The following is a 493,464-nucleotide window of genomic DNA, read 5'->3' as shown; positions in this document are numbered from 1 at the left end:
AGGGGAACGACGAAGCTAGCTGCACCCAGAATGAGAATGGCCCTGATTTGGCCATTTGCACAGTGGGAGATGTTATTTCTAACCGTTGGGCTCTGCTGGCTTCCCAGGTGGTGGGGAGCAGGGTATCAGTGGAAGTTGCAAATACAGCCACTCTTCCCCCTCTCTCACCAGCAGTCTTCCATTTCTGACAGGTGCAAACAGAAGAAAACGACTATTCCGTCCTGTTATCAAAGGACTGCAGAGAGGGCTGCAAAAGGGCTGGGTGGTCCGCTGGGGAGAGAAGCACCCCGGGTCCCCACATCAGACCCTGAACTTACACTCGTTTGGGCAGGGACTTTTCTCACACGAAGGCAGGTGTGGCCATGAGAGTGAATGGGAAATCCAGGGCCGGGAAGAATTATCCTCAACCCAGAAAATATAAGGACCTCCTCCAGATCGAGGACAGCGGTGGCCTGCTGTGCTCCGGACAACCCAGACATCCTTTGTCCATCAGCCAGGGCCCTGATTCCAGGCTGCTGACAGCCTGGTGAGAAGAAACAGTTGAGCCCCTCAAGAAACACCTCCCCTCAGAGGAGCTGACAGCCCGGGTTTCCCCTAGGGAGAAACCAGAGAGAAAGGCAGCTGGTCCACAAGGTGCCAGGGTGGGCACAGCAGGACCCAGTTTGTGGGAGGCGATGGTGCGGCCTTGACAGGCTCCACAAGGTTAGAGCCTTGTCACCCACCAGGTACCAAAACGCTCAGGGTTTTTCTTTGTTTTTATTTTCCATCTTGATGAAAATTTTACAGTGTCTCCACTGTCATAGCACAGATAGAACTGCGGCCAGGATGTCGCAACTAATGTGCCTGGTGTTATGAGCTTTTGATGGCTCTTTTGAAAGTTTTCATACACTCCTGTCCATGACCTCCTTCCAGGGCCTCAGGTCCTTCAGTATCAATTCAATGATGATCCAGGGAGAAGCGGCTTTCTCAGGGGTCCCCAGATGTCATCTAAGAGAATTTTTCCACAGACCAGCCAGAGGTCTGTGGTCTGCAGGAGCCTGCTTACCCCTCTCCCTCAAATTCCCTATCCTCCTCCCTGGGTGCTCAGCCCCCCTTTCTCCCACTCCCCCAACCCCAGCTGCCTCGGGTAGAGTTAAGCCCTCCTGCCTCGGAGCGGCCCGGCGCTTTGTTTACCCCTCTTAGCTGGAGCTCTGTTTACACATGTGGCTCCTTCTCTGACTCTCCTCCTGAGGCAGAGCCTGCCACCCCCAACCCGTGGCTTCCTCACTTTCTCCCTTTGGCACTTAACCCAGCACCTGGCGCTTAGTAGGCCTGCCACAGGCGGCACTCAGACTGTCGAAGATGTCTGCTCTCCAACCTTCTGCTCCAGCGGTGCCTCCCTGGCCCCATGACCTCGGAGGCTCCTCGGAAGCCAGGACCCATGTGGGGAAGAAGGAGTGTTGATTAACTGGGCGACATGCCCTGGGGGCTTCAGAGTGGTGTGGAGAAGGGGTGGGAGGAGGGGTGGGAGGAGGGGTGGGAGGAGGGGTGGGAGCAGGCAGGGGGCTGCAAGATCACCGCTGCCTGTGGCTCCTGAGAGCCAGCCACGGCCCTAGAAGCTTCCAGACTACCCAGCATGGTGAATCCCAAGAAGGCCTTGAGCCAAATTGTCACCCCTGGCAAGGCCTGGCCTTTCCTTTAAAGGGGGGAAGGAAGGAGGGCCCCCTCAGACCCAGGACAGAGACTCCCCCCGCCAGCCCGTCATGGGAGGCCCTACCCCAGCAGCCAGGCAGCTCCCCAACTTGGTTCCCATCCCCAGTTCCTCCAGCCCAGAGCCTGGGCGGCTCCCCAATTCGGGAAGCAGCTCGCCATGAATGAACGCAGCTCATTAGCGTTCCCAGCACATTTACTCCTTAAACAACTGCCAGGCCAGCCACACACCCCCAGCCCCCACTCTGCTTTTTCAGTTTCTTCTCCCATGCCCCTCCCGCTGTTGGATCTCCCTACCCCCTCCCTACAGCCGGGCCACCTGCTCCCCCAGCACGGGTTGGGAGGAGGCAGGCCTGTCACCCTGCTTCTGCCAGAAATGCTCTGCCAAGCCCGGCTCTGCCCACCGGCCACCGGCAGGGCAAGCTGCCAAAAAGAAACTTGGGGCTGGGTCTCCCCATCCCAGCAGTGTGAGCGTCCTCTGAGTCCCCTCAGCCCTGCATGCTCAGGAGTCGAGGGCCACCTCCTGCCTGTAACTCTGGGAGAGAGTGTCCTCTCTCTGGCCTTCCACACAGAGTCCTCTCCTCCGCCTCCACCAGCCCCTTCTGGAGCACAAGAAGGTGGAGAGGCTCACTGTGGTTTAGATTTCTAAAATGAAAAGGGCAAGAATGAGCCAGAATGCCTGCTGTCTAGGTATCCATTAACCACCATTACTGAGCATCTATGTACTATGTACGCTGTACTGGGACTCAGCAACTCAAGAGGGAACAAGAAGGCCCCTAGCCACAGCGAGCTGACAGTCCAGTGAAGGAACAGAAAGAGGAAAGCCCACTCAGCATGACCCGTTTGGTAACAGGGAGTGTGGAATCGCCGAGAAGCCAGAGTGTGGGGCACAGGGTACAGCTAGAAGCCTCCCTGGAAGAAGAGGCACTTGAGCTGAGTCTTGAAGGATAAATAGGCATTGGCCAGGCAGCAAAACAGGAAGAAAGACTTTCTGGGCAGAGAACCACATGAGGTCATGCACATTGACAGCGGCAGCAGCACCCGCAGCGGCTGAGCCGCGGCAAGTTCAGCAAGGCTGCAGCGGGGCAGGGGCTTCAGGTGAGGGTGCTGGCAGAGGTCGGAGAGGTGATCGGGCACATCACAGAGGCCCTGGTGCAGCGTTCTCTGGCTTTACTGGGCTTGCAGGACGCCCTGGCCTGTCCCTGTGCTCAAGAGCTTGCCTTTGTACATATGTGCTCTGAATGCACTCTCTCTGGACCCAGTGACTGTGGTTGCTTCCAGGGAGGGGCCTGAGTGGTGGCAGGGGGACAATTTCAGCACACGGGTTTTTTTCTACTGTTTGGATCTGTTTACCCATGTAGTATGACCTAACCCTCCATCACCACCAATACATTTTTGTTTAATCCCCTGGGGTGCTTATTATAGAGGCCAATTCCTAGGACCCCTCCCAGACCTTCTTAATCAGAGTTTTCCCTGTTAGCATGTCGGGGAGGCAGCGCGGTTCTGATGCTGGTGGTTCCAGAGACCGTTCTCTGAGAATCAAGGCCCGGTGTGCTGAGTTAATGAGTTTGAACTTGGACTTGAAAACTCTGGGGAGCCATTGAAGGAAGGGGCCTGGCAGGGACAAAGGGTCCGGGGCCTGCCTGCCTCCCTCCTCTGCAGTTTCCACACACGCAAGGAGGAGATGCATCAAAGAGAAAGACAGACACAGGGGGAGTGAAGGGGAGCCTGGAGCGGAGGGGACAGAAGCCGTGTGACTCTGGTGCATAGTCACTTCAAACACAAGATGTCAGAGCTGGGAAGGGGTTAGGAAATGATCAAAATCCAAACACCACTGTACAGCTGGTGGCCAAGAGAAGTGAAGCAACCAGCCTAACCTCACAAGGCAAAGCAGTTGCAGAGGCGAGCCATGAATGAGGCTGGCTCTTGCTCTGCCACATGCCTGGGTGGAACACAGCATCCAATCCATCCTGGGCCCACCACCCCCGCAGGGACTGAGAAAGCAGGAACCCCTGGGAGGTTGTGCCAGCAGGGCTCAGGAGATTTTAGCTTTAATTTCTAAACCACTAGATGGACTCAAATTTGAAGGAGGCTGGACTGCTTGAGGCTCTCAGCGACAAAGCCAGAGGCAGAGCCAAGCTCCTAGACTTGAGATCAGTGGCTTTTATGGAGCCCACATGCATCCAGGACAACTCTGGCAGATGAGAAGCCCTGGGAGCAAGAGAGAAGCAAAGAGGGGAGGGGAAGAAAGAGGAAGAGATGATAGGAAAGAGCAGGGCAAAGGAGCCTGTGCAGGAGCAAGGTGCTCATTCATTTATCAAACATTGATCATGTCAACTGCGAGCCAGGCAGTGGAAATATAACAGATTTTTGCTTGGGGTTCATTGGGCTTCTTGTATCTTGTTCATAGTTTTCATCAAGTTTGAAAAGTTTTCAACCATTATTTCTTCAAATGTTTTTTATGGCTGCTCCTCTCTTTCTTGTCTTTGAGGACCCCACTTACACGTACCTTAGGTCATTTGAAGTTGCCCCATAGCTCGCTGATGCTCTGTTCAGTTTCTTAGTCTTGTTTCTCTCTCCAGTTCATCTTGGTGAGTTTCTATTGCTGTGTCTTCACGTTCATTATCTTCTCTTCTGCAGTGATTAATCTGCTGTTAATCCTGTCTGGTGCAATTTTTATCTCAGACATCATGGTCCTCATCACTGGAAGATCTGTTTGGGTCTTTATAAATCTTCCATGTAGCTTCTTAACATGGTTATGATTCCCTCTACCTTCTCACACATATGGCATGTAGTTGTAATGACTATATCAACAAATTCTATTATCTGTATCATTTCTGGGTCAGTTTTGATTGATTGCTTTTTCTCTTCATCATGGGTCATATTTTCCCACCACTTTGTATCCTAGTAATTGTACACTGGATGCCAGACATTGTGGATTTTACCTTGTTGGGTGCTGGATATTCTTGCATTTTGTAAAAATAATCTTGGGCTTTGTTCTGGAACAGAGTCAAGTTCCCTGGAAACAATTTGATCCTTCTGAGGCTTGCTTCAGCTTTCTTAGAATAGCCTGTAGTCTAGGGCTGAATTCCCCGCTACTGAGGGAACATACTCTACCCAATGCCCTGTGAATTCGGAGGCTTTCAACTCTGGCTGGTGTGAACACCAACTCTTCCCAGCTCTTGAAGGATTGAAGCTTGAAGGATTGCTGTTGCTCCATCAGCTGGAACTTCCACTGGATTCAGACAGTTTACAGCATGCCCCAATTGGCGTGCAGCTGAAGCCTGGGGATGGGATGGGGCACCACATGGAGGAACCATCTGCGGAACCCTGACTACTCTGTCTGTGCAAGTTTCCTCTCCCGTCTCCCCTGAGGACTCTCGCCCCTTGGCCTCCTGAACTCTCAGCTTCAACTCTGCAACTCAGCTTCATGCAGGGCTCCACCTGGGTGCCCCTCTCGCTCTATGGCCTGGAAACTCCCTCCAAGCTGTAGCCGGGCAATTACAGTGCTCCCCACACAGGCTTTCCCCCTGGAGGGAATCAACGTCCCACGTTACCAGTTTCCAATGTCTGAAAACAGTTGTTTCATATATTTGTTTCTGGCTTTTTAGATATTGAAGGCGGGAGGGTAAATTCAGCCCATTACTCCGTCTTGGACAGAAACAGAAGTCTGTAAGAGGTTTTTAACAATACTCTGTACTCTAACCTGCCCAGGGTGCTGGGCAGAGAGGAGTGAACAGTCACCAGATTCTGACAAGTGCCCCAAAACCGGCCAGAGAAGAAGGGGCCCCAGCCACACTTTATGGGGCTTCTCTCCTTGACGAAGCACCTCACACTCTTTGTGTGGGACAGTCCCTGTGCTCAGACGCCCTGCCCCGGGTCTCAGTCTGGCTTAGTCCTCCTCACCCTGCTTTAGTCCTCCCCATCCCAGGCAGCACCTCCTCCAGGAAGCCTTCCCTGCCCCGGGTTAGGTCAGCCCCACCCTGTCATGTGATCTCCTGGTTCCCCGCCTCCCCTCAGAGCACCATCTGGTCATTTGTCATCACTTGTTTATCCATGTCTCTCCTCCCTCCTGGGCTGCAGAGCCGTGCAGACAGGTTCACGGCCATCTTGTTCCCTGTGCCTGCTCGAGGGCCTGGCACAGGGAAAATGCTGAATAACTATTTCTCGCTGAAGTGTAGGGAGGTCATTCAGGGGCAGAGGGGTCTCAAGAATAGAGGTGCGGAGAAGGCAGATCTCCTGCCAGAGTCGGGGCAGTGAAGAGTCACATGGCCCCAGGGAGCGGTGAGGTGGGGTGGCAGGGAGACAGCCGGATGCTGAGGGACCTGGAGGCCAGGTGGAGCCCCTTGCGTGTTATCCTAGGGGCATTAATGAGACGGCCATGAGCAGTCAGCACAGGCCCAGGCTGGGTTCCCTGGGAAGAGCGTCCGGCTGGAGAAGAGCCTTCAGAGCGTTTACCAGGAAATGCTCTCAGGATGCTGCAGGAGGGAGGGGATGGGCAGGGCTGGGCCCAGCCCGGGCGCGTCGGTGGGATCCTCGGTCAGTGCTACGGGAACTTCGGAAGACAGATGGCCCTTCAGAGCTGTCCCAGATTGTGGCAAGTGTGCTGGGCCTTTATCCCATGACACTGACCAGACACTGGACTAGGCTGCCCCTGGAAGGGGCGTGACCGTGGGTGAGGCAGTCTTCTTCAGCAAAGGGCAACCCCCTATGAGGACTGACAGCTGAGGGCCGGCCTCAGTCGGTTCTTCTAGCAGCTGGAGGCTAAGTCCTTCATTCCTGGAGGTGGATGTGGAGACCGCATCACATCCTCCACCACATCACGTGTACAAATATCATCGATGGGCAGAATGGGGGCCAGGGGAGCCCCCGGCAGGGGCAGCTAACCTAAGGGACCAACGAAGGCTTCCAGTAGTGAGTAGAAGCTAAGACCTAGAGGAGCATTAGGAGTTAGCCTGTGGACAGGAGCAAGGGAAGAGTGTTCCTGACAGAGAGAAGAGAGTAGGAGAAGGCCCAGAGGCAGGAACAGGGTCAGGGTCTTTTGGCATGACCAGAAGCAGATTTTCAGGGGGGAGATGAGACTGGGGTGGTGGTCAGGGAGGGGCAGATCCTGAAGGGCTGAGTAAATCTGTTAAGGAGTTCAGCTGAATCATGAGGGGAACTGGAAGCCGTCTGGGGAGCTTAAGCTGAGGATTGAGATAAGATTGGTTCTCTCCCCTCTACATGTCCTCTGATTCAGCCTCTTCTGCCTCCTGTGGCAGGTGGGAGAGAGAGGGCCCTGTCTGGAGGCACATCATATACCCAAAACCCACCTGAGCGAAGGAGGAGGCAGCCTTCTCTATCTGAGCCAGGCTGCAGTCCTCCAAAGTTCAAGAACATGACAAAGATTGGCATGAGCGAGCTCATCAATCCCCTCGATCCTTGCAGCCCTCATCTGTAAAGAATAATCCTAGCAACTAACAAATTCTAAGGGCTTACACTATCCTAAGAGCTTTACATATTAAATCATTTAATTTTCCCAACAAAATTATGTGGTAGGTACCATTTTTACAAATGAGAAGCCGAATGCACAGAAACGTTTAGTAATTACCCAAGGTCACACAGCACATGGATAGCAGAGCCAGGATGTAAAATGGGAATAAGATCGACCTCATGGGGAGGGTGTGGGATTGAATGGATAGCACATATGAAAGTGCCTTATGCTGACCTGGCACGTGGTGTGTTCATTTAAAAAAAAAGCCAAAACTGGTAAGAAAGAGTTTTAAGTTAGAGAAAAGTTCTGTCTAGAGAAAGTTCCTTTTGACAAACATTATATGATTAATTTTGAAGGATTCCCTCCTCTCATTTTTCCTCAGCTCCTTCTGCAAATAAATGCTTTCTGGGTCTACTTGGCAATGGAATTGACACGAAGTCCAGATGTTCTTGGACTTTTCCTCGCCTTCTTAGACCGCACGTGGGGTCTTCTCATCTCAAACGGGGTGGTCCTTCTCAAACTGACCAAAACCTCAGTTCAGCAGCTCAGGGCCTAAAAACAGAAAGGTAATTTAATTGTAAATCTAATTTCTTAAAAAACACACCAAAATGGCAACAACAATTGGAATTATAGGCGATTTTTAACCTCTCCCTTTATACTCTTCTGTATTTCCCATATTTTCTACAATAAACAGGCTATCACAAAAAAATTTAAACATTATTTTAGAAATAAAAATGTAATTACTAAATCTATCATGATTGCTTGAATAAAATTACCATTAAATTTAATATACCAAATTTAACAATTTTATGAGCCAACTAAATGTTAAATAATACATTTTACATTCCTGCCCTGACAGAGCTGCTATAGATCTGCAGAGGCTGCTTAAAAACGAAAGCGGGCTTGTATGAAATACCTAGAGCAGGCAAATTGCCAGAGACAGAGAGTAGGTTAGAGGGCTCTGGGGCCGGAGGGAGGGGCAGATGGGGACTAATTGCTTAAGGAACAGAGTTTCTGTTTGGAGGGACCCAAAGTTTTGGAAACAGTGGTGATTGTCGTGCAGCACTGTGAATGTAATTAATGCCACTGAATTGTACACTCAAAAATGGTCAAAACAGCAAATTGATTTTTCTATACATATATTTACCACAATAAAAAATATTAAGTGATGTGGGCCAGCCCTGGTGGCCTAGTGGTTAAGTTTCCTGGGCTCCACTTCGGCGGTTCGGTTCTCCCTACACCACTTGTCTGTGGGTGGCCACGGTGTGGCAAAGGTTCACATACAAAACGACTAAGACTGATGGTGGATGTTAGCTCAGGGCAAATCTTCCTCAGAAAAAATAAATAAATAAATATATAAATATATATATATATATATATATTAAGTGATGGCTCAGTTAAGAGAGAGGATATAGTCCAGAATGCCCTGTCCTCCCACTGGTCCTCATTTCCTGCTGCCCAGGATGGGCCCAATAAATGAGGAAAACAATAACGATCACTCACGACAAGCGACTGCCACCCAGAGGCTAAATAACTTATCTTCGCCCACCCACAGGGCCAGGGGACTTGAACCCAGGCAGTCTGACTCCAGATGCTACACTTTAACCATGTTACTGCACTCCACAATGACAAAGCTGCTGTGGATTTCCTATGTGGCACGAGTCATCTGTGGGAAACCCTGCGAGGGAGGCGCTGTTATCCCCACTCGCAGACAGAAACCTGAGGCTCGGAGCGGACTGCAGCCTGGGTGACCCGGCTGGTGGCGGCCAGAGCGCCATTCCCAGACCCTGGCCGCGTCTGCAAAGGCCAGATGACGGTGCAAGCGATGGATTGCAGATTTGAAAGACCCGGCGCGATGTTTCAGCTGAGGAGGGGAACCAGGACAGGCTTGAGCATGTGGGGGGAAGGGGTGTTGAGGCTGCTTCCGGCTTCCGCCAAGCTAGTTTGGGTCCTCGGAGGGTCTCATCCTCTTCAGCGAACATCCATCACTGGCCCTGGGCGGGCCGGGGCAGCAGCCAGGAACCCAGGGCCCTGGGCGGGTTCGCAGCCAGTTGCCCCGCGGGCTCTGCCTGGCGGGTGCCCGGAGGCGGAGGGCCGGCCCAGGGCAGTGAGGACGCGGAGGGCAGGCAGGGCCCCGGGGACCCGGCGCCTGGGGCTGGGGGCGTCTGCTAAGAGGGGCGCCCAGCAAACGGAAACCACGCGCTGTTGTTGGATCAATCAGGACAGCGCCCCTGGACCAGCGGTCGTGGGCGCGGCTCCGAGGCCCTCTGGGAGGTTTCAGGCGCCGTCTGCGACGGCCTGAGGGCAGACTTGCACCCAGGGAAGCTCCGAGTTGGTCCAGCTCTGCCACCAGTCCAGTTGTCCAGCCACCCTGTCCTCAGTTTCATCGGTGAGGACAGATGCAAGTGCCCCAGCATAGCGCGGCTGAATGCTTCTCCGGAGATGAGCCTTGCAATCCCTCCATTCTACCAACAAGGGAATGGAGCTCCTAGAGAGGTAACTGACCCAGGCCGCAGAGCTGACTGCTGGCTGTCCGCTTCTCTGCTGCTCACGTCTGCAGTCTGGCACCCAGCCCAGCACCTGGAACCTAGTAGGTGCTCAATAAATGTTTGTGAAACCAAAACAAACTGAGATGGGAGCAGAAAACCCAGGTTCTCAATCTTTGAGGGAAGACAGAATTTAGAAATCTAGGAATAATAACAGTCATTCAGAGCCACAGCAGCTACAGTCTGGATAAATAGAGCCCCAGCATCCCGGGGGGGAGGAGGGGGCGGGGGACAGGACCCCAGATGGCTGCCACGCAGCTCCACCCTCTGCGGTGAAAACGAGAACTGCTTACTCCCTTCTCCAGCTGCCCACTCCAGGGGCTCCGTGAGGAAATCACCTGGGGCTTTGCCTGAAAATCTTAGAGCTGGAAGGAACCTTTCACGGCCTCTAGGTACAGTCTATGTAATGTTTTCTTAAATGATTTTCATTAAGCTCATTCAATAAATATTTACTGTGCCTGCACCATGACCAAGGCCCTGTATGGCTGAAGCAGGAAGTGTGATCCCTGTTAAAATTAGAAGTGAGTTTATACGTCCGGAGTGTTCTACAGACAGAAGTATTTCATGAGCAAACATAAGAATTCAATGCTAAGTGTACATACAGCAGCTATTATTTCACAAAGCACAGAACTAAGGTTAAAAGAGATCATTTTTTGGAGAAATTATTCCTCTCTGGTTGGGAAAAAAACAACAATTTCTAGGCGTGTAGAACTGATGGTGGACGGGGGAGGTCTTCCAACCCTTTGTCCAGCAGACAAGATCCGCTCTAGGACAACTAAAGACAGATGAAGACTTGACCTCAAGCCGGACAAGCCCCTGGAAAGTCAAGAAAGAATTAGAGGGAATTCAAGATTTATTCAAGCCTGCAGAAAACCAAAGTTCAATTAAGCAATTGAAAAAAATGAAACATTGCAAAAATATGAAAATAGTGAAAGGTTGGAGAAGGAGCGGCCTGGTTGCAGAGGGGTTTGCTTTTCTTTAAGTCTCGGGCTAAGTTGCTATCCTATCTCAGAGTTGGAGTCTGAGTGCAACAGTGCCATGTGGACCTGGAACCAGCTCCATGTTTAAGTTGAACAGAGACTCTGTTCCTATTTGATGCAGTTTGGTGCATTGTGAGCAGAAATCCAACTAAGCATTCACCTACCCAGCGACCCAGCAAGTCCTCTCCTGGATAGATACATGTTACTCTCTAGTTGCAGCTCAGGCTGCTGGAACAAAATACCGTAGACTGGATGGCTTGAGCAACAAGCATTTATTTCTCACAGATCTGGAGGCTGGAAGCCCGAGATCAAGGTGGCAGCAGGTCGGGTTCCTGGTGACATCCGTCTTCCTGCTGCCTCCCTGCTCTATCCTCCGATGACAAAGAGAGGAAGCTCTGTGTCTCCACCTCTTCTTAAAAGGACACTAATCCCATCGTGAGGGCTCTCCCCTCACGCCCTCGTCTAAACCTAATCTCCTCCCAAAGGCCCCACTTCCCAACACCATCACATGGGGGCTTTGGGGCTTCATCGTGTGGATTTGGGGGCACACAAACATTCAGTCCATCACAATATCCAACAGGATTCACAGACTTGATCCACCAAAAGACATGTCCAAGAATATTTATAGCAGCCTCATTCATAATAGCACAAACTTGGGAATCACTCAAATGTTCACCAACAGGAGAATGGATAGAGTCGTGGTGGATCCACACAACGGAGGAATGAGCAAGCACAAACTGCCCAGCAACGTGGAAGAATTGCACAGGCATCACGCCAAGGGAAAGAAGCTAGACACAAACGCAGATTGCTCAGTTCAATTTATATGAAGTAAAACACAAGCAAAACTCGTCGATGGTGATAGAAGTCGAAATACTGGCTGCCTTTGAGAGAGTAGTGACTGGAGAGGGGCATTAGGAAGTCTCTGAGCTTCTGGAAATATTCTGTATTTTGATCTAGGTGGTGGGATTGTGTGTGTGTGTGTGTGTAAAAATACCCCAAGTTGTACATGTAAAATTAGTGTACGTCATGAAGGTATACCCCAGTGAAAACCATCTCTATCAGGGATGACAAGTACATGGTGGACATGCTAGTGCTTTCCTCCCTTTCGTATGGCAGACATTGCTAATGAATCACCATTCTCCTTTTCACTGAGCTCAGCTGCAGAACGCTTCTCAATCCAGCACTCCAGCCAGTCTGCTCTGAGAGAAAAAAATATTCGCTTTCCCTCATGTGTACACAAGTATCTTAATTAAGATGCTTAATTAAGAGAGAAGGTATGCCGTCATCTTTGACTTGTTTAGCCGTGCTTTGGGGAAGCCTGGCTTCTGCTCTCTGACTGGTGGCAGCTTCCTTGAATTCCGGGTTCAGTTCCCAGGAGGAAGTGCCTTCAGAAGAGCAGACCCGGAAGCTGGACAGTGAGAGCATGAGGGGCACACAGCTGGGAGGAAGCTCCCTGACGGAGAGCTGAGGGTGACTCAGCACCCCTCGCAACAGTGGGGCCCAGCCAAGGCTGGAGGTTGACTGGGCCCACTTTCTATCACAGAGAACAAGCTGGTTTTTCTGTCCTAGCAAGGAATGAAGAAGGAAGAGGAGGGAAGTAAAGGCTGGACTGCAGGAGGTGACACCCTCTGGACTTGCCCAAGGTCCTCTGGCAGCTGGAAACACAGCCTCCCTGTCAGCCGTCTCCCAGGCTCCTCTGCGTCTCACCAGGGAGGCTGACACTTCTGTGCATTCACTCTTCACAGCTTACAGAATCTTCTACATCCTCTCTCACACAACCGTGTCATCTGGACAGAGTGGGAATACCACCACCGCCTGTTCTAAACAAGAAAACTGAGGTTCAGAGATGCTGTGTGACTCACAAACACTGTGAACCCAGTAAGGGATTCAGGATTCAAACCCAGGTCTGCCTGACTCCTACGCCCAGGCGGCTTCTCTGTCTTTTCCTTTAATTTTAGTTTTTATTTTTACATCAAAGGTGTACTTGCACAGAAATGGTCAAATCGTTCAAAAGATTTGTTATGAAAATGGCAGTCCCCACCCCACCCACTACTGCCCTTCCCTGGAGCCAACAACTTTCACCTCTGTAAACTGATTGTTTTGGTATTTATCTCCACAATGTATGAAAACAGATCCATGGGGCCGGCCCAGTGGCGCAGCAGTTAAGTTCGCACGCTCCGCTTCAGCAGCCCGGGGTTCGTTGGTTCAGATCCTAGGTGCAGATTTATGCACCGCTTATCAAGCCAGGATATGGCAGGCGTCCCACATATAAAGCAGAGGAAGATGTGCATGGATGTTAGCTCAGGGCCAGTCTTCCTCAGCAAGAAAAAAAAAGAGGAGGATTGGCAGCAGATGTTAGCTCAGGGCTAATCTTCCTCAAAAAGAGAAAGAAAAAAAAAGAAAATAGATCCACACCAAGTTGAGTCACTGTGGAATTTCAGCATTCTGAGGGCACAGAGAAGATCCCACAAGCTTCCAGAAAGAGCAAACATCACCAGAAAAGAGTAAAAATCACCCAGAAAAAAGTCACCTACAAAGAGCTAGGACTTAGAACCATCTTGGTCTTCTCAACAGTAGCACTGGAACGCAGTAGGCATCGGAACAATACCTTCAAAATCCTGGAGGAAAATGATCCCCAACTTAGAATTCTATATGCAGTCAAACTGTCAATCAAATGCGAGAGTAAAATAAAGACATCTTCAGATATTACAGGTCTCAAAATATTGACCTTCATGTATCCTCTCTCAAGAAGCAGTTAGAGGATGCCAAATCCTTTACAACTTACCCAAAATGTTGCTCTTGGCCCTCATCTGTTTTCCCTATCCTTGCAAGTGTTATACCTTCAAAAAAGTCCTTTTTCTGCCAATTCAGTAGGATTTTGACAGAGTGAAAGCTGATGGATTCATTTATCATTACCTAGAAGTTCTCTGCTCTTTTATTCATTTTTATAAGCAATAGACCCTTTCTTCAAGCAAAATCTTAAACAAAAGACAAATATTGAAGGCACTCAGAAGCCGTGTTGCTCTGGCTGCAGTCTTGTTTCTCTCCATTGGCTAAGTGCAAAGGAAGTTGCTGCCGCTAATTAATGCAAAAGGAATGATCGAATTACAACAACACCGTTTCGTACCCATACGTTAATTAATGGATCTAGGCATTGCGTACCAACAGCTGCTAACATCACCCCCTACACGTATACACACAAAACGGTAGCACAACATGACATGAGCCTTTTGATGAAAGAATGCAGCACCGCCTATAGCTGCCAAAAAAACAAAATCCAAATTGCTCAAGGCTCTGGATCCAGCTACCAATTTACTGGAAATCCAGAGGACAGAAGGACGTGCTGAACTGCGCGCAGTCAGCAAAATCCAGACGGCAAGTTCTGCTGGTCGAATGCCCTGGGTTCTTCAACATATAAATTAAAGAGGAAACAAAGGGATGGAGGCAGAGTCTTTGGATTAAAGGGACTTAAAAGACATATCAAATAAAAAACTGGGTAAGTGTACACCTGTGTCAATAGCAGCATTATTCACAATAGCAAAAAGGTGGAAGCAACCCAAATGTCCATCGACAGAGGAATGGATAAACAAAGTGTGGTAAATACATGCAACAGAACATTTTCAGCCTTAAAAGGAAGGCAGTACTGACACACGCTGCAGTGTGGATGAACCTTAAGGACATGATGCTAAGTGAAATAAGCCAGTCACAAAAGGACAAGTACTGTATATGAGGTACTCAGAGCAGTCAGATTCACAGAAACAGAAGGTGGAATGGAGGTTGCTGGGTCGGGGGAGGGAGATGAGGAGCTGTTTAATGGGTTCAGAGTTTCAGTTTTGCAAGATGAGGAGTTCTAGAGATGTGCTGCACAACAATGTGAAGCTACTTAACACTACTGAATTGTGCACTTAAAAATGGTTAAGATGGTGAATTTTATGCCACATAACTTTTACCGCAACTAAAAAATTTTAGTTAATTTTAAAAAGGGGGGTCAGGTCTGGTGGTATAGTGGTCAAGTTCACATGCTCCACTTTGGTGGCCTGGGGTTTGCAGGCTCAGATCTTGGGCATGGACCTACACACTGCTCATCAAGCCATGCTGTGGCGGCAACCCACACACAAAATAGAGGAAGATTGACACAGATGTTAGCTCAGCAACAGTCTTCCTCACACACACAAAAAAAGTGGGTAAGACTAAATCGTGGAATTTGAGAAGGCTGTCTCAGGTGACAAAATCATGAAGAAATGCAAGGAAGTGATTACCGTGAAAGTCAGGATGCAAGCTAATTTTGGGGAGAGGAAAGGAGCTGCATTTGGGACAGGACATGGAGAGGCTTCTGGAGCTCCTTTTCTTGATCTAGGTGCTAATTTACCAGAGTGCACCTTATAGCAATCCATTATGTTAGACATTTGTCTTCTACAGTTTTCTGTTTTAAATACAAGCAAAAAGTAAGAAAAAAAAACTTGAAAAAAAGCTGCTGCAATCCTGTCAGTCAACACATTCCAGTAAAAGGACATTCCGTCTGAATTAACAGAGGAGGACTTGCCCCCCCGACGTGGTACCCTGTCTCCCCCCTGCATTTGAACCCCAGAGCCTGCGCACGGCCCGCCTCCACTCCTAGAGACATTCTCACAGACCTGAAAGAGCTGAGCTCTGCCTGGGGTCGCCGAGGAAAACAGGACTCGCAGCCTGACACCCCGGGGTCTCACCCACATGAAGTGCAGAAAATAAGATTCAGACGCCTTTGTTGTCGGCTGTCAAATTTCATTTTCTGGTTCCCAAATTCCCTAATGTGAATCCTGCTAAAATCTTTGTGCCACCGTAATGTGCTGTCACGGGGTCAGGATTGCAGGAGCTTTCTGTCAGTCTCCCGGGACGAGTGTCCCAGCACGGAGTCCCTGACGCTTGCACAAACGGCCCCCAGCAGCACGGGAGGCTGCCGTTGAGTGGTGGTTGAGAACACAGCTCTGGTCCAGGCTACCTAGGTCCAGATCCCGGCTCTGCCACCCAACCTGGGGCAACAGCCTGCTGACGGTTTCTGGGCCTCTCTTCCTACACGTATAGTGGGGGTTGTAACAGTGTTTATTCCATGGGGCTGTCATGGGGCCTCAATAAGCTGAAATGTGTCAAGTGTTTAAAAAGAGAGCCTGGCTCAGGATAAGTAATCAGTACTTATTATTATTATTCCATTTGAAGTCACAGCCCCAGGCTCACAATGACCAGAGAAGAGAAACAGGGGGTCGGGGAAGGTCTCCATCCATCTTCCCTTTGTCCTGGGGATGGCAGAGCTGGAGAAGTCTGGCTGCTTCCAGAGCTGTTCGTCCAGCTGCCTGCTTGATACCTCAAACTGGACGCGACTAAAACCCCATTCACATGCTTCCCCTCCCCCGCCCTCCAACCCTGGCCCTCATCCAGTGTTTTCCATCTCTTGGAAGGGCACTGCTGTCTAACCAGTCGGATGACCCAGAAACCTAGGCGGCACCCTTCGCTCCTCCCTCTGCCTCACCTCACTGCCCACCCATCATCATGACGCTCGGACTTCACCTCCTAATGCCATCGTGAAGTCACCCGTCTCCACCTCCCGGCCACCTTCCCCCTGGATTGCTGTGGGAATGGCGCTCCCTGGGGCTGTCCCACTTGTCTCCCCTCCTCGTCACTACCAGAGTCACAATTTAAATTCACCTCTGTGATTGTTTGGTTACTATCTGCCTCCTCCGCTAGACTGTAAGCCCCCAGAGGGCCGGGGCCGGGCCCATGTTCCTGACCACTGTACCTCCTGGTTTTAGCACAGGCCTGGCCCATGGCGGGTGCTCAGTGAAGATGCACCAGATGAACTAAATATTAGGTTGAAGAAGGAGTGTGGTTCCCCCATTTACATGCTATGGCCCAAGGGAGCCTGCCACCTTCTGCAGCCTGTGGGGCCCTCCCCGTAGGAGCCACAACGCCTCTCTTCACCTGTCTGCTCCCCTTCGCCACCCTCCTTGTCTGCTCCTCAGAACCTCCAGGCCAACCAGGGTAGACCCGGCCCAGGATTGTTTCCTGGAACTGAGGTAGCTATGGAAACCTGGCTCCTCTGGTCCCACTGAGCCCACACCTCCACTGCGGGTCCCTGCCCCATTCCCAATAAGCCTGTGAGTTTGGGTACTTCCCCCAGGGCTGGGAAAATTCTTTTCTTTTCTTTTTTTGAGGAAGATTAGCCCTGAGCTAAGATCTGCTGCCAATCCTCCTCTTTTCGCTAAGGGAGATTGGTCCTGAGCTAACATCTGTGACCATCTTCCTCTATTTTATATGTGGGACACCTGCCACAGTGTGGCTTGATAAGCAGTACTAGGTCCACGCCCGGGATCTGAACCAGCGAACCCCAGGCCACCAAAGCAGCCTGCGTGAACTTAACCGCTACGCCACCAGGCCTGCCCCAAGGAGAAATTCTTAAAGACATGTGGCCGCAGTCATCTACAGAACCTCCTTCCCACCCTGCTCTGGGACTAGTGCCGAGGGCTCCCTGTGCACGGCCACTCGTTCAGTGAGGACTGACGGAGCATCCACTGTGGACCAGGACCGTGGAAGACGGTTGGCGCACCTCAGTGACCAAGCGTGGTAGACACAGCCCAACTGCTGTTCCCCCCACTCCTCCTTGCTAACAAACCCGATTCTGTTTTAGACCCCTTGGAGTCTTTCTTAATCACTCTAAACCAATCACGGTACTTTATTTCCCTTGTAAACACTCGGTTTAACCATGGCATATGATGATTCTAGGGGAATTCTACCGGGAAGGTCTTCCTCACTATCACAGGGAAGATAAGGAAGAAACACCTCCTCCTGAGGCCTCCATTGGGTGATGCCTGGAGCTGGGGCAGACATCTCGCGACCTTGAGGGAATGGATGACACTCTGAGAATGGCAGAGCTGAAAGATAGAAAGAACCTAGATTCTTTTTTTTTTTAAAGATTGGCACCTGAGCTAACAACTGTTGCCAATCTTCCTTTTTTGTTGTTGTTTTTTCTGCTTTATCTCCCCAAACCACCCTGTACACAGTTGTATATCCTAGTTGCAGGTCCTTCTAGCTGTGGGACATGGGACGCCACCTCAACGTGGCCTGACAAGCGGTGCCATGTCCGCGCCCAGGATCCGAACCCTAGGCTGCCGCAGCGGAGCGCGCGAACTTAACCACTCGGCCATGGAGCCGGCCTCGAACCTAGATTCTTGAGGACACCATTGAGCTTCTGAATTCACCACCTGGAACTGTCCTGCCCCTGGTCTTCTTGTGGTGTGCAGTGAGAAAAGCCCTCATTGTTTGCGCTGATCCTGGGTGAGTTTTCCGTTCCTTGTAGCCGAAACCCACCTACGTGGGCAGAGAAGGCAGCAAACACTGCCCGAGCAGTTGCTGGATGCCAGGCGCTGAGACTCAAACCTTACTGCTCTCTCAGTCCTCTCCACTCCCACCCTAAGAGTTGGAAATGATTGTGCGCATTTTACAGCTGAGGAAGCTGAGACCCAGAGTCGAGAGGAACTTTGTCACACACTGAGTGCCTGGAGGAGTTGAGACTGAAACCCAGGTCTTTGGCTTGCTTTCTACTACGACAGTGGGAATGAGGTTTGATCACTGTGTTCACTGGAACTCTCCGTTACAAGTACAAAGGATGTGAGCCAGGCCAGTCTGAGCTTAAGAGGCATGCATTGGCTCTCATTTCCAACTGCAGAGGAGGTGAAGGGATGGCTGTGTCCAGAGCCCAAAATCAATCTCTCTGTCTCTCATCTTTGCTTCTCTCTGACGCCACACCGTCAGACCAGCTGCCCCGCTGGGCTAGAATCATAGCCACCAGCAGCCCTCGTCTCACATCCCAACAGCCAAGAGCCAAAAAGGTCAGGGGTCTCGCTTTCCACAGCTTGAGTTGTATTGGCCAAGCTCGGGCCATATGCCCGCTCCTTGGGCTGCTCGCTCTAAGTCTGAATCCTGGGGGCCACCTGCTGGCTCTGTGGTCAGGTGATCCAGCCCGTCTCTGCCTCAGTTTGCCCATCCTGAAACAAAGGAACTAATAGTACCTGCCTCTCTGGGCTGCTGTGAGGATCATTCATCTATTCTGCAAGGACTTGGCGCATGCCAACTCCGTGCCAGGCGGTACGAGATGCTGGAGCTACAGTCGAGGGCAGAGAGGCCCAATCCCTGCCCTCAGGGAGTTTACAGTCTAGCAGGAAGACAGACACCAAACAAACACGGGAATGAGCATCTCTATTACAACTCTGATAAGTCTCATAAAGGACAAGCACAGGGCCCTGTGGGGGAGAAGAAAGGAGACCTGGCTCAGAATAAGTGAGGAACAGTTACAGAGCCTGACACTGGGCGGGACACAGAGTAAGCCTTCAGTCTACAGTAGCTGTTACAGAGGTTTCTGCTCAGCATCTTCCCAGCCACCTTGCCTCCTCCCAGTGACTTCCTGCAAGAGCTGGTGACTTAGGTGCCCTGCTCTCTATCTCTGCGACCAATTACAAGCCTCCTAGGGGACGGAGAGAGAGCGTGACGTGTGCGCTGGGATGGTAGAAGTGCAGCAGGTCCCAGGGCGGCCTGTTCCTGGTGGACGGCACACATCCAACTCTCATCACCTCCACTTATGCAGAGGGGCAGCCCCTTCCGGCTCCAGCTGAGGCCCAACCAGGAGGCCTGCAGAGGCCCCAGTGGCTTCTCGGGCCCCAGGGCCTCCCAAGTGCCTTCCCCTGGCTCCGAGTCAAGCCCTAAATGAAGGAGTTCTAGAGAGAGGTTTACTGCAGAACAAGCCAACTTTCCATTCACCATTGCCAGGCTCTGCTACCACACAGCTCCTGGCCACAGGGACGAGGGCCCTGCCCCTGCCCCAAGCCGTTTCCTGGTGACCTCCTCTGGAGGGACCATTTGCAAAACTCTTTGTGATCAAAGGATGTGTCTTGGAACACACTCTGTCCCCGCCAGGTCCTCTGAGGCTCCCCTCCCATCTCTCTTGTGCAGACGTGCTGTTTGTTCAGGGAAGAAGGGCCGACAGCCGCTGGGTTGGATTAATTGCCACAAACGCTGTATTCCCGTCACCACGGCCCTGACCTTAGTTCCAGCCCTCATGACCCTAATCAGGACTCTGGTGGCAGCCCATCAGGTCTCCGGGACCCCAGGCTCTCCCTTCCCACCGTGGGGAGTACTGCTGCTCCCCCATTTACCATCTTTCCTACTGCGTGTCCCCAGCAACTCAAGGACATCATGCAGGGTTTGCCCAGAACAGTAGACACTGTTTTCATCCAAACCTTTTCCAACATGTGCCTTCCTCATGCCTTAACTTATTCATTAAAGAATGGATGCCTACTATGTGCTGGCCTCTGTGCTGGCTCTGAGATGCATTGGTCAGCCACACAGCCACTCCTTCTGGAGTTTGTGGTCTAGCATGGGAGCCAAATATCAATGAAAAACAAAGAATCGCCAGAGTTTATAATCACCAAGAGTAGGGAGAGCTGTGAAGGAAGCCTGTAGGATGCTGAGCGTATTAACAGAGAGCGGTGACTCTGCTGGGGGCTTGAGAAGGCATCCCTGAGATGATGCTCAGCCTGACATCTGATGAAGAGAGGGTGCCATCTGGGCTTGGGGGTGCGGGAGAGCTTCCAGACAACGGCCCTGAGGCCGGAGGGCACCTACCAGCTCTGGATCTGAAAGCCTGGGTGGTGGATAGGCAGGGCACAGAAATGGGCTGGAGAAGGAAGTGGGGATAGCCCAGCAGGCCATGTTAGAACACTGGCCTTGACCTGGAGGACCTGGGGGAGCCCTGAGGGCATTGAGGGACATGAGCCCTCTGGACTTGGATGGGGTAAGAATGAACACAAGGAAGGCTATTGAGATGTGACGGGGGCTGGACCAACGTCAGTCACCATGGTAGAAACGCTGGGTCAAAGGGGACTTTATTTTTTAACTCCATACTATGGAAATTTTGAAAAATATATAAACGTAGAGAGAAGAGTATAATGAACCTGCCCGAATTCTCACCCAACAGCCTCAACGACAGTCAACTCAGAGCCAAGCTGACATCAGCCCTGCCACCCACGCCCCGCACCCACAGGACCACATTGAAGCAAATCCCAGATGCCGTGTATTTCATCCATAAATATGTCAATATGTTTCTCTGCAACAAAAGGACTCTTTTTTAAACATCACCACATCATCACACCTAATAAAATTAAGTGATAATGCAAATGGGAAATTTCAAACCTTGATACTTATTGCCAAACGACCATTTAGAAAAAGCCCCCAATCCACCCCAGAGTTCCCACCTCCTACACCCTCATCAACACTGGGCATGATGGGAAATCGATTTCCCAAGCGACTCCTCCGAAAACCCCAGAGCGAAACCTCAAACTCCAGGTTCATTTAAGGAAAGGAGGCAGCCAGGGAAGTAAGTCTGTGGAAGTCTCATGCACACACCCAACTGACACCCATACGTGGCCAGCAACTGGGGCTTCTAGAGACAGGAGGCGGTGAGCCCTCACAGCCCTCGCTGGCTTCCTGGAGCAGGCTCAGTGTGGGCCAAGGGAGCATAGCACCCTCTGCGCATCCTTCATCTCCCACACTTGCCCATGTGGCCCTGAGCCAATGGGGCAGATTGAGAAAGGGCTTCCTTAGGACAAGAGATTCCAGAAACAACCTAATAGAACAGAGAGGGAAGGATCATCAGGCGCTCCCTTCCGTGGTCAGGTCTGTCTGCCAACACATCCATGCCTAGGCCTACAACGGTTTCCTATTAGAGCTGCAACCCAGGGACTCACTGCCTTGCCTCTCTCATGACTGTTCCCCCTCCGCACAGTGAATCAGGGCCTCACATTCACTCAGGGACTTGGAACATACCATATGCAATATACAAACCATACAGATGGGTTTCCAGGTTCAGAGAGCAGTTCCATCTTATGTAGTACGATGGCAGCATCCACACTTCCAGAACTCTGCCCAGTTCCTGACTTCCCTGAGCCCTGGCCTTTATCCCATCGGTTTGACCTGCTAGCACAGCCTTATATCCTCAGCCCCAGAAAGAGGCAGCACTCCATCTTCCACATCCTCCCCATTTACAGAGCCCTCAGTGTGCTCCAGGCTCTGTGCCAAGCCCAGGAGATGCAAAGGTGAGTGAGACCCAGGCACCTCATGGAAGTTGCTCACCATGTGCGAGAGAAACAGTCACATAAACTCAGTGCAGCATGGTCAGGGCTCCAGGAGAGACGTCTCCGAGCTGCTGTGGGAGTCCAGCCAGTAAGGCCAAGAGCTCTGCCTGGCAGACAGAAGGCTTCTTGGGGGAGGTATCTTTTGAGCTGTGTCTTGAGTGACACTGGGGAAAGTCAAGGTTGGAGAAATTGTCCCATGGATCCCACATGAATTAATACTCTTGAGACACAAACAGCACAACTAAAATTACGAACATAGGCAGAAAAGGAGGGCTTTGTATTTCTTTGATCCTGCAATTCTGATTCTACAATTTAACTTAAAGATTTCCTCCTGCATATGTGAAATGACATGTGTTCAAGGGTCTTTACTACAGCACTGTTTGCAAAGCAAAAGATTAGAAGGAATCTAAGTATCCATCAGTGTGAGATGGTTATATTAGTTTCCGGTGGCTGCTGTAACAAATTACTACAAACTTGGTGCCTTAACACAACAGAAATTTATCCTCTCCCAGTTCTGGAGTCCAGAAGTCTGAAACCAGAATCGCTGGACTGAAATCAAGCTATCAGCAGGGCCATGATCCCCCCCGAGGCTCTGAGAGAGAATCCTGTCCTCGCCCCTTCTAGCTTCTGGTGGCTGCCCGCATTCCTTGGCTTGTGGCCACATCACTCCAGTCTCTGCCTCTATGGTTACATTGCCTCCTCCTCTTCTGTGTCAAAGCTTCTGCCTCTCTCTTACAAGGACACATGTGATTGCATCTAGGGTCCACATGGATAATCCAGGACCATCTCCCCATCTCGAGATCCTTAATTTAACCACATCTGCAAAGTCCTTTTGTGCCATAAAGGTAAGATTCACAGGCTCCAGGAATTAGGATGTGGATGTCTTTTAGGGGCTGTGATTCAGCCAACCACACAATGCAACCACGCAATGGAATATCATGCAGACGTTAAAAAGAATGAAGAATCTCTCATGCACTAATAGGAAATGTATTCCAAGATATATCAAAAATTTTAATAAAGTTTATATAGTTTATGTAATTAAAATATATAAAATTTAAATAATTTTACAGTTTTTAAGTGAGAAAAGGAATAAATTCAAAGGATAGTGAGTAACTCACAGAATCAAGAGGAGAGAAGCAAGTACAGAATAGTTTGTACGCTGTGCTACCACTTACATAAAAACTACGTGTATGTGTGTGTGTGTACAATCCTGGAAGCATACATAAGAAATTGAAAATAGTGGTTACTGCTGGGGAAGGGAAAGGGGAACTGAGGGGGCAGAGGTGGGGAGGAGATTTTTCACTGAATATATATATATATATATATATATATTTCTTTTTTTTTTTGAGGAAGATCAGCCCTGAGCTAACATCTGCTGCCAATCCTCCTCTTTTTGCTGAGGAAGACTGGCCCTGAGCTCACATCCATGCCATCTTCCTCTACTTTATATCTGGGATGCCTGCCACAGCACGGCTTGCCAAGCGGTGTGATGTCTGCACCTAGGATCCAAACTGGTGAAGCCCGGGCCACCGAAGCGGAACGTGCACACTTAACTGCTGCACCACCGGGCCGGCCCCTGAATATATTTTTTTAAACCAGCTTTATTGAGATATAATTTATATACCAGACAATCCACCCATTTAAAGTGTATGATTCAATGGTTTTTAGTATATTTGAGGAGTTATGCAACCATCACCACAATCAATTTTAGGACATTTTCTTCACCCTCAGAAGAAACCCTTGACCCATGACCTTCCTCCTCATTTCCCTCAACTTCCCTGCCCCCAGCCCTCACAACCACTAACCCACTGTCTGTAGAGTCCCTAGACTGTAGATTTGTCTCTTCCAGACATTTCCTATTAATTTAATCATACAACATGTGGCCTTTTGCGTCCGGCTTCTTTAACGTAGCGTGGTTTAAGGTTCATCCATGTTGTAGCATGTGTCAGTACTTCATTACTTTTTATGGCTGAATAATATTCCATCGCAAGAATGTGTCACATTTTGTTTATCAGCTGATGCCCATTTGGGTTGTTTACACTCTGGCTTTATGAATAAGGCTGCTGTGAACATTCGTGTGCGAGTTTCTGTGTGGACGTGTTTTCATCCTCTTGGGTATATACCCAGGACTGGAATTGTTGGATCATACTGTAACTCTACGCTTAACTTTCTGAGAAACAACCAGGTTGTTTCCCAAAGTAAATGCCCCATTTCACAGTTCTGTCAGGAGTGGAGGAGGGTTCCAATCTCTCCACATTCTTCCTAACGCTTGTTACTATCTGTCTCTTTTGGCTATAAGTTCTAGGGGGTGTAAAGTGGCATCTCATCGTGGTTCTGATTCACATTTCTCTGATGGCTAATGATGTGGAGCGTCTTTTCATGAGCTTATTGGCCATCTGTATCTCTTCTTTGAAGAAATATCTATTCAGATCCTTTGCCTATTTTTTAAATTGGGTTATTTTCCTATTGTTGAGTTGTAAGAGTTCTTTATTTGTTCCAGACATGAGTCCCTTACCTGATATATGATTTGCAAATATTTTCTCCCATACTGTGGGTCTGAATATCCTTTTATGCCTTTTGAATCTGGTACCATATGCATATACTACTTATTAAAGTTAAATAACTTAAAATTTTTTAAGAAAGAAAAGGAATGAATTCTGAGGATAGTGGGTAGCTCACAGAATCAAGAGGAGGAAAGCTGGAGGACCAGGCCTGGCCCAAGGCAGTGCTGGGGTGTCGAGGAAGCAGGAACCACTGTTCTCTTGGTCAGGGCCCACTCCTGAGATGAACAAACTCCGCTTCTCCTCCCGTCTTCGCCATGCTCCATTCACAGCTCAAAGTCCTGGGGGAGAGGCCAGCTAGTTAGTGAAACGTGGGCTAGGCACCCACTCCTTGACACTGGGAAAGAAGACAGAGCACCATGATTGACAGCCAAGACTTGACATGGTGGGACAGAGGTAAGTCCCCCAAGGGAAAGGGGATGGAAATCCACTCTGGATGCTGAAGAGCAGGTAGCCTGGTTCCCCTACACCTGCCCCTACTTAGGCAAATAAACTGTCTAGACCAGCACCGTCCAACAGAAATCCGGTGAGAATCACAGAGGTCATTTAAAATTTTCTGATAGGCACAATGAGTAAAAAGAAATAGGTGAAATTAATTTTAGTAATACATTTTGTTTAAGCTAATATATTCAAAATATTATCATTTCAACATGTTATCAATATACAAATATTAACGAGATATTTAACATTCTTTTTGTACTAACTCTTCAAAATCCGGCGTGTAAGCACTTACAGCCCACCTCAGCGTCCAGACACGCTCTTATAGACGGCTTTGAACTTCCATTCGACACAATACAACACAGGATGCAACTGTCCTTGGTACACGGTTGCTCTTGCCTCTTCCCCAAAAAGAAGATACACAAAGTCCCCAGAGTCGTGGCGTCCACACCTGGCCAACGATCACAACATCCATCTCTGAAAACTTTCCATTACTCCTCAAAGTCAGTCACAGACCCACTTGAATAAATTTGTAAAGTTAACTTGTAACAAAAATCCATATATGAAATAAGAAGAAAAGAGAAAAAAAAAGAAATTAGTTAATACACTAGCACACGCACAACACAGCAAGCAAAGGAGAAAACACACAGAGCTGCTACAGAGGCCCTGGTTCTGCGGATGGTCACAAGTCCATCGCTAATGGTCCTAACTTCCTTCTTCCTTTACTCATTCCATGTTCCCTTCGCCCTCCAGCAGTACGTCAGCTGGCCAGGGTCCTTTACTTGGTGGAGCGACCAAATCTTCATTGCTGAATAGTCTGCGTTGATTCTCAGTGGCCCTACCTTTTGTTGGTTGCTATAGTTTTCCATTAACTTTCACTGTTTACATGGAAGTACTAAGAGGTGCCCCAAAGTTGCAGGTATAGTTCTTCTGCTCCCTTGCGTAGCAGCAACCCAATTTCCCCCTGGTTCAGAGACATGAAGAGCCCAACACGGCCAGGTGGCAGTCTCAATTCAACGGGATCATTATGGTGCCCCTGATGGAAGCATTTCTCCACCAGAACTAAGGCCGTCAAACCAGCAGAGCTCAAAGTTGCACAGACAGGGGAAACAACTCTGCAGGTGGGTTGTACGACCTAATAGTGAGAGGAGCCCCTCCCATTTCCACCCTTGATTCCTATGGGAGAAACAGTCACAGAGTGAAAGCATGTAGCGCATCCTGTAAGACAGAACGCCAACCTTTCAGGCCAACTCGTACCATAACCAAGTCTTCAGGAGGCCGCCCCATAGTTCCATCAGGCCAACTGCTTCTGGGTTATGTGGTGTGTGGTAAGACTAGTGAATTGCCATGAGCACCAACCTGTTGCTGTGCTTACCTTGCTCTGAACTGAGTTCCCCGATCAGAGCAATATTATGTAGAATACCAGGACAGTGAAAGAGGAACTGTGTGCACACAGATGGTTGGGCTGGCAGAAGAATTTCAGGAAGGAGTGGCAAACTATATCCAGAATAAGGGTCTGTTCCAATGAGGACCAAATTGACGCCCCTCCACGATGGAAGGGGTCCAGTGTAGTCAATCTGCCACCAGATGGCTGACTGGTCCTTCCACCTCCAAGAATGGTAAGCTTTTAAAATGTCCAGAGGGCATTTCTTTCCTTCCTTTCCTCATTCACTCAAGAATTTTCTGAGGCCCCCTGTGCCCAGCCCTCTGCTCAGCCTGTAGGTGGCACAGCAGGGCCTGGGCTCTTGGCCACGATGTCAGTCTCGGGGTTTTTGTCCACAGAGGCATGAGAAACCAGACAGCTGCAGCTGCCACCACTTCTCAAGCAGAATGTCACAGTCAACAGAGCACTGGACAGGGAGTCCAGAGACCTGACTTCTAGTTCTGGGTCAGCCATCAGCACCTGTGTGATGTGAATGAAGGCAGAGGGCCCAGGCTAGCAGGTACCCATGGTGGACCAAGGGTGGGGAGGTTGGACCTGTTCTCCTTGGGGGCAGGCACAAGGGAGTCAGCTGTCCATGGAGAATTTTGAAATAATCAACTAATAGTTGTTCTGCTTTTTATTATCACTACATACCTGCAATTCTAAAGAACGTCAGTGAGAAAATACTCCTCACCAAAAAAGCCTTTTGTTTGCCCAAATTCTAAACAATTGCTACTGTTACTATTAGGTTTTAATAATGTATGTGTAAGCGTTAAACTGGCACATTTTTCCTATTTATTTTTTAATAAACATTGTATTTTATGTGGATGTTAACTTGGAGACCTCTCAGCTATTCTTACCCCAGACACACACGGGTTTATTTCTACATGCTTTTATTTCTAGGCTAAGCTTATAAGAGTTTGGAATCTTTCCAGCTCATTTCCGGCTAAAATTTAAACAAATTAAAGACAGGGACATGGAGAAGAGGTCCAAACCCATCCAGCTCCAACTCCTCAGGCGTTAACTGGGGAAGATCAGCTCCGCCACCTAGTGGCAGAAAAGGGGATTACATGCACAAGCGCCCGGATGACCCCATCCCGAAGAAGGCTAATAAGGCAGTGATGTGTGGTATTGGACCTTTGAAATATGGCTTGTCCAAACTGAGATGTGCTGTTGGTGTAAAACACATACTGGATCTTGAAGACAATACGGAAAAAATGTAAAATATCTCACTAACGATTGTTTATCATGATCACATATTGATGCTTATATTGATGATGTGTTGAAATGCTAATATTGGGGGGCGGGAGGCAGCGGGGAGATTTAAGCAGACAAGTCAACCCAGGGCTGACTGCATCCCAGGTCTGACTAGATAACAATGAGCAAGTTCCTTCATTTCTCAGGGCCTTCGTTTCCTCATCCTTACAATGGACTAATGATCCTACATCACAGGATTGTGACGACGAGATGTGATCAGGCATACAGAACTCCTGAGATGCAGCGGTGCTGAGTAGAAGTTGGTTTCTTTCCTCTCAGAGCTGATCAGAGTGGAGGGAAAACTAGAGTGGGCGGCCTTCCTACCCCGGGCACGGTCAGAGTGTCTTGATCCCTCTCCCCAAGTCATTGCTAAGCTGCACGTGCTGTGGCCGAGTAACCAGCCTCCCTACTTGTAGGACCAGCTCCAGCTGTGCCTTCTCGGGGACACCCCCCACACACCGTCTCTGTGCCGACTGTGTACCCAGCACCAGGCACCAGCCTGCTCTGCACTCTGCCAGGCCAGGCTGAATCCGCCTCTCTGCCTAGGTGTCTCCCAGTCCACACACCTGCTCCTCCCCTTCCTGCTTCCCCGCCAGCCCCCGTGTTCCACACCCACCAATGGGCAAAACTGCTCACTCATGGCCACCCACATCAGCAGTTCTCAGGGTGCTCTCTGGACCAGCAGTATCAGTGTCACCTGGGAACTTGTTAGAAATGCAAATTCCTGGGCCTCCGCTCTCCTGACGCAGACACTCCAGGGTGAGGCCGGCAATGCTGCGCACGTCCTCCAGGGGATTCTGATGCCTGGGGAAGTTCAAGAACCATGGCTCTACGAAGCCCCTACTCAGCCGCCAGGCCCATTGCTCTCAGCTTCCAGCTGTCAGGTCCTGCCACCTCCCCTGCCACTCCCAACCCCTATCCTGTTGTAGAGAGACCCTCCTGGTGCCTAAAACTATCCTCTCCTCTTCCTCTTCACTGCTTCGCCTCCGGTAACGCTGACCAAACCTTAGTCACAGCCAACCTTCGATATTTTTGTCACACAGTCAGGCACTTAGCTATTTCTTACTCGACATTTTTAAATTTGATGCTAATCCAAATATACACTTTAGCCTGGTCCTAAAGAATCTATGAATTCAGACAATATACAAGTTATATTTTTCTGTTGCACATTAAAATAAACACTATTAAAATTTGAACAGTTCATCCAAATTACCACCTAAAAGTCATTTTGAGGAAACAGTGCCTTAAGTGTGGCCTGGCTCTCCCATAACACTCTCCACCCACCCTGTCCACCCCCCAGAGCCTCGATCTCCCCTCTGCCTGTCATCTACACTACCTTCCTGGACCATTTAGCACCCCCTTCCATCAACCCCACCTGTGACTCTGACATCCCTGAGGACTCCCCAGGAAGCATCCCCAGCTCAATAGGTACGTGTGGAATGGCTGAGCTCTGTGCCCCCAAGATGTCCACTTCTACTCCACAGCACCCCAAAACCCCATCACTACATACTCCACTCTAAGCACTACCTCCAGGAAGTGGCCCTGGACCTCCCTGGCCCCAGTCTGCCCACCTTGTCTCCAGCCCTGCACCCGCCCACCCGCTCACCCGACTCCTCCACCCTCACCAAGGCCACGAGCTAAACACTTAATAATTAGGAAGAATTCAATGAATCCTCACAAACTGAACACACCTGTGTAACCAGCGCCTCAGCCCTTCCTCGTGGCCATTTCCAGGAAGCCACTGCCCACTGTCCACCCCACCCCACAGCAATTCCTTCCCTCTTATCTATTAGCATCGATTCATTTCACCTGGTTTTTTATACGTACATAAATGAAATCATACAGTACGTCCTTTTATGTCAGGTTCTCAGCCATACTGTACGTGTGACCGTAGACTGCTTGTTCTCACTGCCATGTAGTATTCCACTGTACGGATATCGCCCTGTATTAGTTTCCACACATTTAGTGGCTTAAAACAACACGAATTTATTTTCTTGCAGTTCTGGAGGTCAGAGATCAGCAATGGGTCTCCTTGGGCTAAAATCAAGGTGTTGGCAGGGCTGCGCTCCTCCTAGAAGCTCTAGAGAAGAGCCTGTTTCCGCACCTCTTCCAGCTTCTAGACTCCACCACATTCCTTGGGTCATGTCCCCTCCATCATCAAAGCCCGCGGTGGCCAGGTGAGTCTTTCTAACACTGCCATCTCTCTGGTTCTGACTCCTGTCTCCCTCTTCCCCATTTAACGAACCTTGTGATACATTTGGCCCAGCCTAATAATCCAGCATAATGTCTTCATTTTAAGGTCAGCTGATTAACTTCCATAATCCTACCTGCAACCTGATCTCCTTGCTATGTGACATGTCACAGGATGTGAATGTCGGGAGGGGCCTTATTCTTCTTACCACAACCACCGCACATGTATATAACTACTGCTGATGGGTGTTTGGTGGTTCCAGGACAAGTCTGTGGGTGGGCACATTTCTGTGGGGTATAGACACACCAGTAGAATAGCCGGGTTATGAGCTAGATGTTCAGCTTCAGGAGATGCTGCCAGTTTTTTCGAAAGTGGTTGAACCAATTTAACACTCCCACCAGCATGTATGAATTGCAATTGTGCTCCATGTTGCAACACCGCATTTTCCGTGGCTCTCACTGACACCAGAGACGTCCTTGCCGCTCTGACTTTCTTCTTGTCTGCTGGGCCCCACAATGTCTGACCTCGACCATCCATCCACTTCCATTTCTGTTCCCAGGATGAAAAACATTGTTGGAGAAAATCAGGCCGTTTTCTAACCCAAACCTCAAATTTGTGTGGATACCTGTGGGCACTTGTGGCCATTCAACAAACGTGTTACTCACAGAACCTCATGATGACAGCAACTTCAGGGCCACGTGTATTCTATCCTCTCACTTGGAGCAGTTACGTCTCACGCACCATGGTCTCTCGTGTTGCTGTGCCTTTACTCACACTGCTGTTCCTGCACTTCTCGCCATCCTTCATGGCGTGTGCCCTCCAGAAAACCTTCCCCAAATCTCTCAGCACTGTCTTACCACCCATTACGTTGTATTAGAATCCACCATCTCTCACCCACCATGCTGTAGAGGCAGAACCAAGACGACCGGACATGGCTCCTGTCCTGCGTCTATCACTCAAGGCCAGAAAACTCAAACACACCCTTGTTTGTTAGTGATCAGCACCACGCTCTCAGCACATTGTCATCAGGAAGGAAATGAACAGCTTCTCCGACCGATGATCATTCCATCATTGGATGGATGCGATTTGGTTCAGTACCTCTACTAAGAGCCTCCTTTGTGGCAGGAGCTGCACTAGGTATTGTAGAAACAGAACATAAGGAACTGCTCCTGCCTTCAAGGAACTCAGGTTCCCATAAGCCAGAATCACGCTTCTCATGCCCTGCCGTTGGTCCCAGAAACACGTAACCCGGGTCCTCCCTCCTCCACGTGGGAACACTCAGATATTTAAAGTCATCCAGGGAGTGAAAGGGGGCACAGTCAACACACCGACTGCCAGTTAGGAGATGGGATTGGTGACAAAAGTCATCTCCAGTGGTAGAAATAAGATGGTCGTCGGGGGCAGGCACATGGGGGACCGGCTATAACGTGGCATGAAAGAACTTCCTGGAGTGATGGAAATGTACACCTTAATTGGGGTGATGATTACAGGGATGAATACATGTGTCAGAACATGTCAAACTGTACGCTTCGTAGAGATGATTTAAAGAGATGGATTCCAGCCCCGCACTGCCACCCACTGGAGGCACCAGCTCAGGCCTAAGTCACCATCTTCCCAGATCTCCCTTTCTGTCTGTAAAACACCGTTTGTGAGCTAGTTTGATGATTTCCAGACCCCTTATTTAAACAAAATCTTACTCTAAACCAGAGACAGCGGAGCTCCCTGGCTGAAGTGGGCATGGGAAGCTTCCCCTCCTCACAATGACCGGAGGGGGCGCCATTCTCTCTGAGGCCCAAAGAGCTCGGACTGGCTCTGTCTCTGCTGAGGAGACCTCCATACCAGACGGTTTCTAGATCCTCTGGAAAGAGCAGGCCTCGTGCTCCCGTGGAAGAGGGAAGCAGAGACAAGGGAGAGGGTCATGCCTCTCCCCTCGGCCCTCCCCGCTTCCCAGTTCATTCAACACAATCCACACAGTGAGCGTTCAAGGGGTTGCAGTACAAGACCTTTCATTAAAGGTCAATTTCAGTTACATTAAAGTACTTAATAGAGCCTGGATGACTGGGCCATTAGGTTTCCAGTAAATCCCAGCAGCTCTTCATCAGGGAGAGGCTGGATGCCCTGGCCCTGGGTCTCTAGGCTGAACAAGAAGACTAGCGGGTCTTTACGCTCAGAGTGGGTCATGAGGGAGCGGGGTTACATTTTTAATATTCTCTCTCTTTCTCTGACTAGCACGGCTTCCCCTTCTTTTGCTTTTAAGAGAACTACATCTGGGAATATGCAGACCCTTCTTAACACCCACAAATTTCAGCTTCCACATCTCACAGCTGCATTTTTATCCATATGGAAAACACAGCACACACACACAGCCTATTACGGATTCATTAACTCAAAAAGCATCTTGATGGATCACAGCATGAACAAACACTGAAGGGCAGCGCCCGCTCTGGGAGAGGCTAGAGAGGCAGTGCTTGGCCCACACCCTGGCTTGAAGCCCCCTTGCAGGGACCCCACTGCTGCCCAGGGCTGCAGCCCACCGTGTGCACCAGTGAGCTGGATCACACTGACGCATTCCCAGAGCCAGCCACAGCAGGCAGGAGCCACCGGCTAAACCTTTCATTGCTTTTCCTCTGACTGCCCCTCCCCTCTCCAGGGTGGTCTCAGGACTAAAGGAAAAGAGGAGATGTGGCCACAGGTGTCGATGGAGTTGGTTCTGCGGGAGAAAGAACAGCCTAGGATTAGATCCCCAGAGGTTCTGGAACACAGCGATAGGACATGAGCCATATACATAATTTAATATTTTCTAGCAGCCACATTAAAAAGGTAAAAAGAAACAAGTAAATTAATTTTAATCATATAATTTTACTAACCCAATATATCCAAAATATCATTTCAACATGTAATCAATAGAAAACATTCAGACACTTTTACATTCCTTTTTTCTTACTAAGTCTTTGAATTTTGGAGTATATTTCACACTTAAAGGACATCTCAGTTCAGTTTGGCCACATTTCAAGTGTTCAATATCCACACGTGGCTAGAGGCTACCATATCGGACAGAGCACATGGGAGAGCAAAGAAATGAGGACCCACTCTCCCTAAGCAGTTCCCAGCGGTTGTTTCAGTGGACACCCACCTCCTGCATCTGATGACCATTCCTGGAAGGCACACGTGATGCTGCCATCCCAGAGCCAGCACTGAGTGGCTCTGGAGAACGTCCTGTGCAGACCTGCAACCAGCCAGAAGACAAGCAGCACGGCGTCAGGCAGAGAACGCCACGTGGGGCTTGTGGGCCAAATCCAGGCTGCAGTACTTTTTTTTTTTCTTTTCTTCTTCTCCCCAAAGCCTCCCAGTGCCTAGTTGTATATTCTAGTTGTGAGTGCCTCTGTTGTGCTATGTGGGACGCCGCCTCAGCACAGCCTGACAAGTGGTGCCATGTTCATGCCCAGGATCCAAACCCGTGAAACCCTGGGCTGCCGAAGTAGAGCGTGCGAACTCAACCACTCGGCTTGGGGCCGGCCCCTACCGTACATTCTTTACAACAATGTGAGTTGGTCCTTGGGGGATGAGGAGAGAGGGACAGACAGTTCTGAAGAGCACCCAGGGAGCTAACACGGCAAAAGAGGGGCACGTGAGCAGTTAATGGACTATAGTGGGCTGCAGAATTTTTATTTCCATTCCAGATTCAAGTAACTTCTTTGTTATCAAAAATAACTACATCGGGGGCCAGCCGGTGGCATAGGACTCCACTTTCGTGGTCCAGGCTTCTCCGGTTTGGATCCCAAGCACCGACCTGTGAACCACTTACTGGGCCATGTCGTGGCAGGCATCCCACGTGCAAAGTAGAGGAAGACTGGCTGCAGATGTGGGCTCAGGGCCAATCTTCCTCAAAATAAATAAAATAAAATAACTATGTCAGCATCAATAACCTGATTAGAAAATTTATTCTTGGCAGAGAAAGAGAAATTAACAGTGAATGAACACCTGCCATCTGCCAGGCACTGTGTAAGGCTGGTGGTTCTAGTATTTTAGCCGTCAAGGACTCCTCTGGGATTCCCGTGGAAGCTATGAAATCTCTCCCTTAGACCAATCCAGATGTACACAAAAGTTTACTCAGAATTGCAGGGGCAAATGATGTCCTGAAGCACAACACAGACCCAGACTAAAATCTTTAGTGCTGAGCTCTCACATCTGAGAGCATTATTGAAACAAGACACCACTCTCCCCACCCTACAGATGAAGGGACATACACAAGGTCACATGCATAATAAGTAGCAGAAACATTTCAACCAGAGTTGTCTAAACTCTACAACTTGCTGCCCTAGACGAAAATGTCATTTGGTTTTTACTGTTACTGTAACTATGACTCCTTATTTTTAAGGGAGGAAATAAAGATAATGTGAGATACTGAAACCTGTGCAAAGCATTCTAGACTCAGGCACGGGAAATCAGGAAGCTCAGAATTCCCAGAGCTTCCAATCCCATTGCCTATCAGCCAAAAGCCCCGCTCCCCCTGAACCCAACCCACTCTGTTTGGCTGGAAAACAAGCCAAAAAGGCGCTTCTCTTAGAGGTTTCATATTCCTCAGAACAAGAGGCAACCTGTCAATAATATCTCAATTAAACAGGAAAAAAATCTTTTTAAAAGAGGCTACTTCTCTTTAAAATAATCATCATGGGGCCAGCCCCGTGGCCAAGTGGTTAAGTTCGCCTGCTCTGCTTTGGTGGCCCAGGGTTTCGCCGGTTCGGATCCTGGGCACAGACATGGCACCACTCATCAAGCCATGCTGAGGCGGCATCCCACATGCCACAACTAGAAGGACCCACAACTAAGAATGTACAACTATGTACTGGGGGGCTATGGGGAGAAGAAGAAAGAAAGAAAGAAGATTGGCAACAGATGTTAGCTCAGGTGCCAATCTTTAAAAAAATAAAAATAAAGTAATCCATCAATCAAAAGGTGAATTAAGAGACCACTCAAAGCTTATGGATATAAAACAAATTTAATTTCAGAATATTACATGAATATAAAAGAAAGACAACGCATATAATTGTTTCTTTACAGTTACATATATATAGGATATATAGTCAAAGAATGAAAAATAAAAAATGGTGACACAGTTAAGAAACCCTGCGTCTCTTGCTGAGTCAGGGACAGGGCAAAGGCGACCCTGCTATGGAGAAAGGACCTGGGGTGGGAGTGATTTCCCAACAGGTTCTGCGGGCCCCCAAGCACGTCTCGGGGAGTGCTCACTGGCTCCTTAGCACTGGTGGTGGCCTCACACACTCCAGTTTCCATGGTAACCAAGCACTCAGGCTGATATGTACTCCACCTCCTCACTAGCCCCTCCACCGGTGGAAAGATCTCAAAATTAGCCTCTAGGAAAGCCAGCTTTTCAATACTGAGCCTTAGATTGGGTTAATTACCACCGGTTTGAAAAGCTTGTGCGTCTTAGAAACGCAAATCTTTCGCAAATTTTAGGACAATCCTGCCAAATGCTCGTCTCCTTGTGGATCAAGGCCTGCCCTCAGTGCAAAGGCTCTGGGGTGGACAAGGGCAGGGACGAGGCTCTCTCCTGGGGAAAGGAGTTCTCCTGAGAAAAGACCTCAGAATGGGAGCCGTCAGTTTCGAGCATCTGTGCGAGGCCCTGTACGAAGCAAGCAAGCAGACAGAATCTAGAGAAGTCTGTTGCCAAAGATGGCTTCCCCAGTTACGCACGGCCACACAGCCGGTCACCATCGGGCAGGGTCCCAGTGGTCACAGGTTCCCCTAGAAGGCAGTCTTTTCAAACCGCATCCTAATGTAGGTTCCTGGGAGGGAAGCTGAACAGACACCGCTATTCGGGAGGAGAGAGTGGCTCTGCTCTGACACTTTGGGATCAACCGTCTTCCTATAGGCCAACAAAACAGAGACCTCTGGATCACCCAGTGGTGGCCGCAGTCCACGGCCCTGCACCTCTCCATTTGCCAAGGTGCTCCCTTGTCATTCCTGACTGACTCTGGAAGAACATTCAGCGTGAAGAGCTTGCGGAGATCAACTGCGGTTTCAGTTACGACTCATTAAGTACCAGCTGCTTTAACAGGTTTTGGCACTCAGGCACAATCAGTGCCTCAATCTTCTCTCAGTCCTGCAGTGGAGCTTTTCAAACCACACGCATTGGGCCATCGGGTGAAAGGTTAGAAGCGCCAGTGCCCATGGTTTTCATTGACTCAAGCAGTGTAGCTCACCCAGTGCAGATCTGAATCGAGGAGGTGGTCTGCATTTTTATGCTTGTGCCTCTAGCACACTCTGCCCTATGGTGACACCACATCAAAACCCACCACACTGGCCCCAGAAAGATATGAAGTTTTAAAGCCACAAGAAGAGGCATTTCCAAAGAGATTGCTCCAATGTGAAAATTAAACACAACAAAACAGATTTTTAAAATGTCTTTAGATTAAAAAAGAATTGTTAAATACTGGCTCAAAAATACCCACCCACCATGTCAGAAGAGAGACAGTACCCTTCTGTGGCAAATGATAAAGGGTTTTTGTTTTCAGTTCTCCCTAAGATTCCACAGGATTAGAACAGTCACATATTACAAGGCAGAAGGTTATGCTGTTTATTTCTCAAATTTGGCTTCCAACTGGATCACAGCTTCTATGAAAAAATGACCAATCATACCCTTAAAGCAAGGGAAAGCATATTTAATAAATAACTTAAATGAAACACACATACCCAAATACACACTTACACTGCCCAAGGGGGCCAGCCATACAAAAGCACGTGCACGTGACAGACATCTCTCTCACCATCCCAGCCCCAGAACACCACCGTGATAGTGACTCCATTCAGCCAAGAGTCTCCTAAATCTCAGCCACCTCCCAGAACGAACTCAGCGACAAGGAGGCATCAGGTCACTGCTTGGCCCTCTCTACCTGACAGCACATCGAACGTGTTAACAGACCACACCACTCGGATGAAAGGCTCGACGATCAGAGAAAGGACGCACGGAGTGAAGGGAGAACCGCCCTCAGACTGGTCACACCAAAAGGGTTTTCTGTCTGAATTCACTGACGGCTAGTGCAAGGAATTTTATTTTCTCTCAAGAAGAAAAAAACTCAAATAGAAAACTACACAAGTGATTTGTTAATAAGCATTTTTAAGAATGACATAAAATTGCTCTAGAGAAATGTGCTTCTAAGCAGTTTGATACCCTTAACCATCTATTGTTCACAATCTATCAAGCTGGAAGGCCAAATTTTACTCTTTTTTTCACTATTGCTGTTACAGCCACAAAACAAACAGAAAGTATGGAAGATTGACACCCAGACGCAAAGCCAAATCTGCTCCCCCAGCATCCTCCTTAGTTTCAGAATAATGCACCATTTTTAATAGTTTAAAAATAGGTCAGCCAACCATACTTTAGAGGGCAACTGCTTCCCACAGAGGCCTGACTCGGCTCCAGCACACAGGGGAGAGTGGTTGCACAACTTAACAGAGCAGGCACATACCGAACACTCGCCTGCCACGTGTGCTCTCCGGGCAGAGTACTTACACTAGACCAAGGCCACGCCGCTGCTCACCACAAGCACATGTGAACATCCCCACCCCAGTCAAAGCTCCAGCCCCACCTCCAACTACTTCCCGGTCCCGTTCCGACAGGAGAGGGACGGTGCAGCAACCGCTGCTGGAATATTGGTGATAAGGCACAACTGCTTCCAAATGAGAACATCTTTCCTTTAAATCCTCTCAGAAGGAGTCGTCCTGGACATAAAGCCAGCCAGCCCCATCCTAGTCATACTCCAGAGCTTCCGCTACATACAGATATTTCAGCAAACCTCTACTAAGCTGTCAGAGACTGTCCTTGAGTCACAGTAATTTGGCACATTAGTACTGGCACCAGAGATGTTTTAGGTGAGAGGAAACCGAATGAAGGAAACGAGTTCAGCAACCACACACTTATTTTGGCATCACAGAGGAAAGGGGAAGAGAGGGAGGGAGGAAGATGGGAGGGGGGAGGGAGGCAGGAATACAGTTTAATAATTGACATTGGTTAAAGTATTATATCCTTCTGAATTCTCCTTTTTCAACACTGCAGGCCAAATACCCTGCAATCTCAGGCCCAAGAACTAGAAAATTTCCAGGAAAGCTATAAATTCTTTGGACACAAGGTATTGAGGAATAGAGCCTCATGAGATAAAGAGCTTTCCCAAGGCTTAAGGTGAAAAAGAAGGGAAAGACTTCTGGGTTAGAATCCACTTAGATTACCTATCCCCAAAAATGGCTTTTAACAAAAAATTAACAACAAATAAACAAGAAACAACCACCAACATACCCCAACACTATCAAAACAGAGAAAAGCCCAAAATATCAGTTAAAAATAACATCAATCTACCAGGATTGACAGTCCTTTTAAAAAAATCACTGGCAGTTGAGCACAACTTTCATAGTTTTAAAAATAGAATGTGCCTGAAGAAATACATGGAATGAGCGCGGGAGTCCACCTGGTTCTGCCCATTGACTGTGCAGCTTAAGTTGGCTGGCTGGTTAGTGGTTTCCCCGTAATATTAAAGAGAGAGAGAGCGAGCGAGCTGCTAGCCCTGGTTAGATGGCAGAGCCCGCAGACCCCTCCGGTGAGCGGGTTCAGAGGCATCAGTCAGGCTGAGGATTAGCTGACTTCACGACTCAAAACGCAGCAAGTCCTGGCTCCTTTGTGAGCAGTAATGACACCCGGCCCACTAAGGAGAAAATTCCGGGTGGACAACAGAACTCTGGATCCATCAGAGGAATCCTAGGTTGAAAGAGAAACAAGAGCATTAAGCATGTTTATAAATACTTCTTTTTGCAAACATCCCACCTAAAAGCTAGAGGATCTAAACTTAATATTTTCTACAAGCTGAGAGTTAAAGAGTTTGAGAATTTAGGATTCTCACGAAGTAAACATCACTTGCTCTAACCTCAGTTCATTAAATCATCTCAATGGCAATAACAGCTACCACTTTACTATGTGCGTATTTTTCCCCAGGCACTGCTCTAAGGTCTTTACATACATTACCTCATTTATCCTCACAACAACCTGTGCTTGAGGTAATGCTCCTGCCACTTTACAGGTGAAGAATCGGAAGCCTACACAAGTTAACTGGCCCCAGGATATACAGCTATTAGCAGCGAAGCTGACAACTGAACCCAAGCCTGGAGCCCTGTTCTTGCCACCACCACGCCTCTCACCAGCGAACGCTTACTAAATGCCTCCCAGATGCAAGGCACTGTCATTATCGGGAGGAAGAGAACAGCAGACAGGAGGCCACGGATAAATTCTTAAGTCTGGCCCATGTCTTTCAGAAGAGAGACCAGCTACAGAGATAAGATGATACATGTGCACTAAAAAACTATGATAAATCATCCTAAATGTCAACCTTTCAGTAGCATTAATAAGAGTTCAAAGGAAAAAGTCTATCTGGCTGGGTTAGCCAAAGAAGGCTTCAGACAGGAGGAGGGGTACAGGCAGAGCTTTGCAGAATGGGTAAGATCCTGACTGCTGAAAATAATGCCCTTTAATAAGCAGATGCTAAATCAGCAGCTCTCGTCTGGGGGTGACTTTGCCCCCTCCTCCCCAGGGAATACTTGGCAATGTCTGGAGGCATTTTTGGATCTCACAACTGGGGGAAGAGTGCTACTGGCATCTAGTGGGTAGAGACCAGGGATGTTGCTAAACACTGTACAATGCACAGGACAGCCCCCAAAACAAAGAATTATCTGACCCCAAATGTCAATAGTGCCAGGCTGAGAAACCCTCTGCTAAATAAACATCTTTTTGGTGTATGCTATTGATGATGATGATAATAAAATTGCATTATGGTCTTCAAAAAATATTTGTTCCTTTTGTAAATCACGTCAAAAAAATCTAGGGTTGTACTCATGTAAAAGAAATAGATGGCAGGCAACTAGATCTGTGGGCTTAGAGATTAAAGAGGGTTCAGATCTGCAGATGCAGACTGAGTTATCTACTGACTTATCATAGCAGAACTGAGCTGAAGAAGGAGACCAAGCTGCTACGAGGAGGAAAAGCAAGAGCTGAGACGAGCAGAGAAGTTAAGGTAGAGCGCTGAAAGCCACAAAGAGGTGGAGGGGTGAGCAGACGACAGTAAGCCACTGCAGAGATGGAAAAGCACTAAAGGAAGGAGGAGCACAAGAACAGTGTGACATGACAGCCAAGGAAGGCAGTTCAAGACAGAGGAAGTGACCAGGGAGAGAGCAAAGTGAAAATGCCATCGCCTGATCCAGTGGAAGGTCATTCATTATCTGTGGGCCTCCACTTTTCTAAATCACTAACATTTTTGAGAATCTAATAAAAACTATATATTCTCTCCTCCAGAAAAATGCATAGCTGCATCTACATATAAAATTACATCAAAAATATCAGGAACTTTATTAGGACCCTTAGGAAGTCCACAGTTAACAGGTCAAGAATCCCTGCTCTAAAACCTGCGGGGAAAATATTAAACTCGCTTATTTTTTTAACGCATTTCTCTCTTCCTAAAGCAGCGTTTGTCAATATAGAAGGATATTGTTTCTTGATTATCCTCAAAAATGAAAGTGACAGGGGCTGGCCCCGTGGCTGAGTGGTTAAGTTCACGCACTCCGCTGCAGGCAGCCCAGTGTTTCGTTGGTTCGAATCCTGGGCACAGACATGGCACCGCTCATCGAGCCACGCTGAGGCAGCGTCCCACATGCCACAACTAGAAGTACCCACAACGAAGAATATACAACTATGTACCGGGGGGCTTTGGGGAGAAAAAGGAATAAAATAAAAAATCGTTAAAAAAAAAAAAAATCCAAGTGACAAAAGGTGTAGCTGATACGAAACAATGTGTCCTTCAAAAATAACTTATGCTTGACTTTGACTTATGGATAAACAGGTAGAAATATTTAGACACAGATAAACACCAAACTTGCCTCAATCTGACAGCTCAGCCTAGCAGTGAGAAGCAAGGTGGAAAGAACAGAGAGTTCAGATAAATTCGTTCAGTGGTAAGTAAGGAGACTATACAGATATTTAATTTTCTAGAAAAGGATAAAATTTATGCATAAGGATTGGGCTTTTGTTCTCTTTCTACTGCTGACGTCTCACTTAGTAATCGTGCTCATGTCTGAGGGGTGAGAGACCACTTCAGAGACCACGTCACCTGTCGCACGAGCCTTAAACAAGCCCGCGTCTCATCCATCCTCTTTCGTAACAATTAGGACTACTGTTAATGCTTTAACTGTCACAGTGTGCTTCCAAAACATTATTTCCATTGAGCCACCTAAGAAATCTGTGAAGTAGACATAACTACCATCCCCAGTTTCAGGGGAGAAAACCTGGACTCAGAGAGAATGAATGGTTCTCCCGGGCCAGAGGAATGATGACTCAAATCATGTCTAACTACAAAGCCTCTGGTCTTCCAGGGAACCCCACGCTTCAGAGGAAAGCACAGCAGCCCTTGCCTTTTACCACAAGAGCCTGGGGCAACCAGCAGTCCCACCACTAAATAATCCTTTTTGTCCTAAATGTCCCCAAAAGCTGTTTATCTGGAAAGCTTCACTGAATAAACAAAGCCAAATCTACACACAAAAGGAACATAACTACTCCAGGTTTACTGACTGTATTCTCAGCACCTCTGTACTTGGTTTCACAAATTAGTTTATACTTGCTTTTAATTTGCTTAACAAGTTGTGTTTTAAGCTTTCTTTTTGGTGAGGAAGACTGGCCTGAGCTAACATCTGCTGCCAATCTTCCTCTTTTTTCTTTTTTATCTCCCCAAAGGCCCAGGACATAATCGTATATCCTGGCTGTAAGTCATTCTAATTCTTTTACATGGAACATCGCAACAGCATGGCTTGATGAGCGGTGCCATGTCCTCGCCCAGGATCCGAACCGGCGAACCCCGGCCCACCGGGCCGGCCCCTTAACAAGTATTTTTCACATGTGCTCTGTCTGTCCAAGAATGCAGAGACCGTGTGGGTCTGTGTTCACAGCTCTACCCCTCAGCACCTGGGACAGTGCTGAGGAGATGCTCAATAACCACCCAGTAAATGAACTCAAGGGCAAGGACCCGGCCTCACAGTTTTCACATCGCTTCTGACTACAACCATACAACACTGGGAATTCAAAGAACGCTACTGACTGGCTAGATGCAGAAGGGAACTACATTCAGGTAGAACACAAAGTAAATACCGTTTGTACCTTTTTTCCCCTCTTTCTTCCCCTCAGACCACTTCAATCTCGTTGGTGTCATCGTGACAGCTGGAGAGCCCGAATACACCTGCAACAAGAAAATTTTATAGTGGCTTAAATGTTTAACGTTGTTCCTATAGACAGACTTTACTAGCAGAGGAATTATTTACTTGTTCAATTTTAATGTGAAGAGTTTTACTGATGTAGCTATATCTCATTGATCTGAACTGATTTTATTGTTGGCTTAATGAAGGAACCATGCCTGGGACAGCCTGAAGGACAAGTCCACAGATAGGGCAGGGCCAGGCAGGCCTGGCTCAAATGTTCCCCGCCCTGTGGAGGCCCCAGTCAGAACTACTCCCTCCAGCACTTTGTCTGCAGAGCTATTTCACTGTGTGTGTCATCTCTACATATGCACACAGTAAAGCAGATGATAGTATACCAATTTTCCTCCTTTCTACAAATGCACACATACAAAGAGAAAGTGCAAAGAACAGTATCTTACTAAGTTCATATTTTCTTTGCTGGCTCTCTTCAGTTCACCAATGGCTATAGATTCCGGAGTAGCGTACTTGTTTTTCTTTTCTGACATCATCTGATTTCCCAGTACCTTCCGCTGGTTTAGGAAGAGAAAATATTTGATTTATAAACATCTACTGTAAGTATATTATAGCCAAACTGGCCTTCAAAACTACAGTTTCTTGGGTTAAAAAAGACCCCGGCTTTCTGATAAATTCTCCCATGCCATCTTACACAAGGGAGGCCAAGCATGTTACCAAAAACCGGAAATCATTGCCTTTCTTTAGGTGAACACTTTTCCTCTACATTTAAAAGGGCTGAAACGTTAGAAGCAGCTGTATAGTTGGTGTAAACTAGCTAACACAGGCCAATTACAGTGTGCTTCGGAGACCATAAAAGAAACTCCAGTTACTCACCAGTACAATTTTTTTCCCCAAAGACATGTCGTCTCTGGCAGCTCTTAAGAGTGCCCTCCCCTCTCCTCACCAAGGGTACTTACACTGGGTCCACTCTAAGACTTGCTTCCCTGTCATTTCCTCACGCAGGACTGGGGAACTTGGAGAAATTCTGTAAGAATTTCTAATATAGCCACAAGAGAGTAGAGGCCTTCTTAAGAGGGTCACATGGCAGTACTGACATTCAGAGCAAGACTAAAAGCCCTTTCATCTCTAAACGGCTCAGAAGCTGATGTAACTCCCTGTACCAGCTGACAGCGACAAGTCTACCACCTTTGGAGAAATCTCCCTTTTTTCTCCTTAGAGAATAAATTTGACTTCCAACAAGAAGAATATATCAAAACCAGAACATTAAGCTCTACAATATAAATATTAGCAGCAATATTCAGAATATTCTGATATAATAAATCATTTACAGGAGAGGAATTTTTGAGGAAAAAAGTCTAGCCAAAAAAAGGGATCAAAGCAGGATAGAAATCAAACAGCTAAAACACAGAAATGCTGAAAAAATAAGTCCAGTACATCTTCCTTTTGGAAGCCAGCTATCACCTCAGAGCAAGGAGAGTTGAGGAGGCCAGGAGCCACAGGACCGGCTATAAAGCTTCTAACGAACTTGTTCAAAGACATTCCATTACTCCATCGCTACTGAACAGAAACTCACATGCACTATTAGCTCAAAAGTCTCCTCATTTATAATGAAAACACTCTACCCTTCTGTTTTCTAAAACTTGTAATATTTGTTTAAAATGGTCGTTCTAAAATGTCTTATCCTGATAGAATTGTAAGCTCTTTTATAATTCTAAAGTTCTAAATTCTCTCTCAGTAAAGAAGATGGCAGCTGCTAAGAGGATACCATATATTTACATTTCAAGCAACAATGCATCTAGAACCAACTGCAGGAGAAGAGCTCGCTATGAAGAGAAAACTATACCCAGCTAACTTCAGTTAAAGAAATATCTGTTTGTCTAACACACAGAGAAACATTTATTTGACTTTAACTTTTTTGGTTATCAATCATCTCTATGATGGGAAAGTCAGAGGGAATGACAGGATTACAAGTAAAACGAACCAAGGATATTCATTTTACTTGCCACGTCTAAGCAGGTGAATAATGTTCTAGGGTTCTAGCAAAGATAATTTTTTTTAATTGTGGTAAGATATACAGAACACAAAATTTACCATTTTAACCATTTTTAAGTGTACAGTTCAGTGGCATAAGTATAGTCACATTGTTGTGCAACCATCAGCACCATCCATCTCCAAACTTTTTCATCTTCCCAAACAGAAACTCTGTACCCAATAAACAAAAACTCCCAACTTCCTCCACAGCCCTGGTCCCTGACAACTACTATGGTACCTTCTGTCTCTATGACTGACTACTCCAGGGACCTCCCTCCTAAGTGGAATCATGCAGTATTTGCTCTTTTGTATCTAGCTTATTTCACTAGCATGATGTTTTGAAGTTTCATCTGTGTTGCAGCATGTATCAGAATTTCTCTCCTTTTTAAGGCTGGATAATCTTCCATTGTGTTCAGATATACGTATTTTGTTTACTGATTCATCCATCAATGAACACTTGGGTAGCCTCTACCTTTTGGCTATTGTAAACAATGCCGCTACAAACATGGGTGTACAAATACCTATTCATGTCCCTGCTTTCAATGTTTTGGGATATAAACCCAGAAGTAGAATTCCTGGTTCATATAATAATTCTATTTTTAACTTCTTGAGGAATCATTATACTGTTTTCCATAGTGGTTGCAACATTTTACATTCCCACCAACAGTGCACAAGAGTTCCATCTACCCACATCCTCATCAACACTTGTTATTTTCTGTTTTTTTTTATAATAGCCATCCTAGTGGGTGTAAATTGGTATCTCATTGTGGTTTTGACTTGCATTTCCCTAATGATAAGTGATACTGAGCATCTTTATGTGTGCTTATTGGCCATTTGTGTATCTTCTTCGGAGAAATGTCTATTTAAGTCCTTTGCCAATTTTTTTTTCTCCCCAAAGTCCCAGTACATAGCTGTATATCCTGGTTGTAGGTCATTCTAGTTCTTCTATGTGGGATGTCACCACAGCATGATTTGGTGCACGGTGTGTAGGTCCATGCCCAGGATCAGAAGTGGCAAACCCCAGGCCCCGAAGCAGAGTGTGTGAACTTAACCACTTGGCCAAGGGGCTGGCCCCACTTTGCCCATTTTTTAATCAGGCTGTTTTTTCTGCTGTTGTGTAAGAGTTCTTTTTATATTCTGGACATTAACCTCTTACCAGATACATGTTTTACAAATATTTTCTCCTGTTCTGTGGGTTGCCTCTTCACTCTGCTGATAGCAAATGAAATTCTGATGTCAAGCAAACCTAATGTCCCAGAGGCTACTGGCCCTAGTGGGTCAGGATTGAGAGTGAGTTCTAAACTTCTATTAATGATATAAAAAAATTAATGAAAATTAGAGTTAGATGAAGTTGCAACTGCTAATAACTGCAGCTTAAAGAAAAAAATATATATATTACAAGGTAATTTTTTTAGGGCATAATTTTTAATTTTAAGCAAAGAGCTCCTTAATGTTGCTGGATTTATAGATTTTAAAAATGTTAAAACAATTTTAGGGGCCAGCCCCATGACTAAGTGGTTAAGTTCACATGCTCTAGTTCAGAGGCCCAAGGTTTCGCCAGTTTGGATCCTGGGCTCAGACACGGCACCGCTCTTCAAGCCATGCTGAGGTGGTGTCCCACATAGTACAACCAGAGGGACCTACAACCAGAATATACAACCAGAAGGACCCACAACTAAAGTATACACCTAAGTACTGGGGGGCTTTAGGGAGAAGAAGAAGAAAAACAAAAAAGATTGGCAACAGATGTTAGCTCAGGTGCTATTCTTTAACAAAAAAAAAATTTTAAAGAAAAACAGTAGAACCAAGAATAATGCTAATCTCTCTCCAAGTTAACCAGAACCTTGCCTTAGTTTGTTTACGCCTGGAAAAGTGAATTCCATATCAAGTTATCTACTGCCACCTGATGGCTGTATCCCTTAACTGCGAGTGCAGATGGTCACAGACTGGTAAATTCAATCTGCAGTGATGGCAGCAACAGCACAGAAGTATACATTGTATGTTTTAAAAACAAGATTTTTAATGAATTTGATACAAAGGAAGGGAATACAACAGCTGACCAAAATATTAAGTTCACAAAAATTTGAGATACCAAAAACTCCTTAGTCTATTAGAAAATCTATTTTCTAACAATTTCCCTAGTTTCTGTCAACTTTCTCACTTCTCCATAACAATATCGCAAATGGCACAAGGAAGTGTGTGGCACAAGGCAGGCTGTGAAGCAAAAGAGCCTGTCTGCTCGGGAGGAGGCTCTGCCTCAGCCCCAGAGGAGAGGGAGGGCCTTCACTGCTGTCATTTCTCACGTCTCACATAGAGCCCTTCTCCAACTGGAAACACAGCAAAATGCTTTGAAAAAGAAAAGCTTTTCTGAATTCTATCCTTATCACCTGACACGTGAACCCTTTATAGGATCCCAAAGAGTGAAGAAAACGGTTTATGCATAAGAAAAGGCAGATGCTAAGTATTCTTACAGCCAACGCTGAAAACAACAGAACAGCATACTCACCTTAATAAGGCCGCTGAAGGACCGTGACCGGGCCCTCTTCTGTGCCCGGGGAGTACAAGGTTCCTTCTGGGGTGTCTGGGTCGCAGCGTGCTTATTAAACTAAAAGAAAACATACAGAACATTTTGTTCATATTCTCCCATCAGGAGATAGCATTCTGTGACAACCAATAGCTAAGTGTAAATACCCAGAAAAGTCCAGGAAAAAGCGAGTCTGTATATATATGGATTAGCAAGTTGGCAAGCAAATCACAAAGGCAGAAATCATGCTGCCAAAAACAAGTCAAAATTTATTAAATTAGTCTGAGGGTTAATTAAATTAAGTTAAATTAAATAGTGCACACCAAAAAAAAAATGGAATTGGAATCAGATCAAGCTTCTTCAATGTGCTCTAACTACCAGTTTATAGCAAATACAGAGGACTGAGGAACATCTTAAATAACACCACAGGGATGCAAAGAGCAAAATCCAGACTGTGAGAGACTAACAATCTGGTCTCTTTCACAAATAAAGTGTAGAGAGAAAGTGAGGGGGAGAGAGAGAATGTGTGTACGGGTGTGTAAATGCAATGTGGGGTCCTGGATTGGATCCTAAAACAGAAAAAGGCTATTAGTGGAAAACCTGGTAAAATCTGGATAAAGTCTGGAATGTTAATAGTATTGTGACAGTATTAATTTCTCAGTTTTGACAATGTTAGTATGAGGAGGGACCAAGTGAAGGGTATGTGGGAATAAGTCTCTGCATTATCTTTGCAATTTTCCTCTAAATCTAAATTATTGCAAATTTAAAAGTTTCTTCAAACAAACAAACCTTGGCAATTTTTTGGGGTGAGGGGAAGGAGAGACAGAAGGAGGCATCTAGTAGATGTATCAACCAAAAAAAAACACCGCATACTCTTTGATCATGCCACTTCTAGGAAGTAATCTGCAATAAAAATACTTATGAACAAACATCTATGAACTAAAAAATGACCTAATTTCCCCAATATGTCCAGTAGAAGGTGAAGTGTATATACATTGGTTATATATGATAAAATGTTATACAACCATTAAAAATGTTTACAGCCTTTCAATGAGAGGGAAAATGCTCATAATATAATGTTAAATGAAAAGCGTAGGATACAAAAAACTGAACATATATTATGATCTCAATTGAGCAAAAAAAAAAAAAATGTGAAATACATATTCACGGAAAGAAACACTAGAAGGAAATACTCTAAAATGTTATCAGTGATTATGTCTGGATAATTATAGGTGATTTCTATTTCCTTCTTTACAGTCTTCTGAAGGTTTGAATATTTCTATGGTGATTATTCATTATTTTTATAATCATAGAAAAAAATCAGGAAATAGAAAGTTATAGTTTCTTCAAAAAGAAACAGCAGTATTTTAAATGTATACAAGGAATTTGCAAGCATGCATGAGAAAATACTTATGCTGTAATGTTTAGTGAAAAAGCCAGAGATAAAAGAAAGTATATGGTATGATCATAACTATGTAAAAATAAATCCATAGGAAAAAGACAGAAAGAAATACCCAAAATGTAACCAGTGGTAGGATGAGTGATTTATTTTCTTCTTATCCTTCTCTATAATTTCCTATTTTTCTAAAAAGAGCAAAAATAATGTTAGTTTTTCCCTTTTTTTTTTGTTTTTTAAAGATTGGCACCTGAGCTAACATTTGTTGCCAATCTTCTTTTTTTCCTTCTTCTTCTCCCCAAAGCCCCCCAGTACATAGTTGTATATTCTAGTTGTAGGTCCTTCTAATTGTGGCATGTGGGACGCCGCCTCAGCATGGCCTGATGAGAGGTGCCATGTCCGCACCCAGGATTCAAACTGGTGAAACCCCGGGCCACCAAAGCAGAGTGCGAGAAATTAAAAACTCCGCCATGGGGCTGGCCCCACGCTTTGTATTATCTTTCATCCTCAGTGTTCTTGATGAGAGAAGTCACTACACTTGTCCTACCTGAACTGCTGTCTTAGTTTCTACCAAGAATTAAATCACTACACTGCTTTGAATCTGTAATGACACTGAGCCAACACTCTGTAAAATTCCAGTCATAGCACATTCTCAAAGTCACTTCAAAGGGAGTGACAGAAAACTTCCCTGAAAGGGTGTGTCAATTCTTAGGAACAGCACAGTTCAACATCTTCTGAGCACTTGTTTATGTCTAGCCCTATGCTTGAGATTAGGTATAAAAAAATAAATAAAATCACAGACTTCTTCCCTCAGGAGAGTGCCAGTTGAATAAGAAGTCAAGAGGCTGACCTGGCCTGTTCACCTAAAATTCAAGAGAGGCTGAAACAACATAAGTTTCCTGAGAAAGAAACTAACCAACCCACCAGGATTTACTCAAGCTACACTTTGAGTTTCAAAATAACAAATGAGAGAGCTAATTTTGCTCCCATAGCTCCAAAATAAACAAACTTAGCCACTAGAATTCCTATTTCCAGTATCAGACCAGGCCCTTGATTTATATGTTTTTGACAAATAAAAATGGCAAGCAATAGGATATATTGGAGAATATGAGGAAGCCATTTGGTATAAACCTAATTCGGCCTGACCTTGTTTTTTCAAAAGGGCCTGACGGAGGCCGTTGAGCATGCATTGTATATCTGCTTTAGAGATTCCCTATGGCAAGAGCAAAGGCCCTTGAGGTAAAGGTGCAACTTCCCTGCCCCTCCCAACATTGGCATCTCCTTAAGGATTAAGCATCTTTCCTTAGGCTAGAAACTGATTGCTGCGCTCACCTGTGACTGCCCAGCTCGAGACAATAGACTTGCCTCCTGCTACGCCCTCTGAGACAGCAGACCCACTACCTGCTGTGTCCATCAAGCGCTGTGCGACAGGGCAATCTTGTGACGATTGTGGGAGGGACATTTCAATCATATGTGAAACACCCTGTTTGGGGGTATATAACCACTCTGTGCACCCCACTTCTTTGGTGCCCTTTCTTCCTTTGGGAAGAAAGGCCCTGGGCCATGGTCCTCAGATTTCAGCTCAGAATAAACTCACCCAAATTTTCATTTACAGATTGGTTATGGATTATTTTCGTCAACAGTTTCTAACTGCAAACAACTCACTAAGAGCTACCACTTTTGCTCTGCTATGCCAGTCACTTTACAGAGATTACCTCTAATCTTTACAACCATGAGACATGGCATTACAACCTTACAAACAAGAAAATCGAAATTCAAAAAGATTAAGTTATTTCCCAAGAAAATCTGAAGAGTTTAAACTTTGGAGCAATATATTGTACCTGCTGGTTCTCTCAGCAAACTTGGTACATGGCCAAATTAGAGAAACTAACCACACCTGGGTCCTTCCGTTTAACCCTAGAAACGCAAGAGCCCCCACTCCTTTCTCTAGCAGAACAGAGGTACAGAGAGCGCCACAAGGTTCCAGAGACAAATCTCCTTTCCTGGCTGAGCCAAAGCTTGGGCCAATAAGAGCCAAAAAGCAAATAAGATTCTTAACAATATTCTAGAGTGAGTCTACAACCACAATCACATTCCTAAAGCCCTGTCACTGTTCCCCTGCCTTCGAGCACCTGTCTGATAAGCTGTTTCTTCTTTGCTGACTCCGGCATATTGTGAACATGTTGGAACAGCTCTCTCAGTGCCTCTTCCGTACGCTGCTGAGTTTCCTCCTGATGAGAGCAGAAATCTACCTGGTTTCGTTTCTGAAATTTTGCCAGTTGGAAGGACTTAGAATGACAGGAAGCTGTTAGATCAAGATCATCCTAGAGAAAATTTAAAAGAAAAATGAATTAATATATCCTGCCAGCTTTGCTTTCAGATTCCCACAACCCTGGAACAAAAAGGGGAGATGGAGTGGGGAACATGGTATATTCTTATACCCAGGAACAAGAAAAATCTAAATACTATTATCAGATAAAGAAAAACCTGTAATTATAGTGTTTTGGGGTGTAGGGTTTTTTTGGTAAGGAAGATTGGCCCTGAGCTAACATCTGTTACCCATCTTCCTCTTTTATTTATTTATTTTTTTGGCTTGAGGAAGATTGTCGCTAAGTTAACATCTGTGCCAATCTTCCTCTATTTTGTATGTGGGATGCCACCACAGCATGGCTTGATGAGCAGCATGTAGGTCTGCCCCTGGGATCCAAACTCACAAACCCCAGGCCACCAAAGCAGAGCATGTGAACTTAACCACTACACCACCAGGACAGCCCCTATAGACTATCTTAATAGCCCATTCCTATGACCTACCCAGAGAGCCTAAATTCATTCAGAATATCGCCATCAAAAGTTATATTCATAGAAAAGTCCAGTTTTCAAAGCATCTTTTAATCGCAAGTAATTCTCATTGCTATTCTGTGAAGGAAGCAGGGGAAGCAGCATTCCTATTTGATTGAAGAATTGAAGTTAAGCTACAGGTTTAAGTTGTCTCCATACTAAAGCGGCAGACCCATCTTGGAGCCCAAGCGCACTGGCTCTTGGCTGGTGCTCTTTCCCACCCTCAGCAACATGATATGACAACTACACGGCAGTGGTAGAACAAAAACAACTCTCTAAGAAAACCCACACTCCAGTTAAACTAGGTGAAATCAAACACTGTTTTCATGGTCACACCAAATATTTGCTGAATGAGAGGTAGAAAGAAACAGGAGCAAGAAAAACAGCATAAGATGAAAGCTTAAGTTTATTTCTAACCAAGACAGACTAAATAAAAATCATCAAAAAGTGCTGGTGAAGTTTTTTAAACTTCTCACTTTTAAAGCTCAATAATCATATGTAACCTTGCTATAAACATCACACATTTGCTTTCTAAGCGCATGTGATCTCAAGTCTTTTAGCTACTTGATAGAGTGTTACCTTACTACTGAACCTGAAATGAGAATGTATTACATAAAATTGTTCTCTTATTACTGTAAGATACTTAATACATCTGCTATTTACAGATTGTTTGTTTATATCATACGTGCTAAGAATGCATATGGGCTTTATGAAAAACCTATCAACACACACTCTGGGCCATCACTCCTATGCAAAGGATACCATCCACCAGTGGAGCACTTCTGAAAGCAGGCATGGAGACTGTGTGTAGGGGCATTTTTATTTCAACATATCACTTTCTTCTCAGTCTTTTTCCTTATCTCAAAATGACTAGATAATTTGAACTATAATATTAAAAACATTTTATTTTCCATGGCTTTACTTTGATTTCACACGTTGTTTTAAAACTCCACCAATCTTAATTAACTCTCTTCTTGTTTGGGCTAAGAGCGATTTCCTATTCTTACCTTTGATGCTTGAGTTCTGGATCCCAAATAGTGCAATCTGGCACATTCACGAATGTAAACAGGAGCCTGGGCAAGATATAAAAGAAAGCCAAGACCAAATAGTTAGTAGGATCTCAAATTCTTTCAAGACACAAGGACAGTGGTTCTCAAAATGACGTGACTGGCAGATTACTTTGGAAAAACAAAAGATCCTCAAAATTCCCTATCCCATAGCTTCCACCAAAAAGATACTCAGCAAATCTGATGGAAAAACTGTGAGATGACTACTGTGGCTGTTGCTGTTTTAAGATTCAAATAAGACATGTATATACTTAAATGAGCCAGACACAAAAATACAGATATTTGTAGTAATGTTTACATTTGACAAAAACCACCCCCAAAATTCTTACAAATTACAAGTGGTCCCCAAGTTACATTTTAGAATCATTGTATAGAAAATACCATTTAGAATTACTATGGGCTAACAATAGACAGGAAGAATTTAACTTACTGATATATTGTCAAGAAACCTGTGACAAGTACCCTGACACAGTCCCGCTAGAAGTGTGAAATAATACAACCACTATGGAAGAGAATTTGGCAACATCTAAGAAAATTACATTTGCATTTACTCTTTAACCCAGAAATCTCACTTCTGGGGATCCATCCTAAAGACATAACTCCAGAAATACAAAACACACCTGGATCAGATTAATTAAAAGGTTGGACACAACCTGAATGTCTATCAATCGGGGATGGGTTGAATGAATTTTTATACATCCATACAGTGCAGAACTAGGCAGTCATTAAAAACCAAAGAAGAGGGATCGGGCCAGTGGTGCAGTGGTTAAGTTTGCACACTCCGCATTGGTGGCCTGGGGTTCATGGGTTTGAATCCCGGGCACAGACCCACACAGTGCCCATCAAGCAATGCTGCAGCAACATCCCACATATAAAGTGGAGGAAGACTGACATAGATGTTCGCTCAGGGCTAATCTTCCTCACAAAAAAAAAAAAAAAAAAAGGAAGGGAAAGAGGGAGGGAGGGAAGAAACACTTTATGAACTGACATGGAGTAATTTCCAGATCTACTGTTGAGTGAGAAAAGTTACAAAACAGTATATAAAGTACTTGTGTAAGAAAGAAGAAGAAATAAGAATATACACACATTTATTTGTTTTTACAAAAATAAACACTAAGAAAATAAACCAGAAAATAATGAAAATGGTTAGAGAAGAACTGAGATTTCTCTAAGTACACCTTTTTTGTGTGGTTTTGACTTTTCAACCATTTAAATACACTACAGATTCAAACAGTAAAATTAAATCCAAAAGGAAAAAAGGGCAAACTCTAAAACTGAACACAAACAGAAAAAAAAGAACATATCTGTATATCAAATTGAGAATAAAAGCACAGAGGAAGGAATTATTTCACCTAACTTTTGAAAACTATTCTGACTCTACATCCTTAGCGAGGTATAGTCAAGGGAAAAGGACCTAAAGGGAAGTCTTCACCTCCCATCAGCAGTTTGTACAGGTTTACTGTGAGTAGTAACAGCCGTATTATTTCGAAACCAATTTATGTATATTGTAGGATAAAGCAAACAACATATATAAATGCTACGAAAATCTGGAAATTGCAATGTGAGGAAAAAAGAGATACAAATATGAAGAAGAAAAAGCTCTGTAATGTTAAATCTAAACTGGAAATAATGGACTGACGATTTCTTGTTAAAAAGTTTTAATCTACTTCCTCGCTCTCAAAGAGCCTACACACCATGACACTCCAGAAACAATGCGTATACCTAGAGTTAAAAAACCAAGGCTGCCTGGAGAAAATAACTGATCCCAGGTCCAGGGCAGAGGAAGAACAGAGGGAGGTGAGGACCTTTTACGCCAGAAAGGAAACACCCAAAGACTAATGGAGTCCTGTCAAAAAGTCACAGCAGGAACCAGCTGGCAAGGGCAATCACTGGCCAAATCTGGGAGAACATGAACATCAAAACTAATAACTGAAACTAACTAACACTGTGAATAACTAAAAATCCATGAGTCTATAGAAATACTCAAAAAAAAAAGGAGAATGAGACAGAGAAACGGAAAGCTCTTCTCCAACACAGAACATCAGCTAATAAAGATTACAGAACAGGATCAGAAAACCACTATTTTGTAATACTCAGTGTAGTCACAGATTCCAGCAGGATTATCAACGGATGTTAAAACCATTATATTAGGCAATCCCCCTGCAGGTTCCTTACTAATTGCAAAGGGAAAACTGTGCCTTTATAATTGAGACTCGGCAGTTAGCAAAATTAGCGCAACTAGGAATGAGACAATGTGGCGTTCTGTGCCTCCTGATGCGATGCATTATGATATACACAAACCCGAAGTATCTTTGCCCAAACTGCTTAACATGAATCTAATCAAGCCTCTAGACCCAACTTCCAGTTCACAGGAACCACATAAAAGGAGAGAGAGGAACAAGTTAAATGACCTTGAAAAAACAATAAGATAAATCTAGAATGTGGAATATTCTACAACACAATTGGCTTGAACACTTCAACAAATCAATGACATGAAGTAAAAGCAGAATGAGTGTTCCAGGTTAAAACCAGCATAATAATCAAAAGCAATACATAAAATTCAATTAGCTTATTTTTTTTTAAAAAAGCAGCTATGAAATACATTCTTAGGACAATTGGAGAAATTCAAATATGTATTGAATATTAGCAGATAGGAAATTCTTACTAATTTTCTTAGATGTGATAATGCTATTGTGACTATTTGGACAATATTCTTATTCTTATGAGATTCATGCTTAAGTATTTAGGGTGAAGTATCATGATGTCTGCAATTTACTGTCAACAGTTCAACCAAAAATAAAGTATGAATACAGAGAGAGACAAAGCTGAACATCTGCTGAATCTAAGAGTTCTATGAGTATTCAGTGTTTCACTCAACTTTTCTCTATATTTGAAAATTTTCATAATAAAGTTTTTAAAAAAGAGTCTCATGGCAAAGACATTATATCTATAGTTTAATTTTTAACTTGAAAACCTATAAAGTAGAGCTTAAGACTCTACTACTTACTCTACTTTAAGAAAATTCCTTCAAACAAGAACATGACAGAACCCATGCCACCTATTCTATAAATTAAAAAAAAACAGCTCTGCCCCAAAAAGATACTATAGCTGAAGGGATACCCAGCAAGGGAGCCAGTAGCATATTGGTTTAAATGAAAATTTGAGGGTCTTAAGCATTATACAATTCATAGGGAAACAACAAAAAGACTTCCCAGATACAGTGGGAAGTGGCCTTAACTGTATATATAAGTCCCTAGGATAAGATGTTTTGCAGCGAGATAAAACCAGACTTGGTCAGAGAGTACCGAACACAACTACAACTAGTTAAGAGGAATTCTAGAAAAAATGGAAGAGCAGGGAAAAAAAACACAAAGAACACAGAATGAGGCAATACAGGATGAGGATTAAGGAGGTGAAAATTCCACCCAAAGAAGCCTGAGAATAAGAAGACACAACAAAGCACAAGAACAAACAAATCTGAGGTTTGGGGCTGGTCTCATGGCCTAGTGGTTAAGTTCAGCACACTCCTCTTTGGCGGCCCAGGTTCAGTTCCCAGGAGTGTACCAACACCCTCGTTAGTGGCCATGTTGTGGCAGTGACCCACATACAAAATAAAGGGAGACTGGCAACAGATGTTAGCTCAGGGCAAATCTTCTTCAGGGAAAAAAAAAAATCTGGGGTAAAACAGGACCCCAGAATAACTGAGAGAGCACATTGAGCAATCAAGCATTCTTCATCCAGGGGAAAAGCTCACGGAAGAACCTAATCAGCCAGTGTGGGTGAAGCAGGTGCCCACACAGACAACAGTTCTGACCCAAATCCAAAGAGAAGAGACCTGAGACCAAAATAAATCTCCAAAACATTCTTTCTCTCCTTTAGAGATCAAGAGAGACTCAAAGAGTGCTCACACTAGCCTGGACACACAGATAAAGTAGCAACAAGAATTAAACCCCAAGCTGAAGGAGGGATCTGTAGAAGAGAAAGGAAAAGCAAAAACAGAATGTTTGAAAGAGTCTAATTATTAGAACTCGTACCCAGCTAAATTACATCTAGGAGACTGAACTCGTTTCCTCTCTAAGGTCTGTACAATCAGTGCTCTCAAAACCCTCCACAGTCAAATGTCATCTTACACGGTAAAAGGACTTTGCTGGTGTGATTAAGTTAAGGACCTTGCAATGGGGAGATTATGGTAGGTTATCCCATTGAGTCCAATATAATCACAGGGGTCCTTAGAAGAGACCCTTTCCCAGCTGTGATCAGACAGAAATGTGACTACGGAAGAAGAGTCAGACAGACACAACACTAACGTACTTGAAGATGGAGGAAGGAGGCCAGGAGCCAAGGAATATGGGAAACCTCCAGAAGCTGGAAAAGCAAGTAAACAGATTCTCTCCTAGAACATTCAGAAAGGAATGCAGCCCTGCCAACATCTTGATTTTAGCCCAGTGAGACTCATGTTAGACTTCTACAGCATCGTTCAGATAATAAATTTGTGTTAAGTCACTTAAAAAAAAATCCTTCACAGTGAAGTACATTTCATTGTATACTTGCACTGTGTACACACGACAATGGCAAGGGAGAAAGGGCTCAGCTCTCACAGAAACTTTGAGGTGCAGGGAGATCTCTGAGATCCCCCTCTCTTTTAACTTGAGGGTGGTGGCTATGAACAGTTAGCCCCATATCAACAGCAAGAGGAGAACTCAAAGGAAGGAGAGAGCTCTTAGGAACTGCACCTAGAAACCCGCCATTTTGATTCACAACTCCTACAGGTAAACGCCTTACTCTCCATACTCACCACTCCTCTCTACTTAGCTCCCATAAATCCATACTTGCTTTGGAACCAGTTCTTCCCCAAAACAGGAAGTATACAAAGAACTGGTTTGAAAGATATTTGTTCATCACCAAAACCCTTCTTTCTCCTGTTGCCCTTTGTCTACTGCTCTAATTCACCTGTCTAGATATTGACCTCTTTTGACCACATCTTTGGCCTGGGCACCCAAACCCATGACACATCCCTGACCCTTTGTTTTCCAGCCTACTAAGCCAAAAACCATGAAATGAAAATTTCTAATTTCTGGACTCTGGAGCACTTACCACCCTGTGGTGGATAAATCCTAGGGTGGCCTCCATGTTCACACCCTAAGTAATCCCCTCTTCTTAAGTGTGGGTGGGACTTGTGACTTGCTTCTAACCAATAGAATACTAGTGACTGAATGTCATTCTTGTGATGATTAGGTTGCACTATATGGCCAAGGTGGTGGGATGGCACAACCATGATTAGATTATGATTTACATATATACATATTATACATATATGTATGTATATATAATATACATATTATACATATTATTATACACACACATATATATATATGGCTTCATCTTCATCTTGTTAGCACACACTAGAGAATCAAGATGCTCCGATGCAAGAGCAGAGACAAATTGAGGGAAAAACTGTTAAATAAAAAAGAACCACAACTAGCTGGAGCAACTAGGCAAGAAAAAGAAATAAAAAACATCCAAATTGGAAAGGAAGAAGTAAAATTATCTCTGTTTGTAGATGATATGATCTTATATGCAAAAAGCCCTAAAGATTTCACAGAAAAATTGTTAGAACTGATAAATTCAGCAAAGTAGCAGGATACAACGTCAACAGACAAAATCAGTTGTAATTCTATACAATAACAATCCAAAAAGAAAATTAAGACAACAATGCCACTTACAATAGCATCAAAAAAGATAAAATACTTAGGAACTAACTGTGAAAAGTGAAAGACTTGTACAATGACAACTACAAAACAGTGCTGAAAGAAATTAAAGAAGACCTAAATAAATGGAAAGACATCCCATGTGCATGGATTGGAAGACTTACTATTGCTAAGATGTCAATACTACCCAAAGTAATCTACAGATTCAGTGTAATCTCCTATCAAAATCCCAACAACAGCTTTTGAAGAAATAGAAGAATCCATCCTAAAATTCATACGGAATCTCAAGAAAGCCACAAACAGCCAAACAATCCTAAAAAAGAAGAACAAAGCTGGGGGCCTCACATTTCCTGATTTCAAAACTTACTACAAACCTACAGTAACGAAAACAGTGTGGCACTGCCTAAAGACAAACATAGACCAATGGAAGAGAATAGAGTCCAGAAAGCAACCCTCACAAATATGGCCAAATGATTTTTGACAAGGGTGCCAAGACTATACAATGGGGAAATGACAGTCTTTTCAACAAATGGTGCTGGTTAAACTGGATATCCACATGCAAAAGAATTAAGTTAGACGCTTACCTAACACCATATACAAAGATTAACTCAAAATGGATTCATGACCTAAATGTAAGACATAAAACTCTCAGAAGAAAGCATAGGGCAAAATCTTCACATCTGATTTGGCAATGATTTCTTGCATATGACACCAAAGGCACAGGCACCAAAAGAAAAAAATAGATAAATGAGACTTCAGGAAAATTTTAAAATTTTCTGCATCAAGACACTATCAATAGAGTAAAAAGGCAACCCACAGAATGGGAGGAAATATTTGCAGATCATATATTTGATAAGGGATTAATATTCAGAGAATATGTAAAGAACTCCTACAACTCAACAACTAAAAAACAACAACCCAAAGAAGATATGCAAATAGGCAGAAAGCACATGAAATGATGTTCAACATCACTAATCATTAGGAAAATGCAAATCAAAACTATAATGAGATACCACCTTACACCAATTAGCATAGGTATTATCAAAAAAAACCCTCAAAAACACAATAACAAGTGCCGGCAAGGATGTGAAGAAATAGGAAGCCTTGTGCACTTTTGGTGGGAACGTAAGATGGTACAGTGACTGTGGAAAACAGTATGGCAGTTCCTCAGAAAATTAAAAATAGAACTACCATAGGATCCAGCACTTCCACTTCTGGGTATATATGCAAAAGAACTTAAGGAGAGTCTCGAAGACATATTTGTAGACCCATGTTCATAGTAGCATTATTCACAAGAGCTAAAATGTGAAAGCAACTCAAGTGTCCTTGACAGACGAACAGATAAGCAAAAAGTGGTATACACATAGAATGGAATATCACTTCGCATTAAAAAGGAAGGAAATTCTGACACATGCTACAACATGGATGAACCTTGAAAACATTATGCTAAGTGAAATAAGCTAATCACAAAAAGACAAATTCTTTATGACTCCGTTTCTATAAGGTACTTTAGAGTAGTCAAAAATCAGAGACAGAAAGCAGAATGGTGGTTTGCCAGGGCCAAGGGGGAAGGGGGGATGGGGAGCTATTGTTTAATGGGTGTAGTTTCAATTTTGCGAAATGAAAAGAGTTTGGAGATGGATGATGGTGATTGTTGCTCACCAACACGAATGTAATTTATGTTACTGAACACTTAAAAATGGTTAAGATGGTAAATTTTGTCATGTGTCACCACAATAAAAAAAAGGAACCAGAACTGGATGGTCTTAAAAATTCTCAGCCTTTTCAAATGGCAAAAGATGCTAAAATGAAGAAATTCAAGATCAGGAAAGTGCACTCTAAAGAAAAGGACAAGGCTATGACTGTGTAACCTTTTGCTAAAATCTTAGAAATATCAAAAGGTCAGAATACTCAGGCATTCCAAGCGCCCTTTCAAGAGAGTAACAGTGTGCCTCACAGACCCGCTCAGTCAAAGCAGAGGGCCTCTAGGAAGCATACAGGCATTGTCCCTCAGTCTTCTCAGTAAGAGACCAAGGTAGAGAAGGTTTTATCCCCCAGAAGATTTGTATGTGTGGCTATTGTCTTTTCAAACTAATGGAGTAAAACTCACAGAAGACCCACAAAGTTCTTGAGAAAATTATGTTGGCAGAAACACTATTAATTTGGACTAAAAGGGACAAAGAGTACAAAATAAACAAGGCTGTCAGACCCTCAAAATTCCACTGGCAGGAAGCAGGCAGGATAAAACTACTCAGCTGCCAACATATGCTGCCTTTCATGAAAAAGCAGGGTGACTCAGGGTAGAGCCCTACTCCACCTTCCTATTCCTCCCCACCTTGCTTGTTCCTTCTGGGTAGTGCCACTGTCCAACTGGTTTCCAGTCCCAGTCAGGGCCTTTCCTATCTGGGCATCTTTAAAGCCCTGCTGAGGATCCCACTTGCGCCAGCCTCTCTGTCCAGTTATCACCCAAACCCCATCCGTTACTTACCTTAAACAGTTTCTGGGAGTGTTTAATCATAAAAGCCATCCCATTGTTTAACTTTGTGATATTCTCTTGAAGGTCATTTGCAGTGACCTATTCAGAGGAAAAGAAACCAAAAAGGGGGAATTAAGAGGTAGGAAGCAGAAGGCAAATACTTCATTGATTTACCAATAAGCTTATTTTTTCAAATGTATGATAGTTTCTATCCCTAAGAAAGGTGACTCTAATCCAATGTTTAATTCTGGAAAGGCTTTTTGGTTCCACAGGTTTCCACTGGATATGATATAATCTAGCAAGAACCATGCATCCCTGAACTGACCAGGAAATCTCTGAGAACCAATCTCTATTTCCTAATTCTGCTCGTGAGCTAGACATGCACACAGAGTTGCTCAAGAAGATCTAGTTTGGGAAAAGGGGCAGGAAGAACACAATCTGTACCAACCACCAAGGACACTGCCTCTTGAGAGAAACTAGAGCTTCTCCAAAGACAAGAGAGAACTGACACTACTAACTCATACCAGAGGTGACATCTCTTTCTTTTTTTTTTTGTTTTCTGTTTGTTTGTTTGTTTGTTTTTTAAAGATTTTATTTTTTTCCTTTTTCTCCTCAAAGCCCCCCGGTACATAGTTGTATATTCTTCATTGTGGGTCCTTCTAGTTGTGGCATGTGGGACGCTGCCTCAGTGTGGTTTGATGAGCAGTGCCACATCCACACCCAGGATTCGAACCAACGAAACACTGGGCCACCTGCAGCGGAGCGCGTGAACTTAACCACTCGGCCACGGGGCCAGCCCCTGTTTGTTTGTTTTTGAGGAAGATTAGCCCTGAGCTAACTACTGCCAATCCTCCTCTTTTTGCTGAGGAAGACTGGCTCTGAGCTAACATCCATGCCCATCTTCCTCCACTTTAAACATGGGACACCTACCACAGCATGGCTTTTGCCAAGCAGTGCCATGTCCGCACCCGGGATCCGAACCACCAAACCCCGGGCCACCGAGAAGCCGAACGTGCGCACTTAACCGCTGCACCACCGGGCCGACCCCTGACACCTCTTTCTTAAAAACACAGTCAAGGTCATTGATTCCTTTCTCTTGTTCCTCCTGCCTCTTCAGCATCTCTACTAACCCACAGCCCTCAACCTCAACACATACCCATTACCTAATGTTCATTTTTACCAAGACCTCTGAAATACTTCCCTTTACAGGCACACACTACTCTCCCCTTTTTCAGTCTCAGTCACTTGGTTCTAAACTTCTTTCTTTATGAGGCTTAATCCTCTTAATATGGACAGATGTAGCTGTGTCCTTTGCTTCTCACGCCACCCTCCACCCTCCACCCTCCACCCACCTTTCTCTAGGCAGAGGCTCTTCCTGGCCCAGACTGTTATATATTTTTTCACTCATTATTTGTGAGGTAAAATGTTCCAAAAAACCTCTCTCCTTTACCTTCCTTTTCTCATTTCCTGTACTCCCCAAAATCTTTTATAAGTCACCATATCCTATCTATTTCTGTTATCTTCCCAACAACCTTGTCAAGTAAGTGGGAAAGGTCCTATTATGCCCAGTTCACAGAGGAGGAGCCTAAGCATAGAAAGGGTAAAGGACACAGGTAACAGCTGGTCTGCAGCTTCCAAATGAGGTATCCTGACTCCCAATTCCATCATACAGTAAATCTATATCATGGATGAACAGGAATATGAAGCTATGTGCCTCCAAGTCAAGAATTAGTTCAAAAGACTTTAGATAATTTACTTCTCATGTAAGTTACTGAGAAGGCCATGGTTTCAGTAATAAGCTTTATCCAAGGAGAGAATATCTAGAGGAAATAGAAAAGTTAGGACAAGGCAGGATTGCTCTATGTGTCATCTTATCTAAAAGCTTAGTGACATTATCCTATAAGATCATACAGCTCTAGTTTAAATTTATACCATGCAATCTTCAGAAATCAATTTGATTTCCCAAGAAGGCTTTCGTGTTAAGAAAGAATTCACAGTGATGAGCCAAAATGAGTATCCTAGTTTATTTAGTAGCTATAATTTTCCACTGAGAGTTTCCACTAACAAATTGCCATTCCGGTTTATCAGAGATTGATTTCTAAGTGAGGTTAACAGGAATGGGCCCCCTTAGGTTTGATGACTCTTAAATGAACTAATAACGTAAGTTTCTAACCTTGTAAAGCTGACGACTAGACCTTGGACTCTTGATAACCTCACCAAGGGCCATAGGATGCAGCCCAGCCCAAGAAAACCACACAGTCCTTGCTCTTCCCTTCAACACTCACATTTTTTGGCCACAGGACGTGGGGAGCAAACATAAGGGCAAGGTTATAGGCAGACATCTTATTCTTGTCTTGTTTCTTTGCTGTCTGGTACAGGAGATCAAGCAGTAACTTCAGCAAGTTACGATTGGGCGGAGGGAGGATGAGGAAGAGCAACTGAAGAGCCTCAATTTGCCGCTCCTTATCTGGTACATTGGTCTTGTTTCCTTTATCATCAAACTGCATCAAATCTTGAGGACCAAAGAGATGATTGAAAAGGAGAAAGAAAATACAAGCAAGAAAAGTCAATACTCCTACTATTATCCTCCCCGCAACTCTCATCAAAGACAGGAAAAGAAAGAATCAGGCATAAACAGAGATTAAAGCAAAATACAATAACAAAATAATGCCAATATGATTCAATAATAAAAAGATAAAAACTCCAGTCAAAAATGGGCAAAAGACTTGAATAAACATTTTTCCAAAGAAGATATACAAATGGCCAATAAGCATTTGTATACTCAGTATCGTTAGCTATAAGAGAAACGTAAATCACAATCACGAGATACTACCTCATAATCACTAGTATGAGCTAATCAAAAAGACTGACAGTAACCAGTGTTGGCAAGAATGCTGAGAAAATTAAACCCTCCTACACTGCTGGTGGGGATGTGAAAATGGCGCAACCACTTTGGAAAACAGTTTGGCAGTTCCTCAAAAAGTTAAAACATAGAGCTATATGAGCCAGCAATTCCACTTCTAGGTACATATCCAAGAGAAATGAAAACATGTCCACACATATCTTTAATAACGCCACACCCTTCACTTTTCCTCACCCAGGTATTTTATTGCTAAAAGAAATATGAGAGTGAGTTATGCCCTGATAACAGGATGATCCAGGCAGCTCCTTGTGGAGTCAGAATCCTTGTTTCTCCCCTAACAGGCTACACAGGTTGCCAATAAAAACAGTCCTGTGAATAATCAAAATTTCAAAAGACACTGATGACCATTTGGATATAATTCATACAGACCTGAACACGATTACAGTGTGTTTTTAGCTGTTTAACTTCAATAATAATTCCCGTTTAGGGAAGGCAAGTAATATTTCTAGAAACTGCTCCCTGTTAATATGAAATTGAAAACAAAAATCCCTTCCAGTTATCAGCAAGGCCTATCAAATGCTACAGCTGTGCCACACCTCAATATGACCTCAAAGAACAGTGACTCACAGGGTGGAGGAGGGGAGGATTTCAAATACTGTACTCAATTGTCTCAACAGGAAAGCAAGCAGCACAGGCACCCTTCACGTTAACCCTTCTAAAAAGAACTTATCAATATCTTCCATATATTTTTCAAACATCCAACAACCTTATTTCTCGCTAAAATAATTATAGAGTTATATAACATTCTGGTACTATTTACTCATTTGTATCATCTAGATTGTTAGTGAAAGTACTAAAAAATAATCCAATCTTATTAAATTTCAGAAATTCAAAACTAGGGGTTTTTTTAAGTAGTAAAAATTATTTAAAAGAAAAAACCTTATTCTTATTTTTCTTAAAATTAGAAGCAAGAGGAAAATGCTCAAGGGCAGAAAACTAAGTAAATGCAGTACAGATTTTGATGCTGTGTGCACTTAGAGCCTAGAGCAGCGTAACAGCTGTGCAATTTAAGAATGAATTCCCTACCACACAGGCATAAAGGAGAATGAGAAACTATTTATGAGCTGAAAATGGAACATTCTCCAGGATACATTAAGTGAAAAAGGCAAACCACAGAACCATGTATATAATACCCTACCATTACATAAAAAGAGACAGAAGGAATATACGTAAGTGTTTGTAAGTGTATAAAATTCTCTGGAAGGATACATTAGAAATCAATAGCATTGGTTGCCTCTGGGAAGAAAAACTGAGTGCTGGGAAACAGGGGTGGGAGAGAGGCTTTCACTGTATACTCTTTTGACCCTTTTGAATTTTGATCCATACAAATGTATTGCCTATTTAGAAAACGAATAAAATTATTTTTAAAAAAACAAATATCCAAGAATAGACATGATCTCAACTGAGGCATAATAATACTTAGCAAAAGCCCCAAATCAAGGCAAATGTACCAAACCCGTAACCATCTCACGTATGTGAATCAATCCAGTGAAAAGCATACACTTATTGAGCAACTAAAATGTTCAAAGCACACGCTAGGTTCCATCAGGAATACAAAAATAAATAAAACCCAGACTTTAGCTTCAAAGAAGCCTACTCAGCAAGAAAAGTATTTGATTAAATCAAACTTAAGAGGCCAATACTTATGAGTACCCAGAGAGCCCAGAAATATCACGTCTTAACCAATATTAGCAGAAGTATTGTGGTGGGTTACAAACAACAGAAAATTCCAAATGACTTTACTAAGTTGACAGAAATGTATTTCCATCTTTTAACCTCCTATACTCACCAGCAATCTTGAGGTGTGCATGAAAATGTTTATGCGTCAGCAGGGGCTCAGGTAACTCTCCTAGAAACATCTTCAGCAAGGTGGCAACATCATTTGAGTGAAACTCCCCTGATTCCAAGTCAATATCAGTTCCATTATTGAGAGCATCCCTTAAAATCTGCTGTCGGACACTATTCCCTGGTACTCTAAACAAACCCTCCACTCGCAAGTCTGTTTAGCATGGAAGAAAAACAGAGGACATGCAAAAAAGAGAAATTATCATTAAAATAAGTCTCTAGAAGACTACTTTACACTTGAAAGATCCTTTACAAAGACCCTGAAGGAGGTTTTTGCCTTTTCTCCCAGAGTAGGTTAGAACCTGCTGACCCCTGAGGAGACAAATCTGAACAACCCTGAGCACCTGCAGATCTCCCAAACTAAGAGATGGTCCACCCAGGGCTCGTTCACCTCCTGAGCCACATCTGGAGACTGGATCTAATCTAAACAATGGTTAGAATGAGCTAGAAAAACAAGTTGGAAGAAAAGTCCAATCTCCCTGAAGACTCCTTCCCTTTGGTCATCCCAGCCTTTGTACGGCGGGGGCTGAGTTCCTCTCTGGAGGTTTGTTGCTCCTGTACACGGTGTCCCAGCCCAAAATGAATCTAGAGTCTCCGCATTGCCCCAGGAATTAGACCTCTAACCTGTCAGATCACCTTTCAGTCTAAGAGATTCCCAGAAGCTTAGGGTCATCCCAAGTAAACTTCCCTCCCAACTAGGTCCTAAGCTAATCTAAGGGGATAAAAAAGATGGGACATATAGTTTTGGTTTGATCTGGAAGAAGCGTGAGAGTTCATGTTTTCAGCTTAGGTGCATATTTATCTTTGTATAGCCCCTTAGGGAATCCAAGTTCAAATGCCTACAGGGCCAGACAGCTAACAGTAAATGAATGAATGGGAACCATAACAAACTGAAGAGCGCATACCTGTGCTCCAGTGGACCATGTCCAAGTAGCGACCAGGCTCAAGGATGCTAAATCTTCCTATGATCCAGAGAAACTGAAAACCTGGACTTTCCCCATTTTAAAACACTGATAGCTAATTTTATTTTTAATTTAATCCTTTGCCAACTAAACAAAACATGACTGTAGATGACTTAAGCCTTTAAGCTGTCAGTTTGCAACTTCCGCTCTAGCTCCTAGCATAATGTCCCACACAGACTAAGCCATAAATAAGTGTTAGCATTGAATTTATCAAGGCATTACATAAAGCCACACGTTTCTCATACACTCAGCTGTGCCAAGCACTTAGAGCAATGACATAACCAGAATGACTACTAAACAATGAAACAGGAATTAAGTGAAGAGTGTATTTTAATCATAGAATTCTAAAGATGAAAAGTATCTCTGGTGATAAATTACTCTCCCTTGAGTAAATGTTAGGATTCTTTAGGGACAATGTACTTTTCCAGAAGAAATGTCTCTCTGAGTCAAGGGAAAACATGATTTCACAGACACTATCTAACGTATATACATCTTTGAGAGTATAAAACAAACTAATACATGAGATAAAATTTAAAAGGACACATATTTAGAAACACGCTACCTGAAATTATCACTGATTAGTGTCTTTGTTGATGGTTATTGGCGCCTACCAACTCAAGGATGTTAGCTCTCAAAAGAAAACTGACATTCATTAACAAAGAACGACAACAATTCGAGTAGTCTTACTTTTGTGCAGATATTCAATCAGCTGGTATATCTGGGCAATGCCTTCCTCCGTCAGGGGGGATCCAAATACTACTCCTTTTTCTAAAAAAAAAACCATACGATAGGACAGGGCTATATTTTCCACAAATAATTCAAAATCAGCATACTGGACACCCTCACGCATCCTATGTTACAGGTCAGCACATGTTTTCACGGAGTCAGTAAACAAAAACCTCAGAGCTGGAAGCATACCAGGAAATGCAATCAGAACAACTCGCAATCAACTCTCTGCAAGGTTATTATTAGACTGTAGGTTCCTTGAAGGCAAAGATCATCTTATTTAAGTCTAATATCTAGAATGTTCATATTTTATTTAGAAACAATCAAAAACCAGAACTTGGAGACACGACTGTGAAAGCATGACAGATTATCCACTAGAGTTGGTACACGGTCTGATCTGTTACAACGTTTAAACTTTTTTGCTACCTTAATGATTTCCCTATATTTAATAAAATAAAACTGTACCTCTTTAATATCTTAGCAGCACTGCTACAATTTATTTTCTGGGAAGGCTTTCTTTGGGTGATTCATAGGTATCTGCCTTATCAAAGCATGCCATGGAATGAAAATATTTGAAAACTACTGCAATAAAAAATGTTTAAACTTTCTTTATTGTACTCTCCAGCTGTGAAACTTTGTTTTTTTTAATACTATTTTAGTACAGTATTAATAGGGCATAAAAATCAAGGTGTCCCTGACAACCACCTAAACTAATGATGTCATCTCTCAGGGATTGATATCTTTGCTTTAATTTATCTGACTATTTTTATAATTTTTACTAGTATTACTTAAGGTTTTACTACTTAAGAAAATGACAAAAAATGCTTTCAGGTAATAGCAACTCCTCAGTGAACGTGCAGACGTTAAGAGTGAAGCCCAGGCAGCAGCTGGGACCTGCCCGCCCTTCACAGACACAACTCCTACCCTTCCGTTTGTGAGACATTAGAGACCGGAAGAATCCTGACGCTGGGCCAGCCCCTCCAGGCAACTTAAGGTCCACTTCTCCCATCAGCTGAGCCAGCTCAGTTCCAGGTAAGTCAATGAGCCTTGTGATATTGCTGACCACCAACTCGGTGAAGACCTCCGGCTTCTCATGTCGGAGTTTCTCCACAAAAAAGTCAGGATTGAAGATAATGGGCTGACCTCGAAGGGAAGAGTCATTGCAGATAACAAAATTGCAGATGGCATCACTGAAAAAAATGGAACAGAAGAATCTTTAGGGGACCATTTTTGTATGTGTTTCTCATACTCTTTCAACCATACAATTATCCAGTCTTTCTGTGGGTTAATCTATATGTTGGCCTTTTGAAAAACCTAATCCCTAATCTGCTAACTGCACAAAAGAAGATAATTTGGGCTTGTTGCTGTTTAAGTTAGACCAACCTAATACTCAGGAATTTAGTTTAAAGACAAGACACCAAACAGGCTCTATGATTTGACCTGAACTTGCCTCTTCATTTCAGGCATACACTACAGGAAGATATAGATCCTTACAGCCTCCCAAGTCGAACAGTATATTAGACTTGGTAGCCACCTGGACCACACTTCCTTATTGAAACAGTCAAGCTCTGAATCATTACTGTTAAAAACTTGTAAGACATCAGACCCGCAGCTGTTCCCCCTGTGTTACCAGCAGTGGGTAATCATTGGGTTAAGGCCTTCTTGAGAACACAACCAGTATTACACAGTACTGCCCATGCAGTGAGCCACTGCTGACAACACCACATTCAGGCCAGTCTCAAATGCCACAGAAACCATGTGACAGTAAGCATCAAACTATTTAGGAGCTAAAACTATATCTAAATAGCGTAATCGACATTTTGAAGACATTACTCTACCCACAGGGTTCCTTTCCCTAACGCAGGCAGGTGTCTCCTTCCAATGAGGCCCGTTTAACTGAGCCAGGCGCCCTTGGATTCTCTTCCTCCTAACCAAAAAGCCTTCACCGAAATGGAAGACACTTGGGGTACAAAAAACAGATAGCAATCCTGCCTTGCCCAGGTCCAGAAATAGGCTTCATTTTAAAATCCTTCAATTCTGGATGCCTCTGGCCCATCATATAAGTCCAACCTTTGCTCAAACAGGTTCTTCTCTGTAGGGCCCTCGGAAAAATTCTGTATTTTGCCTCTAATTTTACTCTTCTATCACTGACCAATACTAAGCAGACACGTTCTGTTGGCCCCTGCTCTTAGCTGGTTTTCCACTCCTAAAGTGCTTGGGCTATACTCCTAGCAAAGCTCCTGGACTCTCAAAAGTATTTTCTTCCTTATTCTTTGTTTCCTAATGCCTAACTACTATACTCCTTTTTACTTTTAACTATGTGAGATATAAGAACTGTGTTATTCCATTTCTTGTAGCAGATACATCACCTCTTGTTTGTATCCATTATTAATTATCTCTAATGGCTTGTTCTAATCCTTATTACATAAACAGTCATCTATTACATAACCGACCAGTAGGTATAACACAAGCCAGAAAGGACAAGTCACCACATCTGTTAGGCAAAGTCGAAATTAACCTGACTCATACAAGCATTGCCACAACAAAAACAATCACAACTTAAAAGCCTTCCATGACCCCTACATACCAAAGCAGTGTTACAGGAAAAGTAATGGCTCAAAATATTAAATATAACTAATCTATAACACACTTTGCCAACACTACATGGACGATTTTTAACAATGGTAAAATGAAAACAAGGCATGGGTAAACTTCAAAGTTCATCTCTACTTCCTTGAAAAATTATTACATCATTTTAATCAACAGCTCAAATCTTCAGTTGGTGGCTACTAAATTTCTTCTTTTCTCTAAAATGATAATATATTATCACATATACTGAGATTCACATAAAAATTAAAAATTATGAATGTGTGTTCTCAAGTCAAAAAGTCATTAAAAAGAACTTAAAATGTTTGTCTACTCAACCTTTTTAACCACTAAGATAGGTTATTTTTCCTGGATAAATTTAAAGATTATTCTATAAGCCAATTAAAATAAATAGCAACTTCATCCTAAACCACAGACGAAGCCTCTTTTTTTTTTTGATGTCAGCTTATTTCAGTCAAAAAACAAGAGTCAATATAAAACTATTATTTATAATCACTGCCAATGAGAAATTACTACTCTACTGAGAGCGCCAGAAAATCATGAAATGTGTTAGCACCTAAAGAGTCATAATTTATTGGGTCTAAACTATCATTTTATGGACTCCACATCCCTTTTAATTCTGAAAGACAGATTTCAGATCAAATTAGTTCTAACACATAAATGTTCACAATTAGCATCCGTTATATTCCTGAAATAGAAACACATACACATAAGTAAACTCCAGATCTTTATATTATTAATATTCAGAGCAAGACTCAGTTAAGGTTCTAAAATACACATCACAGTTGACCCTCTGGCACTAAACTGGATCAAATACGCAAGTGAGAAAGGAGCTGGAAGCACAAAGCACTGGCTCCCTTGTTTCTAAACACAAGCCTTTCCACCTGGCCATCACCTCCAAACCGCTCTCTTCTAAACAGGCAGAACAGGTAGAAGAGTAAGTTAGTTCAAGTCTGCCCTATCTATTCACAAGAAATACAAGAAAAAGAGACATTGGGAGTCCTCACACAAGTCATAAGCAATCTGTTTCTTTTCCCCTTCTGCTTTCTCTCCCCTTCCTTCTCATGATCATTCACTCTTGTTTTGCCTCACTTTAATTTCTTTAACCTAGTTCTTTATTTTCCTCTTCCTCACTTTTTCTGAGCAGACCATCTGGTAAGACAAGATATAATAGAGAGAAATGGTTAAAAAAGAAGTCAAATAAGGAGTGATAGGGCACGTGTGTACGGTGACAGATGGTAATTAGTCTTTGGGTGGTGAACATGATATAGTCTATACAGAAATCGAAATACAATGATGTACACCTGAAATTTGTAGAATGTAATAAACCAATGTTACCTCAGTAACAAGAAAAGAAAAATATATATATTAAAAAAACAGAAGCGGAAGATGAGAGATGGAAAAGACAGACAGTGGGTTATGTTTTTAAATTATCCCCACATCACAAAGCCTGCTAATCCCTTTCTACAGAATACACAACACCACAATGTAAAGCTGAGAATATCACGGAACATGGTTAAGAACTTAAGACTCCTAGGACTGAAAAAAAAAATACTATATTTAAACAAAAACAACTTCCTACTCTACAGTATCTTATTTTAAAACAAACTCTAAGTTTGCTCAAGTTCAAGAAAAATAAATAAATTTCTTACATAAGTGCTGAAAGCTTCTGATGAGGCATTGGTAAATCGAAGAGACAGGAAAAAAGCTTTCTCCTTGTTTGCTGTGTTGTTTCCTGACCCATCATAGCCTACACAAATTCCAGGCGTGTTAGAGGACACAAGGGCACATTATGGAGCCTGAAAGGCAGTACTTATTAGGACTCTAAGCATTCATCTGCAAGCAGGAACAAAACAGAAATAAAAAACTGGACCAGTTAATTTTATTTGCCACCATGCAGATGAAGCTCAACAGTAGTCTCCCATCACACTGAAAGTTATATTAGACAAAACAACCACATAATGCAAGACAGTAAGGACAAGTCATTTTATAACATGGAAGAAAAGGTGATCCCTATCTCACATCACACACAAAAACTAAATTCCAGGGGCCGGCCCAGTGTCATAGAGGTTAAGTTCACACGCTCTGCTTTGGCGGCCTGGGATTCACAGGTTCAGATCCCAGGCACAGACCTACATACTGCTTATCAAGCCATGCTGCGGCAAGCATCCCATATATAAAATAGAGAAAGACTGGCAGAGATGTTAGCTCAGGGCCAATCTTCCTCAGCAAAAAGAGGAGGATTGGCAGAGGATTTTAGCTCAGGGCTAATCTTCCTCAACAAAAACAAATAAACAAATAAATTCCAGACAGAATAAAGATCTAAATATGAAGAGCTAAATTTTAAAAAGTTTAGAAAACAGAATAGAAGAACAAATTAACGAGGCAGAGGAAAGGTTTCTTAAACAAGACATAAAAAGCACAATCCACAAAGATTGATACATTTAACTAAATTAAAATTTAAAATGTCTGTACAACAAATGACATTTTAAACAGAGTTCGTAAAAAATGAAGTCACAATGCCTCTGGAGAGAGGAACTGGATGAAAGGACAGACGTGGGAGAGAAACTTTTCACTGTATGCTCTTTTGTATTTTCTGCATTTTTGATTCATGTGAACATACTACCCATTCATAAATAAATAATAAACAAATTTAAAACTTTAAAATAATAAAAGATAAGCCATAAACTGGAAAAAGAACATTTCTCATGCATATAAAAGAATTAATATTCAGAATTTATCAGTATGCCTGAAATTTACAAGATGAATACACTCAACTCAAACAAAACTAGTCAAGGGGCCAGCCCCTGGCCGAGCGGTTAAGTTCACACACTCTGCTTCAGCAGTCCAGGGTTTCACCAGTTCGAACCCTGGGTGCGGACATGGCACCGCTCATCAAGCCACGCTGAGGCGGCGTCCCACATGCCACAACTAGAAGGACCCACAACTAAAAAAAATATACAACTATGTGTCAGGGGGCTTTGGGAGAAAAAGGAAAAATAAAATAGTAAAAAAAAAAGAAAAGAAAATTAGTCAAAGGATATGGACATAGAAGTAATTCATAGAAGAGGCAGCCTAAATGACTAATAAACACAAAAAGAATCTCAACTTTAGAAGTTATAAGGGTAAAGCAAATTGAAAAATGGTATCTTTCCCCATCAGTCATTTTGGCAAAAACTATAGATTCCAGCAATATCTTTTTATTCCTAGTTTGCTAAGGGTAATTTATTTATTTATTCACAATCATGAGTCAGTTTTTAATTTTACCAAATTTTTGTGTGCCTCTATTGGTGATCATATGATTTTTCTCCTTTATTTTGTTAATGTGGTGAATGACACTGATTAATGTTAAAACAACTTTACATTTACAGAATAAACCCAATGTTGTTATGATGTATTATCATTTTTATATATTGCTGAATTTGGTTTTCTAATAATTTAAGTTTCTCCATATACATTTATAACTAAGATTGTCATGGAATTGTCCTTTCTTCTTTTTTTTTTTGGTGAGGAAGATTGACCCTGAGCTAACATCTGTTGCCAATCTTCCTTTTTCTTTTTTCTTTTCTCCCCAAAGCCCCAGTACATAGTTGTATATCCTAGTTGTAGGTCATTCAAGTTCTTCTATGTGGGATGCCACCACAGCATGGCTTAACGAGCAGTGCATAGGTCTGCACCCAGGATCCGAACCAGAGAACCCCAGGTCACCAAAGCAGAGCGCAGGAACTCAACCACTTGGCCACGGGGCTAGCCTTGGAATTGTCCTTTCTTGTCTTGATTAGGTTTTATATCAAGGCTGTGCTGGCCTTAGAAAGTTAGTTGGGGACTGTGTCTTATTTTTCTGTTTTCTGGAAAAGTTTATGTGACATTGGTGTTATTTCTTCTTCAAATGTTTGATCAAATTGACTGATGAAGCCATTTGGACCTAGAGTTTTCTTTGTGAGAAGATTTTTAATGATATATTCAATTTATTCTGTGTTATAGGACTACTCATATTTTCCATTTCTTCTTGTATTAATTTTGGTTAAGTTGTATATTTCTAGGAATTTGTCTATTTCACATAAATTTCCAACTTTATTGGCATAAACTTGTTTACAATATCCTCTCAGGAACTTTTTAACATGTCCAAGTTCCATAGTGATATCCTCTCTTCGTTCCTGATATTGGTAATTCATGTTTTCTCTCTTTTTTCATTTATGAATCTTAGAGGTTTATCAATTTTATTAGCTTTGTCAAGTTCCAGCTTTTAATTTTGTTGAATCCCTCTATTACATGTTTGTTGTTTATTTCATTAATTTCTGCTCTTATCTTTATTACTTCCTTTCTTCTACTTTCTTTACTGGATTCAGAAAAAAAAGTGGCACTACAAATCAGTGGGGAATGGATGACCTTTCACTAAATGCACTGGGACACTTGGACATCTATAGGGGGAAAAAATAAAAATTGACACGTATCTCACACTATATGCAAAGATCAATTCCAGGTAAATTGTAGATCTAAAGGTAAATAGCAAAAAAATAAATCCACTATAAAGTAATATAGAAGAACATATTCTTGAACTCAGGATGGGTAAATAATTTTTAAATAACACAAAAATATTAACCACAGGGGCTGGCCCCGTGGCCGAGTGGTTAAGTCCGCGTGCTCCGCTGCAGGCGGCCCAGTGTTTCCTTGGTTTGAATCCTGGGTGCAGACAGGGCACTCCTCATCAAACCACGCTGAGGCAGCGTCCCACATGCCACAACTAGAAGGACCCACAAGGAAGAATATACAACTAGGTACTGGGGGGCTTTGGGGAGAAAAAGGAAAAAAATAAAAAAATCTTTAAAAAAAAAATATTAACCATAAAGAAAAATATTAATCCTTTTAACTTCATTAAAATAAGAACTTGTATTTATCAAAAGACACCATTAAGAAAGTGAAAAAGCAAGGCAGAGTGGGAAAATACATCTGCAATATGTATGGCAAAAAAAAGGTTCATGTTCTGAATATATTAAGAATTCCTACTAATCAATAAAAACCCAATAGAAAACTGGGCATGAGATTTCAATAAAATTTCATAACAAAGGATAACAAATGGATAATATATTCATGAAAAAACTGCTCAATGTCATTAAACATCAAGGAAACAAATTAAAAAGCAATAACATGCTATTACCTAACAGAATGACTAAAATTAAAAAGTTTGACAATGGCAAGGCTTAGAGAAAGTAGCAGCAACTCTTTTATACTGAGTAATGGGGCAATAAATGGGGCTATAAATAATGGGGCTATAAATAGGTACAACCATTTTGGAAAACTGGTTTTACCTACCAAAGTTGAATGAAAGTGTACCCTATGACCCAGCAATACTAAAACATGCCTAACCTCTGTAGCCATGTGTGCACCAAAAATCACAAACAAGAATGTTCACCGAAACATTAATTTTTAAAGAGCCAAAATTGGAAGCAAAACATCTAGCAGAATGGTTTAAAAAACTGACATATTTTACAGCAATGAAAATGGACAAACTCCAGTTATATGCACCATCGTGGATGAATTTCACATATAATGGTGAGCAAAAGAAGTCTCTCACACACACACACACACAGACTACTACTGATCATATAATGCCATTTATATCAAATTTAAAAACAGAAAAAGTTACAGTGTTTAGAGATACTTGCTTAAGTGGCAAAACTGTAAAGAGAAGCAAAGATGTATTTACCAAAAATTCCAGGATAACGGTTACCTTCAGGGGTTAGTGATTAAGAGGAGGCAAGAGGGCAGGAGGAGGTTTCTAGGGTGCTAGCAAAGTTCTTGTGATAAATCACTGAGCTGTGGGACAAAGGAGGGATTCATTTGAAGTAAATATGGCAAATATTAAGATTTGTTGAAGCTGGGTGATCGTAAAAGAGTATCGACTATATTATTCTGCATATTTGTAGTAGAATATATTATTCTACATATTTGCATGTATTATCAACATCTTTCATGACAAAATGTTTTTAAGAAATCAAGTAGTTTTGACTTAAATCTTGCTATAGTGATGTAAATATGAAAATCAAAGTATATAAAAATGTTTGCCTAGATGAACAAAACCAGGAGAATTAGTAGTCAGGTATGTAGGCATACAGAGACAGCAAGGGCGCCAGTACTTAAATGCACAGACTAAGCAACTATCCCCAAGAGTAATAGAGGCAAGACCCACCCCTCAAAAAGGATAATTTTTATAACCTACTTATAGTCTGCAATGATTACTTTTGCCACTAGATGGAAATCTACATGTAAGGTGATATGCTTAGTGAAAGAACTGGAAACCGAATCCACAGCTGAAAAATCAATTACAGAAAAATGAAATGCAAGTGATTTTCAGGCATGTGGAACCCATGAATCTGCAAAATTCAAGGCAGTGGGAAAAAAAAACCCTGTATCCTGCAGATGTATCTTTTGGCTGACTACTACCAAAACTGCATACCCACAGAACTAAATGTTTCCTCCCTAGTGAATTGCTTAACTTGATTTGTTCTCCAAGAACCACAATCTTGGCAACATCTATCAAAATATGAGCTATATTTAAAGTTGTCTAAACCTGACTTACCACCGTGAGAGAAGTATGCTCTCTCTTACTACTTTTTCAACCCTCAGGCTCTGAAACCAGGCTTTAAATGTGTCAGTTTATTGGACAGCTGTTAGATAGGAATACATACAAGTATTAAACAAGAGGCTGGTATCCTTCCTTTTTCTACATATCAAACTTATCAAACTTAAACTGGTATCATGAAAGTTATACATAAAGAGAAAGGACAAAACAGGCCTCATGTGCCCAAGCTGGCAGACTTGTTCTTTTTTATACCAGAAACAGTTCAAAGCTAATAAACAATATCACAAGATTTCAGGGAATAATATCCAATTTCTTAGACAAAAATTTTTAAACATTTACTCTAAGGTCTGCCCTTAAGAGTAGCTGTCCAAGGTTTTGTAATATGGACCTCATCTCTAATTTAGCCTCCACTAGTCTGCAAAAATGTATTTGGCCCCTATGTTTGATCTCAACTTGGAACTAATTTCAAACTACTACAGCAACTTGATTTGAATTAAACTGACAAACTATCCATGAAAGAATTTCTGATTGCTTACCTTCTTTCTTAACCTAAACATTTTTAGAAACCTGACCTAAGATTTTGCCCTATTGTATGACAATATAATGTTCTCAGTCAAGAAGGCTAATTATACTTCCTCAAGAGTATCAATAATGCAAACTTACTGACATATATTTACTTGTCAATTTTCATCCTTTTGGGTGTCACAAGAATTGGTATTAATTCTGTTGCTGCCATCTCCCTTTATTTTTCTCTCCCAGGAGGGTATACAATGGGAAGAGAATTTACTAGTATTAGAAAAGATCAAAATTCCCTATTTATTTGGAGAAAGTTCTATAGGATGCTTCTCTGACAATACAATGTCTGTCTTATCTAAAAGCTGTTTACTGCTTAAAAAAATATAGTCAAGGGGGTGGTGATGTCAGCAACATGTCAGAGTGAGCTCACGTTGGACTCTCTCCCCTCCAAATTACAACCAAAAGGAGCAACCGCATTCCAACAAAAAAATCCTAATAGCACAGAAATCATCAGAGACTCACAGCAGCCAAACAATGGAGGGCGGAGAGGCTGGAGCCAACCTCGGAGGAGCTGAACAGGGTAAGAGAGAACTTCGCTCCCTCCCCTAGAGACTGGGATCACTGCTGCGGGTGAGGGAAGGAGTGGGGGAGGGGCCGTGCATACGCAGGATAGTCCAGGACTCCTACCGCCTGTGAAGTGGAAACCCTCTAACCTGGAAAGCTTTCACGTGGGGGAACCCCAGCAAGCCAGGGCCCCAGGAAACCAGAGAGGGAGAGCTGATTTGAATCCAGGTCTGCACACGAGAGAAAGTGCCCCTCTGCCCCCAACCCATGCTGCCTGCCACCATCACGGCTGAAGGCGGAGGGCTCAGAACACACCGCTCTCGAGGCCCATCTAGTGGCAATAGGCTGTAACTGCAACCGAATAATAGCATCGTGCACAAAAACCACTCCTCTACCATCCAGCAATTCATAAAAGCTCCAGACCAGAAGGAAAACAATAAAAACATAGAAGTATGTCCTGAGGACTTGGAAATAGGTAAACTAAGTGAAAATGAATTCAGAATAGTTATCATCAAAAAACTCAATGAGGTAAAGGGAAATATAGGGAAACAAGTCAATGAGTTCTGGAGTTACTTCACAAAAGAGATTGAAACTATAAAGAAGAATCAATCAGAAATACTAGAGATGAAAAATACAACGGATCAGATAAAACAGAATATGGATTCCCTGAATGACCGTGTAGACACCATAGAGGACAAAATTAGCATGATCGAAGATAGACAGGTTGAATGGCTCCAGACAGAGGAAGAAAGAGAACTAAGAATTTAAAAAACTGAAGAAAATCTCCAAGAAATAGCCAACTCAATGAGAAAATGCAACTTAAGAATCATCAGTATTCCTGAGGGTGTGGAAAGGAAGAAGGAGCAGAAAGTGTGCTCAATGAAATAATAGCAGAGAACTTCCCAAATCTAGGGATTGAGAGAGAAACGTGTGTGGAGGAACCTTTCAGATCTCCTAGATTTGTCAATGTAAAAAGACCTACGGCAAGGCATATAGTAGTAAAAATGGCAAAAATTAATGACAAAGAAAGAATACTCAGGGCAACAAGGCAGAAGAAAATAACCTACAAAGGAACCCTTATCAGACTTTCAGCGGATTTCTCTACAGAAACCTTACAAGCTAGAAGAGATTGGAATGACATATTCAAAACTTTAAAGGATAAAAATCTTCAGCCAAGAATACTCTATCCAGCAAAAATATCCTTCAGATATGAGGGAGAAATTAAATCTTTTCCAGACAAACAAAAGCTAAGGGATTTCATAGCCACAAGACCCACCCACCCCACCCCCCACCCCCCCCGACAAGAAATCTTCAAGAAGGCCCTCATACCTGAAAAAAAGAAAGAAAAGGGAGAAAGGGTCACAAAACACAGAGTAGGGAGACAAATAGATAGAATCAGAATAGGATAGCAAATATTCAACTATAGCATTAGGATAAAGGGAAGGAAATCACCAAAGCAAAGACAATCTTATCACTCTAACCACAAACTCACAACACAAGTTGGAATAAGAGATGAAAATAATAATTTAGAAGGGGAGGTGGGAGGGGACTGAATCAGTTTAGGCTAAGGAAGTAAGAGGCCACCAGAAAATGGACTATGTTATGCATGAGATTCTGAATACAAATTTCAGGGTAGCCACTAAACTGAAAAACAGAACAGAGACACAAAACATAAATAAGGAAAAAAGCTAAGAAATCCAGCATAAGAAATTGCAGAAGTCAATGGGTAGGCTAAAACACACAGGACGAGAAACAAAGGAAATGCAGGAAAACCGGAAAACAAGCGACAGAATTATAGCATTAAGCCCTCATGCATCAATAATCACCCTCAAGGTAAACGGATTGAACTCTCCAATAAAAAGACACAGTGGCAAGACAGATTAAAGAGCAAGATCCAACAATCTGTTGTCTCCAGTAAACACACCTCAGCTCCAAAGACAAACACAGGCTCAGAGTGAAGGGGTGGAAAACAATACTCCAAGCTAATAGCAAACAAAAGAAAGCAGGTGTCACAATACTTATATCAGACAAAACAGACTTCAAGATAAGGCAGGTAAAGAGAGACACAGAGGGACATTATATAATGATCAAAGGGACACTTCATCAAGGAGAAATAATGCTTATAAATGTCTATGCACCCAACACAGGAGCACCAAAGTTCATAAAGCAACTGTTAACAAACCTAAAAGAAGATATCAAAAATCACACAATAATAGTAGGTGACCTCAACACCCCACTCACATCAATGGACAAATCATCCAGACAGAAAATCAACAAGGAAACAGTGGAGCTAAACAAAAAGCTAAAACAGTTGGACTTAATAGACATATATAGAACACTTCATCCAAAACCAACAGAATACACATTCTTCTCAAGCACGCATGGAAAATTCTCAAGGATAGACCATACGTTGGGAAATAAGGCAAGCCTCAACAAATTTAAAAAAACTGAAGTAATAACAGGCATCTTCTCCGATCATAATGCTATACAGCTAGAAATTAATTACAAGAAAAAAGCTGAGAAAGGCACAAAGATGTGGAGACTAAACAATATGCTATTGAACAAGCAATGGGTCATTGAAGAAATTAAAGAAGAAATCAAAAAATACCTGGAGACAAATGAAAATGATAACATGCCATACCAACTCATATGGGATACAGCAAAAGCTGTATTAAGAGGGAAATTCATCACAATACAGGCACATCTTAACAAACAAGAAAAATCCCAAATAAGCAATCTTAAACTACACCTAACTGAATTAGAGAAAGAAGAACAAACAAAGCCTAAAGTCAGCAGGAGAGAAATAATAAAAATCAGAGCAGGAATAAATGTGATTGAAACAAAAAAAAGCAGTAGAAAGGATCAATGAAACAGAGCTGGTTTTTTAAGAAGATACACAAAACTGACAAACCCCTAGCCAGACTTATGAAGAAAAAAAGAGAGAAAGTGCAAATAAACAAAATCAGAAATGAAAAAGGAGAAATAACAACAGACTCTGCAGAAATACAACGGATTATATGAGAATACTATGAAAAACCATATGCCAACAAAATGGATAACCTAGACTAAATGGATCAATTCTTAGACTCCTACAATCTCCCAAAGCTTAGTCAAGAAAAAGCAGACAATTTGAACAGACCAATCACAAGGAAAGAGATTGAAACAGCCATCAAAAGCATCCCAAAGAATAAAACCCCAGGACCAGATGGCTTTCCTGGGGAATTCTACCAAACTTTCAGAAAGGATTTAATACCTATCCTTTCCAAGCTATTCCAAAAAATTAGGGAGGATGGAACACTTCCTAACACATTCTACGAGGCCAACATCACTCTGATACCAAAGCCTGACAAGGACAGCACGAAAAAGGAGAACTACAGGCCAATATCGCTGATAAACATAGATGCAAAAATTCTCAACAAAATTTTGGCAACCAGAATTCAGCAATTCATCAAAAGGATCATACACCATGATCAGGTGGGATTCATACCAGGGGCACAGGGATGGTTCAACATCCACAAATCAATCAACATGATACACCACATCAACAAATTGAGGAATAAAAACCACATGATAATCTCAATAGATGCAGAGAAAGCATTTGACAAGATCCAACAGCCATTTATGATAAAAACTCTGAACAAAATGGGGATAGAAGGGAACTACCACAACATAATAAAGGCCATATACGACAAACCCATAGCCAACATCATACTCAATGGGCAAAAACTGAGTGCCATCCCCCTGAAAACAGGAACGAGACAAGGATGCCCTCTATCACCACTCTTATTTAACATAGTACTGGAGATTTTGGCCAGAGCAATTAGGCCAGAAAAAGGAATAAAAGGAATCCAAATAGGGAGGGAAGAAGTGAAACTCTCGCTGTTTGCAGACGACATGATCTTATATATAGAAAACCCCAAAGAATCCATTGGAAAACTTTTAGAAATAATCAACAACTACTGCAAAGTTGCAGGGTATAAAATCAATTTACATAAATCAGTAGCATTTCTATACTCTAATAATGAACTAACAGAAAAAGAACTCAAGAACACAATACCATTCACAATTGCAACAAAAAGAATAAAATACCTGGGGGTGAATTTAACTAAGGAAGTGAAAGACCTATACAACAAAAACAACAAGGCTTTTCTGAAAGAAATGGATGACAACATAAAGAGATGGAAAGACATTCCAGGTACATGGATTGGAAGAATAAACATAGTTAAAATGTCCATTCTACCTAAAGGAATCTACAGATTCAACAGAATCCCAATCAGAATCCCAATAACATTCTTTACAGAAATAGAACAAAGAATCCTAAAATTCATATGGGGCAACAAAAGACCAATAACATTCTTTACAGAAATAGAACAAAGAATCCTAAACTTCATATGGGGCAACAAAAGACCCCGAATTGCTAAAGCAATCCTGAGAAAAAAGAACAAAGCTGGAGGCATCACAACCCCTGACTTCAAAACATACTACAAAGCTACAGTAATCAAAACAGCATGGTACTGGTACAAAAACAGGTGCACAGATCAATGGAACAGAATTGAAAGCCCAGAAATAAAACCACACATCTATGGACAGCTTATCTTCAACAAAGGAGCTGAGGGCCTACAATGGAGAAAAGAAAGTCTTTTCAACAAATGGTGCTGGGAAAACTGGAAAATTCCTCATATGAGTGGAGGAAACTGAAATTGACCATTCTTTCTCACCATTCACCAAAATAAACTCAAAATGGATCAAAGACCTAAAGGTAAGACCTGAAACCATAAGGCTTCTAGAAGAACACGTAGGCAGTACACTCTTTGACATCAATATTAAAAGGATCTTTTCGGACACCATATCTTCTCAGACAAGGGAAACAATAGTAAGAATAAACAAATGGGACTTCATCATACTAAAGAGCTTCTTCAAGGCAAAGGAAAACAGGATTGAAACAAAAAAAAAACCCCACTAACTGGGAAAAAATATTTGCAAGTCATACATCTGACAAAGGGTTAATATATATAATATATAAAGAACTCATACAACTCAACAACAAAAACTCAAACAACCTGATCAAAAAACGAGCAGGAGACATGAACAGACATTTCTCCAAAGAAGATATACGGATGGCCAATAGGCACATGAAAAGATGTTCATCATCGCTGATCACCAGGGACACGCAAATCAAAACTACACTAAGATATCACCTTACACTCTTTAGAATGACAAAAATAACCAAAACAGAAAGTAACAAATGTTGGAGAGGTTGTGGAGAAAAGGGAACCCTCATACACTGCTGGTGGGAATGCAAACTGGTGCAACCACTATGGAAAACAGTGTGGAGATTCCTCAAAAAATTAAAAATAGAAATACCATATGATCCAGCTATCCCACTACTGGGTATCTACCCAAAGAACTCGAAGTCAGCAATTCCAAAAGTCCCATGCACCCCAACATTCACTGCAGCATTATTTACAATAGCCAAGATGTGGAAGCAACCTAAGTGCCCATCAACTGATGATTGGATAAAGAAGATGTGGTATATATATATACAATGGAATACCACTCAGCTGTAAAAAAGAACAAAATTGTCCCATTTGCAACAACGTGGATGGACCTTGAAGGAATTATGTTAAGTGAAATAAGCCAGATAGAGAAGGACAATCTCTGTATGACTCCACTCATATGAGGAATTTAAAAATGTAGATAAAGAGAACAGATTAGTGGCTACCAGGGGAAAGGTGGGGGGTGGGCACAAAGGGTGAAGGGGTGCACCTACAACAGGACTGACAAACAATAATGTACAACTGAAACTTCACAAGATTGTAACCTATCATTAACTCAATAAAAATTAAATTTAAAAAAATATATATATATATATATAGTCAAGGGGCCGGCCCAGTGGCGCAGCGGTTAAGTTCGTATGTTCTGCTTTGCGGCCCAGGGTTTGCCAGTTTGGATCCTCGGTGTGGATGTGGCACCGCTTGTCGAGCCACACGGTGGCAGGCATCCCACGTAGAAAGTAGAGGAAGATAGGCACAGATGTTAGCTCAGGGCCAGTCTTCCTCAGCAAAAAGAGGAGGAGTGGCAGCAGACGTTAACTCAGGGCTAATCTTCCCCCCCCAAAAAAATATATATATAGTCAAATCTTCAGGAGACTCTCTTTTTCTATAGACTTTAAATGCCACGAGCCTCAGGCAATTAAAACACAAAGTACTTCTATGTATGATCAGATTAGGTTCCAAAAGACTACTTCTAAATCCATTTGTTCCAAAGTCCAGAGTGATACTAACCAAGACATAGCGAATGCTTTTGCTCTGGCACGTGACTTGTTCACATCTACACAAGTTCACATATAGAAAATTCTTAAGAAAAGAACTTCTATACCTTAGTCAATATTCTATGAACCTAATCATAAGTCTTCATCAACTAGCATAAGAAGGTGAATTGCTTTTCTAAGACACATGGTAGCCAAACAAGAAATCACAGGCTCTCAGGTGTCATTTAAAATCAAACTAACCACGATCTACTGAGTGCTTCGTAATTTAAAAAATTCTAAGGTATAGGGACAAGAAACTAAGGTAAGTCTCCAGCCTCCAGAAGCTTAAAATTCATTAAGCACTACAAGATTTTATTTATTTATTTTTCCACCACCTCTATTTTCAAAAATACAAGTAGCCAATTCTGGTGCAATTAGCACACGGGCACCTAGGAGGCCCAATGAGATGACTTTGAAAAGTAGGTTGCAGACAGTTTTTGTTTTATTTCATTTGCATACACATGCTAGACTTTTAAGAGTCACTATTTTAAAGAGATCTTTGAGCATTTGCTAAAACTCCTTTGAAACTGGAAGCAATTATGAGACTTTTTTCACTGTAGTAAATCGCAAGCAACCTCCACTTTGGGGAAACACAATACACTTTCCCACTCACAGTCTAAATGACACCAACTGTTGAGATGATGTGATACTGAAAAGATGACATTGTAATATACGTGATTTTATGGTGCATGAAGTATATAATATTTTGAAATGAAGTTTTCAAAAATTTAAATATTCCAATTTCTTTTCAACACTTTTATTTCTCAACACCTAAGAAGAATCTATTGTGCCGGTTAAAGTCTTTCCGCTTTAATAAAATTTAGGCTTTAACCTCTGTACAATCTTAATGCATCTACCCAATATTCAAATTTTCAATGAACATTATTAACACAATGATGTAAGTGTATGTTTCATACTGGTGGACTTATTTTTAATATTTAAGAGCCACATTTATTTGATAAAAAACACAGATTGTGGGGCCAGCCCGGTGGCTTAGTGGTTAAGTTTGTGCATTCCGCTGCGTTGGCCCAGGGTTTCGTCGGTTTGGATCCTGGGTGCCAACATGGCACCACTCGTCAGGCCAGGCTGAGGCAGCGTCTCACACGCTACAACTGGAAGGACCTGCAACTAAGATATACAACTATGTGCTGGGGGAATTTGGGAAGACAAGGCAGGCAAAAAAAAAAAGATTGGCAACAGTTGTTAGCTCAGATGCTAATCTTTAAAAAAAGAAAAAAAAAAGATTGAGAAATGACTGATTTCTTGCTTAGGGTCATCCCAACAACTGAATCTGAGTGAACAGCAGAACTAACTGACTGAGAGAGCTTGGTGACAAGGACAGCTGCCACACAAAGACCCTCCCAAAGAAAAAAGAATAAAGCAGACCTTGTTACTTGAGTGAAAAAACTATGATTGCAACCAACGGAGGGATTGTAGGGATTCCAAAATTGAGAAAGCTGATAAATAGACTTAAGTATACAAAAGCTAGCCATACTTCAAAGGGCTGTTTAAAGCGCACATAGTGATCTCCCATTAAAGTATAAAGGACTTTCTTGGATAGCAGAAAATATTTAATGATAATGTCAATATAATGTTACTAAATAATATTGCTGTATACTTTCTTGATTTCTGATCTCCCCTTAATTCTTAGTTTCCTGCTATTTGGTAAGTTTTTCTTTATTTTCCTTGTTACTACTTACTTCATTTTATTTTTATAATTCTGTTCAGCATGAAATTAAAACAAGTGAACTTTTTCATTATATAATCCCAATGTCATTCTTTAGTTATAGTTTCTAAATTAATGAGGTTTCCCCCTCCCCAAAGGTATAATTAAAACATATATAGCAAAAGTAGCTGTCATTATAGTGGCATGCAATTACAAATTTAATATTAAGAACTATGTGATTTCTACATTTCATTCATGAATTCTTTTTTTCTTTTTATTGATACTGTTAGAACCCAGCTGAGACACCCTTATCTCTAATCAGATGACATTATTTTAAAGCATGTCAAACAAGGTTTTATTTCTTCATTACAACACATTTCAGAAACTTGGACAAAGATCAACCAAAACGTTTTAATTTTCTATGGTGAAAAATGAAAAGAAAAAAAAAGTGGGATCATATAATTAGGACTATTTTTGAAGTGGATGTAACTTCATATGGTACGTTGGACAACATTTTCCATTAAATTGAAGGAAAGTTTATCTGTTATAGATTGGCTCAGATCATTATTATATCTTCTGTAATCTTACTGAGTCCCAAGAAATTAGTTTTATGCTATGTAATTCACTCTGGCCAGTAAGCAAAAGAAATAAAGCCCAAAGTTAATTAAATTTATTTGAAACTGATCTGTATGCCTTTAAAGGAAGCATGTCATGTTCACATTTGTGAATATAAACAATATTTTAATTGTGTATTAATTTTTCAAAAGCTCAACGGTTAATACTACACCATAACTAAACTCAGCTGGCAGGAGACTGAATTTTTCTGTGGTTGTAACTGTTTCATTCCTGCAGTAACAAAAAACTGGTGTCTAGCTTTCAGGTAATAGTTCAGCTTGACAAATCACGTCTATTTAATTTGGTAACCAATATTGTTATTTATTATGTTTTCATCTTATTATCTTAAAAGCTAAGGTTTTATACAGTGCTACAGGTATGAATTTGATACTAACACATTTCCCATTATAAAATGCACTGTCATTGAACCACTCTATATTTGAATATTTATAACATAGATCACAAACCTGTGAGCATCTGACACAATTATTCTTTTTTTCGCCCACTGCATCTCTTCTTTTTTTTCCTTTTCCCCAAAGCCCCCCAGTACATAGTTGTATATTCTAGCTGTGAGTGCCTCTGGTTGTGCTATGTGGGACACCGCCCCAGCATGGCTTGATGAGCGGTGCCATGTCCTCACCTGGAATCTAAACTGGCGAAACCCTGGGCCACCAAAGCAGAGCGCACAAACTTAACCACTCAGCCACGGCGCCAGCCTCTAGTTCTATTCTTAATTACAGAAAAGAACACGGTTTTCCTACAAGCTTTTTAAGTAGTTGCTAAAGACCATAACACAAAAGATGATGCAAGATCATTAACTGCCATGTGCAGGTACAGACAATAAAAGCTCTGAGAAATCAGAAGTAGAAGAGAAACTCTCACCCATATACAAGAGTTGAGATTTGAGGTAGGCCTTAAAGACAAGCAGGGTTTGGACAGTGAAAAAGAAAAGAAGATAAGTAGTTCTTAAATAAGGGGGCTTTTCTTGTTTGGTTGGTTTTTTAGGAAACATAAAATGTTTTCTCTACACATTAGAGGCAAGCCCTTTTCAAAACATAACCTTAAACAAAGGGGGGTGTACCGGGGAGTCAGGAGACAGTGTAGCAGACACCTGGTGTTTGTTCTACCCAAATCTGTTTTCCTCCTTTCTCTGGTAATAGCAGCCCTATTTTCTTTGGGGCAAGAACCTCTTCCCATCTTTTAACCTATATGGTTTGGTGGGTTAACCCTACTCCCTGGACACCAAGCGCGAGCATATGACCCAGGATTAATATTGAAACATTCTATCCCCACTGCTTCAGGCAAAGGGTCCCAAATCAAACCAGGACAAAAAGTCTCAATTCAAGATTCTTGCTAGATGCTAAGATTGCTAAATGGATGGACTGTAAGACTGAAGCTGCTGGTAGTCCATCACTGCCACCTTTGTGAAGCACCTGCCTTCTTATGAAGCAAATACAGAGGAAATCAGGTCTGAGAGAGCCACAGGCAGATGCCTAGTGACGCTGTTTGAGATCTGCGATTTTCAAAACAGATTAAGCCATGCGTATCTCTCCCTGGATTTCCCAGTTTCTTGAGCCCATCAATAACATCTCTTTTTGCTTAAGCCAGTTCAAGTTTCTGTCACATATAACTGAAAGAATCCTAACAAATATAAATGTGTAAAACTGTCCGCCTCTGGCATGGATCTGAGCCCTCCCTTCCCTACCCACACCTTCAGAGGACAGAGCGGTCACCTCGGGTGTTCTTCCTCCCGACCTCCTTCTTGGGACGTCTGTTCTCCAGGATCACTTCTCGCTAGCTCGTCATCACACTGCCTCCAAAGCCTACCCCTGCAGCTGTGGCTCACAGCCTCTACTAGAAAGTCACCCTCTCTTCTCCATATTTTTCTTTTTTTAATTTTTGTCTTCTCTCTCGTGCATCTCCCTTCCATACCATTTTTCCCATGCTTCTTAGTTTTTCATAAGCCAGCCTTGGTTTTTCTTACAAATGCGAACTTCTGTTCAGCCAAATGCACCAGTCACAGCACACAGAATGCAGACTTTGGTTCTTCAGCTCAGCTCATTTCAGCCGTTTCCATTGTTCCATATTATTCAAAGATTCTTTAAAAAAAAAATTTTAACTTCCAAGCTTAACGCTGTGTTATACCAAATAACTGATGCTGCTATTAAATCTAAATTCAAGATAAGAGGGTATTATCCTAACTGATAATTATAACCGGAAACTATCCTTTTTCAAAAGATTCATGTGCAATATCCTAGAATAAGACCAAAAAGTATTACTGTATATTAGACCTTGGCAGAAGTGTAATTACTCTTTTTAAATTACATATATTTCAAGATTACAAATACAAATTTCTAAAAGCTCATATAATTACATACCATGTAAAAAGATAGAGAAATATGGTGCCAACCGGTGGCATAGTGGTTAAGTTCAGTGCGCTCCACTTCGGCAGCCCGGGTTTGTGGGTTCAGATCCAGGGTACAGACCTACACCACTCATCAAGCAATGCTGTGGCGGCATCCCACATACAAAATAGAGGAAGAAGATGGGCACAGATGTTAGCTCAGCAACAATCTTCCTCAAGCAAAAAGAGGAAGATCGGCAACAAGTATTAGCTCAGGGCCAATCTTCCTCACCAAAAAAAAAAAAAAGAGAGAGAGAGAAAGAAATGTGAAAGTAGCTTGCTCAAAGACAGGTACTGCTTGAATTGAGGGGAAAGTATCAATAAACTATATACCCTCTGGGAGCTTTGCAAGTGTGAAACTATAAAGATCAATAAGGTAACACTATATACCTTAAATACCAGCATGTCTCAAAAAAAAAATAAAATACAGATAAACAATAGTTATTAAGCAAAATTTAACAGTTTTGCTTCAGATTCTTCATTCCAGGAAACTGTCATTCCATTTGGAATGCATATAGACTTTTACAAGCTTACACACAAATAAGTGTGTCAGTGCAAATTTAACCACCAATCACTTTCTGGTACTCTCTGATTTGTTTCTGTCCATCCTCATTTATCCAGATTCTACAGACCACCTCATATTTTTCTACAGAATAGATTTAGGAAGTGCTGACGCAAGGGAAGCACAGGACTTGGAGATAAGATGATTCTCCACATGTGCCAGTTATCAATTTATTGCCTCTCGCTCATCATTCGTCTACTCTGCAAAAATGGAGCCGGAGCCTTTAAATATATCTCCTTTTCCAGCTGGCCCGATGTTCAGCATTATTAACAAAGAACACTGGAAGGACTGCAGGAGGAAGGGCTCCGGTTCCAGGTGCTCCTCTAGGCAAGCTCCTGCAGCCTGCACAGCTTCTCCAACACGCAGCGCCAGCAGCAAGGCAGCTTCTCCAAGGATAGGCTCCTGCAGTATACGGCAGTTAGCAGCACCCACAAGCCAGGAGCTTCCCCTCAGGGCACCTCCCTAGGAACAGCTTTCTCCAGTACGCAAAAAGGTGGATTTCTAGTAGGTTCCAGAAGGTGAATTTCCAACAAGTTCCTCCACAGCAACTTCTCTGCCGTTCAGTGAGCCATGGCCACGCCTTCTCCAACAAGGTCTGGATCTCTGCCCTAGGGACCTCTTCCTCACACGTTCTATCTCACCCCTACAGATTACAGTGGAGTCTTTTTTATTTTTTCAGCTTTATCAAGGTATAATTGGCAAATAAAATTGTAAGATAAGTGTACAACGTGATGATTTGATATATATATATATACACACTGTACAACTGATTCTAACATCTACTATTTGTACATTCTCTAGAGATCTCTTTAGTTCTCACTAGCCAATCCCTCGTTACTTCAAACCCCTGTATAGTTAAGAACCCTTTATATTAAACATTCTTTGTTCAAATTACTGTATAGTTTCTGTGTCCTAGTGAACCCTGATTTATCAGAGAAAACTAGCAAAACATCAGCACAAAATAGACGGGCTCTGACATTTCCAGAGATAACCCATCCTGAAAGACAGTTAATTAATGTATAGTTAAGAGGGTTCACTCAAGGGTGAACTAAAAAAGATACCAGAGGGTATCTTCAGGAAAAAAGTGCTGATTAAAAACAAACAAACAATAATCTACTCAACTGTAATGTGTCTCTCTCAAGGATAAAATGGGGCAAGCTGACATACATACCTGGTATATTCTTCAAGCAAATTACCAAATCTGAATTTATCAATTGGCTTCTTATGAGCCCAAACGGAGTCCGTGCCCCCAAACCTACCTAATGTGTAAAAAAGTTTCTGGACTTGCAATAACAACAAAGAAAAACTGACATTCCCTGAGGACCTTCCACACAACCAACCAGCAACTTCCTTCTTTACAACCTAAGGTTAGAGGCAAAGAAAGGCAAGTCACTTACCAGTTTATACAGATTAATTTTAAAATTCTATTTTCTTCTTCCCCTCTCCTTCCACCAAGACTGGACTCATCCACAAATATAATCATCAAACTCTCTAAGCCAAATAATTGGTAAAAATGTAAAATAAAAAAATCCAGATTCAAGAAACACCCTTGAAAAATCTACTCGTTACCCTTCAAGCAGAATTTGACAGCACGAAGACAAACCTGGATTCAGATATTTAAACCGTGTTTTCCCACTTGTGCATGAAAGAGCAGACAAGACTTCCTAAGATCAATAAAGTTTCCATCTATCACTCTTCTTGAAGGGCCACACTGCGGTCTTATTAAAAAAAGAATAATAGAACAAAAAAAGCCTCAGGAAGTCTTGTTTTAATCACCAATATCCCACATTCTAAGGTGTCTGTAAATTAGCAGGATACAGGACTGCTTCCCCATCTTCAGGCACCTTCCCTATTCTCCAAAAACATTTCCAAAATGGGATGTAAGCAGTCTGTTCCGAAGCTCCCCGCTGTTCCTAAGTTCCGGGCGCAGGCCCGGCCCCACAGCGTGGACACTGCTGGCATATTAACTGTCACCAGCTTTTCAGAAGTGCTACCACTACCACGGCCTGCTCTGCCTGCCTCCGCCCCTTTATGAGCCCATCTGCTTTTTCTGGTTCACAGCAGGTTTTTTTCCAGGGAATATTGAGGTTAAAAAGCCTGTGACTCTGTTATCCATTTCCCCTCTTCATCTAATAGTAGTCAGCACTTCGTTTTTATGTCTCTTCCCAATTCAACAAGTACTGAGCTGTACTTCCCTCCTGCCAATCATGTGGGGAGGTGGCTCTACTTCCTTTCCTGCATTTGCTTTTTCTCTCAAGAGTCACTCTTATTTTTATACTACTATTGGTAGAGTGGCTAGCTCCTACTAATGGATTCTCCTCTAGAACTGTCCACTTAAGAGTAACTTGAAGGTATCACAAGAGAAATGAGATAAATTTTAAAGCATCAGTCTACTCGATAAAGGCCAGAAATAGAGGGGAGAGGGTGTTTACCATCAACAGGTCAAAACACAACCTGAGAATTCCTTTCAGGCAGAGCAATTTTCTTCTTATTCGATTCTTGGATTAAAACAATTTAAAGCATTTCTAATTATTAGGAGCAGGCTTAAAATAATGAAGAAGAAAAAGAAAGCTAGGCAGTTCCAAACAGATGATCACATATTCTCCATTCAAACATAAATATGTATTGATCTGTGCAAATCAGACAATTCTTGCCTCTTCTTTATGGAATACAAGGGGCCATACCACCAACAGAACATTAGAAAGGTTAACATGTGCAAGGCAAAAAAGAATCTGGAGGCCAGCCCAGTGGTGTACTGCTTAAAATCACTCATTCCACTTCAGTGGCCCGGGGTTCACCAGTTCAGATCCCGGGTGTGGACCTATACACTGCTCATCAAGCCATGCTGTCGCAGGCCTCCCACATATAAAGTAGAGGAAGGTGGGCATGGATGTTAGCTCAGGGCCAATCTTCCCCACTCCGCCAAAAAAAAAAAAGAATCTTTATTCTGTTTATCACCACAAGGCAATGTATGTCTTAGAAATGACAAAGACCTTCATTCCTTATTGACCACCTACACAAAGCTAAGCATCAGGAATATGTAATACTAAAAACATACACCTATCCTGCCCTCAACAAGCCTTACAGCAACCCGACTGCTGTTACAATACAGAATTGATGAAACAGGTCCAGGTTCAGACAAGATTCTGTGAATACCTGTTGATTATGTAACTAACACTATCACCCAAAATTTAAATTCAATTGGCAACATTCCTTGAAGGAATTCAGCCTACTCCCGCCTCCCGCCACAGAACAGTATTTTGGTTTCAAGTTTTCATCACAATTCAAGATTTGAGAGCAGGATGAGGGATGAGCTGATCAAATTTATCATCTACAGTTTCTGGGCAAAAATGGTCAACCCATTCACAGGCAGCTCTAAGAGTGGAAAACTCTTCCCTATAAAATACTAAATAACACATTCAACCACAGCCATCTCGGCTAGGGAAGGAGTCTGGCGTCTGCTCATAAACCCAGCTTCCCAAGACTTGGAATCTCCTAGTCAGTACAAACGGCACCAGGAGACACGAAACTGAAGTGTTTTACTGGTTTACTGAGGCAGTGTAAATAAGCTCACTCTACTAAATTCTAATGTACATATGGGATCAATCCAGACAACTATGGTCTCAAGGCTGGGGCAGGCCCACCTGGAAATTCTTTCTGGGAATTGCTAAATTTCGGTGTGCCTGCTTAGGAGAACGATCTGTAGAAACCATGTAACGATTTCCTACACTGTAGATTCTTCTGACATGTTCTTTAGTTGTTCTACTAGGAAAAAGAAAATCTATCATGTACTGAGTGGTTATTATCTGCTAGTCTCAATGCTAAGAGCTTTAAAAGGACTGTCCAATTTAACCCTGACATTCTCTGGAATAGACATCATGTCCACTCACTGAGGAAGAAACCGAAGCTGAGAGAGGTTTAAAAATTGGCCCGAGGATTTTTACTTTTTGGTGCAATTGAAAATGGGATTATGGGGCCAGCCTGATGGCCAAGTGGTTAAGTTCGTGCTCTCTGCTTCAGTGAACCAGGGTTTCGCCAGTTCCGATCCTGGGCGCGGACATGGCACCACTCATCCGGCCATGCTGAGGCAGCGTCCCACATGCCACGACTAGAAGGACATACAACCCAAATATACAACTATGTGCTGGGGGGAATTTGGGGAAAAAAAGCGATTAAAAAAAATAATAAAATGAGATTGTTTTCCTAGTTTTCTTTCCAGATAGTTCATTGTTAGCATATAGAAATGCAACTGATTTTTATATGTTGATTCTGTATCCTGCAACTTTGCTAAATTTGTTCATTAGCTCTAACAGTTTTTTTGTTAGAGTCTTTAAGGTTTTCTAGATATAAGATCATGCTGTCTGCAAACAGGGACAATTTTACTACTTCTTTTCCTATTTAGATGCCTTTAATTTCCTTTTCTTGCCTCACTGTCCTGGCTAGGACTTCCAGCACTATGTTGAACAGACGTGGCAAGAGGCATCTTTGCCTTGTTCCTGATCACAATGAGATGTCACCTCCCACCTGTCAGGGTGGCTATTACCAAAACAACAAGAGACAACAAGTGTTGGTAAGGATGTGGAGAAATTGGTACCTTTGTGCACTGCTGGTGGGAATGCAAAATGGTGCAGTTGCTATGGAAAACAGTAGGGAGGTTCCTCAAAAAATTAAAAATAGAACTACCATATGGTCCAGCAATCCCACTTCTGGGTGTTTATCCAAAAGTATTGAAATCAGGATCCCAAAGAGATATTAGCACTCCCACATTCTTCACAGAGGCACGATTACCAATAGCCAAAGGGTCAGCCTGGTGGCATAGTGGTAAAGTTTGTGCACTCCACTTTGGTGGCCAAGGGTTGGCAGTCAGGATCCCCAGCACAAACCGACACACCGCTCATCAAGCCATGCTGTGGTGGCATCCCACATGCAAAACAGAGGAAGACTGGCACAAATGTTAGCTCAGCGACAATCTTCCTCAAGCAAAAAAGAAAAAAAAGAGGAAGATTGCCACAGGTGTTAAGCTCACCGCCAATTTTCCGCATAAAAAAAAAAAACAAACAAAAGAAAAATAGCCAAGATGCGAAAACAACCTAAATGTCCATGGGCATATGATAGATAAGCAAAAGATGGTATATACATTGCATGGAGTATTATTCAGCCTTAAAAAGGAAATTCTGACAAATGCTCCACCATGGATGAACCGTGAGGACATTATGCAGAGTGAAATAAGCCAGTTACAGAAGGACAAACACTGCATGATTCCACTTACATGAAGCGTCTCAAACAAACTCACAGAAATGAAGAGTGAATGTGCTGCCTGGGGGCAGGCGGCATGGGGAGCTGCTAACTAACTAACTAACTAACTAAAGTTTCAGTTAAGGAGATAAGCCCTTGCGATCTGCGGTACAACACTGTACCTACAGTCAACAATGCTACATCGTACACTCAAAAATTTGGAGCGTAGATCTCACGTTAAGTATTCTTACCACCAAAAATAAATTTTTTAAAAAATATTAGCCCAAAGACTCAAACCCACTTCTAAGTGACGCTCAAATCCTTGCTCCGACTTAACCACATAAACTGCCCCGGAGCCGATTAAAAGGTCCTGACAGCAGCGTTCTCCCTCAGCTGTGTGTCGCTGGGGAATTCGCTTAACGGCTCTGGACTTGAGTTTCCTCACCATGAAAGTGAGTCTCGGCACAAAGGCAAGCAGCGCTGCCACCGCCGAGGGTCAGTTTGCAGCCCACGCCGCAGACGGCCCTCCCACTGGCATCGGCTGGAGCGAGCGCAGCCCAGCGACCCTGCGGACCGCCGCGCCCGAGCTCCCGCAGGCTGCGCAACGCCGTGGAAGGAAGCGACAGAGCCCAGCCCCGCTGAGTCACCGACCCGGGAGAAAGGCATCAGTGTGACCAGCCCTCGGCCTCGTTTCCTAGGCAGCTGGACCAAGAACTCGGCTCACCTCCGGCCGGATTCCCGGGCTGGCACCTCCCCTTCACTCTGCGCCTCAGTCGCCATCTTAGTCAGCAAACTTCTTTCACCGCCCCCCTTCAGGCCCCGCCCCCACGCCTTTGGATTGGCCAAGGTATTTCCCGTTCTTCCATGCGATTGGACAGCTTGACTGCCCCGCCCAAACCTGAACAGTTTCATGATCTTATTGGTCTATTCAAATAACTAACCGTCATTGGTGACCACAGACCTAGCGGAAAAGAAAAGTGGCGGGGCGGGGCGAGAGACCCAGCCCCGAGGCCTGCCGGGAGTTGTAGTTTCTCATTTTGGTTAACCTTTCGGATTCCACGGACTTTGAGGTTCAAGTCAGAAACCCCCAGCCTACGCTCAGATTTTGTCCTGATGGGTAAATCTCAGAATTACAGATCTGTCGAATTTGAAAGTAGCTTTAAGAGTCACCCTCTAAAATGCAAGATCGTTTTCTGTCTTGTCACAGAGACATATCTAGGAGAGTTGGTACAGAGTGGCAAACAAGAAGTACTTGCTATTAAATGTTCATTCACAGGCTACTTTCTTCAGACGGTCACACAGCATAGTGGTGGGTCACGTCTTCTTCCTTCCACCCGCTCCCTTCCGGCCTCCAAGAGAACCGACGGAGTTTCCCCCTCTGGTCTGAATCTTGAAATCAAAAGCTGCCTAACTTTGGCTGAGCTTTATTCCTCAATGATCGCGAAATAATTGTAATTACGCTCGCCCTCCCTGCCTCAGGGACTTCTGATAAAGATCAACTGAGGCAACAGGTGGGAGTACATTGTAAACTTCAAGCATTAACATTCTCCGTCTTGTTTTTCTATGCTGGATTTTTCTAGGGATATTTTTTCTGTTGTTCTTTCTGATAGACTTTCACCTGAGGTTCTCCCAGGGCTCTCTTTCTCTTTCACTAAGCTCTACCCACATGTTTCAGTTTCTCAACAAACTCTTCCCTGCCTCAGAGGCTTTGCACGTGTTGCTTTTCCTGGGTTGGCCCATTTTTCACTTTATTATCTTGTAGATCTCAGCTTAAACGTCATTGATGCAGATGCCTTCCATGGCCCCCACAATATAAATCAGTTCCCCTACTAAACTTTCACATCTCACTCTCTACTCTTCCTTCAGAGCTCCTATCACAACTTTAGAATAATCATATAGTTGTTCATGTGACCATTTGTTTCATGTGAGGGTTCCCAACCAGACTTCCTGCCACACGTGGGCAGAGACTACATCTATTTTGCTCCCCGTGGCATCTGGCACATAATGGCCTTTGCAATAAATATTTTGTGAACAATGAATAAACAAGTCCTCAGACTATATTATCCAAATCAAAAACTGAATCACATGTTCTAATAGATTATTTTAATTGAATTCTTATGATTAGAAAAGTTTGATTAAAGTGTCAAAATAAAATTGCATTTAGTTTTATGTTTAACAAATTGTCTTTATTCAGCAAAGACATGAAAAGAAATAAAATTCAACAAATATGTATCAGTGGAATTTTTCATTGAGCCCCAGCCAGCCTTGGAAAATCCGGGCTGTATAACTGCTATATATGCAAAGCAGAGAACCCAAGGCTAAAATTTTGCCTTTTCCCCAAAGTATGAACAAGATTTTTTTGCTGACCCCATGACACCCAGCACATGGACTGACTGACAGATTGAATTAAATTGATACTTTCATATAGAAGAAATGTTCAAAACTTTAAAATATTACCACTACAACTAGGAGGAGCACCATACAACTATATTTCTGGTTCATCTGTTTTGATCACATTTTTATATAAAATCCATAATTTGAGGGGAAATACAGCCGAGTAATTAAGAGCATGGGTTCTGGAGTCAGTAAGCCTAGGTTCAAATCCTGGCACCATCACTTCTAGCTGTGTGACCCCAGACAAGTTACTTACCTGTCTGATTCTGTTTCCTCTTCTGTAAAAGGAGGCTAATAATAATTCTCAGGGCCCGGCCCTGTGGCCGAGTGGTTAAGTTCGCGCACCCTGCTGCAGGCGGCCCAGGGTTTCCTTGGTTCGAATCCTGGGTGCGGACATGGCACTGCTCATCAAACCACGCTGAGGCGGCGTCCCACATGCCACAACTAGAAGGACCCACAACGAAGAATATACAACTATGTACTGGGGGGCTTTGGGGAGAAAAAGGAAAACAATTTAAAAAAATAAATTAAAAAAATAAAAAATCTTTAAAAAAAATAATAATAATTCTCAGAGAGGTATTGTGAAGATGAGACGAGATAATCTCTGAAAAGCTGCTTAGCAGCACAGCGTCTGGCACATACCAAGACGAGATAAACATTAAGGTGATATGATGAATATTAAGAATGCTGACCTCCCCCTTCTCAGATACCACTTCTATCTCCACTGCTGTGTGATAAGGACCACACATTACACTTGTAGTTACAGTTTAATCAGTTACTCTGGAGAGGGGAGTGTTTCTCCTCAAAACCAACTGTCCCCCTGTGACTTCTGATTAAAAGCAAGTATCATTGCCGAATGCTGTAAAAGTACCCCCAGCTGACAAGCCTGCACACCTGCTTCTGCACGGGTGTCACGGCTCCCCTGAAATCATCCCTACTCCACCCAGGGACTGATTGCCAGCCTGGCGATAAGCATGGCTGTACAGCAGGAATTCATGAAAGTTCAGAAAGTCATCTTGTTTCCAACAGCCTGGCTGGACAAAAGGTCGCAGAAAAGTGGCCCCGGGCCCTCAAGGAGTTTACGAGAGACTTGAGGAGACAAAATGCACACACGTAAGTCACATACAGCAGAAGTCAGTTTAGAATCACGGAGGACTAAACAGCAAAGGAGAGAACAGACTCCTAGGGATTCAGAGGTGTGGAGAAGGGAAGAAGGCCAGGGCTCTAAAGAATGGTTTAAGAGCAAGGGCATGGACGTGAGTTGGCCACAAATGTCACTGCAAATCCACCTACCTACCCCAACAGACTTTGAGCTTTGGGGGCAGAAGTGGTGTCAGTCATCTTTGTGTTTCTAGGCCCTAGCCTCAACGGAGGGGGAAAAGAGAGGAAGGGAAGTTGGGAGGAAAGCAGAAGAAGGAAGAAGATGGAAGAGAAAGAAGGAGGATCTGCCCATGACCCCTGTCCCAACACCGTCCTCCCCACACCCCCACCTCTAACCTCACCTTCCAAAAATGCAAGTGACTTGCAGTCCCCGGATGCATCTTTCTCTTTTCCGCTTTTGTTCTTGCTCTTCCCTCTGCCTAAATTAAAGCAGGACATTCTAATGCCCACATCAAAATATAAAAGTATCATGTGCAGAATAAGCACTTCTGGGCCTTGCATCAATATTGAGCCTGGTTAGAGATGGGGCAAGGGTACTTACTGAACATCTAAAAAAAAAAAAAAAGACTAAAAATTTAATTGTCTGTTCTGTCAAAAGGGCCAAGAACCCCACAAAATATCGTATACCCACCTCGGATACTCATGCTTTCCCCCTTTCTTTGCCAGCTAACTTGTATTTGTTATGATAGTCTTTGAAATCATCATTTTAATGGCTTTCTCATCACGTATTAATATTCAGCTTTTTTCTTTTTATTTTTTTAATTACACAAGTAATACATGAAGACATTCTCCTTATAAAAAAAATTCAAATAATACAAATAAAATCTCCTTTGTCGAACACCCCCACATTCTAGTCCCTCCACTAAGGCTCTGTTTTCAGTTTGATATGTGTCCTTCCAGATCTTTTTCTATCTAAGACATTCATTCAACAAATATTTATTGCATGCCTACTATGTGCCTGGCACTGTTCTAGGCCTGGAGACATAAGTGTGAACAAAAGAAAGTCCCTCTCTTGTGGCATTTCATTCTAATGGTAACACACACATACATGGAGAAGTAATTCCTTTTAATTTTGAGATAAATGGTGATATAGTGTACATACTGTCCTTATATGTGCGCCTTGGAGATCTTTCTATGTCAGGACACATAGATCTGCCATTACTCTTTTGAACTGCTGTGTAGTATTCCACGTTACAGATATTCCCTGGTTTATTTAAAGATCCCTTTCAGTTGCACATTTAGGTTTATGTCAATCTGCGTTGCAAGCACCGGAAACTGACTTTGGCTAACATAACAGAAACTGGCTTTGTCTGAAGGATTCCAGGTTGAAGAACTGGCAGGAAGTAAGGGGGTTAGGGAGCCGAAACCCAGCCAGCGTCACACCATTCAGTGCCACCTGACTCTCAGCACAGTCACGCCCCACTGAGTCCCCATCTGTGCTTGGGTCCCTGCATGACTCCCTGGGGAGGCAGAGTCATGGGTGAGAAGGTCTGATTGCCTGGGCGTAGGTCGGGTGCCTCCACCCTTCTTCCCTGTCTCCCACCAAAGCTCTCCCAGTAGGGAATTCCCCCAAGAGGGGGAAAGATTAAAAGACAAATATGTGCTACAAATCATTCCCAGTTTTTTCTTCCTTGGGCACCTATGTATTCTGGGCTGGGGCAAACCTTAACCCTTCAGTCTCCTTCAGATACACCAAAGACTAACATTTCATTATTCCACATGCCAAAAAAAGAAAACTGCCTTCAGCTTCACTGTGGAATCCTCAGTGAGGCGAAGGGAAGAGGAACCAATTCTGTGGAGCTGAACATGACCGAATGAAGCGTAGAACTCCAGAGGGAAAACTCTGCAGGTCATTTTCCCCAGCCAAGAGAACAAGCTTGGAAAGAGCCAGGTCACTAGCAAGAGACTGGCAGAGAAGACTGGAGACATGCAGTCACCGAGCACTTGAACTGGGATTCACCATCTGTCAGGCACTGATCTCAGTGCTGGGGCCACAGAGTTGAATGAGCTATGAATCCTACCCTCGACAAGCTCAGACTGTAGCCAGAAGGCAAGGGGGCCCTGCTGTCTGGGCCACAGCAGAAGCAAGGACCAAACCCAAAAGCCTGAAGGTGCCCTAAACAGCCAGGCCTGGCGTGGGGGGCAGGTCTGAGGGAGGCATGGGGTGGTCCTGAGTCTTGCACGGTGAACAAGAAGGCCTGTGAACCCACCAAATAATTTTGAATTGGAATCTCTCAGCCTTCTGATCAAAAACAGCCCAGACGTCAGGTCAGGAGGCCCCCGGTGCTGAAGGTGAGTTTCAAAGCAGTAACATATATCTGATGTTCAGGAATGGGCTGATAGTTTACAAACCCGCTGTGTTGAGTGTTATCTCCATGGTCATGTGAGCTGAGCCTGGATGGGTCCTTTTTTTCTGCCGCTATAATCCGTTCTCCTGGAGGTTGTTTGGTGTGGAGAGAAATTTTACGCATAAGTCCCCAGGGCTGTTAGGAAGTAGGGTAAAGGTCAGGAAAGGCCCCAAGGCTTCCCCTCCCTCTCTGTCCTGTAGACAGGAGCCTTCGGAGTCAATGTCAAAGATTCCCTCATTCAAAATCAGAAAGAAAAGGCCATTGTCCCTCAGCCCTCCAGACCCATACCTCTTCAGTCATCCCCACCCATAGGATCCATCCTCATTCAAGGATATAGGAAGAGAGAGGCCTTGCTCATTCATTCATACTTCCCTGTGAATTAAATCCAAAGGTTCCTCTTCTGGGACACGTGAATTTAAAGGACCATCTCTAATCATGAAATAAAAGGCTTGTCGCCCATTAAAATAATTTTGCGTGGTCATTTGGACGAGGAAACATGAAAACCTTCTGGGGACTCCATCACTGTGTCTCAGATTACTGTTCCCGTTTGCTACACGTCTAGAGTGGTTCCTATGCTTGCTTGATTAGTGCTGGCTTCTCTCCCTGGACTGTAGGCTCTATGGGTTACGGACTATATTTGGTTTTGCTTACCCAACTATTTGTTGAGTGAATAAAGGAACAAACGAATTAACCAAATCAAAGAATAAGTGAAACAATGAGGTTACTTGGCCTTAAGAAAAATGACATCCCACCTGTACTGGACACAGGTTATGTTTTGATGCACCCAGCATCTCTTTAGGGGTCCTCTGCTCTCCCATCCTCAGTCTGTACATTTTGGGTAGCTCTGACCCTATCTCTGGCCATAGGGGTGGGCAAACAACTCTGGCCTGACCAATCAGAGGACCCTCTGGACTCAAGAATCTTACAGTCTAGCCCAAGTAACTCCAGACAGCAAGTCTGCAGTAAGAGCTCAAGCAGGGAAACAGAATGGGTTGGGAGGGCAGAGGCGGGGAGGAACCACCGCCTAGGAGGGACAGCAGAGACAGCTTCACGGAGGTTTGCAGCTAGACTGAGTAAGGTTGAGATTGGTGGAGATTTGGGGTGGGCGTTCTCTGCACAAAGAACAGGACTAAATATAGAGAGACAGGAACCTGTGAGCTGTATTCCAAAGCTGGCAAGGGCCCAATCTGACAGGAGCAAAGGGCTTCTGCGGGGGTGGAGGACAAGGTACGGTTGGAAGAGTGGACCAGGACCAGGCCTCTGAGAGTTGTGGATACTGTGTTAAGGAGCTGAGGGTTTTACTCCAGAGGCAGTGTGGACCTAATGTGGGGGAAAGGATAACCTGAGGAGGGTTGAGCATGAGGAAGCTGATCTGCCAGAAGAGAGGATTAAAGGGAAAGAGGCTAGGACCCAGACACAAGCTGCACGAGCCCAGCCAAGGAAACGTGAAGGCCATCGGCAATGGGACCAAAAATAGGCCTTGACCACTGGGAGAGACTCTGAAGGAAAGAATCAACAGGCCTTGGGGAATGAGAACTGGGCAGTTAAAAAACCAGATTGCAAAGCCCGGGCAACAGCATCTGGGTGGTGGTTTGAGAAGGGCAGGCTTTGCATCAACCATAGTGAGTTTGAATCCTGGTAGTTTGTGTAATCTTGGGCATGTTTTCTTATCTCCAGACCTTGGTTTTCTTATCCATGAAAAGGGGATAAGAATACCAAACTCAGAGGTTATTGAAGACTAAAGGTAATAATATCTATCTGTAAAGCACTTTTCAGGGTGCCAGGCACAGAGTAAATGCTCAGTATAGCCAACAGGGACAAGGTTCTTTTTGGCGCGATGCAAATGTTCTAAAATTAGATTATGGTGACAGTTGCGCAACTCAAATATACCAAAACCAGTGAATTTACATTTTTATTGGGTGAATTTTACAGTATGTAAATTATATCTCAATCAAACTGTTTTTTAAAAAATGTGGTAGTTACTATTATTATCTGCTTCGTTTCCTGATCTGAGCGCTTCTCACAGGCCTGCCTGACTGGCCTTGCTCACCAAACCAACTTTGCAGATTTTCTGATTATATTAGCCTTGTCTTTAAAAAGTACCCAACTGGCTTCAACAAGATAGAATGTTATTTCTTTCTCACACTAAAGAGATCCAAGGGAGACAGTCCAGGCCTGTCTTTGTGTCTTCAGACATGGTTTGAGATTCCTTCAGATTCACTGCTCTTTCCTAGTTCTGTACGGCTGCTGGAGCTCTAACTATCACGTCCAAACTCCGGGCAAGGAGATGACACAAAAAGAGAAGAACTTGGCCCCTTCCTAAAAGGGAGACTTTCCAAAAGGACCACACCACACTTCCCACTTCCATCTCCTTGGCCAGACCTCCATCACATGGCCCCATCTAGCTGCAAGAGAAGCCAAGAGATGCCTGTGGCTCTGGTCTTGCTACAACAGGGGGTTTATTGAAGGGGAGAATGGTGACTGGAGGCAACAGCAGCCTCTGTTCTAGCTACTGTCTGTCTGACGGAAGGAGGCCCAATACAAAATACATATATGTAAATGCATAAAACACCTTTGAAAACAATACACAAGAAATGATAGGACAGTTTGCCTCCAGGGAGGGGACTTGGGTGGCTGGGAACAGGGATGGGGAAGGACTTTCATTTCACACATTCTGACCTTTAAAATTTTGAACCATGTGGCTGTATTATCTATTCAAATAAATAAAACTAGAATTAAAAAGAAATACTGAATTATGCCACCCAACCATGAGTCTCCTGATTCCCAGTTCTGTCCATACCACTGCCGTCTCATGCATGCAGGCATGAAGCCTCTGCAGATCTGAGACGCCTTCCCATAACGCCCACAGCCAATCACTCTGCAAGTCTGAGCTACTTTTCCATTCCCACTGCCATCCGTTTGGCAAGGAGGGGTGCAGTTATTTCTGCAGAACCAGAAATGGGAGCACTGGCTGCATCCGCCTATGTGGGGTCATCCCGATAGTCTCTGTGGAGATATAGTCCCCACATGGCCATTTTTTACTTATGATCAACATACAATGAGGGGTTTGTGGGCCCCTTGTCTTTCCATCTCTTCATTTTTTATTCCTGTTCTAATGGTAGATCTGGCTGGGCCCAGCACAACCCGACATCCATCAGAGAGGCTCTCAGCTCTTCAGTTTTTCCAACGATTCTCAGAACTACCCAAGAACTTTTAATAAATTTCTCCATGGCTTATACATTTTAAACAACTGCTCAAAACTACTTGCATCAGTTTCCTTGGATTGCTGGGTGCCTTAAAACAACCAGATCGATTCTCTCACAGTTTTGGAGGCCAGGAGTCTGAGATCAAGGTGTCAGTTAGCCACAGTGGGTTCCTTCTTGGAGACTCAGAGGGAGAAGCTGTTCCACGCTCTCTCTTAGTCTCCTGTGATTGCTGGCAATCCTTGGTGTTCCATGGTGTGTGACAGCATCACTCCAATCTCTGCTTCTGTCAACACATGGCCTTCTCCCATGTGTCTGTGTCCAAATTTCCCTCTTTTCACTGCATTAGGGCCCACCCTAATCCAACTTGACCTCGCCTTAACTTGATTATATCTGCAAAGACCCTATTTCCAAATAAGGTCACATTCACAGATTAGGGACAGTGGGGGGACTCAGTACACTACTCAGGAATCCACCTTTGGGGCTGCATCCCTCTGAACCTCCTCGCCAACCTGAGTCCTTTCTACTTTTATAAGTGGCAGAATATTCCACACAGCTGCATCAGCATTAGCCCCAAGCCGTCTACCCAGCTTCACTGTGGAAGTACAGCCCCAGCTCTTCCTAGCACCCTGTTTACCCAGGGGCTGGTTATCTTTCCCACCCTATCAGCAGCCTCAAGACATTTTCACCTTGGGCCTTCTGGGTTTCTAGTTTCCTCAGCTGCTAGTCCACTGAGAGCTGTTTAATATCTCGTTAGCACCTCTTTGCATCTCAGTGTGAATCCGCTAATGTCTTAAATTCTCTCAGTACAGGTCCCTCCTCCCAACCAGCCCAGCTCCGAGAGGCTCCGAGTCTGGGCGCTGGGAGGCAACAAAGGGCCTGGGAAAGGGGCGAGCCTGTGTCTGCCTCGCTGCTTCCGAGGCCCATCACTCGGGGCTGCTGCTGGTCTCTAAAACAGGGCCAACCCTTATTCCTGACCTACAGCTTGAAGTCCTCCACAGAGGGCAAGAAGTTAGTGAACCGCAGCCGACTGTCTACACCGTTCCAACACTGGAGGACGAGGCTAGGCAATGCGCCTGTAGGGCAAGAGGCAACCTGCCAGCAGGGGGTACACTTCCTCTCTGAGTCCCCCGTGCCCTGGGCAGTTCTAAAGGAAGCCGTAAAATGAATCACCCCTTTTCTGTGGCTTATTTTTTCTAACATTTTATTCTGACAATTTTCAAACAACAAAATGGAAAGAATTTGACAGTGAACACCCTATTACCCAGCACCTAGAGTCTACCGGGTTCTACCACGGGTGGTTTTTAACATTTAAAAAATGGAGATATACTTCACACAACATAAGCTTCACTTCAAAGTGAATTTGAAAGCGTACACGTAAGTGGTTTTTAGTATATTCACTATGGTGTGAGAACTTCACCGCTATCTAATTCTGAAACTGGTAAACAATTAGCCATGGTTGATTAGGTAGCTAGTAACTAAAGTGTTTTTCTTTTTTGCAATTACTGATTATAGCTTTTACTTGTTCATTCACCCATTGTGCTGCTTAGGCAATATACTAACCAACTCCCACTAGGTTCCTATAGATAACGTCTCACTGGCGCCTGGGTCACCATGGTAAGGGATGTTTGAGCTGTTTTTCAGGAATTAGGACCCCTTGTCCAGTCCAGGCAAGTTGAGACCACCAAGCCATCAACTGGGCCCATGCAGATGCCCCATAAGTGACCTTTTGACATCAAGAGGCTAAATTCTCCACCCTCAGATCATGCTAATGTGGCCATTTTGTGAACGTGCGTCCTATGAAGAAGCATGAAGTTTGATTACACTTGCACAGATCATCAATTACCTCACCTCTCCTCACCTCCAGTCATCTATCTCCACACTTCACACCACCTTGCCTCCCTACCCCATAGGTATCCCTGAGCCCCCATTTTCTAGGAGGCAGATTTGAGACTCTTGTTCTCCTGCTTCCTCGCTTGACTGCCTTGTGATTAAACCCTCTCTCTGCTGCAATCTCATCGTCTCAGAGATTGGCTTTCTGGGGACGTCAGAAATGAACCTGGTTCAGTAACAATTCCAGAACATTTCCATCAGCCCAAAAGAAACTCCCTACCCATTAGCACTTAGTCTTAATTCCCCTCTTCTCCTATCTTCTAGCAACCACTAATTTACTTTCTGTCTCTATAGATTTGTCTATTCTGGACCTTTCATATAAATGGAATCATACAATACGTGGCCTCTCGTGTCTGGTTTCTTTCGTTTAGCATGATGTCTTCAAGGTTCATCCATGTTGTAGCATGTGTCAGTTCTTCATTCCTTTCTATGGTGAATAATATTCCATTGTATGACCAGACTGCATTGTTTTCTTCCATTCATCAACTGGCAGACAGTTGAGTTGTTCCACTTTTTGGCTGTTATGAATAACACCGCTATGAACATTTGTGTACAAATTTTTGTGTGAACATGTGTTTTCAATTCTCTCAGGTATATACCTAGGTATGGGATTGCTAGGTCATACAGTAACAATAGTATCTTACTATACATGCTTTATCATATATCTACTTGTCTTAATCATCCTTCTATTAATATATTATCCATCTCACATTTTTGTGTACTTGAAAATAAATTGCAAACATCAGTATGAAGCCAGGTACCTGAGGGTTACTGAAAATATTCAATAAGACCTTTTGACCTGGGTCCCCACACACACATAGATTAAAAGAAGTTAATCTTGTCAATTTGCTGTTTTCTTGTTTAACTTTAGAGATGACTCAAGGGTCACAAGGATTTATGAGCTTGTTTTACAGAAGAAAGAGAATGCCTTCAAGAAACTTACATCACCAGATAACCAGCCTCCAGCTACACCTTGATGCCCAGAAGTCAGAATGCCCAAGGGCTTATCTGGAGGGAAAGAAACAAGATTACCCCTTTGTTTCTCTGAAACTCCTCCTGCCAAGCCTCTTAGCTCTATAAAATGCCTGCTTTCTTCTCTTATTAAGGCAGATTTAGAGCCAGCCCTGATGCCCCAGTGGTTAAACTTTAGCATGCTCCACTTTGGTGTCCTGGGTTCAGTTCCTGGGTGCGGAACCACACCATTGGTCTTTCAGTAGCCATGCTGTGTCAGCAGCTCACATAGGAGAACTAGAAGGTATAGTTTTTTCTTTTCATGTAAAACTTACATACAATGAAATCTAAGTGTACAACTGAATGAGGTTTTTTGAGTGTGTGAGGAAGATTAGCCCTGAGCTAACATCTGTGCCCATCTTCCTCTAATTTACATGTGGGACACCTGCCACAGCATGGCCTGATGAGCAGTGCATAGGTCTGCACCCACGATCTGAACCAGCAAACCCCGGGCTGCTGAAGCAGAGCACTCAAACTTAACCGCTACACCACCAGGCTAACCCCAATTCAATGAGTTTTAATATGTGCACACACCTAAGAAATGCAAATGAAGATATCAAGATAAAGAACAGTACCACCACCTCCTAAAGTTCCTTCAAGCCTCTTCTAAGTCAGCCCTTACCCTCATCCCACTCCACTCTCTCCAAAGGCAATCAGTCTTCTGATTTTTTTCCCCACATAAATTGATTTTGCCTGTTCTGGAACTTCATATAAGCAGAATCATATGGTAGGTGCTCTTTTCCGTCTGGCTTCTCTGACTTGACATTCTGTTTTTGAGATTCATCCATGTTACTGCATGTGGCAATACTCCAGTCCTTTTTGTTGTTGAAGAGTATGCTGTCGTCATCATCATATGAATATGCCATAGCTTATCCATTCACCTGTTGATAAACACTTGAACTGTTTCCAGTTTACAGCTTTTATGACAAAGCTGCTATGATCATCTGCTAAAGGCCTTGAGGTAGACCTCTGCTTTTATTTCTCTTGGGTAAATATCTAGGATTGGAACTGTATTATAGAATGGGTGTATGTTTAGTTTTGTAAGGAATTGCCAGAACTTTCCCCAAAGTGGTTGTACCATTTTTCATGCTCACAATGATGTATGAGACTTACAAATTTTGAGCCAAAGAATAAAAACACAAATTGCAAAGTTCTACTAATTATTTTCATCTTAAATTTTTAAATAATTAGGTTGAGAATATTCTAGCTCATAAATGGCTGCCTTGATCATACTCTCAAATGAACAATGATTTAAAACAAGGGGATGCCTTAAATTTACACAATGTTATATGCCAAACATGTTTCAACTGAGAAATAAATAAATAAAATGAGGGGATGACCTTTTCATGATAAAAAACACTCAACAAACCAGGAATAGATGGGTACATCCTCAACCTGATAAAGGTCATCTACGAAAACCCACAGCCAACACCATACTCAATGGTGAATGAATGAATGCTTTCCCCTAAGATCAGGAACAAGGCAAGGATGTCTGCTCTCACCACTTCTATTCAATACTGTTCTAGACGTTCTAGCCAGGGCAATCAGGCAAGAAAAATAAAAGACATCCAGATCAGAATGGAAAAAGTAAAACTATCTCTATTTGTAGATGATGTTATCTTATATATGTAGAAAATTCTAAGGAATCCACTAAAATGAGGTGATGAATTTTATGACACACTGTAGAAGTCCCATTTCCAACATTTAAAAACTCATTTGCTTTCTTTAAACTGCCTCTTCTTTATTCTCATATTCTTCCCTCCACACTTGACAAAAATAAGCCCAATTCTTTTTTTTAACAAGTTCCCACCTGTTCCCTCCATCCCATCCCTCCCTAAAGGTTTGCTCCAGTAATTATCATCCTTGGAACTGCCCACCAAGCGCCTGTTCCCACTTATCTGGATACCAGGCTCCAGTCTCTTCCTCCTGCACTCCCTTGCCAATCCAGCTGCTCTCCTGTTCGGTATTTTAAAGTAGCTCCCTGCCGCCTGGCTTCTGTGTTTGTGTGCGCTTTGTGGCTAATTTTTAAAACAGCTTTTTGGACGTATAAGTCACATATAAAACTCACTCATTTTAAGTGGACATTCAACGATTTTTATTAAATTTACTGAGTTGTCCAACCACCACCGTAACGGGGGTTTTGAATATTTCCATCACTCTGATAATATCCCTCCCCTGGTTGGCTTGTAAAGGCTGGTCCACCAAGTCTACCTACAAACATAGTGTTTGGAAGTCAGGGCTGAATAAAGGTCTAAAACCTCGAGGCAACAAGACAGTAAAGGATCATTTTTCTGCTCCTCCTTTTAAAAAATGAAGTCATGGTTAATCATTAAGCCAACCCTGATATTTTGAAGGGTTAAAGCTGACCCATATCTCCATTTCTATCCATCGGCTCACTATTTCCCTCTCCTGCTACCCCCTCAGAGAGGACACTCCCTTACTGGGCTGAGACATTCTTCTTAAAAGAACTTTCTAGCGCACAGCCCCTCCCAAGACTAGCGACCTCCTCTTGTCCAGTAATGCCATCCCCAATTCAGGCCCCCACATACCCATGCTCCTGAGGAAGAAACCTTAATCTGTGGCCTCTCTGCCAATTCCAGCTCCGCCACCCCCATCACACCACAGAGGCCCCTTCTTCCTTTCCATCCCTGGCAGCATCGTTTCTCTAAGCTCCAGAAAAAAACCTAACCTGACTCTTTCTCCTCTCCATCCTCGCCTCAGCCACCTGGTCATCACTTCCCGGACGCTGGCACCAGGACCTTAGCGCCAATGCCAAAATCATACCAGCAGAAGAGCCTAGAGAAGGGGAGCCTGTGGGTGTGTGGGTGTAAGTGTGTGTGCTCGTGTGTGGAAGAAACCAACAGAGTCCACGCCGGTGTTCATCTTCTGAAAATGCCAATCACGCCCGGCTAAGAGAGCGAGCGAGGATCAGCTCCTCAGTGCGCCCCCGGAGAGAGCATTCAGGGCCGCGGAGCTTAGAGGGAGCAACGCTTCAACCTGGACCCCGGCCCAGCTGGCACCCCTCCCCGCAACCGCAGAGCTCACCCCCACCCCGGCGCGGTGGTCGGGCCCGGCGGCGACGTCACCCATTGTTTACAAATCAACCGGAGCCGGTAGGATTCCGGCTCCCGCGGCTGCAGGCGCGCGGCGCGAGTGCCCGGCGGGTTGCGGCTTCCGCGTCCGCCCCGGCCCGGCCCCGGCTCTCGCACCGCGCCCGGCTCCGCTGCGGCCCACCGAGCCCCGCACGCAGCCGAGCCGCCAGCAACGCCCGCAGAGCTCCGGGTGCCCGGGCGGGGGACCATGCCGTGCCGGAGGGAGGAGGAAGAGGAAGCGGAGGGGGAGGAGGAGGAGGAGGACGACGACGACAGCCTCCTCCTGCTGGAGCAGTCGGTGACGCTGGGCGGCTCGGGCGAGGTGGACCGGCTGGTGGCCCAGATCGGCGAGACGCTGCAGCTGGACGCGGCGCAGGACAGCCCGGCCTCCCCGTGCGCGCCCCCGGGGCCGCCGCTGCAGCCCCCGCGGCCCCCGGCGGCGGTGCGGGCGGACAAGGCCCGGTCCCCGGGGCTGCCGCTGCTTCTGTCGCCGGCGCCGGCCGAGGCGGGGGTCCCGGCGCCCCCGGGGGCCCTGCGCTGCGCCCTCGGGGATCGCGGTCGCGTGCGGGGCAGGGCTGCGCCCTACTTTGTGGCCGAGCTCGCCGCAGGTCCCTCCGCGCTGTCCCCACTACCCCCTCAGCCTGGCCTCGGTGGGCCTTCGGGAGGCGACAAGCAGGGCGCCCCGCAGCCGCTCTCGGGCCCGTGCCGGCGAGGATGGATGCGGGGCTCCGCCGCCTCCCGCCGCCTGCAGCAGCGACGCGGGCCTCAGCCCGAAGCCCACACCGGCGACGACGACCCGCACCGGCTCCTGCAGCAGCTCGTGCTCTCGGGGAACCTCATCAAGGAGGCTGTACGGAGGCTTCATTCGCGACGGCTGCAGTTACGCGCAAAGCTTCCCCAACGCCAGCTCCTGGAGCCTCTGTCGGCCCCAGTCTATGAGCCCCCTTCGCCCCGCAGCCCTCGCGCGGCCTGCAGCGACCCTGGCGCGTCCGGCAGGAGGGCACAGCTCAGAACTGGCGACAGTGTTCTTGTCCCTGGTAGCTAACGCCACGGGAGTGGCCACAGCGCCAGCCTCTGCCTGGAGGGCAAGGGGTTCCCCTGAGGGCTCTATCCCTACTCAGACTGGTGAAGTCGTGATTTGGAAGCGAGAAAATAAGCTTATGAAGACCAGGAATCGAAAAATCTAGAACATTTTTGCGGGGAACTGAGGTCGAGGGTCCCGATGTGTTGGAAAAACAGGACTTGGGTGGCCCCACTTAAGGCACATGAGAGAGCGCACCCCAAGCTCACAGTCAGTAGGACTTCTTATTTGGCGTGATCAGTCCTGGCGGCGCAGCGTGCAGTTCCACGCAGCCTCTCAGGGCCCTCCAGCCCGGCGACCATGTGGCCACAGTCTGCGCCTCTCAGGATCGCCGAGCGTCTGAAGGACGAGGATGATCCCGGTTACTTGCTTTACCTTTTCAGGGCTGGTTCCTCATCCACATTGAGGGAGAACATGAGTAGACGATCATTTCAGGGAGTACCTCAAACTATAGACTTGAAAATTTACGACACTCAGAAAAACCCAGCTCGTGTCCTTTGGGGTGCTGGTTCTTAATATAAAACATGCAGTACCATGAAGGGACCTTTTTGGGAGTTGAATAGGAGTAACCTTTTCTCTGTCCCCGCTCTGCAACTGGCTGCAGTTCTCAGAGTGGCAGGGGAAAGCGGTGCGCCCCGGATGCTGATGCGAGCCGGGGGCGGGCGGTGCTGGGAAAAGTAGGGTAAGGCGCCGAGTGAAGCCTCTGTCCTCTCTAAAGTATTTTCACAGCCAGCTGTCCCTCCTCGGGTTCAAGGTCATTGTTTCCTGGGCGCACACGGGATTGCGGGGCTCCAGCAGGGTAGAAGAGTTGCCCGGTTGTGCCTCTACTCGGAGAAGAGCGCGGTGTTTTGCAGGGCTGGAGTCTCCTGAGGACACGCGCACCGCCACCACCGCGGGTGTAGAGAAGGCGGGGACGTGCCGGGCGCCGGTGCCTCCAGCGGGCGGCCGCACCCCGGGCTTTCATGGAAGCTGTCCTGAGACCTGGCCTCGGATCCCCCCCTCTCCCCCTCGGCCCTGCTGCTCTACTCAAGCGGGTGGCGCTGGCGCTCCTGGGGCCCCAACCTGGGGGCTGGGGAGACGCCACGTGACTGGCACTCCAGGGAGGCACAGCCTCGCACAGCAGCTTATAATGGGCTCTCCAGGGCCGTTTGCAATAACAGCTGCAATTCCCTGGATAGACGGAGTTGGTTTCCTCCCTTTGCCCCACCCCCAGCCATGCCAGCTCGCCTTTGTAAGTGAAGGAAACCGCGTAGAAAACGTGACCGTCCAAATGGAGAAGCTGCAGGCTTTGCCATTGTGAACGGTGGTGAAGTGCTTGTAACATACTGTTCACACCCTCTGAGGGATCTAAGGCCGTTTTGTTGGTGTTTTGGTTTTATAAGATTCAATGGCTTGTTCATCCAGTTGCGGCTATTGACATATCTACACTTCGCACCGGAGTGTCTGGAATTGTGGCTGTCCTGATTATAGGATTTTAACTTAACTGAAATATCTGTTTTTAATAAATGTGTTGGGTTTGGGGTTTGGTTTTATTTTATACTTGCCGTCGGTGGGAAAGATGCACAGAACACATTTCTCTGATCTCCATAAACATGAAAACACTTGAAATCCTTGTCAGCCCGGCTTGTGGATGGTAATTAGAGCGCCTTTGTGTCTGAGCAGCTCACTAGTTAGACAGGGTCTTCGCGGCTGGGTGTGTATTGGTGCTGGCATGAAATTAAATGAAAGTGAAGTCAGATTTTGGACCAGTCCCATTCTCTAAAACCTCAGAGCCTTTTGGATTACTAGTCGGTGATGGAGATGTTTTATGAAGCTGCCTCTGTTTTAGCAAAGGCTATCAGAGCAGTCAGTCACTACAGACCAGGAGGCTTGCCACTATTTCTTTCTTTCTTTCTACTGTGGTCATTAAGCGGACTTGTTCCACAAGGTGGCCCTTTAGGCTAGGGCAGCTCTTGGTTAGGGGCTGCTTAGGATGCAAAACTGCAGTAGGAAAGCTGGCTGGGAGTGTATAAAGGACTGCTCTCTCTGCCCTTGGCATGTCTGCTGCCATTCTCTCTCCAAGCAGTGACGTAACAGTGCATCTCTATCCCTCCTGTTCTGAGTTCTCTCAGTCTGTGGCCTCCAGGAAAGAGCCACGCTGGGCGACAGGGTATCCAGGGTTCAAGTCCAGTTATTAAATGGGGACCTTGGACAGGTTGCTCAACCTCTATGTCCTTCGGTTTCCCCATCTGTACCACAGATGAGAAGTCAGATGATGAAAGGAAGGGTTCATGGTGACTGGCACGTACTGGAGATGAACAGTCCCTAGTCCCTGCCCCTTCCTTCCCTGGATCATCGGTCCCTTAGTAGCCAAGCGGCAGGGTCCTCAATTTCTCATGAAACAAGGGCATGCCACGATCCCAGAAATGCTTTCTGGATTGAGTGCTATGGGATTTAGAGTCCTGATTTTCTAACTCCCTTTTCGACTCAGTGTCTGTTGTCTATACCTCCCGGTTCTCTCAAATACACACACAGACCTTGATGGTCTCTGAAAAGTACTCCCAGAACACACCAAACCAGCCATTTCCCACAAGCTGCTGAGAGAGGGTTGTGGCAGGTTCAGTCCAGTGCCACCCAGCAAGGGAAGGGGGATTACGGAGGCTCTAACACAAACTGAGGAAGGGGAGCCTCCAACAGTGCAGTAGGCTACCAACTCTGGGCGCTGAGCAGGAGGAAAGTGGTCAGGTGCTGACTTCCCCATCATTGGAGTAGCGCTGAGGTCCTCAGCCCCGCGTCTTAGTAGAGGTGGGATTTCCTGGAGGTCAAAAGGTTAGGAGTAAGCCAGGGCCAAATTGACCATGATTCAATGCCACCAACTGTGCTGGCTTCTTGTAATGATTGGTTAAGCCTAGAGCCAACCATAGGGCTCAGGCAGGACAACCCCCCTCTTTAAAAAAAGGAAGATGGAGAAAACTAATGCCCACCATCAGGCACTTTAAATGCACTACAACCCTATAATTGCCCCTCTTTTTAAAAATCCTGCAAGGTCTTACTAGTCACCCCAAAATCCTTTTCTGGAATGTCAAGGTTTACATAAATGAATTTTTTAAGATTATTAGACCATTTTATAGGTGCAAAAATAGTCCAGGAATGGGGCAAGGCAGAGTGACCTACCAAAGTCATTTATGAAGTCAAAGGCTTAACAGAGTTGAGAACCCAGGTCTCTGGGCTCCTAGTTCAGGCCTCTTTCCAGTCGCCTGATAGCATCATACGTAGTCCAACCTCACACGTGTGCTACAATGTGAACAATAGCCCTGCAGCTGTCCAGCGGGGGGAAATCGTGCCCCAGCTCCCTAGGCTGAGCCAGGGAAAGCCAGGGATGCTGTAACCATCTTCTTAGAAAATGTTCAGCATCCTGTGAAGACAGCTGGCCACAGCAAATGGTCTGGGTGAGATAAAAGACCAAAGCTATAAGCTCAATGAAAAAAATATAAACTAAAACACAGGAATTGGCAAATAATGAGTGATTTGGAGAAAAGAAAGCCACACCTCACAGAGAACTCCAGTCTGCCACCCCAAGATTTCATTCGAAATTAGGCATTAATGCTACACTATTTGGATCCAATTTTTACCCTTTTTTTGCTCTTTCCTTTTCCAGCTCAGAAGCAGAAACATGGAGCGAAGATCAGACACCACTTTCCTATCCAGCAAAGTCTGTGTCCAACCTTGTGATCCCTTCTTTCCAATCAGGAAAGAGTTACCTTGGCAACCAAATTACTAACTCACTCAATTAGCTCCCCGCTCTTCCACCAGTGCTCAGTAATCACAGAATGTCAGCCCGGGGAGAGCTCAGCCTTTGGAGGTCTAGTGCTATGCCTCGTTTAGACACGGAAGCCCAGAGAGGTTTCCCTCTGAGACGCACTCCATTTGAATGCCATGAAGGCTGGTGCAGGCAAAGGGGCAGAAACTCTCCCATGCTGCGCTTCCTCCTGGTTTCCATCCTCACCTGAAGTGACCTGGCCATAACGGTGTTTCCAAGGAGGCAGAGTAGATAAAGAGTGGGCTCTGCAGGCAGCCCGCCATTGCTAGCTGTGTGATTTGGGACAGTGTCCTCAACCTCAATAATCTCAATTAACTCATCTGCAAAATGGGGATTAGAGTAGAGCCAACCTTGAAGAATTTGGTGAAGATTAAAGTAGATCATGTATGGGAAGCAAATAATAAAACATCGCTCCTGGAAGCTATTGCATGAAGGCCACTACTTAAGTCTTTTGTGGAAATTCTTACCTCTTAATGACTTTTATCTATTTCTTTTTTCTTTTAAAGATTTTATTTTTCCTTTTTCTCCTCAAAGACCCCCAGTACATAGTTGTGTATTTTTAATTGTGAGTCCTTCTAGTTGTGGCATGTGGGATGCTGCCTCAGCATGGCTTGATGAGCGGTGCCATGTCCACGCCCAGGATTTGAACTGGCGAAACCCTGGGCCACCAAAGAGAAGCACGCAAACATAACCATTCGGCCACAGGGCCGGCCCTGACTTTTATCTATTTCTTAAAAGGCAAAAACCTGTTTCCTCTGAAGACAAGACTAGTGGGTCTAGTCTTCTAGCTGTGCCACCGGGCTGGCCCCCCTGTATTTTGCATATGGGACACCTCCACAGCATGGCCACCAATGAGTGGTGTAGGTCTGTGCTCAGGACCCAAACCCTGGCCACCAATGCAGAGCACACTAAACTTAACCACTAGGCCACGGGGCTGGCCCCAAGACTAGTTTCTTTTTTCTTTTCTTTTTGAGGAAGATTAGCCCTGAGCTAACATCTGCTGCCAATCCTCCTCTTTTTGCTGAGGAAGATTGGCCCTGAGCTAACATCCGTGCCCATCTTCCTCTACTGTATATGTGGGATGCCCACCACAGCATGGCTTGACAAGTGGTACGTAGGCCCACACCCAGGATCTGAACCGGTGAACCCTGGGCCGCCTAAACGAAATGTGAGAACTTAACTGCTATGCCATGAGGCCGGCCTCCAAGACTAGTTTCTTGATTATGTACTCCTGTTGTATAGGGAAGTGCAGAGGAAGGGAATAACCAATCTAGAAGAGGTTTACTCGCAAAAAGGTGGAGGTCCCTTTCAAGCCAAACGTTGAAAGCAGCTCAGGATTGGGGCTGGTAGAGAAGGGGCAGCAGGCAATGTGACAAAGTAGAGGGTTTGTGGGGAGAACAGCCTGGGGCCACAGCTCTTAACTCCCCCATTCCTATCAGAAAACCCCTCTCCTTCTAATTCAAATTCAGCGTTCGGCTGAAGTTCTGCTTCCCGTCCTGTCCTCTCCCGTCTATAATTTGTCCTGACAAAAGCGTGCAATTTCTTCACAGGAAGTGATCTTGGAGTGCATTTTGTTTTCACTCTTCATTTTATTTACTGTCATTACAGGGTTATCGCAGGGGCTCATATGTGAATGTCTTCTTTTCCCAAGGAGATTATTCTCTGATGACAGAGGAGTGACAAGATGAAGAGGATGTTTTAGGCAGATTATCAGGCAACATGGCATGGGGGATGGACTGAGGTTGAGGGGGAACCTTATGGTCAGCCAGATCGGTTGGACGGCTGTTACAGCATCCAGGCACCAGGTGATAAGGGCCTGGGCGGGAAGAGAGAGGAAAAGGCAAGAGGGGACGCGTTTCGAAAAGAAAATCCATAAGCCTCAGTACAGTGTCAGGTAGCGGTTAAAACGCTGGCTATGGAGCCAGACTGCCCGGGTCGCCATCCTGGCCCTTTCTTTAAAGCTCCTCCCTGGGACCTTGGGCAGGTCACTTCACCTCTCTAACTTCACGTTCCTCATCTGCGGAGTCCGGTGATAATCAAGTCCGTGCTTCATAGGGTTGTAAGGATTCGTTGAGCTAATGCTAGCAAAAATGCTCAGGCCACTGCCTGAAACAGAGCTGCATTTAGTAACAACTCCTGGGTATCGGCATTTAGTAAATATTTGCAGAGCAAACACATGGGGCAATTTCAACAGACTTGTGGAGGCTAAGAGAGTGCTTGGGGCATAGATGATGAATCGTGGCGCCTAGAAGTTTGAAGAAGAAGAGAAAGGAGGGACAGCACCTAGAAAGGGAAAACGGGGCCAAGGGAAGGATGTCCTCAACCAGGAGAGACCTACGCTGATCCAACTGTGGAGGGAGGACACGCAAAGGGAGAGACTGAAGGACAAGGCTCCTTGAGGAGGCGGGAAGCGATGGGGTGTCCAGTCTGGACAGGTTTGGAGAGCAGGCTTCAGGGCGGATTGTAGGGGTGGGTGTCCCGTGTGCCAGCGCCCTAAGTTACAAACTGTCCTTCCTCAGCAAGGCCAGAGACCCGAAGGCTGGCTGTTGAAACAACCTTGTATAACCCTTCATGCCTCGGATGGCTGGGTATGGTTCTCTTGTTTTCGTGCGAATGAATACTTCTTCTCTGTACCTTATGCTATGATAGACTGAAAACTAAATCTGATACCAGGCAGTTTATTTACTGCACCCCCTTATTAACTGACTCATAGGAGGTAAAACTCACACCCCCCCCAGCTGATAGGCTGTTGAGGCTGTCTGTTTCACTTATTGATTTGGGTGGGTTAAAAAACACAAGCTGGTTATCATTCATCTTGTTACCTTTGCCCTGCCTTTAGCCTGGTTCTTTTTTACTGTCTGAATTAGATTCCACACCTAATATGAGTGCAAAATGGTTTCCTGGGTTTTCCTGAAAATCTTCCCCGGGCACTGGAGTCATAATCACCCTTCTCCAGATGCACCATAAATAGTACTTTTCTTCAGCTAGGTTAGGGGAAGAACTCACAGTGTGGATGTTCAAAACATACTACTTGGGGCCGGCCCGGTGGTGCAGCGGTTAAGTTCACACATTCCGCTTCGGCAGCCGGGGTTCGCCAGTTCAGATCCCAGTGCGGACATGGCACCGCTTGTCAAGCCATGCTGTGGTAGGCGTCCCACATATAAAGCAGAGGAAGATGGGCACAAATGTCAGCTCAGGGCCAGTCTTCCTCACCAAAATGCAGAGGATTGGTGGCAGATGTTAGCTCAGGGCTAATCTTCCTCAAAAAAAAAAAAAATACTACTTGATGATGCTGATAAAGGGAGGTTGAATACCTTCAGTGCTCAAAAGAGATAGTGAAAGTCACTGAGCAGGATCTGATTCCTCATGCCCTAGACCTACCCACAGAGGATGTACACAGGGATAATATGGATAGGGCTCTGTGTGTCTGTTCAAGTGTGCACACCCATCCACGTGTGTAGACACACCCACACACCCACCATCCCTTACAGTCACCCTTCAGCATCCATTGGCTGCTTTTGGTTCCACTCTTACTTTCTGTCTGCTCCTTTTGTTTACTCTTCTTCCTCCCATAGGTTAATGAGTTGGTCTTTACAGAGTGCTCAGAACAGAGCCTGGCGCATGGTAAGGACTATGTACATTAGCTGGTGTTATTACTTCCCAACTGACGGCATTGCCCAGGCTCCATCCCCACCTCATAGCTCTAACTGCCAAATCTTTATCTTCAGCCCTGATCTCTCCTCCTACTCCTAGTCATTTATGAGGCACAAGGCTGATGTCCCTGTAACTTCCCACATGAAGCTCCTAAGCAACCCCTTCCCCACTACTGCATATACACACACACACACACACTCACTCAACCAGCTTCTCCCCTTCTGGGCTCAAGACTTGTAGAATGTTACCAGGAAAACCTAAGCCTCGGACCCTTCAGAAGATGGAGGTGTCTCAACTCTGCCCATGTCTGCACGCCCAGTTCTGTGCCCATCCACTCCAAGGGGCCAGGGATATCCCAGCCACAGTCATTCCTGAGCCAGGTACTAGGAACCGGCTGTCCCAAGCTGCAACACCTTGGACATGGCTATTGCCTCCTGGACACAGAGACACTTCCCCAGGCCCAGGGCCAGGACTAGGCTCTCTAACACCTTTGCAAATGACTGAGCAATAGCAGGAGCTGGGTTTCCTAAGGAAAGGCACGGGCAGGCTCAGACAGGGGACAGGAGGATGGACTTGAGCCATGAGTTCAGATCCTGCTCTGCCACTGCTAATTCCCACCTCTCCCCACTGTGAAGAGAGAAGTAACATCTCGTAAAAGGTGCCTGCTGGACTGCCCGCCCACAACAGGGCTGTTCCCTTTCCATCTACTTTGCTTCTCAGGTCCTGTAGATCTTTTCTCCTTGTCTACAGTCACCATTCTAACTTCATTCCTGAGTGCTCTTCTGGCCTTGGTGCAGACCACAGGACATCTGCACTGCATGAAACCTCACCATCTTGGCCCTATGCCTTCATCTTACTTGATGAGACTTAAGGGTCTAAAAGCAGCAGCCATATGCCAGTCGTTATCTGTGCCTCTCTCATGCAATTCCTATTATCTTATGTGAAGACCTCAGCCCCAAACCTGCTTCTGGGTTCTTCCAGGGTGTCTGAAACCCTGCCTCATCCCAGATCCCCAGCACGTTGCACATCTGTGACTGGTGTACAAGAAGAGTTTGAGAATGGTATGCTATTGTGTTGAGGTATTTAGTGGGTCAAGGGCTGTGGGATGCTCTTAAGAACGTTAATAAATCCAACACGGGAGAAAATGGTGTCAAGAAAGTCTTATGTAGAGGGTACAGTATGACTGGCAGATCTGGTTGAGGGCAGCAGATCCTGGAGCCAGACTGCCTGGGTTCAAACCCCAGCTCCACCACTTAAAACGTGGTGACTTCTGGAAAATCACTTAATCTCCTGGGCTTCTGTGTCCTCATTTATGAAATGGAGAAAACAGTGCCTACCTCATAGCAAATAAAGCCATACATAATGAGATGATTTAAGCCCCCAGAACAGTACCTGGCACATGTGTTTGGTAAATGCTAGCCCCCGCATGATGAAAGCAGAGAAACAGACCCTTTGGAAGGTGCGTGGAGGCAGCCTTCTGGAAGTTCAGGAAAAGGGACTTAGAGGGTATAGAAGCAAGAGGGGGCAATAGCTTGTGCTCATAGTGGAAGAGAAGAGGTGGCTGAGGTGTTGGTGAGGGCAAGTGGGGAACACTTAGGAGGTAGATATGGGCCCCCTGCAGGAGGAAAGGGCAGTGGTGGTGCCAGGAATTAGCAGCTATCATTTTTTGAGTACTTAAGTGTCCCAGACACCTCAGGTCCTCATTTTACCTCCCAGGTACCCTATTAAGTATTATTGTCTTACAAATGAGAGGAGGGAAAAGCACAGAGCAGTGCCTTGCCGGGGATGACACAGCTGCTGAGCAGCAGGGCTGAGTCAACCAAGTCACTGAGCACTAGCCTTCCCCTGCAGCCCCAGCGTGGGAAGGTGCTGGGGAGGAGGGGTGCCCAGGGGCTGCAAGAAAGGCTCCCAAGGAGGGGGCTCAGCAAGGGTTCCATGCCTGGGGAAGAGGCGAGAGGCAACTGAGGGCGGGGGGGGGGGGGGGGGGGGGGCGGCGAGGAGGGGCCACTTCAGTTAATCTAACCCCACCCCCACCCCCTGCTCAAATTGAGCCATTTCACAAAGACCAAATACATCGCTGTAAAACCCTGTTCTCCTTTCCCTAGGCCACAGCTCAAGGGTGAGCCAGTCTCCAGGAAGAAAACAGGCTGGGTCTGCCTGTGCCCTCATTCTTCACACAAAACTCCAGAGGAAAACTCACCTCTCTCCACCTCCCTCCAGACACAGCAAATCGCTTGGCCTCGGCCCTCCAGCCTAGAAAGTGTTTCTGGAATATGTTCTTAGTCCGCAAAGGGAGTGGAAGCCCATGTAGCAGCTTTTAAAAACCTGGACTTAATTTTCTGATGTTGTGGAATATCAACCCAGAAGCACCCAAGTATGGCAGCTCCACCAGTATCCTGTGCTGAGCCCGGGTCCCCAGTGCATTCTTCATTATGAAAGGTGTCCCCATGCACTTTTCTTTCCCCCACCTTCCACCAAAAAGCCAAACCATGCTCCAAAACAAAAACCAAATTTATTCAGCTGATATTTTAATTAAGAAATCCTATAAATCAGGACCACCACAATTTCAGACACTCCGGTGCGAAGTGTACGTCAATAGCTACATCTGGAGGATGAACAAGCCATTGAATCTTTTTTAAAAAAATTTGTTTAGCTACCTTAAAAGTTTGGGGGTGGCACCTTACTTAAAGCGCCGTCAAGTTTCAGAAGGGTAAAGCCAGCGGTTTCTCCTCCCGGAGAGTCACATTTTAAAAATGGTTTCAGTCACTCACAAAGAAGAGCTGGTAGCAGGAGGGGTGACGACCCACTGAGGCTCAGAACCACGGCTGCAGAGGGCCAGAACGGGAGCAGAACAACATCCAGGGTCTCATCCATCGAGGGGAGACACCAGAAAGGGTGGAATAAGAAAGGCGAGCTGGGACGACAGGAGAGAGACTGAAGGGATGGTTTGTGACTTTCTGAGAAAGCTCATGGCAGGGCCAAGAGTGGCCTCAACGGAGGAGGAAGAGGAGTTCCGGAAAGAGAAAAGCACAGAAAAAACAAATAACTCTCCCCACACGTCCCTCTCCGCCTCTGTCCTCGGGAGACTCCAAGAGGTAGCCAAGCACAGACCGGTTCTTCTTAGAACAAGAGAAGGAAACGATACAGGGGTGAGTTAGCTCTCCCAGGAACCCCACAGCCTCCCACCGACAGCAGACCGTGACCTTGAACCACAGGTGGCAAGGTCAAGTCATTTAAAAGTCCACATTGAACTCCAATTCTACCCACCTTCAAAATTTTCCACCTCCCTCCGACCCCCTAACTGGAGTTCACATCTCCCACCTCCACCAGCTGCCGCTTAGCTGGGAGAAAGGGGGCGATGCCAACCCCCTCCCCCCCCCCACAAGCTTTTACATTCTTCTGCCCTCCGGGATTTCTTTGCACAGCAATTGTAGCACCATTTTCACTAAGCTCTTCCACCGGAAAATAAAGAAAATGTATTCGTGTCATTAGTTTTCAAGTATTGTTATAAAGCCCATGTGATTCCCGCCCCTTGGAGTCCTATCTTTAAACAATCCAAGCACACGACGCCCCGAAGGGTTAGGTCAGGTACAAGTGGATGCAAGTAGCTGCCATAGTTCTCCCAGTTTATTCCAGGTCCATGGCCCCGAGGTAGCCGGGGAAATTCTCACGCGGCACGGATGCACCCTCGCCGATGCGTTTCTCCACGCTCAAGTTTCCTCCGACAGCCTAGCCAGGGCCGATAACTTCTCGACTTGAGGTCTCTCCCCACGCGCCTCCCCGCAGCCTAGGCGGTCGCTCCCAGGACAGCGACGAAGGCTTCAGCTCACGGTTGGTGAGGGCAGGACGCTGTTGGGTCTCCGCAGCGACCTCCTCTTCCTCCTCCAGGGGCCCAGGGTCAGTGCAAGGCGCCAGAGGGCTGCAGGGCGACGGGGTCGGGTCCGCTGCGGCTGCCCCCGGGCCCAGGGACGCCCGCAGGGCCGGTGGCGGCAACCGCGGCGACGGCTCGCTGGAGCCTCCGCACAGCCTCTTTGATGAGGTTCCCCGAGAGCACCAGCTGCTGCAGGAGCCGGTGCGGGTCGTCGTCTCGGGCGCGCGCCCCGGCTGGGGGCCATCGCCGCGGTTGCAGGCGGCGGGAGGCGACGGCACCCCGCAGCCACCCTCGCCGGCACGGCCCGGGCAGCGAGCTGGGGCCTGCGGCGAGCTCGGCCACAAAGTAGGGCGCAGCCCTGCCCCGCACGCGACCGCGATCCCCGAGGGCGCAGCGCAGGGCCCCCGGGGGCGCCGGGACCCCCGCCTCTGCCGGCGCCGGCGACAGAAGCAGCGGCAGCTCCGGGGACCGGGCCTTGTCCGCCCGCACCGCCGCCGGGGGCCGCGGGGGCTGCAGCGGCGGCCCCGGGGGCGCGCACGGGGAGGCCGGGCTGTCCTGCGCCGCGTCCAGCTGCAGCGTCTCGCCGATCTGGGCCACCAGCCGGTCCACCTCGCCCGAGCCGCCCAGCGTCACCGACTGCTCCAGCAGGAGGAAGCTGTCGTCGTCCTCCTCCTCCTCCCCCTCCGCTTCCTCGCCGGCTTCCTCTTCCTCCTCCCTCCGGCACGGCATGGTCCCCAGCCCGGGCACCCGGAGCTCTGCGGGCGTTGCTAGCGGCTCGGCTGCGTGCGGGGCTCGGTGGGCCGCGGCCGAGCCGGACGCGGTGCGAGAGCCGGGGCCGGGCCGGGGCGGACGCGGAAGCCGCAACCCGCCGGGCACTCGCGCCGCGCGCCTGCAGCCGCGGGAGCCGGAATCCTACCGGCTCCGGTTGATTTGTAAACAATGGGTGACGTCGCCGCCGGGCCCGACCACCGCGCCGGGGTGGGGGAACGCGCGAGGAGGCGCCGCGGCGCGGGGCCGTCGCGGGCTGCGCAGGGCTGTGGCCGGAGCCTTCCCGTGTCTGCGCTCTGGACCCGCCTATGAGGGGATCCCCGGCGTGGGGAGAGCTGCGTACCTCCTCAGCCCAACGAACGGCACGAGCAAATGGAGGCTCTGAGGTGCCCTGGGTTGGTTTCTCCCACTCACGGACACACCCACCCACACACCCAACCCCTCCTCCCCCGGCGCTTCCTCCCTCCCCACGTGTCAGCAGCGCTTGGGCCGGCCCTGCTCCTCCCCCGCGCACCGCAGTCGCCGGGACCCCGGCGCGGTGGGGGAGGGGCCCGCCGCCGTCGGGCTCCGGAGAGGTGGGGGCAGAGGAGGGAGGAGGGAACTGGGGGTGTACAGGGGGTATTGCTCAGGAGGGCAGAATCGATCTCCGGTAGGGTCTCTGAGCCTTCCCCCCTCCGCCGAGTCCTCACGCCCCCTAGGCACATCGCGGGAGGAGGACGCGCCACCGCATGGCTAAAGAAGAGCTGACCATTAAAAAGAAGATTCAAATAGAAATATAGGGCGATGAGAAAATCTCTCATAATTATAGGACTCAAAACATGGTTCGCATTTTAGAAAATTTTTTTTCTGCCTTTTTCTATAAAGTTGTTATTCAAACAGCTACACATACAGTTATACACTTTTTCACTTCTCATTATACCATAAATGGTGATCGCGTTGTTGCATGTGCTTTGAGAACATACAATGATGACATAAATTTCCGTCAAGTGGCTGTACCATAAATTATTAAACAGTTCCTTTAACGTTTGCGGTTTACCTGATTTCACCGTTGTAAATAAATGTGTGACTAACAGTTTTGTGCATAAAACTTTCCATGTTGGTTCTTTCCTGAGAACATATTTCCAGGAATAGAATTTTAAATCAAAGGATATGGGTATTTTAAGGTTTCTGATAAATGTACCAAGTTGCTTTCCAGCAGTTGGGTAAATTTACTTCCCCATCATTACTGTGTGAGCATACCTTATTCGTTCCACTTTCACTAGTACTATTTGAGTATGATAGTTAATTTTTTTTTTTGCTGATTTCATAGGTGGTATTGATAACTCCTTTCAGTTTTTCTGTCTTTGATTTTAGTTAGATAGAGCAGTTTTCTAAATGTCTGTTAACCAACTATACTTCCTCTGTGAATTGTTCCCTAATCAGTTTTTCCTATTGAGTTTTTGTCAAGTATTTGCATGCTCCTTTACATACCAGAAGTTGACTCTTTTGTATTTTGCAATGAATATTTCTTCAGGGTTTTTTGGGGCCCTGTACAGTCATTTTTTTTTTTTCCACTAAAACTTAACAAACTTTAATGTAGTCAAATGTACAAAACCCCTTCCTTTGAGACTTCTAACGCAACGCTAAATTTAGAGTCTTCTTGCCTCCGGAAAGTTATTAAATATTCCATTCTATTTTCCTTAGATTGTTCTAATGCCTTGGTTTTTCTTCAAATCCATCTCGATTCATTTTGGTCTTTGGTGCAGGGAGACAATATGAAATATTTTTCCCCCCAGAGAGCTTGCCGGTCAGGGCTGTATTTCTTCACAGGACAGAGGTGTGTAGGCAGTGTAAACACGAGCTCTGTCCTGGTGAGCTCCAGCTGCTGGTGAAGCTGATGGTTATGAGGACCGGGTGGGGCTGCGAATATTTTGATCAGTCTGTTGTGTGGAGTCAAAAGAACCTTGAACAGGTTGTACAAAGACCTAGATTCGGGTCTCATTCCTGCCACGTCTGGGTGTGTGGCTCCTGGCAAATCAGTTTACAAATGTTTTCACTGGTAAAATGGAGGAAATAACCCCTGCCCTGCCTCCCTCTGAGGATTGTTTTCAGGATCAAATGAGATAATGGGAACAGGCTTTGTCAGGCATTACACGAATGTAATGTGGGATTAGGTCCAACGGTTTACTAACAGAGGCCTGGCTCAATTCCAGCGGTCCCCCTGGGGGGAAACAGCTAATATATTCATGAGAAAGGTTCCCCCTTGCAGCCCACCAAGTAAAACGGACCCTGAAGCCATTACTTCCTTGCACTTGCCTTGAATTCTGTGTCTACCCTGACCTGGGATTGTTTGAGGCCTTCCTGAAGTCAGTCCAGAGGCTCCCAAGCCCCAAAGTGTGCCACCTCAACTAGTTCTGCAGGTTTTGGTGACGGATCCTTTCCCAGAAGGTGGCCTTCCTCCTCCATCTCCATGGAGGGCTCTTTACACACTTTACTGTTGAGGATTGGAAGCCGTTCCCCCCAGAGAGAGTGATTCTCATTTTCATTCTGATGGTACTTACTGGAGAATTTCAAGGGGAATGAAAATTAGGGGAGGGCTTATGGATTTCAGGGGAGTTAAATGGTAATTTTTTTCCTTCTCTCCGTAAGATGATGCCTGCCTGTAAGTAGAGAAAAGCAGTTTTATGCTCCATTGACTTTAAACATTAATGGGACTGGTGTAGCTATTGTCTCTAACCAGCATCCTTGGAAGTCGTTTTTTGTCTTCTTGTCAGGGTAATTCCCATAGAGTTCTTAATATAGCAGGAAATGGGGCTTTGAGACGGCATCCTTTTAAAAATCTTCCCTATGTAATAATTGCTTTTGTGTGGTGATTGCTATGTAAGTAGGCCGGGACTTGGATATTATACTATTGATCATAGAAATGAATTCATTACAGAAGACCAGCGCCGTTTTCTAGGGGCACTTCTCTGGAGAGCTCTGAGAGAGGGAAGTGCTGTGCTGGACCAGTGGGAGGGAGGCAGAGAAATGTCCTGGATTAGGAATCAAAATACAAGATGCTAGAGAGGCTCAGGTGCAATTAAAAGTAATGAGAGGGCGTCAAAAAGGAAAGCGATGAGAGCTGTGTGCTGGGCACCCTCTCTGGCCGCCTGGAAAGAGACACAGAGGATATTCAGAATCACCTATGGAAGGACACAGAATTCAAGGATTTTCTGTGTTAGTTTAGACCACATTGAAATCCTTCCTAAGGAGTTTGCTTTCCACAAAGAAGTGGACTTTGTTTTCAGTTACCTGCTCAGAGACACCAGCTGGGGTGAAGAGGGATGGATGCTAGGCTTGGAATCCCACCTGGATCCGGTCCCTTCATCTTTCTGTGCCTCAGACTCCGAATCTGTGAAATGAGGGGGGCTCCTTTCTTTACAGAATTGTTATGTTACATATACGGGAAACCTTATTGCACAGACCCTGGGGGTGATACTGGAGTTGGGCTCTGGGGGGCAGAAATAGTCTTAGTGATGTTCAAGTTCAAAAGCAGACAGATTCTATGCTGTGGTCCGTCAGTGGATGAATGGAGAAGCAAACTGGTGTGCCCATACAACGGAATGTTACTCAGCCGTAAAAAGGGAGGAAGTGCTGATGCGCTACAATATCCCGCTCAAAGCATCATGCGGAGTGAAAGACACCAGACATAGAACGTCAGGTGTTGTGATTCCATGTATATGAAATATCCAGAATAGGTAAATCCATAGAGACAGAGGGCAGACTGGTGGTTGCTTCGGTCTGGGAGGCGAGAAAGGTGTGTTGGGGGAGATTACTGCTAATGGGTACGAGGTTTTCCTCTGGAGTGTTGAAATGTTTTGGAGCTGGAGAGAGGTGGTGGTTGCACAACACTGTGGATGCACAAAATGCCCCTGAGTTGTATACTTTACAACAGCTAATTTTATGCTATGTGAATTTCACCTTAATAAGAAAACTTCTCTGCTGTATCTGGTATTTGATCTAGTTCTTTCTTTCTTTGTAATTGTAACTGCCATCTATTTGCTGCTGTGAAGTAATCATGTCTTCACTCTGCTTCCACAGAAAGTCATTGATCTTTTCCAACCTTGAGGTCACATTAAAAAGCCAGATCACCTGATTCCCTCACTCCCGTTCCGTGGTTTTCTCTCCGAGCTGAACTGGATCGTTGTTTTCCCTCGGCATGGAAGGGAAGGCTGGTCCAGAGGCGTCCGGGGGTCTTTGCTGGGCCTGATGAAGATCTTCAGTAATCCTTCCCGTCCCAAAGCTTTCATCTGGTCACCTGCCTCTCACCTTTGTGCTGAGGATGTAGGATGGGAAAGTGGATACAATACAATGAAAGGAAAGGGATTATTTTTAATAAAATCGCTACCTAGGTAATCATGATTAAAGTTGGCCTTGGACAGAACTATAGCTTCAGATTACACAGCAGTGGTGGCCAAAGGGTAAGGGAGGGGAGGAGGCTGTGACTACAAAGGGGAGCACAGGAGAGTTGGGGGAGGTGATGGAAACGTTCGGTATGCTGATTGTGGTGATGGTTACGCACATCTATGCAGGTCTTAGAACTCAGAACTGTACCCTAAAACAACAGAACAAACTATAAATACACACACCACATATCGATCATGGTGGTGGTTGGATGGGTGTAAATATTTGTCAAAACTCAATGAACACTTAAAATGGTGAATTAATTATATGTAAATTATATCTCAATAAAGTTGCTTTTTTAAAATTTGCCTTGGATCATGAAGGACATATGCCCTGTGAATTCTCTAGAGATCACCTCCTATGGTGAAGAAGGAGAGATGACCAATGGGCAGCTGGCTGCAGGCCAGAGCAGGTCTCATGGGGAGAGGGAAGTTCTGGCAGGGTCACCACTCAGCTTGGGAGGCTGTAACCCGACCCATTCCATTACAGACACAGGGAAGAGCACCTGCACTGTCCCAGGCATTGTGCCTGCTTCTAAGGCCGCAGCAACAAACAGTGGAGGCAGTCCTCACACAGCTTACCAGTTCGTGGTGGGCAAAATAACCACCCTCCAAAGGTGTCTGTGTCAATCTCCAGAGCCCTTGAATATGTTCCCTTACATGGCAAAGGGGGCTTTGCACATGTGATTAAGCTAAAGATCTTGAGATGGGAAGTTTATTCTGGATTATCTAGGTGGACCCAATGTAATCACTAGGGTCTTTATAAGAGGGAGGCAGGTGGGTCAGAGAAGGAGATGTGACCCTGGAAGCAGAGGTTGGAGGGCAGTGACTGCCGGCTTTGAAGATGGAAGGGGCCATGAGCCAAGGAATGCAGGCAGCCCTTAGAAGCTGGAAGCAGCAAGGAGACGGGTGCCCCCAGAGCCTCCAGAAAGGAGCACAGCCCTGCTGATCCTTTGATTTTAACCCACTGAGACCCACCTCAGGCTTCTGGCCCCCAGAACTGTAAGAGAATACATTTGTGTTGTTTTAAGCCACAAGTTTGTGGTATTTATTACAGCAGGGTTAGGAAACGAATATACAGTCTAACACAGAAAAATGCAAAAGTAAGCCTTTCTTGTACTCTACCTTAAACGTGGGTTATAAAAGGATTGGTACCAAGTGTGGTGTGGCTCAACTAAGAAGGAACAACTCAGTCATGAGTTAGGAGACACTTTCTGCGAATGTGACCTAGGCTGACACCTCAAGGATGGTGTGGCAAAGTAGTCACAAAAACCCGCTGGCTCTTCCCTGGGAACACAGCTAGAATATGTTTCCCAGACTCTCTTGCAGTTAAATGTGGCCAAGTGGCTGAGTTCTAGCCAGTGAAAGGTGAGCAGTAATGACAAACCTCCTCATAGGAACATCCAGTGCTCTTTTTTATTGTGCCAATGGGGTGTTGATGCCCCGGGCGATGTTGGAAGCCACAGGTGAAAGATGGCAACCCCCACCCCCACCCCATCACACAGCATCTGGGAACACCAGCATAGATTCTTAGGAGAACGGGAAAACAACACTATTGTGTCAAGCACTGAAAATGTGAGATTTGGGACAGCATCTAGCATAACGCTAACGAGGACAGAGGGGAAAGGTTAACAGGGAAAAGAGAAGCAGAGAGAGGAACACACCTAAGCGATGTGGAAAAGCTCAGGGTGGCTGGAACATAGTGTCTAGGGGAGGGAAAAAGGGGTGTGGGAAGGACGGGGGTGAAGGGTGAGCTACACTGGTAAATGCTGGTCAGGTGGTGAGCACTGGTAGGCAAGGCGAATGGATTTGCATTTTAAAAAGACCCATACCCCTAGGAGCCAGGGCCCGGAGGAGACAAACCCCAAAGAAGTGAACATAGAGGCCAGAGGCCAGTTCAGACTGATGGCAAAACGGAGGCCTCCCTGCGTGAGGAAGGGCTCCGCACTCTGATGGGTGCAGCCCAACCCCGTCTTTCTGACAAGCCACTCCGGACTGAGGCACGGCTGGCCAGCCTTCCAGGCAGTCCACTTCTGTTTCCCGTGTCTCACAGGCCCTCTGCTCCCCGGAGTCTCAGGGAGCATGGCCTAGACAGGGCAGGTTGCTTCAATCAGGCCATTCGGAGTTTTCCTCCCTGCTTCGGTTTCTTAGGGGAGGGAAGGGACAGGTGGGTCCACCCCGACAGCAAGTCCCCTTGAGGCCCTCTCTTTCCCATTTCAGATGCCCACAGGCAGACCCAGGGGATCTCCTTGGAGACTGTGCTGATCTCATCCACAGAAGAACCACTTGACCTACTTTGGGAAAACGTAAACCCCGCCCACCTACCTACCCATTTGGAAATGCAGACTTGAGGACACTGTCTAAATTCATTCTTACTTGCCACGGGCCTATGTCCCTAGGCTTAGTGAGCTGTCCCTGGCCCACAGCCTCTCTGGGTAGTCCTGACCAACTTTAGAGGGGTCACCTCTAGTCCTGGTTCCTCCAGGACGCGGACACTGGGAACAGTAGTCCGGCCTCTGGGCCTCAGTGTTCTCATTTGCAAAGCAAGGGGATTAGACTCAATTCTGAAGGCTTCTCTGGCTCTAGGATGCTGGGTTAGCGGGCTCGGCTGTGCTACCCAGGCCTATAATTGCCGGCCCTTCCTCATGTTCCTCTCACAAAGTCAGGATGGGCGGCAGCTAGTCCCAAAACAGTTGACAAAAGGACTTGGAGGATAGCTCACAGACTGGGAGCTTCTATGTGCTTTTTACTGTTTCTAGCTCCTTAAGATGGACATAATAAGAACATCTAACTCAGAAGCTGCTCAAAGCAGAAAGGAAGATCCACTGGTACCCAGTGATCAGCTTCCCATCCCCCAGTGAAACACGGCCCCTCCCTCTGAATCCAGGACCAGCAAATGCACACTCCTAGAAACCTGTCAGCCTTGATTCGGGGTTCATTCTTTTCTCTCTTCTACTAGGTGGTTTAAATATTTTCTTTTTAGCAGTCCTGCTGTATATTTGGCTTTTATTATATGCATTTGTGGATGTAGATGGACTACATATTTAAATAAACAAAAACTGCTGTCTCCCCAAAAGAGCAAACAAACCTTGCAAGGTTAAATTCATAAGAATTTAGGTAATAATACCTAACATTGATTTGTGGTTATTACATATTAAGTACTGAGCTTAATGCTTTACATATGTTTTATTTTATCCTCAAAACAAATGTATGAGTTAGATATGATCATCTCTGAGGATATTATCTCTGGGGAAACTGAGGCAGAGAGAAGTAAAGTAACCAGCCCAAAGTCACATAGCCAGCAAGTGGGGGACTGAACTTAGGGTGATCAACTGTCCCAATTTGCTTGGGACTCTCCTGGTTTTAGTACTGAAGGTCCGGTGTCCTGGGAAACCCCCTAGTCCCAGGTAAAGCAGGACAGCTGCCACTCAAAGTCAGCGGTCCTCACTGGGATAACGTTGCTCCTTGGGGGGCCTTCTGCAATGGGAGTTAGTATAATAATGGTAGTTCTGATTATTTGTCTTACTGTTACTACTACATATAATTTTTTAACCTCTCACCCTCCCTCCCCTTAGCACCACGATATCCCTACGACAGTATTATTAGCTCCGCCAAACCACTTTCCACGCTGGAAGGAGGACGGGAGTTGATTTGGGCGTACCCAGGGTGAAGGGAGCCTACTTTTTACTTTTTTCTATTTAACCGGAACGTACTCTCCTGGCCAGGCTCCGAGAATGAGAGCTCCCCTGAATGAGGGCTCCGAGCCTGCCGCAGCCCGTGCAGCCTCCAGCCCTGAGAGGGACGCCTGCGTGCAGGCAGAGCGAGGCAGCGAATCCACCAAGGAGGGAGCCCCGGAGCCGCTGCTGCTGAGCGCTCGGTGCGCTTTTCCAAGTCTTGGTCCTTAAAGGGGCTGTCCTTTTCTGTTTTCCGAACAACGAAAGTCTATAGCAAATAAAACCATTTAGAACATGGTTGGTTAGTGGTTTCCACACAAAGGGAAAATCTTCTAACAGGTGAACAGCCCAACATAGGCATAAGGTAGGGACTTCGGGGCCAAGTGTCTTTCAGTAGTGGCCCCTCCCCTGTAGAAGTGGCTCCAAGCCTCAAAAACTTAAACAGAATTACCATTGATCCAGCATTTCCATCTGTGGGTATATACACCAAATTGAGAGAATTGAAAGCAGGGACCCAAATAGGTGTTTGTACACCCATGTTCATAGAAGCATTATTCTCAATAGCCAAAATGTAGAAGCAACCCAAATGTCCGTGGATAGATGAGTGGAGAAAGAAACTGGGGTATATACGTACAATGGAATATTATTCAGCCTTAAAAAGGAAGAAAATTCTGACACATGTTACGACATGGATGGACCTTGAGGACATTATGCTAAGTGAAAAAGCCACTCACAAAAGGACAAATACTGTAGGATTCCACTAATATGAGGGACCCAGGGTAGTCTAATTCATAGAGACAGAAAGCAGAACGGTGGCTTCTGGGACTGAAGGGAGGGGGACTAGGGACTTACTGCTTAATGGGTACAGAGTTTCAGTTTGGGAAGATGAAAAAGTTCTGGAGATGGATGGTGCTGATGGTAACGCAACAACGTGAATGGACTTAACGCCACAGGACCGGACACTTCAAATGGTTAAAATGGTAAAGTTTATGTTGTGTATATTTTGCCACAATGAAAAAAAAAAAAAGGAGTGCCAGTTGCCTGGAAAAAGAAAAGAAAAAAAAAATAAAAAAGGCAGGCAATAAGTGTTGGAAAGGATGTGGGGAAATTGGAGCCCTCACGTGTTGCTGGCGGGAATGTAAAATAGTGCTGCTGTTTTGGAAAACGGTTTGGCAGTTCCTCAAAAAGTTAAACATAACGTTAGCATGTGGCCTAGCAATGCCACTCCTGCGTATAAACCTGAGAGAATTGAAAGCATATGTCCATATAAAAACTTGTACACAAATGTTCATAGCAGCATTATTCACAACAGCCAAAAAGTGGAAACAACCCAAACGTCCATCAACTGAGGAAGGAATAAAGAAAATGCGGTCCATCCATACATGGAACGTTATTTGGCCATAAAAAGGAATGAGGTACTGATTCATGCTACAACATGGATGAAACTTGAAAACATCATTCTTATGAAAGAAGCCCACACAAAAGGCCACATATTGTAGGATCCCACTTATCTGAAATGTCTAGAGTAGGCAAATCCACGGAGATAGAAAGTAGATGTCCAGGGGATAGAGGAAGGGGAGGAAGGCATGGGGAATGACTGGTTAATGGGTACGCGTTTTCTTTTTGGGGTGATGGAAATGTTCTGGAATTAGATAGTGGTGATATTTGTACAACATTGTGAATATACTAAAAAACACTGAGTTGTAAACTTTAAAAGGGTGAGTTTTATGGTGTGGTATGTGAATTATATTCCAATAAAACTGTTATAAAAAAGATATCAATAAGAAAATAAAATACCATAAAAATTAATTAATTAAAAAATCAGGCAAAAGATTTTAATAGATATTTTACTAAAGGAGATGCACAAATAAAGGAGATGGCTAATAAGTACACAAAACGATGCTCAATATCATCAGTCATTAGGGAAACGCGACTTAAAACCGCAGTGAGATTCCAGTGCACAGCCACTAGAAGGCTGTTAAGAAAGACAGACGATACCAACTGCAGACAGGGATGTGGAAAGATGGGCATCCTCACCCACTGCTGATGGGAATGTCAAATAATCAGCTACTTTGGAAAAGAGTTTGACAGCTTCTTAAAAGGTTAAACATAAACTTAGCGTACGACCCAGGGATTCCACTCCTAACACTCTACTCAGGAAAAATGGAAACATGCGTCCACAGAAAGACCGGAACGTGAATGATCCCAGCGGCCTTAGGCATCATAACGCAAAACTGGAAACAATCTAAAAGTCTGTCAACTAGTGAATGGATGAACAAAGTGTGTGTATATCCATACCCCACAATATTGTTCAGCAACACAAAGGAATGAACGACGATACATCCTCAAACATGGAGGCATCTCACAAACACTAACTATGCTAAGTCAAAGAAGCTAGATGCAAGAGTACATGCTACATGATTCCATTTATACAAAAATCCAGAAAAGGCAGGGGCCGGCCCCGTGGCCGAGTGGTTAAGTTCGCGCTCCACTCTGGTAGCCCAGGGTTTTGCTAGTTTGGATCCTGGGCGCGGACATGGCACCGCTCCTCAGGCTGAGCTGAGGCAGCGTCCCACGTACCACAACTAGAAGGACCCACAACTAAAAAATATACAACTATGTACTGGGGGGATTCAGGGAGAAAAAGCAGAAAAAAACAATCCAGAAAAGGCAAATTTATAGACAGAAAGCAGAGCAGTGATTGCCCAGGGCTGTGGGTGGGAGCAGAGAGTGACAACAAAGGAGCATGAAGGGACTTTTTGGGTTGATGGAAATGTTCTAAAACTGGAGGTTGGTGACAGTTGCACAATTTATAAACTATACTAAAATTCATAGAACTGTACACTTACAATGGGTGAATCTTATGGTGTATAATTTATACATTAATAAAACTGTTAAAAATTGTTCTAAGGGAATTTATTGGTTCAGTAAAGGAAAACTCTAGAGGGTTGGTGTCAGTTTGGTAGTCCCCAGGCACACAGGGCTACTGAGCAGTGGAAATGTAGCTGGTCTGAAGTGAGATGTGCTGTTTAGTGTAAAATGAGCTTTGGACTTCATAGACTTAGCATGAATAACAGAATGTAAGGTATTTCATTACTAATATTTTACATTATGTGTGAAAATGACAATATTTTCAATATATTTGGTTAAATAAAATATATTATTAAAATTAATTTCACCTTTTTCTTTTTACCCTTTTTTTTTTTTTTTTTTTTTGGTGAGGAAAATTGGCCCTGAGCTAACATCTGTGCCAGTCTTCCTCTATTTTGTATGTGGGACATCACCACAGCATGGCTTGATGAGTGGTGTGTTGGTCTGCACCCAGGATCTGAACCCACAAAACCCACACAGCCCAAGCGGAGCACATGAACTTAACCAGTACACCACCAGGCTGGCCCCTCTTCTTACTTTTTTAATGTGGCTACCAGAGAATTTACATAGATGGCTTACATTATATTTCTAATGGACAGGGCTGCTCTAGAAGCAAGTCTAGCTTCAGATGAACCTTGGCCTAGCAGCTTAACAGTGTCACCAAAACCCTGATTTCTTTCCAGTTTTCCATTGAGTCTTCCATGGTGTTGGCTTCATCCCGTAGCTAGCTACCATCAGTGTAGCAGCCAGCAGCTCTTAGAGGGACATGCTTTCTTATCCAAGAGCAGAGAGTCGGTGTATCGGCATCTTTTTCAAAAGAGCTGAGATTCACCCATTGGACTAGCTTAGTTCACCTGCTCACCCCTGAACCAATCCTGTGGACAGGAGGATAGACTCCGTGGGTAGCTCACACACCCTACGCCTAGAGCTGATGATAGAGTCAGCCTCTCCAGTACCACATTATTAACAGAACTGAAATCGAGTGATGGGAAGGGATAAGGATGCTGGAGAAGCAACCAAGAAATGTTCCCCATTGGGAAAGACACATAAATAACAACACAGTGTGATGAGTGAAGTCATAGAGGTGTGAACAGGTTGCCTGTGGTATATTCTTCTTGTTGTTTCTGTTTTTTCTTACTCATACTTTACTGTCTCCTAGTATGCTTGGGTATCTTTGACTGAACACTAGACATTGTATTTGAAAAATTATTTGTAGAAATAACTTGGGACCTAGGATGATGTTGCCATCCTTCACATCGGATTGTTTGTTTCTGCCAAATTCATGGGGACACTAGCAGTCTGGAACCCCCTTAACCCAGGTTCTAGCCTCAAGATTCCCTGGGCCACCAGACGACATGATGCAAGTGTAAATGACGCACCTTAGAGTTACCCTTACTCCTGGTTTGTAGTTCGTTAGGGTTCCAGCCTAAGGTGTGCATGTATAATTTATTTATACTTACTCAACTCTTGGTTCCAAACTTTTGTCCCCTTTACCTCATGAGGCCACCAAAATTGCATTTCAGCCTCAGGATGGACTCTTCCTAATTTGCACCACCACCACCCACCATCCACCCACCCAGCAGACGTTTCCCTTTGGCTGGGCTCTCCTCTCTGGTCCCTAACTGCTCCTGGGGCTTGGTCAGGTAATTCCTCACTATCCTGTTAGCTCTTTGTTGCTTTTAAGTCTCGTTTGTCTTTTTTAACATTTCATCCTACTTTTTTGAGTTGAACTTCAGAGAGACGTTTGGACTGATCTGCCTAGTTCACTTCCTGTTCCTAAATTCAACCATCCTTGTCTCACTTGACCTCTCAGGAGATTTGACGCAGTTGATAACCTCCTTTTCCTTAAAACATCATCTTCACTGAGCTTCCAGGATACCGTGTTCTCACGGTTTTTTGTTTGGTTTGGTTTGTTTTTTTTCTATCTCACTGGCTATCCTTCCTTATCTGCCCTTAATGCTGGAGTGTCCCACGCTCAGGCCTTAGATGTGTTCTTTTCTCTATGTACACTCACCCATTGCGGATATCCCAGTCTATTTGCTTGAAACACACACCCACACACCCTCCCAAATGTACACACCCACCCTGGAGCTCTCCTCTGAGTTCCGGATTCGTGTATCCAGCTGCTCTAGCTCTCCATCTCCATTTGGATGTCAAATAGCCATCTCAGACTCAATGTCTAAAACTGAACTCTTGACTTTCCTGCCCCTAAATGCTCCATGTGTAGCCTTTCCCATCTCACTTAGGTGATGGCCACTCGGGATCATGTGACCCCTATGTTCACAATCTTCCAATGGCTCCCCTTTCCACCATGAGGAAAAGTCAAAGTCCTGACAGTGGTCCACAAGACCCTATGCCATGTGCCCCAGTTCATATCCGGATCTCATCTCCCTCTCACTCTCTCAGCTCCAGTTGCTTTTCTTTGAACACTCTAAGCACATGTCCACCTCAGGGCCTTTGCACTTGCTGCTTCATCCATCTAGAGGAGTTATCTAAAGGCTCAATTCCTCAAGTCTTTAACTACCTTCTCTGATTGCCCAATTTAAAGTTGATACTACCCCTCTCTCCCATCCAGGCCTCCTCATCCCCTTTTCTGCCTTATAATTCTCCATAACACTTACGACTACCTAACATGCTAAAGTTCCATATAGTTTTGTTTGATTCACCATGAAGGCTGGGAGGGTTGTTTTTGGAAGATTAGCCCTGAGCTAACAGCTGCTGCCAATCCTCCTCTTTTTTGCTGAGGAAGACTGGCCCTGAGCTAACAGCTGTGCCCATCTTCATCTACTTTATTTGTGGGACACCTGCCACAGCATGGCTTGATAAGCAGTGCTAGGTCCACGCCTGGGATCCAAACCGGCGAGCCCCAGGCCACGGAGGCAAAGTGCAAGAACTTAACCACTACACCACCAGGCCAGCCCCGAGGCTGGGAATTTTTTTGTTATCTGATGTATCCCCAGTGCCTAGGACAGTGCCAGCCATGTAGGGGGCAACAATAAAAAAAAGGGTTGAATGATTGATGTATGAACTTTGTCCAGCCTTTGTGGTCCAGTGAATAAGAGGCCTGGTGTCCCCCTACTGAAGCTGAAGATCTCTCCACCAACAGCACTGGACTCCAGGTTGCAGTTTTCATACCACTCACAGCCACTTCTTGCCATCGCCACCACCGGCACCACCACCTACCACCCCAGCTTAATGCTTCATCTCCTCTTGTCTGGATTGTAACAGCAGCTTCCTAGCAGGTCTCCTCATGTCTTCTTGCCCTGTTCCAATCTATGACTCGCACGACAGCCAGTGACGTTTAAAAAAAGAAAGCAAAGCAGCTCAGGCCAGTCCCCTGTATACGCCCCCACACACACCATTTTGGTTAGGTTAACTCAAGGACACCAGCACCGGCAGCTTCTCCAGTCTTTGGCTGTCCCACTCTCCACCTTGCTCCCCTGGTCCAGCAACCCTGGCCTCCTGTCAGTTCTCTGAAGAGGCCACACTCTTCAGCTCCAGGGCCTCTGCACATGCTATTCCTTAGTTTGGAGCATGGCTCCAAAGTGGGTGAGAGGAGCCCACAACCCCGACCATACACACAAGCAGACAATCTAAGTGAAAACGTGAGCCTGGGATGCAACCGAGCTTCTAGACGGGTCCCCGCCCGAGCCCACCTTCCAACTACATTGCTGCCCTGAGGCCCCAGGATCTGGAAATTTTGGCGCCTGGGTTGTTTAGGCAAGAGACCAAAGCTAAACCTGCTCACCCTTCAGGCCTCAAACACCATTCTCTCCAAGAGGCCCTTTCCCCATGGCCCCCTCGTCCAATTCAGGCCCCTCATTGCTTCTACACTTAGACTTCACAGCACTATTCCATCAAGTGTTTCATTTGTTTATCACTCCCCTCCTCGTGAACTTCATGAGGGAAACACCCTGTCTGTTTTGTTTACTACTGTACTTCCCACGCCTCACAAAATGTTTCATTTGGAAGGAAGTACTTTGCTCAGAATAAAGGCACAATGAAAGGATGTGTGTATCTGTGTGCATGTGTGTATGTGTGTGTGTGAGAGAGAGAATAAGGAACATGGAGAAGAAAATGATGGAAAAGAAGAAAGGAAAGACTTGTAGGCCAAATCCATCCCATTCCTCAAAAGGAGAAGAGGAAGGAAGAAGAAGGAAAACCCAGCAAGCAGCCCTGCCCTGTCCCAGCTCGGCCCTCACAGCCACTCAAGAAAGTCAGTCCTGGGGGGCCAGCCCGGTGACCAAGTGGTTAAGTTTGTCTGCTCCACTTTGGCAGCCCCAGGTTCGCGGGTTCAAATCCTGGGCGCGGACCTACACACCGCTCGTCAAGCCATGCTGTGCCAGTGTCCCACATAGAAGAACTAGAAGGACTTACAACTAAGATATAAAACTATGTACTGGGGCTTTGGGAAGAAAAAAAGAAGAGGAAGATGGGCAAAAGATGTCAGTTCAGAGCCAATCTTCCTCACCAAAAAACCCCAGAGAACTAGAGGATCAAAGAAGTTAATTAACAAAAAACAAAGTCAGTCCTGGTACAATTTAGCCCTCCTGTCACCAAGCACAGAGACCTGTCGTGTCAATGGTTTTAGTCCAAGTCGCAGGACTTTGGGGGTGAAGAGCACACAGGGTGATGAACCGAGGAGAACAGACTCTGGTGTCCCAACCACAGGCAGTGTTTTCACATTCGCAGCCAAGCCTCTTTGCGATACTGTGTCCTTCCTGGGCCTAAGTTACGGAGGCTGCAGCAGCCTGGGCGTGAATCTGGAGGCCCGGGTGCTACCTTACGCCACCCGCTGCACCTTGCCTTTGAGTTCTCGGCTGTAAAGTGGGAATAATAACGATGATAACTATAATCATCACGCGACCATCATGGGGACCCAAAGAGACGGTGTGTGCAATCGTGTTTGAACGGGAGAGCTCCGTGCAGTTCGAGTTGCAATTGCCGCTGTGTCTGTGCAGGAGACTGGATTCTGGCGGGTGTGATCGGGGTGACTGCGCCCCTGTGTGAAGTCCTGAGGGAGGCCATCCACACGCCCCCTGTGATGGTCCTCATGTGGGCAGAGGATTTTCTTCAGAATAAAGACTGGAAGTCAGCTTTGCTAGCTGATTAGTATTTGTTTCCGAAGTGTACCCCACCTACTTGCAGCCAGTTGAACTAGCTGCTGGAATGAGCAACGAAGGTGTTTTCAGATAAGTCTTATCTATCATACGATTAAACCAACATACGTGGCCGTGTAAAATCTGCTTGGGTAAAGGTGTTCAGAGCCTCGTCATTTTTATGAGCATATTTACAACCGAGGGCTGGTCCCAGGTTACCGGCTGCGTACGCACTTCAGGCTCAGTGGCCTCGAGTCTAAGATGTACGGTGGTGCAACCGTTCTAGTTCAAACAAAGGTTTTTCAAGACTCTGCAAAACCTACAGTGGAGCCCTGAGGCCTGTACAGGCTATTCCTGGCACCATTCACAAATCCAACTGCCCGTCATCCGTGCCTCAGATCCTCTCTGGAATTCTGACCTAAATCGTATCAGCTCTGTAAGTGGTACCTGTGGGTCTACAGGGTGACATCCCTGGAATCTGGAAATCCAGCTGCCCCCTCGCAGTTCAGCCCTGCAGTCCACTCGTGATGGACAGGATCAGCTATCTGTACGAGGCCCCAGAGGGAAGAGGACGTCTCCCTGGTGGAAGCTGGAAGAGCTGGGCTTGGAAATTCAATCCAGGCACACCCGCCTGTGGAAGCAGAGCCAAATCACATCTCAGAAGAGCTTCTGAGCAGCAGCTAAGTGGTCCACAGGGTCGAGAAGACACCAGCGAGGAAGGATCTGGCCCGTTCCGCAGCACTAATCAGAACAGAGGGGGCCCACTGGGCAGGCATATCTCAGACCCCTGGAGAGCAGTCCTGTCTCAACGATGTCGCTAAGACATCACTCAAATGATTCCCTTTGCCTTCTCACGTGCTCACTAGAGCCTCGGGTTTTGACTTCCTGTGCAGAGAAGAGCAGTCACCATGCTCTGTACTGAGCAGCACCATGACACCAGGTCTCAGACCCTTGGCAGTTATATTTCTCATTGCAAACTAATAAATTACAATTTTGACTAGGTCTCTTGTGAGTCTGTTTTTCCCTCTCTGAACCCGATCAACTCTACGTTTAGACTTGCAAAGCTGATATCCAGACCTTAGCCCAGGTAGAAGTATGCAGCCTGAGGTTATGTGGCGGCAGGCCACCACACCCTCCACCACATACATTCTTAATCGATATTTACTGATTATTGACCACAGCCTCAAAATTCTGTTCTAGGCACTTCCATGACCAATCAAGAGGACTCGGCACGGGAGAAAACCTCCTGCACTGCAGCCCTGGCCCTGGATGACTCGGCCAGCCGCTAACAGCCGCGTAAATGTTTCTAATGGCAGTAGCTACAATAAGCGTGATTTCAGGAAATGGCGAGCCAGCTTGCACTGCCCCAAATCAGAGTTATTTTCTGGAGTACAGCCATTATCTATTCATAATAATGTATATCAAAAATAGAACAAAGAACAGTCATCATGTCATTTTCTAAATATTGCTTTGCACGTGATGCAGCATCTAGCGATGGTGTTAAAATGCGTACATAAAGGAGCAACACACTTATGGACTCTAAGACCCTTTGTAAATAAACTGAGCCACGTCCACTGGGCAGATGTTTAAGCCAGGCCATTGAAAACAATGTTTATGACGTATTTACATGAGTAGGGTAGAAATTTTGTGATACCTAAGTGAAAATTTGGAATATAAACTTGTATTTTAAAACTCTATTTTTGTATCAAAACAGCCCTGTGTGTAGAAAAAGAAAACAGGGATGAAATATACTAGGGTTAACAGTGAGAATTTGGTAGAAGGATTCTAGGCCCTGATTTTAATTTTCTGTTTTTTCCTAATGTTCTGTGAATCTTTATTACTTTTATAGTGAAATACAGGATACATTCTAAGTTACCCTTTGAAGAAACATATGCAACCAAGAAGAGTGAAAACAGAGACTACTTTAAGTTCTTAAGTAATTTTCTCACATGTTGCAAACAATACAGAAAAATCATGATTAAGCACGTGGACTGAGGCAGGCTTCCAAATAAGACAGGAGACCTAATGAGACAGCCACAATCACGAGAAGCTCCATTTCCTGAGAAGGGTAAGGCTGGTCTAACCTGACCCACCTGTGTCCAGAAGTGTCGGGATGGGGACATGAACAGAGTGCCCCTGCAAATTCCCGATGTCACCCCCAAGCTCAGCCAACACAAGGGTTGCTGTTTTGGTGCAGTCAGGTAGGGTGTGTCCTGTCTTCCATTTCTGAGAATGGGTAGAGGATGGACCTCAGAAAAGAAAGCCTGAAGAAGTCTCTGATTCTGCCACTGCCAAAAGCATCATGGAAGCCGTGAATCTGGATCTGGGTGGAGGCCCTCAACCGTTCCAGTCTCGCTGAAATTGAACGAGCCTTGCATTGATGAACACCCCCACTTCCCCTGCACCTGTCCTGCTGAAACAAAAGCAGCACTGACTTTCAAAATGGATGTTTCAAGCACCTGAAGTTTCTGGGGCTGATTAATTCTTGCCTCCGCATCAAGATAATTTGCTTTGAAGTCTACTTCCAAAAGAATATGGATGTTCAGCACATCACTAACACCAACCTTCCTAGGCCACCTGCCCTGCCCCTCTCACCTTTGAAAGAAAACAGAGCTCCTTGCAAAATATGCTATAACAAGCAAGGTGGCTTCAAACCTTTTTTTAAAGACACCAATACTGGGCAATTGGCTCATACCCATACCTACTCTACGTGAAGCCTCCTACTGCACGTGGCTACATTTCCTGAGAAAGGAAACAGGAAGGGGCTAGGACAGGCTTAATTTGATCCCCTCTTGTGTCCAGAAGTATAACGATGGGGGTCATGGTTACCTTTGCAAATCTCCAATAGCCACCTCTTTTGACCACCTTGCTCGCTTGCTCTCCAATTCCAGACTTTCTGTGAGCACAGATTATAAACAGTGCCAGCTCTGGGCAAAGCATGGTTCCTCTCAGCTTCCTAGCCCAAAATCGAGGAGGAAATGCCCTAATTTGGATGCAATGGATTGATCAAGACTTGAGTCCCCTTAGAGGATGAATGGAACAGTGCACGGGGCCTCCTGGGAGCATTATCAGAGCCAAAGGCATCAAACTGGAATGGAAACTATTGAGATAGTGTGTGTGTGCTCTCATCTCAAATGGGGAGATTTTGAGATGAGGAAAACTATTGATCAAATGCCAGAGGACAAAGCACGATTCCTCATATCTGGGGGTAGGGAAGAGCCTGGGTTCTTCGCTTCTGGCTGCCTGCTGGGAAAGCAGACACAGTGGTACCCTGAGCTGACGGGACAAGTGATCTTAGGAGCAACCACAGGTCTGCACCATGCCCCTCTCTGCTCCAGACCAACAAAGCTGGCCAGTAGGAATCACACTGCTCTTTGTACCACAGCTTGATCCACTTGTCCGGAAAAAGAGAATGAGAGGGTCAGGGAGGTGGGTGATCAGGCAGCACGTGGCACAGGGAGGGGCTCAGCAAACATTCTGTTAAATCAATGAACAGAGCTGCTGGGAGAAACCTGGGCCCAGGGGCAGCCTGGGACAGCCACCGCTGCAGCTCTAATCAGCTCTCAGCTGGATGCCTCCCCTTCTAGTTGGAGTCCCTGGGGCTCAACCACAGCTCCACAGACCAGCCCTGGAGCATTCGCTGGCCCTCCTGATCCCCACAACTCACCTTCTGACTGGGACTGTAAAGTGAAGTCGGGAAGACCTCCCAACACAGGTGGCTGTTCCTGGGCAAGATCCCAAGGCTGACTGAGGGCCAGCACGCTACCCTAGACTGGATGCCAGGATCAGCGGGGAAGGGGTTGAGACACTGACGCCAACGACCACACTGTTCTTGTCCCTGGAGGGGGCAGGTGATGAAACACACTGTTTCTAGGGACAATGCATTGGTGATGCATGTTTATTCTACGTCTGGTCACAGCAAATCTCACACCAGACCACAGCCAGGCTGAGAGGGCCACATGGCTACAAGCAGCTGAAGGAAACGGAAGACTGTCCACTCTGTTGCACGTGGCCACTCTAGGCAGAAGGTATGGCTGCCTTGCTGGCCTCCTCAGAGGCACTGAGGCTGCATTCCCATCTCCAGGCCCCAGGGACATCTCGAAACCATTTGGAGTCCATCTGGAGCTTCCAAAATCCTGGGCACCTCTGGGAGCCAAGCCATGCTTCCAAGTCATTCTGAGTTCAGGCTCAGTTCAGGCTCTGGAGCATGTGGAGCTGGTGTCAAGGCAGCCTGGGGGCTGATGAGGGGCCTCGGGCTGGACCACAGAACAGCCCTCAGGGCCCTGGGGTTCAGGGCCGACGATCCTTTCTGCGGAGATTGTGTCCCACCTGGGACCCCCGCTGGGCAGCCTTTACCAGGCCTTTGAACTGTCCCTGCAGCTTCACCTTCTTCCTGCAGGGACAGGAACAGAAGGGTCACAGCTCACTGAGAACAGGCGGCCCCCGTTCCCATAATGTCACAAGGTGGCTCCCCCCAGCATCAGCAGGAACGGAAATGAAAAGGGGCGCGGCCAGGCAGTGGGCAGCACATGATCTGGGCAGACCGTGCGCGATTACGTTTAAAAGAGCAGTCGAGTCAACAACATACGTAGGTACCAACTGCATGAAGGTGCATGTTAAAAAGTAAAACTGAAAAACTGGAAGAGGCTTGAGCAGTTCAGTTGAGAGTTCAAGGAGAATAAGGTCCCTCGGAGCACAGCTCCCCACCCCAGTCCCCCGCCCCACACCCACCCTGCACATCATACCTGCGGTTGAGCTTGGTTCTGTTGAGGGGGATGTAGGCATAGGGGTCGAGCCGACCCTTCTTCTTCACGTCACCCTTTGCTTTCTGCTCAGCCAGAGAAAGAGAGTCAGCTGGGATTGTGGGGTTCCCCTTCCACCCCTGCCCCGACTCGACAGGGCCTGTATGCTCCCTTCCCTTCATTCTCTGCCTTAGGTGGCACCAAAGAGGTCCGGTAGGCCTGGAAGGCCAAGGGACAAAGGCCTGACTTTAGATGCTGACCAGACCCTGGTGTGCCGCTCAGTGTGACCTCAGTCTGGCTCCACAGAGGTGCCTCTCCAGGATGGTGGTGGGCACAGCGGTCCCCCCTTTCCCAGAGGCTCTGCCAAGAGACCCCTGCCCCACCGGCAGCTCTTACCTTGGCCTTGTATTCAGCCCCAGGTGTAGCCTTCTTGGCCACCGGCCGATGGATGCCAGAGCCTCCAGCTAGGGGGAAACACAGAGGCCAGAGTCAGGGGAAGGCGGGGCAGCCCCCTCCTGGGAGAAGGTAATTGACACCTCTTCAGAGAGCTGCTGGGGAGACAAGCCATGGCCAGGAACCCAGCTCTATCCTCTACCAACCAGGGACAAAGGCCTTCCTCGAGAAGAATCCAGAGACCTACCAGTGACCTCTGGAAACACCTATCTTCTCCTAACATAAAACACCCACATTCTCCAAAGCTAAATCTGCTCCGTTTGTTCTAGAAAGAACGTGGTCTTTGAAGTGAGACAGACCTGGGTTCAACTCTCAGCTCCAACTTCAGGCAAGTCTCTTAACTTTCCGGAGCCTCTCAACCTCATCTGTAAAATGAGGCTCTACAGGCTTTATCTCATTCAGGCTTCACACCAACACCGAGACAGAAAGGAGGTCCTGATGTGAAAGCTGCAGCTCAGAGAGACTGCTTCCAAGGCCAGCATCGTTCCCAGCCTGGACTTCAACACAGTCGTGGATGGAATCCTACATCACCAACTCAGAAGGACTCTCTGAGATGACCCAGATGAAGCCCTTTTACAGGTGAGAAACTAGAAGCTCAGAGAGGCAGCGTGACTGTGCCGAGGTCACACAGCTAAGAGCAGCTGGACAAGCAGTCTTGAACCTAGGCCTCGTGCTGCACTGCCTGGTGCCACTGCTTCTGCACCATCTCAGAGCAGAGGACGTGAGCTGGGCCCTGGCCTGTGGAGCCACAGAAGGAGAAGGAGCCATGAGGCTCTTCAACTGGGTTAGAATGCCATGGGGCCCTGAGGACACACCCGCTATGGGATCAGGGACTTCCCACAGGAGCCCCTGGACCTCAGATGCATAGCAAGGGCTCTGCGGCCAGAGCTCGGGGGCAGGGGCCCTGCGGGGGCTGCCCTAGAGGGAACGAGGAAGAGGAGAGGTGACAGAGGCCCACCCTGGCTTTGGGCAGACACCCTGGTACCTGCAGCAGCTGCTCTGGGGAGAGGAACAGTATGGGTGCCCAGAGGCAAATGTACCTGGGAATCCCCTGGGCGGGCCCAATACGAGCTCTCCCAAACCCCACCCTCAACACAGGCTACACTCGCCTGACTCAGGGCCGGACAGAAGAGATGGACCCCTCCCAGAAGGGAGGGCTGCACGCCTCGCGGAATGCCTGGCGGGGTCGGGAGAGATGGGGCCCAGCGGCTCCCCAGGGGGCTGGGGATTCCGTGCACAGATCTGACCCCCAGGCTCTCCCTCATCCCCAGACCCTCTCGCTCCCCAAGCCCAGTCATAGGTGACGTATCAGCCAATCTTCGCTGGCGCCAACTGAGTGCAATCAGGTCATGCAACTTCATGGCTTTGCCTGCAACAGACCCTGCCTAATGCAGGTGACAGAGGACAGGGTGTTCCAGGAGAGAAGAGTGGAAGCCTCACCTTGGTACTGAGGGGGCACCTCCAGCTCCTCATCATCAGCCTCTTTCTGACGCTTCAGCTTCTGGTGTTTTTTCTATAATGAGGTAAGCAAAGTTTGTGAACGGGATGTGATCCTCCTCGTTAACGGTAACAGTAACAGCAAGTGCAACCTGCCTTAGCAGGAAAGGCTCTCTGCCAAACACTCAATTCCCCACTTACAGATGAGGACACTAAGGCTCAGAGAGGGCAAGTAACTGACCGAGATCACACAGCTAGGCAGCACAGAAGTAAGCTTGCAGCCTAGGCCCTCACTGCAGAGCTCGTCTTGGCTGCTCCCCTGCTTGGCCTCTCCATACTCAACTCCCCCTTCAGGGCCACAACTGCCTGTCTGGGCACCTTGTCCTCAGACTTCCTAACAGGAAAAATGAGGTCCTCGGCCTCTTTGGAGAGAGCAGCTTTACCAGTTCTTGGCCTCACATAAACTCCACTCCACCCTCCCCATTAGTCACTCACTGATCCCCAACTAAGAGCCAGGCCCTGGGTATACAGGGGACAGGACCCAGATCCTGTGCTCCTGGGGCTCCCAGGCAGGTAGGAGACCCCTGCTCAAGTCAGTCATCAAAGTCCCTCCATAATGCTACTGTCCCAGGCGTCATGAGTGTGGGGCAATGAGACAGGTCGACTGATCAAATTAAACTCAACAAGCAGCGATCGGCACTCAGGACCTGCCAGGTTCCACGTTAGGTGGTCCGAGGGGAGAGGCGGCCTGTAGCACTCCGGCCCGCCAGGAGACCTGAACCCAGAAACTGACAACGGGCAAGGTGGAGCGACAGTGTGCGGGGAGACCTCAGCTCACTGGGCTGGCCGCCACACCGCCCAGGAAGCCCAGGGAGACTGCCGACTCCTGGGGCTCAAACTCCCCGGGGATCCTGAGGCAGGGGGGCTTCAGACCCCACTCTGAGGAGCATTCACTGACTTAGGGGCCAGGTGGAGGGGAAGGTGTGCCAGGCAAAGGGAACAAGGCTGGAGCCCACACAGTGTGTGTCAGGAAAGCGGGGGCTCCAGTTCCATCGGCTGAGGCCCAGCAGAGTAGGCTCCCAGTGGAGACAGAAACTGGCTGGAAATGTGACTTGGGCCACATCATGGAGGGTGACGGCTCAGCTCATTCTTGGTTCAGTTGGCACCTGGCAGCAGCTCTGCTCACTGGCAACTGCCATTGTCACTTGCCCCCCAGCATTTTACGCTCCCACAACTGCGGGCAGAGGAGTGGGACTTAGCAATTGTCATGATGAAAAAGCCCCTGGGGACCTCGATGGCAGGTGATGACTCGCCATGAGCCAACCCTGCAGTGTGGCCACCACAGGTCCCTCTCGGTGCCTTGAGGCAGTCCTGCTTTGCTGAACCATGGGCACATCCTTCGAGGGCCGTGGTCAGTTTCCCCTGGCCAGGAACAAGAGTAGGCGGCAGAAGGATTTCACAGCCACCTGTGAAGATGTGCTGAAGGAACCAGGGAGGCTTTGGCCAGAAAAAGATTTCAGGAAAAATGCAGTAATAATAATGATGGTGATGATGAATAGCCAGCACTCACTCAGTGTGACTAAGTGCCCTGCACGTTACATACAAGCCGGGATTGGAGTTTGGGTAGCCTGGGCCTGGAGATATACACATTTAACGACCCCTGTGACTGTGGGCTACTTGCCCTCTGTAAGCCCCTCTGGAAACGGGGATGATAAAGAGTCCCCACCTCCCGCGAGAATTAGGTGAGGCCACGCGGGGGGGCCCTCAGCACTGAGGAGCCCAAGGTCACAGGGGTCCTTCAGTTGGGGCCAGCCAACTGAAGGACGCACCGGGTGCTTCAGAGGGTGTCAAACCCCCTCCCACACCCTGCAGACAGGTCAGCCGTGACCCTGCCCCTCACATGCACACCACACCTCTGGACTGCCTGCTGTGCACGTGCTCGAGGAAGCAGGCAGGGGTGTGTGTGTGCACCAGGGGAGACAGTGAGAAGACGTCAGCCCCGAGGCTTAGGCCTGAGGGGCCCTCCATCAGCAGGCGTTACTCACACTCCTGACGCCCATCTCTTCCGTCAGCTCGGCCATCTCTTCATCCTCCCCTGGAGCCAAAAGGAAAAGCGGACTGTGAGTACTCAGGGAGCCTCCGTTTTCCCAAAGCCCACACAAATTTCATCCTGCCTCCTCCTGGCTCACCCGGCTGAGGGCGCCACCAACTCCAGCCCCAGAAAACCTGTGTCTTTCTGGGGGAGATGAGATCCCTGAACACAGCCCCTTTCTCCTTCCCATCCCAGGCCCCAGGGATGACAGCCCCTCCAGGAAGTGGCATTCCCACTTCTGAGGTAATACAGCTTTTTCTGACTCTCAGAGAGCCCCAGGGTTCCCGCAGCCCCACATATACTCCACTTTGTCATGAGGGCGGCTTTGTTTTCCTACTTGAGAATCCTTCTTTTTTTGCCCTCTATGTGCTGGGTACTGTGTAGGGATATAAAGAAGTATGAACCAACAAAAAGCACAGGCAGCAAAAGTAACAACAGATAAAGTGGTTAACATTAACATTTAGAAATTTCTGTGTCAAAGAACACATCAACAGACTGAAAAGGCAACTTATGGAATGGGAGAAAATATTTTCAAATCTTACATCTGATAAAGTGTTAATATCCAGAATATATAAAGAACTCCTACAGCTCAACAACAAAAATCAAACAACCCAAGTAAAAAATGGGCAAAGGATTTGAGCAGACATTTCTCCAAAACGATATACAAATGGAGAACAAACATATGAAAAGATGCTGAACCTCACTAATCATTATGCAAACTGAAACCATCACGGAATACCATGTCATACCCATTAGGATGGCTACCGTCAGAAAGACAGAAAATAACAAGTGTTGGTGAGATGTGGAGAAACTGAGACCCTCGGGTCCTGTTGGTGGGAACGTAAACTGGCATAGCCACTATGGAAAACAATATGGCAGATCTTCAAACGACTGAGCACAGAATTACCCTACGATCCAGTAATTCCACTTCTGGGTATAGACCCAAAAGAACTGAAAGCAGGATCTTGAAGAGATAGTTGTACATCCTTGTTCACAGCAGCATTATTCACAATAGCCAAGAAGTGGAAGCAACCCAAGTGAACACCGATGGACAAATGGATAAACAAAATCTGGTAGAGACATACCATAGAATAACACCAGCCTTAAAAAGGAAGGAAATTCTGACACAAGCTACAACATGGATGAACCTTGAGGATATTATGCTGAGTGAAAATAAGCCAGTGACAAAAGGACAAATACTGAATCTTTCCGCTTATATGAGGAATTGAATTCAAATTCAAATTCACAGAGACAGAAAGTAGAATGGTGGTTGTCAGGGTTGAGGGGAGGGGAATGGAGGGTTAGTGCTTAATGTGCATAGTTTCAGTTTTGCAAGATGAAAAGAGTTCTGGAGATGGTTTATCGAACAATGTGAGTGGACCTGACACTAGTGAACTGTACACTTAAACACGGTTAAGATGGTAAATTTTATGTTATGTGTATTTTACCATGACTTTTTAAAAAAGCTATCAGTATACAGTCATGAACCACATTAACAACGCTTCAGTCAGTGATGGACCACGTACATGACGGTGGACCCCTAAGACCAGTACCAGATAACTAAGGTGTGTAGTAGGATCTACCATCTAGGTTTGTGTAAGTACACTCTATGATGTTCGCACAACGATAAAATTGCCCAATGACCCATTTCTCAGAACGTATCCTGCCGTTAAGCGACACATGACTGTATTAAAAAAAAAAAGTATGAAACTGACCAGTTGGAGGGAAGACAAACTCAAGTGAAGTTAATCAACAACCAAACGACGTCACAGGACAGCACGTGACCAAGTGCCAAAGCCTGGGCAGTCCCTGGGCTTGCCAGGAGCGGGAACAAGGGCTGAAGGCTGAGGGGTCATGGAAAAGTCACAAAGAAGGACTTGGGGTGGATCTGAAAGAGCCAGGAGAGTTTGGGAAGGCAGAAAGACAGGGGCGGGGCATTTTCAGTATCAGGAATACGCTCGCAAGAAGGGAGCAGGGCGGTAGGAACTACCAAGGGTGAGAGGGGAGCAGCGACAAGACCAGATCGGGAAACAGGGTCACCCAGCACATACGTGTGCTGTACAGGTTACCCATTTCACCTTCACAACACCCTCTGAAGTAAGTATTGGTATTATACCCATTTTGGAGTGAAGAAACTGAGGCCCAGAGGTTAAATAATTGTGCGCAGTCACACACTGGTCAGTCAGGTGCGTGGCGGCAGTGAGAGCCCTGGTTAGGAGGCTGCAGTGAGCCAAGGGCCCAGTGAGCACGGTGGCAGCAAACAAAAAAAGAGGAAGACAGACAAAGTTTAGAAGCCACAGGCTTTTATGACCTAACGAATGATATGTGCAGAGAGGCAGCAGGAAAGACGAAACAGGACTCGGAGACGTTGCACCTGAGTGGCTCCTGGAAAACAGGGGACACTGGAACCAGGAGGAGGGAGGGTCTGAGTCTGGCTCTTTCCACCTCTAAATGTGTTCCAGGCCCCAGCCAAGTTCACACTTTAAAAAAAAAAAAAAGGAGGAGAAGGAAAGAAACAGAACAGAAGAGAACAGAGACCAACAGCGCACATCACACATGGTAAGAGGAAGTTTTGAAAGTGCTGTTTGAATTATAGAAGTATTGTATAAGTGGCTGCATTACAACATGAAAGGATTTCTTAGTGTGGTCAAAAAAGTTTCAGAAAGTTGCCTTAGATACAAGCTCCTCACATCTGTTTTCACCTGTTTCCCCAACAAATGGTTACTGAATGAACGAGTGAGTGAATAGCTGAGTGCGGCCCTGGCCCAGGCCAGAAGCAGCTGCGTTCCCAGAATGGGCAGGCGGCCCCACCTTTATCGCCTTCCTCTTCCTCCATCTTGGCGTTGTCATCCTCCTTCTCCCGGATGATGAGCCGGCCATCGGCACTCACCTTGAAGCCATGGTCCTTCTTCTTGCCCCGGCCTGGCCCAGGCTGTGTGGCTGGCACGGCAGAGTCAGACAGTGAGGAGGCGTAAGGTCAGTCCTAACCCACTCACACCCTCCTTGTAACCAACAAGCCCAGGTCTGTGCCCCATACGGGTGCCCACAGCACAAGGATGTGCATATGTGAGAGGTGACGGTGACCACTGGCCTTCACGGAAGCCGCCCCCACCCCACAAACGTGGCACCAGGGCAAGCCTGTTTTACATGCTCATGGGCTAGCCTAGCTGCTTCCTGCTTACCTAGCACTCGCTGGGCCACCTTGGGGTCCAGGAAGTTGAGAGGCTCGTCAGTACCACTCTCCTTCAGCCACGCCTGGCTCCTCTGTCGGGCCAGCTTCCGATGCTCCTTGCCCCAGCTCCTTTCCTCCTCCTCATAGTCCTCATCCTCTGAGTCGGCCAAAATCTCCTCGATGCTAAGGACACAGAAGCCCCTAGTCAGGGCGCTCCCGGGAGAGGCAGGGGCAGCTGGGCATCACCTGGACAGGCTCGGGTTGGGGAGACCAGGTCCCCAGGAACCCCATGGGTCTCACCTGTCGCCTTTGCCCTGGGCAGGTTCCTCCTCCTCCTCTTCCTCCTCCTCCACAGCAGCCTGGTTCAGAGCGCGGTGCCTCTTGGCCCGGGCCTCGGCTTTCCGAATGTTTCCCAGGACTTTGTGGTACTCCTCAGGCAGCAGCCCCTTCACCAGCTCAAATCTGAGAGGCCGAGAAGGCCTGGTAAGGGGCAGCGGCCAGAGAGCACCACCCAAGGCAGGCAGTCAGCCAGAGCCCTTCCAGCCACAGGGAAGGACTCAGGCTCCAGGCCGGGCCCCTTCTCTGTAGGGTTGCTGGTGGGATGGAAACCCCTCGACGCCCCCCTGCTCCCCAATGCAGTGCACAGACCCAAACTTGCGGATGAACTTGGTGAATAGGTTTCGGAGCTTCATGCGGAAGTGCCGCCGCATGTCGTCCGAGAGCTTCCCGATGGCGTCCATCTAGGGGAAGAGCATGGGGTCTCAGGGGAGGAAACGCCTCCCACTCTGCCTGCCCTGTCACCGCCGTCCAGACCAGGAACACAGGGTGATGAGGTCCAGCCACGAGGCAGGCGTCAGAGCAGCCCTGGTCCTGCCTGACCCTCGGTCCAATCAGGTTCACAGTCTGGGCAGCCCCCCATCGTTCCCCTAAACCTCACCACTTGACCAAGATCACAGCTTCAGAGTCTGAGACAGTGTTTGCCCCCTTACGTGCTTATCTCACTGAATCCTTATGACAACCCAGTGAGGCACATACTATCATCACCCTCAATTTAGAGACGAGGAAACCGAGGCACAGAGAGTTCAGCAGTTACGAAGTGGCCACAGAGGCAGGAGTTAGCCCAGGCCTACCTGACTCCACAGCCCATACCTTGCCCCGACATCACCAGCTTTCTCTTGGTTCCGTACATCCCTCTATCGCCCTGCGCTAATCTCCAGTTGGACTGTGCTCAGGTCTTCATTGGTCCCCAGGGTGAGCTTTGCAGGGCAGGGCAGGCTATCCCGACTCTCATCTGTCCCTTCTCGCCTTGACCCACGGCCAGATACAAAGACAACAGGGGCGTCTAGAGGAGCCTCCTCAAACCCAGAGGATCAAAACGCAAGATGGGAGAAAGAAAGTGAGCTGAAGGCCCTGCGGGGGAGAGCCTGGAGTCTCGGTCCTGAGCTTTGGTTCCCAGGGCTGTTCTCACTAGCACTGTGACCTGGGGAAATCTCTGGCCTCAGTTGCCCCAGTTATAAAATGAGGGGTGGCCTGCCCACTGGCCTTTGCCCTGCAGAGCCCTTGCTTCTGTGGAGGCGCTGTGGGAGTGACAAGAGGCAGCCTGGGCACTGTGCCCCTTCCTCAGCTCCACCAGGCTGGCACTCCCCTACTGGTCCCTTCCTGGGCTCCTGCAAGACCTTCTGTTCCACTAGCGTGTAGCTAAAAAAATATTTGAAACTTGCTGGCCTTGAGGCTTACTGGGTCCCTGTGAGGAGCTCAGAGGGCATGCTGCCATCTGCCAAGGGGAAGGGAGGCACTCACCACCAGCTGCACGTGTTTGGCCAGGTGTGCCACATCCATGACAATCACTGCCACCTTGATGAAGCCCAGCGCCGACTTGACCACATCCCGGGTACGGGAGGCCAGGAGGAGGCACACATTCTCCAGCAGCTGCTCGACTGTGTTGGTCCCCATCAGACCTGTAGGGGCCAGAGGGCTACTGTCAGAGATACCCTTGGCCCGACCCAGATGCAAGACCCCTGCCAGATCACAAGAATAGGAGCTCACACTTGGGGGACCTCCGAGTGCCCGGCACAATTCTAGCCACTTTTCATGGAGTATCGGCTCTTGTCCTTTAGCCACCCTATGAGGAGGTGCTGTGTTCTCCCCACTTTTAGGGGTAAGTGAGGGAGGTTCCAAGAAGTTTATAAAGTTGCCCAAGGTCTCACGTGGCTGGTAAGAGGCAGGACCAAGACTACAGTCTGTGCATGACACCTAACCTCCTCTGCTCCACTCTGACAGTGGGACGTGGGGCAGCTGTGCGGAGGGAGGAAGGTCAAGCTGGGCAGCAGAGAAGACAGGAGGCAGCCGGCCTTGGTTCCAGCTCTTCTTCCTCCCCCCGGGGACCTTTCCCCATTCTGACAGCCACCCTGTCCTGATCTTCTGGGCATCTTCCCACCCTGAGTGCTTCCCAGGCCTTCACGCAAGTAGTATTTACCTTTGAACTCAAAAAGGAGGTGTGTCAGGGCCAGGATGCTGCAGCTGACCATGGTCACAGCACCCACGAGGCCAGGGTAGATGAGGACGAGGAAGCGCTGCAGGGCCTCTGGGAGGACAGAGACCAGGGAGAGTTGCACCAGGCCGAGCCCACACTGCGCACTGCATCTCGGGCCCAACAGAGAGGTGGACTCTGGCCAGAGATGAGCAGCCTGCCCAGGTCCAGACTCAGAGAGCTCTCCCTACCTTTTCTGTTTGACCAGTGGCTTTGAGGGGTGCCTCCCCCAGGTGAGTAGAGTGTCCACCCAAGCTCTGCGTCACCTGGGCCTCACCTTCCTGGTTCGGGCCAAACCGAAGGAAAGCATGGCCCATCTCCACCAACAGGGCAAAAGCGTTCTTCCGAGCCCCCACTGACACCTCCTTGGTACACAGGATCACCTGCCCAGACAGCCCTGTTAGCATGTGCTCCTGAGCCAGCCACCCTGGGGTTACCGGCCTGAGGCAGCCACATTCCCAGGCAGAGAATTGAGCCCACCCTCAGCCCCAAGACTGCCCTCCCCGATCATGACAGGCCCTCAGGAGCCACACTCCAAGGAACCTCTCAAAACACACAAATTGCACCTCTTACCTCAGGGACGAGAGCAGTGATGAACTCCTCATGCTCAGCTGAAAGCTTCTTCACGATATGAATGAGGCACTTCAAACGGGGCTGCGGGACAAGGGGAACAGCAGTCAGGAACCCTCAATGCTTCCTCTGCCCCGGAAGGCCCCTGTCTCCACAGTGGTCCTCTCCTGGTGTCACCCATCCTCCCCCAGGCTGAGCGGGGCTGCCCCGGGGTCCTCACCCTCTTGGCAGGGGAGGAAGTGCTCCGCAGCGAGTCCAGCAGGGTCTTCTTCAGGTCGTCCAGGTGGCTCTGCACGAAGCGGGCCCCGGGGCCCTGAGGGCTGGCACACACCTCCTCCAGCACGCGGTAGGCCTTCTTCTGTACTCCATGGGCCTTGCTCTGGGAGGGCACATGGTGGACAGGGATAGGCGAGGAGGCAGGGCTGGGGGTCCTCCACCCATCTGGGACATTCACCCAGCAGTCACCATTAACTGTGATGGGGATTAACAGCACTGGAGCGGATTCAGAGAAGCTGACCCCCCTCTGGTGCTCATGGGATCCGACAAGAAGGCCGGCAGAATACGGACAGATAGAGGCTAACTCTGCCAGGCAGGGGATGCTTCGGGGAGTGAAGCCAAGCCATCCCTCCAATCCAATCCTCGGACCCACCTCTAAGTCATGCTATCCCCAGCAGCATGAACTTGCAGGGCCGGGAGGGCATCAAGGCCTGTGCACCCGCTCATCTTTCTAGCTGGAGCACTCCTCTCTCCTTCTTTGCCTAACTCCTTGCTATCCCAAAGGAGCTCTCAGTCACCCCCCCCGGGACACCTCTCCTGAGGTTAGGTGGCGCTGCCCAGGACTGGTGTCTGCCTGCATGCTCAACCCCAGAGTACTGCTCACACTGTTGGGTAACTGTTTATTAAACTTCCCAGTGGTGACAGCTTTCAGGAGGTCACTGCTGGCTTGGGTTCTGCCTGGTGGCTAGCCACAGGGGCAGGGATGAGCATGCCAGGCAGCAGACCTAGCATGTGTAAAGGCACAGAAAGGGCCATCATATCTGGAATCCTTAAAACAGCCTAAGGAGGCTAGAGTGGTGGGGGGAGATGAGGGAGGATGAGACTGGTTGGGATGAAGATCAGGCCAGGCTGGGATGGGCCAGTGAGTGAGCCAAGCAAAGGAGTATGGCCTTGGTTCTACAAGGGGCATCTTAGCAGGTGAGGCCTGAGCACAGTTATGCATTTTAGCCACTTTGGCACCTACGTAACAGATGGGCTAGACAGGGCACAAAGGCCAGCCACGCCACAAGAAGGCAGATGAAGACCTGATCCTGGAGAGCAGCAAGGGATAAAGACAAGGAGACAGGCCCGGCTCTCCAAGGTGCAGCCCCTTTGCCCAAGTACGGCTGTGTGGGGCTCCCGGCCTCCGCGACTCACCTCTAGGTAGGGCCGGATGGTGGAGTACAGTTTGCTGATGGCAGCTTCGTCAGCGTGAGGAGCCAACGCCACGACCAGGTCCAGGACGGACAATCTGCTCAGGGGTAGGAGACCAAGGAAGGGCTCAGGGGGGCTGGAGAAGGGCACAGACTCTCAGTGTTCTCATGTCTACTGGGGACGGAGGAGGTAGGAGAAGCCATGGTGAGGAGGACGGGGGCCTCAAAGGAGCTCGTGAACAATAATAAGACGTGGCACCTAACTGGGCACTCATTAGGTGCCAGGCACTGTTGCAGGTGGTTTACAGGTGTTAACCTCTTCCCTTCTCATGCAACCCTGCTGCAGGGACACTGTCATGTCCATTTTACAGAGGCACAGAGTGGGTAACTTGTCCAAGGTCACACAGCCCATAAGTGGCAGAGGTGCCAGTTGAACATGGGTAGTGTGTCTCCAGGTCCTTAGTCTTCCCCAGCAGGCTAGTATGCTTCTCTGGGAAGGAGGAGCCAGTGAGCCCTCGTGGCAGAGCAGGGACATTCAGACTTTCCTAAACAATTCCAGAGAGAATGCACAGGGCTTCTACCAGACACACCCTCTAGCTCCCCAGGGTGCCCCAGGTCAAGTGGAGCATTTTACCTGGTGAAGTCAGAGCTAGCAGGGTCCAGCACCTTTTCACTGGCTTTTTCCAGGAAACCATTCACCAACTGGTGGCCCCAAGGAGATGAGAAGAGAGAAATACAGAGCAGCAGCAGGTCACAGAACTATGCCATCTTCTCTTCCCCTTCCCCCACCTCCCACTTAGAAGACTTGAGCCCAGCCCAAGCCACCACAACTGGGATCTGGTCCCCTGTTCTCCAGGTGGCAGAGGCCCAAGTGAGCCCTGGTAGGTACCTCGGCCTTTCCAACGCGCCCAAGCCAACATTCACCCAAGGGAGAGCAGTCCTCGCTCTCCTCCACCAGCTCACCTGAGGCTCAGTAATGGTGAGGTAAGTTCTGATGGTTTCCAGCACGGCCCGGCGAGGGGCTGGAGTGTCCCCAGCTGTAACAGGCTGCCCATACAGGTTGAAGAGGATCGGCAGAAAGTTCTTGGCAAAGCGGCTCACTTCAGCACGGTCAGCCTCTGGCAGGAGGACCAGAGTTGGCATAAAAGAGGCAGGAATTCACCCTGCCCCAAAGGCCACCGGCGCTGCTGCCCAGAGGCATCCTTTTAAGGGACCCAGATTGGACCATGGGTTTGGGGCTTCTCCGGGACAGGAGAGACTGAGGCCAGAGCCCAGAGAACAAGGTGCCGCCTGGTCTGTGCTCCTCCATGGCGCCTGTCCCAGGGACAGCCAGCGCTGGCCCCATAAGAAAGCCTTTGACATTGACTGGACAACTCTCCGTAGCTGTCAGCACATTGGGAGTAAAGAGAGGAAAGGGGCAGTTTTCAGTGTCCTACTAGCTCCTTGGGTCCCCAGCAGAGGCCTCAGGTCGTTGCAAAGGAGGAGCTATGGCTCAGGCAATGAGCCGCAGCAGGCCAGGTGGGGGTCGGGGGCCATCCTCCCACCAGCCCCCCGACCTCACAGCCCACACATACCCGCCTCACAGCCCTTGGTGATGAGGGTGCGCAGGGCCTGGCACACAGTGACCCTCAGGTCTGGGCGCTCGCTGATGGCCGTGCCCAGTGTCCGTGCCAGCCCTTTGAAAGCAGTGGTCACATCTGTGGGCCTCGTGCAGAACCCAGGCAGGAGGGTCCAGATCTGGGGAGAGAGGGGATGGTAAAGGAGGGTGACGCCCAGCAACCTGTGCCCCGGCACTGTCTGACCCACATCCCCCAATCTGACCTCTTACCTGCCACTGGAGCGTGTCATAGATCTTGGACTCCACTGTGCTGCCTGCCTGGGCCAGGTCCATTGCTGGAGTGTGACACAAGGACACAGTGTGACCCCAGGCACCCTCCTGGCCAGCAGGCCTCATTTTCACCAAAACCAAAAGCCCAATGATGAGCACGGGAATATGGGTGATGCCCCATGGACTGAAAAAACTAATTCATTCTAAAAAACCAAAGAGATCTGTATAAGACAGGAAGCAGGTGTCCTTCCATAATCTTACTCCCCCAGGGATGGCCACCGTCTCTGACTTTCTTATATTTCTTTAAACACACACAAAGTTTTAAAAACCTAAACAGGACTGTACTACATTGTTTTGAAACCTTGCTCTACTTTACAATAAAGCTGGTAACATCTATCGAGCAATCTCTATGTGGCAGGCTGTGTAACATGCACTTATGTGATTATTTCATTTAATCCTCACAATGTCCTCATTTTACAGAGAAGCAGACCCAGGAGTTGAATAAGCTTGCCCAAAGTCACCAAACTGTGGAGTAGCTGAGCTGAGATGTGAATCTAATCTGTTCAACTCACCATCTACTACACAAGTCCATTCCCACGTAAGGTTGTTCCTTCTTTATAATGAGCACACTGTGTCCTACCGTGGGGCTTTACTGTAAGTAACCTCAGTAGAACCCTATGGAGGGACACATAGGTCGTGTCAGGTTTTTTGCTAGGAACATCTTTGCATATATAAATTGGTGTGTACTTGTCTAATTATTTCCTTAGTGGGAGAAGAGGCCCATATCTGCCTGCACAGTTACCGGGGGAAGCCTGGCCATGCCTCAGATCAAAGGGGAGGGAGAGCCCCATGGAGAAAGGCACTCAAGCACCGGGTGGCCCCCTGCTTGGCAGAGGGAGGCTGTCGAATGTCCTAAGGCTGGGGGTGCTGGGCGAGGAGCCCCTCCTGACCCCTTCTAGCTGAGGCTCCAGGACTGTGGTAGGCCCCGTACCTCTGCTCTTCAGCGTGGTAGCCAGGGGCAAGAAGTAGGTGGTGAAGAAACCAAGTCGCGTTTCCCGGACATGGTCCCGGATGACGGGCAGCAGCCAGCTCCGTGGGAAATCCAGAGTCTCTCTGGAAGGAGGCAGGGAAGGCCCAGTGAGGAAGAGGTGACAGCCTGGAGGGCAGCACACCCAACAGCATGTCCCCTGCTGGGCCAAGGAGCAGTATGAGCCCTGCTCTGGCCTCTCCCACTGAGCCCCACAAGGCACACAGAGACTTCACCCCAAGGAGTGGACACCCTCCCTGGGGGAGAGCAGGCCACCTGGCTTTCCTGGGGCTCACACAGAAGCCAAATAGGGTCACACTTACTCAGAGCCATCAATTTCCAAAGGCACAGCCTCTAAAACCACCTCGGGTCCCATGCTGGCCACTGCAGCCCCCACTGCCTGGTCCAGAGCTGCCGTGTGGGGGAAGTGGGGGGAGAGGCGCAGGTCACCCAGGGACTGGAGGCACTGGAACAGAGATGAGAGATTATACCTTAAGATGTACTCACAGAGCAGGCAGCTTTGGCTGAGTCTGGGCCAAAGTGTCAAAGGATGAGGTGAGGAGTGTGGGCCCAGGTTAAGCTCTAGGTCAGAAGTCACAAACCAATAACCAAATTTAACCCAATGATGTGTTTGACCTCTCCCCAATGCCCCAGGATTTTAAAAAATTCTGTATTCATAGTAACACTTAAAAACCAGTAGATTTGACCTACAGATGTAGATTTCCAGTTTATCTTGAAAAACGGGAAGGGTGGCAAAGGCAGAGCCGCATGCAGCAAAGAGCAAATCAGCAGGGACTTCCCTCGAGACAGAGCTGCACCCCCCAGCTCTCCCTGGCTCCCCAGAGCCCTTCCACAAGCCCCACTCTTCGTGGACCTGTCTGACCTCTTGAAAGAAGGCAAATTCGCCAACCTAACCTATTAGGGCCCAGGCCAGGCCTCTCGAGGAAGCCCCTGCGCTCCCAGGGTGGCTCCTTTCTTCCTCCAGCAGTGGAGGACTCAGTGAGGAAGGCCCCATGGGGCTGGGAGATGCTCCACCCACTGCTGAGGACAGGCCCCTACCCTCTCCCAGCACTGGGGAGGATCTCTGGGTGATCTCTGATCCTTAAATGGTTTATTCTGGGCTACAGTAACCTTCCTGAGACCCAATACTGCTTAAAACACTATACTGACTTGTGGAACACTCAGAATTAAAAATTAAAACATAACAGGTAGGGATGAGGGAGAATCACACTGATTCCCTGAGAATTTCAAAACCATCAACTCTGGCCAAGACCAGTGAGTGGGTATCGGGGTGGGACGTGCCTCCCCCGCTTCTTGTTCCTCCCACATTGGGCCAGTAAGCATCCTGGGGACACAGCACTGGGCACCTGCTGTGGTCATGGGGGTTGGTGGGGGAGTGCAGAGATGACGAAGACACATGCCCCTCCAGTAGTCACGGTCCAACTGCCCGAGCACCACCTCCTGCCCTGGCCCAGGAGCTCCCAACTCACCTTCTTCATCACAGGATGGGCCTGCCTCCCACACGCCTCAAAGAAGACACACAGCAGCTGCAACACGGAGCTCCACGCAGCGTGAAATTTATATGTCAGGCCCTCCTCCACTGCCCTGCCAGGGGAGCACGCAGTCAGGGCCACGTTCATGCTCACCTGGCCCCAAACTAGGAAGTCAACAGGTGGCATCACGAGCCACAGACCACCAGCTGGCCAGTGAGGGTGGAGCCTCGGGAAAGGCTAGCGGGAGAACTAGTATTTATGAAATGCCCCCTGAGCTAAGAGTCTAATTTATGTAATCCTAGTGATCAAAGAAGCAGCTGTGAGGTAGATTATTTGCTCCATCTTCAGAGGGGGAAACTGAGGCTCAGAGATATTAAATAACCTGCCAGAGTCACTCTGCTAGTGGCCAAAATGGGCCTCCAAAGCCCGTGCTTTGTCAGTGCCCCATGCTTTCTCAGTCTGACCCAAGGTGGGAGGATGGGGTTGGGCAGGTGGTCTGGGCAGAAGGGGAAGCTGCAGCAGGGAGGGGCCTCCCTAGCTGCTAGCCCCCTCTGGCCTGTGCACACCCTGGGCAGCCCCATCTCTCAAGGCCTAGTCCCCTGGAGATTTCAGGCCAGAATGATCAACAGGGGTCTACTTCCCTGTGGGGGAAAGTGGTGAGCTAGGGGTGGGGGCAGCTCTGTTCCTGAATTTTCCTGAAACTTCATCCCAGATGGATCCACAAGAAACAAGCTTATTTCTTCATGACGAACAGTACCCCAAGCACCACACCTAGGAGCTGAGCAGAGAGACCCAGAGGGGACACCAAGGATCCCAGTCCCTCTCCTGGGACAACTCCAGTGCACCCTGAGGCTCCCCACTGCTGGCTGGGGAGGGTGGTCGGCGGCCATGTATCTGAGTGGCTCCTCTTGGAGGTGTGCAGGGCAGCTCAGCACATGAATCAGAGTGGACTCTGCAGTCAGGCTGTCACTTATTAGTTGGGTGACCTCAGCTTCCCCATCTGTAAAATGGGGTCAGTACCTATCTCTCAGAACCACAAAGACTACTGTAATTTCTATTTATTCAGTGCTTAACTACACGCCAAGTACTGCTCTGAAAACTTTCACTATTACCTCATTTAACCCTTACCTGCATTAGTCACCCCTGACTGACGAGGACCCTGAGCCATTGAGAGGTGGAGGAACTTGCCTCAGGTAACTGGCTGCAGGGTCCGCACTCAAGAGCACTACACTATGGCACCTGGAACGTGGCCAGCGCTCATCCACAGCAGCTGGTCTGGCACCGTGCACAGGGCCCACAGTAAGTGACAAGTGGAGCACCTGTCTTAGAAGGAACTTTCTACAAGGTACACCTTATTCCCTCCTAACGCAGATGCTATGTTCTTACCTGAACATCTTGGCGACATACTGGGCAGGGCCTGAGGCCGAGGAGGTCACAGAGCCGATGTCAGCAATGTGGGGAGCAACACATTCCTTCAGGATCTCCTGCAAAAAGAGGCCATGGCTGTCTGGGCCCAAGGCAGCCCCCCAGTGCCACGCGGCCCTCCAAGTGACAGGAAGCCTATCCCGGCCCCCAGCACCTCCTCCGCAGCATGCAGCTGGAGGTCTGGGGGGAGCGCCAGGATGGCCAGGGCACAGGCAGAAGCTCCAGTGCTCTCTGCTTTCCCTGATAAAGCTGGGGAGGAGGGGACTGTGGTACCTGGAGGCTCTGGGTGGCAGCTGTCACCACCTGTGAGTGGGGGGACAGGAGGCAGGTCATCGCAGTGCCAAAAAAACGAGGGAGGTGGCCCAGCCCCAGGTCTCGCTGCAGCCTGTCAAGACAAAAAGGCTCCTGTGGGGTCTGGCCCCAGGCCTCAGGGACCCAGATGGCCCAGGTCTGATGACAGTCACTGATCTGTGGGGCTCTACAGGGCCCTTCTGGTGGGCAATTTTACAAAGTTCTGGTTTCATGTAATTGGTACATGCAGTAAAAAATTCAGAGGTCTTCAGGGTATAAAATGAAGAGCGTGCCTTCCTTACTCCTTACTCCCTCCTCCCAGACTGACCCTCTGATCTACTTCTCAGAGGAAAATCAAGGTTAAGTTTCTCAAATATTCTTTTGTTTTGTTTTGGTTTGTTCTTTTCCTTTTTCTCCAAAAGCCCCCTGGTACATAGTTGTGTATTTTTTAGTTGTGGGTCCTTCTAGCTGTGGCATGTAGGACGCCGCCTCAGCATAGCCTGATGAGCGGTGCCATGTCTGTGCCCAGGATTTGAACTGGTGAAACCCTGGGCCACCAAAGCGGAGTGCACAAACTTAACCACTTAGCCACAGGGCTGACCCCTCAAATATTCTTCAAGAAGTTTTTATCCATACATAAACGTATAAAACAATAACAATTGCTAACATTTATGGAACACTTATCACATGCCAAGTACTGATATAACAACACACATTAACTAATGTAAACCTTGCCAAAAAAAACAAACAGAAAACAAAAAAAGAGCCTTGCAACAACCGAAATTAAGTCCTATTACAATTCCCATCTTATAGATGAGGAAACTATAAGGCACAGAAAAGTCAAGTAACTTGCCCAAGGCCACCCAGCTAGTGAGTGGGGGTTGAGGGGTGGTTAGGATTCACACCCTGGTGGTTTGGCTCTAAAGTACAGAGAATCGCACCATCCAGGCTGTTCTGCACCTGCTTTTGCTTAGCGTCTCTTGGAGGTCTTTCCACATCAGCATGCACACATCCACTTCAATTACTTCTAACGGCTGCATAGCATTTCACTGTTTGCATTTAACCAGTCCCCTCCTAGGGCACATTTAGGTTGTTTCTAGGTTTTTTAGTCTCTAAGAAACATCCTGGGACACACACCCTGGCATGACTGTGGGAGTCCTCCTGTAGGACAAATCCTGAGAAGCAGAGAACAAGGCTATTTTGCCATTTTCTGGCACCTCCAGGTGGAAAGCGGTTTGGTGCAGGGAAAAGGGCATGGGCTGGAGACCTGGCTCTGCTCCTTAGCAGCTGCGTGACAAGCTAACTCGGGGTGCTTTGGTTTCTGGTTTATGAAATGAGCTAAGACCTTACCCAGGGGGTAGCTGATCACTGAGACAGAACAACGCAAAGGCCCAGCATGCTGCCTAGAGGAGAGCAGGCCACCAGGAACCCTTCAGCAGAGGAGGAGGACAGACACAGCACAGTGGAGCCTCAGGGCCCTTAGAGACCCTGGCTCCAGGCAAAATGCAAGTCATCAATTGACAGACGTGTTTTCTTCTCAGCCTTATGCGGGCAAGTAAAATTATCAAAGGGCTACTATTAAATGGCCAAGCTCAACTGTGAGTAACATGAAAGACACAAGGTAGAAACAGGGTTTGCAGACTATGAATCCCAGAGGAAGGGACTTTAACCCAGGTAAGGAGTCAGGTGGAGCCACAGAAAGTGAATGAGATCCTCTGAGAAGGAAACCAACCACACGGGATGACAGCCAGAGGGTGACAAGACCAGGATGGAACTCAGGCCCCACCCTGAGGGCAGTGCTCTTAGCTCAGCCTTGCTGCTCTGCAGGAAGGCGTCAGCCCTGGCTAACGCAGGCTGTGCTGTCCTGCCCTGTGCCTCCTGACAACAGGAGCTGGTCTACAGCACACTCCACAGGAAACGCCACCAGCCCCAAGGAGCTGAACCCCTCTGCAGCTTCCAGCTCACGGCCCTCCCACCTGTACCGCAGGGCAGAGAGCCTGGCTAGAGGCCCTGGGACGTCCCTCCACTTAACCATACCTGACTAGGTTGACGTGGGCTTTCTCCATGACCTTAAGCCAGGCCAGCAGGGGTTGTAAGTCATTTTCGCTGGGAACATAGTCATACAAGGCCTAGAGGGGCAACAGGGAATAAGCAGGTGTCTGAGCAAGTGCATTCAGCAGCAGCCCAATGACAATGACCCCTTCTCATCCATAGGCATCAGCATGTCCCAGTGACAGGCCTGTGCGTGTGGCCTCAGAATGCACAGCCCCTTTGGCCTTCCTAGCTCCTGCCTTTCCCTGCTCCATGAAGCCCTTCCAGTTCTGCTTCTGTGGCAGAAAAGCCCCAGGAGCAGTTGAATATAACTTGGGTCACACAACCCTTTGTGAACCTGACAAAAGCCACAGAACCCTTCTCTGGAAAAATGCATGTGAGCACACACATACGTTTTGCAAACAATTTGGGGGGTTTCTGCCTCCTTCCCCAAATCCATCCACGGATTCCTAAGATTGAGGGTCCCTGCTCAAGGTATCTGTTAATACCATGAGACCATCACGCTGAAATAGCTTATTAACTCACTAGATCAAGAAGCAGGGCCACCAGCTCCCGCGGACACTGATGTAGCTTTGGGGGCTGGTGTCCTGGCTCCCTGTCTACTGGCCTCCTGCAGTGGGGCAGCCCAGCCCCGCCAACCTCACTCTGCAGACAAGTAACAGGGCCCCTCACCACCCCTTATCCCCAGCACAGCCATGCCACTCCCCGTCCCACCAGGCCTCACCGTGATGATCTGGGCATTGAGCTCTGCTGGCAGGGTACCCAGGCTGGGCTTGGCATGGAAGAGGCTGTGAAAGGCCTGCATGGCACAGGCTGTCACCAGCTGGAGAGGACATGCAGGCTTAGTGGGGAACTGCAAAGCCCACAGCTGTCCCGGGCTCCTCAACCTCCCACTCCCCACAGTAGGCTGGGGGCAAGACCCAGCCCTCTGAACCCCAGTCAAGCCCCCTACACCTGGACTGTCGCTTTAGTAAGTCTTGGCAGCCACTGAAAAACTTTTAAATGACATAAACAAAGACAATGGAGAAACATGAACAAAATGTTTTTAACGTAACAGGTTAAAAAGGCAGGCTATAAATGGTTTGTATACAAGAGTTATAGCTGTATTTTCAAATGTTTTTAAGTGTGTTTGTTTATCCAAAGAGAAAATGTCTGAAAGGACACACACAAGTTGTTCTGAATGATTCTTTCCTTTTAAACAATGATTATGTCATTTATATAATAAATACTTTAAAATACATACATGAACAAACACTACAGGAGAATGTATAAAGATTAACAAAATTGTGCTAGGATGAGAGAAACACGGGTTCATTTTTATGTATCTTTAAGCTATCATTCGGATTTGTTAGTGAGTACACAAAAAAAAAGAAGAAATAACAGTGACTGTGGCTGGAGTGGAACTCGAGGTAGGAGAGGACGGACACCTGACCAGCCCTGCTGTGGGTCCACCCTCGCCCCACCCTGGTCTCTGAGGCAGCTCCCAACTGGACCAGGACCCTGCAGACGGCCCCACCTACCTGACACCTGGGAGGAGGCGGCGACCTTGGTTGTAGCAAGGAGCAGAGTCAGGACAGGGAGACATGAGGCCCGGCTTCTGGCCTGACCAGTGAGTTCCCCGAGCACCAGCACTGTGGGCCTGGGGTCTGACTACCCCCCACCCCCCGCCACCCTGAGTGTGCCCCCACCACCTTGAGCGTGCCCTCGCCTGCCGGCTCTCAGCCCCAGCTCACCACATGGCTCAAGGTCATGACCCTCAGGAGGGTCTCACTGCAGCTCTTCACCAGGCCTTCCGGGAAGCAGGGCAGCAGGTCTTTCATCAGTGTCAGCATGTGCAGGGTGGTGGTGGCCTCCTTGGAGCCTGGCAGACAAGGAGCTGAGATTCCAGCCCACTCTCTGCAGCAGATGCTGTCCTCCCCTGCGAGCTCCCGCCCCGACCCCCCTGCCCTCGACCTGGCTCCCCACCTCCAGACTTCTCAATCTCCTGGACACAGAACTTGGCGGTGGAAACGGCAGCAGGATGATGGGCAGGGGCCTTTTCACCAAACATGAACTCACTGCCCTTGAGGACCGAGCACACTCCGTGTTGCGCAGCCTTCCGGATCTGAGGGCGAGGCAAGGGGGCAGGGCCAGGTCAGCATTCAACCAGCGGCTTGGGTGGCTGGCACAACCACCAACCAACAAGGCTGATCGTACACCTGCTACACAGCCGATGCTATGCCTCGGGCTGCGCGGGTATAGACTCCTGAGCTGTGGAGTGAGACGAAGCTGAGTTCCGATCCCTGCTCTCCCACTAACTCACCAAACAGCCCTGAGCAAGCCAAGCCACTAAATCTCTGAGCTTCAGTGTCCTCATCTGTACAACAGGGACTTATTCCTTCGCTCAACCGTGGAGCAATACTGTGTGTCCAAGCCAGGCACTGTTCTCGGCGATGGCAGTGTGGCCATGAACAGAGCAAACAACTCATATTTACTTGGGAGGCAGAAGACAAACAAATGCACACCAGAAGGCAAAAGGGCTTTGTAGACCATAAAGTAGAGTTGTTACCTTTCATACAGTGGTCAGGAAAGTGTCACTCCAGTGAAGTGACATTTCAGCAGAGCCGTGAAGAAAAGGAGGGAAAGACCACATGAATACACGGGGAAAGAGGCATGCGCCCACGAGGAGGCGAGCGCTCAGCACGGGAGTGATTACTATGACCGTGACTACCACATGCTCCCTGCCCTGAACTTCAGGAGGCAGCAGCATGGCCACCACCGTGTGCTGAGCACCTGCGGTAAGCCAGGAACTGCCCCAGGCCTGGGGGCAGCCTTGCAGTCCCGCCACAACCTTGCAGCAAGGTTGTATTATTACCCCTATTTCACAGCTAGGAAACTGAGGCTCAGAGAGATGAAGTAACTTGCCCAAGGTCACAGCACAAGTGGTGAATGTAGAATCCAGCTCAGGTCTGTGTGACTCCAAAGCACCCCCCACCCCCACCACTGCAATTAAACACGTCACTGACCAGGGAGGCAGCAGAGACAAAGAAGGGGCTGACCGGGAACATCCCTCCTGCAGGAGGAGGAGCGCCCCTCGCCTTCTGGAGCTAAGCCAATGGGGCCCCAGAAGCAGGAAGGAGAACCTTTGGGCAAGAGCCTAGGACTCTGGGGGCTGGCCCCGTGGCCGAGTGGTTAAGTTCGCGCGCTCCGCTGCAGGCGGCCCAGTGTTTCGTCGGTTCGAATCCTGGGCGCGGACATGGCACTGCTCGTCAGACCACGCTGAGGCAGCGTCCCACATGCCACAACTAGAAGAACCCACAACGAAGAATACACAACTACGTACCGGGGGGCTTTGGGGAGAAAAAGGAAAAAAATAAAATCTTTAAAAAAAAAAAAAAAAAAAAAAAAAGAGCCTAGGACTCTGGGCAACCTCCCCCATCCCACCCAGACAGGCCAGCGCCAGCTCCAGCCCCTTACTGGAGTGGGCTGGCCCCCTCCCCTATTCCAGGGGCCAAGCAGCCTCACCTTGGGCTTGGCGTGCACAGTGAAGCTCAGCAGCCCATGGTACACCTGCAGGGTCACAGGGTAGCTCCAGGCCTCCAGGTTCTGCTTCCGCAGAAGGGTGGCCAGGCAGGAGAGGACCTGGAAGAGGAAAGTCAGAGTCTCTCAGCTCTACCTGCTTCAGCGAGGCGGGAAAAGAGCTCAGCTCCAGAAAACCCAAAGAGATCCATGTGAGGGTCCACAGAGTGCCTACACCCCTCCCAGGGAGCACCCAAGATTTAGCCAAATTAGATGGGTTCTGAAGACAGCAGAGGGGAAACTGAGACCCAGACACTAACCCATCGGAGGGCAGAGGTGGAGCCACTGCTGGCCTGGGCTGACATGATATCCATGAAGGCTTTGGAGGTGTCGGAGAACTTCTTAATGAGCACAGGGCTGGGCACACTGTGGGGAAAGAATGGAGGTCAGAACCCCAGAGAGGCCTCTGAGAGCAGGTGGGGCAGCCCCAGCCCCGGTCTGGTGGAAGCTGGACAGAGGGATGCAGCACTGGCCCAGTGAGCCGGCAAGTGAGCGACAGTCAGGACAGGAGCGCACCCTTCCTGATACCCCATTCAGTACGTTCTCCAAGGCACCTGAGCTCCTACCTCCCTCACCTTTTCTGCTACCCATTCTCTGTACTACCCAGAAGATGGGCCCTAATAAACGCGCTTCAATCCTCTCGCCACCTCCCCCGTGGCTGCAGGTCTCCAGGTATCCTGGAGCCAACATCTCACCCCATCCCTTCTGCCCCCCTCACTGCACCAGGGGACTGCCCCTTCCCAGACACCAGCATTCACACTGCCGTACAACACCCCGAACCACCCCCAGAGCCTGAGGTTGTAGAATGCCACCTGACACTCAAGTTATCTTTTTGTTCTTTTTAACAATTTCCTAATCCTGTTCCTAAGGTCCGTCCACACTCCCTTTTCCCCTCTACAACGAGACCTGGGGTTCAGGCAGGAGCGAGGACTCACCGCTTCAGGACGAGGTTCAGCAGGTAAGCGACAGCAGCCAGAGACTCCGGGGACTCCACCGCTTCCATCGTTGTCATCTGAGGGCCGGATCATGGGGCGAAAACAAGAAATGTGTCATGCTGGGCAAATGGAGAGCTCGGGGCACCACGTGCCCAGCAAAACAGTTATGACCAAGAACCCTGGTGGCAGAGGTCCAAATCCCAGCTCTGCCAGTGTGTGACTTTGGGTTAGCAACTTAACCTTTCTGTGACTCAGTTTCCTCATTTGTAAAATAGAGATAATAGACGTCATGAATTAATATACATGAAACACTTAGAGTACTGCCTGGCACATGATAAAAAACCACATATTACCATCTATTTATTATTCTGGAGCTGAGGTTAGAAAGTTTTTTCTGAAAAGTGCCAGATAACGAATATTTTAGGCTTTGCAGGCCACATATGGTCTCTGTTGCCTGTTCTTTGTGTGTGTTTTGACAATCCTTTAAAAAGGTAAAAACCATTCTTAGCTCTCAGGCTGTAGAAAAACAGACCATGGGTCAGACTATACTTGTGGGTCATAGTTTGCCAAACTCTGTTGTGGAGTAGTGGTTCTCAAACTTTTACACCCTTAGAAATTACTGAAATTCCCCAAAGGGGTTTTGTTTACGTAGCTTATAACTATTGATATTCACCACATTAAAAATTAAAATGGAGAAATTTTTAAAACACAAGAATACGCAAGCATCATTCCATTAGCTGTCAAAATAATGTCATCAGACATCACACAACTTCTGGAAAACACCATGGTACACTCAAGAGAAAGTGAGCGTGAAAAGGTAAGTGATGTTCTACTATTATTATGGAAAGAATTTCAATCTAGTCAACCCCCAAAATGGGCTTGGGGACCCCCACCCACACCACACCACACTTTGAAAACCACTTTTCCAGAGGATCCCCTGGGCCTAACTCTGCTTCACAGATCGAGGGGAAAAAAGACAGAGTAGTGGATTTTTATTTTCTGAGAATAATGTAGCAAATGCCACCAGCCTTACCAAGTCACCTGAGAATGACTGGAGCACTCTCGCCTGTTCAGCGTTGTCCTTCTCTATCCCCACAGGCCAGGGGCGCCCACCTGCTCTGTACGGCCTGAATAAGCTGCTGCTCTGAACACCCACTGCCAAGCCACACCCACTCACCAGCGCAGCAAAGTACTCAGTCTCCGTCTCCTTCCCTCCCTGGGAGCGGATCACCTCGGTGACAGCGGCCAGAACAGCACAGATCTGCACGTGAGGGAGAGGCACCCATGACATCTCTTCCAGATCTAACCCCACCCAGGGTAGCCTCTTTTCCTTGTTCCTTTGCAAATTACTCTCCCGACAAAGCCCAGAGATAGACAAGACAAGCAGCATTTGGAACCAGGGGTACACACCACAGGGCCTAGCAAACAGGAAGAGCAGAACACGTCTACCAAAAGCCCACCTCTAGGACTCTAACCTCTTACAGACATGCCTGCACACATGTGCAGCATTTCTGTACAAGTGTGTTCACTGCAGCAACAAACTGGGACCAAGCAGCCATCAGCAGGGGACCAATAATGTACTATTATCATATAAGAAATAATGATAGATGCAAATCCTATGAACTATTGAAAAGAATGAGGAACTACATATTAACTTAGAAATACCGTTCAGTAGGGAAAAAAGTTACAGAACAGTGTCTATAAAATATAATCACATTTCAGTAAACCTAAACAAAATTTGGATAAAAAATATACAAAAAAGTCTAGACCAGTAATGTTGACAAGAGGCTACTGAGCACTTGAAATGTGACTCGTGTGGCTGAGGACCTGAAACTTTGTTAAATTTTACTTAATTTAATTTAAAAACAAATACTTGATCCAGTTATTGGAAAACAGATTCAGAACAACTTGGGTACATGAATCTACTTGTGCAATTATAAGTTTTATGAACTCTAAACACAGATCAAGTATTTCCAATGAAGATTTAGCAACAAAATGGAGATGTAAGGGTAAAATACACATTAGGTTTTAAAGACTTTGTATGATAAAAATAATGTAAAACATCCCCAAATTTTTTATGTTGATTATATGTTGAAATGACAATATTTTGTATTTGTTGTTGCTGTTAGTGCTGTCGAGTTGATTCTGACTCCCAGCGACCCTGCGCACAGCACAGCAGAACTCTGCCAGTCTCTTTGCGCCATCCTCTTACCTTCCAGCACTATACCAGAAAATGCCTCTTCCAGTGCTATATCATAAAAGTGCCTTTTATGGCCAATTTTTTCAAAGTGGGTGGGCAGGTCCTTCTTCCTAGTCTGTCTTAGTCTGGAAGCTCACTGAAACCTGTCCACTATGGATGACCCTGCTGGTACTTGAAATACCAGTGGCATAGCTTTCAGCACCACAGCAACAGGCAGCCAGCACAGTATGACAACCAATAGACAGTGGTGTGGTTCCCTGACCCGGGCCAAGGTGGTGAGAGCTCCAAATCTTAACCACTAGACCACTAGGGCCGTCAATATGTTCTGGATACATTGGGTTAAAGAAATACACTATTAAGATAAATCTCACCTGCTTCTTTTTTACTTTTTTTTAACGTGCTTACTAGAAAACTGTAAATTACATATGCGGCTCGCATTGCATTTCTGTTGGACACAGCTGGTCTAGGTAGTTACACAATGATCCATTAACAGTAGCTACCATGAAAGCATTAAGTTGGGAGAACAACTTTCACATTTTATTCTACTCACGTCACTTTGGTACCATTTATAATTTTGACATCTTTCACATAAACAACGAAAAAAAGGAAATATATACAATTTAAAACTATTAACTTGGAAGCAACCCAAGTGCCCATCAATGGCTGAATGAATAAAGATGTGGTATGTATACAGAATACTACTCAGCTATAAAAAACGACAAAATCATGCCTTGTGTGACAACATGGATGGACCTTAAGGGTATTATGCGAAGTGAAATAAGCGAGACAGAGAAAGAAATACTATATGATTTCACTCATAAAGATAAACAAACACATAGATAAGGAGAACAGATTAGTGGTTACCAGAGGAGGAGGGGTTGGAGGGAGGGCAAAAAGGATAAAGCGGCACATATATGGCGATGGATAAAAACTAGAGTATTGGTAGTGAACATGATGCAGCTACACAGAAAGTGAAATTTAATAACATACAACTGAAATTTACACAATGTTATAAGCCAGTATGATCTCAATAAAAAAATATTAACTAAAAAAAGTAAATAAAATTTAGTTCTCGTTAGATAAGACATTTTCCAACCACTGTTATTCAGCATTAATTTACCCAACAAATGTTTCTTGAAAATATTTTATGTAAAAAGTCTTGTGTTGGTACAGTAGAAGAGAGAAATGTTTGGAAAATATTTCTACCCTGAAGGACTTCACCCTTGCACAGAGGAGATGTTGTTAGAAAAAGCACAAAATGGAATCTGCTCTGCGAGAGGTAATAAGTAGGGGACACGAAGGGTTGGAGGGATGACACATCCTCCAGAAATACCAGCTGCTGTCACTGGACAGCAGTCAGCCGGCGCTAGAAGAAAATCAAAATCGGGAGTCGGGCCCCTCCTCACTATCCCGCGGCCCTCCTGACCCTCCCCCTACCTCCTTGTGGGCAGCCGAGTTGGACTCCCAGAAGCGCTGCACTTTGCTGAAGGTGACGTTTGTGCAGTCGGAGAGACCGCTCAGGAAGGTGCTCGAGGACTTCTCGGTGAGAGCCGGCGCCCCCTCTTCTTCCATAGCCGTCTCAGGGGCTTCGCTTTTGCCCAGGCGCAGGGACCCTGACTGCAGCTCATTATGCAACCTCACCGCATCAACTGTCAGATCGCTCTTTCCTGAAAACCGGAGGCACAAGGTAAGGCCCCTCACTTCTACCCGCCTTATGACCAGGAGAACAAGAACCACCCCACAAAACAAACCAGCAGAGTCCAAGCCCACAACCCGAGAGGCTGCACTCCGGTCGCGGCCCGCCTCATCAGTCCACAGAACACCCAGACCTTAACCCAGACACGGGACCCTCCAGGTAAAAGCTGCTGCTTTCCTGTCCCGATGGCAGCAAGCGCCGGTGGGAGTGGGCTGGGGCCTATACTCAGGAGGCTTGGGAAATAAATGAAGATGAAAGCGCTTTTTGTAAAGAGCCACCCAACGTTAACACTGATACTCGTGGTACCTTAGACAAGTCACTTCCCCACTGTGGACTCAGGCTCTGCATCTGTTAAACGGGGAGGGTGGGCCTTTACCGCAGGCTCCAGATTCGACATTCCAAGACATGGAAGGTCCAATGCCTGAGCCCCGGGGCCTCCAGAGTCCCAGAGTCTTCCAGACCCAGGCTTGCCCAGAACCACGCCGCCGGCTGCGGCCAGGTCTCCCCTCCGCTACCTGAGGGCCGGCTGAAGAAGCGGCTGCGGGCGGCCTGGCGGTGGCGGCAGACGGCGGGGTTGCTGTCACTGCTATGGCCTTTCTTCCAGCGCTTCAACTTAGCCGAGACACCAGACGGCAACTTGCCCGAGCGACCCATGTCGACTGAGCTTCACTGACTGGCGTCCCCGGACGCAGAGACAGGCGCAGAACCCACGTGGACCCGTAGCCCGCTTCACTTCCTCTTCCTCTGGCGTCACTTCCGGATTCGAGTCGGTTACTATGGGAAACCAGGCACCATCCGGTTTTACGGGCCCTCCAGGCCCGGGATCCCGGAGCGGCTCGGAGATCCGTTGCTAGGGAGGGAGTTCTGTTACTAGGGAGTCTGTGGGGCTCGTGCGCCACGGCCGTGGTTCTTGGCGACTGGAATGAGTCTTATAAAACGAGAATTCTTTTGCAAGTTAAAAAACAGACCTACGTCTATATTATTGTTGAAAATCTAATTTCAAAAGTTAAGCTGGAAACAAATTTACTTGAGTGTCAAAACCTGTCCAGGGCTGGCCCCCTGGCCGAGTGGTTAAGTTCTCGTGTTCCGCTGCAGGCGGCCCAGTGTTTCGTTGGTTCGAATTCTGGGCGCGGACATGGCACTGCTCATCAAGCCACGCTGAGGCAGCCTCCCACATGTCACAACTAGAAAGACCCACAACAAAGAATATACAACGATGTACTGGGGGACTTTGGGCAGAAAAAGGAAAAACATAAAATCTTTAAAAACAACAACAACAACAACAAAAACCCTGTCCAGACCTGAGAGTGTGAAAATGTTTGACCTGAAAAGAGAAAACAGCAACCAGGAATGCTCTAAGCCCGTTTAACTATTTTCATTGATTACTGGGGATGCTGGATGGCTAGGCCATCCTTGCTTCATGACAGCACTGAATGCCCTCTGGTTAAAGTCCTCTTCTAATTCCACTTGGGAACCCGCAACCAACCCAGAACTCCCACTCCCCTGTGAGCCTCACCAGCATCCTTCAGCCAGAACCCAAAACTTACGAAAGATGCTTCCCTCCCCTCTTGCGGAGCAGCATTCCAAGATTGCTCTGGAGTTCCCTCCCTCACTTCAAATCAGTAAGTCTGATTCTGTCAGACTAAGGCTTGATCCTGGTGGGCTTTGCCTGGTTAGGTTTTAGCATGCATTTTCCATTTCTTAGCTCCCACTAAATAAGACACTTCAATAAGTCAATCTTCTAAATGAGCCAGAAGTCGACAAAGTTTTTGTATCCTGCTTCTTTCACTTATATGGTCTGAATTTTCCTCCTTGCTAGGGTCTAAATGTTTGTATCCCCCCAAAATTCCTATGATAATTTTTTTTTTTTAGACACCAAAATCCCTATCTAACTCCCTAAGATAATAGTATTAGGAGGTGGGGCCTTTGGGAGGTGCTTAAGTCGTTAAGGTGGAACCCTTATGAACGGAATGAGTGCTTTATAAAAGAGGGTCCGGAGAGTTCCCTAGCCCCTGCCACCATGTGAAGACTCAGTGAAAAGGTGCCAGCTGTGAGCCAGGAAGTGGGCCCTCACCCAATCATGGGGGCACTCTGGTCTCAGACTCTGAGCCTCCAGAACTGTGAGAAATCAATTTCTGTTGTTTATAAGCTACCCAGTCTGCGGCATTTTGTTCTAGCAGCCCGAACAGACTAAGACATCCCTTGTTCTTAAATAGACAAGTTCCTAAAGATCTTTAAAATATTAGTTGCAGCTGATCTCTGGGGTGCCTGTGAAGAACATAGACTCCTGGCATCCTCTCCACAATATAAATTCCATGATGACAGGAATTTTGTCTTTGCCACTTCCATTCGCAGCACCTAGAACAGTGCCTGGCACATAGTAGGTACTCAACAAATTATTGCTGAATGAATGAATGAACGAATGAGTAGATGAGTGTTATGGAGGGAATAAAAGCTCTAAAATGAGAGCACAAATTATAAAAATTCAAGCATAAATGTAAATACCAATTAGTCTTTTCTTAGGCAAACTGAGATGGTCTTTCTTTCCAGTTAGAAATGCAAAGCTCCAAACATACATCTCTGAGGGAGTTAAGAGGTGCCAAGAACCAAAGAGCTGGGAATGGAGAGTAAAGGAAAGGCGGGCATGAAATTCGTGAACCTGTGGGGTTGGTGCTGGAAGCAGACACCTGAACCGCCATCTAGGTGACAGGTCACATGCTGGTGAGTGACAATTCTTTCACTGTTCTGCAGTAAAATAAGTACAATATAGTGATGCTGGTGTTCAAATGCCCTTCCTTTTATAAAGCAATAGTGAGAATAAAAGGAAGAGGCTTTTTTTCCAAAGACTATTATTTGCCAAAATAAAGAATAGGCAACATTTTGTCAGGCTTATTCCTTTTTAAAACAAGTTTACTAATCTGTGAAATTCAAAATAGCTGTAAACCAACTCTTCATTTGAATATCTGAACCAACTCTTCATTTCACCAAATCCAGAAAACTGAAGTGATTTGCATAAGTTCCCACAGCCTGGTGGTTTATTCAATGAGACACAGAAAGCACTAAGCACCGAGGAAAAGATCAACAAACTAGAATACATTAAATGTAAGAAATTCTGCTCATGGAAAGACACCATAAAGAGCACTAGGAGGCAAGTCAAAGAGTGGGAGAAGATATTTCCAATACATATAACTAACAAAGTACATCAGAATATATAAAGAACCCCTACAAATCAATAAGAACAAGGCAGACAATTCAATAAAAAGAATTGCCAAGAGACATGAACAGGCACTTCACAGAAGTGGATAGCCAAATGACCAATAAACATTTGAAAAGATGCTCAATCTCATTAACCAACAGGGAAATGCAAATTAAAACCACAAGGAAATGCCACTACACACCCACCAGAATAGCTAAAATTTAAAAGACTAGCCCAGGCTGGCCCAATGGCACAGCACTTAAGTTTCCACGTTCCACTTCGGCAGCCTAGGGTTCGCTGGTTCAGATCCTGGGTGTGGACCTACGCACCACTTGTCAAGCCATGCTGTGGCAGGCATCCCACACATAAAGTCGAGGAAGATGGGCACAGATGTTAGCTCAGGGCCAGTCTTCCTCAGCAAAAAGAGGAGGATTGGCAGCAGATGTTAGCTCAGGGCTAATCTTCCTCAAAATAAATAAATAAAAGATAAATAAATAAAAAGACTAGCCATTCTAAGTGTTGGTGAGGATGTAGATAGCCAAATAGTGGAAAATACTGGAAATGATCCAAATGTCTACCAACAGTAGAACAGATAAATAAATTGTGGTATATTGATATAATGGGATTAATACCATATTCGGCTGTATACAGCAATGAGAACAAGCAAACTACTGCTACATGGAACGCATGTATGATCTAAGAAGACTCCAGAAAACACAAAAAAGCATGATTCCACTTAGATGGAGTTCAAAACCAGGCACGACTTATCTCTATTATTAGAAGTCAGGATAGCAGTTACAATGGTGTTAATAACTGAGAGAGGGCACAAAGGGTGTGGTAATATTCTAAGTTCTTATCAGAAGGGAGGTTACGTGGATGTATTCACTGTGTGATAATTCACTGAGCTGTGCACTTAGAATTTGTGCGTTTTCTGTATATATCACACTTCACTAGTTTGCTAAAAATAAAAAGTGGTCCTTGCACACAGAGCAGAAAGAGCATAAAGATTGTCAACGTGAGAAAGCATCATTGCAGAGAAGACAGCTGAGCACTGACTCTGGGCCCCGCACGTCCAGCCACAGGAGCCAACACCACCACCCTCTGGTTGAGCCCCACTCCAGGGACACAGGCTGAGACCTGGGCAGTAAGGCTGAGATAAGGGAACTGGTGGCCTGGGGAGGAAGAGGAAGGCGAGTTTGGAAACTGCTGTGAGCAAGCTGGTGCTCACAACCACAGGTCTAGACGTGGGGACAGTTCCTGAGAGAGGGCACAGAAAGTGTTGGGTTCGGATCTCAAGTTACTTTATAGCATGACACTGAGCAAGGATTTAAATTCTCTGAGTCTCCATTTCATACTCTGTAAAGTGGTGATAATAATACTGAACCCACTGGGCTGCTCTGAGGATTCAATGTGAAAGTGTGTGTGTCTGTCAAAACACACACAACTCCAAAAATGTCGTCGTTAGTGGTACCCTGCGAAGGGTGCGGTGGTGCACCTTTGACACCAGAGGGAGCTCTGCAAACAACCAGTGAAAGCTAAAACCGTGCAGAGAGGCAGCAATAACTGCTGAGCAGGCTGGGATTTTGCAAATCAGATGGGGAGATAAGAGGTCCAGGGTAGTGGCAGCCTTCCCATCCTTTTCCCAGGGAGCAGACAACTGCTGGCCTCCATACTGAGTCTGCATCATAACTGGATACAGCCCTTGGATGAAACATCAGTCTGGAATTGGGATTGGAGAGGCCATAGGCCACTTGCTGGCACTCTATCCTGAGGCATCTGCTCAGAACCTCTTCCAGAAGGCATGGGGTTCCAGGAGAGGGGACGAGAGGCATCCAGATGGCCTGAGCATACTCTCTCCCCACACCCCAAGGTTCTCCTTTTTGATGAAGGACCAACTTCCCTGCACCTGAATTCCAGCAACATCTTCCACCCAGAGGAATTAGCCATCTCCATGATTAGCCATACTACATATGGCTAATGAGGACCGCTCACATTTGTAGGATGGGTTCGGTAGTTAGAGCTTCTGGGTTAGAATCGAAGTACCACCACTTCCTGTCTAACCTTGAGCAAGTCACCTTACTCTCTGAGCCTGAGTTTTCCTCATCTGTAAAATGGAGATAAGAATGTATAACCAAGGGCCGGCCCGGTGGCGTAGCAGTTAAGTTCACACACTCGTTTTCATTGGCCTGGGGTTCACCAGCTTGGATGCCGCGCATGGACCTATGCACCACTTACCAAGCCATGTGGTGGCAGGCGTCTCACATATAAAATAAAGGAAGATGGCACAGATGTTAGCTCAGGGCCAACCTTCTTCAGCAAAAAGAGGAGGATTGGTGGTGGATGTTAGCTCAGGGCTAGTCTTCCTCAAAAAAAAAAAAAAGAAAAGAAAAAGAATGTCTAACTATAGGGTGTATAAGAACTAAACAATACATGTAAAGTACTTAGAACAAAGTAAATAAATAAATAAATAATACACATAAAGTGCTTAGAACACTGCCTGGCACATAGTAAGAAGGCAATAAAGGTGAGCTAATTATTATTATCCAAAAAACTCTTCTTAAATTGCAAAACACTTTTTCACCTATTATCTAAGTGAGGAGGACAGAGCAGGTCTTCATTTCACAGATGGGAAAACATGGTTCCAAGAGGTTCAGTGACACTCCCAAGGTCACACAGTCAGTGGATGGGCAGAAGCTGGGACATCCAACTCTTAGCCCAGGAGCCCCCTCTGCAGCCACTGTTCTTAAAAACGTCTGTGAGGCTTGTGTGGAGGGAACAGGGCTGCTGCCGCCTGATAAATAAATGAAAAGCAGTAAGATATGTTGGAGAATATGAGGAAACCATTTGGTTTAAAACTAATTCGGCCCGACATGGTTTTTCCAAAAGGGCCTGACGTGGCCTGTTAAACATGCATTGCACATCTGCTTTAAACATCTACTATGTCCCTAAGACAAGAATGATGCCCTTAAAGATAGAGATGTAACTTCCTTCCATATCAGCATTTCTTTAAGGATAAGCATCTCTTCCTGGAAACTAAGGATTAATTACCAACCTGCTGTGCTCACTTTGTGACTACTGACCTGCTGGCTCCCACCCTGCTGTGCCAGCCAAGCATCTCATGACAGTAGAAAAAGAGATATTCCTGTCATATGTGCTGTATGCTCTTTGTTCCAAGACGGTATATAACCACGCTGTACACCCCACTTCTTTGGTGCCCTTCCTTCCTTGGGGAAGGAAGTCCCTGGGTTATAGTCCTCAAACCTAGCTCATAATAAACTCACCCCAATTTTGATTTATAAATTAATTATGGATTATTTGTGTCAACAACTCAAAGTGCTGAGCCCAAGGGGAGCAGGAAGGCCATGTTTAGGTCAGTGGGGCTGTAATTGGTTATGACACTGGGCCAGAGGAAAGGGAAGTTGAGGCTTAGCCTCCTGCCTCGAAGAGGCAGAGGATGGTTTGGGTGTTTAACTTAGGACTCAAGCTCTGGGGGAGGGAGAGGCGCTTTGTCGCCAGGGGCAGCCCATCCTGACCCAGGCGGTGGAGTGGCAGCTGCTCCGGAGGGTTTCCCTAACTGCGGAAGCTGTGTTGAAACTCGGGCTTGGGACTTAGGCAAGCCTGCATTTGGAGCTACATCCTAGGTGTGACCGGGGGCAGGCGGCTGAACTTTTTGAGCCGCAGCTTCCTCATCTGAAAATGGGGCTGCTGTTCTGAGGCTAAAATGAGATAATGCATGCAGAATGCTTAGCACCATGCCTGGCACATCACCACTGCAGAAAGCCGAGAGTCCCTTGGCTTCAGGGGCATTAACATTCCATTTGGCCAAAGAAGAGCTTTCAGGAAGAAGAGCTTGCCTCCTAGAGTAAGTCTGGAGGGACAAGCGGATGGCCTGGTACACTAAAGAGGATGTGTGTTTCCCTTCAGTGTGGAGGGACTGGAGTCTGGGCACATGTGCTCTTGCTCAAAGAGGGGACTGTCCCCAAGGTGGAGTCCACCCTTTTTTCCCAGCTGACAAGAGGTGTCCATAGGTGGCAGGAGGGAGTCTGGGGGAGCAGAGACAGCGTGATAGCCATTCCACCTGGCATCATTTTTTTTTTTTTTTTTTGCTTTTTTCTCCCAAATCCCCCCAGTACATAGTTGTATATTTTTAGTTGTGGGTCATTCTATTTGTGGCATGTGGGATGCCACCTCAACATGGCCTGGTGAGTGATGCCACGTCTGCGCCCAGGATCTGAACTGGTGAAACTCTGGGCCACCAAAGCAGAGCGTGAACTTAACCACTCGGCCACAGGGCAGGCCCCCTCCACCTGGCATCCCGATCCCCCAAATTCATTCTTACTCCACAATTAAACCTTTCCCTGCTTGCTGCTTCAAACTCCCCATTCTCGTCAGGGCCTCTGTATCAGTAAGGAATCATGTTCAGCTACTGTAAGAGAGACTTCGCTATAGTGGCTTAAACACGTGAGGTTAATTCTTTCACATTCAGGAAATCAGGAGGTAGGTGGGCAGTCCAAGCTGGCATAGTGCCTCCGCAGAGTCTTCAGGGTCCTGGGGTCCCTCTCCTTTTCTTCTCCACCCTTCAGGGTATGTGACTTCCATCCTCAGTATCACCTCATGCTCCAAAGTTGGGCTGCAGAAGCTCCAACCATCACATTCACAATCCAGGCCAAGTCCCAGACTCAGTGAGAAGGAAGGGAGGAAGAGCCAAAAGGTGCACCTCACGGCCAAGTCAGCTCCCTTTAAGCCAGTTCCACTTAGATACGATTGGCCAGAACTTAGCAATTTGGCCAAACTTAGCTGCAGAGAAGGCTGAGACAGGGAGTCTTGTAGTTGGGAACATTGCAGCCCCAACCTTTCCCCCAAAATAGAAGTCCTATTGCTAAGGTAGAAGGGAAGAATTGATACTGGGTGGGCAGTGAGCAGCCTCTGGATCTCAGGGAGGTGTTAGGAGGACTGGTTCTCATCAATTTAACTCAGTTACAGACCCAAAAGTTCTTTCTTGACCACCTATTATGTGCTAGGCACTGTGCTAAGGGAGCATATGAAGGTACGTAAAGATGCTTAAAGATTCTCGCTCTGCTCTTAAGAAAACTAGAGGTTGATGGTGCTAAGATAAGCACAAAACCCTCTGGTCTCATTTGTAAATCGAAGACGTTGTATCTAATGCTCTCTAGGGCACCTAGTAACTTTAATGCTCACTGATGCTCGATTCGCAGAATTGCATTTTGCTTCTCTGCCTGCCCCCTGACTGTGAACCCCCTGAGGACAGGGACCATGTCTAGTCCACTCTTGTGACATCAGAGCCTACCATGGTGTCTAGCACATAGTAGGTGTGCAACAGATCTATTTGCCAAATGAATACATGACACAGGCAGAGCTCAGCTAGAGGGGCAAGAGAGGTTCAGGTGAAACTTTTGGGCTCCAAGAAGATGCTCTCATATAGGGGGGCTGTCAGAAGGCTATCTTTGATGAGGAGGTGAATTTTTTTGTTTTGAGGAAGATTAGCCCTGAGCTAACATCTGCTGCCAATCCTCTTCTTTTTGTTGAGGAAGACTGGCCCTGAGCTAACATCCGTCTCCATCTTCCTCTACTTTCTATGTGGGATGCCTAGCACAGCATGGCTTGCCAAGCGGTGCCGTGCCTGGGCCCCCAAAGCAGAATGTGCGAACTTAACTGCTGCGCCACTGGGCCAGCCCCGTGGAGGAGGTGACTTTTTGAAAGTGAAACTGGCAGGATAGATTGGGAGCAGATCCTGAAGGGCCTTGAGGGCCAGGCTAAGGAATCTGGATTTTAATAGGGAGTTTTGGAAGGTTGCAATCTGGGAAAAGAACTTAGCAGTCTTGTACTTTAGGAGTATTGGTCCTCCATTTATTCAACTGACATAGATTGCTGCCCTGTATATCAGGTGTTGGGGCAGAGAGGAGGAGAGGAAAATAACATTTAACGAATGTCTGTGTGTCAGAGACTCTTCATGGTAGTAACAATAATAACCACCATTTATTAGCCCTCGCTGAGCTGGGCACCACGCCAAGCACCTTACACACATGATCCTGCTGAGTCCTCACAACCACTCTGTGCAGTAGGTGCTGTTATTATCCATGGTTTGCAGATGGGGAAACCAAAGCTGGGAAAAGCCAAGAAAGTTGCTTACATTCTCCACAGCATTAAGTGGTGGAGTTGGAATTATAACTTACTTTTCTCCCAAGTTCTGTTCTTCACAACCGCCTGGTTACAAAGAGATGAAAGTAGCCTAGTTCTCATGTGCAGTGCTAACAAGCTGGTGGGGGTGGCAGCAGAGAAGTCTGGTGGTGACGATCAGGGCCATCATCCAGGTATGCTCAGGAGCTGTGGGAGCCCCGAACCTGGCAGGGTGTGGTCAGGCCTAGGAGGAGAGTCAGGCACAACTGTCAGGTAAGGTGACTGTCTCAGACTGTTCGGGCTGCTATAACAGAATACCATAGACATCGTGGCTTATAAATGACAGTCTGGGAAGCCAAAGATCATGTCACCAGCAGATTCAATGTCAGGTGAGGGTCTGCTTCTTGGCTCATAGTCACTTCTTACTGTGTCTACACATAGCAGAAGAGGTGAGGGAGTTCTGTGGGGTCTCTTTTATAAGGGTACTGATCCACGGGGCTGGCCCAGTGGCATAGTTGTTCAGTTCACACACTCCACTTTGGTGGCCCAGGGTTTTCTGGTTCAGATCCTCTGCTGGGACCTACACACCACTCATCAAGCCATGCTGTGGTGGCATCCCACATACAAAGTAGAGGAAGATTGGCACCAATGTTAGCTCAGGGACAAGCTTCCTCAAAAAAAATAAATAAGGGCACTGATTCAATTCATAAGAGTTCCATCCTCATGACCTAATCATCTCTCATAGGCCCCTACCTCCTGATACCATCACCTTGGGAGTTAAGATTTCAACATATGATGGGGGGAGGGGCAAAAACATTCAGTCCATTGCAGTGGCATTGGAGCTGAATCCTAAGGGATGAACTGGAGTTGACCAGGAAGGTGAGGATGCAGGTACAGGCCAGGCCAAGAGAATAGCAGCTGCAAAGGCACAGGGGCCAGTAGGAGCATGACATGTTTGCTCTAGAAGTGAGCAAGACTGGAGTCATGGATGCCAGTTAGAGACTACTGTACCAATCCAGACAAGAAATAATGAGGTTTGACACTAAGGCTGTGACAGCAGAGGCAAAGTGGAAGAGAAAGATTGGAGAATATATTTAGGAGCTAGAATGTACAGCACTCGCTGGCTGATCAGTTATGTGCGATAAGCAGGGTTGCTATATGCAGTTGTGCAGACTATGGACTGCTCAATTTCCCAGCAGAAGGATCTGAAATCCAGTCCTCATTGGGGCCTTGTCTAGAAGAAGGGTTGACCTTTTTCTAATTCACCCTTGATACCAGAGAGGCTACCAGTAGCCCTAGAAGTGAGGATAAATTACTCCCAGGAAGGCAGTATTCCAGAATATGAGTGTACCTAAGGAAGAGACCACCTGTCAATATGTGAGACAAAAACCTGAATTTATGACTGACTTAAGGAAGGTGCAGCAAAGCCTGTTGGGTACAATGTCCCTGAGCAGAGCAGGGAACTGACCTATAAGGCGCTGGGAGGTGTGAAGGGCAGCGATGGGCACGCTGGAGGAGGGAGAGTTTAGGGATGGGTTGGTGAACAGTGTGGCTGTTGCTGATTGGCTGTCTTACATAAGCATGGCCACTGAGGCAAATTGTCATTGTTTAATTAAATGGTGATGAGAAGTGCTTAATTAAATGTTTAAAACTGCGGAGGGAGGGTGTTACTTATTGCCATGGCAACAGGACAGTCTTTCCTTGGGATATGAGAACTTTTTTTCTCAAGTGGTTGCTAGCTCTAACCACTCACCCTCCCAGGGGTGTTTTACTTTAACAATGGACCATATTTGCTCAAGGGGATAAATCTCCAGAGGGATTTAGAGGCTGCCTGTGGTGAGACACCCGCCTGGTCCAGGCTGTGGCAATAAGGCTCAGCCTATCCTCTCCTCCGAGATCCTGCAGCTTTCAAGACAGGGATCAGGGATGAAGGAAATCAGTTGCAGAGCAGAGGAAGGCCCCAGCCTGGGGCCACATAGCAAATCAGAAATGGAACCTAGGAGCCCAGACTGCCAGTCACTTGTCTGGGAGGGAGATGCAAGGTGCCAGGACAGAGTTTGGGGCCAGTTTTTATCCCTGCCTCTCCTGAGGCCTCTCCTTTGAGTCTCCCCGTTGGCTCAGCTGGAACCAGCACACTTGCTCAACCACAGCCCTGAGGATCATCCCTGGAGCCACCTGGGGAGACTGGGCGCTGCATCAGGACAGGGACTGAAAGAAGACTGCTGTTGGTCTGCAGCACGGCGGCCGTTTTAGATTCCCCAACCCCCCACCCACGCCCACTTCCCTGCCATTGAGCAAGGGCTCTTGGGCAAGGCTCATGTGGTTTTTGTTTCTTTTTTTTTAAATAATCTTTAAAACTTTTTTTAAAACAGCTTTACTGAGACATAACTCACATACCATCCACTTCACCTGTTTAAAGTGTACAATTTAATGGCTTTTAGTGTACTTACAGATATGTGCAATCAACACCATAGTCAATTTTAGAACATCTCATCTCCTCACAGAGAAACCCCATACGCCTTATGTCTCACGCCCCAGCCCTCCCAGCACTAGGCAACCACTAATTACTTTCAGTCGCCATAGACTTACTTATTCTGGACATTTCATATAAATGAAATCATACAATATGTCACCTTTTGTGACTGACTTCTTTCACTCAGCACGATGTTTTCAAGATTCATCCATGTTACAGCAGGTGTCACTACTTTGTTCCTTTTTATTGCCAAACAATGTACCATCGTATGGATATAGCACATTTTCTTTATCCACTCATCAGTTGATGGACAATTGGGCTTGTTTCCACCTTTTGGCTATTGTGAATAATGCTGCTATGAACATTTGTGTGTGAGATTTGGTGCGGACCTATGCCTCCATTTCTCTTGAGTATACACCCATGAGTGGAATTGTTGGGTCATATGGTAACTCTGTGTTTAACCATTTGAGGAACTCATGTGGCTTTCTTATGGTTGTTCTTTCTTGTTCTTGTTTCTTAGCTGGGCAGTCCTGAGCCGGCTCCCATTGTCACCTCTGGAAGACGGGCATTTTCCTCCACTGCAGTCAGAAATACAACAGCTACCAGCTCCCCTGCTCTACCCCTGGCAAAATCCTTAACAGGTATGTTGGAAACCTGCTCACCTTGCTGTTGACTGACAGGTACCTTTAGTAGCTTTCCTCAGTCAGTCAGTGAGTAGTCACTAAGTGCTGATCTAAAAACATTTCTGATACATTTACAGAATGTACTTGTGGCAGCCCTGAGAATACACCCCTCAGATCTCATACAGCTGACTGGTGGTGGGCCTCAGCTGCTCACTTTGAAATCCCTCAAGGCATTCAGACAGAGGTGCCCCCGGGCCGTCCAGCCATGACTTGGAATCCCTGCATCAAGGATACAAAGGCCAGACCGGTCCTGGGAGACTGGGAACTCCTCTGAAGTAGGATTCTGGTTCAAGGATGCCCTGAAAGCCTTGCTGGATTTCCCTCAGAGATACACTGCTGTCTAAGTTGCTTCCACCCACTCAACCTTCCGTCCCTCCTCCCTTCCCTCAGGTCACACCTCCTCCCCAGCCCTGTCACAGTCCCTCCCCATTGCCTGTCTCAGGCATTTCCCCTAAAACCTTTCCTGCAAATCCTGTTGTGGCAACTGCTTCTCAGAGATCCTGGACTAACGCATTACTAATCTCCCAGTCATTCCTTAAATCTCACGCAAATTAATCTCAAATATGGAAGTGTCTGTCTCTTTTGTACTTAGAATTTAATGCAAAGAAAATATAGACTAGGAAAACAGTTTTACATGAAAGAAAGTAGAAAGGCAAAAAGGTTAATTTACTGCCCCGTTATGAGCATTTTTACCATCATAGTTATCACATGCAGGGCCTGGAGGCAGAGGGCCTGGCACACACCTCGTGGCTGTTCAGAGACTGAGAGCTCCACACATCCACCCGGAAGGGCTGGGACTCGGGCTGGGGGGCACCCTCAAGTCTGAAGCTGGATTTTGAGGTCAGAGAAACAAAGCGTGTTGTCAGGAGAGTCATAAGGACACAAAACGGCAAGAAGCCACAAGCCCGCAGCAGAACCCTCCTCTGCTTCTCCAGCAGCACCAGTTCCAGCTCTGTCTACCTTCAGACAGTGGCCACTGAGGGCTGGAGCACGTGCTCTCCCCCTCGTCAAGGCGCCGCTTCCTTTCCTCGAAGCTCCGAGTCTTGAGGCATCGGCTGCCATCATCGGGCTCACTCCCTCTCGCAGGCAGAGCTCCTCTCCTCTGCAGAGACCTGCTGAGCTGGGGATGAGTTTGCAAGATGTTCTACAAGTCAAGGCGCGTGCTGTCCCGACAGGGAGTCCGCTGGGCTGAATGGCACCTGCCTCTCCTTCCACCCGGCAGAAAACTTGGTTTGCCCGCTGAGATTCTAAATCGGGCCCTCACTGAATGTTCTGTACTTGATAAGGGAGTTCTTCTTCTGTGGAAAAAATAAATGGGAAGGGAAGGTGGAGAGAGGGCTTTATGGTTTTAAGGGACATTGGAGGGCAGGAGGGCAGTGACGACTGATTATCCTCATCTGAGTTTTTGTAACAACTTAACCGAAAGCTGGTGATTTGAAAGCTGTTATAGTCCTGGGAATTTCCCTGAGGCTGGAGGAACTAAAGCACTGTGCTGCAGGGAGGCTGTCTGCCCTAAAAGTTCAGGGCTTGGAGGCTGGCAGGAGGCTTGTCATGATAAGTGCCCCTGGCCCAGGAGATGACAGTTAAGAAGGCTCTGGAGCACAGATCCCCACCCCCACGCCCACACTCCATACGGCAAGGGGGACTTATGTGACCACAGATGCTCCTGTGAGGCAGAGAGGGAGGGCAGTGACCTGGTTAGGAGCTGTGCAGTGGGTCCCTCAGGCTGCTCCAGAAGCTGGACCCCAGCTGTGCTCACTGCCCCTCGCAATTGTTTTGTTCTTAGGATATGTGAATGCTCTCCTGCATCTGCCCAGTTCTTTAGAAGGGCCCAGGAATCAGCCCTGACAAATGTGTCTGTGTGTCTTGTGTTCAGTAGAGATAACAATTAAGATTAAAAAAAAAAAGTAGTGGAGGGCGAAACACACTGGTTTATCCTTACCCTTACTGATGTTTGAGAAATCTCCCTGGTTTGATAAGCTCTAAGCTTCTTCCCAGATTTGTGATGCTCTGATAGATGCTGAACGAATCCCCCTCTGCACCCAGGAATTCTGGTTTCCAGCTGCAAAGCCTGCGTGGTCTTCTCCAATCCCCTCCCTCTCTGGATCATTCTGAGCCCCTGTCTCTCTCTTCCTTTTTTTTTTTTTTTTTTTTTTGAGGAAGATTAGCCCTGAGCTAACATCCCCTGCCAATCCTCCTCTTTTTGCTGAGGAAGATTGGCTCTGAGCTAACATCCATGCCCATCTTCCGCTATTTTTTCATATGTGGGACACTGGCCACAGCATGGCTTGATGAGCAGTGCGTAGGTCCACACTCAGGATCTGGGCCTCCGAACCCTGGGTCGCCAAAGTGGAGCACGTGAACTTAACCACTACACCACCAGGCCAGCCCTGTCTCTCTCTTCCTGACCCAGCAAGCCCCAACTTTGGGGCCCTTCCCTGTGGATTGTCTCTGACTTCTCACTGATGAATCTGGACACTGCTGAACGGTTCATCTCACTTTCCTCATCTGTTAACGTGAGTTGGGGGTGGCAGGAGATGGGGACTTGCAGTGGGGGATTTCCAAGGTCTCTCCCAGCTTGGACACTCAGGAATTCTCAGGAAGTCTACCAAGAGCAAAGGCATCATGCCAAGTGCACTGTGCGTGTGGTGTATAAAATAGTTAAGATGTAGTGCCCACCCTCAAGGAGTTTCTAGTTGAGTAGATCTGATGTATACATAAAAACCCCACTCTGATGGTCCAAGGTGGGTACAGATCCTGTAAGTGAGGTGCATAAAGTTGCCAGAGTTCCTCAGAATTCCAGGGAGATGAGAGATTCCTTCTGGAGGGGAGGGGGTTGGTGAAGGGAATAAAGCAGGATTCCTGAATTCCTTCCCAAGGCTGGTGGTGCAGATGCCTGTGGCCTCCTGCCCAAAGTATCCTCGTTATCTGCCCAGTTCCAATCCCAGTGGGCAAGCCATCCCCAACCAGGCATCCTGCAGGAAGGGAAGTCTGTCCATGGACCCCTGGATTCACACCCTCTAAATTGGTGCCCCTCATTAAATCTTCTTTGCCTTCTTGATCACATTGCTCATAATATTTATGAATATGTTAATAATATATTTATTATTATTATTTATGACTATTTGCTAGGTACAGTGCTGATTCCCACACATCATCTCATTTATTCCTCACAACAGTGCTTTAGATTGGTATGAATATGATTATTGCCCCAGTTTACAGATGGGGAAACTGAGGATGAGAAGTTGAGTGACCCATCTTAGATCCCATGGCTAACCAGAAACAGAGACATATTTGAACTCAGATTTCTTCCTACTCACACTTCCTGCTCATTACAGAAATGTGAGAACCCGACTAGATAAGAGCCCAGAAATCTCGAAGAGAAGCAGAGAGCAAAGGGAGGAGAAAGGGACATAGTGGGAGTTAGACTGGAAGCATGGGTTAGGGCCAGGGCAGAGGGACAAAAAGTGCAGTCTGAAAAGCCAAGGGCAAGGCTGGCAAAGCTCTCCCTGGGAGGGCCTGGGCATCAGGATTGGGAGGACCAAGCAGCAGGAACGACCAGAAGGAGAACTTCCTAAAAAGGAGTCCTTCAAGGACTGCCATGTGGGCCACGCCGGGAGCTTGAACAAGGAAGCCTTCAAGGGCAGTTCTCGTTTTGCAGCCCTGGGATTCTGTGACCTCCGGTGTAGCTCTTAGTGCTGGGCGTCATCCCAGTCACCTCTCTGGTCACTGAATTCCATTTTCTCCCGGTTACAGAGGACAGAGGCAGTGCAGCACTGTGGTCAGAGTGTATACTAGGCCATCGAACTGCCTGGGTTTGAGTGCTGGTTCCTCCTCCACTTCCAAGCTGTGACTTTGGACAAATTATTTCTCTGGGTCTCGGTTTCTCATCTGTGGAACGGAGCTATACAGTATCTACATTAGGTGAATTGCTGGGGGGTTGAGATAATACATTAAAATACTTGACACACTAAGCAAACAGTAGCTATCATGATGATTTATCTCCAAACCAGTCTCATGTGTTTAGGTTCTTGACGTTCCCACAATGCCTTTTCTCTGCCTCTCAAATCCTTCCCACTCTTCAAAGTCAACAAATGCCTAAAATCCAACAAAAAGGCAGAGGCCATAGAGGGTAGTAGGTAAGAGCACACGTGGACTTGGGAGCCAGCCAGCCTAGGCTTACATCCTGCTTCCTGTAACCTTGGACAAATTACTTCACCTTTCACTTTCCTCATGAGTGGATGGGAAAATAGTCTTACTTGCCTCATAGGATCTTTATGATGATATGAGGATAAAGTGAATTAACATTTGTAAAGCACTTTTTTTTTTTGCTTGAGGAAGATTGCCCCTGAGCTAATATCTATGGCAATCTTTCTCTATTTTGTATGTGGGATGCCTCCATAGCGTGGCTTGATGAGTGGCATGTAGGTCCACCCCTGGGAACCCCCAGGCCACTAAAGCTGAGTGTGCAAACTTAACCACACCACCAGGCAGGCCCCTGTAAAGCACCCTTAACACTGCCTGGCACATAGTAGTTGTTTTATGAGTGAATATTAGAAACTTTTCTAGAATCTCTGTCAAAATACAGCACACAGCACCATTTCATTGTTAGCTGTTTACATGTGGGTCTTATTCAAACTGCCTGCTCTGAAGGGCAGTAGGCCCTGGGCTGTGCTTGCTCAGCAAAAGCCCACAAGCCCACTGCAACCATGTGTCCTCCCTTCTCCCTTCTAGGCACGACGCCCAGCTGCTGGGACGTGTAACAACACAGGCTTGGCTAGCCAGGATTCTACCTTACTCACTTCAAGAACATCGTGTCTTGAAGGGACACAGAGGCCCTCTGCGTGAGCTACTGTTCCTGGGAACCGCAGTTGTACCAAGAACAGCCCCTTGGCAAACATACAGCCTTTGCATCCCCTGTGTATATAGGAAACCCCTCCCCACCCACAGTTGTAGGTCCACATTGCTGTCCAGCTGGAGGCCACTGGACCTCCCTGTAAGTGACTCTCAATAAACGTTTATGTCTGTTTGCTGTCTCTGGGTCTTTTCTTTGGTTTCTGGGCAACCTATCCTGCACTGCTCACCCGGACAGGGGTGTGGTGGAACATGCAGAAAACACATTCAACCCATCTTCGACCCTAGCCCACTGCCTGACTCATGTTTAGTGCTTAAAAAAGGAGCTAGACTGAAAGAAACCAGGAGAGAGCTGCATGGGCAGCAGAGCGCTGTCCAGACAAGCACATATTTAAATTGCTGATCCGGTGTCGGGGAGGAACAGGCAGTGACTCTCCTCTTTCTGGAATGTTTGACAGGGCCGAGAGTTTGCTTCAGTGTTGGAGGCCCAGGAGGCACTGACTAGAGGCTGTGAGAGACTGAAATAGGTAGGCCAAACAGACCCGCGCTAAAGAGTGGGGCTTTGGAACCAGCAGTCACAGCCAGTTCCCTTTTGTGTAAAATAGGACACCAGTGTCCACTGAAATGAGATAGCAAATACTAACAGCTGTTCACTGAGCACCTTGCAGGTAGCCAGGCACCAGCTAAGTATTTATGATGTCTATTTACAAACGAGGCTAGGCGACGTTACACGACCTGCCCAAAGATACGAAGCAAATAAAGTGAAAGTGAAGACTCATACACGTGTGAGAGTCAAGTTTTGCGTCCGGACGGGAAAGTGACCTGGCAGGAGCTAATAATAAAGGCCATCTTATTACGAACGATGGCTTAGGAAAGACAATACCAGGAGACGTGAGTGACTCGCGGACACTCCGGCCGGTGCGCACGCCCGGCGCCGCCCGCAGTTCCCACCGCCCCTGGGCGCTTACGTGCGCTCCGTGACCGCCGAGGCGGACGCGGGGCGGGCGGCGCAGGCCGCATGCGCCCTGTCGTCCTCGAGCTCGCCGTCTCCCTCAGGCGGCCGTGGCGCTGGCACGGGGCGCATGCGCACACTCGGCGGACGGAGGGCGGCCCCGAGCGAGTGGAAAGATTTGGGCAGGCAAGTGCGCGGGACCCGGGCGGTGGGGCGCGAGCGCGCAGGCGCGGCCGGAGGCCGGGCTGCGACTCCGGAATCTCAGCGAGCCCCAGTCTGCGCCCCACTCTGAGTCGCCGCCATGGCCGCCTATAAGCTGGTGCTGATCCGGCACGGCGAAAGCGCGTGGAACCTGGAGAACCGCTTCAGCGGCTGGTACGACGCCGACCTGAGCCCGGCGGGGCACGAGGAGGCGAAGCGCGGCGGGCAGGCACTGCGAGGTGCGGAGCGGGCCGGGGCGGGCTGTGGGTGGGTGCTGCGAGGCCCGGGCGGGCGCCGCTCGCTCAGGGCTGCCTGAGTCGCCCCCGCGCCTCCCGGAGAGGGCCGAGAACTTGGGCTTCATCTCTCTAGCAGTGTATTTTGCACTGGGCCCAGGGTGGGGGACCGACTTGCTCAAGGTCACCCAGTCGAGTGTGAGCGGTCTCCCCGCAGCCCACTGCGCTCTCTACGAGATCGCCTTGCGAAATTCTCCCTCTTTCCTGTCTGGGCATTTAGTAACTCGGGGACGGGTTATTAAATTGGATGCCCTGTGTTTTACAGCAGCTGTAACCAAGCCTTCTCAGGAGGGGGCTGTGGATCCCGCGCTGTGGCAGGGTGGGGGTTGGGGGTGACGCTGCGCTGGGGGGCCCAACAGGTTTCAAGAGACAAGGAATCACGTGCTTGTGTAGGCCTTTGCTGTTCAGCATTCCACAAATCCTGTGTCTGAAATACATCCACAAATGTAATTGAGTGAATGAATGAATGAATGAATGAAGAATTTGAGTTGACTCTCTCCACAACCCCATAAAGTAGGCAGGTTTTATCCTCCTTCCCATCCCTCCCTGGCCCTCTTTTATAGCTGGGAAAAGTGAGGATTGGAAAGATGACTTGTCTGAGGTCGTATCTTATTCCTGGTCCCGCGCCCTAGCCCCGACTCTGCGGTTGAGTAACAGGTAAGTGCCAGGAGCTGGTAGGCTGCCGGCCAAGGACTCCGGGCAAAGGTGGAAGTGGCGGTGAGATAAGCTTGCCTACCCAGGCTTGCCCCCTGCGGCAGACAGCGCTCTCTGATTTTGGAATGCTAATAAGGAAGTATTCCCCGCTGCCAGCAATTCAAAGAATCTCTGAACTGCGGAGGTACTTCCACTGAAGATTTGGGCAGATCCACCCTGCTCCCTTCTAACCTCTGGACAAAGCAACAGCCATTTTAAAGGGTCATTGATGCCTGGTTGATGTGGAACAGCTATTTGTCCCAGGTGGCTCTCTCTAGCTTCTTGCCTTCACTATAGATCCTTTTGAAATGAAGCAAAGGTTTGCAAAGCCTGGGAAATGTAATCCTGCTGCGGGTATGTGTGAATGCTTGGGGATGGCCTGGTGTGACCTCATAACCATTTAAGAGAGGCTGGGGAAGGCACCATGCTGGTAAAGGAGGCCATTTTCTCTCCTGCTGCCTGGCAGGAAGAACTGATGGGCCTCTGGTGGTTTGCTGATGACTAACCCCAGGAGAAAGGAAATTGCATCTGTCTTCTAAGACTGATCAAATGGTTAAACTTGAATCTCTCTTTAAAATAACAGACCCTGTTTCAGTTTTTAAATAAATGTTGGTAGCATTAGTTAAAAAAAAAGTCCCATTTAAAATCTTAATATCAATTATGGGCATCACAGATGATTATATTAAAAAATGAAAGACTAAATGCAAAAACTCTCAATGATGAAGACCATCATGATAATCTACTAATATACAAGACCTAAAATCAACATATGACATTCACCAGAGCTTTAAGTGGTATAGGGTTTATAAAATCTTGAGTCATTTCAGGAGGAAGCTAGTGAGACCCGTTTCCCATGCAGTCTTACTCCTGGAGGAGGCAGAGGTGGTCCCCTGCATCCCTGGCAGTGTCCTAGGCTATGCTTCTGTTTAATGGGCAAATTAAAGGAAGAGGCTTTAGAGTTCTCTGGTAAGAGCCCCAAGGGGAACTGCTTTTCTCCTGTGGGACCTGTTTGTGTATCCATTGTGAGGCACTCCATTGCAAGTGGAAATAAATGCAGTGAAACAGCCAGTAGCTTTTCAGTATGGGAGCTGAGGCTTGCACTGTGGATATTCACTTCCCAGTGACTCAGCCTTTTATTGGGGAGCCATTACGGTTAGGGAGGAGATGGTAACCGAGTCTACTAGGACCTGTCCTGAAACCCAGGGATGAGATCTTCTTTTCCCTTGTGGTTAGTGGTGGGTTTCCTGGTGATTAATCCTCCCTTCCCCCATCAGTGTGGTTCTTACTGGCCTCCTTCTCAGTTGAATGACTGGCAGAAAAATTCACTTCACATTTCATTAGTTACTGTTGGCAAACTCAGTATGAGACAGTACCCAGGAAAGTTTGTGCTGAATTTCAGAGAGGGCCTTGTAGCTTCATGGAGAAAAACAGGAAGGTTTTCCTGGCCCACTACATAAGGAAAGGGCCATCTCCCCATTAAAGTGGGAGGAAGAGGAATCTTTCATGAAACATAAGATGAATTGTTGTAACCCACTGGTTGGGCCAACATAACTCTTGACTACCACCCCTCAATAACTACTGTGTATGAAGGAGAGATTCCTTTGTAAAGGAATCAGTCCACAGCACTTGCTCTTTCTCCAGTGAGTGGCTTCTCCTGAACTTGGTACAGCAGTTGACCTAAGTAAATACATTGAGGGTACTCAGGAATAGGCTGGCACTTTGACTACAGGAGGGAGGAACTGTGGATGAGGAGTTTCTGACGTGATTTCCACACTCTAGTGAAAAATGCAGCAAACTCAAGTTTTACCAACGTCCTCTAAGAGCTCTTTCTGTGTCCTGATTGTTGGAAGGTTAAAATCCCATTTCCACTAGACCAGAGGTTAAAGTGGACTGAAATACATTAGTATTATCACTCAGAAGTGACATGTCTAACTAAAACACAAACATCAGGATCCTTAGAGGAGTTAGGAAAATACGGAGGTAGCTAGAGGTGGTGGTTGTGAATTGGATTTTGGAGTCACACAGCCTGGGTTTTAATCTCCCCCACATAATTGCTGTGACCTTGGATAGTTTGTTTAACTCCTCTAGTCTTTATTTTCCTCATCTGGTTAGATGGGTTGCAAGGATTATAACCTCGTAGGATTGTTATGAAGACTAAATAAAAACCAACAAAGTACTTAGTGCCTGACAGATGGTAAGCTCTCTATAAATATTAGCTATTGCTATTAAGAGATTCCACTTGTTTAGGATCCTTTTCTTGACAGAACTGCAGCAGAAATAAATTCTTAAAATGTGCTTAAGCACAGCATTCTGGGCATTAGGGTAAGCTGCACAGATTGCAGGTTGGCTGGTTGATAGTACATTTAGGCCTTGGGTTAGGTGAACTATTGGGGAACTACTGGGAGGCATGTTGGCAACTATAACATACTGTTATACATACAGCAAAATACTGTTTTTCCTACTAGGATATACAAAAGAAAATATTTAGTCAAATAATCTTCATTTGGACTATCTATATGGGAAATTTATATGTAAGAAAATTCTGGCTCCAGAGTAGACCTGATCAACTTATCACTTTGAACTTACAATTTCCAGATGCTGGCTATGAGTTTGACATCTGCTTCACCTCAGTGCAGAAGAGAGCAATTCGGACCCTCTGGACAGTGCTGGATGCCATTGACCAAATGTGGCTGCCAGTAGTGAGGACTTGGCGCCTCAATGAGCGGCACTATGGAGGTCTGACTGGCCTCAATAAAGCAGAAACTGCTGCCAAGCATGGCGAGGCCCAGGTTAAGATCTGGAGGCGCTCCTATGATGTTCCACCACCTCCGATGGAGCCCGACCATCCCTTCTACAGCAACATCAGTAAGGTATGGACAAACCGAGATTTGGCTCACTCCACCCATGACCTGGGGATTAGAATCTAGGCCTCATTCTTTTTTTAGCTTTTATTAGTGTCTGCCTAGTCCCATTGAGTTTATGATTTATGATAAAATAGTTGAAAGGTACTCTCCTTTCTCCGAGGAATGACTTTCACTTGTTAAAGATTTAGTTGATAGTTTATGTTGTTTATCTAAAAGGCATTTATATCTCCTTTTTTATATCTCTGTTGCCATATTTTATAAAACCCACCCGTAGCCTTAGGGCCTTCCTAAGCCACTTGCAAGATAGTGAATTGGGAAGAGCCTTGTAGCCTAACTTTTTTTTTCTTCCTTTTCTAAGTTAGGTTTCTTTTGAACTGTTAATCTTCCCAATAGTGGGTAATGGAGGGAGGGGCAGGATGATGATGATCCTCTTTCCCAAGCTCTCAGCTGCATTCCCTGGTGAGAGACCTTCACCCATCACTTTGACCCCTGAGGGGATGAGGAATGGGCAGAACAGATGCAGCTGCTAATAACTGGTGAGCTTTTGTTGTTTAGGATCGCAGGTATGCAGACCTCACTGAAGATCAGCTACCCTCCTGTGAGAGTCTGAAGGACACTATTGCCAGAGCTCTGCCCTTTTGGAATGAAGAAATAGTTCCCCAGATCAAGGAGGGGAAACGGGTATTGATTGCTGCCCATGGCAACAGCCTCCGGGGCATCGTCAAGCATCTGGAGGGTATGTACATTTTTTAAGAGAGGGGCAGGGATAAAGCAGACCTGCCATGAATCAGGGACTGATTTAGTACCAAAGAGACCTTCGGAAAGGGCTAGACATATTGATAGCCTAGAGACAGTCTAGATTTGACTCCTAGTGGAAACACACCCTCCACCCTTCTGTGTCAAAGCATCAGCTGCAGAGGCAGCCAGACTCCCTGGGTGCTTGTTATACACGTAGAACCTCAGGTCCCATTGCAGACCTGATTCAGAAGCTGCGTCTATCACCCAGGTGATTCAGATACACATTACAGTATGAGCTGTCCACCTCCCGACTAGGATTGCCAGTTGAAACTGCTGATTAGATCCTCTTTAATCACAACTTGGTGCAACTTCACACGTGAACCTCAATTTGCTTCTTAAATTATTTCACCTGTGGGCATAGAGGCCCAGATGTGCTGATTTTTGGCAAGCTGGGTGGACTATGTAGAACATTTGAGATGTGTATAGTCTTGCTTCGTTTTGGGCTTCCAGACCCCTCTTTGAGAGAGATATCTGCAGTACACACCTTTTATACTTTTTTTTTGCTTTTCAGTGGCTGAGAAATAAGTATTGGGGGTGTTTCTTGAGTGACAGATTTACCATAACAAAGATCATTACTGTTATTACAAATATCAGAAAGGGTGTCCTGTTTTAATTCCTACCGAAGTCCTTTGCCACCTGGACGGGTGATGTGGATTCATGTCTTGCTTGGCTGATCATGATGGGTATTTTCAGGTCTCTCTGAAGAGGCTATCATGGAGCTGAACCTGCCAACTGGTATTCCCATGGTCTATGAATTGGACAAGAACTTGAAGCCCATCAAGCCCATGCAGTTCCTGGGGGATGAAGAGACCGTGCGTAAAGCCATGGAAGCTGTGGCTGCCCAGGGCAAGGCCAAGAAGTGAAGGCAGGCAGACTTCTTTCCCAAGGACACCCCCCTGCCCATCCCATTCCTCTGCACCTCTCCTCTGCACATGCCACACTGACCACATCTGTAGGCATCCTAAGTTGTAGCTGCAGATGGGGACTGGTGGTTCCCAATTTCATTTTAGCCATTTTGTCTCTTGCACCCACTCCCTTCACACAATCTAGTCAGAATGGCACCTCTGGGGCATGGGTCCTCAGTCCAAGCCGAGGGAAGACTCTTAGCCAAGGGAGTTGAGAGGTAGTAACTCTGGGGTTTTAGCTAGTGCTTTATAAGGACCTGCTTAAGTAGGGGATAGGGAGGAACCATGCCAAGGTGTGACCAATGAGGAGAAGCAAGAGAACCGATTTGTGTTCCCAGGAGCCAGTCCTGTACTATTCTGTAGTCAGGTGCCTACTTGGCGGGGGCGGGGGGGGGGGGGGGGCTCTAGTCATTCCAGTGGAAAATGAATGTAACTTGCATGGTGATTAAAACAAACATTTCCTCCCTGACCCCAGAGGAGCTGGCTCCAGAAGATTGGGATCAATCCTGAATGTTTCTGTGTTGCATTTACTTTTACAAAAAATAAAAGTATATATATATAAATAATACAAAACAAAAACCCTTCTGGGGTTTCTAGTGGCGGTTGAAACATTCCCACATGTGTTCATTAGAATATAACCATTCCTCACACCAACATGGGATAAGCTCCTTGACTTCTAAGGTGTAGGAGTTCATCCTGCTTTGTGTTTTAGAATCCCTCCCCTGGCTTGTTTTATGGCAGTGAAATGCCTCTTGATCATGTCCAAGTGTGTCTTTCATTGTGTCTGATTTTTGAATCATGTTTCAGTTGGTTGGCTCTGCCACTTGGGCCCAGTACTCACTTTCAGCATAACTATACTAAATCTTTTCTCCAGATCAGTATAATAAAGGAGTGATGTGCAATATTTTTTGTGTGATGTGTAATATCTCGTCTGAGAAAATCAGCTTGAACATTCCACTTGAAATGTCTCTCATTACCCAAGTTCTTGCTCTACACAGGCCCCAAAATCGTGTATCTCACTAGGTTTTCCAGTTCAGGTTGGAGAACTGAGGTGGGAGTGGGAGGTCTTCCTGGCTGAGCTCTCCATTCCCATTGCCTCTCTATAGTTCTTGCTCAGTAGTGCTGGTTACTGAAAGCCCCTTGACTGGGAAAGTAAAATTCTGAAACTTCATTATGGCCTCTTTAGAGTAAGGCAAAGGCTTGTTTACCAGATTTTTTTTTTGAGATTAGCACCTGAGCTAACATCTGTTGCCAATTTTTTTTTCCTTCTCCCCAAAGCCTTCTAGTACATAGTTGTATATTCTAGTTGTGCTATGTGGGACGCCGCCTCAGCATGGCCTGACAGGCGGGCGCCATGTCCCCGAGGATCTGAACTGGCAAAACCCTGGGCAGCCTAAGCAGAGCGCGCGAACTTAACCACTTGGCCACGGGGCAGGTCCTTAACTGGTTTTTTTTTAAGCCAATCCTTTTCTATTAGTAAGTTGTAAACCTGATTCACACCTTTCTTTTTGGCCCCTAAAGTTTTAACCCTGTCAGTTAACTAATTAACACCCTGAAAAATTACACATAACCTCATAAAATGACTTGATGCAGGAGAAAAGGAGTATAATTACGTTATATGCATAATTGGGAAGGGGCATACTCACATTTACCTTCTCTCTAAGGCCTCTGAAAAGATCACTGGGACATGAGAAAGCCCATAAGGCAAGAGACAGCCCATAATGCTTTTCTCTTCTAGTAGGAGCCAAGTAACACACTCCATCTATTAAGCTCTTATGAAGCTCCTCTGTGCCAGCCATTGGGTGAGGCACGTTATATACATAACCTCTAATCTTGACAACCTCTGAAGGGGCTGGTATCCCCAGTATACAGAAGAGGAAACAAGTCGAAAAGATGTAGAAATTTGGCAGAAGGTACACTACTAAGCACTGGAATCCAGATGAAGGACATTAGTTCAACTAAATGTTCTTGTTCTAAAATTTAAATACTTTTTTGGGTTTATTTTTTGTTTTTACTGAGGAAGATCTGTCCTGAGTTAACATCTGTACCAATCTCCCTCTATTTTGTATGTTGGTTGCTGCCACAGCATGACCACTGATGGGTGGCATAGGTCCATGCCTGGGAACTGAACCTGGGCCACCAAAGTGAAGTGCGCTGAACTTAACCACTAGGTCATGTGGCCTTCTATGATATCTGGAAGTAGAGCTAGGGCACCTACTTTTTCTTTTTCTTCTTTAAACATGGATGGGCAGTTTTAAAGTTCACTAACCCAGGCTGAGAACCACTATTCCAGGCACAGAAAGAATATCCTCCTTGTCTCAACCAATTTCAGATTAGCAAATATCACCATCACTAAACATCACTTTTGGGGCACAGCAGTTCAGTCAGCTACCTGTACACTCAAAACATATTTTATTCAGCAGTTGGTATGTGTTAGGCACAGTACCAGGTACTAGAGATTCAAAGATAAGACAGAATCCTGCCCTAAAAGCTCAGGCTAGTAGGGGAGACAGGCACATAACTAACTTGTAGTACAATATTGGGTGGTTAACGGTGAGGAAGTCTAACCCAGTCTGTAGGAGATCAGAGAAGGCTATTGTCCAGTTGTTTCAAATGCTCTTTTTTTTTTTTTTAAGGTATGCTTTTTGGTGAGGAAGATTGGCCCTGAACTAACATCTGTTGCCAATCTTCCTCTCTCTTTTTTTTTCTCCTCAAAGCCCAAGTACATAGTTGTATATCCTAGTTGTAGGCCCTTCTAGTTCTTCTATGTGGGATGCTGCCACAGCATGGCTTGATGAGTGGTGTATAGGTCCGTGCAGAGGATCCGAACCAGCAAACTCCAGGCCACCAAAGCAGAGCATGCGAACTTAACCCCTTGGCCATGGGGCCGGCCTCTCAAATGCTCTTCTTTATGACACCATTTTTTTAGTACTATTTGAAATGCTAACATTTCTTTATTGTTTATTTGTCATCTGTCTTCCTCCACTAGACTGTGAGCTCCACAAGAAAAGGATTCTGTCGTTTTCACTGCTTTACCCGCTAGCTCCTGGAACAGTGGTGGGCAGAGCAGTCGCTCACTATATATTTATTGGATAAATGAAACACTCATAATTAATAAACCAATGTCAATTTGGAGAGCCTCTAACTGCAAGCCCAAGGTTCTGTTCAATACTAGGAAAAAGGAGGCACCACAGCACAGGAGAAAGAACCTGGGCTTTATATAAGACAGAACCCGGGTTTGAATACTGCTCTGCCACTTGATGTCTGTGTGGCCTACAGCAAATTAATTAATTTTTCTAAGCCTTAGTTTACTTCTCTGTAAAATGTGGAAATGATCGCTACTTTCCAGGGTCACTGTGAAGTTCAGAGATAACATAGTAAAATGGCTAACACTGTTGTTGAGAGAATCAATTGGTAGCATCTTTTTGCAAGGCATTAGGGAGAATCTAACTAAAATTCAAAATGTGCATATTCTTTGACCCAGCATTCCACTTCTAGGAATCTGTTTGGCAACAGAATCACAGGCATGAAAAAGATTCATGGTATATAGATCTTCTCTGCAGCACTGTAAAAGAAAAATCTAAAGTTTTAAAATACCTACCAATAGGGGACTGATTAAACAAATTACATCAAAGTGTCTAGCATAAGGCCTGGCATTCAACAGATATTTGACAGAAGGCAATCAGATGTATAATAATAATATATAACAGTAATATTGGCATGTCCTGGGCACTTTTATGCATTTCTTCCTCACAATAATCCTATGAGGTCATACCATTCCAGATGAGGAAACAGACTTAAAGAAATGAAAATAACTTGTTCAAGTATCAATGTCAACATCCTGATTGTTATAATATACTTTAATTTTGCAAAATGACACCATTGGGGGAAACTGGGAAAAACATACAAGGGATCTCTTTGTATTATTTCTTGTAACTGCACGTGGGCCTACAATTATCTCAATAAAATTTTCAGTTAAAAAACAAAACAACCTAACCTGCTCAAGGCTAGCAACTCGAGCATACAAACCCAGGTGGGCTGACTCCCAAGCTCACCCTCAACCACCATCACTACACAAAGAAGATATGGGCTCCTCAAAGAGCATCTCAAGAAGTGAAATCTCATAATTCGTCTTTCCTTCCATTCCCTCTGCAACTTCTCCACGCTTAACCCTCATCCCTTCCTCATCCTCAAACTTAAGTGTTCAGTTCTGCTTCTATAGTTTGCTGGGCTTCTCTCTCTGCCTTGAATATCTTCACTTATCTAAGTTCTTTAATTTCTTTTACCTCATGTCACAAATCCTTCCCTGGCCACTTCACGTGATAGTGCTCTCCCCCTCTTTTCAATTCAGATTTAAGGAACATTTCCTGGAGTACCCACTATATCAGTAATATTATGTTGACCAGATGACTTTCAGAACTATTCATGATACCTGAATCAGCACATGCGTCCTCTAATTTTCACTAAACCATAATCTCCCTAAATGAGGGAATGTATATAGAGTGCTTGACCAGTGGCTGGCACATAGTAAGGACTCAATAAGCAAAAGTACTTAAAACAGAACATAAGAAATATAAAGACTAGAGATTAGGCTTTGTCCAGAGCAAGCAAGCACTTGACACGTTAGTTAATGGGTGCCACCAGGCAGACCTCTGCTCTAAATGTCATGACCCCATTTAGATTCCTTTCCCTACTCAAGACAACAGAAACCATAAAATCCTTTTTTAAAAATATTTTCTTTGTCAATAGCAAAAAATATGTATTTAGAAGACTGTCAGAAGGAATAGGCTATTTCCAGCATTATACAATTTGTTTGCTGGTGCCTTTGAAAGAGGAACTTATCACCCAAGAGAATGAAATCCACTGAAAGGTTCACAGGAAAAATGTTCCACCTACAGACTAAGTCTCTGGTAGATTGTTCTAGAGGTGGTTGCTCCAGGTGTTTGAATAAAGACAATGGCATGTTGCTGTTACTTTCATACATGTACTCTCAGAAACAGCTTACCCCCCTCCACGGGGTAAAACGTGACTTCTTAGGTCTGCAGGAATTCAGGCTGTACTCGAGCCACTTTCCGGAATTCTTTAGTGTGGGTCTTAGGGCACTGCATCTCACACCAGCTGATGGGCACCATCTGGACACCTGGGAAGGAAAAGCTGGTGTTGGAGCTAGGACCCCAAATATTTGCCTGGGACCCTTCTCTTTTCAGCTAGGTATGAACTGAAGTGTCACAAAGCTACCTAGGGAACCTTACCTCATACAGAAAAAAACTTGTTTATTCCACTGACTTATGGAGTAAGTCCCACTTTTCCTTAGATTTATATAAGGAGAATCATTCTAATCTCAGTAGTAACTATCTATACATATATGATTTCCTAGGTAATTAAAAAACAAGGGAAACGAGGAAAAACAATGGATTAATCCAAAACCATAGCTCCTAGGGAAAGGTAAGCATGTGGAAGCATGGACTGACTCACCCGATTCACTGTGGGCCACCACGACCCCCAGCTCATTCTCAGCAGTGGTCAGGAGGTAGTTGGACTGTGCATCACCTAAGGAGATCTAGTCACATAGGATTGGTGAAGGAAAATGAAGAGTTATAAGTCTTCCCTCCCATAGCCACCTGAGTTGTTTCTCTGCTTTCATTTCTTCTTTTGACAGAAGACCACAAAGCTACTGGAATAAAGGATACCACTTTGGCCAAGACAATGTCACCTGGGCGGAAACTCTTGTAAATTTCAACCTGTAAAGAAAGAACAAGAGTGTTAAGTGAAAGCTCTCAATCAGGTCTACATGAAACTACTAGCATCCCTGGTAGAGCCAGTAAACTTTCTAATCTCAGGGGGTAGAGGTTATCGTTACTTTAGTCAATCAACAACTTTTATTGTTTCTACAGCATCATCATATAAACGAAAGATTTTGAACTCAGTTAACTTGATCAGGAATCTGACTTGCATAAAGGTACTACAGGTGGCTCTGAAAGGATCCAGAATAAGTCTGAGGAAACAGCAATGAACAAATACCTGGCTTCAAGGCCAAAGAGTAGATTAGCCCCCTTCTGGTTAACAGAGTGAACAAAAATTGTATGGAGAAGAAAGGGACAGTGAGGTGAATTCCATACTTTCCAGTAGGGAACACCTTAAACTTCCTTGGACCACACATTCCTATAGAACTTTGAAATTCACTGGAATAATTTAAAAGGACTGAGATTCCTAAAGCCATGGAAAAAAAGAACCAACCAACAACCTTGTCTTTTTCAGTAGCTCGGACATCTTCTTTGCTATAAAAAAGAATTAACAAAAAGATTAATTATCTCTGAGAAAGAACTATTCTGCAGACTCCTAGTAGACAAAAAACGCTAAGAGCAGAGAGAACAAGTCATAATTGGGACCCAGCTGCCACCCAGAAGAGCAGGGTGGAGAAGCATCCCTAGTCCTCACTGGAGGACAAAACCCCATTTGCCATTCTTGGATCACACAGAGCAGCAGTATCAACACCTCTGGCCACAGAAAAGCAGATCAGATTTGGCAGGAAAGGATAAGGAACTTTGCCGCTTTAGGAGAGGCTCAACAGAAGCTCTAGAGAATCACACAGAATTCTCAGGGTGGAAATGACCTCAGAAGTTAAATTATCTAGCTCACAAGAATTGTTTGTCCCTTCTCAAAGAACCCACAGGGGAAAAAAGTCTACCATTTCACCCACTAACCTTTTTTTTTTTTTTTAAAGATTTTATTTTTTTCCTTTTTCTCCCCAAAGCCCCCCGGTACATAGTTGTGTATTCTTCATTGTGGGTTCTTCTAGTTGTGGCATGTGGGACGCTGCCTCAGCGTGGTCTGATGAGCAGTGCCATGTCCGCGCCCAGGATTCGAACCAATGAAACACTGGGCCGCCTGCAGCGGAGCACGCGAACTTAACCACTCGGCCACGGGGCCAGCCCCCCACTAACCTTTTTAATGTCTTACAATCCTTGGGTTTAATCTGTACCAAATTGAAGAGAGGAAGGTACTTCCTAACATGCCTTCCACCTTGTTTGCTATGAATCATCCCTGAACCACTAATCTCCAGTTTAGCTCAATTCTTTTTGCTCTATTTTAAAGACCTACGTCCTTAATATTTTTCTTTTTGTCTTAACCCATATAATATTTTCTTCAGGTACTACCTGGGGAGAATCAAAGCAAAAAGAGGAGAGAAATAGAAGTAGAAATTGTAGTTGTCCCTGAAAATTCCAGTCTCCCATTCTATCCTAATCTCATTCCAGGCACGGAGGCAAATGTGAAGACAAGAATACTTCTCACCGGATAGTTCCTCGAAAAGAGTTCTTAAGTGGTGTGGACCCCACATATAGGATGTGTACTTTGGCAAAGCGTGAATTGATGCTAGAGACCTGTGGAATAGAGAGAAGATCAGCATTAGAGTATTAGCAGTTGTCAGCTCAAGGAGGCAGCAATAAACTAGGAATTACAGGACTGTAAACCAAGCAACCCTGCTAAGTATAGAATGTAACACAAGTTAACTCCTACTTATCCCTGCAGAAGTGATAGATGTAAAGTGGAGTAAGAGCCACTCTGGCCACCTAACAGAGTTACTATGAGAATCAAATGAAATAATATGGTATAGGTTTTGAAAAATACAAAAGTCTAACATAAATAGACATATGGCATTGCAGCAAATCTAGATTTTATAATAGATCTTACTAAAAGGCCTGTATAGTGGATGGAATTTAAGCCTACATTTCAGCTGCTGCATATTTGGATCACTGCCTCTCCAGTTATTTTGAGAATTACACATAGATTTTCTGCTGGAGCAATTTATATAAAGAAACTAAGAGCTACAAGTTAATTTAACCTGGCAGAGGGTGGCGATGGGCAGGGAGTACTAATGTATTACAGTTACTGGTCAGTACAGCATTAATTTGTACTTCCACTGCAACACCCTAAAAGACTTAAACGTAACAGGAATGCTAGAGTTTAGTCTTTTGCTTCTCTGCAGAAAAAGGTCTTGCTTCAGATGTTAACAAATGGGCCTCCTTATCACTCTCTGGTGCTCCTGTTCCCCACACAGGTAAAACTATGTACTCAGGGAACCAGCTATGTGAAAGAACTATGCACGCCTGAACTTGCCTGTGTTGATCATTATCTGGCAATCTCTATACCACCACAGTCCAGTAAAACTTCCTGTGATGACAGAAATGTTCTGTGCTGACCAATATGGCAGCCTCTAACCACTGGTGGCTATTGAGCACTTGAAATGTGACTAATGGAAGTGAGGAAATAAATTTTTAATTTTAATTTATTTAAATTTAAATGGACACATGTGGCTAGTGGCTACCATACTAGACAGTGCAGTTCTACAATGATTGGGTGTCCTAAGCAGGGAGGTTAGGACCAACTTACCTTACAGGTTACAATAGCCCCCACATCAGGCAGTAATTGGGACTCTGTTTCTCTCATCACAGACACGACAGGAAGCTACAGAGGGAACAAGAAAACATGAGTATCCTGGCTAAGCCTTGGGTAAAGGTTTCTGTGGCTTGAGAGTAATACAGGAATGCCTTGGCCCACAGCTGAGGTCACAAGGGCAGGTGGACTACAGATTTGTAGCCCAGAGCAGAAAGCCTTAGAAATTCTATGAAATGGGAGGGCCAGGGGGCCACAGGAGGAATGCTGCTGGAAGACATAATCTAACCATTTCAGATTACTTCTAATAAGTTTTTTGGTGATTTTTTTAGAATTTCTTAGTATACAACCATATTGCCTGTAATCATAAATAATTTGACTCTTTCCTCCAAAGTTATACCACTTCTTTCTGTTTCTCATTTTATTGTACAAGCTAGAATTTCCAAATAAATGTTGTATAATGTGGACATACTTGTTTATTTCCATTTTAAGGGAATACTTGTAGACTTTGAGCATGGTATTGGCTGGTGTAAGATATTTGTGAGCCTCATCTTTTATTAATCTCTCCCTTGTTCACTGTGCTTCAGCTCTCCTGGCCTTCTTTCCATTTCACCAACTCACTAAATTGCTTCCCATCTTAGGATCTCTGTTCAATCTGTTATTTCTGCCAGGACTGAGCTCTCTTCACCCACCCAACTCCTATTTAACTTTTAGAGTGAGGTTTAATGTCACTTTTGATGACTAAGGGAGTTTGCCTATTATATGTTCTCATGGTACCCTGTAATGTTCTTTCAAAGGAGTCATCACATTTGTAACTATACATTCGAGCATTTGTTTACATTTGTGTGCGTGCCCCTTGATAGCAGAGATCATGTGTATTTGGCTCATTACCATATCCCTAGAAGTCAGCACTATGCCTGGCACATCAACAGATATCTATATCTACAAAATAAACAAACTCAGGAATGTTAAGGACATTCCCCAAATTGACTAAATAAAAAGCCTCTCATCTTACAGATGAAGAAGAACCTAAAGCCAGAGAATTTCACTTTCTTACCCAAAGCAGAATCTAGTTACCGCCTAAGCTACTAATTCTGAATCCTTTCTACTCTGCTACCTGTCACTTCAAAGGCTGCTTATCTGATCCTGAGTCAATCCTGGATCAGTCTCTGTAACTAAGGAGGACAGTATTACTCACGCATTTAGCAATCTTTTACTGAGAATTTATCTTGTACTAGGCGCTGAAGGTGTGGTGGTGAGGCCTGCTTTCAAGGAACTTAGAGTCTAGTAGGGAAAGTCTAGTGGGCAACATTTAACTGCGTGCTGAATTACAAGCGTTTGAAAGGAAACAAATACAATTCTTTGTGAGCAACAAAAAAACCCCAAAACTCCTCTCAACTAGTGGGTCAAGGAGGGCTTTTCTAAGAAAGTGAGCCCAGAGGAGCTATGTGAAGGATGGGTAGGAATTAAACAGGCTAAGGAGGAGCGAAGCGTGTTCCAGATAGTCGGTGTGTACACAGCCTCTGTGGCAGGAGAAAGCCTGGCGCATCAGCGACATTGCAAGAAGCCCGTGTGACTAGACTGCAGAGAGCGAGGCGGGGATAGGGAGCGAGATGACACCGGAGAGTAGGCGACATTCGGACAGGATTCAGCTCCCTGCAGAGTGAGCTCGCCTCTGCTCTTCCCCCAACTCCCTTCCCCAAGCGTCAGCGACACAACCAAGAGAGACCAACACAACTGGTCCGCGTGGCTGAGCGCCCAGCAGCGCGGATTACAGCGCAAGACAGAGACCAGCTCGTCCCACCGGTGAGCACTAAAGACGCGTCCGCGGCGCCCCTGCCTAACGGCCGCGAAACGCAAGGCGGCGTAGGAGAAAGGTAGGGACGGAGATGGGATGCCGCCCCCTTTACCGCGCCATTCTCGCTGCTCTTCGTCAGGCAGCCAGCAAGCGACGAAAAGATGTAGCCGTGCCGGGTGTAGGTACCGCTGCCCGGGCTGCCCTCCTCCAAGTTACACAGACGTTCGCCTGAAGAAAAAACGCTGCATCAGCCACGCGTCCCCAGGAGCTGCTGGCCATCCAGCCTTCCCGCGTCTGTTCCTATACAGGATTCGCTATGGGCACCGCTCACTTACCGGGAACGCAGTACCTCACGGGAGGCGCCATGATTACCACTGTCCCAAGCTCGAGGGAAAACCAAGTCGACTTCTCATTGGCCAAAATCCAGGCGCAGTTCCGCAGTAAGAAGCACTCCAATTGGTGCGATTTGTCACGTGATCTCCGAGGGCCTCCTTGAGTGGGTACACTCCATTTCCCAAGTTGCCTCGGGAAGGGAGCGGGGGCGGAGCTTCGGAACGCGTCCGCGCGCGCCTGCGCCTGTGGTCGAGGATGGGTTGGTGGCGGGTCCGGGTTTACAGGCTGGCGCTGTGGGCGGCGGGCGATGGTTGGACTGATTGAGCCGGGCCGGGTTGGGCCGCACGGCTGGAGGAGGTGGCCGTGAGCGGCGGCGGAGGTTGCGGGGTTCGATTTGGCTGACTGAGGAGTCGGCAGGTAAGAGCGAAGCCGCGGCCTTTGCTCCCCAGTCCTGTCCCTTTTTCTAGGGTCAGGCCCTGTTCCGGGGCCCTCTGGTGAGCCTGGGTTCCTGCTCTCTCCTCGCCCCTCCCTGCACGGCCCTGCCCTCCAGCGAGGCGGAGCGCACCCTCCGGGCAGCTGTAACGTACGGAGCTGGGAGGAGGTTCCCTACCCAACTCGCCCATTTCACAGATTTAGAAACTCAAATCCAGAGATAGGGTTTGACTTGTCCAGTGTCTCGAAGATAGTTCAAGGTAGACGCCAAAGCGGAACCTGAGTTTTTTGACTTCCAGTCCGTCACGCTTTGACCACGCCACCCTCATTGAGAAAACCTTTTCCCGGTTTTTCTAACTGCAGCATCCGATCTTGCAGTTGGATCCTCTTGAGCGGAGCTCCAGGGTGAGCCTTTCCTTAAACTTTTTCTCTTCCTGGCACGTTAGTCCAGAAGGGGAGTCTGCACGTGAATAAAATGCTCTTGATGATTGACTTCTGTTGCTTGAGACTGCGAACATACTGAGAAGAGCATCTTTGTCCAGATGAGATTTGCCCTGACTTTCATCTCAGTTTTCTCTGCCTTCTAGTGGTTTTGGAATCTATCCCTCCTTCTGCACGCCTCCCGCCCCCCAAATCCAGATTCCCCTTGGGAAACAGTTGACTTAGAGCCTTGGGAAGAGGAGACTGCTGTGGCCTGCAGTCCCCTCTAATTTGGTGGAGATGTTACCATGGCCTGTGGCTACTGCTGAGGGATCAGAGTGCTCCCGGCTTGTGCTTGGGGTGAAGATGTGCTTTGCATTGTTTCCTTGCCCTCCACACACCACACACAATTTTTTTGAGTTCTGCTTTACCTCAGTTTCCTCAGAGGAAAACTCCGCGTGTTTAGTTGTAGCCCCATGGACTACCTGTCCGTCCCCCCCACCCCCTCCCAAACACCACAAGCTAAAATGAGGAGAAGTTTGGCTTCAGACTTTGTTAGCTCAAATCTGATCTGTAGCTCTGCATCTACAAGCGTTCTGTTTACCTATTTGGGTTGATTTCTCATTGGACTTATTTTCTAAAATGCCTTCTAGCCCTTAAGTCTACAATTCTTAGAACAGTTTCTATTTCTCTCTTTGTTGATCATGAAGAATGATAGCAGCAGACACTTATTTAGTGTTATCACATTGGCAGAAGTGCCCTTGTTGTTATTTGTGGGACAGATAGACATCTGGCCAGCCTTTCCTCTTCAGCATCCCTCTAGGTCATTCATTCAACAAGTATTTATTGTATACTTCCATGATCCAGGTATTGTGCTAAGTACTTTATAAACATTTCATTTATATCTTACCAAGTGTATATATGGAATAATAATAAAGGGGTGGAACTGGAAGGGACCTTAGCATTTAATCCTACCCCTTCACTGAATAGGAACACAAGGAAACTGCGCCTCAGTAGAGTTTGGAGATTTGCCGGAGATTCACCCAAGGTCACAGAACTACTTAAGGGCAGAACTGAACCCTAAGTAGGCAAGTTATGGGGCAGATGAGAGTTGGTAAATCGAGTCCTTGAGGCAGGCATTTCCTGTAGAGCTCAGGAATTCTGGAGGTGGTTGAGAACATTCCAAAAAGTGGAGAATCTGAGCAGGAAGGTTTTTTTGGTAGAAAGGAGAGATGGTATATAATTCATGTTTATTACAGATGAGGAATGCATCTTATTTGCAAGCTATTGTAAGTAGGAAACTCCATTAGCCATGGTAAGGGAATGAACAGTGGTGTGGGCAATCTGAGCCACCTGGATTGGATGTGGGGTAAAATGTTTTGTCCCACTCTTACGTTTGGTTGTGGCTGTATGCTATTTTGAAAATTCAAGCTTCAAGCCAAACCATGATTCCAAACAATAGGAGTCCAACTCAAAGGAGGAAGGAAGTTTGAGGTTTTCTTTTTCCCTTTTCTACATTGCCCCTTCATTCTCTTAGCTCTTAGGAAGTGATGGGAGTGGCCAGTTTCTTAATCCTGGTGTGGAGAGTAGGTCCCTACTGAATTATCTTTCTTTTTCTCTGCTGGCCTTGTCTGCTGAATCTTTTTTTGCCTTAGATTGTTACAGAGTTTGTGGAAGGAGGTAATTAAATGTTTTCTTTGAAAGGCCTCTGTGGGGATGAGCCAAGTGCAAGGAGAGTACTTTGCTCCAGTTACTGAACTGAAACCATCCCCACAGTGGAGCAGCCTCCTCCAGTTTCTGCTGAGTTTCGAGCTGCCTGTTAAATAAGTCAGTGGAGTTGCTGAGGACAAAGTAGCCCTAGGGGAAAATCGGATAATTTCCTTCCTGGTGAGGACTTTAATCTGTGGAGTTGATGAAACTATCGTTGAAGGAATCTGAGTCTTGTGGGCAGGTGACCTCCCAGGGCTGTTGGATGAGGTGGAGACCACGTAGAGGAGATGAAGGCGCTTGCAGAGGAACTGTGTGGAGGGCTAAAGAGCTGGGAAGGCTGGTTGGGAAGCTTGGGGCCAAGGGCAGCAACCGCAGAAAAGGGTCTTGAGTGTCCAGCTAGAACAAGGCAGGGGAGACTCATCACAGAGCGGGCAGGCCCTCTGGTCTTTATGAGCCAGCAGCATGGCTCATAATGGAGGCCCCCTCCCACTGCCAGTGGTCTCCTGCCTGTGGTGTTATTCTGCTCTGAATACCTGAATTTGTCTTGACTTCTGTGTCCTTGGTGTGGGGCGGAGACTGGAATTGGAAACAAAGCATCTTATGTCCTGCAAGGGGTAGCTGAGCTGTCCTGACAAGACTCAAGGACCCTCATGCTACCAGCTGGGTCTGGTGGCCTCTAACCTCGGCCCAGAGGGAGTAAGAAGGCTAAGTATCTTTTGCCAAGACTCACATAGCACCAGGGAAGATCTAGGTGCAGGGTCCACGTGCTGTGCACTCACTGCCTGTTCTTTAATGACGAGCAGTTGTTAGGAGGTAGGTTGATGGGCTAGGGCAGACAAAAGACCCCGGGAAGCCTCTGCTACAGTGGTCATGCCCACAGAGCCACAGTGAGCAGCTTTGCACATTGGCCGTGCTCCACTCAGTGGTCTGTCGGCACAGACACTAAAGACCCTGCTTTGGCTTGGAGCTACCTGCCTCTTCCCTCACCCCTTTACTGTGGCCCTTTACTCTAGGTGTGCATCATCTTGGATTTCCTGTGCAACCACGTGGTGGAATGTAAGTAGGATTTCTGCAGCCTCAGAGCCTCCAGACCCTACCCCCTCTAACCTGGTTGGGACACTGTCATCACACGTTCCGTAGAGAAGTGAAGTGACTTTCCTACATCCCACAGCTGGTGACTGGCCCAGCTGGGGTTCAGTCTTAGGTCTTTGCCTCTAAGCTGGTACTCTGGGCCTCTTCCACCAGTGAGGTGGGGAGGGACGGACTTAGGCTGGCCCCTCACAATGGTGTGCTCTCCTAGGAGCCATGCGGGGCCAGCGGAGCCTGCTGCTGGGCCCCGCCCGCCTCTGCCTGCGCCTGCTTCTGCTCCTGGGCTACAGGCGCCGCCGCCCACCTCTGCTCCGGGGCCTGGTACAGCGCTGGCGCTATGGCAAGGTCTGCCTGCGCTCCCTGCTCTTCAACTCCTTTGGTGGCAGTGACGCTGCTATCGATGCTGCCTTTGAGCCCATCTACTGGCTGGTGGACAACATGATCCGCTGGTGTGGGGTGGTGAGTGATGCCCAGGGAGCAGGAAAAGGGATGTTTTGGGGTGGCAGAGGGATGTGTGTGTGATGGACTCACACTGGATTTTGGAGGCCAGTCCCCCTGCCTCCCTGGGAAATTCCTGAGTCTACTTTAGGTGTTGGCAAGCTGTCTCTCTGCATCTATCTGACCTCACTGGTGTTGGCAGGTGTTTGTGGTGCTGGTGATCGTGCTGACCAGTTCCATTGTGGCCATTGCCTACCTATGTGTCCTGCCCCTCATCCTCCGAACCTACTCAGTGCCCCGACTCTGCTGGCATTTCTTCTATAGTCACTGGAATCTGATCCTCATCGTCTTCCATTACTACCAGGCCATCACCACTCCACCTGGATACCCACCCCAGGTGGGTCCCTTGGGGCATGGGGGAAGGAGAGAACTGCACGATGTAGGAGCCAGTCCCAGGAGTGGAGGGAGAGTGCCTTGGTATCCTTTGGGGTACAGAACTGGTGCTGCCACATGATGGTGCTTGTCACAATGTTTTTCTCCCTTTGTACAGGGCCAGACTGATATCGCAACAGTCTCCATCTGTAAGAAGTGCATTTACCCCAAGCCAGCTCGAACACACCACTGCAGCATCTGTAACAGGTGGGTCTTGCCTTTGCTCTCTGGGAACCCCAGCTGTGACCCTTTTGCTGTAGCCCCAGGCCAAACCTAGACCTGGAGTTTGATAAGACATTTGTGAAGCCCCTGTGATGTGCCAGGCAATGTGACACCTGGTCCTGAGAGTTAGGCGTTATCACCACTTGTGGAAACTGAGGTTCAGAGATGAGTTACTTTGTCCAGTATCATGTAGCCAGTGAAGCAGGGTTTAAAGCAAGGCCTGGCTGTCTTCAAAGTCTGTGCCCTTTCCACCTCAGCAGGATGCTGGTCCTTGTAGGAAAGGATTGGCACTGACATCTCAAGAACCCTGGCCACCGTAACAGAGCGTGTGTCCCTCCCTCACAGGTGTGTGCTGAAGATGGATCATCACTGCCGTATCCTTTTATTATTTCTTCTGCCTGAGGCCTCCTTTAGCTCCAGAGCACTGCACAGGTTAAGGGCCACAAACCTAAGGCTTCTAGCATCACCCTGCAGAAATACTGGGCTCACGAGAAGTTAGTGGAAGAGGAGTTGTGAGGGCTGACCATCTCCGGGGGGGGGGGGGGGCGCAGGCTTACAGACTCTCTGGGCTGGATCTTCTTGGAGCAAGGCATCTATTCTAACAGTTCTTTCTTTTGTAGACTGTCATGCTAACATCTGGTGAATGGAAAGAAATGTTTGGGCTTTAGTGGTTGTCCGCTGGCTGTACCAGATAGAGCCATTGGTCCCCCTTTCCTGTCCCATACAGATGTCTGGTTCAGCCCAGCTAGGTTGAAGTACTAGCAGATTCATTTTACTGAAGGATTTCAGTTTTCATGGTTTCCTGTTGGGACTTGTGAGGGCTCTGAAAAGCTTTAACACTTTCACCTCAACCTCTGGAAAGTCCCATATTTTCCTGTCTTTGGAAAATAGTTCTTGGTGACTGGAAGCCCTGGGCTTGGATGATATCATCATGAAGCAAGGATGAACCATGAACCTGGACACCCCCTGAAATTGTGTATTTGATCTTGTCCTTAACCCTTCCTCCACCAGCCTGGCTAAACAACTGTGTGGGCCACTATAACCATCGGTACTTCTTCTCTTTCTGCTTTTTCATGACTCTGGGCTGTGTCTACTGCAGCTACGGAAGTTGGGACCTTTTCCGGGAGGCTTATGCTGCCATCGAGGTGAGCCCATCATGAGGAGCAGGGCAGCTCAGTAGAGAGAACTTTGGGGAGTGGCATCTGTCCCTAAGGAGTGGGGCAGGTAGCACGCCATCCTAGAGGCCTGAGAGTATAACCAGCACTGTTTTCCATCCCCTTAGAAAATGAAACAGCTCGACAAGAACAAACTGCAGACGGTTACCAACCAGGTGGGCTGTCCCCACCCCACTGCCTCCTGCTGCTCAGGCCAAGGGGTATAGAGTTGCTGAGGCTACTGGGCCCACCTGCTAGTCGAGTTGTGGAGGCTGGCTGAGCGGCCACAAGAGATTGGGGGCATTGTGGGAGACTGTTTGCTGTGGGCAGACTAAGTGGCCTGGGGGCAAGCTGGAAGTCCTTGGTTTTTGGCTCTCTATCCCATTATCACCTTCTTTGGGCTGAGCAAAGACTCCGCCTTGGTGATGGCCTGAGCAGCAAGGAGTCTGTGTTAGTCTGTGTAATGGGGTTCCAGGGGACAGAGATCAGGCTGGGCCAGTCTGATCATCCTGTGCTCCTGGTCTGTCTGCGTCCACATCAGGATCCTCCCTTCTCCTTGGGCCATTTAGGACTCCTTATTCTGAGCAGATCTTGGGCTCATAATTGTACCTCTGCTGCCCTTTTGGTCCTGAGTGGAGCTCACAGTTCTCCTCCCTCCAGTCATTCCATTCTGGTTGTGGGTCTGGTCCTCTCTGGGGATTGCAGCCACACAGTGCGAGTTCTAGCTGGGGAGTGGAGTGGCTTCCCCTGGAGCCCCATTTGTGTTGTCAAATTGACATGCCCAGGGTTGGCTCCTCCTGTGCTTTGCCATCCTGTCCAGATCCACTCTGCCCAGTGTTTGTCCACATGATGATGCCGCCGGGCTTGGTCCACCCATCTGGCTGCTGCCCTGATTCCTGTGTGGCATAACCCCCTATTTGCTTATCCTGGGCTTGCATCACTTCCCTGCCTGAAGGTGCAGGGGGCTCTGCTGGAGACCAGCAGAGCAAATGAGCCAGACATTGCTGTTTTCTTTTTCTAGACTTATCACCAGACCCCACCACCCACCTTCTCCTTCCGAGAAAGGGTAACGCACAAGAGTCTTGTCTACCTCTGGTTCCTGTGCAGGTATCCAATTCTCATTTTTTTTATTTTGAGGGAGGGGCAGCTTCAGAGAAACCTTTTGAGGTGCTCACATGCAGATAGGAACCCATCCCTGTGTGAATTGCTGCTGTTCTTAGTCCACTTTACATTGGCAGAGTCAGTGCTGAATTTTCTTCAGCATTTTGGGGCAGGGAACAATAAGGATAATGGCACTGAGTGTGTGTTATGTGCCAAGGTAAGTTAATTTCCTACCTAAAGGATAGGTGACTGCATTTTATAGATGAGGAAAACCACCCAGTAGCGGTGAAGTAGGGGTGAAGTGATTTGTGGCATGATGCATGGCGAGGAGTGGTGGAGCTGGAATCTGAGTTTCGTGCCATCCCATTCTAACCCCTGGTGCTTTTACTACCCTCTGCTGTTTCCCATTATGATTAGTAATACAGACTTCTCTCCCCACTCTCCTTTCCACATAAGTTATTTTTAGCTCATGTTGATCGTTTTTATAGACAGTGAAGTCAAAGTTCCTCTAGGATGTATAGGCTGGGAGTAAGGAAGACTTAGGCAGAGAGGTCCCTAGCCAGTCATTATTGCTCAGCTCATTTTCAGACCTACTTGTAGCCTCCAGCCCCCTCTAAGCTTACCCACCAATCTTTGCCTCTCTTCTTAGTTCTGTGGCACTTGCCCTGGGTGCCCTAACTGTATGGCACGCTGTTCTCATCAGTCGAGGTGAAACTAGTATCGAAAGGCTCACCAACAGGAAGGAGAGCTGTCGGCTGCGGGCCAAGGGCAAAGTGAGTAGGGCTGAGTGCTTGGGGTGGAGGGGTGGGTGGGTAACTGAACCTGATGCCCTGTGAACAGAGGCTATGGTTAGGGCCAACTAGGGCAGGCATCCTAAAAGACCAGAATTTGCCTAGCTGAGCTTTCACTTAGCCAATTTAGGCTCGAAAATTAGAAGGGGATTATGTAAAGGGTTTGTAGAAACATGTTTTTTCTTGGCTCTAGGTTTTTAGGAATCATTACAACTATGGCTGCTTGGACAACTGGAAAGTATTCCTGGGTGTGGACACAGGAAGGTAAAGTAAAACATCTAGACCAGTGCTGTGTGATAGAACTCTCTGTGAGGAGAAGAATGTTCCAGGCCTATGCTAAGACATTAGCCACTAGCCACATGTGGCTGCTGAGCACTTGAAATGTGGCTAATGTACCAATTAATTGAATTTTCCCAATTTAAATGGGCACGTGTGGCTAGTGGCTACCATATGGGACAGTGCAGATCTACACTCTAGGAAAAGAGATCATTGCTCATTTGAGCCAAAGGGGCTTAAGGCCAAAACTTTGTGGTTTAAGTAGTAGATGAGGCCTACAGATGACTACAGTAGAATCCCCTCTGTTCTTAAGAAGGGACCTCCAGGGTAGGGTATGGTGGCCACCGATCACCTCTCCTGTGTATGGCAGTCAGCAGTTCAAGCCAGTAATTTATGGGATTGAAGTAATCTATTTGTGATAGACGTCCTAAGACAATACATGAAGCTAGCTCCCTTAGCCCAGGAGACAAGGGTAAGTCATTTTTCAAATTGCAGCTACTGAGGCAGAACTAAGTAGGTGACCATAAGTACCTGCCACCTCCCTGTCCCATCCTCATTATACTCCTGCCTGTCACTGTGCTTGCACTGGCCCCTTAGAAATTTAGCTTGAAACCTCTAAAGGCCTTCCAGCACTGGAGGGCACATTTTTTGGACAAAATTAGAACTTTTGTCACCTTTGTGACTAATGCCAAGGTAGCTTCAAGATGTCTTCATTGTATCCTTGCTGAGGAAGGAGGATTAGGAAGGAAGACCAAGAACTCAGACATTTCTATCTTCTCTTGTAGGCACTGGCTTACTCGGGTGCTGTTACCTTCCAGTCACCTGCCCCATGGGAACGGAATGAGCTGGGACCCCCCTCCCTGGGTGACCGCTCACTCAACCTCTGTGATGGCAGTGTGAGCTGGATTATGTCAGCCACAACGTGAGCATCACTCTGCTTCCTGTGTTGTCTCAACGGCCTCCAAGGGTAGCTTCTTGGAATCCTTGAGCATAAAGAACCAGTGGGCCTGCCTTAGGGTACCATGCAGGGACAGCTCAAGGACCCATCTCCTGGCCACTGCAGAAGCAAGGCACCATGTGGGAAAATCCTAGGACTGATGTCCCTTTACTCAGGCATACAGACGCTCCAGCCCCAGCCTGGAGATTAGGCAGCTAGCAACCTTGCCAGGTGCTGACCCCCACCCTCCTCCAGGTCACAGCACTGGGGTTGGCCACCACCTCTTCCACTTGCTGTCTGAGAAAACACCTGAATGGTAGAGCTGAGATCCTGGCTTCTCAACAGGGCAAAGATACCAGGCCTACTGCTGAGGTCACTGCCACTTCTCACATGCTGCTGAAGGGAGCAAAAATAAAGGTATTTGATTTTTAAAGGTATGTAGCTTCTCATTCTTTGCCTTTATTGTAGGGCAGCGAAGGGGAAAGTCAGGGTCAAGGCCTAGTGAGTAGGTGTTCTGGTCATGCCACCTGTGCCCTACTTGGAGGGGTTGGATGCCCTGAAAAATTCTTGGCCAATCCCTGTCATTACTGTTCTCCTAGCAGATGCAGTGATGCTTCTGGTTATGTGCTACTGAGGCACATAAGTAAGAGGGAGGGGGGAACATCTGAAAAGCCCATTACCAAAAGAAATCTTTATTCTCCAGCAGGTACACAACACCCACCATCCCTGGTCCTCAGGGCCACACGCATCAGCATTAACCCCTCAGCAGCATATCGCCCTTTTCCTGACACATAAATGGAAGAGCCCCAAGACCAAGATCTTTCCTCAAATACAAGTGGTCTCACACTCAGTTACTTCACAAATTCATTAGAAATCAGGATTCCTATGTTTCTTGGACAGCCATGCAACAGAGGCCCAGCATTTGTGCCGTGTCCGTGGGAAAGGCAATCAAAGGCCGGTGGTCTCCCTGCCCTGGGCAAGATGGCTCAATAGTTAGTAATTCTAGGTAAGATTGTCTGTCAGAACAGTCTAGGCCAGGACAGAGGGCTCAGCTACCAGGGCTCCCCAGCAGAAACCTGTAGGCAAGAAGAATGTTGGCAGCGTTAGTGGTAAGGCTCATTTTAATCCCCTCTCTCCCCATGACCTAAAAACTCACCATTCTCCCCTGGCTGACACTGCTTCCTTGCGCACCAGTCTCTTCTTGTCATCCAAGGGTTTGGCTAGGGCCCGGATCACCTGTGGTTTGTATGGCAGCAGCTGTGGAGTTAGAAGAGTTAATCTTAGCTTTGCTCAATCAAGGCTACCTAAAGCTGCTTCTCTGACTCTACAACTAATATTCTTCCTATTCTTTAGTGATTCCAACGTATGCTATGTGGTAGGATGGCCATTCAATTATAGGGTAGTCAGGCAACCCCTGCCTATCCGTACCTTGCAGTTCATACGTGAGTCACACAGCAGGGCGGCCAGTCCCACTTGACTATGGCAAAAAGGTACTTCTCTGGCTCTTCTAAGTTTTCAGGTCAGAGAGGGACATCTGAGGTACTCACCACAGGGGTGGGCAGGCGAGTGAGAGCATGCATACACTGCAGTGCGGCAATCCGGACAGCCTGGAACACAACCACAAGGAGGTGAGGGGAGACCCATGAAGGAGAGACGTAGGTGTCCAAGAGTTGTTGGGGCTCAACACACCATGGAAGGGCTAGAGCTGAGGTTCAGGAACTTGGTGACGAGGGTGTCAATGTGAAGACTCATGACTTGGGGTGCTTCCAATAGAAGAGGCTGAAGGCAGCTGAGGGTGGAGAGCTGGACCACAGAGTCGGGGCAGGACAGGGCCTCCAGCAGCAAGGAAAGCAGCTAAGGGGGCACAGGAAAAGTGGGGATGACCACATAGGTGATGAGCCTGGTTCTCCTCCTCCCCTTTCTAGCCCCAGCTGGGGAACAATGACTTGGTCCCTTGCTTAGAGGCTCTGACTGCAAGGCTTACCGTGGGCAGCTCTGGCAAGAGCACAGGCTTAGGCAGCCTGTTAAGTACGTGAGACAGACCCTTCAGGTAATTTGGCTTCACATCTGTAAAAAATGGAAAAGATTGGGAGAAACTGCACAAATGTACAGCTTGAGAATTCGACTCTAATCCCTCATAAAGTTGCGACATCAGCCTACAAAGTGGTTAGGAAAAAAAGGCCCCTCAAGCTCAGAATAAGCAAGATATGCCCAGGCCCCTCAAGCTCAGAATAAGTAAGATATGCCCAAGAAAGGGAAAGAGTGGGACAAGAATCTGGAAACAAGCATTGAGGTCCTGAATTATTTTGGAGAATGTGGCCTGAGCAAAGGAGAGGTCTACATTCTGGGGCCTTTCTTTTAGACTCCTCACCTTGGGGAGCAGCATGGAAGCCCTGGACCAAAGCAGGCACATTATCTGTGAAGAACCGCTGGCGGAACATGATCCTCACTTCAGCATGGCCAGCACGAGTCAACACATCAGTGCAGTCAGACATGAGCAGAGAGAAGCCATCAGCTGCTGCTGGGCCTAGTTCTGGATCACTCAGGAGCCCCATGAGCTGGAGAAAAAGGAGCCTTTGAGGTACATCAGGGGAGAAGAATCTTAAATACCCAGAGGAGAATGGCAGTTGTTACTAGGAGGAAAAGGATCAACAGGAAGTTCCTGTTTAGGTCCTAGGTTCTCCTGTCTCCAGAATGGATTTACCCGGTCTGTAAGGCAGGAGCTGAGAGGATGATATCTGAGCAGTAGGGCCTTTGTTACCTGTAATTAGAAGAGAACAGTCAGGGCATGGCAGTCAAAGAAGTATGCTTACGGTTCAAGGTCAAATGGAAAAATTTTATTTAACCAGACATAATTGTCTCTCTCTAGCCAGAATCCATTCCAACTCCTTACCCAGAGAAGCAATGTGAAGGCCTGAGTACGACAGGGCCCAGAGCCCAGCCCAGCCTCCACTTTGTCCACAGCCAGCTGTAGGAATTCATCCAGCTGTTGCCCTAAAGAGGAGGGAGGAAATGTTGGTACGAAGGCTACATGTTTTTCCTTTAACAACGAAGGATGTAAATCATTTAAATGCAGAGCTCCCTGAGAAGCCATTAGAAAAGAACAATATCATTTTGGCTGTGGACTTTGCCCACTCAGCTCTAGCACACCAGTGTGAGACCCTGGTGTTCTCATGATGCATGAGTGCTGGCATTCGAAAAGAGCTGTCTACTTCTACTAAAGAATTATCCCAAATAGCTTCCTGTAGGGAGTAGGATGACACAACTAGATAGAACACTTTTAAAGAGGCGGAGGACTGAACTTCAAGATTCATCGGTAGTTGAATCAGGGAGGCTCCGACCTGCAGCCTCATTCTAGTACCTGCAGGGTGCTTGTTGAGGAGTCCTGCAAAACACTTGGCAGCGGCGGTAGAGGAGAAGGGGCAGCTGTCGCAGCAGCTCAGCTCTAAAAGCTCCCGCATGAGTTGGTTCAGCTGAGGGATTTCCACCTGCAGAAAACCTGGCCGTGTAAGGAACCCAGAGAACACCTGAACTCTAAGAGAGACAGCAGAAAGTGGCAGCAGGGGCCAGGATGGACAAGAACTAAATTCTCCAGTGGGGAGAGCAGATCAGCTTAGCCTGTGACAAATTTCAGCCCAGAAGTCACCTGGGACCCACATCCCCTTGTCAGGGTTAAACTAGAGTACTCCTCAAATGTGCCCACTTACATTTCGAGGCAGGGAGCAGACAAAGGCCATAAGCAGTGCAACCAGCCGCCTCTGCCCTGAGGAGCCATCCTACAAAGGAAAAAGAGCCCTAGAGCCTGTCCTGCCAGCAATAGGCTTGTCTGCCCCAATACTCATCCCAGATTAGCCCTACAAATTGGAAGGACAGAAGTCCCAGTATTCTTCCCCATCTGATCCATCAGACCCTCACCTGGAATGGCTGGAATCTGCAAGGGAAGCTGTTTTCAGGCAGAAAGGAGATGTTGCCATCCAAGAAGAGGGGCACAATGCGGGTGACACTCTGGGCAGCTAAGCTGAGGGTAGAGCACTAGATATCACCAAGGAGCCAGGGTTCTAAAGCAGCCCTGGGGTTCCCAATAGAGTCATTGAGTCAACGGGCCTGAGCGTGGTCATTCATGCATTCAACAAATATTAATTCAGCACATGTTATATGCCAGGAACCGTTCCCATTTTAGGCCCTGGTGATACAGCAGTGAACCAGACCAAGTCCCTGTTCTCCTGGAAGCTTACAATCTAGAGAGAAAATGTATAGTTAAAAATTGCTCCACAGGCGATTCTTCTGCACATCTGCAGCTACATTAGTCCGTGGTCCACCCACCCCCACAGTCCATGGTGCTAAAAGCCCCTTCCTCTTTTGCCAGCAAAACTTAGAGAACGAATAACTGCCTCCACATTTGATGCTGGGGAAAAGGACAGCTCAGGAAGCAGCTGTCTGCTCCTTCTTCCCAAGACTGCCGTCCTTTCTGGGATCAAGCCACATCCATGATTATACTCACTCAGGGCTCAAGTGTGTGGTGGCAGTGCCAATGACAGATACCATGGCGGCCAAGACCTCATCCTCCAACAGCACTTTTCTCAGAACTGAGTGTTCCTTCCCTGCAAGATCAAAACAACACACACACAATCACAAGGCCTTGACTGTGGTTCAGATCATCATGACACAAGATCAGCAGTTCCTAACCTGTTCCCTAGTACTGCTGTAGCCCTGAGAACCAGCAAGGCACCAGAAACAGGAGTGGTCAAACATGGGCCACAGAGAGCTCTCAAGAACTCTGTGTACAGTCCTTAGCCTGGGCAACAATGGAAAATAAGGCTAGCTAATATGAACGTTCTTAACATCAGAAATAGTTACGTTAAAGTCTTCAAAAACTTAGAGATTACATGGATTTATCTTCATAGGTCCTTATTATAGCAGCTACCATACATTGATTTACTATACATACTGTGTTCCCAGGCACTATGCATTATCTTATTTCATCCTTACCAAATGCCCTGTGATAGAGATATTTCTCTTTATCTCCCCCCTTACAAGTGAGGAAACGGGCTTAGAAAGGCTAAATATCTTCACCTAAGTAAGTGGTGGAGTTGAAGATGAAGCCCAACCAGGTGTGCTTGATTCAGAACCTAATTCTAACTAAACTATTTACATAGTAATTAAAGGGAAGAAAGGTGTGCATCCTTTTGAGCATTGCTAACAGTAATGGATTTTGGTTCCTGCCACTGGTCAGGTCTGCACCCTTTGCTTAAAGTGAAACCTCAATTTGGGGACAAAGGATTCAAAGTAAGCCTCTGATGGTACAAAATGCAATACCAGCGGTACCCCAAAGGTGGCAGTGCTGGTCAACACTGGTGGAAGGCTGAGGTCCAGTGGAGGAGTAGGAGGGGAGATGGAGAAAGTTACCTGGCATGGAAGCCTGCACAGCCAAGGCAAGCAGGCAAGGTATAGCTGTCTGATGGAAATACCAGCAGCTCTCGGGGTCCAGCTGGCATTTTTCTGCCACCTGCTGGAGGCTTTGACAGACAGCAATAACTTCATTCGGTCCTGCAGCCATATTCCCTGTGTGGTGAGAAAGTGTTCTCTGTAAGGTTTTCTCAAAAGCACTTCCAGGTATTTCAGTTAGCGCAGATGGGAAGAACAGTCAAAGATGAGTGACTAAAGAGACCAAGAGTGTCTTATTAAAGAACCAAGTCATTTTATTCTCTTGGATGTTCTTGTTCATCTATTCACACTTCACAGTGGAGACCTGCTCTGTGCTAGGCTCTGCAACAGAAGCATTCACGTACATTTTCTCATTTTTCATAATCCTAGAAGTATCATTTCCCCCATTTTATAGAGGAGGATGTGGGGGCTCAATGAAAACTACCAGTGGTTTTTCCAGGGTGACACTAAGTGCAAAGTTCAGGAATCAATCCCAGGCCACACTCAGAGGCCAGTGTTCTTTCTACCATGTAACAGCAGACCATCCACTGTTGAGTGGCTCCACCACAAGGGCCGGGCAGTGCAAAGCAGGGAGCTTAGGAAATTAGTGAGGGCCGTGGTGAGTGAGCACGCAGAAGCCTGTCACTTATGCCTCGGAGCAGTGCTTCTCAAACCAGCATGTGTGTACCAGTTACCTGGAGTTCCTGTTAAAATGCAGATTCTGATCAGTGAGGCCTGAGACTTTGCACTTCTAACAAGCTCCCAGATGATGCCCATGCTGCTGACTGATGGACCATATTTTGAGTAGCATGGCCTGAGAGTGGTGCTTTTCAATTCTGGTTCCACATTCAAATCACATGGGCAGCGCTCTTACTGTTGCCAAAATCCCATCCCTCCTCAGAGACTGATTTAGTTGGACTCAGTGAGGCCTAGGCATCAATATTTTATTTAAAAGTTCCCATGTGACTCTCATGGATAGCTGCCATTGGAACCACTGCCTTAAAGGCATCAACTCCAAGCTTGACTACAGCTCCCCATTCAGCCCAGCTCTTTGATGATGATTCTTGGTAGTTACCTTTGTTCATCTGGCAGAGATGCTGCAGCAGCAGAGGCAGAGTCTCCTTGACAAGGCTGGGATGTGTTGATACAGCCGACAAGGCTTGGAGACAGCATAGATGCTGGGAGTGTTTGGTGGGCCCATCCCCTCTGGCCAAATCTGACTCCCCTGAAAGCAGCCCAGGAGACAAAGTTTTACTGTGTGATGGCAAGCATGAATGTCCCCAAGCCTCTCTAGGAAGGAGCAGGCCACAGAAGACCCGAGGCACATACCTAAGCACAGCTCCTCAGCAAGCTTGGGCACTAGGTGGCTGCTGAAGGCCAGAGGGTAGAGAGTGGCCAGGGTACCTGATGCTTCCAGTGCTGCTACCCTGCTGGGGGCACAGGGCAAAGGAGCATTAGCTAAGCCTTAGCCCACTGTTCTCTTGCCTAGGCCTGCCATTAGGCAGATTCAGGAGTGTGGGCTCCTGAGGCTGCCTTACTGAAAAGCAGGACTCAAGTTCCTACACTACTAAGTTGGACAGAGCTTCTTAATGCCCAAGAAAAGAGACAGCAGTCCCACATCTCCAACAGGTTAGCACCCAGAGTCAAGCACAGGGCCCACCTCCCCTAGGGAGAGCCAAGGGTCAGAAGCACAGAGCCCTGGTCCATCCTTGCTGGTTCTGTTGCTGCCAACACAGAGGCAGGGAACAGCTGGCTCTATGTCACTGCTTTAGATTCTCACCAACTCTGGGACTCCTCCTCCAGGAAGCTCAGTCTGTATAGATGACCCACTGCCAGCTCTAAGTCCCCGGATGACAGGAGACCTGTGTTAAAAGGGCAAACAAACCTTATCTTCCCCTGCAGCCACCACAGCCTTTCCAAAAGTCCTATTAGAAATCCCAAGTCAACCAGAGTTGTAGTGAGAACTAGAAAATTAAGACTGCTCTTCATTTAAGATAGAAAATTGCAAGGAAAGGACCAATACCCCTATCTTTTCTCTCTCCCTTAAGTGTACCTGGCTGGGCACCCAGGACTGTGAGTGTACGGATACCAACAAGCTGAAGCTGCGTGTTGGGGTCTGTCAGGGCCATGAATACCAGTGAGCACAGTTGGTCCTTGAAGCCACTCAGAGGCCTTTCGTCTAGGGAGAGACAGAGTCCAGGTTAGAGGAAAGCCCTGACTCAGCAGTCAGGCAAAGACAACTTGGGGCAGATTGAAAGAGCTTAATCCATTGGGTGTTCAGGAAGTACACTGGGAAAAAAACAGAGGTCTCATCCATTAAGCGTTCTTATGCTAAACCTTGGAACGACAGGACCACTGTTCTAGACTACTTCTCCACGGCACTCTGCCTTCCCTCCTTCATCGGCTTCAGTACTCAGCAGCCCCCAGAATACCACATCTGGAAGGTGACCTCACCCTTGTCTTCACAGCTCCATTTCTGTTGCAGCTTCAAGAAACCCAGGATCATTTCAAGAATCGTCCGCCGCTGGTTGCTCTGTAATGTTTTAAGGGGTACTGGAGTCAAAGAATATTTTAAAGGATTTCAATCCTGCTACTCTGGAAGTGGGGAGAACTATCCTTTTATGTAAGAGTGTCAGGAAAAGAGTGAATAAGAGAACCAGCAGCAGCTAGTGGGAGCAAAACCCAGCATCTACTATTGAGGCCCAGGCTCAACACTTAGCGCTCTCTCTCTCTGTGAGAAAGGGACCCTAGCAAGAGGCACCATCATTTCCTCAAAAGATCCTGCTCTCTTACCTGACTGTGTTTGTGGAACTGTTCCAGCAGTAAAGGCAGCACGTTGCTGGTGATGTGGTCACAGGCCCGGGCAGAGGCACCTGCAGCAGCCTGCAGCAGTTTGGCACTAGGCCACACCAATTTCATGTCCGGTTCACACAGATGGTGCCTGCAGTCTAGAGAGGCAGCACATCACAGGCCTGGGCGCAGGCCAAGCATGGCCTGAGCCCCATAGTCCATATAAATGGGAGAACTGAGACCTGGGCGGTTTGCTAGCACTTACCACTCAAATTGTTTTCAAGTAGGGCTCCAGCCCTCAAATCACTGAACATGGGGGGCTACACATGAAAGGTCATCAGCCCTTAAGGAATTTCTCTCTAGTGTGCTCACTGCCCTCTCTGGCTCCCATGGCCCCATTACCCTGTAGAATGTTGCTAAGGAAGGAGTCCAGGAGGTCCTCAGCATCAGCCCTCAGCACAGAGCGAGACAAACAGGCAGTCAGGGAGTGGAGGGCCGCTAAGCCCTCGGCCTCCACCCGCTCACTTGCTGTCTGGAACACCTGTCAGGGAGGGATCCCATGGCTACTGAGGTGAGCCTGCACCAGGTGATACCCCACCCACCTACTGCCTATTTCCTTTGGGGGAGGCAGGGGAGGGTTTGAGAACCTTTAGGGCACAGCAATGAAAATTAACCCCTCAAATGACTTTCTTCTCACCCAATGTATTCTCACCAGGACTGATATACATAATTTTGAGAAACAGAATGCCAACTTTGAGCAGTGGCTATTGGGATCCCCTACCCTAAGCCTCCTCCTCTCCCCCTCTATTCAGTACGGTACCATAGGTGTCATCACCTCTGCTCCTTACCATGGAAGGACAAGAAGTGGGCACTGTGCAAAAGTGATCAAGTTACATCACCAAGCAGCTGACCCTCATGTAGGAACTCTCTCTCTTCTCATTCAACTAGAAGTGTGCCCCACTGCTTGCTTGTTGAATAACCAGGCACAGCAACAGAGGGAAAAGGACAGGGTGTATTATTTCCCCTCATGCCTGACAACTGGGAGTTAACAGTAGTGAATTTATCTAAGTAACACTCACCTCCCTGCGGACAGAAGCCCAAAGGCTGGGGAGGAAGTCCTTCAGTTCCTTCTGTCCGTACACAGAACAGCAAGCATTCTGCCAAGGAAAACGCAGGTATCAGCTATCTACACACTAGACTTCCTAGGATATGCAGGTACCTCAGCGTAATGGCACCTGAAGGAGCCTGGCTCTCAGCAAAAAAACCAGCAGGATTTTATAACAGTCCCACCCAGGGCACAGAAAAATAGAGCACAGCCTGACGAATGAACAAGCATCAAGAGGGAGCCCTGGTCAGCCTTTCCTTGGCTGCCATGCAGTTATGACAGGACAAAATAATTTGCTGCTGGGGGCTTTAGATCAACATACAGGCCCAGATCCGAGGTATCCCTCTTTTGAAGCCCACTGAAATGTTCCCTGGCTCTCCAAGAATCTATAATCCTTTAGCATCCCTAATTTGTCTAAAGGCAGCTGGACCCTAGAAGGAGAAAAATCACTCACCAGAGTCTGCAGAGAATCCAGCTTGGCACTCAGAATCTCGGAATCCACTTTCTCAATCAGCAGGGGCAGCAAGAACTGTGGGAGAGAAGGAAGAACTGAAGCCTAACATGGGGAGTGTTGCAGCTACACCAAGGCCAACCATGTCCTTACTGCATCAGTCCCCACGGGTAGGTGCTACATTAAGGAGCTACACTTGAGTCAGGAGTTGTGACTCTAAGCCAACTTTCTGGCCAAGATGTGGCCAGATCTCCAGAGACATGAAAAATGGGCTAGTTGGCAAAGCTATAGGATTTCAAAAGACAGCACCAGATAGGGACTAGATTACTATTTTAAAGGAAGAGATGGTAAAGTTTTCTACTTACCACACAAGCCTGAAGACATGTGCAGGATGTCACACCTTAAAACATATACTGGATCTTTCTTTTCCCCCCTGTTTTTACTGTTCTTTCTTCAGAGACTTCAACGGGCTAAGGCTACATACCTTAATCTTGGCTAGACCCACCTCAGCAAATCGTGGTGTAGAAGCCAGCACAGCTCGAAGACTCAGGATGAGATCTTCTCTCTGGATACCATGGGGATCATTGGGTGGCTGGAAAAGGGAGAAGGACCATGGGTTTGTGTAACCACTCTTGGACACAGGCTTGAACCTGACAACCCTGCAGAATAGGGTGATATTTATACCTAATCTAGCAGAATAGTATGATATGAGGTTCCAGCAAGAAAACATGCTTGCCAGTGAGAGAAAGATAATCTGTGTATGACTCCACTCATATGAGGAATTTAAAATTATGGACCAAGAACAGTTTAGTGGATACCAGGGGAAAGGTGGGGTGGGGGGTGGGCACAAAGGGTGAAGTGGTGCACCTACAACCTGACTGACAAACATTAATGCACAATTGAAATTTCACAAGATTGTAACCTATCAATAACTCAATAAAAAAAAAATTGAAAGAAAAAAAAAAGAAAACATGCTTGCTCTTATATGTTCCTTGGAAATTTTTGTCTTTTTGGCATTTGTTTTCTATCTGATCAAACAGTTTATCTCTGATCTATCTTCTCACCACTCAGAGATAAGCACCATTAACTTTCTGGTACATTACTTTCTTCTCTGTATATATATTATGACTATGTGTTGGCAGACACTGCCTCCCTTTAAAATACATCTACTTTTAGAAAATGTGATTGTTTTGTACATAGGGTTTGTAATTTATATTTTCATTTAATAAATTAGGAACATTTTCCCATGCCATTAAATTATTCTTTCATGACATTAGTTTTAGTGGCTAATGCTATTTCATTGTGTGGTTGAGCCGCAATTTATTTAAATAATCCTCCTTTGATAGACATTTCTGTTTTTTCACCCTCATAAAAAGTTGTAATTCTGGCAATATAAAAAGCATTGATGGTTTCTGTGTCAAGAGGGCAAACTAAAAACGTGCATCAGATTTTCCTTTTCCTCTTTAGAAAGCCCATTAAAATATAGTTAAAGGGCTTTTCTATTTTTTTTTAAAGATTTTATTTTTTTCCTTTTTCTCCTCAAAGCTCCCCGGTACATAGTTGTGTATTCTTCGTTGTGGGTCCTTTTAGTTGTGGCATGTGGGATGCTGCCTCGGCGTGGTTTGATGAGCAGTGCCATGTCCGCGCCCAGGATTCGAACCAACGAAAACACTGGGCCGCCTGCAGCAGAGCGCGCGAACTTAACCACTCAGCCACGGGGCAAGCCCCAAGGGATTTTCTATTTTTTAAAGACATAAAGCTAAAGGTTGAAGAGAGTAGGATAAGAGATGTTGGCAACAAAATTTTAGAAGATGAAAAGCAGATGGATAAGAAGAAAATGACTTAGCAAAGCCAAGACAACAGAATCCTCAGTAGGCCTAGGGAAAGCTGAATAACTACCCATATACACTGCATAGTCCTCAAAAAGCTTTGCAATTGGCATACCACGTACCTTTGGGATTGGGAGTGGGGTTAGAGAAGCAATCTGACCTCCTAGATTGCCTCCCAACTCCTCCCCAACTGCAGTAGAATCCAGAGGTTTAACTCTCTGGAGAGGGTAAGACAGAGGTCTCTAGTCTTGGAGATGCAGATGCAGTTGAGAGCTTGAGTGATGTACAAAAAAGAAGGTCTTACTGATATGGTACTGAGTGCTGAGATTTTGCAGCCTTTCTAGCCCCATGTGCTTGTAGCCAGACTTCTCCCTCTAGGCAGATCTAAGGTCTTTTTCTAGAAGAACCTGACTAGCCAAAGAGGAAGAATACATTGGGGGTTCCCCAAACTGTCCATGGAAGCCACTCTACAATGAAGCTCATAGGCAACAAGCCCATTGTATGTGCTCAGAGCTCCCACTCAACTTTATAATCCTCACTTTGAAATATGTGCAAACTCCCAAGATTACCAGATATCTGAGGAAAGCATCTAACCTAGAAATAGAGACCAAAATAAATTGAAAAAAACTTGGAGGACACAAAGACCACATATGTGGGAGAAGAAATATTAAAAAATTATATATCATTGGTATTTTTTAAAAAGAAAGTAATTTATCCATGAATTAAATAAGACCAGAATGCTATAAAAAAAAAACCAAAACACCAAAAAACATTCAAAGATCATCAATAACAACAACAAAAGGCCCTTGGAAATTCAAAGCATGAAAGCAGACATGAGCAAAAATCAAAGAAGGGATTATGGGGAGATATGCTAGTCCTGGGCATTTCTGCCCTTAGAGCCACGCCTTGGGCTGACCACTGCAGGCTGCATTTCCCAGGCTCCCATACTGGCCTGGGATCAGCCAATGGGAGGCACCTGTAGAATAATGCAGGGCAGAAGGAAGAGAAAAGCCAGGGTATTTCTTCTCATTCCTCTGATTCAGCTGGCGTCTTCAGCATTGGCAGCATCTTCTCTATGGCTCCAGTTCCCACTCATAGGCCCACTGTGGTTCCAGTTTTTGTTAGATACTTTTAGCCCCTGGGGTCCAATAACATCAATTCTTTTGTTTGTCACCCCAGCCTAAGGGTGGTAATGGCTTCCTGCTCTTGATAATCTCTGGGTTGCCTTGCTATCCCTGTTTGGTTTTTCACCTCTCCTATCACTTGTATAAACAATTTCCTGCATTAAATTATTTGTTTTAAATAGCAAAGTGGTTTCTGTTTTCATGGCTGGACTTTGACTGGTAGAAAAGATAAAATCGTGGAATTCTCTTATAAAGTAACAAAAAGGTGTAGAAAATATGAAAGAAAAGGTAAGAGATTCAGAGATCTAACAAAAGATTAATAGTTCTAAAACAGAAGGACCAGAGAAAACAGGGGAAGAAATCATCAATGAAAGGATACAAGAACATTTCCTGGGACCAAAGGACATGATTTCCAGGCGGATAGGGCCTACCAAGTACCCAATACAATGCATGAAAACACATCATTGTGAAAATTCAATATATTGGGGGCAAAATCAACCTTAATAGCTTCCAGAAAGGAGGAAAAAAGGTGAATACAAACATTTACAAATCAGAAGGAATTTAGACTTCTCCATAGCAACTGAAAACTACAGGTAAATGTAGCAATGCCTTCAGAATCTTGGGGGAAAAGAATTTCCATTGTTGAATTTTATATCCATACTATCAATAAATGGGAGGAAAGAATGAAGATATTTTAGATTTACAAGATCTAAAAAATTTTCCCTCCTTTACACACACTTAGGAAGCTAATGAAGGATTTGCATCACTGACATGTGGCAGTAAACCACAAAATGAGGAATACATGAACAAAGAACATAGATGATCTGATCCAAGAGAAAGGATAAAGGAATCCCAAGGATGATGGTGAAGGAAGATGCAATATCTATTGGGCATTAGAGTTAGGAAGCAAACAGTTGAGACTGTATGGTCAAGTTAAAAATGGTTTTTACATTTTTAAATGGTTGGGGAGGAAAAAAAAACAAAGAAGAATATTATCTGTGACCATGAAAATTATATGAAATTTCTGTGTCCATAAATAAAGTTTTATTGCAATATAGCCACGTACCATAGTCCAGTGTCTCTGGTTGTTTTTGTGCTAGAACAGCAGAGTTGAGGAGCTGCAACACAGACCATATGGCCCGCAAAGCCTAAAACAGTCACTAATTGGCCCTTTACAGAAAAAGTTTACTAACCCCGGCTCTAGAGTGAGCATACAGGAATAGTGAAAGTCAGAGGGCCATCACTTATACAGATGTGATTCACTATGAGGATGGCCTGTGGCCAAGATGGGTTGATAAGACCGTGAGACTATTTCTAACGCAAATAATTACACTAGAGCCAGGTGTCCTATTTTAATTGACAAGAATTTTCTGCTTTCCATAGACTGCAGTGCCGAAAATAACACAAAAATTTGCTCAAATAAGAGAAATTCTCCTATCATTATATATAACCTTGTTTTCCGAAAATATCTCTGAGAAAATATATAAGCAGTTGGGAGTAGTGATTATCTTTAAAGGGAAAATGGGCAGTGGCAGTAAAGTGATATAAAGAGGCTCAATTCTCTATCTTTTAAAAGTTGACTCATGCTCACTGTATTACCTTTCAAAAAAAATGAATGACATACTCTTCTTTGCCCCAAAATTATAAATGCATATATCCCTGTAATTCCACTTTTAGGAATTTATCCTACTCTTATACCTATATATATGTGAAATGATACATGTACAGGGTATGTAAGTTGCAACATTGCTCTTAACAGAAAAAGATTAGCAACAAGTTTTATCCTATAGAGGACTAGTGAAATGAATTAGGTATTTTCATGCAAGGGAATATTACACAGCCATAAAGAATAAAGAGCTAATTTATATACTGATATGGAACACTCTCCAAGATAAGCTGTTAAATTAAAAAAGGCAAAGTACAGGAAAAGTGCATATATATACATGCTACCATTGGTGGTGTAAAGCTTCTGCTTATCTATGAAAAAGCTTTGTAGGGGCCGGCCCAGTGGCCTAGTGGTTAAGTTTGCGCACTCCGCTGCGACAGCCCAGGGTTTCGCTGGTTCGGATCCTGGGCGCGGACACGGCGCCGTTGGTCAGGCCACGCTGAGGTGGCATCCCACATGCCACAACTAGAAGGACCTGCAGCTAATATATACAACTATGTACCAGGGGGGATTTGCAGAGATAAAGCAGGAAAAAAAAAACAAAAAACAAACAAAAAAAAGCTTTGTAAGATAGACATAATTGATAAAACTGGTTGATAATAGAGAAACAAATTTGATGGTAGATAGATTTTTCCCCTTTTTGCAGCTTTTGGATTTTGAATCATGTACATCTATTATCTTTTCAAAACAAACACAAAACAGGGACCTGCCCAGTGGCAACAGTTAAGTTAGCATGCTCTGCTTCGGCGGCCCAGGGTTCGCTGGTTTGGATCCTGGGCATGGACCTATGCACCACTTATCAAGCCATGCTGTGGCAGGTGTCCCACATATAAAGTGGAGGAAGATGGGCACGGATGTTAGCTCAGGGCCAATGTTCCTCAGCAAAAAAAAAAAAAAAAAAAAAAAGAGGATTAGCTCAGGGCTAATCTTCCTCAAAAACAAACACACACAAAATAAAACAAAGCAAAAACAGAAACCTGGTAGCCTAACCAAGAGCTTTCAAGATTTCAAAGGCCTAAGCTCTTCTGAGTTAGAAATAAGGATACTGCTTACAAAAGAGATAAAAAGAATTTCAGGAGAGAGGTGGTCCCAAGCAACATGATGTCAACTGGAATAACCTGGTAAGAAATTCCCTATGGCAAAGATGGCCATGTAACATTAAAGGCAGTGAGAGTCAATACTCAGATGTTCTTTGGTGTGCTGTGATATAACTCCTCTCATTTCTTCCAAAGCACTAATGCTTGCAGTACACGTAGCCATGCATCCCCATACAGTGATGAGACCATCATTATTTGAAAATAGAAGGGAAATCAAGACGCAAAGTGGGAGGAAGGTCCAAGGGGATCAGAGCAAACACCTCCTGTACATACAGTGCTCAACTGTGTCTTCTTTGTTTTTTCAGTTTGTTTCTATTGCCTGAGATGCCCCCTCGGACTCCAGGATCACATCCCACGCATCCCTCAAAAACCAACTGAAATCCTATCTTATCTGCGAAGTCAGTTCCTGCCTACTCTAGCTCACACGAAACTCTGTCTTCTCTGAACAACTATGATACCACTTGTTTTGTCCCATAATCTCATACTGTTACTTAAATGTTTCAACCTCCAAGGGCAGAAATCATGTTTTACAATCCTGTAGCCCTCAGCACTAAGTACATTGTTAAGCAGCTTCAGGAGCCCCCCAGATACCTGGTGAATTGAATCCTTCCTCTGATGGCAAATGCTTCTCTCCACTTCCCAGTTTACTAAAATGGGCAGGGATTGTCTCTTTTTTGTTCATTGCTGTGCCCTCATTGGCTAGAACTGGGCCTGGCACATAGCAGGCACTCAATGAATATTTGAGTGAATGAATGAATGAAAGGTGCTACTTACAGGGGTAAAGTCAATAGGGAAGTAACAAGATGTCACTTCAAACAACTCCTCCACAAAGGGTCCTAAGGCAACAGAGAAAGAATGAGGTTGATTTATAAACTTCACTAATCTGACAAGCCCAACCAGCTAATTCAAAGCTACAAGGACTTACCTAGGCTATAGTCCCTGGAGATGAGGTCATGGACGATGTGGAAGGCCACCAGAAGATTACGGGGATCCTTTTCCCCATCCATCACCTGGATGAAGCCAAAGGTGAAGTCAGCTCCTAGGCCCTTGAGCTCTGAGGAGGAGAGAACAAGGTCACTACTGCCCCATGGGATAGAAAGTTGGAGCTTTCTTCTGGTCTGTGTGCTCCCTCTGCTATCACTGCCCCCACTTTCCTGCCTCCCAGAGAAGACCCTTTCTGTTTTCCTATTCCAAGAGAGTACTCAGTGAAGAACAGATGTGCCACAATATATCACTGTCACAGAGGTAAGAATTTAAAACATCAGCTCAAACTCTACCGTTCCTTTACTGAGGAGTGAGTGGACCCTCAGTTTCCCTTTATCGTTCTCTCTCAGAGTATTGGCTCTTCTATATAACCCTCAGGCTAAAACGAGTCCTGGTAATGAGGGGGAAAAAAGGATGTGCTCACTTTTCAGATCTCCCAGAGAGCTCTGCCTCTTACCTTCTTCCCGGGTTCGCATGAAGTTGGTGATGATACTATAGACAGTGTGTCGGTCCACCTGTGGCAGGGACTTGGGGGTGGCAGAGAGAGGAAATAAGCTAAGAAAGTCCTCAAAGAATGCCTCAGCTGACAAAACTACTTCCTGCTCTACAATCTCTAAGTGGACAGTGCTTATACCAGTATAAGGTGAACCAAAGAGGAAATGGAGAGAAAGGATATGGCTATTGGCCCAGGAGTATGGCAGTGGGGCCAATAACCAAAACCTGTCTGCTGTATGCCTTACTTTCTTTAGGTTTAAGAGGACACAGGTCAGACATAATGGCATGCCTTTATCTCCTTATATAGTAGCAAGAAATAGTATATAAACATGGTCAAAGACCCGAAAGAGTTCAGAACTTAGAAGTCAATATTGTTTTGCCATCTAATTCTAGTTACATTAAGGGTTGGGAGAAAGAGGAGAATGCCAAAGCGATTGTTATCACTCACCTGTACGTGGACCTCCTGGAAGATGGCTTTAAGCACAGAGACAGCCAGCCCTGGGGGCAGGGACACACACAGGCTCTGGGGGAGAAGAGAAGATATGTGAGCACCAAGAGAATTCTAGCACGGCCTTCAAGACACAACTCTGAAATAGGCCTAATTAGCTACAATGGGAATCACAACATCCAGGTTCAGGAAGAAGTGCTAACAGTGAGAAGTGTGGTCTCTTTTCTCAAGCTGATTACTTCTCTGCAGCTCCTTCCAGTTTGGATCTGAATGCTAGTCCCCAAAGGACACTTTTACTCTCTAGACTAAAAACAGAAGTGGCTGACACTAGTTTAGTCCCACATTTGGGCATCTTCTCTCAGCACTTGAAGTCTCATCACTGAAGGGCAAGAAGAGAATTCACTGGAAAATGGCTCCTCAAACACAGTATGTAATGAAAAAAAGGAGAACTCACTAGTGCCCTCAAACCCTGCAGGACAGATGGGATCACAAGATGATGGTCCTTCAGCCGATTCTCATAGAACAGGATCAGGTGTACAACTGCACAGACCAGAAATTCAGCCATTAGTTTACACAGGCTGGAGGAGGCCCCAGCTTTGCTCCTTCCCAGAGTTTGTAAGGGATGTTCCTGCTTGGGTTTCACTACACACTCTCTCCTTCACCACGACATATGTCCTATGCCCTCCCACTGGAGAGTGCCTTGATCAGTCAGGAAAATAAGTGAACATCTTTTATTATCCATCCTTACAGAGGTCCACAGTCAAACCCATTCTTGACCCCAGAACTGCCCTTCTATAGAACTGGGGTTGGCAAACCTTCTCAAAGGGCCAGATAGTAAGTATTTTAGCCTTGCATGACACAGTATCTGTCACAACTACTCAACTCAGCCGCTGTAACATAAAAGCAGCATAAAGGATAAGTAAATAAATGGGTGTGGCTATATGCTAATAAAACTTTATTTATAAAAACAGGTTATAGTTTGCCTCTCCTGCTATAGAAGATAAATAAGTTGTTGACTTTTTCCCTGAGGACTTCAAAGCACTTTGATATTTCATTATTCTCCCACTCCATCTATGAAGCACTACTTTGTCCATTTTACAGAGAGGGGAAGATACACTGAAAAAAACTGTCTAAGGCTACATTTGAATTCCATGTGTCTTGTGTCTCAATTCTTATCACCTCTGCCACATATACGAGAGAGGAATGAAGACCTTGACTTAGTATTTCCCAGATATCTTATGCCCACTCCCCGCTTCCCTCCCTGTAAAGTTGGCTTGAATCGACAAGGAAGGCCTTGGCTCAGCAATCCAGGAAGACACTCCTACTAGTGATGCCAGTACCTTCCTTCTCCAGGAGCAAGGAGTGACACTGGAGTAGCACCTGTGACAAAAGCTGGATTCCTCGTGCCCGAGTTCGGGGTTCTGGATTCTCTAGAGAGGACCTGGCGGAAAGTAGGTTAGAGAGAGCCTGTCATTACCCAGTTCAAACTTTTGAAGAAATAAATTATTTTACAATTAGTTACACTCACCCCCTGGGCATGGAAGCCAGCCCAGGGAGGTGTTCCAGAGGTACTTAGCATTACAGATAGCAGTAACCCAGAGCCTAAAGAACCAACCCCCAGATTGATCTGCCATCATTAGAGGCACATGTGACACCACAGCCAACAGAAGTGTCTGTCTCTAGGCAGTGACTGGGCACTGGGCTTATTCTTTCTCCCCAGTGGAATGATTGTGACATTCCTCTGAAACAGAGCTTAGCAGCTACCCACAGGGATCAAGAGATGATTGGCAGCTGTGGCTTCTACCAAAACAAGAGGAGAATAAACACCTTACTGCTAAATAAAAAGTGCTGAGAGAAACCACAAGTCTTAGGGAAAAAAAAACTTTACAACTGGAAGTTTACAAAGTAAGGTGGCTGGAATAAAGGTTTTAACTATTCAGGATTATTGATATGGAAAGAGCTGAAGCAACACGGAGGTGATATATCTTCAAAACAGCTCTATAGAGATTACATTAATATACTAAAAAGGAACCTAAGCAACTTAAAGTAGGAAGCAGATTTCTGAAGGAGAGCTGGCCAGGACATTTGAGTGAAACCTCAAGTATAAGGATATCTATAACTAGGGGTAAGGGGGCAAAAATAAGATCATACTGACAGACTCCCTAGGATAGGAACTTGTAGAAAGGTCTCTGCTCAGAAGTAGAAAACTGTGCATTCAGAGCAGTTAGAAATGGACCAAGGCATACAAAGGCTCATAGCAGCATTACCTGGAATAGGGAAAACGTGAAAACAACCCAGATGTCTATCAACTGATGAATGGTTAACAAAATGTGGTATATCCATACAATGGAATGTTAGTCAGCAAGAAATGAAGTACTGATACATGCTACAGTAGGAATGAACTTTGAAAAGATTATGCTAAGTGAAAGAAGCCACTCACAAAGGTCACATATTGGATGACTCCATTTATATGAAATTTCCAGAACAGGCAAATCCACAGAGATAGAAAGTAGATTCGATTAGTGGTTACCAGGAGCTGAGAAGAGGAGGGAATGGGGAGTGACTTCTAACAGGCATTGGGGTTTTTAGGGGGATAATGAAAATGTCTTAAAATTGATTGTGGGGGGGCCAGCCCAGTGGCACAGTGGTAAAGTTCACATGTTCCGCTTCAGCAGCCTGGGGTTCACCAGTTAGGATCCCAGGTGCAGATATGGCACCACTTGGCAAGCCATGCTGCGGCAGGCGTCCCATATATAAAAAAAGTAGAGGAAGATGGGCACAGATGTTAGCTCAGGGCCAGTCTTCCTCAGCAAAAAAGAGGAGGATTCGCAGCAGATGTTAGCTCTGGGCTAATCTTCCTCAAAAAAAAAAAAAAATTGATTGTGGTAAGAGTTAAACAAATCTGTGAATATACTAGAAGCCATGGAATTACATACTTTAAAATGGTGAACTTTATCTTATGTGAATTACATCTCAATAAAGCTGTTATTTTAGAAAATGGACCAAAGCCACAACAACATGAATAGAAAGGCCAAAAGGGCTCTTATGTGGGATAAATGCATAATAGTGACCTAGTTTCTTTTCCCTCCAGTTTTCTAGTTTTCTGTTTCAGAAGATATGCTGGCCATGACAGTTAACAACTTTTGCTAATAAGACTTGTCAATTTAAATGGTCTACCAAGTATGAAATATGAGAAAGCAGGCATTAGACTATAAGCACATACTTCCTCTGGTGTTTGGAATATCTGGTAATAACACTGATCGTCAGCTGTTTCCCTCAGCTTTTTCCTATAGTGGAGATCTGGTGCAAGATCAGCCTCCTGGCAACTCCCTAGGCAAGGCCCAATGGCAGGTCTGAGTCAGATCCAGGCAGACTAGAATCCCATGGGGGCGGTGGGTCTAAAGATGCACAGGAGGAATCCCAGCTCTAATTAAGTAACAGTTGATGGCCCTTAACCACCCACCCACCCAAACCTGCGGGCTGATCCAGGAGCAGATATGGCTCACAGGCTGTGTGCTCCCAACGCTTCCTTAGGAGTCTCAGATGGGTGGCATGAAACTTTTTTCAGGAGAAATACGGACTTGGCCTGAGGTACTGATATGGAACTGGGGGGGGGGGGGGCGGGGGGGGCGGTACTGGGCTACAGTAGGAGACATTCGGGACCAATTAGCTTCTGGAAAGCAGCACTGAACAAAATAAGTTTTTCAGAGTGCACAGGCAGGGATGGAGAAAGGCTCTTACCCAAGGGCTTCCACCACTTGTAACACTGTATAGCTCCCGGATTTCACGTCTAGAGGAAACAAAAGAAATATGAAAAAACAAAACCAAAACCCCATCCCAGGGTTCAATGGCTCCACTTACCAATGTTTCCTGCCCACCCTAGGCTTCTACCATGGGGCCCGCTATGCTTGCAAAGAGCCCCTCCTACAAGAGAAGCCTTTCTATAACACCTCAAATATGTAGCTTCAAGCATAAAAATTGAAAAGGAAGTAAATATATCATCCGTAGATGGCATGATTATATATCTGGAAAATCCAACAGAAACAAGTGAAAAAATATTAAAGAAAATAACTCATCAGAGTGGCTGGGTACAAAAGTAATATTACGAAGTTAAGAGCCTTCACATATATACACACGAAAGTCTGTAAAATGATATAAAGTAAAAAAGATCCTATTTACAATAGCACAAAAAAAGAAAAGAAAAGGAAATACCTGGATATACATTTAACAAAAAACGTGAATATCTGAATGGTGAAAACTTCAAAGTACCGTGAGGATCACAAAAAAAACTTACACAAATAGAAAGGCATGCCATATTCTTGAAAGATTCAAGGTGACAAATCTCCCAAATCAACCTATAATTTTAAGATATCTCTATAAAAACACTAGTAGAATTGTGGGGGGAACTAGATAAGCTTATTCTAAAGTTAATGTGCAATAAATAACACCTAATTGGACAGGCAAATTTTGAAAATGAGTAATTGGGGGGGAGGGAAGGTAGACCTTACAGATAGTAAAAAGATTATTATAAAGTCACAATAATTAAAATGGTGTACACTTTTGAAGAAACTTGAAATTTCCCACAATAAAAGTAAAAAACAAAAAACAACCAGTGTAGTATGAATTCATATTCAGACAAAGAAATCTATGGTACAGAAACAGAATAGAAAGTCCAGAAAGAGACACAAATACATATGATAATACGATTTTTAACATCATATTTCAATTAATGGGAAAAACACAAATTATTCAATGGTGTTGGGATGATTGGGGAAATATTGGGGAAAAAAATAACATTGGCTCTGAATCTCTCACCAAAGTAAATTTTAAACGGATTAAAGAAAAAAAGCATGAAAGAAAATTTCTAAGTATAACAAAATCCAGAAGCTATTAAAGAAAAGATTGGTTAAGGGGGCCGGCCCGGTGGCGCAGCGGTTAAGTTCGCACGTTCCGCTTCTCGGCGGCCCGCGGTTCGCTGGTTCGGATCCCGGGTGCGGACATGGCACTGCTTGGCAGCCATGCTGTGGTAGGCGTCCCACGTATAAACTAGAGGAAGATGGGCACGGATGTTAGCTCAGAGCCAGGCTTCCTCAGCAAAAAGAGGAGGACTGGCAGTAGTTAGCTGAGGGCTAATCTTCCTCCAAAAAAAAAAAAAAAAAAGAAAAGATTGGTTAAAATCAGCTACATTAAAAAAATGGATTTTCTGCGAGGCAAAAAAAAAAAATCATAAGGCAAACTGGGAAAAAAATATTTGTAACTGTTGTAACAAAAGGCAATTTTGCCAATATATAAAGAGCTCCTACAAATCAATGAGAAAAAGACCAAAAACCATTTTTAAAATGGGCAAAAACAAAAAAATGAACAGGTGTTCCACAGAAGATCATTACCATATTCACAATAAGAGAAATGCAAATGAAACTAGACAAAAACTTTTCTTTTCCTTTCTGTGAGAAAGATTGGCCCTGAGCTAACACCCATGCCAATCTTCCTCTATTTTTTTATGTGGGACACCACCACAGCACGGCTTGATGAGTGGTGTGTAGATCCACGCCCAGGATCCCAACCAGTGAACCCCAGCTTGCCAAAGCAGAGCAGCAAACTTAACCACTATGCCACCGGGCCAGCCCCGATCCTTTTATTTATTTAATTAATTAATTTATATATATTTTTTAAGATTTTATTTCTCCTTTGTCTCCCAAAGCCCCCCGGTACATAGCTGTATATTTCTAGTTGTGGCATGTGGTACGCTGCCTCAACGTGGCTTGACGAGCCGTGCCATGTCTGTGTCCAGGACTCAAACTGGCGAAACCCTGGGCTGCTGAAGCAGAGCAAGCGAACTTAACCACTTGGCCACGAGGCCGGCCCCTATCCTTTTATTTTTTAAGTACTTTATTACTTTCTAGCACCACAAAATACTACAGGCTCATCTAATAATTTCCTTGCCCTAGCCCTAGAATCAGCCCCTTCTCCAAGAAGCCCTGGTTCCTTTTAGTGAAGAACGGTATTAGAAACCAAGATCGGGGTGTGGATGTGCTGTTTGCTCTTGGGGTGTCACTGGTTTTGGGCCCTCTTAGTAGAGAGAGCTGGGAAATATATGTGGGTATTCTAACCCATGTATACGCGCACATCTATCATTGTTTCTGTATCTATCCATATATATTTTAAACTAAACATATCATATTAAAGTCTCCAACTCTAGTCCAGTACCAAGGGTTCATTCTAGCCTTCCCTCGTGCTTATTTGTAATTTCTTTCTCTGACAGTGAGAAACCTGGTTCCCATTATCTACCGTGTATTATTTTTTTCAACCCTAGTATAGCTATAAATTAGTTTCAGAATCGTCAGCCTCTGTGAGAAACAAATTTATATGAAGAGTGCAGTGTTTACGTACGTATATGAAGAGTTTTGTGTTTAGCCTTACAGTTTCCAGACAAAATAGTGTTTTCCAGAGTCACTTAGATCAGCTCTTTTCTCCCACCCCTTTTACTGAGGACATGTCATACACCAGTAACACAGTCAGATTCATCTGTCAGTCTGCGTTCCATCTTGAGATGGGAGACTTCTCACTGTGTATTCTTTTGCACCCTTTCAATGTCATACCATGTGAACACATTACTTATTTTTTAAAATGCAATTTTAGCAGCACAACAGTAATTCACATAGATCTAACAGAAATATCTTAGATTATATCTTCAAGGGAAAAGCAAAGAGTAAAAGGTTAGCAATCTTCCTAAGGGTTTGGTTAACACAGGGTAGTTCTAGCTCAATAAGGTGTGGCAATCAGGGAATTACTCCCAACAGCTTGTTGAGTTCCCAACCAACCTACCTCTGAAAGCAGGACCTAATTGATTAGCTCTTGCCAACACTGGACTTTGGCTAGAGTGAAAAAGAGGCTTGAGAAAACTCCCAAATGTCCAGTTCCCCTTAAGCCTGTGGTCTTGGAGCAACAGCTGTGAGCTGAGCTGGACAGAGGCTCACGCTGGTACTAGAGCAAGGAGAAGCCCAGTCCACCCGACTGAGGAAAGGAGCGCTCCAGTCAGGATTCAAAGCTCGTGACTGGCACCAATTTAGACATCAGGCACTCCTAGCCCTACTCGTGCCAGGATGTGGAAGGCCCAGCTGCTGCCCTTGCTCCTGAGAAAGAGCCAAGGGAAGAAAACGCATAGGCTGTGGGGTGGGGGAAGGGGCAGCAGCCAGACAAATAGAACAAACCGAGGAACTGATAGCTGGGTTCTACACCCAATTCCTTAATGGCAACACAAGTGAAGAGAGAGACCCATTTCTGGATTATAAGCCGTAAAAGAGTATTTCACCATTTGGGAGGGTGGAAAAGAGTACTTCTTTGGGAAATTTTTGGCTAGAGCCCAGGAAATTGCTGAAAACCCATCTAAAAACTAATTTCAGTAGCAGCCACAGAAGTTAGTAATTGTACCTAGGAAGCTACAGGAGACTGATAACTGTCACTAGCAGAGAACATCACTGAACTGAATCATTCTTCAGCAACACCATCACAGGCCACGGTGGATGCTGGGCTAGGCTCTATCTTTGGAAATACCTCAAGTGCTGAAGGACAAAGACCTGCCTAATACTAATAGGCCCCACTCACTTGCCTCTAATTTTTTCAGTTTTCAAAAAATTGAGGTATAATTTACATACAGTGAAATGCATAGATATTAACTGTATAATTTGATGAGTTTTAACAAAAGTATACCAAGAGTAACCAACACCTCACTCAAGATATAGAACATTTCCATCAGTGGAGAAAGTTCCCTCATGCCCCCTACCAGTGAATTCCCACCCCTCTAGGTTGCCTCAAATTTTATAAATGAAAAAGACTTCTTCAGCATTCGGTATACATCGTTATGAAACTAGAGGCTTTATAATTACAAAGAAACATCCACTTGCATGTGATTCCTTGAATCCCAGTACATGGGTGGACTCTCCCGACAGAGCCTTTCAGTCTTCCTATCTTTCACAAAGATCCCACCTTGAATTAGCACAGCACAAGCATAAAAGAAAAGTGAAGTACAAAAGCAATACAAAATTAAGAAAAAACCAAGAGAGATTATTTCTATTAGCTTCATAGCTACCACAAAATAGTAAATAAGAGTTAGGAAAATGGTGACTAAAGTGGCAAAAAACTAGAATTAGTATTTTGAAGATGTTTTCTCAAAGGTGACTAACACCTTATTCTAGTTCTGTTGAGTCTACTTCAGAAATGTCTTTCAAATATAATTCTTCCTTTTCATCCCTATAACTGACAGCGTTCAACGCCCTTCTCTTTTTAGTGAAAAGTGATAATGGGGCCGGCCTGGTGGCACAGTGGTTAAGTGCGCATGTTCCGCTTCAGCGGCCCGGGGTTCACTGGTTCGGATCCTGGGTGCAGACATGGCACCGCTTGACAAGCCATGCTGTGGTAGGTGTCCCACATATAAAGTAGAGGAAGATGGGCACAGATGTTAGCTCAGGGCCAGTCTTCCTCAGCAAAAAGAGGAGGATTGGCAGCAGTTAGCTCAAGGCTAATCTTCCTCAAAAAAAAAAAGGTGATAAAAATGTTCTGGAATTTTTAGATAGTGGTGATGGTGTGGAACATTGTGAATATACTAAAAGCTAATTAACTGTACACTTAAAATGGTTAAAGTGGTGAATTTTACCTTAATTAAAAAAAACCAACCCTTCCAATCTGTCCATAGTCTCTCTAGAATCACCTCTCTAAAACGCACAATTACTTCCCTGCCCTCCAATCTCCATCTGTTCCTTATTCCTTAAGACCTGACTCCGTGGCTTGATGTCCTTCACAATTTAACCTCACCCTTCATCATGACTCCTATTATGTAGTCACACGAAATCCCAATATATCAAGCTCTTTCATATCCTTAATCCTTTAAACATTCCCTTGGATTGGAATGCCTCTTTCCTGGCCTTGTCAGTTTGAGAAACTTCTACTCTTCAAGACCCAGCTCAAATGTCAACTTTTTTGTGAAGCCTTTCTGGAAGATTCCCAAAACAGAATTATTCTCTCTTTTGTGTTTCCTTCATAATTCTTTAAAAAAATTGTCATGTGTGTTTTCACTTAGCCATTCAACATTTATTGAACACCTACTACAAATTAGGTACTGTGTTAGGGCTGTTGACAAAATATACACAGGAAGCTTTTAAGGAGCAGACAGTCTGTTGGGGCGGAAGGACATTTAAAACAATCACAGTGTAACAATCAGTGTTACCATAGTGATATAAACAGAGACTGGGTTAACATAAGAAAAGAGTAAAACTCGGGTTTATGGACCATCCCTCACCAACTCCAAGTGATTAATTCGCCTAACACTAAGTTCTCCCAAATGAAAAATACCTGAATATCTGGATGTACTGTTAATTATTGCACTCCTGGGATGAAAGAAGATAATAAAGAGTTAATTTTCCTAAGGTTAGTCTCACTGGCATTAAGGAAAAATAAGTGTAAGTTCCTTTCCCTACAGAGGTAGGTCTAAATTTTTCCAATGTGTACAAGATTTGCTCTCTAAAAATGGACTTACTAGCCCTCCTAACTACCCACACTTTCCCCAGCAGGGCAGCAGTTCGTGAAGGGCACTGAGGAGCTGTCAAAGGAGTATTTATATGAGCACTGACATAGAATGCACAATCAGACCTCTGTCTGATGGGGTTGCAGCCTCTTGAGAATCTGGAGTAGCAGCCAAGGAGGGAGGTGGAAGGATGTGAAGGAGCAGGAGAGAGAAAAATCCCAATCAGGACTCCGTTCCGATCAAGTTCCCAAAAGGCCCTTTCTGCTGAGGATGCCACAGACATTTCTCAGAACTGTTCTTTAACAATCTTTTGGTTTCAGGAATAGAGGTCTCCTCAGGGAACCACAAATGTGGGAAAATACAATATAATAAAGACTAAAATGAAGGAAATCCAAATAACTAAGAGGAAGAAAATTTATATTCATCACTTGTAAATTCAACACGTCCAAAAATCACTCTTCAAAATCAGCTCCTTTCCCAACCTTCATTTTTGGACAAAGTATTTCTCTTTTGCTCATCTTCAGGCTCAAAAGCTTGGGGTCATCTTAAAGTCCTCCATTTCCTTGAAGCCTTATAATTAGTTAGGCCTTAAATTCCATAGATTCTTCCTTCAACATCTGTTATTCCATTCACTTATGTAGTTTTTATTGTACACCTACTTATGCTAGTCTCCAAGAGACTCTGGAGGTAGAAATGGGAGGGTAGGATGTGGAGACGTATATAGAAATAGCTACTAAACAAGTCTGCTAACAAGTACACGAGCGGTAGATAAATAAGTACCACCAAGATTCTGAAGTGTGAGATGATGATGTCTGGCTGTTGTAATCAGGAAACGTTTAGGGGCAGACAGCGAGCACTCAAGCTGGGCCTTGAATCCTGGGTCTAATTTTTTTTTTTAAGATTTTATTTATCCTTTTTCTCCCCAAAGCCCCCCAATACATAGCTGTGTATTTTTAGTTGTGGGTCATTCTAGTTGTGGCATGTGGGATGCTGCCTCAGCATGGCTTGATGAGCGGTGCCACGTCCACACCCGGGATCCGAACCGGCGAAACCCGGGCTGCCAAAGTGGAGCGCGAGAACTTAACCACTCGGCCATGGGTCCGGCCCCTAGGTCTAACTTTGATTAGATGGAGCTAGTGGAGGGAACTGGGAAGGAAAGCACTCAGGGAACAGAAAAACAAGGTGGCTGCCTGGAGCTAAAGGTCTGGGAGGAGAGTGGTGAGAATAAAAGCTGGGGCCAGGTGCTGGCAGCCTTTGAATGCCTGGCCGAGAAGCCTTTAACCCTTAGGCTGCCAAGTCATTTCTCTTTGGTCATTTGCATCTTTTTATCTGACACCTACTTTCACCAGGAACTCAGGTGCAAAACAAAGTTGGTGGTAGCTGCCTTTGGGATCACAGGGTGTTCCTTCTTCATTTACAGTCTGTAGGAGGGGCTGCTGCTGTGAGTGGCTGAATAGAAAGCTGGTCCCTTTAGCACTAACAAAGCTTGACTTGCGCTGGAGGATTAGAAGGCACATCTTATTGTGAAGGTGCTTCCAAACCCAGTCAATCTTCAACAACTCTAACCAGGTCTGTGACCTAAGATTGAGAATACCAATTTAATCTTTCTCAAATTTGCCTTCATTATATGATTGACTCCACTGCTCAAGGATCTACAATGACTCCTACTACCTACAATAGGTCATTCAAATCCCTCTGCCAAGAATCCAAGGTTATGCATAATCCAACCGCAGCAAGCCTTTCCAATCTCATCTGTCACTACCCCTGTTACTCATCTGTTACTACCGACCTGCTTTCCTAGACAGGAGGGCTAAATTACAACAGGGTTAATGTTACAGTCTTAGCTGAGCTGAATTAAATTTAAACCAGACAATGGTTTAGGCCATTTTTTCAGACATAAAAAATACAAATTTTACAAAAATATTTATAAGAACCTGGCAGTCTTTATTTATGCTGTCTTCTCAAGTGTGTTCTGAATTTGGAAAATTCAAAATTATTGTGTTCATAATGTATAAATGTGAAAGAACAGTTACAAATGACACTGATATAGTAATATTCTTTATCTTGTAGGGGGCTGTGCTGTATAGGTATATGTATTTGCCAAAATTCATGAATGTACATTTAAGACTTGTACACTTTATTGGATATAAATTTTACACCAAAATAAACTGTAAACAAACTCTAGTTAATGATATACATACCAAAGTATTTAGGGGGAAATGTAACGATATCTGCAATTTAAAGGTTTTATTTTTTCCTTTTTCTCCCCAAATCCCTCCGGGACATAGCTGTATATTCTTAGTTGTGGGTCCTTCTAGTTGTGGCATGTGGGACGCTGCCTCAGCACGGCTTGATGAGCAGTGCCATGTCCCCGCCCAGGATCCGAACCAGTGAAACCCTAGACCACCACAGCAGAGCGCACAAACTTAACCCCACTCGGCCACAGGGCTGGTGCCAATATCTGCAATTTAAATGGTGGCTCAGTATGTGATAAAGCAAGTTATATTAAAATGTTAATGGTAGAATCTAGATGGTGGGTGTATGTGTTTCTTATGAAATTCTTTAGACTTTGCTGTATGTCTGAAAATTTTCATAATAAAACACTGGGGAAAATGACAGTGATAACACACTGTCCTTGTTAATAGTAAGCACTGATGCACTATTCTTTATAAAGCTGTAAGAAGCTAAGCTTTTTTTTGTTTTAAAGCTTGGCACCTGAGCTAACAACTGTTGCCAATCTTTTCTTTTTTCTTCTCCCCAAAGCCCCCCAGCATATAGTTGTATATTGTAGTTGTGAGTGCTTCTGGTTGTGCTATGCGGGACGACACCTCAACATGGCCCGACAAGCAGGGCCATGTCCACATCCAGGATCCGAACCAGCAAGACCCCGGGCCACTGAAGCAGAGCGCAGGAAGTTAACCACTCCGCCACGGGGCCAGCCCCAGAAGCTAAGCTTATTGTGATGGCAGCATCAGGCATTTGCTCCTTGATGCTTTCACGCCACCTTGCACATACTTCTTATAGTCCTTTTCATGGTGTAGCATACTATCTGTTGCATGACTGTCTCTCCCACCACACTATGAATTCCCAGCAGGCAAAGATCTAGTCTAATTTGTATTTATATTCCTATTGCTTTGCACTGTGTTTGGAGAATAAGATGTGTTCAATAATGGTGGAAAGATTGAATGAGAGTGGAATATTGCTAAGGACCAAAGTATTATACTTCTAGTAGATTTACTTCATTCATTTCTCACACATTCTAGAAATTAATATGTTCAACTTTCAAGAGAAATGTGTCCTTCACTCTTCCACAAGCATGCAAAATTTCCAAAAACAGAGACAAAATCCATCTGTACTTAAGAGATTTTGTATTCTATTACTTAAACACGACGTCTGAAGGCCTCCTAACATTCAATAACTTTTTAGGTTTTTTTCTTAAAAGAGTGAAGTCTCAGAATTCCAAGGAAATCTGGAATTTGTTTTATTCAAATCTAGATAAGCTGTCAGAACTAAGAGATCCCTGAACTGGTCAAAAGCAGGAAACTGGTGATCTGGAGAAAAGATAAAACCAAACACCACATAAAAAAGTCGTGAACAAATTAATCAAGAACTTTACCAAGAAACGGATGGAGACTCTTAGGGAGGATGCGCAAAACATCTCAAACTCTCGGGCATTTCTCCTCCTCTCTCCAATAACAGCCAGTCAGATAGCGGGCCGCCCGGCCACTCCCAACATGCCACGCGACTGGAGCTGATGCCGCTGAAGATGTCGCTTCTCACGTCAACCTCCCAGAAACAAGTGCTTTGGCGGCGTGAGCACCTGATTCTGAACTGGAGCACCTGGGTCCGAGTCCCAGCTTCCTCACCCGCCTGATCTGCGAGTCTCTCGACCTCGCTGGGCCTCAGTTTCCTCATGTGAAATGGTAATGATACTCCTAACCCGGCCAGCGCAGAGGGTGGCTATCTACGGAGACGAGGGTCGTAAAGGCGCCTTAAGGAAGATGCAAGCGACTCTCAATTTGTTATGGCTCTTAAGCACGCGTTGCTCAGAATCAGCCCCAGACCAATCTCTCAAAGTCACCGCTGTCCCTCACTCCCTTCCCGCCCAGCGCCTGTGCTGAGGCCGCTCCCTCCTGCCCGCCCCCATGCGGAAGCCGCGCGGCGCCGTCTGCCGTACCTGCAGCCACTTGGTCAGCCGGGCCCTCCTGCTGACCCATGACGAAGTCCTGCACGAGGCCCCACAGGGCGCCCGTAGGCGCCACCGCCTCCAGAGCCGCGGCGGCGGCCATGATGCGAACTGTGGGAGGGGGAAGTAGGCGGTGGTGCGGGACGAGCCTCTCGGCGCATGCGCCTCCCGAGCCAATCGCCTGGCGAAGGCTGAGGGGGCGGGGCGCTCCCTGGATCACGTGCCTGCCGGCTCCGGGCCAGGCAATTCCAGGGAGGCATGAGACGGTCCCTCCCCGAGGGGCGGGGCCTGAAGTCGGGGCGGAGGCGCGGGGAGGGAAGGCAGCTGCTGGGCACGCAGCCGGGGGCCATTGAGGGCGAATAATTCCCGGCCCGGCTCCCCGGGAGACGGGCGGCGGGGCGGGCACCTGGCTGGGTGGGGCCGAGGGGCGGTACGCACCCTGGGGGAAGCCAATGAGAAAATCAGGCCCGGCCCGAGGGGCGGTGCCGGCGGTCACATGCGCACCTGGGGCGGGCGGCGGCGGCGGCGGCGGCGGCGCTGGCACCGCGAGCCGGCGTCAGGGAGCGGGGCCGGGCTGGGGCGGGGTTAGGCAGGTGAGTGACAGGCTCCAGGGGGCCGGCCCCAGCTGGGAGCCGCGAGCGAGCCGGGAGTAGCTGCGGCGGTGCCCGCCCCCTCTCTCCGCCCCTCCGGCGGAGCTGGTCTCCGGCCGGGCACCGTCGCGGGCCCCCCTGGCCCGGCCACCTGGGACTGTGCTGCGGAGTCGGCCACCTCCCTGTCTCCTCTCTCCCGCAAAGTTTGTGGCGAAGCCGGGGCCCGGGCAGAGCGCGACCCCGGGGGAGATCGGGGAGCGCCCGATGCCGGGCGGCAGGAGCCGTTGACCCAGGACGCCGCCGTCCGGGGCAGGAGCGCGGAGCAGCCGATCAGCCCGCCGCCTCCGGTGCATGGGGCCCGGCTGAGGAGCCAGCATGGGCAACTGCGTGGGAAGACAGCGCCGGGAGAGGCCGGCCGCTCCGGGACACCCCCGCAAGCGAGCAGGTAACGACTGGGAAGGGAGCAGGGCCACGGGCGCCTCGCCAGTTGTCCCCCTCCTTGCCCAAGCCCTGGGCTCCCGGAGCGACCTCCCACGGCTTCTGGCGCCTGGGTTTCCCCGATGGCTGCTTCCGAGCCAGACGGGGGCCCCCTCCCCAGCCCTGGTGGCCTGGGGAGCCGAGTTGGGGCAACTGCGAGCGCTGACCCGGCTGCGAGCCCAACTCGCTCCAACTGGGAAGCTCCGGGTCGGGGCGGGGGCGGGGGCCAGGAAATGTTTGCAGACCGCAGCGGAGCCGGAGGAGGGCCCGGGGCGGGGGCGCCGCTGGCCTGGCAGCCGGGCTGGGGTCCGACGCCCGCGCGTCGAGGCACGGCGCGGGCGGCCAGGCGTCCCCAGAACTCTGAACGAGCGAGCGAGGCGAGAACAGTCGCTCCTTCCAAAGACTGATTGTGTCATTATCCGGCTGCAGATCGTGTCTGCCGGAATCCGACTTGCAAAAGCAGCGCAGGACTCTGGGAAAGAAATCTTTATTTTTCCCGCAGGCTTTTTAGAGCCTCCTGGCCGTCTAGGAGCGTAGGAAAGAAAGGTGGGGTGTGGGGTGGGAATCGCCCTCGGGTTTGTTGGGATCCTTCCCAGCCTTGGGAATGGGATCTGCTCGCTGGTGATCCGCGAGGGCCGAGCAGCGCTTTCTCACTTTCTTGGTACACTCCTATCCTGGCGCTTTGCCCCGGGAAGAGGTCTGGCCGTCGCTTCCCTGTGTCTTGTAGTCACTTCCTTCTCCGAGGATGTTGCAAGGACCTTCTGAGAATGATAAAATCGTAGACTTTAGAGCTAAAAGGGACCTTCGAAACTTGTCTAGACTCCAGATAGACCTACCTCCTCCTGTCTGTGTAAAAGCCCAGATCCGGAGAGGTTGATCAACTTGCCCAAAGCCACACAGCTAGTTAGTATTAGGCTGGGGCTAGAACGCAGTCTCCCCCCTCCACCCAATTGCCACATATCCCTTTATGTCAGAGGAGCACAGGCATGGTTATTAATGAAGTGGAAATTCTAGTTGGAGTTTCCTGTCTCCTTTGACACCGAAGGTCTGTTGCTTGGGTTGAGGAAACCGGGAAGTAGAATGAGGGGAAACAGGGGGAAGCAGGGAAGGATGTCTGTGTGGTGGACAGGATGGCTTGTGGAAGACACGTGTTTTTCTAGGGGGGACGCGGTAAAAGTTAACATTGAAATCCTCTTGTCTGAAGGCAACCCTGGCTATTCTTCTGACTGAGGAAAGATGATTCTCAAACCCAAGGGCTTTCTTCCTTTCATTCATTCATTCAACAAGTATTTATTATTTATGTGCTCAGTCCACATAATTGATTTTGTAGCATTTTTCACTAACAGCCCTCTCCTATTTGAAATAATCCTTCCTTTCCTTCTTGGCATTAGGCTATCTTGGTTTTTCTCTCATCACTCTTGCCCACCATCACCTCCTAGGTATGGGCACACCAGTGGTTCAGTGTGACATTCCATTTTTTCTCTCATTATACTCCCTCCCAGAGAAATCTTATTCAGTCCCACAACTCTTCGTCTGTTGGGAAGACCCTATGCTGTATCTTCAACTATTGCCTCTCGAACCCCAGACTCGTATCTCTAAATGCTCATTGGACACTCCCATGTGGATATCCTTAGTTTCAACACTTCTAAAATCAGCTCTGCATCTCCCCTCACCCAGCCTCCCTCTACTCTTCCATTTTTGCAGCTGCCCCGCTTTATACTTTGAAGAACTCTCTCTGCCTCCATGTCCTCTGCCTCCCAGCCAGTCAGCCACTGGAACCTGCTGATTCCTCCTTCAGCAGGTTGTACAGACCTGCCCGTTCCCACTCTACTTCATGCCCTTGTCACCTCAAGTTCAGTTCATCTCCCAGGCTGAGGTCAGTTCCCCATGAGAGGCAAGTTCATCTTCAGTCATTCCTCCAATGCCGCTGGTCCCCCCAGAAGATGTTTGTTAAATTAAACTGTTCCAAACTCTAAGTTCTGTGTTCAGAAATCTTTCTGCACGTCCCCACTTCTCCAAGAACTTTAGCTTCCAAGGCTGTTCAAGGCTAGTCTAGTTCGTCCTTTTAAGGCGTGATTTCTTTCTCTTCCCTGACATTAAGGCCACCAGTGTTTGCTTGTGCCTCTTCCCCATTCTTACCAAGAGCCTTTCTTCCCTTCAAGGTCTACCTCAAATCCCCCTATCTTTCTAGAAGCACCTTGCCTGACAGTTCCTCCCCTCCCCCGCAGTAGACGTGATTGCTCCTTCTGAGAACTCCCGTAGACACATTATGCCACTTACTTAACAATTATCTACTCCATATTATTAGTCGTTTCTTTGATGTTTATAGTCTTATATCAGCAACTACATTGCAAGCCTTGAAGACCTGGGTTCTGTCATATCCTTGTGTGTCTGTCTCTATCACTTACTCATATACCCATACACATACATACACATATGCATGCACACCCATACTCAACACTTAGCACAATGACTTGTACAGAGGAAGCACTCAATATTTGTTGACTTTGGAAAGCTACCTTGACTCCATCCTACCATCTAAATTTTTCATGTAAACATTATTGAAGTATATATCTGCTTTTTTGTTTTTTACACCCTAGTGTATCATCTTTTCAGTTCTGTGGGTCCTGCTATGAATAGCTTTATTCATAAAGTCGAAAGCCAAGGGGAACCCTGTAGGATGACAAGGTTGCTGTAAGGGAAGGGATCCTTCTTAACTTCACAGCGTGCACCTGGCATTCCTGTAACATCTGCAGCTTACCCTTTGACAAGGACATAGTTTTATGTTGTAGCATTAATGCCTAAAACTCCCCTGCCTCCCACTGTAACTCTTACCTTTCCTTTGCCACTGGTGTAATGGGAAGAAACCTTCGACAGAGAACTAGAACCTAGGTTCTAGTCCTGGGCCTGTAGCTGGGTGACCCTGGGCAAGTCATCAAACCTCTCTGGATCACACTTTCAATATCTTGTATCCCTTCCAAAGGGAGGGGATTATACAAGATCATTAGAGTTGTTTTTATCATCTTGACAAAGGCAACTGTTCAGAATTGGAAAGTAATTGAGTTGAAATCTTATGCCTTGTTATGTCAGCTGTTGGCCGTAGTTCTGTCTGTCTTCCTAATCACTTGGTGGGTGAAGCAGAGACACAAGGCCCACTTGGACAGGGAGTCCTGCATTAGCTAGAAGAATTAGGTGGTCCTCTCCTCATCAAGTTTTGTGTCACTCTTTTAAAATTTTTTTTGACTGTTACTCTTTCTTTTTTTTTTTGAGGAAGATTAGCCCTGAGCTAACATCTGCTGCCAATTCTCTTTTTGCTGAGGAAGATTGGCCCTGAACTAACATTTGTGCCCATCCTCCTCTATTTTATGTGTGGGACACCTGCCACAGCATGGCTTGATAAACGGTGCGTAGGTCGGCACTCCGAATCCAAACCAGTGAACCCTGGGCTGCTGAAGTGGAGTGCATGAACTTCACCACTGCACCACAGGGCCAGCCCCTGACTGTTACTCTTAATGTGTCCCCAGTAGGTCTATGTTCTCCCCTTCAGGTGCTAGGTGGTCCTTGCATGCTTCAGAGAATACTTGGTGATTTACTTCTTTGGGGGGCTCCCTCCACCCTATACATATACCATGCGTGGGTCAATATCTCTGCCCACGAAGTGGTTGAGGCAGCCCCTCCCCCAGCCACCCCAGGGAGAAATGGAGGTGGAAGGACAGGCAAGTCTCTTGCCCAGCTCCACCCTTTGAGAATGTGGCAGGGCTGAAACCCAAATATCTAACTCTGTTGTGTGCCAAGCATATCCACTTACATTCTGGAATCTCAAGCTCGGGGTGGACAGACCCAGGGCCCTGTTTTGGGCTGGTTGGGCTTGGCACTGTGGTTGCAAGAGAGTCTGCTTCTCGTTGTGTGGGTTGCTGTGGCTATTCTTGAGGGAGTCATTGGGTAACTTCTCCATTTGCTCAGTAAATATTTACTGAGTGCCAGGTACCTTGCTGGCTGTGAACAGACATGGTCCTTGGCCATATGGAGCTTACAGTTTAGGGGGGGCAGACAATAAACATATAGTCGTACAAATTACATGTGATCATATATGGAAGTCCTGTATGATTATACATACAATTATGTATTATTATATGTGCTGGTGACTCCCACCTCCAGCCTTGAATATTCTGCTGCCTACTCAAACATCCAATGTCTAAGAGGCTTCTCAGTTTAATGTGTCCAAAAGAGAATGAGCCCCCACCCCGACTCCCTGCTCCTCCCCATCCTTCCTATCTCAGTTAATGGTGGCTTAATCCTTCCATTTGCTCAGGCCCCCAGAACTCTAGCCTTATCCTTCACTCCTCCCTTTCTCTCAATCTCACATTCACTTAATTAATAGATCCTCTTGGCTTTGCCTTAAATATATCCCGAACCTGACTCTCACGATCTTCACCGCTTTCACCCTGGTCTAAGCTACCACTGGCCTCTGAACTGACCTTCCTGCTTCCTCCCTTGTCTCCCGACAGACTGTTTTCATCACAGCAGCCAGAGGGATGCTGTAAACTGTAAGTCAGATTTTGTTACTCCTTTGCTCCCCATCTCATTTGAAGTCCTTGTGTTGGCCTACAAGACATGATATGATTTTCACCAGCTTACCTTCCTTAAGCCATCTCTTGCTCCCTTCACCTCCTCTTCCACCCCTGATACTGGAATGGGTCCCTCCCCCTCCTCCTCCAGGTCTCCTCAAATGCTCCTCCTCCGTCAAGCGCTCCCAGGCCAACTTTTTAAAATCGATCCCCTTCCTTCCACTACCTGCCCTCAGCATTATCCTCCACCCTACCCTACTTTCTTTTTCTCCATGGCACTTCCCATCATCTGACATTGGCTGTCTCCCCTACTGTGTGTGGTCAGAGATTTTTATTTGTTTGCTCCTTGGTACCTAGAACAGTGCCTGGCATGGAGGAAGTGCCCACTACTTGTTGGATGAAATTAGTGTGTCTAACAGAATTGATGAGGTCTGTAGAAGAGCAGGAATGAGCAGACCTGACTGCTCTCCTGTCTTAGGTGGGTATTAGGTCAGGCATCCTAATGAAGTGATGTAGGCTGCAACCTCAGAGTGATGTTCTGTTCCTGGGACTGGCTCCTCCTTCACCCCAGGCCTGGGCACTGTCTCGAATACCTGGGATATGATTCTCTGTGGTTTGGGAACCTTTTGCTAGGAGATACTGGCTGAAGCAGGAGGGCAGAGTGACGCCCGCTATTAGGGTCCTAATCAGGGAGAAGCACTTGCTTGTCATTTTATGTGTGCATCTAAGAGCAGACCCCTCTCCCAGACACACACGATATTTGTAGTCATTACCTCCAGGAGCAGGGATGGGGTCTAACAGACTGTGAGGCAGGAAGACAGGTGATGTGGATTCCAGGCCTCTCTACCCATTGACTTGCTGGAGAATTTTTAGAATCATAGAATTTTAGAGCTGAAAAGGAACTTAAAGATTTCTTTAACCTCTTTTTTCTTTTCCAGCTATTAAAAAGAGAATAAAGGTATATCTATTCCCTGCGGAGTTCAGAGAAATATGGTGCAACCTATATAAAAACTGCATGGGCTCCTTTAAGTTTTGAGTGTGCTCAGGTCAGGATATGGTAGGGAAATGGTCAAGGTCAAGCGTTTTCAAAAGGGAGGGCGTCTAGTCTCTTTCCCACTTTCTTGAGTGGTGATCTTGGGCGGGTCATTTGTTTTGTGCTCAGTTGATTGTCTATTAAAAAAGAAAAGATAATATTTCCAGTCTACTTTAGAGAGATGTTAAGGGGATACTATGTTAACACTGTTTTTCAAATTACTTTCATGTCTGCATGGTCTGCTCCAATATGAGGTCCTAACCCAAAGTCTCGTCTGGCATTGATGGGAATAAGGCCTGGGTTTCTGCTCCTTTCTTGTTTGTGTGTGTGTGTGTGTGACGTTGGACAAGCCTCTTGTTCTCTCCGAGCCTCAGTTTCCCCATTTGTACAATGGACTGCTACCCTGCCCATCTCCCACAGAGGGTGTAAGAATCAAGTGAGATCCTGGATGAAAAGAGACTTTGTGAACTTATAAAGTTTCTATTATTCAAAGCTACAGGATTTTTACACACAAAACCATAGCCAGTGATTTTCCCCACCAGATCATTGAAGCTTACTCTTTTTTAAAGAGCAAAACTATAAAAGAAATGTTTCAAAACTATTTTTGGATGGGAATCTTTCTGAAACTGATGATATGCTTCCAAGCAAAGTATACTGAGCATGAATAACCTCTCTTTGCAACTCAGGGGTGTTGAATTTGTACCTGTATGTACAAAGCACCTGCCTGGTGGAGGTGGGCACCACAAAAGCTTCTTTCTCTCAGAAGCCTTTATCTCTGAAAGAGGAGAGTGGGGGACAGGGGTGGACTGGTCCCGGGCAGAGGGAAGTTGCTGGAAGAGAGAGCCCTTTCCGAAATGGCCTGTCTCAACGTCCTGAGCAGCAGCACTGGTGAGGGGAGGCTCTTGAATCGTGTTTGGGGCTCTGAGTGGGAAGAGAGAAGCATGCCTCATCAGTTACTGTGCTTGTGACAGTGTGAGGCCTCTGGGCTTCTGAGACTGTAGGGCAGTGGGCCCCAAACCAAATCATTCCTGTCGGGGTTCATGTTTCCACTTATAATTGTTGCTCTGTCTTCCTGGTAGTCAGTGGTCACTTCTCTCTGCTCCTTTGAAAAAACTGTGGTTGAATATGCATAACATAAAATTTACCATTTTAATCACTTTTTATGTGTACAGTTCATTAGCATTCAGTACATTCACATTGTTGTGTAACCATCACCACCATCCATTCCTACAACATTTTCACCTTCCCCAGCTGAAGCTCTGTGTCCATTAAACACAAGCTCCCCATCCCTCCCTCCCCTCAGTCCCTGACAGCCGCCATTTCTGTCTTCATGAGTTTGATACTCTGGGTCCTTCGTACAAGTGGTATCATGCAATATTTGTCCTTTTGTGTCAGGCTCATTTCACTTAGCATAATATCTTCGAGGTTCATCCGTGTTGCAGCATGTCAGAATTTTCTTCCTTTTTAAGGCTAAATAATATTCCATTGTATGTCAGTACCACGTTTTACTTGTCCATTCATCTGTCAAGGACATTTGGGTTCCTTCCACCTTGGGGACAAGATCTCCCTACTTTCTGAGCCCACAAGGAAGGGGGACTGACTCAGTGTGCAACCACCCCTCTGACCATCGCTAGCCCCTCAACTCCCCTCCGTATTGCTCTTGGAAAGGGGAACTTGTTGGGAGAAGGGCTGGAGCACCCTCTGCAGGGTATGGGCTGGGGGAGGTGGGGGGGGGGGTGGAGGTGGCTCCTCATTTGTACCCGTTTCCTCTAGGAGACTGGTGCCAGAGCCCAAGCCTAGCTAGCCAGCCAGTCATCGAGCAGCCTTGATCTTAGAGGTGAGCCAGTGGACTTGGAGTTTTGTTATTTTTAGGGGCTCAAAGAGATGCAGTAGCAGCAGCTCACCTTTGCTGGGTGTTTACCATGTGCCTGGAGCATCAGGTGCAGCATCTCAGTTAATCCTCACAACCTCCCTATTGGTGGATACTATTATCACCTTTTTACAGATGAAGAAATTGAGCCTTAGAAAGGTAATGTCTGCAGCCTGAGGCCACACGGCTTGTAAACAGCAGAGCCAGGACTGGAACCCAAGTGGTCTGATCTCAAAGCCCGAGCTTTTGGCTGCTGTACAGCTTATTTTTGCTGGAATGGGAGAAAGAGGACATGTGTTTTTTGTTTTTTAGATAAGAATTTATTGGGTACCTTCAGGCACCATGCTAGGTCCGTTCAGACAATCATCTCGTTTGACTCTCCCCATTTTGCGTATGGGAACATATCCATTTTACATCTGGGAAAGCCAATGGTCAGGAAAGTGAAGTGAGAGCTGGTGGTCATGATGCTGAGAAGAGGCACAGCTGAAACTCAGCTTAAGTACTTTGACTCGAATTCCAGTGCTTGGAGCTCATTCCATTGTGCTGTGAGCTGCCTCCCTTAAGGCCCATGAAAAGAATCTGGGAGGTCAGCTGTGAAGTCTGCAGAGCTCCAAGGACTGTAACCTCCACACCCAGGAGCCACAAGTGCTTGGCCCATAGTAGGTGCTCAGAGAATGTGTGCTGAGTGTTGCTTGAGGCTGAGTGTGCTGGCAGCAGTGGAATCTCAGCCAAGATTGTGTTCCTAAAGAGAATCACAAGTAGAATGCAAATGGTGTTGTTTCCTCTTTCTCCTCCCAGAACGAACCTCTACTTTCCAACTCCCAGAAGACAGGGACTTGAAGCAAAGAGCGCCTCAGCTCTGCAGACTTTGAATTATTCCCAAATTCCCAAGGGAAAAGAGGCAGCAGAGAGTCACATTAGCAAAGTGCTTGCGGGATCCGATGTCCTTCTTTGTAATTAATAAGACTAACAATCCCTTGCTTTGCTCAGCATTTTGCAGTTTTCAAAGTGCTTTCTCAAGTATTGTATATCGTTTGATCCCCACAACCATCCTGTTAGGTAGGCCGGGTAGGAATCATTTTTCCCATTTTATGGATGAGGATACTGAGATTTACTGAGGATGTTAAGCTGCCCGAGATTGTTGACAAATAAGTGGCAGAGAGGCAGAAGCCATGGGAGGCAGTCGCTCCAGTGCTTTGTCACCGGTGAGAAAGCCTTGGGCAGAGCCTCAGTTTACACATCTGTAAAATGGGGATAAGAGTGCCACCACTTACGGTTGTTGTTGTTAGTGCCATTGAGTTGATTCTGACTCCTAGTGACCAGGGCAGAACCCTGCCCATCTTTTTGTGCCATCCCCTCAACTTCTGGTGCCATGTCAGACCATGCTGTGTTCCAGCAACACACAGCTGCCAGAGTGTATCAACCAACAGATGGGTCTCAACCAACAGATGGGTCATGTGGTTCCCTGACTGGGAAACGAATCAGAGCCATGGCAGTGAGAACACCGAATCTTTTTTTTTTTTTTTTTGAGGAAGATTAGCCCTGAGCTAACCTCTGCTGCTAATCCTCCTCTTTTTGCTGAGGAAAACTGTCTCTGAGCTAACATCCATGCCCATCTTCCTCTACTTTATATGTGGGACACCTACCACAGCATGGCTTGCCAAGCAGTGCCATGTCCACACCCGGGATCTGAACCGGCGAACCCCGGGCCGCCGAAGTGGAACGTGCAAACTTAACTGCTACGCTACTGGGCCGGCCCCACAGAACACTGAATCTTAACCACTGGACCACCAGGGCTGGTTCCACTTAGGGCAGTCAGGGATTAAATGTGATGTGTGTGAAGTGATCAGCACAGTGCCCACACACAGCTTAACAATGATGACAGTGGGTTGTTAATGACAATAGCCAAGGCCAAGTTCATTGTTCCTTTGGGGCCTTGTATTCTGCTGGCTCTTGTTCAGCCCAGAGTGTTGGGAGCAGCAGAGTGTGGCCTCTCCTTCTCCACCTGGGGAATCTGACTTTGGCCACCCTCTGGCCCTTCCCCTGAAGTCAGAGTGTGTCGAAAAGCCTGGCTGTGAATTTCTTTTGATTTGCAAAATCCAAGGTCTTTCAAAGACCTCACAAGTCCCTGGCGTCTGTGCATTGGAAAGTGTAGGTTAATTCTGGGAAAAGGAGGAAATAAAACAATGTTTGTGTTCTACTTGTGTTTTATAAGATAGTTTTCTTTTGGGAGCAAGTAATTGTGACAGTTATGACAAGTATTTTATTCATTTAGCATCCATTTGCATTTGATTAACCCAGCTCCTCTACCTCATTAGCTATGTAACCTTGGGCAACTTGTTTCGGATTTTTGGGCCTCACTTTCCTCATCTGTAAGATGGAGATAACAGTACCTACTCCATAGGGTTGTTGTGAGGAGTAAATGAATTAATGCACGTAAAGTCTTTAGACGTGGGACATATTAAAATACTCAATAAATGGTAATTATTTTTTTTAACTATTGCTGTCCTTGTCACGGTATTTAAGCCAGCTGTCCCCAGCCTTCCTCCTCCTCCCAAGTTGAGATGCATGGCTGATGAAGTTTATATACAAAACCTAACTTCCTCCATGTACTCTGGTTATCTACCATTCTTGTAATTCCAGTCATTCATCTAGGAAAGTAAATCAGAAACAAGTTGCGCAAAAGTGATACTATGATAGAGAGAGAGCCTTGAATCCAGCTTCATTTTTTTTTATTAAGGTTATGAAAGTTAACATTCTTGTGAAATTACAGTTGTACATCATTATCAGTCATGTTGTAGGTACACCACTTCACCCCTAGTGCCCTCCCCCCACCCCCCTTTCCCCTGGCAACCACCGATCAGTTCTCTTTGTCCATATGTTAACTACCACCTATGAGTGGAGTCATACAGAGTTCGTCTTTCTCTGTCTGGCTTATTTCACTCAACATAATACCCTCAAGCTCTATCCATGTTGTTGTGAATGGGACGACTTTGTCCTTTTTTATGGCTGAGTAGTATTCCATTGTATATATATATACCACATCTTCTTTATCCACTCATCAGTTGCTGGGCACTTAGGTTGGTTCCATGACTTGGCTATTGTGAATAATGCTGTGATGAACATAGGGGTGCATGGAACTTTTGGAATTGCTGATTTCAGGTTCTTAGGATAGATACCCAGTAGTGGGATGGCTGGGTCATAAGGTATTTCTGTTCTTAACTTTTTGAGGAATCTCCATACTGTTTTCCATAGTGGCTGCACCAGTTTGCATTCCCACCAACAGTGTATGAGGGTTCCCTTTTCTCCACAGCCTCTCCAACATTTGTCACTCTTGGTTTTGGATATTTTTGCCATTCTAACAGGTGTAATGTGATATCTTAGTGTAGTTTTGATTTGCATTTCCCTGATGATTAGTGATGATGAGCATCTTTTCATGTGTCTATTGGCCATCCGTAGATCTTCTTTGGAGAAATGTCTGTTCATGTCCCCTGCCCATTTTGTAATTGGGTTGCTTGATTTTTTATTGTTGAGTTGTGTGAGTTCTTTGTATATTATGGAGATTAACCCTTTGTCGGATAAATAACTGGTGAATATTTTTTCCCAATTAGTGGGCTGTTTTTTGTTTCAATCCTGTTTTCCCTTGCCTTGAAAAAGTTCTTTTGTCTGATGAAGTCCCATTTGTTATTCTTTCTATTGTTTCCCTCATGTGAGGGGTTATGGTGTCCGAAAAGATTCTTTTGAAGCTGATGTCAAAGAGTGTACTGCCGATATTCTCTTCTAGAAGACTTATTGTTTCAGGCCTAATCTTTAGGTCTTTGATCCATTTTGAGTTTATTTTAATAAATGGTGAAAAAGAATGGTTGATTTTCATTCTTTTACATGTGGCTGTCCAGTTTTCCCAGCACCATTTGTTGAAGAGACTTTCTTTCCTCCATTGTAGGCCCTCAGCTCCTTTGTCAAAGATTAGCTGTCCATAGATGTGTGGTTTTATTTCTGGGCTTTCAATTCTGTTCCATTGATCTGTGCACCTGTTTTTGTACCAGTACCATGCTGTTTTGATTACTGTAGCTTTGTAGTATGTTTTGAAGTCAGGGATTATGATGCCTCCAGCTTTGTTCTTCTTTCTCAGGATTGCTTTAGCAATTCGGGGTCTTTTGTTGCCCCATATGAATTTTAGGATTCTTTGTTCAATTTCTGTAAAGAATGACATTGGAATTCTGATTGGGATAGCGTGGCATCTGTAGATTGCTTTAGGTAGTATGGACATTTTAACTATGTTTATTCTTCCAATCCATGTGCATGGAATGTCTTTCCATCTCTTTATGTCTTCGTCGATTTCTTTCAAGAAGGTCTTGTAGTTTTCGTTGTATAGATCTTTCACTTCCTTGGTTAAATTTATCCCAAGGTATTTTATTCTTTTTGTTGTGATCGTGAATGGGATTGAGTTCTTGAGATCTTTTTCTGTTAGTTCATTGTTAGCATATAGAAAATGCTACTGATTTATGTATGTTGGTTTTATACCCTGCAACTTTGCTGTAGTTGTTGATTGTTTCTAATAGTTTTTCTGTGGATTGTTTGGGGTTTTCTATATATAAGATCATGTCATCTGCAAACAGCGAGAGTTTTACTTCTTCGTTGCCTATTTTGATTCCTTTTATTTCTTTTTCCTGCGAATTGCTCAAATCCAGCTTCATTTTTAAAAATGTGAATCATTCACAAAAACTTGAGAACTTCAACTCCTGTGAGTAACAAATCTCTTGCAACACCCCCACACTCTTGCCAATCCCAGCAACAGCTAGTGGCTACTTTTCTGGGCTGTCTCTGTACAGATCAAACAGTTCTTGCCAGGTCGGTCAAGGCTCAGGAGTGCCCTCGGTTTGTGTGGCCCATCTCCAGCATGGCAGGACATCTCTGCGTCCGCTGGGGCTTCCCTCCGGGAGCCTTGCACATCCCTCTGATAGACTTTGTCACCTGCAAATACCTCCTCTGTGAACGTCCAAGAAACTGGTGATAAACATCCACAGCAGAGCCACTTTTCCAAGCCTGATCTACAGCCCCCTGCAACTGGATTTAAAAACAGTTGTTTTGTAATTATTTTGCACTGCTAATGATCCAGCACCGACAGTGTGGCAGGGCCTGTGGTAGGTATTTTATACAAATCTCATCTAATCCTCCTGATAATTCACTGAGGGTGAGATTGTCCTCATTTTAGGGGAGAAGCTCAGTGATATTAACTATCAGGGGCGGGATCCCACAGTGAGAAATGGAAGATCTTGGATTCCAGACTGCTGTTTTTGATTCTCAGCGCTGGGTTCCTTCCTTGCAATACCTACCTCACTGTCAGTTCCAACTAAGGGCTCACTGGGCCCTAAACAGGTGTAGCTGGTTTACTCACGTCGTTGCCATCTATACTAGCAAATAGTCTACTTCTGCCAGTTCTCGCACTACACATCTTGAAAGTGCCAGCAAGTGCACTTGGTGACAACCTTCATGGGTTTGTCCCTCCTTCCGCCTCTCCCCACCCGCCACGCTGTGTCTGGGAAACAGACCACGCTGTCCTCTGTAATATGGGATGTCGCGCAGGGCATTGATTTTTTACTTAGCAAGTGCGCTCTGTTCCCCCAAAATAGATTGTCACATGGCATGAGCATTTCATTTCCCGAGTCCTCACAGCAGCTCCAGGCATCATCGTCTCTGAAATCAGTACCATTTATTAATCTTATTCCACATGCGTTAGGCACCCTACTAGGTGTTTGACATCACCATGTTCAATTTTCTCATCAGCCCTGTGGGGTAGGCATAATTACCTTCACTTTACAGACGAGGAAACCGAGGCTCAGGGAGCTTAAGATGCTTGTCCATGAAAGTGGAGGATGTGCTGTGTGAATCCTGGTGGTTGAACCCTGAGGGCCTGTACCTTAACCACTATGGGAAACTGCCTCTAAGTAGTCACTGCCTCTGCCTTCTCCCAGGCACATCATGAAGCATCAGTTCCTTTCCTCAAGGAGCTCACGATGTGATGGCCTGAATAATACTGGAGCTTCTGTGATTCTTTTTTACTTTGTCCAAACCTGTTTCCCTCGGGCACACCCCGGTGGGCACATCCATGACATGCAGTGCCCAGGGTCCAGGGTGAGCAGTCCTCAGGGATCTGGCCACACTTTGCATGCAGTGTTTATGCCCAGGCTGCCTTCTCTGCTTGCTCTTGGCCTTTCTTCCCTCTCTGCTCTCCCATCAGGTTCACAGAACCCAGAGCTCATTTGGGCCTGGCCGAGTGTAATACTCTTGTTTGTGGCCTGGTCCAGGACTGGCTGCTGAGGAGAAGGGGGACCTTATTTGGCTGGGAACTTACTGCTACTGTGGCTTTTTATAAGCCCCCAAATGAAATATTAAAAACCTCCACATGCTGCGTGCACAGTTATTTGGGCCCTCTCCCTAGGGAACAGGACGGGCTAGTCTTTGGAGTCAATAGGCAGAAGGAAACTACACTGGGCCCTTTAATCTGCAGCCGACCCCTCCTGTTTGAAGCTGAGCCCAGCTCTGTCCTCCTGTGACACGTGTCCCATGGAAGATTCAGGGCCTAGATGTCTGGTCCATTGTTGACTGTCAAGCACTTTTCCTGCAGCCCTGGGCAGAGGTGCTCAGCCTGCTCCTTTTGACAGCATCATTCCTGGGGCATTTGTCAATGCCGGGGGACCTGGCCCAGAAGACGTGTCCAAGGAGAGACTGCAGCCTATGGGCCCTGGTCTTCATGTGTCTGGCCCACCACCCGGTGCTCGTTTGGGTGTGGATGAGGACGCCTACTGTAGGTTGAGTCTGGAGCCTCAGTTTTAGAGGTGGAAAGATCCCTTTTGCAAAAGCCGTGAGTTTGGCAGGCTTGCTCAGAGCCCGTCCTTACCTTTTAGGGGAAGGGAATTGACATTAATAAGGAATTCAGCTGGAGGAACTGGTTCAGAGAGGTCAAACCACTGGTCTGTCATCTGCCCTGGGCAGTATAGGAAGAGCTGGTGTCAGACCCCCAAAATCTGACTCTATTTCCTGTACCCTTTTGCTACATGCTGCCTCATTCCTGCAAACATGTGTGCACACATTGTACATGTACATCTCATCATCCATGACGGTTTACCGGCTGTCTAGGGGAGGCAGCAAGGATGAATAAAGGTGTGATACCATCTCAAGCAAGAGAATGTATAGACAAGTGCTAAGTCATGTAGTGTAGACAAGTAGAGACCAAGGCAATGTGTACACACTTTAGAAATTCTAGAGTTGAGGGTAGGTATTAAGGGTAAGTGAGGGGAGGTCAGAGGGTAAGCTTGGAAAGAAGCAAGTAATATGATTTTCTTTATTGTAAAAGTAATATGCATTTATGTAAAAAATATGAACAATACCAGAAAGCACAAAGCAGAAAATCTTTGTACTCCCACCACCCAGAGAGAGTCCCCATTCCCGTTTGGTGTTTGTCCTTCTAGACTTTCATTTTTTTTTTCCTTCTAGGCATAGAATCAAATCAGCTATGTACACCAAGGTTAGGGAAGGTATCGAATAGCAAACAGGGGTGGTTAGGTCAAAGGGATCCCCTGCTGGTTCTTGCACGTGGGGTGCAAATGAATGAAGTGGTTTGGGAAGAGGCACCCAACATTTGTGAGTGGGCACGACTGGAGCCTGTGACCAAGCAGTGGCTCCAAAAGCCCAGACTTGAGACTCAGATTTCCTCACCCATGTGCAAGTCTCAGGTTTACTCCTCTGCTGCTGCCCTGGGGGTCAAGGGAAAGAATTTCTCCTGAGTTGTCTCAAAAGCCTGCTTCCACCCCCCCCCACCCCCCACCTCCCCCCCCCCACACATCCTGCAGACTCGTTTCTTTCCCAGTTACTGCCTGGTTCCTTTAGCAAAATTCTCCTCCTCTGGAGTTCGGGACACATAGCCAGTTTTGCCACACCACAAAGCTTTGCCGCTGCGTGAGGTCATTTCAGGGGAGAAACTATATATAGCGGAGGACTAGCATCAGGACAGCTCCATATTGTTCGGGCCACTTAGCATCGCCCTTCTGCTGATGCAGCCACGGTCACCTCGGACTCTGCACCCATCCGGTGGGCACTACGTTGTGTCTTCCTGCACTCTGTGCATCCCCCATCCAGTGCTCACTACACAGGACCGGGGTTCTGGCCCTGCCCAGGCCCAGGGAGCCTTTAGAGGAGCTGCCTCTGGGGAGAGGCAGCAGGGAGAGTTCACTTCCAGCTCTGCCACTTGGTACCTGTGCAGCCTTACGCCTGTGAATGTCTGGTTCCTCATCTGAATGAAGGAATTGGTCTGGAACAGGTGTTTTGTATATTTTTTTTAAGCCACTGGAACCTTTCAGTTGCAAGTTTACTAGGTCATTTGATATATCAACCAAATGGCTGCTTGCTGGTTGATGCCACGGAGACCAGGGCCCCAGGCAGTTCCACTGAAATATTGTGGTCCTGCAGAGCACACAGTTGAAAACCACTAGGCAAGACGACCCTCCGAGGTTTCCTCTAGCCTTGGGATTCAGGTCTGGCCGCGTGATGGTCTCTGGCGTAGATGACCCATCTGCAGGGGTACAGGCTTTGTGATCTCTCAGAGACTTTGATGGTCATCTTGGGTGGACTGGGGATGTGGTGTAGGGACATAACTCCTGGGGCAGAGTTTTTGTAGTGCAGGCAAAGAGGGGTAGCACAGAGTTTGCAGATTCTATCTGACTTGCTGGCCGGTACTGGCATGGGCTGTTTTCTCTGGCCTGCTCCCACCTGTCTTTCCTTCTAGTGCTGGTTTGTCCCAAAGAAGAGATGAAAATGAGGATATAATGCATTTCAGGCAAGGAAAGTGCATTTAATTTAAGTTGCCTGGGGCTGAGTGACACATTCTGTATGTGGAGTGTTTGTAGAGCACGGTGGTGCCTTTGGCAGAAATTGGAAAGCCAGGATCTGGGGCCAGTTTTCCTTCATTCAGCAAGTTTGCTTACTGAGCACCTGCCTTGTATTCCTGGAGAAGCGTAAGGGAAATCCCAGCTGTGTTAGGACCCCTTGATTGCAAGTAACAGAAACCAACGGAAGCAGCTTAAGCAAAAAAGGTGATTTGTTACAGGGCTTCAGGGGGTGCTCAGGACCCCACGGCAGGACTGCTGCTGGGCTTTAAGCAAAGACTGGAAAAGCTTTGTTAGATTCTCCCTGTCTCTTTCCTCTGCAGCCTGGCTTCCTCCCTCCGTAGCCCACATAGTCCCAAGTGTTCCTGCTACAGTTCCAGCCACACTCAGAGGGACTCAGATCTCCCAGACCAAAGGCCAGATTCCCAGGGGAGTGAGTCCGCTTGGGCCATGTCACTACCCTTGGTCCACTCAGCCCCAGCTCGGGAATGGGGTCACATGCAACAAAACAGGCCTGACGGGGGCCACTCCTGACTCCTTCTGGATTGGGAGCAGCTGCAGAAGAGGGGAATTTGTGAACTGCACCGACAGCCCCAAACCTGTCTGCTCCTCCAGCCGTTAATGAGGAACTCTAGCCCTGGAGGAAGCCAGGCGTATGTGGGGCACAGTTTACTAGGCATGCAAAGAGACGAGAAGTGACCCTCGGCAGAGCCTGCTTGTTGTCGAGTACACGGTTCCTTCAACTGGAGCTGGCAGATGGAGGGGATGGGGCTCCCCAAGCTGTGCCGACAGTGTTCCACACAGAGAGCAAGGTCCCTCCAGATTAGCTCAGGGAAAGAGGGTTTGTTGGCAAGATTACGGCAAGGCAGCCTGGCCTTGTGGGAGCTGGGGCTGGAGAGCAGTCAGGAATGGAGGCGGCTCTGTCTTTTGGGGGCTGGTGGCCTCTCTGCTTTCATCTGAGCATCTGCTCTTGGCTTCCTTCTGTGTGGACTCAGCCTTTTCCTGTTACTCATCAGCTTGTTCCATGGCTGAGCGCATCAATGCCGAGTTCTAGCATCCAGTGGATTGGCTTCCCTGGGTCGCGGGACGACTCAGGTACAGGCAGCAGGTTGGGGGGCCTAATCCCGCAGGATGCGAGGCTGCCCCTTTCAGGGCTTGGGGCAGGGCAGGCATTAAGAAACAGTCTCCTCACATCTCCTGTAGTCTGGAGATGCTTGTGGACGCAGGAGAGTGAGCCCTGAAGGACGGAATAGAGGCAGGGACTCGGGAAGGGGACCAGCCTGAGCTAAAGCAAGGGTGCAGGGAGGGGCCGGGGACAGGTGTGTTGGGAAGGGCCTGGCAACTCTGGGGACGTGGGGAAGGGGAGCTCTTTGAAGGAGAGAGAGCCTTACAGAGCAGTGGGTCTGCTGGGAGGGGGCAGAGGGAGGTAAGGCCTGAAAGACACCTTGAATGCCGAGCTGTGGGGCAGAAGTGCGGAGGTGTTGGAGAGCCACTAGGAACGTGTGATCAGGGGTCTTCCGGGGACTTGAGAGGGTACTTCTGAACTCAGCATGAAGAGGATGGCTAGGAAAGGGATGGAGCAGCACAGAAGACGGGGGGCCAGCTAGGATGCTGGCAGTGCTCAGGCAGGAGGGGAAAGGGTCTGCTCTTATGTGTTGGGAGTGGAAGTGTGAGGGGTGTGGGAGCCCCTTTGAAGAAAGAGTCTGCAGGATTGGGTGATGGGTTGGCCGTAGCAGAACGAGGGTCAGAGATGTGGCAGGCGGGGGGTAGGTGTGTTGGGAAGGGCCTGGCAACTCTGGGACGTGTGGAAGGGAAGCTCTTTGAAGGAGAGAGAGCCTTGCGGAGCAGTAGGTCTGCTGGAGTGCTTGTTGTTTTAGGGTGAGAGAACTGAGTGTCTTTAAAGCAGAAGGGGAAGTCTCAGGGTAAAGGAGGAGACTTCTGGAGAATGGGTCTTGCACCCGCCAGCTCTGCTTCTCAGGAACTGTGATCTGGCCCAGGTCACCTCAGCTTCCTCATCTTCAGAATGGGAACAATATCTGCCCATCCTCTTGTAGAGATGCAGGGCAGGTCAAAGGTTACGTGCATGACAGTGCTGTGTACACAGGAAAGGCCCATGCAGGTGCCGGCAGCCTGGTTACTGTTGCTGTTTGGGTGACGGCCTGCACCATGACCCCTCCGCAGCCTTCCTTCCTGGACCTGTGACGATGTGACCTGACGCTCCCCTGCAGCCACCCCAGACTCCCGGGCCATGACATTGCTGCTGACTCCATTTCCTGGGGTGACGTCGAGAACAGCGCCTGTCTGGAACTGGAGCCTGGGGTTACTTGAATGACCAGTTAGGTCCAGGGTTAGTTCACCTTCACCGACTTCCAACCTTCCCCTGACGGGTGCCGTTTGTGTGCAGAGCCCAGCTGGCAGGCCTGTGGCAGGAGGGAGATGGCTGAGCTGTGCCTCCAAGAGAAAGAAAGAGGCAGTTGGGGAGGGGGCGGCTGTGGGCAGGCTTACCCCATGTACATTTTAGAGTGGAACTGGAAGGGGATTTGTCCCCGCTTGGGCCTCCTTGGCCTGTTCCCCACAGAGAAAACCATGGAGCACTTGCTTCAAAGTTCCCAGGAAAAGGGGAAATGATAAAACCTGCATCCTGTTTTGTCGCCAGCCTAGAAAGGACCCAGATGGGGACAGTAGATGGTGCCAGTGACGGGAATACTGGTGAAATCCTGGGGCCTCCGGAGTCGGGGAACAGAGAGGGCTTGAGAAGGGGGCACAGGGTCAACCAGGGGGAGAGCTGTGGCCCTCCTTCCGTTCTGTCCCAACCTTTCTCTACCCAGTAGCGCCCAGCAGCCTGGTTCTTTCTCCCCAGCTTCCCTTCCCTCAGGATGAGGCCCAGCTTTCCCCTGCTACCCACATCCTGCTCTTCCTGGCTTCCTTCTGGCTTACCTGCAGCTTCCTCTCCATGGGAAGGCCAGCTTCCTGTGTCCACCCATCTTTGGTTTGGGTCTTTCCCCCGAGCTTTCTCTTCCCCACCTCTGCAGCCCCTACGGCTATTTCCACCCCTTTCTCTCCAGCAGAGCCTCTGCCAGAGTCGCCTGCTCCCTCCACCCCAGGCCAGACTTCGTATTCTCCTGCCAGCTCCTTTCCAAACTCGGGCCCCTTGGAGTATTACTTTTCCTAAAACCCAGCAGCTGTGCATTTTGCTAGCCTGCCCAGCTGTTCTTGTCCTTGGCCACAGAGGTCATGTCATTTGTGACAATAAATAGGAAATGAGAATGAGAGGGTTGCCAGGTGCCTCTAGGCTGCCCTTCCAGCTGCCTGCATTTCTACTGGGAAAACAATAATTGTAACAAAAATAATAAAGCTAACACTTATACATACTTCCTGTGTGCACTTATTTTTCACATGCTGTGCTAAACGTTTTACATGTGTTATCTCATTTAATCTTCATAATAACCCAGTGAGGCAAGTTGTATTGTCATCCTCTCACAGTTGAGGGAAACTGAGGCTCAGACAGGTTATATAATTGTATCCAACTTTATCAGTGAGCAAGTGGCAGAACAAGACTAGAACTTGTGTGGGTCCGCCTCCCATGCCCATCTCCTAACCGTGGCAATGTATCTGCCCCAGCCCTGAGGGGGAGAGTTGCTGTGGGCCAGGCTTCCCCACAGCCCACTTAACTTGAAGTTCTCCTTTCCCTTAATTGCCTATTATTGCAACTAGTAACCAGCCCAGATAAGGAACGCTTGCAGGGTTGTTCTCAGAGCTGTGCTTTGTTTCCCTTTCTTTGTATCCCAAACAACGAAAAGACCTTAGGATGGTAGAGGTCATAGTATTTCGCTTTGCTGTGTCCTGGTGTCCCATTTTACAGCTAGGAAAATGTCCTCCTAGTGTTAAGAACTTAATTTGACATTATCCTGACAAAGGATCTTCAGAACTGGAAATACTGGCCTCATCTCTTGACTTTCTATCTGGTCCTCTTCCCTCTTGGGTCACGTTGCGGTTCTCTTCTGAGAGTGCTTGAAACATGCCCCAAAGCTTGCCTCTTGCACACATTCTGTATTGACTTAGAACAGTTCTACTCTTGGCTCTAGGCCCTTTGTGTTCTCTCCTTGTCTATGAGTTGTAGTTGTCAATGGGAGAGAGAGAGAGAAAAAGAATCAAAATCTCTAGGGATTGGAGCATATAGGAAATTTGAAAAAGCGTATTTAGTATCATAATCACATTTTAGGTTTGGAAAAGTATATTGTTTTCAAAATGTAAACTATTGAAGGTAGAATTTGACAAAAATCCTGCTTGATATTACAGTAATTCTTCAGTGGGGCATCACACAGTTTTGGGTGGGAGTGTATATGTGAAATCTGTATTTATCAAAAGGAAGTGTGTGCTTAAAAAGACTGGGAAGCACGGTCTTCCAAAAGGAGACTGTAGTAACCTGTCAGTCTGTGTCCTGCAGCCCTGCCGGTATTTACTGGAGGTCTCTGGGGATGGTATACACTATGTGGGGGCAACCTCCTTGCCTTGCTCAGTTGGGCCAAGCCCTCTTGGGGCTCTGGGTGGCCTGCCCACTGGCTTTGCCACTCACTTCCTGTGGTATGCCAGATGGAGGTGACATCTAGTGTAGAACTCCAGTCCTGGAGAGTTCAAGGCTAATCTGAAGCATATACCTCCATAAAGCTCAGATGTGCATTGAGTTTCTGCATGCCAGGCCCCATGCTTGGCCCTGGGTATGCATCTGAACAAAACAGATATGGCCCTGCCCTCATGGAACCCACAGAGTAGGGAGAAACAGATCATGCTCAAATAATCAAAATGTGGCACATGCTATGAAGGAGAAAAGAGGGTATTGGGAGAGGATTATGGGGTAGGGGGAATGAATTACTTTGGGGTGGAGGACCAGGAACACTTCCCTGAAAAAGATACCTAAGCTGACACCTGAAGGCCGAGATTGAGATAGCCATGTTTGTCTCATGTGGTCCCAGCCCTAGCCAGGGATACTTATTGGCCCATGTGACACCTTTAGGTGAGTTATAAAAAGATGCCTGCTCTGGGCAGAGACAGCCCTGCCAGGGCCCATTGCTGGTGAGTGAACAGGAGCTAAGTTTCAACCTCCGCTGGCCCCTGGTCCTGACACTCATGTGCTGGGCATCACCCAAGGGGAGAGCCCTTACCCAGGCTAGGCAGAAGGAACTGCATGAGTGAAGACCTGTGGACAGCAAAGAGCTTGATGCCTTCCAAGAAGGGAAAGAAGCCATTGGAAGAAGCAAGTAGCCACCTTAGGTTTTCTCCCCTTGGTAGGGAGGTATTTTCCCTTTTGAGGAGACAGGAAAGGGAGGCCATGTGGGTCTGAAATACTGTCTGGAGCTACTAGGCTGGCCAGCAGGTATTTACAATCTGGCTTCGAGGGGGCTGTAGTCGGTGAACATCTGCTCTGATCTTCTTCCCACTGCAGATGTCCCTTCCACAATGTCCTAGGAAGAGGGAAGGACCATTAGGAAGGAGTTCTGAGGAAGCTGGGACAGAGACCAAGGCCCAGGGCCTGCCCGCTTCCATTCCGCTTCCCCAAGACAAGTGCCTACTTTGTGTCAAATTCTGTGCTAATCTTGTTCGTTTGGAATATCATGGACCTTTAACCTTTTTCTTTTTTTTCTCACCTGAGACACACAACCTTCCATTCCACAGGTCGGCATCATGGACTCAAGTGCAAGTGATGGCTCGTAAAGAGAGCTCTCTGGGTGGAGAGCTCAGCTTGCCTTGGGGAAGGTAGCAGGGCATACTTGAGGAAGTGGCGTTTGAGTTCAGTCCTAGGTGCTTGGACGCACATGGATCATTAATTTATGGAGTAGACTAAACTCCGAGCTCTTGGAGGGAGGGGTCGGATCTCGTTGAGCAGTGAATCTCCAGGGCTTGGCATGATGCCTGGCTCATCGCAGGTGCTCCCTACCATTTGGAGATTGAATAGTCCCCTCCAGCTTCTCTCCAGGAAGGCTGTCTGAATTCTAACCCAGGTTTTCTGTCCCCTTGGCCGAGGCCTGCCATTGTGTCACAGCTGCCTAGTGACAGAGCAACTAAGGGATGTTTGGGGAACTTGAAATCATGTCTTGAGGAACTAGGACTGCTTAGCAGAACATGGGACACAGGGAGATCAGGAAGGTGGTCTCTAAATGCTCAAAGAACTGTTGTCGTGATAGTGTGACCGTTTACTGAGTGCTTCCTGTGTGCCAGGTGCTGTGCTAGGGGCGTCACTGCCACGATCCGGTTTAATCCTCACAGTAATCCAAACAGGAGGATATTATTATCTCTATTTTATCAGGGAGGAAACTGGGGCTTAGACAACCTGCCCGAGATCGTCTAGCTGGGGTTTGGAGTGGGTCTCTCTGACTCCCAGACTTGTAATTGCTGAGAGATTTTAACCACCACCCAGTGCTGCCTAGAGATGTTGTCACGTGGTTTCAGAAGATAGAGCTGGCACTCATGGGTAGAAGTTTCGGGAAGATAGTTTTCTGTTCCCCATAGAGCAATTTCTCTTCCTAAAGGAGAACAGTCTGAAATTAGAACGGGCTGCCTTCTGAGAGCCCAGCTTCCACTGTGGGGCCTCCCAGAACCTCCTGGCTCCAAAGGGATCTGGTTCTACAAAAGGTGGAGTTCTCCTGCCCTAGCCTGGTAGGGGCTTTTTCTAAATTGAGCTGTGTGGGCCCCTCTCAGCCAGGCTACAAGCAACAGTATCCAGACTTCCTGGGTCATCCCAGCCTGGGTCTCTGTGTTCTGTTCCCTTGTTCTCCCTGAAGCTGCAGTTACGGGGCTGGGTCCAGGTTTCTGCCAGCAGGAGCTGGGTAGCAGCGTGTGCCTGGCCCCCTTTGGAATAGGCCATACAACTACCTGGTCAGACCTCTGGACCCTGGTGTGGAGGCTGGCACTTGGGTGGGCTTCAGGGGAGGGCAGACTGGGGTGAGCCCACCTATTCTGGGCTCCTTGGGGCTACAGGTGCTTGCACTGTTGCATTGATTGCCTTTTGACTTTTGCTTTGCCTCACAGACTTCCTGTGGCCACGTGGCTGGCTCCAGGGTGCAGAGGGGTGTGGTGTGGTTCTAGAGCCCCTGCCACAACGTCGAGTGAGTTGACATAGGCGGGAGCCCTTTAAAACCACAGAAGGCTGCAGGAGCAGGTGACAAATGGTTGGGGTTGAGCCCTGTAAGACATAGATCAGGTCACCTCTTCAACTCCAGAGCATTATGCCCAGATAGCAGAGTTGGAAAAGCCCTAAAGGTGATGGTGTCCAGTTACCTACCCCGTGTGGAGTTGCTCCACTTGGCACCCCTGCCAGGCGGTCAGCCCGGGCTTTCTTTTGAGTGACGCTGACTTTTGATGGCTCTGATGAGGAGAAGGGTCCTCCTCTCATTGGCCTGGCCCTCCGCAGAGCCTGTTCCTGTGTGCTGCCTTGTTGCCGCTCACTGTGGCCTTGTGAGAAGGGGTCTGCACTCTGAGGTTGGGCGAGCCCCAGTGGGGGCCTCTTCTGTGTCTCCCACTCGCCAGTTCTGCATGAACAGACCTGCTACCCTTTGGTGAAGTTTTCCTGTTTCTGTTCGTGGGATTTGAGTCAAGGGTGAGCATTGGTGACCTGTCTGTCTTACAGTGTGGTAAGGGTCAAAGAGAGCGTGTGGGCCTTGCCCAGATTATCCCAAATGTGTGGTCAGGCAAGAAACAGAACCTCAGAGATGCTCAGTCTGTCCTTCGCTGCTCCGTCTGTCCTTCGCTACTCAGGCGCAGTCTGCCTCCTTCCTGACCTCCAGCATGTTTTATGGGCAAGATTCTGAAAGTCCTTTCCAAACAGCAAGGTCAGAGCTTTTGGCTTCCTTCCTCTTTAGAATGTACCTGGTTGGTGAGCCAAGGGCGGGGATGGACACGTAGGAGCCATATGGTACCAGGAACAGGCCATAGCAGCCAGGGAGAGGGCTCTGGAGGGGGGTCGGGGGTGATGGCTGAGAGCCTCGGAGAAGGGCCACCACTGCAGGGGACTGGGGTCATCCTGGTGACTCCCTCCCGTTTCTCCTTTAGAGGCCTTTCACCTCCCTGCCTCTTTCTTTTTCTGCTTTTCTCCTTATTCTCTTCTTGTGAGGCACCTCTGGGCTGTTCTGCCTTCCAGCTCTTTAGCATCTTCTCCTCTGCCCACCTGGAGATTCACAGATCTGAAGATTTAGCATCCTTGACACATTATATTTCTTTATAACATCTTTTCCTTCAGGTCTCTGCGGCCATACCTGCCACTTTAGAGCAACTCCTGTCTGCACCTGAGAGCTTCAACATCAGAACCTAAACCAGACACTTGACACCTGCCTGCCAGCCTGCCCAGAGCATTTAATTGGCTCTTGCAGGTGACATTGTACTCCACAGGGACATTTCACGACAGCGCCTTAATCCTGAAGGACTGGTCCAGTGGTAGGAATTGTATATATCATGGCAGGCCAACAAGAAGGACATTTGGGGGCAATAGAAGGAAATTAGAAATTTGTGGAGTACCTTCCAGGAGCCAGGAACATACCGCGGTTTCTCCTTACAGCAGCCCTGTGAGGTAGCATCGTCATCTGTTTTACAGATTTAAGAACTCAAGCTTGCTTAGGGTGACAAGGCCAGCTAATGGGTAGGGTCAGAATGTGAGTCCTTTTCTTCTTGGCTCCAGAGACCACTCTCCTTCCCCTGGCCTGTGCTGCCTCTCTGCAGGGCCTCTGTCTTCACCGTTTCCTCACCAACGCCAAGCTGGCACATGGTGTGAACCCGTGGTGTTGGTTCTAGAAGGTGGGAGAGAGCTGTCAGGCAGGTACAGGGTAGATCTGGGATGGTTGGGCAGATGATTCCAGCTCCTGGGGCTGGGGCAAGGCAGTGGCTGTCCTCTGTCCTTGTACCTTCCAGTTGGGTGTGACTTGATGGGTACCAAAGCTCAGAGTATCGAGAAGTGGAATGACGGAGAGGTGGTGCTGGGTGTGGCAGACCTAGAATTATGGCAGGACTGTTGATCTCTGTGGGTTCCCGAGGCTGACAGAGACACAGCTTCCCTGGGTCCCAGTTCCTCCGTGGGAGGTGGTATCAGTGGTTCTGTCCTCCACCTTCTGGGCCAACTCCCTCCTTGCTTCTCTTATTCTCCCCTTATGCCCCGTGACAGCCAGCAGGCTGCGAGCGAGGGACCTAGAGGGGCTAGAATAAGTGTTTGTGTGCCTTTGGTTTTGCATCCCTGAACCCTTTCTTACCCATGGGAGTCAGGCGTGTAAACTTTCGGGGACCAGGTCTGTCTTCTGCTGCATGTCACTGGCTCAGATGCTGCCTTTCCCTTCTCACCGAAGTGCTCGACCACCCCTGTTCGTGCGTCTTTGTGAGTTCCTCACAGAGTTTTTGCCCTGCCTTGTCCACCCCTTCATCTCGCCTCCTCTCCTGACACTCCTAGGTCTTAGTGGGTTGCCTGGGGGCAGGACTCAGCCCTCCCCATAGGCACTGAGAAAGGTATTTGAGGACGATGGAGACTTACATCCCACTGGTGCTTGGCTCACCTGCGAAAGTGAGTGCATTCATTCACGTGAAGCTACACTGCTGTGCGAAGGGGCTTACTGATACCGTGGCTTAAAGAATGGGAAGTTTATTTTTCTGTCTTACATAATGGCCCTGATGTCCCCGACGTGAACAGATCATGTGAGGGGGGCAGCTCTGCTGCTTGTGGTCATTCTGCGAGCCAGTTCCTTTGGAGTTCTTCCTCCATCACAGGACATTGTTGTCCACATGGTTGAAGCAGGGTTGCCTCTGTACTTGGGTTCCAGCCAGTGGAAGGGAGAAGAGAAGGTGGAGGAGGTATGCCCATTGTCTTTAGGCCCAGGTCCTCTATGGCTCACGCTCCATTGGCAAGAATGTCATCACATGGCCACCCTGAGAAGAGTGTTTCCCTGCCAGTCATTTGCCCGCTCTCTTTGATAACTTGCACACATCCCTCCCTCCTTGGTAAACATCTGTGCACCAGACTCAATGCTACACAAACTAGGTGAACCAGAAGCTGAGTGGGCAGTTCCTTCCTTTTAGCAACTCAGTGTAGCCTGGAGAGGGCAAGTGTGGAGACCAGACGGTCTGTAAATGCCAACATAGAGATTCTCTCGTTCTTGTGTGCTAGCCACTGCAGTTCTAGAGCTCAAAGACCACCGTGGTCTCGATATGCTTGCATCACATGGACTGGAGATGGAAGTGAAGTGCTGGAACAGGTGTGGCTTACGGAATTAGGAGGGCTTCACAGAAAATGTGATGTTTGAGCTGGGCACAGTGGGGTTCAGTTTCAACAGGTCGGGGAGGGGGACCTTCAGGAGAGAAGACCAACAGCAAATGCGTGGAGACTTGGAAGTCCAGGGAGGGAGGGTGGCTTGAGTGTGGTCTGAGCATAGTGGGAGGGAGGGAAAGAGATGTCTACATGGCTCACTCCTTGCTCCATTCTGGCCTTTGCACCTGTCTCCTTGTACCTGCCTTCCCCGGCCACTCTTTCTCAAATGATGCCACTTCTCATCACTTTATTTTGCTGCTTTGTTTTAAGCATAACACATACAAATACCTGGCACATCTCTATTGACTTGGGCATCGTCTGTCTCTCCCACTGGAATCTAGGCTCCATGAGAGCAAGGACTTTGCTTTGTACCATATCTGGCAAATAGCAGGCACTTAAATATTTGTTGAATGAATAAATGAATGAATAGAAATGTGTACTGAAGGTTGTATTTTTGGAAAACCCTGATTTCTATGCTACAGAGTTTAGCTTTTATTATGTAGGTAATAGGGAGCCATGGAAAGTTTTTGAGCAGGGGAGTGACATTGACCGTTAAGAATGTTACAGCAGCAAGAAGATGAGCTGGAGCAGGGAGAGAGTGCCCCTTCCCCGGCCCCAGCCCAGCTCTGCAGCAACATACTCTTCATACCTTTATGCAGTCTGGAAACCTATTCCTGGGCACAGTCATTTTGTTTGGGGCTGAGTAGAGGAATCAGCCCCTGGCAAGTCTTCATCTCCAGAATGGGGTGGATGTGAGCTGACCTCTGCCCTTCTTTATGGGGGCCAGAGAGGGTCTGACAAGCACTCTTGTGCGCTGCTGGTGGAAGTGAAAATTGATGCAGTTTTTCTGGAAAGCAATTTGGCAAAAGGTGCCAGGAACCTTAAAAATATCCCTACCTTTGACCTAGAAATTCCACAACCAGGACTTTATCACAGGGAAACAAGCCAAAGTGTGTGCAGAGCTTTATGTATGAAGACTTCCATCCCAGTGTGAAAAATTAGAAATAATCTACATATATGAATCAAGTACCTCTCAAATCCGTCCCCACTAAGACTCTGTCTGCCACGTGATAGACACCCCATAAAACCTGAGTCCAAGCCCTTATTGTTTCCCCTTTGCTAACGCAGCAGCCTCCTAACGCGTCTTCCTGCCTCCAGTCTAGTCCCCTTAAATCCACCCTGGACACGGATTCCAGAGTGAGCTGTCACAAACGCACATCCTTCTTCTGCTTCTTCTCTCCAGGGGTTCCCCCAGCCCTTAGGGGGTAGCGTCCACACCATTTCACCCGCCTAACGGTCCTCCATGACTTGTCCCTGCCTCCTGTTTTTCCCTTTCTGGCCACCTCCTGCCCTGCATGACACACTCGGCAGCACTGCTTGTGGTTCCCCAAACTCCTCTGCCCTCCGAGCTCTTGCTCCCATTATCTCCTCTGCCTGGCTCCCCGCTGCTCATCCTTAGACTCGGAGCTGACTTCAGGCCCTTCCACTGGCCGGGTGAGACCCCATCTCCGTGTTCCCGTGATTCTGTATAGATCGCAGTCCTTGCATTTGTACCTTGGTTTCTGTTATCTCCTTACTTGTCTGTTTCCCTTACCAGCTCTGACCTTGAGAGCCTGTCGTATTGACTTTGTGTCCCTGTTCCCCAGCACGGGGCTGGTGCATAGGAGAAGCTCAATACACGTTTCTTAAATAAATGAATGGATGAATGGAGAGTGACGCAAGCTTTTTGTTTTGAAGAAAAACATCCTGTACAGTGCCCAGCACATAGTGAGTTCTCAGGGAATATGTATTGAATGATTCTATGTGAAACAAAAACAACAGGATTTTTAAAAGCGTCTTATTTATTCTGATTTTCCTTTATTTCCTGAGTCCACCTCTAGGAGTGGAACCGGGGCACCTGCATTTTTATGGAGTTTCCACAGGGGAATCTGACGAGCAGGAAGGGTTCCAATCAGTGGTCTAGCAGCCGGCATCAGATTAAAATAAAAACAGGACCGAGGTCACACTAATGGCGGCAGTTTGGATTGTACACACCCTCTGATCCCAGCGATCCATGTGTGCATGGGAGGGACTGCCAGAAAGCCCCTCGCCCTGGTATTGCTGGTTCCTGTGGGTGGTAGGATTTGGATGACTTCAGTCTTTTTATATTTTTTATGTGATGTACTTTTTCTCCCTTTAGCATATGTCACCTTTTAAACAACATAAAAGAAAAGCAGGGCAGGTGGGTAGGGGAGGCCTGATTGTGCTTGGCACTGCAGGTCCTGAGGCCAGGCCCTGGCTGCAGCCTTCAGCCGGCTCCCAGGGCTGATTCCAGCATTCAGTCTGGGAGCTGACCCTTTGGCCCTCTCTGAGCATCAGCATCCTGGTGTTCCGAGAAACGGCCCAGTGACCAGGGTCCTTTGAAACTGCCATGGACAATTCCTAGGCCCAGAGCAGGCTGCTTTGTGGTTTCCAGGTCCCCAGGTGAGGAATGTTGATGAGATTTTGGTAAGAATTTGCCATCACAAGGTAGTATCCAAGTGGGCCCAGAATAGAAAACCTGAGCTGGGGTAGGGCCACGACCAGCAGGGGCATTGTGATCCTGGGGGCTGGATATTCAGCCAGCTGGCAGGCGTGAGGAGGGAAGGGGCAGCCCAGTGGGACACTGAGGACTAGAAAGGCAAGACAGTTGGGGAGCAGGGAGCAGGGCACTGACTGGGTTGGGGAAGTAGCACCCTGAAACAGGGTGCCCTCAGTTTGTGATCTCTTGGCTCTGGAGGAAGCAAGCAGCTAGAGTCATCCACGCGAGGATATGCGTTTGCTTGTTTGTTGTTTAACGCCGTCTTCCTCCCAAAAGCCTTCGCAAGTCGTCTTCTCTTTATTTTCCCGTCAAAGTGAGTGCTTTCTATCCTTTGAAGCCCTTGTTCATGCCTCTATGGCCTTCCTCACTTGCTGATTTTGTGTTCTTGTTTTTGGGCACGTCTTGGGCCCTCCCATAGGCAGGGCTGAGTCTCATGCATGTTTGCCGTCCACATGGGCCATATCAGGTCCACGAAAGGTGGCGGTGTGCTTCGAATTTGCTTTCCCAGCTGGAAAGGTGAAGGCCAATGCTAGAGCGGGGACGACTCTGCTCCTGGCCTTGTGGCTGGCTCCTGCCTGGTGCTTCCCTGGGTCACCACGGCGACGAGATGCTCTCTCACAAGCAAATAGCCTCCCCCAAGCAGGGCTGCCAGCCTCAGCAGTTCTTGACCTCCAACTGAAACCGAGAGGATGCCTTTTCCAGCAGCCGGCAGCCAAGCCCATGGGGCTCCCTGCCTGTCCCTTTGGTGGCTATGCTGAAAACAGATACCTCCTGCTGCCCAGGGTTTGCCGCCTCCGCCTCTCCACCCTACAGCCAGAGCCTGTCTGTGTGGATCCATGGCAGGGAGGAGGCTTGGGGCAAAACAGGTGGTCTCCTCCTAGCACACAGCTACCAGCTGCATCCTGTCTGCAAGGGAGCTTTCCCAGGGGCTTGTTTTTTCCTAGGTGTTGGTACCTTGGGAGCCTGTCTTTCTCCTGTGTCCTGGTGCTGGTAGGGTCGGGGGAGGCTGAGGAGCTGCTCCTGCCTGCCAGGCTGGTGGAGCACACCTGAGAGAATGAGGCCTGACCTGTCTGCCCTGCCCCCTGGCAGCCCCCTCCCCCCAAGTCTGACTCAGCTCTTGCTTGACACAGATCTTAAGCTCTCATCAGACTGGTCTCAGGGAGGGCAGGTGATGTGGCCACAGCCCAGCTGCCCCTGCTGGGCCCCAAACAGGCTAGGCCCTGCAGCCTTGTACTTGGGGGAAACCCCGCAGGCAGGGCCAACTGCAGCCTTTCCTGGCCACCCAGCTGTCTGCCTTCCCATGAGGCACAGGCCTAAGGATGGCTCCACCCAGCGGTCAGCTGTTTTCTGTCCTTTGGCAGGTCCTCTCCATTGTCCCCTTTTCCATTCTCACCCTCACCTCTTCCCAGGAGACCTGAGCTCTCACCACCCCCATGTGATCCTCTCTGGTTCCTTCTCTGCACTGGCCTGAGCCCTGGGGCCCCTGAGATAGGGGAGGCTGAGCCCCGTTCTTAGAGCTTGTTTGCGGTGCAACTCCTACAGAGGGGTTCCACCGGGAGCTTTATTGGATCCAGGACAGCTAGAGTCTTTCCTTAGAGGTGCCAGTGGGTAGAAGACACCCAGAGTCCCGGCTGAGCTGTTTCAGCCTTGTCATGACAAGGATCTTTTACTGCCTTTCCCTGTAAGGCTCATAAAGTTTTCTACCAAACCACATTTAAACGGAAGCTTAAGGAACACACACACACACATGCAGTCCTTATTTTTTTAAAAGTCAATACATATACAAATATATATCCTAGAAAGTAAAAGGCCCATCACCACCCTCGTGGTGGAAAGACTGGTGTGTATTCCCCCAGATCTTTTTCCTCAAAGATGCTAACGCTGTCTTTGTAAACTTGGGCTCATTTGGGAAGCATACAGCCTCCAAGGGCCCCCATCTGACATCTGGCAGTTACTCCAGCCCTAGACCTCTGCCCAGAACAGAAATGGCGTCAAGCTCACAGTCCTCCTTGCTCCTCCCACCCCCTACATTGCACAAGTCAGCCTCTAAAGCCCTGTGTTGAAAACCTTTGCTTGGCCAGGATTCCGGCTGTCCCCCACCCCCTTGCAGAGGACTGTGTGAGCAGTGGGGAATTCTTACCTGGATCTACAGATTGGGGACCTCTGGATTTTTCCACCTGTTCTTCCTCCCTCTGGCCATATCTCTCACCTCCTCTGTTCCTGCCCCATCTCCTGGCCTCGAGAAACTGAGTCACAGAGACATCATAGCCTCCCAGGTTGACCAAAACATCTTTTCTGGGCTAGCATTCTGTCAGCTCAGTGTCAACCCCAGTTTCCATATGCTGATCCGAAGCTTTAATTGACAGATATGTCTTAGCATTTCCATTTAAAAAATTATAGTCTAAACGTATTTGGAGAGGAATTCTTTTGCTACCTGGTGGGAAGGTAATAAAAGATCTTTGTCATGACAGGGTTGGGAGTTGCCCTTCAGTCTCCCAGTGGCGGCACAGATGTTTAGAACCAGCGCCTGTTAGCCAGGAGTGGAGGAAACTGAAAAAGAAGAAAGTGGGGCAGTCCTATGGGTGCCGCAGTTAGATCTGATTTAATGACCCCTGCTCACCACACTGCAGACTTGTTCACATGTTTGTGTAGTCCTGACTTTGTCAGTGAAGAGTGAATACCGCTGTTTAGTAGGAGGCCAGCGGGCCAGGGAGCAAGGCACCCCTCAACCGTGCAGGGTCTGGGAGGGCCCCTCGGGCGCAGCCTGTCTTGCTGGGCTGCACTCGCTATCTCAGCCTCGCTCCAGGCCGTGGCTGCTTCTGTACCTGCTGCCTGCAGCACCACCTTCTCCCTCACGCTCCTTCATGGCCCAGCATACGGTTATAGCTCTTCATGAAGCCTCACAGATGTGCTCCCTCCCTCCTTTGCTTCCCCACAGCCTTCTGAATTTCTTTTACGCCACTTCCTGCTCATCTGGTGGTGTACTCATTCATTCATTCATTTGTTCGTTCACCTAATACTGAGGACCTGTTCTGCGTGAGGTGCCAGGTGCCATTGTGATGGAGAGACCAGGGCCCTGCCTTTGAGCGGCTGACGTTCTAATGGGAAGACAGACAGCAGAATGAGTGAGCAAACCACGAGGTTTGTTTGGGACAAACAATTGGGACAGACACTACTTAGGAGAAAAGGGGTACGATGGGGAGTGGGGAAGCCCACTTTGGTTAGGTCAGTGGGGAAGGCTTGAGGAGGTGCTCTTTAAACCTTGAGACACACTTAAGGTAATGAAACGTCATCCTCATCTTCTCAGGCCCCTCGAGTGCCTGGAGGATCTTGAATACAGTGGGTGCTCAGGAATTGTGTTGACATGAATCTGGGCCATGACCCCTTTGTCTGGGCCCCAGCACCCTGGGAGCCAGTAATCATCACCCTCTCCTGCCTTAGGGCTCGATAGCCCCACCTCCAGCTGTCATTTGACCGTGAAGAATTGGGTTACCTTGGGGCTGGGGTGGCAGGGTCCTGTGAACTTGGGTGTGGGCCAGCAGGGCTGCTCCCAGGCCAAGCCCATCCACATCAGGGGCAGGATAGAGAGAGGGAGAGAACAGGGGCTGATGACCTCCAGTCCGCCCGGAGGCTCTGCATGTGACGGTCCTCTCACATCTGGATCCTCCATCAGGGATGCTTCGTCTCTCCTGTCACCACCATTATCCCAGAGGGAAACTGAGGCCCAGAGCTTAGAAGCTACCTCTTCCTTTAGCAGCAGCAGAGGCCAAAGTGGGGCAGATCGCTGTATGCAGGGAGGGAAAGTGGGGAATCTGAAACGCAGGGATGCGGTGTGGCTTGCCCCCTGCCAACTCTCCCAGCCAGCTAGAGCCTGCTTATTTCTGGAGTCCTTGTCACATGGGATCAGCGCTGGAAGTGGCATAGTGATGATCTAGCCCACCTCCAGCCTCTCCCTTTGGCAGATGCATAAATGAGGCCTGGTTGGTCAAGGTGTGGGCTCCCAATATACTTTCCACATATCTCTGCTGTGGCATGAGGCAGTTGGCCTGCTTGTGTGTATGTGTGTGTGTGTGTAGGGGGGTGTCTTTGAATAAAATTTGCATGGGTCATTTATTTATTATGCATTTGTTTATTTTTTTAAATGTGCCACAGGGTAACACATTGCAAGGGTTTCCTAAATTATGCATTCAAGTCTTTCAAAATAGCATGATCATAATGTATCAGAAACCCAAAGGATCACTGTGCATCATTTGTGTGATTCGGCCCCTGGCCCGGATGATGATCTGAGCTCATCTGGCCAGGGACTTGCCCATGCTCCTCTGGCTGTCCACAGTGCCTGGCACTGGTAGATGACTCCCTGAGAGACTGAGTACTTTCCACTTTACAGGGTCCCTGTGGGTGTTGACAGCCTCTCTCCTCCAGGTCTTGCAGCTTTTTTTGCACAGAATTTCGTAGCTCTTCTATGCGTGCACATGTGTGTGTGCATTATTGCACGTGTGGTTTGTCTTGCGGTTTTGTGCAGGGGCTGTGAGTTTTTGGAGGGTGAGGATCTTGCATTAGCTGTCTTTGCCCCTCATGAGTCCCACACAGGTCTTTCCACAGGATGGATTTGAGTTGAGTCCTAGGGCTAGAAGGGGCCCTGGAATTCTTTAGTCCAACTGCCTCATTTTACATATGGGGGCCCACAGGAGGTGCCCCAGGGAGATGACCTGCCCCAGGTCACAGGGCTGAACCAGGCGGTCCTGGGGCTGAGGCATGCAACCTTCCCAGCTGAGTTGGGATCTGCCCTGGAGGTGAAGGGCATCTGTCCCTGAGAGGCTGGGGTGAGCAATGAGGGTGGGAGCCGAAGCTCACTTGTGCCTGGGGAGCCTTGGGTCTCACAGAGCTGTCAGGGAGGTGTGAGGGAGGTGTCGGGAGGCATGGGCCTGTGGGTGCATTGCCCCTCCCCCAGCCACAACAGATCCGCTTTACCTGCCTCATGTGGTAAGTGGGCCATTGACTGTTTTCTTTGAAACAAGGGTTTTTCTGCTTAGAGAAGAGCTCGCCTGACACTGGCTGAGGAGACCCGCTCCTTGTTTGGTTTGGGGGCCTGCCCTTGTGACCTGGCTGGAGGGTGGGGATGTGCTGTGTAGGAGAACGCAGGGGCCTGGCCTCTCCCTGCCCTCCACGCAGACACGGGGCCAACTCCTAGAGGCTGCTCAGCCCCTGTGAGCTCCCTGCCCTCCAGATCCACCTCCTCCTCAGGCGTTGCCAAAGTAAACAGCTCGGAATTAGGTGCCTGGGTGGCCCCAAGGCCCTTCCACACAACCACCCCCTGAGCAGCGCCCCAGGGGGCCACACACAGCCAGCACCTTTGGCCATTTCCACTTCCTCTTCTCCTGAGGGGCTGGTGCTGCCCATCTGGAACCTTCTCTGAGGAATGGGGAGGGACATGGAACTTCCAGGGTTGGGATCACTGCCTCTCCCTCCAGCAATCTGGATCCTGTTACCCTTCTCTAGAGGGGTGAGGAGGTCTTGCTTTTTTTTTTTTAATTTGTTTTTCTTTTTTTACTTGGTATTTCAGAGAAACTTCCAATAACTCAGCTAGGCTGTACACAGAATAGGACTCAGTGATAAATGCTTGTGGATGGAATGAAATTAGACTGAAAGAGGTTCATTGATCAATTTGTCTTAGAAATGCTTCCTGAGCATGTGCTAGACTAGCCTCCGTGTAGTTGGCGCTTATGACCTACCAGGCACTTGACACTCAGGAGAGGCGGTATCTTGTAGGGGTTTCAGAGCCAGCCCGCCACCTAGCCCTGTGACCTTTGGATTCGGTGACTTAATACATATAAGGGGCTTAGAACAGTGTCCAGCATGTGATACGAACTCAATAAATGTTAGCCGTGATTGTTAATGTCATGGTTAATACCACAGTTCTCATCGTAACCCTGTAAGGTAGTGACTATTACTATCCTCATTTTCCAGATGAGGAAACTAAGGCTCTCAGAGGTTAAATAATGTGCCCAAGTCATGCAAGCAAGTGGCAGAGCCAGGGTTCTATCTCGGGTCTGGAATCTGAGGCTTTTGGCAGCCCAACTGTACTGCTTATCCGGCTCCAGGCTAGGGGCCGGGCATTCGGATGCCAACGCTAGTGAGACCAGGTGCTGCCTTGAGGAGCTCGCAGCCTGGCGTGGAGGCCTACACACAAACAGGCATCAGTGAGTGAATTTCCGGAGGCACCATGTGGGTTAGAGTCAAGCCAGGCTGGGTGGGAGGCAGGGCAGGACTGGCAGCAGTGCAGTGCCATACTGCACACAGGACTGGTCGGTAGTGTCGCCAGCTAGGCCTTCCCTCCTGGACTGGAGGCAGAGCTGGTTCTCTGCTTGTCAACTGTGTCGGGGGGAGGGTGGTACCCTCCTCCTTCACCCCCCAGCTCCAGCCACAAGGTTCTTCTCACTGCCCTGGGTAGGTGGCATGTAGGATAGGATCAAGGACAAGCACTGGGCTGGGAGTGAGAGGATCTGAAACCACTCACTGGATTTCTGCCACTGCCCTGGGGTCCCTGAACCTCAGTGTCCTCATCTGTAAAATGAGAGTCATACTTGCCATACAGGGTTGTCGTAAGGATTAAGTGAAATGATGTAAAAACAAACGAACAAAAAAAAACCCCGCTCTTAATAATCCTAAATCTAGTACTTACACAACCAGTAATATTCACTAACATTTTGGAGCTCCTGCTTTGTGCCTCCCACCATACTAGATTATGTGCAGTGTCTCGTTTAATCCTCACAGTAGTCCTGCAAGATGAATATTATTGCCCTCATGTTGTGGATTTGGAAACTGAGGTCCAGAGGCTCAGCTGCCTCGGGTCAGACCTGTGAGAGGGTAGAGGTGAGCATCAGACCCAGGTCCTCTCGGATTCTAAAGCCACCTCTCTATGTCCTAAACCTTCTGAGTTCTCTCCCCCTCCCAGCACCACCCCTGACTAGTAAGTTACTGAACCAGCCACGGGAGGGTGTGGCTGTCCGGGGGCCAAGCCGAGCAAGGCGCTCCTGCCAGGCCAGCCACCCAGACCTGGCAGCTGGTGGTGGGCAGGGATGGAGGGATGGGTTTTACCTGCCCACGGCCCCCGGTTGTGGTCGGAGCAGCAGGCTCCCCTCCCTGTCCGTCTGGCAAATAAGTTTGTCGGCCTGTGAGTCACACAGCGCTGATGAGTCAGGTTTTTCCCTTCTTCTTGCCCAGAGCAGCTGGGGAGGGGGTGGGGGGGGTGGTTCTTAGGAAATAGGACCTCCCTCCCTCTGCTCTCCCACTGGCCCCCTTGCCTTGGAGCTGCACATTTTCTCTCTAGAGGTCTATGGCTCTGCCCTAGAGGAAGAGTCCTTTGTGTCCCCACAGAGAGGCTATCTAGATGCTGGCCACACAAGAGATCAGGCCTCCAAGAAGGGAAGGGCCCTCCTTGTCAGAAAGGAGAGCAAGGTAGCTAGTCCAGGGCTGTCTGACTCCAGAGCCTCTGCTCTTGGCCTCTTGTTTTGGCTGACCCTCTCCTTTCTGCACAGTGGCCCCTAGCTCCGTATCCTCTGGACAGTGCAGCTGGGTTTCCCCAGGCAAAGGGTCCCCTGAGCTATCTGCTTCTTGCCTTATGACCAGTCTGGCTGTGGGCCTTGAAAGAACTGTCCAGATGGTCAGCCTCAGGCAGACCTGGGGTTCTCCCTGAGCACCCCCTTGCCAGGCCCTCTCAGAGGCCTAATTAAACATAGGCCAAGCAGCCAGCCAGGCTGCGCGGCCTAGTTCCAGATCCGTGCTGTTCAGCCCTGGCCACGTATTAGAATCGTTTGGAGAGCTTTTAAACCCCTCTGATGCTGAGGCCATACCCCAGAGCAATTAAATCAGAATCCCTGGTAGGGGACCCCAGGCAACCGTGTTTTTGATACACTTCACTGTGTCGCCTCTCGAGAGCCTACCCTTCAGGAGTTGACAGACAAGTTGCAGGCACAGCACAACACGCAGGGAACATGCACTCGAGGCAGCGTGTGACTCAGGGCTGGTGTGGGATGCTCACACCCTGCAGGGTCAGGGGAGAGGTGCGTGTGGGAAGAGGGCTTCCATCTTACATCCTGATGGATGAAGGTCAGAACCAGGCAGTGCCTGGGAAGGAAACCGGGGAGGACGCTGGCCTGACAGGACTGGTGATTCACGGCTGTAGAGGAGGAAGGGGAAAGAATGAGTCAGGCACATCTGCCTGCGAGGCCTGAGCCTGGCTTTGGAGGAGAACGAACGTGCTCAAATGAGCCATTCTCTGTGGATCCACAAACTGAATGTTTTGCGTCCTGAGCTGTGCCGCATGAAGAAGTGAGTGAGCCTTAAAAAGATGGGGTTCCAGATCTCAGGGATGTCAGGCATCTGTGTGCACTTTGCCCTTGACGAAGGCACTTCTCACAGAAACTCCCAGGAGTATTTCAGCATGTCTGTAAGGCTCATAGAAGAGTGGCATTTGGCAGGTGCGCTTGGAGGGGTTAAGTGCCATGCCCTGGGTCACACAGCATGGGTCACAATGGAAATGGACCCAGGTCTTCTGACTCCAAGTTCACCCCACCTAAGACACAGACCTGAAAGACAAAGACAGTGACTTAGGGCCAGTTGCTGGGGTGTGGACTGTAAACGAACACTAACTTGAAAGAATGTAGAGCCACAAGCAGGGGAGGGGTTCCGGGATCTTTTCTAGCTCCAGCCCCAACAGTTCTAGGCAAACTTGCTGGCATGTTTGCTGTGGATACAGAAGGGTCAGTGCTCAGATCAAGGAAGCAAGAGCCCGGTGGGGCCAGGTGCTGGGCAGACCTTACCTGGGCGGTTAGGTTAGCTGGGAGGAGGGTGAACGGGGGAACGAGATGGTAAGGAATCTGGAGAAACCGTGGGAGGGAATAGGGGTCTTCAGTCTGGAGAAGAGCAAAATGTCAACCCCCTGAAAGAGGCTATGACTTATTCTGTGTTGTTCAGAGGGCAGAGCCAGAGGATCCCAGGTCAAAATAATAATGTTAATAACAACAGGAAAAACAATTTCAATGACAGTAATAAGTGCCTGCTCTGCAGCCAGAACAATGCTGTTGTATGGGTGTGTGTTTCTTGCGATTGAAGAGGCAAGAGCCTGGAGGGGCTTGGTGCTAGGGAGGCTGCACCTGGGGTGTTAGGTTAGTTGATATATATAACCTTGCTTCTATTAGTTAATTTAATATATATGTATATATCCTCAGTCCACTCAGTCTCTAAGAAGTGGGCTGTTACTGCTTTCTGCTTCCCAGAGGAGGAGAGTAGAAAGCTTAAGGCATTACCCAAGGTCACTAATTTATGGTGGAGCTGATGTTCAAAGCCAGGTCTGTCTGACTCCAAAATCTAGACCTTCAGCCTATGTGTTTCCATTCTACTGCATGGTTAGTGCCCAGTGAAGGGTGACTATTAACTTTCTAACCATTTGATCCTCCCAATGAGGAGGGCCTGGTCCCCCGGAGTGTCCACAGAGGCTGGATTGCCACCTGCAGGAGTGTTGTATGGAGTGGGAAGTTGCTCTCCATCACTAAGACCCAAACAAGCCATGTGGAATTAGAGTCTCAAGCTGGTGCCCCAGCTCTCTGTTTCTGTCAAGTGCGCAGGAGACCTGCGCACACAGGTAGACGCGGGTGTCCTGGGAGGGCCCAGCTCTTAGATTCTGCTCTTCCCTAGCGGGAACTGGAAAGTCAAGTGGACTCATCACTCCTCCGCTCTTGCTCCTGATGCACGTTCTGTTGAGGCTTTTCCCATTGGCATATTCATCATCTCTGGGCCGAACTCCTGACGTTTTAATATTCTAGTTATAATTCTGCTTTCCCTGGCAATGGAGTGGTTTGATAGAAAGAATTTGCCTCTCCTCCACACACACACTTGGGCAAGAGCTGTGGGGTTTGAGATAGGTCACTTCACCTCTCAGAGCCTCAGTTTCTCACCTGTAAAATGAAGGGGCTAGGCTAGGTGACTTTAAGGTCACTCCCGCCTTCAGGATTCTGCCCCGTTGGAGTGATGCACCTCTGAGTCAAGTGCTTGAGGCATTTGACACCCAGTGGGAGAGAGTCTTGGGTGTCAGAAGTCAGGCTGTGCCATTTGGCCTCCAGGTACCCGGCTGCCAGGCTGCTGCTGGCCTGGCTTCTCCCTGGGGGACCGTCCTTGACAGCAGGGCTGTGGAAACACGGTGACAGAGATGTCCTGTCTCTCCTCCCTGGAGTCCTAAGGTAGCAAGGGGAGCTGGCCAGATACCGGAGACCTTTCTAGCAACCTCTGGGGAGTTGCTGTTTTATTCTTTAGCCACCATCCTGCCTCTTCTGCCCCAGGAGAAGTGCTGACCCTGTGCTGTGCAGCCGCACGGGGAAGCGAGCATCCATCAAGCCCGCTCTTTGTCCCTGTCAAACTTAACCTCATTTAACCCCTGCATCTTCCTGCACTGTGAGATAGAGACCAAGAGTTCTCTACATCAGGAGTTTTCAAAATCATAGCAACTTTATGAAAAAAAAGGATAGTAACCTTTAATTCTTTTAATTGTGTAATTAAACATTATTGACTTGGCTTGATTACTAATTACCGAACTACTGTCTTTTAAGCACTGGGCAGAGTGGTCTCTGTAATCCTTACAGCAATCCTGCGAGGTGGGAGTTACATCCTCTGTACAGATGGGAACACTGGGGCTTAGAACGATGCAGTCATCCAGCTGTGTGCCCGCGCTCACGGGGGTGGTCGGTAGCCAAAGCAAAGCCTCTACTGTCCGTCTCTGAGCCCATGTGCAAGTGAGCAGCCAGATTGCAGAGAGAGGCTGCACTGCCGTGTCTCTTTACTCCTAATTATCCACAATCCAGGTTACCAGAAAACACGTGTAATCAGAGTTCCCTCCAGAGCTGGCAACTCTGGAACAGGCCAGGACTCTGCTGCCCTTGGGAATAAACACATCAGTCCATGGTGAAGATGGGAATATATTTACTACAAGAAAGGAACAGGCTGTATTTTTGAAAAATTCCTGTGAACTTAAAACAAGGAGAAGTGCCGTCATTTCCCAAACACCTGCTTTTTTAACCCTGCTTGTTGAAGTATAGGATTCTCTCCCAGGCAGCCTCAGAAGAACGGCTGTTGGTTACATGGCAAGTTAGATCCCAGAGGAGACCCTGAGGATTTGGGGGTGCTGTTTGTAGTCGAGATCAGACAGGCCAGTTTCCCATCAGGAAATGGGACAGGGGGACGGCTGGGGGAAGGCAGCCGGTGTCAAGGAGGAGTTGGTCAGTGGCCAGCCCTGGGATGCCACGGTTCACCCTACCCGGCCGCATACGGCTGGGGGCCCTGGGCTGGAGGCACAGAGCAGAGAGCAGATAAAGGCCCTGCTAGTAAATGTGTCTATCGTGTGCAAGCGCCCACTGTCTCTGCAGTTATGTGTGCCCCCTTGTCCACACTCACAACTGCCCAAGCAGGGGTCGCTCTGCGTAGGTTTATTTTTCTTGGCTGCACTTTCATCTCTCCAGTGGCCACGAAGGTTCCAGGCCCTCACTGGGCATGGTTTCTGACGTCTAGCCCCTTATCCTCCAGCAGGGTTCTTCACTGTACACCTCAGAGACTGGTACCTCTGGGACTCTCTCTGCCACCCCTTTCTTCCTCCCTCTCTGCCTTACAGGGATTTCTTCCAGGCAGCGCCATCTGCTCCCGACTGCTCCTCCATCTCTGATCTTGCCTCGCCCCTCTCCAGCTCCTGCCGCTTTTCCTAAACTGCCTGTTCACTTCATTCCCTCACTTTTTGGGCAAACAGTTATTGAGACCTGCTGCATGCCAGCCCCTTCGCCTGTCCCTGAGATCCCAGAGATGGACTGGAGGTGGTCCCAGCTTCAGGGAGACCAACAGACTTATTGCAGAGAACTGTGGTTGCCCCAGGCTGAGTGCCACAACAGAGCCAAATACAGGGCTCCCAGAGGAGCCTCGATTCCTTTAAGTCTGCCCTGGACCACCTGGGACCCAGCGTGCCCCAGGAAGAGATATAGTTTAGGAAGCCTGGCTTGTCACTTAGCAACTGGCCCCACCCCTTTTCCTCCCTGCACCCTGGAGCTGGGCCCTGAGGGAATGAGTGGGGAAGAACGGCCCACATGGGGAGGCCCCAGCCAGCACTTTCTCTTCGAAGGTTACCAAGGCTCTGAGGGTCATCCTGGGCTAAGTCTGACTATAAATACCCCGCTTCCTAAAGGGATTACCTGGGCTCCGTCCCCCTGGCTGTACCCTGCCTAGCTGGGCTCATCCTTCTTCTGGGGCCTGCTGTTCTTTTCCGACCTCTTATCCCCTCTGCCTGGTGCCATACTTCAGCCACATCTCTCCAACCACTGCATCCCAGCTGTGACTTCTGGGGTTGGGGAGGGGAAGGAGAGACTGAGTCTGCATCCTGGCCAAAGGGCCCTCGCAGCCCAGGCTGTTGGGACAAGGGAGGCCCTTATCGCTTCTCCTATTGCCTGGAGCCTCATCTCTCACACCAGCCAGAACAAGCCCAGACTTGTCACATAATCGCTACTTCTGGAGAGGACACTGTTGGCCTCATCCCTGGGGCAGGGGCCTGGGGATGGAGCTTGGTAACGGAGTGTGGAAATAGAGCTTGGGAATTGCGCAGGTATAAATAGGGCTGTCTCCTGGCTTGGATGGACCAACTGTCCTGGGAAATCTCTGGTTCCCTTGGTTGGTCTCAGACTTGGTGTCACATCCCAGTGGCTCAGTTATGCCAGTCCCTGAAGCCACAATAAGGATCTCTTGAGATCTGAGATCAAGAAGTGAAGACCTAACTTCTCTCTCTTGCAGACTTTTCTCTTGCTTCCCCTGCCTGCCCACTGCTGCTCTCAGCTCTGGTTCCTCCACCATCCTCCCCACCCCATTCGCTGTGCGTTTGTCAGTTTCCTTTTCAACTCAGCTGACACTTGCTGAGAACCTGCACTGGGCCGGGCAAGCTGAGGCCCTGGGATATTCGGAGGGGAACAGCCAGGGCCTGTTGTCCTTCAGTGGGTTCTTTTTTTTTTTTGAGCAGCTTTCCGTTTTTTTTAAGATTGGCACCTGAGCTAACATCTGTTGCCAATCTTCTTTTTCTTTTTCTTCCTCTTCTTCTCCCCAAAGCCCCCCAGTACATAGTTGTATACTCTAGTTGTAGGTCCTTCTGGTTGTGCTACGTGGGACACTGCCTCAGCATGGCCTGACGAGCAGTGCCATGTCTGCGCCCAGGATCTGAACCGGCAAAACCCTGGGCCACCAAAGTGGAGTGCACGAACTTAACCACTTGGCCACGGGGCTGGCCCCCTTTCCGTGGGTTCTTGAGAATCCCCTCTTTTGTGTAGTCACTCTGAATTAAGCAGTGTGAATCAAGTGGTGGGAGTACACACACACACGCACGCACACACGCTCATAGACACACGCCAGCTCTAGGCAAATTAGAAAGGACCTTTGGTGTTCTCTCTCCCACTCTTCTTGCGGGGCCCTCCCTTGGGGGTGGTATCACCAGACACCATTCATTATCGAGGCCAAACCACAGCGTCCACCGTCATTATCCTCCCCCAACCCAGACATGGTGTCCTCTTGCTCTCTGTCCTCTTTACTCTCCAAATCTGCTCTCAGCAGCAACTTTGGAGGTGATCCGTTGAACTGACTTAAGGTGTAGATGAGCAGCCGTTTCCACTTCTGTTCTGCTGTGTTTATAAGTGGGGTCCTTCAATCAGAATCATGTCCATACCTCTACTCAGCCCCTGGGACTCTGACTCAGTGAATCTGAGGTGGGGCCTGGGAATCGGCCCTTTTAACCAGCACTCCAGGAGATCCTAATGCAGGTGGTGTTTCGGATAACCCTTCAAGACACCAGCTTTTGCCTCTGTACTCAGAAACATACATTCCCTGCTCCTTCCAACCCTGCCCACCACAATCAGAAACCCGTGATTTCATGGGTGTTTTGGACCTCCCCATGCAGCTGTGTACCTTGACTGCAGAGGGATCTTCTATTGTTTTTTTGAAATCTCTTTTGTCAGCTTCATTAGGATAAGGACCATTTCTGTTACTCTGTCTGTAACCTGGAACTTATCTAGGACAGGTAGAGATGTAAGTAGAAGCCACTAGCTGCTCCTGCTGCCGAAACCAGCAGAACCTGCCCTGGCCCTGGACGGAGGTGCCCGGAGCTGCCAGCAGCTGAAACCCTAGAGGCTCTGGGCCCTGGGCTTTCCGGCTCCCCACCCCCCTCAACCCCCTCACTCGGCTCCCCAAATGCTTCCCAAATACTCTTCCATGGCTGCTCCCCAGAACTTTATGTGCCCTTTTTCCTTGTTAGCAGTTTTTATTGTATTATTCGTATTACTAAAGTAATAAATGCTTGTTGTAGAAAACTTGGAAAATATAAGCAAAAAATATATATATGTCATTGGTAACTGCCCATCAGATATAACTGCTATTAACATTTTGGTGTAAATCCTTTCGTTCTTTTTAATCTATATAATTTTACATACTTTTTTAAGAAACAAAGGTGGGGCACAGAGCACTTGCTGTTCTGAAACCTTTTTTCACTGTCTTGTGGACATTTCCCGTCTTACGGACATTTCCCGTCTTACTCGGCATCCTTCCACCCCTTCTCAGAACGGCTGCTCTGGATGCACAGGCTTTATTTAGCCTTTCTCCTGGGGGTGTGTGCTTAGTTTGTTTCTAGCTTTCCTCTAAAACCATGCTGAGTTAAACAGCTTTGTAGCGAAAACTTCGCCGCACACTTGTGATTATTAGAGTACCTTCTTAGAAACCAAACAGCTGAGCCACAGGGATGCACATTTTTGAGTTTTTTGGTACCATACCAAATGCCTTCCAGAAAGTTTGTACCAATTTTTGCAGCATTTAAGAATGTTCACACCCTTTATACTGCCCAGTAGGGGGTTTTTTTGGTGAGAAAGATTGGCTCTGAGCTAACATCTGTTGCCAATCTTCCTCTTTTTTTTTCTCTCCTCAAAGCCCCAGTACACAGTTGTATATCCTGGTTGTAAGTACTTCTGGCTCTTCTATGTGGGACACCGCCTCGGCATGGCTTGAAGTGGTGCTAGGTCCACACCCAGGGTCCGAACCGGCGAAACCCTGGGCCACCAAAGTAGAGCACAAAAACTTAGCCACTCGGCCAGGGGGCCAGCCCCACATTGTGATTTTTTTTTTGAGTAAATGAAATAAAAAATATTTGTCATCAATTTACTTTTATGTTTGGATTAAAAGCTTCCTTTTCTGTTTTTCTCTGTATCTGTGCCTAAGATTGTAAGCATCAGTGTGTAGGGATCCAGACATTTTGGCATGTCTCTTGTACATGCTTGCCTAGGGCCTGGAGAACTTGGCGGATATTTTTATGTTGTATTTGACTCACTGATGAAGGGAGCCAGCACCTGGCCCACAGGTGCAGCGGCTGCCCCCTGCTGGCTCCAAGGTGCAGTGACCGCTGAGAAGGCCATGGCTGGGCTCCTGCTGCCCTTTTCCCATCAGCCCTTCCCTTCCCGCCACCTTCACTGCATTCTGATATTTTCAGGCTGAAAGGGCCAGCATGGAGGGTGAGGAATTTTTAAACCTCTGCATCCTGGGTGACTGCAGATGCTGTTAATACTTGGAGAGGGGGCCAGCCCGGTGGCGCAGCGGTTAAGTTCGCACGTTCCACTTCGGCGGCCTGGGGGTCACCAGTTCGGATCTCTGGTGCGGACATGGCACCACTTGGCAAGCCATGCTGTGGCAGGCATCCCACATATAAAGTAGAGGAAGATGGGCATGGATGTCAGCTCAGGGCCAGTCTTCCTCAGGAAAAAGAGGAGGATTGGCAGATGTTAGCTCAGAGCTAATCTTCCTCAAAAAAAAAAAAAAATTGGAGAGGCTCACTTGCACTGTGCCCACTGTGGGTGAGCAGTCTGTCTGTGACAGTTAGGAAAGCGTGCTGCTGTCCGTGTGGAGGGGAGGGGACTCTGAAAGGGAGGTTTGCCAGCAAGGTATGCATGACCTCCTGAGATGATGACTTTGAACTATGACACCGCAGGGCTATGTTTATTTTACAGAGAGTGAGATGCACATACACAGTTACACTTCAGGTGTCCTGGGGTCACTAGTCCAGCAACCTCAACTGTGAGGAACAGGGCCAAAACCTGGCCATTTAAGGGTGAGAGGCATCTGAGCAGGAACAACAGATGTCCCGAAGCCTGGTCTCTTTCCTCGTTTGGAAACCTTTTTCTTAGAACCAGATGCTCTCGATTTCCACCGTGCCAGCAAGCTTTCCCAACCCTCAGCGGGTTAGGAGTGGCCCATCAGCTGTTCCTGACCTCTACCCAGAGGAGCAGCAGATAGAGGGAGAACAGCAAAAAGTGATATGTGGCAAAGAGGAAGGAGATGAGAAAACTATAGACATCAGCTTAAGAACTTAAAAAGCCCTGACATCCAGATCATTGAGTGGAGGGGCAGAAGTCCCATACCCCAGAGGGTGTCGCTGCATAATGACTGTGAATCCCGATGGATCAAAGCTCTCATTAGGGAGTCATCAATGCTAAAGGATCAAAGAGAGAAGGAGTCAGAAATTGTGAAGCAGAGCTGCTTCCTTGATCCAGGCAGAAACACCTCCAGGCTAAACTTCCACAAAAAACACGTGGACAAAACTGTGATCTGCTGTTTCTCCAGTGCCTCCTTCCTGTCTTTCACACTTAAGCCTTTGATTGATCTGGTTTTGATTTTTGTGGCCGGTGTGAGGTAGGGATTCTGCTTCATGTTTTCCCATATGGAGAGCCTGTAGTCCCAACACCATTTATCAATAGTCCGTTGTAAAGAAAAGCCCCTGTGTTTCTCCACTGCTGCTCACACAGAATGCTTCCCAAACCAGTTGAATGGGTGTTTTTCCCACACCAAGCAATTCTCCAATCCTCTGTGGACCCCAATTAGTGTCCTACAATTCTGTTCTTTTCTGACACTACCCAGAGTTAGCGCAGACCCCACAGGTTAAGGGCTCAGTCCCACGAGACTGCCCCTCACTTCAGATGCCAGTTGTAAGTTGTGGGTCCCCAGCTTACCCACAGCTTCTGTCCAACTTGGCTACAAGTCAGAGGTTCCCATGACCCACTCCTTGGGTGAGATAATTTGCTAGAGCAGCTCACAGAACCCAGGAAAACAGTTTACTTACTGTTGCCAATTTATTACAAAGGCTGTTTTAAAGGATACAAATGAACAGGCAGATGAAGGGAGACAGAGGGTGAGGTCTGGAAGGATCCTGAGCACAGGAGCTTCTGTCCTCGGACTTGGGGTACACCACTCTCCTGGCACATGATGTGTTCATCAACCTGGATGCTCTCCAAACCCCATACTTTGGGGATTTTATAGAGGCTTCATCACATAGGCATGATCAATTGTTAACTCAATCTCCAGCCCCTTTCCCCTCTTTAGAGAGTGGGGGGTGGGGCTGAAAGTGCCAGGCCTATCACGTCTGGGTCTGTCTGGTGACCAGCCCCCATCCAGGAGCCCACCAAGAGTCACCTCATTAGGACAAAAGACACATGTATCACCGGGAAATTCCCTGGGCTATAGGAGCTCCATATCAGACATTCCCATCGCTCAGGAAATGACAGGGTTTTCAGCGCTCTGTGTCAGGAACTAGGTCAAAGACCAAACCTTAGCAGGAATCGGAGGCAGAGGCCAATATATATTTCCTATTATTTCCCATCCATCTTACACACGCACACACACATGCACACACCCCATCTGCAGAGTTCCTTCTCGCTTCAAGCACATTTCTGTACATCCTGGTTCTATTTCTGGGCTCTGTTCTATTCCATTGGCCCATTTGTCTCCCCGTTCCCGTACTACACTGACTATAGCTTTATAATTAGTATTATTAATGGCAGTGCAAGTTCTCCCACCTTATTCTTCTCTAGGAGTATCTTTGTTCCGTATAAACTTTAGAATCAGCTTGCCATGTTCCTGGAAAAAAAGACTCCCAGTTAGGAATTTTATTGGAATTGCATTAAATTTATAGATCAGGTTAGAGGAAAATGGACATCTTAATCATCACATTGGGCATTGCTTCATCTGCATTCTCCCTGTTGTATCCTTCTGGAAATTCTGATTAAAAATGTTAGACCATCTGAATTTCAATTATTATATTTTTCATTTCTAGAAGTTTTATGTGGTCCTTTTAATTTCTGGTTGGTCATTCTTTATAATCTCTTTTTCCCTGTTCATATTTTTAAGACTCTCTTATTTCTTAAACTCGTCATTTCGTAATCCGTGTCTGATCATTTCCGTATCTGAAGTCTTTGTGAGTCTGTCTCTTTGTCTGCCGATTTTGTTGGCTCTGACTCATGTTGCCTTGTTTCTTTGTATGTTGTGATTTTTTCCTAACTATGACCTTATTGTTTATTTTCCTTGGAACTTTATCTGGGGAATTCTTTGAGGTCTCTCAAGTTGTGTTCCTACAAAGAGGATTTGCATTTCCTCCTGCTAACCCAGGAACACTTTAAATTAAATGTCTGGCTTTAGAGGTTTCTGCCTGCACAGGTGTTAGATTCCATTCTGACCTGAAACCCTCACTCTTGTCACTTAGCTTAAGGTGTGACCTTGGGCAAGTCCTTTAATCTCTTTGCCCCTGTCCCATGTCTATGAGAGAGTGATAACAATGCCTCCACCTAAGGCTATTCTAAGGATGAAATGGGATAATGTACATAGAACTTGCATGGGGTTCCATACACAATGGGTAGGCAGTGAGTGCCATTCTCCTCCCCCAAGGAGCCCCCTCTGCTGCTCTGCCAGTAGGGGCAGGCTGATGGCAGCCCCCAGCCTTCATCCTGCCTCGCCTGTGGGGGTTATAGTGGGAGCAGAGTGCTTTAGGCTTCGATCCTGGGGCTCATTCTGCCTTCAGCTTTGAGGTGACTGAGCTTCCTAAAGCCTTTGACAGATGCTCCTGCCCTCAGTCTTGACCAGTCTTGAGTTGTCTTAGAGGTCACTTGGGACTAGGTAACAAGAAAGGTGACATTTCACAGATGGTTTTCTTCTTCAGATGCTGTGGGAATTTTCTGGCTGGTTATGATTTTTTTAAAAAAAATTCTTTGTAACTGTCTATATGAAAGACATTATGCTTGTTTATAATTTTTAATCCTGAGAATATACATTGACAGTAATATAAGTGTAAAATAAACAGAAAGTTGTATATTGGCATGAAAATGTTTTAAATTCTTTTTGTAACAATGAATATGAAAAAATAAATTTAATAATATGAACTCAACTGTATTGAAAAAAATGGGAAAAAGGAAGCTGAAAGGAAATATGTCAAAGTATCAGCAGTCAGAAATGGTTACTTCTGAATGGTGAAATTCTTTCTCTCTCTCTTGCTCTCTCTCTCTCTTTTTTTTTTTTTTTTACTGAGGAAGATTTGTCCTGAGCTAACATCCATGCCAATCTTCCTCTATTTTTTAGTATGTGGGCTGCCGGCACAGCATGGCCACTAACAGAGCAGTGTAGATCCATGCCTGGGAACTGAACCGAGGCCACCGAAGTGGGACACACTGAATTTAACCACTAGTCCACTGGGGCTGGCCGTGAATGGTGGAATTTTTGAATAATCTTTCTTCCCCAATGGCAGCATGGTACAGACAGCGGTCCGAGGGTTGCCTTGGAAGTCAGAAAGTCTTGGGTTAAATTGGTACCTGTGTGGCCTGAGACAAATGACAAGCTCTCTGTGTCTTAGTTTCCCCATCTGTTGGGTTGTTTTGAGCATGAAATGAATAATGGGCCTAAAGTGCCTCGCCTGCGATCTGGCACAAGCTGGCTCCATAACGGCAGCAGTTATTATTTTTACACATCCATATTCTTTCCAGATTTTTAAAAACTGAACATGTACTTCTTTATAATCAAAGAGTAAAATAGAAACTTAACAGCAGCAACAATAACAAAGGTAGTATATGCTTTGCTGACTGAAGTACTTTATATCCCCAGGGTGGATCTGTGCAGTTTCCAGAGTCTTCCCTGACTCCAAGGAAGGGCCCATAGACCTAAATACTTAGGAGCCACTGCAGTGGGGTGCTGGGCAGGGGAGAGGCTGGAGAGAGGGCGGACTGCAGCCCTGGCTTTAGAGATGCTGAGCCTCTCTCCCCTCTGCCCTGCCCAGGACGCAACGAGCCCCTGAAGAAGGAGCGGCTGAAGTGGAAGAGCGACTACCCCATGACTGATGGGCAGCTGCGGAGCAAACGGGATGAGTTCTGGGACACGGCCCCTGCCTTCGAGGGCCGCAAGGAGATCTGGGACGCCCTCAAGGCTGCTGCCTATGCGGCTGAGGCCAATGACCACGAGCTGGCTCAGGCCATCCTGGATGGAGCCAGCATCACCCTGCCTCATGGTGAGCGGGCAGGGCAGGGGCTTTCTCCCCACTGGAGGGAGGGGGCCATCAGTGCCATTTAGGGCAGAGGAGAGCCCGTGGCCAGCCGACCACACATCAGGCGTTTCTCTCCAAGCTGGTGGGTGGTGGAGGTGGCTGTTCACTTGTTCGTTCAGGCAGCTCTTCCTGAGCGTGGACCGCGAGCAGGACACAAAGGAAAGCCAGACAGCCACTGCTTGCCCCATGTGGGGACAGAAAGGCACCAACAAACCTCAAAGCAGTGTGATGAGAGCCATCTAAAGATTGCTTGGGGTGCCTTGGGATCCCAGAACATCAGAGATACTCACCTGCTATTGGGTGCTTATTGTGTGCTGGGCGCTGAACTAGAAGCTTCTGCTGCATATCTCACTTAAGGTCATAACAGCCTTATGGGGCCGTGTAAAGTGGAGGGTAACAGTGAAACTCTAGAGTCGTGGACCTCGGTTTAACACAAGTGTCTCCATTTCCTAGCTGTGACCTTGAGCAAGGAGCTTCTCAGATTTAAAGTCTCAGAGGCTCAGAACTGTAAAGCGGGGACCCTTACCTCATAGGACAGTTGTTAGGATTCCATGAGCTATGCCTAACATTGTTTAGTCCAGTCTCACACTTAGTAGGTGCTCAAGGCACAGTCAGTGTATTTCTATGTGCAATGCGTTGTACATGTGAGGAAACTGAGGCCCAGTAAGGTGGAAGCCACAAAGAGCAGGGCCTCTGCTATCTCGTTCATCCTCGTAAGCCCAGCACCGCACACAGGTGCTCAGGAGAGAGCTGCTGAATGAACGAGTGGAGAGTTCAGTACTTTGCCAGGGTTGAACGAGCCAGCACCTGATGGAGCTGGAATGCCAGCCCAGGTCTTCCTGACTCGACCTTGAGCTCCTGCCAGCTGTCCCAAGGAGAGCTGACTGTAGGGTGGGTTTGGGGACTGTGGGGTGGCAGTGACGGGTATATTAGTTTGCTCAGGCTGCTATAATAAAATACCTCAGATTGGGTGGTTTATGAAACAACAGAAATTTATTTCTCACAGTTCTGGAGGCTGAGAAGCCCAAGATCAGGTACTGGCTGATTTGGGTTTGGTGACAGCTCTCTTCGTGGCCTGCTCACTGTGTCCTCACGTGGTGGAGGGAGAGAGCTCTCTGGTGTCTCTTATAAGGACGCTAATCCTATTGGATCAGGGCCCCACCCATATGACCTCATTTAACCTTAATCACTCCCAATTACTCCCTGTCTCCAAATACAGTGACACTAGGGGTTAGGGCTTCGACGTACAGATTTTGGGCGGCCACAATTTAGTCCATAACAGTGGATCCCCAAGCAGACTCAGCCCACCCTGCCTTTCCCACAGGCACCCTCTGTGAATGCTATGACGAGCTGGGCAATCGCTACCAGCTGCCCATCTACTGCCTGTCGCCACCCGTGAACCTGCTGCTGGAGCACACTGAGGAGGAGAGCCTGGAGCCGCCCGAGCCCACACCCAGCGTGCGCCGCGAGTTCCCGCTCAAGGTGCGCCTCTCTACAGGCAAGGACGTGAGGCTCAGCGCCAGCCTGCCTGACACAGTCGGGCAGCTCAAGAGGCAGCTGCACACCCAGGAGGGCATCGAGCCATCCTGGCAGCGATGGTTCTTCTCCGGGAAGCTGCTCACAGACCGCACGCGGCTCCAGGAAACCAAGATCCAGAAAGATTTTGTCATCCAGGTCATCATCAACCAGCCCCCACCACCCCAGGACTGATGAGCCCACGGACCCCTGGGCAGAGAGGCCGAGGAGGGCCTCTGCCAGGCTGAGAGGCCTCCCAGCTGGAGCACTAGGACCCCCATCCCTGCTGCTGCCTTCCAGTGCTGTTCTTTCTTCAGGGGCACCTCCCTGCTGTATGGCTGCTGGGCGAGCCGTGAGGGACCCTGCCTCCCAGGGGCACTGTGGGCCACCAGTGCCCAGCACCCAGGAAGCAGCATGCTGCCACACACAGGCCTTGCCAACCTTGTCAGAGAAAAGGCAAACTGGGGCCCTCCATCCTGCCTCTCTCCTGTGGCGGGCTCGAGCCACAAGGGCCAGCCTGGAGGCCCTGGAGCCCAGATCTGTCATCTGGTGCTGCCGGCTGTGCTCACTCCGGTTTTCTCCTCAGGGTCTGAAGCAGCTGCTGTCTCCTTCCCCTGCCCCCACCCCCTGACTCTGCCCGGGGCACAGTGCCAGTCCCCCGGAGGGGAGGGGACCGGACCGCTGGGGAGTCCCAGGGGCCGGGAGCCTGAGACCGGCCTCTGCCTCTCCCTGCCCGCAGCACAATTGGCAGAGATGAGGCGAGTGGCCGGACAGCTGGGCTGTTGTGGCAGGGGTCTGCACAGGGCCATCTCCTGGCTGTCACCCAAGTGGCGGGGGGTCTGCAGCCTGGTTGTGGCCCCACAGCAGGTCCCTGTGTACAGACGTATCTGCATATTTATCAATAAAGCCTTTTGCTCCTTGCTGTTGACTTGCCTGGCTTTGACTTTGGGTTCTCCTGCCGCTCTGTGGAGCCCTGGGAGCCAGTTCTGGTGTGGGAGCAGGTGGGTGCAAGGCCTCCCCCGCTGCTCCAGGCACAGCAGAGTACGGTGGAGCAATCCTTGAACGGCTAGCATTCCAGGCCCTGTGTTTTCCTAGGTCCTTAGGAAAAGCCACTCAACCTCTGAACCCACTTGGCTTTTCTTTTTTTTTTTTTTAAAGATTTTATTTTTTCCTTTTTCTCCCCAAAGCCCCCCAGTACATAGTTGTATATTTCTCGTTGTGGGTTCTTCTAGCTGTGGTATGTGGGACGCTGCCTCAGCGTGGCCCGACGAGCAGTGCCATGTCCGCGCCCAGGATTCGAACCAACGAAACACTGGGCCGCCTGCAGCGGAGCGCGCAAACTTAACCACTCGGCCACGGGGCCAGCCCCCACTTTGCTTTTCTTTAGAGTGGAGATGATGCCACCTGCCCTGCCTCCTTCCTCAGTTGCTGGGAGGTTTAAATGGGATAACCGATGGGAAAGTGCTTTGAAAACAGGCAGCATCTCAGGAAGGGGGTGTGAGTTACCTGCTGGTCCACTCCAGCTGCAGGAGCCACCCCGGGACTGAGGTGCGTGCAGAAACCCTGGAGATGCTGCACCCTTGGTGATGTTAGAGCAAAATCTCTGACAGATTTAGTTGATGAGCATGTGTTGGCTTGTCAGTGAGAGAACCAGAGAGAAAAAGGAGCCGATTCCTGCCCTTCGCGAGGGGTGAGTGTGCATATGAGCAGAGAGGGGAATCTCAGATGAGGTTGTTCAGCGAGGGGCAGGCCATGTGAGCATTCCAGAACCCCAGAGCCATGGCATCTGTGGTTCCCCGGCAGGTTAAACCCGGGTCGAGGTGACCCAGGGCTCACTCCCACAGTTCCAGGTGTGGAAGTGAGCAAGTCCAGAGCTGCTTTTTCTCCAGTTGGGAGTATTTTTCTTTCTGAGTGAGCACGGCCAGTCCCTGGTCAGGGTGGCTTGACAGGGAACCCGGGGAGGAAAGGATGATCAGTCAGAGCTGGTGTCCTCGTCTGCTGGGCTTGGCACTACACTCTGGCCCTTTCAGTGGCTTCCTGAGACCCCTCTTGAAGCAAGACCCTGTAAGTCTTGCAGAGGCTCTGAAGACTTACCCTGATGTGGTGAGGCTTGTCAGGGACTAATAGATGTGCGGCCACGTGCAGTGATGCTTCACTAGGGGGCGCTGTGGGACCCCAGAGGCCACGGCCTGCAGGAGCTGTGGGCGGTGAGGGAGGCAGCTGCCCTGACCCCCACCCACCGCCCTGGCACTCCAGCCCGGATGAGCAGATCTGCCTCTTTCCAGAGCCACCAGGGCCTGTTCACCAGACAGCCTGGGGACTCAGGCCCGTCTTGGCTTTCAGGCCCCTTCACTGGCACGGGCTGGGCACAGTTTCCAGGTGTCCAGCAGGTGGCACTGCCATCAGGGCTAGGGACAGCCAGCGGATCCTTTGTGCAGCCCAGCAGCCCTGGCTAAGGCCCAGCTGGGCCCAAGCACTCACTCAGGACCGTGGCTGGGCAGGCTCCTTCCTGCAGCCCGTGCTCTTGCAGTGCTGTGCCCTCCGGCTCCAATAGGCCAGGGGCTGGGGAGCCGACTGTCCCTGCCTCCCCCTCCTCCCTGGGGCTGCTCGGGGTGAAGGTGACAGGTGGGGGAGGCAGGTGGAGAAATGGGCCAGTGAGCTCATGGCAAAGGCGCCTGGTGGGGTGGGGGTGGGTGCCCTGTCCTATAAAGCCCCCAAGGCCCTGTGGCCTGCAGAGGCGGTTACAGACGGCACCATGGCAGACACTGAGGCCGTGCAGAGGGCCACGGAGCTTATCGATCAGCGGCTGGCAGAGGAGGAGGAGAATGAGGTATGGGCAGGGGTGTGGGGCCCCGAGGGCGTTGTGAGGAGATCCTGCTCTGCTGTTAAGGGAAGGGAGAGCCTGGCTGCCACACTTGAGGTGGGGAGGGGACAGGTGTTCAGGCTACTTCCATTCCTGCCCCAGGTGTTCCTGGCAGAGGGGTTTGCTGACAATGGGAGACTGAGGCTTCAGCCCCAAGAACTGAGAGACTGTGGGGTAGGCGAGCCAAGCTGGGCTCCCTGAGACTCTGCCCACCCACCTGGGCTTTGAGGAGATGGGCCAGGCTGCACAGACCAGGACAGCTGGGGTGCTGCCTGGGAGTGTGGGGCCCGAAGTTCCCCCAGCTGCTGGGTGGGAGGCTGGGACAGGAGAGACTCCAGTGTTTGGTCCCTGAAGAAGGAGAGAGTCTGGGAGGAGAGCAAGGAAGGGACACTGGAAAGGGAGGCATGGGTTTTCCCAGGACTGCCAGCCACACTTGGGGAGGCCTTGGGAGCGTGGGGCTCTGGACAAGGGCATTCTCTCTGGGATAAAGAAGTCGGGGGAGGAGGGTGTGGGCTTGTCTTATCCTTCATTTTATTTAAACTAATACTTGCCCTAGAGTCTGCTCCGCCAAGCACCCGGTGCTGTGAGGAATGAGAGGATGGGTACCAGGCCTCGTGGTACCCACCCCTCATTCATTTTAGCCAACGTTTGTTAGGTGCATGATCAACTAAGAAACAAGGCAGAGTGAAGAAATGGTGAAATAGAGGCGTTAAATCAGAAGTGAAGGAGCACAGAGGGTGGGTGAGTCATTCCCACTGTGGGCCCTTGAAGACTTCTCCCTGGACAGGATGGCATTTGAGTTGGGTCTTCAAGGATGGTGAGTGGAGATCAGGAGCGGGGAGGGTATTCCAGGCTAGGGAAACGACAGGCGCTGACGACAGGGTGAGTGGAAGCGTGACTGTCGTGAGAGAGTCTGGTAGTAGAGGCTAAGGCTGGGAAGGGAGGCAGGGCACCAACCAAAGACGGCCGTGTGAGGGATTTATTCCGTGGGCAGTGGGGAGCCACTAGATGTTGGTGAGTGAGGGAAAGTGGTGCCATCTGACCTATTTTAGGAAGACAGCTCTGACAGCCCTGAGAAGGACTTCTTGGAGCTGGAAGGACTGGCCCTAACAGGAATGGGAGGGAGGAGATAAATCAGTTTAGAGGTAGACTCCATTCAAAAAAGGCAGAGGGACTGAATGGGGGTGAGAAACATGGAAGGATCAGGACTCCAGTGGAAGAGGAGATGAGGACCAGGGAAGGGGGGGCCAGGATTGTGGGGGAAGAGCTGGGCATGAGCCCATGGAGCCCTCGCCAGGGCATCCCTGGATCTCCAGGAATCCACATAAGGGCATGTGCACGTGGGCTGGCCAGTGCCAGGCAGGTGAGTCATGCTGCTGTGCCATTTCTGGAGGGCTGCCACTGCACACAGAGACCTTCAGCAAGGGGACACAGAGCAGTCCTCGTCCACTCATTCATCCAACTAATATAGCAGCAAGGCTGTCAGGACGCCAGGTGCCCGCAGAGCCAGCCTTCCCACTGAGGGCCTCCCACGTGCCAGGCCCTGTGCTGAGCACCGGACAGGCATCCTCTCGTTCAATCTGTACAGTCATCTCTGAAGTAAGGTGGAAGTTTTGTTTTGTTGGATCTCGTGAACCAGCATCCAATTCAGTAAACATTTATTGAACACCTACTGTACGCAGCTCACGAAGACAAATCTGAAGCAGGTGGCTATAGAGTCTGGCTAAGGCATGAGTGGACATTAGAGTCCCCAGTAGTTTCCACCAGGCCCCAGCCCAGCAGGGTTCTCAGAGGAGAGCTGCTGTCCAGCCGGCACCCCCTTCTCGGAGTGGGAGGAGAAGGGAGGCCCCCAGGCCAGCCCAGGGGCTGGGGCTCTGTTGTGGGGGCTTACTGGGTCAGGTCACCACTGAGGACTTAGGGGTGGGCAGAGATGCTGGGCCCACCTGCCGTCATCCATTAGCTCATTGGTTTACTCTCCAAACATTGGCTGAGCACCTACCACGTGCTGGGCCCCGTGATAGGGATACCAAGACGATTAAGACCCAAGCCCACCCTCTGGATGCTGCGTGAGAGCCCAGCCAGGGTCCCACATGGGACAGTAGCTGCAGCCCTAGGTTGTCCCTTGTCCCTGGAAGAAGATGCAGTGTTTCAGGTGAGGCCAAAACTGGGGAGACCACAAACCACATAAGCCCAACATGGACGGGAGAAGCCAGTGGACAACAGGACCTTTGAAATAAAGCCCTCAAGATGACCCTTGAAGAGTCTAACACCGGAGCACAGTGGGAAATACAAAAGGCAGCTGAGAGCTCTGTAAGGACGGCCTTTCCTCCCCAGATGCCGTCTTACTCAGCACCCGCCAACCTCACTAATGTCCCTGGTGCATGGGGACTTCGAGACAGGGGCACCAGCACTTCACAAACAGTGGTTTCCTTTAGAAGAGAGAAGGAGGCCGGGAGGAAGTAGCCCAGGCAAGTCGGAGCTATGAATGGAGAGGGGAGTTGGAAGGAGTTCCACCCACCTTATTACAAGGAGAATCAGGTTAATACTTAGAGTTTACTTCAAGCAGAAAGCTGAGGGCTGTGGCTCCCAACCCTCAGGTTCTCTGAGAGCAACAGTTTCCACGCTCTAGGATTTCATGGATCAGTAAAATCTGAGGGAAAAACGTTGGTATCTGACATAAAATTGCCAAATTTTTGTATTGCCAAGTAAGCCCATTTAAAAGATAACTATCATCTCTTATCACTATTATCTTCTCAAAGTGAACTTTTTTTTAGGAAGATTAGCCCTGAGCTAACATCTGTTGCCAATCCTCTTCTTTGTCTTCTTTTTTTTTGCTGAGAAAGACTGGCTCTGAGCTAACATCCATGCCCATCTTCCTCTACTTTATACGTGGGACATCTGCCACAGCATGGCTTGATAAGCAGTGCGTAGGTCCACACCCAGCATCCAAACCGGCAAACCCCGGGCCACCGAAGCAGAATGTGCAAACTTAACTGCTGCGCCACCAGGCCAGCCCTCAAAGTGAATTTTTAAGGCCAAAAAAAAAATAATAATAATATCATTGCTTGAAAAAGTGAATATATTTAATTCCATGAAAACTCACTCCAGTAGCCTTTATTCTCATCTTGCTGGGGAGCCAGGACAGTCAGCGGGCAGGTGATTGAGCTGGAGTTGGAGTGAGGCTGAGGTGGGCAGCCTTGCTCTGGACTGGAGCCCTCCAGGAACAGTCAGGCGTGGGGCAGATGAAGGGCTGTGCGGTCATGTAGGAGGAGGTCCTTGGGGGATGCCCTTGGAGTGGTTGGGGGAGAGGCCACCTTCCTCCCCAGGTGCTGCAGGCAGGCCCCAGAGCATGGCCTCTCCTTGGCTCACCAGAAACTCCGAGGAACCACCCATGGAAGGAAGCTGCCCATGGACAAGCTGGTGTTGGAGGATGAGAAGAAGCACGGAGCTCAGAGTCCGGCCTTACAAAAGGTTAAGGTAAGTGCAAGGAGAACCCAATGTCTGCGCTCAGGGGACAGGCCACGCAGTTATGGCCCTTCTCCTTCTATTGTGGTCCAGAACCAGCAGCTCAGCACCCCCTGGGAGCACGTCAGCAGCATCTCAGCCCCACCCCAGACCTGCTGAGTCAGAATTTGCACTGTACAAGATCCCAGGGGACGCTTTTTGGAAGCCCCGGTGATGAGGCAGTCATACAACAGGGCATGCTGCAGGTGTTAAGGGGCTGCGGGAGGCTGTGTGTGCTGACAGAGATCTCCATACTGGTAAGAGAAAGCCAGTTTCCAGACCACTATGTGGAGGATGACCCCACAGGACACATGTCTGGAAGGGCATCAACCAGGGCCATGACAGACCTTACCTCTGGGAGACATTTTCTCTTCATACCTTTTTATGCTTCTGTATTACTTTTATTTTTTACTTTTAACATTAGTTATGTATTACTTTCATGATCATACGCACAGAAATGGAATTGCATGGAGAGCTTATTCGGACCCTATTGTGAAGACCTGGGTTAAGAATTGCCTCTTGGGGCTGGCCCTGTGGCCGAGTGGTGAAGTTCGCGCGCTCCGCTGCAGGCGGCCCAGGGTTTCGTTGGTTCGAATCCTGGGCGCGGACATGGCACTGCTCATCAAACCACGCTGAGGCAGCGTCCCACATGCCACAACTAGAAGGACCCACAACGAAGAATATACAACTATGTACCGCAGGGCTTTGGGGAGAAAAAGGAAAAAAATAAAATCTTTACAAAAAAAAAAAAAAAAGAATTGCCTCTGAGGTTCCCTCATCAACTCCCCACCCTATGCGGAGCCTTGAACCCTGGCGGTTTTGAGGCAGCCCCCTCAAGCCTCCCGTGGCCCCTGATCTGAGCCGTCCGTGTCCCAGTCTCGTCTGCTTCTCCTCATCTTCGGCAGGAGAGCTAGACCTGGATTCTTTCTCTCTTGAGATTGTCTCCCCATCCTCCCGCTCAACCCTAGATCGGGGTGAGGGGTGGAGCTAAGACCCCAAACTCTATGCCCCAGCACTGGGGTTGATGGGCCATCGCCACGCAGGGCCAAGAGCGCGTGCGCAAGACATCCTTAGACCTGCGGCGGGAGATCATCGATGTGGGCGGGATCCAGAACCTCATCGAGCTGCGGAAAAAAAGAAAGCAGAAGAAGCGAGAAGCCCTGGCCGCCCCACAGGAGCCGCCTCCGGAGCCCGAGGAGATCGTAAGTGTCTTGGGGAGGACACCTGTTTGGGCACTGGGAGCCTGGGAGGGCCTGGGATCGCTGGGGGCCATTCTCCACGGCTGCACTCACGCCCTCCAGACTGGCCCTGTGGACGGAGAGACATTCCTGAAAGCCGCTGTAGAGGGCAAAATGAAGGTCATTGAGAAGTTCCTGGCCGACGGGGGCTCCGCGGACACCTGCGATCAGGTGATGTTCCCACTGGCCCCCGCACCTGTGCCTGCCTCCCTTTCTGCGTTGCCACCCCCACCCCGCCCACTTGTGGGCCTGTTTGAGAACAGGCATTGGGTGTCCTTTGGGAGGAGGGCCCCTCAAAAGATCTGAGATGCCCTCTTCCCCACACAGGAATTTATCTAAATGCTTAGACCCTTTTCAACTTGAACCACCTCTAGAGTAACAAATGTTGCGGGGTTTTTTAGGGAAGAAAGAGAAGTGGAATCAAATAAAAAGAGCCCAAGACTAGGAGATTTGGGCTTGAATCCCATCTCCACCACAACCTAGCTATGTGACCTGAGGCTAGGCCCCTCACCTCTCCATGCCTCAGTTTCCTCCTCTGTAAAATAGCCTATTTCCCTCAGAGCATATTATGGGGATCAAATAGAATATTACCTCGATAAGTATTTATTGAATGTATGAAAAAACTATAAAGCACATAATATTATTTTTGTGTCACATTGTATAGTATCATACTTCCTTTTTAAAATTATTTTTATTTTATTGTGGTAAAATATATATAACATGGGGCTGGCCCATTAGCATAGTGGTTAAGTTTGCATACTCTGCTTTGGCAACTGGGGTTCGCAGGTTCGGATCCCAGGCGCAGACCTAGGCCCTGCTCATCAAGGGATGCTGTGGTGGCATCCTATATATAAAATAGAGGAAGACTGGCACGGATGTTAGCTCAGGGACCATCTTCCTCACACACACACACACACATACACACACACATAAAATATATATATATATATATATATATATATATAACATGAAATATGCTTTTTAAACCATTTTAAGTATACAATTCAGGGGCATTAATTACCTTTGCAATGTCGTACGACCATCACCACTATTTTCAAAATGATTCTATCACTCATTGTATCTCTTTTTGTTTTCCCTGAAACTTTCTCCTTCACACTTCATAGGGTGCTCTCTCGCACTCACCTCCTGGGATTAAGCAAATTAATGGTCACCCCCTTCAGCCTGTGTTATCGTAGTCTTCGACTGCATGTCCTTTCCATTCTTTAGACTCCAGAGTCTTAATCTTCTTGGTCTAAGCCTCTCCTACCTCTGAGCACTGTGTTAGGTGCTGGGGGTACAAAAAAGAAAAAGGCAAGGGTTGAGAGTAGCTTGGAGACTGGTGCAGAACCAGATCTTTAGAATGTGGAAAGGTATTCCTGCTGGTGTGAGTGTTTCAAGAGACCAAAGCAGAAAGCCGACTGCTTTGGGAAGGGAGGAAGTTCCTTCCTTCTTTGAATCAGTACTAGGGGTGCACCTGCTGGTCTTGGCCCTGGGCTAGGCACTCGGGAAATAGAGTCAAGTGAGACTCAGCCCGCTCTCAAACACTCTCTCACAGTGGAGCGTTGCCTGGGCCCCGGGGAACACCTCTGGCCCAGAGCTTTCAAGAAGACAATGGCACTTGAGCTGCATCTTGTTGGAGTTGCAGGAATTCATCAAGCACTGACAGGGAGTGAGGGCCAAGTGGGTGTTCCGGCGCAGGGAACAGCCTGTGCGAAGGCCTAGCTTCATGTGCTTGAGGGTAGTGAGAAGGTCGGAGTCCCCAGGATAGAGGAGGACTCCAAGGCTGGGCAGGATAGAGCATAAAGGAGCTGGAAGACATGGAAGATATGGGGACCCAGCACAGGGGTCAGAATCGAGCTGGGGTAAGGCCTCTGTCTCAGCTTGGGTGGGAGATGAGGTCAGGCCTTGACAGTCTCTCTGGGGACAGTTCCGTCGCACAGCACTGCACCGAGCTTCCTTGGAGGGCCACATGGAGATCCTGGAGAAGCTTCTGGAGAGTGGGGCCACTGTGGATTTCCAGGATCGGGTGAGCAAGAGGGCAGGTATTGGGTGGGAGGTGGGTTCAGCACCAATAGACTTCCTGGGACACAAACAGGTTGCCTTGGGGGCCAGGCCCCACCTCTAGTGGGTTGTATGACCTTGGGCAGGCCTCATCTCCTCCAGGAGCCTCCTCTGTAAATCTGGCTTGGACTGGATGGGCCCCAAGTGTTCTTCTGCTCTGCTTGATCCACCCAGGCACTGGCGTGCCCCTGGCCCTTCCCTGTACCCTTCCCCTGGATGTCTCCCTGCCCTCTTGGCTGGGTTCCTTTCCCCCAGGGCACTTTCTTCTCTGAAGCTCTGCAATTAAGCCCCACCCTTCCCTTCTAGCTGGACTGCACAGCCATGCACTGGGCCTGCCGCGGGGGCCACTTGGAGGTGGTGAAACTCCTGCAAAACCGAGGGGCAGACAGCAATGTGAGGGATAAGGTGAGGCAATAATGCTCACAGATATTGGGGTGGCTGTGTGGCAGGAGGGTTGGAGCTAGAGGGGAGAAAAGCCCAGGAAGGCAGGAAGGTAGTGAGCTAGTCTGGTTTCTGGAGTGGCTGCAGAGTCTAGGGATGGGTGCCTGCCATCACCTGCAGGCCCTTCGAGACCACCGTCTGGAGACAGGAGCAGGAAGAGCAGACGAGAAGGGAGGAGAAGTGATCCACTATCTTGGAGGCTCTGGGACCACCCCGAAGATGCAGGATTTGTTCATCCATGCAATCCTTCATCATCCTTCTATCTGTCTGTCTGTCCATCCATCCATCCATTCATCTATCCATTCACTTATTCATTCGTTCACTTATTTATTCATCCACAATTTTTCTTCATTTGTTCCTTTATATGTAACCTTGAACAAGTGACAGCCTCTGAGCCTCTATTGCTCATCTGTAAAATGTCTTACAGAGAATAGATTAGATGGGAAAATGTATGTAAAATAACTATTTATTCAACATAAGGCTAATGTTTTGTGAGCTTTTGCCGTGCCCATCACATAGTCATCTCTCCATAAATAGCATCTATTATAATTATTAAAAGAAGGACAGAAGAGTAAGCAGTTGCTCGCAGCTGAGTGAGAGGGGACTCATAGAAGGCTTCCCAGCAGAGGTGGCATATAAATGCTTCAGAGTTAGACTATTGGATAGGATGGTGGGGAACTGTAGCATTCCCTGCCCCTCCAGGGCTCAGGCCTTGGCACAAGGACTGGGGGAGGGATTAGGCTAGAGTTAAGACAGCCTCCCTCCCAGAGGCACCACAGTCCAGGCCCCTTCAGCCAGCAGTTCCTGCTTCCTCCTCACCCAGCTGCTGAGCACCCCCCTGCATGTGGCCGTCCGGACGGGGCAAGTGGAGATCGTGGAGCACTTTCTATCCCTGGGCCTGGACATCAATGCCAAGGACAGAGTGAGTGTCCGGGTTCCCTCTTGCCCAGCCCCACCGTAGGGGCACAAGCAGCCTGAGGGCTCCCACATGCCCATTTGGGCCATGCTGAGTGTCACCCTGGCTCTAGGAAGGGGACAGTGCCCTGCACGATGCCGTGAGGCTCAACCGCTACAAAATCATCAAACTGCTGCTCCTGCACGGGGCTGACATGATGGCCAAGAACCTGGTGAGCTCCCTCCTTCCCTGACTCAGTCATCCATGCGCACTGCTTGCCCAGGCCCTGTGCTGGAGGCTCAGAGGAAATGCAGAAGTCAGCAAGACTCAGCCTGCCTGTCCTTGGAGCAGTCACAGTGGAGGGTCTCTCTGGGCCCCTGGGGGTTCGGGGCCCACCCAGCTTCCCAGCTCCCTCCATGTTCCCCTATGTCCAGATGCAAGTGCAGAGAAACAGCCAGGAGGGGCAGTAAGAGGACCTCCCAAAGACCCCACATGGACCAAAGGGGGCCCTAATGTCCAGGTTTGGGGAGGCCAAAATCGTGGAGGGACAGAGCTGCAAGGAAGCTCAGCACTTAGTGGGCATGACCCTTCCTAGCACACTGTGTTGGTTCCCAGTGTTCCCTGAGTTCTCAGGACCCTGTGTCCCCTAGTCCAAGCTCTTCCTTGGAGTCCAGAGCAATCACAAAAGGGAGGAGTATGGGTAGGGGTCCCCCTGACTCAAGAGAGGCTAAGGGGATAACAGATAAGTCAGGAAGATATGGGAGGGTGCAGATGAGGGCTTCTCAACCCAGCATCATTGACACTTTGGGCTGGGTAATTCTTTGTTGTGGGGGGAGCGTCCTGTGCATTGTGGGATGTTTAAGCAGCATCCCTGGCCTCTACTCAAGAAGCAAATAGTACCTACTCCCTCAGTTGTGATAACCAAAAGAGTCACTGCACATTGTCAGTTGCTCCTTGTTGGGAACAACTGGTGTAGATAAGGGCACCTCATGGCACAGACTTCTGCACAGTGACCAGATCTCCTCTTGGTTCCCCAGGCAGGAAAGACCCCCACGGACCTGGTGCAGCTGTGGCAAGCTGACACCCGGCATGCTCTGGAGCACCCTGAGCCAGCGTTAGAGCAGAACGGGCTGGAGGGATCTGCTGAGAGTGGGCGGGAGACCCCGCAGCCTGTGCCAGCCCAGTAAACACCTGCCCCAGCCCAGCTGGGCACCTGGCCTGGCCCCCACGTGCAGCTGGAGGGTCATAAGAATGGCCCCTAGAGCCAGCCCGGCCATTGCTCTGTGCACGACCCAGGAATGCCCACAAGCTACCGCAATAAAAAAAAAATCATTTTTGCTATGTGTGATGTTTGTTTCTGTTTGTGTCTGAAATGTTTCAGAAGGAAGGAAGCCTGGGAGCCAGGATGGGCTCAGGGGTGAGGGGAATTGGAGCCCTCTGGCCCCCCTGAGCCAGCCCTTTGCTTTTTTCTCCTGAGGTCTCTTCTTGCTTCTTCCCTGCCACACCGCCTCCCAAGTCCCAGCATCAATCAGCTTTGCGACGCCCTTGTCCTGGGCCCCCCTCCTGGTGACTGCTGTCCTGTGGGGCTGTGTGTGGCCAGCACAGGCCTGTCACGTGGCAGCCTTGGCAGGAGGAGCCTGGCAGGGAAGTGGGGCAGCCAAGGGGCGGCGATCACAGGCAGCTTCTCACCCAGTCCTGCTGTGCCTCCCACAGGGCAAGGCCGGCTCAGCCAATCGGCTCTGGCAACTGCGGAATTGCCAAGTGGAAGCTGGCGAGCTCCTGGCTTTAGGGCTGGGAATTGTGGGAGGAGGGCCCAGGCCCCACTGGAGACACCCTTTAGTGTTGGGACCTCAGAAACCAGCCCTCTGTCTGGCCAGAGGGACACTGGGTTGTGGCATTTCTTCACCTGCTTCCCAGGGAGAAGGAGGACCCTCCCCCCCACCCAGGGGCCTACAGGCCTAGCCTCTGACCCTGGGGACACAGCCCAGGCCTGCCCCAGCGCCAACAAGTCAGGGAGCAACAAATATTTAACTAGACACATTGATCATTAACAGCGGTAGGAAGGAGCCCGAACTCAGTCTCCCTCCTGGGCAGAGACCAGCTGGGCCTTGGGCCTCCTGCGGAGATGCTGGGCGCCCCAGTCTGGTCCTCTGTGAGGCAGGGTCTGAGCAGGGGCTTGTCCAGGAACATGGGGGGCTGGGCATCAGGGGAGGGGAGGAAGGTGGACATCACAGGCATCTACCCCCCTGTGACCACCCCCTTCACTGCCACTGCAGAAGTGGATTATGGGAAACTGGAGGAGAATCTGCACAAACTGAGCACCTTTCCCTTCCGAGGTAAGTGGGGCCCGTCCACTGTGGGAGTTGGAGGGGGGATGTGAATGACCCCTGTTTCCTCAGCCAGAGGCCAGAGGAGGGTATACAGGCTCTGTCGACAGGGACAGTTGACCCTGTGCTCAGCTTCAGTTGGGTACCCTAGGGGTCATTTTATTGTGGGAGAGGAACAACGGGCACTGGTCTGGAGTCAGGAGACAGGTGGGAAGCTACCAGCTGGCCTGTGACCTTGGACTGAATCTCTCCTGCCTCAGTTTCCCCAGCTGTAAACTGCTGGAGTCCTTTCTTAGCTGAGTGTTATTGTGGGGATCAAACTAGATGAGGGGTGTGAAAGCCCTTGTCAACCACGCCCTGTGCCAATGTGAGGGCAGCCGGGGGCCTCATCTGCCTCAAAGCCTTGTTCGCACTCTCTCTGCTGGGTGAAGCTCCCCTTGGCAGAATTAACTTCTTCTCTTCTTGATCCTCTGAGTCGTTTCCCCCTTTACACATGGGCCTCCCCTCTCTGAGGTCAGGAACCGGATCATATTTGTGACTCTCAATGTACAACACAGCTGCAGGCACAATAAATGAAAGCAGAAGCAGTGGCACGTTCCTCCCATCCGGCCCCGCCCACCCTCATCCCTTACCCACAGCTCCCCAAGGTGGTCCTCTCAACAGGCCCGTTTCACAGAGGGGAAGCTGGGGCTTAGAGTGACACGGCCACTTGCCCAAGGTCGCTCAGCTCATAAATGGCTGAGCTGGGGTTTGAACTGGGCGTGACGGCACGGCCATGCTCTGTTTCACTCCACTGCACCGACTGCTGAGTTGCTAAACCAGATGGCTTCAACAAACAGAGTCTGGTGGGCACCAGCGTTGGGAACGGAGTGGTTCCCACTGGGGCAGTGCAGTGGGGCCGTTAAGAACACAGACTCTAGAGTTAGATCGCAGCTCTGCAGACTTCCGGGGAGATGATCTCTCTCAGCCTCAGTCTCCCCATCTGACACAGGGGAGCAATAAAGCCCATCTCATAGGATCGTTGGGAGAAAAATCTGAGAGAATGCAAGTGAAAGCATGCTGTCAATTGTAAAGAGCGACGTACCTCAGAAGATATTGATCCAAAGATAACAATTATTAGAATGGCAGGACAATTGGCATTGTGGGCAAAGCTGCTTTGGGACAGTGACCGCTGGCATGACTGAGCTCTCATTCACATCTCAGTGCTGAGGTGAGGTGACCCTTCCCTAGGGGATGAGCAATGCCCTGTGGACACCCACGTGGAGCATTGACAAAAACTCTAGGGAAATTTCTGCTGGGGCTCAGCTCACTGCGGCCTGAAGGTGTGGGCTGAGACCTGGTTCTCTTGAAGTAAAGTGGGAAGCTCCTTGAATCTCTATGAGGAGAGCAGGCTCTGCTTTGCCTTCCGGGTTCAAGGAAGTGCAGGGAGCGGAGAGGCTGGACTCCGCATCTGATGTCTGCCTGCCACCCAGAGAATCCACAGAGACCCCCAGCTCTCTCTGGACCCTTCCTCCTTCTGCCCCGACTCCTGCAGAGGGTGTGGGGGTGCCCGGGAGTGCAGGCTGCGGTGGGTTTGGCAGCTGCTAGTCCTTCTCTCATGCAACCCACGGGGTGCCTGCGCCCACCTCATCTCTTCTGGAAGGTATTGCCTGAAACTGTGTAGCTCTTTTTTATTTTTAAAATTTTTTAGCAGTGTAAATTTGCACTGATTATTTTGAATAGAGTATACTTTTTAATATTTTATTTATTTATTTATTTATTTATTTATTTTGAGGAAGATCAGCCCTGAGCTAACATCCGTGCCCATCTTCCTCTACTTTATATGTGGGACGCCAACCACAGCATGGCTTGCCAAGCTGTGCCATGTCCGCACCCAGGATCCGAACCGGCGAACCCCGGGCCGCTGAAGCGGAACTTGCGAACTTAACCGCTGAGCCACCGGTCCGGCCCCAAGAGTATTCTTTTTAAATAAAACTTTTTTTCTTTTTTGGCACTTGGGCTAACATCTATTGTCAATCTTCTCTTTTTTTTTTCCTTTTTCTCCCCAAAGCCCCCCAGTACATAGTTGTATATTCTAGTTGTGGGTCCTTCTGGTTGTGTTACATGGGACACCACCTCAGCATGGTCTGATGAGTGGTGCCATGTCTGTGCCCAGGATCAGAACCAGTGAAACCCTGGGCCACCGATGTGGAGAGTGAAAACTTAACCACTCGGCCGCGGGGCCGGCCCTAAATAAAAGTTTTAACTAGAGGCTGGAGGGTGGAGTTGTTGCAGAAGGGCCATTCGGCCATGAACTCACACCCAAAAACAACCTCAAAGATGAACTTTGAATTGTTATTTTCAAATGAGGTTGGTAGATGACCTCAGAGCTCCTCCAGCAGGACTGGGGTGATACTGTTCCCCGTAAAATTTTAAGCTTATCTCTTATTCCCTTGGTATGTAGAGCAGACCATGGTTTCTTGTAATAAGACATTATATTTTCATGTATATTAAGTCCATTACTTTGTTAAATAAAATATTTTGTTTAAAATATCACATTTGGGGCCTGGCTCCATGGCCGAGTGGCTAAAGTTCCGCATGTTCCACTTTGGCAGCCCAGCTTCGTGGGTTGGGATCCCAGGCACAGACCTACTCCACTCACCAGCCACGCTGTGGAGGTGTCCCACAAACAAAAAAATGGAGGAGGATTGGCACAGATGTTAGCTCAGAGCTGATCTTCCTCAAGCCAAAAACAAGAGGAGGAGATTGGCAGTGGATGTTAGCTCAGAGTGAATCTTCATCAGCATAAACAAACAAATAAATAAATAAATAAAACAGCACAATTATTACAACCCTATTTGGGCATTTCTTTATTATTTTTTTAAATGTGTTAGATGGCTCTGGGAGGAAAAATAGAGTGGCCCAGGCCTGTTTCTACCCTGAGAGGCCCTGGGTATAACTTGGGGTTGAGGACCAAACTCTGAGTTGTTGGAACCTGTGGAGAGCCTGGCCAGAGGGCCACCTGTTCACAACCTGAACTGTGCCCATTTATTGGGGGAGGGAGGCACATTCTGGGTTTGCAGGTACATCTCTAGGCAAAAGGTAGCAGCCCCCATCCTGGAACGGCCCCAGGCATCTGGGACACGGTGAAATCTCTTGTCCTATCACTCTGCCTTCTCAGCCCACTGCTTGTCTCCCCCCGATTGTGACCTTATGTTCTTCGAGAATGAGCTCCTTCCTGGGTCTCTTTTCCTTCTAGACTCTGCTCCATAATGGGGCTGGAGGCTGCAAGTGGGGTTGGAATGTGCTGAGCTGACAGCAGGGGTGGGCCCCGGATGGAGGGACACACTGGCCTCAGGTGGCCAGGAATGGATGCCAGCCTAGCCAAGGGGGTTCTTCAGCCATGGCCAGCCTGACCCAGCAGTCTCTACCACCCGGGGTCACCAGATTGGGAGGGAGAAAAACCAAAGACTAGAAGATAAGAAGGACTGAGTTGCAGAATAGGTCACAAGCAGAAGGCAAAAAGGACTGAGAGTTGGGGAAGCTGCCCTTCCACTGACCTTGGGGACAGCTGTCAGGGTGGGAGACAAGTCCTTGACCTCAGGCACTGCCTGCCAGGCTAGATGTGAGGGTTGCTGTGGCTTCTCCCCCCCCTGCCCCCCAACCACCTTCCTCACAATGGGGTTCATTGCTGAGGCGGGAGGGGCATCCTAGGGAGGGCGCAGCAGGGAGCCTGCCCACCAGACACCCTCAGGGAGCCTGCCCTTTCAAGCATGCACCATACCATCTGGGCTCCCTCACTCCCAGTGTGCTCTTAGCTCTGCCTGCCTGGGGTCCTGGAGACCTTCTTGGAGCTCATCCAGCAACCATCATGCAGGGTGGTGCTGGGGACTGCCCTCTTACTCGGAGCTGGAGGCCTCATGCTGTGGATTCAGAGGAAAAGGAGAAGGAAGACAGCCTCTGAGTCAGCACCAGATGAGCATGAGCCACCAGAAGGCCGTAAAGCAAAGAATGAGGACTGGATCAAATCTCACTTTAGCCGCCTTTCCGAAGAGAAGCTAGCTACCTGCAACAACATCGCCAATGCCAGCAGCAGTGCCACCGCCCCCCAGCCTAAGGACAGTGGGGAGGCCAGCACCACGATTCACGTGGAGACCTTCACCACCAGGCAAGACAGGGGCACAGGTCTTCACCAGGAGTCCTTCACCAGCAAGCAGAGGATGTCTGGGACCTCAGTGGTCAAAGAGACCCACAAGGAATCTGGAAAATCCTCATCCACAGATGAGGCCACTTGGGCTGCCGTGTCCGCCTGTACCAAGGAGATTGACACCAAGGGGCAGCAACTGGCTAACTCCATGTTGCAGCGTGCCACAGTTTACCAGAACTCAGGCCACCTGGAGTCCAAGGACATCAACCAAGAGGAGCTGAAGGCCCTCGAGGAGGTGGAGATAAAGCTGAAAGGGAATTTCCTCACCCAGCGGGAAACCACCGTAGCTGGTGTGAACCACACACACGCCTTCCATGGCCATACTCACCATGGCCACCAGGGTCACCCAAGCCACCCGAGCCACCAGAGCCACAGCCTGCCCAACCGCAGCCACCAGACCTACCACCCCTTTGAATCCACCTAACTATGGATGGAGACGCCCCTTCCCCCAACAGGGCTGGCACACAATCACAGGCCCGTTTTCTCTCCTATGGGGCAAACTTTGTAGCCCAGGGTGAGATGCTGCCACCCAAATCCCTTCTTCCTCAGGCCCCCACAGGGGTCCTGGGCCCCTTCGGCTCCATGAGTGGGGTCTGCCACAGAGAATGGCTCCTGATGGAGGGAGAGGGGAGAGGAAGCAAAGCAGCTGAGACAGACTCACGGGGCCCTGAAGACTCACCGAAAGAAGACAGACGAGGCAGATCCCAGGAGCAGCTGAGAGCCCCACACTGATGCCAAATGCCTGGAGCTGAGCCAATAAAGCCTTGTATCCCCTCACTCTGAGTCTGGGGGCTCTGTGGCCAGCCTCATGTCTGGGCAGGGATGGGGGCAAGAAGGTCCTCTTTTCGTGATCCTTGGCCTGGGACCTTTTCACTGGGCTGATCTGAGACTCCATAAAACAGCTTCCCTGGGTCTCAGGTTTGGGGGATGGGATCCCTCCACGGGGTGCAACACCCACCGAACTGCTGTTGCAGGAAAAGAGGAAGCAGCCAGGTGCTGGGGGAGAGACAGGCTTTCAGAAGCCAGGAAGCGAGGTGGGATATAAGCCTCCTGTCTTCTTAGTGCCACCCTCGCCCTGTCTACTGCTTCTCAAGTTGTGTGGCATCCACACTGCCGTTCTCTCTCCCTGCCCACCTGCTTCCGAGGACCACTGGGATCCCAGCACCTGCCTTCAGGGCTCTTGTGCCGTATCCTCTCTCTCCATGTTTATATTACTATTGCCGGGGCCAGGGCTGCCGCTGCTGCTAGCTCTACTGATTAGTAGTATTACTAGGACCACCAGCAGCTCCCTCTTTTGGAGTTTCTTTTTTTGAGTTTTTAGTATAGACCACACTCTGTGTTAGGTGTTATGGCACAGCCGCAAGAGGAGGGTGGTACGTTTTCTCCATTTTACAGGTGAGGCACCTGAGGCTTGGAGATGTAATTCGCCCGAGATAGCATAGGCAGTAAGGGATGCTGCTGGGGTTGGAGTCCAGCTCTGCCTGATTCCACAGCCCATAGCTTAATCCCTGCCCTGTGCTGCACCCCCATCTGATGTCCACCATCCCCAGGTAGGTCTGTCTCTCTCGTGCTTATCCCTGTCCTCTTCACACACGTCCTGACACTTTCTGTGCCATCTGCAAGCCTAAGGCTCTCCCTGCCTCCTCTTCTTGGGTCCTGAGGAGCCATTTCTGGGGCAAGGGGTGACCCCTAGTAAAGGGAGGCAACAGTCTCCCCCGTGGAACTTGAAAGAAGTTGGCTACACGGTACTATCTAGCCCCCAGTGACTCCTTTACAGAGAGATTTCTTACCATTTGCATCTATTATAGATTTACCAGTGGTTCCCAACCTGTGGGCCTGAAAGACCAGGGGGAAGGTGCTCAGAATCGTTTCAAAGGATGGATAAATCTATAAACACCCTCAATGTTGTCGATTGATTTTATGGAGCATAGTTGGGAGTATTTTAATATTTTGACATTCCTAATAAGCGACTTTATATAAATGCTGATTTTCATATGTGTATATTTAAAATATTTCATAATAAAAATCTTAATTGGAAAAAATGGGGTGAGTCACACTGGAAAATGTTGAAGGCTGCTAAATTAGACAAAAAGCAAGCATGGTGAGGTTGGGCTTCTGAAAGTGATTGTTAAAATGCATAAAACGCATGCATTTATCTGGAAGACCTTAAATTCCTTATTAAAAGCTTATTACGTAAAATTTCAGATTAGCTAATTAAGACTGTGGGATCTTAACCTTAAGAAAGTTTCAAGTTGGCAAAATTCAAATGAATTCTGTAGTTATTATTGTACCAACATTAATTCTCTGGTTCTGATAACTGTACCATAGGTATGTCGTTATCACTGGTGGGGGCTGAGTATCCTCTGTACTATTTTTGCAACTTTTCTATAAATTTAAAAGTAGTTCAGAATTAAAAGTCAAAAAAAGTCTTCAGACAATTTAGTTCTGAGTGGATGTCAAAGTTGTGCTGCAAGAAAAATGGTTTCTAAGCAGCCACCTCAAGTATATACTCTTGGTAAGGATATTTTCATTAAAAAGAGAGTGGTCAAATCATTGTTAGACTAGATACCAAGAAGAGCAGTTAACAGCCACCAGACTCTTGTCTGAGAGTCAGCTGGGAGCATGGCTGGTTTCCCAGATCGAGGCTTAATTCCATTAAAGCTCATCAGGAAATTGCTAAAGCATTTTATCAGGAATGCTCATTTCTCCCCACTGGGAGGTTGTGAATTACATCATGCAAATAAGTTCTGCCCCAGACCAGGTTTGGGACAATTTTTCTTTTACACAACAAATTGTCAACACACGCCTCAACAGGCAGTGTACTAAGGTGTCATGGAGGAGGCCAAAATGAGGGGGACACCATCCTTGACCTTGAGGATCCTAGGCAAGGTAAGACAAAGTGCTACGCGAGGAAGCAAGGTGCAGTGGGCAGGCGAATCGAGGAAAGGCCTGTCGTCCTCGCAGCATTTGAGGGGCTCCTCCTAGGGAGGTGTTCCAGGCAGAGGGGAGCAGCATGAGCAAAGGCGTAGAGGCATGATGGTTACAGTGGTCTGGGGGACCGTGACAGTCAGTTTGGCTGAAGGGGAACATTTAGAAATGGGGAAAAGAGAGAAGGAAAAGCCAGAAAAGTGGCTCTGAAGCCCAGAGCCAAGGAGGACTTAGGAGACCCTCTAGTCTAATCTCCTCGTTTTACAGCAGAGGCCAGTTTGAGAAATTTTGCCTAGTCCCACAGGCCGGGGTGGAGGAGGCTGAAGGGTTCTGAGGATCTCCGTGCATTTTTCAGTAGGCAACAGGGAAGGACAAGGAACAGGTAATGGAAGTTCAGAGGAGAGATGTCCAATGGAGGGATTCCAGGAAGACTTCTCAGAGGAGGAGGCAGAGATGATGGACCAAGGGGCCTAACAGTGACCAGGGATAGTCTTTACGTAAGAGAGACTGTGATACCTTTTGGTCACAGTAAGTCACATTTACTTGCATCCCTTGTTACTTGTGCATCCCCAGCCCCAAACACCCGTTCCCCTTGCCAGGCCACTCTGGGTCTCTAGAGCAGCCAGAGTAACCAGGGGCAAGAGAGAGAAACTTCCAAAATGAGCCTCTTTCATCTTACAGCTTGAGGGGCCTGAGAGGTCCCAGAATGCAGCCTCTCCTCCCACACCAGCCATCCTCCTCCTCCTCACACTGCAAGCTGCCACCCTCCTGCTTTAAGGTGTGAGCACTTTCTCCTGACACCATAGTAGTTACAGCTAACAGTTCCTGAGTGCTGGGTCCTATTCTAAGCACTTCGCAAATAATATCTCATTTAAGCTTCACAACAACTCTTTAAGGAGGGTACTAATATTATCCCCATTTTTCAGCTGAGGTTTGGTTAAGCCACTTGTGAAAGCTCTCATAGCTAGTGAGGGGCCACACTACGAGCTAAACCCCGGTCCTTTGACTTCAGAGCCTACGCATCTGACCACTCTACTGCACTGCCCGTGCTTCTCCATCACTCACTTTCCTCACTCCCGACCCGTCGGGACCCCGGCCTTTTCCTCTCCTCTAGCTCCTTACTACACCAGTGGAGGCACATTGGGCCTGAAACTGGACATCTAGCCAAGGAGAAGGAGGGGGCTCTTGGCGGTATCAGTTCACAGATTTCAAAGTGCTTTCCCATACATTTTCTTGTCTGAGCCGTTAAGACAGTCCGATAAGGAAGGATTGAAATGATTTTATTGTCATCCCATAGAAAAGGAAATAGAGACTCAGTGATGTGATGTGACTTCCTCAATAACCAGAGGTGCTTTGGGCCCGGTGCTTCCCCGACTCTATCACGCTCCCTCTTCCCCAGCCTGGGATTTCTTCCTTCTTGGGAGTCAGCCTGGGTCAGATGCTCCCTTAAATGAGGCAAGGGAGAGGGCTGTGCCACTAGGAGTCTTGAACACAGGAGCCTGCTTCAACCCCTGGAGTGCCAGGCCCAGCTGTCCTGTTGTTTAGACCAGGTCCACCTGTGGGGCCAAGGCTTCTGGAACTGACCACCAGAATGAAGGGTGACTTGGGAGTGAGTGACTGTAGCTGAGAAGTATGTGAAGCAAGAACCCACCCCGGCCCCCTTTGATGGGGGGCGGCAGGCAGGGTTGGGGAGGGAGTAGCAAAACCTTGTTCTCTAAATCCTTAGAGGGCGCTGGTCCACATGTGGCTGGACTGGGGCTTTGTCTGGGGTTGGCAGTTCTGCGAACAGGATGACCCACTAGGAAAGCACTGGCTTAACGTAGCAAGACAGAAGGAGGCTCCCAGCATCGGCTCCCAGCTTGACACGGAGAAATTGATCCTGAGGAGGCAATCCAACGGAAGCCAAAAGCTGTTTGCCTCAAGATGTTCCCTGCGATGTTACCAAGGCAAAAAATTGGGGGGAAAAATGCAAAGTATCCAGCGAGCTATTCTGGCCAGCCACTCAGTAGACTCCAGTGGTGAGATGAACAGCATGGAAAAAGCTTTGTGGTATAAAGTTGACTCTCCATCACGCTGTGTCCCCTTAAGGATGACTCACAGAACAATCTCTCTCGGTCCCAGTGCCGAGAAACTCTGTGTTTCTCCAGGGCAGCTGCTGTGCTTTTATCTTGCGTGCTACATATCTGTCAGCTGACCATGTTTCCCTTTAACCTTGACTGTTGGGAAGCTCCAAAGCAAGTTTCCGGCCCATCTCCCACAAGCGCATGGCAGGAATTTCGTATACCAGTACTGCCCCTGGCTTTCTTTTCCTTTCTTTTTCCCAGTCTTCTATTTATTTGTAATCTTCTTGTATTGTATGCTGTGTTTGTCCACTATTTAAGGAAAAGTTTTTTTGGAATGGAATGGAATAGAGAGGAGAAAGATAAGAAAGGGAGAGAGAAAGTTAAATGAAAAAAAGCTGAGAGGAAAATGATTTTACTCACATTCCCTTCAGACTCAGCTGAAGAGCATCAGTTCTGCCAGTCTCTCGTGGACGTAAAGGGGTCGACACCTTTAACCGGTAATGTTAGAAACCTCTCAAATGATCGACAAAGCAGGAAGATGCAAAATGAAATAATGAGATGTCACTTTTCACCCAGAAAATTGGCAAAACTAGTTCTGACAATACCCAGTCTTGGCGTGGATGGACTAACAGACTCTTCTATGTGCTGATGGGGTAGGACTTGCTAATTGGGAAGAAGTTTGGGCCATGAAGATGCACATACACATGACTGAGCAATCACACACCTAAGTGTCTAAACTGTAGAGAAGCTCTTAGACAGGTTTGCTTCAGCGTTATTTGTAATAACAAAAATAAGGCAATATTCCAAATGTCCTCAAAGGGAGAATCAAAAGTGAATTGTGATCTCCCCTCACAATAGAATATCACACAGCAATGAAAATGAATGAATCAGAGCTACGCATCCTGTGATGGACAGAGCTCAAAACACAATGTTGAGCAAAAACAGCAGAGAGTAAAAGGTCATATATGTTTGATTCCATTTCTATAAAGTTTTAAATGGCAAAAACCATATTATATCGTGTTTATGGGTCCATATATACATTTTAAGGGTATAAAGACATGAATGGGAACAATAACCCCCTCGGACAGGACAGACGAAAGGAAGAGGAGAGTGATCAGAGGAGGGTGGTCATGGGTGCGGGGTACACCCATGTGGATGATATTATTATCTATTCTTTTTGGTATGGCTAAAACATTTCATTAAAACACAGAAAAATGATGTGAACACTGTCATTGCAACTGGGTAAGACATTCTGCCTGCCTCAGGACAAAGATGGGAAGGAAATGTGTGACAAACTCTGGTGTTGGGGAGGTAGGAACGTGGGTGAGGGTAACAACAATGTCCCAGCTGTTCATAAGAGCATGGGAAGGTGTCACTGGCTGTGATGGGGCCTCTCTTGCAGGCTTCGTGGTCCAAGGCTCCAATGGCGAGTTCCCCTTCCTGACCAGCAGTGAGCGCCTGGAGGTGGTGAGCCGCGTGCGCCAGGCCATGTCCAAGGACAAGCTCCTGCTAGCCGGTTCCGGCTGCGAGTGTGAGGCCACAATGCCTGGGGCCCGGGGCATGGCTGGGTGTGGGGGGACCAGGCTCCTTGGCCCCAGCTGGGTCCAGTCTGTTCGTCCTGTCTCTTCTGCGCCCCTTGCTTGCTCCAGGGTCCTAGCCCAGCCCTCCTTCCTCCTGCTGTTGCCCTCTGTGGCCTAGAGGGAAGACTTCCTCTTTCCTCCTGCAGCCACTCAAGCCACGGTGGAGATGACCTTGAGCATGGCCCAGGTCGGGGCTGATGCCGCCATGGTGGTGACCCCTTGCTACTATCGAGGCCGCATGAACAGTGCTGCCCTCATTCACCACTACACCAAGGTGGGTGTGAGGGGTGGGCATGGGTTTGAGGCCTGGGACCCAGAGGATGCTGGATGAGGTGAGACTCTCCCTAGCGAGGGAAGATGAGATGAGCTGGGAGCAGAGTGGTGGGCCTCCTTCCCACAAATGGCAACTATGGGAAAGGGGAGAGATGCTACTAGGTACCAGCTGTGTGACATTGGGTAACTGACCTAACCATGCTGTGTCGCTGTTTCCTCCCCTCTCAAACGGGAGGAATAATGATGTCTTCCCCACTGGGTTGTTGTGAGGACTAAAGTCTATCAAAACATATGGGGCTTAGGACTGTGCCTGGCACATAGAAAGTGCTCACTAAGTATTACCCATTACTATTGCTAAGAATCAGGGTACGCGGCATTGTGACTTCTAGTCCAGAAGGCGGGCTGTCCAGGAGGCCCTGCAGTGACCCAGGCCCGGACCTGATGGGGGCAGGCAGTGCCTCGGGTTCCTCAGGCTGGGCGGCTGCCCTCTCCCCCTTCTCTGTGCCCCTCAGGTTGCTGACCTCTCTCCAATTCCTGTGGTGCTGTATAGTGTTCCAGCCAACACAGGGCTGGACCTGCCTGTGGATGCAGTGGTCACGCTGTCCCAGCACCCGAACATCGTGGGCATCAAGGACAGCGGTGGTGATGTGAGTGGCAGCAGCTCCTGGCTGGGGCTCCCTCCTCCTCTCCTCTTTGGCTACAACTTCAGGGCAGCTCTGGGACCCACTTCAGCCCTGGGCTCCTGTTTGGCTTCTGTCTGTCGTGTGGGCTCTCTGGGGCTCCTGAACTTTGGAGCTTCTCTCTGGGACCTGGGCTCTCATCCTCCCACCATCCAGGCTGGCAGCAGAGGCTCAGGGCCCAGTTCCCACACCGGGTTTGCTGTTGCAGGTGACCAGGATCGGGCTCATTGTTCACAAGACCAGGAGGCAGGATTTCCAGGTGTTGGCTGGATCGGCTGGCTTCCTGTTGCCCAGCTATGCCATGGGTAGGCCTCCTGCTGCTCTCGCACTGTGATGAGTGACCAAGAGAGATCCAGGCAGCTGGGGTCTGCTGGGAGAGACTGTGAGGGCTGGGCTGGGACTGCAGAGGGCTTTTGCCAGGTTGCCTGCTCAGAAACCTCAGAAGTCTGGCACATTGCTTGCTTGTCTGAATACCGGGTACTTGTGAATGACCTTGCTGGGTGGAAGAGGGTGGGCACAATCTCTGGCCTGCAGTAGGGATGCCTGCAATTTGCTCTAAGTCCCGAGCTCCCTGTCTAGGTGACAGATTTAGCTCCTGTAATCTCACCTTGTAAATCATTCTCTGAGGGCAGAGGCTTTGAGGCCCTCCCCTCTTGTCTGGGAGTCCATTTTCCTCTCTCCTGGTCCCAGGCCAGATGAGTTGTCAGACCTGTAGACCTGGGCCAAGGATCTTCAGCAGCCTGAGTAGATGCTGTTCCAGTCCAGGATCCTAGGAATGTCACCATCAGACCAACTGCTCTTGTCTGTTTTGGGTCAAGGTCCTTGGGTTCAGGTTAGGTTTGAGCCTGGGAGGGGCCGGGGGAAAAATCTGCTCCCTTCAGCTGAAGCCCCAGTGAGTACAGATTGAAGTTACTTTTCCAGCGCTGCAGGAGGCTGTGCTGGTTCCTGTTCTCTTTGGTCTCTGCACACTTTGGCTTGTTGTCTAGGTCCCTCTGCCATGTCTCAGTCTCTAAAGTGCAGAGGAAGAAGAGGGGACCTGTTTACGCCTCGTTCCTGAGAGTGGGGTAGATGGAAAGAGCACAGGCTCCGGAGACCAGAGCATCTGAGCTGGAATCTCAGCTCTGCCGTTTATTCACTGACTCCCACTAAGCAAGATACTCCACCTCTCTGGGCCTGAGTTTCTACTCTGCAAAGCAGGGCTGTGTTGTGAGGATTAGAGAGCTTCGGCCCTGTGTCTGCCATAGCGCTTGGTGCATAGTAGGTATTCAATAAATGGCAGCTATATTAGCTCATTCCAAATGGCCAACTCTCTCTCCAGTCTTGAGGCCACTCTGTTTAAGGTCACTCCTAACAAGCCTTAGAATCACACTCGCAGGCTGGCAGGGCCTTCTGAGATCACAGCCAGCCCATTTTCATTGCCCACATGAGAACAAAGAGGACCAGAGAGTCTATGACTTGTCCGTGCAGCCAACGGGAGGAAGTACCCAGTCTCCTGAATGTGTCCAGAACTCTTTCCACTCCCCCACCCCCAGCTGTCCCAGCTGAATTCACTGGGGAGAATAAGATTTCAGAAGAGCAGAGGTTTCCCATTCACTCCACCCCATTCCGGGACTGATGAGTCAGGGGGCTATTGGAGGAGCATGGAGGTGTCAACTGGCAGGTGGGACTTTGATCTGGGGGGTGGGGGTGCAGGGATGAAGTGTCCTTGAGTTAGCCTTCAGGCTCTGCTCCCTGCCCTTCACGGAACAGTTCCAAGCAGCACGCAGCCTGTGGGATTCTGCTTCAAATATGCTGGCAGCTTTCTCTGGAAAGCTGTACTCTGTGGACTCACAGAGCATGCCTTTGATGTGGCCAACAGTGTCACAGAAATCCACATCCTATGTCCCCAGAATAAAGAGGTGCTGGGGACCAGGGTTTGGAATTCTCCGTGAGAAGAGGCTCTGGCTGATGTTCTGCATTTTGCTCTGGGGCAGGAGCTGTGGGGGGCATATGTGCCCTGGCCAACGTCCTGGGGGCTCAGGTGTGCCAGCTGGAGCGACTCTGCCGCACAGGGCAATGGGAAGATGCCCAGAAGCTGCAGCATCGCCTCATTGAGCCAAACACTGCGGTGAGCTCCCAGCCAGGGGCCCCAAAGGGTGGGGAAGTGGGGGGGTTGTGTTCTCATTGGAGCAGGAGCCAGGGAGGGCACAGGGGTCCCCACTCAGGCTCTTCCCTTTCAGGGAACATCCCAGTGTGGGAACTCCTTGTGCATCCCCAGAAAATCTTGACTTCAGACAAAGTTGAGCCCCATTGGTTCTCAAACTTAAGCATGCATTAGAATTGATTTAGGGAGCTAGTTAAAATTCTAGTCCTTTAGGCCCAGGGCTATGCATCGAGGCAAGCATCCTGGGTGATCGTGACATAAGTAATCCTGGGGCCTTACTCAGAGACGCACTGCCTAGAGAGAGGGAGCCATGGGCCTTTATATCAGCTTTATAAGGGGACAGATCCTGAAAGACAGAATGATTGGGAGTAGTTGAGGAGGAGTTGGAAGTCTGGAGGTATTCAGAGTCCAGATTTCCCAGGGGACTTCTGTCTTCAAATGATCTATTCTCCAGTCAGACCATGTACCCCACTTCTGTGTGGGGCAGGTCAAGGAGAAGAGCCAAGACGGAACGACTGTCCAGTGCCAGGCGGTGCTGTGCAGAGCCACACTGGAGTCCGAGGCAGAAAGAAAAATGTGTGTCTCTATAGACATGCCTTTATCTATATTTTATTTATTTATTTATTTTATTATTTTTTTTAAGATTTTATTTTTCCTTTTTCTCCCCAAAGCCCCCCAGTACATAGTTGTATATTCTTCGTTGTGGGTCCTTCTAGTTGTGGCATGTGGGACGTTGCCTCAGCATGGTTTGATGAGCAGTGCCATGTCCGCGCCCAGGATTCGAACCAACGAAACACTGGGCCGCCTGCAGCAGAGCGCAAGAACTTAACCACTCGGCCACGGGGCCAGCCCCCTTTATCTATATTTTAAATTAAACTTTTTAGTCAGAGATAATTGTAGATCCTCATGAAATTGTGAGAAATAATATAAAGAGATCCCGTGTACCCATTACCCAGTTTCCCCCAGTGGTGACATCTTACAAAACTACAGTACAACGTACAAGCAGGATTTGACATTGATGTAGTCAAGATACAGAATGTTCCCATCACCACCAGGATCCGTCATGGTACACTCTGATAGCCACACCTACTCACCGTCTGCCTCCACCCTGCCTGAACCCCTGGCAACCACGAATACGTTCACCATTTTCATAATTTTGCCAGTTCAAGACTTTATATAAATGGTACTGCATATGACCTTTTGAGATTGGCTTTTTTTCACTCAGCATAATTCTCTGGAGATTCATCCAGGCTGTTACATGTATCAGGAGCCAGTTCCTTTTCATCAGTGAGTAGTATTTCATGGTATGGCCATACCACAGCTTGTTTAACCATTCACCTGTTGAAGGACAGCTGGTTGTTTCCAGTTTTTGATTATTAAAAGCTGCCCCGTGGCCGAGTGGTTAACTTCACATGCTCCGCTTCAGCAGCCCAGGGTTTTGCTGGTTGGGATCCTGGGCACAATCATGGCACCGCTCATCAGGCCATGTTGAGGCAGCGTCCCACATGCTACAACTAGAAGGACCCACAACTAAAAATATACAACTATGTACTGGGGAGCTTTGGTGAGAAAAAGGAAAAATAAAATCTTTAAAAAAGAAAAAAAAGCTGCTATGGGGACCCACCCAGTGGCGTAGTGGTTAAGTTTGGCACACTCCACTTTGGCAGCCCAGGTTCACAGGTGTGGATCCCGGGCACAGACCTACACTACTCATCAGCCATGCTGTGGTGGCGACCCACATATAAAGTGGAGGAAGATTGGCAGAGATGTTAGCTGAGGGCTAATCTTCCTCAGAAAAAAAAGAAGCTGCTATGAACATTCATGTGGAAGTTTTTGTGTGACCATAAGTTTTCATCTTTCTGGGATAAAAAATACATAATTGGTGGATTGTATGATGGGTTGCATGTTTAGTTTTTTTACGAAACTGACAAACTGTTTCCAGGGTGGCTATACCATTTTACATTTACATCAACGTGAGTGTACGAGTGATCCAGTTTCTCTGCATCCTCACCAGGATTTGGTGTTGTGATAATTTTTTTTCATCCCCAAAGCCCCAGTGCATGGTCGTATATCCTAGTTGTAAGTCATTCTAATTCTTCTACATGAGCTGTCACCACAGCATGGCAGCTGACAGATGGGTGGTGTGGTTCCATGACCAGAAAGTGAACCAGGACCACCAAAGCGGTGAGCACTGAATTTTAACTACAGACCATCAGGGCTGGATGGACTATTTTTTGTTTTAGCCATTCTGATAGGTGTGTACTGACATACTGTGGTTTTAATTTGCATTTCTCTGATGGCTAATGCTATTGAATATCTTATCATGTATTTATTTTCCATCTGTATATCCTCTTAGATGAGATGTCTATTTAATGTCTCTTGCTCATTTTCTAATTGAATTGTTTGTTTTCTTACTGTTGAGTTTTGGGAGTTCGTTATATCTTCTAGATACTAGTCGTCTGCCAGATACGTGGTTTGCAAATATTTTCTCCCAGTCTGTAGCTTGTCTTGTCATTCTCTTAACAGGTCTTTTACAGAGCAAAAGTTTTAATTTTGATGAAGCCCAATTTATCAATATTTTCCTTCATGTTTATGCTTTTGATGTTAAGTCTAAGAACTCTTTCCCTAACACTAGATAGTAAAGATTTTCTCTTATTTTTTCCCCAAAAGTTTTATAGGTTTATATTTTACAAGTCTGTGACCCACTTTGAGTTAATTTTTGTATAAAGTATGAGACTTAGATCAAGGTTCTTTTTTTTTCACCTATAGACATCCACTTGCCCCAGCACCATTTGTTGAAAAGATGATCTTTTCCTCCATTGAATTGCTTTTGCACCTTTGTCAAAAATCAGTTGGGCGTATTTGTGTGGGTCTATTTCTGGATTCTCTATTCTTCCCATTGATCTATCCCTTTGCAATACCACACAGACTTGATTACTGTAGACATATAATAAATCTCAAAATCAAGTAGACCACTTCCTCCCACTTCGTTCTTTTTCTTTCAAAGTTGTTTTAGCTAGTCTAATTCCTTTACGTTTCCATATAAATTTTAGAATAGTCTTGTCTATATCTACAAATACTCTTGCTGGAATTTTTATAGGAATTGTATTAAACCTGTATACCAATTTGGGGACAACTGACGTTTTTCCTATGTGGGCTTCAAATCCTTGAATATGGCATGTCTCTCCATTTATGTAGACCATCTTTGATTTATTTTAGCAGCATTTTGTAGTATTTGGCAAACAAGTCCTGTACAAGTTTTGAGAGATTTATACCTAAATGGCTCATATTTTTTGAGTGATTATAAATGGTATTATATTTTTTATTTCACCATTCATGTATTCATTGCTAGTATAAAGAAACACAATTGATTTTTGCGTGTTTATCTTGTATCTTTTTTTTTGTATAGTTCAATGAGATTTTTTTTAATGCTTTTTGGTGAGGAAAATTGGTCCTGAGCTAACATCTGTTGTCAATCTTCCTCTTTTTTTTTCCTCCCCAAAGCCCCAGTACATAGTTGTATATCATAATTGTAGGTCATTCTAGTTATTCTATGTGGGATACTCCCATAGCATGGCTTGATGAGTGGTGTATATGTCCGCACCCAGGATCCGAACCAGCAAACCCTGGGCTGCTGAAGCAGAGCACACAAACTTAACTGCTCAGCCACAGGGCCAGTCCATATCTTGTATCTTATGACTTTGCTGAACTCTCTTATTAGTTCTGGGAGTTGTTCTGTAGATTCCTTGGGATTTTCTACGTAGACAATCATATCATCTACAAACAGGGAGAGTTCCATTTCTTCTTTGTCTGATCTGTATGCCTTTTGTTTCTTTTCTTGCCTTATTGCGCAGCCTAGAACTTCCTGCACTGCACTGAATAAGAGTGACCTTGTTCTTGATCCAAAGGAAAGGCATTCAGCCTCTCACCACCGAGTAGAGGACAGCTCTAGGTTTCTGCAGAGGCTCTTTATCAAGTTGAGGAAGTTCCCTTCTAGTCCTAGGTTTCAGAGTTTTTTTAAAGTCATGAATGGGTGTTGAATTTTGTCAAATGCTTTTCTGCATCGATTGAGAGGATCATGTGACTTTTTCCCTCTTTAGCCTGTTAACATGGTGGATTACATTGATTAATTTTCAAGTTTTGAACCAGACTTGCGTCCCTGGACTAAACCCCACTTGGTCGTGGTGTGTAATTCTTTTTATATATTTCTGAATTCCATTTGCTAGTACTTTGTAAAGGATTTTTCTGTCTATATTCATGAGGGATATTGGTACGTAGTTTTATTTTTTTTGGTCTGTCTTTGTCTAATTTTGGTATCATTATAAATTGTTTGGGAAGTGTTCCCTTCTCTTCTATTTTCTGGATGAGACTGTGTAGAATTGGTGTTAAATCTTCTTCAAACATTTTTAGAATTCTCCAGTGAAACCATCTTGGCCTGGAGACTTCTTTCTGGGGAGTTAAAAAAAACTATAGCTCTGCGGTATGCTCTGCACTTGGGCTTTACCGATACCTTGCTGGCCGGAAGGCATAGAAGTGCCTCCTTTCTGCTCCCTGTGTGGCCTCCATTGATATCACCAGGGTGTGTGTGTTGAGGGGGAGGGCCTCCTTCAGGGTGGGCAATGGTGGGAGTTCTGACTCTTCTCACTAGGCCTCTTTGGGTGGGGAGGGGCACTTTTTACTGCTGAGTGTGGGGTAGAAGTACTGGATCCCAATTCAGCCTTTGCTGGCCTGGGTTGGGGTGGGGCCACAGTGTCTTCTGTGCGGTTTGGCTGGAGTAGAGCGATTATTGTCTAAAAGTTTTCTATCTTGTTAAATTGCCCCTTTCTCGGTCCTTGGCTAGAGAGAGCAGGCTTCTGCTGGGGCTTTTGTTGTCTGTGCCCGTGGGCATTCCTGGGCCAGGAACTCATCACTTGCTTCTTGGGTCCCGAGGTGCCTAGTCAATCTTCCTTCTCTCTACCTTTCAGACTCTGCTTTTACATAACGTCCAGGGTTTTTCAGTGGTACTTACTGGAAGGAATAGGGAAAAGTACATTTATTCCATCTTCCTGGAAGTAGAAGCTCTGAGCAGTTTTCTAAATGGTGATTTTTTTTTCCCCGCATACCACCAGGACAGGACAAGGAGGAACTTCCAGGGCTCTTGGGGACTGGTCTAAGAGTGGTATCTTTCTCGTCCGATTCTTGTGACTCAGGGTGGGTGTTGTTATCACCTCATTTCACACAGCTTGGGCTGCCCCTTGGGAAGAGAGGATGCTTGCTGCCATCCTAGTTCTCTGCATGCCATCCTGCCTTACCCTTCACTCTGTGCCTCTCCTGTGCCAGCTCTGGGCACACACTCTGGAATGCCTGGAATTTATCCTGCTGCCTGGGCTGTAGGCTCAGTCACCCCAAGAGCAGCTTGATGTCACCCTATTGCCCTGCCCTCCTTGAACACAATGTGCTTCCTCCATTCCTGCCCCGGCTATATTTAGGACTTTCCATGGTCTTTACCACCAGAGCATTCAACCCTTTCTCAGGTCTGAAGAGGGGCAAATCAGAGATCTTCAGAGATCTTCAGAGACCTGTGGTGGGAGAAAGCTTTTCTCTAGCTACTTATTTCCATCTTCACCTCTAGGTCTTTCCCACCCTACTCAGGTTTTGGTTGAAATGTCCAGGTTATTAGAACCTCATGGCTGGGGCCAGGCCTGGGAGGAGATTGGCTAAAGCCTGCTGGCCTCTAGTGGTGAATAGTTATTAGTTGATCACTCATCAGTGATTCCCAACTTTTTATCCCAAACAACCTTTTATTATTTTTACCCTGCATGAAGCCCATAATTCTAAGGTTTTACCTTCCCTCCAAATAAAACTTTAAGTAATGATTACTTTCCTAGTTTTTAGGTAGTCAAAGATTCATCTAACACTTCTGATCAGCAGGAAGTAACTAGTTGCTATGCTAAAAGCAAAGAAACTTGGTTTCATTTTCCATAAAACTCCATGCATGATTTTAAATTACGACAATAGCTCTAGGTCCCCATTACAATGGAAAAGACTTCAGACATCATGTTGTCCAGCCCCCTCATTTTTTAGGCAAGAGAACTGCTTAGAGATAATAAGTTAGTGATACAAGCTCACACAGTGAAACTTCTTCGGACAGCGAGGCATTGTTTTTCCTGTGGGAGCATTTAGAGTTGCGGTCAGGGAGGAGCTATGGGTGAGGTGGGGGGCCCCACTGCAGGGGCACTAGAGGCCTGCCATGCCTGGGTCAGCTTCCTGGCTCAAGTGCCCAGACCTGCAGCATGGCTGCCTTCGCCCATCCCAGCTGGAAGACTGAATGCCACTCTCCTCCCCAAGGGGGTGGGTTTTTGTCCTAAAGCTAAAGGAGGTGCCTTCCTTCCTTAATCTGAGGTTTTGGCATTGTGTTCTCTACTGCCGACCTGCCTTCTCGTCTCTCAGTCTGGATTCCCAATCTACCCTGCATGTCACAGATTTGGTAGTTACCTCCCGGCAGGGGCGGGGGGCGGGGAGAAGGTGAGATCCCTAACTTTCTGAAAGTGACACATCTGGGTCCCAGCTATGTGTGTGCAGGGGATTCCTCAGTCTCTTCTAACAGGCCCTACTTCTCAGGTGACCCGGCGCTTTGGGATCCCGGGGCTGAAGAAAACCATGGACTGGTTTGGCTACTATGGAGGCCCCTGCCGTGCCCCCTTGCAGGAGCTGAGCCCCGCTGAGGAGGAGGCCCTGCGCACGGACTTCACCAGCAATGGCTGGCTCTGAGGCAAGGAGGGACATGCCCGACCTGAGCCCATCTCAGCTCCTGCCTTGCACCTGTAGCCTGAAGAGGAACATGGGGGGACAAGGGTTTGGGGCTCCTTTCCCTCCTCAGTCTCCAGGTAGCCTCCCACCAGGCACTTCTGACCACGCTCCTTTCCTGTTCTCACAGTCCTATGACTTCTCACATTTTTGTATCCTCAGCTCTGGGTCTCTAGAGACCTTCAGTCTGGCAAGGAGCAATTGCTGTGCTTTCCTATGCCCCAAGACACGTGAACCAGGGGGAAGGGCAGGAGGCAACTAGGTGCAGTGAGGCCTGGGGTTTTACTAAAGGGAAGACTATTTAGACTTGGGTCTTTGTGCTACCAGGTCCACAGAACCACTAGATTATACCGGGAGGCAGTCTAGGACAGGATAAGATAGTGTTTAAGAGCATGGGCCCTAGAGCCAGCTGCCAGTGTTCAGATTCTAACTTGCACATGTTAGCTGGGTGAGCTTACCTAACTTACCCTCAGTTTCCTCATCTGGAAAGTGGAAATAATACCTGAGTCTAGTCCAAGCAGTGGAAGCCAGAGCTATTCCTAAGAACTCAAGTTCTGATTCCTTCCAGGAGAAGTGGTAGGTTAGGAAACCTGATCAGAAAAGTGTCACTGGTCTTTGAAAGGCTCCAAAGCTGTATTCCAGCCACAGGGCCCTTTCCTAAGCCCATTTCAATGGATCTCACATTCTTGTCTCTAGCCTGATCTCAACCATCACGTGCACAGAGAGAGGCAGTAGTTTGCCAGAACTGGTAAATAATGACAACTGGTGGATAAATGTTACATTCTAGAAGACTATTCTAGCCAACCCCAGGTCTGAAACATTAGCGAAGGGGACTTGGCCTGAGACAGGACCACCTTCTTGCCTATAGGCACTCTGCTTTTATTGCTAAAAATAATTACTTTGTTATTGCAATAAAGTTAATAAGTAAAACTAGCGTGGCTATGCACAGGATGACACTCCACTGCTATGAGGATCTTGTTTCCTGCCTGGATGTCAAGAACCTTCTGAGAGGAAATTTAGCTCTCAAGGTCTGCTTTTCCCAGCTCTGACAGAGGCTCTAATGATACTGAGCAAACACAGGTTATTAGCTTAGTGGCAGCCCAGGGAGAGGCTTAGAGAAGTTTCCGGTGGGACAGGTAAGAGGCAAAAAGGCTCAAGTGAGATATTTAGAAACACTTAGTGCATTAATCAAAAAGGCTGCTCTCTCCAAAATGTTTCACATTATTCAGTGACATCTGCCTAGTGGCAGAGAACCTGAGATGAATTTTTTTTAAAATGACTCTGGTTAAAATGAAAGGTAAACAGATCCTTAGTTAGGGCAAAGGCTGGAGGAGAGAATATAAAAGGTATCAACCTTCAGCTGAAACTGGGCATCTGGCAGGCACTGAAGTGTGGAGCTTAGCACCCGGCTTCTTCTCACAGGCAACTTCCGGAGGGTCTGGGCTCAGAGGAGAAGCAGGTTTAGGCTTGGAGCAAAAAGTTAGGGCTCAGGAGGCAGGCTAGTGTACTGGTGAAGGCTCAGCCTCCGGGCTTAAACAGGTCTAGGTTTAAGACCTTGGATCTACCCCTTATTGTCTATAGCACCTTGGGAAACTCCTTATCCACCCTGAGCTCATCTGTAATAGGGAGTTAATAATGGTACCTTCCTCTCGCGGCTGTGTATGATGGTACCTTTCTCTCTCGGCTGTGTATAGTGGTATCTTCCTCTCGCAGCTGTGTATGATCACGCATGTGAAGCGGATGGCGAGGCAGGTGAATGTTGCACATGTGAGCTCCGTTGGGGAAGTGGTACTCTACCTGTTGCAGAGAAAGGGAACTCCAGGCAGGAGCTGACTTGCCTAAGTAACCCAGCAGGTGTGACAATGACTGGTCTCAGGACTTGGGCACTTGGATGCTCAGGGTGAGAAGAGTACAGTGGGAAGTGCTTTGGAACCAGAAAGACAGCTTACAAATACAAATCCCACTCAGCTCTGCTGCTTCCTGGTTTGGGCAACCTGAGCCTGATTAAAAAAAAAAAAATGCTTCTACCCCCCAGAGGTTTTGAGAATTAGATACTATGTAGCAAAATGTGCACTGTCAGTTCCAAACCCCTATCTGTGATTAACTTTTAGAAATGGTTGATATTCGTGAGGATGCAGAGCAAGAAAGTCAATAAAATGAAGTAGCGGCAGATCTGGTGATTTGTTTATTCCTCATAAACACTTGTTTCTACAGTACAATTCAGAGAATAAACAGAGGCACACGCCTATGATTTCCACCACAATCTGCTGTTGAGGAGACAGTGTGAGGATAAGGGGCTGGGGGGAGGGGTGTGTTTGGGTCACAGGGTAACTGGAGGCCCCTGTGATGAACTGTGCAGGGGTCCTATCAGTCAAGGGCTGACCCCCAGGCCTGACAGCCAAAGCTCCTAGTGGAAGAGTTACAGTGCGCCAAATGCTTTTAGTTCACCGCAGTCCTAGGATGGGTCCAAGTCTATCTAAACCCCAAGGGATGGAGGTGGGTCTGACCTACTAGTCCACGGGGAAGGAGCTGAGTCAGCCTAAGCCATCCCTAAGTTTACTCCATGACAGGGTCTGAAATAGCCCAGAGATGCCTGCCTTTTGCCCTGGAGTGAGGAATAAATACAAGTTATAAGACGACTGTTTACATCAGTTTCTTTCTTGACTAGCCCAAAAAGGGATCTTGTCCCATGTCTAAGGAAGGAGAGAGGCACAACTGGGGCACAAATTATCTGCTGAAACTCAGGTAAGGAAGACAGCCTGTGAAGTCAAGGAGAGGGAAACAGCACTCTTAGGGAATCCTTCACAGGGACAGGAAGGAAGACACGAACCCCAGTCTGGTCAGACAAAGCAGCAGGCCTGCAGCCATGATGCCGACCAGCAGTGAATGAGGGGCTAACACACAGAAAAGCTCTAGCCTTGACTCTCACAGACTGCCATACTGTGTAAGCCACCCCCATCTGTCTCCTTAATTCTCCAGGGTAGCACAAAGCACTCACCCTAATTTGGGGTTAGCATCATCTGTCCCAAATATAGGCAGAATGAAGAGCTTCCGCATCACTTGGCAGGAAAGAAGTAGAAGGCGGCAGCAGGTCTGCCCTGGGTATCCGAGGTGTGAGGGACAGAGTCTGTACCAATGAGTGAGAGAAAGGAAAGACAGCTGGAAACAAGTGCAGGGCCTGGGCCAGAACCAGCAGAACTTCTCTGTGACCGAACCCCTGACGGGCAGGCGACGGGCACATCACAGGGCTTCTGCTCTGTGGTCATTCTCACCTCCTCTCACATCTGGGGCGCTTGTTCACCTCCAGTGAATAACAGGGCATTTGCTCTACCCAATACCCGTCAGCTGTGCACGCTGACGCGTCAGGCAGTGAGGTTCCTGGCGGACTTGGAGGCGCTCTGGGCACGCTGGACGACCGCTGAACACTTCTCACGCCGCAGCAGCTTGTTGTTCTCAAACAGACCTTCGTTGCGGGGTACTCCATGAGAACCATCAGGGAAGGTCAGCAGGCCTTTGAGGGGGACAGAGAAAATATGGGAGTGACAATGGCATTAACGACTCAGAGACCCAGGAAGAGAAAATCTGGCTCTTTTCAGGAGAACTCCATCGGTAGGGTCAATGGCCAGGCCTTAGAGCATCATCACTATGCACTGCTGAACACACACAGAAGGATTAAAGCTACGAAGGTGTCCTTCCGCCCATATTATGCTCGCCTAAGTCACCCGTCCTGCTGGGCTGGAACTTACCAAAACCATCGACTCTGCCATTTTTAAATTCCCCCTCAAAGGTCATGTTGTCGTGTCGAATGAAGACTCCAACACCATTAAACTTGCCCTGGGCAAACTCGCCCTCATACCTGCAGAAACACAAGACGTTAGCCTTAGGGGGTAGTGAGCTGTCCAGGTCAACTGAGTCAAGCAGCTACCATATGTGGTACTTATTAAAGCCAAGGAGCAAAGCTGATTCCACTCATCTCAGAGCCCCACCCACCCCACTCCCAACCAGCAGGGAGGGTCAGAGAGTACATCTGACACGAGGCTCTAATCTCAAGGAGGAAATGTAAGAGAACAGCAGTGGGCTGGAAGGTCACTCACCTCCTCGCCACTTCAAAGTCTAGCTCTATTTATAAAGTCACCAAGGAAAGAACTGGTGCTTACCCTTCGCCTGTTTTCAGAGGGTCGGGGACAAGCTCAGGTTTGATCCGATATTTATCACTATCATTTTTAGATCAGAGCCTCCTGAGTTTAAAGCTGAGAAAGGAATGACCCAGTACCCACCTTGAGCCATCTGAGAAGGTCAGTACCCCAAAGCCATTAAAGAGCCCATTCTCAAAATGACCCAGGTATGTGCCACCATCTGCAAACATCAGTTGACCAAAACCATGTCTGCGGCCTGAGCAAAGAGAAGGACAGGAGTCAGGTTGGGATGGGGCAGCTTCAGGGTCCCCTCTCACCATCTAACATCCCTTCTGTCACCCTACCCACAAAGAAAAGAAGAGAAGCAGTGACACTAGCAGGCAGAGAACCATTATCCAGAGTAATAACCTGGCTCCTGGGACCTTCCCATCTTAAGTCACAACCATCAGATTTGGAGCTGGTCTCTCCAGCTACGGAAAAATGAGAGAGCACTTAAAAATAACAATAGCTAACATTTACTGTGCCTTTCTCATGTGCCAGGCGCTCTTCTAAGCACTTGGTATTTATCATCTTACTTAAACCTCACAGCAACCTTATGAGGTAGACACGGAACTATTATTATTCCCATTAACAGATGCAAAAACCAAGGCAAGGAGAAGCTCAATAACTTACTTAAGATCATAGAGCCATTAAGCAGCAAAGCAAGAATGCAAATGCAGCAGACAGCCTGACACTGAACTACATTGCCTCTCTAGGAAAAAATAAAAGTACCCCTTAGCACTGTGAAGCCACGGGGCAAACCTACCAGCCAGACTGGCAACACTGGTTTGAACTTCGTTACATCCACAGGGCTGTGCTTCCCCACTGAACTGACCAGGAAACAGAGCCAGATGCTGGAGGAGCAATAATGCTCTTCAGACAGAGTACGAGGGAGTTTTTGGTGGATAGAGACTGCTCAGCAGAGCCTCAGGAAGTCTCTCCTCTCAAGGGTCAGATTAAAGGGGACAGCAGGTGTCTGGGAGGCAGGAGAAAAGGCTGGGGCTGTATGGAGGCAAGGTCATATCCCACCTGCACAATTTCTCCTCTCAAGGCTCAAAAATCCATGAGCTGCAGGCATCTACCGTGAAAAGGATGAGGCACGGGTCTGAAAAAAGTGTGAGCTGCTCTTTGCTGGCACACTGTAGAAAGTCAAGTCCCCTCGGAGCAGCTCCTGGCTTGCTAGGCCTGGACCCACGAGCCTTTTAAGTGACCAGACTGTTTCCAAACCGAGCATCATTAAACTGCTTCCTGTACAGTCTCAGGCTCTGATGAATTGCACCATTCCTATGAATAGATACTTCCAAATGCAATGAGCTGTCACAGGAAATTCAAGGCAATGAATGTCATTTGCTCTTGAATGTCTGCCCTAATTTCCAGATCTTCCTTAATTTCTTAAGATTCACTGGAATCAAGTCACTGCAATTAATTCTGTACTTTCTAATTTATGGGCACTAAAAATAATTCATTTTACTTTGCTGAGTACATTAGCATTTATAAAAACAATTCCCAAATAATACCACTAAAGGATAAAAGGATGTTAAAACACTTTAAATTTAGAAGTGGAAAGATTTAACTTATTTCTGGAGGTTGGATTAAAAGTAGCATTTTCTAATTCCTTTATTTATAATCCTAAACTTGAATAAAGGAAAGGCAGTATTCGGATTAAATCTTGGAGTTAGAAATGAAGATTCATAAAGTTGGATTATATATCCTGATGTATATGTGTCCTTCAGCCAAATGAAGTGTTCATCACTAGATACCCCCAGGCGTCCTCTCACCCTCCTTCCACTCGCCACGATATTCCTCCCCACTGGAGTAGGTGAAGGAACCTTTCGTCAGGGTCATGGCGACAGCTTACAGAAGAATGAAAACTGCAGGAAACAAGCAGAGGAGATCCAGTGTCACAGGACGGCTGGAGGAAGGCCCGTGAAGCAATTTTGTAGACACCATTCTAAAGGCTACCAGCCTGATAAGTACATACTTCCTTGAGTACATTTAACAAAAACACCTACTTCTCCAGCCACAACCACCATCATCACCACCTCGCCCAAGCAGTCTTACCCTCCCACTCGTCTTAAAAGTTTTTAGCTAGTTCCAATTTTCTATGACCTGGGATGGAAATTTAGGATTAATCTACAAATATTTACTTGATATCTACAATGTGCTTAGTTGATGTATAAAATATAGTTTCTTCCCTCAATGAGTTTATAATCTAATTGATAAGACTAACAGTTAAAACACTGAATAATATGAGAGATAATATAATTAAGTGCCAAATTGGATGGCAGAGATTAAAAAAGACAAGGGATGGGCAGAATTTAAAACAAGTGGTGAAGAAAGCAGAGGGCAAGTCCAGATGGAGAAAACATGGGGAATGAAAGCACAAAGAGCAACATAACAGGGACGTTCACGGATAAGAAGCCTGGTCTTACTGGTGTTGAAGGTTGATTTAGGAAGTAATAGGAAATAAATTTATCTAGGGGCACTCAGCCTACATTTTAAGTCTGAAAAGAACCCCTCAGATTTAATCCAAATTCCCTCATTCTACAGATGGAGAAACAGAAGCCTGGAGAGGTTACAAGCTAGTCGGTGACTGAGCTGGACCTAGTGCCCAGGGCTGCCCTGAGTGCTGCTAGTTCTTTCCCTGTACTATGCCCTCGATTTTAAGGTCAGGCCAGCTTAAGGAGACCTTTGAAAGCTAGGCTGAAGAGTTTATAGTTGATAAGGCGGGAAAAGAGGAAGCCTCTGGGGGTTTGTGAACAGGGATGTAATATGAATGCAGAGTGTAAGGAAAAGGAATGTGGCAGCACGAAGCAGGATGGGGTGGAGCAGCAAAAACTGACAGCCAGAAAATCTTGCAAGGCAGGAGACAGGATAATTCAGTAGATTGTGAAAACGAGCGCAGATTATTCTCCCTCCCTCCACACCCTTGCAATGTGACATGGCAGATCTTCCAATAAGGGCAGTTTATCTACTCCTCCATCCATTGGATCTGGGTGGATTATATGATTGCTTTGGCTAATGGAACGTTAGCCAAGGCAATATAGCAGAGGTTTGAAAAGTGCTTGTACATTGGGCTTGCCCTCCGCTGCACTTGGAACTGTTGTGCCCCATGTGAACGAGCCCAGGCTAGTCTGCTGGACGACAGGAGGCCACGTGGAACAGCCATCCGAGCCGACCACAGATGCATGGGTGAGCTCAGGCAAGACCAGAAGAGCTGCCCTTCGGAGCCCAGCCCCAAATTATTATTGACTCACAGAATCACAGACTAAAGAAATGGCTGTTGTTTCAAGCCACTGTGATTTGGGGTAGTATGTTATCACCTGGCAAAAACTAACTCGTACACCCAGGAATGAGATCATAAGGAGGATACCAGGGTAATGTGAGCAAAAGGAACGACTATGACAGATAGATCATAGGAAAAAAAAAAACACCACCACAATCCAACAACATTTGGAGACTGGCTAGGTATGGCTTCACACGAGTCTAAAAGAACACTTATATTCAAGAATATCCTATCAGAGGGGAGTTAAGATATCCAAAATACCACTAAACAGAAAGAGACAAATAAAATCATTTGACATATTTAAAAAATGCAATCTCTATTTCTTTTTAAAAATTCCCTAGGTCTTTTTACTCACCACTCCATCTTTTCCAACGTTTTCTCAAACGATTATGACAATGCAGAGTCCCAGGCCCACGTCCAGATCTACTCAATCAGATCCTGTACATTAGAGCCTGGGAATCGGCAGTTTTAACAAGCACGTCATTAGATTCATACACATTTGAAAACTTGTGGACTACTACCCAAATAAATGGAAATAATGCGTGTGAAAAGCTCTCTGACCAATAAATCACCATTGAAAGGTCCCCTGTTATTAATAATTAACTTAGAGTCTGACCCTCAGGCACCTGCTGAGTTCCAACAGGACAAGAACAGCTCTGCTTCAGAGCACTGGGGCCGGCCCTGGAGGATAAAACGGGAGGGGATTTTTAAATCCCTGTGGGCTCGGTGCCAACAGCTAGCTTCCTTTGCCTTCAAGTCCCAGAGAAGCCCAACTCACACACACTGTTAAGCGTTGTACTGATGTCTCCATTATGGAAAATCAAGACGGGAATATAAAGAGTAGGTTCCACAATAAAAGAGGGATCTAGCATATTTTATACAAAAATAACGCCTTAAATATTCAACTAAAACAAGACATACATTAAGTTCCTTTTCTCCAAATTGTGGTGGTGGACAGTGCTGGGTTATGTATAAGGTCAGCCAACACAAGCCTCTATTATCAACTGAGCTAACCCCAGAGAAGTTATTTGAAATACCTTTGTAACAGCAACTAACATTTATTGACTACTTACTATGTGCCATAAGTGTTTTTTAAATACATTATCTAATTTCATCTCACAACTTTATGAGGTGGGTATTATTATTTCCACTTTGCAGATGAGGAAACTGAGGTGCAGAGAGGGTAAGTAAGTTAAGTAAGGTCACCCAGCGAACATGTGCAAGTTAGAATCTGAACACGGCAGCTGGCTCTAGGGCCCATGCTCTTACACTATCTTATCCTGTCCTAGACTGCCTCCCGGTATAATCTAGTGGTTCTGTGGACCCTGGTAGCACAAAGACCTGGGTTCAGATCCTGGTTCACTGTGTAACCTTAGGCAAGTTACTTAAGCGTGCAAACCTCAGTCTCCTCCTCTAGAAAGTGGACGTAATATACCTATTTCACAGAACTGGCATGTGGATTAAATTAAATAACATACATGAAAGTACCAAGAATACTGCCTACCCCTGTCCATTAAATGTTAGTCTTTTCCTCCTTCAAAAAGAGACAACTAAACTCACACATTTATTTACTGTAAAGGAAGTTTCTCTAAAGCTTCAATATAAAAACGCTACCAACATAATTCAAATAATATTTTGAAAAAATTCAGCAATTTTGACTAACGAGGTAAATACCAAGTAGAAGAAAAGCAAACTACAGTGACCACTCATCTGTTCTTTATCAACACCCTATGGGATATTTTAATTTTGGCTATGGCATAATGATTTTTTTTTATGTTTTTATTTTTTTAATTTTTTTATTTTTTAAAGATTTTATTTTTTCCTTTTTCTCCCCAAAGCCCCCTGGTACATAGTTGTATACTCTTAGTTGTGGGTCCTTCTAGTTGTGGCATGTGGGACGCTGTCTCAGCGTGGCTTGATGAGCAATGCCATGTCCGCGCCCAGGATTCGAACCAACAAAACACTGGGCCACCTGCAGCGGAGTGCGCGAACTTAACCACTCGGCCACGGGGCCAGCCCTCTATGGCATAATGATTTTTGATACAGGTGCCACAAGCCCAGCAATGGTCTGATGTGAAAACAGCCTGGTCTGAACAGAGCAGGGCTCAGCTACATCTTCCAGGCCCTGGCCCCATCCCAAAGCTCTAGATTCATCCCACCTATGAGGACAGATGAGTTCCGGGAATCCCTGTATTCGCACCCAAACACAGAGGAGCATTTATTTCTATCCCCATAAAGAGGGCCAGCTTTGTGGAAGCTCTTCTAGAGATGTTTGGGAGTCACTCCCATAAGTCCACCAGGAATTTCCTCACTTTTCTAATTACTCAGACACTTCATGCTCAGGGTCTCTCACACAGTAGATGTCCTGAGAGAAAGGTCCTTTTCTTCTTTCTCAAAGCCCCTCAAAACCTCTGAGGGCTATCTCCTCAGAGAGGTGATGCTGGTACCTGGGGTGCCATCTCTGTCCCATCAATGTTCCACAAGGTCAGCATCCAATTTCAGGCTCCTAAGCTTCTTATTGTCAGTCCAGCATCAGAGTGTGCCTGGGGCAGTGGTCAACATGACTCCACTGCAAATACAACATTAATGAGAGGAAGAGAAGCAGTTTTCCATCAAAACTGCAGAGGAAAACTTGCCAGTCCAGCTAGGCATTATGATAGCCAGAGGCCATCTTCGGCTCTTCCCAGAACTAAGTCAGAGTACTAAAAGTCAGCTTATGGTACAACTCTGAAATACTTCATTCCTTCAAAACAAGTCAGAATCTGAAAGGTGGTATCTTCTATTAAATCTTATAACTAAACAGCCATTCCAAAATATAAACACAAAACCATTATTTATACAGGAAGATGATAAGGGCATTTCCTTTAAATGTTGGGCGGCAGTTAACTACTTTTGTCCTCACTCAGAGCTTTGGAAGGACTGTGTTGCTGTGCAATTCGAGGAGTCAGACTAACTACACAAAGGCTCATGGGGAGTAGCCTCTTGTATCTGTTCCTTTTTTCTCAAGGCTACATGAAACTCCCAAATGGTGGCATCCCACCTTGTTTCAGAGAGACCAGAAGAAGGCCCTGAAGGAAAGGGAACAGTGTTTGTCCAGTTTGAGGATTATCTATAGACAAAGTACTAGCCAGCCCTCAAATTGTAAACCTAGCCACTCTTTTGCTGTGATCTTAGCTCTTGGGAAATATACTCTAAATATTTGCAAGAAGTCAATGAAACTTGAAAGATCATTTTATTACCAAGTGTGGCTAATAGTATTTTCCAAAGAATTTGACCTTGCAATTGCCCCTTCAAAAGGTGGAGTCTAACTCCTCTCCTTTGAATCTGGGCAGGCTTGTGATTGCTTTCACCAATAGAACATGATGGAAACAATGCTATGTTCTGAGGTTCGATTACAAAAAGTAAGGCAAGTTCTCTCTTGCTCACTGGTAGGCTTGTCCTTGGAGACCTGAAACACCACAGGAGAAATCTGACTGCCCTGAGGCTACCAGGCTGAGCAGAAGCTGAGCCACATTTGCTGGTGCTCCGGTTGGCATTCCTCATCTCTGAATCATCCTAGCCCAGGCAAAGGAGCCCTGAGATGATTCCAGCCCCCAGCCATGGAGCCCGCATCCCAGAGGTATCATGGAGCAGAGAGAGGTCATTCCCATGAGGCCCTGTCCAAATTCCTGACTCACGGGATCTGTGAGCATCATATGATTATTTTAAGCAACTAAGTTTGGGGCAATTTGTTATACAGCAATAGCAACTGGAACATCCTCTCCCATTTGTTTTAAAAAGTACATACTATAAATTTCCATTTCTTTTTGTTTTTTGGGGTTTTGTGTGTGTGTGTGTTTTTCTTTTTTGAGGAAGATTAGCCCTTAGCTAACATCTGCTGCCAATCCTCCTCTTTTTGCTCAGGAAGACTGGCCCTGAGCTCACATCCATGCCCATCTTCTTCTGCTTTATATGTGGGACGCCTGCCACAGCACGGCTTTTGCAAAACGGTGCCATGTCTGCACCCGGGATCCAAACCGGCAAACCCTGGGCTGCCGAAGCACAACGTGCGCACTTAACTGCTGCGCCACCGGGCTAGTCCCCCTCCACTCCTTTTTTGTATCAGGGAGATACAGCAAACTTCCTTCAACTGTTGCTTGTCAAAATGATGTCCATTCCCAAGAACACAATCAGAAGTGCTAATAAAAGGGAACAGATGTAGACTCCATGGGTCTCAGGCCATGGTTGAACACATTTGACTAGAAACTTCTATATGTGTCCAAATAACTGATATTGTCACTGCCTGGGACACAGTCAGGATTATCATATGACTTCTGTGTAGTCAGCCATGCTAACTAATAGTCAGCTGCATAGCCACTAACCCAAAAAGGAACTTCACCAGTAACCATGATCATTGAGACAAATCCAATTTAATAAAGTACACCCAGTGCTGATGTAGATTGAAAAACCCAGTACTTTAACAAGGGATGCAAAGTATTTGTATCAGTTATTCAAAAAATCTTTTTAAAGAGAATAGATGGCCTAGGAGTTTAGGCTTCAGATATGCATACGGAATCTAGTTATAAAGTCAACAAGATTCATACTTCTAAACAGATACCCATCCTTCCTGCTCTCTTGATGGACGAGTTGCAAAGGATTAATCCAAACGTTTACCCAAAAGAAAACAACGATTTTGTCCCCGTAAACCAATACACGATAGTCTGCACAACAGACTATATCCCCACTATCCTTATTTTTTCCTGCCCCAGCCATTTCCAAATAGAACTTGGAGACAGGAATGAGAAGTTCTGTTTCTCTTCCATTTGTCTTTTTTTTAACTTCAGAAATCAAACTTGTTAAAAAATATTTATGCATTCAGTCACCTGTGTCCAAATTCAGAGGGTTTTTGAAAAAAACTAACATAAAGGAGAATCGGTTTTCAGTTTAAGAATATTGCTTGGAGGCAGTCACCTTAACTACCCACATACATCTTCACATTGTCCCCCTGAAGCCACCCTCCCTAGGCTATGACAGTGTTGTCAAAGCTGTTCGGTTATAAAGAAAGCATTTCTTAGGATTTTGAATCCTAAAGAGAAGAAAGTGAAGCCTTTGATGAACAAAGATTAGGCTTGTAAGGAATCCACAACAAGTCAAAGGTTCTTTTTTAAGCGTTTTAAATGAGCTTGATAAGTCTCTTTTACTAGGGCTTTCTTCTACTCGCAAAGTAAACAACTGTACCGCTACTAGATAAAGGTCTTACTTAGGAAGACTGTGGGACGGTTAGATTGAAGAAAGTGGGAAGGAAATCCTGGTAAGGAAAAAAAAAAGGGCGACTTGGGGGTGACGGGAACTGCCAGAATACTCTTCTATTTCGTGGGAAAGGAAAATGCCTGGGCCGGCTTCTAACACAGCCAACTTACTCCTGCTCGGACCCAAGCAGGCTGGAGATGCTGCACTGCAGGGATGCCACCATCAACTAATTGAGGCATCCCGTTCCCCAAGCCTCAATGTGTCTGTGTGGTGGGGGGCGTCTCTCTATCAGAGCGTGACAGAGCCGGGCCCGGAGCAAACAAAGCCCTAGAACGCAACAAACCAACACGTCCCCGTCGGCCTCCCCATTCCTTCTCCCACCTGGTTCTTGCCTTCCAGCACCGCTCCTTCCCTCTACTGGGTCTTCTCTCCGGCTCGGGCCGGGTCTTCTGCTCACACAGGTTTGCCATCCCCTCCTGACGCAGCCCCACCCACCGCGCTCGCTAACCCAGGTGCCCTGGGCTCTCCCAGGCCTCAGCCTACGCAGTGGGGACGAGAGACTCGGGTTTGGGACCCCTGGGGGCAGCCGCCCTCCAGTCAGCGCGTCCGGGATGGAGCTACGCTCCCCAGCCCCTGTCATCTCAGGCTGGGCTCCTCGGTCCCCACACTCTCCCGGCCCCCTCCCACCCGCGCTGCCAGCCAACCTGGGCTCGGCCTTTCGGGGTGACCGTCACGCCCCGACGCGGGGCTCCAGCGGCCCAGACCTCCGCTCGGCCGGGTTCGCCCCTGCCACCTGCCTCTCGGCCACTTCCACCAGCGCCTGCCCCACTTGACGCCGCCATCCCGGGCAGTCGCACTGGGCACAATTCCTTCTGCCCATTGGCTGTTACCTAGGCAACTGGGAGCAACGCCACTCCCCATTGGCCCAGCTCGGGCTCTGCGCCATCTTTGTGCGGGGCGGGGTGTCTCGAGAGCCGGAGCCAAACATCTGAAAAAGGCGTGGGACTGAACCGCGTCTCGGCCTCCGTGACAGGCAGAACTCAGCTCTCGCCTGCCTAGAGACGGGCTAGTTGACATGTCAGCCCCAAGCAAAGCCAAGCCAAACCTGCATCAGACGCAGCACTGCCCACCGATCCTGCCCCGTCTCCACAGCTGTCAATGGTACCGCCGCGGAGTTGAAGGACCGAATCCGAACCCGGCTTTGGGGGTGCAGCTTTGTACATTGTAACGCGCTGGAGGGGGCAACTGCAGTTTAATGAGTGTCACCCCTGTGCCAGCACTGTGATATGAGGACACTTTTGCATTCATTGTAAGGATTTGTGTTGTCGTTGTCATTACTCAGATCCTTTGTGTTTAAAATACAGTGCCAAGATTAGAAGAAATCCTCCCAAGTACCATGCACACCAATCCGTTTATCCATATGCTTGTTTACTGAACAATGGGAATACAGAACGATGCTAGGTTCTGCCAGGCTAGAAAAGACAAGATCACTGCCCTCGTGGGACTTACTGCCTAAATGTGGAGTAGAAAAGATTCATGCACACAGAAAAATCCAAGACTGTATTTCATTATTAAGAGAAGGCAAGCAAATGAAGAGAGTAAGCAAATTGCTTTCTGAATTGGGATTTCCTCCTCTGTAGCATAGAAAATGATGATGATAATAACAATGACGATGATAAAGGCTGTCCAGGACTTGTATGAGAATACAATGGAAGATGCTCAGTACTGTGTCTGAGACATTGTCAGTGCTTGATAAATGGTAGTTTTAAAACACTTGGATTCTGTGTTCAAATCCCATCTCTGCCACCAACTGTGTGTGGCTTCATGAGCATTATTAAGCTCTCTAGCCTGTAAAATGAGATTGGACTAGCAGACCGGTAAGACCCAATCCAGCTCTAACATTCAATGGTTAAACATGCTAAACTGTGATTGACTATAGATATAATTACAGTAGTTGAGAGAATGGAGTGTCAAGAAAACATCTTATTAGATTGGAGAATGTGTATTTAAAAATATGAAGAAGTAAGGTTAAATAGATTGTGGTCAAATTATGGAGAGATCTGAAAAATCAGGGAGAAGATATATATGGTTTGCAAAATGTAGTTTCTTTTTTTTTTTTTTTTGAGGAAGATTAGCCCTGAGCTAACATCTACTGCTAATCCTCATCTTCTTTTTCTTCCTCTTCTTCTTCTTCTTCTTTTTGCTGAGGAAGACTGGCTCTGAGCTAACATCCAGGCCCATCTTCCTCTACTTTATATATGGGATGCCTGCCACAGCATGGCTTGATAAGTGGTGTGTAGGTCCGCACCCAGCATCCAAACCGGCAGACCCCGGGCCACTGAAGTGGAACCTGCACACTTAACTGCTACGCAACCAGGCCAGCCCCTCAAAATGTAGTTCCTTGAATAGGCAAATTCATGGACACAGAAAGTAGAATACAGGTTACCAGGATCTAGGGGAAGAGCGAGTTATTGCTTAATGGGCAGAGAGTTTTTGTTGGGGTGATGAAAAAGTTTTGGGTATAGATAGTGGTGATGGTTACACAAAATTGTCAATGGATTTAATGTTACTGAATTATACACTTATGAATCGTTAAATGATAAATATTATGTATATTTTACCACAATAAAAATGTAGTTTCTTGATCAGAGCAGTGACACAATGAAACTTGTGTTTTAAGAAAATTAATCTGGCAGTGATACCCATAGATGATCAGAGAGATATTGGAAGCAGAGAAACAAACTCAAAAACTATTGTAATCATGTAGCTAAGACATTCTGAGAGTCTCAGAACTAATGTGGGATCAGTGAAGATAAAGGGGATAAATATGAGACACATTTCATACAGATATTTAATAAGAAGCAATATAGTGTTAAAAGCACAGAGCTAGTCTGCCTGGTTTGGATCCAGCTCTGCCACTTACCAGCTGCATGACCATAAGCAAACGACTTTCCTCAGCTTCCGACATCATAGGGGCTGTAATGCCGGTTACATGACTTAATCCATGTAATGCACTTAATGCCTGACACATGCTTAGCATTTGGTAGAGGCTAGTTCTTCATTGGTAACAGGGAATGCACCGACCCTCTTTTTTTCAGTAAAAGGAAAATCAAGTTCTAAGAGGCAGATACAGAAATAAATTCTGACTGTTTTCCATGGAGAAAACTCAGAGCTCAAGAGAGAACTCTAAATCTTGGAGTTTTCCTTGACCACAATTTGAAGCTTAGGGGCTAAATGAGATGAGTAATACCAAGAGTTCATCTCTGTGGCTATGGCCCCTGGGTCACAAGAGGCAAGTGTTACTTAATTATTTGATGTCTGGATAGGAAAGGGAAATACAGGTCTTGTAACTAACAGGAGAAATTGAACCATCTGTATGGACCTTTGCCTAGAATGGTTTATTTGGTAAAAAAAAAGTTTAAGACATTCCCATACATACAATTAAACAATAGTTCTTTCAATTTAGTACTTCTAGTTAGCTGTGGCAATAATTTGATTCAAGAGGGGCTGGCCCCGTGGCCGAGTGGTTAAGTTCGCGCGCTCCGCTGCAGGCGGCCCAGTGTTTCGTTGGTTCGAATCCTGGGCGCGGACATGGCACTGCTCATCAGACCACGCTGAGGCAGCGTCTCACATGCCACAACTAGAAGGACCCACAACAAAGAATATACAACTATGTACCGGGGCGCTTTGGGGAGAAAAAGGAAAAAATAAAATCTTAAAAAAAAAAATTTGATTCAAGAAAGAATAATTATGAAATATTGATTACTGTGTGGCTGGTCATCTTTTGTGAAAACCCACGCCTCTAGTCTGCTGCTTACTTTAAGCACAGAAACAAAACCAGCATCAACGAAAACCTCAGCAGTGATAAAAAGGTACCATTTGTCAAACGCTTTTTATGTACTAAGCTCTATGCTAAGTGCTTTACATACATTATCTTGATTCTCATTTAATCCACTGAGAAAAGGATGATTATTCTCATTTTATAGATAACGAAACTGAAGCTTAGAGAGTTAAGTAACTCGTACAAAATAACTAATAAGTGTGGAACTGGTGTTCAAACTCAAATGTCTCTGATTTCTTCTTTTCTTCCTCTTTCCTCCCTGTGATCTAATTATATTCTTCCTTTAAAACTTAGCGCATAGCACATGCCCCGCTTAAGGCCTTTGCTGACTCCAGCCTACCTCCAAATCGCTGAACTCCTATTATGGAGTTCTCAGCTCTCACTGTCAGCTCTTTTTCTCCTAGTGCCTCACAGAGCTGTGTGTCTTCAGCTTGAGGGCAGGGACTATACCTTTCTTCTCTTTGCTGCTAATAAAAAGGTACTAAGCACCTTCTAGGCCTAGACCCTGAAGTTTTACAGTGATGAATAAAACACTCATGGATTCTTACCCTATGGAATTTTTAGTCTAATGGGACCATATTTTCTTCAATTAACAAATAAGCATTGAGCAGTGGGCCAGGCACTGTGTAAGCTGCATGAGGGCTCGAATTTTTAAAGACCTTTTTACTTAAGTAGTGTTAAAACCAAGACAACAGGCCCCAAATGGAGCCACTTATGCTAAGCCCCATGTCCAGAGACTTAACTCCTTAACTGAATAGAATTCTAACCCAGTGAGTCTGGAATTACCTGGTCAGCACTAGTGAGGTAATCTGCCTGATAGACCCTGCCGGCCCTAAAGGAGGGTGACCTTGCCACAAACAAGCCACTTTTTGCTACTCTAACTTTGTCAGGCTCCCTTCTGCATGTAAAAGTCTTCTACTTTGTATAGCTCCTCCGAGCTCCTTTCTATCTGCTAGATGGGATGCTGCCCGATTCATGAATCGTTGAATAAAGCCAATATGATTTAAAATTTACTCACTTGAATTTTATTTTTTAACAGTAGAGCAGAGATTTTTGTTTCTTTGCTTCACTTGTCTCTCCAGCATTTAGAACACAGTAGGTGCTCAATAAATATTTAATGAATGAGTGCATGATTGAATGACTGCAGATACAAAGGTTAGATTTCTCCAGTCCCACAGCTGGTTCATAATAGGCACTCAATAAACGAGTGACTGATTAGGTAGGCTACTTTACTGGAAGCTCTCGAAGACCTGTCAGCGTTTGGAGGCTGCGGGGGTGGGGGGGGGTGGGGGAGCTGGTAAGAGGAGAGGGCGTGTCTGATCCGGCTTTGGCTCCTGGAGCATGCGCAGTCTTCACAGAATGTGACGGGCGAATAATACCAAGTGCGCGATTGCGTAGGCGCTAGTTCCGATTGGCTGACGTTCCGCGCAAGGGGTCGTGCCTACTCGTCGCCAGGTAAACAGGGGTGTGGGGGCGGGGCCAAGGAGGCGCCGCGACCTGGTTGGCCAGGCGGGGGCTGGGGGCGTCGCGGATTGGTCCCGGCCTCGAGCTCAGCTGTGCGGATCGCGCTGGGTCCCGGAGCCGGCGGCCTCAGGGATGGACGAGACGAGTCCGCTTGTGTCCCCTGAGCGGGCCCAACCCCCGGACTACACCTTCCCGTCCGGTTCCGGCGCTCACTTTCCGCAGGTGCCGGGGGGCGCGGTCCGAGTGGCGGCGGCGGCCGGCCAGGGCCTCTCTCCGCCCGGCTCGCCAGGCCACGACCGGGAGCGGCAGCCACTGCTGGATCGGGCCCGGGGCGCGGCGGCCCAGGGCCAGACCCAAACCGTGGCGGCGCAGGCCCAAGCCCAGGCCGCGGCGGCAGCGCACGTCGCGCAGGCCCACCGCGAGCGGAACGAGTTCCCGGAGGACCCCGAGTTCGAGGCGGTGGTGCGGCAGGCCGAACGGGCCATCGAACGCTGCATCTTCCCCGAGCGCATCTACCAGGGCTCCAGCGGGAGCTACTTCGTCAAGGACCTTCAGGGGGTGAGAGCGGGGTGGGGACCGCGGCCGCCGGCTTCGGGGAGGGTGGGCCTATCCCGGGGAGTTTGGGGCTTCGCACAGCCAGAGGGAGAAGGGAGGTTGAAAGGCTGCAAAAGGGAGAAACTTCACAGTGCGGAGTCCTGGGTAGGATCTTGGAATGCCGCTGAGGACTGGAGATGGAGAAGCTCTGCGGAAAGAAGAAAAATAAATCAGAACCTATTTGGTGAGGGAGGAGCGAACGGAAAATGAAAAGAGGAAATTGACCAGATACAGGCGAGGGGCCCAGCGGTGCCGTGGGGCAGCCGGCTTCTGGACGGAGACTTGCGACGAGATGCTCCTTTCTAGTAGGTTTCTTAGCTTTCAACTACTGAGACTGCTATTCGGCCATTGACCTACAGATTTGAGCTTTGGGCCCATTCTCTCTTTTTGGACCCGACCAAGGTTGTCGCTGTTCATTGGGAGGACTGGTGACCCATCAGGGGCTCCGAGGGTTCAGTTGCGGCCTTCTGTGTTGTGGGATTGTCACCTGCCACGGTCCCAGGTCTCTTACCGGCAAACGTTGGTGATAGAGTGGGTGGACTCACCAGTTTCATCTGTCCTGGTTATTGCTCACTTCTGGGAAATGGTTCAAATCCTTTTTTATGGTTCCTCAGTTTAGAATATGGAGTTTTACAAACATGAAACTATCAGCTACCTTTTACTTTTCCTTTTTCTCCCAGGACTATCAGCAGTTTGCTTTTTAGCCAAGGCAGAGTGTTTCCTGACCTTTATTTTGTCCCCTGCATGTGTATAAAGGGGGATGGGATGGGATGGGGCTTAGAGTGATCAGGGCAGCTGAGATGTGACCTTTGCCCTTTTGGGAACTGCAGAAGAATTTAAGGCATTTAGATCAAAGCAAAGATATCATTGAAATATTAGTGGGTCAAAAAAATATCAAGTCTTTCCTGTCAGAGTTCTTAGATGGGCCAGAATAGTTTATTGGAAAAATGTACTATTGTTATGCTTATTAAAATGATGGGTGTCAAAACTCCCTCAAATTTCCCCTGCATCTCTCCTGTGTGAACTCTTCTACATGGGTAATGTGCTGTTCTGATAGTAGTGCTGAGTGGCCAGGATGGGCTGTGACGTGTAGCTCTTGGTTGGGGTCATTGATCTAGTTATTCTCCCAGATGTTGTCGTCCCTGAATTATCCAGAACCAGAGAGCAGTTCTGCCGTCAACTCAGTTAACATGAACTGAGTTGTGGAAAGCTTTGAGACTTTCCAAGTCCCTCAGGTAAGAGAAGAGTGAGTTAAATTGAAAGCTCAAAGGGGAACCATCACTTCTAGAAAAAAAGAAAGGTGGGTATGCTGAGGCCTAAATATTAGCAAGATGCTTTCATTTTTTTCATTTGGGAACCAGAGTGAGATCTAAGATATGAGTGGTTTTTATTTTAGCTTGTTGGCTGATTATCCTTGATAGGTACAAGAGCAAGAAGAAGGTTTTTGTTTTTCTTTCATGACGCTATTACAGCTCCTCTGCATGTGTGTCAGGTCAGCTGAGAAGTGATCTGGTGCTCTGACAGCTAGGAGTAATATGATCTCTCAGTTCTACCTGGCAGGTAGAGTACTGCCACCTCAGTACATCGGCCACAGAGAATGACAGACTCTGGGCATGTTTCTTGGTGATTTGCAAGATCCCAATCTCTAAAATTTCCTGGCTACTGTTTTCTCTTAGAGGGGAAGTCAAAACACATCTGCCCTGACAAAACTTATTAGTGTTAACCATCTTGCTGCTACCAAGGAGAATGTGATTTAGAGCAGAGGCCTGCTTCCTAAATGCTATGGTGGGTTATACTGGCCCACAGACTCACTATAGTTGGTCTTATCATCTTTGGCCCTGCTTCAAATGTGCTTATTTCATTTAACAAATACTTACAGAGCACTTACTGGATGCCGGGTACTGTTTGAAGTGCTTTAAAAGTAAATAACTCAATCCTCACAGCACCTTCAGAGGTAGGTGCTTTGTTGCCCCCACAGATGACAACACTGAGGCACACAGTGTAACTGATTTGCCCAGGGTCTCACGGCTAGTAAGTGGGAGGCAGGATTCAGACCCAGGCAGACTGGTTCCAGAGTTCCTGCTTCTAACCACTTAGCTTTGCTGCCACAGAGTTAGTTATCTGAATTTCTGCTTTCTCTTTTCAGTTACTATACTGGTTAGGATGAGATGTGGCTATGTGTGACAGGAAATGTAAAATAATGACTTGAATAGAAGTACATTTATCTCTCATAAAAGAAGTCTATAGGGGCTGGCCCGGTGGCGCAGTGGATAAGTGCTCATGTTCCGCTTCTCGGCAGCCCGGGGTTCGCTGGTTTGGATCCCGGGTGCGGACTTGGCACCCGCTTGGCACACCGTGCTGTGGTAGGCGTCCCACATATAAAGTAGAGGAAGATGGGCATGGATGTTAGCTCAGGGCCAGGCTTCCTCAGCAAAAAGAGGAGGACTGGCAGTAGTTAACTCAGGGCTAATCTTCCTCAAAAAAAAAAAAAAGAAGTCTATAGGCTGCTCAGGGCTAGGATGGCATTTTACTTTATCTGGGATGTGAGCTCCTTCTGTCCAGCTAATCAGCCATCCTTAACATGTGGCTTCTATTTCATGATTCAAGATGGCTACTCAAGCTGCAGACATCTTGTCTGCTTTTCAGCCAATTGGAAGAAGGAACAGGAGAGGGAGAGTATCACCTACCTCCCACCTCCCCCCAGCCCCAGCCCTAAGACATTTCCTAGGAGTTGCCCCAGACTCTTCTCCTTAAATCCCATTGTCCAGAACTTAGCTGCAATAGAGGTTGGGAACTTGGGAACTGTAGTCTTTTTTTTTTTTTTTGAGGAAGATTAGCCCTGAGCTAACTGCTGCCAATCCTCCTCTTTTTGCTGAGGAAAACTAGCCCTGAGCTAACATCCATGCCCATCTTCCTCTACTTTATATGTGGGACGCCTACCACAGCATGGTGTGCCAAGCGGTGCCATGTTCGCACCCGGGATCCGAGCCAGTGAACCCCGGGCCGCCAAAGCCGATCATGCACACTTAACCGCTGTGCCACCTGACTGGCCCCTATAGTCTTTATTTTGCCTGCTAAAAATCAGGGGTCCTGTGTCCAAAGGAGAAGGGAGAACAGAGGTTGGGGCAACCAGCAGTTTCTGCGACAGCTACTTTTGGAGCTGGACAGTCTGAAAGCTTCTTGAAGATAACAGCCCTGATTCCATTTCCCAATTTAGGATGGTTTCTCCCTCAGGGCAAGAAAGGGGGAGCTGGAACAGTAAGACGGAAAATGCTAGATCGGAATTCAGGGTAGAGAATGCTCATGTTGCCCTCCTCGCGTACATCCTTGTACTTCAGGTCTCCAATCACCTACAAAAGTATTTTTTGAGCATTTTCTTTTTTGTGAGGCAGGTCATAGTAGATGTTCATATTGCCGAGAATCATAGAATAAGCATGTGACTCCTTAGTTTATTAAGAGGATTAAATGGGATATCACACATGAAAGCCCCTGGCATAGTTCCTGCTTAGTGGGAGCTCAATCAGAATATTTTGTTTTCAGTTAAATGCCCACTGACCTCTGGATTAGGCTTTCTTGGATATGTGGCCTTGAATATGGCAAAAGTGGTATGATTTTGAGAAGGTGCTTTCATGACCATTGAGGATAGTAATTCATTAGATAATGCTAATTGGTATTTGCTTCAAAATTTTACAGATCCTGCTCTCACACGTTCTAGGAACTTGGCCTTATATCAGTAATTTTCAACCTTTTAAAAAATACTTTATCCACCAAGAGTTTGTCATGAAAACAGTATGGTATTTTTTTCCCCTATAACGGACAAAATTATGTTATAATATTGGATACCTTTTCTCCAACTACCTGTGCCCTCCAAAGAATTCTGATGTCCTTACACTTGGTTGAGAACCACACTGATAGCCAAATGAGGAATAAAGATCTCAAACAATAAAATTTTTTTCCTGAAATGTTGAGGTGGTGAAGTTTGTATATCATATATAGATACAGTTCTTTAGATTTTAAACATCATCTACCATCTGTTGTAGGGAGCTGTCCCGGCCACACCCTGTAATGGATGAGGCAGGTTAGGTTGATGGCAATGGATAGGAAAATAAATACAGGCTGAATCTCTTTCACTACATTCTAGGTGGATCCCATCTTCTTTCAGGGTCTCATGTATTTGGAGTAGCCCATCCTTCTCTTTTGTGAGAGTTAACATGTAAATAAGGCTTCTGTACCTAAATAGCTAAGTCAAGGACTGCTGTTTCCCTCCCACCTCTAGTACAAAAGACAGTTCTCAGAGTGTGGCCCAGGGACCTTTAGGAGTCCCTTTTTGGGGTCCACAGGTCAAAATTATTTTCATAATTTTAAGGTTTTCTTTTCCTTGTGAGTGTACAGTGGAGATTTCCAGAGGCTGCATGATATGATATTGAAACAGATTGAATATTAAGAAAGATGTGAGAATGCAGATGTCTTCTCTTAAGCCAAATACTAGAGAAATTTGCAAAAAAGTAGAACAATGCCAGTCTTCTCACTAAAAATTGTTTTTGAAAATATAGTTATTTTTCATTAAAGCATGTCACTTATGTTAACATGTAATGGGTTTATTTTTATTATTAAGGGGATCCTTAGTAAATTTTAAGAGTTTAAAGGGATCTTGAGACCAAAAAGTTTGAGAACTGTCCACTTCATTTTTGCCGAACTTTGAAAAAAACCCGTTTTACTAAAAGTTATTTTTGTGTATTTCCCTTTGCAATATGAGTGATGTGCTTAAACTATCTTAGATTTTCGGTTCCTGAAGGAGAAAGCCTCTTTAGCATGCCATAATACCCTTCTCCTTGTGACTGCTGGATAGATATAGGAAACCCTTTGGGTTCCAGATCCCAGTAATTTGTTGAGTCCTGACACCAGCCAGTGAGTGGCCTCTTGCTTCCTTGTACAGTTCTGTTTTTATCCTCAACTTCAAGGACTGCTGCTCCTTCAGCTGCCTGTACTTCACTGCCTTCATTAAAAGGGGATTAGTAAGTGGGTATTAAGGAAAGATATTTTAAAGATATCGGCATCAAACTAAAGCTTTCTCCTAAATGTAATAAAGGACTTGAAAGTGTGTTAAAGGTGAGGATGGTGAGAAAAATTAGGCAGTAGTCATCTTCTTTCTCAACCAAATACTGGTGGGTGTCTTTCTAATTTGAGTGGTTTTAGAATTTGTTTTCTGTGAATAAAGAGTATTCCTGAGTATTCAGTAACACAGTTGATTATGTGAAATGAATATTAGCTTTGGAAATTAGGCCAGAGGCTGTTTTATGTATCTGTCTAGGAAACCTGCAGAGTGCTCACACAGTCCTGCACAAACTAGGTACTGAGCAAAAGTTCACAGAATTGAATTGAACTGAGGCCTACACTTAGTCCCGAAAGGCACTTGTCTCCTCTTCTGTCTGAATGCCATCCTGTTCTTGCATCCTTCCCACTCTAACATTGCCCCATCTGTCCAGTCCAGGCATCATTATTTAATGAAACCCTTCTAATACTGAGATAACCATGATTACTAATGCGTTTAGAGTTGGTAAAATGCTCTCTGATTCTCCTTATGGTGGAAGGAAGTTGAGATATTTGAGAGGTCAGTCTATAAATGATGTTTGCCTGCAGTTTGGGCCTTCAGGTTCTGCTTTCTTTAAGTGGAAGTATTCAAGCCTCAGCCCTAGTATTTTTCAGCCCTGCTAGTAGTAGGAATGTCTTGGTCTCCCTTTCCTTAGGGATAATTTTGCTGAATTCCACATTGTGCCTCAGTTGAACTGACTGTTGGGTTCTGGGACTTGCCTCAAGTTGTCCTGTGGTTTCACCGCCCAGGTTCCAGAGGATTACAGTGGACTCATCAGTCATTCTCTGCGTTTCAAGCCCTTTGCTACTGCTGCTGTGTGGTTCAGAGCCCAGGGTTCCAGAGGTACAGAGATAGAGAGGAAGATTGCTAACTTAGGCATCTTGCTAGCCACTTTGGGTAAGAGTGTAATTCTAAAGACTTATGAGTATATGCATTTGACTTTTCCAGTGAATAAGTAAGTTTATTTGTCTTTAAGAATAAATCGATTCTTTTGGAGGGAGGAGGGAAGTTTTGTATTTCTCTTGTTCTCTCAAATCCTTGCAAGGCTTCTTGAAGGAACTGGTTTCAAGATTGACCAATTATTGTTGGAGGCATGCGTCCAGCCAATTCCTAATATAAGTACTTATTTAATGCAGGCGGATGGCTGTATGTGTTCTGCTGTGATCTGCCATTCAGGAAGTGACACCCACAGGAAAATGTCTTATGACCCAGACTAGCTTAGTTGGCCGTGGGGGGAGGGGAGAGGGAGAGTCATATGATACGAAGATGAATCATTTGGATAGCATATTTAATTTTCTTCCTTTGAAATCACCAGTTGGGGGATTGGAGGGAGTGAGCTAAATGTGAAGCAACCTCAGAGGGCTGACTGGCCTGGGGAAGAAACTTCAGGAGGGAGGGCTACATTTTCTAAGTTACAGCGGCATCCCATATTTTCAAGGACTTTTGAGGGTTAAGTTATTGTCTGGTAGAGAAGATGGATTAATATTTGTGGCGTCTCCTCCTGATCTCTTGCCTAACAGAATTACTTAAAAGAACCCTATTCTAACCAGGTAGCAGATTCTTTTTCCTGCTGTGATTTTTCTCTTCCATTGCTTTCTTAGTTTGTCATTCCTAAACTTTTTTTTTTTTTAAAGATTGGCACCTGAGTTAACAACTGTTGCCAATTTTCTTTTTTTTTCCCTGCTTTTTCTCCCTAAATCCCCTCAGTACATAGTTGTATATCTTAGTTGTGGGTCCTTCTAATTGTGGCATGTGGGACACCGCTTCAACATGACCTAACGAGTGATGCCATGTCTGTGCCCAGAATCCGAACCGGCGAAACCCTGGGCCTCCAAAGTGGAGCGTGCTAACTTAACCACTCAGCCACAGGGCTGGCCCTCATTCCTAAACTTTTTATTTTAAGGTTTTGTTAACACCCAGGGGTTGGGATAGTAAGGCTGATAGAGGGAATCAACCATCAATGAAGGAATTTTCTTAATCTCATTCCATAATACAGTAGTCCCTCTTATCCACCATGGTTACGTTCCAAGGCCCTCCTTGGATGCCTGAAACCATGAGTAGTATCAAACTATATACTATGTTTTTTCCTATACGTACATAACTATGATAAAGTGTAATTTATAAATTAGGCACAATAAGAGATTAAAAACAACTAATAATAAAATAGATCTTAGCAACCTTAGCATACAATATTTTTTCTTTCCTTATTAAGTCGAGATTTGTTTTCAACTTTATTTCGCTTAAAGGAAGCTCTTTAAGACTTTTCTTTGGCATATCTAAATTGTCACCATCACTCTTGTGTCTGGGGTCCTTAGTAAGTAAAATAAGGGTGACTTGAACACAAGCACTTTGATACTGCAACAGTCGATCTTATAACCTAGTGGGCTACTAAGTGATTAATGAAGGGGCAGATAGCAAATACAGCGTGGGTATGCCGGACAAAGGGATGATTCATCTCCTGGTGGGACGGAGTGGGACTCTGTGAGATTTCATCATGCTTCTCAGACTGACGAGCAATTTGAAACTTATGAATTGTTTATTTCTGGAATTTTCCATTTAATATTTTTGGAACACGGATGACCATGGGTAACTGAAACTGCAGAAAGTAAAACCATGGATAAGGGGGGACTTCTGTACCTTACTAGTTGCCTTTCAGTTGATAATTTTTTTAATCTTTATGTAATTGGTGCAGAGCAAAAGTGTATAAATGTATAAATGTACCTTGGAGGTTGGAGTTTGATGGCGTTAAAAATCTGTTATACCATATATACCAGACCTGGCACTTCCTTGGCTACAGCCCTTTCTAGCAATGGATCTCTTAGCTGCACACATGAGCTGGTGTTTTCCACTTACAAGCTGGAGAAACGCCAGTGTCTGACTGTAAGTAGGGATTGTCTTCCTGTGCCCTCTTGTTTCTTTCTAGATTCCTGCTGACCTGGTCTGTGAGCTACTTTAATCAACTTGTCTTTAACATCTTCTTTTTCTTTTGTCTGTGTAGAAGATTATTGCTGTCTTCAAACCCAAGAATGAAGAGCCATATGGGCACCTTAATCCTAAGTGGACCAAGTGGCTACAGAAGCTGTGCTGTCCCTGTTGCTTTGGCCGTGATTGCCTTGTCCTCAACCAGGGCTATCTCTCAGAGGCAGGGGCCAGCCTGGTGGACCAAAAACTGGAACTCAACATTGTACCCCGTACAAAGGTCAGTGACCTGTCTCCAGGGAGCCCTACTGCCTGGCCAGAGTTTTCCTGGCCATAAGCCCTGCTATATCTTAGTGGGACCGTTAGCTCGGGTGAAGGCTATTTATGCCCTGAGCCTAGGGTTCTCAGGCTATTTTTTGGGAGGACGGTATGTTTAGGCTAATGATTTGATCATCTGATGAAATCTATCCTGAGAAAGATACACATAAAAGTTTTGCATCTAATTTCAGGAAGTTCACCAACCCTCTGATCTACATTTATGGGCTCCCTGGGTCTTTGGATCCCAGATAACCGCAAGCTGATTAGAAAGCTAGTTATTTTTGTGGCTTACTCTCTTAGATTTCTGAGCCATTCCAGGATTTAGATCTAGTCTAGAATGGACTAGCTGATGTCAGCTGAGCACTAATGCAAGATCTGGCAAGGAGAACTCTGGGATGGGCTGAGGGTTAGGGTAAAGGTCTGACCTGAACCCCTACAGGGAATTGACATGGAATTCTCCTTGCCCATCTTTATGCTATGTAATTCTGGTACTTGTCTTGAACATAACAAAATTGGGGTCCCAGATCCAGGCAAATCCTTGCTTAGAATGGACTTTCACATACCTTATATGTTTTATGACTTTGTTGAGGTTCTAATGAGGGGTGTGGATCATACCCCCCACAAAAAATATGCTTAAATACAGAATTGATTGCATACAATTTCGGGAAGTTTACTGACACCAGGTTAAGAATCCTTCTATTGCAGAATGTTGTGTGAAAATTTCCATGGGTTATGTGGGGGAGGAATCTGCGGGTCAGCATATGAACATTTAAGACATGTCATCACCCATTGAGTATATGGCTGCCTGAGGTTTAGTAACAACTTAAAGTGGGACTCTGATCTGATGCCTTAGGCTGCAGGGGCGTCTTTGTAGTTCTGGATCTTAATCCTCTTTGAGAATCAGATGAAAGCTATAGATCTTGTTCCCAGAAAAAAACCACATATTTGTAATTACTATTTTGCATATAATTTCAGGGGTATGATTCATTGAAGTCCATCCATTGACCCTGTAGGGACCATACCTCTAGATTAAAAACCCCCACTTGAGGTTTTTTTCACAGGTTTAGATAGCAGACTCTGGGCAAAGAGATTGATGAGCAGACAAGAGCCTCCCTTCAAACCTATTTTTTTCTATTTTCCCAGGGTATTTTTACAAGAAAATGTGATTATTGTGGATGTTTAACTGTGTCTGCTTCTTTGCCAACAAACTCCAAACAATAAGCCAACTACTTTGTAAGTTTGTAGATGTCAGGGGCCGTTTCTTAAAATTTCCTTCTCCCATTCTCAGCACCTAGCAACGTACTATAGTTATAGTAAGCATTCAGTAAGTAGCAGCGGAATCAGTGAATGAATATCAAACCATGACAAACAATACCCAAGATCCCCCAACTTCAGGTCTTTGGAGAGAATGTTTGATTGTAGTTCCAGGCTGGTAGCTCCCATTTGACGGGCAGTTCACTGCCTGGCCTTGTGCAGCTCTTTTCTTCCCTTCATGCTTTAGTTCTCTCTCTGTCCATATAGTTAAACAGCACACTTTGAACATCTTGTATGATAATTAATGCTCTTAAGATGTCCTGCCTAACCTGAAATCCTCCTTCTAGGCCCTTCCTGGACTCTAGAAACTCTTTTAAATACTCCTTGCTCATCACTCTGTAATTTCTTTTATTTCCTAGATAAATAACAGACCCACGTGGCCCTGTGCCTGCCTGCTCTGCCTGTGCTTCTGGAGTGTAGTGCCTAAGAATTAGAAGGCTGGGGTCCAAATTCTGGCTCTGTAACTGTTCATTAGGTGACCCTTGAGCAAGTCACTTAAGACCCCTCCCCCCACCCACTCAATTTCCTCACTATAAAAATAGGGATATAAATAGTTCCTAGTTTATAAGGTGGTTATTAAGATTGTACATGATAATCCATATAAAACATGTAGCCCAGTGCCTAGCACAATGTAAACACTCCATGCGTCTTTGCGTGCGGTATTTTTATGACTATTCTAATCAAATGTCACGCCCCACAATCCCTTTCTTCCCCAACTCTGGTCTTCCTCTTTCCCTGTTAGAGAACCTTAATGAGGCCTGAGGATCTTTTGTATCAGAAAGTCAGCAACAACACAGGCCGGTCTGATGGCGTAGAGGTTTCATGTGCTCTGCTTCGGTGGCCCAGGGTTCGCCGGTTCGGATCCCAGGCGCAGACCTACATGCTGCTTATCAAACCATGCTGTGGCAGGCGTCCCATATATGAAGTAGAGGGCGATGGGCACGAATGCTAGCTCAGGGCCAATCTTCCTCAGCAAAAGAAGGATTGGTGGCAGATATTAGCTCAGGGCTAATCTTCCTCAAAAAAAAAAGTCACCAACAACAAAAACACTTGTCTTCCGTGAGACTGAGATGAGATAGAACTTTGCAAGCTTTAATATACAGCTGCTAGAGAATAGTAAGAGGCAGTCTCTCCCCTCCCTGCCTTGCTACCCTTGTGACAGGATTCTATCCAGTTGATCAGAGCATCTCTCACTATGGAAGGAAGGCTCACGTTGCAGTGGAGCTTCACATAGTAAGACTCTAATCCTCACTTGATAGCAGTCTCTGCTTTCTGTTCCTGTGAGGTTTCAGGTTATGATAGTTTCACTAGTCATAGGGAAAAAGTGATTTGTTATAAAAAGTGATCGAAAATAAAATCTGATGGGGGAAAGGGTGGTTTATGGCTTGAGAGCACCAGGATTTCACTGTGGAAACTGGCAAGGTAGTCTTAGGAAAGCCTGTTTTTCCCTTTATTCCTGTTCCTGTGTTTCCTGACTTGTAAGACAGAGAGTGCCAACCTACAGTACCTTACACGTGCATTGTAGGTACTCTGTTAACACTGGATGGACAGATGGATGGATGGATGGCAGGGAAGGGATTATTTTGCCTCTCTTTGTCTTTAAGATTCATGGGCAAAATAACTACTTGTTTCTAATGAATTCTGAAAGGCTTAGGAAAAGAAAGAATCTTATAAATTTGATTTTAGGTGTTTACATGCTAAAACTCACTTGTTGCTATCTCTGAAAGAAGCTTGTAACTCATTCATTCATTCACTTAATAAATATTTAATGAGCCTATGTGCCAGGCACTGTGTTAGGTACTGGGGATGCAAATGTGAATAAGATGTTCTCTTCCTCTCAAAATTTCATTAGTCTTAAGAGAGAAGTTAGCTATATGAATGGATAATCACAAGACGATGTGATAAGTGTAATAATGGACGTACATATGGATTACAGTGATATCACTGCATTTTGACAATAAAATATAATATTGATAGTCCATTAAAACATCTTTTTTCAAATAGGCAATTCATGCATCTAGAAGGCACAATAAACAGAGAAGAGTAATTCATCCTTCCTTCCACCCCGTCTCGCAGCCACTCCTTTTCCTCCCTCAGAGGCAGCTGCTATTACTAATTTTTTGTGTAATATTCCAGATATAGTATGTATAAATATGCATATATATAGCATTTCACTAAAAATTAAAATGAATTTTAGTGTTTATTTTTTGAATGTGATTAATTGCACATGGTACAAAATTCAAAGGGAAATAAAAGGGTATAGAGTAAATTGCAATTTGTTTTTATTTGGAGAGAAAATAGGCATTGAGATGACATCTCCTAACCCAGGAGGTGCCTGTGTTAGTCAGAATAATTCATGCTAACTCCTGTAACAACCCCTGAGTTGTGGTGGTTTAACACAGAGTTTATTTCTTGCTCACATCATAGATCCATGCCAGTTAGGCAGCTCTCCTAGATCCCTTGTCACTACATCCTTCCATGATGTGGTTTGGCCATCTCAGAGCCTTCATTTCCAGCTGCACAGATTGGGGAATGTGAACTAAGGATCATGGGAGGTTTTGGGGACCAGGCCTGGAAGGGGTATACATTCATCACTTTGTCAATATTCCATTGGCCCGAACTAGTCATATACTCTATCCTAGCAGTTAGAAAGGCTGAGAAATGCATTCTTCCTGTGTGCCCTGGAAGAGGAACTGTATTGGTGAGCATCTAGCTATCCTCTGCCATAGTGGTATAGTTCCTTAAACTTGGCTCTAACCAAGGTATCTCTTCTCTTTCCACTGTAGGTAGTATACCTGGCCAGTGAGACCTTCAACTATAGTGCCATTGACCGAGTGAAGTCCAGGGGCAAGCGGCTTGCACTGGAGAAGGTGCCAAAAGTTGGGGCGCGGTTTAACCGCATCGGGCTACCGCCAAAGGTATAGACTGCATCTATGTGGTTTATTAAAAGTGATGATTTATAGTGGCATAGCCGTCAAGAGGTGAAGCAAGGTGCCCACACACTTGTATATGGACACATGAATAGCCTGCCCTGAGGCTCCTGTCTTCCTCATTTCTGTCAAGGACCTAAGGTTTGAGGAATAATTCTCCAGAGAACAGAGACCCTAACTTTCTCACTGGTCTCCCCTGAACCATTTAGATGGACTTCTTGAATTTGGATGGGCAATCACCGTTACAACCCTTTTCTGATATAAACTCCACACGGCCTTAGTGGGTACCTGGCTTACTCCTGGGGTCTTTGGACTTGGACTGTAAGGAAATACCTTTATTCCTCCTCTTTGATTGCAGGTTGGTTCATTCCAGCTCTTTGTTGAAGGCTACAAAGATGCAGATTACTGGCTACGGCGCTTTGAAGCAGAACCTCTCCCTGAGAACACTAACCGGCAACTACTGCTGCAGTTTGAGCGGTTGGTGGTCCTGGATTACATCATCCGCAACACTGGTGCGCAGCTGTGTGTGGTCCAGTCCCTGTGCCAGGCTGTGGGCAGGCCCAGGGGGAGGCCTGGAAGCGTGCAGAGCTTGGTATCAGAGGACCCTATCAGGATGGGTTTTTTTCTAAGTCAGAACGGTTATGCACATTTGGGGAGGGTCTCGATAATACTTTTCCAAGAGATGCTTTGTCCAGCCACATCATGTGTAGTTATCAGAGGTGCTATGGCCTGGACCCAGTATTTACATTTTATCTTGGCCTCTTTCTTGGTCCCAGAAGACACTTTGGCTCTTCCAAAGCAACGTGTAGAGTACTCATATCCTTGATCCCTAGTCATTCATAGCAGCAAGGCCTATCACAGGACAGTTTTGTCTTTAAATACTTCATATAAGTAGACTCATACAGTATTTGTCATTTTGTGATTGGTTTATTTCACTTAGTGTAATGTCCTCAAGATTCATTCATGTTGTAGCATGTGTCAGAATTTCTTTCCTTTTTAAGGTTAACAGTCCATTGTACGCAAATACCACATTTTGCTTATCCATTCATCTGTCAATGGACACTTGGGTTGCTTCCATGTTTTAGTTATTGTGAATAAGGCTGCTAGGAACATGGGTTTACAAATATCTTCGAGACACTGCTTTCAATTCTTTTGAGTATACACCCAGAAGTAGAATTGCTGGATCATATGGTAATTCTATGTTTAATTTTTTGAGGAACTGCCATACTGTTTTCCACAGCAGCTGTACCATTTTATATTCCCAGTAACAGCGAACAAGGGTTCCAATTTCTCCACATCCTTGCCACCACTTGTTATTTTCTGGTTTTTTGATAGTAGCCATCCTAATAGGTGGGAGGTGGTATCTCATTGTAGTTTCAATTTGCACTTCCCTAATGATTAGTGATGTTGAACATCTTTTCGTGTGCTTTTTTGACCATTTGTATGTCTTCTTTGGAGAAATGTCCGTTCAATCCTTTGCTCATCTTGAATTGGGTTGTTTTATTGTTGTTGAGTTGTAGGAGTTCTTTATATATTCTGGATATTAATCTCTTATCAGACATATGATTTGCAAATATTTCCTCCCATTCTGTGGGTTACCTTTTATTCTGTTGATAGTATCTTTTGATGCAATTAATTTTTGAATTTTCATAAAGTCCAATTTGTCTATTTTTGTTGTTGTTGTCTTTGCCTTTGGTGTCATGTCTAAGAAAACATTGCCAAATCCGATGTCATGAAGCTTTTGCCCTATGTTTTCTTCTAAGAATCTTATAGTTTGAGGTGTTAGATTTACGTCATGGATCCATTTTGAGTTAATTTTTGTACATGGTGTTAGGTAAGGGTCCAGCTTCATTCTTTTGTATGTGGATATCCAGTTTTCCTGGCAACATTTGTCGAAAAGACTATTTTCCCCATTGAATGGTTTTCCCACCCTTTGTCAAAAATCATTTGATCATATATGTGAAAATTTAATTCTAGACTCTCTATTCTAGTCCATTGGTCTGTATGTCTGTCTTTATGCAGTGCCACACTGTTTGGATTACTGTAGCTTTGTAGTAAGTTTTGTAGTAACTATAGTTTTGTAGTAAGTTTGAAGGTTTTGGAGTAAGTATGAGTCCTTCAGCTTTGTTCTTTTTTTTTCCCCTAATTGTTTTGGCTATTTGGAGTCCCTTGAGCTTCCATATGAATTTTGGCATGGGTTTTTCTGTTTCTGCAAAAAACATCATTGGGATTTTGATACGAATTGCATTAAATTTCTAGATTGCTTTGAGTAGTATTGACATCTTAACAATATTAAATCTTTCCGTCTATGAACATGGGATATCTTTCCATTTATTTTTGTCTTCTTTAATTTCTTTCAGCAATGGTTTATAGTTTTCATTGTACGAGTCTTTCACCTCCTTGGTTAAATTAATTTCTAAGTATTTTATTCTTTTTTTCTTTTTTTAAAGATTGGCACCTGAGCTAACAGCTGTTAACCAATCTTCTTTTTTTTCCCCCTGCTTTTTCTCCCCAAATCCCCCCAGTACATACTTGTATATTTTAAAGATTTTATTTTTTTTCCTTTTTCTCCCCAAAGCCCCCCGGTACATAGTTGTGTATTCTTCGTTGTGGGTTCTTCTAGTTGTGGCATGTGGGACACTGCCTCAGCGTGGTCTGATGAGCAGTGCCATGTCCGCGCCCAGGATTCGAACCAACGAAACACTGGGCCGCCTGCAGCAGAGCGCGCGAACTTAACCACTCGGCCACGGGGCCAGCCCCCATACTTGTATATTTTAGTCGTGGGTCCTTCTAGCTGTGACCTGTGGGGCGCCGCCTCAGCATGGCCTGATGATCAGTGCCATGTCCGCGGTCAGGATCCGAACCAGTGAAACCCTGGGCCACTGAAGCAGAGCACATGAACTTCACCACTCACCCGCGGGGCTGGCCCCTATTTTATTCTTTTTGATGCTATTGTAAATGGAATTGTTTTCTTAATTTCCTTTTTGGAAATTTCCTTTCATCGTTAGTGAATAGAAATGCAACTGATTTTTGTGTTGACTTTGCTTCCTGATACTCTGCTGAGTTTATTTATTAGTTCTGACAGTTTTTTGTGGAATCTTCAGGGTTTTTTATGTGTAAGATAATCTCATCTGCAAACAGAGATAATTTTACCTCTTCCTTTCCAATTTGGATGCCTTTTATTTCTTTTTGTTGCCTAATTGCTCTGGTCTTCCAGTACTGTGTTGATTGTGAGTGGTGAAAGCAGGCATCCTTGCCTTGTTCCTGTTCTTAGAGAAAAAGCTTTTGGTCTTTAACCATTGAATATGATGTTTGCTGTGGTTTTTTCATATAGAACTTTTATTATGTTGAGGTAGTTTCCTTCCATTCCTAATTTGTTGAGTGTTTTTTATCATGAAAGGATATTGAATTTTGTCAAATGCTTTTCTTCATCAATTGAGATGATCATGTGGTTTTTCCCCTTCATTCTGTTAATGTGATGTGTTACATTGATTGATTTTCGTATGTTGAACAATTCTTGCATTCCAGCAATAAATTCCATTGGTCATAGTGTATAATCCTTTTAAAATGCTGCTAAATTCAGTTTGCTATTATTTTGTTGAGGATTTTTTTATCAATATTTATAAGGGATATTGGTCTGTGGTTTTCTTTTCTTGTAGTGTCTTTGTCTGTTTTTGGTATCAGGGTTATACTGGCCTCATAGAATGAGTTATAGAGTGTTCCCTCCTCTTCAGTTTTTTGGAAAAATTTGAGGAGGATTGGTATTAGTTTTTCTTTAAATGTTTGGGAGAATTCACCTGAAGCGATCAGATCTAGGGCTAGTGTTTGTCAAGAGATTTTCGATTGCTGGTTCAGTCTCCTTACTAGTTATAGATCTATTCAAATTTTCTATTTCTTCGTGGTTTAGTCTTGGGAGGTTTTGTGTTTCTAGGAATTTGTCCATTTCATCTAGGTTCTCCAGTTTGTTGGTGTACAATTGCTTATAGTACTCTCTTATAATCCTTTTTATTTCTGTAGAATCAGTAGTAATGTCACCACTTTCATTTCTGATTTTAGTGATTTGAGTCTTCTCTTTTTTTCTTAGTCTGTCTAGCTAAAAGTTTGTCAATTTTATTTATCCAGTGAAAGAACTATTATATTTAATTTAATTAATTAATTTTTTTGGTGAGGAAGATTGTCCCTGAGCTAACATCTGTGCCAATTTTCCTCTATTTTATATGGGATGCCACCACAGTATGGCTTGACAAATGGTGCTAGGTCTGCACTTGGGATCCAAACCTGCGAACCCTGGGCCACTGAATTGGAGCACATGAACTTAACCACTATGCCACCAGGCTGGCCCCAGAACTGTTATATTTTAATTTTAGAGCATTTAGTTAATTTATCTGTAGTGTATGTGCAGATATATTTGGATATTCATCTACCATCTTATTATTTGCTTTCTATGTTTTCTGCCTGTCTTTTTTTTTTTCCTCCCCTTCTCTCAATGATCCTTTTTTCCTCTCTTTTCTTGCTTTATTATAAATTATTTTATAATTATTTCATTTCCCCCCTCTTTTAGCTTAGAAGTTGTGCACTCTTTGTCTTTTCTTTTGGTGGTTACTTTCAAGATTACCATGTGAATCACTGATTTCCCAAAATCTAATATAAAATTGGTACCGTTTTCTTGGATAATGCAGAGATCTTAGAAACCCTTAGCTCTATCTACTCATCTCCAGACTTTTATACTATTAATATCATGCTTTTTAATTATATATCTGCATATATAAAAACGTTTATGTAAAACTATAAGTCAATACTATTATTGTTACTAATAGTAATTATGAAGACTTTTAAACATACACAAATAAGCAGAATAATGAACCTGCATGAATCAGTCATCCCAGTCTCAACAGTCACTCCATGACTAATCCTCTCCCATTCCCACTTCCATTTGCTTACCTTCTTTTATTCTTTTAAAGCAAATCCCAGATATAATTTTATTTATGATTTTTTCAGTATGTCTTTAAAAGATAACTCTTTTTTTTAATATACCACTATCACACCAAACAAAACTAACAATATTTATCTAGATTTATTAACATACTTACCCACTTTGTTGTTCTTTATTTCCTCCTGCATCTCCAAGCTTCTATTTGGTATAATTTTCCTTGGAGAATATTTTAGTACTAGTCTTCTGGTGATTAATTTTTTTGTTTTTTGTTTATCTGAAAATGTCTTTGTTTCACCTTCGTTTTTGAAGGATATTTTCTTTCAGCAATTTAAAAAAAAAGGCATTCCATTGTTCTCTTGCCTCCATGGTTTCTAAGTGAGTTGTCCATACCTCTTTGAAGGTAATCTTTCTTTTTCTCTAGCTCCTTTTAAGATTTTCTCTGTACTTGATTTTCAACATTTTTACCATGATATACCTTATGTATGGTTTTCTTTGTATTTATCTTATTATGGATTCACAGGGTTTTTTGAATCTATAGTTTGATATGTTTGTCACTTTTGGAAAATTCTCAACTCTTATCTCTTTAAATATTACTTATGCCCATTTTTCTCTCCTCCTTCCAATTACATGTTGTTAGATATACATTAATGTATGTGTCCCTTTTTCCTGCATGTTTTATTCTGGCTATTTTCTTGTGACCTGTCTTTCAAATCACTACTTCTCTCTTTAGCACAATCTGCTGTTAAAGTCACCTATTGAATTCTTAATTTTGGTAAAGGTGTTTTTCAGTTCTTGAATTTCTGTTTGATTTTTTTAATAGATTTTTGTTTTCTGCTGATATTCTTTTTTTTTTTTTTAAGATTGGCACCTGAGCTAACATCTGTTGCCAATCTTATTATTATTATTTTTTTCTTCTTCTCCCCGAAGCCCCCCAGTATATAGTTGTATATTGTAGTTGTAGTCCTTCTGGTTGTGCTATGTGGGACGCCGCCTCAGCATGGCCTGATGTACGGTGCCGTGTCTGTGCCCAGGATCTGAACCAGGGAAACCCTGGCTTGCTGAAGTGGAGCATGCAAACTTAACCTCTTGGCCACAGGGCTGGCCCCTCTGCTGATATTCTTAATTTTGCCTTTTGTCTTCTTAAATATATTAAGGATTTTATCTTGAACATTTTAGAGTCTGTATCTTCATTGTTTGGAGCCACTATAGGTTTATTTTAGTTTTCTGTAGTTTTCTTTGTTTATATTCATGTCATTTTGTCTGTTTGTATACCTAGTTATTTTTGATTGTCAGATATTGCATATCAGAAATCATAGAAATATTTGGAGGCCTAGGATGCTGATGTAAGTCCTGTCTGGAAGAAGATGTTTGCTCTTGGCAAGCAGCTAGGAGCACCAGTAATCCAGGATCACTTTTATTTCAGGTATTGAGAGGAAACTCTGCTTATTTCCAAGGTGTAGCCCTTCAGGTTTCAACCCAAAGCATGGATAATTTACCAGGGCCTCCTCCCTCTTATCAGTCACTGTACTACAATTTGTCTTCCCAGTTCCACAAGGCTATTAGAACACTTTTCCACCTCTCAGCCTCTTAGCTACCTCTTCCCAAATCAGCAGGTGCTCTAGGAGAAAAGAAGCCACAAATACTGGACTCCTCTCTCTGGATTTCCTTTCTCTCCCAGATCTTGACACTTTAACTCTTAATAGTCTTGTTAAAATCTCCGAAGCCTCCAAGAGATTTAACAATATTTTATCCATTTTTTGTATTCATTCTCAGTAGAATGATTGGTCCAAGTGTCCAAATACCTAGTCCATCATTAATGAAGGTGAAAGTCACCCCAGTTTTTTCTACTAACTTTGTATTTCTGTTCACAGATCGAGGCAATGACAACTGGCTGATTAAATATGACTGTCCAATGGATAGTTCTAGCTCTCGGGTAAGATGTTGATCTATACCTTGAAGAAGAGGATGAAGTGGAGTATATGCATAATATGGAAGCACATAATAGTCAGAGATTTGGGTCACATAAGTTCAGAGAATCAGGCTAGCATATCTGGTTAAAATTGATAGGTTAATATTTGGTAGAGTTTTTCTCAGTCTGTTTTTTAAGGAATATCCTACTGAATGATGTTAATAGGGATAGCATGAAGAAAAGTTCAAATAAGTTTGGAACATATTACATACTTTACGCCTTACTTGGAAATTCACAATACATAGTAGCATAGTAAATTTCTGAGCAGTAGTGCATTAAATGAATCTGTTTAATCTGTTTGGCCCAGTGATTTCTAAATTTTTTTGACCATGGCACACTGTGGTCACAACAGACTACAATTCCGTAGAACGTCAGTTTAGTAAAAGCTACTTCCTGCAACTTTCTTAACTCTCTCATTGCTTTTATACCCCACCACACTTCTCTATCCCTGCTCAGTCTGCACATTTTGAAAAATTAGCGGGAAACCTACCTGGAGAAGGAGAATAAAACATTCTTAAAACTTTTTTTTTTCTTCCAGCTTTATTGGGATATAATTGACATATAACATTGTGCAAGTTTAATATGTACAGTGTAATGATTTGATGCATGTGTATATATTGCAAAATGTTTACCACAATAAGGTTAGTTAACACATCCTCATAGTGTTTTTACTTCCTTCTCTAATAGTGGTTCTTAAATTTTGTACAGCAGAATCACCTGAAGGGCTTATTAAAAACAGTGCAGATTCTTCAAGCCTTTCCCCATTACATCTGGGGTAAAATTCAGGATTCCACACTTTTTTTTTTTTTTTTTTTTTTTTAAAGATTTTATTATTTCCTTTTTCTCCCCAAAGCCCCCCGGTACATAGTTGTATATTCTTCGTTGTGGGTCTTTCTAGTTGTGGCATGTGGGTCTGATGAGCAGTGCCATGTCCACGCCCAGGATTCGAACCAACGAAACACTGGGCTGCCTGCAGTGGAGCGCGCGAACTTAACCACTCGGCCACGGGGCCAGCCCCAGGATTCCACACTTTTAATAAAGTATCCCAGGGGATTCTGATGCAGGTTTCCTAGACCCACATTCCCTGTTCCTGTGATGGCACCAGTGAACCTAAAGCATGAAGTCAGGTAGACTGTCATGGGAGTGTCTGACATGGGCTGTCACAGGTAACCTGTCCCACTCTTTTTGCATTTGGCTTTTGTCCTTTTCCTTTTTATGTAGCAGGAGAGCAGACTCCCTTGTGCAAGAGTAGCTGGCTATTATCCTCCCTGGTTCCGTTATCTCACTGGAAAATGTGGTCACCACCAGTGAAGTGGCATCTGATTCAAGGTCTATACAAAAGGACCTTGGCTGACTGATAATTGATTTTTCTTTCCTCTTTTCATACTCTCAGGATTCTCACTGCCTTTCCCTAGGAGGAATGGCTTATAGTTATCTTTTGTTATTGTCATTTCCTTTCTTAGCAAGGACTGTGGCAGCTGCTGTGGAAGTGCACCTTTTCTCAGATAGAAAGGGACTCAGAACCTAGAACAAGCCAAGTGAGAGATACCATAAATGTACTAAGTGCAGGTAACAATATGGAAACCAGTTCAGAGGTTGAATAAGGATTGGTGCTTGAGGAGGTTGAGTTGGGATGCTTTGCTACCTACTATAAAGGGCCTGAGGCAGATGGGACCCTAAGTATTTAGTCTTTCCTTGCTCTTTAGGACACAGACTGGGTGGTGGTGAAGGAGCCTGTTATCAAGGTGGCTGCCATAGACAATGGGCTGGCTTTCCCCCTGAAGCATCCTGACTCCTGGAGGGCATGTAAGTCTCAAGACCATTGTGGTCTGCCTCTTTTCTTGCTCAGTCTCAGTTTTCTTGTCTGTGTAATGTAGATAATACCTGTATCACAGGATTGTTCTAAGAATTAATGAAATAGTGCAGCTCTTGCGCTCTAGCACAATGGCTGGTACATAGCAACTACTCTATAATGTAAGCTATAACTGTTATTTTCATCTTACATTATTCCTAATAGAAGCATAGAGTTGAGTTTTCTCATCTCCACTTTGCGTTTTGCTCATTCTTTTTGAGGACTGTCTTATCATAATTTATTTTGTTTTTGTCTCTAAATATAACCTGCTGTCAGTGTTCTGTCTTCCTTGTTGACATCCTGGAAGCCAACTCCTGCCCCATTATAACTGAGAAACTTTTGGAAAGAGGGAGAGATACAAGTAGGAGGTCACTAGCCTCTTTGCAGCACTAGTCTGTCTTTTTAGAAGGAGCATCTCAATGCCTTAGTGATAAGTGACGCTTCTAGATAGGCTTACATCTTGGAAGGTCATATAATGTCTGAGAAAGAGCACAGGCTCTGGGATTAGGCAGACCTGGCTTTGAATCCTAGTTCTTCCACTTACTAACTATAACCTTTAGGATTAACAAGCGTTTGTAACTCTTTTTTTCTGTTGTATATCAAGGAAGAAGGGTGGTCTGCCTTTTGCAGTGCCCTGATAGATGGAAGACATAGATGGGCAGGGATTTTTTTCAACACCAGCTTTGCTTCTGCCCTTTCCTCTTTGCAGATCCTTTTTACTGGGCCTGGTTGCCCCAGGCAAAAGTCCCATTCTCTCAGGAGATCAAAGATCTGATTCTTCCAAAGATATCGGACCCTAACTTCGTCAAGGACTTAGAAGAGGACCTCTATGAACTCTTCAAGGTTAGACCTGGGAACCTCAGCCTTGTCCCTGTATAAAAGAAGGAATTCCTAATGGTTTTTCTAACTGGTCCTGATACAAGCCGAGAGAGCATGGCTAACACGCTTCTGACTTTGTTAGCCAATGAAGAGCAAGATTCCCACATGTGGACATAGGACCTGACATCAGGACCTACTTTGGATTGGTTTGAAAAAAATTGACAGCTCTGATGAATCCTACTGGTGTATATCCTGTGTGTCCTGTGGAGCACTAGAGCCTGACGTTCTTTGGAGTTAATAATGAGACTCAGGGCAAGACATGTCCTCGTTCTCTCTTTCCCCATCTGTGAAACAGGGAGTTCTTGGGGTGGTAGTTGACTTCACTACACCTTATAAGCCTCATGTAGGTTTTCTTTATTAGCAAGTTTCTAACTGGAGGAGGAAAATGAGTTCTGAGGGTTTCATGCAGCGTCCATCTCCTTCTGCCCTTCTTTTGCAGAAAGATCCTGGTTTCGACAGGGGACAGTTCCATAAGCAGATTGCTGTTATGCGAGGACAGGTAAGCCTGGGACATCCTCCTGGTGTCATCCCTCGTATCTCTCTAGGAGGGTTATGTGCTTATGTTGAGTAATGTGTAAAGTTTGTATTTTACACCCTCGTCAGTCTGTGTCATACATATTTGTGACTCTGCCTTAACACATGGGAGAGGAAAGGTAGCCCTCCCCATCTCCCGACTCTTCCATGGTATCCAGTGCTTGGGGAAGCACTTCCCATGTGCTTAGCTGTGTGCTGGTTGCTGGGTAGTTCACTGGTAAGTTCACCTAGCGGTCCCTGTCCTCAAGTAGCTCAGGGCAGGCCACATACCTTGGTGGTTAAGAGTTAGGCTTTGGGCAAGAGCCTCTGCTTCCCTCTTTATAAAATGGGATATAATAATACTTTGCAGAGTTGGCATGAGATAATGCATATCAAGTGTTTAGTAAAAACAATGCCTGGCACGTGGTAAGCACTCAGATATTGGCTGTGGTTATAATTTTTGCTGTTACCGTTATAAGTCATATTATTTCTTCTCTTTCCACTTCACCTTCAAAGGAAGCTAAGGAAATCCCCAGGGCATTGTTGATCCTCCAAAGCATAGTAAAGAATATGCTTGAAAAATTGTTTAAAAACTCTGTTGGGCACTGACATTCTGCTCATCACTTTGAAGTCTTCTTAAAGAGAGCTGGAATGGCCTAGCAGTTAAGGGCACAAATTGTGGTCAGAGTGCCTGGGTTTGAATCCTGTCTCTGCCATTTGAGGTCTTGGACAGTTAACTTAATTTCTCCTTCCTGTAGTTTCTCCGTTTGTAACATAGGATTAATAACAGCACCTACCTTATAGGGCGATTATGAGATAAATGATTTAAAACAGTTGGAGTAGTGTCTGGCATATTGAAGTACTCAGTATGTGATAGTTATTTTGATTATGATTTTGTATATAAAAAAGTCAGCTTCTCACGTCTTTAAAGGACAAGATTTTGTCCTTTAGATCATGTCCCAGTCATAATTAACATTAACCTTTTCCTACCAGTTAGCTCAAGGCTTCTGGTGAGAGCAACCCTTGGGCTTGCTGAGCACATTTTTCGCTGGAAATGGGATGCACAGGGGCTTTAAGAGCTGCAGTTACTATAGCTGCCTGAATACCAGGTCTTCCAACGTTCCCAAGTGATGTAAGGGCCCAGTCAAGCTGGCAGAGTTTTGGGGAACCTTCAAAGCTGCATGATGTACTCTGGTATTGTGGAACTCAGCATAAAGGAACAAACTTCTTCTCAAGCTTATGTAGGCTGTGCCTCTGTCCCTATTGTACTGTCTTCTCTATTCCCTTCCCAACTCTGTCGCTTGCCACCACCATAGCAACCCTCCTCCCATTATACCCAGTTAGGGCCATTATCTAGACTGGCCCGAAAAGGCGAGGGGGAGCGGTGATTGGGAGAGTGCAGCTTTATCTTTCTCTCCATCTTGTGCTCTTAGTGTCTTTTGAGGGCCTTTTGGCCTCTTACAACCTAGAATGCCTGCCTCCGAACACCATAAGCTTCCATTAGCATCCAGCTCCTCCCACATGGAGGTGGCCAGTGTATCAGTCACACCCCTACTCGCTTACCAATCACATATCAAAGCAAAATGAGCCTCTGCTCTACAGAAATCTGATGTACCCCAGGGGAAGGAGGTCACAAGCTTCTGCCTATCTGAGCCGTAATCACAGAGTGGGGTGTACAAGGTCCTGAGCCAAAGCGGGAGAGTGAAGAACCCTGGAGAGACGGAGTCGAAAGATAGACGTTGTTACTCACCATATAGGCTTCTAACCAGGAGATAGATCAAATGCAGGGTCTGAGAGAAAGCCTCTTTAAATAACATTTTCAAAGACAGTATTTATTTTTTAGCATTATGTGCCTGCTATAAATTTTTCTTCAACTTTTTAACTTGAAAAATTTCAAACCTCGGTGAAGTTGAAAGAGTGGTATCTCCTCCGAGATTCACCAATTGTTACACTCAGTTAACCTCATTTGCTTGATCTCATATCTGTATATGTTATCTGTCTGAATAATATCTGTATATATCTGTATAATTTCTGTCTATAGTATATCTATATAGTTTGTCTCTGTCCCTAGATAGATAATTTTTTTTTTTTTGCCAAATCCTTTGAAAGTAACTTGTAGACAATTTGACATTCTGCCCCAGATACCTTGGCATGCATAAGAAGTGGCTTCTCACCCAAAGAACCTAAGGGAGCACAGGAAGACCAGCCAGGGCAGGTTTAAAATCCTCTGTCTCATGTGTTGGGCGGTCTCCTGCACAACCCGCTCCAATTCCATTTGAACCTCCTTTTAGTTCTCGATCCTGATCTTGTGCTCAAGGCTCTTTGAAGCAGCTTAGGATACTGACAAGTACCAAAACAATAAATAGAAAAGGAATTCATTACTGGTAAGATTCAGTTCTGACTTCTGACCTCGATTCCAGGTGAATCTCTCCCTCTTTATGGGCAACATTTGCGGGCCAAGGACATTTGTGGCTTGAAAGCTGTGAGTGTGTGTGATTTCAGGGGCAGCCTAACTTACCCTCCCATGTGTCTGTGGCCTGGCCGTGAATATCTTCAACATCTAGTGGTTTAAAAAAGGCTGTCTATCCTAGGACAGCTTGAGCCTTTGTATTATCCTACAAGAGAAGTTAAATGGTGGTGATTCTAATTTTGACGAGGGGGAGAAAATGTGTCCCCATTGACACAGATCTAAAATATCTGTAAAACACAGACAAAAGTTGGTAAGGAGCTAATGCAGTGTAGTCTCCTGGATTGGATCCTGGAACAGAACAGTACTGGGAAAGCTAATGGAATCCAAATTAAGTCTGGAGTTTGTTTAATAGTGATGTTCCAATGTTAATTTCCCAGTTTTGGTAAATGTACCATGGTCATCTAAGTTGTTAAAATTAGGAGAAGCTGGGTAAATGGTATATAGGAGCTCTCTGTACTGTCTTTGCAACTTTTTGGTAAATCTAAAATTATTCTAAAGTAAAAATTTTATTTAAAAAAAAAGATGATGAAGAGACAGCATTGGACAAAGAATCCAAATGAAATGGATTTTTTTTTACTCCATGGTCTTTGCAGAAAAATCAGAAAATAAGGATAAACAACAGTAAACAAAAAATCACCTGTAATTCCTTGACCGGGACATAACCATTGCCAATTGCCAGACTTTTTTTCTCCACAGATAGAAAGATAGAATTTTAGTAAATAAAGGTGGGGTCACATTATAATACTGGTTCCTTTCTTCTTTCTTTTCTGTCTAACAACATCGTGATCAGCTTTCCAGACCAATAAAATATATTTTTTAATTGCTCGTTTCTTATCCCTTAAATATTAACTGATCCCATACTCTTGGGCATTTATTTAGTTTTCACTGTTATAAACAGTACTGCACTATATTGGTTGAAACTAAGTGTTTGATGCATATCCATGATTGTTTCCTTAGTCCCTAAAAATGAAATTGCTGTCTGAGGGCCTGTAACCCTTTAAGTCTTTATTGTCCATTGGCCTTTCTGAAGGACTGTCCATGATCCAGCCCCACAGCCATGTCTCAGAACTCTTCCAACTCTGAGTTGTCATTGTCTTCTGTATCTTTACTAACAGGAAGGGCAAAAAATGGGAGGTATTTGTTTTCATTTGTATTTTTAAAATGACTGGAGAGATTTCCATTTTGTTTATTGCCCATTTATGTTTCTGCTTTTGTTAATAGCCTATTTGTACGATTTTCCATTGGTGTGTGCTTTATTTTTTTATTGGTCTATAGGAGCACTTTATTTGCCAGTCTCCCTTCAGAGGCAGACCTAGGCTTTTCCCTCACTGATCTCATTTTTCCCACTGCAGATCCTAAATCTGAGCCAGGCCCTGAAAGACAACAAGAGTCCCCTGCACCTCGTCCAGATGCCACCTGTGATTGTTGAGACGGCCCGTTCCCACCAGCGGTCTGCTAGCGATTCCTACACACAGAGCTTTCAGAGTCGGAAACCTTTCTTTTCGTGGTGGTAGCCTGAGAGGCAGACAAAGGCATATTGTCTGAGACTTGGGCTGGAGGAAGCCTGGGGAGTGGGTTGCAGGAGAAGCCAGAGAAGCTGGTGGAGAACAGTGCCCTTAAGAGCTCTCCCTCTCTCGTCACCCCGCTCAGGGCTTTCCCAAGCACAGGGAGAAGCACAATCAGAGGAACGTTGAGTGCTGTTGGACCCTTCTGAGTGCTGGGGGCGCTTCTGGAGCTCCTTGCAAGTAGTTCAGATGCCTGGGAAGGAGCATCTCCCTTCTAGTGTCTCCTGGGGGCAGGCTGGGAAATTCCGTTCCCTCCCTGACACCCTGCTGTTTCAATTCCTCACTGTATTCTGCATCAGAAAAGCAAACAAACAACAAAAAACAAATTTAAATACTAGTGGCAAAACACAGGCAGAATCCCAGATCCTCTCATGTCAGAAACCTCTAATCAAGACCTATATTTGCATGGACCCAGACATTCAGGTGCCTCTCATTTCCTTACTCCTGTGGACCAAGGCAGCTGGGTGACTCGCAGTGCCGGGACAGACAGAAGTCACACCTACTTTGGGTTTTTGCCAAGTCTTCTTCCCCTTCCCCCAGTGCAATAGGCTGGCTGAGAGCCTCCAAATGCAATTCTCAGGGTGGATGCTTTTGCTCAAGACCTCCGAGCCAACGATCATGTCAGCTCTGCTCTCTGCCCTGCTAGGGACCTGTGTCTCTGTGCAGGCCTGCTGCTTGTCCATCACTCAGGCAAAGGCAGGAGGGAGGAAGCTGACTCCCCAGCATGTCAAAGTGGTCCACATGGCCCAAGTGTATGCTGGGAGCTGTAACTGGTCTATGGGCAAACTTACTCCAGCCTTGCTTCCTGAGTCCTTGGCCCTAGCCAAAGGTGGGAAACCCTGCCAGTCCTCTCATTTGTTCCTGTTGTTTTAGATAATTTTTTCTCAACTCTTTTGACTTAGGGGCTCAGTCCTGGGTTCTGGGGGTGGGTCTCAGCTCAGAAAAGGACAGGATATTAGGTCCTTAGACTTCTTTTTATGCTACCACTGCAGCTTGGTGGACGTAACAGGACTAGTATTCTGCCTCCTCACTGGCCGCTTCCCTTTGCTCCCTGACTTCTTGCTCCAGGCCAGTTTTTCTATGGCTTCTTGAGAAAGGCAGGCCCAAAGGAGAGAGGCCTTCAAACTGTCCCCCAGTGCCTACCCAGCTCAGTGTCATCTTCCTGCTTCCATGTCCTTCAGCTGTCCCCCTTGCCAGGTGTCCGAGCCCTTTCTACACCAAAGCAAAGAACGGCCTCAGGAGGGTGCCATCTGTGGCTAAGGGGCAGCCCTGTGCTACTGGACACTTCAAGTTGCTGGCCCCCTGCGACTGGTCAATCAGCCTTGGAAAGAAACTATCTTGAAGGTTTGGAAAATCAACCAAAGAAAAGGAGCAAGGACTATGGCCGTGTGCCCTCTGCTTGCCCAGCTTCCGCCATCCCGGAGGCAGAGCAGAGATGTCTAGCACTCTTGTCAGCTGGGCCAGGCTGATCCCCTTCCATTCCAGCCCCCAAGCGCCAGCTTCCACCCAGCTGAGAGGAAGAGCCTCTGGGAGCTGGATATGCATGCCCTGAGGATGAAGGCACAGCTCCCCCGCTGGCCTCACCGTGACAATCCCATTCAGCTGACCTGGGCTCTGGCCTGGGGGACCATGTTTGTGAGAATGCCTGCCCCCAGACTGCAGGAGCAGCAGGGCTCCCAGAGGTCGGAAGGGGACCCAGGCGTGTTTAGCTCTTCACAGACATCTTTACACAGGTGTGTTGGTAAAGCTCCCCACCTGAGTGTCAAGAGAAGCTAAACAGCCTAAAAAGGAGCCTGGTTCTTTCCCCAAACCAAGCAGATCTGCACATTGCCCTCATCCAGACCAGCTCTGTTATGAGAAGGCAGTTGGGTCCAATGGAAGAGGGAGCTGGTCCCAGCCCTGGCAGGTGAGAGTGCGGGACATCCCCTCCTGGCCTGTCTCCGTTCTCCTTGAAGCCTGTACTCAGGTTGCCTTGAATGTGGTCTTTGGGAGAGCCAGGGGCCAGAGTGCCAGGGCAGGTTTCTGGGTGGCACTCACAGAATGGCCCTGTCCCCCAGTGTCAGGAAGTAGAGGCCGGGCTGTGAGAGTGCTGCTGCCTCTGTATTGTTCTTCTAATGCACTGTAGAAATTGTATGTAATGTATTTAAACCAACGCAAATGTATGAATAACAAGTCCAGTTCTGACCTTTCTTGTCTAATTTTCTTTGAAGACCAGGTAGAGTGCGATTTTAAGGACAAAGAACCCTGTGTTTCCATGGAGTTGCTGAGATATGGCTTCTGAGTCTGTTTTCCTCTAGTAGAGGAAAATACAGGTCCTCATTTCCGAAATCCCAATGCTCTGAAAATCAGAAATATTTTCATAACTCGTTTGACACCGAAATCTGACCTGAATTTACACTGATATGAAGCTACTTCTAATCATCAGGTATCCCTCTTAGTGTGAACATTTGTTGCAGAAATATTCATATTTTGTTATGAGATGTTCCTCTACTAGAGATTATACAGTATTTACATTGACTACCTCCTAAAAGCCAAGAAAATTCTGAATTCCAAAATCATCTAGCCCCAAGGGTTGGGATAAGGACTGTGGACCGGCTTCTCTTCTTGGCCACGAGAGGGCAGCCCTGCTCTGCGTGTGCATCACTCCCCCCTTGGAGCACTTTGAACCCTGGCTTCTCTAGTGATGGATAATCAAGCAGATAGCATAGGTAGAGAGGGGAGCTGAATGCTTATAAGCACATAGTATGTAGAGGCAAAGCCAGAATAGTCAAAGATCCTCACCTCAAGTGTTTTCAGGCTACGGGAAACTTTGGATAATGCAAGGAACTCAAGATGAGTGGTCTACCTCAGGATGGTTGGCCTGTGGGGATGAAGAAGCCAGCTGAGGGGCTCGCCCCGTGGCCGAGTGGTTAAGTTCGCGCGCTCCGCTGCAGGCGGCCCAGTGTTTCGTTGGTTCGAATCCTGGGCGCGGACATGGCACTGCTCATCAAACCATGCTGAGGCAGCGTCCCACATGCCACAACTAGAAGGACCCACAACAAAGAATATACAACTATGTACCGGGGGGCTCTGGGGAGAAAAAGGAAAAAAATAAAAATCTTTAAAAACAACAAAAAAAGAAGCCAGCTGAGGAGCTGGCACCCACTACTTTGACGGCAGACCCACTGCCCACTATGCAGGGCTGACCATAACAACCTTCTCCCTTCTAGAGTTGGCCAGAGGCCAAGAACCCTCTCCTGTCCTGTGGATCAGGACTGCCTACAGATGCTTCCATCCCCATTCTGACAGACTTTGGAAAAGGAGGCTTCGGCACAGATGTTCTAGGGGATGAGGGGTGAGAAAGCAAAGGAGGCCAGCCTATTTCCTCCTTCCTGGGAAATACCCCTTCCCTGCATTGAGCCCAAGCCCTCACCCCCTGGCTCCGGAGTATCCACTTCCAGGTCCTTCCCTTCTGTGACAGACTCTCACAGTTCTTGATGCAAATGTTTTTATTTTGCCACTTAAACCACACTTTCTTTGTGCTGGCCTGACGGGCAGGGGTGTGGGACAGGCTACTAGACCACGGGTTACAGTAGTAGCAGGAGGTTGGTAGCAGGAGTGGTGAGATGCAGTCTTGAGTGTCCATCACTGGACCCCCAGGGGAATATCATGCAGCCCAGGTATAGTGTCAGATGGGGAAGGGCCAAGGCAGGAACGTCACTGTTTCTTCTCATTCTGGGGAGGAATGGGTCCCACATAATGTAGAGCTCAGTGGACACCTCCAGTCCTGCTCTGATTTGAGCAGGCTAGTGGCAGCGGTCTTTCTTTTACCCATGTGGGGCTGTCTTCCTCAAGTCTTTCTTCTCCACCTCCCCCAGGCCCTTTGGCAGAAGTCCCTATGATTCCTGGGGGAGACACTGCTGTTCCAGCCCCTTCCCTGGATCAGTGTCTGATCTGATGGAGGTAGCTGGTGGGGCCTGGCTTCCTCCAGTTCCGTCGGATCCTGGCGCTTGACCTCCTAGAGTTCAGATACTGATCGCTGGAAGCCATCTCCGTAGCACTGCTCTGCGGGCCGGCCAGTGGAGCTTGGTGCTCTGGGATTCTGCAGGGAACGAGAGTGTGATAAGACAACATCAATAGGGAGGGCAGAATGAGGACTCCAGAAACTTTGGTCGTGGTGAGCTATTAAAACACACTCTTTGGGGCAGAATGAGACCAGGGCTCTGGTCTCATTTCTGCTCTCTGAGAGCTACATGACTAGGCAAAGCTTTTCTGGAAAGAGAGTTAGGCTAGATGAGAGTGTGTGACATCCAACATTTCTCCAACTTCCTCATCCTGTACTCGTGGCAGACATTGCGAGTCATGATATGAGACTGGAGGAACCAAGTGTCCTTAGCAAGGTGTTTTAAGTAGGGATTACTAATCAATCATAGTATGAGCAGTGAAGCTGATCTGCTGCCCCTGAACCTGATGATCTCAGAGGCCTGTTGAGGTCTAGTGTTCTGATTGTGGGCCCAGAGGAATGGAGCCCAGAGCGTAACTGCCAGTGACTGGTTTAGGCCATGTGGTTCAGCTCTGCCTTGGGGCTCACTGTTCCTGCGCTGTCAGTGACCTAAGCAAAGAGAGGGGTGACTAGGGAATGTTTAAAGTTTCTCAGCAACGTTTAACCCTTGATGCCTCTACACTATCCTAAGCTATATTCTCTGTAATCCCACAGCCAAGATTTGAACCAGGCTTACTTTTGAATGGTACCTGTTCTACAAGAGGGAAACAATTTTTTTTTTCTCCCAAACAATAGTCCCTCCTACCTGGCTGCAAATGAGGTGGCACTGATAGGACGCAGGCACCCCTTCCCCTGGGAGTTCATAGGGTCATATATGACTCCGATAGTAATAGCAGTCTTTTAAGTGCCAACCACGTAGTAGGCAGAGTGTAGACCTTACAAGAACCCCAATGGTGGGTACTTCACCTCCCTACCAGGGGCCAGGTCAGTAGCTCAGGTCACACAGCCAGGAGGCGGTGAATGGATGTCATTAGTGCTCTTCTGCCCTCAGCCCTCCAGTCCCGGGAACCCACCTGAGCCGGCTGCAGTGGTGGAGTGAGTGGCCCAGGAGTTTCTGCCTCGGGGGCCTCTTCCTACGCAGCTTCCTCAAGGCCTCTGCCACGCGCTGGTCCCCTGCGTACTCCCAGATGATCTGTGCCCGCTCCTCAGCCAGCTGGTCCCCACTGCGCTGAAACAGGCCCTGGATCTGCAGCAGCTCAGCGTCCTGGAAGATGTTGGCTGAGGCCTGCTTGCGGCCCCGGGCCTCAGCTGGGGCCTGCCAAGGGGGCGGCTCACTCACCACAGAGGCTGGGGTGCCCATCCTGGGTGCTCTGGGGAAGGAAAGCATGGAGAGACAACAGCTCAGCAGGCCTTTCCCAAACCTGGGGGTCCTGACTAATGCAAGGGCTTCTGGTGTTTCTATTCTCCAGGAGCTAAAGTGGCTTAAGTCTTGACTTAAAATCACTCTAATTTCCCAGAGCACCTTGGGGAAATATTAATCATGATAGCCAAACTTTATTATAAAGTGATTATGTGTCTAACACATGTATTATCTCACTGAAGAGTGGCAGGAACCTGTGAGGTAAGCATTGTTTATCCCCGCTTTACAGATGAAGTGCGACTCAGAGAGGTTAAATGACTTTCCCGCAGTCACAGAGCCTGTGTAAGTGCAGAGCCAGGAGCAGAACCCAGGTGTGTCCGGCTCTAAAGTCCATGCAGGTCCCAGGATACCCAGGTCCTTGTGGTAACGCCAGCACAGCTGCTGAAGTGTGTTGAGCACTTAACACATATCCAGCAGTGCTGTAGAAGCTGTCTTCACATAGCATCGTTGGAACGTGAGCACAACAGCCACGTGAGGTAGGTGCTTTCATCCTCCTCATTCCACGGATGCGGAAACTGAGGAGCAGAATCCAGGTCTCTGATGCCGAGGCCCCGGCTCTGTAGCACAGAAATAAGAGAGGAACTGTGCAGTTGGGCTACCCAGGTTGGAGCCCCACTGCTAGCCGCCTCCACTTACTGGCGGGCTGACCCTCCCTGCCTCAGCTGCTTCCTGCGTCAACTTACCAGCTGTGCTAGTACCTGCTTCATAGAGTTGCTGTGAGGCCTGAGTGAAGACACAGGAAGTGTTAAGAACAGGGTTCACTGTTCTACTGCTCTGCTTTTCCATCTTTAAAATTGAGAAGAGTCATCTCACCTCCTGTTTTCAAGGCCTTGGGATGAACCACGTCCTTTTAATTTAGCAAACACAGTATGAAATAGACCAATCAGATCTAACTACAGTTCACAGGACCTCCAAGAGAAAGGCAGGCAGGAGAGGCTACAGGGTTAGAATAGACTATCACGGGCAGAGGCTGAAATCTATAAGAAAGTTCAGTAGGAGCTAGACTCATGTCATGTCCCCCCATCACATCTAGGAAATTGAAATTGAAATTAAATTATCTCCCTCAGTTCTAGATATTTCACTTTGAATAATAAAGGCATAAGAGGCTCACCCACCTTATCCTTGTCTCCAGTACAGCCTGAAAAAGCTATGGGATTGGAAAACAGACTGGAGACAAGGAAGACCCAGGCCAAGGACTTTGGCATTACACAGAACTGTCACCACCTTCCTAGCCATGACCTTAGGCAAGTTGCTCAACCTCTCTGAGCCTGTTTGTTTAACTGTAAAATGGGGCTAATAACCACTTCTCAGGATTGTTGTAAGGATTAAATGAGTCTAGTGTGGTATCAGGTACCCAATTAAGAGCTAAATAAATGCAAATGCCCCTCTATTCAACCTCCTTGACTTTTATTCTTGGGTCAGGGGTGTGATGCGGACCTGCCTTTTCCTCCAAACAGTCTGGCCTGAGCCAGCAGGGGGCCTGCCTGTGCGCCCTCCACCCCTCACAGCCCCAGGCCTGATGGGGAAGGCCTGGTTGCTAGGTCAGACCTCACTCCACAGCTAGCTACAGAGACACCTGTCAACCAGCCACCGGCTTAGGGGGAAAATAAAAGTTAAAATAGATTCAAATAAAAAATGTACATGCTCATGGTAAAAAATGCAAATAGAGAAGAATCTTAAAAATGAAAGCATTCCCAGTTTCCTGGCCTCAGCCCACTGGAGAAGTAACACTTGCTCTCCTGCCTTTTGTTCTGAGAGTTTGAGCGTCTCCATACCATTCACACTCCCCCATAGGGCTGCCCCTCCCTTGGCCTGGCCTTCCCTCCCCCTCACCTCCATAGCCACCCTCCTTATTCCAGTAATGTCCACACTCGCCCTGTCCCAGTTTCTAGGCCTTCCATCATAAGAACCCCACTTTCTTCAGAAGATTTAGTAACTAAAATAAACCTGCAGAAGACTTGCAGATAAATCACCTTCATAAAAACTGGGCTTTTTATCGGGAAGGTGGGAATTTTAAAATCTGCCTCTCCTGAGGCACTATTATGGGAATCCAGTTAAAACTAGTATGTGTGGTAATTAAACCCCCAGAGCTGGATGATATAAACATACTGTGACCAGAAAACAGTCACCAAGGAATACTTTCAGGCTGATAACGAAAAATAAAAGCTAACCATGGGGCATTTCTTCTGTGTTAGGCAATAGGCATGATATCATTTCATCCTCAAAACAATTCTAGGAACAGGCACTGTTATCCTCATCCCAGTTCACAGCGGAGCAAAGGGAAGCTGAGACCCCAGCCTAAGGACCAACGGCTCAGCCAAGGCCTGAGCCTGGTCTAAGTGACCACATGCAGGCTGTGCTTTTAAACCAGTGTCAACTTCACAGCCAAGCAGCTCAAAGTACATTTCTTCCCATCATTTCTGTCAGGAGGGCTTCACGATTCCTACCTAATTCACAAAGGGAAACCTGCCAATAGAAAGGGAAGACCAATGAATTATCTCACACCTAGGCAGGGTGGGGTTGTGGAATTGATTTTAATCTTTTCATTAGCATCAGGGCTGTGTGACAGGCTAGGTGACAGGCTGCCCCAGTTTTGAAACTCTGGCCCTCTGAAGAGTAAGATCCCCAGCTGCCACAAAAGAAATCTGGAACTGCCACCCAGCCCAGTGCACAGAACACTGGCCTATGCGTCAGGAGACTGGTTTGAGCCCTAGTTCTGCCACTCACTGGCTGAGAGGCCCCAGGCACTTCCCGTCACCTCTCTGGGCCTCTGTTTCCCTCTTACATCCGTAAGAAGAACAGGTTGATGCTGATGAGTCTCTGAGGATGTATGCTGGTGTTGAGAGTCAATGATCCCACGATGAGACTAGGTCTGTCTGGAAGCAGGCATGGCTTTGCTTGTCTGCCAGGGCCTAGGACAGGTCTGCTAAATAGATGCCAGGAAATTCCCCAACCAGTAGCTCGCTTTTTCTTCAATCTCCCCGGGCTGCCAGACACTGTTGCTGCAGTGGGCTGTGGGGTTAAAGTCTGGTAGAAGACAGAGAACTCACTGCTCTAAAGCACTCTAGTGATCCAGGCTGGCTATGGCCAAGCCTGGAGCAGATTCCTAGGCTGGTGTGGGTGGGGGGAGAAGGGGTGATGTCCCTTCTCTCAGACTCAGGCAATCTCACCCTCCCTTCAGAGAGAAGGGCAACAGGATCAAGCAGCAGCAGCTGCCTCAGGGAGGAAATAGACTGGAGTCTGACTTCCTGGATAGTTCCAGCCACCTCTGCCAGGGCTGCAAGGCCCTGCCTCCAGCCTCCAGCCACTAAGTGACAAACAGTAAGTTACAAACACACCAACAAGAAACCATCGGGGAGAGTCTGAGCCTCCAGCCTCAACCTTACCCTCCATGAATCTCAGGGGCCTTGGCACCTGCAGATTTTGAGGCCCCTCACTCTTAGCTCTGCCTCTCGCTCTCGGATTCAGACAAGAGAGTGAGGCTGGGAATAAAAATCGGTGGATTTCAGGGAGGATTAGATGGTATACTTTGGGCAAACTGAATCGGAACACTTTTATCATCGGAAGAAACTTTTCCTGTCTCATTCAATGTGTTCAATAGTTACTTTCCCCCTAATTTCCTGGGCAAGACCTGAATCCAGGAAAGTCAGTGTATACTTGAACAATGGTACTTTTTAAAACTGGAAATGAAACCACGGGGCTATTAAAAGATTACAAATGGATCTTTCATGTCAGAGCAGACATAAAAGATAAGCATGGGTCTGTGAGCAAATGAGTAAAGACTGATTGCAAAACACTTCAATATGACACTAAGTTAAAAATGAACCCCCAAAGTAAATACCAAATGTTGAAAATGACAAAGTTCAACATGTTGTGAAGCGGGCAATAAATGAACCGTAGACCTCTAACAAAGAAATATATTCAAAAAGTGACTCACCATGCGATGAATTTACAATCTACAAATACGGTGCACAATCGAACGGTCTTTGTAATATACTAAGCTCAGTTTAGACAGCTATTCTCACTGTGGTCTCAGGGAGGTGCAGGTAACCAAGAGGCAGAACACACTGTGTGAGCTGGGCTGCAACTGGCTCCTCACTCAGCTCACCCACTTCTGATACCCCTGGTGTCGGTAATAGTCTGTCATTGAAGGCCAAGGCCTCAGCAAAAGAACTGGAGGCTCTGGCCTAAGGCCCAAATTGACACTTGTGACCCTGGCCTTTGGCATGCGCAGACATGCCACTGGAAAGCAGCCAAAATGTGTGGCTCCTCAAGAGGGGAGCCCAGTCCAAATGGCTGCGTGGACCCTCCCACCCCACAGGGCCTAGCCTCAGCCAGGCACGCCCGAGAGAAGTGGACACACTTTGGCCTCCAAATCTGTGCCCCAAGAGGAGGAGAAAGGAACTGGGCCCTTGCCCCAGACCAATTCTCAGATGTAAATTAATGGAAATAAATTGCTACTAGATCTAGGAGTAATTCTTTTCAAGAGTTTGGGAACCCTGAATGCTGGCTGGGCCACTGATAACTGGGTGACCAGGGCAAACCTCAGTGTTCCCCTGCCTCAGTTTGCTCATCATCAAAATAGGGAGAATAAATAACCCTTAAGGGGATAAGGGAGATAAAGTATGTGAAAGCAGCCATCCCAGTACATTACATCATGAATGAAGGATGTAAGGGAAAGGCTGTTTAACGATCAGGAACTAGAGTCATTGTCATTTTCATCATGACCACTGCCACCAAACTCCCTCAAAAGGGGTCTTTACCCTTAGGAGAAGAGGGCAAAGGGAGAAGGATTCATCTGTGGACTTTTAAATCACAGCTGCCACTGAGGCAGCTTGCTGCGTGACAAGACCAGATCAGCACTTTCAGACAGGTAACATCTTTAATCCTCACAATATCCCTAGGAGGAGACACTATCATTACACCCATTTTACAGATGAGATAGCTGAGTTCACAAAGGTTAAGTCAATTGCCTTAAAGTCACACAGGTGGTAGGTCATGAGGTTGGGAACTGAACCCAGGTCGCCTGACCCCAGCATCCACGTTCTCAACCACATTTATTTTTGTTCCAGCCAGATGGCTAGCGAGGTCTTCCGGGGAAAGAAGGATCCAGGAGGTTCTGATACCTCTCGGAGCCTGCTACCCGCTTCTGCGGGTTTGGGAAGGTGCAGGGACGGAAAGTCAGATTTCCCAAGCCAGCCTCCGTGCCCTCGGCACTCCACGGCCACGCGCGGAGTTACAGCGTTTACTCACCACGCCAAAGGGCAGCGCCGACAGACCTCAAATCGGGATGGGGCAAGCTAAGATGCGCCCACTCCAACCCCTTCCACGGCCTTTCGAGAGGGCGGGCGCAGCTCTGGGCTTCCTGCTGAGAGGGTTCTCACAAGGACCCGGCGGCGTTCCCCGACAGGACGAGAGCTTGGGAGGGGGTATCCTGGCCGAGGTCACACGGCCACATCGCCAGCACGGGTCAGCCCCCGGGGCTCAGACGTGGCTGCTTCGCAGAACGACGAGCCCTACGTGGCCCTGGGAGTTCAGGTCCCAGGCGGCAGCCCCTCTCTGACGGCCTGCCCGCCGGCTCCCACCGCAGCGCGAGCTGGGCCGCCGACCTACGTACCTGGTTGCCCAAGACGGGCCACCTAGGTCACAGCCGCGGCTCCCCGGAGAGAGCGCTTCAGCCCCGGAACAGCCAATCCTCGGCCGAGCCTTGGTGTGAGCTCCAGCGCGAGCCTTCCAAAATCGAACTCGGAGACTCCGCAGGCCAATCAGCGGCGGCAGAGGGGCGAGGGGCGTGGCCCTGCTCCGCCCCCTTCCCTCCGCAGGCCTCGAAACCCGAGTGCGAGGCTTCCTCGGGTCCAATCAGCGGCGAGGGGCGTGTCCCCCCGGCCCCTTCCCTCCGCCCCCGGCGGCCCTAGCGCCTCGCCCGGAGGCGCCCCCTTCATTGACGTCAGTCCCCGGGGAGAGCGCGGTTTTGCTGGCGCGGGAGCGGGGCGGGGCCGCATTCCTGCCCAGGGGTGCGGCGGCGGCTGGCCCTGCAGGGTACACGTGACGGATGCCCCCTCCCCTGGGCCCAAGGCCAGTGCGCGCAGCGCTGAATTCTTTGCAGCGTGTGGCCCTCTGCAAGTAGACCTCCATCTCCTTACACTCACCTCCCAGACCACTTATATTCTGACTCCAGCTTTGAGGGAGCGGAAAGGACTGCCAGTGCGGTGGACTTCAAAGCCAGAATGTCGTGGGTTCGGATTTTGGATCAGCTGTGCAACCTTGAGCCAGTTACCTAAATGAGACTATATTAAAAAGATTTTATTCATTCATTCGGCAGTGGTCCATTAGGGACCTACGCTGTCCGAGTTCCTTGACAGGCAGTGAACACAAGAAACCTATAAACCCTGAGGGAGTTTACAGCTTAGTAAGGGAGGCCGACTTTAAAAACCCTAAAACGTTTAGTTGTGATTACAACTGTGATCAACATTACGGCTATGCGTAAGAGGATAAAATGGAGGAACCTATGCTTCCTCTGGGAAGTCTTGGAAGGCAGAAGAAGTAACATTTAAGCTGAGATATGGAGGAATTGAAGTTGGTCAAATGAAGAAGAGGGTTTAAAGAAGAGAAAATTGTAGGTGCTAAGACCCGAGGTAGCTTGACTCAGGAGAACTAGAAATGAGGCGTGGAGTAAGGCTAGCACGGGAGAGAGTTGTGGGGAAACAGAAGACAGAGGCAGGCAGCAAAGAAACTTCTATTTGATCCCCTGAGGGGAATAGCATTATATGTATCTATTTAGTAGACATTTTATTGCACTTACTATATGCCAATAATGTCAGTCAGCACTTTACAAATATTAGCTCATTGCATCCTCATGAAAAATTTGTATTATTAGAAGGTCACTCTGGCTGCAGCTTGGAACTTGCATTGGAGAGAGCAGAAATGGATGCATGATGTCCAGTAGGCTCTTGATAAATGCTTCTTTACTTCCTTGGAACATAGGAGTTGTTTGTGCACTGGTTCAAAAGTGGTCAGCAAGGGCACCTAGGTGTATGCAGCTAGGTCTCCCTTACTTCTTTTTCACTTCAAAGCTGACTTTCATTGTTATTCAAGTTTGATTTCTCTTTTGTAAAAGTACCAAAAGGAAAGAGTAAAAGCCAGCACAGCGGGATCTGTGGGTCCCTTTTTGCAGGGTGGAGGGGATGTTTGGGAGCTGTTCTTCCTCATCCCACAGTCTCGGGTTCCTCTCTCTGCCCTGCACAAAACAGCATCAGCTATGGTGATGGATGGGAACTAGACTTTTGGTGGTGAACACGATGCCCTTCTATACAGAAGCTGAAATATAATGATGTACACCTAAAATTTACACAGTCTTATAAACCAACGTGACCTCAATAAAAACACACACACACACACACAAAAACATCGGCAAGTGCTTTGAGGTAGTTAAAAGGGTTTTTGACAGTGGTTTCTCTTTACTTTTCCTGAAGCCCTGGGGAGATATTGAAAAGAACAAAGAATTCAGCAATGTTCATCTCCAATAGAATCTATCTCCAATAGATCTTTTGGCCAACTGCTTGGCTGAGTGGACTGTGCAGACTCCTAAACCAGGAGGCGGGGCTTCTGAACCACGGACTCCCTTCACCCCATTCTCAGCAATAGGAAGGCCAAACTCTTGGCACATCAGTGCTTTGAGAGCCTAGGAATTCTGACGCCATGAGCTCAGAAGAGCACACCAGGGGAGGAATTGGGAACTCGTGGCTTCTGGGTCAGATGTGACTAAGGCTGGGTGGAGAATATCTGGTGTCTCCACTCATTTTTGCAGGCATGTGACTGTATGCTTACCACACAGTGGAACCATTTCTATTGTTACAGCTTTATGATTCAATATTTCCGATGAGAAGATGGAGCACTTCCACAGTTTTGTGGGCTATACAAGAATGGGGAATCTGGGACCGACAGAACGCATCTAGGATCCACTCCCCAACAGAGTCCTGTTTAGAGAAGGTCGACTCTGGGGAACGGAGCCCTGGTGTAATTCAGGCTGCGACTTGGTTTTACCAGGGATCAGATTAAGGCGAGCGGAGTGAGGAACACTCCTTGGGCGAAATATTTAAGGGGGCACCAAAAAACTCAGTAATCAAGATAAATAGTTTAATATAATATTTTCAAAAATCAAAATTGATGCAAAACATCCGTGGTGAACTAAATAGCAACATTGAAAATAAAGACAAGCTGTTGTTTGTTTTATGACCTTGTGTCACTTTGCAACAGGAACAGTCATTTCCAATCCGCCCAAGGTTCCCAGGCAGGTTGCCATTGCATCCTCTGTCAATTGGCTTTATGAGGGTTGACAAGAGTGTGTGAACAGATTGGGCAACACAGTGCTTTATATATGGTCATATGTGTGTGTATATATACATATATATATTTGTGAGGATGATTGACCCTGAGCTAACATCTGTGCCCACCTTCCTCCATTTTATATGTAGGATGCCACCACAACATGGCTTGATGAGCGATGTGTATGTCTGCACCCAGGATTTGAACCAGCGAACCCTGGGCCACCGAAGTGAAGTATGTGAACTTAACCGCTATGTCTCCAGACCGGCCCCTATGGTCATATTTTCTGATTGTAGAACTTTTAGTCACTTTTTCCATTTGGTTCAAAGCATGGGGGGATATTTTTGGTAAATGCATATAGGGGCACACATTTATCCTTTTGCCTCAGCCTCCAATATGGCTCAACAAAGTGTTAGTTTTTAAGAGAGTAGAGTCTAGGACAGGGGTTCTAGCTGTTCAACCTTAGGCAAATGACTTAACCTCTTTGCTTCTCTATTTTCTCATCTATAAAATGGGAATAACCATACCTACCTCTCAGCATTGCTAGGAGCATGAAGCGAGGTGCTATAGGCCCAGCACTTAATCTAAACCTTGCTACGGATGCTAAACCAGCATTCAACTCCTTCCATCTCTATTCTGCAGGAGTTGTTCAAGCAGCTGGACATTTACAAATGGTCCCCCAGTGGGGCTGAGACTTGCTGCCATGGGTTTGTTGTTGCAATCTGTCCTGTTCTCGGAGAGCAGAGAGAACTTTCACACTCAGCTGACAAGCAGCAATGTGACTCTTGAGTCAACTCTGTTTTCTTGATAAATGATTCTGGTCATTCTAAACTTTGTAGAAAGCATCCTTCTGCTTAGGACATTACACAAGGCAACTTACTACAGTCCTCTTCTCTAAACTTAGCATCAGAGCAGGCTGAAAATGGCAAAGTCCTACAGGCAAGCTGTATATGATAGAAACACTAAAAAAATTCACCATTCATGTAGATTAGAATTAAAGGTCAGTATTATATTAGTCTTCTCAGGCTTCTATGACAAAATACCACAGACTGGGTGGCTTAACAACAGAAATTAATTTTCTCACAGTTCTGGAGGCTGTAAGTCCAAGATCAAGGTGCCACCTGGTTCGGCTTCTGGTGGGAGCTCCCTTCCTGGCTTGCAGACAGCTGCCTGCTCACGGAGCCCTCACATGGTGGAAAGAGCGAGAGAGCTCTCTGGTATCTCTTCTTATAAGGACACTAATCCTCTCAGATCAGGGCTCCACTCTTCTGGACTCTCTCATTTAATCGTAATTACTTCCTCACTCCAAATACAGTCCCCTTGTAGGTGAAAGCTTCAACATATGAATTTTGGGGGGACACAAGTCAGTCCACAACAAGTATGAACTCACGGTTTTTAATATAGAGATAGGTAGAAATAGAAATAAATATAGCTATAAATGTATGCTTATGTTTATACGTGAATGTGTACATGTATACGTGTGTGTGTACACACAAACACACATGTTCCCCAGCTGCGTGTGCTGAGAGGGCCTGGAGATGGCGACACTCCCATAGGAACAAGCACATTTAGCACCCACACATCGATTTCTCAACACCATTCTCCACAAAAGGAACCACAGCTCCTTGGAGAAATGATTGATTCTACCACTGGGGTTGAGAAAGTTCAAGATAATCCTAGAACATCTTTGCCAGAAAGTAGGAAGTACTCAAAGAATGATGGAGACGTGTCAAAAGGATTGGGAGTCAGTTTATAAGGGCTGCCATTAGCCAAATGTGGAGCATCAAAATAAAATACGGCAGTAACAGATTATAACTCAATGGGTAAAATAAGAATAAGTAAGTCCATGAGTAATATAAATAAATAAATAAGTAAGCAGAGGAGAAGAGAAACATCTTCCTTACAGTAGAATGCCAACTAACAAATGTGGAAGGAATGATGCAGTTAAAAAATCATTGATAACTACTGAAACAGCTTGTGGCCCATTATAAAAACAAGGACTGTAATAGTTTTGCATATTTTCTCTCTGTTATGCATGCATACTGTTTTTGTACATATTAACCTTTTTCTTCTTCTCTCTCTTCCCGTTTTTATTATGTGTGTAAGTTGTTGCAAGTTGGTGTTACAGTTTAGCCTTTAGGTAACAGTATAGCCAGTGGGACTATGACAGAATCTGAGAAGTATTTAATATAGACTGTTGGGACTCCGTGTCTCCTCATTTTGAAGAGAGGGTGAGAACTTCTTCACTTGTAAGAAAGCTCGCTGTTGCTCGTGAGGTGGAAATGCGGAGTTATTTCCTTGTTGTATGGAAGTCCAAATGTACACAGAAGGTTGCGTATGGAAGTTGAGTCTCCAAAGCGGACTGTGGCAGTTATCTCTGTGATAACAGAGCAGAGTCCTATAAAAATATTTCTCATTTTCCAGTGGACACAATGCTCAGCTCTGTCAGTAGAGGGAGCTGGCCAGACACTGGAGGAGGAAGGGGTTTCTCTCCTTGGTTGTCGTGTGTCCTCTCACCAGGCTCCTGCAGGTAGCGCGCCTTCTTCAGTGCCCACTCCTGGAGCACGTGTGGCTTCTCAGGCACCTGCAGTGTGGGTGGCTTCGTCAGCACCTGGGTCCTACAGCACATGGCAGCCAGCAACACACAGTGGCTAGCAGCTTCTCTTGCCACCCCCGTGGGTGGCTTTGCAATAAGTCGTGGGGGGCATGCAACAGCTCCCTGTGAATGATTCCCTCCAGCATCCCAGATGGCTGATTTCTGGCAAGTTCTACAAGCGCAGCACCTCAGTGACTTCTTTGCCATCCTCTGAGCTACGGCCACATCCTCTCTAATGAGGAGGAATCTTGGCCCTGGTGGGAGGGAGGGTAAGAGAGCTCTTCTTGGGGGTCTGTGTCAGCCCTAGGGGCAGTGGCTGCTCCTTATGTCTTTTTTTCCTGTATATTTTAGAGTGCTCTTTCACTTCTTATTAGCTAGCGCCTCGGTACTCCAACCCCCTTGTATAGTAAATAATTCCTTATATTGAAGTTTTCCTGTTCAAATTACTGTGTGGTTTCTGTCTCCCGATTGGACTCTGACTGATACCGTGGAGAATGACAAGACTGATAGGGTGGTGACCAGGGATGAGGAACCTCAAGGGAGAGCAGGTTTTTGTCTTCCATTCCAATGATGCTTTGAGAACAAGTGAGCCAACGCTCTTTCAGAAAACTCTATTGATAATAAAGCTGACACATCCGGAGCTCTAAGCACTTTACATCTCCTTTAACCCCTACAATAGCCCCCCGAGACAGTGCCGTTGCTATTAATCTCATTATGCCAGTGAGGGAGCTGAGGTTACAAAGCTTGCAGGATATCATATGTGGTCCAGGTACAAAGGTTGCAGACAAACCACCTAGAACTTCGTGGCATAAAGCAGCCACTTTATTATGCTCATGATTCTGTGGGTCAGGATGTTTCAAAATGTACTCGGGATTTGGTTTTATTCAGGAATAGTGAGGCCAACAAATCAGGAGATGGCTGCCATTGGAAAGGTAATTTGTTACTCACAGTTCCCAAGAGGAGGGGGCCTGCCTGCCACCCAGGGCCACATGGCACCAGGGACAGTCAGGGGGTAGAAGGAGCTGGGGGAAGCATGGGTATGAGCATTGATGGTGGCTTTTGTGGGAAAAAAATGGGTGAAGCAAAGTAAGCAGGCTAGGCAGGTTTAGGATCGGCTAGTTTGAATGATTCCAGAAAGCTCTGGGGCATAGGGACTGTCTCTAGTTGTTAGACACCTGACTCTGGGATAATTAGGGCAGAGGAATATTGCCTCCTGGAGTGTAAGAGCCAAAACCGAGGAGGTGGTTCAGAGTATGGACTCCAGATTGGTTGGTTCACATGTCAAAGGTGTGCTCGCAGGCACATTGTCTGCCGTCTCTAAGAATTAGCTAATCCTGGAAGAGGCAGTGCCCCCCTGGATCTGCAAGGTCCCGAGATGCCAAAACATCATAAAATACAGAAAATAAAAAGCATGAATGATACACTGGAATTCAGACAGAGCACAATGGGAGTGGCTCGTTTCTAATCCACGATGTCAGAATTCGACTGGGCATCTTGAACACCGAGGTTGACTTGACAGCTGGGGTTGGAATCATCTGAAAGCTTGTTTCTTCTATGTCTGGTCTGGGTGCCTAGGCCGGGAAAACTTGAAGACTAGAACTGCTGGCTGGAGTGCGTCAGTGCCTTCTCGATGTGGCCTGGAGCGTGGTGGCCTCAGAATAGCCAGGCTTCTTCCAGGGTGGCTCAGGGACACAAGTGCAAGTTCTAGTGCACAAGGCAGAAGTGGCACTGCCCTTTCTGACAGAACTTGGACGTTGTACAGTGCTGTTTCTGCCATTCTGTTAGTTACAGTTGAGTCACAAGCCTGCCCAGATGCAAGGGAAGGGGACACAATCCCGACCTCTTGATGGGAGGGAAGTCAGAGAATTTGCAGCCAATTTTTTTTTTAAACCATCACAGAGTGGGACTAGGATGCAGACTCTGGCGGTTAGGCTCCAAACGCTGCTTGCTTCGTTACAGCGCTGTTATAAAGAACACAAATCTAAGTCAGCTCAAGTAAAGAAGTGGGGAGAGGGGCTGCTGTAAAGCAACAGCAAGTTCACAGAAACGAAGTCCAGCTGAACAACCTGGAGCAAGTCACAGGCGGCTGTTCCCTGCCTCTCATTCTCTCTCATCTCTGCATGACTGCCTATGATGGTTATTTTCTTTAATGGTTTTTGTGAGGAAGATTGGCTCTGAGCTAACATTTGTTGCAAATCTTCCTCTTTTTTATTTTTTCTTCCCAAAGCCCCAGTACCTTGTTGTATATCCTAGTCATAAGTCATTCCATTTGTTCCATGGGGGACACCGCCACAGCATGGCTTGATGAGCAGTGTGCAGGTCTGCACCCAGGATCTGAACCCACAAACCCAAGGCCGCTGAAGTGGAGCATGCGAACTTAACCACTACACCACTGGGCCAGCCCTGTAGTTCTACGAGTTCTCTGGTTTCAGGTCTTACTTTCAAGTCTTTAATCTATTTTGAGTTAACTTTTGTGTATGGTGTATGATAATGGCCTACTTTCATTCTTTTGTGTGTGGCTGTCCAGGTTTCCCAACACTGTTTATTGAAGAGATTTTCCTTTCTCCACTGTATGTTCTTGGTTCCTTTGTCGAAGACTAGCTGTCCATAGATGTGTGGTTTTATTTCTGGGCTTTCAATTCTGTTCCATTGATCTGTGGTTCTGTTTTTGTACCAGTACCATGCTGTTTTGATTACTATAGCCTTGTAGTATATTTTGAAGCCAGGGATTGTGATGCCTCCAGCTTTGTTCTTTTTTCTCAGGATTCCTTTGGCTATTTGGGGTCTTTTGTTCCATATAAATTTTAAGATTCTTTGTTGTATTTCTGTGAAGACTGTCATTGGGATTCTGATTGGGATTGTATTGAATCTGCAGATTGCTTTAGGCAGAATGGACATTTTAATTATGCTTATTCTTCCAACCCATGAGCATGGAATATCTTTCCATTTCTTTATGTCCTTGATTTCTTTCAATAATGTCTTATAGTTTTCAGTGTATAGGTCTTTCACTTCTTGGTTACTTTTATTCCTAGGTATTTTATTCTTTTTGTTGGGATTGTAAGTGGAATTGTATTATTGAATTGTATTCAAGAGAAAGAGAATTGTATGCTCTTTCTGCTAGTTTGTTTTTAGTGTATAGAAATGCAACTGAGGGGCCAGCCCAGTGGCGCAGCGGTTAAGTGCTCACGTTCTGCTTCGGCAGCCCGGGGTTCGTGGGTTCGGATCCCAGGAATGGATATGGCACCACTTGGCAAGCCGTGCTGAGGTAGGCGTCCCACATATAAAGTAGAGGAAGATGGGCACAGATGTTAGCGTAGGGCCAGTCTTCCTCAGCAAAAAGAGGAGGATTGGCAGCAGATGTTAGCTCAGGGCTAATCTTCCAAAAAAAGAGGGGTCAGCCTGGTGGCACAGCAGTTGTTTGCACATTCTGCTTCTCAGTGGCTTGGGGTTCGCCGGTTCGGATCCCAAGTGCGGACATGGCACTGCTTGGTAAGCCATGCTGTGGTAGGTGTCCCGCATATAAAGTAGAGGAAAATGGGCACGGATGTTAGCTCAGGGCTAATCTTCCTCAAAAAAAAAAAAAGAAAAAAGCAACTGATTTTTGTAAGTTGATTTTGTACCCTGCAACTTTGCTGTAGTTGTTGATTATTTCTAATAGTTTTCTGGTGGATTCTTTATGGTTTTCTATATATAGGGTCATGTCATCTGCAAACAGCGAGAGTTTCACTTCGTCCTTTCCAATGTGGATACTTTTTATTTCTTTTTCTTGCCTGATTGCTCTGGCCCAAACCTCCAGTACTATGTTGAATAAGAGTAATGAGAGTGGGCACCCTTGTCTTATTCCTGTTCTCAGAGGGATGGGTTTCAGTTTTTCCCCATTGAGTATGATGATGGTTGTGGATTTGTCATACATAGCCTTTATTATGTTAAGTTACTTTCCTTCTATACCCATTTTATTGAGAGTTTTTATCATAAGTGGATGTTGGATCTTGTCAAATGCTTTCTCCATGACCCAATTTCTTATAATAAATCTATCTGTCCATCTACCTATCTATTCTGTTTCTCTGGAGAACCCTAATATACTACCCCTTTCTCTTCTGTGCAGACCAGGTTCCTCTGCCTACTCAGAATTTCTACTGCCCCCAAATTTGCCTCTTGTACTGGCTTTGTTACCCCAGCACTAGCTCCATTCAGGAATGACCATTCAGCCAAATTCCAGGAGAAGAAATCTGATAGGCCCAGCTTCAGTCAGAAGTGGAGTAGGGGAGTAGGGACAGGCCTTATCGTGTAAATATACCATGTATATCTAGAGCCACCACTCCAACAAGGATGCTGGTAGGGCAGAGAAGACTACCATGGGACAGGCAGGCAGACCTCTCAAAGCATTTCAACGCCATTGAAGATTCCTTTTGCTTCTTTCGATCTCTGAATGCCAAGATGCTGGCTACTGTGGCATCTTCCAATGGGTCAGGGAAAGGTCCTCTTGAGATTCTAGTGGCTTCTGTGACCTCTGATCTCTTTGGGCCATGGCAGTAGTGTCCTACTCTACCTGTCTGGGCTAGGGGTAATTTCTTGGCAACAGAGAGAAAAACAGAGTTGGGGAAAATATCCCTGATTTATGACATCCTTAAGAGGCCCCAGTAGGAATGGGAGGTTGGAGACCCACGTGGTACTGGAGGGGAGACCACCATTTGCTTTTGCTGTGTGTGAGTAAAGAGTCTTTTGTGAAATTAGACCTAAGGGGAAAGTTCATGGTTAAAGTAGATTCAGGGAATCTAAGGCAGCTGTAGTGTTCTAGTGGTCTGGAAAACTGAATTTAGTTCCTACCTTAATCTGTCTGAGTCTCATTTTCCTCAGCTGTCAGGTGGAGATAATGAAATTACCTGTCTCGAAAGGTTGTTGCAAGGGCTAAGGAGGTGATGCAGGTTAAACACTCACCACAGAGCATCATCTGATGAGGACCTGGTGCCAACTCCAGCGTAGCCCTTGGGGTCCACTCTTTCTGCTTTAAAGCTCTATTCATGGGTGAGTTGGGGAGTTAGGGGGGCCCATCCCTCTTTCCTGGCGCCCTCTCGCATAGCATGGTGAGAAATGGAAACAGCATACACAGTCAGACTCCCCAAGTGCAGATCTCAGGGCCTGTAACATCCCTTCCCTTGTTCCCAAGTTTCACGGGGGCAACACGGAGGGGCCCGGGTAGATGTTACCCATGCAGGGGGTTTGCATCACGGCTGAGAAGCACTGAGCTTGGGACACCCACCCCTGCTCCTGCTACCATCACCACTTTTAGAGTAAGCAATAAGCAAGCCTGCTCCTTGTCTGGGAGAAGATGTTCCTTCATCCCTCAAAGTTGCTGGCTGCAAACACAACACTGAGAAATGGTTGGGGGAAAGAGTGGTCACGGCCTTGCATTCTTGGCACACCTAGCGATAACATCCAGGGACGCTCAGGACCCATGGTGGACTGCCTCACCCAACAATGCCCATCCCCCACCTCTGCTTGTCAAAATTCTATCCATCCTCAAACGACACTTCATTCTTGAAGCTTCCCCACCTCTCCCATCACACATACTCTCTCCTTCCCTTTTGTATTTTCCTTATAATCCTCATCAACACCTCTCTTTTATGTCCTAACTGTCCTTCTCCTACCAGCAGAGTGCAAACATTTTGAGGGCAGGAGTTGGTCCTCTTCATTCCTGCATTTACACCCAGATCGTTTGCATCCAGCAAGTGCTTACACCGTATTCCTTGAGTTGGAGGAATCCAGATCTTTGTGCATGGTTAAGCTTTTGCAGAGTCTGTGGACTGCCCCTTGGAATGTTTTCAAGATTACAGAGGCTAAAAATATCTCCCCAAAGCCACCGCATTGCACTTCCTAAAAAGGAGCAGGACTTGGTTCACCAGACTGAAGGTTTGTACCCACCAGGAGGCGCCCTACTCTCAAAGCTCCAGATGCCTTTTTTAGAAGAGGGAAGGACTGATTTTCTTGTTTGCCTCTGTTTGCTTACATCCCATACTCCTCACAGAGACAGTTTGTGTGGCATAACCTCCTGTCATCAGTCCAGAATTCAGATTCAGCCTCCAGCCGCCCATCCTAGACCTAGCCCCATTCAAGATTGGCACCCTCAGGGGATTGATGTCCCTCCAGGGGCTGCAAAGGGATGCTCAGGGGAAGGTCCCAACATTGGGATCAGAAAACCTAGGTCTGAGTCCTCACAATGCCACTTACTAGTTATGTTTCTTTGGGCAAGTCACATAACCTTTCTTGGCCCCTGGATACTAGCTGAGAATAAAATCTGGGAAAGTGTATACAAGCATTTTGAATGTGGACCTGGTGTCAGCCACACCTGGGCTCCTGTTTAAACTGTCACCCATCAGCTCTGTGAACTTGGTCAACTTCCTTAACCCTCTCAGCCCTGGTTTCCCCATCAGCGAATCAGAGCAAAGAGTGGTTATTCTATAGAGTTGGTGTAAGGATTAGGTAGAACAATGAATACAAAGTGCTCGTCATGGTGCCTAGTGAATAGTAAGCATTCAATTCATAATAATCACATATATGTTGTGTATTTTTAGCTTCTAAATGGTGCCCAGCACTTAATACTTCCTTAATATCTATTCACTGAATGAAAGGATGTCACAGATGAAGAGATTGAGGCACAAAGAGGTTAAACACACACACACACTCACACACGCTCCAGCGCTGGGGAGTGGTGAGGCAGCGATGAACAGCCAGGCTGTCCACCTCCAGAGCCTGCACCCTGAGCCTCTACGCCACACCGCCACACCGCCACACATAAATACGGGTGTTGCGCATCACCATTTGTTCATTTAAAATTTGCATTCAGAGCTTTCTTAGTTACCTGTAGGCGGGGCTGAGTTGGCAGTGAAAGGCATTAGCCCCCCGAGAAGCCACATAGTTTTTTTCCCCCATGGGGAGCCAGAGTGCTGGAAGAGGGACCTGCTCAGCCAGGCCAGGGGCCAGTGGCCTCATCCCATGACCAAGAGATGAGGGACTAGCTCTGCAGGGTAGGATAAGCTGGGGGTCTGGCACATGCACAATCCCCAGGGTAAGAGGGGTCCTCTCAGTTCCCTTGCTGTGCCTGCAGCCACTCTGGCATCCAATCCTCTGACATTTACTGAGCCTCCTGTGTGCCAGGCGCGGGCAAAGATGGATAAGATACGATAACCACTGGTCACGGTGAAGCAGACTCAGAACTGCTGCAGAGGAATGCTCTAAGTTGTTCTAAGGAATGCTCTAGAAGAGCCAGTAATCAGCAGCCTGGGAGGCTGGACCAAAGGAAGGAACATTTAAATTGGACCTTGAAGGATAAGTAGGAGTTTGCCAGCCAAATGGGGTCTGGGAATAAATGGCATTCTGACCTTACGTGAGAAACTTAAGCGGTTTGGTGGGGTTGGCATGCTGAGTGGGAGCATGGGTAAGGAAAGTGGAAAACCAGGAAACTGGAAGTCAGTCGGGGCAAGATTGTGAAATATACCCATAAATGAGGCAGAACCCCATCCTGTGGTCAGTGGGGGAAGCAGTATGATAAGGCACCAGGTCTCTGTTTCAGAAAGATGCCGCAGCGCACAAAGATTGGATGGCAAGGGGAGAGAAGAGAGACCAGCCCAGCCGCAATGACCAGCTTCGTGGTCTTAACGCCTCCAGCTTCTTTTCCTCCTCGATAAAATGGGGACAATAATTGTATATATCCCCTGGGTCGCTTTGAGGCTTAATTGAGAACACACGTAAAGCACAGTAATAACAATAATGTCAAGCGTCCTTAGGCTGCGTCACTGGCCACTTTGCCTAGCAGTTAAGCACATGCGCTTTGCTGTCTTAGACCTGGGCTTGGGTCCTGGCCACGCTGGGAAGCATATTCTTAATCTACGCCGGACTCCATGGCAAGGAGGGTTGGAAAAAGAGATTGGACTGACAGGACTTTGCTTCGTGGCGTGTGGGAGGGGCAGTGGGGTCTCTGGTGGGTGATGGTCCCTTTCTCGGACACGGAACTCGGATGGCTGAGACAAAGTCTGAGCCCAGCTTTGAACAGGTAAGTTTGAGATGGGCGCTGGCAGGATATGCCGGATGTCCAGGTGACGCTGGATGTCAGTTCCAGCCCAGCATTGCTCTCCTCCAGCGCCAAGGAAGGGCCAGGAGGCCCTGGGAGGTGCTGGGACAGGAGAGAGGAGAAAGAAAAGGGCCCAGCCAGAGGCTGGGAGAACGCTCCAGAAGACAGCCTTCCCCTCTGAGGCTGGAGGGAAGCCGGGGACGCAGGGCGGGCAGAGTGGACCCAAATGTGGCAACCTTCCCCAGCTGGAGGGGGCGGCAGGCCGGCGGCGGGCTGGGGGGTGCGGGTGCCCTCCGCCCTGCCCTGAGGAGGACGGAATCCGAGCCGGGAGTCTGGCGCCTCCGGGGAAGGGGGGCGCGAGGGTGGTGAGCGAGGCCCAAAGAGAGGAGGCAGGAAGCCGGGAGGAGCGAGCGGGGGTGGAGACCCAGGAGGAGAGGGGAAAGGGCGGGTAGGAGGGGTGGAGAGAGGGAGAGAGAAAGAGCGGAGGGCTGGGAGGAGGAGAGAGGGGAGGAAGGGTGGGGAAAAAGGGAGAGGAAGAGAGGAGGACCAGGAGCGGAGCGAGAGGCCGCGGCGGGCGCAGCGGGCACGTCGGCCGGGCCGCCCCCGCGAGCAAGGCGCCGCCATTCCGCTGCTCGGGGCGCCGCCGCCGCCGCCACCGCGCCCGGGGGCCATGCTTCCGCCGCCCCCGCGCCAGCCGCCGCCCCAGGCGCGCGCGGCCCGCGGGGCGGTGCGCCTGCAGCGGGCCTTCTTGCGCGGCCCGCTGGGCGTGCTGCGGCTGCTGCAGCTGCTGGCCGGCGCCGCCTTCTGGATCACCATCGCCACGAGCAGGTACCAGGGCCCCGTGCACTTCGCGCTCTTCGTGTCCGTGCTCTTCTGGCTGCTGACCCTGGGCCTCTACTTCCTCACGCTGCTGGGCAAGCACGAGCTGGTGCCCGTGCTGGGCACGCGCTGGCTCCTGGTCAACGTGGCGCACGACCTGCTGGCGGCCGCGCTCTACGGTGCCGCGACGGGCATCATGATCGACCAGACGCAGAGTCACAGCTACTGCAACCTCAAGGATTACCAGATGTCCTGCGCCTACCACGCCTTCCTGGCGGCCGCCGTCTGCGGCGGCCTCTGCCTCGGCCTCTACCTGCTCTCGGCGCTCTACGGCTGCTGCCGCCGCTGCCAAGGCGAGCAGGAGGTGGCGTGAGGCCACTACGCCGCGGGGCGGGGGACCCTCCAGAGACCAGCGCCCCAGTCCTCCCTGCCGCCGCCGCCGCCCCGCGCCCGTGCGCCCTGGCACCCTCCCCTTGCCCTGCGTTTCCGCCGCAGCCCGCGCCCAGGCGCCCTGACACGAAGTTCGCTCCCGGCGGCAGCGCCACCGCCCAGAGTCCGGATCGCTGCATCGGACGCGCAGTCTCCAGGGACCAGGGCAGGGCTACATCCGAGGGGCGGACGCGCACTCTCAGACCGGCCGCCCGGAGGCGAAACCTTGCGGTTCCTCTTCCCCTTCCCTGCGGAGAGCGAGACGTGGACAGGCGCCGCGTAGATCCGGGGGAGGCTCCCAAATTGCAACCAGTCTTCTGGCTGCGCCGCTTTCCCCTCCCTCACGCCCCGCGGTCGGAAGAGCACCCCTTTCCCGGCCCCTCTTCCAGCCTCGAGTGCTGTAAAAGGCGGGCACGCCGCCGCGGGCGGAGCTGGGGACAGGCCTCCGCTGGTCCCGGAAGGAGCGACGAGTTTGGTTTCAGCTTGAGATTTTGCGGGCATCCTGCGCAGTCCTTCCTGGCGCATTCCTCGGTGCTTTGATGTCGTGGGGTGGGGCCCGTTTGCAAGGTGAGGTTGGACAGGAAGGGCCCGCAGGCTGTACCATTATACTTTTGGAGTCTCTCTCCTCTGCCTGCTCAGCCTTTGTCCTTGCGGTTCCTGGAGGCCAGCCTAACGCACACTAGCTTCCCTGGCCTTGCTTTCCTCTCACAGGCTTCTGCTCCATCCCTACCTCCCAACATCTTTTGTCTTAGAGATCCCACAACGCCGTCAAGGAATGTTAGGGTGAGCCCCACTCCTTCCTTTTGGATGGAGACAGAGCACCACTCCTTCCTACAGATGGAGACAGAGCTTGCTCTTGGGAACAGCCAGAGTAAGATTAGAACCCCATCCCTGGACTTACAGTCCAACGCTGTTTACATTAAAGCAGTGGGTGTTCCCAGGAATCCTGGCTCAGCAGCTACCCTCTAAAAGAGGGTTGCCAGACCAAATGGGTTTGTCATTTGTCAAAGGTGCTGTCTCCCCTTCTTGGAGATTCACGATGCTCATTAGCATATCAAAGGCTCTGAGAAGTCCCGCTGTAAAAGAAGCCCAAGAAATTTAGTCTCCAGCGTTAACTGCTTCTGGACCCGGACCAGTTTTTCCCACCTTGAGGTTCCCAGCAGCCCTGTGCTGTCATTCATTCCTAAGGGGCCCAACTCCTTGGCTACAGTCCGTGTGAAGATTTGGGAGCTCTCTCTTTCCCAGGGAATTTCTCTAGCAGAGGAAGAAGACAGCTGCCCCTGCCAGGCCCGCGAGAGGCCTGGGAACTGGCGGATTTGAACATTCCTTCACGTTGTTTGGGAAAGGAAGCCAAGGTTACCCGGATGGCTTCCCAGTCAAAAGAAACAGCACCTGTAAGAGATCCTGGCATTGACCGTGAGCAGGGGTCACGCTCACCAAAGAGAAGACAACTCTGGCGCTGGGGTGAGCAGCTGGCCCAGCGTCTGTCAGGTGAGAGGCTTCTTGGTTTTCTGGAGGGGGGTCATAGGCCTTTGAATGAAAACCTAGAGCCCCCTCCTTCCCTATAAGTTAAAGGGTTTTTATTCAGAAAGCAAGTTGGCGGGGTGACAATAAAAACCACAAAGTTCAAAGAGTTGTGACTATTCAACCTTTTTGCTAAATCCTTCAAAAGTTTGCTCTTTGAAAAAAGTTCAGTCCTCTCTGGATCAGAAATGAGAACAGGGGAGGCCAGAATGTGTTTTTGTGAGCCCGTTTTTACAGCTTAGGTGGAGAGGTGTTAGGTTTCTCTTGCGGTTGTGCAGATCTGGGTGGGGGTGTGGACCGCTTACGTAAGTGTTACAGTCACCACCGTAGCATTTGTCTAGCCCTACTAGGCATTTCATTTCATTCTCCCAACAACCCTATTGAGGGGGGTTCTATTATTATTCTCATATTCCGTATGAGGAAAATGAGTCACAGAGAGGTTAAGTAACTTGTCCAGAGTCTCCCAGTTAGTGAGTGGTGGAGCGAGGATTTGAACCCTGGCAGCCTGGACCAGGCTGTACTATATACAGTAGGGGGTCAATACGTGTTGGATGTTGTTCACATGGTTATCTTCAGTGTCTTGGGTAGGCTAGCATCCTGCTGCCACTCTCCAGGCAGAGTACCTGTTGCCTCAGCTCCAGCCACTAGTGTCAGCCAGCACCTGGGAGTGGGCTTTGCTGGGATCCTTGGGGTGCCTCAGAAACCCAGTGACTCTGGTTCTTCTGTTGCAGGTGTCCGTGTTGCTGAGGCCAGGCAGATTCCTGGAGCCGGTCATGCCCACCTCTCCCAGGGCCTGCTTCCCTGGGCGGGCAACACCATTCTGGCCTGGGCCAGCTGAGAGTTTCAGAGTGGGGAGAGGGAACGGCCTCTGCCCAGCAGGTTCTGTTCAACACCATCCAATGGAAGAGCCAAGATGGGTGGGGATTCGTTTTGCCTTAACACAAGAGAAATCCTGATTCTCCTCATGCTATCACTTGAGGACAAGATTCCAGACCCCTGAAACTGAGCTGTGTGCCTCTCTACCCTAAACAATGGGTTTTAGCTCCAGCTTTTGTTCCTTTTCTCTTTTTTTAGATCACTATCTATGCTGCATGCTCAGCTCAGATCCAGCCCCCCAAGGACCTCTTCTTTGCCCCTCCACCCATGGTGCTCTGTCTGTGGTCAGTTGACTTTACTCAGGAGCAGACAGTTCCTTGCCCTTCATGGTACCCTATCCATCCAGATGTGCCTGAAACATTCCAGGGCTCACTGGCTCTTCTAGATGTGCCTTCCCACTTGGCCTCCAGCTGCTTCTCCAGATGTGAGGAGGATGTGTAAGATGGCCCCCACACCTATCCCCTCCTCCCCTTCGAGGCCTTGTGCCATAGGAGTGGCCACCTGACCTGGCCCAGAACTTTTGGGTATTGGAGGCATTTCATTGGCCTCCGTCTTTGGAGTCCAAGACTCAGTCCAGCCTGATACCACCGTGGGCTGCTCTCAACCCAGACCTCTGGGACCACTTGCGGACCCAGGAGATGATGTCTCCAGTATTCTACAAAGGCCATAAGAAAGGGTGGGAGTGGGAGGGGTGAGGGTGGGGGGGAGAGGGGACCGATGTGCCTCATTCAGTAGTTTAGTGGTGAATACTAATATGCTTTTCTAAATAAAGTTTGATTTGTCTGATCTTGGTGTATGTGTCTTCTCTCCTGGCCCCCTGCAGTAACCCTCTGTGCCAGGTCCGCCCGGCCTCCCTCTGTCTTCTCACTATGCCACACGGCCCTGTTGTCTGCCTCCTCTCTGCCTCCCTGACTTTCCCTTTCCTTTTGGGAGAGAAAGACAAAAATGAGCTCACAAATTTCCAGTACAGTTAGGGCAGGACACAGGAACCAGAGGGAAGAAAACAGCCTGTGTCTGTTTCTGGCCGAGGCTGGCGGGAATTCCAGAGGTTCCTATCCTGGATCTCAATGGGCACTCTGTTTGGGAAGCTCCAGTGCCTGATGGGCAGGCACAGAATGACTGTGCTCATGGAGCCAGAAGGGTCCTGTTCTAGTTCAACCCCATCATTTACAGAAGGAGAAATGAGCCCCAGGGTGGAGTGGCAACTTGCCTAATGTCACCTAGCTGACTAGGGGCAGAATTGGGTCTCCTGGAGCCCAGGCTCTGGTCCTTTCCTGCAGACCACTGCCTGCTCTAGTGTTGCCTCGTGGGCACACCCACTTGGTTTTCCTCCCATCCCAGCCGCAGCCTGAGGAACTGACAGTGCCCTGGAAAGGGCCGGAGGGCAGAGTTCACAGGCTTCCTCTGCGGCTCCTCCCTCCTATGCCCTGGGCCTGAAGCATGCAGCCAGGAAATAGGATTCTCCTGGCAGATCTCAAAACCCAACTAGAACAGGGATCTGACGCTGTGTGTGCCCCACATTCACTCTCTTCCAAAGCACCCTCCCCAGCATACAACGCGCACACACACAAGCACACACACAGGCACAGAACCGCCTCTCCGTGGTTTGTTTTGGGATTTCCAGGGTGGAGGAAATGTCACCACTGCCCAGGCCCCTCCCTTACTCCCCTCTTCCCTCTGGGGCTATTCACAAATTTCACTCAAAATAAAAAGTATCCCCCCACCCCCCCATGCAAAGGCTGGTAAGTCCCTTGCTCTACTTTAGCTTGGTGGATAATTTGCAATTGAAAATGTGCTTCTACCGGCAATACCTTCTTTGATCTTCTCAACAGTCTTAGACGTTGTCATTGTCACTCCCATTCAGTAGACCGAACGGAGCCCCAGAGAGGAGAGGGCCCTATCCACGGTCACACAGGCAGGGGCAGGATGGGACTGGAAGGTAGATGCTCTCTGCCTAGCCTCGCAGCCAGTTGCTAAGCCCCTGTGATCCCCTGGTAGGCTCCGAAGTTTAGGTGGGGTTGGGGTTTCCCTCCTGGAGACCAGGTGTTCAGGAACTGTCTAATCTGACATTTCCTGTTCAATGCTGCGGGTATGTTGAAATAAAACACCGCTCCTCGGGGATATTATGAGCCCCTTTGGGTCTGGGGAGTCCTAGGGATTTGCTCATTTATGTCTATTACTTTTCTGGCTTTTCTAAGGAAAAGGGTGGGGTGGTCAGTGGTGACAAAGAGAGCTAATAAACCAACATTTTCAGGTATAAAAGGAAGGAGCAGGGATAAGGGAGAGAGAGGTCTGGTTAGCACTATTTATGTCTTTATTGCATGTTTTTATAGTAGTTACATGTAAAATAAAATAGCACTATATACTAAAAAAAAAATTAAACTATACAAAAGTGTACAAAGTAAAAGGAGAAGTCATTCGATCATCCTAATCTCACTCCTTAGAGATAAACCATTCTTAACTATTAACTCTCCTTCCTTAATTTTCATAACTAATCAAACATACATGGATGCACACAAACACACACCAATATAATACATTCAGACTCTTCTACAACTTGCTTTTTAAACTTAACAATAATATAGTTCTAACCCTTTCTAAATGTCCATATGAACAGTCAGAGACTGCAAGAATTTTATGAGCTTTCTGAAACATTTGTAACTTTCCCACATCCGTTAACTTTGTTACTGTCTTGGCTGCTTCCTATAGAGATCTTAGCAAAACCCTTAAAGGCAGGTGGGTCTTTTTTTACCAATGAGGAAATTGAGGCTTAGACGATGAAGTGGCTCCCCCAGGTCTGTACTCTTTCTACCCCTACACGGCCCAGTAGCAGGGAGGGAAGCAAGGAGGGGAGCACTGCGGCAGCTGTATCTCGCCTCCCAAGTCTGGGGAAAGGAATGCCGGGGACAAGGGTTAGTAGGGGCAGCTGGAAAGAGGTGGATGGAGGGCCTGAGACTTTCTGGGCTCCATGCGGCAAAGGAGAGGTATGCTGGGGAGGTGGCCAGAACCCAAGGAGAGCACTGGGCATAGCCAGAAGGAGGGTGTGGACTACCCGCACCAAACTCATCAGCCTGCGGAAATTCCAGTAGGCTCCTAAGCCGAAAGCCCTTTTGCCCTCCCTGTTCCATGACCCCAATCCTTTTGAAGTGGGTGACTATCTGGGGTCTAGGCAGGCACCAAGGTGGTAATGTTCCTTCCTTAACACTGAGGTGAGGGCAAGCTCCTCCCTGAGGCGGTTCCTCTGAGGCTTTGTACCTGCGTCTCCCTGGGGTAGGGTGCAGGTTCTCCTTGCTGCATCTCAGGAGTCCTGAAGGGGGTGCTTTGATGCCCCGGTTGTAAGCACCTCTGGGTCAAGGTTAGGAATAAGGGAGAAAGAGAACTCACTTTATCAAGTGTCTGCAATGAGCCAAGAACATGACGGATACCTTATAGAACATCTCTTATCCTCACAAGCCCATGAAGTCTTAAATACCCCCATTTAACAGACATGGAGACAGGCTCAGCAGGGTAAATCGATTTGCCCAGGGCACTTGACTAAACAACAAAAACAAGATTCAAACTCAGCTCGGCGCTACGCCATGCTGTTTCAGAGGATTTCCCAGCAGACCAACTGGTTCTCCCAACCGTCCAAAGACTTCACCCAGAGCTACACTGGATTTTGTAATAGTTATATCTTGAGCTAAGGCAGGAAGGAAATACTGTAAAGAAAGTTATATTATTACAAATCTGAATTACGTCAGCTTCTCTTCCCAGTTTACAATGAAAGTGGACAGTTAACCTTCAAGTTTAATCAGCTCATTGTGCTGAGGTCACTTTCCTGGTCCTTGGAGACAGTCCCTCTGTCTGCCAGATGTAAGAAGGATGTGTTAAGACTACCCCTCCACCCAACCCTCCTCCCTCCCAGGGCCTCCTGCCATAGGTATGGCCACCTGACCTGACCCTGAACTTTTGGATACTGAACCCTCCACCTTTGGCAATCTTGTCCTGTACTCAGTGCTGTCTCCTTCTGTGTCCCCTAGGCAGCTGGCATGACTGGCTCCAATTTTCAGGTGAGCTCAGCCTGTGATGTCAGAGGTGAGCCCAATCTCTTCTCAGTTGTTTGATCTTAGGCAATTTACTAAAGCTCTTTGCATCTCAGGTTCGTCACTTACTAAGTGGGGATAAGACTAGTACCTGCCTCACTGGGCTGTTGAAAGGGCTGAGGAGACGATGCTCATGGAGCAGAGGGCCTGGCCGCTCATCAGCGCAGTTCAGCTCTCAGCAGGGCAACGCTGTTGGGAGGACCTCATAAGATAATGTTGGTAAAATGAAGAGCCTGGGCCACAGTAAGGGCTCAGTAATGTTAATTCCCTTCTCCCTCGCGCCACTCCAGCTCTCTCCCTCCTGTCTCTCCAGGAATGACAATCTCATCAGCCATGGATTGATCCCTCTACTGTTCTTTCTTGTGTCCAGATTTGAATTTTCTTGAAAAGATGGCACAGAAGTGTTAAAAAATTGTTACCTCCCTGAAGGTCGGGACCTTCTTCTGTACAGAATCCGAGGTCTTTCTTTGCCCTCCTTTGTGTTCCCTTTTGCAGTCCCCAGACTGTGCCTCTGCCCTCCAGCTGTTCTGCCTCCTTTCAGCCTGGAAGGAAGACTCACTGATCTCATCTTGTTTCCTGGGGTTCCAGTCAATCCGGAGAGATGGATGACCACGAGTTCTCAGGTGTCAATGCTGGGACGTTCACAGACTCCCCTCATTGTTTGTTTGGAGGATCTTCTGTGACTGCATTCAAATCAAAATGTGTCCAAGCACAGGGGGCGTTTCCAGGAACAGCTACGTGCTTGGCTTCCCTAGCAGCTGCATATCTGGGCATTTCACAATACGTCTTTCCTCACTTCCTTGGTAAACTCTGTTGTATTTATCCGCTTGTTGCCGTCTCCTCCCAGCCGTCCCTAGGAACTAGTGAACTTGCTGGGTTTGTTTTCTCTTTTAAGCTAATTTGATGAACTACCTCAGTGATCTTAATGTAGGATGCCAAAAGTCCAAGGTCATGGGGTCTTTTTGTAGTTACTGTGATAGTAATAATAATAATGATGACATTATAGTTGCTAATGGCATTAATAGTAATAAAGATTACATGATGTCCCCATCATATTCACCATTCACAAAATATTTTTACATTCATTATTTCATTTCATCCTCATATGAACAGATAAAAAGTGGCGATAAAAACTGCATTTTGTAGATAAGGCTCAGAGAGGTGAAGTGGTAGCCTAGGTATTTCTTTTTTTTCTTCTCTATTTTTTTTTTTTTTTGAGGAAGATTAGCCCTGAGCTAACATCTGCCACCAATCCTCCTCTTTTTGCTGAGGAAGACTGGCCCTGAGCTAACATCCATGCCCATCTTCCTCTACTTTATATGTGGGATGCCGACCACAGCATGGTTCACCAAGCGGTGCCACGTCCGCACCCGGGATCCGAACTGGCGAACCCCGGGCTGCTGAAGCAGAACATGTGAACTTAACTGCTGCGCCACCGGGCCGGCCCCTAGGTATTTATTTTTTTAAAAAACCGGATTTATTAGGGTACATGATGTGCATTAAGCTGGGCATAGTTTAAATACACACTTTGAAGAGTTTTGACATATGTACGTACACACTTGTGAAACCATCACCACAATTAAGACTGTGAACGTATCCATAATGCCCCAAAGCTTCCCTGTGCCCCTTTGTAATCTCTCTTTTTTCCTTTTCATCTCCCCACCCCAAGCAACCACTGATCACAGACTCCCCTCTAGTAGATTAGTTTATATAAGTGGAATGTACAGTATGTGCTTTTTTTTTCTGGGGGAGGGGGCAATGCCTGGCTTTTTTTACTCAATTATTTTGAGATTCATTCATGATATTGTGGTAACAATAGTTCATTCATTGTTATTGCTGAGTATTATTCCATTGTCTGGATATACTATAATTTGTTTATCCATTCACCTGTTGATGGACACTTGTGTTGTTTCAAGTTTTTGGTTATTGCAGATAAAGCTGCTGTGAACATTCTGTACAAGTCTTTGCGTGGGCGTATGCTGTCATCTCTCTTAGGTAAATACCTAGCAGTGGAGTGGCTCAGTTGTGTGGTAGGTGCATTCTTTTTATTGTTTTTAAATTGGCTATATTCCAGATGAAATTTCTTTTGTGTGTGTGTGTGTGCTCTCAATGGGCATTTGTATCAGGGATGGTAATTCTGGACTTAGAATAAACTGGAAAGTTTTCCATCCTGTGCTGTTCTCTGGAATAGTTTAAAGACATCATTTCATTGATGAGTTCGATACAATTTGTCTATAAAATAATCTGGGCCTGATGCTTTTTAGGAAGTTTTTTGGTTAATGCTTTCTACTTCTTTAATGGAAATTGGTCTATTCAGGTTTGTTTGGTGGTCACTTACTGCCCTTACGCTGGTGGCATATTTATTCAAATTGTGTCTCTCAGTCATTTCCCCATCTAATTCTCCAATTTAGAATTAGAACTTTTCAAGGGAAAAAAACCTCCAGGCTACTCATCTCTATATTCCCACGAAAGGCACATAGTAAATAGTTGTTTGGTGAAACGAATGAACATTGATGTTCAGCTGCTGTAACAAACACCCCTCGATATTTCAGGAGCTTAATATAACAAGAACCTATTTGTTGTTCACTTACAAATCTATGTCTTCCTCACATAACCATCCATTGTGGATATTCCAGGTCAGTGGGAGGCTTTCCACTACGTGATCATTGGGACTCAGGCGCCTTCCACCTGTGGCTGTGCCATCCCCTCTGCATTGAGCTGGCATTTGGGAGAAGAGGCAGAGGAGGAGATTTCTGACTTTTAAATGCCTTGGTCTGGAAATGACACTCATCACTTCCACTCCCTTCCTTTGGGGAACCACATGACCTGATCTATATGTAACAGGGCTGGGAAATGTAGTCCCTGGCTGGGCATCTGCCGCCCAGCGACAACTCTATACCATGGAAGGGGCAACGGGACTTTGTGGTGGGCAGTTAACTGTCTCTTTCAAGGGAGGCCACAAGGTTTGATTGCTGAGGTTTTCACTGCCTTGCTCTGTGAGACTATTTTTGTGCCCCTGTTTGATGAATGGTTGTTTTCATGGCTGCCAAGAGCTGTTGAGTAAGAATGTAACTGCAGACATTCATTTCCTTGCTGTGTTTGTCCGACAACTCACTGTCTCACAGCTGGAAAACTCATTACTCATGAGTACTTCTTTCCCAGGTACAAGAACATAAAGATGTATTTATTGAACACTTTTCAGAGCAATGGCAGTGAGCTATTAATCCAAAAATACACTCAAATATTAAGTTTAAATACTAGATAAAATCCAAATATTAAAGAGAATCTAAAAATACATACCCGTCAAGTATTTCTTTCATTTATTCATTCATTTTTAAAATGAAACGTAATTCATATTAAATGGAATCACTTCTAGTCAACATGCATATCACAACTAACAAAATTTCGCACAACATAACATAAAAATTCCCAGTTTTTTTTTTTCCCCTGAGGAAGATTTGCTCTGAGCTAACGTCTGTGCCAATCTTCTTCTGCTTTGTATGTGGACTGCCACCACAGCATGGCTAATGACTGGTGTAGGTCCCTGTCTGGAATCTGAACCCATGAACCTGGGCCGCTGAAGTGGAGCACACTGAACTTAACCACTAGGCCATGGGGCCAGCCCCCAAAATTCCCAGTTTTTTTTTTTTTTTATATTTTATTTTTTTCCTTTTTCTCCCCAAAGCCCCCCCGGAACATAGTTGTATATTCTTCATTGTGGGTCCTTCTAGTTGTGGCATGTGGGATGCTGCCTCAGCATGGTTTGATGAGCAGTGCCATGTCCGCGCCCAGGATTCGAACCAACGAAACACTGGGCTGCCTGCAGCAGAGTGCATGAACTTAACTACTTGGCCACAGGGCCAGCCCCCAAAATTCCCAGTTTTAAAGTATACAATTCAGTGGTCTTAGTATAATCACAAAGTTGCACAACCATCACCACCATCCAATTCCAGAACACTTCCATCACTCCAAAAAGAAACACTGTGCTTGTCAGCAGTCACTTCCAATTCCTTCTGTTCCCCAGTCCCTGGAAACCTCTAATCTACTTTCTGTCTCTATAGGTTTGTCTATTCTGGACATTTCATTTAAAGGGACTCATACAATATGTGGCCTTTTGTGTTTTCACATAGCATAATGTTTTCAAAGTTCACCCATGTTGTAGCATGTATCAATACTTCATTACTTTTTATGGTGAATAATATTCCATTGAATGGCTATATCACACTTTGTTTATCCATCATTCTTTCATTAAGATTTTTTTTAAGTGTGGCAAAATACACATAACATAAAATGTACAATATCAACCTTTTTTTTTTTTTTTTTTTTTTGCTGAGGAAGATTTGCCCTGAGCTAACATCCGTTGCCAATCTTCCTCTTTTTGCTAGAGGAAGATTCACCCTGAGCTACTATCTGTGCCAATCTTCCTCTATTTTGAATGGGGGTCACTACCAGAGCATGGCCACTGACAAGTGGAATAGGTCCACACGCAGGAACTGAACCCGGGGTGCTGAAGCACATGCATCGAACTTAACTACTAGGCCACAGGGCCAGCCCCTCAACCATTTTTTAAGTGTACAGTTCAGTAGCATTAAGTATGTTCACATTGCTGTGCAACCATCTCCTGAACTCTTCTCACCCGGCAAAGGTGAAACTATACCCATTAAAAACAACACCCCATTCCTCCCTCCCTCCAGCCCCTGCTAACCACTATTTTACTTTCTGTCTCTATGAATTTTACTACTCTAGGTAGCTCATATAAGTGGAATCATACAATATTTGTCTTTTTGTGACTGGCTTATTTCACTTAGCATAACGTCGTCAAGGTTCATTCATGTTGTAACGTGTGTCAGAATTTTCTTACTTTTTCAGGCTGAATGATAGTCCATTGTAAGTATACATCATATTTCGTTTACCCATTCGTCCATTAATAGACACTTGGGTTGCTTCCATCTTTTGGCTATTGTGAATAATGCTGCTATGAACATAGGTGTGTACAAATATTTCTTTGAGACCCTGCTTTCACTTCTTTTGGGTATATATCCAGAAGTAGCATTGCTGGATCATATGGTAATGCTATACTTAACTTTTTGAGGAACAGCCATGTTGTTTTTCCCTAGAGACTGCACCATTTACATTCCTACCAACAATGCGCAAGGGTTGTTTCTCCATATCCTCACCAACACTTGTTATTTTCTGTTTTATTCATTTATTTTAAAGCAAGCATTCGTTGAGTACTTACATGCCAAGGCTCTATACTGGACAGGAACTCGGGCTGCCAAGATGTTCAGTTTCAGTCTCTGTGCTCTCAGGAACTCAGGGCATGATGGGGGAAACAGTCATGTTCAGGAGAGAGGCCGAAATGTGAGGTGATAGGTGCTTAACAGAAATGGATCACAGTTCTGTGTAAACACAGAAGAGGACATGAGAAGTTACTTGGGGAAGACTTCACAAAGGACCTGACATTCAAGCTGGATGTTAAAAGGTGAGCGGGATGAGGTCAAGGGGAGTCAGAAGGGTATTTTAAGCCAACAGAGCAGCACATAGTAGCTAGCCTCCAAGATGGCCTCCAAGTTGGCCTCAATTCTTTGCCCTTCCTGGTAAGCAAGCTCTTGTATAATCCCCCCATTATGCATTGGGACACTGAATAATTCTGACCCATAAAACTAATAGGATTTGTGAAAATGACAGTGTGTGACTTCTAATGATACACCACAGAAGACCTTCAGCTTCCTGCCTCAATTTTTCTTGGATCTCTCACTTTGGGGGAAGTCAGCCACCATGTCACCAGGGCGCTCAAGATGCCTTCTGGTGGGGGCTGGCTTGAGGCCGAGTGGTTAAGTTTGCGTGCTCCGCTTGGATGGCCTGGGGTTTGGCAGTTTAGATCCCAGACGTGGACCTACACACCACTCATCAAGCCATGCTTTAGTGGCGTCCCACACAGAAGAACAAGAAGGACTTACAACTAGGATACACAACTATGTACTGGGGCTTTGGGGAGGAAAAAAAAAGTAAAGGTGGAGATTCGCAACAGATGTTAGCTCAGGGCCAATCTTCCTCACGCAAAAAAAGCATACCTTTAAAAAGAAAAAAAAAAACCCCAACCCTCTCTTCCCTATTAAAACAAACAAACAAAAAGATCCCTTCTGGAGAGTCCCAAGTGAAGATGAACTGAAACCTCCTGCCAGCCTGTCAGCATAAGAACGCAGGCATCAGCTTGTCTGCTCCCTGAGGAAGCCACCGTGGAAGCCAGCCCTCCAGCCCATCAAGCCTCCACATGACAGCAGCCCTGGCCAACATCCTACTGCAGCCTCATGAAAGCCCCTGAACCAAAACCGCACACAAAGCCGCTCACGATTTCCTGATGAAAACCACCCCAAAGCCAAAAACCAATGATAGATCATATATATTTATTATTATTTTAAGCCACTAAGCTTTGAAATCATGTGTTACAGAGCAAGAGATAACTAATACAGCTAGAAGCATGAGAAGATCTGATATACTGTGGAAATGGTGGCCTGAGAGACCACAGCCAGAAACCCGGATTTGAGTCCCCTCTGAAACCCCATGGCCAGTGTAAGAGTGGGCAAGGGAGCCACCTGGTGGAGGAAGGCTGCTTAGACACTCCCTTCTCTCTTCCCGCTCCCATTTTTCCAGCTGGGCAAGCATTTCTACCCAGCATTTCCCCCTAGTATTTTTCCAAGGGCCACAGTGAGGTTTATGAGTCAATTATGTGGGTCATACACACTCTTGCTTATAGATGCAAAGGCGAACCTCTGAAAAATGTCAAGTTAAGGTATTAATTATCCTCTTTTACTATTGTATTTTCTCAGTTAGTCTTTTCTACCTATCTGCTATCCAGGGGAAAACAGCCGTGGTACAGGGATTTGAGGCAAAGAGTGGAGACTGAGTGCTGGAGAAGGGGAAGAAAGAACTAGGAGGACTTGATTACAAAAAATCAGAGTCAGACCCCAGAGAGCAGAGTCCAGCTGACCAGTCTCTAATTACCAGGGGGAGCCTTCGTTCACTGATGTCGGCCACGGCTGTTATCCCACTCTGGTCTTTAGAGTCTTCTTGTCCCAGTGTCTACCCAAATAATGCCTAGCAATTCTTGAATAATATCCCTCAATTCTATAGCTGCCGGAGAGAGAATCAATAACACTACTAACCACAGCCAGCCTGGGGCCAGTGGTCCAGGCAGACTCAAGGGGGAGGAATTGCAAAGAAACCAAAATTTATCTTTGCAGTAAATTACCGATAGAGGAATTTCAAGTAGTCAAAATATTGAAGAAAGAAAAAATTATTCTTTATTTCCCCTAGACTCATCCTAAAGGAGGAGAGGCAGAGCCAGCAAAGAGGCCTTGCCCAGCCACAAAGCCAGGCCTATTCCTTTAAGAAGTAGGGGATTTTTGAATATAGCCTAGTGGTGTCTGTCTACATTCTGGCTGTCTGGAGGGGAAAGTGATTACTTCCAGATGGGGTAATCAGGGAAGGTGTACAAATATTTGACTCCTGCTTAGATGAATGGGTTGGATTTGTATGAAACAAGAGTGGGGAAGGGCATTCCTCTCCAAGCTCACAGTACAAGCAATGCAAGGAGACCTGAGAGCAAGGTGCATTTGAAGGCAACAACAGAGGGTTTCTGAAGTTAAGAGGCTCCTGAAGGAGATTAGGAGGGGATGAGGCCGGCAAACGCAGACTAAGGTGGGTGGTGGAATGGTTGAAGGCGCTGGGGTCAGATGACACATGAGAATCAAATCCCAGCTCCCAGTTGCATATTGGTCGAACGACACTGACGAGGTTCCTTAACATGTCTCAGATTCCTCATCTGTAAAAGGGCGATAACCCTAACAGTATTGTTGGAGGACTAGATAAGGTAATGCCTATAGAGAGCTTAGTCCAGTGCCAGCGCCTCCCAAGCCCTAGTAAGCGCTGGTATTATTAATGCAAAACCATAGGATGCAGGCCTTAAGGGCAATTAACTGGGCAACATCGTGAGAAGTAGACTGAGTCGGGAAAGGCTTGCACAGGACTTTGTACACAGTAGCTACTCAGGAAACACTGAATTGCACTCTCTGCCAGGCATGGGCATACAGGATATGGTCTCTGTCTTTCGTGGGCTCACGGACCCGAGTGGGGGAGGGAAGTGCCAAAGTTGGGGGGTGGGGAGAGGATGCAGACCTAAATTCTTCAGCTTAGCTTCTCCCCAACTGTTCCCTGCCAGACGCCTTCAGAGCGAGGCCGGACAACAGGTGCGCGGTCTCCTAGCTCATGCTCCCAGGGCTCCGCAGGATTTTGCGAAACGCAGTCACGCAGGCACAACATAGAGTCAGCCGAGGCCGAGGCGGGGAAAAGCGCGCAGGCGCAGCACTGACGAAAGCGCTCACCTGTGCTCGAGTGGGCGGAGCTAAGCCCGGGAGCGGGGGCCGGAGGCGGCGCGGGCGCGATGACGTCACGGGCACGCCGCCGCAGAGCGATTTGCGTCCCGGAAGCGGTAGTGGCGCGGGACGCGGAGGAGGTTCTCGGACCTGCTACGGCAGAGTGGGAAGAGGTGCGTCGTCCGGGCCGGGCGGACCGGAGGAAACGCTCCGGGGCCCAGTGGCCTTAGCAGTGCCCCCTGGCTGTCCTCGCCTCTCCCCCCGCCAGCCCAGCGACAGGGTAGGTGAGGTGCCGCCCCCTCTCCACCCCCGTGTCTCCGCTGACTGTGCGGAGTTGGGCGCCTGGGCGCCGGCACCTGCTGGCTCCTCGGGCTCCGGCGGGGCCTTCCCTGGTCTGGGCCGCAGGGCCTCTTCAGGCTCCTGGGGCTGCAGACGTCGTGGTCCAGGCCCGTGCCGGCGCTGACCTCCTTCATCCTCTCCTGAGCTCCTACCTTGCGCTCGCCCTGGGTGTTTTCGTCCTAGCTTTGCCTGCGGGGATTTCGGTGGCCCTTTTGCTTGCGCCACCCCCCTCCCCCCCACATTTTGATAGCATCCCATTAGCTGGGACTGGTTTCTGTTGTTTTGCGTCGAGGTTCCGCCCCCTCGTTTTCTGCTTAGCGTTTGGGTAGGACTTTGAAATTAGGAAAGAGGGTGAGAGTTCCAGTGGCTCTCCTCATCAGAGAAGGGAGATGGGAATGGGGCGTTATGGAAGATGATGACTGCCCCCTGGGGTCCCAGGGAGGAAAAAGGGAGGGTAATGGGCAGGGATAGTCCAAGAAGTTGTTGGGAACAGAAGGGAGAGGGATGAGTTAGAGGATGGGGCAGGGCAGGAGAAAGCACTGGGGTCCTGGAGGATCAGCAGTTCTTTCACTCATTCAGCAGCATTTATTATGCGCCCATTATGTGCAGGAACAGTGGTGAAGGGAAGACAGAGTCCTTGACCTGGTGGAGCTCAAGGTTAAGAGGGGCAGACTAGCAAGAAAGCAGGGAGTTTTCTTTTGGTGTGATAAATGCTGTTAGGGTGAGTACATGATCCTTTGGGAGCATTAGGGAGGGTCTCCCACTCCAGACTGGGGGTGTTGGCAAAGGCTACTCAGAGCAAGGGAGTGATGTTTAAGCCCATACCTGAAGGATGAGTAGGAATTAACCGGGTAAAGAGTGGGAGAAAAATATTTCAGGACGTTGTTTCTCTTGAGACCTCAGGCTACCTTGCCTCAGCAGCCCTGTGTGCTTGGTCTTTTTATTTTACACTCTTGATATGTCTGTGGGGAAAAGAACGTTAGATGGAGAGTCAGAAGAACAGGACTTTCTATCTGGGTAATTCACTTCACCTTGCCAAATATCAATTTCCTCTGTGAAGTGGGCATTCCACCACTAGCCCTGCCTGCCTCACAGGTTTATTACGGGCATCACATGAAATAGTGCAAGTAGAACTGTATTGGGCATTGGAAGTGCAATGCAAATGTCAGGAATTATTATGATTCCAGGATGCAGACATCAGAGCGTGAGGGGTGTGGGCCAGAGGTGAGCCCCAGCGTGATGCCCGAGGCTCCCCCGGAGTCTCCACCTGCCCCTACCAAGTCCCCGGCATTTGATCTTTTCAACTTGGTTCTGTCCTACAAGAGACTGGAGATCTACCTGGAACCCCTGAAGGATGCGGGTGACGGTGTCCGGTACTTGCTCAGGTACACACTTTGTGGAGTTCTTCTGACCTGCTGGGCCTTCTGCCTTCCTGCTCTGTAGTTGCGCTGGCCATTTAGGCAGTGGCTGGGCTGTCTTGGCTGTCCTTTCTGTCCTAGTGAGGAGCGGTTCTGGGAGGTCCACTGGGCCTCTGGGCTTGTTCCAGGCTCACCCTGTGTCTCAGGCGCAGCCGAGGAGAGGCAGGCAGTGGGAACCATCTGGCCTTTCGCCAGGTTTCTTTTTTGTGGTTGAAGCTCATACCTCAGGGCTGCTGCCCAGCCTTGAACATGGGGCCTTCTGTATCTAGAGCAGGCTTTTTTTCCCCTTCTCTCCCAATATTAGCATGATTAATATTAAAATTAGGATATAATTTTGAACATAAGTTAAAGAAATACAAATACCTATGAATAAGCAGGTACCATTTTCCCTGATCCTTTAGAATTATGGATCTAAAAATTTCTTCTTCCTATCCTGCTTTGATTTTCCTCCTTCATAATTTTCTTTTTTCTCCTTTCAGCTTACTTTGTTTCTTATGTTAAAGCACTTTAAATTACAGATAGATACTGTTTCACTCCATAAATGCTTCAGTTTGTCTCAAAATAATGACATTGTTTTCCATAATCAAAGTAACGTCATACCTAACAAAATTAACAGTATTTCCTTGATATAATCCTGTACCCAGTTCATATTCAGATTTCCTCAGTTGTCCCAAGAATGTCATTTACAATTGTTTTGGCCAAATCAGGTTCCAATCCAGAACTGAGCATTCTGTGTGGTTATTATGCCCCTTAAATGTTCATCTAAAATGATGTCTTCTTTCGTGACACTGACTTGTTGAAGTGTCTCAGCTGACTCTCCTGGAAAATTTCCTGCGTAGATTTGTCTGGCGGCTTCCTCGTGGTGCAAACTGGAAGTTAGATTTAAAGGTTGGATTAGATTCAAGTTAAGACTTTCTTTTTTTTCAAAAGATCATGTGTTCCCAATACTGCATCTCAGTGGGAGTCACATAAAACCTGGTTGTCCTACAGAGCGGACATTCTCAACCTGGAGCCCATGAGTGGGGCTTAGGGTCAATGAATCTCCTGGAACTGTGTGTAAAATTGTGTGCATGCACACAAGTGTGTTTCTAGGGAGAAGCTTCTAGTTTCCATCAGATTCTCATAAAGACCTTCAGCCCTCTAAGGTGCTCAAGGGACAGGTAAGAGGCGGTGAGTGGACTTGGGTTAACCTCTAAGGGTGCTATTGAGTATTCATTCCTACCTCAGTCTGCAAATAGTGGGAGGTTTATTTTTAACACTCTGACCAAGGTCCTAAATTTTTCTTGTTCATCCCAGAACCCCTTTAATTTATGGTGTGATCCCTACGGATGAGCTAGTCGGTATTCCAGGACAGTGTTCTCCACTGTTGGGTCATGTCCTCTTGGTGCAAGGGACAGGGAGATGGTATGAGGAGGGGCTTACTTTTCAGTCCCACCATCACCAGCTCGCTGAAAGGAACTTTGGTCTTCTTTGGGGGAGGGGATGGGCTTTGCAGAGCATGGGGCTGTGCCCTCTGGTGTTTTCTACTGTGTGCATGTGTTTTGCCCTTTCGTGGCAAAATACAAAAGTTAAATATATCCTGCCCTTCTTTTCCCCCACTGGGCTGTTATGCTTCTTGGTGCTAATGTGTTCGAGTTTTTCTGTTTTATGAAATTAGAAATCTGAGGATGTGATGGGATTGATTAAAGCTGGAGGGGGAGGAGCATGGGGCCTAAAAAGCCCGCAGGAGCTTGCGGTCTCTGTGCCCTGGGAGACGGAGCACTGGGCTGTGAAAGTGGCTGTCAGATTAGTTTGTGCGTTTGATTGTCCTTTTCTTGGTAAAGAGGATTTGACTTTGAAGAGAGACCTAATCTTGAGTGCTGGCTCTTGGGTCTGAAGCCTGGAGCTGCAGTAGTTTTTAAAAGACTCCTCTGTTCTGGATCGGCTACTCCAGTAGGTGGGTCTCCACGACCGAAGTGTCAGTGAAGACGTCAGATAGAATGAGACAGGCTTTAAGATGAAAGTGGCTTCAGCGGCGGTGTGATGTTTTTATTCTGAAATGGGATTGGCCTTAGACCTGACTTGTAATTTTCTTTTACCCTGGAAGCTGCCACCGGATGGTTTGGAGGCCTAATTAGGGCGGTACAGTTGGAGTGTGTTGAATTTTAAGAGAAAAGCAGAGAGAGTTCATTTCATTCCCTTACCCATAAGTTTATTAAGAAATAATGGCAGCACGTAAATTAGTTAACCTCATTTCGTAAGATGAAATACCCTAATCAGAGCAAAAGAAAATATATGTAAGTTCTGAATACATTGCTTGACAGCAACTTACCTGTTTATTTTTCTATTTATCTCTCTCCTCTGATGGCTGACCTTGTGCACTGACACTACTTTTTAGACTGTAGCTGTCAGTGGCTTTATTATTACATCTGTGCTCCATTTTCCCTATTAAACGTCTTTCACCGGGGACTAAGCCGGCAGGTTTGCTTGTCCTCAGCAACCCACACCTCTGCTCCCCTTTTTCCCTCTTGAGGGGCTTCTGCGTTGCCGTGTGGTGGTGGGGGCTGCGGTGCTGGGTCTGTATTTGCTCCATCTGTTCCAGTTCACTTTGGGCGTGTCTGCTGAGAATGCTGCACCCTGCGTTTGTTTTCATTTTTTAATATCTAAAAATAAAACCTTTATTATTTTTTTCTCCTTTTGAATTAACATATGTTTAAAATGAACTCTGAAAATTACAGAAGAGAAAGTCACAGATGGGGTCAAAGAAATCCTTCTCTCAATTTCTGTGTTAGATGAATCTTGTGCAGTGAATGCTATTATGAAATTGTAAAAAACAATGAAGGAAAATTTTAAAGAAGAATGTTTGTCATGGTCACCTCTTAAAAGAGACTAAAACCTTACAAAACACAGGTTAAGCAGTATTAATGGGTTTTTTTAATAGATAACGAAGTCTTCCTCTGTCTGGGAGAAAGTTCTACAGGCCTTCTAGTTCTGAGAGGATACGTTTTCTCACTTCAGGGCCTGATGTGTGACCTTAACTCCTCTCCTGGTCTCCTGTCCAAATGATGGGCCCACTTTCCCTTTCTCCTTGACACTGTGAGCCCCAGGCCCCCTCCTCTTGCTCCTGGTTTTGATGAGCCACCTGTGCTGTCCCATCCCCACTTCCTAGCTGCAGGAGCGGCTGTCTTCGGTGACCAGGACTCTCTGTGTTGTAGGTGGCAGACGCCATTGTGTTCCTTGCTGACCTGCCTGGGCCTCAACATCTTGTTCCTCACTTTGAATGAGGGTAAGAACTGCTTCCAGGGGCCAGGGGTTTTTGTGAGTGAACGTGGGGAGGAATTCCGAGAAGCAGCTGCTTGTTTTGCCCTGGGGTTAGCCTCCCTCTGTGTCTGCTTGGCATCAGAACACAGGCTCCAGAGGGCCGCACTGTGGGCTGGATTCCTGGCTGGGCCACTGGTGTGACCTCGGGCAGGCTCTTTGACCTGTCCACTGAGGCCTAAGTTTCCTGTCTCTAGAGGGAGGATAATAACAGTGCTTTCACAGAGGGTGGTTGTGAGGACTGGGAGGATCTGTGTGTAACTTTCAGCACAGTGCCTGACCAGAGTGAGCAGCCAGTACATTGTAGCTGTTATTATTATTGTTTCCTTCTTGACTGATTGCTGATACATTGACCTTTTTCCATTTTGGTTTCCAAGATGATTCCCGGGTCATTTGGGGGCACGACATGGGTGAGGGTACCAGGAAGGTGAGCTGATAAGGGATTTTTGTCACATCTGTTGACTTTCTCTGGCTTAGCAAGTGAGCCTGGAGCAGCCTGCTGGACAGTCACCAGCCGTGAACGGTCTGTGGTGTGAAGGCTCTAGGGTAGACATGTGGACAGGTGGGTGGGAGGCTTTAGGGGCCCTGGGTAGAGATGTCTCCTGGGGACCTTTTATGACAAAGTGTGCCCTCACCCAGCCCCGTTCCCAGGTTGAACTGGCAGATGGCTGCAGAAAAAGCCAAACCCCTCAGGGGGAGTGAGTGAAGGACCTGGGACAGAATGTTCGGAGGAGCTTGGTCCTTTGTTCATGTGTTCATTCTTCTAGTGAACTCACATTCCTCTAATGTCGTCTTTGTTTCCTGTGGAGATATGGGTTCAGTGGGTTGAAAATGAACCCAGCTCACATAAGACCTCATCTTCTGTTTCTTAGTAGGGCTGTTTGCCTGATTGAAACTCAGATGTCCTTCCTAGGCTGTTAGATTTTTCAGAATGTATTTGCAAAGTACATCAGTTCATATGACACATGTTGAATCAACATTTACTCTGTGCCCAGCACTCTGTTAGCTTGCTTCGGGGGTACCCTGTTACATGGGAGAAGTTCCTTTTGATTTTGTCTCAGCCTGACCATTTCTCAGTACAGTGGTCTGTGGTCCTAAAAGCCAAAGGAAAGGCTTCCGACCTGCCCCAGTGGCTCAGGGGCCAGAATGTCAGTCATCAGAGCTCCCAGCGGCCATACTTCAGGCACGAGCCACCGACTGTGCTGGCAGAGGTGTTTTAATATTAAAATAAATGGGTCTGGGGCTATATCAGTGACCAAAGGGACAAAGTCCCAGCCCTCAAGAACCTGCATTTGTGGAGGAGACAACAACCGTACCTATAATCTGTCGTGTGATGATAAATCCTATGAGGAGAAAGAAAGCTGGGTTAAGGGGTGGAGGGTAAGGGGGGACGTACTGTGTCACACGAGCCATCAGGGAAGGCCTCTTGGGCAGAGCCCCAGCGGAGGTGGGCAAGCGAGCATGCGGACGTCTGGGTGGGCAGAGGCTCCCAGCCTTGCTGCCTGTTTACCTGCAGTGTGATTGCTCCCGTAGGTGCATGGTACTCGGCGGGGGCCCTGATGATTTCAGTGCCCGCCCTTCTGGGCTACCTTCAGGAGGTTTGCCGGGCACGGCTGCCCGAGTCTGAGCTGATGCGGAGGAAGTATCACAGCGTGAGGCAGGAGGACCTTCAGAGAGTTCGCCTGTCTCGCCCCGAGGCCGTGGCTGAGGTGAAGACCTTGTGAGTATGGAAGGGGCTGGGGAGGTGAGGGACAGTCACAGTCGCAGCAGCCACCACTCTGAGTGCTTGCTGCGTGCCAGGCGTTGTATTAGGCAAACCACATATGTTACATCCTTTCATCTTTTTAACAGTTGTGAGAGGTAGCTACCATTATTATCCTCCATTTACAGATGAGGGAAAAGGCTTACACAGCTAGAAGGTGACCAAGCTGGGATGAGAATCCAGATCTAGCTGATTTCACAGCTTGTGTTCTTTCTGCTAGAGAGAGACTTTAGGGTCTTGATTAAGTGCGTGCAGGCATGAGCCACTGTCTGGGTGCAAAGCCCAGTTCTTCCATTTACTTGTTGTGTAACATTGGGCAAGGGTCTGGTACCCACCAAGTGTTCAGTAAATATTAGTCATTGTCACTACATTATGGAGAAACTTCCTAAATGTGACAGAGCTGGTGCTTCTGAGGATGTAACTCACAACTGTTGAGAAATAGTAGCTGTAACAACTTCAGTGGCAGCTGGCATTTACTGAGCTGTCCTCAGACTGGGCTCTCTGGGCATGCAGCAGGGTTCTCATCCCTCCCTGGGCAGCAGAGGCATCTGTGAAGCTTCAAAAAAAGTTACAAAGAAATGGAAGCCTGGGCCCTGCCCCAGAAGTTCTGAGTCACTTTTCTGGAATGGGTATCTGTGATTTAAAAAAAAACTTTTTTACTTTGAAATGACTTTAAACTTACAGAAGAGTTGCAAGAATAACACAAGGAACTCTTATAGGCCCTTTACCTGGATAGAACAGTTATTATTATTATTATTATTATTATTATTATTTTTTTTGCTGATGAAGATTCACCCTGAGTTAACATCTGTTGTCAGTCGTCATCTTTTTGCTGAGGAAGATTGTCCCTGAGCTAACATCTTTGCGAGTCTTCCTGTATTTTATATGCCACAGCATGGCTGCCAACAAGTGGTGTAGGTCCATGCCTGGGAACTAAATCCAGGCCGCTGGAGTGGAGTGCGCTGAACTTAACCACTGGCCCACGGGCCAGTCCCAGATAGAACAGTTAGTAACATTTTGCCACACTGGCTTCATCTCTGTCTACACATACACATTATTTTTTTCTTCCTGAACCATTTGAAAGTTGCAAACATCATACCTATTTATATCAAATACTTCAGCCTGTATTTCCTAAGAACAAGGACATTCTTTTAAATAGCTACAGTCCTGTAATTGAAATTAGGAAATTTTACACTGATAACACTAACATTAGCACTGTTATCTAATATGTAGCTCGTAATCAAATTTTACCAGTTGTATTAATAAAGTCTTTTATATAAATTACCCCTGGCCCAGGATTCAATCCAGAATCATACATTGCATTCAGTTTTTGCGTCTCTTTAGTCTCTTGTAACTTGGAGTAGTTCCTCAGTCTTTGTTTCTCATGACCTTGACATTTTTAAGTAGATCAAGCTTAGTATTTTGCAGAATTTCCCTCAATTTGGGGTTGTTTGGTTCCTTGTGATTATCAGGTTATGCATTTTTGGCAGGAACCTGACAAGTGACATTGTGTTCTCAGGGTGTCACATCAGGAGGTACCTGAGGTCAGTCTGTGTCGTTAGGGGAGGTAATAATTTTGACCACTTGGTCAGGTTTCTCTACTGTAAAATGACCACTGCTGGGTCCTGCCTTCGTCAGTTTATTACTATGATGGTTGCAAAGGTGATTTTCCAGTTGTCATCATTAGCTGGTGTTCTACTGTGAGAAAGAGCTTTTCCTTCTTTCTTATTATCAGTAGGAACTCAAGATTTTTTATTTTATTTGATGTGTTTTAATCCATTAGTGTTATTTATTTATTTATTTTTAAAAGACTGACACCTGAGCTAACATCTGTTGCCAATCCTTTTTTTTTTTCTTTTTCTTCTCCCCAAATCCCCCCAGTACATAGTTGTGTATTGTAGTTGAGGTCCTTCTGGTTGTGTTATATGGGATGCCACTTCAGCGTGGCCAGATGAGTGGTGCCATGTCCATGCCCAGGATCTGAACCGGCAAAACCCTGGGCCACTGAAGCGGAGCGCATGAACTTAACCACGCCGCCATGGGGCTGGCCCTTGTTATTATTTATTTGGACCTCAAATTGTCCTAGACTTGACCAGTAGGAGCTCTTTTGCACTGGCTCCTGTGTTTTTTTGATATGTCCCCATCATTTTTGAGTTGCTGCCTTACTTTATGGTACCATGGGCTGTTCACATTCACCTTATATTTTCCCTGCGCTAGCTCTAGAATCAGCCATTTCTTTGAGCCCTTCAGAAACCAGGACCTGGGTACAGCATGTACTCATTGCTTCTGGGGGTGCATCCACTAGAAAAAAACTCTCCCAGTGAGTCTGCCTGCACCCCAGGTGGAGACACATTGATCTACATCCTGCCGTTTGCCCTCGCATCTCCAGTCTGTCTGTGAGCTGGGTACCCTGCTGCTCGTTTTACAGAGGAGGAAGTTGCAGCCCTGGAAAAGTTCAGCAGCTGGCCCCACATCAGTAGCTTGGAAGAGACCAGAGCAGGAAGCTTTGTCCTCTTCCACTTCAGCAGGGATTCCAAAAAGGGGATTGAAATACATGAATTTTCTCCCGAGCTCTCTGACCGCTCCCATGGGTTCAAAGAGACCTGCCCTCCCCAGCCACGTGTGCCTGTGAAGTCCTGGGCTCTGCTGCCCCCGAGCTCTGTCAGGCCGTGTGGACGGGCAGGGCAGGGCAGGACTTGTGGGTCACAGGAGCCCCCTGTGTCTGCAGCTTGATCCAGCTGGAGGCCCTGCTGAGCCGCCTGTGCAGTGCCTGCGAAGCCGCCTACCGGGTGCTGCACTGGGAGAACCCCGCCGCATCCTCGCAGTGAGTGGTCCTCCACTCCCGCCACCGCCGCTACTGCCCTGGGAGGACTGGGACTGGAGCCCCCAGCTTGGGGAGGAGAATCTCTGGGGCTCTTTGTGCAGGTGCACACGTAGCCTTGGGGGCTTGATGCTCTGCTTATGTTTAGATGGCGCCTTTTAGGCATGGTAAAAATATTTTAATAATAGAAAAGTGACTCACCGTGTGGTTGCCCACCCTGATAGAGCAGCTGATCTCCTGTGTGGGGTGCACAGAGAGTTTGCCACGTGCACATACTCTACAGATATAGGGCTTCATAGTGTGATTCCTTTTTTTTTTCTTTCTCACTTATCGTTATATTATCAGTAGTTTTCTTTGTTGCTACATAGCTTTTGGAATTACTTGTAATATGACATTAATATAGATGGTAAATATACTATAATTTGTGGAACCATTCTATTATACATTTAGTTAACTTCTACTGTTTATTACTAACCCTGTCATGAACAATTTTTATGGATTTAGCTTTAAGCTTTTGAAACTTTTTTCTTAAAAGTTCAAAAGGCATCAAATGGGTCAAATGGGATGAATGTTTTTGAAGCTCTTTATCTATGAATAATAATGACACTAATATTTGTTTAGTCTTCCCCCTGTGCCAGGCACTATGCCCAACACTTTCCATGTATTTCTCGCTCTTCACAGTAACCCTATGTGGTGGGCACTCTGTTAATCCCCATTTTACACGTGAAGGAAGTAAGCTCGGAGAACCAAGGGACTTGGCTAAGGTCACACAGCGAGAAGTGGCAGAGCGGGGTTCAAATCCGAGTCTGTCTTATTCTAGACTCCAGACTCTAGAGCTTGAGGAGTGATGATTGTTGGACTGGTTGATGTGGCCCCAGCCTCAGCCACCACTGCGCCCTCACCAGTGTCGGTTGTTAGCAACCAGTGACCTGTTGGTAGTCGTCCGTCCTTCCTCCTCACTTTATTTTCTGTTTGTTTGGTTAGCAGATCTTGTTGATTTACCAGCTGTGCCCACAGCTGTTTCTTGCCTGGACCCTCTGTTGGTGTGCTCCAAGTCAGTTTCCTTCTGATCTTACGAATTTCTGATCCTGTGATTCCTCTCTCGATCCAGGTTCTACGGGGCTCTTCTGGGCACGGTTTGCGTGCTGTATCTGCTGCCACTGTGCTGGGTCCTTGCCCTTTTAAACAGCACACTCTTTCTAGGGAATGTGGAGTTCTTCCGAGGTAAGCCCTGGAGAGCCTGTCAGAGGTGCAGATGGGGCCCAGGCCACCTCTCAGGGCTGGGTTAGGCTCCCTGGTCTGTCTGTCTTGACAGCTGATCCTCCGTTTGCTGTGCCTTTGACAAGGGGACAGCACCACACTAGAGTCGTCCCTCAGAGGGCTTTTATGGGTTCTGCCTTTCAGATGTTAGGAGACTGCTACCCTGGGGGTCCCTCTCCCTTCCCAAGGCTGGTGAATCACTGCTTATATGATACGGTGGCTTCTGGGAGACGAGGGAGGGATGTTTTCCCAGTGCTGCCACCGCCTCCTGGGATGCAGCCACCTGGAGTTGCTCCTGCAACTCTGTGTGATCCTAGAGTACCCGTCTGCCATTTGGCTTCCAAAGCGGTGAGAAAGTCTGGGGAGGCCCTGAGTCACAGAAGCCTGGGCCTGGACATGTGTTTGAGTGATTGTTATATTTGTGTTCCTCCCTGTGGTCGAGTAATTAATTATAGAAGCTGTAATTTATTGGGCACTTACAACATTTAATCTCTATATAACAGTCTCATAGGGTGGGTGATGGTGTCTCTGTTTTGTTTGTGAGTCTTGGGTTAGGTGAGTTGTCCAGAGTAAGGAGAGCGACTTTTCCTGCAGCAGACAGGGTTGCAGAAGGTAGCCAGCTGCAGAAGTGAGTACCCCCAAAGCACCACTCATTCCGTCCTGTTTCTGCCTCCCACCCCATTCTCCTGCCCCGGGTAGTGGTGTTAGAGTACAGGGCGTCTCTGCAGCGGCGGATGAACCCCAAGCAGGAAGAGTGTGCCTTCGAGAGCCCCCCGCCGCCAGATGCAGGGGGGAAGGGTGCTCTGCCAGACTGCACGCCTGCGCCCACACCCACAGAGGTGAGTGCTCCCTCAGGCAGAGCCTGCTGCGGGCAGGTTGTAGGGCCTTCCTGTTACCAGCTTGTTTATAACACATCTCTCCTGGGCTGGCCTCTGTAGTTCCTGCTTCTTTCCAGACCCCACCTCCTCTAAAGTGCTTAATAATAATAATTGTAATCCTAATAGCTACTCTGTGCTTTAATGAGTGCTTAGTCTGCTGTTCCAAGTACTTTATAGATACTAACCCCATGAAGGGGTAGGTTATATCTGAGAAGGAGGTTATTCTCCTTTGCGAAGGAGAAGGCTGAGGCACACAGCGGTTGCCTGAGGGTTGTGGGGCCAGGACTCAGCCCCGGCCCTGTGGTTCTAGAGGCAGTGTTCTCCACCTCTGTGCTCTCCAGCCACGGGAGGTCCGTTTGTGGTCTTGGCCCCATCTCCCTGTCCCTGCTAGGTTGGAGAGTGCACTCTTTCCAGTACCTTCCTTCTTTCTTGCAGTTGAGCCATTTCCTCTGGTGCAGGAATGGATGTTTTGGGAAACCTGGATGCTGGCCAGGGGAGGTGGCCTCTACCTTATGAGGCAGGGCTGCCATCTCTCTTGTTGTGAAATTGAGCCTCTCTTCCCAGGACCTCACGCCGGGCAGTGTCGAGGAGGCCGAGGAGGCCGAGCCTGATGAGGAGTTTAAAGATGCGATTGAGGTGGGTGGCCCTTCCCCAGCACCCTCTACTGACCAGGCCAGAAGTTGGATAGTCCTGGAGCTGTGTGGCTTCTCACATCCCAAGTCTGGGTTTTTAAAATTCTCTTGTATCTGTATGAGAAGACGAAACTTGCTCTGAGCTAGAACTCACTGGATGAAAGGGTGCCAGTGAACTTCCGCCTGTCCTGTTGCTGATCTAGTCGTCTGTCCTGGGTGCCACGAGAAGGATGGTTCTGGAAGCCTCTGGGAGATGCCCCGCTGGGGGACGTGGATCATTTACCACCTTGGCTGGAGACTGTGGGCTTGGTCCCTTTGATGTGGGGAAGGCAGATTTGGGGGAGGGCACTGCCCGGGTCTCTCACTGCTCTTGCACAGAATGAGGTCCGAAAGTGTCCCTTTTCGGGGGCAGGGAGAAGAGGTTGGAGAAAGTGGTTACATGGTGGTGGCCAAGTGCTAGGTTAGAGAAAGTTAAACAGTCTTCTTGATTTTAAGACAATAGTTTAAACTGGTAGTTTGCAAAAGTGTTTTATTTGGCATGCGAACCTTAAAAAGTTTTTTTGAGCCACTGTTTAGAAATGGGGAGATTTCAGTGAAAACTCTGGATTTTCAGTTTCTGTGAAAAATCAGAAGGTCTGGTAGCCCTGAGTCTGCACTAGTCAGTGTCACTGAGGAATGAGTGTCCCTTTAGGAAAGTCACACAGTCCCCACCAGTCCTTGAGTCCTACTGGTTGGTTGCTGTTTATTGTCACATTTGTGTTATTGTTTTTATTATAGTAGGAAATCATTTCTCTTTATGTCTCTTTGTAAAGTAGGAAATTGAGGTATAAGAAATGAGGGTCTTGTGAGTTTTCCCTGAGCCTCTGACTTACAACCAGCTCCCTTCAGTCTCAGATCAGCCTCATCCATGTGGGCATTTACGTTTTCTTCTGCTAAAAGATTGCTCCGAGACTGTGGTATGTGATTGTAGGCTATGAATTTTTTTTTTTTGAGGGAGATTAGCCCTGAGCTAACATCTGCTGCCAATCCTCCTCTTTTTGCTGAGGAAGGCTGGCCCTGAGCTGACATCCGTGCCCATCTTCCTCTAATTTATATGTGGGACGCCTACTACAGCATGGTGTGCCAAGTGGTGCCATGTCCGCACCCGGGATCCGAACCAGTGAACCCCGGGCCGCCAAAGTGGAACGTGCGCTCTTAACTACTACGCCACTGGGCTAGCCCCATAGGCTATGAATCTTGATGGTGGTGGTGGTGAGGAATATATATAGCAGGGGCTTTCAGGTGTTTTTGTTTATAACCCTCAGGAAGGAACACATTTTACATCTTGACCCAGTTCACACTTACGTTTGTAAAATATATAAAACTTAATTGAGATGAAAGTTTCCTGAAAAACACATTGTAAGGGATGTTTTCTTTCCTGTTCTGTTCTATTTAAAATGATGGCCCACTTAATTTCATCAAGTTTGAAAAACAGTGGTACACAGCTTCTCCCAGGCTTATTTGATGTTGGGATCCTTTTATGGGGGCCTCTGTTTACGTCACCCTTTGGGCTGTGTTTAGACAGAACCTGGGGTATGTGCTTGGGGCTCTCCCTCCCAGCATCTTCCTTCTTCCTGCTATCTCTCTCTTTCTCTCTGTTTTCTCTCCTTCACCTCCGCAACTTGGGAGGCAGGAGACCCACTTGGTGGTGCTGGTAAGTAGGAGCATTGGTAACATGGGCAGGGGCTGGGTTGGGGGAAGGTGGCCAAGCCAGTCGCAACAACGCCTCTTGGGGTCTGCTGTGCTGAGGGGCCTCTGCATGCAGGTCCTGGAGCCCTGCCACGAGGTGGGCAGGACTGGAAGGAGCTGTTCCCGCAGGAGGATGACGAGGGTGCCCCGTGCCCGGCAGAGGATGAGCTGGCCCTGCAAGACAATGGGTTCCTGAGCAAGAATGAGGTGCTGCGCAGCAAGGTTTCACGGCTCACAGAGCGGCTCCGCAAGCGGTACCCTACCAACAACTTTGGTATGGCCAGGAAGGAGGAATGGGGTGGGAAGGGACGCCTGGCCATGGGGCTGAAGTCTTGGAATTGTGGGTACTAGTTTGTGACAAGAGCAAGGGGTACAGCTCTGTTCATGGGGCCCTAAGAAGGTAGCAGACACACAACAGGACCCTCTGTCTTTATTGAACATCAGCCTGTGGGAAGATGAGCAACTCAGTTCTGGAAACACCACTCCAAGACTGCAGGGAGGTGTAATCCTGATACAAGTCAGGGTAGAATAATGGCTGAGAACGGAGCATGGAGTCTGACTGCGTGGTGCAAGCCCCGGCTCCGCTGGGTGTCCTTGAGCAAATTATTTAACTTCCCTGTGCCTCAGTTCCCCCTCTGTAAAAGGGTTCTTCACAGTTCTTCACAGGGTTGTTACAGGCCTCAAAGGAGACGGTGCTTATTAAGTGCTAGCACAGTGCTGGTTGGTTTATAATAAGTATTTAATAAGGGTCACTGTTAATATGGGAGGCCCTGGTCTATCCTGCAGCTTCCTGGAGCCCATCTGGATCTTTTCCATCTGGTGGCAGTAAGTTGAGGCAAATAGTACCTTCCCCTGCGCATGACAGAGCCCTGAGGTCCCTTCTCCCCGCTAAGTTCGTAGATTGACCAGTCCTTATGTTATTGGGGGATGGCAGTGGGTCAAGGAAGGGAGCTTTGCAGGAGGGTGGACTTGACTATTAGCACAGCTTGGAAACCTGGCTCTGGTCAAGAGAGCAGGAGCTGAGCCAGATGAAGTTATGGCTGAAGCCTAGAGAGTGGGTGACTCAGGAGTCACCCTGCTCCTGCAGAGGAGCCTGGTGTCAGTTGATGGGGAGGAGGTTGGGCTGGCTGTACTGTGTGTTCTGGTGGGAGTGAGTTCCAGGGTCTGTGCCCTGGGAGAAACCCTGGGTTTTTCTAGAGGAATTTGACGCAGGGCATTCAGGGGCCTGCCTTCCTGCTCCTGCAGCAGCCAGGGCAGTTGTTCTCCCAGGAGTAGAGGTCCTGGACAAGCTGCTTCTTGCCGTGTGAATGCCCCCCGTCATTCAAGAGCTCTCTTTTTTATTTATGAGCATCGCTGACCTCTGCGCAGCACTCTGGTCAGTGCACTTGGACGTACACTGTCTCATTTAGTTGTTCCCATTTAACAGATGAGTAACCTGAAATGAGAAGAGTGGTTTTCTCCAAGTCTTCAGCCAGTGCGTAATAGGGCCGTGACTCAGATCCAGGTCATCTGATTCGGCTTCTGCGTTCTTTCCAAGTCATCCTCCTTCCTCTACCCTGGTGTCTGAAATGCCCTGGTTTTGTGTCTGTGCTGTTTCTGTATTTGGTTTTTGGTTCAGATAATCCCTGCCAGAATGGGCGAAGGCCTTTTAGGTTCCCATGAGGATGGTAAGGGCAGAAAATGCTTCTTTTCCTAAGCCCCTCTCAGTTCGTCCTTCAAGACCACTTGCTGTCCCTTCCCTGAGATGTTCTCAAGCTCTTTGCTGTGAGGGCCGGTGCTCTGCTCCTCGGTCTGGCTCCCACAGGCCAGGGTGAGGAGAGCTGCTCTGGCAACCATTCCATTCCGGTTCCCAGTGGATGAAGGGGGTACCTGGAGGAATGAGGGCAGGCCACTCAGGAGCTTCTCTGTGGCCTCTTAAGTGGGAGAGTCCTGGTGGGAAGGGCCCCCACTCTGTCCTGGAGACTTATGACCATTGCCCTGGAAGGCCCCATGCAGTCTTAGGCTCCTCCAGCCTTCACTGCCCCACTGGCATCATCACATGGGGAGTCAGGACCTTTGCTGAGAGTAGGGGCAGGAAGACTTGGTAGATGTTGGAAGGGAATGGGGTGCCCTTCTCCTTCATAGGCCTCTCCGAGCTGGTCTCAGCCCCCAGAGTCCTCCCTGGCCCCAAGCCTGTGTGTGGGTACTTGGTTGTTTCACTAGACCATACGGCTGCCTTGGAGTGCTTGGCCCTGACACTTTGTCTACTTAAGAGGAATCCCTGAACACAGGTCAGAGTGTCAGTCTTTGGGCACTTCCCTTCCCCTGTCCCATGTCCCTGCCATGCTTGCTAAGGACAGGCAGAGGTGGGTGGCCTTGCCCAAATTCTTAGTGTGGGGGACAGAGTCTTAGAGCAGCCTGTTTCCTGGCTTGGCACTGCATGCCAACAACACGCGCTGTGTTCTCTCTCCTTTCCTCTGCTGAGGCCACGAATTGGCTGACCGTGATGGCATTTACCATAAGCACCTTGGCCTCAGGTTGCTCACTCCAGCTAGAGCCCTCCTTTCTTTGAATGCAGGGGCTCTCCCTTAGTCAGAGCTGTGGGGGAATCTGGCTGGATGGACAGAGGGACCACATGTAGCTGCCATTAGAACTTTAGGGCCTCTGTTTGAAGGTGAGGCCTGGTTCTCTGTACTTGGTGTGCCAGACAGCAGTGCTCCCTGAAGCTGATGATTGCTCCAACCAGATCACAGGAGGCCTTCGGGCCCCAAGTTCTAGAAATCTCCTCCAGTAGCCTTATCCCCTTTCAAGTTTTTCCAGGACCCAACTCAGCTTCCTTCTGTGCCCACAGCTCTTGGCAGGGCTCTCTGGTCTCCTTTTGGGAGCCCTCATGCCTGGTGTGGGCCCCTGCCATTTATCTCTTGGCTCAGTGACCCCTGCCTGCCTGGAGATTTCTGCATTGAGCCATAGTCAGTGTTCCTGGGGACAGCCCTTGGAAGCTTCTTGGTTCTCGTTAGGGTTTACTTTTGCTTCTGGAGCTTGTTGAGGTCACAAGGGTGCACTGTGGCCTTTGCTCTCCTCAGATCGCAGTTTGCCTCATCCTTCTGCTTCTCTCCATTCACCTGCGCGCACTCCCTCCCTCAGACTCTGTCCTGTCTACCTTTTCCGTCTTTAATTTTCCTGGATGCATGGGTGGGAGGTGAGCCCAGCTTCTATTAGGCCTAGTTGCCTTGATGTAGACTTTAAGAGAATGATAGGTCCCTTCCTTCCTCATCTTTCCTCTCTTCTTACACCCCCACTGCCTCCCAACTGTTTTCTAAGCTCCCTGACTCCCTCGTCGTTGTCGTCTGAAGCTTTGTCATCTTGTGGTCTCTGGCTCTTTCTGCAGGATCTCTCTCCAGGCTGTGTCTCACCCCATCCTGCGTGTCGTTCACAGTGCCCGCACCTCTTGCCCTGCATGTCTTCTTGGAAGATGCCTGGGTCTGAGCTTCTCTCCTGGAATCGTCCAACGACAGGAGGCGGAGTCTGGGGTTTTGGGAGGCATTTCTCTCTACCTGTGCAGCGAGAATTTTTCAGGAGACACTTTGGAAGGGACCACGTTAGGCAGGCTTCATTTGAGGTTGTTGGCACCACCTCCTCTGAGGGCTGCCTGTTGTCAGGTCCCCTCCAGCTTGGCCTGATTTCCAGGGAGCAGATTCTGCTAGATGCTCTTTGATTTTGGCTGGACCCTCCTGTTGGGCCTCTGAGCCCGAGAGGGTGCAGGGAGTGGCAGCTGTGTATAGTCTGCGGACGTAGATTCCCAGTAGCCATCAGTTTTTCCTTCTTAGTTGGAATCCTTTCCTCTGGCTCTGGATCTGGACTTTGCTCCTTTGCTCTCTGCTCCCAGCCAAGGAGTCTGGGCTGGGCTGGCGTCCTGAATGTCCCCATTTAGAAGAGCCAGGAACAGGTGAGAGTTGAGAGGCCCAAGCTGGGCCAAGGCTGAGCTGCTGCCTCTGTTTCTCAGGGAACTGTACGGGCTGCTCTGCCACTTTCTCCGTGCTGAAGAAGAGGGTAAGTCTCTTTGAGGGTGTGTTTGCTGGGGACTTGGGACAAGATGTTGGGGAGTCCTGGGGAGTCGTTGATGAAGTCTGATTCTTTGGGCCACGTTGGGCCTAGGGTCCAAGGTTTGCTCAAATGTGCAGGTATCTCCTGGTCCCTGTGCCCACTCCTTCCCGTGGGATATCCTCTTTGCTCTCAGTCCTGCCCCACTTAGGCACCTCCCCAGTCCTGCAGTAATCCCAGGTTCCTTGGGTGGGATCAGCTGGAGGAAAGAAGGTGGGTGCTGGGAGCTCCAGGTGCCTGGGGGTGGGGGATTCATCTGAGACCGACTTTGGCTTTTGTCTGCAGCGGAGCTGCAGTAACTGTGGAAACAGCTTCTGCTCTCGGTGCTGCTCTTTCAAGGTGCCCAAGTCCTCCATGGGGGCTACAGGTGAGTGGAGCAGGCGGCCAGGGCTCAGGGCAGTGGGAGGGCTTGGCTGGTTCCCACCTCTTCTAAGGCGGTGCTGCATGATGGGAGAGGAGCGAGCATCAGTGAGAGGTCAAGGGAACTTGGGAGCCTAGTCTGGCCTGTAGTAATGTCTTCTCCATCGCACTTTAACAAAGAAAAAGCTGAAATATTTGATGCATGCAAAAGAATGTATGTAGCATATCTGAATTATGAAGCATCATAACGAATACTTGTAACTGCTTCACTAAAGGTAAAAAATGGAACATTAGCAACACCCCCGCTCCCGGCGCACACCTGCCTTCCCCTGAGGGCGCCACTGCCCTGAATTTTGTTCTTTTTCTCATGACCTTGGGAACACTTTGAACAAAATAAAAAAATCGTTTCATTTCCTTCTATAAAAACTGTACATACACATTGTAAACAAAACAATACAAAAAATACAGGTAAGAGAAGGAACACCTGTGCACATAGGATAAATGCATGTGCACATTCTAAAGCAACGGGAGCATGCCTTACGTACTGCCTTGTAATGTGTTGTAACGATACATCAAGATTTTTTTTTCCTTCCGGTCATACAAGTAACATATGCTTATTCTAGAAGATTTGGAAATAACAGAAGAAGAAGGAAGAGAAAAATCCTGTAATCTTACCACCCAGAGATAACCACTGTTAAAACATTTTGGAAAATTTTCTTCTGGTATTTTATTTAAAAAAAAAATTTTAAAGGTGTTCTGTTGGTGCCAAAATAATTTCTAATGCATAGAACACCTGGGAGAGGCCTGCTGTTGGTATGGTCACCCCGAAGTCCCCGGTTCCCATGGGAAGAGAAGTCTCCGGGGGCAGGCTAGTGAGCTGGGTCAGTGAGGATGTGGGCTGGGCAGTGGGTGTTCTGTGGGCCTTCAGGGGGCGGGGAGGTGGTTCTAGTATTGGGACCATGAGCCAAAGGGTACGAAGAAGCGTCTCATCAAGTTCTTCCTCCTTTTCAGCCCCCGAAGCCCAGAGAGAGACTGTGTTTGTGTGTGCCTCGTGTAACCAGACCTTGAGCAAGTGAGAAGAGGGGCCGGGGTCCTAGCAGGCGCCAGTCCCTGGAGCCAGCAGTAGACCCAGTCTCCCCACCCCTAGCCCCATGTGGTGTGTGCTGGGCAAATGTGGCCCGAACACTAGGTAGGCCTCCCCTTCCTGCCCTCACTTTCTCAGGCCGGGCTCTGGAGCTGTTCCCCACTCCTGCAGATGGCTGGTGATGGCTGCCCTCAAACCCCAGAGGGGAGAGGAGCTCTTGGAGGGCTTGGTGTGATTGCCCTGCTCTGCCCTGGGCTGAGCTAGTGGACTCAGGGCTGGGCGGGGAATATAAGCTAGAGGGCAGCAGTGAGCCAGGCCTGGTCTCACTTGGGATCTCTGAGCATCAGGGTGTCTTTCCATGCCTGGGAGTTCTAGGAGGCCGGAGATCAGAGATTGGGAGAAGAGAGTCTCCCTGCACTGGGTATTGGGCCCAGCCCTCGGCCTCCAAGAGCCTGCAGAAGGACCTGGGAGCACCACGCCCTGGCTCTGCTGTTTGAATGTCCTTCCAGGCATTAGGATCTCATCATTTCCCCATCGGAGAGTGGGGCCAGGGCTAACAAGACCAAAGTGCTTCTATAAACAGGGTTGAAGTTCCCAAGTTCCCCCAGAGGAGGACGTGTCTAGGAGGGCCTGGCAGGATCCTTGGCATTAAGCAGAACAAAGCCTGGGGAGCCCCAGCAGCCTAGAGGACCTCAGCCCCACCTTGTGGAGACCTTGACTTGCAGAATCTCAGCCCACATGTTGCCCTGGTGTCCTCAGCTTCCCTGGGTAGATGCCAAGCACTCCGATCACTCCTGCTCCCCTGCTCAGAGCCTCGGGCACACCTTCTCTGGCCCAGAGCTACATTTCCCCTCCCTGCCCCTCGTCCCATGGAGTGCGAGACCATGCAAGCACAGCAGAGGTCCTGAAACCCTTGACCCTTGGGGGCCTGGGAAATGTAGGGTCTTGCCGGGTTGGCTCCTGGATTCCAGGGCTGTTCCCCAACAACACAGTCTCAGTTGTGTGATAAGGTCACTTGGGTTCCCCATCCCCTCTCCAACAATTTCATGTTCACTTCTGGACTTTTAGGGGCTCAGCGCCTCTCCCTAAGCCATGAGCGGGCTCAGGCACCCCTCCCTTCCCCTGGAGCTGTCCTGCTTTTTTGAAATATTTATTTATTTATTGCATGGTTCCTGGGAACATGTGGCACAAGGAATGGGATGAGGAGGATGGAGGGCTTCTCCCCCAGAATGCTTCCCTGGAGTCATGTGCTGCCTGGGATTCAGAGCCCCTAGGAGGTGGAGACATTTCTATACCCTAAGCAGGGACCCAAGGAGGCAGGTTGAGGAGACAAGGTACCATCCTAGGCCAGGTTTCTTGCCAGGCTAACCAGTCTAGCTAGGGCTGGGCAGCCAGGGGTCTGCTCCAGGCCAGGGAGGTGCAAGGCCCTGGGGAACCAGGCGGACCTTGGTATACCCCCTTCCTTGGGCTCCTTTGTCCTGTTAAGAGATGATCTTTAAGTACCCTGTGCTTTATTGACACTGGAGAGGAACTAAAGGGATCTCTGTGTATATGGGCAATTGTCAATAAAAGGCCTCAAGCTTCTTATGTTTTCTTCCTGGTCCTTGTGCTCGCCTCTCCGGGGCTGGAGAGCCAGAGCCTGCAGCACTGGCCGGGTTTGCAGGCCTGGCTGTGCCTGCTGGACAGTGATGGAGGGGGCCTGGAGGCTGGAGTCGGGGAGCAGGGGCAGCTGGGAGGAAAGCGGTGCCTTGCACAGGAGGGGCTCAGCACATGTTTGTCGGATTGACCTGAGGCTCCGTCTTATGACCAAATTGTGAGAGCCAGAGGTTGGGGTTGGGACCAGAACTTGGGAAATGCTAAGCAATGCAAGCTTTAGAATGGAAAGATTTTAGCTAATCCCTCTGAGAAGGCAAAAAAGGATCAGCCCTGGGAGAGGCTGAGAGCCAGCGGAAAGAGGATTGGCTGTGAGATAGGAAGTATAAGCTGTCCTCTGAGAGCTGGGGCATGTGTGGTGTTTACTGGGTGCCAGGCACTGTGGGAAGTGCTTTACACATGTTATTTCGTTTAATCCTCATGACTGTCCTGTGAGTTAGGCAGTGTTCTCCCCATTTTACAGGTAAGGAAATTGAGGCCCAGGGAAGCTAAGTAGTGGCTGTGAGGGCTTGGTGTGGCACTTTGCAGACCAGAGTTGGGCATAAGTTGTATCTTCCAGATGGTTGGCCTTGGGCAGTGAAGAGGGAGGGAGAGACCCTGCCTTGGGGAGTTGAGGTTAGGTGGCAGCCACATCTTCATGGCCCCGTGCATGTGTACCTCGGACTTTGAGGTGCCATGGTGTCCTTGCAGCATGCCGAGTCCTTGGTCCGGTCTAGATGGGCCTCTGCCTATCCCAGGAACCTCTAGGATGAGGGAGCCCCAGCAGCTCCCGAGGGGCCCCGAGAGGCAGGGATGCTGCCAGGACAAGGTTTTTACAGAACAGCATATTCACTTTAAAAAGCACCAAAGTGGCCTCCACAGCCTCGTGGTCCAGAGGAACAATAAAGATTTTGGAGGAATGAAAAATAGGGCCTTGGAACAACAGGAGGCAGAAGTGCTAGTGCCTCCCGGGGAAGAGGTGGCTGGGGCTGCAGCCGTGCTTCTCGTGGAGGGCGTGCATCACGGGCAGGTCAATTGGAAGGGTGCTCAGAGATCGTCCAGTCCAGCCCCTCACTGCGAGAGTCACCGCGTCCATTTCAGGATGCGTGTTCCCCGGGGCGTTAGAGGATGGAGGCAGAAGGGAGTTTCCTGAGAGCAGGAGCAGCCTGCATCAGCTGGGGAGAGTCATGGTGGCAGCAGAGGCAGGCACTGCCATGGGTGGGCTCCGTGCTTGGCCCTCCTCTGCCACTGGCTGCAGTCACCCCGGAGTAGGTGAGTGAGTTCCCGCAGGGGCATTGTGCCCAAGCCTTTCTGTGCTGCTTGCGTCATCTGTAAAGAGGGCATCAGAGTGATACGCTACCTCTTAGAGCTAGTGGAGGATTAAATGAGACAGTCCACTTGAGGCGGGGAGTGCAGTGCCTGGCACCCAGTAAATGCTCAGTAATGCTAGCTCACTGCCGTCGTCCTGGCAGTCTTTAGGACAACTCTGCCCTGCATGGCTTAGGACTGTGATTTTTTTTTAACCTGAGAATATTCTTAGGTTGTTATTCAGGAAAGAATCTCAGAGAGAGACCAGAGTGTAGTTTGAAAAAGCAGAGTGAGTATCATTTTATTTTTGGAAAATGAGCACAATGCCTAATGTTGGTGACATAAAGGCTATAGCACGAGTAGCTTTTGGGACATGGGATTTAGGGGCGTGAGAAACATGGTTTTCATCTTCTGGGGTCAGTAGCCTCACAGAAGGGAAGCCAGGGGGCCACCTCCCTGTCCCTTTGAGGTATGTGAGGGCCTCACTGACAGCAGCCCAGGGATGGACGACTTGAAAGTGCAGGTACCACTGGGAAAATGGACCCATGGTGAGATTTACCAAGAGTGGATTGTGCCTTATGGCTGGCTGGGTCAGTAGCGTGGAGGGGACCAAACATGGGATGGCCTGGAATACACATTGTCCGCTGTAGAGTTGGATGCCCGGTTTAGAAGATGCCTCCCACTTTGTTCTCAGGCACCCAGTGGGAGGGGACGGTGGCCAGTTTCTGCTGGGGCAGGTCTGGGATGGACTACCTGCTCCCGCAGCGTGGCTGGGTTTGAGCGTTCTGTTGGGCTTCCGTGGTTTGGCCGTGGTGGGACCCTGGCAGGCCTCAAGCTGGTTGTGGTTTCTGGGATCTTCAGGATTTGTGATCATGGGTCACCTGGCCCTCAGAGCTGAAGCCAAATGAGGCTCCATTTTCCTCCCCGACTCTCCTTGGAACCTTTGAGGCACCTGTTCTGAGGGGCCCTGGCTCCGGCATCTCTCCTACAGCCGGTGGCTCTAAGATCATACTATGGTTACTGAGCACCTGTGCCGGGAAACCTGTTGAGCATGTCATCTCATTTAATATTCATGACAATCCCAAAGCTAGGTTCTGTTATTAACTCTATTTAAGCAATGAGTAAATGGAGGCCTGGGGAGGTTAAATAACCAGCCCAAGGTCATGGAGCTAGCAAGCCATGCAGCCAGGAGGTGAATCTTGCCACAGATGCTTGTAGATGCCTCATAAGAGGAACTTTGGGTGAAGATAGCAACCCTGGCTGTCACCCTCCCCTCTCTGCCTTGGCCCCACCAGCTCCAGGAGCTTCTGAGCCACTGAGCTAACAGGAGGGGCCTGCCCACCCCCAGCCCTAGCGAAGTGGGCTCAGCCTCCAGGGGAACAGAGGCAGCCTTGTGGCAGGAGCTCCCCCAGCTCCAGCACCACCCGCCTCCTTCCTTGGCTGGATCTGTTTCTACACCCCAGAGCAGCACATTCCATTCTTTGGCACAGCTGGGGGCTGGGGATTCCGGATTCCCCTGGCCGCCTGCTTCCTTCAGGGCCCTAGCAGAGCCTCTGTCTGGACGGGGACACTGGGTCCCAGCCACACACATTCCAGCAGCAGCCACCCCCCACGTTGGATTTCCCAGGGAGTGAACTTTAGCCAGGATTACAGCCAACTAAACAGTTGTGGGATGTGAGCTTCCTTTGTGGGACTCAAGAGGCTGGATGCTGATGGGGCTGAGAGGGGAGGAGGGGTCGGGGATGGGGGGAGTGCTGATTTGGGAATCTAGAGAAAAGCCATGGTCCAAGGCTGGCTCTGCCGCTGTCAGGGCCCTTGGAGTGGGGTGTGAGCAGGGCTCCCACAAATCATCCTGTGAGGCAGGGTGACAGAAGCATGGCTGCCTGTACCCCAACTCTTGTCCTCGGCTTCATCTCCTGCAGGCAGTTGTACAGTGGTTCAGAGCATGGGGTCAAATCCTAGCACCACCACTATGTACAAGCTGTGTGTCCTTCAACTAGCTTATTAACCTCTCTGAACCTTAGGCTCCTCATCATTAAAATGGGGATACTAATAGTACCTCCCTCAAAGGGCTGTTGGGAGGCTTAAATTCAGATGCTTAAGTTGCTTTGAGTAGTGCCTGCCACCCAGCACAGGCTTGATATGTATTGTTTACTAGTATTATATGTCTTCTCCCCTGAGTTGGCTGACACACCACCTGGGGATGTATTTTCCTAAGGAAAACCCCAAATGTAGGTCCTGGCCCCCATCTGAAGGTAACAATTCTGACTTCTAGATACGATCTTCCTGTCTTTTCCCTGCCTTCCTGCCAGTAGCATTTCTTAGTTGGTTAACAAATCAGTGAGGAACTTACTGAGCATCTATTACATGTAGGCTCTTGGCCGGGTCAGGGCCTTTGGTTAATAGGAATACTAATTACCATTTAATGAGCATCTCAGCGCTGGGCATTGTTTTCAGGTACTTTTCATACATTTCCCTGCTTAACACTCAGCCACTCTGTGAAGTGGACATTACTCCATTTATAGCTGGGCAGTACTCCCAATGTCACACATCACTAAGTCACAGGATTGGAACCCAAAACTGGGCCTCTACTGCCTCTTCTCGCCCATCCTGAGCCTGTAGCGGCCTACCCCAAACCCTTCCTGTTCTTTATCAGAACTCTGACTTTGTACCAGCTGGAACACTTGATGTCCTCTGCTCCTTTGCAACTAGGGTGGCCATGTGGCTTACTTCTGGCTGCTGAGCTAGAAGTGGAAATCTACCAGGTGGGACTTGTTGGGAAATTACTGTTTTCATGATAAAAGAGCCAGAGGTGGCTGACACGCTGCCTTTGCTCTTAGCCCTTCCTCACGGTGCTGCTGGAATGTGGAGAAGTTGGGCGGAGGAGGGGGCACCATCTGGTCACCATGACAACTAAAGTCCCCCATCCCCGCCGCAGAGCGGGAAGACAGAATGAGTCTGGAACCTGGACCTCCCACCTGCCCACCTCCATACCTCTTGTGTGGAGAAGCCCACTGTTTCTTGGAGTTTCTGTTCCATGGAGTCAGATGCAGTCTGGCCAGTGATACGCAGCTCAGATGCTCAGTGGGCAGCACTAGCTGCCTGTCTCCAGACCAGCCTGGAAGCATTTGTGACCGAAGGAAATGAAGGGTGGGCTCAGGCCTTGCAAGTCCTCCTGGGTCTTTGGTGGGATTCTTGGTCCAAGGGAAGAGACCACTGGGGGGTCTGGCAGCAGATGTTTAGGACAGAGATGATGTGCAGAGCAGGGCCTGACCCTTTTTGGGGGATGGGCGAGGAGTGCCTCCCTGGGACTTCTGGGATGGGCTGAGGGAGCCTCTCCCTGCCCGCTCCCTCTCACTGGCTGCCAGCACCTGACAGAGGTCAGTATTGTGCTCTAGCCAGAAGCAGCCTGAGTCCTGTGTGTTCAGTGGAAAAATAATCCTTGGTCCTGGTTGACCATAGAAGTGTCCATAAATATTTGGTCGGGGTAGGAGGCTGGGACACAAGGGGTAGATTCAGGGAGTAAGGTGGGCTGGGCAGGCTTTGGGCGAGGGTGGGTGGCAGTGGCTTCCTCAGAGCTGAGGAGAAACAAGCAGGTCTCTGCCACCCTGCCCTCTGCTGAGGCCACCTGACTGCCCAGAGAGGTGATTTATGGGTTGGCTGTCAGACCACCTGTTAGCTACCCTGGCTCCTCGGCAGAATTTGGGCCCTCTAGCCTTCCTCGTTTCTCTGAGGCAGCATGCTCTGAGAACTGCAGAAGCCGAGGTTTTCCTCACCCCAAGACAATGTGGCTCCATTGTCTTGGAGGAGCAACAGGCCTTGACTAGACTTGGCATTCCAGCTGTACCCCGACTGGTGAGGAAAGTCCCTCGGGGGTGTCACCAGCCCCCTGCTCTGGGTACAGCTGCCCTGTCCCTCAGCATTGCCGATGGATGCTCCCCACCCAGGGACTCTTTCCTGGAACCACCTCTTCCAAATGCTGGACGTTTGAGTGGCAGCAGCTGTTGCCTCCATTTCAAGCCTTCTCCTCTCTCTGCCCCATCCAGCTCAAGACAGCAGCCTCCATCTGCTCTGAGCTCACTGAGGAAGCCCCCTCGGGCATTATAGCTGTTCCAGCCTGAGATACCTCAGCCCTTCACCCTCTTGCCTCAGCTGTTGGCTTATCTAGATGGAGGTTCTCAACCCTGGCTGCACACCACCCCAAGGAGCATCTAGAAATGCTGATTTCTGAGCACCCTCCAGAAGATTCAGATTTAATTGCTTTCGAGTGAGGCCTGGTATCTTGTAAGAGCTCCCTAGATGACTGCAAGCCTGGAAGGTTTAGTTCTTAAAATGCAGATTTTGATACTGAGGGTCTGGGGTGAGGCCTGAGCTTCTGCATTTCTAACCAGCTCCCAGGTGATGCTGATGCTCTGGTACAGGGACCACGCTTGGAGTAGCACCAGCCTACACCATCGTGTGCTATAGGTCAGGACCAGTCCCAGAGGTGTCGGAGTGCTGAAGGGGTAGGAGTGACACGTTTAGGATTCTGGCTCTCCAGAGTAGTTTGCTGTGGCCCAGCCTTCTTGGGCTCCTTGGAGCAGGCGTTGCCATGTCAGGGAGCTGCTGCAGGACCGTGGGAGCCTTCTGACCCAGGGAGAAGGCTGGGGAACTTGGCATCTCTGTCTCTCCTCAGGGACAAAAGGACGGTCCATCTCCATCCCTCACTTAGTGGTTGAGATGAGGAGGGTGACCCTTGCTATGTGCTCTTGGGGGATCCTACAAAAACACACAGGCATGGCTCTCCTTAGGCATTCCAAGTATGTCTGTGGACGGGTCGTGGGTTATGACAAAGGGCTCTTTCTAAAAGTCCCTTCTGTACCTCCCTCTCCCCACCTCTGGGGAACCAGCTGAAAAAGAAATCACCTGGTTAAAACCAACTGTTGTTTTCTTTGATTTAATTACAAACTTAAAAAAACAAAAACAAACGCAAACCCTGCCTGCATCAGTCTGGTATCTATGGCCTTGCAGCAGTAGCAATAATTTACTTGTCAGGGGAAAAGGGACATGCGGAGGCTGAGGAATGAACCCCGAGAAGCAAGCCTATGGGAGGGGTCTGGGCTGGGCTTCTCTCTGGGGATGAGACGAAACCGGCAGAGATGGAGAAGGTGGGGAGAGGTGGCTGGAGGGCACTGTGACCCTAGGGCTTTTCCTCTGGGGGGCTATGATGACGACACGTGAAGGGGCAATGGAACAGAGAACTGTTTCCCAGGTAGCTCAGCCTAATATCAAGACCTCTCTCTCCAAGGCGAGGCCCCACCACCAAGAGGGGGGAGTTGACACCAATTTGGAAGCCACCTCAGGCTGCTCAGAGTGCCTCCACCCTTCCCTTGCTCTCTCCGCCCTCTGCCTACTTTCTGAGACCCTGGGGTTTCCCTCCGAATGAGAAAGCCCTGCTCCTAAGAGAGGAAGCTCCCAGGGACCCCTTGGTCAAGGACAGCCCGGGCTCCACGCCTATCCCTTAGGGCCTGTGCTGGTACCAACTCTGCATGAAACCACCACTGGGCAGGAGCTGGGTCAGCCTCGGGGTAGGGGCGAGGCCAGGTGGGCAGGAGGAGAGAGTGTGCCCCAGAGGCGGGACAGAGGACAAGGCATCGTTGGCTGGTTGGGGCAGGGAGGAGTGCCCTTCAGTGGGGTTCAGCTGCCCCGTAGAAGAAGGGGTAGTAGAGGGAGCAGGGGTAGGAGAACATGAATTTGACTGCAAACTTCATCTCCTTATTCTTCTTGTCCCAGCGGTAGACAGCCATGAGCAGCAGCTGTCCGTCCACTTTGCGGCCCATGACCAGGAAGCTGCCGGCCAGGCTGTCCAGCTGCGGGCAGGGGCAGCTGGCGCCGTTCTTCATGTGCAGCACCAGCCTCTTGGTGTCCTTGCGCTTCAGGGGGCCCGGCTTGAGCAGCTTCTTCTTCTTCTGGGCTCCGATCAGCTTCCGTTCCCCATTCTCTATCTTGATCTCCTTGATGCGCATTTTTACCACTGTTCAGGGGGGAGTGGACAGAGGGACAGTGTGAGAATGGTCAGGTTTGCCCAGGATGCTGGTGGCCCCACAGTTGGTGCTCATGCCTGAAGCTCCAAGCCTGGGGCTTGGGACGGTGGAGCTTATACGCATACATTTAATATATAGGAAGCTCCTATCATGTGCTGGACTTTCACAGACATTATCACCTTTCATCCTCGAGGTACCAGGAAAGTGAGGTTTGAGAGGTTGTGACCTGCCCGAATTCTAGAGCCTGGATTGAACCGAGGTCTGGCTGACTCCAGAACCCGTGCCTTTCCCTGACACCAAGTGCAGGGTGGACAGCTCGATGGGGAGTGGAGTGGGGTGTTGGGCTTCCTGGGGAGGGAAATATTGGTGGTGGAGCCGACCAGGTGGAGGGGGGTCCTTGTGATGGAGGGCAGCTGGACTTCATGGTCTCTGGGGATGCTTCCAAATGGATTTCTGGTTGTTTGTATGTGTATGGTTGGAGCTGGTAAATGTGTGACAGCCGGCTCTGGGGAGGGGTTCTGCTCTGTAGCATGTGCTGGTTTTCATAGAGTAAATACCCCCCGTGACCCACCACATCACTGGGCGCAGGGTTGGGAAGTGCTGCACACAGCCAGCTCTTGCAAACACGCCACATAATCTGTGTGAGACTGTAGTGTGGGTGGGAGTGTGTATGTGTGCTGCTGTCTGTTTTTGTGTATTAGAGTATGTTTGTGGTGTGTGTAGGAGTGTGAGTGTGGGGGGAGCAGTGGGGAAGGTGGTTGAAGGCCGGAGAGTAGTCAGAGAGTGACCATCCAGGGCACTCCGAGGTGGCCACAGAGAGCCTAATGCAGTTGGGGACTGGAAGTCCTGAGCTTGGGGGCGGTCACTTAGGTGAGTTGCTTCCTTCTTCAGGCCTCTGGGCCCCCATCTCTGAGCAGCCAGGGAGAAGTCAGAGAGCAGCTGTCCACCCAGGGAAGGAAAGTGTTGTACAATCTCTTTCTTTCTTTCTCTCCCCGCCCCCCCCCCGCCCCCCACCTCCTCTCTCTCTCTCTCTCGGACACACACACCTTGCAGTAGTTGTATTCTCTTTCCAAACAGACTAATGACATCAAAGACCTGCTGACATAAGGATTTCATTGCTATCTCTTTTTTCTAGGCCAAGAGGCTAAGGCACAAAACAGGAGCCAACATGGCAAAGATTGCACGCTGGGCGGTGTGGTCCACAAGGAGCCAGGTCCTGACTAGACTCGGCTCAGCTGCCGGGGAATGGGAAGGCTCCTGGAGGAGGCTGTGGGACAGGGGACCGCAGCTCGCCTGGCCAGAGGTGCCCAGGGACGAGGGGGCTGCACTTCATCCTGAAGCCCACCTCTCCCCTCGGCTGCCCCTGTCCATCTCCAGGCTAAGTCTGCCTCCCCCAAAGAGAATCCAACCCTGGAGGCCCCCCTGTGCACAGCACCAAGGGAGGGCCACGGGAGCCCTGGCCAGGGCTGGTTTCTGAGGCCCATGGATCGTGGCCTTGAGGGCTGCTGAAGCCCCTGAGACGATCTGCTAAAATAGGTGCATTTCTCTGGGGAAGGGGTTCATGGTTATCAGATTCTAAAAGGGGTCCACGATGCAAAAACTGTTAGGACTCACTGTGATGGGTGTGGGCACATGTGTGTGTGTGTGTGGAGGAGGAGGGCCTGGGGGTGACACTGGGGCAGTGGCTGTGTGGGCTCCACACTCACCGAAGTCGCTGGAGCACATCTGCTCCATGAGGCCATCAGCGCTGTGCTCCATCTCACACTGGGCGCAGATCTTGGTCACTGAGGAAGGAAGCAGGGGTGGGGTGCAGGGAGGCTGGTGAGGGGATCCGAGTCCCAAGAGCCACTTAGGGTGTAGGCTCCCCCACTGAAGAGCCCCCTCCCGGTGCCGAGCCTCCACTTCCTCATGAGGAAACGGGATGATGGTAATGGTAAGACCACCTGCTCACTGAGTGGCTGTGAGGTTCAGAAGAGCCAAGGTTGCGCAGGGACAGAATTGCCCAGGTGGGCATGAGTGCCCCACAGCCCTGGCAGCTGTAACCGTGACGTGCACTGTCTTCTTCTAAATTCTGTCTCAATCCTCAGCCTACGAAGCAGGTATTATTATTCCTATTTTAAAGAAAAGGAAACTGAGGCCCTGAGTGGTTCCCTAGTCTGCAAAGCTGGTGAGAACTGAGCTTAGAGCTCAGGATTTGTGACTCCCAGCCTAGTGCTGGGGTGGGTGTGTTTGCGGGGTCTTTCTAGGAGCACAGGGTCCAAGCAGGTGGGTAAGCGAGTGACACTGGCAGGGCAGGGACTGTGGTAAACTGAGGAACACCCTCTGTAAAGTGGGCAACTTCGCATTGCCAGAATTTCCGATTTTTCAAGGGAAGCCGAAACTCTCAATTTTTATATGAAATGTTCTATCTGTTGGCCCCACAAACACTTCAGGCTGCCTCTGGTCGTTAGGCCACCACACAGCACCTGGCCTCTGCTCTCCTAGGTGGGCACCCCATCATGGGCAAAGGGGGGCCCAAAGGGCGGGAGTGCAAGGGCGGGGCTGGGGTCCGAGCCTGGGATTTCCTTGCCTTCCAGGCTGGTAACGTCTGGGCTCCGAGAAAACCAGCAAAGGAGCCAGGCGGAGATCCCTGCGGGGACTGTGCTGGCTCTCCCCCTGCTGCTTCTCAGTCCCATTTCCAGCCTGAGAACAGAGGGGTTTCCCTCCTCTCAACACTCCCCTGTCACAGGACCCCCATCCAACCGTGACTCTCAGGAGGACATGGTTGTGTAGGCCCTGGGACTGTGGACGGCTCCGGTGAGGTTAGCCCGGAGTGGGTGGGTGGGGTATGGTGGGGTCCAGTTGCCTTTTGGGGGCTGGGTCAGATAGGGAAAAAGGGGAGCAGTGCTGCCCCTTGGGGGAGGCCTTGCGTCAGGGGCTCCTTAGCAAAGCTTTCCTGCTCCGGACCACCGTTTATCCTCCTGTCTGGGGCCCGGCCAGGGCCTACTCTGCTCAGGAGTTAGGCAGACAGTGGGGGAAGGGTGAGGGGAGCACTCAGTGAAGGGGAGGCTGAGACCAGGGAGGAATTAGGGGCAACAGAACTGGGTGGAGGGTGGGAGTGGCACTTAGGATCTCATAGGTTTGGGGAACCTGGGATTGCTTCCTATATTACAGATGGGGAAACTGAGGCTCAAAGTTAAGCCGCTCACCTAAGGGCTCCTTGTGCCTGGGCATCTGCTCCTCCTCCTGCACTGAACTTTACCCAAAGGTTTCCCAGCCTGAGGGATTCAGAAAGGGGGTGGGAGAATTGAGGGTTCCCAGGCGCAGAAAATGGGCAGAGGGGACCATAGCCCAGGAGTGCGCTTGGCCCTGGTCTTTCTCCATATCTTTTCCCTGGGCACTCCCGGCTCCCAAGATCCCAGCACGGAGTGGGGGTGCTGCCTGTCTTGGTGTCTTGGGGTCCAGGGCTGTGGCGGAGGTGAAAGGCATTGTTTATCCACCCTGGGCGTTCTTGGGCAGAGCGAGGCGATGAGGCATTTATCGGGACGCCCCAGGATGGGGGGACAGCATTGGGGTCACCCCAGGGATTCCAGCGGCTTGGGAAGGTGGGGCGCAGCAAGGGATGCCAGGGGGTTTTCAGGAACGGAGTGGGAATTGGGGAGAACCAGTGGGGATGTCCAGAGCCGAAGGGAGGCACTAATCCGGCAGTCTGTGGGGAGGTGGGAAGACTTGGGGGGACAGTTCCCGGGACACGCAGCGGGGCTCGCAGAACTGTGCTAAGGGGTTGGGGGAGCGGCATCCGTCCGGGGCCCAGCTCGCGGGCACCCAGGGCCTTCGGAGCGCGCAGGGATGGCGGCGGCGGCGGCGCTACCTGGAGGCGCGGTGGCGGGCAGGTGCCCGAACTGCACAGCGATGCAGAGGTCGTTGTCCAGGGGGAACTTGTGGCAGTGCAGCATCTCGGGCCAGGGGAAGCCGTAGGCCTCCATGAGCGGCGCGCAGCCAGCGCGCACGGCCTCGCACAGCGAGCGGCACGGGTAGATGGGCCGGTCGAGGCAGACGGGCGCGAAGAGCGAGCAGAGGAAGACCTGCGTGTCCGAGTGGCAGCGCTTGGCCAGCAGCGGCAGCCAGCTGCTCGCCTGCTGCTTCACCTCGGCCAGGCTCTCGTGCTCCAGCAGGTTGGGCAGCCGCATGCGCTTGTAGCCCACGGTGTGGCAGAGCGGCAGGTCGGCGGGGATGTCGAGGCACTGTGGCGGCTTGGAGTAGGAGCGCCCGTGCAGCGGCTCGGCCTGCCAGCCGTAGTAGTCGTACTCCTCGCCGCGCGCCGGCGCCGGGTGCAGCGCTCCCAGCAGCAGCGCCAGCGCAGCCGCCCGTGCGACCCCCGCCGCCGCCCGCATGGCTGAGCGGGCCCCCGACGCTTGGTGCGCGGCGCCCCCAGGTGCCCCGGCCCGCGCCCGCCCGCCGCCCCGACGCTGCCCTGCAACAGTCGCCGAGGCTGAAGTCGCTCAACTGGATGGCGGCTTTCGCTCCCTCCGCTCGCCGGCGCACCGAGTGATCCTGGCGCCTCCCACCTCGGGGCTCCAGCCCTGGTTTCGCCGCGCGCGCCCCAACCAATCTCTGGCCGCCTGGCCCCCGCCCCATGGCAGGGAGGTAGGGTGGAGCCCCCTCAGCCCCTCCCGCCCGGCTCCCGCGCGTCCCGCCCAGCACCGGCTCTCGAGCCCCTCTCCCACTCCCTAGCTTCCCGGCCACCGCCCCGGTCTCGCCTCGCGCCTCTCCCCGGGGCTCCCTCACCTCCCTAGGCATTTTTCTTGCCCCTCTCCTTCTCCATCCCTCCTCCTTATCTCTCTCCGCCACAGCCTCTCCTGTTCCTTTTCTCACTCACTTCACTTGCTTATCTTTCCGTCTCGCCTTTCCCCCTCCGCGCTGTTTTCTCTTCCCTGACACCTCGGTTCTCCCTTCTCCCGGCAGGAGGCTCCTGGCTGCCCACACTCTCCTGGTCCAGGCGGGCAGTTCTTCACCCCTCGGTCCTCAGGCGTTTACTGAGCTCCTGCTTGGTGCCAGGCACCATGCTGGCTGCTGGGGAACCAGAGATGGGTATGACCCAGACCCCACCTCCAGCAACATCACAGCTTAGTGGAGGCGAAGATGATCATAACTACCATGTAATGAGCTTTTACTGTGTGCCAAAGTTACTGCACAGAACTTTACGACCTTATCAACTACTATTTCTAACGATAGCTAATCCCTACTGTGTGCCAAGTCTGTTCTAAGCCCACTGCATGAATTACCTCATTTAATTCTCGCAGGAATGCTCTAAGTTGGGTAGGTACTGTTATTGTCCCCACTTCACAGATAAAGGTACTCAGGCAAAGAGAGGTTAAGTAAGAATTGGTGCCAGGACTTGCACCCAGGTAGTCTAGTTCCAGAGTCAGAGCCCAGATACAACCAGGAGGTCTGGATTCTGAGTCTGCAGGCTTCATGGTTATGCAGGCTCAGAGAGGTGAAGTGATTGTCCCTTGGTCACATAGCTAATAGGTGAAGGAGCCAGGATTCAAATCCAGGTATTGGGCTCCAAAGGCCAGGGCTTGATCGCTCTGCCCTAAGATAAATTCCAACCCAGAGTTAGAAATGCTATGCAGAAGAGGGTACCTCTTCTAGGAGCCAGGAGGAGGAAGGAATTGAGGAGGCTATCCAGGGAGGCATCAAAGAGGAGGCAACTTGCAGGAAGCTCATGTCTGGGGTCTTTTTCTCCTGGCTGGGCCATGCCTTCCTTGGCTTTCCTGTTGGAGGAGCTTTGGACCAGAGGCTTGGGGTGGAGGCTCTTTCTTGAGAGCCTGGCCTGACCTTCCAGCCTTTGGTGGGGAGGGTATCCTGGGAGGTGTCTGGTAGGAGGGCTTGTGGTGTTCTGGGGCCTGGCTCTGCTAGAGGGCAGGAGTGCTGGGGCACTTGCCTCCTACACTCTTGCCCTTATAACCCCCATCCCCATCCTCCTGAATGTTTCCAAGGGTTCTGTCTTCTCACGGACCTGTCCTTGCAGTGGTAGTGGAGAGAGGTGAGGAACCATTCCTCTTATATACAACAGACACACATGAAGCACCTACTATGTGCAAGGCTTGAAGTGTGGTGCACACACCGCAGATGGGATACAGAAATGCAAAAGACATAGGCCCTGCTTTATCTGATCTGGTGAGAGAAAGACACAAGGCAAGGCAGAGGAGCAGGAGAAAGTTCAGCAGACAGAGCCTGTGGGTGGGGTGGGATGTCTTTTGAGGTTCAGGATGACCTGGTTGGATCTGGGTAAAACAAGCCCCCGTTCTCCCTATCCCAACCCCCAGTATGAAGAGGTTCTGAGGATGACCTTTCAGAAGGTGAAGACCGGGTCCCTGCAGGACCAGGCAGCATAGTGTAGTCCAGGTGCAAGAGGCTGGACTCTGTGGACAGAGTCAGGTTCAAATCCAAGTGCATGCTCTCTGAGTGAGCTTGGGCAAGTCCTTAGCCATTCTGACCCTCCATTTCCTTCTTTGTAAAATGGAACCTCCTCAGCAGGTTTTGTGAGGGGCAAACAAAACGATGCATGGGAACAAAGCCCCATGCATAGTGCTAGCAGGTAATAGACACCTAGGAATTTTAGATTTCCAAGGGATGAGTGACTTTAGGGTAAAAATGTGGTGTATGTTCTGAAAGTTCCCTCAGACACCTTGGCCCTGGCTCTGCTTTGGGACTCTGAGCAGCAGTCCTGCTCCCTGCACTCCGGCTTACCTCTCCCCTCCCCTCCGAGCTTGGCAGGGCTTCTGGGCTCCAGGGAAGGTGTGGCCTTGGGCACTGGTGGGGAGATGGAGCTCCCCAGGTGGTTGTGCAAGGTGCTGGCTCCCTGGGCAGCTGGTTGCCTGTGCTATTCTTGGCAGCCCAGTGCCTGGCCTGGACAGAGCGAGGCATTGTTCTTTCTGCTGGTTGTGTAAGAAATGCACACGGTCTGAGAGCCTGGGAGTCTGTACCTGGCAGCTCCAGGGGCTCTGAAGGGCAGAGGGGCCAGGCTGGAAGCCTCCTGGAAGAAGAGGATGGTCAGTCTTTACCTGATAACTCTGTCTTGGGGACCCCTGAGGCTCCTTGACACGGGACCCCTGATGAATGGAAGCCCTTCACGGGAATGGAGGCCAGATGGGAGCTGCCCTCTGGGGCGGTCATTCAGGGAAACTTGCCCTCTGAGGCCAGGCCAGTTGGTTAGGCTGGCTCTGCGGCCGAGAAGGGAGGAGGCTGCACTCTGATGTGGTACCCTTTCCTGATGAGGCTCTTCTAGGGCCCAGGCAGCTGACTGGAACACCTGGCATGCTGGGCATCTGTCCATTTTGGAGCTTCTACAGTCTGTCCAGGCGCACATTTTCCCCAGCTGATGGAAGGTACCATTTGTTCAAAAGAATGTGTATTCGTGATTTGTGGTGAGCAAAGTTCTACGTAGATACCTCTTAGATCAAACTTGTTAATGATGGTATCATATTCTATATTTTTCTTTTTTTTTATTGTCTACTTTAATGGTTCTCTAAGTGTAGTCAGGGTTCCCCTGAGAGTCCCCAGGTCTACAAGGTCAAAATTGCACATAATATGGAGATCCCCTCGAAGTATGTACAAGATAGACCAATAGATTTTAAGGTAACAGGTAAGAAAAGTTTATTGATATGGATCCAGATTCTATATTACAACCAACATTTAAGGAACTGTCACATGTCAATTTTTGGTAGTATCAAAGAAGAATATCCGCAGTATCTGAAAAAGCTATTACAATAGTCTCTTTTCCAACTACACTTCTGTGTGGGGCCAAATTTTCTTCATATACTTCAGCCAAAACAACATGTAACAACAGATTGAATGCAGAAGGAGATGTGAGAGTCTGACTGTGTTCTGTTAAGCCAGACATGAGAGAGATTTGCAAAAATGTAAAACAGTGCCACTCTTCTCACTAATTTCTTTTTGGTTTTGTAAAATATAATTATTTTTCACAAAAGTTTATGTTAACATATAATGGGTTTATTATTGTCATCTTAAATAAGTTAATAAATAAATTGAAATTTTCCTCAGTTTTAATTTTAAACATGGTAAATATTGATAGGTATAAACTCATAGACAAAAGCTCTTTAATTTAATCTAAAACTTCAATCATTTTTAAGAGTGTAAAGGGGTCCTGAGACCAAAAAGTTTAAGAATTACTGATTTACTTTTTCTGTTCCTTTCTGATAGAGGTGTATAAAATCTACTTTGATTGTATTTGCTAATTTTTCCTTTTGAATCAGTTTTGTTTTATATAGTTTGAAGCTATGTTGTTAGGAGCATTAAGTTTCATGATTCTTGTTTGTTCCAGTTTGACCATGATTTCTATCTGTATGAAATAGCTTTCTTTGTTCCTTTTAATGCTTTAGTCTTGGGAATAATAATTCCATGAACTAACATTTAATAGGACCTGCAATGGGCCAGGCATACACGTGAAAGAGTGTCAGTCCTGGGCCACATGGAGAACATGAACACACAAAGGCAATGTAGTGTAGTGGGAAGAATATGTTTTTTTCTGTGTGTGAGAGGAAGATTCACCCTGAGCTAACATCCTTTGCCAATCTTCCTCTTTTTTTGCTTGAGGAAGATTGTCCCTGAGCTAACATCCTTTGCCAATCTTCCTCTTTTTTTGCTTGAGGAAGATTGTCCCTGAGCTCACATCTGTTCCAGTCTTCCTCTATTTTGTATGTGGGATGCCTCCACAGCATAGCTGATGAGTGTGATAGGTTGGTGCCCGGGATCTAAACCTGTGAACCCAGGCCACCGAAGCAGAGCATGTGGAACTTTAACCACTTGGCCCTGGGGCCGGCCCCAAGAGTCTGGGCTTTGAGCCAGACTGACTGGTGGTGAATTCTGACCACTTCCCAGCTATGTGTCCTTGGACATATGTCTACTGGTCTTTGAACCTTAGTTTCTGCATCTGTAAAATGGGGTTAATAACATCTATTTACTTGGTGATAGTGAAGACTTAGAGATAAGAGATGAGAGAAGCACCTGGCAGAGTGCCTGACATAGCTCTATGATCAGCACTATGCCAGAGCCGTGAGCCAGGAGACCTGCCCTGTTCCTGCCTCTTTATGAGGCCCCCGGGAGAGGCAGTGTGCATCAGTGGGGAGTGCACCACGCTTTGATTCAGAGGATCTGAGTTCTGAGTTTTCAACTTAATGGCAAGTCCCTCCCCTACCCTGAGTCTCAGTTTCCTCATCTGTGAAATGGGAAGGACTCTCTCTGCCTTGCATTCTCCTTGGGGCTATCTCCAGGATCAAATGAGATCATGAAAATGAAGGGAGTTGGGATGACAATGGAGGTGAAACTGACTTTGTCCTTGACCTGAGGTGGGACCTCTTCTGTCCCCAGCTGTGAGGAGGTCCTGCCAGCACAGACTTGCCTGCCTCCCAGGAGGGCTGGGATGCCTGTAGTGGTGAGATAGAATCTTGTCCTTATTTCAGAGTCTCCTGGAATTTATCTGCCATTTACGATCTCAGTGTCCCTGCCCCCTGCCTCGCTTTCCTGCCGTCTTCACAGCAGCTGCTGCAGAGCACTCAGCCAAAAGACCACAATGAGTGGTCTGAGTAATTAAGAGAACCCTTGGTGTGAGCAGGGACCCGTTCCTATTGTCCCGCAGCATCTCCCCATCCCCCACCATTGTCTATAAGAGGAAGCTAGAGCTTGGCCTTCCTGACTCTCAGTCCAGTGCTCTTCCTACCACACCTACAGCACTGTTTTACTTTCCAGCATTTTAGCTTTGTCCATTGCAAAGTCAACACTGCCCCAGAGGCCCCCACTACGCAGCCGGTGCTCAGGCAGCAGTTCAGGAAGGCCTGCTCAGGATCTCTGGGCGCTCTGCTGGCAGTGGGGTCCTGGTTATAGAGGAGCTGGAGCTGGGCTCACTGTCACTGAATTAAATGGCCTCCCTTTTGTAAGCCTGGACACCGGCAGGCTTTCCGGGGTTCCTGGATCTCGCGTGGTTCAGGAATACAAGCAGAGGCCAGGCTCATCTTGGGCCTGGGGCTTGGGCTAGCTCTCAGCATGCCATGTGAAATGTGAAAGACGGGGGGATGGGGAGTACTCTCGGGATAGGGCTGGGGATGGAGAGAAGGCTGAGTTATGCTCTTCTCTTCTCTCTGGGGCCCCAGCACATCTGGCCCCTCAAGGCTATGGCTAGTGGGCAGCCCTGGCCAGAAGCACATCAGAGAGGCAGCCAAAGGTTTTGGTTCAGAGCATGAACTCTGGAGCGAGACTGGATTCTAATGTCAGTAATGCTGGTTTGACCTTGGACAAGTTATCTAACCTCTCTGTGCTTCAGTTTCTTCATCTGTAAAATGAAGGTAATAACAATACTTCCTTAGAGGATTATGGAGAGGTTTAGAGTTCATTTAAAAATTGTTTAGAATGGTATACACAGGAAGAGCTATCTCTATAATTGTTAGTTAATGCTTTTGAACACTGGCGTGACAATGGTCTTTAGAGACTGTCATCAAATTCTGTGGCTCCTCGTGCCTAAATTTCTCCTAAATCCACCTGTGCTCTCCCTCCTCACCCCTGTCCTTCCTCACCACTCTGGGCTGCCCTCCAGTCTCCTTGTTTTCCACTCTGCAGGAGCAAAGCGATCCTTTCAAATTGCTACCCTGACAACCTCCCCCTTCAGCTCCAGACCCTCAGTTGCTCTGATTGCTCTTAGCATAGAGTTCTGCCAAGGCTCTGGGAGGGCCAGTCCTCCTCACTGGGCACTCTTGTGGAACCCCGAACCGCCCTTTGCAGGCCTCGTCGCGCTGGTCAGCGTATCACTGGGTTGGTTTTCTCAGTGTCTGGCTTCCCAGTCGACTGAGAGTTCGGCAAAGGCAAGACCTTATCTTGTTCCTCTCGGTTTCTCTTGCTCCTAGCACACCATCAGTCACATAGTTGGTGTTCAATAGATGTTGCATGAATGAACGGCTGAATGGACAGATGAACGCTTGGTGGAAGGAAGTGGCAGAAGAAAGGAGTCTTTGGAGCCACATGGGCTCAGGCTGGAGCCAGCTTCCGTTAACCTTTTCTGGGCTCGTTTGGAATTCTTGGGAGGCCCAGGGAAGATCAGGAGGATTATAGGGTGACTGTGAGGAGAGCTGGCATGGAGTAAGTTGAATGGTATGTCATGTTGCTGAGGGTCTGGGTTTGATGGACAAGTCCCCTAAGCTCATGTTGACTTCCCTTCCTCCCTCCTTCCCCCTCCTTCCCCCTCCTGTCTTGAACACTTGTCATCCTAGGTGCCTGGCATTATGCTCTATGCTTTCCCATACGTTATCTCATTTAATTATCCCAATAGCCCTGTGAGGGACACATTATTATCGCCATTTAATATGAGAACTCTGAGACCCAGAGAGGTTCAGTAACTTGCCCGGAGTCACACAGCCAAGAAGCAGAGCCCGGACTTGACCCCAGGACTTCCCTCTGTGGCTGTGGATTCCTGCCTGCATTCGAGAAGTGGCCTTGGGAAGTTCCATCCTGTTGAGCACTGACCCAAACTTCCTTGCAGGGGAGGAGGGCCCTAGGGCCAGAGCAGACACTCAAGTAACAGGTGGCAGCAAGTTTGACCCTGGTTGCCGGGGCTGCTGCCCTCAGGGAGCTTAAGGCCTAGAGGGACAGCCAGCTCACGAACAGACACACGAATAGCTTAGTCACAACTGGAGTGACTTCCTGGTAGGGGGGAGTGGACAGGTGCCTCTTTGTGGAAAGGAGGATGAGCACTGGACACAGAGTCACAGGCACCTGTTATTAGGATTTTGCCTCTACCCCTTATGGGCTGTGGGAACTCGGCTAGGACATAACTCCCTGTACCTCAGTTTCCCCACCTGCAAACCAGAGATTTTCTTTGGCAGATTTGTTGGTAAGATTAAATGAGAAGTACCTGAAGATGGTTAAAACTGCTCTGGTTTAAGTGTTCAGAGCGTCTGTGCAAGCGCAGGAGGCAGCCGGTGCACGGCCCCCCTGTCTTCACCAGCTGTGACTCTGTGGGCCCCGGGGACCCCAGATTTATAAAATGTTTCAGCTGGAAGCTATTCTCTCTTCTGGCGGTTCCTGACCACCCAGGGTCTGGGAAGGCCCTACTAAAGATTCATAAACTGTTCTCCATGTTTCCCCAAATCAACATGGAATGGTTCATTTGCTCGTAAATAAAACAGCAGATTTCTTTGCTTTTGGCTGGAATTACATGCTCTCAGGACCTCTCAGGATGGAACTCCATCTCTCATGTTGAACAGAAGTCAATTGGCAGTCCATGCATCTTTGATTAATCTAAAAACCAGAGGCTGGGTGGGGGAAGTGACCCAGCAAGGGGAATGGTAGGTCAGAGAGGCCTCAGGGGCCTTTGTGCTCCGAGGGCACTGGAGGAAGTCGGGAATCCCCAAGGAGGTCCTCGAGGGCAGGACTGTGGAGGGGAAACCCAGGGCAGGAGTGGTGGTGGGGGGGGGGGGGGGGGGGGGCCGCCAGCTGTTGGGTGAACCCTGGGCAAACAAAGCCCTCATTAAGGAGAGGGTGCGGGTGGGGAGGAGCCGGCAGGGCAGCCACTGAATGTCCTCTCCCCAACTGTGGCCAATGGAGCAATTGTCCTCTGCTGGGAGGGAGCTGGGGCATCGGCCTGGGAACTGCTGGGCACTTGCTGGTGGTCACTGCCTCTTTGCCTGGCTCCAGAGTGGCTTTTCTGTGCTCCTGCTGACCATCAGGCCACAGAAGGGCCTACCTGGTCCTAGTCCTTCCAGCTGGCGGTTCAGGGTATGGGTGCCCACATGAGGCTCTCTGTGCCCACTTCCGTCCTGCCCATACCTTTTGGCTCTCCTATTCTCCACTTCACTCAGCTGCTGTGGCCCTGGGTTAGTTGCTTGGCTTCTCAGGTCTGAACTGCTTCACCCATAAAGTGAGGAGAGTTGAGCTAGAATGCTTCTCCGCTCGGTTTGGTCATCAGGACGACTGGGCTGCTACTGGCATTTAGTGGGCAGGGGCCAGGGATGCTAAGTTCCTGCACTGTCCAGCCCAGCCCTGCGTGACCAAGAGTCATCCTGCTCTCAAGGCTGGTAAAGCCCGTGTTGAGAAGCGCTCGTAGATCAATGCTTTTCACTACTAGTGTTTTTAAAGTAAGGCGATCCTGTTTTCAAATGCCGGGGCTTGTGGGAACTCAGCAGATAAAACAGATCAGAGGGGAGCAAGTGTGGTTAGGACTGGGAGGGGGCCCAGAGCCCTACCGGCGAGCTTTCCATACCCCGCAGTGGCCCCTCTCCAGCGTGACCTCTCTCCAGGGCGCAGGGCCTCATCTGGCTGACATCCAGGGCCTCCGTGCGGCTAGCTGGGCCCTCTTTGGCTGTTCTGATTGGTCAGTGTCTATTCTGACCCATTGGACATCTGCTGAAACGGGTCAGTGTCTGTGCTGTGCGAGTTGTTACTCCTCACCCCTGCATACGCCCCATGGTTTTTTGTTTTTGTTTCTTAGAAGTATGATAGGCAGATAAGGTTTGGGGTTAATTTCCTGTGGCTGTGAATTGTCCTTGGCACCCTGGACCTACCTGGACTAGGCTCGCTGACTTGGACCATCACGGCACACTCCATAGCTGGGAGGAGAGAGGGGTTCCCAAATTTGCAGTGTGTGAAGCAATCATCTTGGAAGCTGGTTAAAATACACATTCCGATTGCTGGGCCCCCTGCAGGTCTACACATATCTCTCCAAGGTGGTTCCATGCAGTGGTCTGGGGACCAGCATGAGAAATGCTGGCCTCAGAGGGGGCTGTGCCTGCTCCTCTTCTCCCCACCCCACCCCCGCTGCTGGTCACAGCTGCTCTCCAAGGCTCATGGGCCTCCTTGAGGCTGAAATGAGAACTCTCTCGCTTCTGGAAGCTCCACACCACATGCCCCCTCTGCCTGGAGATATAGTGAGTTGGGCTCCTGTCCCTCTTAACTTGCCCAGCGCCCAGCTCAGGGCTCTGATGAATAATGGTGTTGGTGTCCAGGCCCTGTGCTATGTGCTTTATTATCTCATTTAAACCTCTCAGTGACCCGAGAGGTTGATGTTGTTATCATCCCTGTTTACAGATGAGAAATCAGAGGTGATTGAGGAACTTGTGCAAGGTCACCCAGCTGGGAATCTCAGGATGGATCTGACCCCACCACAAACATCCTGAGTACAGGCAGGACAGCCAGCCTGCCCTCCGTCTGGGATTTCATAATCACCCTTCAGTGAGTCTGGCATGGTGCTATTATCATTATTGTTATTAATGAGGGCTTGAGTCTGAAGACTTCCTAGACATTCGTGCTTAGGGAAAGATCCTCATGAGGACAGTGGCTGAGAAACGCTGGGCTCCTGGGAAGGATAATTCGTCTTTACAGGGTGTTTGGGAGTCCCATCTGTTATCTTGCTTCATCCTACAGCATCCGAACGAGGCATGCACAGTGAATCCCTGTTTCACAGATGAGGAAACTGAAGCTCAGAGAGGTAAAGCAACTTACTCAAGGTCGCCCAGGCAGTAAACAACAGTGCTGGAGTTGAACAAAGCTCGGACTCTCCCTAGATTCCGTGCTTTCCACTGCCCCACAAGTCCGGATTGTGCCAAGGTCAGGAGGACTTTTAGGCCTTTTTAGCCTGAGCTGTGTCCCTCCCCAGCCCACCCTGGAGGGTCTGAAGACAGCTCAGAGTCTGCCAGAGACAAAGAGGCCTGTGCCCTCTTGACCTAGTTATGTGACCAGGCAACTTGGAGTCAGGAAAAGGTGCATTCTTTCCCCTCCGCTCACATTACCCAGCCTCTGGCTTCCTGGAATTTTTGTTAAATTCCAAATCTCTTGGCAATAAGTCCTCCTCCCCACAGTTTTTGCAAACAGGAACCGAGCACCCTTCAACTTCCAGACCTCACACTTTCACACCCTTCCCTGCTGTAAACTGGAGCCAGGGCCCCTGTAGGAGAAAGGAGATCTGAGAGGACACCCAGAGTCCGATACATGAGCAGGACAGCCAGACAGAGGGTTTGCTTGTCACTTCCTAGGCCTGTGCCCCGGACTGATGCCTAAAGACCCCAGAGCAAGTCCCTGCCTGCCACTTCCTATGCAACCCTGGGGCTGCACTTCCCCTCTCTGGGTCCCAATTTCTTAAAGGAAAATAATAATGCCACCCTGGTGAGAGGGTCAGATGAGATAATGTATGTGAAGAGGTTTTATCACTATTATTATTTGATTACGTGAAGGTCAAGATTGTTTAAAAAACTCTGCAGTGATGGAAATGTTCTATATCTGTGCTCTCCAGTTCGGTGGCTCCTAGCCACATGTGGCCACTGAGTACCTGAAATGTGGCATGTGTGGCTGGTGGCTACTGTACTGGACCACCAGGAACCTCTGGAGTCCTTCTGGGCAGTGAGGAGATGGGACCTCCAAGTGTCTGTGGTGCTTGAGGGGACCCCATGGGAGAGTGGAAGGGGCCTGGATGCCCCAGGTTCCCCGAAGGAGTCTAAAGCTGTGGCCAATGACAGATGTGCTATGTGTTATGTGTGTTGACTCATTCCATCACACAGCACCCTTCGATGTAGATGTGTCCTACCACCATCCCTGTTTTACAGAGGGGAACGCTGAGGCTCAGAGAGATTAAGTCATTGCCCGAGGGCACACAGCTGGTAAGTGGGAAGAGAGGGCTCTATGAACCCAGGTCTGGTCCCTTCCTAGGGCCCATGATTACCACTAGGCTACAGTCTATTTACCCTGATCCCAGGAGCTACTACCCAGAAGGCAGGTCCAGGACCCCAGCTGTACCCACACAGACCCACACATCTCCAGGCTGTGCTTTCTAGCGCCATCCCGTGTCAGCCTCTCTGAGCTAAGAACTGCCTGGACCTGGGTGCCTCTTCGAGAGTCAGGAAGAAGTGGCTGATGGGGCACTTCGGAACAGGATTAGGGCGTAGCCGCCATCAATTCCCCACCGTTTATCAATGAGTCACCTGGCCTGTCGGGGCTCCTGGTGCCCTCTTTGGGCCCCCACTATTAATTGATCTGGGAAGGAGACTCTGTTAATTGCAGACCCAGAGTAAACAGGGCTGGGGTGAACAGGGCTGATAGCAGATAGCTTTCCTTGGCTGGGCTGCCCTTTGCCCTTTGGGAAGGGGCAGTGGGAAGAGGCAGAGAGTGAAGGGAAAGGAGTGGTCCTAGGAATGTCTTTGGAGTGGGGGAGGGAAGACCGGCTTCCTGGGGCCCTGAAGAGTCAATCTGTATGTCCTTCTGGACATGAAGTCCTCTGCTGGGCTCCCTGTTCGCTGTGCCCTGACAAAGGGATGGGGGGTGGGGGCCAGCGAGACTCTGACATCTATCTGTTTTCTTTCCTCCCCTCGTCCGTCCGTCCATCCATTGCTTTCAACATCCTTCCATCCTTCCTTTCTCCCGTTCATCCAGTCTTCCCCTTTATCTACCATCTGTTTTCCTTTCCTTCTCTCATTTCACTCGTCCGTTCTTCCCTTATTCTGTCTATCCATCTCAAAGGGTACGTCTCCCTCTCTCCCTCCCTCCTTCCCTCCTTCTTCCCTCGCTCTCTCCCTTCCCATCCCTCACTCATCTTCCTACCTTTCCTTCCCTCTATGTAGTGACCACGTGTTTCTTGAGAAAGTGAGGGAGGAGGTTGGTGGGAGTCCTCTGGGCCATGGGGTTCTGAGTCTGGGCCCCTGTGTGGCCCTGGGGCATTTCACTGCCTGACCTCAGACTTGCTGGCCACTCGCTCAGGGTTAGATGGAGTCTCTCTGTCCCTGGGGGAGGATAGAACCTTGTTGCTTCAGCCTAGGGACCACATAACTGGCTGTGCAGAGGGGGACACGGAGAATGAAATGGGGTGCTGTGAGCAATCACAGCTGGGCACTGGAGTGACAGGGACTGTCCTGGGCACAGCAGGGCATCCGGGCCCCCTCCCCCAGCCCTGCCCCAAAAGGGCCTATGAGCCGTGACTCAGGCAGCCTTTCTCTTCCAGAGATTGGGGGTTGGTTCTCTGAGCAGCAACACACATCAGCATGAGCCCCTGCTTAGAGTTTGGCGTCTGACCCCCTCTGGGATCCCAAAGCCCACACCCCACCTGACATGGTATGGTCCTGATGGGGCTGTCCGGAAGCTGTCTCATCCTGACAACGCTGTGTGGAGGGGAAGGCAGAGATAATCGCACCCCTTTGACAGATGAGAGAATTGAAGCTGAGGCTGCAAGGGTTTGTAATGCCTTACAGCTGGGTTAATAAATTCCTAACCCCACTCTCAGCTCACTCAACAAAACAGTGTCAGATCTGCAACCCCATTTCCAAACCCAACCCTGTGCCCATTTTACAAATGGGGCATCTGAGGCTGGAGCACGGAGATGACTTCCTAGTCAGCCCATGGGCTGTCCAGCGGTCGAGACTTTGGCCAGCAAAGTGGGGCAGCTCCACCCCACAGCAGGCAAGGCCCAAGGACTCTGAGAGCTAACAGCCATCGAATGTAACAATGGCCACCATTTATTGAGCCCCGATTATGTGCCAGGCGCTGTCCTGGGTGCTTTCCACGTTTTGCAGTGACTCAGCCAGTTCAGGTGGGACACCAAGATGGCTGCTAGAGAACAGACCCCTTTGGTCCCCTCTCCTCCTGCTCCCCGCCCTCCTGCTGAGCTCTCAGGTTGACCTGGGGGGCAGAAGGTGTCCTCCCGGGCCCTGCCACCACCCATTACTCCCTAACCGCTGCAGCTGGGAGATAAGATAGCACCAGCCCATTAATCAGGGCTGCTTGGCAGGGAGGTGGGGGTGGCCTGAGACAACAGCACCTCACAGGTGGAGATAAGCCCCGTCCTCCTGGCTGCTGAGGGAGCCAGGAGTGGTGGAGGATGCTGGGAAGTTTGGCCTCAGCTTCCAGTCCCAAGTATTTGGTGAGTGGGTGGAGCCTGTGGTGGGCAGGGGGGCAGGCACTGCTGGGAGAGGCAGCCCAAGTGTGCAGGCTGCATTGAGAAGAGCCTGGAGACTGGGGTTCCGGCCTCAGTGCTCCCTTGGCTGCCTCTGTGTCCTTAGATAAGCCACTGCCCCTCTCTGGGGCTATCTCTACATCTGGATGAGTGGGGGGACTGGACTAGATGACCTGGAGTGCCCTTTCACCGTAAACATGCCCAGTGAGAGACCAGGCTCTGGGGCAGGTGAGGGGTGGGCTCGCCTGACAGCAGGGACAGGGCAGACACACTGCCTTGGCTAAGGGACAACAGGCTGGGTGAGATTTGTCCCAGAATCTGTGTTAGTCACCCTCACAGGAGAGCCAGTGGGGGGTGGGGGTGGGGGCGCTGGGGTGGGACAGGAGGAGGGGATGGGCCCTTGAGCCACTGTGCCCTTTAGGGACCACACCACACGCTGGTTAAGCCGTAATCATGGAGTTTGATTGAAATCCCAGGTCTGCTACCGCCCTGTGGAGTCTTGGGTGGGTTACTCAATCTTCTGGCATCTCAGTTTCCCCACCTGTACAATGAGGAAGATAGCATTTCCCCCATGGGATTTTTGTTAGGAAGATACATGTAAAGTGCTTAGCTTAATGCCTGGCAGACAGCAAGGGCTCAGTCAGTATTAGTTATTCTTCTTTCTCTACGGCCTGGATCCTCTTCAGTGCAGATTCTCTGTGATGGCAGCTATGGAGGAGACCGGGGTAGCTCGACCCCAAAGCAATTGCTGGTCTAAGGATGCTGATTATAAAATGTATTTTGGTAACTAATAAACAACAAACTTAAAACGGCAAACATTTATCATCTTCACAGTTTCTGTGGGTCAGGAATTCAGGAGCCGCTTAGATGGGTAGTTCTGACTCAAGACCTCTCATGAGGTTGCAATCAAGGTGTCGGCCAGGGCTGCTGTTATCTGAAGGCTTGACTGGGGCGGAGGATTTGTTTCCAAGTTCACTCGTGTGGCTGCTGGCTGGAGGCCTCGCGGGCAGCTTAAGTGTCCTCACAACATGGCGGCTGGCTTCCCCAGAGTGAGTGAGCTAGAAGCGAGCATGGAGGAAATGTGGTACCTTTCATTGCTGGCTCTGTGAAGTTGCACACCGTCACTTCCACTTTGTTCCAATCATCAAAGCAAGTCACTAAGGCCAGCCCGCACTCAAGGGAAGGGAGGAATATCGGAGACAGACACATACAATAACACGACTGTGAGCACCAACAGTCACAGCTGTTGTATGCCTGGGAGCTCCGGACTGGGAGCTTGGCACACGCGATCTCCAATCCCCACAACCACTTTCTAAATCAAGAACTATGTTTCTTTTATGGGTGAGAATACAGTGGTTTAGAGGGTAAAGTGATTTCCTCCAGGGCACCAGCCAGGAGGTACTGGTAGTGTTGTCTGATCCTGGGGCCAGGCATTGCCCATCCCAGGCACTGCCCAACTCCAGCCACACCCAAGCCAGCCTTGGCTTTGAAGCCACATGTGACCGTCTAGGGTAACGAGGCCTCCTGGGAATTAGGATTGGAAATAATATAGGAGGCACACATGTACGGGCATCCGAAGAACAGGGACCTTTAGAGTCACACTGACCTGGGTTTGAGTTCTGACTCCACCACTTCCTTCGTGCCTCAGCTTCCTCATCTGTACCGTAGAAGTAACAGTATCCACCTGGACAACTCCTGCGAGGCTAGATGAGGGGTGTATGTGGTGAGTGTGCGGTCTAGCTGTCGTCATCCTGGGGTAGGACCAGGTAGCTCTCAGGGCTGGGCTGCTACAGGGCTGCCTTCCCTCTGAGTAATGTGCTCTCTTGGTGGAAGCAATGTCCCCCTTCCTGGTCTGGGGTCCCCCATCCAGGCCTTGCTCAGCAAAGACAGCATCCCAGGCATGTTGCTGCTTTGCCAGCCCTATGCACAGGACTGAGGCCATGGTGGGCAAGCCTCAGGGCAGGGAGCCTATTCCCTGATGCAGGACTCAGACCAGGATTCCGGGGCACCCCTCCCCCTTCCGTCCCTGCATTTCCAGGGCCTCCAGCGGGGAGGGATCTCCATGCACTTGCCCACTTCTGCCAGCAGAGGGAACAGGTGCTGTGTCTGAAAACGTGGGAGGCTCCAGGCTGCCTGGCCTGGGTGCTCCTGTCCTGGAAGCCCCTGGGTCTGGTGGAGTGGGGTGATTTGGAGCAGAGCTGGCAAGGGTGGGGGCTTCATCTTCCCTGAAGAGAGCAGTTGCTGGAGCCCTAGAGCCCAGGAGACGGGGCCCTGGGAAAGGAGAGAGAGGATGGATTTTCCTGGGCCTGAGATTTCAGATCTCAGCTCCTGCCTCCCGTGGGATCCCGAGGAGGAGCAGAAGTGGTCATTTTTCACTCCATAATCTGTTCAGCAAATATTGTTGAGTACCTGCTGTGTGTCTGGCTCCCTGGTAGGCAGTGGGAGCCCGTGTCAGATGTGGACTCCACAGGATTGACGTTCGAGTGGGGAGGCTGGGACAAAGCAAGATGTACAAAGGGAGTCGTTGGATATGTGACGTGAAGGAAATAAACAGAGGGCCAAGACAGACGATGAGTGGGGGCTGCGTCTCCACTCACTCACCCTGAGGATCAGCTGGGATCCAGGTGGGGCCCGTCTGTGAGTCTGTGGGTGCAAACTGCCTTCTCCACAGTGCCCTTTGTAGCCATGGGCTCCTACCGTCACCAGAAACCACCACAAGTCACCGTGAGGACCTGCCAATGACAGCAGGGAGGGCATTTAGCCCACCAGCCACCGGCAGGGTCATCCATGGAGCAAATCCCCTGGAGGCTCTAGAGTCAGACAGGTCTGGCTTCCAACCTGGCTCAGTCACTTACCAACTGTGTGACCTTGTCTAAGACACCTGACTTCTCTGTTTGGCACCTGCACCAGTGATGAGGATTCCTACATAGTGTGAGGAGGGGGATGCGTTCATGCCAGTTCTGTCTCTGGCCGGCCGGGAGGCCTGCGGTACTGTGTTAGCTTTCTATTGCTGCTGAAACAAAGTTCCACAAACTTAGCAGCTTGAAACAACACATACTATGATCTCAGTTTCTGTGGGTCAGGAGTCGAGGATGGGTTGGCTGGTCCTCTGCTCAGGGTCTCACAAAGCTGCAACCAAGGTGTCAGCCAATAATAGGGTCACCTTGGGGTCCTCTTCCAAACACATATGACTTTCAGCAGAATTAATTTCCTAGCAGCTATGGGATTTATGGAGGCTGCATCTTCAAGGCCAGCAGGAGAGGCCTTTCTGCTGTGTCACTTTCTTTAAAACTTCTCATCTGATTAGATCAGGCCCACCCAGGATAATCTCCCTTTTGATCAACTCAAAGTCAACAGGTTAGAATATTCCCTTGTATTCACTAGTCTCACCCACACTCAAGGCAAGGGGATTATTTAGGCCATGCACACCAGGTGGCAGGAATCCTGGAGGCCATCTTAGAATTATGAAGAGGACAAAACTATTTGACTAATGATTATGTAATAATCAGTAATAATTATTTGCTTAATTTGTTCTTTAGTTTTGAAATTAGCAAACAAAAGAAATTTCAATTTTAAAGATATTGTTCAAATTCAGTAAAATATTTCACGTATAAACAAAATTCGTGCTTACCAAACAAAAGCATTCCACTCCTCAGTTCACACTCGAATCACAGTTTTCAATTTTAAACACAAAACAAACCTCCAAGTGGTCCCACAGAATAACAGAATTGAAAGAACTCAAGTTCTGGTTTTCTCATTTTCACACTCAGTGAGCTATCATTTTTTACTTTGAATTAACTATGTTTTTCTTAAAGATTTTATCTTTCCTTTTCCTCCCCAAAGCCCCCCGGTACATAGTTGTATATTTTTAGCTGTGGGTCCTTCCAGTTGTGGCATGTGGGATGCCGCCTCAGCATGGCCTGATGAGCAGTGCCATGTCTGCGCCCAGGATTCGAACCGGCAAAATCCTGGGCCAGCGTAGCGGAATGCGTGAACTTGGCCACGGGGCCGGCCCCAGGAATTTACTATTTAGGTGCGGGAATGTGTCATATCATAGGGTTTGGGGACACAAACTGCACCTGAAGCGAGCTTGAATGATTCTGAACAGTTAGGAACTTACTTAGAAACACACAAGTAAGATGTCCTTCGGCAGTGAATGGATAAACAATGGTACATCCAGACAATGGAATGTTATTCAATGAGAAAAAGAAACAAGCTACCAAGCCGTGAAAAGACATGGAGGAAACTTAAATGCATGTTGCTGAGGGAAAGAAGCCAGTCTGAAAAGGCTATGTGCTTTATGATTCCAACTCTGGGATATTCTGGAAAAGGCAGAATGATGGAGACAGTAAAAGATCAGTGGTGGCCAGGGGCTCGGGGCAGAATGAGTAGGCAGAGCACAGGGGGTTTTTAGGGCAGTAAAACTATTATATGTGATACTGGTGTGGTGGCTACACATCATTATACATTTGTCAAAATCCTTAGAATGTACAATGCAGAGTGAACCCTAATGTAAACTATGGATTTTAGTTAATAATGGTGTATCACTGTTGGTTCATCAATTGTAACAAATGTACCACATGCAGCAAGCTATTAAGAACAGGGGAAACTACCTGCAGTCAATTTTTCTGTAAACCTAAAACTGCTCTAAAAAAATAAAGTCTATTAATTCAAAAAAAAAATACCACGTGTAGCTAAATCTGCGTATATCAAAGGCTGCCCATATACCAGAGCTTTCTGCGTTAATTGTCATGTAGAATATGATGCTTATTAAGGAATAAATAATGAAAATGTGCTAATTGGAAGTTCACCTGTCTTAAATCCCAACAATAACCATAGCGCTTGTTTAGAACTTAAACCAACAAGAGATTTTTTAGGGAAGGGGCGTTTTATCACTGATATAGTTTTAAACTGCCACTTGGTGATAATAAAATAGAGACTGACTTTTGGATTGTTTCACTAACGTTTTAAGATTCTCTATCTTGCACCCCCAATTGTCTGCACTGGGGTGGTCCACTCCTGCCGTGCCCGCTTGGTCACCTCTGCCAACAAGCCCGGTGTTCTCCATCATCCTGCAGCGTATCATTGGATGCTGCATCGCCTCTCACAAGGCCTTCTTAACAGGCAGGAAGGAAACTGTTTCTTTTCTCGTGTATTTTTGTAATTTTTTGCTTTCAATAGATGTTATTTTTTAGAGCAGTTTTAGGTTCACAGCAAAAGTAAGTGGAAAGTACAGAGAGTTCCCATGTACCCCTGTGCCACACAGGTGCAATCTTCCCCACTATGCACATCTTGCACCACAGTGGGACATTTGTTACAATCGATGAGCCTACACTGACCCGTCATTGTTACTCAAAAGTCCGTGGTTTACATTAGGGTTTGCTCTTGGTGTTGTAGTCCTATGGGTTTGGACAAATGTGTGATGACATATCCATCATGGTATCATGCAGAATAGTTTCCCTGCCCTGGCGTCCTCTGTGTTCCACCTAGTCATCCTTCCCTTCTCCATAACCCCTGGCAACCACTGACCTTTTTATTGTGTCTATAATTTTGCTTTTCCAGAATGTCTTGGAGTTGGAATTATGATTCTTTTTCACACTGGCTTCTTCCCTTAGTAATATGCATTTAAGCTTCCTCCATGTCTTTTCATGGCTTGGTAGCTCATTCCTTTCTCTTGCTAAAAATATTCCATTGCATGGATGTGCCACAGTTTATCCTCTTGTGTCACGTGTCCCTTCCGAAGCCAGTCACTGGCAAGGGGGAAGGAATTATCTCAAGTGACTAAGTCACTGAGAAGTGTCAGTCTGGAGCAGAGGAGAGTCCAGCTGCCTCTGAAGCGCAGGCTGCCCAACACATGGAAAACTCTTGAAGGTTGTTTAGTGAGGATTGAGTGAGGAAATGGCGGTTGGGTGGGTAACCAGCAATGTTTGCTCCAGGGACCACATCTTTTTTTAAAAAAATGAATTAGATGTTTTTTCTGTCTGTAAAACTATTCATTTTAGAATGTCTGAAATATGCAGAAAAGTAAAATAAAACAAAACTCACCCACAATCTCAGCTTCTGGTGGTTACTGTCGTTATCATTGTGAGCATTACCTTCCAGAATTTTCTCTCTAGTTGTAGTGACACACACAATGAGGCCTTCAGTCGGGACTCTTCCTCTTCCAGTTTTGGCTGAGGCATGAAGACAAAGATACCCCCGGCGGAGGGAGTTGAAGGGCAGACCCCGTGGCTGAGAACTGGTGAGATGGCTCACCCATCTTGCGGGCAAAAGAGGATTAGGAACTGGAGGTTTGGGGGACTTTTGAGAGAATTTCTTTGCTGAAAGCTGTGCTATGAGTCCAACCTCTTGGGCACTTGAGATCCCAACCCCAAAGGGAGGGGGTTCTCCTCACCTCACACCTGGTAGGAAGGGCTTCAAGGAGACCCCTTGGGGAAACTGATATGTACCTCCTGAAGTTTGGAGGGCCCAGGAGGCCATGTCTGACATAAATCCAAGGAGTCTAAAGGTGAGTCTGTGGCTTTCAACTTGAGAAGGCAGAGCAAAGAGTGAGGGAAAAACAATCTGCTGTGGGAGCCGACTCCACCTCTATGGATGGTAAGACAAAGGGTGTGTGCACGTTCCTGGTGATGAGCTGAGGGCCACGCATGAGGGACAGGCAGCCTAGAGCTGCTTTAGATTTGGCTTGAGAGGACCACCCCTGGTGATGGAACTCCAACTGACGATTAGTATGACTGGACCACTGGAAACCAGACACTTAGGGGATAGAGGTAGTTAAGTGCAGTTTAAACCTTCAGAGGGGTTCCTGGGGACCTCCCTCAAGTCTTCATTCTGTTTTCTCAGGCTCCTCCCCCAGGTCTCCCTCTACACCCTCCCCATCTGGAGTCCCCACCCTGGTTCTTGTGGATCCTCTTCCCTACTTCTCAAGTTAACAGAGTCCCAACCCCATGCCTTTTCCTTTGTCTTGCAAAACTCTGTCATCTCAGGCTTTAGCCAGAGGTCAATGGGGTCTTCCTCTGCTCAGGATTTTGCTGGTTGAAAATTAGGTGAGGGCTTTGACAGAGAAGGGAGAGTTTAGACTTTTTCCCCCAGGCTCTGACCAGTGTTCTACTTACTTAAGGACAAAAACACGTCATTACCATAAACTCCGACAGGATAGATGCACATGAAGAATGCCTTGCCACATACTTTTTATTCTCTCCTTCTGGGACTTCTGTTAAAAGTATGGGGCCAGCCCAGTGGCGCAGCAGTTAAGTGCACATGTTCTGCTTCAGTGGCCCGGGGTTCACTAGTCCGGAGCCCAGGTGCGGACATGGCACCACTTGGCAAGCCATGCTGTGGTAGGCGTCCCACATATAAAGTAGAGGAAGATGAGCACGAATGTTAGCTCAGGGCCAGTCTTCCTCAGCAAAAAAGAGGAGGATTGGCAGCAGATGTTAGCTCAGGGCTAATCTTCCTAAAAAAAAAAAAAGTATGATAGGCCTTCTTACTCTGGCTTCTATGTCTCTTACTCTTGCTTCTGTATTTTCCATCTTTACTCTCTCTGGGCTGCATTCTAGATAATTTCTTCAGACCTAAATTCTAGTTCACTAATTGTCTCTTCAGTTGTGTCTAATCTGCTGTTAAACTCTTCCCTTGAGATCCCAGTTTCATTTTTTTTTCAGTGCTAGAATTTCTGTTTCGTTCTTTTTAAATGTGCCATGTCACTTTTTATAGTTTCTAGTTTCCTGCCAGATTTTTCAAGTTTGGCCTTTTATTTCTTTGAACACAGTAAGTATAGTTGTTTTTAGTTTGTGTCTGATAATACTAATACTTTGTGTGCTTTGTGGTTTGTTTCTGTTGTTTTCTCGGTTCTTCTCATGAATGCTGGAATAGCTTGGAGCCTTGGATTCAAAATCCGGAAAGTATTTTTATTTGCTTCAGCTAAGTGCTTGAGGGTGTTACTATTGTGGGACCACCACAATTCGATTTCAAGGCTCCATAATTCCTGTAAGAAATCAGGGTGCAAATCTGTGTGAAGGCTGGTTTGTGTCAGGTTCATTCCCCACCTCTTCTGCACCCCATCCATGGTGTATCCTTCCAGTTCTGTGCAGGGTACGGGTTTTCAGAGTTCTTGCCTGTGACAGACTCTGGTGTTCACATCTTTTCCTCCAGCCTGGAGGATACTCAAAGCACAGCTCCTGCTCCGGTACCTATTTCTCCCAGGTCAGCAAACGTCCTCTGGACAAAAGCAGCTTTGTAGGCTGGGCTTATGTCCCTGGATTCTTATCTTCACCCAGATCTTAGCCCAGTAATTCCCCAGTAGTTTTTAATCTTTGGTGTTTTCAAGAAGATGTTTTTCTAATGTTTTGGCTCACCTTCCTTTCATTGTCCTCAGTGGAGAACTGGCCTGAATTGCCTCGTCCACCATGACCAGGAGTTCACATGAAGAATGAGTACTGTGACCTTACTACTTGAGAAATAGCAACCCTGGCCTTATTCACTAAAGGAGGCTTTGCTGCCTTCCTGGGCTTATTTTCATCACAAAGAACTCCATATCGGCTAAGAACATATCTCTTAGTCATGCAGGATGAGTACAACCATCCTCATATAGTTTTTCTCTTGGCCCCAATTTTTCTCCTGCCGCAAGCAGGACTAGCAATCGTCAAGGAGTCAGGAGATTTGGTTTCAGTCCTAGCTTTGCCACTGACTCATTCCTTGCCACGGATAAGGGAGCTACTTCTTCTTTTGGGCCTTTGGTTTTTTAAAAATAGTTTATCTGCAACATGGGATTAGGAATCAGATCTCCTAAAAATATCTCCTAAGATTATGCCTGTGAAAATGCCCGACATGCTGCTTGACACGTTTAGATGCTCAAAAAATATTTGATGAATATTAATTTGAACCAGTTACACGACTATATCAATTTAGTTGCAAATACTAGAAAAATCTCCCAAATAACAATAGTTTTTTAAAAAAAGAGTTTATTTCTCTTTCATGTAACAGACTTCTGAAGACAGGTAGTCCAGATCTGGGGTGGTGACTCCACATTTTTCAGGGCCTCAAACACCTTTCATCCTGCTGCTCCCCCATCCTCAGTGCATTGCCTCCTGGCCCAAAATGCTGCTTAGGCTCCATCTGCATTTTAGGCAGCAGGAGGAGGACAGGCGGGAAAAGGGCACCCCTCACATTCAAGGAGACTTCTTGGCAGTCCTGCGCAACGCACCTGCTTAATCTTATGGACGGGCCTTTGCACGCGGCTCACGTGGAGCTGCTGGGGAAGTGGGGAAATGGAATCTGTGAGCTGGGTGGCGCTTGGCTATTTGTAGGGTTCTTTTTCTAAGGAAATGAGAAAAAGGGAAATCTGCCACAGTGGCCTCCCCAAATCATTTGTCCTCGTTGAACTGCAGTTTCTTCTTCCATAGAAATTGATGGGGGGAGGCACTACTGGCGTTTTGGGTGGTGCAATTCTTGCAGAACTGTTCTAATGCAATGCAGGACATTTAACGTCCCTGAACCATGACTGTTAAATGCCGGTAGTACCCTGAGGCATTGTGACCATCAAAACAACCCCACTCTTTTCTAACTGCTTGTAGGGGACAATACTACTCTCTGTTAAGAACCCCTGGACAGGATGATTCTAAAGTCCTTCTAAGAGTGGCATTCTGTGGGAGCCTGTGAGTCTATGATACTTGGGTCACAGTAACTTCATCTGTCAAATGGGCAAGCTGAGGGGAGAAGATGGGAATGCAACGGTCTCCTTCTTCTGTCCTCCCCAGCTTTGAGGGGAGAAAGGAATCATTACACAGCTAGAGTCAAGATCATTGGCCTCCAGGTGGTCAGAGAAGGAGAAAGGATAGTAGGAAGGAGGGGACCAGGACATGAGGAGGAGGGCAGGCAGGAACCCCAAACACCTGGTCCCAACAGGGCCTGCTGCCCCTCCCCAGGGCCTTTCACTGTGCCCCTGGTGTGAGAGATGGAGGGAGAGCCATCTCCCGAGAAGCTGGCACACTGACCTCTGTCTGTCATGAGGCCCTCATTAGCGACTCCCATGTCCGTTGGCGGGACCTCATAACTGGGGCCCATCTGACCTTTGGGGCAGCAGATGCTACATCTGGCAGAGCTGATCAAAGAACCCCGGGACCCAGCCCTTCCTGGCCCTGGTCCCTGCCTGGTCCCAGGGAGTGGCAATTAGGCGGATCATGGTATGCTCATCCCAGCGGGTTCTGACGGAGCCAGAGGAAGGAAGTGTGAGGCTCCAGGGTCATGCTGCCTGGATTCAAAACTGGTTCCCACCCTCATTTAGTTGTGTGACATTGGACAAGACCTTTCTGTGTTGTTCGTTCCCGCATCTGCACGATGGAGACAGTAACAGCACGTATCTCACAGGGTTGCCCCATAGCGAGAGAGCATGGACAGTAGTGCCTGGCCTATGGTAGGCCCTCTGTAGGTGGCAGTCCTTGCTCTTCTGGGTGGAGCCCTGCCTCTCTTTGCTCCCAGCCAGGAGACTCTGATGCATACTGTATGGCTTCCAGGGTTTAAGCAACTTGCCCAAGGTTCCGCAGTTGGCCGAAGCTCCTGCTCTCTACCACCCCACGTGAAGGGAGGCGGTTCCCGGAGGGAGCGGGGAGTGGACCAGCTGAGGCCACATAGCAAGCAGACCAAGCTGGGCTCCACTCAGAATGGGTACCTGACCCCCAGCTGCCCTTGGCTGTGCCCATGAGAAGGCTGGAGCTCAGAGAGCCACCTCCCTGCCACTTCACAGACACAGGCTTGCATGCAGCGTTGCCTTCAGCTGCATCTCAGAACGAATACAGGGAGCCCGAGGGAGGAGTTGGCCCAGCCCGAAGTGAAATGTTCGTGGAGCCACCCAGGCCATAGGCAGGGAGGTTCGGAGGGGCCCAGGAAGGGGCTCCCCTGAGTTAGCCAGCTGCTCAGAGCCTGACTGGCTTGTTGCTGGAGAAGGTGCACATGGTGTGAGTGGAGTGGGTCTGGATGGCGGGGCAGGCAGGGCTGGGCCCTGAGGCACACAGTGAGGCCAACAGAGCCACTGTTCGGGGCACCTCTCCTCCCCCTCCACAGCCCCGGCCCCTCCTGCCCTAGGCTCACCATCGCTGGGATGGGAGCAGGAGAGTGAGGTCTGTCTGGGGGCAGCAGAGCTTGTGGCAGATGACCTGGGTCTGAGGTTGGAGGCCTGAGTGCCGGTCCTGGTCATGGCATTCATTACCACTGAGTATAACACTGAAGCTAACGTAATAATCATGGCCCTGTCATTACAGATGTCATAATGAATATGAATTAACAGCGAGGATAACTACTTGTTTTCGGTGCTTGCTCTGTGCCAGGCGTGTGCCAGGTGCTATCTGTGAACCATCTCCTTTAATCCTCCTAGTAATCTTGTGAGGAAGGTACCATCAGTCCTGTTTTCAAAGAGGAAACTGCACTGTGAGGGCTTCAGCGACTTGTTCAAGGTCGCATAGCAGGTAAAGGGCAGAGGCCAGGACCGGATCCCGCTGAGCCCACTGCGTGGGTTACACACTGGGCATCCGCACCATTTACTGGCTGTGAACCGCTTTACTTCTCCAGACTTCCTTTTGCTCATCAGTAAAATGGTTTTAAATACTTTTATCCTGATGACTTCATAGAGTTGTGGTTAGAACTCGCTGAAGAAGGGATGTGACAAGTATTTGTAAGTTCATCTGTTATTCAATCAACGATGATTTATTGAGCCCATGTCTTATGCTGGTCACTCTTCTAGGGACCAGGGATACAACAGTGAACTGACCAGGCAAGGTCCTTGCCTTGGTCTCCCTCACAGGATCTAAACTCTGGAGTGGGGGTGGGGTGACGTAGAATGAACAAGTCAATGAGTGAGCAAGTCTGGTGATGTCTCATCGTGCTCTGTGCTCTGAATACAATAAGACAGGTGATGGGACTCACTCTACTTCAGATGGGTTGATAGAGAGGGGCCATCTGAGCAGGTGACGCTCAGAGTTGGAGCCTGTTGACAGAAAGAGCCAGCCATGCAAAGAACATCACCGGTGAGGGACGGCGAGGAAGGTCTGGCCAGTGGCCGGCACGGCAAGTGGAGGGGAGAGCAGGAGGAAAAGGAGGCAGAGAGTCAGGCTGGGCCCGGAGGTCTCGTGGGCACTGGCGGGCAGTTTGGATTTGATTCTCCGGGCAACGGGAACCTGGTTGTATCAGTTAGAAATACATGTGTTGCGGAAAACTAGACCAACTCTGGCTTAAACAAATAGAAGGTTATTTTTCTTACCTGAAAAGGAGCCTGCAGCCAGATGGCTGTTGATACCAGCTCAATGGATTGACGACACCTGGGCTGACATTCTGTCATTCTCCCACCTGTCCCCGCGGGTTCTAAGTGGCCGTGGAAGCTCTAGGCATCACATTACACACAAGGCAGATTCTGCTCACTTCTCACTAATCAGAACCGCTCTTAGCTGTGAGGAGGCTGGAATAGGGAGTCAAGTGTAGGAATGAGCTTCTCTGGCCCTGAGCGTGGAGGCAGCAAGGAGAGCTGGGGCTGGGTAAGCCAGCTGCTGTCCGCTGCCCCACTGCTTCTCCATCGCTCACAGGCGGGCATAGGCTGTCTGGGCTGCATCTCAAACAAGCTCTCCAGAGATGCTGATGCACCTGGTCCATCGCCCACGCTTTGAGGAGTGTGGGTATTCAGCACTGGAGAGTTTTAAGTAAGAAAGTGGTTGCTTAATTTCTGAGGTTCTGTGGAGACTGCAAGTAGGGGACAAGAGAGGACACCAGGAGGCAGGTTAAGAGGCCAGAAATCATTGTCACTGCAGTTAGGGTGGTAGCAGGGCAGATGGCACTGATGAGTGGGTTAAAAAATTTTTTTTTTTAATTTTAAAAATTATGGTAAGATATACATAATATAAAATTTATCATTTCAACCATTTTTAAGTGTAAAATTCAGTGGCATTAAGTGCATTCACAATGTTATACAACCATCACACCATCCATTTCCAGAACTTTTTTATCTTCCCAAACAGAAACTCTGTACCTATTAAATAATAACTCCTCACCCCCTTCTGCTCCGTCTCTGGTAGCTTCTAGTCTATTTTCTGTCCCTATGAGTTTGACTATTCTAGGTACCCCATGTAAATAGGATCATACGATATTTGTCATTTTGTGTCTGGCTTATTGCACTTAGCATAATGTCTTCGGGGTTCATCCGTGTTGTGGCATCTATCAGAACTTCCTTCCTTTTTAAGGCTGAATAATATTCCATTCTATGGATATACTCCATTTTGTTCATCATTCATCTGTGGGTGGACATCTGGGTAGTTTCCACCTTTGGGCTGTTGTGAATAGTGCTGCTATGAACATCAGAGTGCAAGTGTCTGTTTGAGTCCGGCGGTCGGCTTTCAGATAAGTTTTGGAGTAAGACTATCAGAACTTGCTGACGGTAGGAAGGAAAGGCAGGAATAGAGTTAAGAATGACTCTGGGTTTTGGCTTGGTGGTGACAGCGGCATTTATTAAGATGAGGAAGAAGTTGTAAAGTGCTCTGTAAACATTGAGGAGTGTCATTTTATTCAGAATTCTTTTAAGGAGTTATCAGCTATGAAATTGCCCTAATAAAGGCACCAAAACATCATTTTAATAAGTCGTACGTCTGGGGCCTGGGAGCTCAGGTTTCCATATTCCTTCCATAACTTTTTGATTTAACTCAGGATTTGGCAAACAACAGCCCACAGACCAAATCCAGCCCACCACCTGGTCTTGCACGGCCTGAGAGCTAAGAATAATTTCACAGTTTTAAATGTAAAACATGTAAAAAAAGACTATGTAGCCCTTTAGCTAGAACAGTTGTTCAGTTTTGCCTCTTGGCTTGCAAAGCCTAAAATATTTACTAGCTGGCCCTTTACAGAAAAAGTGTGCAGACCCCTGGCCTAAATTAATTGGTTTGGCTCAGACTGAAGAAGTGTGCTCAAGTGGAAATAAAAAAACAAAACAAAACAAATCAAACCCCTCCTCACCCCTGCTGACCTACTTCTGTAGGTTTTTTTTCTTTCTGCTGAGTGTGTGCTGGTTCCACAAGACAGCAAGCCACAGCGTCCGCCCCCAGCCCTGCCCTCCGCAGGTCACCGCAGGTCCAGTCACCTGAGACCGTGAAACTGATTAATGCCAGTGTGGTGCTGTTTACCAGGAACAAGTGATTTATTTTAGCATCTAAATTTTAAATGGTGTCTATGCTTCCCAGGAAGCTGTCTGGTTTAGAAAATTGCCCATAATAAATGCATGCAATAAATCCATTATTTTGACCTAAAGAAAGGTATTCAAGTTTTATAAGAGAAAATCAGTTTCTCCTCATCCTCACTAAATACGTGTTGTGTAAATAATTAAAAACAATGGTTTGAATGGGTGCTAAATTATCAGCTTGCCTAAATGCAATCCTGGCTCGTATTTTTCCAATTAATCATGCAAAAAAAAACAATCGATGTGCTGGTATCTCCCTAGTGAGGCCTCCTCTCCACTCCTGAATTATCCAAGAACCCACGGCGCTTACTCCGTCCAATGGGCTCAGTCGTGCTTTGAAGTGCCAAGAGGGAAGATGTCTGCGGAGGGTGACCCATCCACTCAGGGCCCCCAGCTTTCAGGGTTTTAGCTGCTGCCCTGGTCCTGGATGGTCCTGCTTTTCCTCATTTGCCGCTGTGGCCTGGTTCTCCTGCAGGTTGCAGGGCTGTCCGTTCCTGGGCTTCTGAAGTTCTGATTCTTTCAGTTCATGCTCAGTGCCTGGGGAGCTGAGTTCTTAGAGGGAGTCAGCTTCAGCCCCTCGCTGTGCCCCTTCCTTGAGACTTCAAAGCCCCCAACTGTGACTAGACTCGCGGCACACGCATACCCCTTCCTTTGGAGCCTGTGGTGTGATTTCTAGCCAGTTGATCACACCCCTTTCCTGGAGAACTTCTCACGACATCCCTCTCGGAGGGTGCGGGAGGTTGGGAGGAGTCTACTCTCCCTGGGCAGGAGACTTTTTGGACCCCTTGCAAATTTACTCCCCTGCTCTTCAGTAATCACTTCTGCATACCAAGGGGGATGGGGATTGGTGGTCTTTGTCAGGCTGTAGGAAGTCTTGGTCAAAGAACGTCTACTCATCTCACCTTTGCCTAACCAAGAGGGGTTCCTGAGAGTCTGTGCCTCCCATGGAGAACACGGGTCCCAGGGTGATTTGCTGCTTCATCTAGTGGAAGTGACCAACAGTTTCTGTCCTGCAAAGTTCATTCGTTCGTTCAACAAATGCTCACACAGCATCTCCTACGTGCTGGGCACTATTCTAGGCACTTGGGACACTCCAGTCAGCAAAACAGACAAAGAGCCCTGTCCTCATGAGGCTGCATGGGAGTGTGTTAAGTTCAGCTCTGGAGTACAATGCAGTGCTGGGAGGCCCAGAGGAGAGAGGATAGACTGTTGTGTGCATGTGTGTGCAGGGCACTGAGAAAGGATTCACACAAGAAGAGACATTTGCTGGGGTCTTGAATGCTGAGTGGGATTCGCCAAGACACGCAGGGTCAGGATTGGGGAACGGAATTCCCAGTTTTTTGCAAATAAATCAGCTCCAGGAGGGGCCACTCAGGGAAAAAGGCACCTGTAGGGTGGGCTGGGCCCACTGAGGGACTTTGAATGCCATACAGAAGAGTTTGGACTGGACTGTGCGTCCCTCATTTTCAGGGACCCCAGCAGTGAGTAACTCTAGGGGGAGCCATTCAGAAAGACTTCAAGGTGAGTGGCGCCCCCTCCAGTTGGGTCCTACCACTCTTCCCTTCCATGCTCTCCTCCAGGTCTCCTCTGAGGGCTGGTTGTGTGGGTGCCTGCCAGAGAGCACCCTGACATGCTGTCACATCCCCGACCTTCCTAGCGATCGCATTGAATAACTTCTCTCCTTCCTAGGTGCCTGCATGCCACACCTTCTGATTTAAGACCAGAATTCATTAGCACCTGCTTTCTTCTCTCTCTGGGCACCTTCAAGGGTGGGGATGGTTCCCTGGCCTGTCTTTCTCAGCTCACAGTGATTCTTTGTGCACAGTGTTTCTAGTGGTGGGCTCAGCCCCAACGCTTGGGGCTCTGAAACAGCAGCAGGTGGAAGTTTAGGCCTGGGGTCTTCAAGTTTGATCCTTGGACCCTGTGAGCCCGCATCATCCTGTTGAAAATCCAGAGCCCACCTCATATCTACTGCATCTGAATCTCTAAGAGTGGGGACTGGGTCCGCTTTTGGGACATGCCTGCCAAGTGGTTCTTACGCCTGTCAAAGTTTGAGGTCTACTGTATAGGAGAGAAGCTCCTTAGCATTTTGGGGAGCTGGGGCCAGGTTCCCTTGGTTGGATTTCATGCAGTTAGCACCCCTGGATGGTGGGATCTTGGCTCTGGCCTCTGCCCGAGGGCGTCTGGGTCTCCACAGTCACTACCCACGAGGCTGTTGTTGCTGGTGGAGAGGGTGAATCTTTCTTAGGTAAAGCTACATCTCCTTCCCTGAGATTTCCTCCCCCCGCCTCTGGTTCTGCCCTCAGGAGCCACACCAAGCAAGTTTCCCTGAGATGGCAGCCCTTCAGACATCTGAAAGCTGCCATCATTTCAAGATTCTTGAGTTTTTTGACCCGTCTTTATCTAGTGTCATCTCTGGACACTTTGCTCTCCTGGCTGTTCTCTTGGAGGGTGACTCTGTGCTATGAATTTTCTGTGTATCTTCATTCACTCCTCCCAACATCCTGATAAGGTTGCCTTTATCATCCCCATCTTACAGATGAGGAAAGAGAGGCCAAAAGGAGCGAAGAGACTTTCCTAAGGTTACAGGACTACTTTGTGCCAGAGCTGGGATTTGAACCCAAGGTCAGCTAGAACACCAAAGCCAGTGCTCTGTTGTGATCCCCATTTTACAGACGGGGAAACCGAGGCTTAGAGCAGTTAGGGACCTACCTAAATCACACAACATCGAGTGGTAGAGCTGGGATATGGCCCTAGAGCTTACGTTCTTAATCATTAAGTCAAATACCGCCTTCCTGCATCATAATCATACCTATAACAGAACCTCTGCTGCTTAATACAGCGGGCACAGAGTAAGCAGCCAAAAGAGACATTGGTTAATATAATTGTTGATATTATTCTTAGAGCTTGACACCACTCCCACACAATATGGACACATATATACTTGTGGACAAATATACCCGTATTACATCAAGGGGAATACATTTGCAAACTTGAAACACTGTAAGATAACTAAAATTGCTGTTGTTGGGGGCAGAGAGGAGGTTTCAAACCATCCTGAGGAGTGACTGGTGCTGATCCATACCACCAGTGTTCACTGAGCACCTATTAGGTGCCCAGAACTAGAGGCCCCGTGTCAGACCCTCAGGCTGTCCTCTCACGGTCAAACCCCCTTCCTTTCAGATGGGCTCAGATTTTGTTTGGTATTGGACAGCCATGTGTGACCCCTTCCCCAGCGACAGAGGCCAAATGGTAATTAGCCCAAACTAGTGTTCTCACCCCTGATCTCACATTAGCATCACCCAGGGGGGTTGTAAAACCATGGCGAGGAGAGGCACTGCAGACCAATGACATTGGGCACTCTCAAGGTGTGTGTGTGTTGGCGGGGGGAGGGCTGGGGGTCGCAGGTGATTCCGGTGTGCACTCGGGGCTGGCTCCAGCCAGTCATGACCATTCCAGTCCTCTTGCTAGTGGTTGTCCGGGCGTGTGATACAACAATGGCCAACGAGACATCAGGAGAAGTGTGTGCAGGGGGCTGTGAAGGGGAAACCTGTTTCTCCTCTCAGCACTCTTCTCTCAGTACTTCACTTCTGGTCACCAAACGCGTGTGGGGTTTTCCTGCACCAAGCAATTCTGCAACACCAGATGGGTGTCGTCTGGTTCAGCTCAGTTCTGACATTATCTACCTGGAGTTAGCATCAGATTCCACAGGTTAAGGGCTCACTCCCACGAGACTGCCCCTGCCTCCCCACTTTGGACACCAATTCATAAGTCCAGGTTGTTTCCTGTGCTTCTAACCTACTGGCTATAAATTGGAGTTTCCCACGCCCCCCTCCTTGGGTTCAATGAATTTGCTAGAATGGCTCACAGAACTCGGAAAAAGTTTACTCACTAGATTACCAATTTATTGTAAAAGGATGCAACTCAGGAGCAGTCAGATGGAAGAGATGCACAGGGTGAGGCAGGGGGAGGGGCCCTCCCAGCGCCTCTGCATGTTCACCCACCTGGAAGCTCTCTGAAGGCCTTCAGTGAGGGCTTTTTTTCCTTCTATGGAGGCTTTGTCACATAGGCACGGTGGATTAAGTCATGGCCACTGGTGACTGACTCAGGTTCCAGCCCCCCTCCACTCCCAGGAGGCTGAGTGGTGGGCCTGCCAGTTCCACCTCTCTCGTCATAGGTTGCTTCCCCTGGCAGCCAGCCCGCTCCTGTGGTGAGTTCTCAGGGGCTTTCCAAAAACCACCTTATTAACGCACACTCAGGTGTGGTGGAAAGGGCCTTGTCACACATAAAAGATTCTCCTTTCACCTTTATGGCTCTTATCACTTAGGAAATTCCAAGGGTTTTATGAGCTCTGTGCTCGGAACAAGGACAAGAAACAAAATACATAGTTCTTATTCTACTTCACAATATCACAGGGGAGCACCTGGGGAAAATTTTGATGGCTCTCAAGGCAAGGGATACATGCTGCTGTGTGACATGGGCTGATTGTCATTGTTGCAGGCCTCTTGTGACCACATTGGGTAAAGCCAAGAGAATGCCAGGGAAGCTGACCCAGAGCCCTGATTTTGATTGACATAATCTGGAGGACCGCTGCCTCTGGGCTTCCTGTTCTATGAGACAATGTGTCCTTGTTATGGGAGCTCCTTTGAGTTGGGCATTGTGTTACTTGCAGCTAACAGCACTCCTAGTTGTTCTGGTCCCCGAAGAGCTTACAGTGCTGCTGGGGAGACCAGGAGCACATCCAGCTATCGGTAGGTCACCAGCCACACAGCAGTAACAGCTGGGCACCCACCGGTGTTACAGGCACTACGTGGTGGGAGAGAAGGGTGGGGTCGGGGGGCTGCTGAGTGTGGAAGGGGCTCATGGAGAAGGAGGAGGGAGGGGAAGAGTGGTGGACTTGAGATCACACACGTCATTCAGAGCGTGGGCTCTGCAACCTGCCTCCGCCGCTTCCCAGGAGTGCCACTTGGGAAACTCACCCAACCTCTCTTGGCCTCAGTTTCTCATCTGCTAAGTGGAGATGATAATAGGGCCTAAATCCTGGGGCTTTGTGAGGATGTGAAAAGACCTTTAGCATGGTGTGTGGCACAGGGCAGGCTCTCTAATGACAGCTGTTGTGATGGATATTCCCAGGGTGTAAATCACTGCGAGAACCCTGGGGTGGCCACGCTCCTGCCATCTGTCCTGAACCGGCCGAAGCGCCTTCCTCCCCCTGCAGGTCTAGGCGCACCTGTTGCAGGCACATATGAAGAAATGCACTGGCCAAGCAGATCCTTCTTTAGGGATGCTTCTGCTTCTTTCTCCTTGTGCTATGGCCTTGTTCTATGTTCTAGATTTCAGGGCTCAGCTCTACCCCTGAACCCACATTTCCCCCTTGATATAGATCCTGAACTGTTCCCCAGACTGATGGCTGTTTTTCTGGCCATGAATTTGGACTCTGTCGTCTTGCACATCTTAAGGTACCCTTCTGACCTGCCCCAGCTGGATGCTCTGAGGATAAAACCTCCCTGCTGATAAATTGGCTCACAGGCTGCCACGAGCCTCCGGCTTCTCCCCCAGAGCACCCCTGACAACAGAGTGTGAACGCTGTTCGAGTCTGCCGCGGTGAGAAACACCTCTGAAGCCTTGTATCTGATCTTTAATTCATGTGGATTTTGCAGCTTACTTCCTGACTTTAGCAGGTCATTATAATATAAAAAGTTTACAATAACTCACCATCGGGAAAGACTACAAAGAACGTCCACAGCCGCCCTATTGATTAATGCATGGGCTGCCGTTGTAGAGATTCTAGCTATTTTTTAGTATTGGGCTGAAATGAAAAGAGATCTCATTGCCCAGCAAGTTAGCTTCTCTCCTCTGTCCAAGGTCACAATATGTCCAAACCCCAGATCTCTAACGTGTGGCTGTGAAGGGCAGCAGTTCTTTTTGCACTGGCTTTGGGTAATCACCAATGAGAGATACTTGGAATAACACCAATGCAGTGGGCCACTGGAGTAGTTCAGGCTTGTGTTAGTAGGCTGGATAGCCCAGGAAATGCCGAGAAGTCATTCCTTAGCCTGGTGATGCCACTGAGCTTTGCCTCCTCTTGCCCTCCAGGTCTTCGACTGGCCTGCCACTGCTTCTTATCTGGTCTCATTCATGTGACTTAAATCCTGCAGCCTGTGTCTATCGGCCTCTGCCCTTTGTGTCAGATAGGATACACGTAACAAAAGACCCAAATAGACAGTGGCTGAAATCATCACGACACTGAATTATCTCCTTAAGAAGTCTGATCCAATGTTGATGAACAGCTCAAAAATGTCAACAAGGACCCAGGCTCTTTTGATCTCTCTTCTTGGCTGTCCTCACTGTGCTTGCTTTTCTTAAGCTTATAACCTTTTGATGGCATAATGGCTGCCACAGCTCCAGCCATCATGCCCTCACACAAGCACATTCAAGGCAGGAAGGAGAAAGAAGGAGTAGTTTCTAACATTAAGTGTCTATCTCTTTTATTGGGAAGCAAGAAGCCTTTCAGAAGATTTGTCTTTATGTCTCATTGGCTGGAACTGTATCCTGACTGACAGGGAAACTGGGCAAGTGGGAATCTGGGAAAAGCAAATGAGATTACTGGGTTAGCCTTAGTCCAGTCATGCTTCATCTCCTGGGGATGGAACAAAACCAGGGTCTGTAGTGAGGAGGAGGGGGGAGATGGCTTTAGGGTAGGCACTAACAGTGTCAACCATGGTCTTTCTAATTTCCTGTCACCATCAACCTGCTGGCTCAAGTCCACCCCATGCCATCTGAGGAGACCTCAGGCTCTGGCACACCTCCTGCATCGTTAGACCCTCCTTTTTAGCTATCGATGCCACCTTTGGGGTTTGTTATAAAATCTGTCAGAGGGAAGGAAAGTCCCCTTTCAACACGTCTCATGGAGTTGCACCCTGCCGGGTCTGTAATACACGGACGAGTGAGGTAGACAGAGCTCTCACTCAACGCCTCTCGAAGACTGCTGACGCTGGGGAGCAGAGATTTTTCTGAAGTAAAGGTGACCCTTAGCCCCCACGCAAAATTATTCCCCAAATCAAGTGTGAGTGAAACGCCTGTCCCTAGCAGTCGGCTCCTGTTGTAGACAAAGAATTCCAAGCGTCTACATTGCTTTCCTGAGGAAGGGCACAGTTTCTTCTGCAGGAAAGGACGCAGACTCGGTAGCTGGATGCTGAGATTTGAGTCCTGGCGTGGCCAATGTGACCTCAGGCAAGTCCTTGACCTTCCCTTGGCCTCTGTCAATACTGCTCTAAACAGGAGACATAACAGCCCCCTCCCGGGCTGCTGTGAGGCTGAACTGGAAGGAGTGAGGCCAAAGGACCTCAAAGGGAGAAGGCTGTGGTGCTCTAAGTGCCATGGTTTCTTCTTGCCTTCCAGGCTTCTTCCATGAGCACATTTTCAATTATGTATTTGCACTTGAACTTGGCCACCTGCTGGCTGACTAACTTTGCTAGAAACCAGGACTATGGCTCACTTGGGAGCAAAGTTATTCTACTCCAATTCTACTTCATTGGCCTTCTTGCTTCTTTTTAAGTTTTCCTAAAGAGCTGGTCCCAGGTCTCCAGCTTCTTGATTTGTGGGTGTCTGTGGGAGGCCTTTCCCCTCTTTGCTTCCATTGCTATTTTTTTTTATTGTGGAGGTAAAATTTATATGCCGTAAAGTCCACAAATCTTTAAAGGTACTGTGCAGTTTATGTATTTTCCATATGTATACACCTGTGTGAGCTCTGTCCAGATCAAGATATGGAACATTCCCATCCCTCCAGAAGGCTTCCTGGTCCCCCTCCCCATCAGTACCCCTCATTCCCTCTGCCCTGCACCCCCCTCCCACACCATTAGCCCAGCTTGTCCTCACATCACTCAGTAACTGTTCTCGAACTTCATATGAAGTGGCGTATACACCCTGTACCTCACATTGTTCCCGCGATACCTTCACTTCTATTCTTCTTTTCTCATCAATTTGAGAGCCGTCAGCCCCTCTTCCTGATGGGTGGAGCTCCTCCCTTCCGCCACATCACCCACGACTGTCTGCTCCTGTCTCCCGAGATGGGCGGAACCCTCAGATATGCCTCCTCTAGCAGGGTGTCCCAGGACATGTGGCTATCTCCAGGGGCCCCCAGATTGGGCCTCCCCTCCCTCCTCCTCTCCCAGGGGCAGCCTCGGGGCTTTGCAAGCTCTGGTCATTGCAGGGCTCAGAGGAGCCTGGCCTGGGCCAGGGGCTGGGTGGCCTGGGCAAAGGTTTCCGAGAAGTGGCCTGAAGTGAAGACAGGCTGGGAGGCTCTACGGACAGGGCCTGGAGGGCTGGGTCCAAGTCCTGGGGGAGGCAGGGGAGGCTGGGGGGCCTTCGGGTGAGTGTGGATAAAGCTGGAGACCCAACAGAGGTCCACAACACAGGAGATGCTCACGGAACACCCAGGGATGCTGGCAGTGGCCGTTCCCAGGTGTGGGCGGCCGTTGCCATGTGTGGGTGAGTCAGGCATTAGCCCAGGCCTCCTCTGAGAGTCAGGGCAGAGATGGGGCTCTTGCAAAGGGCCCCACCCCTGCTAGCTGAGACGGCTGACCTTCGGTGTGGTGGGGCGGAGTCCCTTTTTGCCTGCTTGCCACACCATGTCTTCACTTATTTGCTCATGTAGCAACATTTACTGGGAGCACTTGGGTGTGCCAGACAGTGTACTGGGTGAACACAAGGTCTCTCAGTCCAAGGGGCTCACTGTCTAGACCAGGCTGCTAACGGATGGCCTGCAGGCCAGATTCGACCCTCAGACCTGCTTGCTTTGGCACCCATAGTTTAAAAATTGGAAACTGCCCATAAGAATCTGATTTCTGGCTTCTCTTGACAAATCGGAAGATCTGGCAACCCTGGTCTGCATTCCTACATGGCAGCAGCTGGTGAGGGGAGAAGGGGCTCCTTCCCCCCTGCCCTCCTGGATGGGCATGCTTGCTCCAGTTTGCCGCAGTCCCCACTGTTCCCTATGGCATCATGCCTGGTCCTCTTCACTCTTCGTCCTGTAGACGCCTAAGATGACTTGGACGGGAGGAGTTAGTGCAGGCTTCACAGGGGAGGGCAGTGCGTCTTGATCCCTTCTCCAAGTCTTCTCAGTCTCCCACTCCTCGGGGTGAGTGAGTTCACCAGATCCTTTCCTGAGGGAAGATTCACAGTGCGTGCGGGGGGCAGGGTAGGGGATGAGTGGTAGAGCAGATGCTGAGGTGATGGCGCCAAGGCCCCTGGAAGTGGTTCTCAAAGTATGGACCACCTGGATCAGAATCACCTGAGGATGCTGGTTCAAAACGCACCCCAACTGCAGGAGAATCTGGAGGAAAGCTTCCAGGTAATTGGCGAGCTTGCTTAAATTTGAGAACCACAGAGAGGAGGAGATTGGGGCTTAGAGGGCAATGGGGCCAGACAAACCATGTTTTCTAGGGCACGGCTGGGGACCCCACTCTGCCTTCAGCCCCCTGATGGAGCTTTGCTCTGAACACCCCCTTCTGGGCACAGCTGAGGCCCCCACCAGGCTGAGAGCATGAGAGACACATTCTCCAGCCTTCCTGCCCCCTCTCCCGCACCTGGAGGAAAGGTCATGCCTGCCTTCGACAACCGTGTCATTTCCCGGAACCTTTGAACTGTCACCCCGGCAGGGGGCCAACTCTAAGGAGTGGGACGGTGGCTGGCTGGCAGGTAAGGGCCACCTTGTCTCCCTTTTCACCTTCTCATCCAGGTGGCCTGACAGTTGCTGGGCTCTGGCCAGGGGGCTGGACCCATGGTCCTGTGCAGGGAAGGAGGAAGATTCGGTGACTTGCTCAAAGAGAAGATGCTTTCCTGAGTCTGGGGCTGAGCAGGGGCCTTGGATGACTTTTCTCTTCGGTGCCTTCAACTGTGGGTGTGGGGAGATGTATCTTGGGTGGCCAGGGCAGGAACTGGGCTGCAGGGAGTGAGCAAGGAGGCACTCATTCTTGGGTCTGTGACCCCGAGAGTGAGGGTCTCCTTAGGAGTGAGGTCCCTAGGGAGCAAAATGTGAGGAGGTGGCCACCCTGCACGTGCAAGGACTGAGAAGGAGTGCCTCCTCAAATGTTGCCTCGCTCACCTTCACCCGGTCCCCGTCCTGTGCCCCTGGTCACTGCTCCTCAGGGAGCCTGCGGTACGTGCTGGGATGGCAGGCACAGGAGGGGCAAACGTTGAGGGCGTTCTTCTCTCTCAAAAAAGACCGCTGGTCCCCAGCCTTGGCTGCACATTGGAAGCCCTCGGGAGCTTTACAAAATCCTGGTGTCTGAGCCTCACCCCTTGAGGTTCTGATTTAATTGATCTGGGGTGCAGCCTGCTGGTGGGGTTTTTAAAAGCTCCCTAGGGGGTTCTAGTGTGCAGTAAAGTTTGAGAACTTCTAGATGGTGCAGAGTGGGTGCTGTTTACTGGTTTTCCTTTCATTGGTTTTCACTGTGAGCCTCAGACTATCAAGCACGACGCAACTGTCTGTGGGTAATACACAGAAGTCTACAAGAAAGTGGATGTGATGTGAAGAGAGTGGAAAGAAAGCCTAAGATCCGAGCTCCTGGTCTGTGCCAGGAGCATGATGCTTGTTATTTAACAACTAGCCCTGGGAGGGTGGTGTTCCCAGGCTCAGTTTACAGATGAGGAGCCCCAGTCTTGGCCGTGTTAACATGTCCCACAGCTGTGGAATGGCAGAGCCCTAAATGAAATTGACACGTGACAAGCCACAGGTAGGAATGAAAGTCAGTACAGTTGCTTTCAGCTAATTTCTCAAACAAAGTATTTCTGGGGGCAGCTGAACCTGAGAGGGCTTGGGAAAGAATTGAGCCCCCAGCTCTTCTCTCCCCGCAGGACAGAGGGAGGAGTGAAGGCTATTCCAGTTTCTCCTCTCCCGTCAGATTCTGCTCGGCGTCTGGCCTGCACCAGCCGCCCCGAGTGATTTTAAGGAAGGGTACCAGTCTCTTTAAGCTGAAAAGGTCCCTGGACCTAAAGCAAGATGCACAGTATGATAAAAAGTGGGATCCCCCCATCCTTGCCTCTAAATCCACACACACACGTGCACATGCACATACGCACATGTGCACATACCAGCGTTGCTGCAATTCTATCAGTTATGTCACTGGATTCAACCGGGAAATAGTCTTGAAGGCTAAATGGGGGACACTGTTCAATGTGTCCCATCGTACTGTGGATTACTGAGTGATGTTGCGGGAAGTGGTCCCAGAATCCTCGGCAGACCCTTGCCTCCTGGCAGACAGGCAGTAAACACCACAGGAACGAGGCTTCTGAAGATGCGGAGGGAGCATTTAAGGTGAGGCTTGGAAGATGCCGAAAGTCACTATTTAATGGGTAGCTTTCTGCAAAATAATCATCCTGCTGGCTTCCAAAGCTGGTGACTGCTGTGGCAGATTTTTGCAGCGGCGGCAAAAGTCTGCTGTGTTCTTTGCAGTCCTCAGGGTGGTTTATGCAGGAGCAGTGGGGCAGGGAAGGGAACACCAGCCTGCTGTGGGGAGTTCTGGCTGGAGTCCCACCCAGCTGCTTACTGGCTACCTGGCTTTGGGCAAGGGGTTTAGCCCTGAGTCCTGGTGTCCTCACACACATATTGGGGTCTTCTGCTTCCATCCAAGATGGGGTAACAGGGGCTCCATTTACCTTTCCACCTGATAAAACTAACAGGCAACCAAGCAGACCAAATACATGAAACTATTGTTTTCAAGACACTGGACATTAGGCCACAATCTTTAGAGACCCCAGAGAGCTCAGTGATTATCTCTGCTCTGCCCTGTGAGAGCTTCTAGGTCATGGCCCAGGGGGAGACGTGGAAGCATACTCTTGTAAGGTTCTTATACTCCATGTGAAGTGGTGCAGTATCACTTGAAGGCAGATGGTGATAAGGTCAAGATGTACACTATTCACACCAAAGCAACCACTCAAATAGCAAAGAGTTAGAGCTAATAAGCCAACAAAGGAAATAAAATAGAATCGTCAAAAATACTCAATCCAAAAGAAGGTGGGAAACAGGAATAAAAAGCGGACAGAACAAATAGAAAACAAACAGCAAGATGACAGACTCAAGTGTAACCATATCAATGATCACACTAAAGGTAAATGGTCTAAACATCATTTCAAGACTGTCATAGATTTTGGATATGAACCCCTTATCAGATACATGGTTTGCAAATATTTTCTCCTATTCCATAGGATGCCTTCTCAACTTGTGGATTGTTTCCAAGAAACACACTTTAAATATAAGACACAAATATGTTCAAAGTAAAAGGATGGAAAAATGTATACCATGCTAGTCAGAAGAAAGCTGGAATGGCTATATTAATATCAGACAAAGTAGATTTCAGAAAAAAGACTATCACCTGGGTAATCTACATCTATATATCTATATCTCATCTATATCTATGATATAGGAAACAGTGATCTCACCTTGTTGGATTTTGGTAAGAACCAAGTGAGGTAATGTCTGGGAAAATGCTTCACAGACTGGAAAACCTGATACCAGGGTCATTGGACCTTAATTATTAGAAATTGGACTATCTGAATCCTTATAAAGGGCCAGGAAGCTGGGTTTGAACTATTTGGTTCTCAAGGGAGAAAAGGGGGGTGGGGGAGAGAGACCAGATAGCAGCTCCAAGGAGGGCAGCGTAGGGCAGGCCAGAGTAGCTGGGGCCCAGACACAGCAGTGTGATGGTGTCCCGGCCAGCACTTCTTAGGCCTGCAAGTTTACTGGAATACACGCTAACAAGGGGGCTTGCCTCTGCTGCAGGAGGAGAGACTGGCCCAGCCTGAGGCTCAGTCCTGTGAACCCCAGAAGCTTTGGTAATCCCAGCGGATGCTTGGCTAAAAAGAAGAGACAGTTACTGTGCTAAATCCTTTCTGAGCCTTTTCTCATTGATTAGCCTTATTTGGTTAGGACTCATATCGTCTCCACTTAACATTTAAGGGAATGGAGGGCCAACATCACAGAGCCGTTGAACCACTGAGTCAGGATTTGGGCCCATGCAGACTAGATCAGAGCCCCAGCCTTAAACATGACCCTAAGCATGAGGTGAGGCCCGGGGAGGCCCCGGTCAGCCGGAGGGTTACCTCTAGACTCTGAGGAAGGGAAGCAGGGGGCAGAGGTAGGACAAGCCCCTTGGCCTTGCACTCCAGGCAGGGCATCCCCGGGCCTCCCTCACCCTCCTGCCTCTCCCCCACCCCCCTGCTCCTGACCTGCTCCAGGTTCCCCTGACTGCCCTCCCTCCACAGTGCCTGGTCCTTGGAGTCAGGAGGTCTCAGCCTGCCTCTGAGTCACACAGAACCTTGGTTTCTCATCCAAAGAATGGGATGACAGTACTGATCGCTCATGGTTGTCCGGAGGTCCTGTGAGAATGAGGCAGCTCTTAATGAAGTGCTGACGTATGGTGCAGAATCGCTGCTGTGCCTCCTCTCTCTGCCCTCTCCCTCCTGACCCTGCTCTCCTCTCCTCACTCTGCAATGTTCCTTCTCTTCTCAGACCCTCCTCTGCCCTCGCTGTAGATTTGCCTGTGCGAGTCCTTTCCTATAAAAGGAATCATACAGTATGTGGCCTTTTGTGTCTGGCTTTCACTTAACGTAATGTTTTGAGGTTTATCCAAGTTGTAGCGTGAATCAGTACTTAATCCCTTTTTGTGGCTGAGTAATGTTCCATTGTATGTACATATCACCATTTGTTTACCTGTTCATCCACTGATGGACATTCAGGTTGTTTCCACCTTTCGGCTGTTGTGGATAGTGCTGTATGAACATTGTGAGCAAATATCTGCTTGAGTACCTGTTTTTGATTATTTTGAGCATATACCTCCGAGTGGCATTGCTGGGTCATATGGTAACTCCACGCTTAACTTTTGAGAAACTGCCAGACTGTTTTCCAGAGCAGCTGCACCTCCCTTTAGTTTTCGGATTGTGTTATTCTAAGTGGAGAGATAATACACCACCATAGAAAATTTGGAAATTATTTACTGAGCAATTTTTAAGAGTTTTCAAGTAAGTTTAAAAACTATAAAATTATATATAAACACATGCCTATTGTAACAATTCAAATGAAGAAATTTCCAGAAGAAAAAAGTCTGTCTTATCTGTTCACCACCCTCATCTTATCCCTTTCCCTGTGGCTGACCAGTGTTAACACTTTGGTCTTGGGGCCGACCAAGTGGCGTCGTGGTTAAGTTCATGTTATGCTTTGGTGGTCCGGAGTTCACAGGTTCAGATTCTGTGCACAGACCTACACACTGCTCATCAAGCCATGCTGTGGTGGTGTCCCACATATAAAATAGAGGAAGATTTGCACAGATGTTAGCTCAGGGACAGTCTTCCTCACCAAAAAAAAAAAGTCTGGGCCTCAGGTATGGACAAGGCTGTCCTTGGGTGGCTGGATAATGAAGGTATTGAATTTTCCTTTTGTTTTCTCTATTTACAAATTTTTAATAAAATGAGTATGAATTGCTTTTATAATAAGAAAAATCAAGCCAGGAAGAAGAATTGGGGGTTTGCAGGCCCAGGGCACAGCTCCCGTACCTTAATTTAGCACTTACTTCATTCCTCCTTGTTGCATAATAAGTTGTTTATGAGTTTGCGTCCCCGGAGGGCAGGCAGCGGCTTCTTCATCTCGTTACTGTCCCTACTCCTGCGGAGTGTGCCAGGCACACAGTAGGTTTGCTGAACACACACGTGGCCCCTCCAGGGTTGTGGCTGAGGGTGGCTTCCCAAGACCCCCATGTGCCCTCAGTTCAGGCTCAGAAGAGGACGTGCATCTTCTCTCGGGACAGGCCTTGGCTGGTCACGCCCCCAGGGCATCTGGACCGGCCTCGTGGGAAGCTGGGTGTGAGCTCAGGGGCAGTGATTTATGGAGGCCCCCCGCCAGGGTGCCCGTGGCAGGCGGCACCCAGCTGAGGAAGTAATTAGAGTGCTGCCAGGAGCAGGAAGCAGGGAGAGGCTTGGAGGCTCCGGCTCCCTTTCCAGAGAGATATAAATAGCTGGTCTGTTGGCGGAGGTGGAGAGCAGTTCACACAGGAACGGAGGTGGGAGCAGCCAGCGCTTGGGGGGCTCCGGGGTGGGAGCTGTCTTCTTGGACTTGTCTGTCTGTCAGTTTGGTTTGGGAAGGTGCAGGGGGAGTTGCACTGGTTGGGAAGGGGCATGTGGTCTGGGTGGGAGGCTGCCTGGCCCTGGCCCTCCTTCCCCTGCCTGGGGTTCCCCCATCTGTCCCCATAA

At 47.8% G+C, this 493,464-nt stretch overlaps 18 protein-coding genes and 3 long non-coding RNA genes across 85 annotated transcripts; 10 read left to right on the top strand and 11 right to left on the bottom strand.

The window, feature by feature from the left end:
- Window positions 1-34,694: 34,694 nt before the first annotated feature.
- Window positions 34,695-94,369, bottom strand: ARHGAP19 (Rho GTPase activating protein 19). Of its 13 annotated transcripts, none has more exons than XM_070609247.1 (13): window positions 94,255-94,355; window positions 87,708-87,837; window positions 67,393-67,658; window positions 66,430-66,510; window positions 64,725-64,934; window positions 62,298-62,524; window positions 60,025-60,111; window positions 51,769-51,834; window positions 50,056-50,247; window positions 46,510-46,608; window positions 42,416-42,526; window positions 41,920-41,998; window positions 34,695-38,484 (listed from the first exon to the last, which is right to left on the bottom strand). In XM_070609247.1, exons 2-13 carry the CDS (start codon window positions 87,746-87,748, stop codon window positions 38,474-38,476), a joined length of 1,470 nt encoding a protein of 489 aa, XP_070465348.1. In that variant the 5' UTR covers window positions 87,749-87,837; window positions 94,255-94,355; the 3' UTR covers window positions 34,695-38,473. The 13 variants fall into 13 exon arrangements, with proteins under 13 accessions (XP_070465348.1, XP_070465412.1, XP_070465349.1 ...); XM_070609311.1 differs by having other exon boundaries at window positions 67,612-67,658; window positions 94,255-94,338; XM_070609248.1 differs by lacking the exon at window positions 94,255-94,355 and adding an exon at window positions 89,693-90,293.
- Window positions 94,370-103,823: 9,454 nt separating this feature from the next.
- Window positions 103,824-108,576, bottom strand: LOC139081842 (uncharacterized). The gene is made up of 4 exons (XR_011537278.1): window positions 108,230-108,576; window positions 106,163-106,421; window positions 105,473-105,537; window positions 103,824-105,047 (listed from the first exon to the last, which is right to left on the bottom strand). It is a non-coding gene; the product is annotated as an uncharacterized lncRNA (long non-coding RNA).
- Window positions 108,577-108,676: 100 nt separating this feature from the next.
- FRAT1 (FRAT regulator of WNT signaling pathway 1) lies at window positions 108,677-111,234 on the top strand. Its single transcript, XM_070609348.1, has one exon. It carries the CDS (start codon window positions 108,841-108,843, stop codon window positions 109,675-109,677), a length of 837 nt encoding a protein of 278 aa, XP_070465449.1. The 5' UTR covers window positions 108,677-108,840; the 3' UTR covers window positions 109,678-111,234.
- Window positions 111,235-119,659: 8,425 nt separating this feature from the next.
- FRAT2 (FRAT regulator of WNT signaling pathway 2) lies at window positions 119,660-121,942 on the bottom strand. The gene has a single exon (XM_070609236.1). It carries the CDS (start codon window positions 121,764-121,766, stop codon window positions 121,065-121,067), a length of 702 nt encoding a protein of 233 aa, XP_070465337.1. The 5' UTR covers window positions 121,767-121,942; the 3' UTR covers window positions 119,660-121,064.
- A 19,795-nt stretch (window positions 121,943-141,737) lies between these two features.
- RRP12 (ribosomal RNA processing 12 homolog) lies at window positions 141,738-184,376 on the bottom strand. The gene is made up of 37 exons (XM_070560137.1): window positions 184,231-184,376; window positions 184,014-184,098; window positions 180,171-180,358; window positions 171,296-171,554; window positions 170,522-170,751; window positions 168,062-168,145; window positions 166,885-166,961; window positions 166,210-166,315; window positions 165,896-166,012; window positions 164,357-164,495; window positions 164,125-164,252; window positions 163,116-163,214; window positions 162,377-162,468; window positions 160,322-160,433; window positions 160,010-160,107; window positions 158,621-158,735; window positions 157,454-157,596; window positions 157,095-157,216; window positions 156,104-156,168; window positions 155,850-156,012; window positions 155,239-155,393; window positions 154,910-154,977; window positions 154,280-154,373; window positions 153,087-153,245; window positions 152,870-152,950; window positions 152,574-152,679; window positions 152,243-152,350; window positions 151,567-151,724; window positions 150,415-150,506; window positions 150,067-150,228; window positions 149,777-149,949; window positions 149,406-149,534; window positions 146,548-146,597; window positions 144,506-144,578; window positions 143,009-143,076; window positions 142,616-142,698; window positions 141,738-142,263 (listed from the first exon to the last, which is right to left on the bottom strand). The coding sequence occupies exons 4-37, from the start codon at window positions 171,432-171,434 to the stop codon at window positions 142,161-142,163; spliced, it is 3,891 nt and encodes a 1,296-aa protein (XP_070416238.1). The 5' UTR covers window positions 171,435-171,554; window positions 180,171-180,358; window positions 184,014-184,098; window positions 184,231-184,376; the 3' UTR covers window positions 141,738-142,160.
- A 4,533-nt stretch (window positions 184,377-188,909) lies between these two features.
- Window positions 188,910-195,734, top strand: PGAM1 (phosphoglycerate mutase 1). The gene is made up of 4 exons (XM_008531832.2): window positions 188,910-189,516; window positions 192,859-193,133; window positions 193,683-193,863; window positions 194,619-195,734. Exons 1-4 carry the CDS (start codon window positions 189,378-189,380, stop codon window positions 194,786-194,788), a joined length of 765 nt encoding a protein of 254 aa, XP_008530054.1. The 5' UTR covers window positions 188,910-189,377; the 3' UTR covers window positions 194,789-195,734.
- A 2,938-nt stretch (window positions 195,735-198,672) lies between these two features.
- EXOSC1 (exosome component 1) lies at window positions 198,673-205,564 on the bottom strand. Its single transcript, XM_008531833.2, has 8 exons — window positions 205,358-205,564; window positions 205,135-205,250; window positions 203,222-203,296; window positions 202,124-202,212; window positions 201,075-201,108; window positions 200,521-200,571; window positions 200,306-200,390; window positions 198,673-199,970 (listed from the first exon to the last, which is right to left on the bottom strand). Exons 1-8 carry the CDS (start codon window positions 205,386-205,388, stop codon window positions 199,864-199,866), a joined length of 588 nt encoding a protein of 195 aa, XP_008530055.1. The 5' UTR covers window positions 205,389-205,564; the 3' UTR covers window positions 198,673-199,863.
- Window positions 205,544-214,790, top strand: ZDHHC16 (zinc finger DHHC-type palmitoyltransferase 16). Of its 16 annotated transcripts, XM_070559901.1 has the most exons (14): window positions 205,649-205,772; window positions 206,151-206,192; window positions 208,931-208,973; window positions 209,218-209,465; window positions 209,647-209,841; window positions 209,995-210,083; window positions 210,444-210,472; window positions 211,110-211,243; window positions 211,381-211,428; window positions 212,274-212,359; window positions 213,003-213,126; window positions 213,338-213,408; window positions 214,206-214,342; window positions 214,613-214,790. In XM_070559901.1, exons 4-13 carry the CDS (start codon window positions 209,223-209,225, stop codon window positions 214,318-214,320), a joined length of 1,134 nt encoding a protein of 377 aa, XP_070416002.1. In that variant the 5' UTR covers window positions 205,649-205,772; window positions 206,151-206,192; window positions 208,931-208,973; window positions 209,218-209,222; the 3' UTR covers window positions 214,321-214,342; window positions 214,613-214,790. The 16 variants fall into 16 exon arrangements, with proteins under 16 accessions (XP_070415966.1, XP_070415969.1, XP_070415980.1 ...); XM_070559879.1 differs by lacking the exon at window positions 206,151-206,192 and having other exon boundaries at window positions 205,607-205,772; XM_070559908.1 differs by lacking the exon at window positions 206,151-206,192 and having other exon boundaries at window positions 205,633-205,772; window positions 214,703-214,790.
- A 243-nt stretch (window positions 214,791-215,033) lies between these two features.
- Window positions 215,034-246,037, bottom strand: MMS19 (MMS19 homolog, cytosolic iron-sulfur assembly component). Of its 5 annotated transcripts, none has more exons than XM_008531839.2 (31): window positions 245,468-245,870; window positions 235,512-235,560; window positions 233,111-233,211; window positions 232,225-232,310; window positions 231,771-231,845; window positions 231,285-231,354; window positions 230,769-230,897; window positions 230,618-230,679; window positions 224,633-224,719; window positions 224,131-224,205; window positions 223,651-223,728; window positions 222,974-223,112; window positions 222,575-222,729; window positions 222,236-222,314; window positions 221,835-221,960; window positions 221,562-221,643; window positions 221,111-221,211; window positions 220,857-221,006; window positions 219,764-219,919; window positions 218,859-218,958; window positions 218,273-218,375; window positions 218,065-218,133; window positions 217,719-217,845; window positions 217,251-217,351; window positions 217,062-217,118; window positions 216,729-216,915; window positions 216,342-216,424; window positions 216,047-216,211; window positions 215,905-215,964; window positions 215,514-215,614; window positions 215,034-215,433 (listed from the first exon to the last, which is right to left on the bottom strand). In XM_008531839.2, the coding sequence occupies exons 1-31, from the start codon at window positions 245,577-245,579 to the stop codon at window positions 215,406-215,408; spliced, it is 3,093 nt and encodes a 1,030-aa protein (XP_008530061.1). In that variant the 5' UTR covers window positions 245,580-245,870; the 3' UTR covers window positions 215,034-215,405. The 5 variants fall into 5 exon arrangements, with proteins under 5 accessions (XP_008530061.1, XP_008530062.1, XP_070415959.1 ...); XM_008531840.2 differs by having other exon boundaries at window positions 221,111-221,208; window positions 245,468-245,792; XM_070559858.1 differs by lacking the exon at window positions 222,974-223,112 and having other exon boundaries at window positions 245,468-246,037.
- On the top strand, window positions 245,998-298,580 carry UBTD1 (ubiquitin domain containing 1). 8 transcript variants are annotated; one of them, XM_070560046.1, is made up of 4 exons: window positions 246,104-246,511; window positions 251,052-251,090; window positions 295,882-296,109; window positions 297,470-298,580. In XM_070560046.1, exons 3-4 carry the CDS (start codon window positions 295,935-295,937, stop codon window positions 297,853-297,855), a joined length of 561 nt encoding a protein of 186 aa, XP_070416147.1. In that variant the 5' UTR covers window positions 246,104-246,511; window positions 251,052-251,090; window positions 295,882-295,934; the 3' UTR covers window positions 297,856-298,580. The 8 variants fall into 8 exon arrangements, with proteins under 8 accessions (XP_070416135.1, XP_070416143.1, XP_070416147.1 ...); XM_070560067.1 differs by having other exon boundaries at window positions 246,157-246,511; window positions 295,710-296,109; XM_070560062.1 differs by lacking the exon at window positions 246,104-246,511 and adding an exon at window positions 249,813-249,946.
- LOC139073856 (uncharacterized) lies at window positions 247,015-248,504 on the bottom strand. The gene is made up of 2 exons (XR_011522944.1): window positions 248,391-248,504; window positions 247,015-247,304 (listed from the first exon to the last, which is right to left on the bottom strand). It is a non-coding gene; the product is annotated as an uncharacterized lncRNA (long non-coding RNA).
- Window positions 298,581-299,853: 1,273 nt separating the features above from the next.
- ANKRD2 (ankyrin repeat domain 2) lies at window positions 299,854-310,003 on the top strand. The gene is made up of 9 exons (XM_008531854.2): window positions 299,854-300,490; window positions 303,896-304,000; window positions 305,071-305,229; window positions 305,329-305,436; window positions 307,193-307,291; window positions 307,633-307,731; window positions 308,591-308,689; window positions 308,796-308,894; window positions 309,700-310,003. Exons 1-9 carry the CDS (start codon window positions 300,323-300,325, stop codon window positions 309,847-309,849), a joined length of 1,086 nt encoding a protein of 361 aa, XP_008530076.2. The 5' UTR covers window positions 299,854-300,322; the 3' UTR covers window positions 309,850-310,003.
- Window positions 310,004-310,335: 332 nt separating this feature from the next.
- Window positions 310,336-343,291, top strand: HOGA1 (4-hydroxy-2-oxoglutarate aldolase 1). 3 transcript variants are annotated; one of them, XM_070560004.1, is made up of 8 exons: window positions 310,422-310,998; window positions 321,569-321,697; window positions 321,893-322,020; window positions 322,532-322,666; window positions 322,908-323,004; window positions 324,673-324,806; window positions 331,443-331,593; window positions 342,522-343,291. In XM_070560004.1, the coding sequence occupies exons 1-7, from the start codon at window positions 310,788-310,790 to the stop codon at window positions 331,590-331,592; spliced, it is 984 nt and encodes a 327-aa protein (XP_070416105.1). In that variant the 5' UTR covers window positions 310,422-310,787; the 3' UTR covers window position 331,593; window positions 342,522-343,291. The 3 variants fall into 3 exon arrangements, with proteins under 3 accessions (XP_008530071.1, XP_070416105.1, XP_070416115.1); XM_070560014.1 differs by lacking the exon at window positions 342,522-343,291 and adding an exon at window positions 329,951-330,032 and having other exon boundaries at window positions 331,443-333,798; XM_008531849.2 differs by lacking the exon at window positions 342,522-343,291 and having other exon boundaries at window positions 310,336-310,998; window positions 331,443-334,264.
- On the top strand, window positions 311,324-315,952 carry C1H10orf62 (chromosome 1 C10orf62 homolog). Its single transcript, XM_070560027.1, has one exon. It carries the CDS (start codon window positions 314,889-314,891, stop codon window positions 315,597-315,599), a length of 711 nt encoding a protein of 236 aa, XP_070416128.1. The 5' UTR covers window positions 311,324-314,888; the 3' UTR covers window positions 315,600-315,952.
- On the bottom strand, window positions 333,801-345,601 carry MORN4 (MORN repeat containing 4). Of its 8 annotated transcripts, none has more exons than XR_011522939.1 (6): window positions 345,424-345,601; window positions 337,582-337,674; window positions 335,906-336,020; window positions 335,375-335,484; window positions 334,901-335,139; window positions 333,801-334,755 (listed from the first exon to the last, which is right to left on the bottom strand). XR_011522939.1 is itself a non-coding variant. In XM_070560111.1 (5 exons), the coding sequence occupies exons 2-5, from the start codon at window positions 337,646-337,648 to the stop codon at window positions 334,991-334,993; spliced, it is 441 nt and encodes a 146-aa protein (XP_070416212.1). In that variant the 5' UTR covers window positions 337,649-337,674; window positions 345,424-345,561; the 3' UTR covers window positions 333,801-334,990. The 8 variants fall into 8 exon arrangements, 4 of the variants coding, with proteins under 4 accessions (XP_070416212.1, XP_008530065.1, XP_008530066.1 ...); XR_546816.2 differs by lacking the exon at window positions 345,424-345,601 and adding an exon at window positions 345,023-345,189; XR_011522934.1 differs by lacking the exon at window positions 345,424-345,601 and adding an exon at window positions 344,700-345,180.
- Window positions 345,602-349,622: 4,021 nt separating this feature from the next.
- On the top strand, window positions 349,623-379,155 carry PI4K2A (phosphatidylinositol 4-kinase type 2 alpha). The gene is made up of 9 exons (XM_070559795.1): window positions 349,623-350,181; window positions 358,308-358,508; window positions 362,647-362,778; window positions 363,149-363,302; window positions 369,595-369,656; window positions 371,399-371,498; window positions 372,254-372,387; window positions 372,863-372,922; window positions 376,759-379,155. The coding sequence occupies exons 1-9, from the start codon at window positions 349,756-349,758 to the stop codon at window positions 376,918-376,920; spliced, it is 1,431 nt and encodes a 476-aa protein (XP_070415896.1). The 5' UTR covers window positions 349,623-349,755; the 3' UTR covers window positions 376,921-379,155.
- On the bottom strand, window positions 379,153-380,040 carry LOC139073812 (uncharacterized). Its single transcript, XR_011522844.1, has 2 exons — window positions 379,753-380,040; window positions 379,153-379,309 (listed from the first exon to the last, which is right to left on the bottom strand). It is a non-coding gene; the product is annotated as an uncharacterized lncRNA (long non-coding RNA).
- A 404-nt stretch (window positions 380,041-380,444) lies between these two features.
- On the bottom strand, window positions 380,445-388,319 carry AVPI1 (arginine vasopressin induced 1). Of its 2 annotated transcripts, none has more exons than XM_008531851.2 (3): window positions 387,627-388,319; window positions 382,027-382,323; window positions 380,445-381,052 (listed from the first exon to the last, which is right to left on the bottom strand). In XM_008531851.2, exons 2-3 carry the CDS (start codon window positions 382,311-382,313, stop codon window positions 380,893-380,895), a joined length of 447 nt encoding a protein of 148 aa, XP_008530073.2. In that variant the 5' UTR covers window positions 382,314-382,323; window positions 387,627-388,319; the 3' UTR covers window positions 380,445-380,892. The 2 variants fall into 2 exon arrangements, with proteins under 2 accessions (XP_008530073.2, XP_008530074.2); XM_008531852.2 differs by having other exon boundaries at window positions 387,991-388,319.
- Window positions 388,320-401,860: 13,541 nt separating this feature from the next.
- Window positions 401,861-405,796, top strand: MARVELD1 (MARVEL domain containing 1). Its single transcript, XM_070609229.1, has 2 exons — window positions 401,861-404,101; window positions 404,866-405,796. The coding sequence occupies exon 1, from the start codon at window positions 402,033-402,035 to the stop codon at window positions 402,552-402,554; it is 522 nt and encodes a 173-aa protein (XP_070465330.1). The 5' UTR covers window positions 401,861-402,032; the 3' UTR covers window positions 402,555-404,101; window positions 404,866-405,796.
- Window positions 405,797-417,478: 11,682 nt separating this feature from the next.
- On the top strand, window positions 417,479-438,713 carry ZFYVE27 (zinc finger FYVE-type containing 27). Of its 17 annotated transcripts, none has more exons than XM_070609179.1 (13): window positions 417,496-417,640; window positions 418,994-419,191; window positions 422,419-422,489; window positions 424,055-424,241; window positions 427,012-427,107; window positions 428,216-428,328; window positions 429,064-429,203; window positions 429,807-429,878; window positions 431,547-431,567; window positions 431,732-431,876; window positions 435,585-435,631; window positions 435,968-436,049; window positions 437,054-438,713. In XM_070609179.1, exons 2-13 carry the CDS (start codon window positions 418,995-418,997, stop codon window positions 437,116-437,118), a joined length of 1,236 nt encoding a protein of 411 aa, XP_070465280.1. In that variant the 5' UTR covers window positions 417,496-417,640; window position 418,994; the 3' UTR covers window positions 437,119-438,713. The 17 variants fall into 17 exon arrangements, 15 of the variants coding, with proteins under 15 accessions (XP_008524790.1, XP_070465280.1, XP_070465256.1 ...); XM_008526567.2 differs by having other exon boundaries at window positions 417,558-417,747; XM_070609189.1 differs by having other exon boundaries at window positions 417,558-417,747; window positions 436,666-438,713.
- A 6,273-nt stretch (window positions 438,714-444,986) lies between these two features.
- Window positions 444,987-450,647, bottom strand: SFRP5 (secreted frizzled related protein 5). The gene is made up of 3 exons (XM_008526578.2): window positions 449,940-450,647; window positions 447,796-447,873; window positions 444,987-446,079 (listed from the first exon to the last, which is right to left on the bottom strand). The coding sequence occupies exons 1-3, from the start codon at window positions 450,460-450,462 to the stop codon at window positions 445,733-445,735; spliced, it is 948 nt and encodes a 315-aa protein (XP_008524800.2). The 5' UTR covers window positions 450,463-450,647; the 3' UTR covers window positions 444,987-445,732.
- Window positions 450,648-493,464: the final 42,817 nt, after the last annotated feature.

Source organism: Equus przewalskii, chromosome 1 (assembly GCF_037783145.1).
Source record: "Equus przewalskii isolate Varuska chromosome 1, EquPr2, whole genome shotgun sequence".
In the NCBI taxonomy this organism is placed as follows: Eukaryota; Metazoa; Chordata; class Mammalia; order Perissodactyla; family Equidae; genus Equus; species Equus przewalskii.
This window is presented reverse-complemented; position numbering and strand designations above follow the sequence as displayed.

What these genes read in the sequence shown, in the direction of transcription:
- ARHGAP19 (XM_070609252.1), bottom strand. Translation starts at nt 70,822, where the DNA reads ATGATGGGTCAGGAAACAACACAGCAAACAAGGAGAAAGCTTTTTTCC. An exon ending in AATGTCTCACAAACGGAAGG is followed by an intron (nt 66,511 to 67,392) that starts GTAGGAGTTGTG and finishes TTTTTTTTTTAG; the next exon opens with AAAAAGGAGTAGTATTTGGA. An exon ending in ACTCCCAGAAACTGTTTAAG is followed by an intron (nt 51,835 to 60,024) that starts GTAAGTAACGGA and finishes TATCTTGCCCAG; the next exon opens with GCTCCTGTTTACATTCGTGA.
- FRAT1 (XM_070609348.1), top strand. Translation starts at nt 108,841, where the DNA reads ATGCCGTGCCGGAGGGAGGAGGAAGAGGAAGCGGAGGGGGAGGAGGAG.
- FRAT2 (XM_070609236.1), bottom strand. Translation starts at nt 121,766, where the DNA reads ATGCCGTGCCGGAGGGAGGAGGAAGAGGAAGCCGGCGAGGAAGCGGAG.
- RRP12 (XM_070560137.1), bottom strand. Translation starts at nt 171,434, where the DNA reads ATGGGTCGCTCGGGCAAGTTGCCGTCTGGTGTCTCGGCTAAGTTGAAG. An exon ending in GCCCAGGGCAAAGGCGACAG is followed by an intron (nt 149,950 to 150,066) that starts GTGAGACCCATG and finishes CTGTGTCCTTAG; the next exon opens with CATCGAGGAGATTTTGGCCG. An exon ending in AGAACCAAGCTCAACCGCAG is followed by an intron (nt 142,264 to 142,615) that starts GTATGATGTGCA and finishes CTGTCCCTGCAG; the next exon opens with GAAGAAGGTGAAGCTGCAGG.
- PGAM1 (XM_008531832.2), top strand. Translation starts at nt 189,378, where the DNA reads ATGGCCGCCTATAAGCTGGTGCTGATCCGGCACGGCGAAAGCGCGTGG. An exon ending in TCTACAGCAACATCAGTAAG is followed by an intron (nt 193,134 to 193,682) that starts GTATGGACAAAC and finishes TTTGTTGTTTAG; the next exon opens with GATCGCAGGTATGCAGACCT. An exon ending in CATCGTCAAGCATCTGGAGG is followed by an intron (nt 193,864 to 194,618) that starts GTATGTACATTT and finishes GGGTATTTTCAG; the next exon opens with GTCTCTCTGAAGAGGCTATC.
- EXOSC1 (XM_008531833.2), bottom strand. Translation starts at nt 205,388, where the DNA reads ATGGCGCCTCCCGTGAGGTACTGCGTTCCCG. An exon ending in GGGCTATTGTAACCTGTAAG is followed by an intron (nt 202,213 to 203,221) that starts GTAAGTTGGTCC and finishes TCTATTCCACAG; the next exon opens with GTCTCTAGCATCAATTCACG. An exon ending in TCTTTTCGAGGAACTATCCG is followed by an intron (nt 201,109 to 202,123) that starts GTGAGAAGTATT and finishes TCTTTTTTATAG; the next exon opens with CAAAGAAGATGTCCGAGCTA.
- ZDHHC16 (XM_070559865.1), top strand. Translation starts at nt 209,223, where the DNA reads ATGCGGGGCCAGCGGAGCCTGCTGCTGGGCCCCGCCCGCCTCTGCCTG. An exon ending in GAAGATGGATCATCACTGCC is followed by an intron (nt 210,473 to 211,109) that starts GTATCCTTTTAT and finishes TTCCTCCACCAG; the next exon opens with CCTGGCTAAACAACTGTGTG. An exon ending in AGGCTTATGCTGCCATCGAG is followed by an intron (nt 211,244 to 211,380) that starts GTGAGCCCATCA and finishes CCATCCCCTTAG; the next exon opens with AAAATGAAACAGCTCGACAA.
- MMS19 (XM_008531839.2), bottom strand. Translation starts at nt 245,579, where the DNA reads ATGGCCGCCGCCGCGGCTCTGGAGGCGGTGGCGCCTACGGGCGCCCTG. An exon ending in GAGGAGGAGTCCCAGAGTTG is followed by an intron (nt 221,212 to 221,561) that starts GTGAGAATCTAA and finishes CTGTGCCCCCAG; the next exon opens with CAGGGTAGCAGCACTGGAAG. An exon ending in TCTTGCCAGAGCTGCCCACG is followed by an intron (nt 216,212 to 216,341) that starts GTAAGCCTTGCA and finishes GTGCCCCCTTAG; the next exon opens with CTGCTTTCCTTGCTGCTGGA.
- UBTD1 (XM_070560034.1), top strand. Translation starts at nt 246,442, where the DNA reads ATGGGCAACTGCGTGGGAAGACAGCGCCGGGAGAGGCCGGCCGCTCCG. An exon ending in ACACCCCCGCAAGCGAGCAG is followed by an intron (nt 246,512 to 295,881) that starts GTAACGACTGGG and finishes TGCCCTGCCCAG; the next exon opens with GACGCAACGAGCCCCTGAAG. An exon ending in CAGCATCACCCTGCCTCATG is followed by an intron (nt 296,110 to 297,469) that starts GTGAGCGGGCAG and finishes CCTTTCCCACAG; the next exon opens with GCACCCTCTGTGAATGCTAT.
- ANKRD2 (XM_008531854.2), top strand. Translation starts at nt 300,323, where the DNA reads ATGGCAAAGGCGCCTGGTGGGGTGGGGGTGGGTGCCCTGTCCTATAAA. An exon ending in CCGCGGACACCTGCGATCAG is followed by an intron (nt 305,437 to 307,192) that starts GTGATGTTCCCA and finishes CTCTGGGGACAG; the next exon opens with TTCCGTCGCACAGCACTGCA. An exon ending in ACAGCAATGTGAGGGATAAG is followed by an intron (nt 307,732 to 308,590) that starts GTGAGGCAATAA and finishes CTCCTCACCCAG; the next exon opens with CTGCTGAGCACCCCCCTGCA.
- HOGA1 (XM_070560004.1), top strand. Translation starts at nt 310,788, where the DNA reads ATGCTGGGCGCCCCAGTCTGGTCCTCTGTGAGGCAGGGTCTGAGCAGG. An exon ending in AGCCGGTTCCGGCTGCGAGT is followed by an intron (nt 321,698 to 321,892) that starts GTGAGGCCACAA and finishes TTCCTCCTGCAG; the next exon opens with CCACTCAAGCCACGGTGGAG. An exon ending in TCATTGAGCCAAACACTGCG is followed by an intron (nt 324,807 to 331,442) that starts GTGAGCTCCCAG and finishes CCTACTTCTCAG; the next exon opens with GTGACCCGGCGCTTTGGGAT.
- C1H10orf62 (XM_070560027.1), top strand. Translation starts at nt 314,889, where the DNA reads ATGCTGTGGATTCAGAGGAAAAGGAGAAGGAAGACAGCCTCTGAGTCA.
- MORN4 (XM_070560111.1), bottom strand. Translation starts at nt 337,648, where the DNA reads ATGACCCTGACGAAAGGTTCCTTCACCTACTCCAGTGGGGAGGAATAT. An exon ending in TCGTGGCGAGTGGAAGGAGG is followed by an intron (nt 336,021 to 337,581) that starts GTGAGAGGACGC and finishes CTCTTTGCTCAG; the next exon opens with GCCGCAGACATGGTTTTGGT. An exon ending in ACCTTCTCAGATGGCTCAAG is followed by an intron (nt 335,485 to 335,905) that starts GTGGGTACTGGG and finishes GTGTTTCTGCAG; the next exon opens with GTATGAGGGCGAGTTTGCCC.
- PI4K2A (XM_070559795.1), top strand. Translation starts at nt 349,756, where the DNA reads ATGGACGAGACGAGTCCGCTTGTGTCCCCTGAGCGGGCCCAACCCCCG. An exon ending in TTACATCATCCGCAACACTG is followed by an intron (nt 363,303 to 369,594) that starts GTGCGCAGCTGT and finishes TTCTGTTCACAG; the next exon opens with ATCGAGGCAATGACAACTGG. An exon ending in ACCTCTATGAACTCTTCAAG is followed by an intron (nt 372,388 to 372,862) that starts GTTAGACCTGGG and finishes CTTCTTTTGCAG; the next exon opens with AAAGATCCTGGTTTCGACAG.
- AVPI1 (XM_008531851.2), bottom strand. Translation starts at nt 382,313, where the DNA reads ATGGGCACCCCAGCCTCTGTGGTGAGTGAGCCGCCCCCTTGGCAGGCC. An exon ending in CACCACTGCAGCCGGCTCAG is followed by an intron (nt 381,053 to 382,026) that starts GTGGGTTCCCGG and finishes CGTTCCCTGCAG; the next exon opens with AATCCCAGAGCACCAAGCTC.
- MARVELD1 (XM_070609229.1), top strand. Translation starts at nt 402,033, where the DNA reads ATGCTTCCGCCGCCCCCGCGCCAGCCGCCGCCCCAGGCGCGCGCGGCC.
- ZFYVE27 (XM_070609179.1), top strand. Translation starts at nt 418,995, where the DNA reads ATGCAGACATCAGAGCGTGAGGGGTGTGGGCCAGAGGTGAGCCCCAGC. An exon ending in GGTGTCCGGTACTTGCTCAG is followed by an intron (nt 419,192 to 422,418) that starts GTACACACTTTG and finishes TCTGTGTTGTAG; the next exon opens with GTGGCAGACGCCATTGTGTT. An exon ending in TCTCCGTGCTGAAGAAGAGG is followed by an intron (nt 435,632 to 435,967) that starts GTAAGTCTCTTT and finishes TTTTGTCTGCAG; the next exon opens with CGGAGCTGCAGTAACTGTGG.
- SFRP5 (XM_008526578.2), bottom strand. Translation starts at nt 450,462, where the DNA reads ATGCGGGCGGCGGCGGGGGTCGCACGGGCGGCTGCGCTGGCGCTGCTG. An exon ending in GCCCGCCACCGCGCCTCCAG is followed by an intron (nt 447,874 to 449,939) that starts GTAGCGCCGCCG and finishes TTCCTTCCTCAG; the next exon opens with TGACCAAGATCTGCGCCCAG. An exon ending in GATGTGCTCCAGCGACTTCG is followed by an intron (nt 446,080 to 447,795) that starts GTGAGTGTGGAG and finishes CCCCCTGAACAG; the next exon opens with TGGTAAAAATGCGCATCAAG.